The 576716-nt window shown below is 41.2% G+C and overlaps 8 protein-coding genes and 1 long non-coding RNA gene across 32 annotated transcripts in view; 6 read left to right on the plus strand and 3 right to left on the minus strand.

Annotated features, from left to right (window-relative positions):
* Positions 1–34446, plus strand: part of TENM4 (teneurin transmembrane protein 4) — a 717007-nt gene extending 682561 nt beyond the window's left edge. For all 10 annotated transcript variants that reach the window (XM_057507188.1, XM_057507183.1, XM_057507185.1 and 7 more), the window contains 6 exons: positions 9727–9899; positions 14127–14362; positions 17918–18214; positions 19575–21189; positions 26314–26456; positions 29064–34446. In XM_057507188.1, the coding sequence (XP_057363171.1) occupies positions 9727–9899; positions 14127–14362; positions 17918–18214; positions 19575–21189; positions 26314–26456; positions 29064–29822 (3223 nt within the window). In that variant the 3' untranslated portion in view covers positions 29823–34446. The remainder of the gene's footprint in view (positions 1–9726; positions 9900–14126; positions 14363–17917; positions 18215–19574; positions 21190–26313; positions 26457–29063) is intronic.
* Positions 34447–58200: 23754 nt separating this feature from the next.
* Positions 58201–251088, plus strand: NARS2 (asparaginyl-tRNA synthetase 2, mitochondrial). Of its 10 annotated transcripts, XR_008999198.1 has the most exons (18): positions 58201–58688; positions 61740–61849; positions 62243–62363; positions 69419–69559; positions 74836–74916; positions 112511–112605; positions 155501–155633; positions 158893–158991; positions 159099–159136; positions 174460–174526; positions 176050–176187; positions 187039–187136; positions 189058–189084; positions 191879–192061; positions 217981–218954; positions 219639–219777; positions 247626–247745; positions 248455–251088. XR_008999198.1 is itself a non-coding variant. In XM_057507194.1 (15 exons), exons 1-14 carry the CDS (start codon positions 58548–58550, stop codon positions 192021–192023), a joined length of 1434 nt encoding a protein of 477 aa, XP_057363177.1. In that variant the 5' UTR covers positions 58201–58547; the 3' UTR covers positions 192024–192061; positions 211887–212834. The 10 variants fall into 10 exon arrangements, 3 of the variants coding, with proteins under 3 accessions (XP_057363177.1, XP_036751311.2, XP_036751316.2); XR_008999196.1 differs by lacking the exon at positions 219639–219777; XR_008999197.1 differs by lacking the exon at positions 219639–219777 and having other exon boundaries at positions 248458–251088.
* On the plus strand, positions 218823–405329 carry GAB2 (GRB2 associated binding protein 2). 2 transcript variants are annotated; one of them, XM_057507193.1, is made up of 11 exons: positions 218833–218954; positions 338491–338585; positions 344555–344855; positions 383393–383636; positions 395312–395904; positions 397149–397243; positions 398293–398557; positions 399904–399994; positions 400311–400413; positions 401777–401902; positions 402631–405329. In XM_057507193.1, the coding sequence occupies exons 3-11, from the start codon at positions 344594–344596 to the stop codon at positions 402772–402774; spliced, it is 1923 nt and encodes a 640-aa protein (XP_057363176.1). In that variant the 5' UTR covers positions 218833–218954; positions 338491–338585; positions 344555–344593; the 3' UTR covers positions 402775–405329. The 2 variants fall into 2 exon arrangements, with proteins under 2 accessions (XP_036751405.2, XP_057363176.1); XM_036895510.2 differs by lacking the exon at positions 338491–338585 and having other exon boundaries at positions 218823–218954.
* Positions 405330–405682: 353 nt separating this feature from the next.
* USP35 (ubiquitin specific peptidase 35) lies at positions 405683–457361 on the minus strand. Its single transcript, XM_036895508.2, has 11 exons — positions 457008–457361; positions 447677–448359; positions 446593–446725; positions 444912–445041; positions 444398–444499; positions 442652–442810; positions 438379–438572; positions 411110–411203; positions 410113–410219; positions 408338–409586; positions 405683–407421 (listed from the first exon to the last, which is right to left on the minus strand). Exons 2-11 carry the CDS (start codon positions 448347–448349, stop codon positions 407254–407256), a joined length of 3009 nt encoding a protein of 1002 aa, XP_036751403.2. The 5' UTR covers positions 448350–448359; positions 457008–457361; the 3' UTR covers positions 405683–407253.
* Positions 457362–457536: 175 nt separating this feature from the next.
* Positions 457537–472728, plus strand: KCTD21 (potassium channel tetramerization domain containing 21). The gene is made up of 2 exons (XM_036895501.2): positions 457537–457593; positions 469336–472728. Exon 2 carries the CDS (start codon positions 469366–469368, stop codon positions 470146–470148), a length of 783 nt encoding a protein of 260 aa, XP_036751396.1. The 5' UTR covers positions 457537–457593; positions 469336–469365; the 3' UTR covers positions 470149–472728.
* Positions 472729–509865: 37137 nt separating this feature from the next.
* On the plus strand, positions 509866–531762 carry ALG8 (ALG8 alpha-1,3-glucosyltransferase). 5 transcript variants are annotated; one of them, XM_036895404.2, is made up of 13 exons: positions 509866–509998; positions 513058–513136; positions 516418–516611; positions 518492–518601; positions 519454–519521; positions 521571–521697; positions 521970–522073; positions 522929–523052; positions 525766–525905; positions 527095–527234; positions 528548–528645; positions 528956–529028; positions 531031–531762. In XM_036895404.2, the coding sequence occupies exons 1-13, from the start codon at positions 509988–509990 to the stop codon at positions 531260–531262; spliced, it is 1500 nt and encodes a 499-aa protein (XP_036751299.2). In that variant the 5' UTR covers positions 509866–509987; the 3' UTR covers positions 531263–531762. The 5 variants fall into 5 exon arrangements, with proteins under 5 accessions (XP_036751299.2, XP_036751296.2, XP_036751297.2 ...); XM_036895401.2 differs by having other exon boundaries at positions 509929–510122; XM_036895402.2 differs by having other exon boundaries at positions 509929–510122; positions 522932–523052.
* Positions 531763–551513: 19751 nt separating this feature from the next.
* NDUFC2 (NADH:ubiquinone oxidoreductase subunit C2) lies at positions 551514–559285 on the plus strand. The gene is made up of 3 exons (XM_036895490.2): positions 551514–551828; positions 556852–556995; positions 559103–559285. The coding sequence occupies exons 1-3, from the start codon at positions 551660–551662 to the stop codon at positions 559150–559152; spliced, it is 363 nt and encodes a 120-aa protein (XP_036751385.1). The 5' UTR covers positions 551514–551659; the 3' UTR covers positions 559153–559285.
* Positions 559169–567950, minus strand: LOC130684865 (uncharacterized). Its single transcript, XR_008999202.1, has 2 exons — positions 567645–567950; positions 559169–559297 (listed from the first exon to the last, which is right to left on the minus strand). It is a non-coding gene; the product is annotated as an uncharacterized LOC130684865 (long non-coding RNA).
* THRSP (thyroid hormone responsive) lies at positions 563084–563750 on the minus strand. The gene is given in 6 exon segments (XM_036895489.2): positions 563084–563151; positions 563154–563188; positions 563190–563234; positions 563236–563370; positions 563372–563483; positions 563486–563750. Coding segments are annotated over 6 exon segments (450 nt in total). The 5' UTR covers positions 563541–563750.
* Positions 567951–576716: the final 8766 nt, after the last annotated feature.

Raw genomic sequence — 576716 nt, forward strand, 5'->3', positions numbered from 1 at the left:
AAATTTCAATAAGATAAAATGTGGAAAACTCAATGTCCTACTTATCCTAAGTCCTCAAGTGAGAGCATCTGTTACTAGTGTTGCTTTTTCAAGCAGTTAGTGGCAGTTACAGTAACTGCAGAAATATTGTTTAGGCATGAAAGGTATTACCTGGGAGCAGCTGCAAGTAAATTAATCAGAGGAGAGGACAAAGGTTGTAATTGACGTAGGTAGGAATTAGAGGCCACACCAGAAGAACAGAATCAAATACCAAGTCTGAGGGTTCAAGGTATGAACTCGGAAAAGAGGATCAGGGATCAAGGTATGAACTAGGAAAAAGGGATCAGGTCCCTGAGCATACCCAAAACAGGCTGAAAAAAGGCATGTAGAGTGCATTGAGGAAAAATGGTTCGGCTCAACTGTGAGCAAAGTCATACCCAAGTCTCACCCAGACATAAATAATGCCTGCCCTACCCTGTTTCAGGGCCTTTATGAGGATCAGAACACTAAAGATATACTGGAAGTAAAAATACTGTGCAAACTATGAAGTTCCCAAGAAGTAAAGGTTTGTGGTGTTTCTTAAGACAGATTTGGACAGATTTTGCCAATGTATACTGCTGTAGTGAATTTCCTACTTGTAACATCAAGAGGTAGCTAAGTGGATTCCAAACCCAAATGCTCTAATATTAAAGGAAAAAAAAAAAACCAGCCCTGGCTTGCCTGTGACATAGGCTATTGCTGAAACAAGTTTTAAGTTGGCTTTATTGATCTTCTCAACAGATTAAATAATGCATCTAACAAACACGACACACTTCAAAGCAACTTGACTTAAAGAGTTCACAGTTCTGAGTTATCAAGATTACTTTCCTTCCCTCAGTCCATAGGTCTGCTAGTAAAAAACCTCAAAGGACTCTATAATTCAATCTTCATCTCCAATGTGTGGCATCATTAATTTCAGACTTGGACTCCTGGGAAGATGACATTTGGTGGCTAAGAAAACAGCCTGATGAACATGAGGCAGGTTCCAGCATTCAGTTGAAACCAGCTTTGCAAAGTTTCTAGGGGGAAGAGACTCTGGCATCCCGTGGTGCCCTGTGACAGCTCCTGCCATAGTTATGCTCATGCTAACTACTATGAAAATCTAATTTTTATCTCTGTATCAAGCGTAGGGCATGCCACCTAGTAGGTACTCACTTAATATTTTTATGAATGAAATGTAAGTTCAGAGGGAAGGAAGTTGAAGGGGAAAAAAATATGCCATAGTAAGAAGAATACTCCATTCAAATCCCAGCTCCAACATCATCATTGCTCCCAGCAGGACATAGAATTCATCTCAAATGGTTCAAATTAAGAGACTTGGCTTCTGGGTTTTGCTTGAGGATGTAAGAGCTAAAGAGTGGATTGCTTTCAACCTTACAATGAAAATAAACCAGACAAATGGTAAATTCATGACTTTTCCTTCAATTCTTTTTCTGAGGTCACAGGGTAACTGACAATGCAAGGAGAGACTTACTCCTGATGAGAAAGACAAAATGTGAGCCCTAGATTCCCTGGGGATAAACATAACCACTAACTAGTAAAAAAAGTTCAGCTAGGATGGTTGTCAAGCTCATGAAAGCTAAGTGTATAGTGGGAGAAGAGTATGAAGCTCTTGGAGCCTGTAGAAAATGGGAGAGTCCCCGTCCTCTCAAGAACTTTTCTCCACAAACCCCTGTAGGTACTCTCAGAAAAGAGAAAAATTTAAGAAAGTGTCCTTTACCGTAGGCCTGGGGGAAGGGTACTGCAGCTGCTCACAAAGGGGCACAAATAACTGCCTAGTCCACCCATATCCTTCTCACCTTATCTCCCACAGAGGAACAAAAACCTTAATCTATGGAGAGAAGGACAACTAATACTATCCTACTTAGGCACTGGTGCAAACTCACTATAGGTAGAAGGGGGGGGGATTAACTTCTGCTAGAAAGTGAGTAGAAGTATGTAATTCGCCCACAATTACAGCCTGCAAAAAGGGCAGCAGCACTGAAGAGAACACACTCCTGAGACTCAGGGACACAGGGGTAAAAAAGACTTAGCCTTAAATCAGAACAAAAGAGAACTCTCTCACGTTTACCACCCCCACTGCTAGCTAAAAAGCTGAACATCACGGTGAAAAGCAGAATACTGCTGGAAGGGAAAAAATGAAAGGAGCAAGACCACGGGATGAGATGCTCTCTGATGCCCCTATCAGGAGGGGATCTAAAGCTGTGGATGGAATAAACGTTGGGGGGAAAAATACCCTCTGGCAAACCCGTTTCACAAGCTAAAAACAAAGCATTGCTAGAGGAATTTAAAGCCTATAATGCACTAAGATTAACCATAGAAATAACAAACTTCAAAGCCAGCCCAAATCCTACCTAAATTAATTCAAATCCCCTCACCAAAGTCCTAGCAGGAGGAAACTCATACCCATTTCCAGGCATAAAACCTGTTACTCTGGTCTCTGCATTGCTATCAAAGATACGGCACACTTTCAACCAAACATGCAAAAAGGCAAGAAAAGGCAACACACTCCCAAGAGACAAAGGAATCATCAGAACTACATTCAAATATGACACAGATCTTGGAACAATCTTCCAGGGAATTTAAAGTAACTATATTATGTTAAGGCTGTAATGGAAAAGGTGAACAATATGCAAGCTCAGATGGATACTTTCAGCAGAGAAATAGAAACTATTAAGAGAGAATCAAATGGAAATGCTAGAAGTGAAAAATAGTTACAAAGATGAAGAATGTCTTTGATGGGTTTATCAGTAGATTTGACACAGCTAAGGAAAGAAGATGGGTCAATATGAATTATCCAAACTGGACTACAAAGTGAAAAAAGTCACAGAAAATACAGAACAGGGCATCCAAGAGCTGGTGACCATATCAGCTGATCTGATACACATGTAATTGAAATTCCATGAGAAGAGAGAAGGAACAAGGCAGAAGAAATATTTAAGGAAATAATGGTCAAGAATTACCCATAAGTAATGACAGACACCAAACCATAGACCCAAAAAGCTCAGAAAACACTAAGCAGAATAAACACACACACACACACACACACACACACACACACATATCTAGGTAGGTGTATATTCAAACTGCTGAAAAAAGAAAAATCTTGGAAGCAGCCAGAAAAAAGAAAAGGAATTTTATACAGAAAAACAAAGACAAGAATTACAGCAGACTTTTTAACAGAAAACATGCAAGGTAAAAGCAGTGTTAGAAGGGGAAAAAACTGTCAACCCAGAATTCTATACCTAGCAAAACAGTATCTTTCAAATAAAGAAAGATTATAGAGGTATAGGCAGAAATAAGAAAACCAAGAAAGGATGGTGGGCATCCAGCACTTTTTAGTTTTTACACTGAACAACTACGACCAACCCTCAGGCTGAAACACAAGGCAGGGAAGGAATAGGATATTGTTAGTGAAGCCCAGTAGGAGCTATAACAACAAAGGAAAAGCGTCTGGCACACACTGTAATTGTGGACAGATATGGCCACTATTATAAATATTATAAATATGGCACTAAAAGAGATATGAAGTAATGAAAACTTCCCCTCTAGCCCACCAGTCTCTTGCCAGTACCTACCATTGAGTGAATCCAACCAGAAGAAAGACATCAAAGGGATCCCAGTGATACAGTTTGCAGGGGTCAGCTCCTCTGGACACAAAATGGATGTGAGGGGGGAGCAGAATAACCAGCACAGACCCTGGCTGGCTCTCACAGACCCACATGTGCAGCAGAACCAGGATGCAATCCCAGAACTACCTGAGTCCCTTCCACCAGATGCACTGCCTCAGGTACATCAGTAGTGAGAGATAAGACCAACAGTGGTAAGGTAGACCAGATCTTAGAAATCCTGAAGGCTAGAGTTCATTGTTGGGATATATTCTGTGAAACATGCGCAGCAAGTGTAAGATTTTATTGCAGAAGCTAAAAAGTGCTCTGGTACCATTTTGAAGGAGCTAATGATGCCATGATACCAACTATCTGTGTGCACGTGCTGTGAACTCTAGTTAATCACAGAGGATGCAGTGTCCACTTCCTCTTGATGATGCTGGTGGTTGAAACAATCATAGATGAAAGTCATAACAATCAAATCTTCATTTTCCAACCAAAATGTCCCAGTCAGAAAAAGTTAGTATAGGGGGAATTTGGCATTTTCCTTGCCAGCAGCACCTAGTAAGTGGCTGGAGATCTGAAGTATTGAGTGTGAAGGAGAAGCCTGGCAGTGTGTGTGACGATACCCATTAGCAGTCCTCCTCTGAGAGCCAGGTTCACAGCAGCTGTATGAATCTTTTATGTGTTTTCTTGCCCCATGCTCCAGAGATTCTTTGGGAAAGTAGGGTGAAAAACAGGCAGTGGAGAGAAATAATGAAAAGGCAGTCCTCTAGCCATCTCCATCACAGCCCCAAATGGGGACTTGGCATCACTGCAAAGCCAGTTGCAATGTGATCAAAGCAAAGCATCTTGAAGAGAAAACTGTCAGTCTTCTTGACCCACTTGAGATTCCCAAACACAATTTTTTCTTTAACATAGTGCTGAACACAAAGGTTTGATCTGAAACAGCATCATTTTTATGGGATGCTTGATGACAGAACACAGACTTTAACGTCAGAGGGATCTGACTTTGAATCTATATTCCTCTGTTACCTGTGTGATCTTAGGCAAGTTATTTATCCATTCTGAGCCTCAGCTTCACCAAACTGAAATGACAGTAATAATGCCTCCCTTCAAAAGATGGTTATGAGCACAGTGCTTGGTACGTAAAAGGTACTCTATGAATATTAGTGAACTTTTCCATCCTCATATAGACGGGGGGAAGTAAAAGGGGTGGAGTTCATAGTTATTTTCAGTCTACATCTTGAAAAACCAATAATAGTATCTACTATTTATCTGCTCATTCATTCATTCATTCATCCAAGAAATAAGTATTGAGTACCTCTTGTATGCTGAGTACTCCTCTAGGCATGATACTGACAAGGCCCCTGTCTTCACAGAGTTTACATTCTAGTGGGAAGAAACAGACAACAAACAAATACATAAACAATATAATAAGTATAATGAGGATACATAAGACAGTGTGATAGAAATGAAAGGACCTATCTATTTCAGAAAGAGTGATCAGAGCTGACCTGGCTGAAGTGGTAACATTTGAACTAAAACATGAGTAACGAAAGGACCTAGCCATACAGCATTGGAGGGAAGAGCCTCACCAGCCAGGGGAGCAGTATGTATGAGCACCCAAGCCTGGTCTGAGCTTGGCATGTTTGGAGAACAGAAACAGATGTAGCAGAACGCAGCAAGTATGGAAAAATAGGGTTCAAAGTGAAGCAGGAAGAGAGGCATGAAGGACCAGGTCATTCAAGCAGCAAACATTGACATTACTGAGTGTCTGCTATGTGGCAGGCCCTCTTCTAGATTCTGAGCATATGTCAGTGACCGAACAAGTCCCTCCCCACAGGGAGTTGACATTGTAGTGAGGGCAGTCCCACGGGGTCCTACAGGCCCTTCACATGTTTTTTTTTGGTATTCACAGTATCTAAGGTAAGTATTATCATCCTAATTTCATAGAGGAGAAAACAGGCTCACAGAAGTTATATGTAGCCTGCCTGAAATAATACCCTTGGCCCGGGGGTAGGAAGTTTGATGGTTAGCAGGAAAACAGGACAGAATGCCCATGCTCTAGGCTCACACAGCTGGCATGTAGTGAGCCTGGATTCAAAACCTAGGCCGTGCGGCTCCAAGGACCTTCGCACACCAACACGTGCCTTCCATTCCTCTTGGTTAGAAAGAAAATTGGCCAGTACTTTAAAAAAGTCCACAACAGAGGCCATTGTCAATCCATTGTCCAGAAGTCACCCAATCATGGGGCCAAGGTTTAAAACAGCCCCTTGGAACTCAGAGGGTGCAGAGAATATCCCCCCACCACCCCCAGCACCTTGCTGGGCAACACCAGCCTCCCTTCTCTTGGCAGCTCAGTAGCAGGAAGAGAAAGGGCTCCACAGAGGGGCCACAGGCAAGGTTTCAAGGTCCAGAGGATGGTCAGCTCCAGTTCTTCCCCGCAGAGGCAGAAGCAGTGGTGTTCTGATGGGATAATCATAGGTATTGATCAGGCAGCAGAGAGATCCAGTGGCATTTCTCAAGCTCTGGAAGGCCCTGAAATGAATGAGTAAGAGACAAGAAAATTCTGTGAATTGGCTGTTCTATCTGATGTTCATTTAATTAAGACATTCAGTCCTTCTAATGGAAAATGTGAGAGTGAAAATTACTGTTTTCAGCCATCTCAGATAAAATGAAAACCAGATCTTGGAGGCATGGGGCCTTTTTATTGTATCTTCTTCATGCTCAATTTAATTATGTATTACAGGCTACCTTCAATAATAATTACAATTGTCTGCCTTTATACAAAGCCTCTTTCTGTCTTGGATACTAATACTCTGGGCAGATGCCTACGGAGACTTAAAGTTTTTAGTGAAAGCACTTGTCTCTGTATTTATACATTGAGCAGACGGTTATTATGGACCTACTGTGTGTCAAGCCTCTGTCAAGTCCTGCAGGAGGTAGCATGTGGTCTGCAGGAGGTCTCTCTTCTCCAACAGAGCGGGAAAGAGGCCTTATATGTCCAATCCTGCATTTGTTTATTTGTTCTGCCAGCATTCCCTGCCTGTCTTCCCTTCCCCCAGTGCTGGGGAAGCAGAAACGGACTGAGAGCCAGTCCTCTAAGGTCCCATTGTCGGCAGGTGGTGGGATCCAGATTCCCAGCCTGACTGTCTGACTCCCTGTCCTGACTCAAGAGCTCCCAGACCAAAGAAGGAGACAACTTAAAAGCCAGCTATTAGGATGCAGGGGACCCTTTCTGCGATAGAGCTGTGCCAGAGTAGCACTGAAAGGACCAGGAGAGGCCAGAGAGCGCTTTAGGAGGTGGCATTTGAGCAAGGCCTAGTTAGAAGTAGTATGATATGACCTCTGGCCCCTAATCAACAATCTGTCAAATCTTACTCATAATACACCACAACTCATTTTAAAGTATCTTGTATCGCCAATTAAAATCTTTTTTATCTGGTTAGGTCAGGAAATTAGATAGTCTGAGTGAGGAGTCTCATTAATAAAAAGTATATACGTGGATATCAGGTGTTCAGAGAACCAAACTAGAACAACACACCCCATCCCATGAAATGGATCTTCCTGTTGATTTAAAAGCTGATTCCAGATCTGACAGGACTCAGCTTACTCGTACAGTTAAGATGGTGCAGAACCAGTTTTGGGAAGAAGGGGGGGTGTCTTGATTTTTGGCTCAGAGACATGGAGTTCCCTAGTAATATTTTACTGAAGAGGCCTGGAGAGTGATATTGGCAGACATCCTGTCAGTGAGACCCTGCTGTAATTGCCAGTAATTTAAAAGGTCTGCTTCCCCAAGGTGGCCATGCTCACGAGCTCCCTGCATTGTGGCCTTACTTAGGTTGTCACAGCACTTTCCTGATTATGAAAATAATCCATGTTAATTCTAGAAAATCTTGGGAATATAAAATATATATATAAATAAGGAATTAAAATCACCTGTAATTCTGCCTCCCAGAGATAAGCAAACATTTTTGAGAAATTCCTTCCTGTTTGAATTTCTAGCAGCCATAAAGGATTAAAACGCACACTGGCCTCTCCTAGAGGCAATGGGAGCAGAGCTCTGAGAGTCTCTGGGTGAGAATAGGACAAACATGCCAGATCACAGCCCACACATGACTCACCCTCCTGCCCAGCTGTGAGGGGCGCTCTGCACCTTCAGCCCTCCAGTCCAAGTTTCAGGCTACACCACCACCCTCCCCTAAGCCAGACTGACCATTTCTTATAAGAACCTGACTCAGCGCTCAGGGAGGGAGATGAGACATTGTGACAGGAAACAGGTTTCCAAAGTGCCTTAACTACCTACAGGAGAGCCCAAAGGCCTGACAGGGCCCAACGGCCTTGCCCCACCAAGCCCAAGCCTGAGGTGTGTAGTAGAGACCTCTGTGCTGCTCACCTTCTAGAAAGGGCTTCCATTCCCCTTCCTCAATCAGCAGCAGAGTTTGAACTTTCCCAAAGCCCCTTGGCCCTTCTCCCAGAGTTGGTCTTCGGTCACAGACTAGGTGATTCATTCAAAAGATCCCTCCTCTGTGACAGACTGTGGCAGGGACTGTCACAGGGTAAAGAGTGCCAGGATCAGTACCAGGGACAGGACAGAAAAGTTGACAGGTGGCAGAAGCCACGCAGCACCCAAAACTGACCTTGGACAGAAAGTTGCTCATCAAAGGCCTGCTAATCTCATCCGAAACTGTAGGAGCTACAGGACCTACAGGTCCCAGCACAAAGCCAGGGTGGAGCTGAATTTGCAGGCCCTTCATTTGACCATTGCTAAAACCACCAGGGACACAAAGGCCAGCTTTACTCCAGTAGTATGAGCAAAGCAGGAAAAAAAGTCCAACAGGGAGGCTCAGAGTACATGGAGGACACGTATACGGCAGGACCCATTCTGCAAGCTTGAGCACGAGAAGAAATCAGAAATATTGGCATTTGGATGAGGAACTTTCTCCCCATTCACACACAAATGCAGAAGGGCTATTTAAACCTACCTCTCTACACTTCAGCCTCCCATAATTAAACATAACTAAAATGTTAACAGGCTACTGCCTGCCAGCCCCCAACGACTCTGCAGCAGGTAGGTGAGCCGGGGGGATAGACACCTGCAGATGGACAGCACAGAAGTGCTCAGTGAAGACACAGAAGCAGATGGCACCTTGGAAGCAAACAGATCTGAGTTTGAATTTTGACTCCACCACATTTACTAGCTGCGTGACCTTGAACAGGTGACTTCACTCTTTGGAGCCTCAATTTCTAAGCCTCCTCCAAAAAGGAGAGGGTACATACCTTTTTGACTAGTTGCAAGGATTAAATGAAAGAATATATGAAAGAGAAATGAGAAGCAACTAGGACCATAGCTGGTACATTGTAACTGTTCAATAATGATAGGTATTTCTTTTATTATTCTCAGGAGAATGGGATAGAGAATTAAGATTCAGTTATGGTGCTTCAAAAAGACCATACCAGCACAAAGCTGTGAGTCCTGACAGCTGCAGATACACTGCTACATGGTGCCAGATGGGCAGTCTAGATGGGAATAGGCTTCAAGAGCCCATCTGTCCATCCTCCTTGGGTGGCAACAGAATCCTGGTTTGAATTCAGTCCCCTTTTCCCAGGATCTGTAGCTTCCTAGGAACCCCATCTCTGGTGTTCAGGAAAAGCCTCTATACCCAGTTCTTGGGGGATTTGAAGGAGTATTCAGTTATCATGTGTGACTATATCACTTCCGGGTTCTCCAGCTCTAAGACTCTGGGTCATCGATCTCATAGGGCCTCCATCATCTCCCACCTCATGGGTGAATATTAGCATATAGCTCCTGGGCACTTCCACATGTCCTCACAGTAATCCTGGGAGGTAGACAGGACAGGGCTTTCATCTCACAGGAAAGGAAACTCAGAAAGGTAAGTCATTTTCTTACAGTCAGATATCAGCAGGTGCAGTCCTATCCTGAAAACCATGTGCAAAGAGATAGAGGAGGCATGAAAATGTATTCAACCAGAAAGAGAGTGGAACATGCAAAACTGTGACATAAGGTAGAACATGCCAAGCTCCAGCTATAGCACCATTGTATTTCTGTTACTCAGAGCCACCCCTTGGTTTTCAGGTACGACAGCTTTGGCCGCCTGACAAATGTGACCTTCCCCACCGGCCAGGTGAGCAGTTTCCGCAGTGATACAGACAGCTCGGTGCATGTCCAGGTAGAGACCTCCAGCAAAGATGACGTCACCATAACCACCAACCTGTCTGCCTCAGGTGCCTTCTACACACTGCTGCAAGGTGAGCCAAGGGGGGACTTGGGAACCTTGAGGCAGAGGGCTGGACAGACCCCTTTGGAAGAGGACACAAGAAACAAGCTGCTACAGGAGAATAGGAAAAGCATCGCAACTGGTTTCTCTCTGTATTACCACCTAATTTGTAAACCACACCAGCCTGAGTCCTGTAAATTCTCTCCCAGAAGCTTTAGAGTAATATTTCATTGTCTCATTCCATTATCATCAGAACAAAGGGTAGAGAATCCGTTAGCTGCTTATCAGGTGACCTCACTATTCTGCCATTCTAATGGCTCCCAGATTAAAGGCTTGCTCTCACACTGGTGCAGGCAAGGACAAAGGGCAGGAATAATTACGTACACCTAATTAGGACAGGGATTTGCACATGGAGAAGTCCTTCCCGAAGCTCAGGTGAGAATGGTTTGTGCCTCTGCTAGGATTCCATAGAGAAGAGACCCTTTCTCTCTGGGCCCATCAAAGAATCCCTGATATGAGCTGATCTTTTAGCTACAGATGAGTGGCAGGGCTGAGACCTCACTAGGAGCTGTCTGCCTGAATTGTTCCCCTGGGACGTGGTGACCCAGAGGGGCGGTTGCAGCTTTGTTGAACTTCGTAAGCATGAGAAAGCAGCAGCCTCCGCTGAGAAAGCCTGGCAGGGGGTTTTCCCCACCCGCAGGATGGCTTTGTCACTCCCAAAAGCCTTGGGCTGGCAGTCAAGACCCAAATTCTAGTCCTGACTCTGCCATCTATCACCGTGCCCCCTGTTTTCTTCTCTGGGGAAAGAGAGTAAGTTGAAGCCATGATGAATGGTGTGGGGCATCACAGAGCTCAGTGCAGGGGTGAACCAATGGATCCAATGCCTCCCGTGCCGCCGCCTCCCTCTGTGACTGGGGCAGTCGCTCTTCTCTGAGCCTCAGTTCCTGGGCCTGAGGAATGGGGCTGTATTACAATACCTGCCTCATCAGGTTGCTCAGTTTCTTTAGAGAATGTACATAGAGGGAGCAGCATCAGCCAGGTACATTGCATTGCTCAGTAAGTACTTGTTGGATTAATTAACTAATTAATTAATAGGCACTGTGATTTACCATAAGAAAATAACTATATTTTCACAACTGCTTTTACTCCAAAGTGTACCCTATGCCTTTAAAAAAGCTCAAAGATTGGGAGCTGTTCCTAAAGAAAGAGAAACCATGCCTTGGTGTTCCGTCCCCACCAGGCCCCTTTAGTAGCCGGCTGAGCCGTCCCCCAGGTGTGTATGCTCTGACTGGGTTATTGCCAGGATAAGGTACCAATTCTAAGCCAGCTGGGCTTCTGCCTGGCCAAGGATAGCAGGGCCTCTCTTCCGTGGACATCTTGTCCTACAGGCCTAATTTATGGTTAAGAATTTTCTCATCCACAACATACCTGTCAGCCGGCTCTCAGCATTTTTCTCAAAAGTTAATGCAGGCTTTCTTATATTTAGGCAACTTTTTAAAATTCAAAAATGCCACATTTCCTTAGTTTTAAAATGTACCATCAATTTAATAACAACTTTGGGGTTGGGAGGATTGGGGAAAGATACACTGCTAAAATTCATACAAGAACTTCAGACACATTCCAATTTTAGAAACATTAAAATGTGAAAAGGAAAAGTACATCTCAGGATCCAGGAACCGTGGCAGCTCTTTTTCCCTCTTTGGTACCTCTGCCAAACTCCCTTTCCTTCTTACCTAGCAGGGCCAGATGCTCAGTTTTACAGCCACCTCAGTAGAATCTTTGTAAAAAGCTCTTTCGTTTTCATCTTCTGTGGAACTATGGGAAGAAATAAGAAGTAGCTGCTAATGAGCAACAGCCTTGGGAAGTCACAGCTCACATTAAATGGGGATCATTTGAGATGGGCCTCTACAGATGCTGTTCCATCCAAGTCACCACTAATGGACATATGTGGATTCAGCAAGAATCAGCTTTAAAAGATAAATTGACACAGGCTTTTTCACTGTTCAAAGGAAGTAAAATACAGATTGCAAGTGAATAATGCATAGCAAGTTTAAGGCAGATTTTTAGAATGCTGTGTGAGAAAGGGAACAAGATGGAGCAGGGAAGGAGTGGGGGAGAGAGGAGCTGGTCTGATGCCATTCATTCAGGAGGGTCTCCTACAAAAAACTACATCATTATTGCTTGATGTAGCCTGGAATATATCCAGTTCAATGCAGCAAATGTTTACTGAGCACATGCAATAATAACAATAATGATAGCTAACGGCTTGGAGCACTTACTAAGTATAAAGATTATTTTTAGTCTTTTACATGCATTATCCTTTTTAATCCTCACAACAATCATATGATGTACTATTAGTATCTCCATTTTCTAAATGAAGGCAATAAAGCACCAAGAGGTTAAGTGGCTTGTCCAAAGTCACACACCTAATAGGGTATTTGGACCTAGACAAATAGGCTGTAGAACCCATTTTCTTAATCACTAATGTAAAGGCAATGGGGAGCTATGGAAGGACCCTGATCAGCACTAGGAAAGTTCACTGTGACATATGTGAGAAATGGGACAGTGGAGATAGAGGAGAGTTGACAAGAGATTCACAAGACAATGAGTAGCACAGTGCCAGACACATAAAACTAATAGATAACATTTATGTACACTTACTATATGCCAGATAGTGTTCTCAGTTCTTCACATCCATTATCTCACTTAACCCTGTTAGGTAAGGGCACAGGTAAGTTATTATTCCCAATGTACAGATGAAGGAACAGAGGCATGAGAGGTAAAGGAATTTGTTCAAGGTCTTATAACAAAAGAATGGCAGAGCTGGGACTTGAACCCAGGTAGCCGGCTCCAAAGTCCCTTAATCTCTGTGCTATAGTGCCTCTCCCAGTGGGCACATAGGTAATTTGAGAATCCACTCAGTAACAGAGTAGTGAACCCTATACCCCTCAGCTACAAGACCACTAATGAGGCCCCTAAAGAGACTAAGGGAGGGGGAAGCATTCATTCTGACCATAGGAACAGGGGAAACTTCTGGGAAGAGATGACATTTAAGCAGAGCCTTGAAAGAAGGACTTGGGCTAGCATGTATTGAAGAGGGGGCAGTGCAGACAGAAGCAACAGCTGAGGAAGGGCAAGGGGCGGGAAAGTGCAGCACAAACTCTGAGATGTTGTTTCCATTTTTAGAAAAGAACTCTGTGTATTTCACTGCTGAAATTTACTCTTTCTCCAGAACTTTCTTTTAGCTAAAGATCCTAATTAAAGTCTTAACCAGATTTAAAATTTCAAAATCAGATCTATTTTTAAATCATTGTCAAATATGTGTGTGTATGTGTATGTGTGTGTGTGTCTGTGAATTGTATTAGTGATTTAAGTATGGACTTACGTTTTACCTGGTTCTAAAGAATATTGTCACACTAGTGCATATCAAGGGCCTTAAAAATGTTCAACTCTTTGCTCTAGTAATCCTATTTTTAGGAGTCTGTATTGATTAAACACCCAAAATGGAGACATTGACTTATCCAAAAAGCATTATTTTAATGAAGATATAATTCACATACCATAAAATTCACCTCACTTAAAGTGTACAATTTGGTGATTTTTAGTATATTTACAAAGTTGTGCAACCATTACTACCCAATTTCGTTAAATTTTTATCACCCCAAAAAGAAACCCCACACCCATTAGCAGTCACTCCCTTTTCTCCCTTCCCCTCACTACTTTCTGTCTCTATGAATTGGCTGTTCTGGACATTTCACATAAATGGACTCTTTCTTACACTATGTGGCCTTTTGTCTCAGACTTCTTTCACTTAACATAATGTTTCAAATATATTTGTTTTTAGTGTTATTTGTAATTATGAAAACAATCATAATATCTATTTGAGGACTGGTTACATAAATTATGTATTTCCATACAATGGGAATACAGTCATTGAGAAAATGTCTATGAAGAATATTCAACAATATAATATGACGATCAGTGGAAAATTCTGTAAGCAACAATTTTAAACTATAAAGGTATTCAGAAATATCCTAAAAATCTAGGAATATACCAAAGTATTTACAATGGTTTTCTTCAGGTATTGAGATCATGGGCGGTCACCACGTATTTTCCTAGTTTTCTTCACCGATGATGTTTTGTTTCGAAGGTCAGAAAAAATAAACACATTTAAAAACCACACCGCTGCCTCTGCCGTACACATACCCTCTCCATTCTCAACCCTTCTGAGGAGTCTGTCTGTGTCCTTCCCCCTCAGACCAGGTGAGGAACAGCTACTACATCGGGGCCGACGGCTCTCTGCGGCTGCTGCTGGCCAACGGCATGGAGGTGGCGCTGCAGACCGAGCCCCACCTGCTGGCCGGCACTGTCAACCCCACCGTGGGCAAGAGGAACGTCACGCTGCCCATCGACAACGGCCTCAACCTGGTGGAGTGGCGGCAGCGCAAAGAGCAGGCGCGGGGCCAGGTCACCGTTTTCGGGCGCCGGCTGCGGGTAAGCAGGTCGCAGCCTCTGGAGGTAGCTGGGCTCTGGGGGGAAAGAATGAGAAACCGGGAGAACAGAGTTCTGTCCTCGAAACTACCTCAAGGGGAGAAAGTTTTCCTGGACCCTCAGTTTCCTCATCTGCAGAAGAGGGAAAATAAAGTAGGCAGCCACACAAAATAAAAGTCCTGTATATCTATCTTTTCAGCTGTTACTTGTAGAAAGATTACTGGCTTTGTTGTTAGTCGAGCCTGAGTTGGATTTCCAGTTTCTGTGGTTCCCTAAATGATATAGGCAAATCCATAATCTCACAAGGTCTCAAGTCCGTCATCCATATCCATAAAATAGGGAAGATAAACCCAATTTTACAAGTGCTACCAGGGTTAGAAATAATACATAAAGTGAGTATAAAGTGCCTCATACAGAGTCTAGCATATAGCACATAATCAGTGGTTGATAATACCTACTCTTATTATGCTGTTCTTACTACTGCTACTACTATTGCTAATGTGTGTCAAAATTCAGTTTAGCTATTTGGAACCTAAGGCACATTCCCCACTCTTCCCAGGCAGTAATCCTTCCTAAATGAGCAAAACCACCCCCACCATAGCTGCCACTGCCAGTGGGTTGGCGTCTGTGGTCTGGCCCCTCCAAGTGCTTTCATCATGTGGCTGCCTGAACCAGCCCTTTCTCCGCCTGTGTTTCTAGACTGTGGCCTTTGCCCCCGGGCCTGATGGCCCAGCTTCTTTTCCCTCCAGCCTCAGACAGGAAGGTCATGGGGAGAGTGAAAGCAAAGAAACCAGCCCTGGCTCTCAACACAGTAACTTGCAGACCCCAGGTGCTCTGCAGAGACTTGGCTGTGCTCACGGGAACCACAGGAACAAGCCAGATGTTCCTGACTCCTAAAAAATCACAGAAGCATCCTCATGCAACGTGGCCACGGCTGTGTTGAGCTCTCTGCCCTTCAGCAGAGAAAGTTCATTTAAGTATCTGACACATGGGACAATGGAGGTCCACAGAGAAATGGGATTTCTCCAGATTCACATAACTAGGTGGTGGTAAAGACTAGAAAATAGGCACCCTGACTCTTAGTTTAATTCCCACAACAAATACACAACTAGAACCCAGAAAACCAGGCTTCCTGTGTTTCCCCAACAGCCAAGAAAGAACTCAGCCAAGAACTCTAGCAACATCTAATGTGGGAAACAGCCTTCCACTAATTCCCTAAGGAAAGCCTAGTTGTCTTTGTTCTCTGGGGCCTACCACCATCTGTGGCCTCAGTGAGCCCCCTGAGTTCTCCAGGGTCCTCTCATGCACATATGAGGCAGTATGCTGAGTGGGAAGTGTACCCTGGGCTTGCTTTCTGCCTGGGCCACACATGCAGCCTTGAGCAACTCCTCTGAGCCTCAGATTCTTCTGCAGAAACAAGATAATACATTCCAAGTACCTAGCCCAGTGCTGGTAGACCCCAGGTGCTCCATAAATGACAGCAGTTAGTGCTATAAGGATTTCCTCTTTGCCGTGTGATCTGGACCAGAAGTTTCCCAGGCTTATGGGTCCCTCTCCCACCCTGAGATTAATGGCGCTCCAGTCGGGTGGCTGCATCTCCATGTCCTCCCAAAATAAATGGCCACCCACAGTGATGGCATGTGGAATTAGAATGTTAGCCAGTGCGCCTCCCCATGATGGAGCTCATTTTTTGTACAGCTGGGAACTTTTTTAATAAAGAAAGATGTAAAATAATCTCATTGCCTCCACTGCCAAGCACAGGAAGCATTAAGCGGTTCCCCAGTGAGCTGCTTAATTCAATTTTATTAATTTTGCCACAGAGGTGTGGCTCCCCTCCACTAGGGGTCCTCCAGCTGAAGAGGGGGGCAGCTGGCTGGGTTGCACCACCTTGCAGGGAGTCTCAGGGAACCTTACAAGAGATGATATGAAGAGGCCCCCATCGGTGGTGGTGGTGCAGACCCCGTATCTTCCTTTGCCCTCTCTGAAAAGAACACAGCGTCAGCCTCCAGCACCTCTGATTTTTCATGGGAATTGTCTGCCACACTGTTTTTGCTTCTGCAATTGTGTTTGATTACCCCTGGGAAGACAACCTTATTACAACCAGGCCATTCACAGCTAAAGTCATCTCAGAGTCATCATTATAAATCCTATTTTCAAGGTTTTGGAATTTGTTTGGGGAGAAGGGGGAGACCCACATCTATCTACTTCCTCTGAGAATGACCATGATCATTTGCTGTCATTGAATGGAAATAATTACAATCATTAGTTCATACCTTCTCTGCACCCAGAACTCCACTAGGCAATTTACTTAGGTTTCTTCAAGCTTCACAACAGCCCTGTTTGACAGAAGAAGAAACTGAGACTCAGAGAAGGAAAGGCACTTGCCCAATGTCACACAGAAAAGTCAGTTACAGAGTTGAGGCTGGAATCCTTGCCTTAACTCCTAAACCTTTTTTACCACACAGGATCCTTCTTTATCTCAGCCCACACATGCGGGTTTTATCACGTGACCCTCACTGTCTGCTTTCCTCTTGAGTCTTTCTTACTACTTGTCAGACTTAACCAGTGCCTAATGGAAAAGTCATAAAATGTGCCCAAATGCTCCGTAAGGCCAGATACAAATTAGAGGGAACAAGCATTTTGGCTTCAGAGTACCTGGCAGTGTTTCAGGGGCAACCAGTCGCTAAGGGGTGGATCGAAATACGGACAACTCTGGAGTATATTTCTTTATTAAAATATGGAAAACCCTTACCACTACTCCGGTGGGAGCCCTATATTTCTGACTCTGAAAGGAAATAGAATTGTATGCTGACCCAGAAGCCAGGTGGAGATGATACAGGGGCCCCCGTACTGTAGGCAGGAGTGAAATGTCCCAAAGCTAGGATGTGTCCCCAAGCAGCACACTGCTAGAGAAGCCATCCAGACGCTAAAACATGCAGTACGTCCCAGGGCCTCCTGGAAGAAGAAGATGCCTTGGGAGCTGACCAAGGTGATCAAGAAGCCCTAATTGTGGTGGTAAAGGGCAGCACAGACCCCAGAAGGGATGGGAAGTCCACGGCCCCGAGAAGGGCTGGACTCACTCAGAGGACCACTGAACATTACAGACCGAGCCCCTGACCAGTCGGCACACGTGGAGCGTGTCCCTTCACAGCGTGAGCATGGGTCTCTGTGTCAAACTCTAGTGCAGTGCCTGGTATGTAATAAACGGGGTCAGATGTTGTTGGCTGGGCCTACCTGGCCTCTCCCGTTTTAGGAGGGAGTCAAGAAGGAGCTAAATTTTTGTCTACATTAGAAAAGTTACATTAGGAAATGGTGTGGGTCACTTTCAGTAACAGCTACTGTTTGCTCAGCACCCGAATTATCTTTATCCTCACAACAGCCCTGTATAACTGGTACTATTATTCCCATTTTACCGATGAGGAAACATCACAGATCCAGGACCCAAACCCTTGTCTGCTGACGTCCACGACCTGTGCTACCTTCTCTACTCAGGAGCTTCTCAGACTGAAGTTCTCAATGTCCAGCCTGACTTTCCCCTTCCTCCTACCCCTTGTCCAGGTTCACAACCGCAACCTCCTGTCTCTGGACTTTGACCGTGTGACACGCACAGAGAAGATCTATGATGACCACCGCAAGTTCACCCTCCGGATCCTGTATGACCAGGCGGGGCGGCCCAGCCTCTGGTCACCCAGCAGCAGACTGAATGGCGTCAATGTGACCTACTCCCCAGGGGGCCACATTGCCGGTGTCCAGAGGGGCATCATGTCTGAGAGAATGGAATACGACCAGGCAGGGCGCATCACATCCAGGATCTTCGCTGATGGGAAGACATGGAGCTACACGTACTTAGAGAAGGCAGGTGTCTGTCTCCCTCCATCACTGGCCTTGCTGTATGGAAGGCCAATCATGTGACCCAACCCATGGTGAGACCCAGCCTGCTGACCTTGACAGGACAGATCTGACCCATATCATCTCCAAAAGGAAACGTTTGGGAAAATCTGCAGCAGAGGGCCAGGATGGAGCTGGGAGGAGGCCCAAGCACTGCCAGGACTTAATGAGCAGGACTCAAGGTCCAGACCCAGGCAGGGGTCTGCTCCCAGGCCTGGGACATACCGAGTAGTCTGGTCACAGAGATCAAGGCAGAACTGGGGATCAGTACTTAGGCATGAGCTTCTAGTGCTGGGTGTGGCCTAGTGAATCCCTTCTGCTTCAGGTATTCCCAGGGGATAAGAATCAGAGAGGATCTGAAATTAAAAGTTGGTCCCAGATAGAGAAAATGGTAGGTTTGATGCCTTGATGCCTCTAGGCCTATTATCAGCTGACTTATTCTTGAAATAGAAGTTATTCTTTAAATAACTTCATGCCCCAGTTCTGGGACCCAGATCCTTTTTTCCTGCTCCTAGTCACTTGTCCAGGGCCCAGGCTCTGCTTGCCTGTGGTTGACCTCCCCTACCCCATGCTGGGAAGGCATCTCTGAGACCAATGTTCTGTGGTAGTGCTAAGAGAGACCTTAGCTGGAGGGTCATCCAGCATAAAGAATAGCCAAACCCAGAGCAGGAAAAAACTCTCCCAGGGCTGCACAGTGAGTCCTACTATAAGCCAGGTTTCCCCATCCCTCACAGCCCTGTCCACCCCAGGGTGGTCATGTGACCTGTTACTACATAAACAATTATGCAAAACTTCCAGCACCCTTCTCAGGCATAGTGTTTATCCTGCAGGCCGCAGGGAGTCAACAGAAGTTGTTAGTAGGCAAGAGACGTTGCCAGATTGTGGTTTAGGAAAATCATTCTTGCTTGAGTAAGATTGATTTGAGAAGGAATCTGGAACAAGGAAGGCAGGAGAGAGGCTGCTGCAACTACTCCAGGCCAGGGCTCTCGGCCTTGCCCACACCCCACTGCGTACTGAAGTCATCATTTTTGCACCACACAAAGGGGCAAACCAACAAGGCTGCTCGGATAGGAAGGCAAGTGGCCTGAGGGCTCTGGGCCCCCTGCCCTGCCAGGGCCAAGGACTGAGAGAAATCCTTACTGTAGCTCATCTCTGCTCCATCGCAGTGTCCTCTGGCACTCCAGTTGGAAAGCTCTGGTTTGGGTGTAACTTAGGAGAATCACCAGCTTCCTAAGCCCTTCATTCCTGTCCTTTAAGTCTTGGACACACAGACCTACCCTTGCCCTCCATCACCCCCTCTCATCTCTTGGTTTTCCTTTCCCTCCAGTCCATGGTGCTGCTCCTGCACAGCCAGAGGCAGTATATCTTTGAGTTTGACAAGAACGACCGCCTTTCTTCCGTGACAATGCCCAATGTGGCCCGGCAGACACTAGAGACCATTCGCTCGGTGGGCTACTACAGGAACATCTACCAGCCCCCTGAGGGCAATGCCTCCGTCATCCAGGACTTCACTGAGGATGGGCATCTCCTCCACACCTTCTACCTGGGCACCGGCCGCAGGGTGATATACAAGTATGGCAAGCTGTCGAAGCTAGCTGAGATGCTGTACGACACTACCAAGGTGAGCTTCACCTATGACGAGTCAGCGGGCATGCTGAAGACCGTCAACCTCCAGAACGAGGGCTTCACCTGCACCATTCGCTACCGTCAAATCGGGCCCCTGATCGACCGCCAGATCTTCCGCTTCACTGAGGAAGGCATGGTCAATGCTCGTTTTGATTACAACTATGACAACAGTTTCCGAGTGACCAGCATGCAGGCCGTGATCAACGAGACCCCCCTGCCCATCGATCTCTATCGCTATGACGATGTGTCAGGCAAGACAGAGCAGTTTGGGAAGTTTGGTGTCATCTACTATGACATTAACCAGATCATCACCACGGCAGTCATGACCCACACCAAGCACTTTGACGCGTATGGCCGGATGAAAGAAGTGCAATACGAGATTTTCCGCTCGCTCATGTACTGGATGACTGTCCAGTATGATAACATGGGGCGAGTAGTGAAGAAGGAGCTGAAGGTGGGACCCTATGCCAACACCACCCGCTACTCCTATGAGTATGACGCTGACGGCCAGCTGCAGACGGTCTCCATCAATGACAAGCCACTCTGGCGATATAGCTATGACCTCAATGGGAACCTGCACTTACTGAGCCCTGGTAACAGCGCACGGCTCACCCCACTAAGGTACGACCTCCGTGACCGCATCACTAGGCTGGGTGATGTGCAGTACAAGATGGATGAGGATGGCTTCCTGAGGCAGCGGGGTGGTGATGTCTTTGAGTACAACTCAGCTGGCCTGCTCATCAGGGCCTACAACCGGGCTGGTGGCTGGAGCATCAGGTACCGCTACGATGGCCTGGGGCGGCGTGTGTCCAGCAAGAACAGCCACAGCCACCACTTGCAGTTCTTCTATGCAGACTTGACCAACCCCACCAAGGTCACCCACCTCTACAACCACTCCAGCTCTGAGATCACATCCCTCTACTACGACCTGCAAGGACACCTCTTTGCCATGGAGCTGAGCAGTGGTGATGAGTTTTATATAGCTTGCGACAACATCGGTACCCCTCTTGCTGTCTTCAGTGGGACAGGCTTGATGATCAAGCAGATCCTATACACAGCCTACGGGGAGATCTACATGGACACCAATCCCAACTTCCAGATCATCATTGGCTACCACGGTGGCCTCTATGATCCACTCACCAAGCTGGTCCACATGGGCCGGCGGGATTATGATGTGCTCGCTGGCCGCTGGACCAGCCCCGACCACGAGTTGTGGAAGCACCTTCGTAGCAGCAACATCATGCCTTTCAATCTCTATATGTTTAAAAACAACAACCCCATCAGCAACTCTCAGGACATCAAGTGCTTCATGACAGGTAAGAATCGGACTTGTTCAGAGGACCAGACTCCCTATTGCTCCAGTCACCTGACAAGACAGTCTCCCTTGAGAAAGCTGATGTGGGATAAGAGGAAACACTGACTTCCTCTTGAAGCAGCATTTTCCAAAGTGTATTTGAGGAAACACTAGTTCAGAAAAAATGCTCTGGAAAAACTGGTTCTGGCATCAAATCCATTTGATGGGGCAACCACCATTCCTAAATTTTCATAGTACACTTCAGTTCGTTTGAAAGACTCTGAGAAGTCCTGTAGTAAAGAACTGTTTAATACATATGCTATTTCTCAAAATCTATTAGATCATGAAACCACTTTTTTTTTACCATGAAACCCTAATATCTCAGTGAATGCATCCTTTGGAATGCACTTGGGGAGTTTCTGACCCAGAGATCAAACTGGCTGAGTCCCCAATAAGCTGGGTGAAGTATAGAGGGTAAAAATAAAGAGTTCTCCTATTTAGGATGATGTAATGGAAAATTCAGACTTTGGAGATGGAACTGGGTGAAGGATCCACCATTTCTAAGCTGTGACCATCACAAAAAATCATAACTTCCCTGAACTCCAATTTCCTCATCTGTAAATTGAAGTTAGAATACCTACCCTGACTCTGATAAGTTAAATATGCATATTGTAAATCCTAGAGCAACCACTAAAAAATAAAACAGAGGCATAATTAATCCATCAACAGTGGAGATAAAATGAAAACTAAAAATAATCCAACAGGTAGGAAACGGGGAGGAGAAGGAGCAAAGAACAGATGTACAAATAGGAAAAAAAAAGCCTTTCCTGGTAGGATGGTTGCAAGGGTGAAATGAGAGACGTTTTATAAGCTGCCTAGGATAGTGCATGGCTCTTGTTGGCTCGCTTTACCCTCTGATTGAAAAAGTGGGCTTTGTTTCCCACTCCTCTGAAATCAATTTACATATAAAGTGTCCCATAGGTTATGCATGCCAGAAATGACTCCAGCAGCCATAATCCTCCCAGCCAGCAGCCACAGAAGACCCCAAGAGTCAGAGTGGCTATGGGGATTCAGGTCTGGATAAAGCTAGCACTTCATGTAAAAGACTGTAGTGGGTAACAACTGGGCATATCCCAACTTTCAAGCTGGTGGTCTGCCCCTCTTTTGTCCTGTGACTCAATGCTCCTTCCCCTTCTTCTAAGGCAGTTTCATTCATTCAGCATCCTCTGCATAGCCACTGTTTTTTTTAGGCACTGGGGGATAGAAAGATGATCCCTGCCCTCCAGCAATTCATTGCAAGTGGAGGGCAGACAATGCTGCCCAGTGTGAGGGGGCCGTGAGGAATTTTGCACTGATGGCCTTTGAAACAGGAGGCACAACTGGCTGTGCCCCAGGGGCAGCTGATATTTGAAGCCCACTTCTGAGTGGACATTCATCAGATAATGGGGGAAAAGGCAATCCAGGGAGAGGGACTGCACATTCACAAGTGTGAAGAGGGAAGTGTGTACAGCTCATATAAGTGCTCCTTAGGGATGTGACTTCCTGGCCCCCAAAATCGGTGGCCTGGTCTGGACCCTATTTCTGCTGACAGCAATCCTTTCTCAGGGAAGAATCCAGGTGGTCATGCTGAGAGCAGGTCTCCCAAGAGTGGGGAAGGAGAACACGGTGGTGTGTGGGTGTGATGAAAGCACGGGCCTGCGGATGCACTGGGACGTCCCAGCACATTTCCACAGTACCCACCATGCCCAACATACCTATTATGTTATATATAAAAAATTTAGATTGAGAGGCCGTTCCCATTACATCTGTCTGCATGAAGTGTGTCTCCTGTCTCAGCCTCCAATGGTTTTCCTGTGACTTACTGTAGCTGAAAATATGCAAAAAACCATTTTACTACTAAAAACCAAGATACCACTAATTCTCCCTTAACCTTATCTTTGAGTTGCCATGAGGTTGTGAATTCAACGTCATTCACATCCAGCAACAACAATTTTAAAAGACATCTTTTCTCCAAAAATTTCTTCCAGGGTGCCTGATATATATTACAGTTGGACAGGCTTAGGTAACATGCCAACCCCTGAACCAAACCACTGTGGCCCGGGAGAAAGAACACACTGATTGGCTTAGCCTCAGTCACGTGCTCCATGGCTGAGCCCTCAGGGGGAGTCAGCTTGCCCAAAACTGCATGGATATTCCAAAAAGAAAGAGCAAGAAGGCAGAATGGGATGTTAGGAAGGCAGCCAGAACACAACCACCCCCAATATACTACACACGCTATTACATGTAACCCTCACTTAAAGTGGGGTCACAGACCCACTTACAGAGGAAAGAGAGGGTCAGAGAGGTAACATAACTAGACCCCTAAGGGCAAGGCTGGGTTAGAACTGCTCTCTCTGACTCCAAAAGCCTCATTCCTGGATTCAAATTCACTTTGTCAACTGCAAGGCTACACACACGTGAAAGGGATTATTCTTCTTCATCACTCTCCTAGGGGACCACACTGAAGTCTGGAACAGGTGGGTAAACTGAGGGAAATGTCTGCCTCTGCTCTCATCAGAAGGAAGAGTAAAATTCCCAACTCTTCAGAAAAGTACTGTTGAGAAACCAACGAACAAACCCATTTTCAGCATTTTTCCTAAAGGCATAATGAGAAATGTTCCCACCTTTCTATCATTTCTAATTAAGACCCAGCCATCTTTTCAGACTGCTAGTTTTCTGGGAAATTGTAGTGTTCTTCATAGAAGCTTTCCTTTGCAACTATAAATTCAGATGCAAGTTTCCACCTCAGGCAAAATGGCTTTGTAGGGTTTTTTTCCCCTTATTGTGTTGGCTTTAATTTTCCAAAGAACCATCTGCCAAGATTCATAGACTCAGAGATTCTTAGAAACTCAGGGAGGAAAGGGACTTGGGAGGAAAGCTGGCCCAAGCGCCTCGTGTTACAGAAGAGGAAACGGAGGTCCGGGGATGTGGAGGCATGGATTTGAGGAAACACAGAACACCCCGGTGAGCTGAGAACTGAGCTGAACACTTCGAAACACATGAAGCCCAATCATTTATGTAACAAACTTAGAACCATTTCTTCTATATAATGGCTGCCCAGAAATGGTGACACTATTAGTGTGCTTCTCCATGACTTGGTGAAAAACGTTTCTACCATCAATTTGCAGATGAGGAAACTGAACTGCAGGGAGGTTAGGGAAACTGTCCAAGTTCACACAGCCTGCAAGCTGGGGAGCCAGAGTCTGGCCCTGGGTTTTGTTTTGCCTCACCATGTCCTTTCCCTTATTGATCTTTCTAGAAGTAAAACCTGGGTTTCCAAGCTTCCCTTTCTACCACCCCTCCATCTCAGTGCTTCCCAGTTTCACATCCAAGAGAGGGACTCTGGGGCATCCAAAAAATAAAACAAAACAAATGCGAAAATAGGCAAACATGAAGTTTTTGAATGAGGTGGCAATATGGAATGATGCAGTGGTGACAAGGACACATTGTTGACCCCTAAAGGACACCAGCAGCACTGGGATGGACTTGGTGGGTGTTTAGGGAAGACAGTTTTACCAGTGCCTGGACGTCTCTACCAAAGATCTGTCTCCTTTGGAAGAAGTCAAAGCGAGCCTAGATGCCCACAGCCCGGAGTTGGCTAGTTCTGAGGCTCACCTCCAAATCCTGCTTCCCCAGAATTTGGATTCTGAGTCTGGTCAACAGCTGCTTTGGCATCTGCAGCCAGCCTGTGTCCCAGCATGGCTCCACCTTGCTGGGAAGGGTGGCTGCCTCCTGGAGGCCCCAGATTACCTCCTGCCTGCCAGCCCAGGCTCTAATGCTCCAGCCACAATTTTCCTTTCTGGTTCTCTCTGCCTTGCTGAACTGCTGTCTGGTTACCTGAACACTTCCTGCACTCACCTCCCCTTCCCAGGCCTTGCCTTGCACAGTGGCCTTTGCCTGAAGTTCCCCTTTAACCCTTAGATGCTGACAAAATGTACACAGCTTTCATGGTCTGGCTTAAATGCCTCCTTCATGAAGACTCGTCAGCCTGTGCAGTGGAGACTTCCACCCTCCTCTCATCTTTTTTCCTGTGTCAAAGTGACGTACGCCCACATCTCCAGTCCCCTTCAGGATCCTGAGTGCACAGGGTGAGGGTCTGTATGACACAGTACTGGGCACATGAAAGGCACTCCGCAGTGTGAGCCGAGCAGCTAATGGCACACCCTCCACCTCTTTTCTTTTCCTTCCATCTTCCTTGTACCATTCTTCAGTAGGCGAAATGCTCATGGCAAAATCCTACCTGAGCCTATACCTATTATGTTATAATTAACACTCCCAAGTAATATTATAAAGTCAGTGAATCCCATGCTGATAGGGGTAGATCCACAAGCCCAACATAAAGACTGGAAAATGAAGGCAGCGGAGGTTAAGTGACTTCCTTAGGCATCAGAGTAAATAAAAAAGGCAGAATCAAGGGGAAAAGCTCTTGGACCTTTGGTACACCATTTCTGTGCCCTGCGCCCCTTTGGCCCTGAGACTCTAATCTTTGCAGAGAGCTGGGAGAGGAGAGAGAGTTTGTTTCAGAAGTGAATTTTCTCTTTGGAAGGCATTCGTTAAAATCTTTCCTTTGGTTGTGGTTATCCTCTGCAAGTGTTCCCTGTTGATGTGGAGAGTGGATATAGAGGGGGCTTTGTCCACCAGCAGCTGCCCCTGGGTGTGAAGCTGCAGGTCCTGTGGGTTGGAGTGACTGCACAAAAGGGAGTTTGGAAACCTAGTTTCCACTTTAGTGATATCTCTCTTAGATAAACATCAAGGAGGGGGACGCTATGTCCCAAGAGTATGTTTGGCTTTAATACCAGGAGACAGTTTCCGGGTGACTGTCCAGCTGCCTGTCCCACTGGCAGCACCCCACATCCCCACCCACCTGCAGCCTGACACACAGCTGCTTTTCTGCAGTAGGTCACATCTGAGGTCCACTTACTCCAGGGGATTGTTTCTGCTTCTCTCTCACCTAGATGTCAACAGGTGACTGTCCAGCTGCCTGTCCCACCGGCAGCACCCCACATCCCCACCCACCTGCAGCCTGACGCACAGCTGCTTTTTTGCAGTAGGTCACATCTGAGGTCCACTTACTCCAGGGGATTGTTTCTGCTTCTCTCTCACCTAGATGTCAACAGCTGGCTTCTCACCTTTGGATTCCAGCTGCACAATGTGATTCCTGGCTATCCCAAGCCAGACATGGATGCCATGGAGCCATCCTACGAGCTCGTCCACACACAGATGAAGACTCAGGAGTGGGACAACAGCAAGGTAATTCACGCACACAGTTGCCCACCCCTTGGGCCACTGGGACATTACAGGAATGGGTCCCACCAACTTTTCAGGAAGGCTTGGGCTGACGGTGGTGCATCACAGTGCCTGCCAGAAACTGTCCAGCAAATACGTAGTGACCCTGCCACAGGTGAGGCTCTGGGGACCCAGCTGTAACAGCACAGACAAGCTGTATGAAGTTTTGTCTGTTACACGGAGTTTGGAGTTCCACGACAAACAGTGAGCCTATCATTACCAAGAACGGAACTGCAGGGAGGGAAGGCGTATTCTAAATACAATGTGATACTTTCTGAGCACCTCAGTGCACCTGGCCTTGCATGAGATATTCTCCATAACTCACAAATACAAATACCCCAGGTATTATTGTTCTCGCTTTACAGATTTAATGCCTAAGGCATTCCAATACCACACAGCAAGAAAGGGGTGGAGCTGGGATTCAAACCCAGATCTGTGTGTAGGTGCTCAAAAAGTGTGACTTTCTCTTGTCTTCCTATGACCCAATTTTGAAGACTCATGGAATTACATAGCTGTGAAAATCCTTAAAAGTAGTTCCATCCCACCCCTCACTTCAGGCATCCACTGACTCGTTCCCTCTAGCTTCCGGCCTCATTCATAGTGCCTGTACTGGAAGCTGGCTCTTCTAGGCCCTAGCCGCCCCTGGTGAACACAGGAACAAATCAGGCAGAGGCCAGGCCTTTGAGGGGATCCTGGTCCCAGGGGACAACAGACTGAGGAGGATCGCGGGGCTGACAGGTGGCACGCTGCCACTGGTCGGACACATACACAGCCCTCTCCTTAACTCATCCTGACCCCGTAGGCTTCGGCCTAGATGCCCCTCCCACCAGACTCTGCCAGACTCTGGAGAATGTGATTCTGTGCCTCCATGCTCTGGGGGCACCCTATGTTTTCCTCTTTCAAAGCACTCACCACATTATATTTTAATTCCTGTTTTCTGTATTTCCACTAGACTATGAGCCCCAAGAGGGCAAACAGTGGGTCTTATTTAGTACTCAGCATGCCACATAGCACAGAGACCTCTGTTGAGTGAGCAAACGGTTCAAAGAAGCAAACAACCCCATGAGTCAGGCATTTCCCCCATGTTGCAGATGAGGAAACCAGGGTTCAGAGAGAAACTTGCTCAAGGTCACTCCGCTGGAAAGTGGCAGAAGGCGATGAGAAGTCGAGTGTGTCTGGCCACAAAGCACAAAGTCCATCCCCCTCCGCTGCCCCCTGCGGCTCTGGCCAGCCTCTCGGATCCCCACCACCCCTCTGGGCCTGCCCAGATGCCCACAGCATTGCTCGCAGGGTGCCTTCCAGCAGCTCGGCTCCTCCCCTGCACCCCCACTTCCCTTCTCCTCCTCACAGAGCCCCAGCCTCTGACGGCCTGTTTGCCAACCTCGCCTGTCAATGAATTATTGATTTCTGCCTTTGGCAAGCATCAGAGATCTTTGTTGTTGAGCACTCTAGCTTTCGTGAAACTCCAGGAAGTAATTGTTCACAGACAGGGTTCTATTCATTATAAAGAGGACTTAATTTCAGTGAGAAGCCAACGGGCCTGTTTCTAAAGCCATTTCTCTGAGTTGCCAACAAGGCCCCAGAGCCTGCCTGAACGTGGCTTCTCTGAGTTCCTGGAGCCATGGGAGGGACAGGGGGGTGGCACGCCCAGCCGACAGGGCCCCTTCTGTCCCCCAGAGCAGCCAAGAGCAGGGGCACAGAGGGTCTCCTTGAAAATCTTTATAAACAGAGCACAGAACAATAAAGCAGGATAAGCGGGTTTATATAAATGACTACTTTTCATCTCGCTGAGCTTTCTTGCTAAGAATGCATTTCTTGCCATTCCTCCACCTAACATCACCCCCTCATCTTTCCAGTCCCACCGCAAACATGAGCCTGCCCTTGAGCCCACCTTCTTCACCTTGCTTCTCTACCTGGAGGCTGAGAGTCTGGCTTTGCGCCTGCTGCTCCAGCAGCCCTCCAAACAGCCCGTAGGATCAGAAGGCAGAGAGGAGTTTGAACATGGGCTGGAATACTTATTAGCTGGATGCCTGTGGGCAAGTTACAATCCCTTTCAGCCTTAGTTTCCTTAGATGTAGTATCAGAATAACAACAGTACTTACTATATAAAGTCATTGCGGAGATCAAATGAGATAACGAATGTGAATCATTTCGCTCCAAGACTAAGCGAAAAGAGCCTTAGCCGGCACTTTTACTTCGCTTGGGCTGCCAGTTTCCACGTTTGGTTGCAGCCATTTGCTGTCTCATCCGTCTTTCCCCACCAAACGAAGAGTTCTTCAAGGGCCGGGCTGCTGTCCGCGTCCTTGTTGTATCTCCAGTGCCCAGAAGAGGACTTGGCGCAGAGGAGTTGCTCCCTGAAGAGCCTCTGAATGGAAGGAGGGGTGAATGGATGGAGGAAGGATGGGGGGACGTTCCATGGCCAGCAGCAGAGCCGCATCACAGGCTGATGCGTACGTGTAGATCTGACGAAGCTTGGTGAGCTGATTCTCCAGGCTCTTGGGGTGTTTCCCCTTTGTCTCACTCTCTGTCTTCCTCCCCTTTTTCTTTTCTCCCTGTCCCCACCCACCTCAGTCTATCCTCGGGGTACAGTGTGAAGTGCAGAAGCAGCTCAAGGCCTTTGTCACCCTGGAACGTTTTGACCAGCTCTACGACTCCACGGTCACCAGCTGCCAGCAGGCCCCAGAGACAAAGAAGTTTGCATCCAGTGGCTCCGTCTTTGGCAAAGGGGTCAAGTTTGCCTTGAAGGACGGCCGAGTGACTACAGACATCATCAGCGTGGCCAACGAGGATGGGCGGAGGGTTGCTGCCATCTTAAACAATGCCCACTACCTAGAGAACCTGCACTTCACCATTGATGGGGTAGACACCCACTACTTTGTGAAACCAGGGCCCTCAGAAGGCGACCTGGCCATCCTGGGCCTCAGCGTGGGGCGGCGAACCCTGGAGAATGGGGTCAACGTCACCGTGTCCCAGATGAACACGATGCTCAGTGGCAGGACTAGACGCTACACAGACATCCAGCTCCAGTTCGGGGCCCTGTGCCTGAACACCCGCTACGGGACGACAGTGGACGAGGAAAAGGCGCGGGTGCTGGAGCTGGCCCGGCAGAGAGCCGTGCGCCAGGCGTGGGCCCGCGAGCAGCAGCGACTTCGGGAAGGGGAGGAGGGCCTGCGGGCCTGGACAGAGGGCGAGAGGCAGCAGGCGCTGAACACAGGGCGGGTTCAAGGCTATGACGGCTTCTTCGTGATCTCCGTCGAGCAGTACCCGGAACTGTCAGACAGTGCCAACAACATCCATTTCATGAGACAGAGCGAGATGGGCCGAAGGTGACAGAGAGGACTGTGGCCTGGACTTCTTGCCAAAGACAGCTGCTCTTTTATGGCCGCACACCTGACTGTGTTGTACTTTAAAAAAAAAAAATCATTTTTTTAACAAGTGCAGAAAACAAACAAAAAAAGATACTGGTTGCATTGTAACTCATGCAAAATCCTTTTTTTTTAAGAAAAGAAAAACACAAATTTGGCCTTCGCACATTTTTTGCAAAGAACAGAAAGTATTTTTTTCCTGTAGTGTGATCACAATGAAAACTTTATTGTCTTCTGTTCCCTTTTTCCTTGAGGATTTTTCCTTGTTCTTTGGGGTACATTTCTCCTCTCTGAGACACATCTCCTAGGGGGTGTCCTTGTCTGTCCCTAGGTACCCAATGTGATGTGAGACACAAGTGTCTGTGCTAATTTGTCTCATGTGCAACCCTTTCTTCCATGGGTGTCGGGCAGGAGTGAGGGGTGTGGAGTCCCAGGCCAGGGCCACCCCTTCAAGGGGGCCTGGCAGGAGGGTCTGCAGGACCTAAGGACCTTTGGCTAAGCTCCCACAGGTGAGTGATGGCTTTTTACCCACTGTGTCCCATGCCTCCGTGCTCTGGGGAATTTCGTGATGTCATTCAGCACCTTTTTTCAAGTTGCCCCAAACTCCTGCCCAAGCTTTATATTTTTGATGTTAAGAGAAACCCCCTACCCCTTTTGCAAATCCCGTGTAGTTGTCAGTGCCACCCCCATGCTGGGATGGAGAAAGTCTCCCCCAGGTCCTTTCCCCCTGTCTAGTGACAACATCCTGGGGCTAAGAGCCCCGCCCTCCCCAAGAGGCAGCGGTACCCAGGATGTCTGTGGTTGGTCGGTCCTCTCCCGATGTTCCGTGTTCATCTCCTCCTCTCTCCCAAAGTCAGACGTGAGAACCAGCATTGCACAACAAGCCCTCAGTGTGGGCACCATGTCCAGGGAGGGGAAGGCCACCCATGGCAAAAGGATGGCAGTGGTGGCAAGGGTACCAGCCTGCCTTCCTGGTGAAGCCCTCTCCCCATGACTTTGTGTATCTGCCCTCCACTGCTCAGCTGCCACCACTGAGGAATAGGAGCGTGCAGAGAGGGGCTTGGTGGCCTTTGGTTCTGGAAGGATGTGTAAGAAAGAGTCAGCCAAAGAGAGGAAGGCATGAGCCCAGCATCCTCCTCACCAGCTCCTGAAGGCTCCTCTGCCACCCACACGCTGGCCAGCTGAGAGCTGGGGTGCAGCAGGACGGTCTTCAGGAAACTCCTTCTGTGAATTTCTTCTGAAAGAGCTTCCCCTCTACAGGAGCCTAACCAGGGTTTTAAAGAAAGATAAAGGAGAAAGGAGGAAAGGGCTAATCTGGGGTGGCCTGGCGGCATTATACAGCCCCACCAGGACTGGGGGCTGGCGCCCATGGATCCGGAGGCCAGGCTACAGTTGTCCCTGTGAAGACCTATGCCTGAGGTCACTGGGGAAAAGCATAAGCCCTCTCCAGAGTGGTAGGGCCCACACCTGGGGGACATGCCCAGGCAGAGCAGCAGCCGACAGGCCAAGGGAGCATCGCGGGGAAGGGACAGTAGCAGCAAGAGCTAGGAGCTCCTTGCTCCAGGTTCAGCTGCCTAATTACCGTTGTCATTACCACTCACAGGAGGCTCCAGGAGACCAGGAGGGGAAGGCAAACGCTTCGTTTTGAGCTGGGCTTCTTAGAAAATGGAACTTTTATGGGTTACATTTACATTAAGTGTGGAAAATGAATTCTGAGTCTGAGCTATCCCCCGTGGAAACCTTGTTGGACTGATAAGCTCATGGCACCTTTATAGCCTTACTCACAGAGTCTTCAGAATATTATTACACAAGTTAATGAAACCAAGAAGGTCTCTTACTGCATGAGCATTGGAGCAGCATGCAGTCTGAGTTCTGCCTGGCAGAGGGAGGCATCCAGAGCTTCTCGGGAGAGGAGGTTTCGCCTTACGTCATCCCACTGGGATGAGAGGATGGTTCGCTAAGTGCTCTTGTTTCCAAAAAATGTCACACTGCTGCGACAGTGCCCCTTGGCCTGTTTGTCCCCTGGCTGCCCGGTGCCTCTGGGTACAGAGCTCCGCTGAGTCACACAGTGTTCCTGGGCCGCTGTGTGTGGCAAGAACTGGTGGTGGGCTTCTCTCCAGCAGGACCATTCTTGGATGGGATGGAAAACTGTGTGACTTAAAGAACACAAGTTTTTTATCCAAAACAGACTTATGCCTCTCAAAATGTACATTTGATATAGGGGCCCTTGGGCAAACCTCTCCTGCCCATTGGCCTACTTGATCAGTTCCATCCCGGCTGCCCGACATCAGCCAAGACCTGCTGGGAATGTCTACTTGGAGGTCAGAGACAGCTTGAGGGTCAAGGGATTCATCTCCCCACAGCTCCCCAACCTTCTGACCCTCCACCAGCCCGCACCAAAGTTAAGAGTGTGGACTTTTAAAAATCAACAGCGGAGAACTATTGAGTATTCCTTTTCTTTAAACAAGTGATGTTATATTTTTCCTGGGCTACATACCACCAAGAAGGCCCAGCTTCTCAGTGCAGGGAGAAGAGGAAGCATCTCCAGGCTTTAGAAAAAGGACCTCAGGTGTGGGGGAGGCAGCCTTGGCCACCTCGGTTTCACATTGCTGCTGTTGCTATTGGAGACAATGCTCTGGCTTTGGTGCTTTTGCGTTGGTTTCCATTCATGCCAGCAGGTGACTCGATGCCTCCCTTCTCAGTCTGTCCTCCTGTCCAGTCCAGCAGTCCCGACCTCACAGCAAGAGTCTGAAAGCATCAGCCAGCCTTCCTGGTGCCTGCACAGGGGTCTTCAGGCATCAAATCCCATCCTGGATGGCACCTGCCTTTTTGGCATTAGCCAGCCAAATGTGTCCATTCCTTGGGGTGACCAGCCCTCCCTCACTGGCCCAGGTTCATGGTTCTGCAGGATGTCAGCTTCTGAACCTAGAAAAAGGTTTATTTTAGAAGAGTTCTTGCCTTCTCCCCTACCTTCCTCAGCTGCCATTGGCCCCATCACCCTCATCCCCTCTACTATCACTTCAAATAGGACTTTAGTGGTCCCCCAGCTTTGTTTTTTATAGGGTGAGATTTCCTTTTCACTCACACTCCTGACAGCCTGGAGGGCAGAGCCATGGCAATAGGAAGAAGGGGAAGAAACTCCACAGTCAGTTACGCCTCTGCTGGCCCCTGATGCCTGTCTCAGCGTTGGTGGCTAAGAACTGACCCGACAGACCAGTGCCTGGTTCCTACCTAGGGATGGATGTGAAACAGTCCCTGAGAAGCTAGCCAGAGGCTGAGAATGGCCAGCGTGTGCCCTTCTAAAGCATCAGGATGGGGTGCGGCTGGAAGCAGAAGGTGACAGTGAGGCAAGGAAGGGAGTCAAACCAGGCAGTGTTTATAGACAACACAGCAAGGAATCAATTTTAAAATTTAATGTTTAAAAAAAATGTAAAAGACCTTTTCAGCTGTGACTTATTATAGATGGTACGGGTTTCCATATGCAGAGACGAGGCTGTTGGTGTGAAACCTTAGAATGCAGATCCACGACCGCAGCCCTGTCCTGTGGAGGGCAGGGACACCGAGTGGGGCCCAGGAGGAAGCAGTGTGCCAGGGGTTTGATCTCCTGGTGCTCCAAGCCAAACCTTTTCTCCCTTCCTCACAGCAGCCGATGAGCCCAGGCCACGGCTTCTGGTCCTGAGCTGGGGGCCCACCTCCGAGGGCATCCAGATAGAACCCAGTCTCTTCTTTCCCTTGGGATCCTCTTTAGGACTAAAAGCCCTCCATTTAAGGCTCATCATTCCCAGCTAGGTGTATACACTTGTCTGTTTTATTGGAAGGGAGGGAATTAAAAGAAAGAACTCTGTAGTTCAAGGCCTTTTCATTTAACCTTCAAACAACAACATACTCATTTTAAAGACTCATTGCTCAGGTGATAGAAACTTTATCCTCTCCAACTGTTACATTCTCAAAAACCAGCCTTGTGTACTTACTTGACCGCCCCAAACAGCAGTGAGCTCTGAGGTTGCATCGTGAATGTGGAAGATCAGAGTGGGGGGAGGCCTGGGTGGGACCAATGTTGGGTTTCTTGCCCCCTCTGGAATGCCGAAGGCGGATCCTGGGTGCCCGCTTGGTCCCCAAGAACATATGATTACTCTGAGGGCAAACTGCCAGTGGAGAACCAAGCCTCGGGCAGGCCCAGCTATCCTGGCAGAAACTGAGTCACAGATGCCTGGTGGTGCCCAGCAGCACTGGATTCACCCAACACCAGAATCCCTCTTTTCTAAACCTGCCTGTTTTTGAAGACTTCTGAACCTGCAGCTCTGGCAGAAGGACTCTCCCCAAGCTGCCTTTGGACGACCAACACTGGAGACTCTGGCCTTACCGTGTGGAAATAGTTTTCCTGAAGTCTGGGACTAATTTTGAGAAGTTTTTTTTCTCAACACTTTTGTGTTTCTAACACTGTATTCTTGACTGTGTAAATACCAACAAGGCTGTAAATAAATGCAGATGTAGATACCTTCTAGAAAAAAAAAAAAGGCATAAAAACAAAACCAGAAGTGATCCCGTGTAGCCTTCGTTGACAAATAAAAGAATATTTTGTGTTTAAAGTGTTTGCTGGCCTTTTTGGAGAGTTGTGGCTGCCTGAGCCTGTCCTCTGAGTTTGTACTTCTAGATGCTGTTCTCAAGATGACCTGCAATACTCGGGTTCTTGGCCCCCAAGTCCCTCTTAAGTGGCCCAGGGGACAGCTGTCATGCAGAGGCATTTCCCAGAAGCCACAAAGACCCTGGGACTTAACCTCATGAAATGTCCAGCACCTCTCACATCAACTGTGCCCCACGGCTCCCCAGGCCATGTCCCAGCTGCTGTCCTCAGCAGGCTTGGGGACAGACTCCAAGGGACAGGACAGCCCAACACTACCCTGAAGAGAGAGCCACTGGGCAACAAGCTGTCCACTGTGCCACTGCATACCACATGGGATGGACTTTTATAAATAAATGAATGCATATTCATTATACAACTTATTATAACCATTATAACCACATAATACAACTTGGAAAAAGAGAAAGGAAGAAAATTCCTTTAGCATTTTTTTTCCCTCTGTGTTCTTAATGTATCTTTTTTTTTTCCAATCCGAAGTAGTTGTGATCACAGCATACAGGTAATTTTTCAACCAGCTTTTCTCATTTGCAACTTCACATTTAGCCTCCCAGCTCTAGAAATCAGGGATGACAAGATAGCTGGTCACTGAGGAAAGCATGTTTGCTAAGCCCAGCTCCCCAGTGTGTGCTATGAAAATGCAAATAATTGAGCACCGGAGTAAGAGCAGAAGGCCTCAAACGCTCTCCCATTAGCCTCAGGACAGGCCCACCACCAGACCTCTGGGAAGGAGCTCCAAGCTCGGGGGCCCCTTCCTTCCTCCCAGGCACCTGGGGGCTCTGCAGGCACTGCTGCCCAGACCACAGTTCTCTGGGGTGCCAGGAGGCACCCGCAGCGGTGGGGGAAATCCCACATTTGGAGTCAGGCCAAATGGTGCAGGAGTTGGCTGTAGCCCTTACTGTATGATGTCAGGCAAGTTTTTAATGCCTCCAAGCCTCGGTCTCCCATTTCTAACGATAGTATGATGATACATACCCCTCCTGGTTACGCTCAGATTACTTAAAGAAGAGGCCATATAGTGCTGCACGCTGCTCAGAGCACAGCAGGCCTCCACTCATGGAACATCTCCCCCTGCTGCCTCCCTTCCCAGCCCACATTCCTCACCCTCCTCCAGGGTCTGGTGCTCTCCCCACTTCAGTGGTTCTCAGACTTTGGCCTGCATCAGATGCACCTGGAGGGCTTATTAAAACATTGCAGGACCCCACCCCAGAATCTCTGCATCAGGGGGTCTGGGATGGGGCCCGGTAATTTGCATTTCTAACCTGTTCCCAGGTGACCCTATGCCCTTCCCTGCTTTGAGAACCACTGCTAATTACACTATCCTTCATACTGTGCACCGAAAAGATTCTTAGCAAAGCACTAAAGATGCCCTTAGTCAACAAAACCTACCACTCCTTTCCAGCCAGTAGAGCGGGTGTATCAGGCCCTCCCCTGCCACTCCTGCCTCCCTCCCCCCAGCCCTGCAGCCCGCAGCAGGGGAACGCCCCCCACGCACCCAAGGGCGTCATTGAGCCCAGCTGAAAGTGATTCCAGAGCCCTCTGGCTGCCCGTTCCCCTCTGGGCAGGCACTTTCTGAGCACCTGCCAAGGGCAGGCACTTTCAGACTGGATTATTCTTGGGTATGAGCTCCTCCAGCCCGCCAGAGGCTGTGTCTCTCTGATCCTCTGAATGTCCCAGTGCCCAAAGCAGGTGCTGAGCCGAGGGTCCCCCTAAAATTTAGCTTTCCCTTTGTCTCAGGGGTGTACTCTTTCTGGTGTATTTGAGAAAAAGAGAGGTTTTCTCCTGTTGCCTTCTGAATGTAAGCCACCTCTCCAAAGACCTGTGTATTGCGCCTCCCACCTCCCCGCCTTGCCAAATGGGCCTTAGCTGCCGCTCGCCGGGGACCGGCAGGCACGGTGGAGAGCCAGGGCAGGTCCCCTTCCCAGCAGCCCTCTTCCCTGCCCTCTGCCCTGGGGTGGCTCAAGCTCTCCTATCCAGTGGAGTCCATGGCAAAAACTATAATGTATGAAGAAGAGGACTTTAAAAGTGAGTACTACTATGCCTTCCCCACACCAGCCCAGAAGTGTAGCCCTCTCACGGGGGCTTTTCCAACTGGTCTCATCCCACCAGACCTTGATTCCAGGCCTCACGCTGGCATCTCCAAAGTGTCTCTCCTTCTAACCCCCAAATTGGAAACCTGTCTCCATACCTTGGGAATCCACCATGTCTCAACCTTCTTCACACAGCAGAATACACAGTGGTTGACATTTATGTGCAGGACCCACTCCCATGGGTATGCCCCTGCTGCCATCAGGCAATCTAGCATTTCTTTCTCAAGTTTGAGCTCATCAGTCTGGAAAAGCCCCCAGGCCAGTCCCCTTTCAAGGTCTCAGGGGCAGTAGGAGTGGCAAATACATTCTTCATCCTTTTCGAAGTGTGTTTGTGGAGACACACACACACCTTGCAAGTACAAATATCAATTAAGGACAGTAGAGTCTTCAGCCCATTGGGAAAAATAGAAGCATTTCCTACCTGCCCTGTAATTTGCAAGCCCACCCCGTCCCTTGGGAAGTCATTACCTGACCTTGCATGCAGAGCAACTGGACTCCACTTTGTCATCCCCACCCTCACCTTCAAAATATGCTCATTCTATGCTCCCATGGTTCTTTTATATTTTTTTCATTGAAGTACTATTGATATACAGTATTATATTGGTTTAAAGTATACAACAGTGATTGCACATTTACACATATTACTAAATCCCCACCCCAACTAGTGTAGCTACTCTCTGTCAACATAGATGTTGAACTATTGACTATATTCGCTATGCTATGCTGCACTTTGATTCCCAAAAACTGGTGGTTACCATGGGGGAGGGGCTGGGTGGATGAAACAGGTGAAGGGAATAAAGAGGCACAAAATTCCAGTCATAATTTAATGACTCTCCCAGTCTTAGGGAGCTTAAGTTCTTGGGGTAAAAAACCTCTTTCTAGTCTGTGAAATGGGAACACAGGACATGGAGTCATTCCTTCAAATACAAATATTTATTATATGATGGGTAGGTGTGAATGGATGGATGGGTGGAGGGAAGGACAATGACTGATTGAATGAATGAATGCCATAGCCAGGCCCTTGAGAGGTCTAGAGGAGGAATTACAGTTAATCAGGAAACATTTATGAGTGCACATCAAGTATGTAAGATACTACTCCGAGCAGCCTTAGAGGATCTAAAAATGTAAAACAGGACCCTTTCCTTATAAATAATCACCCCCCAGTCAGGAGGTCTAGAAAGATTCAGAGAACAAACTGTGATACCAAGGAGCATGGGCTCTGTGCCACCAGCCCAGAAGCCTGCTAGAACTCAGAAGTCTAGTGAAGGAGCAGAAACCTTCCAGGTTTTGCCCTGGGAGAGATGGCCAGGGGCCAAGTCTCTGAAATCAAAAGGCACCAAAAGCCTGAGCTCCGTCTAGGGGATAGGGAATTGCCTTTTCATAGCAGAACCACAGAAAGGCATCCAGGGGCTCCCATACTGCAGTGTGTGGGGCCACTGGGAGCAGAACCCCAGCAATGTGTGAGGGTCAGATTCAGGCCCTGCGAGGAGCTGTCTAGGCCCAGGCAAGTGGACTGAGCAAGCAAGAAGGCAAGGCTCCACACCTGGCAGGTGGGCTGGGCAGATGCCCTGGCATCCACGCTTCACTGACAGGTTTGGTTGCAGAAGGCGCCAAACTCTGGGGCCTTAAGCTCATCTTCTGCCCGTAGCCATGACTCTGTGACAGCAGCAGGGCCCAGCACAGCTCCCACCTCCTGCCGTGGCTACGGCTCCTGAAGGGCTTCCTGCTGATCAGCCTGCGATTTCAGCTAGAAACTCAGACTCAGTTAGCTTGAAGGGACGGAGACAGTGGGCCAGGTGCTAAGAAAGTGGTTCCAAGAAAAGCCACTTTCCACAGCGCTGAAGAAGGGAACCTCAGAGTGGGTCCTGTGGGCACAGGAAGGAATCTAAGATTTCCTGGAAGAGGTGGGTTTATGAGAAAGGATTGGATGAATGCGTAAGACCTTCTTGGTGGGACGAAGGTGTGTTGCTCTGGAGGGACTGGGGAAGCCTAGGCCTCCAAGCGCTCCTCCTGTGAACCTAGTCCAGGCAGGCATAAAGCCAGGAATTCCCTGGGATCCCATCCAGCATGTCTCAGCCTTTTTCACACAGCAAAACACACACTGATTGATATTTACATGCAGGACCCATTCCCATGGGTAGATCTAGATACGGGATAATAGAGGTGCAAGTTTTGTGCTAACCCCAGCGGGCAGGAATGCCTCGACTTTTTCCCAGTCAAAAGGCACATCAGAATGGAAGCAAGGGAAAGTGATCATGGTACAGGGGTAATTTTGAACATACTCTAATTTATGACAAAGGGAGTTAATCCTGCAAAGCTGTACTTTATTATTCATAATGGCTTCTGACTCACTGCATCACCGTTTGTAGCAACATGAAGACCAGGAACCATCGCTACCTCTTTTTTCTTCTCTTTCTATCTTGAGCACATGTGTGTGTGGGTGGTGGTGGTGGGGGGTGTTAACCATAAATAGATCCTGAACAAAGATTTGTCTGAAAGTAAGTTATTAGGAAGTGCTCCCAGGAAAACCAGACTAATGAAGATGAGGAACAAGAAAGAGGACCATGAAGGATGTGAGATCCAGCAAAGTCCAGGAGAGTAACTCGGGCTTCGTCTGGTGTGGGGGGGGGGGGGGTGGCAACGACCTGAGTCCCACCTGAAAGTTGCCCCCAGCGGGGCAGAAGGCTGGAGTATTTACCCTTCTGCACCTGTAAATCATCAGTTAAGGGCTGCCTGGGGAATGTCATTGCCCAGCCACTTCTAGATCTCTGTGCACTTGGCAAAGGCAGCAGCAAGAGAACAGTCCATGTACTGAGAGTTTGGGCGTTGGCTGTCGGGAATGTCAGCATGCAGCTTTCATTTCCACCCAAGGAGGTTGGTGGCAGCTCACAGCACCTGCTGTGGTCTCACTTCCTGCCTCCTCGTGGGCACCTAGTAAATGCTGGTTGACAGTTGGCTAGTGATGGCTGCATCCAAGAGATCAGAGCACAAAACACGCACACATTAAACAGAGGGCAAGACCTCACCTATGTTTTCTTAAACTACTGTATCCCTGACCCCTGGCACAGGAAGCATTCATATGCGTTTTTTAGATAAATGATGACTCTCCCCCAAAGTGAATCTGTAATCTAAGAACATCTCCAGGGTCTCCCTTGTCCTCTCTCTCTCGTTGCTAAGCTGCCAGAGACTATGGAGTGCTCAAGAGGATCTCCCTGGGTTCTCAGCCTCCTCACTGAGCACCACCAACTGTCAGGCCCAGCCTCTGCCCCGGTTCTCTCCTGATCAGATGCTTCTGAGGACACACAGTGCAGCTCACAGGGAGAGCCCGCAGAGGGGACAGGTGTGTCCTTTTATAGTAAGTCTCACTTGAACCTATGGCAATATTCAGGGTAGGTATTATTCCCTCTCATTTTGCAGATGAGACATAGGAGGCCTGGATTCAGAGTTTGTGATTTTTGCTACGGAGTAATGAAAACAGAATTTGAATCCAGTTACCAAACTCCAAAATCTAAGCTATTCCTCTTGTCTTAAAGCTGGAGAGAAGGAAACTTCTGGTGTGAAGGGTTTCATACACTGAAAAGTCTGATGGCCAACCGCCTTTCAAGCAGCCAGCGTGTCACCTGATGACTGTTCAACAGACACAAAGCCCACCCGAGACTTTGTTCAACTCCAAACTCAGGGCTGCCTCACAGGCATGCAGCCTGTGCAATCAGAAGGGCCCTGCTTGTGGTTTAGTGTTCTGTTGTCACCACCTTGGAGTTCTTATTTGTTCGGACCAAGGGTTCCTGTATTTCATTTGGCACTGGACTGTGCAAGTTATATAGCCAGCACCCACCCCTACCCCCACTGCTTAGCCACTGTGCACAGACTCTCAGCCTTCTAGCTGTTCTGAAGGCCATGAGGCAGAGTGGGCCCTGGAACTCCCAAACGGTGCTTCAGAAAGAAGGACCTTACACATCCTGTTTGGGGGAGGGGAGACTGAGCAGAACCAGCCTGACGTATTCCCACCCCCATCAACAACAAGCCAGGAAATCCCCACTCAGTGATCAACACCTAAGACCACTAAAGTGGCAAAGACCTGGAAATGGAGGTGGTGTAGGGACAGTGGGCACCAAGGAGCTACTATCCAGTTCCATTTGGATCAAGGGAGGCTTCCAGGGGGAGGCAACACCTAGAGAAAGGAAAGAGTCAGGGAGGGTGTGGGGGATGAAGACACCAAGGTGTCTGGCAGGTGGCTTGGCACATCTCCTGGGCAAGGCAGAGGAGGGGCCGAGGGAACAGCACTGGGTGGGGGGCAGGGGTCAGACCACCACGCAGCTCTTCCTCCTCCCCCTGCACTTTTGTCCCTCCTCCTGAGCCAGTCTCCACTTCCACCCCAAATCTTACTAAATGCTGGAATTTATTGAGATGAGGGGGCTGATACTGTCCAGAGGGATGTGTGTCTGCTCTCACTCCACGGTACAGGGCAGGTGATGAACTTCCATGCCAATTTCTTCACATTGATAATGCCATCTAGTGCTTGTTTGTCACCTTCTCCCATCTCTTCAAACTGACCTGCAGAAAAACATGCTGAGACACCATGGGGCCATATGTTAATCCCCTGTCCTTCCCCTGCACTTTGTGTGCTCCAGATGACCTTCCTCAGAAATCCTTTTGACCTGCACAATGACTCTTGGAAGATGCTCCCAGAAGCACCACACACACACACACACCACACCACCTCACCCCACCCCAGAAAGGGGACAGAGGAGGAAGAGCTGCTCTGGAGATCCCTTTGTCCCCTGCCTCATTGCCTTCTGATCCTTGGGCCACTGTGAGGAGAGTCCCTCAATCCTGAATGTGTCATCCCCAGCACTGCGGGGACAACTGCAGAGGCCAGTGCTGAGCATGGGGTTGGAACAAGGTGCACAAAACAGCACTCATGGGGCCTCAAAACTTACCTCTTCAAATGATCAGTAATAGCATGAAGGAGGTGGAGGAGCAGCTGCTATTTCTTGAGAGTCATTCCCTGAACCAGACAGCCACCCTAAGCCCTTTTGGTGTCTTCCTTGAATGCATTTTTGCAAGTGCATTAAGTCTGTCTCAGCAAGGCAAGGTTTGGATGGCAATATGCACTGGGTGCCTACCATGTGCCAGGCACTTTTCTAAGCACTTTAAATGCATTTGCCCATTTATTTCTTGCCATAGTGCAAGGGGGGTCCTTTTGTTACTGCCGTTTTACAAGTGGATAATTGAGGCACTTGCCCAAAGACATGCAGCCCGTGAGTGGAGGAACTGGGATTTGGACCTAAGCAATCTCATTCCAGGGCAAGAACTATTTACCACTACCTAGGCTGCCTGCTAGGCTGGGGGACAAGAAGAAAATGCATATAGCCTGTCCTGGACTCTGCTGGGGAAGAAGGATATGTGGTTGAATATCTGTAACTCATTGACTGACTTACTCATTCAACAACAAACTTTTCCTGAAGGACATCTTATACCAGGTTGCGGGGGGTACACAGTGTACGTTCCCCACAGTCTGATGGGGAAGAGAAGCTGAACCAGCTTGGACCTGCACACTGGGGCTTCAGGATGGGGTAGGAGGCACTGGGACAAGAAGCAGGGTCCAGGCACAGCTAGCCAGGTGCTCAACCCGGTCTAAAACTGGGTCTAAGGAATACATCTCTGCCCAGCAAGAGGTGAATCCTCAGCCTACTTCAGCCAGAACTCTTTATTATACCTAAGAAGCACCGCTGATTCTCTCTCTTCAGCTTTCCGCCTCTTACTTAGAAAGAGAAGGACACGTGATGAAGCAGGACCCAGCTTCCTACAGCGAAACAAGACTAGCTCCCTCATGGTCCAGGGTTCCAGATAGACTGTCCTGAGCTGCCATCTACTGGCCAACTGTATACACTGCATTGGTTATTGTCAGTCCTCGGGTCTTCCTGCCGGGGTGCAGAGGGAAAGGGGCCTAAGGTAGCTGAATCCTTTGGTCCTTAAGCAGCCTTGAGAGGGAGGCTGTCATTTACGATTTTATAAATGAAGAGGAGACTGAAACTGCGAGGTGACAAGAGGTAGTAATATCTTTCACCTATGATTTGCCAGGCATTGTGCTAAGCACTTTATATTCATTATCTCCTTAAATCCTCTCAAGAATCCCATGAGATTTATCCCCCTTTTATTTATTATGTCTCTGAAGTCTCTTTTCTCTGTAATAGTTTCACCTTCCTCTTAATGCTATTTACTTGTTAGAGTCATTTGTACAACAAAGGGTCTCACAACCTGGATTGTGTGATGGTTGTTCACAGAATCATTTCTCTCCTAAGCCTCCATACTTCCTATAAAGTAGCTCCAAAGGCTTAATTGAAATCAGGTCCAGTTGTTTGAATTCATATGTATTTTCTATTACATGCAGGAGGCACATAATGTGTAGTTGTCCCACTTCTACTGATGTTAAAATTTAGCGATGTTAAAAGCAATGCAAAAATGCTGACTTTCTAAGTCTATTATTCCTTTATTAAATAGAATTCTTCTTTAAAAAATAACTTTTCATTTCTGGCTCCAGAGAAGATAGAGCAGCAAGCAGGCTGGGCAGAGAGACCAGAATTTTGAGTGCCACTGAATTGACAGTGAGTTTCTCTTTTTTATTCCCCTCTGAAATCCTCCAGCCATGACCCAAGGCAGCTAAAAACCCAAAAGTGGGCATCAGAGACAGAACTCTAGGGGAAACCCTCTATTTCAGGTTAAGAGTGAGAAGGAATCTCCTGAGAGTGGCAGCAGAGGTCCACAGACACCTAAAACCCTAAGAGGGGAGAATATCCTCTAAGCTAAGAGGACGAGTGGTCTCAAGAATGTGGGTTAATTCCCTGCTACTTTTCTCTCTCTGTCGTCCCACCTGCTGGCCCCAGATACAGATGCAGTAGTTTCAGGAAGCACATGTTGGAAGCAGGGGGATAAATAAAGCCCCAGATTTCTGGCTCAAAAATCAAAAAGGGAGCCTCAGGAAGACTGTGGAGCAGGAGGAGCTCAGGACTATAGACCCATAAGTTGTGTATGAAGTCCTGGACCCATGCTTAGGTACCTGCACATACATAGATCCAGCCCTAAGTTGTACACAATAAATTTTGAGAATGGAACTGAAAAGCAGACTATGGCTCACATCCCAGACTGGCCATTGGGTGGCTTACATGCAGAACAGATCTGAATAGACTCACAGTCAACATTGAAAACACAATTCACAGAAAGTTGGGCAGAACTTGTGGCCTGAACCCAACCTAATCAAGTGCTTGCTTTTGAAGTTTTTTATTTTTCCATAGAATTAAAATAATATCCAGAGATTCAAAATACAATGTTCAAAATATCCAGGATACTTGGCATATGAAGAACCAGGAAAATCTCCACTTGGCCAATACTGAAATGACACAGTTGTTGAAATTACTAACAAAGACTTTAAAACAGCTATATAAAAGTGCTTCAGAAGTAATGGTGAACACCCTTGAAACAAATGGCAAGATGGACTCAGATATAAACAAAAGATATAAAGAAAGACCAAATGGAAAAATTTACAACTATAAACTACATTAACCAGAAGTATAAAAACTCACTGGATGGGCTCAGAGTAGCAAAGTGGAGATGACAGAAAAAGAATCAATGAGCTTGAAAATAGATTGATGTAAAATATCCAATTAGAATATTTATCTTTTTCTTTATGAGATAATTTTCCAATAATTTAACCGTTGTTTGGGTACTCCTCAAACTACCTGGTTAATATTTTTGTTCAGGACTTCCAACCATTCTGTCAGTGAAGAACTGTAGTAAGTCAGAATTCAATATATTATGAAAAAATAAATGAATAAACTAATAAGAGAGGACCTGGAAAGGACTAATGATATTAGTGTATTACAAACGAAGAATTACGATTAACCCAATTTGGTACACCTGAGATACAGTTGGAACAATAAAATGATTATAGTAAGTTCTAGAAGGGTAGAAGAAAAGGAGGAGGGTGGGGAGGAGAAGGAGCAGGTGGAGGGGAAGAGAAGGAGGGAAAAAGAGAAGAGGCTTTTTTTCCAACTATTAAACTCTGAAATACACTTCATATAGGAAAAGCAGGAGGCATTCTTGATTCTTTCTACCCTCTGTATCAATTTTCAAATTTATTCGTGCCCTAGTTGTTAAATAGATATGAGGTTTAAAAATAAGGTTTTTTCAAATATCATCATGAACTACTACATTTTATGACGTGACATGTTTTTTGGTTGATTTCATTTTGGTGTGCAAACTTTCCTATCTTTGGCCAATTGGCTCCTGTGTCCTCTTGCCCTGATCCCAGGGTTATATAGCTTCCTTGTCTTCTAACAGAGTAAGATATCCCAGGCTCACTTTGTACATTTCATATCCCAGAATTAGACCATTTCTCAAAGGATCCCTGGTCCCTCTTATTGAGAAATTGTATTTAGATACCACAATCTGGAAGATATGGGTGCTCACTGCTACAGGGTTTTCATGCCTTCTAGGCCTTTTCAATGAGCAGAACTAGAAAAATTATATTTTTTAAATGTAGAGGAAACTCATGAATTCTTACTCTATTTCTGATAGAAATGTAAAATTACATGGTTTTGCTTAACTTCTTTAATTTTGTACTTGGTTATCTTTCCTCATAAGTTGATAATCTTGATTTCAAAACATAGTAACACAAATACTTATTTATTTGAATTTATCCCACAATAAACCCTATAGTTTCAACATGAAATAATAGTAAGACTATGAACATGGTTTAAGATTTCTTTGTAGTATTTTTCTTGTTTTTGTTGTAGTGTTTTACATCATTTGAAGAAATATTTTCTCCAGGTGATTATGCTAACATACCAGTATAGTCAGACTCATTTATTTCAATTTGTTTTTTTATTGTTAAGAACTGATATTACTTTCTCTTCATTTAACTTTAGTTTTTTAACTATGTAAAACATTTACATGGTTCCAAAGTCAAAACTATATGATAAATTAACAGAGTATCACTTTTATGTCTACATTCTTCATCCTGTTCTTCCTCTCCCCTCAGATATAACAATTCATTGGACGTTTATATATATATTTTTTATGTATATGTTTTGCAAAAATTAGTACACTAAGCCCTATTCCATACCTTCCTTTTTTTTAAACACCATATCCTAGAAATCACTATCAGTATATAGTGATCTTTTCATCACTTTTTATAGCTTCATAATACTTCATTGTGTGGCTATACCATCATTTCTTCAACTAGTCCCCTATTGATGGACATTCTCAGCTATCTCCATTCATTTGTTATTGTAAATCAAACCACAGTATTGTGCTTTGGTCATATTTTATTTCTGTTGGTGTATCTTTAAAATCATATTCCTAGAAGTGGGATTGCTGAGTCAAAAGGTAAATGAATATTATAATTTTGCTAATATTTCACCAAATTCCTTTCCAAAGTGTTGTCTCCTTTGAATTTCTACCATACAGGTATCAGTGCCAGAGTGTCTCTTTCCCTCACAGCCTTCTCAACATAAAATTTTGTCAAAATTTTGGATGTCTGCCTATCTGATAAATGAAAACTGATAAATCAGCATACTTTTAATGTTTCTACCTTATAATTTAGATTGAGTGTCTTTTCACATACATGTTTTTTTCCTGTTTCCATTGATTTGCTAACACCTTCCTGTTCCTTTGTGAAAACTCATAATTGTTCCAAGCCTCAGCTCCCTCCCTGGATGCCATCTGAGCTCTGACCTTTGCATATTTTCTCTCTGTTACCAGGTTCTGAACTGAAGCCACAAAATGGAAGATGTTATTTGCTCTGATTTTGTAGCTCTGTTTTGCATCCCACCTGATGTTTACTTTTCATTTAACATTTCACAAAAAGAGAAGGGGAAGGGCTCTAGATCTCTTGAAGGGATCATATCTTCAGATCTCCTTTTATAATGTCAATATTTTTAAACTATCAAACTAAACAGGGCAGATTTTAAGCAACCTTACAGATTAGGATCTTTGCAATATTTTAAGCTAAATGTCAGAACTGGATAATGTCAACATTAATCAAAATGGCCACCTAAGAATTGAAATGATGTAGGAACTATTTGGGTCCCTAACAATTTGGAGGTAATGTTGCATTAGCAGATGTCAAAATTAACAATGTTAGCCAACTGAAATAGGAAGTTCCTGAGCATATGCTGAATGTTAGCTGATCAGTGTTGTTATTATTAATCATGCTTTGAACAGTAGACAGTCTATAAACACCCAGTTGGCATCAAGGAAGAAAACTGATTTTATTTTCTTCTATTGCTACTGAAGCTCTGACCATATTTCTTGACATTTGAAATTAGTTCATTGACTATGTTCCATCTATACCTTGTACATACTTCTGTGGTTGGGATTTACTGCCATCTATTCTAATGATTTGTTTATCTATCTCTCTTCCACATTAGCCTGTAAGATTCTTGAGTACAGGGATTGTGATTTACTAATATTTGTCAGGCCTGCAATGGAATAAGCAGGGGCTTGAGAATGAAAAAAGGTTTGGATTTAAATCCTGACTCAAACTTGCTGTGTCACCATGGGCAAGTTTCTTAACTTCTCTGAGCCTCATAATGTTGATCTGTAAAACAGGGATTTTAATGCCTACTTGAAGTAGCAAATGAGATAGCTTACTATATCATAAAGGTTCTTTGGTTGTAAACAACATGAAGAAAGTGAATCATTAAGATTCTTTGGTTATAAGCAACAGAGATAAGCTAATTTGAGAAAAAAAGACATGATAACTAAATGCAATGTGTAATCTGGCATTGATTCCTGGATAAAAGAGGGAAATTGATATAAGTGACATTATTAGGACAATTAGTGTAATATGAAAATGGATTGTATATTATGAAGTAGCATTAATCTTACATTTTCTGAATTCGGTCATTATGTTGTCATTATATAAGAGAATACCCTTGTTCTTAGGAGATAAACATAGTAGGATTTGGGGGTAAAGGAGTATGATGTCTGCAACTCTGAACTATGTCAGTAAAAAATCATATGTACATATATATCACATATATGCATAACACACTCATATATACACAGACAGCAATAAAGCAAATATGGCAAAATATTAACAATAAATCCAAGTACAGAATACAGAAGTTATCTGGACTGTTCTTTTTACTCTCTATTACTTTGAAATAAAATTTCAAAACTTTAAAAATTTAAAGAAATTTAAAGAAAAGAGGCATATTTCTAAATCCCACAGTCATTTATCAGTTCTCATCTGATTTGACCTCTCTGTGGCTTTCAACATAGTTCTTCTCTCCCTCCTCTGAAAACTCTTTCTTTACTTGGCTTCTGAGAACACTACACTCTCCTGACCCTTCTCCTCCTTCATGGGCCTCTCCTCAGTCTATTTCTTGGTTCTTCTTCATTTCACAGCCTATTAATATTGACTACCCCAATGCTTCATCTCTAACTTTTTTTCTTTGTTACCTACACTATCTTTCTCTGAGATATCATCACTTTTATGACTTTTATTTTGTTGTTTTATGGTACCATCTATATGCCAGTTACTCCTAAAGTTATCGCCAACCTAAACTAATTCCCTGAATTCCAGACTGGAATATCCACCTGTCTACTAAACTCCTTCCCTTGGGTGCCTCAGACTTCACATGTCTTAAAGCAAGCTCTTAATCTTGCCAACTCTCACTCCAAGCAAAAAGCCTACTCCTCTCAGAGTCTTCTTTACGGTAAATGACAGCTTCATCATTCCCTTGCTCCGTTCAAAATCTTGGTGTCATTCTCAACACTTTTCTCATACCCACTAAATAGTATCTAAATACTTCAGGAGATCCTGATGGCTCTACTTCAAAATACATCCAGAGTAAGAGTGCTTCTTAAGACTTCCTCTGCTACATCCCTGTACAAACCACATCATTTCTCTTCTGGATTACAGCAGTAACCTCTTAACTGTTCTCTCTGCCTGTGCCCTTGCCCTCTTCTCCTTTGATCTAGTCTCAGTATAGTAGCCATTATATTATTGTTGAAATATAAGTTGGCTCCTGTTTACTCCCCCTGCTGAAAACCTTCAGGTGACTCCTCATCCCAAAGTTAAAGCCAAAGTCCCTCCGACTTACAGGTCTACCCATTTGTGGTTCCTGATTACGTCCTGACCTCCTGTCTCTCCTCCTGCCCACTTCACTCCAGACCTCTTTGTTGTTTTTTGAGCCCACCAGGCATGGTCCTTGGTTGGGGCTTTTGCACTTGGTTTTTCCTCTGCTTGGAACCCTCTTCCTTCAAATATCATCATAGCTAACTCCCCACCTCCTTCAGATGTTACCTGCTCAGCAAGACCTTCCCAGGCCACCCTATGTAAAATAGAATTCTCCCCAACACTCCCTTTCCCTTTTCCTAGATTTAATTCTTCTCCATAGCCTTGAAAACAATCTAACACACTATGTGATTTACTTATTTATACATTAACTGTCTGTCTCTACTACTAGAAGGTATGTTCTATGAGAGCAGAGATTTTTGTCTTGTTTCTTCACTGCTGTATCCCTAACACCTATCAGAGTACTGGGCACATAGTAGTTTGTAAATAAGTGGAAAAATAGAATTGTTGAGAGGATTAAATGAGATAATACATCTAAAGCCCTTAACATAGTGAATGCTAGCTATTGGTATTAACATCATTATTATGAACCATTTTTATTTCCTCTGTATGAATCTACTCTAAGTCAATAGGGACTTTCCAGAAGAGGGGAAAGAGATCGGTGCAGGACAGTACTCTGGTAGGGACTGTAAGACTGATTTCTTACGTAATATATTAAAAAGGGTGATACATTGATAGCTCAACACCTATATACATCGCTGCCTCATGTTAATATGAAGACACTAATAGACTATTTCAGAGAGCTTTGGTTTTTTTATAGAAGGCTGTCCAGAAAAACCTTCTTTTTTATTTTTATTTTGGTATCATTAATCTACAGTTACATGAGCAACATTATGGTTACTAGACTCCTCCCATTATCAAGTAGAAAAACTTTCTTTTTTAAATCTTTGTCATTACAGTCTCCTTCCCTAAATTCTCAACAAATAAAAAAGTGAGAACAAGACTTTCCTCCAACCCACATTACATTGTTGTCAGCTTCCAGCCTCTGGGTGGGATGAAATTTCATTTACTCTAATTCTTTTTCTACCACAAAACGGAGGAGTACATAATAAGCAGTCTTTTCAGGTTTCATTGCTATCCTAGAGAGAAGACAGCTTTAACTTGTATTCCTTTTTTGTTTTGAAGAATATTTTTTACTGCCAATGTATTATTTTGGCTACATTATGGGTTAAGTTGGTTTAGTTGTTATCTTCTTTATTGAGATGTAATTGACATATACCATTATATTAGTTTTAAGTATACACCATAATGTTTTGAAATATGTATATAGTGTGAAATGATTACCAAAATAAGTTTAGTTAACATCCATCACCATACATATTTACAACTATTTTTCTTGGAATGAGAACTTTTAAGAATTAGTCTCTTGGCAACTTTCAAATACACAATACAGTATTTTTAACCATAGTCACCATGCTGCACATTACATTCCCAGGACTTATTTACCTTAGACCAGAAGGGATTAGCATTTAGACTGGTGGACTGAGAAAAGCAGATGGCTCTCTCCAGTGTGGATGGGCATCATCGAATCCACTGAGGGCTTGGATAGAACAAAAACGCAGAGGAAGGTTGAATTCTCCTCTGCCTGCCTGACTGAGCTGGGACAAGAATCTTCTCCCGCCCTTTGTGCTCCTGGTTCTCATGTCTGCATACTTCTTTATACCACACTCTGGGAAGGAATGTTACACTGCTAAATCTAATAGATTAAAAATTAAAGTTGTATATTTTTCTATCTGTCAATGTACGTGATTCTGAATGGAAAGTCTGAAAAGAGGAAGATAAATCCATTTTCAAGGAAAGTTATATTATCAGTCAGTCTTCCTTACTGCTGGAGGAACTCAAGGCAGCTCTTCTAGAAACGTACTGAAGGAAACATCCAGGGCCCTGAATTTTCAGGCATTGCCATTATTATGGTAGAATCTACTTGCTATCATCATTCTGCTATATACCCTTCACAATCCTTTTTATAGGAAGTTCAAAAAAGTTCACAAAGTCAGCAATAATTTTTTTTTTCCTGTTTGAAAAACCAGAGCATAAGCTCATTGCCTTTCCTTGTCTCTAAGTGCTTACACAACTGTCTATTAGTTGCAGACTAATGGCGAACAATGATGGTTATACGGCTGCCAGGAAAAACTCTATTCCAGATTCTTTGTCATCAGGACAAAATTTTCTTCAGTTAGACTTTGCATATTTTTAAGCAGTGACTCTTCTTTTCCAAAGATCTCTCTCATTATTGACGACATTCTGGCCTATATTTGACCATATACGGGAAGGATAGTAATCCCTCAGGAGCAGCAGGGAACTTCCATAAATGAGAAAGTACGTGTCAAAAACCTGAGAAAATACCATGCTTAACCACAGTGGCATACCCAGGGCAGGGCGGTGGGAGTGGCCTGCCCAAGGTGCGGACAATAAGGGGGCCCACAACTACAGAAAGTTTAAAAATAGTAAAACTGACCAAAAGCCTAGTTTATAAACTAAATTTCTATTTGAAGTTATAAACTAAAACCTTGATAAAGTACACTCCCCTCCCAAAAAAATATCTGAATATTTCTGGAGCTTCACTATTTCAAAAATGTTTCTTCATGTGTAACATTTTGGAAATTTTGGGGGCAAAAATTGTCCATTCTTTTCAGTCTCATCTCATCGATGGAAACTGCTGCAAAATGTGATTATAAATGTAGATATAGGCCGTGTAAAAAGGCTTTCCCAAAGTGGAGTGCTCATTCTGAAGTATGTATGCATTAAAGAAATTTTGAAAAGCTAAACCTCAATCTTTGAAGTTCTGTGTGATCCAAAAGAAGATATGAATACACAGGAGGATCAGCTCAGTTTTGATTGTCTGGTATATGTGATTTTTCTGAGTTATCTTGTTTTCTGTTGTGAAATTTTAGAGACTAATTATACATAAAAATACTTAGTCTCTTGGCAACTTTCAAATACACAATACAGTATTTTTAACTATAGTCACCAACGGGCAGAATCAGCCTCATTACAGTGAAATCCCAAGCTTTAAGATTGTTCCCTGAAAATCACGAAGAAATTGTAAAGGTCATTAACCATGCACCAAAACAAGAAAAAGAAAAGAAACATTTAAATGGGGTAAAAATCCATTTTTAAAGAAGAATGACAGGAGAAATGACAAAAGATGCAGATCTTACATGGCCAGAAGAAATCAAAAGGGCAATTTTGAGTGTCAATAATTTTTAAGAAGTGGACACTGTTTCTAAAGTAAAGGATCACATGTCAAGGTTTGCTGTCTTTCAGCCATTTTCTCACAGTGCACCATTGTAAAGGCAGTCCACAGAGCAGGTAAAGACAGTTGCAATGCATATAACTAAAAAGAGCTCATATCTAAAATCTTTGTATGAGAACTTGTATAGATTAATAAGAAAATCAATTATATTAAAAAAACACTGGGTAGAAAAATGGGGAAAAGACTTAGTCCACCAAAGAAGAAAGCTCAGTGAAAATAAACATTGAAAGATGGTCAACAAGGAATAATCAGAGAAATGTGAATTAAAATTGCAGCAAGATAGGACTACACCTCTACCAACAATGAAATCAAGTGATAAGAATATGAGGCACCAGCAAATCTCATACATGGTTGGTGATGCTTTGGAAAAATTCTGGCCCTATTTATTAAAGCTGAAGTTTGCATATCCTATGATACAGCAATTTTACTCCTTGATAATATTCTCAGCTTAAATATATGCACCTGTACAATAAGTTATATACAAAAACATTCATAGCAGTGTTACAATAACCCCAAACTGGAAACAACCCCCAATCCACCAACAGAATGGATAAACTGGGTTATAGTCATAAAATGGGATACTAAATAGCAATGAAAATGAACAAACCATAGCTCAAGCAGTGACATAGTTGAATATCACAAAATAGTACTGAGCAAAAGAATCATACACAAAATAGCACACATGGTATGGTTCTACTTTCATAAAGTTCAAAAATAGGCAAAGTCAAATTATAATGTCTGGACTCCATATTGAGTTGGTAAAACTATATAGAAAAGCAAGGAGAAGATTACCAAGAAGGTCAGGAGAATAGGGAAGTTGTTGTGATGGCCAAGTATCGAACTCCAGCAGTAACTGTAGAAAATTTGTAGCAGTCCATCTAATGACAGGCTGCAGAGCAATCTGTGCTAAATTTAAATTTTGAAGGGTGATAAAAAAAAATACCTTAGGCACTCCTGAAAGTATGTTTTCTTTAATCTACTGTGTGGCCACAGAGCATTATGGAAATATATTTTCTAAAATTTCCAGAATGTCCTTGCCAAATACAGAAAGCACTAAGGTTAGTAAAACCCCCATGGGCAAGATCAGTATCTCAAGATGGGGGTGAGGGGAGTGACTAGGCACATAAAACAGATTAAAGATTTTTTAAAACAATTTTTGGTCTTATTTCTAGGAATTTATCCTGCTGAAGTGTATCTACACAAGTTCTGTATGCACAGTGTATGAACAGCATACCCCATGCAGGTGCACTGGTGCCCTAGGGGAGCCATAAGAACTTGAAGAGTTTAATAAGGAAATTATTAAGGGATTCCTACACTCCTGAGGTCATGCTCCACCCACCACCCACTTATGTTGTCTTCACTCTAAACCTGGAAGGCAGCTTGGACCATAGGTGTTTTCATTGCAATTTCTTTGAAGAAACATTAGAAGCATAAGTAGTGGTGATATACTATATATAGTCATAATGGACTATAAGAAAAGAAGTTCAGGTCTCAAAGTAAAAGCCTCCTGAAAGTAAAAGGAAGAAACCAGGGAAAGAATGAGATCCAGTTGCAGAGCAAGTGGTGTTTCTCAAAGTGAGTCAGAATCATCAGTCAGGAGACCATGGAGTTTTGCACTTTAACAAGCTCTGCTACTGATTCTTATATACACTGAAGAACTGTACCTAAAATAAATGTACACAAAACAGACTGCATTAATCTTGAGCCTTCTATGTAGGATTTAGATAAGTTGGCTGGTGAAATTTCAGGGACTCCCTAACTCTAAAATAAAACTCATAAATCATGGGCAGTGTTCAGTCAGATATAGCATGCATTTCTCTATAACAAAATTCACAGAACGTTTCAGTTCATGCTGTCAACAGCTCTGTGAAGGAGGTCTAGGGTTTCAGTGGTTTCCCAAAGATCCCATAGCTAATGGGTCATACAGATGAGGTTCAAAGCAGGACTTCTGATTGCCAGGCTAGTGCTCTTTTCCACTATGTTATTGACAATGATGGGGGTGATGACTGAAATGGAATTCTGAGGAAACAAAAGAATCAAATAGACAATCTCTATAAACAGTGAGATACTCTTTCTTACCAACATTGGTAAAAATTAGAAAGTCTGACTACCATTTGTCACTAAAGGTATAGAGCTCTGAGAACTCTTATAAGCCTCCTGGAGGATGTATAAATTGGAAGCATTAATTTGGAGAGCAATTTAGCAGTACCTAGTAAAGCTGAAGATGCATATATGCCCTAGGTTTATGATTCAGAGACACTCTCTCACAAGTGCCTAGTATATTTGCTGCAGTGTTCTTGTAAGGAAGGGCAGATCCAGTTCTGTGCCTTGAAGCTTACATAATTTGGGAGGTTTTCTTTAAGGAAAATAATACAAAATTAGAAACATTAAAGTAAATATTTTAAATGAGAGAAGTTATGAGAAATTTCTAGAGCCTTGGAAATCCATGTCCCTTTATCCTGAGTTCCTCTAGGAATGCTTCCTGATTACTTCCCCCTCATTCTCTAGTTCCCAGCACTGTGGAGGAGACAGGGGTGGTAAGGGGAGAAAGGGGAGACCCACATGCAAATAAGGGGCACTGAGCTTAAGTTTAATTAGCTTCATGGTAAATCCACCTGTACTTATAATAGGAAAACACTGAAAACAGCCCAAATAACTATCAGAATGAATAAAGTATATTCATAAAATAGAATATTACAAAGAATGAGCTAAAACTAGATATGTATCAAAAACTAACTTTCAGTTTAAGAATACTATATAAAGATAACATTTATTTAAAGTTTAAAAATATGCAAAACAGTATATACATATCATGTATACATATATGTGTATATGCATATATATGTGTATAAAATCAAAGGAAAAAAAAACATGGGAGTGATAAACACTGAATTCTGGATACTGGTTACTTCTATCCAGGAGGAAAGGGAGAAATGAGATAGCAGAGGGGCACAAGGGAGATTCACTGTATCTAGTTTTTGTTTTTCCTTAAAAGAGAAAGATCTGAAGGAGATATGACAAAATATTAAGATTTGATTGGACAAGCTTAGGTGGTAGTTACCAAGTTTTATTGGTTAAGGAACAGTATCCTCTAACCTCTTCCTTATGCAGGAAATAGTTTGTATGTTTTACAGTGACTGTCTCTTGCACTAACCAGAGAAAGAGGATTCTTTAATTCTAGCAACAGACCTCTATTTTTAATATTTAATTTATATTTTTATATTGAAGTATTCATAGTAAATGAATATTCTTATTGAGGTATTAATTTTTTATCGAGGCATTCGTAAGTAAAATGCACAAATCTTAAGTTTACAGCTCAAGGAATGTTTACATATGTGATCCAGGTAAGCCCACCCAGACCACGATATAGAATGTTCCCAGCTCCCTTTGCCACCCACAGCTCCCTTTTCCTGGATAATATTCAACCTTTGGTCTCAGCTTAGATGTCACTAATAGGAAACCTGCCTTGCTCTCCTGGAACTGCCTCTGTGCTTGTCTCTTTCATTGATCACTTACTTGTCAGTTTTTCTTTCTAGGCTATGAGCTGCTTTTCTGAAAGTCCCAAACTAAAAATGTGACTTCTTTTTCTGCTCTATGAAGTGCCTTTCCATTTTTCAAGTTACAATGCATTCACCACTGTAAGCTCCTCCAGAGAAACCTAGAATCCTTTGCAGTATGCTATACCTAATGTCGCCGTAATTTCTGCACCAAATGGTATGTTCCTCTGTGCTCCAAGGTGATGACCTTGAAATCAAGTTTTGGATGTTGACAGTTTCATGAGTAGATTTGTGAAAAATGAAAACCCTGAACACTGTGAGGTACTCCACGACCATGTGAGGTATCAGACTAATGCCTGCCTTTTAGAAGCCCTGAAGCTTTGCAAGTTAAGCTGAAACCTGTCTTGCTGAGCCTAATTAAAACCTTCCCCAAAGGTGACAAGAAATGCTGATGATGTTCATTGCACAGAACTGCAGTATAAAAAGGTAACAATAAGGACATTTCACTAGTGTTCCTCATTCCAGGGCACTTCAGGGAACTCCCTGGATCATACAGAGCCTGGTAGGCATGTTAAAGAAGACAAGTCCTCTTTATGTTGCAGGGTGAGCAACTGAAGCATTGTTTAATCAATGGAATAGCAAGTGGGTAAGAGAATGGACTCTGGTGCCAGTCTGCCAGGGTAACTTGGTATGAACTTGAAACCTCCCTGAGCCTTAGTTTCTCCTTTGGAAACTGGGGATGATGATGATGCTAACCCCACTGCAGATAGGTAATGTGACAATTAGATGAGCTAGCATGTGAGAAATTCCTGGCATAGAATAAGCACTCCATAGCAGTAGCCAGCATTATTATTGACATGGTAATATATTAATTTTGGAAAGCTCTCTCAGGCTACTGTCTGAAAGGAGATGAAGCTAAAAGAGGAACTGTCATTCCAACACTGAAAACAAAAATGAGATGATCTGATTTGATATAGCACAAAACACACGGAGTGGTTTGAACTTAGCACCAGACACATGAATGCCATAGTCAAAATGATATACATTTTAATTAACTATTGCTAATGTTGTGTTGTTCCCACTGGTTTCCCTTGCCTTCATCATACTACTGGACAGTGGTCTCCTGCTTAGAAATAGTTAACCCTTTGGCTTAAGCAGGAGGTGAGAGGGTAAAGGAAGTCAGGATCTTCACTCCCTGAGACTCAAACTATAGTTTTTAAGATGCAAACTTTGGGGAACAGGGAGGGAGGGGGGCGACTGGACAAAGAAGGCAAAACAAACTGCTTGGGCAGGAAGTGAGCCAACTAGTCACTACTTTTGGTTCCTTGGACAAGTTGCGTGTGCTCAAAGGGATCTGAACCAGGAAACATGTCATTCCTATGTACCCCAGATTGTTCCCCAGATTTTGTAAACAGTACACCAAAGGCATACTTATTTTTTTAAAGACCCATAGTTACACAAATCTAAAGGCATTTTGCTGGAAGTTTCCAAATTTCATTTCCCAAGGTTCAAGAAGTGCCCAAGAACCATATTATTTTCATAGAAGATATTTTCTAGTCTGTCTTGAGAACAATTTTACAGTTCTTCAAACTGTTTGCCTTCCTGGCAACTTTTCCTACTTACCTTCTGGCAAGAAATACTCTTTCTTATATTTCAACCTGACAAAATTCTGATCCTTCTCAAAAACTCAACTTAATTAGTTCCTTCTCTAGAATACCACTCTGCTTGGCTCATATACTTATGTGTACTCATTGGGTTACAATGCAATGATCTTTATTCTTGTCTCCAAGTCTAGACCATGAGCTCCTTGATGGAAGGGACCATGATTTTATTTCCCACCTTGAGAAACTGTACAGCACAATAGTTTAGAGCACAGAGCTGGGATTTCTGGCTTTCCATCTCATGCTTACAGGATGTATATTCTTGAGTAAGTCATTTTACTGTGCCTAAGGTGCTTTATCTATAAAATGGGCATAATAGTGGCAACTTTAAGGAACTAGCACTTCTATCTCTTAATTAGAAAGAATTATTTCATGATTGTCACTGAGTTACAGAAAAAGAGTGGGGGAGGGTGGATAAATACAAAAGGTAGCCTAATATATAAAAGGATCATAGTTTCCAGATCAAACAAATGCAGATAACTGGGTTGGAAAAAAGGAAAGACTTAAAAAGCAGGCATTGTCCGCCGACATTTCTCCAGTCTCTCTCCAACATCTTCACACTGTAGTGCCTTCTCTGACTCCCATATTTAACCTCTCTTCACTTACTTAACTGTTAGAGGACTACCTCCTCCAGCAAGCCATCTCTGGCATCTTAAGCTCTGACAGAGAACTCTTTTGTGCAATTGTCTGCTTAGATATGTGTTACCACACAACTGTAACTTTAGCAGGAGCTGTCTTTTCTTTGTGCTCAGAACCTAGTAACCACAGATATCCTCAGGCTAAGTCTCCTTCTGGACGCTTTCCCTCTGCATCAGGCACTCCCTGCCTCTTTGAACTTCTCAGCATCACTCGGAAGCTTTAGAAATGAACTTTCAGACCCCGCCGCAAGCAGGCTGCCTAGTTCCTTCCGAGAGAAATGCCTTAGCTCCGCCCCATCTCGGCTCCTGCCCCGCCCCTTCCTCTGCTCCGCCTCCTCCACCTGTTTCTGGCCCGCGTCTTCTCACACGCATGCTCTCTCTTAAACTTCTCGTGCGTGGTGACGTTGCGCGGTGACGTTTGGCGGCCGTAGCGCGTGTTCGCGTTGGGGTAGGAACGTAGCTTTCGAAACCACGCGGGACAGTGTCCCAGCTGTCTGTAGCGCGTGGTCTCCTTGCGGCTCACGCCGCCGGGGGTTTTGCCCTTGTTCCGCGTGTCAGGAAGAGGGAAGCGGAGGAGAGGCTCTGGGGACAGAGCTGGAGCTCCCTGACGGGGAAGGGAGCCACCGCGGGGCTTCGCAGCGCCTGCGAGCAGGGCTGCGGCCCGGAACTGGGGAGCAGAGCTGAGACGGGAGGGGCCTCGCAGGCAGGGTCCGAATCCGCTGGGATCAGGGCTGGACCCGAGGAGGGCCTCGGGCAGCCGCGCGATGCTCCGAACTCGTGCCCTGCTGCGAACCCTGCGCTCCTGTTCCTCCGCTCCCTGCGCGAGACGCAAACCTTCAGCCAAACTGAGCGTGCGAGACGCTCTCAGGGCCCAGAACACGAATGGGGAGCGCGTTAAGGTCCAGGTTGGTGTATGGGAAGGGAATCGGCTTTTTCTTTTTAGTGACTTATGGCACTTCCACGCCTCGGCTTGCCGTGCACTGTCGGATCAGACAGAAGGACCAGCAGCGAAAAGTTAAAAAATGTGGGCAATCGTGTGCGTTCACAACTTTTTCCTTCCCTTGGGTACCGTTACTTTTCGCAACATTGCTGCAGTGCCTGTAAAGTGCTGGAACTTTGCTTTCACGATACCAGAGCATTACTTGTAAACTTGTTAGTCCAGCAGAAATAAACAAGCGAGCCCCTTTACTTTTATTCCTCATAATAAATAGCCGCAGTTACATAGTGGTTGTCTTGAGCTAGCTCCGTGAGAATAGAAACCATGTCTTAATCTGTCTTGGTGTTCACACCTGGCTGACAGTAAGTATTTGTTCAAGCGCATCATGTCTTTCATTCCAACTTTTAGCCACCTCAGTGCCTAAAATGGGAATTTGCCTGTAATTTGTTTAATAAGGAGAAAGTGGAGTTGTGGCAGTTGGAGAGAGCTCTGGAGTCAAGCTGCCTAGGTTAAATTTGTGTCACTTAGTAACTTGTTGTGGGCGTGTCACTAATGTGATCTAACCTCAGTTTACTCTTAAGAAAATGAAGGTAGTTATATCCCATACCGCATTGAGCCCTGAAGTTAAGTTAGGTAATAGGTGTAAGACATTTAGAACAGTGGCCCACAGTCCAATGTTAGCTGCTGCTATTTCTCTTCCTAATGACAGTCACTGCAGCAGCTCCACCTAGATTCCCTCTTAAAGGAGCAGGCCAAGCAAGCTGTTTTGTCTTTCTTATTAGGTTTCTGAAACATACTGATGCAGTTATTCTTGTCTTCACATAGCCTTGATTTTTAGTAGTAGGACTGATCTACCTCTCTTCATTTCTTTGCGTTTCAGATTCTTTCCATGATCCAGATCAAACCCTTTTCTTGCATTCATGTTAGTTTGACATACGTCAATAATACCTTCTGTGTGCTAGTCTAGAGAGGACTCAAAGATGGAAGGAACAGAACCTGCTGCGTAGGTTAGAGGCTTCGTCTTAGTGATGTGCGGTCTGTTCAGCAGCTACCTGCCACTTGTGGCACTGAACATTTGAAATGGGGCTAGTCTGAATTGAGAGGTGCTGAAAATTGAAAATACACACCAATATGAAGAAGAAAGAATGCAAAATATCTCACTAATATACTCATATTGATTACATGTCGGTAACATTTTGGCAGAATGGTTAAATAAAATGTATTAGTAAAATTAATTTTACCTGTTTCTTTTTACTTTTAAAAAATGACTACTAAAAAATGTAAAATTGTATGTTTCACATTTTGTTTAGCCCTGGCCTAATGGCTAAGATAAGTAATTACAGCATGTGATCATTATTAGTGGTATAAGTTGAGAACTTTGTCTGGGGGTAATACAGAGGGACATTGCTAACTGTGTGAGGAGGTCAAGGAAGACTTCTTGTGTGAAGTGATCTTTCAGCTGAGTCCTGAAGGATTCAGGGACTCAGGGAGAGGAACTGGGTCGGGGTGGAAGGAGCATAACAGAGAAGCTTGTGGATAAGACCATGGACTTTGAACTAAGAACTTCATATGAATTCCAGCTCTACTGTTTGGTAACTGTGATCTTCACTATTTAGAGAGGTTATTCTAATTCTCTAAATGTTTCTTCATCTCTTAAATGATAATATTCACTTCATTAAGTTCCTGTGAAGATTAAGTAGTAAAATATTTATAAAGAGCTTAGTACAGGAGCATATTAAACCGTACTCCATAAATGTTAACTTTTACCAGCAGGTGAGAAGCAACACAGTGGTGCTTTGGAAATCACTGTTGATAGAGCAAGACCAAAGAGCAGGTGTGTCTGGGGAAACGTGGTGGGGTGAAACCAGAAAGATGGGTACGCTTCTGATTATGAAAGGTCTTGTATACGAGGCTGAGGCAATTCACACATTATTCAGTGGAGCCCTGGAAAAAGATCAAGGGCTTTCTAGTAGACTTGTTTTCAAATTCAGACTCTGCCCTTTACCAGCAGTTAATTAACTTCTCTGAGTCTCAGGTTCTTCACTTGTAAGATGGGAATAATGGTAACTCAGGGCTCGTATGAGGAGGGGATGAGGCAGTATATGAAGGTAGTAAACTGCTTGTTACATAGCAGATGTTCAGTACCTGGTAGATATTATTTCATTGAAAAACATTTATGGATTATGTGCCCAACATTAGCCCTCAAAGCAACTCTAGTGTGGTTCCTAAACCCTCAAAATATGTGGACATGCAAATAAGTAATAGGAGGGGACACAACATAAGGATCAATGTAGTTTTTCTATGTAGGATCATCATGCTTTTTCCCAGGCTTGTTGGATGATAATCAAACACCATCAATTGTTTCATAGTTACTCAGTATCTGCTAGAAAAGTCTTCCCTTTTCTGTGCTAGTTAAATTTTAAGTTGGATGTGATCTGTAAGGCAGCTCTCTTTAGTGTTACTGGTCTACTTGAAGATGGCTCTTTTGTACTCACACATACCTGTCATTTAAATTGAGTCTTTGAAAGTTGATACACTACTTAATATGTGTTCAGAATAGGAAGCTTCTTGAGAACTCCATATGCTACTTTGTAAAAGGAAAAAAAATCCCATGAAGATGTTTTTGGTCTGTAACTATATAATCTCCCTTCTGGGAATTTGATATAGAAGGAGAAAGGACCCTGTTATATTTATGGTGGGGAGGGAGACAGGGATGGTTGGAAACACCCAGAAGAGCCAATACTGGGATCGGTTATGTGAACCTAATGGAATATGAAGCATCTATTCAGAATGATAAGCTTTATTAACAAAACACAATGGTGGAATGCCAAAGCTTTATCTCACTGTGGTAAAAACCATATAAAATCAAAATGCATATAGGTGAACGTAAAGCAATTCATTACTAAGGCAGGATTATGTGGACTTCTTTTTTCATTTAGTCTTCTATGTGTATATGCAATGAAAATGTGAAATGTTCTGTGTTTTAAACTCACATTTAGAAATATTTTCTCTTCATTAGGGATGGGTTCGTTCAATCCGATCCCAGAAGGAAGTCTTATTCTTGCATGTAAATGATGGGTCATCTTTGGAAAGCCTTCAGATTGTAGCAGATTCAAGTTTTGACAGAAGGTGAGGTTTTTGGGGGTTTTTTTTTTTGGTCCTTTGATTTTTTTTTTCATCTCCTCTGCTTCCCATTTCCCTAACCCAGTGTTCATATTGCCCTGAGTGATCTTTCTAAACAAACTGCATGTCATAGCTTTGAGGCTCAAGTCCAAATACTTGGAATCATGATCCCTCAAGCTTGGGCCTTTCTTTCTCTGTCTGACGTCCTCATGTGACAGTCTCTCCCACCTCCCCTCTGCTAAAGTCTCCCTTAACTGCTTGCAGCTCTTCACCCAATTAAGGGTAAAAACTTTTATCATTAAATATTTCTGTATTGATGGCACGTTTAATATTTTCATATTAAAATGAGGGCTACATATAACGATATCTTGTTTATACTGGGGTTTTTTGTTACTATAGAGAACTGGCTTTTGGGAGTTCTGTAGAAGTTCAAGGGCAGCTGGTAAAAAGTCCATCCAAAAGGCAGACTGTGGAACTGAAGGCAGAAAAAATTGAAGTTGTTGGAAATTGTGATGCCAAGGTATGTTTTCTGATGCTTTTATGGAGGCTGTTCAGGCTTAATCTAAAACATTAGCAATCTGTTTTAAATGTGTTTATTGGGAAGATGGCACTTAGAACATGTTTTGATTATGACTTCTCAGGGAATTAAAACAGGCTACAGAGCCTGAGGATTGTAGAGAGAGTAGCAAAAGTATGTAGATGGCTGAGTCTTAGGAATGAGAGCTAAGTATTAATCTGTGCATCTCTGTCATACCTGTCACAGTGGAAACTTGCTACTTCCACAAGCATGCCCAGTCAGTTGCAATGACAGAGACATACCAGAACAGCCCAGGGTCTTAGGAAAACTCTGCCTAGAAATGACTTTTGTGTGATCTAGAACTGTACTGTCCAATACAGTACCCACTAGCCCCTGTGGCTATTTAATATTAAATCAGTGAAAATTAAATAAAAAAATCAGTGGTGTTAGCCACATTTCAGCTGCGCTAAGTAGTCACATGTAACTAGTGGCTACCATACTAGATTGTGCAGATACAGAACATTTCCATTTATCACAGAAAATGCTGTTGTAATGCTTGGGCTGAACAAAGATAAGAAATTGTACATTAAGACATGTTTATACCTCTTTTTGCAAGACTCCTCTGTAGTAGCTTTTTATTTATAGCCTGGTAAAGAGGTTAAAGGGAATAAAATAGTAGATTATCAATCTAGTGCCTTAAATTGGAGGAAATAAGATACAGTTAGGTGAAATGACTTGCCCAAGATGATATTGCCAATCAGTGGCACAACTGAAATTTATGTACGAGCCATTCGGCTGGCCTGTGGTTTTGCTATACGTGTTTTCAAACATTCAGTGAACAAAAACTGAGGAAATATAGGGAAATTGCATCATTTTAGTTCACTGGTAGCTTTTTTTTTGGATAATTGAAAGAAATTAAATATAAAGAAATAAGAAAGAAAATAGGCAACTTCTTAAAAAATGCTATTCTGAATAGTTTTCTTGAGAAATTCTGATTAATACAGAAAATCAGGAATCAGGTTCCAAAGTTTCTGAAAAAAACAGACTGAAAATAGCTTAGAACTCAGAAAGGAATGGAGCTAGTAACCATGTTTGTTTTTGTTTTGTTAGAGGAATATATGATTATTAAAAATTTACCATGTGTTTATTTTTCTTGTTCACCCTTAGTTTCTGTGGGTGTAGATGGCTTCACCTTCTCTTTCCCTTAGTTTCAGTGTCATTTTTAAGTATTCATACATTAGGGAATTCTGAACCCCTAGCAGTACCCCTGTTAATGTGGTCATATTTCACTTTAGCAAGTGTGGTGCTTATTTCTAATGACATAAATTAGTATGTGCTCAAGGTCTTAAAGAAATAGACCAGACTGAAACAGGTTACTGGTGTAGCTCTTTTACTTGGCTTCTCTATTATCTTTTCATTGAAACAGGTTTTGGTCTGAAGTTTTGTTTCTCTCTTCTTCACCTTGTAACACAAATATGGGCAGGGTAGAAATATTTCTAGGTAGAGTGGAGGGATTTAAAAGCAGATTAGATGTAGTAGAAGAGACGGTAAATGGAAGAAATTAGAGAAGAGGAATACAAAGCAGCTGAGGCACAGAGAGAAAAAAGGAACTCTAAGAATGAAAGAATGTTGAGAGAACTGTGTGACTAATCCAGACGGAACAGTATTCGCATTATAGGGGTACCAGAAGAAGGAGAGAGAGAAAAAGGGATAGAAAGTGTCTTTGAGGAAGTAATTGCTGAAAACTTCCCCAATCTGGGGAAGGAGATAGTCTCTCAGGCCATGGAGGTGCACAGATCTCCCAACACAAGGGACCCAAGGAAGACAATACCAAGACATATAATAATTAAAATGGCAAAAATCAAGAGTAAGGACAGACTTTTAAAAGCAGCTACACAGAGAAAAAAGATCACATACAAAGGAAAACCCATCAGGCTATTATCAGACTTCTCAACAGAAACCTTACAGGCCACAAGGGAGTGGCATGATATATTTAAAGCAATGAAACAGAAGGGCCTGGAACCAAGAACACTCTACTCAGTAAGATTATCATTTAAATTTGAAGGAGGGATTAAACAATCTTCAGATAAGCAAAACCTTAGAGAATTTAACTCCCACAAACCACCTCTACAGTGCATTTTGGAGGGACTACTATAGAAGGAAGTGTTCCTGAGGCTAAATAGCTGTCACCAGGGGAAGTAAAACCACTTTAAATAAAGTAGAACAATTAATTACTAAGCAGATGCAAAATCAAATCAACTACCCCCAAAGTGAATCAAGGGATAGACAAAGAGTATAGAATATGATACCCAATATATAAAGAATGGAGGAGGAAAAAAAAGAACGTTTAGGTTGTGTTTGTAATAGCATACTAAGTGAGTTAAGTGAGTTAAATTAGACTGTTAGATAGTAAGGGGATTACTCTTGAACGTTTGGTAACCACAGATCTAAAGCCTGCAATGGCAATAAGTACATACCTATTGATAATCACCCTAAGTGTAAATGGTCTGAATGCACCAATCAGAAAACATAGAGTCACTGACTGGATAAAAAAACAAGACCCATCTATATGCTGCCTACAAGAGACTCATTTCAAACCCAAAGACATACACAGACTGAAAGTAAAGGGATGGAAAAAGATATTTCAATCAAATAATAGGGAGAAAAAAGCAGGAGTTGCAGTACTTGTATCAGACAAAATAGACTTCAAAACAAAGAAAGTAACAAGAGACAAGGGCATTACATAATGATAAAGGGGTCAGTCCAACAAGAGGATATAACTATTATAAATATCTATGCACCTAACACAGGATCACCTACATATGTGAAACAAATACTAACAGAATTAAAGGGGAAAATAAAACGCAATGCATTCATTTTAGGAGACTTCAGCACACCACTCACTCCAAAGGACAGATCAACCAGACAGAAAATAAGTAAAGATACAGAGGCACTGAAAAATGTATTAGAACAGATGGACCTAACGGACATCTACAGAATACTCCATCCAAAAGCAACATGATACACATTTTTCTCAAATGCACATGGAACATTTTCAAGAATAGATCATATACTAGGCCACAGAAAGGGCTTCGGTAAATTCAAAAAGATTGAAATTGTACCAACCAGCTTCTCAGATCACAAAGGTATGAAACTAGAAATAAATTACACAAAGAAAATGAAAAAGCCCACAAACACATGGAGGCTTAATAACATGCTCCTAAATAATCAGTGGATCAACGACCAAATAAAAACAGAGATCAAGCAATATATGAAGGCAAATGACAACAATAATTCAACACCACAAAATCTGTGGGACACAGCAAAGGCCGTGCTAAGAGGGAAATATATTTTAATACAGGCCTACCTCAGGAAAGAAGAACAATCCCAAATGAACTTTCTAAACTCACAATTAACAAAAAAAGAAAAAGAAGAACAAATTAGACCCAAAGACAGTAGAAGGAGGGACATAATAAAGATTAGAGCATAAATAAATAAAATCGAGCAGAATAAAACAATAGAAAGAATCAGTGAAAGCAGGAGCTGGTTCTTTAAGAAAACAAACAAAATAGATAAACCCCTAGCCAGACTTATCAAAAAAAAAAGAGAGAGTCTACACACATAAACAGAATCAGAAATGAGAAAGGAAAAATCACTATGGACCCCACAGAAATAAAAAGAATTATGAGAGAATATGATGAAAAATTATATGGTAACAAACTGGATAACCTAGAAGAAATAGAAAATTATCTAGAAAAATATAACCTTCCAAGGCTGACGCAGGAAGTAACAGAAAATCTGAATAAACCAATTACCAGCAAGGAAATTGAATTGGTAATTTAAAAACTACCTAAGAACAAACCCCCTGGACCAGATGGTTTCACTGCTGAATTTTATCAGACATTTAGAGAACACATAATACCCATCCTCCTTAAAGTTTTCCAAAAAGTAGAAGAGGAGGGAGTACTTCCAAACTCATTCTACGAGGCCAGCATCACTCTAATACCAAAACCAGGCACAGACACCACAAAAAAAGAAAATTACAGACCAATATCCCTGATGAACATAGATGCAAAAATACTCAACAAAATATTAGCAGACCAAATTCAAAAGTACATCAAAGAGATCATCCATCATGATCAAGTAGGATTTATTCCAGGGATGCAAGGATGGTACAACATTAAAAAATCCATCAACATCATACACCACATCACCAAAAAGATGAAAACCCCATGATCATCTCTGCAGATGCTGAAAAAACATTCAACAAAATTCAACATCCATTCATGATAAAAACTCTCAGTGAAATGGGTATTGAGGGCAAGTACCTCAACATAATAAAGGCCATATATGATAAACCCACAGCCAACATTATACTTAACAGTGAGGAGCTGAAAGCTTTTCCTTTAAGATCGGGAACAAGACAAGGATGCCCACTCTCCCCACTTTTATTTAACATAGTTCTGGAGGTTCTAGCTATGGCAGTCAGACAACAGAAAGAAATGAAAGGCATCCAGATTGGCAAGAAAGAACTTAAACTGTCCGTGTTTGCAGATGACATGATATTGTACATTAAAAACCCTAAAGAATCCACTCCAAAACTACTAGAATATATGAATTCAGCAAAGTTGCAGGATACAAAATCAATACACAGAAATCTGTTGCATTCCTATACACTGATGATGAACTAGCAGAAAGAGAAATCAGGAAAACAATTCCATTCATAATTGCATCAAAAAGAATAAAATACCTAGGAATAAACCTAACTAAGGAAGTGAAAGACATATACTCTGAATGGAAACTGTAAGACACTCATGAGAAAAATTAAAGAAGATACCAATAAATGGAAACATATCCTGTGTTCAAGGATAGGAAGAATTAATATTATCAAAATGGCCATCCTGCTTAAAGCAATCCACAGATTCAATGCAATCCCTATCAAAATACCAACAGCATTCTTCAACGAACTAGAGCAAATAGTTGTAAAATTCATATGGAACCACAAAAGACCCCGAATAGCCAAAGCAATCCTGAGAAGGAAGAATAAAGCAGGGGTGATTACACTCCCTGACTTCAAACTCTACTACAAAGCCACAGTAATCAAGACAATTTGGTACTGGCACAAGAACAGACCCATAGACCAATGGAACAGACTAGAGAGCCCATGTATAAACCCAAGCATATATGATCAATTAATATACAATAAAGGAGCCATTGATATATAATGGGGAAATGACAGCCTCTTCAACAGCTGGTGTTGGCAAAACTGGACAGCTACATGCAAGAGAATGAAACTGGATTATTGTCTAACCCCATACACAGAAGTAAATTCAAAATGGATCAAAGACCTGAATGTAAGTCATGAAACCATAAAACTCTTAGAAGAAAACATAGGCAAAAATATCTTAAATATAAACATGAACAAATTTTTCCTGAATGCATCTCCTCAGGCAAGGGTAACAAAATCAAAAATTAATAAATGGGTCTACATCATGCTACAAAGCTTCTGTACAGCAAAGGACACCATCAGCAGAACAAAAAGGCATCCTATAGTATGGGAGAATATATTTGGAAAGGACATATGCAACAAGGGGTTAACATCCAAAATATATAAAGAACTCACATGCTTCAACACCCAGAAAACAAATAACCCAACCAAAAAATGGGCAGAGGATATGAACAGACACTTCGCCAAAGAAGAAATGCAGATGGCCATCAGACACATGAAAAGATGCTCCACATCGCTAATTATCAGGGAAATGCAAATTAAAACCACAATGAGATATCACCTCACACCAGTTAGATGGCCAACATCGAAAAGATTAGGAACAACAAATGCTAGTGAGGATGCAGAGTAAGGGGAACCCTCCTACACTGTTGGTGGAAATGTGAACTAGTTCAGGGAAGCAGTATGGAGGTTCCTCACAAAACTAAAAATAGAAATACCATTTGACCCAGAAATTCCACTAGGAATTTACCCTGAGAATGCAGGATCCCAGTCTGAGAAAGACATATGCACCCCTATATTTATCACAGTGCTATTTACAATAGCCACAAAATGGAAGCAACCTAAGTGTCCATCAGTGGATGAATGGATAAAGAAGTGGTGGTACATATACACAATGGAATATTATTCAGCCATAAGAAGAAAACAAATCCTACCATTTACAACAACATGGATGGAGCTAGAGGGTATTATGCTTAGTGAAATAAAAAGGAAAAGGGACTGGGGAGGCTGGGTGGTAAGGGAGGGAAAAGGGGAGTAAGTGGCATTACGATTAGCACACATAACATGGGCGGAGGTCACAGGGAAGATAGTATAGCACAGAGAAGACAAGTAGTGACTCTATAGCATCTTACTATGCTGATGCACAGTGACTGTAATAGGGTATGTGGTGGGGACTTGATAATGGGGGGAATCTAGTAACCACAGTGTTACTCATGTGGCTGTATATTAATGATACCAAAAAAAAATATATATATATATATATATATATATATATATACACACACACACACACACACACCACTAGATGACAGAATGCCGTTAAACCCCCCTCATGTTCTTAAAGACAGCACTACATGTTTAGTAGTGATAAATAGTGCCCGTTGATTATGAATAGTTGTGGGCTCTCAGGACCTTTGGGTGATTTTAAAATTGAGCACCAGCTATGTGTATACAGTTATAGATAACATAATATTCAATGATCTACAATATTCTGAACTCCTGTCTGTTAAACAATATAATTATACCCTAATCTCTCTATTTGTAAATAGCTAACAGAAATTTGATAAATAACAGATTAGCCTTAAGTAACTTTGCCCAAGGCCCCTACAGCCTGTAAGTAGCAGAGCTGGATTCAAACCCACATCTTTCTGATTCCTACCATTCTACAAATTTTGGATTATTGTAAACTATCTTCATTTATATTAAGAAATTAAGAAGGAAAGCATCTTAGTTTTGTTCTAAAGCACTAATACTTAGCAAATACCCTGGAAACTGATTTTATAAAACTCTCTTTTTTAGCCTCTAATTTGTTTTCTCCATTTATTGACAGGCTTTTCCATTTAAATATAAAGAGAGGCATCCTCTGGAGTATCTGAGACAGTTTCCTCATCTCAGGTGTAGGACCAATGTCCTGGGTTCTATACTGAGGGTTCGCAGTGAAGCCACAGCTGCTATTCATTCTTTCTTTAAGGTAAGGTTCTTTGCTGCTAGGTGTTCGTTCTTGTCAAGAAATTGAACAATTGTAAAACTGGAGTCTTATCCTGAAAGTTCTGTTAGTTGTTTATTCCAATCACCCTTTACTTTTGTGGTACATTTTCTTTGGCTCACTTAAAATTTTCTCTTTTCACTGGTTTTGAGCATTTTGATTTATGATGTGCCTTGGCACAGTTTTATGTTTTTTTTTCGAGTTGGTGGAGTTTATTGGATTTCTTGGATCTAGGATGAAAACTTTTCATGAAGTTTTTTCAGCCATCATTTCTGCAAGTATTTTTATGTTACTTCCCTCTGGGGATTTCAATTACCCATGTATTAGGCCACTTGATGATATCCCCATAGCTCACTAATGTTCTGTTCCTTTTTAAAATTATTTTTTCTCTGTGTTTTTTTGGATAGTTTATATTGCTGTCTTTAAGCTTACTGATCTTTGCTTCTGCAGTGCTTAATTTGTTGTTATTCCTATCCAGTGCATTTTTTACCTCACACACTCTAGTTTTCATATCTGGATGTTTGATTTTGAGCCTTTTAAAAAAAATCTTCCACATCTCTGCTTAACTTTTTGACCATGTATAGTACAGTTTTAATAGCTGCTCAATAACTTTTTATGTCCTTTTCTTCTAATTCTAACATGTCTTTTAGTTACGAGTCAGTTTTGGTAGATGATTAATCTGCTCATTATGAGTAATATTTTCCTGCCTCCTTGCATACTACTAATCTTTAATTTAGATGCCAGACATTGTGAATTTTATCTTCTTGGTTGCTGGATATTTACAAAGTTTAAGAAGCTTTGTTCTGGTATGCAGTTAAGCTGAAAACTATTTGATCCTTTCGTGTATTGTTTTTCTGATTTGTGAAGTTGGTCTGGAGCAGTGCTTAGTCTATTCCCCACTACAGAGGCAAAGCCTTCCTGAATATCCTGCCTAGTGCCTTGTGAATTGTGAGTATTTCCAGTGTGGCCTGTGAGAACAGACATGGTTTCAAGCCACATGTGAGCACCAGGCACTATTTCCTGTAATCTTTTTGGATGGTTCTCTCCCCGGACATGGAAAGTTTCCTCACACACATGTGCTGACCATTCCTGTACTTAATATTGCTGGGTGGCCCTCTACAAATGTCTGGAGTTGTCTGCACAGCTCCTTTCTCTCTGGTACTCTGTCCTGTAAATTCTCAGACTCTCAGCTCTATCTCCTCAACTGAGCGAGTCTGCTGGGCTCCACTTTATTAGCCCCCTCTTCCCACCAGGAAAACCCCAAGGTAAGCTGGGTTACAGGTAGAGTTTCCTACCTCTCAGGAATCACTGTCCTTTGTTGTCTGCTACCCAGAGTCTTGAAAACCAGCATGTCATGTGGTTTGCTTGTGGGTGTTGTTTTGTTTTGTTTTTTTGCTTGTTTCAGGTGAGAGGGTAAATCTGGTCTCTGTTTCTCTATCTTGGTCATAGACATATTTTATATACAGTAAGTACTAATTTTAAAGAGTAATTGGTGTTGATCAAGTAGACTGATGTAATAGTAAAGGTGTTTTGTTTCCTTTAGCTTTGCTTTTCATCCATTCCTTCCACCCAGGACAGCCACAGTGGAATGTAGTTGGTAAACTGATGAGGGAAAGGACCCTCTGCCCGTGTGGATGGGGGTGCCCAAAGGCAAGGAGTGACCCAAGAGATAAAGTTGTGTTATTCCATGTGGGTTCGAACACTTCCAAAGCCACTTCTCCAGACCCAGCTAATTTGCAGAGATTATCTAACAGCAGACCCTTCTCTTGGACTGTATCCAGGTTCATGGGGCCCAGCTCTGCTGTAGCATACCAGGAGACTTCTTGCACTCTGAAAAGCTCCTTCAGTGTTAATTTCTGGTGAAAAAGCTAAAGAACATCATCTCTTTCAAGCATATACTTTTGAATAAACAAAAATAAACCATATTATACAATGTCATCCTATTATAGTTGAAAGGGTACATTTTCATATGTTCTCATAAATTTCCTTATGCAACTTCCATATGGCTTTTCAGTAGTACTTGAACCACACAAACAAAATTTTTTCTGATCTAAAAATATTTTTTCCCAATATGGTTTGAACAGTTGATAAAGTGGACCTGTTTTAATTCTGAAAGTGTTATAGATTTTTGGCCACTAGGTGGTGGTATTGTCAATACCTTGATGAGTTGGCTTATTTTTATACATTTTATTACGTGAAACTTTTACAAATATAGAAACGATTTAAAAATCAGAGAACTAGAAAAATCTGGGGGAAAAGCAAAATAAAGCACAATTTAAAAACATTTTAACAGGTTGAAAACAACGTATTTAAGCACTCTTGGTGATAGTCATAAAAGTAGATTCTTCAGAATTCTATAAATTGACGTTTTAATTATAAAGTCATGGGAAATATGATCCTGATACCCCCTGTAATGTTACCCACTTGTTTTGTGTGACAGAACTGAATGGTTTAAAGAAATCACAGGAGTACTATTGGACATGTTGAGTAATAGCAGTATATTAGCTTGCATTTGGTACTGTTCTGTGAGCTGTTACTTAGGCTTCCTAAAAGATGTTAAGACTTAAAAGTGCAACATTTTTGTAAATTTCAAATCTAGAAGTGTAGGGGAAAAAATGGAAACTTGAGCAGTACGTTTTAACTAGGATTAATTAAACTAGATCCAGAGCTGTTTTTTAGTTTGAGTATTAAAAATGTTTTGTGTTGTGACTTGGTTTGCTCAAAAAATTGATGTATTTGCTAGGTACTAAAACTTGGCTCTGTAGAATCCTCAAGGAAAGTTACTTAGAAGAACTGTTTCTCAAATAATGATTATGTCTTCAGTAAAGCACCACTTTTTTCTAATTTTCAATGAAAGTTATCCTCAAATGCATTTATATACTTCCCAGACTTCCTAAGTTGAGCCAATAGAAAAGGGTTTGCCCTTTCTTGATGAGCTGAGGTTCTTCCTCTGGTTATCAGATTTTTCTTTTTTTTTCTGCGTGTCAGGGTCTTCAGGTCTGTCATGGTGTGGAGTATTCTTTGCCCCTGACTGCTGTCTGACTTTGGACTTCTTTTTTGGGATTTTTTTGTGGGGGGGGTCTCTTCTTGCTGTCACTTTTTGTTGTCATTGGTGTGCTTGTAGTTAACAATTGCTGTCATGTTTTTTTTTTTGTTGATCTGATTAAATAATGATGCTTATTTGGGGCATGATTGAAAGAAAAACATAGTCCATGAGTCTTTGAGTGATGTGTATGGGCCCTTGTACTTAAGTTTTGTAACTTTCAGCTGTTCGGCGCTTTGTAAAGTATCTGGTTCTAGACTGTGTATCAGAATATTTAGATATTTTGCAGTGGTGGGTGGAATCTGAGAAATAGGGTGAAAGTGTGTACTTTTATATCTGGCCTTCCTGTGTCTAATTAGGACCCCATCACTGGGATACCTATGCTGATACTGGTGGCCCATTGGAGGGAGCTACTGACAGTATTCTCCACTCCTTGCTACTTATTTGCCTTTTTTCATTCTACTTCCTTATCGCTTTCTCTTTTTATCTGGTCTTTGTTCTCAATGCTTTATTTATTTATTATCTTATGTAGGTTTTGGGGGTAATAATACAGACTTTGATATGATAAGCCTTGCTAGGAGCATTAAGGCTTAAAAAGCTGGTGACATGTTTTGAAAGTTTTAGCATTAGTTATTTAGAATAATTACCACTACTTAACTGAATTTGTTTTTTTAAACCCCGTACAGTTATTTTCATAAGATCTGCAGTGTTGTTTCTTGTGGCAGTTGACCAGTAGTAACTGTGGCAATGATGTTCAGCCGTTAAGCTTTCTCCGCCCTCTCCCCCTCCCTCTCGCCACCCTTGTTTCCTTTGGATTTTTCACTTCCTTTCTTTGTTTACTGCTCTCATGCTCAAAGTTGCCTGCATTCATGTGGAATAAATGATTCATGTCCATAATTCTTGGCTCCTGGGAGATAAAAATTTTCTGCGTTAATGTTATTGATTGTATTTCATTCGTTCTGTATGAAGTGCTGTGTACAGCACCTACCTCCAGGCATGTAGCTCCCAGAGTAGGTACACATTTGAATACTTTCTGAGACTTCTAATTTATAGTTTGAACATTTAATCAGTCTATATAGTAAGACCAGTTGTTGACTGGATACTTTGTATAGTAGCCAGAATACTTGAATCCAACCTTTTGAGGAAGGAAAGGGCAAATTTGGGGGGCCCCTGGTAAGGCTCTAAGACATTTTATATTCCATCAGTGATAGGTAGATTTAGCAGAGACTAAATGTGTGTACATGAATTTATTATACTGATTTCAAAACCAAAATCTTTGTGTTAAACACACTAGTCTGCCTTTGCAGTTTCTGTTAACTTACACTCCCTCCACCCCCACCCTGCAGCATTTTTATGCTGCATGTAACCTTTTGCCTACATCCCTAGTCAAAATGAGGGATGCATAACCTTGAAGAAGTTGCTGGGTCACTTCAGTCCTGCTAGCAACAGCTTTTGTGGTTCACTAATGGAAATAGCTCAGACTTTGGAGCGGAAGAATTGAATTGGGCGCCTCAGTAATGGATGGATTTGCTGCTCAGAATCTTCCTCAAGACAAAGGAGTGCACTGCCTGTGCCACGTACATTGCACTGTGCTATCAGCTTAATGAGAGACTTCCTAAAAATTGTTTCTGGCTTTTTTGTGTTTTCTTTTTTCAGTCCCTATATGTCAACCTTAATTTTTCTCCTGTTTGGTAGTCTGTTACGATTGAGGGTCTCATTCCAAAATAACTGAACTTCAGGTTGATCTACACAACTTTAGGTTGTGTATTCCCTTAGCAATGTGCACAAGATCATTATGCATTAGCCTCGAGTGAGAGTATGTGTGTGTATATGTTAAATCACTACCAGTGTATTAGAGAAGTGGGTTGAAGAAACAGCACCAGAGAGAGACCTGAAGACCTAGGTTCTAGTACTGGCTCTGCCACTCACTAGTGTTACTTTTGGCAATTCATTAAATTTCTCTGGGCCTCAGTTCCCTTATCTTTGGAATGAGGAGATTGGACTGGATAATGTCTAAGTCAGTTCCTGATTTAAAATTCTCTGTGCTTCTGTGCATAGGAAAACACGTTGATATCTCAGTAGCCTTATTTGGGGATTAGGGAGGGATTTGATAAAGGCCCACTCTTAGTGCTGGCTTAGTAGTATAATAAAATGTATGTTCTTGGAGTTGTTTCATATACAAATATACTAGAAAAAGTGGTTTTTCTTTTTCTTCCAGGACAGTGGCTTTGTGCATATTCATACGCCAATAATCACATCCAATGACTGTGAGGGGGCTGGAGAACTTTTTCAAATTGAAGTAAGTTGTACATCCCATCTTAAAGGGTATATATATTGCTCTCTGATATTTTTCATCCAAGGGTTTGTTTTAAATTTAGTAAGAGTTGTATAGATAGACCATGACCAGTACCAGAAATTTTGTTAATAGTAATCCTTAAAAAAACACAAAGAAAATTCAAACTTCTCTGACTTCCTGTCCTGCCAGCTGGATTACTTACACTGGGCCTGAAAGGAGTGAATTTTTAATGTAGTGCTCCGTTTGCTGTTCTTACATAGGCATGGATTGGTTAGCTAGAGGAATTTGAGAAGATTTTTAATGTAGATTCTAAGATTTCTTTTGTGCAAATTCAATCCCCAGTTAATATTTTTGGATATAAGTCATACTTTTTTTTTTTGAGAGGACATCTCTCATATTTATTGATCAAATGGTTGTTAACAATAAAATTCTGTATAGGGGACTCAATGCACAGTCATTAATCAACCCCAAGCCTAATTCTCAACAGTCTCCAATCTTCTGAAGCATAACAAACAAGTTCTTACATGGTGAACAAGGTCTTACATAGTGAATAAGTTCTTACATGGTGAACAGTACAAGGGCAGCCATCACAGAAACTTTTGGTTTTGATCACGCATCATGAACTATAAATAATCAAGTCAGGTATGATTATTCGTTTGATTTTTATACTTGATTTATATGTGAGTCCCACATTTTTCCCTTATTATTATTATTATTTTTTTAAATAAAATGCTGAAGTGGTAGGTAGATGCAAGATAAAGGTAGAAAACATAATTTAGTGCTGTAAGAGAGCAAATGTAGATGATCAGGTCTGTGCCTATAGACTAAGTATTAATCCAAGCTAGACAAGGGCAACAAAACATCCACGGATGCAGAAGATTTCTCTCAAAACGGGGGGGTGAGGTTCTAAGCCTCCCCTCTGTTGGTCCCCAATTTCTCTCCTGATGGCCCCCCTGCGACTGTGCCTGTCTTAGGTTGTTCCTCCCTTCAGGAATCTTACCCATCTCAGGCTAACCAGTCATCTTCCGGGGCCATACAGGGAAATGTAAAGTTGGTAAGTGAGAGAGAAGCAATATTGTTTGAAAAGGTTAGCTTTTTACTTCTTTGCAGATTTATGCCCTGTGGCTCCTATGCCCAGCATTTGTCTTGAGGTATCTTTACCACTTGGAAGAATTGTGATACTTGGTAATTTTCGATATGGGGCACTAATTCTTCTAAAGGGTTGTAATTAGGAAGGAAGAAGAAAAGCTATAGAAGTAGCAGGCGGCAGAAAACATGGGAAGATTGATTATTTCTTTGACATATCTTTTTGTAGGGTAAGATAAGCGTGTATAGGTTTTAAACTACTAATTAAATTGCACACATACATTAACATAATAGGAATACAGCTACATAACCAAAGCAGACCTACAATTACCAGCCATATCCAGTGAAACCAAGAAAACCAGTTAGGTACCGTAGGTATTTGTGAAAACTTATCAATGATATGATGGATATTGTCTAGCTGAATTTGAATAGTTTGAGAAAAACCAGACAAATTTAAACAACACATTCCTGGGAACTGTTCACATCCCATGTGTTCTTTTAACAGTAGATAGTCTATAGTTGCATGATTTTGGAGCACTGTAAGTCATATTTTGAAAGGTAAGTTTAAAATAGAAAAATACACATGTAAATATTTTATTTTTCAAAGTCTTTAAAAACCACATTTTTTTCGTAAGAAATTATTATGTTCTGTACACCTCGTGAAGGCTTTTATTTTAATTCTTTGCTCAGCAACCATTTATTCAAGCTCCTTATATATGCCAAGCATTGTCCGCCTGCTTTTCTTGCAGGCAATTTAAAAGTTAAAAGTTTTTCTTATTTGTAGGCAGTTGAAAGCCTTCCATTTACCAATTTGACAGCCTATTTAAAATCATTGGCCAGTCGTATAATAATGGGCAGAGAGAAATGTATGTTGATGAGTGGTACTTTTTGTTTTTCTTTAATTTGTTCACTGATTTCTATATCTGTAAGAAGTCAAGATTCTTATTTATACATTTGGGAGATTCCATCAAAAGATAAGACCTGTATATAACTGTTCTCTCTGATTCAGTATGTTCTGACTCTTGATAATGATGCTTCCTCTTCATACTATTGAACAAAGTATTCACTGGGAGAAGTCCTGATAGACTGAAGTCATTATTCAAAATAGTAATCATGCTGCCTTTCTTGACATATAGCTTGAAGAAATCTTCGTGATGGGCAGCCTTCTGCAAAAAGCAGAATTAAAAAAAATGCTTTGTTGAATGTTTAAAGTGGTAGTGTTAGCATCTGTATAAATGAGTTCAGAGAAGGCAGCAAATGACAAAATAACAATGTACCAATTGTAAAAAACATTCTCTTCTAGACATTTATGTTATTTTCTCTTTGCACTGTAATATTGTCTTCTGAATATTGAAGTAAAGAAAAATTGCCCATCTTACATATAGTTCATAATCCCTTAATCTAAACCATGAATATTAAAAAGTAAATGACAGGAAGGAAAGATATAACTTAAAGAAGTTTTTACAAATAAGGGAATTATTAAAGAGACTCAAACAAGTAAAAAAAAACTTTAACAAACTTAAATAACAGTGTTTTTAGAGGTAACTGCTTTGGTATTAGGGAAATCCCAAAAGTAAGGCTAAATAATTACAATATGAATATTTTGGCCTCTGAACAACACAAGGCAGGTTACTAGATAAGTAAAAATACATAAGAAAGGAAAAAAGGTACATTTCTGCAACTGAACAAATGAAAAGTGTTTTATGTTTGCAGTATTTCAGGGCCAGTTGAGAAATTTCATGTTGTGGAATTAGACTTGCCTATTCAGAGTACCAGAAAGAGATACTCTTGAATCCCTTGATCCTAGGCTCCTGCATTCAGGGTCTATCAGGTTTCAGCAGTCTGTGCTTTTGTGCTGTGACCTGCTACCTTTGTTGCTTTCGAAAGTTCAGCACATAAGACTTGACTTCTGCCCCTGCCAACCTCTGCCCTTTGAAAATTGTGCATCTTCTCTATCTACAATAGCCAGGATATGGAAGCAACCTAAGTGTCTATCAGTAGATGAATGGATAAAGAAGATGTGGTACATATACACAATGGAATACTATTCAGCCATAAGAAACAAACAAATCCTACCATTTGCAACAACATGGATGGAGCTAGAGGGTATTATGCTCAATGAAATAAGTCAGGCAGAGAAAGACAAATACCAAATGATTTCCCTCATTTTTGGAGTATAACAATGAAGCAAAACTGAAGGAACAAAATAGCAGCAAACTCACAGACTCTAAGAAGGGACTAGTGGTTACCAAAGGGGAGGGGTCAGGGAGGGCAGGTAGGGAGGGAGGGAGAAGAGATTGTGGGGTATCATGATTGGTGCACATAGTGTGTATGGGGTCATGGGGAAGACAGTATAGCTCAGAGAAGACAAATAGGGACTGTGGCATCTTACTACAGTGATGGACAGTGACTGCAATGGGGCATAGGGGGGGACTTGATAATAAGGGTAAATTTAATAACCACATTGATTTTCTTGTGAAACCTCATTAGAGTGTATATCAATGATAACCTTAATAAAAAAAAAGAAAGAAAGAAAATAGTACTTCTTATTCCCACCTCATCTCTGTACCTCCAGGCTTCAGTGCATTCATATCCCCCGCCTGCATGTAGAGGCGTAGGGGTTTGAATCTTGGCATCCTGCTGTTGGGAGGAAATGGAGTTTCATATTTAAATTCTTGCTTCTCTTAATAGTGCTCTTTTTTGTTCTGACAACAATGAAGTGTCAGTAACTATTTAAAGATAAGGATGCCTAACACACACTCAGGTTTGAGGACAGCAGTAAAAAGCCACCTTGAAGAGCACAGTAAGAACACACACTTCTGCGCAGCTGAGAAGTGAATGCATGTCCCATCGTGTTTGTTTTCTTTTCCCTCATTTCTAGTTCCTGCTTTAAGACTTTAGATATTTATTAAGGTTTGGGGACTACTGAATACATATGTAGGAAGTTGCATTCAAGGCATTCATTTGTTACTCAGCAGACAGTTGGTACCATCTGTGTTTGAGATGCTTGCTAGGTGTTAGAAGGGTTATAAAGATGTAGTTGAAGTTCTGGCCTGTAAAGCTGGTGAGTTGGCAGGGGCCGATAGAGGAAAGAGCATGTTTTTCACTTACTCTTCATGTTACTTATCTTACTTAAAATATACCTTGATTGTACACTTTTTCCTTTTTGTCTTAAGGCCTAGTTAAGTTTCCACAATTATGTTTGTTCTTTATAATTCTGGAGTTAAGTAGTTTGTCTGTGAGAAGATGAAAGAGATAAAAGGCAAAAATTAGAGATTGTGACAAAAACTAGATGTTGATGGGAAATAAGGTGAAACTGCTTTACTTCGATTTATTTATTTGAGGATACAGTATTATCATTATACATGGTATGGAATCTTGAGGAAAAGTTTATCAGTGAGGATTGAGTTGGTGAGAAAAGTCTCAAAATGAATATGTGCCTTGAGTGTACCACGGTTTTTAGTATGTCCACAGGGTCATGCAGCCATTGCTACCATCTAATTTTGGAGCATGTCCATCACCCCAAAATGAAACCTGCTACCCAATGGTAGTCTGTTCCCATTCCCACCCTCAGCTCTAGGTAACCAGTAAACTACTCTATAGATTTACCTCTTCATATAAATAGAATCATACAATATATGGTCTTTTGTTTCCGTCTTTGTTCACTTAGCACAAAATTTCTGAGGTTCATCCATGTTATAGACTATATCAGTACTTCATTCCTTTTTATATTCAACTAATACTCTATTATGTAAATGTACAACATTTTGTTTATTCACTTGACAGTTAATGGATATTTAGATTGTTTCCATCTTTTGGGTGTTATGAATAATGCTACTGTGAACATTTGTGAAAAACATTTGGGTGCACATAAGATTTCATGTCTCTTGGGTGCATCTCTCTGTCTCTTGTGTTGAGAAACTATCAAACCATTTTCCAAAGTGGCTGCACTATTTTACATTCCCACCAACAATATGTGAGGGTTCCAGTTTTTCTCATTGCCAATACTTAATATTGCCCTTCTTTTTTATTATAGCTCCACTAGAGGATGTAAAGTTGTATCCCATTGTGGATTTTATTTCTTCTTTTGAATATTTATATATATAAATATGTAATTTAAGCTTTTAATTATACCTGTACTATGTCCAAGTGTGATGGATAAATGGTCACACATTATTAAATTAAATTAGGCTGAGAAAATCTAACAGTAGTACTTCATATGATAGGAACACTAACCAAGGCTAGAATTTAAATACTTTTAAAATGATGAATGAACTGAAAGTTTAAGGCTATTAAGTGGAACCCAAGGAGATGTAATTTTATATCTGAACTGCATACTGTGGGGAATCATACTGAGGTTATTCACAATACCATACAACCATCCACACTATTTCCAAAACTTTTTCATCACCCCAACAGAGACTCCATAGCAGAAACTCCCCGTGCCCTTTATCCCCAACCTCTCGTAACCTCTAATCTACTTTTTGTCTTTATGGATTTCCCTGTTTCGGATATTTTATATAAATGGAATCAAATAATATGTGGCCTTTGTGCCTGGCTTCTATTGTAGCATATATCTGAATTTCATTTCTTTTTATGATTGAATAATATAATACTGTATGGATATACCACAGTTTGTTTAACCATTCATTGATTGTTGGACATTGGGTCATCTCTACCTTTGGCTATTGTGAATAATGCCATTGTGAATGTATAAGTTTTTTGTTTGAATACCTGTTTTCATTCTTTTGAGTATATACATCAGAATGGAGTTGCTGGGTCACATGGTTATTCTGTGTTCAATTTACTGAGGAGCCACCAAATAATTTTCCACAGTGGCTGTACTGTGTTACATTCCCACCAGCAATGAGGGTTCCACTTTCACTGCATCCTCACTTGCTTGTCCTTTTCAGTTTCTTTATATTAAAAGCCATCCCAGTGGATGTGAGGTGGTAGCACACTGGTTTTGATTTGCACTTCCCTAATGACTTTAGGATGTTGAACATCTTTTGGTGTGCCTATTGGCCATTTGTATATCTTTCTTGGAGAAATATCTATTTAAGTCCTTTGCCCATTCTCAATTGACTTCCTTGGCTTTTTTGTTGTTGAGTTGCAAGAGTTCTTTATCTGTTCTGTATACAAGTCTGTCCTTCTCCTGCTCCTCCAGCAGTGTGAAGCCTCTGATGTCACCCCTCAGGGGGCACAACCGCAGGTATGCCCACAATCACCCAGAGAAGGCGTTGGCTCTGACAGGGCTCTTTTTGGCTGTCTCTTTTCCAGACCACACCCAGTTCTTTAACCACTAACTGCAGTCTGATTGCTCTGTTTTCGATAATGTTTTGGGGATATAGATTGCTTCACAGACTGATCCAATCAAATTCAGGCTCCTTGAAAGGTATACTTTCCAAGCGCAGTATTTGAAATTTCTTCCGACCCCAACAGGTCTCTTCCCAGCCACCTCTTCCCCAATTTCTCTCCAGCAAACTAGCAGGTGTACAGCTTAGCCTTTCTAGTGTGTCTGTCACTCTCCTCCGAACTGCTTGTCACCCCAACCACTGTCTCCAGGCATCCCCTTAGGTTTGAACTTCTCCACACCCTGTTGCAAATGAGGTCAGTTCCTTTGGGGAGAGATTTGAAAGTCTGTTTTATGGCTTGCTTTTACCCCCAGGCAAAATATCTGAACAAAGTTCTGGTGCTAGAGGTAGGGACATGGACACTTCTCTCTAAGTGACATCCTAATTTTGGAGCTGAGTGCTCAACTGCAGCCCCAGGTTTCCTAGGCTTGCCTCTTCTAGGATGGAAGCCTCACCCCATGTGCCAGAGCAAAAGAAATCAAGGCCTAGTATTCTCAGCAGTGCCCTGTCCAAGGTAGAGCAGGGACTGGGCAGAAGAAGGGAGCCACCGCTTCTGGACTCCACTCACCCAGAACTTAGCTTCAGCAGCAAGTGACTATGGATAAGATGAGGAATAATGGAGTGCAGCCCCTCTGCTAAGATGGTCCTCTGACTTGGAGCTGAGGGTCAGACAGCACTGTGTCCTTGGCTGTGCCGGTCTGTGGAGTGGAGTTTCTGCCCAGGTGAGCTGTGATGGGGAAGGATGGAAGAGGACTGTCATTCAGACATTACAGACGTGCCTTGTTCTTACCAAGTTTTAAGCAGATTTTCTTTAGTAGATGTTTCTTCCTTTGTCGTATGCCCTTGGGACCATTTCCAGAGTTTTTCAATGGCTGGGGTGGGGGTGGGGATTCCTTCGGTTTTTTTTAACTTTTACCGGTTTCACTGAGGAGTGGGTCTGTGAAACTCCCCACACTGTCAAGCCAGAAGTGAAGGGAAAAGAAAAGAGCAGGATAGTCACGTTGGGACTACTTTTTACTACCACAATCCTCAGTTTCCTCACTAGTAAAATGTGAACACTGTGCTGATAAAGAAAGAAAATGCCACACTAGATTACAAGAAGCAGATCTGTTTTCAAGGGCACTGAGAAGAGATCAGACCTGACAGCTGGCGTGCTCCCACCCATATTGTGTTTTTGCCGCTTCCACTGTGAAGTGAGGATATTGTAAATCAACAACATGGTTAAAAAAAAAATCTCTCAGATTGTGAACTGATACAGCTTGCCACTGTTTCCTATTCAGAAGGCTGAGCTATTTCTTCCATCCTGTGGTGTTCCCCAAATGGGGTGCATTCTTGAAAGGATCTAATCCCATAGCCACACAGGACTAAAATTGCACTATTTGGTTCATACTGTAAATATTTGTTAAGCCTCCTTTTTTATGAAAAATACTGTGTCAGTGCTGTTTGATTTATAAAGTTATTTCTGTTTTGCCCCTCAGCAACATGAATTTGCAAGATATTTTTATATGGGAAAAACAAACTCCTACAATAAAACATGTCTCCAAAATAATGTGAATTTAAAAGCTAGCCATGTGAAAAGATTGCAATATTACAAGAATATATTTCAAGTCAAATCATTAAGAATATCTTAAAAATACTATAAAACCTGAATCTATGCTGGGGTTCATATTTTAAAATCATTTAAATTTTATTCAGATGCCAACATTTTAACCTATGGATATAGATCAGACTAATAACATCTCACATTTGTCAGGTATGTTAAGTCAACTAATATTTGTATAGTAGTTTACTGTCATATATGTTATTTCACTGGTGTCTTTTATGTTAGGCCACTAAACAGGGTTTCTAAAAGGAGTAATTTTATTAGCTTTAAGTAATCCAGGCAGAAAAATAGAAATAGCATTTCTTGCATACCAAGTATATTTCAGGCACCATATCAAGTTCCTTTCCATGTATTATATAATGTTTTCAGCAACACTTTGAAGTAGGAATTAGTTTACCTTCAGAAGGAAGGCAGAAACCATGTGTCTCTTGTATGTTGTTGTATAATACCTGACACATTCCCTGGCACATGGTAATTGCTCCATAAATATTGAATTAACTAATACCTTTTTTTTTTACATGAGGAAATGATGCTCAGGTAGAAAACCATATCAAAAAGCCACAGAGTAAGGGACGAAGTTGTAGTTTAAACAAGAAGTGTTTTGCTGTAAAGTAAATGCAGTTTTCATACACTACTGTTTGAAGTTGGCTTTTGAGACAAGGTACCAAAACTGGGACTAAAGTTCTGAGGTTAAAGACTCCTTTTATTAGGTAACTGACAATTGTTAATAATGAGCTCCATACTACAGTATCATATCCTTGCCATTTCTTTTTGACTAATCTTCTAGGACAAACTTTTGTTTTTCTTGGGAAAGGAAAATAACATTTACTGATAACCTACTGTTGGCAAGAACTATGAGTACTGCTGTTTTTTGTATGAATAACCTATTAATAATACTTAACTCATTCTTACTAAGTATATGTGGATATCATAATATAAGCTATGGAGACAGTATAAGGCATACACCAGTACCCCTACCATCCTTAAGAAGTAGAACATTATTAGTACCTTAGATCCCCACTGTGTGTCTTCCCCATTTCCATTTCTCATCTTCCTTCTACTATGCTGATTTTAATTTTGTGCTTATTATTCCCATGCTTTAAAAAAAAAAAACAGTTTTACCCCATGGATGTACCCCAGGGAAAATACTGTTTCGTTTTGCATGGTTTTCAACTTAACAAATGGAATCATACTATTCTTCTGTTATGATTTTTTTTCTCGGTATTATATTCTAACTAAATCAGAATCTTTGGGAAATAGGCTCAAGTGTCAGTATTTCTTAAGGCTCTCTGGCTGATTTCATATGCCTCCAAGGGTGTATACAGAATAGTGGAAGTCCCGTGTTTATAGCTTCAAGCTCTGCTACATAATCCAAATTTTTATAGGAAAGACTGAATTATAACTACCACCAGCAGGGTGTGCTGTTCCACATCCTTGCCAACACCTGATATTTTCAGTCTTAAAAATTTTGCTAGTCTCATGGATAAAAAATGGGATCTTTATGTGATTTTAATTTGCTTTTCTCTGATATCTATTGAGATTGGGAATCTTTTCTTATGGTTATTGGCTACTCATTTCCTCTTCTGCAGTATTTTCTATTGTGGTGTCTTTTCATATCAGTGCTTTTATGTTCTGGATAATATTAATCCTTTGTTGAGTATATTTTGTAGATCTTTGCTCCCAGTTTGTGGCTTGCCTTTTCTCTTTCTTTATACTGTCTTTTGATAAACATGGTTCTTAGTTTTAATGTAATCATTTTTCCATCTTTTTATGGTTTGTGCTTTTGTATTTTAAGAAATCCTTTCTATGTTATCTCCTAAAAGTTTTATAGTTTGTGCATTACATATATATGTCTTTAATCTATATGGAATTGAATTTTAAGTATGTTGAAAGAGTTCAGTTTTTTTCTAAAGTGGAGAACTAATTATTTCAGTACTGTTTATTGAAAGGTACATTTCTTTAACTGATCACAACTGCCAGCTCTATCATAAATCAAATTTCCATATTCTATTTCTGTGGGCTTTATTCTATTCCATTGCTTTGTCAAAATATCCCTGTGACAGTACCTCACTCTCTCAGTTGGTGTAGCTCTTTGATAAGTCTTAATAAGTAGTAAGGCAAATCCTTCCACCTTATTTTAGGAGTTTCTTGACCATTCTTGTTCCTTTTCTCTTCCATATAAACTTGTAAATAATCTTGAAAGCTCCATAAAACCTTGTTTGGCCTTGATTTGTGTAACATTGATTCTATAGATCAATTTGAAAAAACTGGTATCTCCATGGGCTTGAGTGTTTTATCCCTACATATGCTTAATCACTCCATGTATTTGGAAGTTCTTTAATATTTTTCAAGGAAGTTGAATCATTTCCTTTACAAAGATCACACACACCTTTGCTACATTTATTCCTATGCATTTTATATTTTGTGGTATTATAAATATATCCTGTATCTTTGGAAAGAGTGTATTTTTCAGTTACTGAATACAGCATTCAATATATGTGTTTTAGAACAAAAATTACCAATTCTAAGTACAAATCTGTAGTATGCTTACTGATACTTAGTCTTCCTTCTCTGCCATTTACTGGTGTGTTAAAATCCTCTAGCATATTTTTTAATTTTTCCTCATAGTGTTTGCATTATGTTTCAGGTTATGTTACTGAATATACACAAATTTAGAATCACTTCTTGGTGAAACCAACCTTTATGTAGTGGCCTTCTTTCTTTCTAGCACTACTTTTTGCCTTATGGTCTGTATTGTTTGGTCTGTCTTTAAAGATACCAACGTAAGTTTGATCGGTATTTGGCATGGTTTTTTACTGTCATCCATCCTTTTGCTTTCAGTCTTTGTCTTATATTTTCAGTATGTATCTTGGAAACAGCATATAGCTCATAATTTTTTAAAAATTGAATCACTAAGTCTTTGCCCTTTTTACTGTTTAATTTAGTCCACTAGTATTTATTGTGGTTGCTTATGCATTTGTACTTTTTAAACCCATTTTACTTTGTGCCTTTTGCCTTTTTTTCTTTGAAAGAATCCCTTTTTTGCCTTCTTTTGAACAAATTAAGTTTTTCCTCACCTTTTCCCCCCACTAGAGGAGAAGGGATAGTTTAGGGCAGTGAATCTTAATCTTGACTGCATATTGAGTACACCTAGGAATATTAAAAAATATGAATGCCTGGACTTTGTCTCCCAAAATTCAGATTAATTGGTCTATAGTACAACCTGGCATGGGGAATTTTTAGAACTTACCCAGTGCTTCTGATACATAGTCACTATTGAAAGCTACTGTCCTTGGAGAAACTCTTAAATATATGACATCAAATGTAGACAAAGGCTTTAAAAGCTAGGTGATATGACCAACACCCTTTTTTCCCCATATGTATAGCTGCTTTGCCTCTACCAACTAGACTTCCCTAGCTGGATCAATTTTTTTCTGCTTTTTACTATTATGTACAAATTTGTATTATGTCATATGTTGAAGATTTTTAATTAAAAGTTCATTTTTAAATTAAAATGAGATAGTCCTCAAGAAATCTTTCTTTATCCAGACATTAAGCTGACACATGGAATTGTAGAAAGAATAACTAAATATTTAATTGGGTTTTATAAGGATAATTATACAGAATAATTTATACAGTATTATTAAATGTCAAATGTAGTTCGCATTTTGTAAGTATGAAAGTTTTCTAACAAGGAGAAATTGGTGCTAGAGTGATCAAAGATGCTCAAGGGCAAAGTAAGCAGTTTGTAACCCTTTTTGATATTACTTTATTTTTGTCCCCAGCTTTGCCTTTCACATTCTCTCCTAAATAACCATGATTCATCACAGGTTCTTTCCAAAAAGTTAAATTGGTATAGGAGTTTGAGGAAGGGAAAGGCCCATAGTAAGAAACAAGTATATAGGGTGAATATTGATGCCCATCACTTATCCAGTACAATAATTAATTCTTTTTCTCAATTAATATTGAGTACATGACATGTCCTGCAAATGTAGTGATGAAAAAGTTGACAGAAGTTTTTTTCTGGAGAATGTATATCCTTGAGGAAAGGGAGACACAATAATAAAATATATAATATGTTAGGTATCATGGTGACTAAACTAGCTCCCTAGTATACTCTGCTTCCCAGTATTGCTACCCTTTTATTGTCCCCTCCCACCCTTCATTTGGGCTGGTACTATAACCAGTAAAGCAAAGTAGAAACGAAACTGCCTTAGCTAGGTCAGAACCAAAACTGTTTCTGCCTTTGGTCTTTTGGGATGTTAGCTCTGGAGGGAGCCAGCATCTGTATAAGGCTGACTAACATGAGACCATCATGCTCTGAGCTAGCTTGAGCTAGTTGTGTGGGAAGGCTAAGTGGTGAGACAAAGATTCCTGGCCAGCACCCAGCTATTTGAGCACTCCCAGCTAAGGCACCAGGCTTGCAGTTGAAGAAGTAATCTTGGGTGTCTTGTTCAGTTGAGCCTTCAGATACTTCAGTCCCAGCAGCTATTTGGCTATAACCACATGAGAGACCCCAAGAAGAACCATCCAGGCAACCCACAGAATCATTAAAGGTAGCAATAGATGGTTATATTAAGCTAAGTTTTAGAGTGGTATGTTACTCAGCAATAGGTAATCAGAACGGATGGTGATGAGTACTGTGGAGAAAAGTAAAGTGGGAAAAAGAGGTTAGGGAGTGCCAGAGAGAGATTCAGGTTTATAGGAGGTCAGGAAAAGCCTCACTGAGGAGATACTCAAGCAAAAGCATGATGGATGTGAGGGATTGATAATATTGATGCCAGGGGAAAGAACACTATAATCAGAAGGAACAGCAAGTACGAAGGCCCTGTGGTGGGAGCTGCCTGAAGTTTTCAGGAAGTAACCAGGAAGGCCAGTGTGGATGGAGCAAAGTGAGCTGGAAGGACGGTGAGAGTTGAAGTCTGGTATTAGGGGTTGGGAGTTAGGTGCAGATAGTGTAGGGCTGTGATATTCAACTGTATAAGAGGTAACACTCTTTTTTTTTTTTTTACAATATTTTGTACAATATTGTACAGTTTTTTTACAATATATTGTAATAGTCCCCGTTTTTTCTCCCTGAATGAAATCTAGGTAAGCTTTTTATGTACATAATTTAAAAAAGAAACTAATACAGTGATCCCAACTTAATGTAAAAAGACATAGATGAAAGTAATTAGTGAATTTCATACGTGAATGCTGTGGTATGACAGGTGTAGAATATAATATAGTATCCTTTATATAAGTTGCTGGCTCTGAGAACGATAAATTAAGACAAACAAATATATTGGTGACTTAGATACTATGAACAGTATTGCTAATAGTGATGGGATTTTGTAGATTGGTGAGTAATGCTTGACAGAGTTCTATACCAGACAAAATGCAGCATTTCCTTAATTTACATGGAGGATACATTCTGGAAAATTCAGAGTGTATTGGAAAAACAAAATACACATAATTCATATGAATGTTCCCTGGAATATTTGAAATTCTGGTAGTACCCACTAAACTCCAATACCTCTCCTGATCATTGTGATGATCAGAAACATTGCCTCTAGAAACCTCAGATACAGGATTCTGAAGGCCACTGTAAGAACTTAAACTCTGAGTGATATGGGAAGTGGTTGGAGTGTTCTAAGCACAGGAGTAACGTGAATCACTCATGTCTTAATGAGACCATTCTGGCTGCTGTAGGGAGAACAAATGGTGAACAGTAAGTAAAGAAGAAGAAAAACCAGTTACAAGTCTCTAATTGAGGTGGACAGATGATAGTGGTTTAGGCCAGAGTTGAAATAGTAGATCCTGAAATGTGGTTGGACTCTGGGCATAGTTAGAAAGTAGTTTATCTATGTCAGTACTAGGGCACATTTCTCTGGGGGGGGGTTTTTTTTTTCATTATCATCTCTACTCTGGCCTCTTTTCCCAGAAATAGTTATGTTGACTAGTTCACCTCTGCTAAAGACATTTGAACTTTTAATATTGAGAGGATTATTTTTCTACAAATGGTTGTTTCCATTGCTAATTAAAGTATTAAGTAGTTTTCCTTTTTTTCCTTACATGAACTTTCATGTCTCTAAATCCAGACATTAGAATTCAGTTGTGCTCATAAACGAAAAGAAAATGTCAGCTTCATAAACACTAGAAAGCCTTTTGAGCTTACACTCATTAGGTCCAGTGTCATTTAATTGTTTTGAGGAATGGTTTTTTATTGGAAATTGGACATTTATTTTATAGATGCCATCCTTGAAGGAAGCATTTCATGGCATTGTTGACTTTAGGAGACACTTTGATCTCCAGAAATGATATGAATCTTTTTTGGGTAAGTTTTGAATAGCATCAAAATGATGACATATATATCAACATGCCTTATAATAATAGTCTGTCCTTAAGCACCATAGCCAGAAGTGAAGGATGAATAAGCCTCTGCTCCAAGTATCAGCAACTTGGCTCTGCTCCACACAACTGCAAGAAAACACATTGTCTTAGTAATTGTTGGTTAGATTCAACTTTTATATTTAGAGGAGGTATGGGAGATACGGGACTAGCTATTGTAGGAGATTTGATAAGGATGTGAGATGCTTAGTGCAGTTTTGTTCTGTAAATATTTATTGAATATCTGCTGTGTTTAGTGGTAGCCAAATCCTATAGAGGGGACAAAAGAAATACGAAACAGCCCCTGCCAAGAAGGAGCTTAATTCCAGCTGAGGGAATGGGTACATGCAAAGTTGAGTACCATTATAAGGCAGTTTTAATTTGATTAAAAAACAGATATTATTAAGTGATAATAGATTTGCAAAGCATCATTTTTCATGGGGAAAGGAGCAGGTACATTCCCGGGGTAAAATACAGCATAAGCAAGCACTCAGGGTAAGAATGACTAAGGCAGAATGGGAAACAAGAACAATGAGGTTTGAAGAGCATTATCAATGTTTTTCTACTTTAGAGTGTTTTTAGTGGAGAATGATGGGAAACGAGCCTGGAAAGGTAAGGTAGGTTAGGACAGAGGAGAGAATGCGCCACGGAACCAGTGAGTATTTGTAAGCATAGGAAAGATGCTATGAAAACAGCAAGAATAGTTCAGAAGAGAGAGGGAAAAGAAAAGAGGAGGTCATAGGTCATTTGCATAAAATCTAGATACAAATTGATATGCTCCAGGTGCTGGTACCAATGGTAAAAATAGAAAGGAGAAAACAAAAGAAAAGTTTTCAGGTGTTAAAAATGAAGAAAAGGTTTACAACCAATGCTTTTGTGATCAGAAAGGGCTAAAAGGGAAATTTTTCAGATAAGCAATATCCCAAATTCGCCTTTACTACTTGAATATTTCACTCTTACCTCCGCCTCCCCCCAAAAGTTTTTCTTTTATCTCACTAAGTGGGAGGAAACATTCATCTAATTGACATGTACAGGTGGTTTAGGGACTTAACTCTGGACAGATTTCTCATGGAAGGGGCTAGATAATAGGATGAGAGGATAGGTAATGGGCTGGGACCATATCCTATCTATCTTTATAACCCCAGTTTGACAACAGAAAACGTTTGGTATATTTACTCCGATCCTTTTGCATTTGAGGGCAATATTGACTTTTGGCAATTTGCATTGTGTTTCTCTCCTGAAAGAAAAATAAAGCAGCATTGTTTATTCACCTTTTGTTTTGCCCCAGCCTCACCCTCTGATGTTACAGACTCCAGACCCCCTTTCTTTGTTCTTTCCTTGTTCTCTTTTTCTCAGACTGCTCAGCAGGAAAGCAGACTGTTTACAAACAGTCTGAGCTAACAACTTCCTTTCCTGCTGATCAAATAGTTGCCAAAATGAAACCTTTCTCAAGGCTGCGAGTGGGTGTTCCAGTTAGTGGGTGTTCTGGAATGTAAATGGATCCTTATTTTAAGAAAGATTATTTTTATACTAGAAGTTCAGTGTACACCAAGATACACACATATCTGAAGCAATTGGAAAGTACAGAAACAAAAACTGGACTTACTAGAAATTGTATTAGATCAGTGAAAGACCTACTTCTGTGGCTTGTTAATAACAGGAGAATCTCAAAACTAACTTGAACAGCAAAATAGAATGCAGTTTATTGAGCCTGTTTCCCTTGGCTGTAGTTTTTATATATGAGATGCAGTCTGTTAGCATGCCAGGGCAATTGCTGACCCATGATAGAAAGCCCTTTTGAGACACAAATTGGCAACATAAAACTACCAACCACAACTCTTTGGGATTGTATGATAGATTTAGTTCCTATGTTTTGTTTCATATGATCAGAATTCCATACTTGGGAGACACTAATAAGTTTTTTAAAAAGGCATTTTGAATCCTATAGCATTATTTCTACTGCACAGAAAAAACACAGGGGAGCAACCTGGTTCATTAGGTAGATGACTGTACCAGAAGCTGAGAAATCCTACCAACAGTCTTGCCAAAAACTGGTCTTGTATGACATTTGGGTTAACATTTAACACAACACTTTTAAGCTTGGGAGTTGCTTTTTTTTTTTTTTAATAAAAGGGAAGTTGTATTAAGGTCTTGTATAACCCAAAGGTTCTTTGATTCTTTATTATCTGTATCTCGGAAAGCATAGCCTCTCTATAAGCCCTTAATTGGTGTGGAAAAAGAAAATAGGATATTTACTAGTTATGTGGAGCTTAGAAGATGGTGAGTACTCTCCTTTCCTTTGTGCTTTTTAAAGGAAATTGCAGATTAAACAGGGCAATAGCATGCTGTTTTCAGTTTAGACCTTTTTAGGTTTCTGTGCGTTGCTTCATCTTTATGCATTGTGTTCTCAACTTTTCCTCTCTGGGATTATGAGTAAATAGAATAGGGGGAAGCGAGGAGGTGGGGGTGGGGGCAAAGTAGAAGATAGAGAAAGAGTAAAAGGAGATAAAATAGGAAGTGGGTGCTTCATTAGCTATGGAGGTCAAATTAATTTTCCATTGTTGATTATATTCCTTTCATTCTTGAGTTAACTGCTGCTTACCCTCTCCTTGCTATGTATTTTACATGGAGGCAGAGCCATAGCTGTGTGGGTTTTTCTGTTTCATACCCTTGGGATTTTGAAACTACTCAGCTGTATTTGTTCAACTATGAGAACAGAAAACTGAAGGGCAATTCAGAACACTTAGTATTTTTTTGGAAATCCTCAAAGACATGGAGGATTTTAGATGCACATGATATTGAACTCACTGGGATACACACATTGAAAACTTTGGGATGATTCTGTCTTCCATTTTCTGTCTTCCAGGGGCACAATAACCTAGCAAAAAAAACTTTGTATGTGTTAGAGAAGGCTGGGTTAAATTGTGCTGCTCTATTAAACTTTATATGATCGAGGAAGCATTAGTTGAATCATAGATTATAGTGGGAGGGACTTTAAAATCATCCGTTGTGATTTTCAAATGTTTTTGCTCAAAAGTCCTTTCCAAACAAAATCTTATACCATGACCCAGTATATAAACTGAGCTCCAGATCTGTGGAAGCAACTGCCTGCATGACATTTTTCCCGTGATGTCTAACACACATTCAAACGTACTGTGTCTTAAATATACTCTTGATTTCTTCCCTCCAGAGCTTCTCCCTCAGTCTTTCCCATCTCTCTAAAAGTTACTATTATCCACTCAGCAGCTTACATAAAAAAAATCTAGAAGTGGAACTTAAATCTGTGCTTCCCCTGCCTGTCTTCCTCAACCCCACGTCTAACTTAGCAGTAAATTCTGTTGACTTAGCTCAGCATTAAATCCTCAGTCTCTCCATTTGTTTCCAATGTTACCTGTCTAATATAAGCCACTATCTTTTCTTGCCTTGTGACTAGTCTCCCCACTTACATTCTTGTCCTGCTACTATCTATTCTCCACTCAGGCACTAGTGTAATCTTAATACTCATCATGCCGCAACCCTACTTAAAATGTTTCAGTGGTCACTGTGTTCTTAAAATAAAACCCAAGTTTCTTATCATGATCTACAAAGGCACTACAGTGATCTCACTCCTGCCTACCTCTCCAACCTAATCTTTTAAAATTCTCTCTAATGCTTAATCTCCTCAAGCTACAGTAACCTGCCTTTACTCTGCTAATATATGAAGCTATCTCCTGAGCTCTCCACTGGCTGTTCCTTATGCCTGGAAAATTCTTCCCAGTTCAAATTATAGCAAATACCTTCTCATCCTTCAGATCTGTGCTTTCATGTTGTTGTTCCAAGCAATGCCTTCCTTACTCCCCCTACCCGTGACTCACTTATTCCAACTTTTCATTATTTTGTGTCTTCATTAGTTTGCATGTTCATTTTTTCTTGTCCCATTAAACAATGTAAGCTTTCAATAGGAGCTGTCTTACTCATTGCTCTGTCTCCATGTTCTAGCACAGCACCTGGATGACTGAATGACATATATATACAGGTTATTAGGGAAGTCCATAGTAGGGTCATCTTTCCTAGCCAGGGCACAGAATGGGCTTTTATGGGGGGAGTGCTGTTAGTAGTAAGAAGCTTCATGCAAGCTGAATCTTGAAAGACAAGTAAGAGTTAGCCATGTGAATAGAATAGAGGACTTCTGGGTAGAGACAGCAATGTGCTGTGTACAGAGACCCAGCAGTTAGCAAGAACATTTTGCAGTTAAACATCGCAAGAGTAGACAACATGAGTATGAACTAGAGGGAGAAAGATTTACAAGGTAAATACCAGAAAATGAAGTTTCTTTTATGCTGGTTCAAGGGAATCTATGGGGAAGCATCAAAGGATTTTGTACTGTTTTCAGAGTAATCACATTTTAGTTCTAGAAAGATTATTCTGGCAGGAAGCTTGAGGTTTGATAAGAGATTTTCAGTGTTGGAGACTGTGAGACTACTGCCTGTAATTTATTTGGACATCTTCTATTTATTAAGGCTTGTTTTTAGGCCTTGATTGTGTCAAGAAATTCACTTTGCTTCCTACTGGAGTAGATAGCAGTCTCTGTCTAGGGAATTCATACAGCATTCCCTAGACCTCTTTACACTAAAAAGTTAAATAAGACCCTGAAGAGCTTTTGTTTATCTGAGCTATGATCTACTGATATTTACCATATTAGAAATAAAAGCTGAGAAAAATTTTAAATTTTTATTACTTCATTTAAAATCAGCTACAATAAACTCATTTTAGTATAAATAAAATATTTTTATGACAAATATATTTTCTAAAACAAAAGAATTAGAATAGTGGTATTGTTTTATGTATTTACACATCTTGTTAATGTCTGACTAATATAAGACATCTGTACTGTCTTGTTTGTGTATGCATTCAATCTGTTGTTTTGGTTATAATTGTATTTAGAAAATCTGGCCTTATATAGCTATGTCACTGGTAAAAGGAGTATTGTAATAGCCTTTTCAGATTTATCGTGGCTATTCTTCTTCCATACCATACCACACCTTGGCAAATGGTAGTTTCTTAAAGATTAGTTATAATGTAGAATCTTTAACCCTATCATTGTACTTATCTTTCTGCTGGCTGTTGCTTGTGTCTGGAATACTATAGGCATACGTCAGGGACATTGTGGGTTCAGTTCTTGATCACTACAATAAAGTGAATGTCACAATGAAGTGAGTCAAGTGAATCTTTTGGTTTCTAGTGCACATAAAAGTTCCATTTATATTATACTGTACTCTCTTAAGTGTACAGTAGCATTATTTCTAAAACAACAGTGTACATACCCTAATTTAAAATACTTCATTGTTAAAAATGCTAACCCTCATCTGAGCTTTCAGCAAGTCAGAATGTTTTTGTTGGTAGAGGGTCTTGCCTCACATTTGATGGCTGCTGATTGATCAGGGTGGTGGCAATTAAAGGTTGGGGTGGCTGTGGCAATTTCTTAAAAGAAGACAACAGTGAAATTTGCTGCATTGATTGACTTCTTTTCATTAACACTTTCTATGAGGTATGTGAGGCTGTTTGATAGCATTTCACCCACAGCAGAACTTCTTCAGATTTGGAGTCAGTCCTCTGAAACCCTGCCACTGCTTTATCAACTAAGTGTATATAATATTCTAAATCCTTTGTTGTCATTTCAACAGTCTCTGCTGCATCTTCACTAGGAGCAGATTCTATCTCAAGAAATCACCTTATTTGTTCATGCATAAGAATTGGCTCTTCTTCCGGTCAGTTTTGATCGTGAGATGGCAGCCAGTCAGTCACATCTTCAGGCTTTACTGCTAATTCTAGTTCTCTTGCTATTTCCACCATATCTGCAGTTACTTCCTCCACTGAAGTTTTGAACCTCTCAAAGTCATCCATGAGGGTTACAACCAACTTCTTCCAAACTTCTGTTAATTAATGTTGATATTTTGACCTCTTCCCATGAATCAGAAATGTTCTTAGTGGCTTTGAGAATGATGAACCCTTTTCAAAAGGTTTTTACTTTACTTTTCCCAAATCCAGTAGAAGAATTACCATCCATGGGAACTATCGCTTATGAAATGTATTTCTTAAATAATAATACTTGAAAGTCGGAATTACTCCTTGATCAGTGGGCTGCAGAAGGATGTTGTGTTAGCAGGCTTGAAAGCAACTTTTTAATCCTGTACATCTCTATCAGAGCTTTTGGGTGACCAGGTACATTGTCAGTGAGCAGTAATATTTTGAAAGGAATCTTTTTTTTCCTAGACTAGGGCTCAACAATGGGATTCAAATGTTCAGTAAATCATGTTGTACACAGATGTGCTGTCATCTAGGCGTTTGTGTTCCATTTCTAGAGCACAGGTATAGTACATATAGCATAATTCTTAAGGGCCCTAGGATTTTCGGAATGGTAAATGAACACTGGCTTCAACTAAAAGTCACCAGCTGCATTAGCCCCCAAGAAGAGAGTCAGCCTGTCCTTTGAGGTTTTGAAGTGGGCATTGACTTCTCCTCTCTAACTCTGAGAATACTAGATGGCATCTTCTCCAGTAGAAGGCTGCTTCGTGTATGTTAAAAGTCTGTTGTTTTATGTAGCCACTTTCATTAATGATCTTAATAGACCATTGCTGCAGCTTTTACATCAGCACTTGCTGCTTCACCCTCCACTTTGATATTATGGAGACAGCATCTTTCCTTAAACTTCATGAACCAGTCTGTTAACTTCAGACTTTTCTTCTGCAGCTTTCTCATCTCTCACAGCTTTCATAGAACTGAAGAAAGTTAGGGCCTTGCTCTGGATTAGTCTTTGGCTTAGGGGAATGTTGTGGCTGGTTAGATCTTCTGTCCAGACCACTGAAACTTTCTCCATATCATCAGTGAGGCTGTTTCACTTTCTTACCATTTGTGTGTTCATTGAAGCAACAATTTTAATTTCCTTCCAGCACTTTTCCTTTGCATTCACAACTTAGTTAACTGTTTGGCACAAGAGGCCTAGCTTTCAGCATATCTCAGCTTTCAACATAACCTTCCTTACTAAGGTTAATGATTTCTAGCTCTAATTTAAAGTGAGAGACACATAACTCTTTCACTTGACTACTTAGAGGACATTGTAGGGATATTAACTGGTCTAATTTCAATATTGTTGTGTTTCAGAGAAGAAGGAGGCCAAAGGAGAGGGAGAGAAAGGGGGACTAAGCAATTGATAGAGCTGGCAAAACACACAACATTTATTGATTCAGTTCTCCGTTTTATGTAGGCACAGTTTATGGCACCCCAAAACAACTGCATTAATAACATCAGAAATCACTGATCACAGATCACTGTAACAAATATAATGATAATGGAAAAGCTTGAAATATTGCAAGAATTAATAAAATGTGTTACAGAGATATGAAGCAATCCAGTGCTGCTAGAAACATGGCACCAATAAACTTGCTGTATGCAGAGTTGCCAAACACCTTCCATTTGTAAAACATGGCATTAGTGAAGCAGAATAAAATGAGGTATACCTTAAACAAATATATTTTCATCCTTCCATACTTGGTTACACTGTAGTCCTTTTGTATACCTTATAATTTAAGTGCTCTTTTACTCATGTATGATTTTGTAGCATCATATGTTATTTGGGAAATACTGATTCTCTGAGTTCTGCAGATGTTTTAAATGTTGACACATTTACATTCATTAATATCCCTCAATCTCATCAAATAAGTCTCTAAAGATAAGTGGCAGCTTCACATTCTCCAAAATCTCAATTTTTGCTTGAAAGCTCAAGTGTTTTCATTGGTTTAAAAATGCAGTCAGTTATTTTCCTTACAGTGATAGCCTTCATTGATTTTTGAGAAAACATGAGCCAAATATCCAAGACTGAAAAACCATGTCACTCATTCTTTCTAGTAAAACTGGTGTTCCATGAAATAAAGTCATGTGTTCAGCTCTCAACGCAATCACGCAAGTACTTTGAGGCAGTTGTACTTCACTACATGGTACAAGTACTTTATGTGCACTTCTTGTTTTGTCACATCAGACATTTATCTTAAGATATGTACTAAGACTCAGGTTAATAAAATTAATATCTGAAACAGCTTCATGAAGACATTCTTAAGTGAAACTGGCTTTTTTTTCTTCACTGTGAGCACATGGTGGTGAAGAATATAATGACTGCTAGTACAGTTTGGCAACACTGTCATGATTTGAATTGGGGCACCAGCAGTTTTACCCACTGTTTTTCCACCATTGGTGCAAATATTGGCACTGTGACAAAGACAAATAACAATACTATTGTTATGACAATAGTTTTGATCTTGTGAACCTCTAGAACAGGTCTTGGGAACCCCTGGTAACAGCAAACCACACATTGAGAATCACTACTTTGATATAATGTAGTGTGAAATCTTACACACTACCAGTGGCAGAAGACTTTGGTGTAACCATTTTGGAAAACAATTTGGCTTAATCTACTGATGTCAGAGATATGCATATCCAACGACTCAGCAATTGAAATGCATATCACTACACATCTACAAAAATACACAAAACAGCATTATTCATGTTAGCTTCAAATTGGAAATAATTCAGATGTCTGTCAAGAGAAAGAGAAATTATAATGAAGTCATAACAATGGCATACCCTACAATAATAAAAATGAGTGAACTATAGCAATATACAACAACATGGGTAAGTCTGTCAACTATAATATTGAGTGAATGAAACATACTATATGTGTTTGTTATATATATAGTCAAACATGCTATATGATTGCCTTTATATTCAGTCAGAAACAGAAAAGTAATAAAAAGTTTTCCCCCCAGCTTGATTGAGGTATAATTAAAAAAATTGTAAGATATTTCAAGTATACACATGATGATTTGATAAACACATTGTGAAATGATTCCCTCTTTTGAGTTAATTAGCACATCTACCACCTCACATGTTTCATTTTTGCAGGTGGAAAACATTTAAATTTTACTGTTTTAGTAAATTTCAATTATAAAATAGTGTTCTCAACTGTAGTCACCATGTTATACATTAGATCCTCAGACTTTATTCATCTTACAGGGCTGAAAGTTTGTACCCTTTCCCCAACCTCTCCCCTTTTCCCCACCCCCTTGTACCATGCAACCACGTCTGTTTCTATGAGTTCAGTTTTTTTTTAATATTCCATATATAAGTGGTACCATGAAGTGTTTGTCTGTCTGTTTAGATTATTTCACTCAGTATGGTGACTTCCAGGTTCATCCATGTTGTTGCAAATGACAGGATTTCCTTTTTTTTTTTAAGATTGAATAATCCTGTGTGTGTGTATGTTTATCTTAAATTTTCTTTGTCCATCCATCCACTGAAAGACACTTAGGTTGTTTCTGTACACTGGCTATTGTGAATAATGCTGTAATGAAACATGGGAATACAGGTATTTCTTCAAGATAATGATTTCATTTCCTTTGGATGTAGACCCAGAGGTTGGATTATTGGAACATACAGTTCTGTTTTTAATTCCTTGAGGAAACGCCTTACTGTTTTCCATAGTGGCTGTACCAATTTATATAACCCCAACAGTGTACAAAGTTCCCTTTTATCCACATCCTCACTGGCGTTTCTCTGATTTTTTTAATAACAGGCATCCTAACAAGTGGAAAGTCATTGGAGTTTTGATTTTCATTTTCTGATGATTAATATACTGAGTACCTTTTCATGTGCCTGTTGGCCATTTGTATGTCTTCTTTGGAAAAGGAAAAGTCTATTTAGATCCTTTGCCCATTTTTAAAAATTCAGTTATTGTTGATTGATACTGAGTTATATTGAGTTCATTGTATTTTTTTAATATTAACCCCATATTAGTATATGCTTTGTAGGTATCTTCTCCCATTCCATGGTTTGCTGTTTTATTTTGTTGAAGGTCTCTTTTGCTGTGCAGAAGCTTTTTAGCTTGGTGTAGTCTCACTTATTTTTTATTTTGGAGTCAAATCCAAAAAGTCATTATTAAGACCGATGTCAAGGAGCTCCCCCTTTGTTGAAATTCCATGAGTTTTGTTTCAGATGTTATGTTCAATTCTTTAATCCATTTGGAGTTAATTTTTGTGCATGATGTAAAATAGATGTCCAGTATTGTTCTTTTGCATGTGACTGTCCAGTTCTCCCAGCACCATTTATTGATGAGATTATCCTTTCTCTATTGTATGTTCTTTGCTCCTTTGTCATAAGTTAATTAACCACATATGCATGGGTTTATTTCTAGGCTCTCTGTTCTTTTCCATTGATCTGTGTGCCTATTTTTATGCCGATACCATACTGTTTTGATAGCTTTGTAATGTAGTTTGAAGTCAGGAAATGTGATGCATCCAGTTTTGTTTTTCTTTTTCACAATTGCTTTGGCTACTGAGGGTCTTTTGTGGTTCCATACAAGTGTTGGGATTGTTTTTCCTCTTTCTGTGAAAAATGCCATGGAATTTCGCTAGGGATTATGTTGAATCTCTAGATTACTTTAGGTAGTATGGACATTTTAACAGCATTACTTCTAATCCATGAGCACAGAATATCTTCCCATTTATTTGTGTCTTCAGTTTCTTTCATCAATGTCTTAAAATTTTCATTGACTGATTTTTCACATCCTTGAATTTATTCCTAAGTGTTTTATTCTTTTTGATGCAACTGAAATGGGATTGTTTATTTCTCTTTCTGATAGTTCACTGTTGGTGCACAGAAACACAACAGATGTTTTGTATTGGTGTATATCCTGCAGCTTTACTGAATTCATTTATTTCAAACAGTTTCTAACATTTATTAGTTTTAAAATATGAACAGTTTTTTATAGGGTTTTCTGTATAAAGAATTCATCTGCAAATAGTTATAATTTTACTTCTTCCTTTCCAATTTGGGTGCCTTTTATTTATTTTACTTGCCTAATTGCTCTGACTAGGACTTCCAGTATTATGTTGAATAAAAGTGACTGGGCTTGGATATAAACATGAACAACTTCATGAACATATCTCCCTGGGCAAGGGAAACAAAAACAAAAATGAACAAGTGGGACTATATCAAACTAAAAAGCTTCTGTACAGCAAAGGACACCGTCAGTAGAACAAAAAGACATCCTACAGTATGGGAGAATATATTCATAAATGACATATACAATAAGGGGTTGACATCCAAATTACATAAAGAGCTCACACACCTCAACAAACAAAAAGCAAATAAGCCAATTAAAAAATGGGCAGACAATTGAGTGGTCTTGCTAGGATGTCACTGCAACGTACATATAATTGTACTTTTTTTTTTATATTTGCAAAAACTAAGAAAAGGAATTTTCCCATGTCAGTCACACACACAAAAATGTAATCAAAGGAAATGAGGTTTGTCTGATTTGAGACCATATATACACAAATTCCAAGAAAATGTATGGACTAGAGGGAGGGATCGCTATTGGTAATGGATCTGGTGTAAGAAAGAAACATAAATAGCATATAAAAATATTATATTAAAATTAAGCTGAAGGACAGATAATTATTGTGATATATTTATAAATTTAAATATGACACATTGGCCTGGACCTGAGTTAATCTCTGTCTCCAAAATCAGGGTTTGAATGTGAATGAATTCTAAAGTGCAATAGGAAATCTAGAGTCTACTATTTTTTCCCCTTTATTGTACTTCAATTGACTATTTTTTATGTTTTTTGTAGATTTTGAGATGATTGTATATTCAAATGCAATAGCAATAAATAATACAGACTCAAAAAAAAAATGGGCAGAGGATATGAACAAACACTTCTCCAAAGAAGAAATTCAGATGGCCAACAGCACATGAAAAGATGCTCCACATCACTAATCATCAGGGAAATGCAAATTAAAACCACAATGAAATATCACTTCACACCAATTAGGATGGCCAACATCCAAAAGACAAACAACAACAAATGTTGGCAAGGATGTGGAGAAAGGGGAACCCTCCTGCATTGCAGGTGGGAATGTAAATTAGTTCAACCATTGTGGAAAGCAGTATAGAGGTTACTCACAAAACTAAAAATAGAAATACCATTTGACCCAGGAATTCCACTCCTAGGAATTTACCCTAAGAATGCAGGAGCCCAGTTTCAAAGAGACATATGCAACCCTGTGTTTATCACAGCACTATTTACAATAGCCAAGAAATGGAAGCACCCTGTTCCCAACCTGCTGGGCTGAGCGTGCCGGGACGATTTGGTTCAACTGACCTTTCTCCTGAGCAGTGAGCTCTGTGTAATCTTTGCCCCTTTATCACCCCACTCACTGTGGGGAAGTCTTTCAATATGCCCACCTTTCTTTGTCATGGAGCAGCCTGTTGTGGGTATCTGTTCTCCACAAACGGCTGGAATCTCAGTCTCTCTGAGTATTCCTCATGTCTTTACTTTCCAACCCCACTAATCTCCAGAGCACCATGTAATGTGGTTTTGTGCTCCTAGAGCAGATCTCCAGCCTGGGTGTTCAGCTGTCCTGGGCTTCTGCTCCCTCCCCAGTCCATTGCTCTTCCTCCCGCCTGTGGGCTGAAGTTGGAAAACTTGGATCCCACTGGATCATGGACTTGCTACTTTACCTTTTTGTGTGAGGTCTTTTCTTTTTCCCAAATGTAGGCAATCTGTTCTGCAGTCTTGGGGTTCCTTTTTCAGGATCAGTTGTATTTTCGTGTTTAATGAGATTTGGGGAGGAAGTTTCTGCCTCACTTCTCATGGCACCTTCTTTTTTTTGTTGTTGATTTTTAAGAGACTTTTATAAGTTTAGGTTGACAGCAAAGTTGAGCAAAGATACAGATATTTCCCATATAGTCCCTGTCACGACACATGCATAGCCTCCCCCGTTATCAGTGTCCCCCACCAGAATGGTACATTTGTTACAACTGATAAGTCTGCATTAACACATCATTATCACCCAAAGTCCTTAGTTTACATTAGGGTTTTCTCTCTGTGTTGTACATTCTATGTGTTTGGACAAATGTATGATGACATATATCCACCATTATACATAATAATTTCACTGTTGTAAAAATTATCTGTGCTTTTCCTATTCATCCCTCTCTTTCCCAGCCCCTGGCAACTACTGCTCTTTTTTATTATCTCCATAGTTTTACCTTTTCCAAAATGTCTTATATTTGGCATCCTACACTATGTAGCTTTTTCAGATTAAATTCTTTACTTAGAATCATTTGTTTCCTCCCTGTCTTTCCATGGCTTGATAGCTCATTTCAAGTGCCAAATAATATTCCATAATTCTGGTGTACCACAGTTTATCCATCCATCTACTGAAGGATATCTTGATTGCTTCCAAGCTTTGGCAATTATGAACAAACTGCTGTAACATCTGTGTGTGGGTCCTTATGTTAACATAAGTTTTCAATTCCTTTGGAGTATTTCAAATACTCCATATATTTCAAATACCAAGGAGTGCAATTGCTGGATCATGTGGCAAAACTATGTTTAGTTTTGTAAAAAACTGTCAAACTCTCTTCCAACGTGGCTTTGTCATCTTGCATTCTCACCAGCAATGAATCTGAATTTCTGTAGCTCCATATCCTCACCAGCATTTGATGTTGTCAGTGTTCTGGAATTTGGCCATTCTAATAGTTGTGTAGTGGTATACCTGGCCTTTCAGTGTGTTTGGCCAGGATACTGCTTATGAATAATTTTCTGTGGATCACATGGTTTGTGCCTCCCTACCCTCAATGATTAAAATGAGCATTAGTTTTTTAAGGATTATATGAACCAGTTTTGGTGGGAATGTTGTTATACCTAAAGGAGTAAGAAACTTGGGGAAACTTTTCTACATTCCTTCAGGCTGTTAACAGACCAATTAACGAAAAAGTGAATAAATTAGGACTTTGTCAATGTAACCTCCTCCAGACATATTCACAAGTTCTCAAATTGTAGGAAATCAAAGTTTGCATATTAAAAGTTTCATATTAAATTGATCTTAGGATATCAACACTTCATATTAAATAATTTTCGTTTCATAATGTTCACCCTTGAAATTAAGAAATGTTGCAATTCCTTGGGGACATTGTCTCTTTCTCATTACTGTATGCCTACATTTTGCCCATTACCTGGCACATAGGAGGCACTCTGTAAATGTTTGTTCAGTTGAAAAATGAACTGAGGTAAGGCCTGAGAATTTAGGAGAAATCTATATATGACATGAAACACACATTTCTTTCTCAATAGGGAGACTTTGGAAAAGTCTTCAAGTTATTGCTAAGGAATACAATGATCACAAATGCTTGAATACTGAGAAACTAAAATATACTATAAAGCCTCCAAATTAAAACTGTTTGGTATTGGTGCACAAAAGCAGTGGTATAGAGCTGAAAGCTCAGAAATAGTTCCAAATTTGCATGGAAATATATAAAGATAGTATCTTGAGTCACTGAAGTCAGTGGTATTAGGTCAATTTGGTTTTACCATATAATTGTATCATCCAGAAATAAGTTGCAAAGTTTTTGTTTACATTGTGGCAGATAGTGTGATATGAATATACGGCTTTTTTCCCCCCCAGGGAAATTAGGAATAATGATTCTGTGGTAATTTCTAGTATTTCCAGCACATCAGCAATAATTTCTATGATTCTTAGAATTACGGTATATAATTCATTTACCCTTGTCGCATCTTCCACCTATTTCTTTCACCCCATGAGTATTTTCTCTTTGAGAGATAATAGTAGAATAAAAAAGAATATAAAGACATCTTTTAAAGTACTGTACATTGAGGTAAATTTTTGCAATCTGAGCTTTCATTCATTATATAAATATTGTGAACGTAAACCAGCAAGAATGTTTGGTATCTCATTACTTGCCTATTGCTAATTGGTTTTTGTCATTGGGGTGTTTTGATAGTGCATAAGATATTTTAATTAATTTTATTTCTTTAATTATGTTTATTTTTTTAAGATAGAGCTTAAATACTAATATTCAGAGATTTAGAAAGTTCATTTTTAAGTTGGTTATTTGGAATCTTAGGACTCATTTTCCCTCAACAGAAATATAATGATTATTTTCACAGGGCAGCCATAAAACTACTTAATGCATAATATACATATCTCAATTATCAAACCTTACAGAACACTGGTAATTAAATGAAACAGAAACAGTGAGACTGAATAGGAATCAGTTTATGTTTGAAGAAAATAGGAAAATGAAAAGTATTGACACTTGTAGGGATCATACAGTAATATGCTATACATTTTTAAGAGCTGCAAATACTGATATGTGTTGTTTTTGTAATTTTAAACATAGAGAAAAAGCCCAGAGAATAATGTAATAAACAACCAGATGTCATCATCCAGATCAATATTTTGCTTCAGGAACTTTTTAAAATAAAAAAAATGGCATTTTTACCATTATGTTTAGTTTTTACTTTAAAACCTCTGACTTTCATAGTGCTTTATGTAGGTTTGGGTCATTTGAGACTTGCAAGCATAAAGAGAGAAGGAAATAAAGAAACTGTACCAGAGGTGACTGGGGGTGATTTGTTAGAAAGCAGAAGAGTATATGAGGATATGTGGATATATGCCTCCTTTGGAACTGAGTGAGCCACGTCTTTGAGAACGCAGAAAAAGATGAAGAGGTTGTTTTTATTTTTCCTTTTTTCATTGATCAGAAGACTGTATTGATGATACTGTCTTTTCTAAATTTTCCTGTTTGATGGATGTCAGAATTAGGGAGATGGTGTTGGGAAGATAGGCAAAAGGAAGAAAATGTCTTTTATACTTAGCCAAAACTGTTATTTAATTTTATAGAGTATCTATAAATTTGTCAGTGATTAGGAGTGGATAGGAGGAAGATATAATCATAGCTGGCACATGATGTACCTCTTTGAAGAAAATGAAAAATTTCTCCTAAGCTACTTAAACATAAACCATATACTCAAAATACATTCTCTACCTTTTGTATTTTTTAAAGTGTGTGTAGTTGTTAATTTGATGGTGATATTGAAGAAGAATCATAGAAAACAACTATTTACACCTTTCCTAGGAAAGTAATAGAGAATTAATTATAAGCAAAATTAGAATTAGAAAATTAATTATAAACAGAATAGTTCTAAAAGTGAATATAAGAAATAATTTCATACTGTAATTCACAATCACAATATAAGGTGGTCATGGGGATGGTAGTACAGCATGAAAAATATAGTCAGTGATTTTGTAACATCATTCTACGTTGATGATAGTAACCACACTAGAGGAGGTGAGGATTTGATAATGTGGGTAAACTGTTGAACCACTGTGATTGAAACCAATATGAGATTGTATATCAGTGATATTTTAATTTTAAAAAATTTCATTCTGTAATACTGCCTGCTTATCAGTACCTATGTTTGAAAACACACATTAACACTAAAGGTGCACTCCAGGTATCTTTTGGATCAGCAAAGCCATGACACTTTGCTAAAGCTTTTATAGCTGTGTACATAAGCTTTTTGTGCTTTCCTTGCTTCATCAGATTTAGTTGCTTCTGTTCTCCGACCCCCTCTGCTCATGCTTGGCATCACTCTTGTTCAACAAGAGTTTTTGGAACAATTACTTGTTTTTGGCACCATGCTAGGCACTTAGCATACCAAGATGGAAAAGCTTCATCCTTGCTCAGAGAACACAGTATCGTTTGGTCTTCTCTTGGTCTGCCCCAACTCTGTTTTCACTGTAAGTACTGCAGTGTTAGACTATGCTAACCACTTGTATTCTTTCTAGTATTTTACTCTGTTCCATATTTTGTGCTTGGCTTTTTGATTTTCCCACTGGTGCTTATCACCTAAGGAATCCATGCCACTATAGGACAAAAGATAAAATCGTTAGTGTCTTTATGTGACAAAGAATGTGCAGGGAATAAGACCAGTGTACTGTTTACTTTGAGTACTTGTGGACAGCGCCTCAGAGTCCCACTTATTTTTTTTTATGTTATTTAAAATTTATTTTTTGAATAGGTAATGTAGCTCATAGCTCAAAAGGTACCAATTTATAAGTACAGAAGGACTCCATCCCATCTTTTTGCCCCAGTGACCTGGTTTCATTTTCCAGAATCAACCATTGTTAGTTATTTCTTGTGAATCCTGAAAATTTTGTGTGACAGTATCATGTTGTAGTTAAGGATAGACATTCTTGAACCAGACCACCTTGGTTCCCATGTCACATTAGGCAAGTTAGGTTATTAACCTGTGTGTCTCAGTTTCCTCCTCTGTAAATGGAGAGAATAGTACTTACTTCATTGGATTGTTTGTAAACTCCTTAGCACAGTACATGGCATGTTGTAAGTGTTTAGTGTGTATTGGCTATGGTTGTTTTGGTAGAATTACTTACATCTGAATGTATATTTTTTTGACCTCAGGAATTTAGAGTTAAGTTAAACATAATGGCCATTCACAGCACACACTCTTGTTATTGGTCTTTGCATCACTGTTACAAAACCATTTATTCTTTCCCATCATTCTGTAGGTCATTGGGTGGTTCTGATCTGGCTGGGCTTGGTCAGCTGATGAATTGGCTGGGATCTTGGCCAGTCTAGGATGATCTCTTGAGATCCCATGTCTTCTCCATATGTCTCTTTAATTCCCCAATCATGCTAATCCTTGGTAGCATAGGGCCAAGAAAGAATGTGGAAATGTGCAAGCACTTTTTCAACTATTTTTGTCAATTTTGTTACTGCACCACTGGTCAAAACAAGTTAACATGACCAAGCTCAGAGTTGGTATGTGATATGCCAAGGGGTGTTGAATTAAAAAGATGTGAAAATGGGAGCCATTAATATAGTTGTGCGATATAGTCCACTCTCTAGTAGATGCAGTTAAGCACTTGGTGGTTGCCATAGAGCTACTGTTGGTCAGTTGTAGGGAATTAGACATTACCAAGCACCTCAATGTGTGTGTCACTGTGTTAGACTGCCACAATCTTCTAAGAAGAATGACTTCAACTTCATTTTCTCCTCTCAAATCTTGTGCATGTTCCTTACTACATTAGGTAGCCAACTGTAACCTAGAACTATGCAGGAAAAGGAACTCTGGAAACAGCCCTCAGTTTAGATGAGAGCAGTAATGCCAAGTTGACAAAACAATTTGGCATAGCTATCTTCTTGTTTTTTTCCTTTTATCCAACCCCATTCCTATTCTTTATTCTTCTCCCTCTTGGAGGCACTTACTTTAATGTCTTTGATGAATCTTTTATTATGTATATAACCTCATAAAAATATGACTGATCTTCTGTATGTATGTATTTTTAATTTATGTTGATTATAATGTATTGTGTATTTTGCTCTGTGTTCTACTTCTTTCCATTTAACTGGTGGAAATACTATCCATGTTGCTGTAGGTACATTTATTTGTTGCTTCTCATTGTTTCAAAGTATTCAATGAATACTTTTTCTGCTACATTTTAGTTACCCATTTGTAGCTCTGGGAGGAAAGGGTTCCCCGCCCAGGGCAAGTTTGCTATGAATTCAGTGAGACCAAAGGAAGATAAGGGCAAGAGGTTGGGAATGAAAAGCTTTATTCTCATGACTGTCTCTCCTCCCTCAAACCGGGGCTGGTTGGCTCTCTCTGCTTGCTCTGGGTCACACTAGTGCAGCAGGCAGAACTCTGTGGGCAGGTTCCGGTGACTGGCAGGCATATGACCAGTTACATACCAGGAACAGAAACGAGGAGAGAATGGGTTCTCCTCTCCTCCCCTAACCCTGCACTTGCAATCCTTTGACCAGAGGCTCTGTTGTCAGTAAACTTCCCATAAATATGCAAACATGCTCTTATGATGTACACAGTGGGTACTAAGGCCAGGTGGGAATCCTGGTCAGAAAGTTTCATTTTCTCCACACCATTCTCCTAGTAATGGACCCTTAGGTTGTTTCCAATTCAGTTATACCCAAAAAAAGAAACATTGCAATAGTCTTAAACATATTCTCTCATGGATTACTATGAAAATTTCTCTAGAATATATATCTAAGTGTGGAATTCCTAGGTTATAAGATTTATTCATTCTTAATTTCACTAAGTTCTCCAGAATAGTAGTACCAGTTGACAGTGTACTGGCATTACCTGAGGGCTTCTCTTTCCCTATGAATTAGTTTTCAATCACTTTGTAACAAATTACCACAAACTTAGTGGTTTAAAATGACACCCTTTTATTAGCTCACCAATGTTTAGGTCAGTAGTACAGGATGGTATGGTTTGATTTGACTCAGGGTCTCACAAGACTGACAACAGTCAGCCACCTGCATTCTCATCTGGAGTTCAGGTTCTCTTCCAAACTCATTCCTGCTATCACCTGAATTCAGTTCTTCGTGGTTGTAGAACTGAAGTTCCCATTTTGTTCCTGACTGCTGGCCAGGTTGCTCACAGCTCCTAGAGACTGTTATAATTACCTTTCCATGTGTCCTTTATCTTCAAACCAGCAACAGCATGTAGAATCCTTCTTGTGCTCCAAATCTTTGACTTCCTCTTCAGCAACCAGCTGTAGAAAACTTTCTGCTTTTGAAAGGGCTCGTGTGATTATGTTGGGCTCTCCAAATCTCCTCACATGTCAAAACCTGGCCTAGTAGTTCACTGAATAAACCAGGGGCTGAGAAATTTGGGGCACATCTTAGAAATCTGCCTACCATACCCTGAATCTACACCTACATTTGATATTAGACAACTTTGTAATCTTTTGTCATATGTAATGAATTCTTCTAAAATTGCTTTAATTTGCATTTCTCTAATTTATAATAAATTTGAGTGTTTCTTCAGGTGTCTCAGCCATTTGAATTTTTCTTCTCTGTTAATCTACTTTTCATATTCCTTGCCCAATTCAGGAGTGGCTTGTTTTCTCTTTCTTGTTTTCTTGGCAGGAGGTCCTTATATGTTCTGTCCATTAATCACCTGTCAATTTTAAATGTTGAAAATATTTTATTCTTAATCTGTCATTCTTCTGCTAACTTTGCCTGTACTTTCCTTTATTAAATAGAAATCCTTACTTTTAATGTAAAATTAGTCGGTTTTTCAGTTTATCATTTGAAGTTTGGGGATCTTGTTCAAGAAATCCTTACCCACTAGCAAAGTCACAAAGTTGGATGTGTAATTCATAAATTTTTATTCTTTTCTCCAACACTTAACGAAAGTTTTTAAGATTGCGAATCTTAAATTTGCAATCCTGTATTAGTTTTGGACCTTGTCAGCTCCGAATAATTACTTGTTTATATATGCTTTTTTTAAAAATTGAAGTAAAATTCGTATAATGTAAAAATAACCATTTTAAAGGGTATTTAGTATATTTACAATGTTATACAACTACCACCTCTTATCAAGTTCCCAAACAATTTCATTACCTCATGAGAAAAACCCTGTGCCCCTTAATTAGTCACTTTCCATTTCCCCTTTCGCACAGACTATGGCTCTTACCAGTCTTTTGGATTTGCCTATTCTAGATAATTCCTATAAACAGGATCATAAAATATGTGTCCTTTTGTCTTTCTTTCAGTTAGAATACTAAGTATTTTCAAGGTTTATACAGTTTTAGCATATTCAAGTACTTCATTCCATCTTCTAGCTGAATATTATTCCATTGCCAGTTTGTACATTTTGTTTATCCATTCATCTGTTGATACTTGAATTGTTTCCACCATTGCCTATTGTGAGTAGTGCTGTTATGAAGAGTAGTGTACAAGTATTTGTTTGAGTACCTGGTTTTCACTATTTTAGGTATCTACTTAGGAATAGAATTGTTAGGTTGAATAGTAATTCTTTATCTTCTCAAGGAACCACCAAACTGTTTTCTCAAGTTTTATATTTTACATTTTTAGTTTCATTCAATTATGGTCAAAGAAGACAACTTGTATGATTTAATTCTTGTTTAATTTATTGAGACTGTTTTAGGTCCTAGCCTATATGGTCTATCCTAGACATATTCCATGTGGACTTGAGAAGAATGTGCACTCTACTCTTGGTAGGTGGAGGCTACCATTTCTAAGTTTTCTCTTTCTTGAATCAGCATTCCTTTGGTTGCTGTATACTTTTGACTCTTTTCCAGACTCCCCACAGTTGATTCTGACAGTTTTTACTCATTTTTTTCAGTTTTTCTCTGGAGGAACAGGCCTTTGGATTTACCTGTTTCACCATTTTTGCTGGCATCACTCTGAGCAGTTACTTTTTAAAACAAATATTTTATAATGTCCTTTTAATATCTTGAAATAAAACTTACAGGTACTGTGACAGTACACACAGGTTTTTAAAAATGAGTGTAATGCAAAAAAAATGAGTGTAATGCATTAACAGTAATATAAAGGAGAAAAAATTTATTAAAAATTAAAAAAAATTTTTAAATATACTAAATACCCTAAAATACTATGAATTTCAGTATGTAAATACTTACATGTGACTTTGGAAGTCATAATAAAGTAGTCATATGTTTGTGCCTATTTCAACAAATTAGATTTAAGAGATGTAAGAAGGTACGGTTGCATGTTGTGCAAATGCTAGTAAGTTAAAGAGTAAAATGTAGTCATAAAGCCTAGACTTTCTTATACATACAGGGAATGAGAGAAATCATCTTAAGTTGGGATAAAACACCAATACAACTTATAGTCTAAATAGGTGAAGGAAAAGAGAAAGTACAGTTGACACTTCAACAACATTATGTTTGAACCACGTGGGTCCATTTATACGTGGATTTTTTTTTCAATACATGGAAAATTTTTTGGACATTTACAATTTGAACAAACATTTCTTTATTTTGAGAATTCAATATGTAATATATATTACAAAATATTTGTTAACTATGTTATCAGTAAGGCTCAATAGATCATTAGTAGTCATTAGTAAAGTTTTTGGAGGCTCAATAGTAGGTCATTAGCACTAAATTTTTGGAGATTCAGTTATATGTGGATTTTCAACTACATGGGGGGTTGACACCCCTAACCCTTGCATTGTTCAAGGGTCCACTCTGTAATATTCTTACAAACATACTAGGCCTTATTTGAAAAATAATTATTTAGTAAAAAGTGAAGAAATATCAAAGAACATTTATTTTACTTTGAAATCTTAACATATATCAGGTGTAATATTTCAGTCTTGAGTACTTAAGTCCTTGAAAACTATCCTTTCAGTGACAATGGGACTCAAAGATGAATTTTTAAGAAGCAATGATAGGGCATTTAGGACTACTATCAAAGTAAGTTTGAAAAGGAATAAGCAATTACAAAATAAATGAATGATTTCAATTGGTAACTTTTATACTAGACTTCTCATTCATACACACACCTGTACATGATATGCAGTAGTTTTAGAACAGCCAATGGAATGAAATAAAATGTCTTCATTTCATGTGTTTCTATAATTCAGTGTTTGGTACTGTCTCTTAAAAGGAGTCTCACATCCTCTATTGCATATTTAAGATTGACTTTGTACAGTAACTTCACCATTACACTAAAACATTTTCAAATAAATGCACAATTTGAAATACTAGAGTAGATAAATTAGCTTCCTTCCAAAAATAAGTGTAGTAGTTATAACTTAATCTAGCAGTTTTCTTAATTATATTATTTAAATTGTGATTGACCTCCAAAGAAACTTTTCGCTTAACTGTTATGAATGTTGGCTGGCTTGTTTTCTACCCACTTCAGGTAGAATAATTGTTAAATTCATAAAAATCTTTAAATCTAATCATTCATCATATCTTTTAAAGATAGGGTCCTGCTTTTACCTCTGAGTTGTGGTGGAAATTAAATGAATTAATACATTTAAAAGCTTATAATGCATTTGTAAAAATCTTTACTAAAAGCATTATTTTTAATAATTTAGTATTAATATCACAATACATGTTGTAATAGAGACTATTCTCTTGAAAAACTTAAATCTCAGTCATGTGTCAAGATATTAAGATATTGTATAATCCTTTACATTTAAAATTTTTAATTCATGATCTATTGCCTTAGCTTGTCCCTCAATCAAAACCACTTTTTAGGGAAAATTTTGTAGCATAAGTACTTTGTCCTTTTGTTGTTTTATGTTTTGAAAATATGGAGCAAGCTTCCTTGACCTTAGCACTATTCAAGCAGGCATTTTCTCTTATACATATGTACTGAGAACTGCCTTTATCTTCATGAGAATAACCTACCTTCATATATGTTTAATTGCATTATGACTTGTAGTTGTGGCACACGTGTGAATTTAAAAGTAAAGCAAAATAGATAATAGTTGTTTGTGGCTTTTGTTTTTCATTTGCAGCCTTCAAGCAAAATAAAAGTACCTGAGGAGAATTTCTTCAATGTTCCTGCATTCTTAACTGTCTCAGGACAACTTCACCTAGAAGTGATGTCAGGGTACAGATGTTTCTTTTCTCCTTTTTTTTTTTTTATAATTGAAGTATTGTTGATACACAATCTTAGATTGGTTTCACATATACAACAAAGTGGTTCACAAGTTATCCATAGTATTAAATCCTCACCACCACTAGTGTAGTAACTATCTATCACCATAGTAAGGTGTTAAAGATTCATTGGCTATATTCTCCATGCTGAACTACCATCCCTGTCACAAATTTATGTTATGATTGAGAATTTTTGTGCCCCTTTATTTCCCTCCTCAACTCTAGCCTCTCCCTCATGGTAACCTTCAGTTACCTCTCAGTGTCTGTGGGTCATTTTGTTCATTTTGTTTTGTTTTTATATTCCACAAAAAAGTGAAATCATATGGTATTTGTCTTTCTCCACCTGGCTTATTTCACTTAGCTTAATACCCTCTAGGTCTATCCATGTTGTTGGAAATGGCAGGATTTCTTCCTTTTTTTTATGGCTGAAAAATATTCCACTGTGTATATGCACCATATCTTTATTCCTCCATCTATTAATGGCCACTGCTTGCTTCCATATCTTGGCTATTACAAATGATGCAGCAATAAGCATAGGGGTGCATATATCTTTGCGAATCAGGGATTTTGTTTTCTTTGAGTAAATTCCTAGAAGTAGGATTACTGGATCAAATGGTATTTCCGTTTACAGTTTTTTGAGGAACCTCTGTATGGCTTTCCACAGTGAATGCACTAGTTTACATTCCCACCAACAGTTTAGGAGGGTTCCCTCTTCTCCATATCCTCACCAACACTTATTATTTCTTGTCTTCTAGATAGTGGCCATTCTGACTGGTGTGAGGTGGTATCTCATTGTGGTTTTGATTTGCATTTCCCTGATGATTAACGATGTGGAGCATCTTTTCATGTGCCTTTTGGCCATCTGTATTTCCTTGGAAAAATGTCTGTTCAGGTACTCCATCAGTTTTTTAATCAGGTTATTTTTTTTTTTGGTGTTGAGGCATATGAGTTCTTTATATATATTGGATGTTAACCCCTTATCAGACAAATCATTTACAGATATAATCTCCCTTTCTGTAGGTTGCCTTTTTGTTCTGCTGATGATGTCCTTTTCTGTACCGAAGATTTTAGTTTGATATAGTCCTACTTGGTCATTTTTTATTTTGTTTCCCTTGGCCAAGGAGATGTGTCCAAGAAAGAATTGCTCATGATTATATTCAAAAGATTTTTGCCTATGTTTTCTTCTAAGAGTTTTATGGTTTCATATCTTACATTTAGGTCTTTAATATATTTCGAGTTTAATTTTGTGTATGGACTTAGTCTGTAGTCCAGTTTCATTCTTTTGAATGTAGCTGTCCAGTTTTCTCAACACCCATTGTTGAAGAGACTGTCTTTTCTCTGTTGTATATCCATGAATCCTTTATCATGTGTTAATGGACCATATATGCCTGAATTTATATCTGGGCTCTCTATTCTCTTTCATTGATCTAGGGGTCTCTACTTGTGCCAGTACCATACTGTTTTGATTACTTTAACTTTGCAGTATAGCTTAAAGTTAGGCAGTATAATACTCCAGCTCTATTTCTTTTTTAGGATTTCTTTGGCTCTTTGGGGTCTTTTGTGCTTCTGTATGAATTTTAGGATGATTTGCCCCAGTTCATTGAAAAATGCCATTGGTTATTTTGATAAGGATTGCATTGAATCTATAAATTGCTTTGGACAGGATGGCTATTTTGTCAATATTAATTCTTACCCATGAACATGGGATAGATGTCCATTTATTTGTGTCTTTCATTTCTCTCATGAGTGTCTTACAGTTAATAAAATAAAGGTCTTTCACCTTCTTGGTTAGGTTTATTCCTAGGTATTTTATTCTTTTTGATACAATTGTAAATGGAATTTTTTTCCTGATTTCCCTTTCTGCTAGTTTGTTGTTAGTATATAGGAATGCACAGATTTCTGTGTATTAATTTTGTATCCTGTAACCCTGTTGAATCCAGTTATTAGTTCTAATAGTTTTTTGGTGGAGTCTTTAGAGTTTTCTATGTATTATATCATTGTCATATGCAAATAGTGACAGTTTAATTTCATCCTTACCAATCTGGATGCCTTTTATTTCTTTGTGTTGTCTGATTGCTGTGACTAGGACCTCCAGTACTATGTTGAATAAAAGTGGTGAGTGACATCCTTGTCTTGTACCTGAAAATAGAGGAAAAGCTTTGAGCTTTTTGCCATTAGGTATGATGTTGACTATGGGTTTGTCATGTATGGCCTTTATCGTGTTGAGGTACATACCCTCTATACCCTTTTTGTTGAGTCTTGATTATGAATGGATGTTGAATTTTTCAAATGCTCCCTTCAGCATCTTTTGATATGGTTATGTGGTTTTTATTCCTTTTGCTGATGATATTGATTGATTTATGAATATTGTACCATCCTCATCCTGGAATAAATCCCACGTGGTCATAGTTGTGATGGATAATGCTTTTGATGTACTAGTGAATTCAGTTTGGTAATATTTTGTTGAGGATATTTGCATCTATTACATCAGGGATACTGGTCTGTAATTTTCTTTTTATGTAGTGTTTTTGGTTTTGATATTAGAGTGATGCTGGTCTCATAGAATGGGTTTGCAAGTATTCCCTCCTCTTCTACTTTTTGGAATACTTTTAAGAGGATGGGAATTAGCTTTTCTTTAAATGTTTGATAGAATTCAGTTGGGAATCCATCTGGACCCAGCATTTTGTTTGTTTGGAGTTTTTTGATTACCAATTCAACTTCATTATTCAATTCAAATTCAGATTACTGGCAATTAGTTTGTTAAGATTTTCTGTTTCTTCCTTGATGAATCTTGGAAAGTTGTACATTTCTAGGAAGTTGTCCATTTCATCTAGGTTGTCCAATTTATAATTTTTCATAGAATTCTCTAATAATTCTTTGTGTTTCTGTGGTATACATTGTGACTATTCCTTTTTTGTTTCTGATTTTGCTTATGTGTGTGCTCTTTTTTTCTTGCTAAGTCTGGACAGGGGTTTGTCAATTTTGTTTTTCTTCTCAAAGAATAGGCTCTTGATTTTGTTGATTTTTTTTCTATTGTTTTATTCTTTTCTTTTTATGTCTGCTGTAATCTTTATTATTTCCCTCCTTATACTAACTTTGGGCCTTATTTGTTCTTTTTCTAGTTTCTTTCATTGTGAGCTTAGACTGTTTATTTGGGATTGTTCTTGTGTCTTGGGGGAGGCCTGTATTGCTATGTACTTCCTTCTTAGAACCACTTTCACAGTGTCCCACAAATTTTGGACTGTTGAATTTTTGTTTTCATTTGACCCCATGTATTGATTTGTTTGTTTTGATTTGTTCATTGATCCACTGACTACTTAGAACCGTGTTGTTTAGCCTCCATGTGTTTGTAAGCTTTTTTGTTTTGTGTAATTTATTCCTAGTTTTGTACCATTGTGTCTGAGAAGTTGCTTGATATAATTTCAGTCTTTTAAATTTATGAGGTTCTTTTTGTAGCCTGGTATGTGATCTGTTTTGGAGAACATTCCGTGTACACTTGAGAAAGATGTGTATCCTGCTGCTTTTGGGTGGAGTGTTCAGTAGGTATCTGTTAAGACCATCTGATATAATATGTTGTACAGTGCCTCTGTTTCCTTAGTTATGTTCTCTCTGGTTGATCTGTCTATTGATGTGGGTCATGTGTTAAAGAGTCCTAAAATGAATGTGTTGCAGTCTGTTTTCCCCTTTAATTCTGTTAGTATCTGTTTTATGTAATTAGGTGCTCCTATGTTGGGTGCATAAATACTTATGTTTATATCCTCTCTCTGGACTGATCCCTTTATCATTATGTAATGTCCTTCTGTGTCTCTTGTTACTTTGTTTTGAAATCTGTTTTGTCTGGTAAAAGTCCTGATACTCCTGCTTTTTCCTCCCTATTATTTGCATGAAATATCTTTTTCCATCCCTTCACTTTTAATCTGTGTATGTCTTTGGTTCTGAACCGAGTCTCTTGTAAACAATATATAGATGGGTTTTATTTTTTTTAATCCATTCTGCCACTTTGTGTCTTTTATTTGGTGCATTCAGTCCATCTGTATTTAAGGTAGTTATTAATAGGTGTGTACTTACTGCCATTTTATTTTTTTTCTAGTTCATTTTATAGTTCCTCTATATTCCTTTCTTTCTCCTTATACACTTCTCTTGTTATTTTATGTTTTTCTTTAGTGTTGTGATTGGATTTCTCTTTTGTAATATTCTATGTATCTATTATGGGCTTTGGGTTTGGGTTACCATAAGGTTCATGGATAACTTCCTAACTATGTAACAGTCTAAGTTAAGTTGATGGTTGCTCTATTTCAAACACAATCTAAAAGTACTTCTTTTCTATTCTTCTGCCTCCACACATTATGTATTAAATGTCATAATCTGCATTTTTTGTGTGTATCCCTTGACTGATTTTGTGTATAGTTGGTTTTATTATTACTTTTGTTTTAATTTCGTACTTGTTTGGTAAGTAATTGGCCTGCCAACTTCATTGTAGGTTTATTTTCACTGGTGAAAACTATTTAGGCTTAAAAACATTTCCATGTACAGAAGTCCCTGTAACAAATCCTGTAATGCTGATTTAGTTGTTATGTATTCTTTCAGTGTCTATTTATCTGGGAAATGTTTGATCTCTGTTTCAAATTTGAATGATAATCTTGCTGGGTAGATGATTCTTAATTGAAGGTCCTTCTGTTTCAATACATTAAATATTTCATGCCAGTCCCTTCTGGCCTATAAAGTTTCTGCTGAGAAGTCTGCTGATAGCCTGATGGGGTTCCCTTTAAGTAATCTTTTTTCTTTCTCTGACTGCTTTCAGTACCCTCTCCTTATCCTTAACTTTGTCATTTTAATTATTATATGTCTTAATGTTGCCTTTCTGGGGTTCCTTTTGTTAGGGGCTCCCTGTGCTTCCATGACCAAGGTGCCTGTTTTCTTCCTCTGTTTGGGGAAGTCTTCAACAAATTACTTCATCATAGAGGCTTTCTATCCCTTTGTCTTTCTCTTCTTTTTCTGATACTGCTATTATGTGAATATTGTTTCATTTGGATTTATGACACAGCTCTCTAATCATTCTTTCATTCCTAGTGATTCTTTTTCTGTCTGTTCCTCAGCTTCATTGTTTCCCTGTTCTGTAATTTCTATCTCATTGATTGTCTCCTCTACTTGCTGCAATCTATTATTTGTTACCTCTATTGTATATTTCATTTCAGGTATTATATTCTTCAGCTCTAAGTGGCTCCTTTTCAATGCTTCTCTCACTTTGTTGAAGTCCTCCCTGAGATCTTCAATACTTTTCTGCAGATCAGTAAGCATATTTATAACTGTTACTTTGAAATCTTTATCAAGAAGATTGGTGATCTCTTTCACTTAGCCGTATTTCTGGAGGCTTGTTCTGTTGTTTTGTTTCAAACATATTCCTCTGCCTCCTCATTTTGTCAGGGTTTCTGTGTTTCTTTCTTTGTATTAGATGGAGCTGCTATCCCTCCTGGAGAGTAATGGCTTCATGAAGAAGGTGTCCTGTGGTGCCCAGAAATTCACTACTCTTTATTCTCCAGCACCTGGTTCTCTTGTGCAGTGGAGCCTCAGTTAATGTTGGTGTGCTATGGGCAGGTCACCTTTCTGTCTCTGCTGGCAGTGGCCTATCTCAGTCTGTATTGGATGGTAATTCTCCTTAGCCAGCCTGTTTGCAGATCAGCAGTGCTTCTGCTAGCATCATTGTGTGGGGGGGCTTCCCTCTGACTTCCCTGGAGCAATGGTGGTGCTGTTGGGCTAATGGGGTGGGTGAGGTGGTGCACAGCTCTGGGGCAGGTGCATGGCTGTGGGTCCTTCTCTTACTCATGGGGAGTCACACACAGCAGCAGGGTGTACAGTTGAGCAGCCGCAATTCTCATGGTGGCAGGGTTTAGGGGTCCGTGATCACATGGCAGTGAAGGGGCTGAGCACCAGTCTGGGACACCCAAGAGAAAGAAGGAGAGCTCAGAGATGGCTCCCTCAGGTGCCTCCACAGTTGCACTGAGACAAGGCCAAGAAAGCTGGAAAAGCTTCCCTCTGCCTGCCAGGCAGCAAAGTCTGATGCTGCTGGGCCAAGCAGGTGGGTGCACAGGTAAGTACCTAGGGTCTGAGCCACCAGCAAATGTGATGGAGCCTTTGGGGCTCCTGCCAGTGCCTGACCTGTTGGACTGAGGTAGGGCTGGGGAAGTGTCATCCACCTGCTCTTTCTCCTGTGGAGAGAGCGCCCTCCAACCCTAACTCCTCTGCCCCCCTCTCACTGCTGGCAAATCTTTCAAGCTACTGCCTGTGTATTGGATCTCATCAGGATCAGTGAAGCATTCCTCTCCTCCACAAGCAGCTGGAGTCTCAGCCTCCCAGAGTGCTCCCACTCTCCCTGGTGTCCAGCCCTGCTGATCACCAAAACCCAATGCAATGCAAGATCTCCAGGGCCAGGTGTGCGGAGTTCTGAGCACCTGTTCCCTTCCCATTTCATTCCTCTTCCTCCTGCCTGTGGAGAAGGGCTTGGGTCCTGCTCATTTCCAGCTCTGCCACTTTACCCTTCTCTGTGTGGTCTTTTCTTCTTCCCCAGATGTAGTGGTCTGCTCTGCAGTCTTCAGGTCATTTTCAGGGTTAGCTGTATTTGCTGTAGTTCTTCCTTGGTGTGTGGGGGAGGTTGTTTCTGCCTTGCCATCCTACTCTGCCAACTTACCCACCCTTCTCTCTTTTGCTTAATGGACCACTGATAATCAGTTTCATGAGAGTAAAATAATGCTTTCTTTCCTAGTGCTACAAACTAAATATTGAAATTAGTATTTATGTTTAGTCTATTGAATTTGCCAAAAGTACATTTAGATTGACAATTTGGTAATATCCAAGCTTCTTCCTTTAAAAAAAAATCACATTAGTCTAGGCTTTTGTTTGTAGTGAAAAAGTTGTGATCTTTCTTCTTTTTGTTAACCTTTTATTTTTGCTTAAATCTCAAAATATGGATTAAAAATTTAAGTATAATTTATCATGTTTATGAAAGTAAGCACAGTTACAGGTCATACTGAACTACATATTCACCTACGTCATTTAAAAATGAGGTAAATGAAACAGATGGAAGAAAAATTTTTTTCAATTGTTTAAATTAAAGAAAACTAACCCACAGAGCCATCATGAGAGATGTGTGGAAAATTAGAGAGTCTTATTTTTAGAAAGACTGAATTAATTTTAGGCATTCTCAGATCTCAGGAAAATGACTATACTCCTTTTGGCCCAACTTTCCTTTTCTTTAAAATAGGATTGGACAGGAGACCTTTAAAGTCCTGTCTAGGTATTATATTCTGTGATTCTGTGGGTAATTTCTTAATGCTGACTCAACATGTATGAAGTCTCCTTTATGTATCTTTTTTTTCTCATGTAGAAATTGAGTCTTTAAAATCTCTTCAGAAAGTAGCTCCAGTGAAAACAAGAGAATCTTTCTTTCTCATTGTTTTTAAAATGTACAGGTGGTAAAACTCAGGGGAATTAGAATAGTGTTTGTGTTTATTTTTCTATATAGTGTACTGGCAGGATGGAAAGTCAATGGTAAAATAAAGATGGTCTTGAAAAGAACATACATTTTGCTTAAATTCTTGTCTGATTTATCTTTGAGACAGAAAGATATTATTTGCTAATTCCAGTAACCAAATAATTGACAATATTATCACAATACTATGCAGAAAAACTATCATCATAATAGCCCTGTGAGATTATAGGATTTGCAGAGCGGTATGTGGGAAAGGCCATGTCAGGCATATCATGGAAAGTTCCGCATGCTTGTCAATTTATAATCTTTTAGAAAACTTAAAACGTGACAAATATAAAGTGAATGTGTATCAAAGATTTCATTCAATTCATTAATTACTGAGGGAACAAGTAAAATAATAAGACTACATCAAAAAGCATTTGAGGAGCTGTGTATTCATCAGCAATTTAATAAAGGAATTTTAGGGTAAGATAGGTTAGTTACAAACTGGCTAATGTCTGATGGGCCAGTGAACCCTAACCTTTGGAATTTTCTTTTCTGCCTGGCAGAAGTGATTTGGAACTCCACTAGACAAAAATCTACAAATTAACAAGTAACTTTACTTAATCTGAGATATTTAATTCAATAGTAAATAGGATAATGGAGCAAAGTACATTCTCCTGTATAATTAAATAACTTTTGAATGGGGGTGTGTCCCCATATTATGTTGAAAGGATACTTTTGCTGCTTTTTTGGCTGTATTTCCAAATTTTGGATAACCTTTCTCCACAGCTTTTCAATATTCATTTCTTTTATCTACACAGTTAGAGTCAAGGTGTCTTCTCCTTAAAAGTGTCATAATGTGTGAAAGGTGTAAAATTTACCAAAAATTTGTTTCTCTGCTATAATACCACTAGTGGAGTAAATACGTTTCCTCTTTCCAGTAAAGTGCAGTGAACCACAGAACACAGTGTACAGTGAAACTTGACAGAAGATTAAATTGGCAGAATATGAGGCTTTGTATTTTTTAATGTTATGCAGTATTTTTAATAATGTCAGTCAAATGTTCCTAGTTTAATATCCATAATTCTAGGCTTTTTAATGTGCAATCCATCATGCTTCAGATTAGTACATGATTTAATCATCAATAAGAAATCGTTAGTTCTCCCCCCAGGTTTGTTTTTTCTTTAACTTTATTTAACAGACTTCTAAAACATCATAAATGTTAGTTAAGTTTAGAAGATTAACACTTTCCAAAAGGATATCTATGTTGGTTTAGTTAGTTTATGGCTCCATTTTAAAGTTTAACTTTGTTGTTATTGTTGTTAAATAACTTTCTATTTTTGAATAATTTTTAAATATAGAAAAGTTGCAAAGATAGTGCAGACTTTTTGTATACTTTTCGCCAATTTTTCCCATTGTTAACATTGTACAGTACCATGGTACATTTGGCAAAACTATTAACTATTAACCCAATGTTAGTACATTTATTTTAACTAAAGTCCAGACTTCATTGGATTTGACCAGTTTCCCATCAATGCCTTCTTTCTTTTTCCAGGATCCATTTCAGGGTTCAATATTACATTTAGTTGTCATCTTTCCCCAGTCTCTTACAGTCTGTAATAGTTTCTCAGTTTTCCCATGTTTATCATGAGTTGTGGAATGTATCCCAATCTGGATTTGTCTTATGTTTTTCTCATGATTAGACTGAAGTTATATGGATTTTTTGGAAGGAATGCTGCAGGGACAATGTGTGCTTCTCATCATGTCAGGAGGCACATGATATCCGTAGAGTGATAGTAAGTTCATTACTTGGATTTATCTTTGAGACAGAAAGATATCATTTGCTAATTCAAATAATCAAATAATTGACAAGTTTGACAAGTTTTTCCACTGAAAATGTATTATTTTTTCCTTTCTCTGTTTTTTGACAGTGAATCACAAAGTCTAGTCCACCCATCCTAGAGGTGGCAATGAGGGGTTGGGAAGTAGGAGATGGAATTTAGTCCCACCTCCTGGAAGGAGTACTCAGAATTCTTTTGTTTGAAAGATTTCATCACCCTTCTTTATTTATTTGTTTGTTTGTTTATATTTTATATCAGGATGGATTCATTTGTATTTAATAGTTTGGTTTATACTTCAATTCTGTGTTATTTATTGCTCAAACTGTTTTAACTATTGGTAACTTTCAGATTAACTCTTGTATCCCTTTGATATACATGCTGCCTGTCTTTTGTTATTTGAGACTTGTGTTTCCTTATTCTCTGGTACCATGAAATACCCCAGATTTATTTTATTCTATTCTATTCTATTCTATTCTATTCTATTCTATTCTATTCTATTCTATTCTATTCTATTCTATTATTATTTTATTTATATATATCTTTTTTTGATTGATGGAGCTACACTGATGCATTATCACTCAAAGTCCATAGTTTACATTAGGGTTCACTTTCGTGTTATACATTCTGTAAGTTTGGACAAACATATACTGACATATATCCACCATTATAGTATTGTACAGAATAGTTGAGCTGCACTAGAAATCCTCTGTGCTCCTGTTGTTCACCCCTCCTTCCCTCCTAACCCCTAGCAACCACTGATCTTTTTCCTGTCCCCAAAGTTTTGCCTTTTCCAGAATGTCACATAGTTGGCATCATAGAGTATGTAGCATTTTCAGATTGGCTTCTTTCATGTAGTTATATGCACTTAACTTTACCCCATTTCTGTTCATGGCTTGATAACTTGTTTCTTTTTAGCACTGAGTAATACTCCATTATATAGATATACCACAGTTTGTTTATCCAGTCACTGACTGAAGGACATCTTGGTTGCTTCCAAGTTTTGGCAGTTATCCCAGGCTTATTTTTTATTTTCCATACCCCAGCCCTAGAATCAGCCATTTTTCCAAGGAATTCTGGTTCCTTTTATTGGAAAATGATATTTAGGAAAGATTTAGTCACTGGGTATCTTGATGCTATTGGATGATTATTGTTTCTAAGCCCTGTTAGTGGACAGAACTATGAAATGTTTTTAAACAAGAGAAAACAATGTTTTCATTACATTCTGCTATAAATATAATTTATAAGTGGATATTCATTCTGAATGAACTAAAAAATTTCAAAATTGCAAAACCTGCAGTAAGAAATGTCATGTAATAAATTTTCCATTTCTTGTCAGCTGAAGCCAGAACTAGAAGGTGGCTCAGCCTCATGTATGTGAAATAATTTTTCATTATCATTAGGGTTTTTTGTGGGTTTTGTTTTTCCTTCTTTTGTTTTGTTACAGGTGTTCTTTTCCTTACAAATTTTTTTACTAAGCTTTGAAGACAAGCATACTTCAGGATAAAACTGATACTCTCACTTGAACATTGCTGTTGGAATTATAGCTGGTATGACCTCTCAAGAGGAATACTCTTTTCACCTAGGATTTTATTGCTAGGAATTTTTATTAATGAAATGATCTGAAAACTCTGTAATGATGTGTAAACAAAAATGTTGAAAGCACCTTTATTTATTCTAGTGAAAAATTACTAGCAACCTAAATGTCTGTTAAGAAGATTGATTAACCCTCAGTATAGAAGAAAATAGTCATCACATTTTGCCATCTTGGGGTAATGAATCTTATTTTTGATAAATATGTTAAAGCCATCTTACAAATAATTTGCAGAAGAAAAAACAGATAATGAAAGCCAACTATATTAGAAATGTAAAAAGAATTTAAGCTTTGCAAACCCAAATTTTAGCTGCTTTATTGAGAAATACTTTACTTACCATAAAATTCACTAATTTAAAGTATGTAATTCAATGGGTTTTAGTATATTTTCACAGTTGTTCAAACTTTACCATAATGTAAGAATACTTTTGTCTCTCCAAAATACACTCTCTCTCTCCATCAGCAGTCTCTCCTCATTCTCCCTCCTTCCATAGGCAACCACTGATCAGTCTGCTTTATGTCTCTCTGGATTTGCTCATTCTAGATACTCTATATAAGTACAATCACACAATATATTAAATTTTGTGACTGATTTATTTAATTTTGCTTAATATTTTCAATGTCCATCCATGTTATTACATGTATCAATGTTTCATTCCTTTTTATTGCCAAATAACATTCCATTATATACATTTGCTTATCCCTTCAGCAGATAATGGACATTTGGGTTGTTTCTGTTTTTTGGCTATTTTGACTAATGTTACTGTGAACATATGAGTACAAGTATTTGTGTGAACATGTTTTCATTTCTCTTGAGTAGATAATTAGGAGTGAAATTGATGGGTTAAATGGGATATTTAACTTTGTAGCAACTGTTAGGCTGTTTTTCACAGTGACTGCACCATTTTACCATCCCACCAGTAATGTATAAAGGTTCCAAATTTTTCACATCCTTGTCAACACTTAGTATTATATGTCTTTTTTGTGTGTGAAATTTTAGTGCATATACAATGGCATCTCATTATGGTTTTGACTTGGATTCCCCAGTGACTAATGATGTTGAGCATCTTTTCATGTGCCTTTTGGCCGTTTGGGTATCTTCTCTGTAGAACTGTCTATTTAAATTCTTGGTTCATCTTTTTATTTTGTTGAGTTGTCTTTTTATTAGTTAATTGTAAGAGTTCTTTATATATTCTGGATACAAGTCCTTTATCAGTTATATGATTTGCAAATGTTTTTTTCCATTCTGTAAGCTATCTTTTCATTGTCCTGATGATGGTGGGAAACCCAAAATTTTATTTTCACTTTTCCTAGGCATAGCCCTTTGAATGTAGCTGTTCATTCAACGCTGATTGTGAACCTGGAATTTGGGTTGTTTCTGTTTCTATACTTTAAATACAGATTCCAGATTTCAAATAGATCTTTAATGGGGTCTAGCTTATTATTACTTTTGGTTCTTGCATGCACATCATCAAAAAGTAATACAGAACTTTGACAGCTCATAATTGTGTTAAAGAGTACCCTTCTTTTTTTGCTCCATAATTAAAGACATTTTTTAGATTTATAAACACCAGTTAACATCAAATCAATGGACTTCTTCATTTATACATGATATTTTTCCTTCTAAATACACTTTATATACATCTGCCTTCAGCATTTGTCCACTTATTAAACTATAGTGCACAAGTATAAATTATGAAAGAATATTGTCACATAACCTTTTAGCAGAATGGTATTGTCCAAGTTCTTGTTGCAAATTACTGCATGATGAAGTCCTTACTGTGGAATGACTAACTGGATGAAAATACCATATTTCCTTTTTGCTTTTAAAATGTATTATTCACTTATCAGTTGTTGAGTTTGTGAAAATTCATTTAGGGTATCGTTAGCTGAAGATTTCACTTGTACAGTCAATTTTACCATGATCGTTAAAGACAAGATTATTTCTCTGTGCACTCATTTCCTGGTTTGTAATATTAATGAAGCATCTTTGTCATTTATTTTTGTCTTTTTCATTACAACTGAAAAGTAAAAGATCATAGTTCTCAACCAAGTTCTCTGGAAACTACAAAAAAGACTACACTATTGTGTAGGTCCAGGCTTTTCTTACACCTTCATGAAAGGTGACATAATATTTGTGTACTACAATAAGAAAATTGAAAAGGATGTAATTGTGATGATTTATATCACCATGCATCTTCCCTGTGCATCTTAGATATCATTCTTCTGTTTTCACCATATTTTACTCTTTTGGCTTAATTAGGAGTAATTGAGTACTGATGAAGTAATTTCTAGGATGATAAAAGAGCAAAATGTTTCAATATGCAGGAGAAATATGATCACTAAAACACCATATGTATCTTAGATTCATGAAATGATTCACTAGGTTTTTTCCTGTTAGAGAAAGTATAAATTTCGGCATCTCTTGGATGACCTCTGTAGTGGCTTGAATTGTGTCATTCAGAAAGACAAGCACTGGAAATGCAACCTTACTTGGAAATAAGGTCTTTGCAGATGTAATCAAAATACTAGATTAGGGTACCCTAAATCCAATTACTAGTATCTTTATTTAAAAAAGAGAAGAGGTTTGAATACAGAAGCACAGAAGAAAGAGGCACAGAGGGAAGAAGGCAGTGTGACAGTGGAACAGAGAATGGAGCAATGCAGAGGAATGCTAAGAATTGCTGGAGCCACCAGTACCTAGAAAGAGGCCGGGAAGGATTCTTCCCTGGAAACTTCAGGAGCAGGGCTCTGCCAGCACTGTGATTGCAGACTTCTCACCTCCACAGCTGTGAGAGAATAAATTTCTGTTCTTTTAAGCCTTCCAGTTTGGTGATTTTTCTATGGCCATCTTAGGAAACTAATACAACCTCTAAGAAAATACAGAAGTCATGAATATTAATTTTGAGAAATAGTTAAATCTGCTCAGTAAAGAAACTCAAGAATTAAAACTGGGAGTAATGGACCCTGGCAATACACTGAAGGTTAGATTAATTACGATTCACCTGAATAATGAATTACTGTGCAGCCATTAAAATTGATGGTAGAGCTTTTCAATATAGTAAAAGAAAACAAGTGGTAATGAAACAGAAAGTAGAATGTGATTCCAGTTTTTTACAGTGTTATGTGTCAGTATGCATAGGAACAATCCTGGAAAGTTTATGCCAATATTCAACTTGTAAACCATGACTATTTCTACTAATTTTTATTTTCTTCCTTATACCTGTCTTTTTTTCAGCTTTGAAAAACTAGTGTTTATTACTATTATAGTAAGAAAAAATTAGCTATTTCTGTTTGGGGGAGAGGGAGAATCAGTTTGGGCTTTGAGTTTATTTCATTCCAGTTTGATTGTTTTGTGATTGCTATGAGCAGTACTAAGCTCATTCCCTTGGATTAGCTCATCGTTCCAGATGTTGAGCTCAGAAGCCATGAAGCATTCATACTCAGGATGTGCTCATCCTGTTAAGTGGCTATGGTAAGAATATCAGCATGTGAACTCTAATTAAACTGACGTACCCTTGATAATTGAGTACGGAACTGCCTTCCCTCATAAATGACTTTCTCATTCTTCATCCACTTGATACTTAGATGCTTATCTGAACTTTGTTAATTTATAGTCATTTGATTTTTAAAATCTTTTGGTTATGGCTTTTTTAGTCATGCCATGCATTTTTATGCACCTCTGTGTGCTAATGCTCCTCCCTATAGCGTTAGACTGCTATTTCCATAGCTGCTCATTCCCTAAAGGCTCAACTGAAATATGACTTCCTCCTTGATGCCTTCCCTGTTTTACTCTTAATAGAAATTCTTTTTCTTTGTCTATTTTCTTACAGTAATTACCTATTTCATGTCCTAAAGAGAACAAAGTTCCTCTTTTTTTCAATATTTAGCCAGTTTGTAATTCTTTCCATGTATATATATGTCTATATATGTAGATTGTAAATATTCTAAATATTTTCATCTCAAAATAGTAGATACTTAATATCATTAAATTGACTTTGTAAAGCACAAAGTCTCATTCTTCTAAAATTTTCCTCTACTGTTTCTGTGAGTTGAACCCACAACAGGAATTAAGTATATGTTACACACTCCTTTAATTCTATTTCGTAGACATGATATCATCATGAGATTTGGAGATCTTTAACTACCATATTGTCCTGAGAGTGTGTGAATGTTGATGGTTCTTTATGCTGTTCTCTTGATGATAGAGATAAAACACAAAGATTTCTTCTTTTAGTATATTACTTATATTAAAAATTAAGCCTTTTTAGATAGAAATAAGAATTAACATACTAGTGGTATAAATGACTCAGGAACTTCATTATCACCTTACCAATGTCATTTGGTATAAATAGCTCATTTCAGGCAAACTGAGCATCAAGTTCAGAGGGTTTTATTTTTAGTAGAAATATTTAGTTTGCTTGAGTGCAGTCCTGAGAAAGCAAATATTTGCATTAACTAGGGTATTTCATTGCCAAGTGAGTTTGATGGAAGTATTTAGATACAGATGGTTGTAATGATCAGTCAAGGAATCTGTACTTCAGTAAAAAAAGAAGTAAGGAAATACAAGTGGAGGGTGATGATGGAAGAAGGGTTGGACTTAGAGAGCTGAAGGTCTTAATGAAGAATTGTTGGTGTGGAAGTACTAGAGTAAAACCCTGAATGACGGTGAGGTGATGATCAAAGAATGATGCAATGAAATCCATATCTTTAACATGGAATCTCTCCTTAGTTCCCCACCTGAAACTAAAGTGCCAATTGTCTTCTCTAATTGGCTGTTTTGTAACTGTCTCAACATGTTCAAAACAAATTCTGTCATCTTACACTCTAAATCTGTTTTCTTCTTCTGCTTTCCCCATCCATCTTGGGAAATGACACTGCCATCCTTCCAGTTTGTCAAAGCTGCTGTTTGGCTGTCCTTCCACATTCTTCCTTTTCATCCTTTAAGTTACTGCTTCCAGTTCCCTTTGCTTCAGCTATCCTAAACTGTTTATAATACTGTAATTACACCATCCTGTTTCCTTTTGTATATGTTGTTTTTCTCCCTAGAATGCCCTTTCTCCATGCCTTTGTCTAGCTAACCCCTGCCCATCAGTCTAAACCCAGTTTAAAAATAATCTTACCCAGAATCCCCATATCCTACCCCACCATGTCTTGTTCACATGCCCTTCTTCTGTTTGTTCATATTGCTTTTTTCTTTATCTGTTTGTTACACTGCAATCACTGATTTTTTTTCCTCTATAGTTTATACTCTGAGCTTTTGAACTTTGGGTTTTTGAATTCATGTTTAATTTCATAACTCTATTACTTACTGCAGAATAAAGACTTAAATTTATCTGTTGTAAATCGGTTTCCATCAATTCTATTTATTAAAAAATACTGAAATTATCTGCTTATATGCTTAACTTCCCATTAGCCTGTGAGTTCCTCAAGCTGTAACCTGTTCTTCTTTATCTTCTTATTATCTATTACTACCACTTGCCTGATCCAGGGCTCAAAAATCAATCTCAATTTGATTGAACATTTGTTGAGAGCCAGCGGTTTGCCAAACACTAGGTAGGTGCTGGAATACAGAGATGAACAAGACAGATAAGGCCTCAACCTTCATGACCCCATACACTGTAATGAGCAAGATAGGCATTAAATAAAAAATTAAAATGTGCTAGCTGTTATCAAAAAGATTATCCTGAGGGCAAGAAGAGCACATGGCAAGGAATTTCACCTTGTCTACATTGAATAGAATTTAGAGGTGACCTTATTAGTAGAATGATTACATGAGAGTGCATTTTAAAATGTCATTTATATTTAATGGCCACTTGCTGTTACATTTGGTTTGGATTCATTGCTTTTTTTTTTCCCCTTAGAACAGCAGAAATCCTGTTAATACAACTTTTTCTTCCCATTATCATGGAGCATTTTATGGTGTATAATCTGTTAGTTACCCAAGTAAATGTCATCTATATTTGGCTATGTAATGTCTTTTAGTACTTTTGTGTCATATGTTTGATGCATTATCCTTGAACAAATTACATTTAGTCAAATCATCCAAGCTAGAAAACTTACCTAGCTTCTCTTTCCTCTTCCTTTACCCACTTCCAAATACTTAGTATCCTTTATTGAACTTTATTATGAAAGGTTGTAACTTTGTATCCTTTCTAACTTAGGATAGCACCCAGGATAAAAGGGATCTGGACCTACTGGCATAACGAGACCATTGAAGAAACTGAGTGTATTTAGCATAAGGAAGGCAGGGGGACATGATGTGATAGTTGTTCAAATGCTTTTTGGGGGGCTTCTGTGGGAGCCCTGTCAGCAGATGAGGAAATGATCTTTTAAGAACTACTTTATTGAGATATAACACATACTATACAATTCACCCTTTAAAAATATACAATTCAGTAGTTTTTACTATATTCATGAAGTTGTGCAACAATCACTACCATCTAATTTTATATTTTTATCACTTCAAAAAGAAATGCCTTACCTTTTATTAGTTACTTCCCATTCCCCTCCCCTCCAAGCCCCTGGCAAATACTCCTGAATCCGAAACAACAGGAACAGGCCTAGCAGTCATAACAAACCTCCCAGGTGGTGGTGATGCTGAGGACCACGATTTAGAGAAAGACCCTTGGTTCTCTGGTTGGTGGGAACATCTGGCTTCCAGCCATTCTGGAGAGAGGTGGGAGAGGGTTGATAGTTCCATGGGCAAACTCTCAGTGAATCTCCATGTTTGCTGTCCTCCAAAGATCTGTTGAGGTCTCTTGTCCACTGAAGGTGCCCTTCATGTTTCTTCCTTCTAACTTTTTTATCATTATTTTACAATTATGTCAGGAAGGAGTGAATATAAATAGCTGTGCTTAATTCTCTATTTGAACTTCATTTTTACTAGCTTGAGTGGTATTAATTTTCTTTAATTGATAGTTTATGCATTATTTACATGATGATTTAGTGACTGTCTATTGTGCTAACTCTGTAGTATCTGCATACTGCATTGGAAGTCTAAACATCAGGATCTCTACCTATTTCTAGTATTGCATTACTTTATGAGAGATTACTAACCTGCCTTTTCTCCATTTCAAGTGTACGGGAAAATAAGCCTGTTATTATCTACCTCACTGAGGTCTAAGTAGACAAAATATCTGAAGGATTGAATGTTTCTGAAATAACCAAGTTTTGTGTGTGTGTGTGTGTGTGTGTGTGTGTGTGTGTGTGTGTGTGTTAATTCCCAGTCTATCCTTTGAGTAATTTTAAAAATGGAACTTACTTTGCATTAGATGCAGTGCCTATTGGCATAGTCTGAAAGCAAATGCAGGTCACTATAGTGAGACATCAAATTAATACTTAGTAATTTGGCCAATATGAACAGTAATTGAAGCTGTAAAGAACTAGGCTGATACTGTTACTTTTAATTATTGTATAATCTTGTCCAAATTCTATTTTGCTCTGGTGGCTTTAGTAACTTTTTTAAGAGAAGGGGAAAAAATATTTTTGTTGCATATTTGCAGAATTTAGGTTGGGCTGAGAACAGAGAATTTATGTCATTTTGCCTTTTTTTCCTAGCTTGTTTTCTTCTACCTAAAAGTAACTATGGATACTCATTTATTCAGCAATAGTTTTAGTGTTCACCCAAATGGTGTGTAACTGTGGGACACCAAAGAGGGTGTTAAAAATATGGGACAGCCCCATTGATTGACATATGGAGGGTTACTAATGATGTTACAGAGTTAAGTAGCTACCAAGATAATGTTATCTCTGCCAAAAAGTACTAAATTTGTCCATGTGAATGGTCCTGTTAACTGATGGAAATACATAGAGAAACTTAAATCGGAATTATAGCCTCTTTATATACTAGTTTTTAAGCTTAATGTCTGAGCCTCTGCTTCCAGACTCTAAAATTACAATGGCCACCTTGCAGAGCAGAGCTGTGGTAAGAATCAGATACTGTGTAAAGCCCAGTGTTTGTCAGAGACTGACATGAAATGGTGAGTGCTATGATGATGGCAGTGATGATACTGGGACCTAGAGAAGCCAGGGAAGTAAAAAGGACTAGCTAAGGAAGCCAAGGTGATGTAACTGGGAAGACTAGCTGGCTAGTAATCAAATTGTTTTACAACAGTAACAACTGGAGTGTACCCAGAGCAGAAGATTGGGACATGTGGTCTGCCAGGATTCCCGACTCACAAACTAAACCAGGCCCTGGAATGAAGGAAGGGATTGGGGCACAGACTCAGATACCTGTCAGAATTTGAAGACCAAATCAGAAATAAACTCTGGGAACCGATTAGGTCATAATCTGCCCTAAGAACTGTTGTAGGTTATGTTGACAGTGAGGTATCACTGTGTTCTGGATTCTTTTACTCTTCGAAGTAGGTCATTGCTGTGCCTCTTTTGTGGTTCCAAGAGCCTGACACTTTACCCTTTATACAACAGTTGGGTCAAGATTATAACTTAAGTAATTAAGAACCAGTAATCAATATATGAATAAGCTCTTTTTAGTATTGTTGCTTCTCAATTTGTTTCACTATATGTAAAATAAAAATGCACCCATTTTAAGGGTACAGTTTGATAAATTTTGACAAATTTATAAACCTTTGTGTAATCTCTACTGTGATAAAAATATAGAATACTTCTATCATCTAAAAAATCCCCTCATTTCTCTTTGCAATCAGTCTTCCTCCCCAGATCCAGGACAGAGGCAGCTTTTGTTCTGCCTTTGGTCATCATAGTTCAGATTTTCCTTTTCTAGAATTTCATAAATGGTGTTTACATAATATTTCATTTACATTTATATACTTATATAAATGGTATCATACTGTATTCACTCTTGTATCTTCTTTCACTCACCATAATGGCTTTGAGATTCATCCAGTAGTTTGTTCCTTTTTATTGCTGAATATTATTCCATTGCATGGATATACAATTTGTTAATTCATTCATCTTTTGATAGACTTTTGTGTTGTTTCCAGTTTGGGGCTATTATGAACAAAGCTCTATAAGTCTTTGTGTGAATATATGTTTTCATTTCTTTTGGGTAAATAGGAATTGCTAGGTTGTATAATAAATATATGACTAACTTTATAAAAAAACTGCCAGTTTTCTGAAGTAGTTGTACTATTTTATATGCCCACCAGAAATGGATGAGAGTTCTGTTTGCTCCACATCTTTGACAAAAATTGGTGGTGTCAGTATTTTTTTAGTCATTCTTGAAGTATATGATATGTCATTGTGGGGCTTTTTTTGTATTTCTGTGACGATTAATGTTGAGCTTTTTTTCCCCCTCATTTGCTTATTGGCCATTTATGTATCTTTATGAACGATCTCTTCAATTCTTTAGCCCATTTTTATTAGGTTGTCTGTCTTCTTATTGGGTTATAAGAGTTATTTTTATTTTCTGGATACTAGCCCTTTATCATATATAAAATACTCTCTCTTAGTCTACCTTTCTTTTCCATCTTTTTAATAATGTCTTTTGAAGACGAATTTTTTATTTTATTGGTGTATACTTTATCAGTTTTTTCTTACACGAGCCATAATTTTTGAATCCTATTCAAAAAATTAAAAAGATTTTCTGTGTTTTTTTCTAGGAATTTTATGATCATAGCTTGTACATTTAGGTCTATGACCTTCCATACTAGCCTGTAAGGCCCTTGAAGGTAAAGGCTCTGCCTGATTTATGTCTGTAGTGTCCATAGTGGTTAGTAGTCTAATAAATATTTGTTGAATGAAGCAATAAATGAATATGACTTCATGGTAGATAGTGATGATTATAAGGTAAGGACACATAGCTAGCTAGGCCCTAGGCTGCTGTATCAATTTCTTCTTTGCTGCTGTAATCTAAGGGCATGAATTAATTCTGTGCTTTTGACTTAACTTATCAGTATATTTGGGAAAAACCTCTTTCAGAAAATGCATTAAAGAACTTAGAATAATACTATCTTGGATCTGTTTAGATATTCTAAAGTGCCCTTATTTTATGAAAGTAAAATTTCATTTTATATTTCCATGTTGTGATATGAATTCAGAAAATTTGGTATCTTTTTAAAAAAGTGAAAAATTCAAAAATTCACCTGTAAACTATGTGCATGTATTATAGAAACCACTGAAATACTTCTGCATATTTTACTTTATTAAAATAGATTTTCTTCCTTATACAAAATAAAAGGAAACATTATCTTTGCTGCTCTAGCAGAAATTACTAATAAACTCAGCTATGGTTGGTTTCTGCAGCTCCCTCACCAGTAGAAATTGATTTTAAAAAAGTTTAGTCACCTATATTCACTGATATTCACATTATTTTTTATGTCTCTTGATGTCAACCCCCACTTCATCTCCTGTGAGATACCCCACACTGAACAAGTAAAATGCATAAATCTCTACAATTTGGAAAAGATGCAAAACCTGAGCCAGCCTTATTTCACATTTAAGAGGCAGATTTACTGTGTGAATTATGATAGATTGGGAGATAAAGATAAAAACCTAAAGGTTTTTGTTTCTGGAATATCATTTAGTGACTTTCACTTAGTTTCTTCAACTGCGTAATTATTCTGTGCTTTCCTTCCTTTACTTCAGAACAGTATAGTGTGAGGTTCAATGAGAACATTTGAGCTCTAGGCAGACAGTATGGTAGGGAATACTGTACAAAGAATTATCTTAAAATTTTTCATGTATGCCCCTTTTAGCCAAAATATGTATTTGATTTGATAATAGTGGTATTTCTTATAACTTGAGGGTTGGGTGTGGGTTGGGAATTTGCAGATAAGTGCTCAGATAGTTTAATCCAGAGCCTTTCTACCTTTTGTGTAGATGATCCATATCATTAGGAGTATTTGTTTCTAGTATCTATACAGCACTCCCTGTTTCTGTCGCACTTAGAGACGTATTTACAAATGAAACCAAATCAGAGTTGGAGGCCCTATCCATTTCATTGTATATCTGCTTTGAATGTTCCGTCTCAGGGAGCCAGGATCATTGGAGAATAGTTGGTTCATCCTCATGTTTAGAACATGATGAGTAAGATGGCTAATAGTTTGCCCAGGGATGAGTTAAGAGACTAGAAAAGCCTTTTTCTGAGAGTTATGTGTGCATGTAGATGAAAAGTTAACAGAAGCTGGAAACATTGTTTACTGAATAATTCTTAAATTGTGCATTGATGCCTTTCAGTAAGAGCCATTTAATCAGAAGAGGGGAGCTTTGCCTGCATGCATGAAGTAGGGCATTCATTTTATCAGTAGATAAGAGAGAGGGAAGGAGAGCCACAGAGTTCCGGAATGGCAGAGCAATGGCCTTGGGAAAAATAGAATATGTATGACAATGCACTGGAACAAATTCAGAAGCTGTACCCACCAACTCTGTGCATCATTGATCTCTTCCCTCATGTCCCATAATCTGAACACACATTTTTTAGTTGATTTTTTTGTGCATTTCTGGATATTTTAATAGTTTACTTCAGTGCTGGACAGTAGAACTAATTGCAGTGATGGAAACGCTCTGTATCTGCACCGTCCAGTATGGTAGCCACCAGCTGTGGGTAGCTGTTGAGCCCTTGACATGTGGCTAGAGTGACTGGGGAACTGAACTTTATTAATTTAACTTAATTTTAATTAGTGTAAATTTAAGCAGCCACGTGTGGCTCGTAGCCACCACATTGAACAGTACAGGTTTAGCTGGCCTCTGCCCAGAGTGTACAGCATTTAGGTCACTCATTTATATGCTGTTTGGAGGTTTCTGTTCCGTTAGCATAGTAATAACTCTGGGCAAATATTTGTTGAATTAAATCTTATGGAAAGAGGAGAAAGGTAGGAAGTTTGAAGAACTGAGTGGTATACTGGTTTGTGTTTGGGGCTGTAATGCCAATGCCTGCCCTCTAGTTTTAGTATAATTTTGTCATTTTGCTTTTTTATTATGTTTCGTTAGCTTGCTCATTCTGACTCTTTTTTGGTGTCAGAGTATTGTTTAGACAGAAAATTAAACTTTTAAAATAGATGTAAAGTATAAAAAAACAATGATACACTCAACATCTGGGTCCCAAAAAACTGTTTCATTTCTTTAGTTTCATGTATGTACTTTTCTAATCACATTCCCTTCCTCCCCTGGAGAACTAACCACTAGCCTCAATTTTGTTTATCATTCCTTTTCTTTATAGTTTTATTACTTATGTTTGTGTTTATTAACAATACATTGTTTAGTTTTACAGCTTTTTGAATTTCATAAAAATGGATTCTCCTATACAGGAGACTTTATTCACTTAACATTATATTCCTAACAATACCCTTATTATTACATTATATTTTTTAATTATATCCATGTTGTATAATCTATTTACTTTCACTTCTCCAGTGTATTCCTTTGAATAAATATGCCACAAATTATTTATCTTATTACTGATGGATGTATTTTCCAAGGGTTTTGCGTGCATACAGTGCAGCTCTGAAAACCTACATATGTCCCTTGGTGGACATGTGAAAGACTTAACTGCAGGTCCAAAGGGACATTCTTCTGTGTGTGTGTCTTTTGTCATTTTCTCTGCCTTTTCCTTCTTCCCTCCTCCTCTTGTAGAATTCAGGGAAAATGAATACAGAGAAATAGAGACTTATCTGCATTGTTTCCCTAGGCTAGGTGCTCTTTTAAAAACATACTGCCTCTGTTTGTTTCTAGTCTGCCATGGTCCCTGTGTGCTTTTGTGTTCATAAACCAAGCGCTGATTCAGAGTCCATCAAGAATATTAGAAATGTGTTGTTTCATTCATAGTCTGTAGCTCTCATGCAAATGGTACCCTTTTTGTGAAGTAACACCTTTTGCATCAATTATATATGCTTTTTACTATCAGTCATAATTGATAATTAGGTCTAGATCAGTGGTTCTCAACTCTGGCTTTACATTAAAATGTCTGAGGAGCTTTTTAAAAAATACAGATGGAACATATTTCAACTCAAGCCCTTAGAAGAACATTTAATTGGTCTGAGTGTGGGACTGGACATCGATTGTTTTTTTGAAGCACCAGAGATTATTCTACTATGCATCCAAGATTGAGAACCACTCTAGATCAGTTTTTCTCCAAGTGTTGTCTTTGGACCATCAGCATCAGCATCAGCTGGGAACTTGTAGAAATATTAACTCTCCTACTAAATAGGAGGAAATATAACTGACCTACTGAAGCAGAAACTCTAAGGGTGGGGTCCAGCAAGCTGTGTTTTAACAAGCTTCAGGTGATTTTAACACATGCTAACATTTTACAACCACTGCTCTAGATCATCTAAGCTTTTATAACAAAGCCTCCTTTTACTCAAGTTCAACTTTTGAGGATCCACAATGTTCCACAGGTACTCTGGACCTGAAAGCATCTAAAGGAAGGGGACAAAAAGAAGCATGACAAAAAGTCTTTGTTGGTAAATCCTTGAGCCTGGGCAAAAGTGGCCATAGCAAAAAGAGCTATAAAGTATATCAGATGTGTTATCACTTTTTGTAACCTAAAGTGGAATGAAAATCTACCCTGACTGATCTTCATTGCCTATAAATGTCTAGCCCCTCTCCACTAACAAGGGGCAATAGAGGAAAGCATATGACAGAAAAAAGCACCTTTAAGTAAGTAGTAGGAAGTGGCAGTTGTAGAGATAGCAAGTGGAAGAAAGGTGAATGAGGATCAGCTAAATGGAATGACCATGTTGTATAAAGGGGCAAAAACCATCTAGACTACAGTGATATTAAAGGTAGGAAACGTCTCTCTGGAGTATATAGTAGTGTTTTGTGGGGTTATGGGACTGATCATCTGGGCAGCTCTTCATTCATTTTGAACACTGCACACATGCAGGCCACAGAGTCAAACTGCCTTGTTAAAGCCAGTTTTGCTGTGCTGCTCTGGACTCGTAACTTCTCTAAGCCTCAGTTTCTTCAGTTATAAAGAGAAGTGAAATCACCTGACTTGTGGGGTAGCAAGGATGCAATTACATATGTGTTAAGTGCCTGATGGACAATGAGTTTCAATAAACTTTAAAAAATTTTTGTTATAAAATACACATAACAGAAAATATACTATTAGTCACATCATGCTGCAACACCCCTCTCTAGTTCCAAAAGATTTTTATCACTCCAAAAGGAAATCTCACACCTGTGAAGCAATCATTCTCTATCTTCCCTTCTCCCTGACCTTGGCAGTCACTCTTCTGCTGTCTGTGGGTTTGCTGTTATGAATATATTCTAGAAATGAAATCATAATGTGTGGCCTTTTATGTCTGCCCTCTTTCATTTAGCATGTTTTAAAAGTTTTATATTGTAGATGTAAGTATTTTACTACTCTTTATGGCTGAGTAATATTCCATTGTGTGTGGGGGTATACCACGTTTTGTTTATCCATTGAGCTACATTGGATGAACATTGATGAACATTCAGGTTATTTTTTACTTTTTGCTATTGTAACTAATGCTGTTAAGAACATTCATGTACAAGGTTTTGTTTGAACACTTGCTTTCATTTCTTTGGACTGTATACTTGGGAGCAGAATTGCTGGGTCGTATGATCATTTTATGTTTAACTCTTTGAGAGATCACCAGACTTTCCCACAGCAGCCGTATGATTTCATGTTTCTACTAACAATGTATGAGGAGTTTTTCCACATCCTCCCCAACTCATGTACTATCCATTTTTTAAATGGTAGCCATTGAGAAACTTTTTAAAAAATATATTGATTAAGGATCTAAACTTTTTTTAGGGTACTGCTTCTTAATCAGGCGTTCACATAATAATTACTTATGTAACTTTTAAATATACTCATGACCAGGACCCTCCCTAGACTTTCTGAATGGAAGTCCCCAGAAGTAAAGACTGGAATTAATATTCCTCTTTAAGAAGCTCTGCCTAAGATAGTCGTTCTCAAAGTTTGGTCTGGGAATTGTTGGTGCCCCCTGAGACCCATTCAGGGGAGTCCTTTGAGATTAAAACTATTTTCATAATAATACTAAAACAGTATTTACCATTTTCATTCTCATTCTCTCATGAGTGTACAGTGAAGTTTTCCATTCCAAAGTCTTCATGAAATGTGATAGCACAACAGATTGAATGCATAAGCAGATAAGAATCCAGCTGTCTTCTATTAAGCCAGATGTAAAAGAGACTTATAAAAATGTAAAACAATGCCATTCCTCTTAATGAATTTTTATTTAAAAAATGTTCTTTATGACATAGTCTATCATTGTTATAAATAAATTAATAATTTTTAGAAATTTCTATTTTAATGGTGAATATTGTCAGAGACAACCTACATAAACAAAATCTCTTTGAGATCTGCAGTAGTTGAAAGTATCAAGAGATCGTGAGACAACCAAAGAAGAACTGTAGATCTTTGGGAAGGAAGGAGACAAAAAGTAACTATTACTTATTTGTTGAACACTTACCATTTAATTAATACAAAGTTTTTTTACACATTTCATTTCATTTCGTCTTTGTAAAACCCCATAACACATGTATACTTAACCTCATTTTCACATGGAGAAATTTAGTCTCAAAGCATTAACTTGGCTGGTTTATAAACAGAGGAGCCAGGATTTCAGTTTAGGTCTTTGAAGTACATGCTCTTAATCACTACATACCTTTCAAAAAGTAAGCATCATCTGAGGACTTGGGCCCAGGAAATTGTGGGTAGTTCAGTGCCCTGAAGACTCATCTCCCTGCGGAGTATCAGGCCTGAGCAGAGGTAGCCTTTGAAATCTTTGTGGACTTAAGTAACATGTGAACACCATGTGGTGCATGTCCCTAAATTAAAGTACTCACATTGTTGTTCTCTTCAGTGCTCCTCAGTACAAAGACTAAATAGGAGAAAAAAAGAGGGTAATCTAGGCATGAAGAGATGCAGTTGATCAAATGTATGCCTTTTTCAGAAAGGTGATTTTAGTGTCTTATTGAAACATGATAATAAATATTCAGTTAGAATGAACAATCATCAAATTGCGATCCTTTAGAAAACTGTTATTTTCTAAGACCTTGTATATAATCAATCAGTCAATCGTCTGAAGAGCTCATGGTTACAGGAATGATGGAGTGGCAATAATTGTGTTTTTTTTTTAAGTGTACTAGATGTTTATCACATACATCACACAATCATTTTTAATATGGAAATTAGACACAACTTATGTCCAGAGGACTGGTGAAAACTGTTCCTGTTCATCCATATGATGGAATATTAAACAGCAATTAAAAATGATGGCTTAGATGTATACTGGTTAAAACAGAAAGATATTTACAATGTGTTGCATGAGTTCTTTGAGGAGCAGGTCATAAAACACTACAAATATTAACATTTTCTAACACATGTTCTAACGAACATGTATTACTTTTTGTAAAGAAATTAGTCATATTGTAGATAGTAAATTAATGAGCAAAAGACCGAGATAACCCACAATGAAGAAATAAAAGGGCCAATATTTGAAAATGTCCAACCTTACCAGTTATCAAAGTAGTGAAAATTGGAACAACATTGAATGCCTTTTCTTTTAACTGACAAGGATTTGTTAAAGGTACTAATTAGTGTTGTAGAATATATCAATGTATCACTCCCATGTTGCTGGTGGGAACATAAGCTTGTAAATATTTTTTTAATCAATTGGGTATATATATATATATATTTTTTTGAGAGGCCATCTCTCATATTTATTGATCAAATGGTTGTTAACAACAATAAAATTCTGTATAGGGGACTCAATGCACAATCATTAATCAACCCCAAGCCTAATTCTCAACAGACTCCAATCTTCTGAAGTATAATGAACAAGTTCTTACATGGTGAACAAGGTCTTACATAGTGAATAAGTTCTTACATGGTGAACAGTGCAAGGGCAGTCATATCACAGAAACTTTCGGTTTTGATCGCACATCATGAACTATAAACAATCAAGTCAGATATGATTATTTGTTTGATTTTTATACTTGATTTATATGTGAATCCCACATTTCTCCCTTATTTTATTTTTTTTTAATAAAATGCTGAAGTGGTAGGTAGATGCAAGATAAAGGTAGAAAACATAATTTAGTGTTGTAAGAGCGCAAATGTAGACGATCAGGTCTGTGCCTATAGACTAAGTATTAATCCAAGCTAGATAAGGGCAACAAAACATCCACAGATGCAGAAGATTTCTCTCAGAATGGTGGAGGGGAGGTTCTAAGCCTCACCTCTGTTGGTCCCCAATTTCTCACCTGATGGCCCCCCTGCGACTGTGCCTGTCTTAGGTTGTTCCTCCCTTGAGGAATCTTACCCGTCTCTGGCTAACCAGTCATCTTCCGGGGCCATACAGGGAAATGTAAAGTTGGTGAGAGAGAAGCAATATTGTTTGAAAAGGTTAGCTTTTTACTTCTTTGCAGATTTATGCCCTGTGGCTTTTATGCCCAGCATTTGTCTTGAGGTATCTTTACCACGTGGAAGAATTATAATACTCGGTAATTTTCAAAATGAGGCACGAATTCTACTAAAGGGTTATAATGAGGAAGGAAGAAGAAAAGCTATAGAAGTAGCAGATGGAAGAAAACATGGGAAGATTGATAATTTCTTTGACATAACTTCTTGTAGAGTAACATAAGCATGTATAGGTTTTAACAAACTACTAATTAAATTGCGTACACACATTAACAGAATAGGAATACAGCTACCTAACCAAAGCAGACCTACAATTACCAGCCATATCCAGTGAAACCAAGAAAACCAGTTAGGTACCCTTGGCATTTGTGAAAACTTATCAATAATATGATGGATATTGTCTAACTGAACTTGAGTAGTTTGAGAAAAATCACACAAATTAGAATAACACATCCCTGGAAACTGTTCACATCCCATATGTTCTTTTAACAGTAAATAGTCTATAGTCGCAAGATTTTGGAGCACTGCAACTTGCACTTCTCCTAATTCTTGATTGAGTTCCGACAGTATAGATCCAGTCAAATTTGTTGTTTTACTGTATGCACAGGCCAGCCTAGATATCTCCTTCCGCATTCCAATGGCAAGTCCAGGAACTGGTGGGATGAATGCAGCTACAACTGCAACAGCGCCAGGATCCCTGTTGAAGCTTTTTGATAATCATCTTCTGGAATGACTCTTCCAGAGAATGTTGATGTTGGAAGCTCCTCCTCATATCACACCTTAATTCGTTTTCTGGGCAGCTAAATTAGGCCTTGATCCTCTGTATAAACACAAACAAACCCTTTGCCCACACTTTGATATGACCTTTATACCATTGTGAAGAACCTATTGGAGAACACCTCACAGGAACTCCTTTTTTTTTTTTTAAGAGAAAGGAATATTATCAGAAAAATGTACTTCCACAGCTGATCATCTGACACCCTTTAAAAGATCAAAATTAAGGATATGTAAAGCATGCATTAATCATTGATTTGCAGTTAGTTTTATCCTATCAGGGAGTAATCCCCCTTTTCTTTCTCTTTTTTTTCTTTGTTATCATTAATCTACAATTACATGAAGAATATAATGTTTACTAGGCTCTCCCCTACACCAAGTCCCCCCCACAAACCCCATTACAGTCACTGTCCATCAGCATAGCAAAATGTTGTAGAATCACTACTTGTTTTCTCTGTGTTGCACAGCCCTCCCCATTCTCCCATCGCCCACATTATGCATGCTAATCATAATACCCCCTTTCTTCTCCCCCCCACTTTTCCCTCCCTACCCACCCATCCTCCCCAGGCCCTTTCCCTTTGGTACCTGTTAGTCCATTCTTGGGTTCTGTGATTCTGCTGCTGTTTTGTTCCTTCAGTTTTTCCTTTGTTCTTATACTCCACAGATGAGTGAAATCATTTGGTATTTCTCTTTCTCCGCTTGGCTTATTTCACTGAGCATAATACCCTCTAGCTCCATTCATGTTGTTGCAAATGATAGGATTTGTTTTCTTCTATGGCTGAATAATATTCCATTGTGCATATGTACCACATATTCTTTATCCATTCATCTACTGATGGACACTTAGGTTGCTTCCAGTTCTTTGCTATTGTAAACAGTGCTGCGATAAACATAGGGGTGCATCTGTCTTTTTCAAACTGGAGTGCTGCATCCTTAGGGTAAATTCCTAGAAGTGGAATTCCTGGGTCAAATGGTCTATTTTGAGCATTTTGAGGAACCTCCATACTGCTTTCCACAATGGTTGAACTAGTTTACATTCCCACCAGCAGTGTAGGAGGGTTCCCCTTTCTCCACAACCTTGCCAACATTTGTTGTTGTTTGTTTTTTGGATGGTAGCCATCCTTACTGGTGTGAGGTGATATCTCATTGTGGTTTGAATTTGCATTTCTCTGATAACTAGCGATGTGGAGCATCTTTTCATGTGTCTGTTGGCCATCTGAATTTCTTTTTTGGAGAACTGTCTGTTCAGTTCCTCTGCCCATTTTTTAATTGGATTATTTGTTTTTTGTTTGTCAAGGTGGGTGAGCTCTTTATATATTTTGGATGTCAAGCCTTTATCGGATCTGTCATTTACAACTATATTCTCTCATACTGTAGGGTACCTTTTTGTTCTATTGATGGTGTCTTTTGCTGTACAGAAGCTTTTCAGCTTAATATTGTCCCACTTGTTCATTTTTGCTTTTGTTTCCCTTGCCCGGGGAGATATGTTCAAGAAGGGGTCACTCATGTTTATGTCTAAGAGATTTTTGCCTATGTTTTTTTCTAAGAGTTTATGGTTTCTTGACTTATATTCAGGTCTTTCATCCATTTCAAATTTACTTTTGTGTATGGGGTTAGACAATGGTCCAGTTTCATTCTCTTACATGTAGCTGTCCAGTTTTGCCAGCACCATCTGTTGAAGAGACTGTCATTTCCCCATTGTATGACCATGGCTCCTTTATCAAATATTAATTGACCATATATATTTGGGTTAATGTCTGGAATCTCTAATCTGTTCCACTGGTCTGTGGCTCTGTTCTTGTGCCAGTACCAAATTGTCTTGATTACTATGGCTTTGTAGTAGAGCTTGAAGTTGGGGAGTGAGATCCCCCCCACTTTATTCTTCTTTCTCAGGATTGCTTTGGCTATTCAGGGTCTTTGGTGTTTCCATATGAATTTTTGAACTATTTGTTCCAGTTCGTTGAAAAATGTTGCTGGTAATTTGATAGGGATTGCATCAAATCTGTATATTGCTTTGGGCAGGATGGCCATTTTGACAATATTAATTCTTCCTAGCCAAGAGCATAGGATGAGTTTCCTTTTGTTAGTGTCCACTTTAATTTCTCTTAAGAGTGTCTTGTAGTTTTCAGAGTATATGTCTTTCACTTCTTTGGTTAGGTTTATTCCTAGGTATTTTATTATTTTTGATACAATTGTGAATGGAGTTGTTTTCCTGATATCTCTGTCTATTGGTTCATTGTTAGTGTATAGGAAAGCCACAGATTTCTGTGTCTTAATTTTGTATCCTGCAACTTTGCTGTATTCCGATATCAGTTCTAGTAGTTTTGGAGTGGAGTCTTTGGGGTTTTTTATGTACAATATCATGTCATCTGCAAATAGTGACAGTTTAACTTCTTCTTTACCGATCTGGATTCCTTGTATTTCTTTGTTTTGTCTGATTGCTGTGGCTAGGACCTCCAGTACTATGTTAAATAACAGTGAAGAGAGTGGGCGTCCCTGTCTAGTTTCCAATCTCAGAGGAAAAGCTTTCAGCTTCTTGCTGTTCAGTATGATGTTGGCTGTGGGTTTATCATATATGCCCTTTATTATGTTGAGGTATTTGCCCTCTATACCCATTTTGCTGAGAGTTTTTATCATGAATAGATGTTGAATTTTGTCGAATGCTTTTTCAGCATCTATGGAGATGATCATGTGGTTTTTGTCCTCTTTTTGTTGATGTGGTGGATGATATTGATGGATTTTCGAATGTTGTACCATCCTTGCATCCGTGAGATGAATCCCACTTGGTCATGGTGTATGATCCTTTTGATATATTTTTGAATTCGGTTTGCTAATATTTTATTGAGTATTTTTGCATCTACATTCATCAGGGATATTGGTCTGTAATTTTCTTTTTTTGTGGGGTCTTTGCCTGTTTTTTTTCGTATTAGGGTGATGTTGGCTTCATCGAATGACTTTGGGAGTATTCCTTCCTCTTCTATTTTTTGGAAAACTTTAAGGAGAATGGGTATTATGTCTTCTCTGTATGTCTGATAATATACCGAGGTAAATCCATCTGGCCCCGGGGTTTTGTTCTTGGGTAGTTTTTTGATTACCGTTTCAATTTCTTTGATCCTAATTGGTTTGTTTAACTTTTGTCTTTCTTCCTTGGTCAGTCTTGGAAGGTTGTATTTTTCTAGGAAGTTGTCCATTTTTCTAGGTTTTCCAGCTTGTTAGCATACAGGTTTTCATAGTAGTCTTTAATAATTCTTTGTATTTCTGTGGAGTCTGTTGTGATTTTTCCATTCTCATTTCTGATTCTGTTGATGTGTGTTGATTCTCTTTTTCTCTTAATAAGTTTGGCTAGAGGCTTATCTATTTTGTTTATTTTCTCTAAGAACCAGCTCTTGGTTTCATTGATTTTTGCTATTGTTTTATTCTTCTCAATTTTGTTTATTTCTTCTCTGATCTTTATTATGTCCCTCCTTCTGCTGACTTTAGGCCTCATTTGTTCTTCTTTTTCCAGTTTCGATAATTGTGATGTTAGACTATTCATTTGGGATTGTTCTTCCTTCTTTAAGTGTGCCTGGATCGCTATACACTTTCCTCTTAAGACTGCTTTCGCTGCGTCCCACAGAAGTTGGGGCTTTGTGTTGTTGTTGTCATTTGTTTCCATATATTCCTCGATCTCTATTTTAATTTGTTCGTTGATCCATTGATTATTTAGGAGCATGTTGTTAAGCCTCCATGTGTTTGTGAGCCTTTTTGTTTTCTTTGTAGAATTTATTTCTAGTTTTATACCTTTGTGGTCTGAAAAGTTGGTTGGTAGAATTTCAATATTTTGGAATTTACTGAGGCTCTTTTTGTGAGCTAGTATGTGGTCTATTCTGGAGAATGTTCCACATGCACTTGAGAAGAATGTATATCCTGTTGCTTTTGGATGTGGAGTTCTATAGATGTCTATTAGGTCCATCTGTTCTAGTGTGTTGTTCAGTGCCTCTGTGTCCTTACTTATTTTCTGTCCAGTGGATCTATTCTTTGGGGTGAGTGGCGTGTTGAAGTCTCCTAAAATGAATGCATTGCAGTCTATTTCCCCCTTTAGTTCTGTTAGTATTTGTTTCCCATATGCTGGTGCTCCTGTGTTGGGTACATATATATTTAGAGTGGGTATATCCTCTTGTTGGACTGAGCCCTTTATCATTATGTAATGTCCTTCTTTATCTCTTGTTATTTCCTTTGTTTTGAAGTCTATTTTCTCTGATACTAGTACTGCAACCCCTACTTTCTTCTCTCTGTTGTTTGCCTGAAATATGTTTTTCCATCCCTGGACTTTCAGTCTGTGCATGTCTTTGGGTTTGAGGTGAGTTTCTTGTAAGCAGCATATAGATGGGTCTTGCTTTTTTATCCTTTCTGTTACTCTTTGTCTTTTGATTGGTGCATTCAGTCCATTTACATTTAGGGTGACTATTGAAAGATAAGTACTTATTGCCGTTGCAGGCTTTAGATTCGTGGTTACCAACGGTTCAAGGTTAGCCTCTTTAGTATCTTACTGCCTGACTTAGCTCGCTTATTGAGCTGTTATATACACTGTCTGGAGATTCTTTTCTTCTCTCCCTTCTTATTCCTCTCCTTCATTCTTTATATGTTGGTTGTTTTATTCTGTGCTCTTTTGTGTTTCCTTTAACTGCTTTTAGTGGGTAGTTGATTTTATTTTTTGCCTTTAGTTAGAATTTGGTTGGTCTGCAGTCTTTGCTGTAATTTTGTTTTCTCTGGTGACATCTGTTTAGTCCTAGGAGTGCTCCCGTCTAGAATAGTCTTTCTAGAATACCCTGTAGAGGTGGTTTGTGGGAGGCAAATTCCCTCAACTTTTGCTTGTCTGGGAATTGTTTAATCCCTCCTTCATATTTAAATGATCATCGTGCTGGATACAGTATCCTTGGTTCAAGGCCCTTCTGTTTCATTGCATTAAATATATCATGCCATTCTCTTCTGGCCTGTAAGGTTTCTGTTGAGAAGTCTGATGATAGCCTGATGAGTTTTTCTTTATAGGTGACCTTTTTCTCTCTAGCTGCCTTTAAAACTCTTTCCTTTTCCTTGATCTTTGCTATTTTAATTATTATGTGTCTTTGTGTTGTCCTCCTTGGGTCCTTTCTGTTGGGAGTTCTATGTATTTCCGTGGTCTGTTCGATTATTTCCTCCCCCAGTTTGGGGAAGTTTTCAGCAATTATTTCTTCAAAGACACTTTCTGTTCCTTTTTCTCTCTCTTCTTCTTCTGGTTATATGGATATTGTTCCTTTTGGATTGGTCACACAGTTCTCTTAATATTCTCTTAATATTGTTTCTCTTAATATTGATCTCCTGGAGATCCTTTTATCTCTCTCTGCATCAGCTTCTATGCATTCCTGTTCTCTGGTTTCTATTCCATCAATGGCCTCTTGCATCTTATCCATTCTGCTTATAAATCCTTCCAGAGTTTGTTTCACTTCTGTAATCTCCTTCCGGAGGTCTGTAATCTCCCTCCGGACGTCTGTTATCTCCCTCTGGACTTCATCCCTTAGCTCTTGTGTATTTCTCTGCATCTCCATCAGCATGGTTATGATTTTTATTTTGAAGTCTTTTTCAGGAAGACTGGTTAGGTCTGTCTCCTTCTCAGATGTTGTCTCTGTAATCTTTGTCTGCCTCAAATTTTGCCTTTTCATGGCGATAGAGATAGTTTGCAGAGCTGGCACGAGTGACGGCTGGAAGAACTTCCCTTCTTGTTGGTTTGTGGCCCTCCTCTCCTGGGAGAACAGTGACCGCTAGTGGCTTGTGCTGGGCAGCTGCGCCCAGACGGGGCTTCTGATTCTTGCCGGGCTGCTATGGAGTTTATCTCTGCTGTTGCTGTGGGTGTGGCCTGCCTCCCGCTGCTGCTCGGATATGGTGAAGCCGCGTTGGAGGGGGAACGGCCAGGAGGCTATTTATCTCCGTGAGGGGCCTCTGAGCTGCCCTGCTATCCAGGGATTTAGGGTGCCCGGACTTCCCTGCTGCTGGACTAAGTGTCCCAGGATGCTTCCGTCTGGTTTTGGGGTCCCTGTCCCTTTAAGACTTCCAAAAAGCACTCGGTTTTCTTTGTCCCTGGGGCGCCGGCTGCAGGGATCCGCTCACAGGTCTTACTGTCCTGTTTCCCTAGTATCCAGGACCCCCCTCATGCACTGTGTCTGCGCTCTGGTGCAGGCTGGGGCTGGGTGGTCAGCAGTCCTGGGCTCCCTATCCCTCCCCGCTCTGCCTCCTCTCCTCCCGCCCGGAGCTGGGGTGTGGGGCGCTCGGGTCCCGCCGGGCTGCAGCTTGTATCTTACCCCTTTTGCGAGGCGCTGGGTTCTCGCAGGTGTGGATGTGGTCTGGCTGTTGTCCTGTGTCTTCTGGTCTCTCTTTTAGGAAGAGTTGTCTTTGCTGTATTTTCAAAAATATATGTGGTTTTGGGAGGAGATTTCCGCTGCTCTACTCACGCCGCCATCTTGGCTCCGCCTGGCAATAATTGTTTTAACTTTTAGTATTTATTGTGGCAGAAGCTAGAGAGGCAGGTGCCACTCTGCTTACATAGAATAAGACTTAGGATTTTTTTCATGTGGTACTATTTTAGTTTCTCAAAAAATAAAATCCTTGCTAATTCAAGAAGTTTCACCTGACGTACTCCTTTTCAAAGATGTGCTTGTTGCTACATAGTAAAAACCAATATGTGGGAAGTGACTTTTCAAAAAACTAATTCTGTTACATCCTAGTGCCTTCTGTGAGAAATTATTTCAGAGAATAGCAGTGTTTTTGTGCTTAGTAAATGATAACTGTTTGCTTCTTACCCCTCTCTCCTCACCCCGTGCCAATGCTGTTTCAATGATTCAGTTTGCGGATCAGCTTATTTCATAGAAAATGAGTTATTTGCTTATTTGACAAATATTGTCTGGTATGTGTCAGGCATTGAGTTAAGACTGAGGATACTGTATGAACCAAAATATAAATGAGGTTGTTTATGTAATTTTAAATTAATGAAGGAGATGGACATTAAATCATCACATTCATATGTGTCATGTTTTTTTAAAGGTGTTGTAAACAGTTGTACATGGTTGTGTTATCAAGCCTATTGGGAACACTGCCCTTGCCCTGATACGTTTGAAAGAAGACTGAAGTCAAAGTGGGGCATAGTGGGGGATGCATGAGTTCCACTGGGGACAAGTGAAAGGATCATCTACATAGATGGATACATGCTTCTGGAACTTAAAGAAGAAGGCTATGAATTGTGTGCTGTGGAAAGTTAATTTAAATTGTTGGCTGAGGTGACATCTTTTACGGACAATGCATACAATGAGAAAAGAACAGGGTCTAGGATTGAGTTTGAGGATCTAATGTTTAATGAACATCTAGAGTAGAATGTAGGTGGAGGCTGAGATGAAGGTCAGATGAAGGAGGAATGCTAGGAGAATACAGCATTAAATGCTTCCAGAGAGGGTATTTCAGGGAGTATCAAATAAAACCCAGACTCTGCTTACCATGGCTTACAGGGAAGGCCCTACATGTTCTGATCTCTTCCTACCTCTTTGACCTCACCTCTGACCATTCATCTTCCTTCAGACGTGTCAGGCTCTTCCCTGCCTCAGGGCGTGGGTGCTTGGTGTTCTCTCTGCTGGAATGGCCTTTCCCAAGTTCAGCTCACATTGTCTCGCTGAAGAGTAGCTAACCCTCCATTCCCTTTAGCAGGATTATCATCAGACTCCATTAAATTTTGAATCTCATTATACAATTACATTTAAATTTTGCTTGGGCTGCAGTTCCAAATCAAACAGAGTTCCAAATCAAATATCTAGGACATGTTAGAGAAAATTCATTTTGTCAAAATGTTTAGCAATAGGTAAAGAATTTTTAGATTTTGGACTGTATCCTCCCTAAGATATCTTGACATGAATGAAATGAAGAGAGCTCCATCTCTTCTGTCTCTTTTATACCTGTCCACCAAGTGTACTACAGGATAGTTAAAGGAATAGGGGAAAGCTGAAAAGATGGTGCCTGGAGTCCACTCGATCAAGGCATGTAGGAATAATTAATAACAAGTAAGCCACAGTACTGATAATCCAATGGATATAAAGCAGCAGTAAAATAGATGATTATTTTCTGAATGATGGGAATACCACTGACAAAGACATTTAAAAAATTTTTTTAGAGTGCATAATTCTATAAGTTTGACATATGCATACACAAGAAACCATCACCACAGTCAAGATAGTGAATGTATCCAAAGTGTTAGCCCAAGTAATCTTAGTTTATGTAAAGTAAAAGTAACTGCTGATTACAGTTGGAACTTTTCACATGTACATGTCATAATCACATCCAGTTACATATTTGTTTTTTGTTTTATTTTTTAAAGAGGTGTTCAGTGGTTAAGTTAGGAAAAAAATTTATTGATAAACAGTCTTATATTAGTTTCAAGTATACAACACAGTAGTTCAACAGGTACCCATATTTTTAATTCCTTACTCCCACTAGTACAGTTACTATGTGTCAACATAGTAAGATATTACAGAATCATTGGCTATATTCTCCATGCTGTACTACCATCTTTGTGACCAACTTAGATTATGTTTGAGAATTTTTGTGTCCTTTATCCCCCTTACACTTCCCCCCCGCCCACCCTAACCCTTCCCCCATGGTCATCACCAGTCACTTCTCAATGTCTGTGAGTCTACTGATATTTTGTTCATTTTGTTTTGTTCTTAAAGTCCACAAATAACTGAAATCGTATGGTATTTGTCTTTCTCCACCTGGCTTATTTCACTCAGCATAATAACCTCTAGGTCAACCCATGTTGTTGCAAATGGCAGGATTTCCTTTTTTAGGCTGAGTAATATTCCATTGTGTATATGTACCACATCTTCTTTATCCATTCATCTATTGATGGACACTTTGGTTGCTTCCATATCTTAGCTATTATAAATAATGTGGCAATAAACATAGGGGTGCATATGTCTTTTCAAAGCAGGGATTTTGTTTCTTTCATGTAAATTCCTAGAACTAGAATTACTGGGTTGAATGGTATTTCTATTTTTAGTTTTTTGAGGACCCTCCATACTGATTTCCACAGTGGCTGGACCAATCGACATTCCCACCAACAGTTTCTCATCCTCACCAAAGACATCCTCTTGTCTTTGGATAGTGGCCATTCTGACTGGTGTAAGGTGATACCTCATTATGGTTTTGATTTACATTTCCCTGATTATTAGCGATGTGGAGCATCTTTTCATATGCCTGTTGGCCATCTGTATTTGACAAAGACTGTTTTAAAAGCCAGTTTAAAGCTTTCTTTGAGTTTACTTCAGTTCAGTGAATATTGGCTGAACTGAGATAGGAGGTTGAGGGTAGCTGTGACGGGGAGAAAGGCTTAGGGAAAGTTGCTGAACCACCTTTTGCTGAGTGGAAAGTTCTTCCCCAGCTGCAGAACAGCAATTATTCTTTCAGAATACAAAGATTGGCTCTTAAATTTCAGGGCCAGAATGAATAAATGGCCAAGGGAGAAAATAACCTTTGTAGAACCTTATTCTGGTAACTTTACTTTTTATTTTTTTTAAGCCATTTTTGTAGCTATCTTGGTCGGTGTGTATTAAGTGTACTTTTGTTATCTTAAACATCAACTCCAGGCTCATGGCCTTTCCTTATATAGCTTCCCTGTCTCCATAATTTGGCACAAGAATGCTTTTTAGTACTGAGTGTTTTCTTTTCTGCTGGTCTCTTTTCACAGCAGCACTGGCCTTTCACCTGGTTTTGTATCTTATTTTAGAAATGGCCTTGTTCTCAGATCTTATTTTAAATGATGGTTGGTCCAGGCCTTGCTGGGAATAGCTTCCATGTCTGAGGAAGACAGAGAAAAGAAGAAATCAGCATAAATTAAAATAAGAGTGATTTCACATGGACCTAGAAGCAAAATTATTACAAAAGATACTAGAAATTAATGCCAAGTTTCCCCCATCTCCCACTCATGGAAGAATTTGAAGACCAGATAGACCAAATGACTTGCTAACAGTTACAAAATATTGATGAGAAGTTGTTATTCTCATTATTTACTTGAAGGCAACATATACTAGAGAATATAATTTGAACACATAAAACAGATAAGCAATTCCTAAAGAAAGAAAGTATACCAAACTAACCCTAGTTATCTTTGAGAAGGGGGTAGTGTATTACAAATTTGTCTTTAATTTCCTGGGTTTGTTAGTGTTTTCTTATGAATATAATTACTTTAGTATTAGTATTTAATATGGTTAAGGCTCTGACCATTTGAATCAGATGGGGAATTGAGTCTGGCCTCCACCACTTATTAGGCTATGACTATGACTTTTGGGAAAGCTGCTTAAGCCCTCTAACTTAAATTTCTTAGCCTGAGAAATAGAAATAACACTTCTGTTTGAGTTAACCATAAGGTTCTTACGTCCAATGCCTGGCCCCCAAGGGGCGCTTGCTCCTGGTAGCCATTATCAGTGCTAGTACAGCTATCACTCCTTCTGTGACAGAACACTGGGCGCTGACAGAGGGTGTCATTTATTGAATGATTTATACATTCCTGTGCTCAGAGACTGGATGCCAAATTAAGCAGTTTTTCAACATCCCTTCTAGTTCATTTTATCTTTCTGTTAACTCAGAGGAAGCAGCCATCAATTTTTACTTACCCTATTAGAATAATACTTAACTCTCGAGTACCTCCATCAGAGCCTGATTCTGACTGTAATTAAAATACAATTCCTTAGTCTTCCTCTTCTGTATTTTATACTAGAGATCTTACCCTGCATTGCCAGGGGAAATCATTAACCATTGTTAAATATAAAATCTCTATTGCAGAGGCATCCATGGCTAACATTCCTGTCACCATCCCCATCACTTCCAAGATTATTTTGTTCTTTTTTATGCTCTTCCAGAGCTGCCTCATCCAGTCATATTTGGGCTTGAGCTTACTACTTAGTCAGTGTGTATTTCCACTTTTCTTTCACCACCTCTAAGTTTGTTTCTTGGGGGATTTTGGATTTTTTTTGGTTGAATCTCTGACTTCACTCTTTCTTGAAGATTTCGTTAAGCTATCCTGAAACCCCTTATGCCAGGGGTAATTTAACTATGATGCATGGGCCTGATCTAGACCACACCCTGGTTTGTATGGCCCACAAGTTAAAAAGAAAAAAATCCATATTGCTATTCATCTTGGACCACCCTGCATGGAATTGACATGTGACAGGCAGATGCCCTTGTGACTTGAACTTGTAGTCCTTTTTAGAATCCACTGTTTTGTCTGTACATGTCTCTTTTGACAGCAGTCCCATTGGCCTTCCTTGTATTTCAAGGTGATAACTGCTTCCTGGAAGTCTCCCACACAGCCCCTGAAGTAAATTCCATCCATGACACCTAGTTCCTATTAATGCCCTAGAAAATCTCAAAATAGCCTTTATTGTTAGTAAACATCTGTGTATACAGTTTCTTGTGATGCAGTACCAGCGAGAGTAGCATTTTATTTATTTGGTTATACTGTTGCCAGCCTATCTAGAGACTGCAGTCATAGACCAGAAGCTTAGCTTGTAATTTTTTAATTTGTTGTTTGGGACCGGCCTAGATTGTTTGACTCATTTTAGTTAGGAACTAACAGCCACAGTAAAATATATCTGAGTATTTTTTCTGTACATTATTTGTAACATTACTGTTTGTGAGGATGATATGCTTTTCCAGTTTACAATTGAGGAAGCCTGTCATCATCATTTGTACACATTCGTTCAACATGAGCACCTGTTTTATCTTAGGCACTGGAGATGCAAATATGAATAAAACATGGTTCCTGTTCTGGAAAATGTCATAGTTTATTGGGGGAGAAAGACACTGAAATGCATAATTACATTTCCAAGTGATAACATTGTATCTCATGTAACAAAGTGTTATATAAAAGAAGAAACAATAAATTTGGGGTGTATGCTAAGGTTGCAAAGAGAGAGTGATCACTGAACCAAGTTTTTAAGGATACATGGAAATTTGCCATTTGGAGAGAGAGGAGCAGTGGGTGAGCATTCCACTGTAGGCAACTGGCCTATGCAAAGACCCAAAGGTATGCAGGGACATGCTGTGTCAGGAGAATGGGTTTAGTCTATCTGGAGAGAAGGCTTTAGGAAGGAAAGTCAAATCGAAATTAGGAGTTTCAATTTTATCTTTTGAGCAGTGGGGAATCATTGAAGATTTTTAAATTAGGGCTGATAGAACCAGACTTGAGTTTGAAAATTCATAGTTTGGGGCTGGAAGGAAGAAAAACAGGTGGCAGACACTAGTTAAGAAGCCACTGTAGTTCTCCAAGCAAGACACAGCTATCACTAAGACCGTATCCATGGAGACAAAGAAGAGTCTCTAGATTTGAGAATTTTCCTAGGTGTAAACAATATAATTTGTGATCAGTACTTGATATGGGAAATCTGGGCAGTGGAGGATCTGGTTTTGGTGACGAGATGAATTAACTGAGTTTAACAGAGCAGGGGAAAATGTAAAAAGAAAAGCAGGATTGTTCATTATTTTGTTTTCTGTTTGTTTTTTTGGGATCAGGGCAACAGTTTGTATTTTGCACAAGGCAGTTTCAGTGTTTTCAGGAACATTCACATAGGCCAGTCCGGATCTCAATCTTGGGAGAGAGGTTTCCATGGAAATATTTTTGAATTCTTACTGTTTATCTTTCCATTAAAAAGTAAGATTCTCAGAGATTAACTTACAAGGTCTCAGGAAGGTGGCTGTAGAACCAAAACAAATTCCTAAGCTTCTTACCAGCTAGGCCTTAACTGAAATCGCCTTTTGAAAGAAAAAAAAAATCTCTTGATTTCCACTATTATTGTTTTACTGTTTCATTTCCCAAAGTATCTTTACTTAAAAAAAGAAAACAAAACAAAAAACCCACTTGTATGTTCATCTGCAGTCCATCTATTTTCTGCACTGTGTTCACTGGCCTTAGTTTTATTTGACTGATGACAGACAAATGAAGAGTTCTCAGGGTGATAGCTAAGGAGCCCCAAGTCTCTTACTTTGTTCTAACAAAACCTTAAAATTCAAAGATTAGATGGTCCTCAGGAAATATTCATTACTTCATATATCCTTGATCAAATCTCAGTTGTTGCCCTGTATCCATATGAGGGAGACTAGATGAAAAGTGTCAAAGAATGAATGTAGAGTGTCCACTTCTCGGCAAGAATTTAAAAATAAAAATTTTTCTTTCCCTGTTTGGATTGTTGAGCTATAGTCCCTCTTGAAAACCAGAGAATAAAGTAGATAGTTCTTCAAAATCTGTACTTACCCCAATTTCGGGGCCATTCAGCATTTATTGAAATACTTAGGCAGTTGTGAAGGTCTTGGGTAGACTTTGAACAAGGCAAATCATTATTCATGATTTTTTTTCCCACATATTTAAAAAATAAGCGTTCTCTACCACACCAAATTCTAGTTTTAACTGTTGCTGTCTCAGTTCTCTCAGTGACTTCCTGGGCTGTGGTATTTTTCCTTTACTTTGTTCTTCATTGCTGTGAAGTATAGTTGCCTGCTGTTTAAGGCAGCTGCAATAGAGTGCACCCAGAAGTGGTTATAATTCTTTATTTAGTGAGCCATAGGGTTTGTAGAGCATTTGCAAATTCCTTTGGGATAAAATGGTTTCTATAAATGTAACATTTTTAATGAAACTATTATTATCACCCCTTAGAGAAATATAGCAGCTAATATGTGTGGATTTGTGGACACAGGCACAAAACTTTTTTTTTAAAGAGCTCACTGCATATTTCAAAAACTTAAAATAAATCATGTGAATCCTATTTTTATACCCTTAATCTTGAATTGCAGAGCTTTTACTCAAGTGTTTACCTTTGGTCCAACATTCCGGGCAGAGAATTCTCAGAGCCGAAGACACCTGGCAGAGTTTTATATGGTAGAAGCAGAGATTTCTTTTATTGAGAACCTTCAAGATCTCATGCAGGTAGGTACACAGATTTTAAAATAGTTTCTAAACACTAGACATCTGTGACATTTAAATCCTTCCATATACACTTTACCTCAGACATTTGTGCATTACAGTGTTTATTGAATAAAGAAGATGGAGAACTACTTAATTTGGTAAACATCTACTGAATGCCCTTAATGTAATAGTTTAAAGTGTAAGAGTCAGACAGAAGTAAGTTCATATCCCAGCACTGCCATTAACTTTGAAAACCAGAGAATAAAGTATATAGCTAGGATGTTACCTAACCTTGGTGATCTTTAGCTGCTTCAAGTATAAAATGAGAATGATGGTGTCTATTTCATAAGGTTATTGTAAGGAGTAAAAAGCACCTTGTATTGGGTCTGGCATATAGCAGGATCAGTGAATAGTAGCTCTTGTATTTGCTAAGCAAATAAATAAAACATCCCTATAGATAGAGAAGCATCTATACAGCTATTTAGAAAACATCCATACAAGCCGTCAGAGCTCTGTTTGCAGGGCAAGGGATGAGGCTGGAGAGGAAGTCATGGTCAGATTATGGAAGAAAGACTTGGTGTTCAAATGACAGGCTGAAGAGTTTGAACTTAATCAAAAAGATACAGGAGAAGGAGCTCTCAGCTGGAAAAGGCCATGGGCAGTTATATTTTAGAAACATCTTTTCAGCAGCAATATGAAGAATGATTTATAGGAAGATAAAAATAGGGGCAGGAGCCCATTTAGGAGGTCATGGCCATAATCCAGATACAGCACACAAACTTTAGAGTTGGGTGGACCAGGGATTGGTTCCTAGCTCTACCACTTACTTGCTCTGTGACTGTAAACAAAGGACTTAATTTCTCTGAGCCTCAGTTTCCTCATCTATTAAATAGGAATAATAATTCCTACTTCATAGGGTAGTTAGGGATTAAACAGATGTATATAAAGCACATAGCATATTTCGCGGCACTTAGTAAGTGCCCAGAAATTAACTGTTGTTATTTTGAATTCTCTATCCAGTACTATTTTGGTTAATATCTTAGTTTGGATTTGTAATTACATGATGTTTATTTTAGCAATTTTCATCAACTCTTCCCTCTATTCATTTATATAGTTTTCTACTCTTATTCACTCAGTAAATGATCCAATACCACTTAAAACATAAACACCACATGTACCACCATATAGAATAGACTCACTATTTTATTATCCGGTCTTAGGTTGGTTTCCTAGTGAACAAACACTAAAGTAGAGATTTCTGTACAGAGGTTTATCAGGGAATGCTTGAGAACACCACCTGTAAGGAAAGGAAGAAAGTAGCATAGGGTAGAGCGAAAAGTTGAACTGTGATGCGCTCACAGACACAGGCCTGACCTAGCTCTAGGAGGAGCTAGAATTGTTCTTCTTAGCTGTCCTGTATGAAGGTCAGTGGGTGAGCCCTTGTGTCTTTCCCATGAACCAGCATTGGACATAGTCTAGCCTTGTGAAGAGGCATATTCTTGGGTAAGAAAACATTCTTGGCCTGGACAGTTCTAGAAGAGGAACTCAGCTGTGAACTACCAGCATTTAGTATTCCCAGCAGATGCAGCTCTTGGTACTGAAGGGGTGTTCTGGCCACACACCAGAGTATCCTCTTACATATTCTTAAACACCTCCCACTGATTGCTTTAAATCAGTGTATCCAAGGGGACATTTTTGGTTGTCCCTGCTAGAAAGTGGGCTGGGGAAAAGGGGAGAGTGGTTGCTACTGGCACCTAGTGTGTAAAGGCTAGGGATGCTGTTCAACACCCTGAAATGCACAGCCACCCCTCCCCCCACCAACAAAGAGTTGTTTCTCCCTTTTATAAGTTACATTCTGTGGAAATTATTATCTTGATGAAGAGCAGTCTTCATTAACTCATAATCTTATAACAAAGGATTTTTCCCCTCGTGAAGTATAAGCAATTAAATATTACCATTTTAGTGCTATTGAGTAATATATTTTTAAGACATCTAAGGGTTGTGCTAACCTTTCGGTTAAGTTTCTGTTTTCTTCAAATATATTTATAGAGCATAGTCTGAAAGTCAAGGTTAGAGAAACCAGTGATTTTTTTTTTCTTTGAATGGAAATTTACAGCTCATGAAAGACACCAATTTAACAGCCCCCGTGGTCAAAGTCTTCATTGTGCAGACGGTATATTGTGTCCCTCAGAGTGCAGGTGCACTCTCCAGTCTCCCTTTTCTTTATTCCTCCCACTATGCATCAGCTTCTTTTAGAGATTGAGGGGTATGACCCTTCGTAAATCATTCAGTTACCTAGTGATGTCTGTATCTCACTGCTAGACTAAAGGTGATCTAACCCCAAGGCAAAATATCTTTAGCCTTTAGCTCTTATTTCATCAAGTTATTCCTTACTCCTATACAAAATATATATATATATATATATATATATGAAGTATACATAAAAATAAATGTAAGTATAAAAACTTTATATGTATGTGAATAAATATATCTGGTTGTCACTTGGTTATTAAGCACTTTCCTACCTCCGATCATATTAACTTACTTCCATAGATGTTCATGCCCCCAGGGTGTCCAGCCTTGGTAAGGGCACTACTGCCACAGCAGGAAAGGAGGTACCTGCTTCTGAGGCAGCCTCTACTTAACAAGGGTGTGTATCTTATGAGCACAAAATTGGAGGCCCTAATGTGATCTCACTGACTTCAAAAACTTTTATTTTGATTCAAACTATTTTAGAAATATATTCCATTCAAATCACTTTTTTCTTCTAAGAACAAGTTTTTCCCATGAGATGTCTACAGAACCCCTGATAAAATGAATTCTTATACACCGATTTGCGTTATTTTTACTTTATGCCTTCACAATGTAAAAATGCACATATTTAGATGTAGATACAGCTTACCACTTCTCTAATTTTACAGTTTACTTTCATTTACCAATGTCTGTTATAGTCCTGATTCTACAAGTGAGTATATTGAAATTTAGAGAGACATTAATGTTTTAGTATTCATTTGACATCCCCCTTCAATACCAGTACTGAAACTGTTAACAAAAGATTCAGACATTTTTCTTTACCTTTTAAAAAACCCCTCTGAGAAGTTACAATGCCTCATCTACTCATTCTGCAAACTGAACTAATGTGCTGTAGTACATTCAAGGATTAAGAGACCTAATAGATTTATACCTACTAAAACCTGGAAAGCAGTCCACACAAGGCCGTGAACAGGTTTTTCATATAAAGGAGCTTACTCATCAGGCAACTCTTTGTCATTTCTCTTAGGTAATGGAGGGGCTCTTCAAAACTACAACAATGACAGTCCTCTCAAATTGTCCTGAAGATGTTGAACTCTGTTACAAATTCATAGCTCCTGGCCAAAAGGTAATTAGTTTTGTAGGTAGAGTCCAACACTGCTCCTCTTTAAATGTGCTAATTACATATAGTAAATATAATTACATTTAATAATTTTTTTCTCTTTTCTTTCCAAGGACAGATTAGAACATATGCTTAAAAACAACTTTGTAATGTAAGTACATACTATACTTTCTCTGAACTTTATTCATACTGTATCATTGTATTTATCACACTGTATTAAAGTTTTTTATTTATATATCTGCTTATCACACTGCCTAGACTCAAGGAAAGCCCATGTTTTATTTTTATGGCTTTTATGTCTGGTTCATAGTTGATAGTCAATGTTTCATGAATAAATAAATGAGTAAATCATAGCAAGATAAATGAGCATAGTGATTATTAACTGTATAAATGTAACTCAAACAATTACTAACTTTAATAAACAAAATATTTGGCTTGAGTAAAAAACAAACTTTAAATATATGCATGCAATGTCTGCCCCTCAGTTTTCCTGCCTCAGTCTTTTTTCTTTTTCTTTTTTAATTTCACTTACTAAAATCTGTAGTATATTCTAAACTGATTTTTCACTTTTTTTAAGCCTAAAAATCTGTATTTTAAGTATAAAACATATCCTATTGTTTCATTTCCGCAACAGTCCTATTCAAGACATACTTGCTATTGGAGTGGTTGTTTATTCCACCAACCATATTAACCAGATAGCCTGTTCTTTTTCAGTTTATCATAAAACAAACACGTACTTGAAATGGAAAAGAACAAAAAGCAACCTAAAATACACAGTGCTAAAAATTTTTATAAGACAGTATTCATGGTAGGTACAGTATACTCAGTTTACTATTCAGAATAGAAAATTGTTTCTGAACATAAGTTGGTATCATTCTTCACTTGCCATCTTTAGGTTCAGGAAGTTTTTGTTCTAAGAGAGTAAAGAACTCAACCTGTCCTTGAGGACAAGAATAAGAAAAACTTGGCAGACTTGACTGAGCCAAGAATTTCAGCTATCAGCCTAGACCTTCAGGCTACGGGTCAAAGTTCTGAGTGGGGAGCCTGAGCAAACAGCAGGGCAGCAGACCTGGGGTCAGAAACAGAGGAAACAGTCGGGAGCCCTGTGATGAAGAACCAAAAGACAGCGAAGGAACGTGAAAGCCTGAGACTTTTTTCTTTCACTTAAACATATATTGAATACTTACTATTGCCACACGTCATTCTAGAATCTAATACCTGTCTTACAGCAATGAACAAAGCAGATAAAATTCTCTGCCCTCATTGAGCTTGCACTTCTGATGGATGTAATAATAGCCAAGATGTAAAGTAGATAAGTAAAACATAAAGTCTGTGAGAATGAGTAATTCTAAGAGGAAAAAAGCCCAGAGAAGACACAGAAGGTAAGACAAAAGAGTGAAGAAATAGAATTTTAGATAGTGTGGCAGGCAAGATCTCACTGAGATGATTTTTGAGTAAAGATCTAAAGAAATTATGAGAACTAGCTATATGGATTTGTGGGAAAAAAAATATTTCAGGAGTGGAATTCCTGGGTCAAATGGTATTTCTATTTTTAGTTTTTTGAGGAACCTCCATACTGCTCTCCACAATGGTTGAACATTTACATTCCCACCAGCAGTGTAGGAGGGTCCCCCTAACTCCCAAGAAGGGACTAATGGCTACCAAAGGGAGGAGTGGGAGAGGGCAGTGGGGAGGGAGGGAGAAGGGGATTGAGGGGTATTATGATTGGCACACAAGGTGTGGGGGTCATGGGGAAGACAGTGTAGCACAGAGTAGACAAGTAGTGACTCCGTGGCATCTTCCTACACTGACAGACAGTGACTTCAATGGGGTATGGGGGGGACTTGGTAATATGGGTGAATGTGGTAACCACAATGTTTTTCATGTGAAACCTTCATAAGAGTCTATATCAATGATACCTTAATAAAAAGAAATATTTCAGGCAGAGAATAGCAAGTACAAATACCCTGAGATCAGAGCAACCCTGTGTTCAAGTAATAGTAGTGAAAAAGGGAAGAGGATAACAGAAGATAAAGTAAGAAAGGAGGAAGGAAGTGGGGAAAATAATGTGGGGCCCTGTAGGTCACTGTGAGGAGTTCGAGTTTTTGCTTGGAGAGGTGGGGAAGCTATTGGAGGGTTCTGTGCAGAGGGCTGACAAGATCTGAATTGATTTTAACAGGATCACTTGAGAACAGGCTTTGGTAGGACAAGCAAGAGAGCAGAGAACCAACTAGGAGATGATTAGAGTCTTCTGACAGGAAATGGTGGTTTGGGCATATATTAGAGTTCTCCAGAGAAACAAAGCCAGTGTGATATGTATATATAAAGACTTACTTTAAGGAATTATCTCATGCAGTTGCAGAAGTTTGGCAAGTTCAGAATTCTGATGGAGTAGTCCAGCAGCTAGAAACTCAGGGAAGAGTTGCAGTTTGAGTCCAAAGGCAATCTGCTGGCAAAATTCCTTCTTTCTTGGGGGAGGCCGGCCATTTGTTCTGCTAAGGCCTCCAGCTGATTGGATGCGGCCCACCCACATTATGGAGGGCAATATGCATGCTTTAGTCAGAGTCCACTGATTTAAGTGTTAATTTCAAAAAACAGCCTTTTTAGAAACATCCTGAATAATGTTTGATCAAATATCTGAGTACCATAGCCCAACCAGGTTGACACATAAAATTAACCATCATAGCCTAGGATAGTGGCAATAGAGAGAAGTCATCCTATTCTGGATATAGTATAAAGACAGAGCAAACAGAATTTGCTGAGAATGAGAAGAGTCAAGGATGACATCAAATCTTGTCTCATACAGCTGCAAAAATGAAGTTGGCCATTACCTGAAAGTGGGAAGGCCTCAACTGGCTGAGTTTGGAGGGATGGTATCAGGATCATCATCATCATCAGGTGTTATGTTAAGATTGAGGTGCTTTTTAGATATTCACATGAAGATGTGAAGTTTGAGTATACAGGTCTGGAGTTTACAGGAGAGTTTGGGACATCAGCTTATTGATAAAAGTTGTAATTAAGTATAAGAAAAGAGATAATGTGAACACCGCAAGGAATCTTTGCTTGTGACCCAAAACCACGGAGGAGCTCTTAAGAGAAGTTACCCAATTCCTATGTAATAAGATCCTAGGTAGGAGAAAAAAATCCACCATTTATTGAATATTTACTGTCTGCAAGACAGTGATAAACTTTACATACATTAGCAGTTCATTTTATCTTCATAACAAAAGATGAAATAGGCACTCAAACTCATTTCCATCTGATTTCAAAGCTCATGCTTTCAGCCCCTGTACTTCATTTGAAAGGGCCAGGGAATAATGGAATAGTTGTAGCTCCACCTCACGTATCACTTACCTACTGTGCTTTGGAATCCCTGTCTATAAAATATTGAGGTTGGTAAATGACCTCATGGGCTGAGCCATGTCAGTCATCACCATCACCATCATCCATTCCACCCAGCACAAATCATAGTGTGGTTTAAATTTCTATGTACAATTATTTGTTTAGTCTCTTTCATTTCTGTGTGTTCAAGGGCTTGTTTATTTTGCTCACTGTTACTCCACCAGTGCTCAGTACAGAGCCTCTTACAGGAACTCAGTAAATATTTATTGATAACTGAGTGAATGAATAAATGACATTTGAGTGACCATAGTGAGTGAGGATATTCTCCTTTAGCGTAGGTCCTCTCTTGGAGGTTTCCTATTAATTCATACCAATTTTCACTTGAGACAGTGAGTGTAGTGAACTGTGGTTCAGAGGACCTGGATTTAATTCTGGATGTACCACTTATTTGCCATGAATTAAGTAATTAATATTTTTCAACAAATATTTATTGACTACCTTCTATGAGTTAGGCACTGTGTTAATTATTGAGGATTGAGGAGTGCAAATAGGCATGGATTATTCCTTTTATAGAATTTAAAACCTAGAGAAAAAGATGAATAATTCACTATTTTCATGGACAATTATTTAATGACAACTATGACCTTGATGAATAGTAAATCTTTAACCTTTCTGAACTTCAGGTGCCTCATCTAAAAGATAACTTGTCTGTCTTATATTGTCTTATATTGTTGAAAGGTCAAATGACCATACTGCTTAAGCAGTATAATAGTTTAGATAACTTGAAAACACTCCTGCAGAACATCTGAAAATGCTAGTTAAAATGTTAAAGTCCTTTTAAATGCACTGTTGAGTTCACTAGAAAGTTAAAAAGTTCCAGGAGCTAGAAATGAAGAGACAACTGAGTACCAGAAGGGCATACATAAATGACATAATGCTGAAAATTGTCAAGGCCGTGGGTGCCAGAAATGAAGGGGCCTTTGCCAGTGGTTGAAACTAAAGATTTTAACAGTCATGAGAGAACATGATAATGGACCTAAACATGAGGAGTTAGAATCAGAACACTCCATGAAATAGATACACGCATGCATGTGCACACACACACACACATGCACACATAAATGATACCATGTGACTTGTATTCTTTTGGATAGATTTCAGTGTATTCTTGAGTACTTCTTATAATTATTTTATGTGAAAATATATTTTTAAAGGTCTTATGTAGTAACTGAATTTAGCCTTTATAAGCAGAAATAGAATTATCTTACATTTCCTTCATAGTATTAAGGTTTTGAAATAGTGAGTAGGTATGTTTTTATTTGCTCTTCATTTATCTGTGAATTTGAGGGGAAGCTTGCTAATAATCTCTTTAGTTTAGAAATTTTACTCCAATAGCTTCAGAATAATTTTGTTCATTCAACAATAAACAATTTGAAATATGAAGGTAGTTTGACACTGTATCATGCAATATCATAATACCTTCCTTGTTCAGAGCACTTTGGAAAGAGTTTTTGGTAAGGAGAAGAAATATTATTCTCTGTACATGTCAAGAAAAAATTAGTAGAGAGAGTTGATGAGGTCCATTAAGGATATCCAATGTCCAGCTGTAATTTGAACTTGAAAGCTCTGTCTCAGCTTAAGCTGTGGGAGGGAGTAGAGCAGAAGATCCAGAATAACAAAGATATGGAGACATGAGAGCTGTATTTTTCTTAATAATGTACCAGTAACATACCAATGGCACAAAATCCTAGTGCTTCCCGTTTTGACTGCTTTTCTGTTTCTCAGTATAACGAGTAGATCATATCAAGTAATTGATGGAATAGAGAACAATAGAATGTCTAAGCAGTGAAGAACTTTAGACAATATAGTCCAATCGCCTTATTTTACAAGTGCAAATACTTAATGTTTTAATGTTTGTATAGCACATTACAAAAATTTGTAAAATGCTTTCATTAAGGTGAAGTGATTTACATATCTAGTAAGTAGTGGAGTCAGAGGGAGAACCCAGAGCCCATTATCTTTTGTTTTGATTGAACATAATAAACTGTTAAATGGTTTATGCATTATCTTAGTAGTTAAAAGCTTAGACTCTGGAGGCAGCACATCAGGTTTACTGCTTAATTACATAAGTGATTTTTAGTAAGTTCCTGATGATCTCTAAGCTTCAGTTCTCTTCTGTAAAATGCTCATTTAAAGATTATTACTACCAACACAACCACCATTCTTACCTTAGAAATTACCTATCATTTAATACTAGGTTTTAATTTGAGTAGAATTTTCATCTTAGAAAAGAACCTTGCTCTCAAAATGTAGCTTTGGAGGGTTTATTTGTACTAAAAGATATAGCTCTTTCCAATTAGTTATTGTAGATATGAACTTCATTTTTGCTTAAGAGAATAAATTTGGGTTGGATAAGTTATTTTTTGAGCTCAAAGTCCTTCAGAAAGTTTGTAGATTTTTGTTTTTAGTCATCCAATATACTCTTGCATAGGATATAGAGAAATTGACATTTTACTGAGGGGGATAAATTGGTATAGCCCTGTAAAAGAGGAACAATGTCTTTGGCAATATCTTTCAAAATGTAAAAAAACTGCAAATGCAGATACCCTTTAATCCAACAATTCTGTTTTTTCCATGTGCAAAATTAGTATGTAATAATCATTTGTAATAGCATAAAATGGTACATGTGGTCATGATTTATAATAGCCTAAGGTTGGAAACAGCTGAAATATCCACCACAAGATGACTGATTAAACTAATTAGGATAAATCCACAAAATGGAATATTATGTAAGAGTTCAAAAAATGAAAAGCTCTTCATATACTGATATGGAAAGATCTACGAAGTACATTACTGAGTAAAAAAAAGATATAAAGAAAATGAATGTGTATGTAGCTTAACAGAGGCTTCTCCCTGTGCACGGCTAACCAACTCAGACACAGAGGCTGCTCCCTGCGCACGGCTGACCAGAATAGACAGCAGAGAGAGGCGCAGAGACTGGGAGGCATGAAGGGGCTTTGTTCTCATGGCAGAACACACGCCACTCACCTGCAACCCCCGCCAGTGTCATAAGCCATCCTGAGGGCTTCCCTGCCCATGGCAGCTCAGGGAATTAACCCAGAGGCTGCCACCTATGCACAGTTGACCAGCACAGACCGAAGAGGTGGGCGTGGAGACCCAGAGGCATGAAGGGGCCTTGTCCTTGTGGCAGACACATGCGCTGCTGGCCAGTGACCCCCATCAGTGCCCTAGGCGATCCTGAGGGACATTCCGCTCATGGCAGCCTAGGGGATTAACCCAGAGGCTTCCCCCTGTGCGTGGATGACTGGCACAGACAGTGGAGACGGGCAAGGTGACCATCAAGCAGGAAGGCACTTTGTCTCCCAGGTGACAAATGCACCACTCACCGGTGACCACTTGCTGGAAACCACTCCCATCACCATGAAAAGGGATAAGAAACTTGTGCAATCCAAAATCCCTAAAACACCAGAAAGAGGGCTTGGTGAGACTGAAATCACCAACTTCCTGAAAAATAATTCAAAATAGAAGTCATAAGCATGCTGATAGAGCTACAGAGAAATAAAGAACTCAGGGACAAATTCAGGAGGGAGATAACAGAAATGAAACAAACAGTGGAAGGATTTAAGAGCAGACTGGTGGAAGAGACTGTTAGTGGAATAGAAGTCAGAGAACAGGAATACAGAGAAACTGAGACAGAGAGAATAAAAGGATCTCTAGGAATGAAAGAGTATTAAGAGAACTGTGTGATCAATGCATACAGAACAATATTCTCATTATAGGGATACCAGAAAAGAAGAGAGAGAAAAAGGCATAGAAAGTGTCTTTGAAGAAATAATTGCTGAAAACTTCCCTAAACTGGGAAACGAAATAGTCTCTCAGGCCATTGATATCCACAGATCTCTGAACAGAAGGGGCCCAAGGAGGACAACACCAAGACATATAATAATTAAAATGGCAAAGATCAAAGACAAGGATAAAGTATTAAAAGCAGCCAGACAGAGAAAAAGCTCACCTACAAAAGAAAATACATCAGGCTATCATCAGACTTCTCAGCAGAAACCTTACAGGCCAGAAGGGAATGGCATGATATGTTCAATTCAGTGAAACAGAAGGGCCTTGAACCAAGAATACTGTAGCCAGCAAGATTATCATTTAAATACGAAGGAGGGATTAAACAATTCTCAGATAAACAAAAGTTAAGGGGATTTACCTCCCACAAACCACCTCTACAGTGTATTTTAAAGGGACAGCTCTAGATGGAAGTATGCCTAAGGCTAAATAGCTAATACCAGAGAAAATAAAACCACAGCAAAGGAAGTAGACCAACTAAATGCAAAGTAAAATCAGCTGTCCAGTCAGTCAAGGGAAACACAAAGAGTGCTGAATAAAACACCTAACATAAAAAGAGTAGAGGAGGAAGAAAAAGAAGGGAGAGAAATAAGGAATCATCAGACTGTGTTTATAATAGCATAAATGAGGGAGTTAAGTTAGACAGGTAGATAGTAAAGAAGCTGCCCTTGAACCTCCTTTGGTAACCATGAATCCAAGGCCTGCAATGGCAATAAGTACATGTCTATCAATAATCACCCTAAATGTAAATGGACTGAATGCACCAATCAAAAGACACAGAGTTACAGAATAGATAAAAAAGCAAGACCCGTCTATATGCTGCCTACAAGAGACTGATTTCAAACCCAAAGACTTATACAGACTAAAAGTGAAGACATAAAAGTGAAGACTAAAAGTGAAGAGACAGAAAAAGATATTTCCTGCAAACAATAGGGAGTAAAAAGCAGAAGTTGCAATACTTGTATCAGATAAAATAGACCTTCAAAATGAAGAAAGTAACAAGAGACAAAGAAGGAGATTATGTAATGATAAAGGGGTAAGTCCAGAAAAGCTTCAGGTATAGGAGATTAAAGATGGTGGCATGAGAGGTGAGACAGAGGCTTCCTCTTAAAACCGCATATAATATGAAAATATAATAAATACAACTAATCCTGAAAGAGCAAGAGGAAAGAGGACTGCACCAGACTGCATACACCTAGAGAAAAGAGCAGACCTCATGGAACAGGGTAATGTACCAAAGCTGTGGCCTGGCGGGACCCAAGCTCTTCCCCCACCCCAGCTCACCAGCAGGAGGAAGAGAAATGGAGCGGGGAGGGAGTGGAGGCCTGGGACTGCTGAATACCTAACTCCAGAGATCTGCTCTGGGAGCACAAACCTACATTTCATGGTGCTTGCATGATACTCTTGTGATTAGGGGGTTGGAAAGCTAAGACAGACAGGATTCCTGGAGAGACTGAGATTCCAGCTGCTGGTGGAAAGCATGGATCCATATCTGGCTGCTCTGGGACAAAAGAAAGGTGGACAGTCTGAGAGACTTTCTAACAAGGAAGCCCTTAGCAAGAGGACTGCTAAAGGGGCAAGGATTGCACAGAGCTTACTTCTCAGGAGAACGGGCAGGTAGACAGAATTGTCTGGGTGCACTCTGCCCAGCAGGTTTGGAGCTTTCATGATCTTCAGGTGCTCCAGTTCCCTGGCTGGCTACACAGCTCCAAGGACCCCCTCCATGGTAGGCAGCCTACTGCACCTTTCTCCCAGCCATCCCCATCTGGCTCGCAAACCGGCAAACCCTAGCCTGGCGTTAGGCCAGCCAGAGGGAAGATGTCTACAGCAACTACAAACACAAAGCATAGAGGCTTATACTATACCTCTGTGCTCAGCCCACTGGCTCAGGCAGTGGAGACAGGCACAGCAGCCGGGAGGCGGGGAACAGCTCTTTCCTACCCCAAGTACTGCTCCCCTGCGCCCCCCCGACATTGCTTCAGGGGCTGAGCAGCTCCAGAGAGTAGAGCTTCTGGACACTACAGGGTGCCATATATAAATATGAAATGCCAAAGGAACCTGGTTCAAAGTGAAATTACGACTACAACTCCTGAGAAAGATTTAAATGACATCAATCTCATGATTCTTCCTGAAAGGGAGTTCAAAATAAAAATCATTAGCATGATTATGGAGGTACGGAAAGATATTCAAGAACTCAGGAATGAATTCCGGTCAGAGATCCAATCGTTGAAGAGCACAATAGAGGGTATTTAAAGCAGATACCGTGGAGGAGGCGATAAATGAAATAGAAACTAGAGAAGAGGAATACAAAGAAGCTGAGGCACAGAGAGAAAAAAGGATCTCTAAGAATGAAAGAATATTGCGAGAACTGTGTGACCAATCCAAATGGAACAATATTCACATTATAGGGGTACCAGAAGAAGAAGAGAGAGAAAAAGGGATAGAAAGTATCTTTGAGGAGGTAATTGCTGAAAACTTCCCCAATCTGAGAAAGGAGATAATCTCTCAGGTCATGGAGATCTTTCTGAAAACTTCCCCAATCTGGGGAAGGAGATAGTTTCTCAGTCCATGGAGATGCACAGATCATCATTTAAATTCATGATTATCATTTAAATTTGAAGGACAGATTAAACAATTTCCAGATAAGCAAAAGTTGAGAGAATTTACCTCCCACAAACCATCTTTACAGTGTATTTTGGAGGGACTGCTATAGATGGAAGTGTTCCTAAGGTTTAATAGCTGTCACCAGAGGTAATACAACCACAGTAAAGAAAGTAGAACAACTACAAATGCAAAATTAAATTAACTATCCCCAAAGTCAATCAATGGATAGACAAAGAGTACAAAATATAATAACTAATATATAAAGAATGGAGGAAGAAGAAAAAGGAGGAGAGAAAAAAAAAGAACCTTTAGATTGTGTTTATAATAACACATTAAGTGAGTTAAGTTAGACTCTTAGATAGAAAGGAAGTTAACCTTGAACCTTTGGTGACCACGAATCTAAAGCCTGCAATGTCAATAAGTACATACCTATCAGTAATCACCCTAAATGTAAATGGACTGAATGCACCAATCAAAAGACATAGAGTCACTGAATGGATTAAAAAAACAAGACCCATCTATATGCTGCCTACAAGAGACTCACTTTAAACCCAAAGACATACAGAGACTAAAAGTGAAGGGATGGAAAAAGACATTTCATGCAAGTAATAGAAACAGGCAGGAGTTGCAGTACTTGTATCAGACAAAATAGATTTCAAAACACAGAAGTCACAAGATCCCAATATTTAAAGAAAAAAAAAAGCACAGAAAGTCACAAGAGACAAAGAAGGACATTACATAATGATAAAGGGGTCAATCCAACAGGAAGATATAACCATTCTAAATCCCTTTGTGCCCAACACAGGAGCACCTACATATGTGAAACAAATAACAGAATTAAAAGGGGAAATAGAATGCAATGCATTCATTCTAGGAGACTTCAACACTCCAGTCACTCTGAAGGACAGAACAACCAGACAGAAAATAAGTAAGGACACAGAGGCACTGAACAACATATTAGAACAAATGGACCTAACACATCTACAGAACTCTACACCAAAAAGCAGGAGAATACACACTTTTCTCAAGTGCACATGGAACATTTTCAAGAATAGACCATATACTAGGCCACAAAAAGAGCCTCAGTAAATTCAAAAAGACTGAAATTGTATCAGCCAGTTTCTTCGACCACAAAGGTATGAAATAAATCACACAAAGAAAATGAAAAATCCCACAAACACATGGAGGCTTCACAACATGCTCCTAAATAACCAATGGATCAATGACTGAATAAAAACAGAGATCAAGCAATATATGAAGACAAATGACAACAATAATTCAACACCGCAACATCTGTGGGACTCAACAACGGCTGTGCTGAGAGGAAAGTATATTGCAATACAGGCCTATCTCAGGAAAGAAGAACAAACCCATATGAGCATTCTAATCTCAAAATTAACGAAACTAGTAAAAGAAGAACAAAGGAGGCCCAAAGTCAGAAGAAGGAGGAACATAATAAAGATCAGAGCAGAAATAAATACAATCGAGAATAAAACAATAGAAAGAATCAATGAAAGCAAGAGCTGGTTCTTCAAGAAAATAAACAAAATAGGTAAACCCTTAGCCAGACGTATCAAGAAAAAAAGAGTCTACTCACATAAACAGAATCAGAAATCAGAAAGGAAAAATCACTACAGACACCACAGAAATACAAAGAACTATGCGAGAATACTATGAAAAATGATATGATAACAAACTGGATAACCTAGAAGAAATGGACTACTTTCTAGAAAAATACAACCTTCCAATGCTGACCGAGAAAGAAACAGAAAATCTGAACAGACCAATTACCAGCAACGAAATTGAACTGGTAATCAAAAACCTACCGAAGAACAAAACCCCTGGACCAGGTGGCTTCACCACTGAATTTTATCAAACATTTAGTGAAGACCTAATACCTATCCTCCTTAAAGTTTTTCAAAGAGTAGAAGAAGAGGGAATACTTCCAAACTCATTCTGTGAGGCCAACATCACTCTAATAACAAAACCAGGCAAAGACACCACACAAAAAAAATTACAGACCAATATTCCTGATGAATATAGATGCAAAAATACTCAACAAAATATCAGCAAACCGAATTCAAAAATACATCGAAAAGATCATCCATCATGATCAAGTAGAATTTATTCCAGGGATGCAAGGATGGTACAACATTTGAAAATCCATCAACATTATCTACCACATCAACAAAAAGGACAAAAACCATATGATCATCTGCATAGATGCTGAGAAAGCATTTGACAAAATTCAACATCCATTCATGATAAAAACTTTCAATAAAATGGGTATTGAGGGTAAGTACCTCAACAAAATAAAGCCCATATATGACAAACCCACAGCCAACATTATACTTAACAGTGAGAAGCTGAAAGCTTTTCCTTCAAGATTGGGAACAAGACAAGGATGCCCACTCTCCCCCACTTCTATTCAACATAGTACTGGAGGTCCTAGCCATGGCAATCAGACAAGACAAAGAAATAAAAGGCATCCAAATTGGCAAGGAAGAAGTTAAACTATCCCTGTTTGCAGATAACATGATATTGTATATAAAAAACCCTAGAGAATCCACTCCAAAACTACTAGATCTAATATCTGAATTCAGCAAAGTTGCAGGATACAAAATTAATACACAGAAATCTGTGGCATTCCTATACACTAACAATGAACCAGCAGAAAAAGAAATCAGGAAAACAATTCCATTCACAGTTGCATCAAAAAGAATAAAATACCTAGAAATAAACCTAACCAAGTAAGTGAAAGACCTATACCCTGAAAACTACAAGACACTCATGAGAGAAATTAAAAACTATACCAATAAGTGGAAACGCATCCCGTGCTCATGGATAGGAAGAATTAATATTGTCAAAATGACCATTCTGCCTAAATCAATCTGCAAATTCAATGCAATTCCTATCAAAATGCCAACAATTCTTCAACAAACTAGAGAAAATCGTTCTAAAATTCATATGGAACCACAAAAGACCCCAAATAGCCAAAGCAATCCTGAGAAGGAAGAATAAAGCTTGGAGGGATCATACTCCCCAACCTCAAGCTCTACTATAAAGCCACAGTAATCAAGACAATTTGGTACTGGCACAAGAACAGACCCATAGACAATGGAACAGACTAGAGAGCCCTGATATAAACCCAACCATATATGGTCAATTAATATATGATAAAGGAGCCATGGACATACAATGGGGAAATGACAGCCTCTTCAACAGCTGGTGTTGGCAAAACTGGAGACCTACATGCAAGAGAATGAAACTGAATTACTGTCTAACTCCATACACTAAAGTAAACTCAAAATGGATCAAAGACCTGAATGTAAGTTATAAAACCATAAAGCTCTTAGGAGACAACATAGGCAAAACTATCTTGAATATATACATGAGCAACTTCTTCATGAACATATCTCCCCAGGCAAGGGAAACAAAAGCAAAGATGAACAAATGGGACTATATCAAACTAAAAAGATTCTGTACAGCAAAGGACACTATCAGTAGAACAAAAAAGTCATTCTCCAGTATTGGAGAATATATTCATAAATGACATATCCAATAAGGGGTTGACATCTAAAATATATAAAGAACTCACGTGCCTCAACAAACAAAAAGCAAATAATCCAATTAAAACATGGGCAGAGGATCTGAACAGACACTTCTCCAAAGAAGAAATTCAGATGGCCAACAGCCACATGAAATGATGCTCCACATCGCTAATCATCAGAGAAATGCAAATTAAAACCACAATGAAATATCACCTCACACTAGTTAGGATGGCCAACATCCAAAAGACAAACAACAACAAATGTTGGTGAGGATATGGAGAAAGGGGAACCATCCTACTCTGCTGGTGGGAATGTAAATTAGTTCAACCATTGTAGAAAGCAATATGGAGTCTCCTCAAAAAACTCAAAATAGAAATACCAGTTGACCCAGGAATTCCACTCCTTGGAATTTACCCTAAGAATGCAGGAGCCCAGTTTCAAAAAGACATATGCACCCCTATGTTTATCACAGCAAAGAAATGGAAGCAACCTAAATGTCCATCAGTAGACGGATGGATAAAGAAGTGGTGGTACATATACGCAATGGAGTATTATTCAGCCATAAGAAGAAAACAAATTCTACCATTTGCAACAACATGAATGGAGCTAGAGGGTATTATGCTCAGTGAAACGAGCCAGGTGGAGAAAGACAAGTATCAAATGATTTCACTCATCTGTGTAGCATAAGAACAAAGCAAAAACTGAAGGTACAAAACAGCAGCAGACTTACAGAACCCAAGAATGGACTAACAGTTACCAAAGGGAAAGGGACTGGGGAAGATGGGCCAGAAGGGAGGGATAAGGGGGAAAATGGGGCATTACGATTAGCACACATAATGTAGAGGGGGGCACAGGGAAGGCCGTACAACACAGAGAAGACGTAGTGATTCTATAGCATCTTACTACGCTGATGGACAGTGACTGTAATGGGTATGTGGTTGGGACTTGATAATGGTGTGTATCTAGTAACCACAGTGTTGCTCATGTAACTGTATATTAATGATACAAAAAAAAAAGGAAAGTGTGTATGGCAGGTAGACTATTGCTTCCCACTTATAAAAGAATGCATGATTGTATATTAATATTTAATCTTGAATTTTTTTGAACTATGTGCATATGTTACCCATTCAAACAGCTAAAATAAATCCTTTGGTTGGCTTGCTTTTGGCATGAGGGTTTCTTTCTGAGGTAACCAGTAATATTTTTCCTAAACCCTCTTAAAATGCTTAAAATATATTACAAAGCCAAAGAGTCCGTAGGATCTGAGCTCTGTCTACCTTTCTGATCTGATTTCCTGGCATTCTTCCCCATGTTCAATATGCTATAGTCACATTTACCTTTTTGTTCTTTGAATGAACCAAACTGTTCCTCACTGCAGGCCTTCATACTTGCTGTTCCTGTTACTGGAATACTTCCCCCCAGATGTTTATATGACTTGTATCCTTATTTCATGCAGATTATCTGTTCAGATGCCAGACACTTAGTTGAGTCCTCCCTTGATCCTCTTAACTAAAATAGCTCCCCCCTCTGTCGTCTTACCTTATTTTTCTTCACAGCACCAAGAGCTCCCTATATTTCTTCTCTTTGCTTATCTTTTCTCCCCACTGCCTACTCCCATCACACACACACAGGAATATCAGCTCCATAAAAGCAGGGGCTTGTCATTTACTGTATCTCCAGTCCCTAAAATTATGCTAGCACTCAGTAGATGCTGAATATGTGTTTGTTGAATGAATATATGAATGAATGAATGACCAGTTTATGTAAAAAGACTTTTGCTCTTTCAGCCTCAGTATTTCACATTTTTCATTAAGGCATTGGCACAGCATGAATTCAGAGAAAAATCTTTACTTGCTTAATTGATTAGCTCCTCTGTGTACGTTGGAAATAAATAGGATTGGGGTTATTGAGTAGGCAGTTTTCTTCATGCTGATCAGACTCTCATAGGATTAGATCACCTTTTATTCCTGATTAGACAGTAGTCATTTAATATTCATTATGATCTCAAAGACTGTATAGGAATAGGCCTTCTGTAGTTTTCAGATAGACTGGTTGAAAATAGCCCATCATATTGACCTTTCTCTGTTTTTACCCTGTTTCTTTCCAGCATCTCTTATACTGAAGCAGTGGAGATCTTAAAGCAGGCATCTGAAAACTTCACCTTCACCCCTGAGGTAGTGTTTAGTTAGTTACGTGGTGGTGGGGGGGGTATATGTGAATATATGTTTACCTTTTGTCATTATCTTATTTCATTAAGAGTCCTTTAAAATAATCTTGTTTCCTTATTAGCAGTGCACAGTATTTGCTCATTTTTACATTGGCTTTTTTTAAATTTTTGCTCAACCTTGTTTAAATATTTAGAATGAAGAATAATTTTGAAGTAGAGTTTTTTTGAATAGCAGTGACTAAATAGTTATAAATGTTTCCCAAATTTAGGAAGATGAAAATCCTTAAAAAAAAAAAAGGTAATCATAGAATATTAGCAGAAATCAGCCAGTTCAGTGTTTCCCATAGTATATGCCAAATGATATTAACAGATGACAGACAAAAGAGGTTATGTGATCAAATAAGATTAAGCAACACATTAAACAGATTTCTTTTTCTTTTGAACTTTATAGAAACTTCTAATTTGTGATCCACTTTGGAAAACACTGAATTTTTTTAAGAACTGCTTTATTTTATTGACAAGAATATATGTCCAGAGAGGCCACATGACTTATCAGTGGGCTTGCACACAACTTTAGAGGCAAGTCTCATTTTTATGCCATTGCTTCTTTCCTGTAACTAATAGGATATTGCCAGACAAGTGGGAGTAATAAGAGAATGTTAAGATTGTAGTACGTTTGTCTTTAAACTATTCCTTAGACCAGTCCCATCCCCAGTGAAGTCAGATCCTGTTACAAATTTTGAGTAGTCTATTCCTGTTATATTATAATCAACTAATTTCTTTGTATAATTTTTAAATTTTGTTTTATTTTTTAAAATACATAAATATGAAAATAATTTTATATTTTTATTTTATTGTATTTTATTTTTATTTATGTTTGTCTCCTACCCTGGAAACTTCATTAAGTCAGGGATTCTATTTTTCTCGCCACTGTGTCTAGTACTGGCATGGTACCTGGGCTTTAATAGGCACATTAGTATTTGCTGAATAAATAGATGAGCAGTGTTATTAAATATTCATCAAAGAGCATCTGATATGTGAGTTGACTCTTTTATTAAAAATAAAACTCACTGAGAGAAACCATCCAGCCAAAGATAGACTCAATATTCGGAACGTTATCTTTCATCATTTAATTTCCTGAGTCTTAGGAACAGTAACCATTGAAGAAGCTCTAGGCAATATTAATAAAAACTGCAATTTTGAAGTCAGTTTTTATACACTGTAGAAAGGGTACTTTGTTTTCCTGTAGATATTATTCATCTGCTAAATGCTGCTCCCTGAGATGGGGGGTGCAGAAAGCATAGTGTTCATCTACTAGTTTCAGCTTTCATCTTTCCAGCTTTGGGTATTCTTGTTAACATCTCTCTCTCTCTGGTTTAGTTATCTGTGTAACCTCAGCAGACAGCTCCACACATCACTGAGCCTTAGGGAGAGGAAGCCCTTGGAATTGATACAGATTATTTTCAGGTCCTGCATTTTGTATTTCAGCTCTGGCCTCTCCTTTGATAATTTCTTTTTTTCCCATTACAGTGGGGTGTTGATCTACACACTGAACATGAAAAGTACCTGGTGAAGCACTGTGGCAACGTACCAGTCTTTGTCATTAATTATCCCTTAGCACTCAAGCCTTTCTACATGAGGGATAATGAAGATGGCCCTCTGCATACAGTAAGAACCAACATTAAATAAATCAGGGCTGGTCATCTCAGAGTCTAGGTTTTTGCCTTGATTTGATTTCATTTATCCTTTGGCATATTTTCTTAAACTACATCCATCATTCTTTACATCTCTATGTAAAATTTCTCAAAGGCATCTCTAAAAATGTATTCTCAGACAAGATCCCGATTTCTATAAATGTATTTCCTCATTTCCATCACAAGGTGTCCTTCTCAGTTTAGCAGATGCAAAGATAGGTGTGCCTTGTTTTGTTTCTTAAATAACTGAGAGGAAGTGGCCTAGAGCACTATGCCAGGTCTACTGTCAAGTTAAATACTGGTTAGGAAACTGAGGGTGCAGTGAGGGGTGTATGCTGGGCAGAGATGGTAACAGCCACATAATCGGTGAAGGAAGAGCTGGCTGGGCAGAGTAGGAGGCTTAGGACACTTCGGTTTGCTGTCAGATAGAAATAAGGAGGGGAGGGCTGTGCAGGGACCCAAAGGTCTGGGCTGATTTTTTTACTTCTCTTCTGCCTGACTTTGCTCTATCTGCCTGTCTGCTTTCTTTGGCTTTTCCTATTTATTTTTTTACCCTTAATTTTCTTGTTCTTTTGGTTTCCCTTTTCCTTTTCGTTCTTTTTTTTGTGTCTTCTGTCCTTTACAAAATCAGCAGAAATACAAAATAAGAATGTATTTGACTCTTTAAATATTTATTTCATAAAAATACTTTTTAATCATTTTAATAAAAATAAAAATACTATTGAAGTTATATACTTAATATAATTAATTATAAAAGTCTGTTAGACAAATATATTATGTTTATGTCACAAAAGGTCCAAGAACTTAACTTTGCTATCTGATGCTTTTCACTTGTTTGTAGGTAAATACACAGTATTGTAGATCAGAGTGCACCAGTAAATAAAATGTCCCCATCTTAGGTATACAAGGTTACCTCTTTGAATATATTTCCTGTTTTCTCTTACAGTATTGCTGAAACAATATTAGCCACCAATTAGTAGTGTCCTATGAAGCAAGAACTACCATCTCATGTCTAAGTCCCAAAACAAGGACTTGCCAAGACACTTACTCTTTCTCCCATTTTACAGATGAAAACCTGGGGTGCCAGGAGATTGCATTTTCCAAGCCTGCATAGGTAGTAAGTAAGTGACAGAGTTAGTATTCAAACCTGATTCCCTCTGGCTCTGAAGTCTGTGTTCTTCTCCACCCTATTGCTCTGTGTCAAAATCACAAATATAAATAACATTTTAGCCATTGATTTCACTGAACCCCACCTTTCACATAGTATTATCCCAAACTGGAACGTAATTGATTTATGATTCTTATTTTCTCTTTTCCCTATCAAACCTCCGTGTAATTGATTATGAGAAATGAATTGGCCCACAGGTTGGCAGCAAAAAATAAGAGAGACCAGGGCATAGATTATCCAGTCATAAATAATTCATTAGTGAACCTGCATCACAAAACGACTATATCTGTATCTCTTGGCTTTTTTTATCACCACACCATCCCATCCCACCCCACAAACACACACCATGCCTTCTTGTAATTTCTTACTTCTTCTGTGTAATTTCCCTACACTGAGTACTTTTCAGACATTCAGTTTTGCACTTAAATACTCTTTCCTTGTCTGGAAAGACTTTCCTCGGTAGCCCAGCCACCTCAAGCATTCTTTTTCTGGATTTCTATAGCATTTAAGGAATTAGTAAAACTGGTAGTGTTGTATCTTTTTTTGTAGTCTTTGTGTAAATTTTGCTGTCTCAAACAAAACTCTTCTTCAGAATAACAAAAGAGTTTTAATAACCACCATGGCATTTCCTGCTCATCCTCATTCCTCTTCATGTGACTCCTATCCCTCTCATACCACTGAAGCAGCTCTTTCTAGAGTCAGTAATAATTGTCATATAATTAAATGCAGCAGACTTTTGAAAGTCTTTCACTTCACCTCTCAGCATCATTCAGCAGTATTAATGATTTTCCATTTCTTAAAATGCCCTCCTCCCTTGGCTTCGGTGGCACTGCATTGTCCGTTGTCCTCCTTTCTTAGTGGGCTGTTCTTCCTCAGGTTCCTATGCAGGGTCATCCTCTTCTACTAGTCCATCAGATGCTAGAATTCCTGAAGCCTCCATGCCAGGTCTTCTTTTTGTGTCTACCCACAGCTTACTATTTATTTTCAGACAGCTCAGGAATTTCTCTGTCTAATCCAGACTTCTCCTCTGAGCTCTGACCCATCTTCTTCCCATTTATATCACAGAAGTATCTCAAACTTAACACATCCAGATTGGAACCCATGATTTCTCCTATGCTCCCCTACTCCCACCAATTGTGTTCTTTCAATATTTTCTGTTCATCTAATTATGTAAGCCTGATATCTGACTCACCTTTGAAATCTTTCCCTCTTTCACTTTCCGTATTCAAGCTATTACTAAAGTCTGTCATTTTTATACCCCAAAACATATCTCAAATCCATCCACTCCTCTTCATTTTCACTTTTACCTTTTTGGGTTAAGACACCATCATTTCTTGCCTGTACTACTGAAGGAGCCTCCTAGCTGGTCTTCCTGTATTCATCTTCCCTCCCGTGAGGCAGTCCTTCCTAGTGTAGTGTGAGCCTGGAGAGAATGTAAATCTGAATGTGTTAGCTCCCCTCTTAAAACTGTTCAGTGGCCTCTCATTGCTCTAAAAGTCAAACTCTTTTATTTGGGGTACAAGGCCCCGTGTAGTCAACTGCTCCCATCTCTCTTGCCTGATGTTCTGTGGCACTCCTGTGTGCTCCCGGCCACATCCACACCACCCTTCTTCCACGTCTTCAGACATGCAGTGCTTTCTCTCACACAGGATCGTTGCACATAGTGTTCCCTCAGTCTAGAACAATCTCTTCACCTAAGTAATTTTACTTGTTCACCATATCTCTACTCAGTAATCACTTCTCCAGAGAAACTGTCCTTGACTCTCCAGACTGAGTCAGAGACCCCTGTTAAGACACTATAGCTGTACCGTGTTAAATTTCAGACCCAGAACTACCAACTCAGAACCCATTATAATCCTTCACACAGTTGAATTTTACATTTATATTTATAACTCTTTAATTACTGACTCTTTCCTCAATGCCAAAAGACTTGAGGACCCATATTCACTCTTCAGTGTATCTCTATCTAGTGCCTAGCATAATGCCTGGGGCATAGCAGGTACCTTACATCTACTTGGTGATGGTTAGGTGATTGGATGGATGGATGAATACAACACAGTTTTAGACACACAGTGGACAAGTAGTAAGTGAGTAACTTGATTTTCTAAGGAAATTTCTGGGAAGCTGAAGAACAGCTTTTACTATAAATTTTTTTGAGTGATGACTATATGACATGGAGGGAAATCTAGTGGCTTTAGAATCAGATACTCTTGGGTTCAAGTCCCAGGTCTTTGTGTTAAAAACTATGTGATCTTAAATAAACCACCTACTTTATTTGAGTCTTATTTTCCTAGTCTGTAAAATAAGATAATATTATCCAGAGTTGTGAGGATTAAATTGGATAAGATATAAGAAATATACATGCACAAAGTTTGGGGTGGTAAGTAGTCAATAAGTCTGTAGCCCTTTTTCCTTCCAAATTGTGATAAAGTCTTTATTGTGATAAAGCACAATAATGTTAAAATATTTGTGTGTGTGTGTGTGTGTGTGTTGCCATATCATAACATGCTGTTACATAAGATTCCTTAATTTTTTTGGCAGTTCTGTCATAGGCTGCACTCACAAACATTTCTTAGCATTAGAAGTACCATAATGAGCAGCCTCTCTAGTAATGTGCTTCACAGCTTGAAACCTGAAGGCATTATAAGGGGACTTCAGTGTGCCTCTATAATTTATGTAATACTGTAGCATATAGCTTCTCAGAGCTAAATTATTAAAATTAATTTATTTAAACTATGTATATTAGACAGATTATCACACTGATTCATTAGCAACCTAGGTTTCTTCTCAGCCCTCTTGTATAAAGTGCCTGCTTCCACCCCTACTTCATTTTTTTCAGTGGTGAATGAACAGAACACAGTTCTGTGTTTCTTTAGTAGGGCTCTAATAACAGGTTATATGTAGTGTTGCAAGAGTTCATGCAATGGGTGGAATACAATCTAAAAAAATTTTTTTTAAAGATGGGTTTCACAGGTACCTTCTCTAGAGAATCAAAAGAGAAGAGTGGGGAAATGTTTAACCTACACTTGTGTCATTTGGCCAGGGATAATAAATAGTAAAATACTATAGTTTTACAGTTTTAGTTTCTTTTTCTTTCTTTCTTCCTGCCCCCTCACCTGCCCAACCCCTAAAAAAAAAAAAATGAAGATACATATATGTTATAATGAAAAATACAGTGGACTGAGAAGTTAGTAGTGCCGGGTTTGAGATCCTACTCTCTTACTAGTTAGCTCTATAACCTTAGGCAAGTCTCTCCAATCTCTGAGCCTCAGTTTCTCCCTCCATAAAAATCAAAGAATTGAACTAAATGACCTCCAAGGAACCAGCCAGCTCTAAGAGTCTCTGATTTCAGGTAACCTAAATATTTCCTCATTTGGGTCTATAAGAACAACTTGTGAATTACCAAACATATTTGATAACTTGAAGGGAACAGATCATGGGCTTAAATAAAATTAAACAAACATGCAAAATGCCATAGAGGCAGGTGGCAGATACTCAGCTAGGGAAATGGATTCACAGAGAATATCCATTCTTTCCAGTCATGTGTGATAGGGAAAAGTGACTGCCCAGAAATCCCTGCAGAGGTGCCAGAAGCACCAGGTAATGTTCAATTTTTTAATTGTGTCAACATTACTTAGCAAATCATAAAAAGTTTAAGCATTAATGGACATTCAGTAAGTATATATTGTGAAGTCAGCTTGGAAGGAAGATACTCAACAGGTTTGGGGACATGTAATGAGTTTCCTTGGGCTGGGGCTAATTAACCAGTCTGCATCATAACAGATTGAGCCTCAAATCAACAGAAACAGTGATGAAGGAAATTGCCAGTTTTCCCACATCTAGAACTAATGGCTATCCTGGGAATTTATGTGAAAGTGGAAAGTATGCATTTCAGTCCACCAAAAATGCTCCCAGACAAGCCATTTTACTAGCCAAAGTCCTTTTTCAGTCATTGCTCCCTGTAACCCATTTGCATCTGCTCCCCATCACATCTGGAAGTTTCCCTTTCCTAGCTGTGCCTCATTGTTTTTAGGGGCAAACTACTTTAAGTGTCAGCAGTTAGGGCAAAAGCTCATAGAGGCTGAAACCACAAACTTGTTTCCTATGGTTTGTGGAACATTCTTCCTTTGATAATAGTGTGTAATATTGCTCCATTGTTGGTAGCAGCCTGTGAGAAACGGAATAGGGAGGTGTTCAATTTGTGTTTTTCATCAATATTTAAAAGTACTAAGATAGGTAGGAAGAGAGGTAGCAGGGGGAGGGACCTTAAACCTTTCCTCCCTCTTTAAAGTTAGCATAGAAAAGGTAATATATTAAAATAAAAGCCTTGTTCCTATGTAGCCTGTGTGTTTTCTAATTCAAGGTCTGAGTTAGATTTTCAGTACATTGATTGGAATCAAAGAGTAGTAAGAGTCAAAAGGGAGTGTCATAGAGACCAGTGCTCATTCAGCTTGCATACCAACACAAACTATTTCTAGACAGCATGCCAGGGCAGCTCTGTGACGTAAACAAAGCAAAAACTCATACACAGTGAAGGAAGATGTTCCCGGCAGCATTCTGGCCTCGAAGATGTGCCCAAAGTAGAAACAGTTTTGTTTTAGACCAGGTAAATGAAGAGTGTAGTGAAGTTCTTTGTAGCCTTCATTGTTATCTATGTAGAGAAGTGAAAGGACAGCAGGGCTAAAGTCCTTCCACTTATTTCAAATCTCCCAAAGATGCATAGGAACACAGTGGAGAATTTAGCTACAGAAGTGTTCAATTTGGTCAACTGAATTAAGAAGGCAGTTAGTTCACTTGGCAACCAGTGAATTCTCACTTTCCTTAATCAAGGGCAGGATTGCTTAGCCCCCAGCTCTTTAAGCCAGCCTCAAACTCCTGTAAACCACAGGTCTGCCAGTCCATAAAGGAAATCGCAATAACCAGCTAGTGCTCTAAGGCTTGCGGCTTCTTTCCAGCCCGTTTGCACTCTACCCCTTACCACCCATCACTTGGCAAACACACAACCAAGATTTTCTCATTAGTTCTTAAGATATTTGTGTGATTCCCTCCTCATTTTGCATTTTGTGTGTTTTTATGCCACAGTGTGTATTATATCTGTATGTGCCTTTACCTCCACTATGGCCTTGAAAAACAGGTAGTTTCTTAGTAATTAACCTAGTAATTACCAGGGAAGACACAAGAAAGAAGAATCCTACCTGGAATCTCAATCCTAACTAAAACTGAGGGGATTGTTCTGGTGATCTTTAGGGAATGTGGCTTTTCTTTTTATCATATCAGAAGAAAGTGCAGCTTGGTGTGTACTACATGGAAATATCTTTATAATTGAGGGGTTCTTTATCATAACTTCTCAGAAAATGTGCAGAATGTCTAGATAGATTGGAGGACAACACAATAAAGGAAAAGCAGGGAGTATAAGCACCTGGTGTGGTTGAAGGAAAACAAAACCTAAAGTAAAAGAGAAGAGAAGGTTATATGGAGGAAGAGAAGAGAATAAGGCCTATGGGACTCTCTTCACAAAGAGGTAAATCTGCCTTGATAAAAAAGAAATAGTACTCTTTTGTCGTGGAATATTTATGCACATTGTAAAGGAATATGCCTTATTCCAAAGATCCAGAAGCAACTGTATTCTCTATGTCAAGAAAACACACAGGAAATTCACCCACCTGAGAGTGAATGTTCAGACTATCTAGACAAAGAAAGGACATAATGAGTGTGTTCCTTTTGCTTGCCCCAAAATTTGGCATGCAGGTGATATGAGACTTTATGCAGAGGTCTTATAACATTTTTTATTCAACTAAAAGACTCTTTGGTAAGTTTTTTCCTACTGATAATTCTCCCAGAGTACGAGGAAGAAAATAGTGGAACTACTGTTCCAACTTTAATTGTAATTAACAATGGGGAATTGGTTGAGAGTGGGACAGATTATCACATGACATGACAATAAGCCCATTGACATGAGCTTAGTGACTTGCATGTGACTTTCATTGGGCAAAGAATTGTGAGCAAACATGACCTATATATATTAATTCCAGACAGATGCTTCTAGTACAGAGGCATCTATGTTTTTTTTTTCCATCTGCCATAAGACCAGCAGTACCTCAGAAAGAGGCTTATTTATTAGCTTTGAGCCAGGATGGAAATGTAGCAGAAGTTTTTAAAAGCCAGCTCATTATTGTAAAGCAGTGAAAACCCCTCTTTCAGGTAATGTTGTCACCTCCCCTCCACCCCCACCTCTTTCCCCACCCAGGAGACACTTAGCAATGCCTGGTGACATGGTTGGTTGTCACAACTAGGCAAGTGCAGCCCGCATCTGGTGGGGAGAGACCAGGGATGCTGCTGAATATCCCACAGTGCACAGGACAGGCCTTCACACCAAGACTTACCTGGCCAAAACTAGTTAATGCTGAGAGGGAGAGAGCCTATTGTAAGCTTCTGGAGTTGTTTATCACTACAGCATAAATGACCCTATCCTGCTACTGCCAACAACTACCACATTAATCTTGTAATCGCTTTTGTAAAAATAGTTGGCCTTAACCAGTTAGGTACCTTGGTTATTAGGAAGACAAGTTTAAAGAAAACCAGGAAAAAATGTAGTTACTGTACTATGGCCTAAGATTTTGAAGGTGACTCAAAGGTTCAGAGACTTCCAGTTCCACAGCTATTACTGTACAGTTGCAAATATTCCAAATAAATAAAAACCAGCAAAGGCGTAAAACCCATAGTGTTACACACTGAATTCTCCAGTGAACTCAAATATTAGAGGAGGTTTGTAATGAAGGATAAATATAAATCTTTTACACTCTTCTGAAAATAGCATTTAAAAAAGCTTAGTCCAAAATTAACATAATTTAAACCTACAAAAAGTGCTAAGATCCCAGAAGGGTTGTTTGTTGGGTTTTTTTTTTTTTTGCTTATTTTAATTGTATTAGCAAGACCAAGCAAGAAATGGACCTCTTGTTTGATACCCGTGAACTAAGAGAGAAAGCAGAACAGCTCATCAGTTTGCCTCCTTCCCTCATCACTGGCCACCAGCCTCAGCCGGGCTGCCTACTTCCTGGTTCTTTCATTATAGCTGATTCTCCAGCATCTTTTTTTGAGGCAGTGGACATTTTTAGCTTTTAAAGCTTTGCATATGCTTGTAGTATCAGAAGCAATTACTTCCCACCTTTGTGGCTTAGAATTGTCTTAACTTCAAAACCTTGGAAATGATAGATTTTGGATACACCTATATCCCTTCTTAATACTCAGAGCTACACATGGATGGAATGCTGTATTTCAGTGGTGAAGGTTCCCAGTCTTTAAATATTTCCAAGCAAAAACCACAGAGCTACTTGTCAATTCTCTTCCAACCATGATTGCCTATAATTCTAAATTTAAAACTCTGGTTAAAGGTAAGAACAAAGTTCTCATAATGCTTCTCTCAACTCCTCGCATATTTTAGCCATATCTAAAAGGAAGATACTGGGAAATAAGGATGCTGGTCCTTTGGGCATAAACACTTCCTTGAAACTTCTTTCTCAGAGAATAGAAGGGGTAACTACAAGGTCCTAGTTGGAGTTCGACTCTATTAATTTTATAGTTCATGAGAATTTCCTTATCACATTAGCAAGGCTCTTTTGTCCATCTGGTCATAGCTGTTTTTTTTTATTTCCTACTATCATGTCTGAGTCACCAAATCCACATTCTGAAATACCTGCCTGTTCATTGTGGGCCCCCAAATTCATAGAAGAATTACTAGAGATGTGGTCAACAAGCAGTGGTAGTGAGACAAAGACCTGTTTGCACACTTACTCTTCACCAGCTTACTGAGTGGTAGATTTAGTAAAAAAGGAAACCATTAGTGAATTCCTGTCCCCTCTTTAATTCAGCCAAGTGATTAAAATAACTAATGTTGAACATTCCTAATGTTTTCTCTTTTAATAATAGTAATGAGGATGAGATATAAAGCATTTGGGGCACATTCTGGAATTATTACATACTTTATTAATACCAATTATTTATAAAGTATATCTGAAATCAAAAGTTCTGAAATCAAACAGGAGTGGCTTAATAGTAAAGCGAGGCAAGGTTTAAGAATGGAGTTTGTAATATAGTGTTACATTAAAAATTTAAATGTTTTTTGTGAATTCCTAATTTTTCACTTGCTACATTAAATCTTTCTTAGTTCTGTGCCTTCAGATTCTTGGTCTTAAAAATGTCTACCTGCCTCCCTAAAAAGAATTGCCAAGTCACAAAATAATACAGTAGCAAATAAACATTCTCAAAAAGTAACTTTAACTAGTATTTAAAGAGATACAAATTAAAAATATCAAGCTACCATTTTCCCCTATTAAAAGTTTTTTGTTGTTTTCTTATTGCAAAAGTGTAACATATCTTCATTGAAGAAAATAAGAAAATACCAGTAAGAGAAAAGAACTCACAGTGGCAAAACAGTTAACATCTAATTAATTATGTAGATGTGAATCTTTTTTCTATCCATGTCTAAAATGTAATAGTCTGTTGATGTACACTTGGAGTTTTTGTTATTACAAATAATGTTGCAATAAACATCTCATGCATTTATCTTGTGTTTTTTCATCTGTGATCATCTTGTTAGTACTAGTTCCTAGAACTGCTGTTGCTGAGTCTAAGCATATTGCAGTTTTAAGGCTTTTGATTATCTTTTGCCAAATTGCTGACCAAAATGGTTGTGTCAGATGTACAAGGTTATTGTTTTATGCATTCTCTGATCCATATTGTTTATGTTTTCTTCTCTTCTCCATTTGGATAACTCCAAAATAGTATGTCATTGTTTTAATTTGTACTACCTTGACTACTAACAAGAACATATTTTACATGTCCTAACAAAATAATTACAAATTAAAGGAAAATCTTCTTTACTACATTATTTATGAGAGAAAACAAACAAAAACATACACATCTCTAAATATTCAACACCACCATAGGGAATATAGTCAATAATATATTGTAATACTTTTGTATGGTGACAGATGGTAACTACTTACTGTGGTGAGCATTTCATAATGTTTATAATTGTTGAATCACTATGTTATACACCTGAAACTAATATTTACTATACTTCAATTAAAAGAAAACAGTTAGTAAAAACTATGATACTTTACATAATAAACTGTAGCTATGAAAGCATTAAGTATGCTAAGTATTTTAACTGACATGGGAAAAATACTGTATAATATTTGGTAAGACAATTTGAATAGTAAATTTTTATATGTAATTTGATCTCTGCTATATTCTTTAAACATATACCAAAAAAGAAAACCTGAAAGAAAAAATGCCAACTGTAATTGCTTCTGCATGAGTTTTAATATTTTATAATTTGTGATATTTTTATATAATTTTTATAATTAGCATATCACATTTATAAAGAAAACACATTTTTGTTAAGTGCACCACATTAATGGTGCAAGAGGGGAGAGGAACCTGTCCACCTGCAGTTGGTGTAGCACGTATTCTAAAGGTAATGTTAAACATTTGATACTGAAATAGGGAACATGAACAGAAAATACAAATAAGATTCTGGTAAGCAACCAAACAGCCAGTTATCAAAATGTCAAAAGTTCCACTTGCCTGAGAAGCTGACAACAGTTGAAATCCCAGAAAATGTAATGTTTATGGGGTTTCTTCCCCTTTTTTTAGGTGGCTGCTGTTGATCTGCTGGTTCCTGGAGTTGGAGAGCTCTTTGGTGGAAGTCTTAGAGAGGAACGGTACCATTTCCTAGAGCAGCAACTAGCCAGGTATTCTTCAGACCTAAAAGAAAGAAAATTCAGAAACTGGGAGTGGGGCAGTCATGGTAGGGAAACAGAGAACAGCACAAGACCTCAGCACCTGGCAGACCTGGATCTCAGATTCTGTGTCACCTTCAGCAAATTGTTACTTGACCTTGCTGAGCTTCACTTTTTTAAAGATTGAATCTGTTATTTGAAATAAGGCTGCAGTGATACTTGCCCACTACTTGTAGGTATCTCTCCTTTTGGAAATGGCTTTTTAAAAAGGATAACTATAGAAGAGGTAGGTAGATTTCCCCCTTAAAGCTTGTCCTTCATTTTTCTCTTCTTTGTGTTCTTTTTATTTACTCTGTGATTGGCAGACACCTAAAGGATATAAAGACAGACTGAACCAGGGAAAGGATAACAATGTAGAAAGAAAGATACTAAAAAATATCTGCTAAGCCAGCATTTTAGATTAAGCAGTTTTCCCTTTTTCGGGTTTTCTACTGTGTACGGGTCTTGATTTATCTCTTTGAATAACTTACTTTAATTTTCTGCTTGAGACCTGGGAAATGAATCCATAAACACAGACAAAATGTTTTGGAGATGAGAAGTAAGGAATCATGTTTCTAATTGAACTCCCACTCCTATATATGCATGGTCTGCCAGCAAACCACAGTGACCTCCTAAACTAACCAAGGTTATAAACCTCTTTTCCATGGTTTCCGCTTTTGCTGGGCCAGACTTTTTCAAAAAAATTGGTTTTCCCATGTTGAAGGCTTAATCCTACTCTCTAGATAATACTGGGTTTCATAGTAACCTGGAAAAGCTATAATACTTTAAAAATATCCTGTTAAATTACCTATTTGTAAGGCCTTCTTTTCCTGATGGAGAAATCCTTCAAAAGTTGATGCCTTTCCAAGATCCCATTCTATAAATCTGTTGGGTAACTATGTTTTGTAATCCCAATCATTTGAACTGCTCTATTTGGTTAGGGTCCAGAAGAAAGGGGACAAATATGTTTTGAGAGGACTTTTTTTTTTTAATCACACTACAAACTCCTTACTATTACTATAGCATTAGAGAGTCCTGGGAAAATCATGGAATTGAAGTAAAGGACAGACTCCTTAGATGGAAAGAATTTGAAGATTCTCTGGATTTTTTTTAAAGCTCAATAAAAATCACACATGGCAAGAAACCTCATCTGTTGAAAGATTAATTGGTCTGTTTTCTTTGCTTGCTTCCTTCCTTCAGGAAACCTCTCCTCATAGTGTTTACCTAAAATCTGATAATACCCAAATTTACCTTTGCTAATGAAATGGATATATGTCCTTCCCCATCTCAGGAATTCATAACTTCTGTTCACGTTTTCTGTATTTTTGTATATTTGAATTTTTCATAGTCCTGATCAATTCAGATACACTGTAGTCCCCAGACAGTTTTTTAAAGGGCTAACATTAATTTTGATGAGTACTTAGAGCTTAAATTTTTATTAACATATCTCAAATTGGCAAATCCATTTTGCATCTCTGAAGGTAGCCTCAGAATATATTGTGTTTTAATTTTATAGCATGAAAGATGTGTCTGTACGTCCTTGTTTGTGGGCCTCCCAACATCATGCAGTTGTACTAATGCTGCTTTTCTCACATCACAGGACAGACAGTAAGCTCACCTCAAGTGAACTCCTGCTTTTGGGCTTTCCCATACTTTCTTTCTATAGCATTTATCATCTATACTACATATTTGGTAATACCTTGAACTGGTGATTAACTTAACCTTTCTTATCATTTAATAAAGGTCCAGCTCCTTGGATACACTTGAGAGCCCAGGTTTCCGTGTGCACTTCTTTGTAAAGAGGACTTTGCACACAACCCAGAATAGATGTTTGCTGGTTAGTATGTTTATCTTACTGCCATTCTCTGAAAGGATTGTCATTTTCCTTTTACAGGTTAGGACTAACAGAAGCCTACCAATGGTAAGACTATGGCCCCTACTCATTCTTATTCTAGCTGTTACTCTGTTACATAGTTTTTAGTTGTTCTCAAGGCACTATGGGAGAGTGTTAAGAACAAGGAACAGGTCCTCAAAAGACTGCTTACTTCCTTTGTGTCCTTGAAAAATAGTAGTAATATTGGCTGCCATTTGTTTATTATTTACTGTGTGCCAGATAACTGTGTTAAAGTTTTGAGGTGTATTACCTCGTGTAACCATCATAACACCCTGTAATTAGCTACTGTTCTTACCCCTTTTTATTGCCCCTCCAGACCTAAGGCCTAGAGATGTTAACTAACTTAACCAAGAGCTCACAGAGGCATAGAGCTGGGATTTTGTACCTAACCATTATGGCTCAGTTTCTCTATGTGTGAAATCAGAGGCTTGAGCTAAGTGACCCCTAAGGTCTCCCTCTGCCAACTGTAGAAATCTAAGCTGCCTAGGGAAAGATCGCCTGTCTGCATTCATACATTTACTTCACCAAAATTGTTCTGGTTTTCTTTCTGTAGACCCTTTCTTCAAGTACTTTTCACTATATACAAATTATTTATTTATATTTCTGTAATAGCACTCCTTCATTGTTTTAATATAATGTCAGCAATACTGTTCTTTCACTGTCCTCAGGAGAAGGGAGGGTCAGATTACACACTTGCTTTTTGATAATGATGGGGCTAGGTTTCAGAGATACCAAGAGCCTAAAATTGGGTTCAGTAATGACCCTTGAATGCATTATTATTTACCAGCAATGACCTTAGGCATACTTAATCTCTCCTAGTCTTGGTTTTCTTAGCTATAAAATAGGCTGTTATTATCTACTTCACAGAGTGAAGAAGAAATGAAACAAAATAGGCTAAATACCTACATGGAGTAAAAGCTCAGTAAATGCTAATTACTTTCCCCCTTTCCTCTTTTTGTTCTGAGTCTTGCTATTAAATAGAAGGATCCTGAAGGAGCAAGTTTATGCATTTTACCTCAGTTTCTTTCTGCATACAAGATAATATTCTAGTGTGTAAGAACTAGCTAAATGCAAATTTTAATTATTGGTTAAATGAGTTTAGGCTTTTCTGTTTTTTATTAGTCACTTCAATACTATTCTTTTCCCACTTAAACTCTTCAGATCTGTGATCTCTGCTAGTGTTCCACCACACCGTGAGTAACCACCCCAGGTGTCTAAGAATTTACTCACTTCCTATTTCTACATGCCATATGCAAACAACATCTGTAACTAGTTCCACAAATTTTGTACCATCTCTTCTATAATCTGGCTACCCTATAATCAATTTAACAACTGAACAATTTCATATTCATTAGAAAATGTGTTTCTTCAAAGTGGATTTTTCTGTATGTCACATAAAGGCAAGAAAAGTGCTACAAACTGAATCCCTCTGCTGACTTCAGTTTCCAGACATTTATGACAGTGTTCTGACATCCAGTTTATGAGAAATTTAGAGCCAGCTAAAGCTGCTGCTGGACTTGTAGCAGCCAGCTTAGATCCTGCAGGTGTCTGTGGCAGGTGGCTTTGAAAGGCCTTTCATCTCATTTTCTCACTAAATCAAAGTACACTATGTCCCCATGCCTCGTAAACTTATAAAGGTAGTTCAGCTAACAAACATTGCAATTACTTAAGACTGTTTTTTCCATTATTCTTGATAGTTCTTACTAATGTTAAGTTTTATACTAGAAACTCCTATTTATTGATCTCTTACTTGGTTGTAACTGTAACTCAACTGGTTGCAGTTCATCTTTTATTTTAGAAAGATAAGTGTTTAATTTTAACTGCCTAAAGTACCAGTACATGTAGCCATTATTATTAATAGTGGGGAAATAGGTGATAGTCTTTATCCTTGAGGAGCCAAATGACTACCAGCTGTGGTGCTGAAGTTTCTTCTGGAACTGATTTAACAGGTCATTCAAGAAGCTATAATGTTGTTTTAATCAATGATACTTAACTCAAGAATTCCCCTGCAAATGACATAATAAAAATTCTTACAGAGTCTTCTTCCCCCTCTTCCTTTCCTAAAGTAACTGTATCCCAGGCTGGTGTATTAGAATCTGAGTTTGAATCCTGGCATTACCATTTTCGAACTATGTGGTCCTAAGTAGGAATAGAAAGTGTCATGTATGAAGGACAGAGAAAAATCACCCTGGACATCTTCCACTAGGTTCGAAGCAGAGAACTGGAAATTTTTCCTCACTGCAGCCTTCAAGATTATGTTTTTTGTGCCTTCAAATAGTAAACCCTCATATAATAAGCATATACTCCAGAGTGGGCAACTGGAGATCAAAAGTTAAATAAGACACAGTTCCTGCCCTTGATGTAGTTTACAATCTAATTTAGCAGAGGTTATCTTTTTATTATATTACCAGAAAAAAACCAGCTCTCCTCTGTGTATTGAACAGTACGATTCTGGTAAGGAAAGAAAAAAGCATTATCACTCGCATACTAAGAAATAAAAGAGGAATATATTTTCAAGAAATTGGTTAAGTTATTAGGAAATTCTCTGTAGCCTCATGAGGCAGGTTTCTGTATGTAAGTAAATACGTCAGAAGAGAAAAAGTGACCAAAGCTCATGAATACATGACAGGGCTGGCTACTATTTGGGTCACTTCAACTTCTCTGTGTCCTTCACCTGTCTGTGGAGGGAGAAGACTGGTTCACCACAGTGATGTGGACAATAACAAATGATTACAAAATAGTTCTGAAACATAAAATTCTATCATAACATATGATCCCATATAGCATTTATAGGTGATGATTCTTTGTTTTTCAAAATCAGGTATCTGGACCTCCGTCGATTTGGATCTGTGCCACATGGAGGTTTTGGGATGGGATTTGAACGCTATCTGCAGTGCATCTTGGGAATTGACAATATCAAAGATGTTATCCCTTTTCCAAGGTTTACTCATTCGTGTCTTTTATAGCTGGAAGACTGGTCAGGGGAAATCACTCCATGTCAGAGGTACTGCACATGAAAATGCATACAGGAGAATGTATGTTTGAATTTTAGAAATGTAGAAATTTTCCATATGTAATTGTCATGTCATAGATACAACATGATAAATGGAAGTGATTATGATTTTCTTAGAAAGTTAAGAGCATTTCATGGAAAGATGAACTCTCTCAAGAAGAGGTACTTATAGCAGGTAGAATCTCAAACTATTATGTCGATTAAGAAGGAAATAAAACTGGTTTCAAAGGTCCTTTCAAACTCTCAGACATGAAGAGAGAGTGTATTTTACTTTGTCTTTAATCATTAGATCACTGTGCTGTGTGACATTTGAGAAACACCTCATAGCCAAAACTAAGATGTTGTTGGATCTTTCTTACCTGTGGTAAATGTCCATCTTATTCTCAATGCTTTACTAAACCAAAGAAGATAGTCCTCTTCTTCGTGAGTTAATAAAGTTGCTGTTCTGAATGGAAGCCTTTCATCAGACTAGGTGAAAAAAATCACATTTTTACTGCTGATCTTTAATGATAAAAGCTAACAAGGTGTGTTAATCATTTAAACTAATCACGGTTGTGTTATAACTAGTTTATATTAGGTGGTTATATTTCTGTAACAATCAGTAAAATAGGTTTTTCGTATCCATGTAAAAAGAAACTTACATTTTTAAATTCCATTTGGCCTTTCCCAGTGAAATTTGGAAAAAAGGAATTTTCAATCCAAGATGAGGATGAAATATAGCAAAACCTAGACGATGGGTAATTCTGAACTCAAAAAACAACATTGTCTGTTAGAGTGAGAAGATCACTAATTTAGCAGTTTGAAACCTGACAGTTCTAGCACTTACATGTATGATTCTAGACAAGCCACTTACTCTGTTATGAACTCATACTTTATTTTCCTCAAAGTTAATAATAATAATTACATGAAAGTGTATATGTTTGTGTCTATGTGTATTTAGAACTGTGAAATGCTACACAAATTTAACTCAGTCTTTGTTGTTATATATACAGATGTATAGCAAAATGTATACTCAGTAGATTTTGTATGTATCAAGTAATTGTAAAGGCATGCATGCTTGAATAATCCATTTTCTAAGTCTCATTAGATGACTTATCTTAGGTTGTTTCTTAATAAGTTTCTATATGCACTTTATTTTAACCAAACTCAAAATTAAGCAACTGAAAATAATGACAGAGTTCCACATTCTTAAGAGTTGGAAGTCATAGAAGTCACTGAGAGGTTGTCAGGGTAGAACTTTTGCGTAAGGCGAAGAGATCCTATATACCTGGGCAGCCTCCTTTTGGTAAAGAGCTCAGTACCCCACAAAATAGCTCATTCCATTTCTGAATCTCTCTTAATTGGTAGCTTTTGCTGAGCTCAAATCTATTTCCCTGGAACATTAATCCCTTGGGCTTAAATACCAAGTTTAGGACAGGATAAAAGGGATAATTAAGGCTTCCATAATGCTTGCCTCAACCATGGGTTAGAGAGATAAATTCATATGTTTATCCAACAAATATTATTTGGGCTCACTCTGTGTGCCAAGAACTGTGCTAGGGTGCTAAATAAACTAGTGAACAAACAATAAATGAACAAATGTATTATTTCAAAATATGACAGGTGCCAATAAAATTTTATAAAGAACAAGGCAAGCATAGATAAGCTTGCTAGACAAGACATTTATGAAAAGGTGATATTTAACCTTGGACCTAGAAGATTAAATGCAGAAACCGTTTTAAAACGTTTGCAGAGGAAGCGGAGCCAACATGGCGGCGTGAGTAGGACAGTGGGAATCTCCTCCCAAAAACATATATACTTTTGAAAATACAAAAAACACAACTAGCCCTAAAAGAGAGACCAGAAGACGCAGGACAGTGGCCAGACTGCAGCTACACCAGCGAGAACCCAGCGACTGGTGAAAGGGGTAAGATACAAGCCCCGGCCCGGCGGGACCCGAGCGCCCCTCCCCCCAGCTCCCGGCGGGAGAAGAGCAGGGGAAATCTCCTCCCAAAACAACATATATCTATGAAAATATAACAAAGACAACCCTTCCTAGAATAAAGACCAGAGGACACAGGACAATATCCAGACCACATCCGCACCTGAGAGAACCCAGCGCCTCGCGAAGGGGGTAAGATACAAGCCCCGGCCCCGCGGGAGCCGAGCGCCCCTCCCCCCAGCTCCCGGCGGGAGAAGAATAGGCAGAGCGGGAGGGAGACGGAGCCCAGGACTGCTGAACACCCAGCCCCAGCCACCCGCACCAGAGCACAGACACAGTGCGTGGGCGGGGGGCCCTGGATACTGGGGAAACAGGGCAGCAAGACCTCTGAGCGGGTGCCGAAGCTGATGCCCCTGTGACAAAGAAAAGCGGGGGCTTTTTGAAAGTCTTAAAGGGACAGGGACTTAACAGCTTGACGGAAACAACCCAGGTCATAGTCCAGCAGCTAGAAATTACAGGGAAAACCGGGTGCACTAACCCCCTGGGCAACAGCTCTGAGACCCCTCACGGAGGTAAACAGCCAAACAGCCCCCCCATCCATTACCCCTCCGGGCGCTGCGAAAGCAGAGAAGCAGCCTGAGACAAATTCCGCCCACAGAAAGGGAAATTTCTCCCTCCCGGCCGGGCAAGACACAAAGACCCAGTCTACACGCAATTACCCAACACAAGCCACTAGGGGTCGCAGTTGTCCCAGTAAAGAAAGGCCAGTAGCAAGTGAAAATTTTGGCCCTCCCAGCTGACAGTCAATAGCACCTGTCACCATGAAAAGGCAAAAAAATATGATCCAGACAAGACTAACCCAGACAGCTTCGGCATCTGCTACATCTTCCCCTGAGAAGGAACCTGGGGAGATAGATTTAGCCAGTCTTCCTGAAAAAGAATTCAAAACAAAAGTCATAACCATGCTGATGGACTTGCAGAGAAATATGCAAGAACTAAGGAAGGAGAATTCAGAAATAAAACAAGCTCTGGAAGGACTTCAAAACAGAATGGACGAGATGCAAGAGACCATTAATGGACTAGAAAACAGAGAACAGGAACGCAGAGAAGCTGATGCAGAGAGAGATAAAAGGATCTCCAGGAATGAAAGAATTTTGAGAGAGCTGAGTGACCAATCAAAAAGGAATAATATACGCATTATAGGAATTCCAGAAGGAGAAGAGAAAGAAAAAAGGGATAGAAAGTGTCTTCGAAGAAATAATTGCCGAAAACTTACCCAAACTAGGGGAAGAAATGGCACCTCAGACCACAGAGGTACACAGAACTCCCATGACAAGGGATCCAAGGAGGGCAACACCAAGACACATAATAATTAAAATGGCAAAGATCAAAGACAAGGACAAAGTATTAAAGGCAGCCAGAGAGAAAAAAAAGGTTACCTACAAAGGAAAACCCATCAGGCTATCATCAGACTTCTCAACAGAAACCCTACAGGCCAGAAGAGAATGGCATGATATACTTAATGCAATGAAACAGAAGGGCCTCGAACCAAGACTACTGTATCCAGCACGAATATCATTTAAATATGAAGGAGGGATTAAACAATTCCCAGACAAGCAAAAGTTGAGGGAATTTGCCTCCCACAAACCACCTCTACAGGGCATCCTACAGGGAATGCTCTAGATGGGAGCACTCCTAAAAAGAGCACATAACAAAACACCTGACATATGAAGAAGGGAGGAGGAGGAATAAGAAGGGAGAGAAATAAAGAATCATCAGACCGCGTTTATAATAGCTCAACAAGCGAGTTAAGTTAGACAGTAAGATAGTAAAGAAGCTAACCCTAAACCTTTGGTAACCACAAACTTAAAGCCTGCAATGGCAATAAATTCATACCTTTCAATAATCACCCTAAATGTAAATGGACTGAATGCACCAATCAAAAGACACAGAGTAATAGAATGGATAAAAAAGCAAGATCCATCCATATGCTGCTTACAAGAGACTCACCTCAAACCCAAAGACATGCACAGACTTAAAGTCAAGGGATGGAAAAATATATTTCAAGCAAACAACAGAAAGAAGAAAGCAGGTGTTGCAATTCTGGTATCAGACAAAACAGACTTCAAAATAAAGAAAGTAACAAAAGACAAAGAAGGACATTACATAATGATAAAAGGCTCAGTCCATCAAGAGGATATAACCATTATAAATATATATGCACCCAATACAGGAGCACCAACATACCTGAAACAAATATTAACAGAACTAAAGGAAGAAATAGAATGCAATGCATTCATTCTAGGAGACTTCAACACACCACTCACTCCAAAGGACAGATCCACCAGACAGAAAATAAGTAAGGACACAGAGGCACTGAAGAACACACTAGAACAGATGGACCTAATAGACATCTACAGAACTCTATATCCAAAAGCAACAGGATACACATTCTTCTCAAGTGCACATGGAACATTCTCCAGAATAGACCACATACTACGCCACAAAAAGAGCCTCAGTAAATTCCAAAAGATTCAAATCCTACCAACCAACTTTTCAGACCACAAAGACATTAAACTAGAAATAAACTGTACAAAGAAAGCAAAAAAGGCTCACAAACACATGGAGGCTAAACAAGACGCTCCTAAATAATCAATGGATCAATGACCAAATCAAAATGGAAATCCAGCAATATATGGAAACAAACGACAACAACAACACTAAGCCCCAACTTCTGTGGGACACAGCAAAAGCAGTCTTAAGAGGAAAGTATATAGCAATCCAAGCATATTGAAAAAAGGAAGAACAAGCCCAAATGAACGGTCTAATGTCACAATTATTGAAATTGGAAAAAGAAGAACAAATGAGGCCTAAGGTCAGCAGAAGGAGGGACAGAATAAAGATCAGAGAAGAAATAAATAAAATTGAGAAGAATAAAACAATAGCAAAAATCAATGAAACCAAGAGCTGGTTCTTCGAGAAAATAAACAAAATAGATAAGCCTCTAGCCAGACTTATTAAGAGGAAAAGAGAGTCAACACAAATCAACAGTATCAGAAACGAGAAAGGAAAAATCACGACGGACCCCGCAGAAATACAAAGAATTATTAGAGAATACTATGAAAACCTATATGCTAACAAGCTGGGAAACCTAGGAGAAATGGACAAATTCCTAGAAAAATACAACCTTCCAAGACTGACCCAAAAAGAAACAGAAAATCTAAACAGACCAATTACCAGCAACGAAATTGAAGTGGTAATCAAAAAACTACCAAAGAACAAAACCCCCGGGCCAGATGGATTTACCTCGGAATTTTATCAGACATACAGGGAAGACATAATACCCATTCTCCTTAAAGTTTTCCAAAAAATAGAGGAGGAGGGGATACTCCCAAACTCATTCTATGAAGCTAACATCACCCTAATACCAAAACCAGGCAAAGACCCCACCAAAAAAAGAAAACTACAGACCAATATCCCTGATGAACGTAGATGCAAAAATAATCAACAAAATTTTAGCAAACCGAATTCAAAAATACATCAAAAGGATCGTACACCATGACCAAGTGGGATTCATCCCAGGGATGCAAGGATGGCACAACATTCGAAAGTCCATCAACATCATCCACCACATCAACAAAAAGAAAGACAAAAACCACATGATCATCTCCATAGATGCTGAAAAAGCATTTGACAAAGTTCAACATCCATTCATGATAAAAACTCTCAGCAAAATGGGAACGGAGGGCAAGTACCTCAACATAATAAAGGCCATCTATGAAAAACCCACAGCCAACATTATATTGAACAGCGAGAAGCTGAAAGCATTTCCTCTGAGATCGGGAACTAGACAGGGATGCCCACTCCCACTGTTATTTAACATAGTACTGGAGGTCCTAGCCACGGCAATCAGACAAAACAAAAAAATACAAGGAATCCAGATTGGTAAAGAAGAAGTTAAACTGTCACTATTTGCAGATGACATGATACTGTACATAAAAAACCCTAAAGACTCCACCCCAAAACTACTAGAACTGTTATCGGAATACAGCAAAGTTGCAGGATACAAAATCAACACACAGAAATCTGTGGCTTTCCTACACACTAACAATGAACCAACAGAAAGAGAAATCAGGAAAACAACTCCATTCACAATTGCATCAAAAAAAATAAAATACCTAGGAATAAACCTAACCAAAGAAGTGAAAGACTTATACTCTGAAAACTACAAGTCACTCTTAAGAGAAATTAAAGGGGACACTAACAGATGGAAACTCATCCCATGCTCATGGCTAGGAAGAATTAATATCGTCAAAATGGCCATCCTGCCCAAAGCAATATACAGATTTGATGCAATCCCTATGAAACTACCAGCAACATTCTTCAATGAACTGGAACAAATAATTCAAAAATTCATATGGAACCACCAAAGACCCCGAATAGCCAAAGCAATCCTGAGAGAGAAGAATAAAGTAGGGGGGATCTCGCTCCCCAACTTCAAGCTCTATTATAAAGCCATAGTAATCAAGACAATTTGGTACTGGCACAAGAACAGAGCCACAGACCAATGGAACAGACTAGAGAATCCAGACATTAACCCAGACATATATGGTCAATTAATATTTGATAAAGGAGCCATGGACATACAATGGCGAAATGACAGTCTCTTCAACAGATGGTGCTGGCAAAACTGGACAGCTTCATGTAGGAGAATGAAACAAAAGTAAACTCAAAATGGATCAAAGACCTGAATGTGAGTCACGAAACCATTAAACTCTTGGAAAAAATCATAGGCAAAAACCTCTTAGACATAAACATGAGTGACCTCTTCTTGAACATATCTCCCCGGGCAAGGAAAAGAACAGCAAAAATGAACAAGTGAGACTATATTAAGCTGAAAAGCTTCTGTACAGCAAAAGACACCATCAATAGAACAAAAAGGAACCCTACAGTATGGGAGAATATATTTGAAAATGACACATCCGATAAAGGCTTAACGTCCAGAATATATAAAGAGCTCACGCACCTCAACAAACAAAAAACAAATAACCCAATTAAAAAATGGGCAGAGGAACTGAACAGACGGTTCTCCAAAAAAGAAATACAGATGGCCAACAGACACATGAAAAGATGCTCCACATCGCTAATTATCAGAGAAATGCAAATTAAAACTACAATGAGGTATCACCTCACACCAGTAAGGATGGCTGCCATCCAAAAGACAAACAACAACAAATGTTGGCGAGGCTGTGGAGAAAGGGGAACCCTCCTACACTGCTGGTGGGAATGTAAATTAGTTCAACCATTGTGGAAAGCAGTATGGAGGTACATCAAAATGCTCAAAACAGACTTACCATTTGACCCAGGAATTGCACTCCTAGGAATTTACCCTAAGAATGCAGCAATCAAGTTTGAGAAAGACCAGTGCACCCCTATGTTTATCACAGCACTAATTACAATAGCCAAGAATTGGAAGCAACCTAAATGTCCATCTATAGATGAATGGATAAAGAAGATGTGGTACATATACACAATGGAATACTACTCAGCCATAAGAAAAGGGCAAATCCTACCATTTGCAGCAACATGGATGGAGCTGGAGGGTATTATGTTCAGTGAAACAAGCCAAGCGGAGAAAGAGAAATACCAAATGATTTCACTCATCTGTGGAGTATAGGAACAAAGGAAAAACTGAAGGAACAAAACAGCAGCAGAGTCACAGAACTCAAGAATGGACTAACAGGTACCAAAGGGAAAGGGACTGGGGAGGATGGAGTGGGGGGAAGAAGGGGGGTATTAAGATTAGCATGCAAGGGAGGGTGGGAGAAAGGGGAGGGCTGTACAACACAGAGAAGAGAAGTAGTGATTCTACAACATTTTGCTACGCTGATGGACAGTGACTGTAAAGGGGTTTATATGGGGGACCTGGTATAGGGGAGAGCCTAGTAAACAAAGTATTCGTCATGTAAGTGTAGATTAATGATTAAAAAGAAAAAGAAAAGCAGTTCCTGTGTGGTGACCTCCAATGAGTTCTACACAATGATATAAAGGGCATATAAAAGTGTAGGCAAAGGGTCTGTTTGTGTTTATACAGAGGATCAAAGCCTAATTTGGCTACCCCGAAAATGAACTAAGATACGATATGAAAAAGAACTTCCAACATCAGCACTCTCGGGAAGACTCATGCCAGAAGATGATCAGCAAAAAAAAACCCCAACAAAGATACACACACTGCTACAGCTGTAGATGCACTCACCCCACCAGTTCCTGGACTTGCCATGGGAATGAAGAAGGAGATATCTAAGCTGGCCTGTGCATACAGTAAAACAACAAATTTGACTGGATCTGTACTGTTGGAACTCAACCAAGAATTAGGAGAAGTGCAAATTGTAGCGCTCCAAAATCTTACAACCACAGACTATTTACTGTTAAAAGAACATATGGGATGTGAACAGTCCCCAGGAATGGGTTGTTTTAATTTATCTGAATTCTCTCAGACTGTTCAAGTTCAGTTGGACAATATCCACCATATCATAGATAAGTTTTCACAAATGCCTAAGGTGCCTAACTGGTTTTCTTGGTTTCACTGGAGATGACTGGTAATTACAGGTATGCTTTGGTTACATAACTGTACTCCTATTATGTTAGTGTGTGTGCACAATTTAATTAGTAGTTTAAAACCTATACATGCTGAAGTTACTCTACAAGAAGATATGTCAAAGAAATAATCAATCTTCCCATGTTTTCTTCCGCCTGCTACTTCTATAGCTTTTCTTCTTCCTACCTAATTACAACCTTTAAATAGAATTCGTGCCACATATCGAATTTACCGAGTATCATAATTCTTCCAAGTGGTATAGACACCTCAAGACAAATGCTGGGCATAGAAGCCACAGGGCATAAATCTGCAAAGAAGTAAAAAGCTAACCTTTTCAAACAATAAGGCTTCTCTCTCACTTACCAACTTAACATTTCCCTGTATGGCCCCAGAAGATGACTGGTTAGCCAGAAACGGGTAAGATTCCTCAAGGGAGGAACAACCTAAGACAGGCACAGTCACAGGGGAGCCGTCAGGTGAGAAAATGGGGATCAACAGAGGTGAGGCTTAGAACCTCCCCCTTCCTGTTCTGAGAGAAATCTTCTGCATCCGTGGATGTTTTATTGCCCTTGTCTAGCTTGGATTAACACATAGTCTACAGGCACACACCTGATCATCTACATTTGCTCTCTTACAACACTAAACTATGTTTTCTACCTTTATCTCGTATGTACCTACCACTTCAGCATTTTATTGAAAATAATAATAATAAAGAGAGAAATGTGGTATCCACATATAAATCAAGTATAAAAATCAAATGAATATTCATATTTGAACTGACTGTTTATAGTTCATAATGCTTGAAGAAAACCAAAAGCTTCTGTGATGACTGCCCTTGTACTGTTCACCATGTAACTTATTCACTATGTAAGAATTTGTACTCCATGTAAGAACTTGTTCGTTATGCATCAGAAGATTGGAGACTGACAAAAATTAGGCTTGGGGTGAATTAATGATTGTGCATTGAGCATTGACTCCCCTATACAGAATTTTATTGTTGTTAACAACCATTTGATCAATAAATATGAGAGATGCCCTCACAAAATATATATATATATATATATATATATATATATATATATATATATATAAACACACTTCCAATTGTAAAATACGTAAGTAACCAGGATGTAATGTATAGCATAAGGAATATAGTCAAAATATTGTAACAACTTGGTATGGTGATAGCTGGTACCTAGAATTATCATGTATATAAATGTTGAATCACTGTGTTGTACACCTGAAACTAATGTAATACTGTGTGTCAACTACCCTTCAATAAAAAATAATTATCCAGGGAAAAAATAATAATAATAAATAAATAAATAAATAAATAAAACATTTGCAACCTCAGTCAGAATTGATGGGTATTTAAGTTTTGATACCATATTAATGTTGTGGTGGAAGAATCACAAATATTCACAGACCCTAAATCTGGAAGCACTTATAATTTCCAAGGCTAGCAGGAATCATGCCTCCAGTGACTTTTTGAGGAACCAGATAGAATTATAATGTTAAGATGATGGTGGGGTATCAAAAAATAGCAGTGGTAGAAAGAATACTGAATTAGAGCAACCCCAGGTTCTGGTCCTAATGCCACCATTAATTTCACTATGGAGCATTAGGCAATTAAGATCGTCTTTGTGGCGTGTAGTTATTTCTTCTGCAGAGCTATCATTTTGGAGTAGATGAACTCTAAGGATCCTTTTTTCTATGAATCTGTGACATAGTCATTAATAATAATTGACATAGTCATCGATAATAATTGTCTAACCTTTAGGCTTTATTTTAGTATACACTAGGTTTCCAAAAATGTAGTGAAGTGAAATCACTGTACGTTTAACTATAGACTTAAGTGTGTCCAGTGTGCATGCGTGTGTGAGGTGAGAGGAGGTCCTTCCCAGGGAGTCAAACATAACTGGTCCTTACCTTTTTTTAAAATTTAAGTATAATTGACATAATACAGTAGTTTCAGGTGTACAACATGGTGACTTGACATTGTATACATTCCAAAATACATTTGTATACAATTCCAAAGTTTACCATCTGTCACATACCAGGTTATTACAGTATTATTGGTATGACATATATATTCCCTATGCTGTACTTTTTATCCCCTGACATTTAATTCATATCTGGAAGTTTATACTGCTTAATTCCCTTCACCTATTTCACCTATCCACTCACCTCCTCTCATTCAGCATCCACCAGTTCTTTGTATTTTATGAGTCTTTCTCTGGGTATTTGCTTATTTGTTCATTGGTTTTGTATTTTCCACATGTAAAGGAAATAATATGGTATTTTCTTTCTCTGACTTATTTCACTTAGCATAATACTCTCTAGGTCCATCCATGTTGTCACAAATGGCAAGACTTCACTCTTTTTTAATGGTTGAGTAATATTCCATTGTGGATATGTTCTACATCTTCTTTATCCATTCATCTACTGATGGACACTTAGGTTGCTTCCATACCTTGGCTGTTGTAAATAATGCTGCAATAAACATATGGGTGCATAAATCTTTTCTAATTAGTGCTATTCTTCAGATGAATACCCAGAAGTGGAATTGCTGGGTCGTGTGGTATTTCTATTTTTAGTTTTTTGAGGGACCTCCATATTGTTTTCCACAACAGCTATACCAGTTTAAATTCCCACCAACTGTGTAGGAGGGTTCCCTTTTCTCAACATCTGCGCCAACACTTGTTATTTCTTGTCTTTTTGATACTAGTTATTCTGACAGGTGTGAAGTTGTATCTCATTGTGGTTTTGATTTGCATTTTCCTGTTGATTAGTGATATTGAGCATCTTTTCTCTTGTGTCTCTTGACCATCTTTATGTCTTCTTTGGAAAAACATTCAGTTTCTTTGCCCAAATTTTAATCAGATTATTTGGTTTTTTGGCATTGAGTTTTGAGTTCTTTATATATTTTTTATGTCAACCTCCTAACATAGACGATTTGAGAATATATATCCTCTGTAGTTTGCATTTTCATTTTGTTTGTGGTATCCTTTGCTGTGCAGAAGCTTTTTAGCTTTATATAGTTCTACCTGTTTACTTTCGCTTTTGTTTCCTTTGCCTGGGGAGGTATCTAGAGAAAAAAAATGCTAAGGCATGGTACCAGAGTTTACTGCTTATGTTTTCTGGTAGAATTTTTATGGTTTCAGGTCTTACATTTAGATCTTTTATGGAGTTTATTTTTTGTATATGGTGTAAGAAAGTGGTCCAGTTTCATCATTTTGCATGTACCTGTCCCAACACCATTTATTGAGGAGACTCCTTCCCCAATTGTATATTCTTGCCTCCTTTGTCATAGATTAACTGTGTAAATGTGGGTTTATTTCTGGGTGCTGTATTCTGTTCCATTAATCTATGTGTCTTTTTATGCCAATGCCATACTGTTTTGATTATTACAGTTTTTCAGCTGCATACCTCCCAGTTACCATACTTAATTTGTTCATTCTTTTCCTTCACAACTAGTGTCTAGTTGATAACCTAATATTTTATATCTTTGACTCAGTATTTCTATTTTACCATAATTGAACAAAAAACAAACACTGTTATCAGACAAAGATGATAAAAATGCCAAAGTTAAACTGTTGCTTGGAGGCCGGAACAATAGAAAAAAAAACTTTAAAATGGCCACTTGTTGGCTGGTACATGAATATGCAAATTCAACACACAAACAGCATTGTATAATTCTATGTTTAATGAATAAAAGTATGGATTTAATAATAGAGGACTGTATACCATAGTATTCTTAGGGGCTTAATTTGTTAAGTTATTTTATATAAAATAAGATTTTATTTATAAGGTAAATTGAGGGTCTTAATTTTTACTCAAGTGACCACTTTCCAATGGGGAAAGAAATCAAATTCTGTTTTCCCAAGATTTCCAAACATCACTTCAAAATCGTAACCCCAGCCATCCAAGAAAGAGTGTATTCTACAGCTTTGAAATGTTTTTCCAATCATTAATTCCCATTCTCATTTCAAATTTTGAAGTAGATGGAGAAAAATAGTTACTTTCCATCTGGCTGTCCTCTTGCCTGGGGAAGCTGTGCTCTTTTTTTGTAGTCTGACAAGAACTTAATTGTGAGAGTGATCTGTTCCAGATCTAGACATAACTCTCCCACTCTCTGACCCAGCCCAGAGACTCCGTCACAGAACAGCAAAGGAACTGTTTGACCTTTTGTCCCTCTCAGTCAGGATCTGCCAGAAGCATCCCTCTACAAAGTTATACATTCATATTCTCTATAAATTGAATCTAGACATTTAAGCATGACTGAACAGGCATTGAAGATGCAACTGGTGAGATGGATTAACTCTACTCTTCTTTAAATCTCTTGTTTCAGATAATTATAGATGAAAGATGCTTATTTGAATTGGATTGCTATTTATTCATATGTTTATTTTAGTAAGTGGTGAGGCAAGAACATAAAAATGCAGAGTTGACAGACAGATTGGCCTGGATTGAATTGATAAGAAATGTGTGAGGTTTTTTGGCTTCTAATCAATATATTTATTCAGTCTGCAATCTAAACTATGTATAATAAAAAAAAAACAGGTGGGAGTAATATTTGACTGTAGTTTCTTCCCAGTTTATATTCTAAATTAAAAAATAGAAAAAACATTAAGAGCAGAAAGCAACCTTAATCATCTTGCACCAAAATGGTTAATAAGACTTCTGTAAGACAGGTTTTACTAGATCATGGTCAGCTTACATCCAGAAACCTGGACATCGAACATTGCCAGGAGCCCTGGATTGCCCCCCATGATCAGCTAAGGTTCCAGTTAGTTCTTGTGCCCTTTGTTTTGGAGTCCAGTGAATTCACAGCCGTCATTAGCATGCGGAGTTTTGGGGGACCTTTGTAAAGAAGTTGGGAGTTTAGGTGGTTCTTAAACTGTCATTCAGGCAGCTATTAACATAACTCATAATTCTTCAGTAACTTTGTGGTACAGGTACATCTTTACTGTTCATTATTAGTAGTAATATGGACATTGCTTTACCATTTACAAAATGTTTAACAGTATATTGTGAACCTTGTTCCCTTGTGGCTTACTGTGCCTCAAATTCATTTGGTTTAATGAAAGATTAGTTACAAAGACTGGTTATTAAGAATTCCTAATATTAAAGAAGAGGAAGACTACAATAAATTTCACTACTCTCAACCTCCAGAGAAGCTGAAAGCACAAAACTTTTTGTAGTAATCAAAGAATCTTGCATCTTAAGCCCCAGAGTTTACTGGACGTGTTGCCAAATAGACACTCTGGCCTCTGATTTCCGTCTTCTGCAGGGAAAAGAGACTTAAGAATGTGAAGGAAAATGATTATTGAGCTCAAGAAAACACTGAAAATGGAATAAAAGGACTCAGGACCCATCAGTGTACTTAAGCTCACTGCCTTAATTTAGTTTTATGAATTTCTACTCATATTTATCCTACTGCCTCATAGGGTCATCTAGAATATACATCCTATAATGTACGTAGGAACTTTGAGGGGAATTATTAATATCCTCCCCAAACTGATCAGCCTTTGATATTTCAAGATGATATTCTAAGAGTAGAAACTTGGGTTCATTCAGCAAAGGTTTTTTCACACTGCAAATACACATGCACACAGCTAGAACTGTACTTGGAAGAACCTGGGCCATTTAACAGCTAGGACTCTGACTCATAAGCTTTTCTGCATGCTGGCTCAACAAGAACTGCTGGTTTGCTCTTTTTCTGGGATCCTAGATTTGTAAATCTCTTAGCGATCCTATCTTATCCCATCTATGATGTATCAAATACCCTACTCGGTATTCTCCCCAGTCCCTGGTAATTTCCCACTGATAATTTCAGTGAATAGGAATTCACTACCTTAAGAGAGAACTTTTTCTGTCCTTGGAGAACTATGATTATGACCTGATGCTAACAGTACATGCCTCTCCATAGCAGGCAAATGTAATAAATTAGAAACAACATTTTTTCTTCTCTCTTGCCTTTTCTCTTCTCCAGAATACAATGTCTATAGCGATTAGTTGAACAATCTTTCCTTCCCTGAAGGGCTGCACCCCACGAGGTTATTCATCAGGCAAGCACATACTCTTGGTGGAGGAATGCTTCCCTCCACTGTCCGCTCAGCTGCTACCCAAGTATCTTGTAATAGTAGTCTGGATATTAGAAGAGCTTTGAGGTCTCCACTGCCCCTTTCCTATCTGTCTTACAGCCCTGTAATGGTTACTCTTCCTGTGTCTGTAGTACTGCTGAGGAATCTTAGAGTTTCAGAATACTCAGGGCAATCCTAACCCCCTTCATTTGGGGGCTGCAGAAGTGGACTTGGGTCATATACAGATTAGTGGTTAAAGAACAGTAAGTTCTTTCACTAAAGATTTCCACTATACACATTTTCTTTGCAGTGCCCCAAAAGGCAGGAGCTTATTTCTATAGTTAGGGTATGGCTGGCCAATGATCTCTTTAAATGTAATTTCCCTCTTTCACATTCTGCATTAGGTTTTTGCATCAGGAAACTGTTGAGTCAAATTCTTGCCAAAAAATGGGCTGGATGTTTGGTGTCTTGGAAAGGGCATTAGACTCAGGGAGAGAAAATTCTGATCTAAGTCTGATCCTCTACTTATGAGCTGTGGAATCTTGTACAAGTTCTTTTATCTATGAGTTTGTATACACATCTGAAGAACAAGGATAATACTTACCTTTCAAAGTATTGTGAAAAACGATGAAGACTGTGTGAAAGGGTTTCATGAACTGAAAAGCACTGCACAAATGTTAGGTCTCCTAAGGGAAACCTTTACAAAACAAAATGAAACAAAATTTGTATAAAATAAGATATTTATTTCATGTTGAGTGAAATATTCTACAGCCATTAAAAATTATGAGAAAATGTTGAAAAAAGTTTTAATTGTTACAACAGTGTAAAAGTTGTGTACATGGATTAGAAGCGTAAGGAAAAAATGAAATCAGCTGTTTTAAGGCAATGGCTTGAGTGACTTTTTCTTAAAAATCTCTTTGGTGTATTGAGTTAAGTTTAACAAGTTTACTGAACACTCACTGTACCAGGTCTCAAACTAGCCTCTGGATACAGAGATATAAAGGACTTGCTCCCTTGTCTCAGCACAGTACCCCACTCCCTGCCCCCATCCTCCACCGTCCCCTCCCCACCTCCTGCCTTCATACTGTCTTTGTCAAAGTTTATAGTGTGTAAGAATCACCTAGGGAGTTTATTTAAAATTCGGATTACCCTGGTCTGCCCTAGAAATATCTGCTTCAGTAGGTCCATGATGGAACAGCCCACAATTTGCGTTTCTTAGTCACCCTGAGTGATTCTAATGTGGGTGGTTCAATTCCACACTTTGAGAAACCTTCAGTGAGGTTTTTTATATGTTTACAAGAAAAGATAAGTAATAATTATACAGATCTGCTCATTAAGGATACTAGGTTGATTGTTCTGTCTGCACCTTTGAACTAGTTGTTATACCTCTATATCAAGGATGGGAAAACCAAGCCTGCAGAGTGACATCACTCTTGAACCCATGCAGTATAAAACCTGCCATACCTCTCAACCTTTATCTCTTTTCCTTAATTACTTTCTTTTCCACTGTCTCCCCAGTGTTTTTTATTCTGTGCTTGTGTCTCCCAACCCAATTTCTTCAATGCCTTACATCAACCTCCAGATTGCCCCTTTCTCCACCCCGCGCCCAATCCAGATACATCAGTTTTATTGGAGGAAAAAAAAACTTCCATCTCGTTTACTAACTTGCTCTGGAAGACTCTTGTATATGGTTAACATTTTACAAATAACTTAGGACTAAGCTATTCATTCATCAACTTCAAAAATATCATAAGTGGAAACATTGGTGTCTTTATGTTTGACTGTCATTTAGCTTTTGGTTAACTTCTTTCCAGTGGGTTAGCAGCCCTGCACAGATTCTTGCCCTGTCCATCAGTCTGAAGTGTGCCCTGCACCTTGCCTCAGCACTGCTTGCCTCCACATGCCTGTCAGTGGGCCTGGGTGGCTTTCTCAGGCTACACATCTGTTACCTCTTAATCACCCAGCATCAATATATAACAACTCCAGTCACACTGTCTGAGGCCAGGGGGCTTTATTTCAAGAGTGGTGAAACTCCAAAATGCAACTAGGATTTCTACATTTTCATGTGTTTATATTGCTAATGTTAGTGTTTATATTACTTGTATTTCAAGACACCAAAGGTTGGACAATGGCTTACAGACTCCCTCCTGTCATTATTCTCCCTCAGAACCATAGACAAATACTAGTTGTCTTATGCTGTCATGTCTTCTCTGCCAGAAAAAGATCTCCATGAGAACAGAGAGGAGAGAGCACATTCATCTTTGTATCTGCAGTGCCTTGAAGAGCACCTGGCACATAGTGGGTGCTCATTAAATAACTCTTGAATGATGAATTAGGTATCACTGAGGTGTCCAGAACCACCCACAAAAAAAGGGAAATACAGCCATCAGACAAAAGGGAAATATTCCTCAAAAAGTAATTCCCAAACTGGCTTTTCCCTCTTTCTGTGTCTGGAGTATTTCATAAATTTGAAACTTGGCCTTTATTATAAATCCAAGTCTGGAGCCATTGCCTGAACATAGAACAAAAAGTCAGGTATCAAAAGTAATTGTGAGTTCAGCTAATAATTTGTCTTTGTGATCTGTCACTGAAGGTGAAGTTTAGGGCCTCTCGCAGCATTGCTTCTGGAGTCTGGTGACTCAGTAGACGTCTTCTCAACAATCTTGCTACATTGCTCACCATTATATAACCAGCACCTAGCATGTAGGTGCTCAGTAAATATTTATTGCATAAATGGATTTGATCGATAGAAGAAATTCAGAAGCAAGGTCCCAGATGAACGTAGATGGAGTTGCTCAGATTTTCAGTTAGTGCTTTTCTCCACTTTGCTCGGAAAGTTTCTTGCCTCCAAATTGAAGCAGCTACTGCTTACAGCATCTGATTCAGCAAATGTTCATTGATGTCTACTCTGTGTCTCTCTCTGTAGGACCCACCAGAACAAGTAAGAAGATCTAAGCCATTACTGTTTCAGTCCCCATACGGTTGGTTGATACTATGTCTCTGCTCCCACAGTCCTTTGACATACTCTATTATAACATTGCCCACAAACCGCTGTAGACATCTGTTTACCTTTTTCTCTCCCCAGAAAGACCCTGAACTTTCCTAAGACCCTGGTCATAATTCATCTTGGTGTTCTTGTGCTGACTTGGGGTAGTAGTTTCTCAGAAAATCCGTAATGAGAATTGAATAACAAGTAATTAAGTAACCTTTCCTAGGTAATGTTTTTTAAAAAATATTTTTGTATTTGAATAGAAATATATGCCTTTTTAAGTGTTTTCAAAGTTTCAAATGGAAGATACTGGGTATGTCCTGAAAGAAACAAAATTGGTTTTTGTGCCTCTATTAAACACCTCTCAGGTGTCTACTTAGTTATCCAACCCATGCCTCCTCTGAGAATCCTCCACCCCGATCCTAGCCACTGGACGCCCAGCAGATATACTGGAGACATGAGCTTCTCTTGCTGGTTGGACTAAGGGTCTTCATCTGACCCAAAACAGACTAGTCTCATTTTCTCTTGGAAAATTGGGATGAGGAAACTAGAGAGTTTGGACTCATTGCTTGAACCAGAAACATGTACAGTTAGGGGCTGCAGGGCAGCCATGTACCAAGAGACAGAGAAAGCAATCTCCAGAAAGAAAGAAATGAAGGCAAAATGGTCAGAGATGAAAAACCATATGGCCTGTGAGAGAGACAGACACATGCACACTGACTGCCTAGTTTTTGCTATATTTAGTCCTTGCTTGCTACCCTTCCTTAGGCCAGATTATTCAGCTTTTTTCTTAGGTTCCATGGAATATACCTCATTTTCTTACCAATAAATTCCCTATTTGGGCTTAAGCAATTTTAGAATTGATACTTGCTTTTGCAGCTAAAAGAAGACACTAATACACCATCTGACTTATGGAAAGAAAACTCATTACCTTTTTTGGTTGTTTTTTTAGTAATGGCAATTTTAGTCGTTATCTTTGAATATATGTTAATCAAGAAATTGTTTAGATGAGTAATTCCTGATAAATATGATGCAATAGGAGGACAAGTGACTTCTTAGCTTTTCAAGTTTCTTGATACCCTACATTACAAAAACAGAAAGTAAGTGAATAGAGGCTTATTTACAGAAGGGATTGTATACGTATCAGGCCTTTTTTGAACTACAAAATTGTATTAGAGAGATTCTGAAGAGCCAACACATATGGCAGCTTCCCGAGACATCTATTTCTGAAGACTCTGCTTTCCAGACCTGTATTAAGAATGGCTTTTGTCACGGGACTTAGCTGTGTTTCAGACTAGCCAAAACTGAAAACTGGAAGAAACTAAATAAAGTATGTGTTCCTAGGGCAAACAGACCCTGCTGTTGGGCTGACCATAAACAGTGATGGCCAGATCTATTGAAGTAAGATAAGACTTTGCTTTTCAGAAACAGTTCCAAATGTGTGTAGAGCTTTCTGTACCACATTCATTCAGCCCTGGCATGCCACACCCTGAATTTAGTCATCGCTAAATCATTTTGTAAACTTGCATGGACTGCTAATATCATCATTTGGTTCAGGAAAATTTAAGAGGAAAATCTTAGGGCTTTTTCCTAGAATGTCATTGAAAATATTAAGTTATAATGATTGCTGCCAACATATTTCTAACCACTCTAGGAAAAGAAAACAATGACAACAAATAAGCTCTTCTCTGAGTGGATACTCTGGACCTTGGAGAAGCCTGCAATGTAATTTGACTGCAACTACTTTCCTTTTTTAGTTAATTGTGTTAAATGTGCCTCATAACTTCTAATCCCAGTGGGGCTGTCATTTAGCAGGGGCTGGAGGGGGAAGCTGTTTTAATTCTGGCTTTTGTTTCAGCCACTAAATGTAATGCCACATGATTGTTGACCCAACAGTAATCCAGTTAAAAAACAGTCTTCAGAGTTACTGCATCATCAAAATTAACCCTGATTACATGAAATTATGTTGAAACAGGCCACAGCTGTTTGTCCTGTTGAAGCAACTGCTTGAGAGCTCATCCAGAAGATATATCTGGGTGTCAGGAAGATACATTTTGGGTTTTATTTTTGTTTCTCCACACAACTGTAGGAGGGAAACACTCCATCCTGCCCAGAGTGCTTGGTGGGAGCTGAAAAACCTGTGATATTCCCCAATCAAAAACCTTGTTAATTCCAAAACAATAGAAAACCTGAGACCTTAACAAAGTTTTGGTTTTCTATAGGAAAGACATAAGACGAAGGAAATTCAATTACGTCGAATATTACGCTTGTCAGCAAAAAGAAGTGGAACTGACGACAGAGAAGGATGGCAGGATTTCCTGCAGTGAGCTGTGTGCAGTGGTGTGCTGCGGCTGGTTCATACCAGTGTTGTAAAGTGAGAGTAAAGTGTTGTGCAAAGTTTTACAAGCTGGTTGTTTAAAAAAAAATAAATTATAATTTAAAAATGGAAAGTAACAAACATTAGAGAAGATGTTGACATACTGAAACCCTCATACATTGCCACCACTGTGGGAAACAGTTCAACAGTTCTGTGAGAAGTTCAGTCACAGTATGATTCAGGGATTCAACTCTTAGGTATACACCCAAGAGTATGAAAAATGCAGGTTCACACAAAAGCTTGTGCACAAATCTTCATAGCAACATTATTCATAATAGCCAAAAAGTAGCGACAACTGAAATCCATCAACTAATGAATGAATAAATGCAGTGCATCCCTACAATGGAATATTATTCAGCCATTAAAAGGAGTGAAGAGCAGATGTTTCAAGATTGATCACCTTGAAAACATAGAAGAGGCCACATATTGTGTGATTCCGATTATATGAAATGTCCAGAATTGGAAAATCCACAAAAAAGTAGATTAGTGGTTGCCAAGGGTTGGGATTGGAGGAATGAAGAATGACTGTGAATAGATTCTTAGTTTCTTTTGAGGATAATAAAAATGTTCTGAAATTAGATAGCAATCATGTTTATGCAACTCAGTGAATATACTAAAAACCACTGACTTGTGTGCTTTAAAGGGGTGACTTTTATAGCATATGAATAATACCTTAACTGTAAAATTAAGCCACATAAACTTAGAATTATATAACTTGTATTAAAACAAATAGAATAAATAACCAAAATTCAACAGTTAGTAATTACTTTAGTACATCTTACTATTATCCCTGCTCTTGGCATTATGGCTATTATATGTTGGAAATACTAAATAACGGTACATTACTGTGCATCTCTTCACTCTATATTCAAAAATAGAAAGTTGATAGCTTGAAATTGATCAAGGAGATGGGAAGGTATAGTATGTGCCCCATAAAAATTGTCACATACTACTGTCTTGCCATTGGGTTTCAGCCTGAGGCAAGTTCACTATGGATTCAGTGTGACCAAACAAATGATAGTAGAACGTTCTTGGGGTGAAAGAGTAATACCCAACTTTTAATTTCCTCGGTGGCAGATGAATCACTAAAATCCTGTTCACCCAGAGTGAGTCTCCATGCAGGAAGCTGATCTCTGCCCCTGGGCCTCTCCAGCCACACAGCCATCCTCTGGGCCTCTTCCTCAGCGCTGCCACCACTCCAGCCTCTGCTCTGCTCTCCAGCAGCCTTGCAGCCAATCCACCATGTCCCCCAGAGCACTGGGCAGAGCTCTTTATATAGAGTAAGTACCAACATATTGCCCACATGTGTGTAGTGAGCTAGCCAACCAGGGCCAGGTGAGAATCCTGGCCACAGAAACTTTCATTTTATCCACACTACAAATCAGAGCTACCACCAACCAGAGTCCGTTCTTAAACATCACATCGCTGGCCTTATGGGTCAGGCAATCATCTTGGGAAACTTCTGGAATTAAGGAGTTAGATGATCTGTGGCCTTTGGATCCCCAGCAAACAAACCACAAGTAAGTCTGCACAGCCACTATGCATGCATTTGGTGCAGAAGAAAATGGCATATCCGGTCAGCTATTAGATGAAATCCACTTTGACTCAGGGGTCATGTGTCTTGCCAATGGGTTTCAGCCCCGGGCAAGTTCGCTGTGGATTTAATGTGACCAAAGAAATTGACAGCAAAACCTTGGGGTGAAAGGGTTATACCCAACTTTATTTCCAGGTGGCAGGTCAGTCGCTAGAATCCCATTCACTCAGAGCGAGTCTCCATGTAGCAAGCCAGTCTCTGCCTCTGGGACCCTCTGTCTGCACAGCCGTCCTCTGAGCCTCTCTGCCTGCACAGCCATCCTCTGGGCCCCTCTGTCCACACAGCCATCCTCTGGGCCTCTGCACAGTCGTCCCACACAGCCGTCCTCTGGGCTTCTGTCCTCAGCACTGCCACCATTCCAGCCTCTGCTCTGGTCTCCTGCAGCCTTGCAGCCATGCCACTGTGTCACACCCAGAGCACTGGGCGGAGCTCTTTATAGAGTCAACAGCCATGTATTGCCCACAGGTGTGCAGTGAGCTAGTCAGCCAGGGCCAGGTGAGAATCCTGGCCACAGGAACTCTCATTTTATCCACACGACTTCTCTAGTTTTGCTAGTATTGTGTGTGAATACAAGGGGTTAAGTGTAGATCTGTCACAGTGAAGCCAGATATCATAAACCACAAATGATTTATTTAATTATTAGTCCCAGAGAGGAGGGTATCCGGGAAGTCTATACAACAGTGTCAGGGTTTGGAAACCAAGGGTTAACATGGGTTAGCTCTGTGGAGCCTGGGGGTAGAAGTCAAAAGGTCTAAGGAGCCATTGTTTTTGAAACCACAGAAGGGTTTCAACCACCTTGAAAAGTGAAACTGCATAGGATTACCTCCACCTGCCCAGCTTTTACCACCAGGCCAGTCCCTGTGGGGTTTAAATTAAACACTCCAGCTGCTTATAAGTAGCTTCATAGATACTCTCTGATGTGGTGGGATCACAGAGTTCTGGATGCTCCAGGGGTCCACATCTCCCACCTGTTATCCTTGTAGGGTTGGTTCCTTTATTCTTACAACAAACTTAATGAGTATCTATTGTATGCCTGGCAACCATCCTGAGAGGCTTTAGGGATACAAAAGTTAGGAAGACAGAGCCGTAGTCCTCACGGACCTCAGTTCCTAGACCAGGAAACAATATTTGTGGTGTGATGTGACACCCTGGTCTACATAGGTGCAGCGTGCATCTAAGAAAAACATGAACAGCTATGCTGGGAAGTGGGGATGGTGAGTTTCAGGAAGGGGGGTTCTTAACATATATTGATCTAATTCAAGGTAGTTTTCTCTGTGAAGGAAGTAAGGAGACACCATGCAAAGTATGGTTTGGAGTACTAAGGCACTTTTCCAGGGACCTCGACAGTCTGTTCTTGGGAGAATATGATAATTGGTTTTGCAGTAGCATCTGTGAACGTAAAGATTGCTGTTATCCCCAGTAGTATCGGCAGAAATGTCCCAGGAGCCTAAACGTCCCAAGGCTGTTAGCACAGGTTCTGGTTCTTTACAAAGGAGAAATTGGGAAACTGGACTTGCTAAAACTTTTCTGCTTAAGAAAGTCTATTTCCAAAGTGTCTCCCACTAGGTGTAATGTCAAGTCACTACTCCTAGACTAGTAGACACAGAAACCCAATTAGGTCTTCAACCACACTCCAAGCCCACTTCTTTATCTCAGTCCCAACCAGATGCCAAAAGTTGATTTGAGTAAGTCAGAGTAATTTGATGGAGAGAACTGAGTGAGCTCAGAACACCCAGAGGTTAAAGAGACACACACGTCAGTAAGCCTGAGACAGGAGTGTCCTGAAAGTCACCAGCTGGGGTGGCTCAGCTAGCCACAGCGACCTTGGCAAGCAGCACTCAGCTCTGAAATCAACCTGTCAACTAAATTGAAGGGGAGAAAGGGCAGAGGCTAGGACACAAACATCCATCCCCACCCCCAGTCCCATCACTGACGTCAAGCCTAGCGTGGGCGGTATTAATCATGCCAGCCTTGTGTGCAGTTGAGGACAGCTCTCCTTCAGCCCTTGCAACCCCTTCCTGGGAGTGTTCCACCAGCCAGGCACCTGCCACTGGCCACAAACCCTCAACTCCCAGACAAGCACGGATGCAGGCTGTTGCTGACATTGCTCAAAGCTACCTGCACCCTTTCGGACCCAGGCTTTGTGAGGGAGGAGCAGGAGCAAACTGTGGCGCCCATGCTTTCCTCCCAGGTGTGCATTTCTCTGATCTCTGCAGTGCCCCCCTCCAGAAAAACCCTCCCCATAAGCTGGTCATTTCCAGGGATTTAATTAGAATAGAGAATTAATGGCCCAAAGCACTCCTTGAAGCCAGTCATTAATTCCCCCAGGAAATACCCATGGTCTTTAATCAAAATTGCCTAAATTATAGACTAGTGGTGCATGTCCTAGAAGGTATGGGGGCTGGGGAGATGGGGGACTGTCGTCCTGACTGGTTCTGATAGATGGCGCCTATCTTCATGTAAATAAATCACTCAATTTGTTTTCCATTTCTCCCCAGTGAAAACCAGGGAGCATTAAAACAAAACAGCAGGGAGTGGAGTAGACTTTACAGTAAAGACCCAGACAGGAACGTTCTGTCCGATGGCTGTTTCAGGCCTGGCACACACCTCCGGCTCAAAAGACGGCCACACCAGAGTGCAGCCAGGGCCTCAGCAGCAGCCCTGCCTCCTAAGTGCAGCCTGAGCTGGCAGCTGGGCGCTGGCAGCTTAGTAATGAGAAAGGGGGCACAGAAGAGGCAGGCAGAAAAGCATCAAAGAGAACCCTTTTATCCAGCCTTTGAGGAAGGAAGGGTATGTTCAGAAACTTCTGAAGCTGATACAGGTTTCCTCAGATACCTGAAAGTTCAATTTCGTCCACTTCGCCTTTACGAAAGACCACATTACTACCTCTTTTTGCCAAGCAAAAGAAATCCAAAGAGGATTTCAGTTTTAGGAAATGGTAATTGTTTCTTCACTTTACCCCATTTCAGCTTACAAAAGTTTCATGGGAACACTCAACTTTTGGATAGTAGGGGAAACCTGTGCTCTGTAACTTGTATTTCAAGGCCCCTCCTGTCATTCATTGGCCACAAAACATCAAATTTTCCTGTTTCCACGTGGAACTGTAAATAAACAATGGTGGTGTGGGGGATGGGAGGCAGGGGTCTTTTGCCAAACAGGACCCTAAGGAGTTTCTGGCAGAATGAAGCCAACGCTCAGTTAACCACTGCTGCACAGTCTCCCAGTCTGTCTTGAATCATACAACTATCAAAGGATATGTAATAGAAAACTAGTCTTCTACAGAAAGAGGGAATATGTATGCCTGACTTGCATCCCAGCCCTCAACTGCAAACACACCATGCAGATTTCTCAAGACTGTGCAAACCTTGAGACTTGGCACCATGATTCAGATGGGAATGAAGTCAGAAGGATAGCTTTATTTTTGCTGGGAGTCACTGCCTCCTGACTGATTTGGCAGACTTGAGGATTTTGATATTTGTCTAACACAGTTGTAAGTCAGAGGTTAAAATGGTGTGGCCCTTGTATGTGGTTTAAGGATATAATCATTAATTGTGGTGGCCCTTATATGTGGCTTAAGGATCCCTGAGTTGGAAGACTAAGGGCACTCTGGTCCCACCAATAGCCTGACAGTTTTGGCTTTACATTCAGTCCAGGAGCCCACTGAATATTAAAGGTCAGGGAACTGTTGAGTTCAGAGGAGCTGATCTTAAGGCACCCAGAGAGCTTCGAAGAGCTAAGTATAAAGGATTAGCTTTTACAAACTGAAGTGGTTGGACTTTGCCCAACCCAACCGAGATCTCTGTAAAACCAGCATGTCCAACTGCTTCAACTAGCTTCGCTGCACTGAGACAGGGAAATGGACTCAACAGCCTTAATCTAAAGTCGTATGGAGAGTGCAGGATGGCTGCTTCTCCCACTCATTTGCTGCGCAGTTTCCTATTGATACAATGGGTTACTATCCACTTCTCAAAGAAGCTGGGGAGGAGCTATTTAATCAATGCCTTTTGTAAAGGTGTTTTGTGAGTTCAGAAGAGCCCCTATCAAAGGTTTTGTTGGTTTTTTCCTCCATTCCTGAAGTTCTGGGGTTGTCAAGTGCTTCCACATAGTTTTTTCTTAGTTAAACTTCACCACAACACGGAGAGATACATCATTAAATCCCTTTCATATGAGCCCCAAATAGGTCTCATAACCTGTGTCAATGAGTTGGAACTCTGGGGAATGTTAACCCCGATTTCTTGTTCTACACCACCTTGCCTTCCACTTTACTGTGAAGAACCTTGACTCATTTTGGCTTTTTGATTCTACAAATCATACGAATTTTCTTCTACTAAATTGTTTTTTCTAGAGGCAGTGCGAAAACCAGCCGGACTTTATTTCCTGGTAACAAGAGGTCTCCGAGTTGATCTACAGACGCCAGAGCAGCTCCCCCACTTTAAAGAGCAGACGAGCAGGACCACCTCCCAACCCACCTCCAGCCCCAAATTAGGGACTTGGCTCTGCATCGCACAGGCTTTGGGACTTCAGGCTATCTGTAAAAGAGGAGTAACAGCCCGCCCAATTTATAGATTTGTGAATACAATCACGTCAACAAGGACTGTAAAGGCGCCCAGCACCTAATAGTCTGTTCTCTTTCCCTCCCCTGCCAAGGGGGTGCGAGAGTTAATGAAACTTGCTCGGAAGCGGATCACCAATTTCAGCCAGAACCTGACCCACTGAAACCTGAAACTCGGGGTGGATAGGAAACTGGACCAGCTCTCCAGTCCTTTCCTGACGACCCTCAGTGGAAAACCAATACGCAACCGGGGGCTCGCAGACCCTCCCCATTTCCACCCTCCCAGGGGGCGCGGCCGCCTCCTTCCCCGGTTGCTTGAGGCTTTGGGGAAAAAGCGAGCCCGGCAGGGCGCGGCGGTCGGCAAGCTCGGGCCTCTCGGGTCCCTCTGTGTTTGCGTCTTTGAAGGCGGCCCGCCGGGGGCGCGGCGGGCTGGGGGCGTGGCGAGCGCGCGCCGCCCTTCCTGCCGGAGCGCCCCGGCCGCGGCCGGGCAGGGAGTGCGCGCGGGCGCGGGGCAGCGGGAGCGCGCGAGGAGCCGGGCCCACGCCGCGCCGCCTAGTCCTCGCCCCGCGACCGCGGGCCGCCCCGGCCCCTCCCCTCCCCCGCGAGCTGCGCACCACCGGCCGGCTGACCCAGCGGCCCGCGCCCGCGCCCTTGTCCGGCGACCCCGCGTCAGGCTCCAGGCGGCCGGCAGCATGAGCGGCGGCGGCGACGTGGTGTGCACCGGCTGGCTCCGGAAATCGCCCCCCGAGAAGAAGTTGAGGCGCTATGTGAGTGCGGGCGGCGAGCGGGTGCGGCCGCCGAGGACGCGGGCGGGGGGGCGCCCCGCGGCCTGCCGAGGACTGGGGACCCCGGGAGGAGCTGCGCCGACGGGGAGGGCGGCCCCGGGCCTCCTGGGGGCGAGGAGAGGCTGGCGCGACCCGCGGCTCGGGGCTGTGCGAGGCACCTGCACACCTGTCACAGGTGCGCCGCCGAGGGGCGGGGCGGGCGGGCGGGCAGGCTGGGACCGAGGCTCCTCCGCCGGGCAAGCGCGGCGACGGCGCCCTCCCAGCCAGCGCCCCCGTAAACTAAATACAGTATTGAAGTTTGTGTTGATTGTTTTTGGGGACCGAGAGAGTTGATTCCCGGGGCTGGGGGCCATAGTAACCTTGAGTGGCTTCAGCCTGCAAGGTGGGGGCGGTGGGCGGGAAAGGGGGCGTAGGCTGCGGGGCCGCGCGGCCTGGCCCCCACAAAGGGCGAGGCGCCTCACACCCTTTCCCCCTTCCCTTTCTCTGCCCGCCCCTCCCGGGTGACCGCCTGCTTCCTTCCAGTCCACAGCCTCTGCATCACGGGCAGCGTCAGCAGCATGTGCAGCCCTTGCATTAAGTGACTCATTTGTTTGTCCCTCTTCTTTCCCTTTATTCTGTATGTTTCTCACATCACCCCTCAAAGCCCCCATGATGGTGACACTGCAGTTTGGTCGTCTGCTATAGCTGGCGCGGGTTTTGTCCTGTCCTTGGTGTCTCGGATCTGGAGAAATCAAGGTTCTCAGTTGCCAGGTGGTGCTAACCGACAGTGTTTACTGAAATTGCTGGGAGAGCCTCTCCTTTCTGGGTGAGAACTGGCAGCATCACGGGGAAAGTGGTACAATCTGGTGCTGAGCTGTGAGGAAGTCTGGCTCCCCCCCCCCCATCTTCCCCCACCACACCCCCAACACCACCACCACCAGAATCCGCCTCGCTTGGTGGGGGGTCAAAGGACAAGAAGGTGCCAATTAGTGAGATTTGGCTGAAATCAGCCCCGGGCTATTTGCAGGAGTTTGGAAGTGTAAGTAAGGTCGCTATAAGGTGTCAAGGTCTCTCCTCCTTTCCCTCTTCACTTCCTATGAAATGCCCTTGTTAAAACTGGCTCGTGGCGCTGGACTCTCCGGGATCATTCCCACAGCATGAAAGTGAGCTGTTGCCCCCCAGCTGCAGGACATCAAGGGAGCTCTGAGGAGACCCTGCCCTCTGTCAGCTGTACCAGGGGCTGTCCATGGGCGAGAGGCAGAAGCTGGCCAGTTTCCTGTCTTGGCTCCCCAGATCAGAACCAAGGGACTTCTGGCCTCTGGATTGAGGAAGTGACATTCTGTTTTTCAAAGGAAGTGTTGATGGGGAGGGCAACTGTGTGTATATGTAAATGAAATCGGGCTCCTATTTAAATCTTTTGCTGGGAAAAATCTAAGGATTTAGCACATGACTTTTGCAAGTGGATGTAGATTTAAAATGTCTATACCTACAGTAGGGATGAGTCAATGAAGAGTTCATCTCAGTTTTAAAGCTCATTTTCAGGGCTGTCTGTGTAGCCAAAGAATTGGAATTACTAAGAAACTTTTCTGCTCTGCAGGATTGTATCAGTTCATTAGGAAAGGTGAATTTTCATAATAGTCTAGGAAAGAGTAATTTGCTAGTACTGTTTTAAAAAATATTTTTTTAAAACACAAATATTTTTGGCCCTAAAGAGCTTCTGAAAGCTGCCAATAAAAATGTAATACCATACCAGCAAGTGGAATAGAGCATCCAGTAAAAATGTAACTGTTAATTGTCCAATTAGAACACTGCCCTAAAAAGCCTTGAAACTGTTTTTGAAACCGTTTGCCAACAATTTGACTCTGTGTCTGCATTCGCTGACTGCTTCAACACTATCATCCAGATTCTCCTTATGAACCATTTCTTGGGTATTTTTGTTCCCAGGCAACTTTACTCAAAATCACCGAGTTTGGAGGCTTTGGGTCATGCACTTTGTTCACGCACTTGAAGTACTTGACACCCTACAGTCATCTGATGACCTCAGCCTCCTTCTCATCTTCCTTGCAGCTCTAGCCAGTAGGATGACCAAACAAGTAACAGCTCTTCTTAGGCTAGGGTGTGATGTGTTCCACTGGTATGAATGGAAGTCTCCCCTACTGTAGGAGTTCAGTCAAAACTGAGCTGATCTGTGTAACCATAAACTCTTTGGGAACAGTCTGCCTTTACATCATCTTTTCTTTGGGGCATTGAGAATTTCTGCACCACCTCTTAACTTAGAACTCTTGCCAGTTCCCTCTGTTCATTAGAGGCCAAAGTTCATTAGAAACAAATTAGGAAAGACGTATTTCCCAGCCCCACTGCTGAAGACAACACACTGAAATAGCTGGTTATTCTGGTATGTATGATAGCCGGGTAGTATTACAGATGGGTAAATCTTCATTATAAGTATGTATCAAGCATTGAAGGGAAAAAGCAGTTTAAGAAATAGATTACAACTATTTAAAATTAATTTTAAAAACCTACCTCTTATTTGGAGAAAGGTAGGTGTGGAAGGGGGGAAACTTGAAAGAATTATGGCAGATGTTACCAGGGATTGATTAGCTTTAGGGATTTTTTTTAAATCAACCTTTCTAATTTATGAATCATAAGAAACTGTAAAAGGTCTATTCAGTATTTGCTGTGCACCATTGAGGAATTACCAAAAGTGACCTCTGGAAAATGGTTTGAGTATTGTCTCATGGGCATTATACCATGGCAGTGGGAGGCTGGCAGAAGGAATGGCCCTCCCATCCCATACCCAGCAGCAGTGTGTGTTTGTGTGTATGCCCACATGTGAACATAGGCACACACATATATATGCATAAAACTGACACCAGATTCTCCTGAGAAAAAAAACTATTTTATGACATAATATGCTCTGTAATTTTCTGTTTCACTGAGTTAAAAGATTTAGGGGAAAAGATTGGCAGCAGTACTGCCCCCTCGTGGCTAATTTGGAGAAAGTTGTGTATTGATTCTAATGAACAACTACTTTAAGAAAACTAGATGTTTGTTTTTATTTTATTTATTAAATAAACCTATTTATTAAATACCTGTGTCTCAGAAACTGGATTAGATGCTGGAATAAAAATTAAGCCATCCCCTCAGTCTGAGCAGATGACCTTGCTTTCCTCACAAAGAAAATTGAAGCTGTCAGGGAATAGCTGTGTGCATGTACTGTGACCAGATTTCCAGATTCACATGAATTTGGGTGGTTCCTTTCCTTTTTCCCCCTAGAGTAGATGAGGTGCCCCTTCTACTGAACTAATTCTGCTACTTGTCCTCTGGATTATATTCCTTCCCACTTATTCAGATCATTCTTACCCTTTCTGCCACGAATCTTCAGCTTTTTCCTCTACCTATTTCTTTCCATTAACATTTAAACATACTTCCTTTTAACAAATGCTCCCTCAATATCACACCCCTTCTCACTGTGCTTTCTCATTTTCTTTAGGGCTAAACTTCTTAATAGACGTTTAAACCATTTCTCCTGCCTTCTCAGTCAGCTCCAATCTGATACCTACTTTGTCATTTCACCAAATTTATGGTCAAAGTGGACAGCTCATTGTCTCTTGAAGCCCCTTCCTCTTGTCTTGAGTGCTACCATATATGTCTGGTTTTTCTCCATTTTTTTCCCACTCTAATTCTCCTTTGCCACACTGACCTTATTTAACCAGTCCTTAAAAGTTGAAGCTCCTTTGTAGTCACAGTGGCTATGGTTTAGCCTCTTTTCTCCTCCTCAGAAACCTTATCCATTCTCCTGGTTTCAGTTGTCATTTGCAAGGGGTCAAGTTATCAAGTTAACTTTATTATCAAGTTAAATTTCCATCCCAGAGTTTTGTTCTAAACTCCAGATTTACATATACAGCTGTTGACTAGACATCTCTACTTGAATGTTTCCCAGTCAACACAAACTCACCACTCCCAAAACTAAACTCTTATTTATTCTTCTCTTCTTCATCCCGTGTCTGCTCAGTAAATGGTGCCACTGATTACCCACTTGCTCAGGTGAGAAACTTGAGTTATCATCCTTGACTCACTGTTACCCCCTATCCCACATGTTATCTTTCACCAAAACACATTAGTGCTATGATCTGAATATCTTTTTCTGTCAACTTCTCTATCCCCACTGCTGTGGCTATTAAGGTTATCATTTTAATAGCCACCTGTTGAGCACTTATTCTTTGCCAGGCACTATGCTTACACCATTGATCTCTTGATCCTTTTAGCTTTATGAGAAGGGGAGTGACTTACCCAACATCACCTAGCTTTATCCTAAAATATGATCTTTTTTTTTCACATTAAACTTTTTATTTTGAAGTAACTGTAGATGCACATCTAGTTGTGAAACAGTAAAGAGAGATACCATGTATCTTTACCCGGTTTCTAATGGTAACATCAGCAAAACTATAGTACAATACCACAATCAGGATACTGACAATGATACAGTCAAGGTACAGGACATTTCCATCACCACATGCTCCTTCACGTTGTCCCTTTTATAGTCAAATCCACTACCATCCCACTCCTACCACTTCCTTAACTATGACAACCCTAATCTGTTCTCCATTTTTATATTTTGTTAATTCAAGAGTGCCACATAAATGGATTCATACAGTTTGTAACTTATGGGGATTGGCAATTTTCACTCAGCATAATTCCCTGGAGATGTATCCAAGTTCTTACATGTATCACTAGATTCTTTTTTATTGCTGAATAGTATTCCATGGTATGGCTGTGCCCTGATTCATTTATTCAACCCAATTCATTTATTTAACAGTTCACCCTTGGTTTTAATTTACATTTCCCTGATGGCTAATGATGTTGAATATCTTTTCATATTTTTATCCTCTTTTGTCAAATATGTCTCTATAATAAGTCTTTTGTCCACTTCCTATATAGATTATTTGTTTTTTACTGTTGAGTTTTGAGAATTATTTATATGCTCAAGAGACCAGTCTGTATCAGATAATGTGATATGCAAATATTTTCTCCTGGGCTATAGCTTGTCTTTTTATTCACTTAGCAGGGTCTCTCACAGAGCAGAAGTTCTTAATTTGAATGAATCCCAGTTTTTTCAGGTTTTTTTTTATTGGGTTGTACTTTTTTGGTCAAGCCTAAGAACTCTTTCCTGACCTTAGGTTGCCAAAGTTTTCTACCTTTTTTCCTCCTAGACATTTTATAGTTCTTTTTATTTTTCATTTAAGTGCATGATCTCTTTTGGGTTAATTGTTGTGTATGGTGTGAGACTTATATAAAGATACTTGTTTTTCTTTTTTGCAATGGATATCCATTTGCTCCAGCAACATTTATTGGCAAGGCCATGCTTCTTCCATTGACCTGCTTTTATACCTTTGTCATAAATCAGTTGGGCATGTTTGTGTGGGTCTCTGCTCTGCTTCATTGTTCTGTGTGTCTGTCCTACTGCTAGTACCACATAGTCTTGTTAACTGTAACTATACAATAAGTCTTGAAATCTGGTAATCTGGTTCCTTCGCTTTATTCTGGATTGCATTATTATTAAATTTTTCTAAAAAGTAAATTTGAAAAGTCAGCTCATCATTAGAGCATTTGAACAACATTGAAGTATAAATAAAAATCACCTGTAATCCCACTAATCTTGAATTTTTCTTTAAACTTGTCTCTTCAACAGAGAATGTGAAGGTAACAAATATAATTTAGCTTAATAATTTATCAAGCAGCCATTATGTGCTAAACACTCAAGTTTTGGGGACTACGAAGAAGAAAAAAGGCTTCCTGGAGAGGTGGCCCTAATTAGAAGTAAGCCAAGAGAAGAAAATCTTCCAGCCTGGTTGCCCACTGACAGTGGAGGACCTGCACAGTGTGCACACGGACCCTTTAAACAGTTTGTTGCTTCCTGAACCATCAGCAGGCTGACTAAGGTAGTAGATATGGGGCTGGAGAGGTAGGTAAGAGGTGACACATGGGCTGATAAGGATAGGGAGCAGATACAAATGGCCAACAGGTACATGAAGGATACTCAACATCACTAATCATCAGGGAAATGCAAATCAAAACCACAATGAGATATCACCTCACACCTGTTAGAATGGTTTTAATAAAAAAACGAGATAACAAGTGTTGGCAAGATGTGGAGAAAAGGGAACCCTTGGGCACCATTGACAGGAATACAAATGGGTACAGCCACTAGAAAAACAATATGAACCTTCCTCAAAAAATTTAAAATAGAACTATCATATGATTCACCAGTGCCACTTCTAGGTATATATCCAAAGTAAATGAAAATAGGATATTGATATCTGCATTCCCATATCCATTGAACCATTATTCACAATAGCCAAGATATAGAAACAGCTTAAATGTCTGTCAACAGATGAATGGATAAAGATGTGGTATATCTATATATACATAAAATAGAGCATCATTCAGCCATAAGAAGGAACTCCTGCCATTTGTGACAAATGGATGAACCTTGAGAGCATTATGCTAAGTGAAATAAGTCAGAGAAAGACAAATACCATATGATCTCACATATATGTGTGATCTAACAAAGCTGTATTTGAATAAATAGAGAGTAGAATGGTGGTTACCACAGGCTGGGTATAGGGGGAAGTAAGGGGATGTTGCTCAAAGAGTACAAACTTCTAGTTAGAACATGAATTAAGTTCTGGAAATCCAACGCACAGCATTATGAGTAGAGCTAAAAGTACTGCACTGTGTACTTGACAATTGCTGAGAGAGCCGCTCTAACATGTTCTCAAGGCAAAAGTAAATGGTAATTATGTGATATTATTGAGGTGTTACTGTGGTAATTCTATTGCAGTGTATGAAATGAACATGTGTACCTTAAATTTACACAATGTTATATTTCAATTATATTTCAATAAAGCTAGAAAAAGGAAAAAGAACAGGAGAGGGAGGTCTTCAGAAACTAGAGTGAATTCAGGATTTCTTTCTAGACCACCCTAGGCAGCCAGGGCTTTATTTCAACAGACTATTTGAGTGTTTAAAAGTTCTATTTGGTCCCAATTCCTGGGACAGATAACCAGATGGAAATTCCTTTTAGCAGCTTTCTGTTCTGTGATCTTAATCTCTGGATAGATTCTTTGATTTGTGTTCATAGCATCAAAGAGACTGTTCTAACACAGGGCTACTTCTGAGCTTCTTATCACTAGCACTGGATCAGAATTCCTCATGTGGAAGCAACCCATGTGTTTATCAGCAGATGAATGAATAAACAAAATGTATATACATACAGTGCAATATTACTCATCCTTAAAAGGGAGGGAAATTCTGACACTTGCACATGCTACAACCTTAATGGTTGGACCTTAATGACATTATGCTGAGTAAAATAATCCAATCACAAAAGGACAAAAAACTACGATTCCCCTAATGTGAGGTACCTAGGAGAGTCAAATTCGTAGAGACTGAAGTTAGACTGGTTTCAGAAAGAGAACGGAGAGCTATTGTTTCATGAGTACTGAGTTCAGTTTTGTAAGATAAGAAGAGGTCTGGAGATGGGTGGTGGTGACGGCTGCACAGCAATGTGATACTCAGTCCAGTGAACTGTACACTGGAAAATGGTTATGATGGTAAATTTATGGCATGTACACTTTACCACAATTTAAAAAGAACAAAACAACTCATTTGCTAAACATTAGTACTTGGCCCTGTTAATACTTCTAATCCAAGGGAAAAGACAGAATGGAATCCCCACAGCCTTGAATGATTATGGAATGTTCTCTCAGGGATCTCCAAGTTCCAGAGGCAGTGAAATTGTGCAAAGCAGAAATGCATGCCTGCTGCTTTGCTTAATGGAACAACTTTGATGTTGCTTTCTCTCTCTAGCTAGCCTTTTTCTGCCTAGAAGGCATGGATACTAACTAGAAGGCAATAACTAACTATTGCCCAGTGGAATGGTGACCTCAAACTTAGAGGAAATTCTGAGAAATACAGATTCTTAAGGAGGCTATTGCCTGCATCCAAATTAATGTTGACTAGCGTTTATAGACTATATATTTTGTATCCCCTCCCCTCCCAATGAATAAGTCAATACTCAATGCCTCCTTTAAGGAATTTGCAGGCCAGGGAGACCAGATGTGTATGTGGGAAAGAGAGCAATGCCTTTTATATAGAGTTATGTGGTCCAGATAGCAAGTTCTGTGAAGGCGAGAGCTCTGAGTATAGAAAAAGATGAAAGGGCTTTCTGGAGCTGGAGTAGGACGTGGGAATGTGAGCTGGGCTCAAAAGTTGAGGACCTAGAAAAGAGTATTAAAGTGGGAAAGGGGCAGTGCACATGGAATTTGGAGGCACTGAAAAGCCATCCAGAGTTGAGCCTATAGTAGAAATCGAAAAGAGAGGGGATAGTCCATAAAAGACCTTAGATGGTAGGATAGCATTTACTGTTGAAAAGCATCCCTCGAACTCCATCAGTCTTTGCCTCTCAGATAGCCAACTTCTTCAGTGTGGAATGACATTATTTGTCTTTAGAAGACCTCTATCAAAGTGTTTCAGAGGCTTTTGGGTCCTGGAGCAAATGACTTAATTCTTCAAACCTACTTCCTTGTTTATGAACTTTTAGTAATATTTCTTCTCTGGGTTTTAGAATTTACAAGCATAACAAGTTAAAAAAAAAAAAGTCTTAGCACAGTGTCTAGCCCAGAGTAGGTATTTGATATTGGGGAATGTGACCGTAGGGGCTGATGTTGATTTACATTTGTTACCCCTTTCACAGGAACTCTGAACATGAGCATAGGTGTCTTCACACCCCTTTCAAATCTGGGCCAAGCCTGAAGTTTATAATGCCAAAATATAAGTGGAATTCACAAGCTAGATATTCCATCAAGTTCCAGGGAATGAATTTTTCCTAAATGGAACATCTCAAGGGTCTCCTGGTCTTAAAAAAGAGAAGTGAAACCACATGGGGATTTGTCTGAAGCTATGTCTTCAGTCCTGGGAAATGTGTGTGTGTGTGTGCGCTACAGGATATAAAGATCAATGTGTGAGATTCTAGAGCCCATGTTTGAAAAATAGTTTAAAATGCAAAAACTTCCCAGTAAGTGGTAACCCTTTAAGCTCAGATGCCTTCTACCCTCCTGGCTCCTCCAAAGTGAGCCCTCTTCTTGGCTTGTTTCTAAGGCACTTTCTCACCTCTGGTTTGGCATTCTCTCCTCAGGCTTCTGTCTGTCGCTGTTTGCTGGAGTGTGAGCACTTTACATCATAGTGTGAGCATCACACTTAGAACTAGACGCAGGCTTGGAGCTGCTTGTCCAGCACTGGCTGCAAGCAAGGCACTGCAGAGTCGTCGTTTATCCTTTTAACTACCCCTCTCCCCACCCTAGCTTTTTGTTTATCTATGAGTTGTGAAAATAGTAAGTGGGTTCCTTAGTTTCCTTCAAATAGATCAGTTAGGGTATTTTTTTAGTATTATTATGAACTCACCTATTTAAACACATTTGCAATGTTTGAATCTATTCTAGTTGCTGCCTTATGGATGCTCACAGGCTGTGTTACCATTAGCTGGTGGGAGCCTATTCAAGCTGGCTTCTGAGTCCTTTTGACATGACCTTACTAGGAGTTGATAGTTGCTTTGTTGTCTGGTATGCCAAGATGTTCCATTCTTATTTTGTGCATTTCCTCATACAGACCTGGAATTAGCTATTTCCTCATAGTCTTTTTTTTTTTTTAGTAAAAATGGTATCTAGAAGCCCACACGGGGATTAAGGGTTTCTTACTGCTGTTGGATTGGTCACATACACCTTTACATGGTTCTACTCAACATGAACTATCACTTTGCATCCTGCTTTTTTTTCATAAACTACTTCTACATAGTATTTTTCCACTTTTTCATTATGAAAAATTCCAATGGTCTAATGAACACTAGTTCACATAGTTTCAAATATTACCAAGATTTCATTCCACTTGTTTCATCCATCCCTTTTACTCTTTCTCTGCTGCAATATTTTAAAGCAAATCCTAGCCACATATATGTCTTAAAAATATCATGAAAGTGAGTGTGTCATACCTTATGGACATATTTCCTCTGTTAGACATTTATGTTACTCTAGTTATTCACTGTTATATACAATAAAGGTCTGTTCTGTTGCACAGGTGGCACTTCTGAGAGTTCTGCAAAGGCTGAGCCACAGCCTTTAGATATCAGTAACTATCATTGCCGTTCACTTGGAAGATTTTCTTGGGCAGGTAATTAGTTTACCTTTCCTTAGCCTGCCTTGGAAGAATGTGCTACTTGGAGGTCTACAAAAGCAAGGGGAAGTGCTAAGTTTTATAGATAGTAGAAAGGCTGATTTTCTTGTGAGGATTAAAAGAAGAATCTGTTGCTTCTATTTTTTTTACATAATTTTCCAGAGGAAAAATGGATATAGGTTAGATGTATATGTATACTTTTTTGGATACCAACAGAAGCTGTAATATGTTGAGTTTAATGCCCATGAGAAGTCTTTCTGATGATATTGTCATTAACAAATAGTAAGAGTCTACAAGTATATAGTATTCCCCTCTGAGTTCAAAATCCCCCTGGGAAGGCAGCTTGAGTCAGAATTGCAGGCAGTACAGATGGCAAAACCCAGTGCCTTGGGGGGCCCAGGAGACGTCGGTCTAGTGTGGGCCATGAGTTCAGTGTCACAAGACCTGTGTGTGAATTTTACTTGCTGGATAATCTGCCATTTCACCCTTCTGTACCTATTGCCTCATCATTCGTAGGAATCAGTTCGTGTGTCACCTTGTGGCAGCCTTGCCTGCCCTGCTGCTCCCATCAGAGTTAGGGAACCTGTCGCCTCACTCCTGTCTTTCTGTGATGCCTTAGAACCACTGACTGTTGGCTTAGCTTCCAGGGCCACCACTCCGTTGTTCATCCTTGGAGCCCCAGGACCTAACGTACAGATGATTGGTTGACTAGTTACTTACGTGCTTTAAGTTTTGAATAAATACTGCTTTAGGACTGGGTGTATTTCTCTGGGGAAGAAAGAGCTTGAACTGGAATTGGATTGAAAGTGTGATTTTTTTTATTTAGCATCAAGTTTTTTGAAACTTTCATAGGATAGGCCATTAAAAATTTTTTTTTTTTTGGTCATTCTTAAGTTTCACTCATACCATAAAGTTACTATAAACACAGAAGATTACAAAAAACAAACAGCATTATTAATAAAGAGTACCTGTAATACTCCTACCACAGCATAAACATGGTTGACATTTCAGTGTATTTCCCAGCCTCTTTTTCTCTCTGTTTATATGTGCTTTGTATATTGTTCAAAATCAGAATGAGACTGATATCACCTTTTATATGCTTTAAGTTAGTATGTTGAAAATATTTCCCTGTGGTCACAAAAATAGTCTTCTAAGGCATGGTTTTTCATGGCTGCTTAGGCAGATGACATAACACAGAGCTTCTCAGGCATGTGTAACGTAAGGACATTTTAAACAAACATTTTTACAGGTTCTTGATGTTGAATTAAAATTATCTTTATGTTACAAACATGTCTATAAACAAAAACCATGAAGTATAAATGTATACTTAAAGCTCTTTTACAATTATGAAACCAAAACAAATTAGCATATTAAATGTTAAACTTCAGAACCAATATAATTCACATTAACAACAGTGGCTATTTTGCTGAAACTGAATTGCTGCTTAAAATGTAAATATGGCCCTTATTTTCCTGGAGCCCATCTGCTCTGGATCCCATTCTTTTCCCCACCACATTTCTATGTTTGAACTACAGTGAAACTTAGGTTTCTATAGCAAGCCATTTGTCTTTTAATTAGAACGACCACATTATTTATGTACACTCACTTCTGTTTTTTCCATTACTCACTGGTGTATGAAAATTAAAGAACTTAACACTGGATATCAATAAGATTATAAATGTAGATGCTGGTAATCAAAGAGCAGCATTCAATTGTGAGATGATTGCATGATCTAGACTCATGTATATGTATTTTAAGATCACCCTTGATATGAAAACTCAATATTGAAACAATTTTTGAAGTGGATATGCAGATCTCTAGGGAAAGAAATGTCTTTGACCCCATATTGAAAATTCCTCGTGTAACTGTAAAAGGTGTAGGCTCTGGGTTGGAAGCCAAACTAAGTTTCCCATGTGCTTTGTGGGCTTGAAAAATTTGTTAATCTTTGAGAGCTTTGATTTCCTAATCTATGAAGTAGAGATAATGGCGACTTTAACCAGTAAATTGAATGATTTTAATTCAGAGGGGGGGCAAATGTGAATACTTTTATTCTTCCCCAAGTCAGAACTCCCAACTCCGCTCTGTCACAGCCTTCTTCTCCCCTAGCGGGCAGGCTCCGGGGCAGTACCTTGGGCAGAGTTCCCAACCTTCGGCTCACTCTGGGTTATTGACAGTCCACCATTAAAAAATTTCAGGGTATCTGATGGAAAGCATTTCCTACTCCTGTTACTGATCAGACTTGTGGCCTTGCAGATGCAAGTAGGAAGAGGTAGACTGGCTTTATTTTTCTACTCCTCTTCCTCCCTCCGCACTTGGAGAGTGAGGGATGGGAGGAGCTAGTATCTGTCTGGGGCATTTCTCCCCCCTCCTGGGCTCCACTTGTCCTGGAGTGTGCTGTAAACGAGAGGGGCTGGGATACGGATGAATATCCCTGAAGTGGCTGCTCGCGGGCCCTCCTTGATGGGCTCATTGGCCGCCCGACCAGCACTGCCTGGGTGTGCAGTCCCCACACTTGAGAGCTCCTTGGAGGGCAGGCTTCCCAGACCTGGAGAGGGAACTAGTATTAACTGCTTTCGGTCTCTTTCAGGTGGGCGCCTCCCTCTCTTGGTCCCCCACAGTGGTGCCCCACTTGCTCATTGGATGGCCCTTTTGAGTGGGGACCTGACAAGAGAGCTTAACGTCAGCCATTTCCACAGGACGGCTTTACCTGGGGGACTCACATCCATGCCAAACAGTGGGGGGGGAACAGCATTGCTGCCCCTTCTCGCCCCATTTCCCCTCCCCCCATCTAGAATAGTACAGGGTGAATCTGTAAGTCAACTTCCAGAACAGAGAGATTCACCAATAATTGCAGTTCTTAAATTTTTTACCCTAAATCTTTTTTTTTTTGGCACCCCTACTCTCCGTAACTGATTCTTGTAGAGGAGCATGCTGTGGGGGTAGAGTACCACAGCACTACCCACTAGGTCAGGGATCTAAGGTTTCCCCTCCCCAGCTCTATTCTTTTGTGGACTGGGGTTGGGGGCTGTTGTACAAGGGCACAGGTGATTGTTGGGTTAGAAGGTCTCATAGTATAGCTTTTTAATCAGTTCTTGAGTTAACTCAGCCCCAGTTATTGACCACTCTCTTTACGCTGCAGGAAACTTACCTTCTCTCTGTCCTTCCCTGCGGGTTCTGTTGCCAGTTCAGGGACAGCTGGAGAAGTCTCACTCAGCATTCACTTCATAACTACCTTCCAGATGGCTATTGTTGTCGGGTTAAATACAACAGTGCCAGCACCCTCAGAGTACTCTCTAAGTGGTAACTGTTAAAGTCATTTTATGTCAACTTTATTGGACTCTTCTGTTGTTAGACATTTAGGTAGTTTGCTCTTTTCCACTATTTTAAGTAATGCTATGATGATCTTTATATCAAAGCTTACCCTTAGGACATAGTCCTATAAATGGAATTTCTAACTCAAAGAGTGCAGTTATGTGCAAGGTTTTTGATACGTCATATATCAACTTGCGTCTCAGGATAGAGTTTTGGTTTGCCTGGTTCTTCTTTGATACCGGATAGTATAATTTTTTTAAATACTTGAAAATGTGACAGGTAAAAAAGTAGTACTTTGTTTTAATTTGGATTTCATTGCTACTGATTTGAATACATTTTCAGTATTACTGACTCATTTTTTTTAACAAGTTGCTTGTTCAAACTGTCAGTGCTTTTTGATATAAATAATTGATGTAATTGAGAAGCCTGTATGGCTTTTGTTCTGGTAAAAGGGAACTTGGAATAACTTCAGTAGGGAATCTCCAGCAGTAGACAGGGAAGAGATTGACCAGACCTGACCAGACGTTCCTCTTATTTAGTGGTTCCCTTTTTAGAACTTCTTAGCTCTGATTCCATAGATTTCCCCATGCAGCCTCCTGGTCTTACTGTAGTTTGAAACTGCGTTGTTGCACTTCCTGATTTCCTCCCGGAGGAAATGTGTCCTCCCGCAGCATTTGCTACCCACCCTCTGAACAGCAGTTATGACATTGCTCCGTGACTGTTTTCAGATCTCTCCCCTTATGTGGGCTCCTCAAAGGCAGAGATTTTTCTTTTTGGACCTAGCATTTAGCACATAGGCTCTCGGGCAGGAGAAAAAGTGATGAAAAAGTCATCTTTGCTCCCTGCTAGCTCTCAGTTTATCTCGGAAAACAGACATCTAAACTTCTGCTATAATGGAGAGCATTCCGTGGCACTAAAATATAGTGAATGACTCCACCTGGGAGTACGGCAGGATCAGAGAAAATGGTAGTTGAGCTACGCTTTGAAGAATGAGTATGGGTTCATCAATCAGATACGTAAAGAACATTTCAGCTTAACTACAGGCCTAAAGGTATGGGCATGTGAATGTTGAGGCAAATTGTTTGGATAGAAAAGGATGAAGAATGAGATTCAAGTGGCCCCCTGTCTGCTCCCTAGGACCCCATCTTCATTACCTCTATTCACCATGATCCTTTGCTTTGTATGGAATATCTTCTCTCTCCCCTGACACCTGAGAACCCATCCATCATTCCACAAATCACTGAACACATCTCAGGTACCAAGGGGAAGAGGCAGGTGGGTTCAGCTCTGAATGGCATCATAGGTATGTCAGCTCCACATTGAAAATCTAGACAAGAGAGTAGCGTCTTACCCCAGTTCTTTTTGGACTGCTCAGTTTCTTCCAACGAACTGAGACATTTTATATTCTAGCAGCTGTAGATAAAACAGATATTCTTAACAATCAAAACAGCATTACAATTTATGCTGTTTTGATTGGGGTAATGGTTTCTCTCAAACCAGACTTAAAGAAAATACAGGTTCACATTTTTTCTATAACTGATCTGCTTCTTCTCTCTCAGTTCCCATCCGTTGTTCCAGTTACTTTTGCTTCATAATAAATTCTTTGGACATTATAAAGCATGGCCAAAATTTAGTGGCATGATACAACCATTTTGTTTTGCTCACGGATTGTAGGTCAGGAATTCAGGCAGGACATGGTAGGGACTTGTTTCTCCTCCCTAGTGTTTGGGGCCTCAGCTGGGAAGACCTAAATGGCAAGGTGTGCCCCAGCTGCTAGGAACTGGAATCATCTGAAAGTGTCTTCATTCACGTGGCTGTCACGGGGGCTGAGGTGACTCAAAGGCTCCACTCAGCTAGGGCTGTTGCACAACACCTGCCAGTGGCCTCGGCATGCAACCTGGGCACCCTCACAACACAGCAGCCTCCTAGTGATCAGACATGGTGGCTCAGGGGCTCCAGTAGTGAATATCTTAGGGGCCAAGTGGAAACTTCAGGGCCTTTTTTAACAGCTGTGCCTTAGAAATCACACAGCATTATGTTTGTTATATTCCAGCTGTCCAAGGAGCCACAGGCCCACAGATTCAAGGAAAGAGAACATAGATTCCCAACCTCTTGGTAGATAGAATACAAAAGAATTTGTGGCCAATTTTTAGAACTACCGTAATAATTTTTCAGGATAAACAATCTCCTTTGAATCTTTTCAAAGTTCAACTTCCTAATCAGAGCTCTCTGAGTAAAAACTTCACCTTTCAGAGTTCTCACTTCCCTTTCATCACCCAAAGTCTTTTTTTTTTCAGGGCAGAGATTTTTGTCTGCATCATTTATCTCCAAATCCTCATCAACCAGTGTCTGGCAAATAGCTAATGCTTAATACCTATTAATGATTACTTAATGAGAATGCTTACTATGTCTTTGTGTGAGTTATAAGAGAATCCATGTAGATATCCATATTGACATCTGGGTGGTGTCCTCGGCTTTGTTGTCTAGTTTAGAGTGTATCCTGAAGTTGTCTGTTGAAACTGTAACTAATTCCGTCTGTCCTTGGGAGTGATGTGCAGGAGCCCCCTGTGGAGACGGCGGTGCTAGACATTTGTCTCAAAGTCCCTGTGCACCAAAAACTCTCTGCTTCCAACACAGGCCTCTGCTGGCCCAGCAGTCTCTCAGCAGCTTCCAGATGCCTTGCGTGCGAGGCTCCGGCTTTAGGGAGCCAGCACTGCTGCCCCAAGGCCATCTCTCTGGCCTCCTGCTGCTGGTACATCCAAGCCTTTGCTCCTATACTCTCTTTTGACACAGAGCTGTAGAATGAACTTAAGTAGCCCCTGTGTTATGTCTGGGAAAATAGAGTTTTAATATTTATGAAGCTCCATTGAGGTTGAGTTGAACCCATTTTGGTGAAAAGGAGGAGCATATATGTGGGGAGGGGTTAAGTGAGTGACAACCCTGACTTTATCCATTCTACTCCTTTCCTTCCCCACAGGGCCAGAAGGAACAGGCTTCTCTTCTGCTTCCCCCTCCAAGGCCAGGGCTTCTACATCACAACCTCCTTTCCAACTCTAGCTTAGCTGTTAATAGAGGCCTTTCAAGTGTGTAATACACGAAGAGAAACTACTCAGTCTACAAGGGGAAATAAATTAGGAAGCATTTCAAAAATATTGTAACAATTATTCTCTTATATTGAGGCCCAAGTAAAGTGACCTAAAAACTAGTTGTAGACTATCTTCCTTCTGCCAAACCACATTTTCACAATGCCATACCATAAGGGAGTTTGGAAAGTTTGCACCAAGGAGATGTGGGGGCTTCGTCAGGCCTCTAAGGTTCTGCACTGTCCTTGTTGCTGACTTTAAGGAGTGAATCCTTGAGCCTCAATTTTCTCTTAAGTAAAATTAGGATATGCTCCCAGTCTTCTGATTGACAGCTATTACCTGATTGGGTGATTATCATGGAAAACAGGTTCCAATCCCATTCTTCTTGAAAGTTCCTAACAGTGTTTCTGGATGACCTGAGGAGCTTTAAAATATACAAATGCTGGCCTGCTGAGGTCTAAGTAAACCAGAACCTCTGAGGGATGGGGTGCAGGGATGTGTGTTTCAAAGTTAATTCATATAACTGTGTACTCCCCAATTTAAAACGTCTGCAAAAAAGACTAGAAACATAACATTGTGGTGTTTTGAGAGTAAGTCATTTGTGAGATTGTCTAAGGCTTCTGTTCAAGTTGGACTTGACCGTGTTAGAAATCACGTATTTATAGCTTGCTTTGTGGGCTCCAAAGTAGTAATAGCGTTGCCAAGCCCTGTTTCATTTATTCCAAAGAGGACATATGCAAAGTGCCTCCTTATTTGCATGAATGTCCTAATCAGTGTTTTCTGTTAACTGGGTTTGAGGTTGGTGAGCTTTGAGCCAGTAAGTGCTCTGCTCTTTTTTTTACTGTACTTGGCGTGTGTGGTGTTAACGTGAACTGCACCTCTAAAGCTGCCTAATTCTGAACTAATGGATTTGTGTGGTGGGTACAAAAGGAACTGTACTATCCTAAAGAGAAAAGAATGGTATTATCTTGTCCTCATAGAAAATTATTATGCAACAAATGCCTAAAATACCTGCTTTATGCAAGAATGTCTGCATTGTGAGGGATAAAAGTGTCTAACAAGGAGTCCTACTAAAGTGATAATATTGGTAACCTGTGGGGATTTAGGTGGACGGTTGGTCAAAAAAGCTTCAACTTTATAGTGTCTCGGTTCCTTTTTTTGTAATAGCTTTATTGAGATATTTTTTCACATACCATATCATTCTCCATTTTAAAGTGTCCAGTTTAATGTTTTCAGAATTTCACAATGTTGTACAACCATCACCATCGTCTGATTCCAGAACATTTTCCCCTAGAAGGAAGTGCTATACCCTTTAAGCAGTCACTCTCCATTTCCTCCTCCCCAGAGCCCAAGACCACTCTTCTGCTTTCTGTCCCTGTGGATTTGCCTATTCTGGATATTTCATATCAAAGGAATCATACACTATGTGGCCTTTTGTATTTGGCTTCTTTCACTTAATATAATGTTTTCCAGGTTCATCCATGTTGTAACATGTATATACTTCATTCCTTTCTATGTCTGAATAATATTCCATTGTGTGACTATATCACATTTTGTTTGACAAGTTTAACGTGATTGTTAAATGAATGCTTGGATGATTTGCATGGAAGCTAGTTTCCCATCCCGTTCTTCCTATAGGACCCAGTGGAATTGCCAGGTCATAGGGTGACCCTATGTTTGTTTAACTTTTTAAGGAGCTGCCAAACTGTTTGGCTCAATTTTTTTTAGATAAGAAGAATATATTCATGTACTATTTTTAGACTTATGAATCAATTTTCAACTTACTTTTAAAATAGAACAGAAAGTATTACAGGGGATACTAAGAGTGTATACACAGTTCTGATTGCTTTCTCTGGAATTTGCCAGCTTCTGTACCTTCTGTACCTTTTAATTTTTAATAAAGTCAATTGAAACAGTATAAGAGCTACTTCTCTTCCATCAGAGTCTCTAAAAGAAAAGATGGAGAATAATAGACTTGTTCTTCATATCAATCTCTGATGTTTTCCTCCCAGTAAAATGTTATCTTCCCAGTTCTGATCTCAGAGCATGTTGATTGAAACTCCGTCCTGGCACTTGACATGTTCTGCCAAGTTTCTAGTAGTGTATATACCTTTCTCTTGCTGGACTGTGATGACCTTGAGAGCAGAGACTAAGTGGTAGATACAAAAGGAACTGCCCTAGCCTAAATAGAAAAGAACCACATTTTCACAACGCCTTGTGCTCATATCTGTACTGCCTGCAGAGCATATACTTAATATATACCTATTAAACATTGATTTGAATTATATTAATATCCTTAGACTTTTCAAGATCTTAAGAGTAAAATATTTTTCTGACCAAATCCTTAGTTCATTTTTCTGTCAAATGAAGTTTCTCATTCTGCTGTTTCCACCTAAAGAAGTATAGTTTAAGACAAGGTAAGAAATAACTTTTTTCTTTCTCTTTTTTTTTTTACTAGTGGTAGGAATAGGATCATTACGTTACTTATTATGAAGCTGTATTCTCTTAGGATATCCATAGATCTGAGGGCGGAAGGTTGATAAAGAGCATTTGGGTGAAGATAAGAGAAATTATTTTCTAAGAATATATGTATATTATATATATATAGTAAGAATTATATATATATATGTAATATGTGTGTACATACATATGTGTATATTTATATACACACATATAAAATTATACGTAGAAGTATATATAGGGATCTACCTATTTAAAGGTAGATTTATCTATTCACATCTATGTATACATACAAAGATATGCACTTCTTGTGCATTATCTCAATCTTCCCAGAAGCCCTAAGATGTAGACACTTTTCTCTATTTTATGGATAGGGAACTCTGAGGAACAGAGGGAAATTAAGAAATTTGATAACAGTTCTCCATTAGAAAAGAAAGGATACAGATTTCGATCCCAAGCAGTCTTCCCCATTGTCTGGCTAGCCTGTTCTTATAGAATAAACATATATTTTTGTTGGACAAATTTTAGTTTGAATCCTAGCTCTCCTATTTAATAAGAATATGACTTTGGGATAAGTGATCCAGTTCTCTGTGAGCCTCCTTTCTACCTGTGGTAGTTGGTGAGTTGTCAGTGAAGTTCCTCATTCTGTTTTAATTCCCTCTGCTTCTTCTTTGTGGCTCTGTCTCTGCAAACGTTACACAACCTGACAGTGGCAGGATATGAGAGTGATGGCAGATCTCAACTGAAACTTTTTGGAGTTTGGTTGTGTAACAAGCTATTTAACACGTCCTTCTCTGGCCACGCTGACAACTTTTTTCTCAGCTTACTGAGAGACCACTGTTACTATGGACTTAATTCTGACCCAGTGGGAAATATCTTGGTAATATGAACTTGATGAGAGCTGGGAATGTGATTGTCACTCTAGTCTGCAATCAGTGAAGAAAGAATATCATACTCCAGACTTGAGGAATGCATATTTCAGAAAGTGTGTATCCTAAAATCTTGACTAGTGCTAGTACATCTAGAGAAGACGACCAGGTGATCATGTGGGAACCATGTCAAAAAAGGAGTAGTTGAAACTGCAGAGCCCTTTTGGTGTAAGGAAAAGAAGAAGTAGATTTATTTTCATCTAGCTGTGATATTTCTTGTGCTTCAGTGTTTGAATTAATGAATTTTATTCCTACTTCCCATGGAAATGGTAGCATTCCTTACAGGACCCTATACTGCCTTTTCTGGAAGCCTATTTCTAATGTCAGACAAAAGATATAGTAACTGTATTTTTGAAAAACATTAGAGAATATGAGAGGCACAAATTTTTCTCTGTAAGTAGAAGAATCATGGCTCATTAACCACAGTTTTAATCTCATACCATTGATCCTATTGGAATTCCTTGGTATTAGTAGACACAAATAAAATATTTTCTGCTCCAAAATCTACAGGAACTTTATTAAAATTGGAGAAACAGTATTTTCCAGTGCTTTGAACTGTTAGAAAAATAGGCTTTATTATGGCTAAGTCTAAATTGGGCTCATGATTACAGTTGACTACGAAAAAGTAAGAATGAGTCAACTTCCATGCACGGTGTCTTAGCCCCTTGAAGGTAACTGCAGTACACAGAGACTTCCGTGATTGCTTTCCTTGGAGGGTCCATCAGGCGTAAAAATATTAAGTATCCCTGTTGTTAATTGTAATTAAAAAAAAAAAAAAAGAATAACTCATGTCTTCCCTTTTGTGCATCCAGGAAAGCTTTGTTTTGGAATTTGGAGGCCCCAGCAGAAGAGGGCTATGGGAATGTAGGCTTTCACTGAGTGCCTACAGGATGCCTCACACTGGGATGTAAATGATACGGTCCTTGGCCTTCAGGAGCCTGGATTAGAAGGAAATCGATCAATCAGTCAATAGCTATCTGAGATCCACTGAGAAAAGGGCTGCAATACAGATGTAAACAAAGAGCCATGAGAGCACAGAGGGTACAACTAACTGAGCAAGAATGATCAGAGAAGGCTTCAGGGGAGTGGCACATGAACCAGATTTGGAAGGACCAGGGAAGGTTGGATGGATGGGGAGAAGGGTATTTCAGCCATAGAGAGCCCCTTGTGAAACCAGCCCCTGCCATACTGAAATGTTAAGGATGGAGCTGAGGGGAGGGAGGGCTGGTGGGATCTACAAAGTAAATGGTGCCAAGCGATAAAGATCCTTGAAGGTTGTGTCCAGGAGTGAGAGCTTTTATTCTTTAGGAGCAGGCCACTGTGAAGATATGTGTGTTGATTTTAATGGTTTCACACATGTGATGGAGCAACCTTTGGTTCTATGGTCAGATAATTTGGAAACATTCCATACTATGTTTCTCTTTTGTGGAGTCAGTAAGTACATAACCACATTGAAGGCTCTGAAGTGATACGCCCTTTTAACTTGTTTAACATATGGTCAAATGTGTCTAAACACGGAACGCTTTTTATTTCTTTTACCTTGTAGTACCATGTTAAGACATCTGATAAGAGGGAAAGGAGGAAAAACAGGCTTCTAGAAAAATGGAAGAACCTTGCTCACCAATCTATCAGTATTTGGGGCCGGGGCCAGGGAAGGGAAGGACAACTGTTTCTTAAACCTGAAGAGAGCCCTGGACAAGGTATAAGGAATTCTTCATTCTTATTCTGGCTTTGCTGTTAAATGTGCTGTGTGTCTTTGGCTAGTTCACTGTTCTGAGACTCATCCTCAAGACACAGAAAATACTGCCTGGCCGCAAATTAGTTGAATACTGTGTTACATGCATTACATTAATGATTTACATGCATTAGCTCATTAAATCTTCAGCTCTCACCTGAAGTAAGATTCCCATTTCAGAGATAAGAAAACTGAGAATTGAGAACTGTTCAAGGACACCTACTAGTTATTGAAGATCCTGATGTGGATGGGGGAGGGAGCATTTTCAGTGGAAGAAACAATTTAAAGACACAGACATGAAAAGGGGCAGGCAGTCTTCAAGGAACCATGTATATTATAATCTGGTGTGTTACCCGTTTGGAAGCACTAGGAGATAAGAATGGAAAAGGTAGGTTTGGGTCAGGTCATGGAGGACCTTTGAATGCCATGTTTTATTTGCACTCTGTTCTGTAGCCTTTAAGGAGTCATTTTCCCACTTTTCAAATCATGCCTTAGAAATTTATCATTTAGTATTTGCTGAATCTGAGATGGTATATGTTTAAACATATGCTTTATTTTATGTACCACTAAAGGAAAAAGATACCCTATTGAAAGAGTGCTCTTAGACTTACTTAGACATTGATTTATAATCTGTCACTCTCTTGCTTACACAAAATGGGCAAACATAAGTGAAATCCATTGGTAAAAGATTCCTAAAATTTCTTGATACCCGACTCCAGTTTTGAATCACTTTTTAACTTATTATCTATATTTTGCTGCCTAATAACTGTCTTCTGTGCCATCAAGAGTATTGATGGTGCTACATTTCTTGAAAGTTTCTTCGTTGTCTTCATAATTTACTTCCAAGTCACTGACACGTTCTTGATCTTACTGGAAGATCTTAACAAAAAGTCTTCTCAAAACTGCTAAAAGTCATATTTCTCCCTGGAATGGACCTTAGATTAATTGTTCAGGGTTTTACTTGTCCAGTCACACCACCAGAAATGACAAACAAGTATACCCTTGTTGACACCTGTGTCCTGACTACAGCTAGACTGTAACAAACATTGATTTTGATGTTAAAATAATTTTTTTTTAAAAAGAAAGGATTTTAGAACTAATGAAATATGGTAGTTTACTGAAGATGAACCAGTATTCAGAAGTAAAGATTATGGACCCTAGAGCCAAACTGCTTAGGTTCCAGCCCCAGCTCCTCCACTTACAAGCTCTGTGACAGTGGGGAAGTTTCTTCACCTCACTGAGTCTATTTCCTCATCTGTAAAATTGGGATAGTAATGCCTTCCTTTTAGAGTTGTTGAGAAGAAAAACTGCAAAGTGCTTAGAATAGTGCCTGGTACTTATTAAGCACTATCTGCCTCTCTCTCTATATGTGTGTATATATATCCCTTCTGCTGTTAATAACATTATTTTGACAGAAGGAATCAACATGTGTGGAGCATTTCAGTATATCTTCAGTGCTTAATCTTTGGGCCTATGTAATAGATGGAGAACGTTGAGACTCAGAGCAGCTCCTTTATAGCCTCACAGCTAATCAGTGGCAGTGACACCTGGAACTTGGGACTTCTGGTTTGGCCCAGTGCTCTTTACATTGTTCTACATTGTCTTCCCTCCTCCTGGCTATGTCAGAAACATCGATACAAGGTTGTGGATCGTGCCTCGGAGTGCTAGCCCATGGTCAGAGTAAGTAGTGGTCTCAGAAAAGACGTTCACTATTGCCCCTTCTCTTGCCGTCCTGGAGGAGTCAGCACCTTCTGCTGCCAGATAGTTGTGTTTGCAGTTTAGGTAGTTTAGGTATGTCCAAGCGTGATAGGACATCAGAATAAATCTGTCCCCAATACTGTAAGATTGGCCTGCTTCCTGTTCTTGAGGACCACTAGTTTTTCTGAAATGAGATTAATGCACAGTGTTATTCACCCGGTGTGTGAATGTGTACTAATATTAAAAATAAAGCAAGGAAGCTGAATCTGGCATTCCAGACCAAGATGTCTACCCTGTGACTTAAAGAATGGGACGTGTCAGGGCCTGTCTCCTCCCTGAAGAGGCCAGTAGCTTGCTCCCTGTCAAGCATATCTAAGGGCTCTTATGTTACCTGTTCCCAGGCATGCCTAGTTGACTATCAGTATTTCTATTGTTCTTTGTCTAAGCAGAAAGAGAGGGAAAGAGGGGAGATGTTAACACAGAAGTCATGGGAAAACAAGACACAGAAGAGGTTCTTCTCTCCTGTTCCTTATTGCCAGCCTCAGCTCTTCTAAGAATAAGGTTCTCCAGAACAGGCTGATTCTACTGCCACCTTATCTTTCCTCTGCATCCTTGGGGTGCATGGTGTAATTAATTATCTGGGAACCACATCTTTCTCTCTTTATTATATTTGGCTTTTCAGTATCCCTTTTTTAACAGAACCGTAGGTCATTAGACTGCACTTAGTTGCCTGACATGGAGATAGAAGACAAATGCCAGCACAGGATACCAGGGCCCAACTGAGGCCCTGAAAGCACACTTCCTTAGCAGCAATAAGTGACAGCTAACATACTGACATAAGAGTCTAAAATACAGATTCAGTTTCAGAACCAAAGGACTAGACAAAGACAAGAAATAAACAAGAAATCTTGGTTCCACTGTTCAAAGCCAAATCCAGAGACAAGGTGGTCTGAGGTCCCACAGCATGTAACATTTCTCTCCAAGCTGCATTCCCCTAATGGGAATCTCTCAGAAACCTAGGTGTTTATAGCCAGATGCTTTTTCTAGGAAGGTAGAGGCCATTCTTGGACAGATAACTGTGCTTAGCTTAACTTGATGTCATGTGTGGTTGTGGCTGCAAAACTACTTCAGAGTTAGAGCCTCCTGGTTTGAGTCCTAGCTTTTCTGCCTGAAGCTATGCATCTTCAGCAAATGTACTTTGTCTGTTAACCCTCTACATCTACAAATGTGTCTGTTAACATATCCACAAAATGGGGAGGAAGATAATACATATCACAGGCCTATTGCAGTAAGAACTGATGTAATGTAAGGTCAGTGTAAGGCATTTAGCTCATACAGTAAGCAGTAAACTACTTGATATGGTCTGTACTGCCTTCCAAATTCAGTCTCATGCCACACTGCCCATTGTTTACTACCATTCAGCCACAGTGGCCTCTTCTTTTCTTTGAAAGAGCCGAGTTCTTCCCCACTTCAGGGCTTTTGCACTTGCCTTTCCCTCTGCCTGGAATGTCTCACCCTCCCCTGCCCACTTCCACAGCTCTGGCTCCTCATCCTCCTGATGTCAGCTAGTATCTTCAAGGAGTATAGCAAGGTGGTTAAAAGCATGGACTCTGGATTCAAATCCTTTCTCTACCTTGCTGGCTCAGACCTTGGGCAAGGTACTTCTCTGTCCCACTTTCTTCATCTGTACAATGGAGTAATGTCTATTTCGTTAGGTTGTGAGACTTAAATGAATTGCTGTATGTAAAGCACTTAAAATAGTACTCAGCATTTAGGAAAGCTCTGTGGAAGTGGTTGTTATTATTGTGAAATGTCCGTATCTCAGAGATACCTTCCTTGATCAGTTTATCTAGAGTTTCCCAAACCACTGTAATTATTTATTGTGATTTCTGACACATCTGGATAGATTTCTGCTGTTTTACTTCATGTTGTTTATCCTGCTTTCTGTCCTCCCTTCCATTAAATTCATTTGGTTTCTTTCACTTCTCTTCCTCTTCTGTGTTTGGAATTTACACATTCTGTTTCTATTATTTAATGGCCTGCCTTGTATTTTTTAAATAAGTTCTTTACTTGAAGTCTAAAGTAAAGCATCTCTTGCGTCCTTAGAATTCAAGGTCTGAGACGTTCATGCTTTAATTCTGCTTGCTGCCTTCATTTTCATCTTAATTGTTGTCTAGTCTTTTGATTCCAACTCATGTTTTCCATTTCCCAGATTAGTTGTCATTACCATTGTACACTGTCAGCTCCTTAGATACCCACATTCACTGATTTCTTTCACTGTATTGGATACACATTGTTGGTTTGAAGGATAAAATGACTACAATTGTGAAAGGTAAGAGTACAAACCAGGAATGCAGTGTATCTTAGCAAAACATCTATCATTAATGCCACTATTGAAGACCGAAGATTCATGAAGCACATCTGATTGTCACCTGGTATTTAGGTACTGTCTTATATCTGATCATATTAAATTAATTCAGTAGACAGTTATGCTCCCACTGTGTGATAACTTCAATAGAATGTACAAATGATGCAGCAGAGTAAAAGAAGGTTCCTGCCTTTGAAGAGCCTGTACTTTATTCATGAATAATAAAAACTAGTACTTACTCATCAGAAATATCTAGTAAACACCTACTATATATGAACTCATATCCTGAACACTGGGCCTGAAACTGAGTAAGACAGACAAGGTGCTCATCATGGTGCTTACATTCAGGGGGCCGGGGTGGGGGGCGGACAGTGAAAGCAAAATTAAAGCACAGACAGGGGGTAGGAAGTGTGTATGTATGGGGTACAGTTGGAAGTAACATAGGGAAGTCCTCTGAGAAATTGACTTCTGAGCAAAAAGTAAAAGGAGAGGAGAGACGCAACCATGCGGTTGTCTGCAGCAGCGATTTCAGAGAGAAGAAACTGCGAGGGCAAAGGCTTGCGGTGGGAAGAGTGTTTGGAGGCCCAGGAGGGGGGCATGTGCTAGGAGAGGACGTCAGCGAGGTAGTGGGGGAATAGCAACAGACCCTTGTGAGGAATTCGTATCAGCTGGGAGAGGTAAGAGTGAAATGAGCATTCCAAAGGAATGAAGTGGATAGGTAATTGAATAAAATATGGTTTGAGTGCCTTAAACACTTCATAATATATTTTTATGTATGACTAGAAAGATGATTTATCTTGCAAGATTTTGAAGTTTTTCATCCTTAAGTTTTGCAGTAGGAGAATTTCCAGTTCTGGTAATGGTAAAGTAGCATGCATCAGACTAAATCTCCTGCAGAAGAAGAAATACAAAACACATAGAAACAATTGTTTGAAGTCACTGAAGAGCAACCAGAATAGGCAAAAACTAGGGAGGGTTTGACTCTTAAAAATAAGGGAAAGACACTGGTGGGCAGCCACAGCCATACGACTCTCCCTCTGAGGGTACTGTTCCCCAGTGTGCGCAAGACACAATAGCTGAAACTCAAATGGAAAGCCATCTTCTTGGCCTGTGATTGACAAAATGACCAGAAATTGAAAGGAAAAATCCTAAAAGAGGGGAACAACAGAATCTGCGGGTAAGCGATCCGCAATTATTCGGGTGACCTCCGAACTGTATGTAGAGTGAGTGAGAGTGTCAGGGCCCAGGGAAGAGACAGGAGCTCAGAGAGACTCTGATGGATTGTGTTAGTGTCCATGGCAAAAAATGGAGATAATAGGTGAACAGATGGGAAATTTCAGTAGAGGTTTGGAAATTGGGGGTTAGGGGGCATGAGGGGACAAAACAAAAGGAATTCTAGAACTAAAGAATACAGTATGAAATAAAAATTAATTGGTGTGATTAACAGAATATTGAAGAAAAAAGACAGAAGCAGGCAACATGACATGAGGTGAAGAAAAACTATTTAAACCAAAGCACAGGAAGAAATATTGAAAAGAAAATGAAAAGCTCAGCGACTTGTGGGACAGTCCCAAGAAATGTGACATATGTGTAACTGGAGTTCCAAAAGAAGGGAAGGGAAAAGGAGAGGAGAAGGGGGCCGAAAAAGTGTTTGAGGGAATATTAGCTGCAGTGTTGCCGAATTTGACCACAAACAGCCCCTGACAGATCCTGGAAGCTCAGCTAGTTCCAAGTAGGATAAACACAAAGGAAAGCATACTTAGGCATATCATGGCCAAACTACTGAAAAACAAAGATTTTTTTAAAATCTTAGAAACAGCCAGAGGGGACGGACACACACACACACACACACACACACACACACACACACACACTGCCAGAATGACAGCCAACTTTTGTCAGAAACAATGGACGCCAGAAGATGATGTAATAATATCTCCACAGCCCTGAAGAAGAATATCATCCCAGAATCTATACACAATAAAATTTTCTTCTTTATACATCAGGGCAAAATAAAGGCCTTGTCATATTAAAAACAAAAACAGAATATTTGTTACCAGAAAATTTGATCCACAATATAAGAAATGCTATAAGAAATCATTCAGGCTGTAATAAATTGATACCAAATGAAAAGTTAATTTTATAGGAAGGGAGGAAAGGTGGGTATAGAAAATGATAAATATGTGACTAAATCTAAAAAAGTTTATTGACTTTTTTAAATTGACTTTTTATACTAAAAATTACAATGTAGTGTTTATAACATGGAAGCAAAATATGTGTGTACACAAAATGTGCAAAGGGTGGAATGGGGTGTAAATGGTATTTGAAGTTTCTTGCATTATAATTTAAAGTAATATAGTATTAATTCAAGATATACTATGATGAATGAATTCAGGATATATATTATAATCCCTAGAACAGACCCTAAAAAAGGAAAGGAGGAGGGAGGGAGCAAGGAAAGGAGGGGAAGACAATGAAAGCCTAAAAAAAAAAAAAAGAAGAAATAAAAGAAACAAAACAAAAACTTGATTAACTGAAAGAAGACAGGAGAAACAGAAATGAAGTCTACTCAGAACCACTGTCAATAAATATATTGACTATAAATGAGCTAAACAACAGTAATTGAATGACAGGTATTGTCACATTAGATTAAAATGCAGGACAACTGTAGTTATTTCCTCAATTAAAAAAATATGTAAGAATGTAGCCACTTTATTCATAATTGCCAGCACTGGAAACACCCAAATGGGCACTATATTCCACAAGTACAGAATTCATATTCTTTTCAAATGTTCAAGTAACACGTGTTCAGGTAATACATGTGAATTGCAGCTAAAGCTTATTTAATCATTTTATCAGTCTGGTGAGATAGATTGTGGAACCCTTGTTTTCATAAGTCAGAAAGTGTGGCTCAGAGGAAGACCGGCCTTGTTCAAGATGGCAGTCATGACAAGAAGTGGGACATCTCTCACCATGAACGTAAACAGAGAACATCTGTTCAACTTTAAAATCCAGGTTCTTTTTACTTAAGAACTTAGAGTGAGTTTGAATGCTGGATCTAGAAGCCAGTGTTCGCCTGAATCCCAGTCCAGAGCTAGAAATCTATATCTTCTTATTACACTCTAACAGAAATTTATATTAAAAAAACAATTTGTTCACCATTGTCAATCCAGCCAGTGGGATATTTGCCTTGTTGGTCAACTGTGTAATGAAACTGTTTCCTAAAGGAATGCCTTGCCTTTTAAATCTTCCCATTATTTTAAGTTTATGCTTACTAAAGAGGAAGACAGGACAAGGAGACAGCCAAGGACATTTTAATTGAATCAGGTGGGATGTGCTACTAATCAGGCCTTTAGTGTTACAGCTTCTGAAAAGGGCTTTGAGATCTCTTAATATTAAATCTTGCCAAATCAGCATTTCAGTTTGGTACTCATGAGTGTGTAGAGAGTCATTGATAACTAACTAGCTTCCCTGTGGGGAATAGCTGAAGCCTCTGGAAGATAAATCTTAAATTGGACTGAGGAAGTGTGAGATCTCAATATAAAATAATATGAACAGAAGGAGTTATTGATTTGTGGTCTAAGAAACTAGGATATCTTAAAAACTTGTTTATCCAAATTCACCTTTTGAGTAAGTAATGTACTTTTGTTGATTGTTTCCCCTAAATCTATTTCCCCTTTTCTCCTAGCAGGGCCTTGATTTCTGTTAAGTCATCTGGGTGGCTCTGCAGAAGCTGGCTCCAACTACCCTTGAGATTTGGACAGTCAGCACAGCACATCCATCCTCCTGGCCATCACGATTATTTTGCACTGGGCATGTGACCTAAGCAGGTCCAATCTGAGTAAACTCTAGTTCATGTGGTATGCGGATGTGATTTGGTTAATACAAAAAGTGACTGTCAATCCTGTACTCTGACCCTAGGCTTATAAAGGGTTCACACTATGGTAGATACGTAGTCAGAGTAAAGGGGGGACCAGAGCCTTTCCATCAGGGCTGCTGTGAGGATTGAATGGGATCTCATCTATAAAGTACCCTGTGGGAAGTCTGGAATAAAATACATCATGTTTTAAGGATTTTTTTGAATTATTAAGGATAAACTATCTTAGACAAACTTAAGCAAAAAACAAATATAGTATAATGACACTAAGGAATCTCAGAAAATTGAAGGGAATATTTTAGGTACTTGAACAACTCTGGGGACTTTGGACACCAGAATCATAATTTCAGTGCTCCAGGACTCTCCTTGTATCTCCTTGCTGCTGGTCCATGATTGCATTTTTTTTCTGTAGGTGATAGGAAAGCAGGTTACTAGCAGCCTCCTGGTTACTACCAGTCCTCCCACCTCTGTGACCTAAAAAGTCCCTACTCCTGGAACTCCAAATAGAAAACTCCCGGGGAAAGATGCTGGCAGCTTGGGTAATACATGCCCCCACTGAACCAATGGCTGTGGTCTGGGATTGGAGAAGCTGGTAGGTCAGACGAGGGCCACAAGTGCTCCACCTGACACTCCCTTGGTAGGTGTGGAGGTATGTAAGTGGCAAGCCCACCCAGAGTCATGTTTGTGTTGCAGGAAGAATATATTCACCCAAATGATGCTGAATAGTAAAACAAATGTCTGTAGTTATTCAGCATTATTTTTCTACAAAGATTCATTCTCTTTATCTCCCTAATGGGAGTTGGGGTGCAGAAGGAATTAAGTGTGAATTTTTTTGTTCAGTTACTATGTGGTAAGTAACTTTTGCATTTATTAGCCCATTATACCTCATTTAATTGTTGCCACAGTATATGAGGTAGATAATATTGCCATTTCAACCAGAAACAAGCTCAGGCTGAGAAACATGCTCAGGTCCACAAAGCATACAAGTGTTAGAGGCAAGAGCAGAAGCTGGGTCCACTTGTCTCCAAAGCATACCGTGCTCCTCAGAATGAAGTAAGCTACATTTAGCTGGTCAACACGCCGTTCCCCCTGCCTCCTCCAGCCGCTCCCACCATCTCTCCCCTGTAATGAGCCTTGGAACTTGAAACCTAGGTTTTTCCAGACCTTTAAGAACATTCTATCTCATCCATTAGACAAAGGATGTGTTCCTCATGTTATAAACAGAAGCACTTGTATGTTGATCTAAAACTGGAAAACACATTTCTGAACACAGCTTTTTACTTAAAGTAGTAAAAATATTATAGCAAGAACTGATGGCCTGTATTTGAATCCCACTACTTACTAACTAGGCAGTGTATTCTGTGCCTTGATTTACTCATCCATACACTGAGGCTATTGATAGAACCTGCCTGATAGGATTTGTTGTGAGGATTAAATGAGTTAATAAAGTGCTTAGAACAGAGTTTAGTACACAGCAGATAATGTGTCAGTGTTAGCTCTCCCTTAGGAGTATTATTGTTATTCATCATTAATGGCTCTGCTAGTTAACACCAAGACAGGCAGACATTTTGCTTAAGGAATCTTCACTTTACTACTGGGGTTCACATCAGGGATATATGCACTTAGCTCTCAAAGGAGTAAACCCATCTTACTGCAAAGCAGAAAAAAACTACTTCTGATCCAGGGAGTACAGTTCTAAGAGGCATAGTCTCCCTGCCCGCCAGGTTCTGTTCACATATCTACAATTAACATTTTCCCCATTTATCCCCTTATCACACCTGTGTACTAGCATTGGATCTGAAAGTCACTTGTAATTGATAAGTCTCAAGATTTTGCCTCTACATCAGTAGCCACACTGGGACCTGTACCTCCATATGTTGTTAAACTGTTTAGTGATTGCCGGTCTGTTTATCCATCTGTCTTTGTAGTTTTACCATATATTTGCTATACAGTTAAGTGCTTTGTCCATGTTAACATATAACAACAAAAACTTCTCCCATGTCTATGTGACTAAACATTTTATGCAACAGAAGAGAATTTGGGCTTTTCAAATTGTATCTGGATCAAAAGACAAAAGTCAGAAATGCAGCATAGGGAATATTGTCAGTAGTACTGTAATATCTTTGTATGTTGACAGATGGTAACTACACTTATGGAGAGCACTTAGTGTAGGTAACTGTTGAATCACTGTTACACACTTGAAACCACTGTAATACTGTAAATCAACTGTATTTCAATTTAAAAAATGGAAATCAGACTACAGAATCACAGTGAATACTTGTAGCTTTTGATTTTAAAAAGCTCATATGATGGATAACAGTATTTTGTAATATAGTTTGGCTCAAATACCTGCATATTGCACAGTGTGTTCTTCCCTGTGTTACCAGTATCCTTGTGTGTGAAATGGAATTTTCATTACATGCTGCGATTAAAACAATATTTGGATAGAGTTCTTGATCTGAGGTCCAGCTTAACAACTGCATTCTGGCATTTTCCCTCTCCTCTGCCTTGTCATATGCATGCACGTTCTTTCATGGTTCTTAGTTTCCGGGTGTGTCTGTCACACACTCAGAATGGGGGGTCTCCCCTTGATGGTTCATGGAGCTGTGCATATCCTCCCATTTTAGTACCTACCACATTGTACTATCGCTGCAGACGATCTCTCTACTCCTCTAGTAGAATATCAAAACCTTGAAGATAAGGATAGTCCTATTTATCTTAGGCATTGTGTTGAATGCTAAAAATACAAAAAATAACAGGCATTCAGCAAATATTTGAATGAGTCATCATTTCATATATTAAGAAAGAGATGATTAGTGAGGTAAAATGACTGACTTAGTCAGTGGCAGAACTGGGACTCCTGCGGTGTTTTCCCCCGTCACCCAGCTCTCGGTCTTCCCATCATAGTAGGTGTTCATTGACATGGACAGTAAGGTCCTGCACAGACATGATTATGTAATGACTTCAGAAGTGGAACAAAAGCCAACCTGTGGTAAATACACAATTTTCAATTGTACAGTCTGGTCTTTAAATTTTTTTCTTTGAGAGTTACCAGAAAGACACATACAGTCGTCAAATGTCTGCAAGATCTTTATTGAGGAATTGCTATTTCTGAATTACAAACTAAATTTGGATCAACTTGACTTTTTAAGTCACTTATTGTGACTAACGTTGATCTGTTAATTGTGTGTTATAATATAGTATTAGTTCAATCAAGCCTTCTGACATATCAAATCCTTGCCAGGGAGTCCCATGGAAGGTAAAGTGGGACTGGAATGTTTCACTTAACAAATGAAGGCCCTTCAACAAGGATGTGTTGATACCAACTGTGTGTCAGGCACTGTGCTAGGCTGGAGTAAAAAAGATGCATAAAAAGAACCTTGCCTCAGGGGAGCTGTTAAATCAGCTTCTCTCCCTAAATTAAACTACTACACAACATAGTAAATTCTGTTACAGAGGTATGTATACCTAATCTAACAACAAAGAATCTGGGGATGGAGAGGGTCTGGTCAATAATAATAGTAATAACAGCTATGTAGTCATTGAGTACCATGCCAGGGACTATTCTAAGCAATTTATATGTATTCTTAAATATTTGCCTAAGTTTTGGAAGTTTTCCTTGTCTTGGGCCCCTTCAATATATTAAAGGACTTTTATCTCCACATTTAGAACCTTTGACCTTTTTTGTTTTATGACTTGGACTCCCTTATTTGGTTAGAGGGATTTTGATTACAACCACCTGGCAGCTTTAGATCTGGCTTGAGAAAGGTTATTCACATCGCTATTCAGTTTCCGCCCTACTTTTTCCCTGACTTCTTAGGCAGGCAGACATGCTTTCTGGAACTTCTCCCAGGACTCCTCTGTGCTAATAGGCTGAATAGAGGGAAAATGTACAAATCAGGAAGACATACTGAACCTCCCTAATGGAGAACTGAAAGATGAAGAAGAGAGGAGAGTGGAAATTAACAACTGTGTTTCGAAGGTTGAGTGTGGGGTAAGTTGGTGAGTGAGAGACCCTTGAATAACTTGTAACTGGTGAGGAGAAGATAACAAGTGTGGATCATAAGTTTTAATTCCTTTTGGTACCATGGAGCAATGTAAGTAAAGGCTGGAATTACTCTTTTTCTACCTTTGGTTGCTGGAATGTCTTTAAATGCCATTCTGCCCAGGACTAAGGCCCTTTGATGGCTGGGTTTATTCAAGTTACACATTCCATGTGTCTCCACTTCAGCTGACTTTTTATCCTTGGTTAACAGTTTTTCTCTCTGCAAGTAACTGGTAAGTGAGAAATTACCACATTCTTTTTAAGAGTTTTTCTGAAAGAAACGTTTTAGAGAAGTAGAGTGGGCCTAAAAAATAACACCAGCCTTTAAATACTCACCATCGAACAATAAGTGGCTGGTCAAATTTATATGAAATACTTATTTTTTACACTATTGTCTAGGACTTGGATATCTTTATTGCCTCTGTGGATGCAGCTACAGTGCACATCTTTAACAGCAGTCACAGAAGCTCTTAATTTCTCAGCACCTCTAGTGGATACCCCTGGCAGATCTAACACAAAGGTAGGAGAGTAGGAGCTGAAAGAGGCTAATGTGAAAGCACTCTGTCAACTTACAGAGGGTGGTATTTTATACAAAGTTTGGCATACAGCTGACATTCAGTAAAAATGTGTTGAATGAAAACAGAATAAAAGCAGGTACCTTTTATTCATATCAGAAATCTCTTTTCTTTCCTGATCCTCCCACCACCACTACAGATACACACACAGACACACACACACACAGGCACACGTGCCACACGCACACAAAAGCCTTTCTGTTACAACTTGGAACATTAGCCAAAGACTTGCCCAAATCACCCATAACTAGTGATTTTCCTATGTATATGTTACCACATTATGGACCACCATTCTGTAAGTTAGAGTAGTGTTTTTGCTAGTAATAGAAACCCAGCTATAATGGCTTAAATGTACAAGGTCACTCTCTCATGTAAAAGAAATTCAGAGATTGAAATCCAGGTTGGTATAAAGGACCCGTGGAATCTTCGTGGACCTAGCTAGGCTCCTTCTGTCTTTGCTGCTGGTGGCTTTCATCCTTAATCAGCTGAGAAAGCTCTTTTCCCGAATTCTGCTGCTGTCTGGAATGCAGAAATAACACTGGTGCTCCAAAAATCAACATGTTCCCAAAGTTCCAAAACACAGAGTAAACTATTGCTGAACCTGTTCTGTTTCGGCTGTCTACATAATCTTTAACAACAACACTAGCAATGAAGGGAATGAGTATTCTGGAAGTATCCTAGTAGTGTTTCAAAGTAGTTTCTTCTTCCTAGACAGGAGAATGGGTCATTTGGTCTCTCTGGCTGTAAGTTCTTTGAGAAGAAGGAAGAAGCAAGTCAAAGGGCACTGCTTACAGGCCTCCTCCTGTGAGTGTCCTCCCCTTGGAGCCACCCAGGTTGTGTGTGTACCTCTCATGAGCAAGAGAATCTTCCATGCCAGTGGAAAACCTGTGCCATTAATATGGCTTCATAAACCACTCCCTTTCCTGGGTTCACAGGGTCTCCCTCCTGCAGAAAAGTACCATTAGAGATTCAGAAAACGAGACCTTTTGAATCGCAGGAGCTGTGGGACTGAACAGCCTTGGCCAGGGTAAGAGTGGAGGGGAATAAGAGTTCCCTGTGGCATGGATTAATACCATGCCCGTCATAGTTTATGTTATCTAACTTCAGTCCTTGCACTAGCCTCTAGAATAGAGTAGGATCCCCATTTCATATGTAAGGGAACTAAAGTTTAGAGGGTTTGTGTCACTTGCCCAAATGTCATCCTTGTATCAAGGGATGGAACTAGGATTGGAATGCAAAACTGTCCAGCTTCAAAGTCTTTGATTTTTTTTTTTTCTACCTTTCTGGCCTCAACAGATGTCAGACTACGTTCAGGAAGTCTCGTGGGTCCTTTATGAGACTTTACTAATAGTCATATGAAAAGATACCTCCCCAAGGGATTGGTGTTTGGAGTTCTGGTTCATTGAGCAAATATGTTCTCAGCCTCAGCTGTGACCGTAAGCTGTGCTGGGCACCAAAAGGGGACATGAAAGAATCAGATAATAACCCTCTCCTCAAGAAGATCCCAGTGTAGCAAGTTATGATACATACAAATACTGCTGGGCAAAATGAAGTTATAATAAGTTCTATATATATAGAACATATATATTATGGTGATGAAAGTACCATTCTATACATACGTGTTGAAAGGGACTCGGTTCATTTATCTACCTAGATTCTCTTGGTTCTTTCTGCCCTCCAGTCCCTAGTAGGCTCCCTCAATGGCCAGTTTTAGCTGCTGCTGCTGCTTTCACCTCATTTCCTAACACTGCTGGCTGCTGAGGCCTCTCTCTAGTGAGGGCTGGGCTCTGGTGTGGTCTGGGTTGTGCCCACTGTGGAGAGAGTCACAGCAGCTCTAAGCTCCACCTGATCAGACCCAGGAAGGCTCTAGCTCCTCCTGCCTCTTCCAGATTCAGGTACAGGGTGTGTTCTTCCCCAGTGATGTGGGGAGGTGGGGTAGTTAATACCTCTGACCCATGCCTTTACAAGCTGGGGAAGTGAAGACAGAAGCAGAGAAATAGCTTGCTGTCTGCCTTTCTCCCCGACCCACCCTCATCCCTCACATATGCTTTTCTTAGGTATAGTAATTCTATATAGTCTATCCTGAAACATTCTGAATGTTCTTGCAGTTGGCTATGTTTTCATGTTGAGCTGTAGCCAGTTTGTTAATGCACAGCCATGTATTCGCTTTCCTTCCTACCCTGCCTCACCAGTCTTCCCCCCCTCCCCTCAATACCTGATAAAACTGGGAAGTTTTGCCCCAGCCTCTGTTTTCTAGGCAACCTGGGCAGGGTGGTATTCAAAAATAAGTATCTTTCCCACCCAGATCCTTGCCCAGTTTTCCCTGTTTTGTATCTTGTTATTTTTCACTTAACAGTGTAATAATAGGTGATATTTGAATGCTTAGTGTTGGCTGCTTGTTCTAAGTCCTTATGATTAATGTGCACCACAGCCCTATGAGATCAAATAAACCTTGGAGATAGTTCTGTATTAGAATGTACAGAGCAATTGCATTTTTATTTTTTAAAGAAATGATTATCACTTCATTAAAATAATACACGCTCATTATAAACCAAAAAATGCTGAAATATTCAAAGAAGAAAGCAAAAATTCACCCCAGATCTCATCATCTGAGAATAACCATTAGGCAAATAACATTCTATGCAGTTCTCACGAATCTCAGATTTCACAACAATGGTATATAGTATTGTGTAAGTATGAATACCTTTGTTATTTCCATAATTTACTGGCATTTAAGACGTTTCTCCGCCAACCCCAAAACTTTATCCAGATAATACCTTGTATCAAATGCATCTGTTTTGCAGATGAAAGTCTCTGGGCCAAAGCAAAAGGTGTTTGTTTAACAGCAAGATGATCTGCCCTGATACGATTCTTCTGAGAAGAATGGGAGCACAAAAGGGGACAGAGACACAAGTTTCACATCCTAGAGTTTTAGTGACTAAAAGAAGCCATAGGCCACACAGCTGAATAGAGGTACATTCTGGTTATTCCATTACCTTCTAGATTTAAATTTTGCTGTGAAAGTCATGGCTCAAAAGTAGCAGAGGCACTGATTTATCATTAAGTTCATATACACTACAAACCAAACCAGTTGAAAGACAGCTGAATCCTATTTTGAAGGCCGGAGTGACTAAGTTTTCTAGTGCAGTGAGTGCCAGGGATTAAGAGAATCAGCTGAAGACCAACAGGGATCGTGAGTTTTCCTGGCCCTGGGTTGATTTGACCTGACTTTGAAGATGATTTTCCGGGGTCTGGCGTTGAAGATAAAAATGTATACAATTTCTTTTTTCTTTTTTTAAAATTTGTTCTCATACTAATATAGTTCTTTATATAGTATGCAGTCATAGTCATTGAAATACCAGCTTCTATTAGAGCCCATTGTTTCTTAACTTGCTATATACAAATAGTGAAATTCTTGCTTAACATTATGCTTTGTTCCAATTTTTATTAAAATATTTTCTTACTCTGTGAGTACGTGTATAGCAATTTGCATGCATTTATTTTAGAATGTAGCATGCTTTTTAATGTTCACTACCATATTTCAGTGACTTCTGAGCAAACATGACATAGCTATAGAATCAATTTCTAGTAGAATTTCTTGGTCAAAGAGAATGTACATTTAAATTTTGATAGACATTGTCAAATTACTTTTGAAAGAGTTATGAGAAATAAAGGAGGACTGACTGGGTTTTTCTTTTCCTCATATACTTTTTTAAGGTCATTTTTTTACCTAGACTAATCATAAAATTCTTGCTTTGAGAATTTGAGGTGACAGAATTTTTCTGAATATCTTCTGTGATTAGCAAGCCTGTTATGGAGCATATGGGAATTAATCATATTAACGAGATTGACCAAGACAAACCAGCAGTGCAGCTGCTTTTATACTGTTTCTGTTTTATGGCCTTTCTGGTTGAAGAAAGAGGTCTTGCCATTCTTAGCAAGGAAGCACCTGAGCAAGTGTCAACATATCAGTGTAGCCAATAAGTGCTGTGAGAAATGGGAATATTAAGAACTGAAGTATTTTAGGATATTTTCTAAAGGAGGTGAAACTTCAAACTTCAGGCTAGGGGCCTTCGCCTCCTTGATCTTGCCTAGGCTTCCTTAGCTGTAACTGTTTGCCGCTCCTCAAGTCCAGTCACACTTAGTATGCCGTGAGGAGGGATCGTGAGATGGCCCGTTGGAGTTTCTCCTACAGCTGTATTTTCACCATACTCTCACCCCCAACTATATTTCTGTTCACCATCAAGATTGAAGAAGGCTTTTTAAAAACCTAACCCCTATGTTAGTAGCAGGATAAATTGCTCCCCCTCCTCTCTTTGTGCACACTCACAGTACTTACATACTATTGGAGATCTGATCTCCTGCACTAGCCTGTGGTTTACACATATGTAAGAATTCTGTTTGGTGTATTTTATGTATCTAACAGCTAATGTTACAACTTTGTTCACCAGCTCTGTAGTGACTCAATAAATGTTTGAATTTAATTGAATTTGTATTAGGAGTTGTATTACAGCTTTTATATCACTTTATAGTTTATAAAACATTTTTATATTCACGGGCTCATTTGATCTTGAAGTCAGCTCTGAGAGCTGCACATGAGAAAATCAAAGCCAGACGAACTGACTGGTGTGAAGTCACATGGCAGTTAATAACTGAACATTCATGCAGCACTTTGCCAGTTTAGTGGCTAAACATTCACTAAACTGTGACGCCTAGGTAGAGGAGGGTAGATGCATGGAGGACTTGTCATTCCTGGCTGAGCCATCACGGGACCTGTGTCTGGAAACAAGAGAAAGGGACGTCTTCCTTGATAGCTTATTCTTGGATGGTGGCTCTTCCCTCTCCACGGCTTTATCCCATCGGTCTGGATGGTGGTGACATTCCTTAGCAGGGGGGAGAAGGGTGATGAGAAGTCATTAGTTTGCTTGCCTCACCCAGATTCCATTCCTACCTCCCAGATTTTTCCCGTTTCCTCCCAGCTCTTCAGTAACAATCAATCCCAGTCAGTGGCTCTGCTTCACTTTTTGGATCAAGGAATATGCCGCCTTTTCTGTCTTCCCTTAGGGTTTTGGATAGGAGCCCTTTAATTGCTGTTGACTAAAGAATGGGAGGCCAGACCCTGCATACCAGGAATACCAGTGGCTTTGTTAGCCGGGGAGGGCACTGCATTAGCACTGCCCTCTAAATCCCAGAGCAGGTGGAGGAAATCTAATTAGCACTTAGTAAGCCAAGGCCCCTTGGGAAATTCTGATAAAGAAAAGGTCAGTGCAAAAGGAGAAGGAATACAGATAGACTTCATTCTCCTACTGGGAACTTTCTGAAAAGGACTGGCAATCAGATGAGTTGGATTCTACTCCTTGCCCTGTTAGTGGCTTTTGGGCCACTGGAACGTTCCTCACTTATCTGAGGTTTCATTTTTCTTGTCTGTTGTCTTGCCAATGGGTTTAAGCCCTGGGCAAGTTCACTATGGATTCAATGTGACCAAAGAAATGACAGTAGAATGTTCTTGGGGTGAAAGGATTATCCCCAACTTTATTTCCACGGTGGCAGGTCAATCACTAAAATCCTGTTCACTCAGAGCAAGTCTGCACGTAGCAAGCTGGTCTCTGCCTCTGGGCCTCTCTACCAGCACACCAGTCCTCTGACCCTCTGTCCTCAGCGCTCCCACCACTCCAGCCTCTGCTCTGCTCTCCTGCAGCCTTACAGCCCTGCCACCATGTCACGGAGAACACTGGGAGGAGCTCTTTATATAGAGTCAATAGCAACATATTGCCCACACGTGTGTAGTGAGCTAGCCAACCAGGGCCAGGTGAGAATCCTGGCCACAGAAACCTTCATTTTATCTACATCTGTGTCTACTCTTTTGCTAAATTCCCTATCCCAAACAAATATTTGTTTTGTAAGAGTGGAAGGTAACACACACAAACAAGTCCCTGTCACCAGGTTTTTTCCCCAATATTCACATATCCAAATCTCACTCTGTATCTATCTCAGGAGATACAATGGACACATAGTAAATATGTATAGTTTGGGAAAAGTCTCCCAGGAATGTTTGATAATATACTTGGGTTTATGCTCTTTAGAGAACTTAGCCATATACAGCAAACTCGAGGCTAGCAGTTTTTCCTCTATACATAATAGTTGCTCAGTAATATTGGAAGGGGCTTTTCCTGGGCTGTCAAGTGAGGAGCTAGAAGCAGAATTCCAGTTGGGAGAAGCAACAGAAAGAAGCACATTATGAAGCACACAAACACTAGCATTTCACAAAATGGGCTTGAGAGCTATTAGTGAGTGGTAAAGTCAGTGGTAGTGAGTGGTGAGCAGCATTTTAAAAATGAAATAGAATGAAGAGTAGCAAGCATTGAATCCAGTAAGGGTATCTCATGAAACTTTAAGTTAAATTTATGGGTACCATGATGCAATTTTAATAGAATTTCTTGTTGGATCAGGGTCAAAAGCCATCAATCTAGACAGGGATCTGTATTGGAGTAAATAAAGGTCCTGGGGGGAAGGGTCGTCAAGAAAGGATGTGGAAAAGACATTAGAAATGTGGATTGTAGTATTCACCCAAGCTGTTTAAGCAAATCATTTTCTCCTGAACTTCATGTTTGTATTCTTTCTCATTGCTATGAATATCCTGTGCCTGACTTAACCCCTGCATCTATTTGGTAAGACTTAAATGCCCCTGCCCTCAGACCTGCTGATTCTGGGATAGAGTGTGTGCTTATAAGTACGTGTTAAATGGTTGAGAACTGTCCCTCAGATCTCCATGTACTTCCTTTAGGCTCTTACACCTACCTCTCCACTCAAACTTCTGTTTATAGCTTTTTTAAAAAATTTCATCTGGAGAACATACACTTTTTATTCATCTGTGTCGTCTCAGTGCATAACATAGTGTCTGGCACATAATAGGTGCTTCATAAATGTTGGAATGAATAAGTATTTTTAAAAGAGGTATGTAATAGATGATTCAATAAGATACTTACTGAATATTTATATACCAGGTATGTGGTAGGTGCTGGGATAGATACAAATATGTGTAAGAGAGTACTGTCTTCCCTTGAGGATCTTTGATATTAAGAATTTGAAGCATAAGCACATAGAATTGCTGACAAAACCATTAGTGTTAGTGTCTAGCTATATGGTTGCTGTGTGTGTAGTGTGTAACTTCCCATTTTCAGTGTTTGAATATTGGTCACCAAAACCAGACAGGAAGCATGTCTCTCCAGCCACTTATTTTCTCAAGAATTAAGTGAGAAGCCCTGTTTCTGACATGGTGATCTAGCAGTTCCAAAGCAGGTTAATTTGAGGAGGTAAATGGAGCCTTACCCTTTTCACATGAATTACTAAGTTGTTTAAATCTCCCATCATGATAATGGACTTGTCAGTTACTACTTGCAGTGATAGTCATTATTGCTTAATATATTTGAGGCCCTATTTTAGATTATGTATATTCCTGGACCTTTGAGCCCCTTGTCTTTGTAAGGTGACCTTTCGCCTTGATATCTCTTTGCCTGATAGTCATATAGGTAGAGCAGCATTCTTGTGAATAATATATATGCCTTTTATAATTTTTTCTGTCCTTTGACTTTAAACCTACCTGTGCTCTTATACTTTAGGTTTATCTTTTAAGAATAATATGTAGCTGGATTGTATTTTGTTTAGTCTGAAAATCTGTCTTTTAACTGAGGAATTTAAGTAATTTGTGTTTATTATGGTTAATACCAAGTGAGCTGATCTTTATCTTTTAATGGTGAACTTAACTAACATATTTATTGTGAATATGGAAATATTTAGGTCTATTTCAACCATCTAGTGTTGTGCTTTCTGTGTATTCTTTTGGATTGAGTGTTTTTTTTTCCTTTTTCTCACTTTATTTTTACTCCTCTACTAATTCAGAGGTTATACTCTGCTTTGTTAGAATTTCTCCTAGATTTCCTATTATGCATGCTTATTAAACATTTGAAATGTAATGGTTAATATATTCACATGGTTTCAATATCAAATATTTGAAAAGTATACTGTGAACAGTCTTCCTTCTGTCCTTCTGCCCCATCTGCTTTATTCCAGTCTCCCAGTGCATCTATGTCTATAATATATATTAGTTTATATGTTCCAATGCAGACCATAAGCATAGATACAAATATAAAGATACTCTGTTTAACTGTTTGTAGCTTTTTAAACCAGATAAGCTTTTTAAATCCAGCTCATTTGTTTCATTGCATGCAAATGGTACCACAAAGCACAACTTTCTCTATATTTAGCTTTTTTCACTTAATAATTTATCTTGATCTCTTTCCATATTGATACATGAACAGTTTCCTTCTCCACTCCTTTTTTTCTTAAACAGCCACATGGTGTTCCATCAATTGATGGAACCATCACTAAATATGGCTTTACATTGTTTTCAGTCTTACTCTTAAATAAATCTGCAAAATGTACATAGGGCGTTGTGCACATGTATTAGTTTGTCTCTGGGATAAATTTCTAAAAAGGAATTGCTTGGTTAAAGGATATACATTATTATAATTTTGATATATGTAGTTTTGCCATATTACCTTGCAGAGTTTATAACTATTTACATTCCTACCAGCAATATATGAAATATGAAAACAACTGTTTTCCCACAGTCTTGCTCACATAGTTATCAAACTTCTGGATCTTTAGCAGCCTAATGGGTGGAAAATAGTGTTTCAGTGTAGTTTTAATTTGCATTCCTTTTCTAAGTCAGCATTAATCATCTTTTAACATATTTAAAAATATTTGTGTTTATTGGAACAATCTATTCATACACTTTGCTCCTTTTTCTACAGGGTTGCTGGTCTTACTGATTTGTAGGAGCTCTTCATTTAAGAGATCAGTCTGGTATAATAGGAATTGTAAATTTTTTTTTTTTTGAGAGGGCATCTCTCATATTTATTGGTCAAATGGTTGTTAACAACAATAGAATTCTGTATAGGGAACTCAATGCTCAATGCACAATCATTAATCCACCCCAAACCTAATTCTTGTCAGTCTCCAATCTTCTGAAGCATAATGAACAAGTTCTTACATGGTGAACAAATTCTTACATAGTGAATAAGTTCTTACATGGTGAACAGTACAAGGGCAGTCATCACAGAAACTTCCGGTTTTGATCACGCATTATGAACTATAAACAATCAGGTCAAATATGAATATTCGTTTGATTTTTATACTTGATTTATATGGATCCCACATTTCTCCCTTTATTATTATTATTATTATTTTTTTTTAATAAAATGCTGAAGTGGTAGGTAGATACAAGATAAAGGTAGAAAACATAGTTTAGTGTTGTAAGAGAGCAAATGTAGATGATCAGGTGTGTGCCTGTAGACTATGTGTTAATCCAAGCTAGACCAGGGCAATAAAACATCCACGTATGCAGAAGATTTCTCTCAAAACAGGGGGGGTGAGGTTCTAAGCCTCACCTCTGTTGATCCCCAATTTATCACCTGATGGCCCCCCTGTGACTGTGCCTGTCTTAGGTTGTTCCAGGAATTGTAAATTTTAACACAATTTTTATGACTAATAAACCCAGTTTATTATTTGTTTTCTTACTTTGCCTATAGGGGTGTGTGAGTGTGCTTGTGCACTTGTTTATTTGTGTTGCCATGCAGGATTGTAGATTTTTGTGTAGTCACTCTAATGATCTTTTCTTTTTTGTGGCTTCTACACAACATGTAATAGCTTTTCCCACTAAGAAGTTATAAAAGAAATGTACTACCTTTTATTCTATTACTCTTACAGTTTCATTTTATGTAATATTTAAATCTCTGCTTAATTTGGAGTTTATCCTGATCTGTACTTAGTGAGATAGATTCAACTTTGTCACAATGTCACTTAAATCTCAAATGCCATCTCGGATCTTTTCCCTGCTATTTGAGATGCCACCTCTAACCTAAGTATTTAATATATTAGTACTCCTGGACTTAACGAAGTATTAAATTCAAATGATCTGTCTATGGCAACACACTTTGTTTTAATTAATGAGGATTTATATTATGTTTTTATCATTTGTTGCCTACGTCCCCCTATTGCTATTCTTGTTTATTTTCCTCTATGAACCTTACAGTTACCTTTGCTATTAAAAATTTTGGTATTTTTACTGAGTTCAGATTAGTTATAAAAGTCCCCTTAGAAAGAATCAAGCTCTTTATTAGCACAAATATTTTAATTTGACCTAAAGTAATATTTTTATGACTGCTCGGTACAGAAGATAGTAGGGCTGTATCATACGGCTGTGCTCCCTCTGAAGACTCCAAGGCACAATCTTTACTGGGCCTCTTCCAGGTTCTGGTATCTTCTGTTGTTCTTTGGCTTGTGGCTCTATTATTCCAGTTTCTGCCTCCACAGTCACACTGTCTCCTCCTCTCCTGGGTCTTCTCTCTGTCTGTGTCTGTTCTCCCTCTGTCTCTCCTTTGAAAGGATACATGTAATTGCATTTAGGGCCCACTGGGATTATCCAGGATAAATGCCTTCTCTCAAGATCTTTAACTTAATCACGTCGTTTGCCATCCAAGATAATATTCACAGGGTCTGCAAATTAGAATGTGGACATCTTTTGTGGGGGGAGCCACCATTCAACACACTACACCCTCCTTCTGAATTATGTAAGAATTATAGAATACTTAAACTCAGATCCATCCTCCCAATTTATGTCATTGTCCAACATTTTAGTTATTTCTAGCCACCCAAATGAAGCGGTACTCTTGTTTTACACTGGCAGTGTTCATATTTCCCACATATTTATCAATGTTTTTGCTCATCTTTGTTTCCCCTTGTCAGGCCTTCCATCTGGGATCATTTTTCTTCCTAAAGTAGATCCTTTAGAATTGCCTTTAGTGAGGGTTTTTGACATTTTACCAGTTCTTGTCTGAAAATAACTTTATTTCTGCTTTTGTTGTTGAAAAAGTTTCATTGGCTATAGACTTGTGCATTGACAATTAATATTTTTATGATTTTAATTTTTAGAGCAGTTTTAGGTTCACTGCAAAATTGAAGGGAGGGTAGATTTACCATATGCCCACTGCCCCTACACATGCCATTGCCTCTCCCATCATCAGTATCCTCCACCGGAGTGGTACATTTGTTAAAACTGATGAACATACATTGACATATCATAACCACCCAAAGATTGTGAACATTTAAGGTGTAAGCATATTGATTTGATACATTGTTTGCAATATAATGGTCATAGTAGTGTTGACTAACACCTCTATAGTGTCACATAATTATCATTTCCTCTAGTGTTGGTAATAGTTCATATCTTTTTCGTTCTGAATATTTCATTTTCTGAATATACCACAGTTTATCCATTCACCTACTAAAGGACATCTTTGCTTCCATGTTTTGGCAATTATAAATAAAGTTGCTATAAACATCAGTGTGCAAATTTTTATGTGGTCACAAGTTTTCAGCTCCTTTGGGTAATACCAAGAAATGCAATTGCTGGGTCATATACTAAAAGTATGTTTAGTTTTGTAAGAAACCAACAAACTGTTTTCCAAAACAGTTGTACCACTTTGCATTCCCACCAGCAATGAATGAAAGCTCCTGTTAGCACCACCACCTCACCAGCATTAAGTGTTGTCAGTGTTTTGGATTTTGGCCATTGTAGTAGGTATGTAGTGGTATCTGGTTGTTTTAATTTGTGTTTCTCTGATAATATATAATATGGATCTTTTCATATGCTTATTTTTCATTCATATCTCTTCTTTGTTGAGGTATCTGTTAAGGTCTTTGGCCCATTTTTTTTAATGTGTTGTTAATTTTCTTGTTGAGTTTTAAGAGTTCTTTGTATATTTTGGATAATAGTCCTTTATCAAATGTGTATTTTGCAAATATTTTCTCCCAGTCTGTGGCTTGTCTTCTTATTCTCTTAACAGTTATTTTTTCTTAGCACATTGAAAATGTTATTCTATGGTCTTCTAGATCTTTCAGTTGCTGTTGAGAAGTCACCTGATATCTAAAGCCTATCTTTTGAAGGTGATCTCTCTGCTTTTCATTTAATATCTTCTTTTTTTGTGTCTTTGGTGTTGTTAAATAACAACACTTAATTACAGTGTGTCATTTTATTTTCCATTTATCTTGTTTGACATTTGTTGAGCTTCCTGGATGTAAGGTTTGGTGTTCTAGAAATGATTCTAGAAAAATTCTCAGCCATTAGCTGTTTGAATAGTGCCTTTCTCCATCTTCTCTAATCTTATTCTTGAACTTCAATTAAAAATTAGATGTATGTTAGACCCTCTTACTCTATCATTCATGTCTCTTAAACTCACATGTTTTTATATCTTTATTTCTTGGTCACATTCTATGGAATTCTATGGGATTGCTCTTCCTGTTCACTGACTATTTAACTGTACCTAATCTGTTTAACCTAGACATTGACTTCTTAATTTCAATTATAGTTTTCATTTCTGGAAGTTCTGTTTGATTTGTTTTCAAATGCACTTGTTTTTATAGTCTCTTGTTAATTTTCTCAAGCCTCTATTTTAAATATTAAAATATAATAATCAACCACAGATATTTTATATTATGTCTTTAATTCCAGTGTCTGAAATTTGAGGATCTGATTTTCCTGTCTACTTTTCCTGGCTGTGGCTTATTTCTGGGTGTCTGTTTCTGGTTTTGTTTTTAGAATCTAACTTTCTTTAGGACTTAATCTGTGGAAATTATTTGAGACCTGGTATAAGCTTTTATTCTGCCAGAAAGGATGAAGAATTTCTTCTGCCAAGAACCTGACAACATTACCAACTGGACTTAGATCTTCACATGAGGTTGCATGGATTTGGTCAGCCTACACTAGAGCCCACTTTTGATTATGGATTCTTAGGTGAGACATTTCTCCTTCTCTCCTGTGGTTACTTTCAGCAAGTGCTATAAATTTACTTACAGTTTATATCTACAGTGAAGATTTAGTCATTGGTATCCCAAGTTTATAAAGGGGTTTCATCTAAGACTGTCCACCCAGGGTGGGCCCTAAACTTTACCTTCTGTTGTCCAAACCTCAGTTATCTCAGTGGTCATTGGTGTTTGTTATGTAGCCACAGGGCAAAAGCTGACTTTACTGTTCTTTCTTTCCAGGATTTCTGCTGCCATTTAATTTTAATTTATTGTGTTGCAAAATATATATAACATAAAATTTACTATTTAAATCATCTTTAAGTATACAATCAAGTGGCATTAGGTATATTCATATGGTTGTGTAACCATCACCACCATCCACCTCAAGAACTTTTCATCTTCTCAAACTGAAATTCTATATCCATTAAACAGTAACTCCCCATTGCTCTCTACACAGCCCCTGGCAACCACCATTCTGCTTTTGGTCTCTCTGATTTTGGCTACTCAAGTGCCTCATATAAGTGGAATCATAGAGAATGAATGCTTTTATGTCTAGTTTATTTCACTCAGAATAGTATTTTCAAAGTTCATCCATGTCATAGCAGACCTCAGAAATTCCTTTCCAAGGCCGAGTAATATTCCACTGTATGTATGAACAACATTTTGTTTATCCTTTCATTACTGATCGGTAATAGACAAAGTTTCCATCTGCTTTTCACTTAATTTTTGTTCCATGCAGATTATTTACTTTGACAGCTCAACATGATGCATTTTAAAAATTAATTTTTAGGTATGTTTTATTTAACTTTTTTAACTGTTTTTTTGGGGAGGGTCATTCAAAGTATCAGATCACCTACTCCTGGAAATCAGTCTGATACCTTCTGTATGAAGACCAGAAGACAACTGCAGAGATTACATTTTTACATTCTTTTGGGGCATTAGAAAGGGAGGGTTCTGAGATATACAACAATTAATAAATAGTTTTATGTTTTATTTCTTTCTTTGTGGTCTGTTAGGTAATTTTTTCCCCTTATCTATGAGAAAACCTTTAGACTGTCATAGGACAACTCATGTCTGTCTTGCAGGTTTGGCCACCTTTGCATGTTGCTGACCTGTCCTCCACACACCCCTGCACACACCAGTATCCAGTACTAGCATTGGAAACTCATACACAGATATCAAAATTGTAGACTGCTTGAGCTGAAAGGGTCTGATTCTTACCCTTCCACCCTCCACCACTGTGTCTGAAAGATGAGTAAGCCAAAGTGAAGTGATTGACTCTGGATCATAGAAAGAGTCTGTGACAGCTAAAACATCAGTTGCCTCACTTCTATCCTAGTACACCTTGTACTTCTATGTCCTTTCTCTCTTTGGGGAGACTTTCTGTGTTCTGTTAATGAGTTCTGAGCTTGGTCTTTTGACAAGTTGCTGTGGATACTGATGAAGACTATCTGACACTGATACATGGATCAAAGTAAAGGCAAAAAAACTCGTCTAATTTACTGTTGGAAGACCACTTAGAATTGGCCTTCCATATTTTACTCCACTCCTGTCTCCCCTATTCATGGAGTCTTTTTAGATAATAGAATGTTAGACCTGGGAGAATTCTTCCTATCGTTTGTTCAGTCCCAAATTGCCTACAGGGACATTTTGGGATCCTCTGCCTGAGAGCATTGATGTTCTTTATAGATGAGGAAACTGAAACCTAGAAGATGCAAATGATTTCCCCCATGTCATGTAAAGTATCCACCGTGAAGCCAGAGCTGTACCCAAGTCTCCTAATTCCTGTTCTGGTGGAAGATTTTCATCACAGTAATGCATTTACCTCGCTCCTGCTCAACTAAGATTGTACTCTGCTTTAAAGATCGTGAAATGTCCTAAGGACTGCTTGCCCTTGAGAATAAGCCAGAACCTGAAGGGTTAATAAAAATTGAACAGCGAAGTGAGAGTCCTTTTCTCCTCTCATCAACTGGGGAGCTGCTGGGCTGTTCGACTTGCACTGCATGTGTTCCATTATGGTGTAATGATATAATTACCAGTAATGCTGCTGCTGTTAGAGTAGTGGTGGAGAGGCAGCATTAAGGAAGAGACTAGCCCCAGTTCTCTCCTAAGAGCCATTTCAGCCCACTTCAGTCTATTAGATTGAAGATGCTGGACGGCGAATGGCTTCAGCGGAGGGAAAGGTCAGATTTAAAAGCTTTTCTGGGCATGGTATTTATTGTTGCTTTTTTGACCTTCAGAAAAGTCCCCTGTGTGTTTGTCCTTGATTCTTGCCTTTTCCATTAATGTTTGAAAGCTGTATTGCTGGCTAGGCCAGGTCTTTCGCAAAAATGGTTTCCTACATGGTGTTATTTGAGAAGGCGTAGCCCCCTGTCCAGATTACCAGTCCTGTTGCCTTTCATTACCACCACTGAGGTGTCAAAAGTCTTTTTGACTCTTGAATATTTTAGTTTTCAGCATTTCTGTATTAAAATATATATACACTCTTTTAAAAATATGCTTAAAGCTGAACAACTTGTGAGATAATACTTTAAAATACACAAAATAAGGATTACGACCTAGTGCCTTGGGCAGATCCCTGAACCTTTCTGTGCTCCTCCTCCAAACCATCTTGCCTGGACCTGATGATTATGAGGAGGTAACTATGGTAAACCCTTCCAAAAGTTTACCATTTTGGGGGGATAGCCATTGTTCTTTCAGTAATGTCAAGCATGCTGAACTCAAGGCATGGAGCTGCTGTGTACCGTGAGACATACAAAATGGGAACATGTCAGGGCCTAGTGTCAGGGAACTTTACCTATTTCTTAATTTGATGAACACAAAGGAAAACAATGGTTTTGTAGAAAAGTGGCTTGGACACAGGTTATAGGAAGGCACTAGCAAGTTTCATTTGCTTCAGTGGTTCTCAGAGTACTGTCAGTAACATCAGCATTACATAAGAACCTATTAGAAATGCAGATTCTCAGGCACCAAGACAGACCTACTGAATCATGTTATAGGAGTGGAAGCCTACAATCTCTGTTGCATCAAGCCCTACTGATGCATACTGAAGTTTGAGAACCACTGGCCTGTTTTATGACTTAGTACTGCAAGTGATTTAATAGTGTAAAATCCCTTGTTTATCTAGAGCTGCAGTGTCCAATACAGTGGCTGCTAGCCACAGGTGACTAAATAAGCTTAATTAATTATTTAATTAATTAAAACTAAGTAAAATTAAAAGTTCAGACTTCTCAACAGAAACTTTACAAGCCAGAAGGGAGTGGCATGAAATACTTAATTTACTGAAACAGAAGGACCTCCAACCAAAAATCCTTGAGCCAGCGAGATTATCATTTAAATTTGAAGCAGGGATTAAACAGATAAACAAAGTTCCAGATAAACAAAAGTTGAAGGAATTCACCACTACTAAGCCAGCCTTACAGGATATGTGAAAGCAACGACTGTAGATGGAAATGTTCCTAAGGCTAAATGGCTTTCCCCAGTAAAAATAAACCCACAGTAATGGCAGTAGTCCAATTAATTGCCAAGTAAGTACAAAATTAAAACAGAACAAAAGAAGCAAGACAAACTATACACAAAATCAGTCAAGGGATACACAAAAAGTGCAGATTATGACATCTAATACATAAAGTGTGGAGGAGGAAGAAGAAGAAAGAAAAAAAAGTACCCTTACATTGTGTTTGAAATAGAGCAATCAGCAACTTAATATAGACTGTTATATAGTAAGGAAGCTATCCATGAACTGATGGTAACCACAAAACTAAAGCCTGCAATAGATACACAGAAAAATTAAAGAAGAGAAATCTAATCACAACACTAAAGAAAACCATCAAATAACAAGAATATAAGAGAGGAAGAAACAGGAGCTATAAAAACCAGACAATAATTAATAAAATGGCAATAAGTACATATCTATCAATAATGGCCTTGAATGTAAATGGACTAAATGCACCAATCAAAAAAACATAGAGTGGCAGAATGAATAAAGAAACAGACCCATATATGCTGCCTACAAGAAACTCATTTGAGACCCAAAGACATATACAGACTAAAAGTGAATGGATAGAAAAACATATTTCATGAAAATAATAGGGAGAAAAAAGCAGAAGTAGCAGTACTTATATCAGAAAAAATGTATTTCAAAACAAAGAAAGTAACAAGAGACAAAGAAGGTCATTACATAATGATAAAGGGGTCAGTCCAATGGGAGGGTATAACCATCACAGATATCTATGCACCCAACATAGGGACACCTAAATATGTAAAACAAATATTAATGGAATTAAAGGGGGAAATAGATTGCAGCACATCCATTTTAGGAGACTTTAACACACCACTTATATCAATAGATTAACCAGACAGAAAATAAATAAGGAAACAGAGGCACTGAAAAATACATTAGATCAAAATTAAAACAGAACAAAAGAACACCAATCAAAAGACATAGACTGTACTTAATATCTACAGAACACTCCACCCAAAAGCAGCAGGATACATATTTTTCTCAAGAGTACATGGACCATTCTCCAGAATAGATGACATACTAAGCCACAAAAAGAGCCTCAATAAATTTAAAAAGATTGATATTGTATCAAACTGCTTCTCAGACCACAATGGTATGAAACTAAAAATAAATTACACAAAGAAAACAAAAAATCCTACAAAGACATGGAAGCTAAACAACATCTTCTAAATAATCAATGGATCAATGAACAAATTAAACAGAAGTCAAGCAATACATGGAGACAAATGAAAACAAAAATTCAACAGCCCAATATCTGTGGGATACCATGAAAGAAATTCTAAGAAGGAAATACATAGCAATATAGGCCTCCCTGAAGACACAAGAACAATCCCAAATAAACAGTCTAACAATCAAAGAAACTAGAAGAAGAAAAACAAATGTATCCTAAAGTTAGTAGAAGGAGGGGCATAATAAGGATAAGAGCAGAAATAGAGAAGAATAAAACAATAGAAAAAAAAATCAATGAAACCAGGAGCTGGTTCTTTGAGAAAATAAACAAAATAGATAAACCCCTATCTAGACTTATCAAAAAAAAGAAAAAGAGTACACACATAAAATCAGAAACAAAGAATAATCACAATGGATAACATAGAAATACAAAGAATTATTAGAGAATATTATGAAAAATTATTTGCCAGTAAATTGGACAACCTAGAAGAAATGGACAACTTCCCAGAAAAACACAACCTTCCAAGATTGACCCAGGAAGAATCAGAAAAACTGAGAACAATTATCACCAATGAAATTGGTAATATAAAAACTCCCAAAAAAGCAAAAGTCCAGGTACAGATGGCTTCACAGCTGAGTTCTACCAAATATTTAAAGAAGAGCTAATACTCATCCTTCTTAAAGTATTCTAAAAAGTAGAAGAGGAGGGAATACTTCCAAACTCATTCTCTGAGGACAGCATCACTCTAATACCAAAACTAGACAAAGACAGCACAAAAAAGGATATTACAGACCAATATCCCTGATGAACAGAGATGCAAAAATCCTCAACAAAATAACAGCAAACCAAGTTCAAATATACATAAAAAAGATCATCCATCATGACCAAGTGGGATTTATTCCAGGAATGCAAGGATGGTACAATATTCATAAATCATATATCATACGTCACATACAAAAAAAAGGATAGAAACCACATGATCATCTCAATAGATGCTGAAAAGGCATTTGGCAAAATTCAACCTGCATTCATGATATCTCAACAAAATGGGTAGAGAGGGTATATACCTCAACATAATAAAGGTCATATACAACAAACCCACAGCCAACATCATAGTTAATCATGAGAAGCTGAAAGCTTTTCTGCTAAGATCAGAAAAAAACAAGATGTCCATTCTCACCACTCCTACTCAACATACTGGAGGTCCTAGCCACAGCAATCAGACAAGACAAAGAGATAAAAGACATCCTAATTGGTACGGAAGAAGTTAAACTGTCACTATTTGCAGATAACATGATGATATATGTAGAAAACCCTAAAGACTCCAGCAAAATTGCAGAATGCAAAATACACAGAAATCTGTTGCATTCCTGTAATCTAACAATTAACTAAAAGAAAGAGAAATCAGGAAAACAACTCCATTTACAGTTGTATCAAAAAAGAATAAAATACCTAGGAATAAACCTAACCAAGGAGGTGAAAGACCTATACTCTGAAAACTATAAGACACTCATGAGAGAAATTTTAAAAGACACCAATAAATGGAAATCTATCCAGTGCTCATGGATAGGAAGAATTAATAGTGTCAAAATGGCCATCCTGCCCAAAGCAATTTACAGATTCAGTGCAATCCCTGTCAAAATACCAACAGCATTTTTCAGTGAACTAGAACAAATAGTTCTAAAATTCATATGAAACCCAAAAGACCCTGAATAGCCAAAGCAATCCTGAGAAAGAAGAACAAAGCTGAGGGGATTACGCTCCCTGACTTCAAGTTCTACTACAAAACTAAAGTAATTAAAACAGTTTAGTACTGGCACAAGAACAGACCCATAGATCAATGGAACAGATAGACATCCCAGATATAAATCCGTGCATATAGTACAATAATTAGTGTACTAAAAGGAGCCATAAATATACACCAGGGAAAAGACAGCCTCTTCAGTAACAGGTGTTGGGAAAACTGGGCAGCTACATGTAAGAGAATGAAACTGGATTATTGTCTAGCTCCATACACAATAGTAAACCCAAAATGGATCAAAGACCTGAACCTAAGTCATGAAACCATAAAACTCTTAGAAGAAAACATAGGCAAAAATCTCTTGAACATAAGTATGAGCAGTTTTTTCCTGGACACATCTCAGGAAAGGGAAACAGTAAAAAGGGAATAAGTGGGACTACATCAAACTAAAAAACTCATGTACAGCAAAGGACACCATCAACAGAACAAAAAAACACCCTACACTATGGGAGACTATTTGTAAATGATTCATCCAATAAGGGGTTAACATCCAAAATACACAAAGAGCCCATATGCCTCAACACCAAAAAAAAAAAAAAGAGTAAAAAATGGGTGGAGGACCTAAACAGACATTTCTCCAAAGAAGAAATACAGATAGCCCAGATGGCCAATAGGTACATAACAAGAAATAACAAATGTTGGTGAGGATGCGGAGAAAGGGAACCCTCCTACACTGTTGGTGGGAATGTCAGTTGGTGCAGCCACTGTGGAAAGCAGCATGGAGGTTCCTCAAAAAGTTAAAATAGAAATACCATTCAACCCACCAATTCCACTTCTAGAAATTTATCTGAAGAAAACAAGATCCCTGATCTGAAAAGACATTTGCACCCCTTTGTTTATCGCAGCACTATTTACAATAGCCAAGATATGGAAGCAACCGAAGCGTCCATCAGTAGCTGACTGGATAAAGAAGATGTACATACAGTGGAATATTATTCAGCCATTAAAAAAAAAAGAAATACTGCCATTTGCAACTACATGGATGGATCTAGAGGGTATTATGCTCAGTGAAATAAACCAAAGAAAGATAAATACCATATGATTTCATTTATTTGTGGAGTATAAAAACAAAGCAAAACACAAGGAACAAAACAGCAGCAGACTCAGAGACACTGAGAAGTGACTAGTGGTTACCAAGGGGGAGAGATTAGGTTGGGGTGCGGGGGGAAGGGGCAGGGGCTAAAGGGGCACAATAATTTGCAATCACACTATAAGCTGGTCACCAAGACAGTAGTAGTACAGCACAGAGAATATTCAATGATTCTGTAACATTTTACTACATTGATAGATAGTAACCACACTAGAGGGGGTGAGGCCTTAATATAGGTAACTGTTGAACCACTGTGTTGTACATTTGAAACCAATATAAGATTGTGTATCAGCGATACTCTAACAAAAATAATTAAAAATTCAGTTTCTTGATTGCACTAGCCACATTACAAGTGCTCAATAAATACATGTGGCTAGTGGGTACCATACTGGACAGCACAGATATAAACATTTCTAGCATCACAGAAATTGAATAATGCTGGACTCAGGGCAGTGGTCCTCAAACTTGATCATAAATAAGGTCACCTGGAGGACTTAGTAAAACATTGCTGGACTTCATCTCAAGAGTTTCTGATGTAGTAGGTGTGGTGTTGGGCTGGAGAAATTAATTACTCATAATCACCTGTTCCCAGGTGAGATACTGATGCTGCTCATTTAGGGAGTAGCTTGGAGAACCACTTGTCTGGAGGAAGGATTCTTGACCAGAAATCTGTAAACCTTCTAATGGAAAGCCAAATACTATATATCCACATGATAGAGGTTATAGGACATAGGGTACATGGTTTAATCTGAAACTCAAGTGGGTCAGCAGATCAGTCAGAAAACTTCGAGCTGCCCTTAACAGAAAATCTGAGCAACAGTGACTTAAATCACATGGACACTGATGTTCATTTTGCGAAGTTAGAGGCAGGAAGAAGTTCCACGGTTCTTTCAGTGGCTCAAGCCTGTCACCAAGAAAGTCAGGCACTTTCCTTCCCCAGAAAAGGCCTTGTGTGTTTTTTGGTCAGAACTAGGTTACATGCCTACCTCTAGACTGGTCCTCGCAAAGGGGAAATGGGATTCACACGATTGTTTTAGATATTGAGATTCAGCCTTGGGCTTAGGGGGAGGGGATTTACCAATTTTCCGAACAAAATATCTTTATCTATAATGGGGATAAAGAGAGAAATGGCTGTTGGGTTGATAGGCTTATGTGTTTGTCTCACTGAATGACCTGAAAAAAGTTAGGAACATCTGGGCTGTGTCTTTTCAGCTCATCACATGGTTTCACTTTGCTAAGCATGTAGAGGCCTGGACATGCTCAGCTGTGAAGATTTATTTGGCCCTGTCCTCTCATACCTTATGACAGTTCTGTGAAGCAGTCTGCTTATAACAGGGATGAGGTGAGCATAACTGAAGAACCTGATCCAGGCCTCCGGTAGTCAGCATTAAGTCAGCCTGAGAGTCACCCTCTGACTTGCCTCACAATTCTGAAAAGGATTCTTGCCTGGTTCCTTTTAGTCAAGTCCTTTTTAATTCTTTAGGGATTGCCATTACCCTCTTTCTCTCACTAGCCGTCTCGGAACTTGTCCTGGTCCTATATTTGGGAACCAAACACTTAAGATTCTACAGCCAGACTTCCAGATCCCTATCTACATGCCTGGATCCCTGGTCTCCTCCCATCATATGCTTCAGATACTCTGCTAAGTAGAAAGATTGTGTCTAAAAATGTGCATTTTGAGTCTTGCATGTAGGTAAGTGAAGCACTGGGAGTGAGTGAGATCATTGGAGGAGAGGATGTAAGAAAAACAGCTGAAAGCACTCACCCCAGCCGACTGAATCAGATTAAGGGCATGGTCATCTAGTAGACCTATGAATCACACAAATCAACACACATCTGCAGACCTAATACTGTTCCTTGTGGCTCTGAGACTCCGAAGAAGTGCCTAATGAGATGATGGCAGCTGCACTGGCAGGGCTTTCCCCTGTGTCCCTTACCCCCAGAGCAGTTCTGCTTTTGTTTTTTTGTATATTATGATTCTGTACAAAATTTTGTATGTAGAAATACAGAGTTCCACTTCTTATTTTTTTAAAAGAAAACAGTTCACTGGGTGAATGATGTGAAAGGTGCCTTCCAACACGGGCATTGAGCTGCATCTGGAAGCTAGACTACAGGTATCAGGCTGTAACATGGGAAGCAGAAGTGAGTACTTGCCTCTTTTAGGAGCAAGAACTCTGACCCCCTTATTCTCCTGTGGTTTTGAGCGGACAGTTGCCTCAGTCAACAGCTGGATACAGTACCCAATTGTTTGCCAGAAAAGTCCTGCAACTCTGTTTCCTCTAAAAGCTTCTTCCGCAACTTCCCTCCCCCATCCCCCCAGGACAGAAGTGGACACAAGGGGGAATGTTTCAGTTCCTCTGCTGGGTTGTGTGTCTTCCTTTCACACCCTGTCCAGAACGTCTAGGGAATTTTTACTTTCCAAAGTTGCTTACCAGAAACAGTTTGGCAGAGTGTAGTTTGGGGGAGGAGGCTGTAGTTAAATGAGCACAAAAGCACATGTTCGCGTGGTGAATTCTTAACATGTGTGCAGAGGGAGTAAAGGAGGTTTAGTAAAACTGCAGTTCAGGCTGACTCAGGAATGGGAATGAGAAACAAGCAGAAACACTTCAAATTGTATTTTAGGGCATTTAATCTCCAATCAGTAACACACACAGGATTATGACAGAATCTCAGTGTATATTTGTGTATACTTCTTTAAAGTTTTTATTTGGTATTACAATGATGTAACTGATAAATGAAAAGCTGCCTGTTTTCATTGTACATATTTCAGAAAGTAAAGCCTGGTTGCTGGGTAGTAAACAAGCAGCAGAGCCATTCTCAGAGGAAGTGCATGAGAATCTTGAAATTTCAGGGGAAGATTATTTTAGGTCATAAACAGAGGACTTTCATAAAAAGTTGAAAAACATGATCAATCCAGCCTTCCTTCCAAGGCTCGGAGAGGGAAGGTGACTTGCCAATGTATCAAAGTTGATTATTAAGCAAAGTTCATTTCAGAACCCAAGGCTCTTTACTCTCTGCCCACAGTTGGTCCCTTTCCTGAAATGCCCATCCAGGTCCTGGTTTCCCATGGCTTCTCTCTGTGGCCCACTTTCTGCAGCTGAAGCCACCTTCTCCTTGATCTGTTGACCTGGCTTCAGGGAAGAGAAGCTACAGCTGGTCTGAAATAGGAAGACTGTAAATTTAAACTTTCAGCATGACCCATTTGCCTCACTTTTTTCCACTGTGATGAGTGAAAATAGAGAAAACAGAATGTTTCACAAAAAGGACAACTCAGAGAGAATAAGGAAAATGCAGAACACAGAAGTGTGCAATTTGTTTTTGTTTTTAAAGTGAAGCATATTACAGAACTTCATGATTTTTTTTTTTTACCTCTGTCATCTGTGACCCATTCGCCTGTTTAGCCAAGATATTTTGGCTTTTATTCTCTGGGAAACCAGTGGGTGGGTGAATATGGAGGAGCCAAGAGTTAACAAAATACCAGCAGATGCTGGAGCCCAGTGAGAGGATTCTTCCTGACCTCACAGGCTAAGGCGTAGCCCTCTCCTACCCTCCAAGGCTCCTTTGAAAATAGCTGCTAAAACTCCTCTCCTTGGGAGGATTTCCCAGTACTGATGAAGGAAATCTCCAGGAATCCCTCTTCTCTGGGCCACCAGGGCTTTGTCTTTCTGTTGATACCTTCAGAACTAGAGGAAATAATAGCATTGCCTTTGTAGCCAGGCTTACCTGGTTTAATTCCAGATCCACCCTTGAATCCAAATCTACCATTTACCATGTGGGGGGCTTTCGATGACTCCTTTAAACTTTCTGAGCTTGTTTCCTCAGCTGTAATAGAGATGAGTGCCTACCTCATCAAATTTGTTAGAATTAATAAGATAATGTGTATAAAGTGCCTCACACATTAACAAACACCTGATTGATACTCAAAAATTAAAATGTTTTGTAATACCACCCCTTTCCTCAGCAAATCATTTATAGCTTTCTGTTTGCCCTGTGACCATGAGGTGGGCACTAGTAGCTTTCTGACTTCATTTTCCTATAGCAACAAGAGTGACAGTGAATTACTTTTGTACTTGTCAACCTTAAGGAATAATTTACACACAGTGAACTGCATCTGTTTGAATTCAATGAGTATGACAGTTATCTATACCCATGAAATAACTACAATTAAGATACAGAACATTTCCATAAACCTCAAAAGATTCCTCTTGTCCTTCTGCAATCTGTCCCTTTCTGTGTCCTCAGCCTGAGGCAAGCACTCATCTTTGTCACTGTAAATTAGTTTGCATTTTATATGCATAAAGTCATACAGTGTGTACACTTTTTGTCTGGCTTTTTCAATGATTTTTTAGATGAGTCCATTGTTGCTTATATCATTTTTATTGCTGAGTCATATCCCATTGTATGGATATATCACCTGTTGATGGACATTTGGATTGTTTCTATTTTTGGCTATTTCAAATAAAGCTGATATGAACATTCATTTGTATGTCTTTGTGTGAGCATGTTTTCATTTCTCTTGGGTTAATATCCAGAAGTCAAGTGTCTGGGTTGTATGGTAGTTGTTGTTAGATTTTTTTAAGACTCAGCCAACCTGTTTTCCAAACTGGCCATACCATTTACATTCCCACTAACAGTGTGTACAATTTTCAGTAACTCTACATCCTTACCAACACTTAGTGTGGTCAGTCTTTTTCATTTTAGTCATTCTAATGGGTTTACAGTTAATAGTATTTCCCTGTGGCTTTAATTTGCTGCTCTCTAATGTCTAATAATCTTTTAACATTTTTTCATGTGCTAACTGATCTTCTGTTTAGCTGCTTTTGTGCAGTCTCTGTGAAAATCTTTTGCCCTTTTTTAAAATAATATAGTTTATCTTGTTCTTGAGTTCTAAGAGTCTAGATACCAGCTCTTTGTAAGATAGAAATATGTGAAATTTTTCTTTCAGTCTGTGAAAATACATAAATATTTTCTCCCAGTCTGGCTTGCCTTTTCATTTTCTTAACGGTGCAAATTTGAGAAGCAGAAGCTTTGAATTTGGATTGTCTATTTTTCTTTTATGACTATGTTTTTATTTACCTGCCTCAAGGTCACAAAGTTTTTCTCCTAATTTTCTTCTAGGAGCTTTTGAAAGTTTTAGCTTTCACGCTTGAATCTATGATCCATTTCAAGTTAATTTTTGTATATGATGTGAGGTAAGGGTTAATGTGGAAATTATCTTTTGAGTGTTTTATATAGGAAATTTAATTCTCAAAGAAATGTTGTAAGGTAAGTAATTATCCCTATTTAAATGATGAAGAAAACAAGTCTCAGAAAGATTAAGTAACTTGCTTAAATCATACAACCAAGACTCAAGCCCATGATTGCCCAATACCAAAGGCAAGATTTTTCTACCCTATTATGTTGGCATTTTGATTTCAACATTGAATTATAATGTATATAAAGAATGCCCAGCTATAACCTGTGAAAAGGATATAAAAATGTGAAATGTCACTGCCATGCATACCTGTGAGCCCAACCTTATGATATCAATCACAGCAGGGACGTTGGGAACTAGGCCAGGAGTTCCAGGTCAGGCCATTGCTTAGGTCTATGTTTCAGAAACTGTAAATACAACTGTCTTGGTGCTGTCTTGACAAAGAGCCTTATTCTGAGTTCTTTTTCCATTTTATAGCTGGTCCATCAGAAATACAAAGTGAAGTGCCTGGCCACACAGATGGTTAATCCTTAGAGCACCCAGCTGGATGGCTGAGTCCCATTGTGTTTGGTTTGAGTTTTTATTTTTGGAGAACAAATAGTGAGTCAGAGTCCCTCTCTTCCTCACCATGCCTTCTGGATTCTCTTAGGTGCTGTGGTCACAGCAGGTAAATACCTTTTCCCTAAAGCTTTCTTTGGGCCATGACTGAATTATGTGAGAAGAGAAGACCCTGCCCTCTGATACTTAATGTTCACCCCCCAGCCCACAACTGTAAAAGAAAGGTCTATTTAAGGCTGTTCACTTGTCATTTCAGAAGAGTCTTTGAGTCTTACTTATTTAGGAGAACTATTTTTTCTTTAAAGAAATGAGGGAGTGTGAAGATAAAAGCTATACCACCACTGTGTTCTTTTTTTTCAACAATGTAGCTTTGGTAAATTCACTCCCTCTTCTTCCTATCTTTCTGTGGGGCAGTATGGTATAGAGCAAAGACCATGGAGCTATGTATTGAGAAATTTGTAGGTTTGAATCTCAGTTCCAGTATTTACATAACTAGCACATCACTCAGTCTCTATGAAATTGAACTTCCTTTTCCTTGTCTGTAAAATGGGAGTAACAAGTACCTTATGGGTTTGTTATAGAACGTCTATACCGCATCCGGCACGTATATATGCTCATAGTCTCTCTTCCAGTTCTCCTGTTTTATTAGATCTTTTTTCTGAGGAGTAAGAACGTGGGATACTCATTACAAGTCCAAAGAAGGGGTGTTTGAGACTTACAAAGGATGTTTTTTGAGTACAGGCCCTATTTAAGGTGCCTTAATGTAGATATATTGCTATCTCTTTGGCCAAGCTGGGCAGTCTAATTTCAAAGGCCAGCCATGGAAGGTGAAGCATTATAGTCATTCTGCTCATTACTTTCCTTGCAGCTGCCAAGCAGATCGTTCTGGGTTTCTGGATCAAACTCTACTGTCTGTGATGTGACTGTTTCCTAGTTAGAAGCATATTTTATGGGCAGAAGTGTAAGTTGGGAGAGGAGTGGAGAAGAGTGAGTCTGTCTAATTTGGAGAGGACCAAGTATAGTTTAATAGGAGGGAGAAGGGAGTCCAGATTTATAGATTTGGGAGTTAAACTTCCTTCTTCTGACCCATAGCTCTGAGAAACATCAATCTGTGTCAGTGGTGGGATGACAAGTCAGTGTCCCTCATTACCTTCTGGCTGCCATGCCTTCCATCTGGCCTCATTTTTCTCTCTCCCATGAAAGGCTGCTTTGCATTTCAGACTGGCCTCTGCTTTATCCATTAAGGATTCTATGATCTCCCCAATCAGCATTTTCAAACCTATACATCCTTTGAGACAAAGTTAAGGGTTTAGTTATTCAAAGAAGCCTCCTTTGATGACTCTGCCCAGTTTGATGGTTCCTTGGCCATCCTAAATCATTCAGATAGCCTTAAGAATGCAAATCTGCACATATTTAATGAGTACAAAGTGTGTGTGTTTGGTGGCAGGGGAGGGGATTGATTACAGAGATCAAAGCTAGAACCATGCCTTGCACTTACACTTGACTATTCCTTTTATCGCTTTGTCTCCTCTCCTAGTACATGAATATAACTCAAATTTCATTCCATTTACCCAGGCTTCATTTCTCTACAATTTTAGATATAGTTTATTTCACTTAATATCATAGGCTTAAAATGTTTATTACAAACTTTGAGGGTAATTTAATGACTACAGGGTGACTCATTCATTAAACCACTTTGTGCCACCAGAACATTGGAGCCTTCATATTCCTAGATAAGGAAATGGCATCACTGAATCATTGAAGTCCCTTAGTCAGACTTGTTTTATGTGGTTTACTGCTTACACCTAAAATTCTGTTTTCCCCTCCCTATGGATCCCCAACAGGATGAGAAAATTAGTCTCTTGGAATCTTAAGGCATGTATTGTATGGCTAAATAACATTTACATTCAGATCTATGAAATAAGTAAATCTTAAGTTTTACCTGTGTGTTGACTCTAAGGATTAAACACTAATAAATATCCTTTGCAATATTGCAATTATGTAAACATTCACAGTAGAGCTGAGTTGCTTTTGAACCATAGGAAGAAAATTAAGTTCTATGACACTAAACCTGCAACACTTAAAAGTGAATGTTCCATACATCAAGATCAAGTAGATTCTCTTTCTATTTTCCATAGTGTGCCACATTTTCTTGGCTTCATATTTATATCTTGTCTTTGTTTTTTGTTTTCCTTGGAGTTTCTAATTGCCTCTTTCCCCCCTGGTCGAAGAAAAAAGGATCTGCCTTTACCTTATGACTAACACCAGTTAGCTTCTTAATCATACTGTTTGTTTCGGGGAAAGGACGTTCATCTTGACACATTCTTCTCTAAGTCCACAGAGTTCCCGTTCTGATTTCAAGGCCTAGTACCATTTCATTGAAATCCTGAGTTAAATGTTCTTTCTTGCACCCCATGTAATCCTTGGTAGTTTTTTCAGAAAGAATGCATAGATGTTAAACGTTGTAATTCCTTTCATAGAAGTTAAATGTTGTAATGTTTTCCCCAGCAGATTGTTTAGACATTCCTTCAATTAATCACCCTGATTTCTGTTTCTCTTCCTGATGCTGCTCTCTTTATCCCCTAATTATGTGCTATGGATTACAATAGCCACTAGCTACATGTGACCTGTTGAGCACTTCACATCTGGCTCATCTGAATTGAGATGTGCAATGAGGGTTAAATTCACACCAGATTTCAATGAAAAAGAAAAGAGACTATCTCACTTTTTATGTTGATTATATATTGAAATGGTATTTTTTACTTTTTAATGTAAAATGGTTTTTAAATGTAAAAAGAAATTCCAGAATTACACATGTGTCTTGTCATACATCTCTATTAGGTAGTGCTGCCCGAATCCCCAACGTGGCACCTTTCTAGGCCTCAGAAGGCACATCATTGGCTACTACATGCAGCTTTCCTCTGGGTTCTTTTATCTGGCTTCCTTCACTTAGGTTATCTGAAGATACAGCTACACAGTAGTACATCTATAAAACAGTACATCTACCAATGTAATCCCATCTACTTTCCATTTTTTGAAAGTGTTAAGAATTTCTGCTTTGTTCCTTTTCTCCCTTTATTCCTTTCTTCTCATACTAAGCATGGGTATTAATTTGTTCCCCCTTGCACCACTTTGTTACATCTTTGGGATTTGGGAGGGAGGAAAAGTGAATTTTCAGTCTGTCAATTGGGAAACAGAAGGTTTTACTAATTTTATCACTGTTTTGAACAACAGTGTGATGATCATCTTCATGCATTAGTCTGCATCTCCAGAGATTTTCTTAAGATGGATTTCTGGAAGTATATGTACTGGTTCCAGTTATACGAATTTCTTTATGGCTCTTGATATACATAGTGAAATTTTTCTTTTTAAAAAATGTACCAATATGTTCTTGGTGGGTTATTCAATAAAAGATGGAAGCAGTTATCCAAGAGGTGCCCAGATTCTATCTGAATCCTCTTATGTGGGGATTTTATCTCAGCTTCTGTGGAAAACATGGCCTGTTTTATGAATCACTCAACTTTTATAAGCATTCATTTTCTTGCTTGTAAAATAGGGATAATCATGCCCTGAAGCTCATTGAAAGTAATATTTTCATTAATTCATTTCACCAAGTGTTTGAGAGCCTCCTGCTTGTACAAAGTACATATGCTGCTGTAGAAACTATGGGGGATGTCCACATGCTATAGACTCAGACCTCAAAACTAATTTCTTATGAAGGGAATAAGATGGGAGACAAGGCACATGATTTGTAATAAGAGGTACAGACAAGGTGTTAAAGAGGTTTCAATGGGGAAGTCTTTGCATTCCACTTAAAAGATCAAAGAAAACAGCCTAGAGGAGGTGGCACATAAAGTAGGCCATGAAGGAAGAGTGTAATTTCAACATAGTTGCAGATTATTAAGGAAGTGCATACATGAGGTATGAGGATGAGCTTGAGCAAAGGCACAGGGATGAGTTCTGAGCAGATCAGTGGATAGTGTTCACTGGAGTACAGGCAAAAGGCAAGGACAACAAATTGTAGGTCACAGTTTGTTTCTCTGAGTATATGTCCTTGCATGTGCCACAGAATGATGTACTCCCTGTTTTTATTTCTGCCGTGCTTCAATAGGGAAGGCAGAGAGAAATCATTTCGCTCAGTTTGGCTCTGGCTAGAATTGTGTAGGCGAAGTTTGTCTCGTCCATGGGGATAAGAACACAATATTTTAACATTGGCCTTTCTCGCCCACAGAGGTTGGAAATTCTGAGGCATTTTTAAACAGTTTTGAGGCTGTGACACATTATACTTATCTAATCAAATGATAGCTTGCATCAGAAATTTTGAGGAGTGGTCAGAGGAAGAACATTCTTGAAGAAAAGAATAACTGAGACAAAAAGATAAGGTGACAATACAGAGAATAGTGAGAATTAGACCTCTGGTATCATCATGAAAAAGTGAGGAATTTTGTGAAGCAAAGACAGTAAGTCTGCTTTCTATCCATCTTTCTGGCCTTCTCCCTTCTGGGAGTTCAGTGTCTTCTAATGGTTGTTTGGTACATTCAGGCTGTTCTCTGACAATCTAGAACCATTCTGGGTATCATCCTTCTGCCTCCCTATGACCAGGCCCAGCATTTATTTCATCATTAGCACTAGCAATATACAGGATGTTCTTTCTTGATACCTCTAAAATGAAGTCAGATTTCTACATTTGGCATTCAAGGTGCCCCCAGCCCACCTAGTCTCTCCAGTTTGTATTTACCATCTTAGTTTAATTGTACCCCACTACTCTAACCTTGAGTCTGTGGCTTCACATTTCTCAACCACTTGTAACAGGAGCATCTGGTTCATTTATTCACTCAATGACCATTTATTGAATGCCTATAATGTATCAATTCTTCTGTAAACTTCCATTATGCAACTTCTTCATTCTAGGCCTTATTTTAGAGCCTGTGAATAGAGAAATAGTAAAGGGGGTAATGTTGATAAATGGAAAAAGACCATGAGATAAATCTGGTCAAAATATAGGCATGCCAGGAGATGCCCATGTAGTCCCCTTAACTAGTCATTTCCTTTTGGATATGCAGAGCTACATCGCTAGTACCACTGAAATCAAGGCTCAGGTAGCATTTAGGTTCAATTTAAATATGTTGCAAAATGGAGATAATGAAAGAAGCAACCATGATGATCCTGAACTAGAGTGATCAGCTCCAGGACTACTGATGGTTTCTTAAAAGATACAACTTACTACCTATTCTGACTCATCTTGTCTAAATGGTCCACAGATTCACTGTGATTACACCTAATAACACTACTAGGGTCTTCCTTCCTTCCTTCCTTCCTTCCTTCCTTCCTTCCTTCCTTCCTTCCTTCCTTCCTTCCATCCATCCCTTTTTTTCTTTCTTTTTTTTTACTCAGGTATCTTTTTTGTGGTGTCTTTGCCTGGTTTTGGTATTAGAGTGATGCTGGCTTCATAGAATGAGTTTGGAAGTATACCCACCTCTTCTACTTTTTTGGAAAACTTAAGGAGGATGGGTATTAGGTCTTCTCTAAATGTCTGATAAAATTCAGCAGTGAAGCCATCTGGTCCAGGGCCTTTTTGGGGGGATAATTTTTTGCTCACTGATTCAATTACATTGCTGGTAATTGGTCTATTCAGATTTTCTATTTCTTACTGGGTCAGTCCTGGAAGCTTGTATTTTTCTAGAACGTTGTCCATTTCTTCTAGATTATCCAATTTGTTAACATTTAATTTTTCATAGTATTCTCTAGTAATTCTGTGTATTTCGGTGTTGTCTGTGGGGATTTTTCCTTTTTCATTTCTGATTCTGTTTATGTGTGTAGACTCTCTTTTTTTCTTGGTAAATCTCACTAGGGGTTTATCTATTTTGTTTATTTTCTCAAAGAACCAGCTCTTGGTTTCATTAATTTTTTCTGTTGTTTTATTCTTCTCAATTTTATTTATTTGTTCTTCTTTGTCCAATTTCATTAATTGGGAATTTACACTGTTCATTTGGGATTGTTCTTCCTTCTCTAAATAGGTCTGAATTGCTATATACTTTACTCTTAGAACTGCCTTCGCTGTGTCCCACCAAAGTTGGCGCATTGACCTGTTGTCTTCATCTGTCTCCATATATTGCTTGATCTCTGTTTTAATGTGTTTGTGAGCCTTTTTGTTTTCTTCGTACAATAAATTTCTAGTTTCATATCTTTGTCATCTGAGAAGTTTGTTGGTACAAGTTCAATCTTTTTTAATTTGCTGACACTCTTTTTGTGGCCTAGTATGTGATCTATTCTGGAAAATGTTCCATGTACACTTGAGAAGAATGTGTATTCTATTGCTTTTGGGTGAGTGTACTGTAGATGTTTGTTAGGTCCATCTGTTCTAGTGTGTTGTTCAGTGACTCTGTCTTCCTGCTTATTTTCTGTCTGGTTGATCTGTCCTTTGGAATGAGTGGTGTGTTGAAGTCTCCTAAAATGAATGCATTGCATTCTATTTCCCCCTTTAATTCTGTTAATATTTGTTGCACATATTTGGGTGCTCCTATGTTGGGTGCATACATACTTATAATAGTTATATTCTCTTGTTGGACTGACCCCTTTATCATTATATATTGTCCTTCTTTGTCTCTTGTTACTTTCTTTGTTTTGAAGTCTATTTTGTCTGATACAAGTACTGCAACACCTGCTTTTTCCTCCCCATTGCTTGCATGAAATATCTTTTTCCATCCCTTCCCCTTCACTTTTAGTCTGTGTATGTCTTTGGGTTTTAAGTCAGTCTCTTGTAGGCAGCATATACATGGGTCTTGCTTTTTTATCCATTCCATAACTCTGTGTGTTTTGATTGGTGCATTCAGTCCATTTACATTTAGGGTGGTTATCGATAGGTATGTACTTATTGCCATTTCAGACTTTGGATTTGTGGTTACCAAAGGTTCAAGGGTAGCTTCTTTACTATCTAATGGTCTAACTTAACCACTTATTATGCTACTGTAAACACAATCTGAAGATTCTTTTTTTCTCTCTCTTCTTTTTCTTCCTCTTCCAGTCTTTATATGTTAGGTGTCATATTCTATACTCTTTGTGTATCTCTTAACTGAATTTGTGGGTAGCTGATTTAATTTTGCATTTGGTTAGTAATTAATTGGTCTACTTCCTTTAGTGTGGTTTTATTTTCTCTAGTGACAGTTATTTAGCCTTAGGAGCACTTCCATCTAGAGTGATCCCCTTAACATACACTGTAGAGATGGTTTGTGGGAAATAAATTCCTTCAACTTTTGCTTATCTGGGAATTGTTTAATCCCTCCTTCAAATTTAAATGATAACCTTTCTGGGTAGAGTATTCTTGGTTGTAGGCCCTTCTGTTTCATTGCATTGAATATATCATGCTACTCCCTTCTGGGCTGTAAGGTTTCTGCTGAGAAGTCTGATGATAGCCTAATGGGTTTTCCTTTGTAGATGGTCTTTTTTCTCTCTCTGGCTACTTTTAATACTCTGTCCTTGTCCTTGATCTTTGCCATTTTAATTATGTGTCTTGGTGTTGTTGTCCTCCTTGGGTCTCTTGTGTTAGGAGATCTGTGCACTCCTATGGCCTGAATGACTATTTCCTTCCCCAGAATTGGGAAATTTTCAGCAATTATATCTTCAAAGACACTTTCTATCCCTTTTTCTCTCTCTTCTTCTTCTGGTACCCCTTTAATGCAAATATTGTTCCGTTTGGATTGATCACACAGTTCTCTTAATATTCTTTCATTCCTAGAAATCCTTTTTTTCTCTGTGCCTCAGCCTCTTTGTATTCCTGTTCTCTAATTTCTGTTGCATTTATCATCTTCTCTACTTCTTCTAATCTACTTTTAAATCCCTCCATTGTATGTGTCATTTCAGCTACTGTATTTTTTTTTGGTATCATTAATCTACAATTACATGAAGAGCATTATGTTTACTAGGCTCCCCCCTTCGCCAAGTCCCCCCCACATACCCCTTCACACTCACTGTCCATCAGCGTAGTAAGATGCTGTAAAATCACTACTTGTCTTCTCTGTGTTGTACAGCCCTCCCCGTGCCCCCCGTGCACTATACATGCTACTCGTAATGCCCTCTTTCTTTTTCCCCACCCTTATCCCTCCCTTCCCACCCGTCCTCCCCAGTCCCTTTCCCTTTGGTAACTATTAGCCCATTCTTGGGTTCTGTGCTTCTGCTGCTGTTTTGTTCCTTCAGTTTTCCTTTGTTCTTATACTCCACATATGAGTGAAATCATTTGGTACTTGTCTTTCCCCGCCTGGCTTATTTCACTGAGCATAATACCCTCTAGCTCCATCCATGTTGTTGCGAATGGTAGGATCTGTTTTTTCTTATGGCTGAGTAATATTCCACTGTGTATATGTACCACATCTTCTTTATCCATTCATCTCCTCATGGACACTTAGGTTGCTTCCATTTCTTGACTATTGTAAATAGTGCAGTGATAAACATAGGGGTGCATCTGTCTTTTTCAAACTGGAGTGCTGCATTCTTAGGGTAAATTCCTAGAAGTGGAATTCCTGGGCCAAATGGTATTTCTATTTTGAGCATTCTGAGGAACCTCCATACTGCTTTCCACAATGGTTGAACTAATTTACATTCCCACCAGCAGTGTAGGAGGGTTCCCCTTTCTCCGCAACCTCACCAACATTTGTTGTTGATTGTCTTTTCAATGATGGCGATCCTTACTGGTGTGAGGTGATATCTCATTGTGGTTTTAATTTGCATTTCTCTGATGATTAGCGATGTGGAGCATCTTTTCATGTGCCTGTTGGCCATCTGGATTTCTTCTTTAGAGAACTGTCTATTCAGTTCCTCTGCCCATTTTTTAATTGGATTATTTGCTTTTTGTTTGTTGAGGTGTGTGAGCTCTTTATATATTTTGGATGTCAATCCTTTATTGGATCTGTCATTTATGAATATATCCTCCCATACTGTAGGATACCTTTTTGTTCTATTGATGGTGTCCTTTGCTGTACAGAAGGTTTTTAGCTTGATATAGTCCCATTTGTTCATTTTTGCGTTTGTTTCCCTTGCCCGGGGAGATATGTTCAAGAAGAGGTCACTCATGTTTATGTCTAAGAGATTTTTGCCTATGTTTTTTTCTAAGAGTTTTATGGTTTCATGACTTACATTCAGGTCTTTGATCCATTTCGAATTTACTTTTGTGTATGGGGTTAGACAGTGATCCAGTTTCATTCTCCTACACGTAGCTGTCCAGTTTTGCCAGCACCATCTGTTGAAGAGACTGTCATTTCCCCACTGTACGTCCATGGCTTCTTTATCGTATATTAATTGGCCATATATGTTTGAGTTAATGTCTGGAGTCTATTCTGTTCCACTGGTCTGTGGCTCTGTTCTTGTGCCAGTACCAAATTGTCTTGATTACTGTGGCTTTGTAGTAGAGCTTGAAGTTGGGGAGTGAGATCCCCCCACTTTATTCTTCCTTCTCAGGATTGCTTTGGCTATTCGGGGTCTTTGGCGATTCCATATGAATTTTTGAACTATTTGTTCCTCAGCTACTGTATTTTTTAAGGCATCTATCTCCATCCTGAATTCATCTTTTAGCTCTTGAATATTTTTCTGCAGCTCTATTAGCATGCTTATGACTTTTATTTTGAATAATTTTTCAGGAAGATTGGTGATTTCAGTCTCAGTGAGTCCTCTTTCTGGTGTTTGAGGGATTTGGGATTAAACAAGATTCTTCCTCCTTTTCATAATCCTTTTGGATAGTGAGAAATATTAGGTTTGTGTAGGTGGCGCCCTCTAGTGCCCACAAGCTCTGCTCTTCATAGCTACCCAGTACCTGGAGCACTGGCAGTGGTCGCAGGCCAGCGGTGCTGGTGCCTTCCTTAAAAAGCGAGCCCGAGCCCTTTCTGCTTCCCAGCCACAGTGCCTGCCTCCGCTGTAGGGGCAAGTGAGCTGCACGCAGGGAGGAGCCTCTGCATTGAAGTCCTAAGCTGCTGTAGGTGGGGCTGCCTGATGACTGGGGGCCCCTTTCTTTAAATGGTGACTCAAAGAGCAGATCCTCAGAAGCTGCTGCACACTTGCCTATTGCAGTGGCTCAGTTCCTATTCCCTAATGAGCCTTATCCTTTCCAGTCTGCATGCCATTGCTTATCAGTGTGGTGGGGAAAGCGATGATTTGGAGCTTCATCTGAGTTTGAAACCTAGATTCGCCCCTCATTTGCTCTGTAATATTGGACAAATTTCTTAAACTGCTTATAGGCTTTGAGCAAAAAATGATAATACCTACTTTTTCTAGTGTCATCTGTTATGAAGTACAGATGAGAATTTATGTAAAAATGCCAGCACTTTCCTTTCTCCCTTCCCTGGGGAGCTTCCTGTTATTCCTTCTCCTACCTCTATTTATTGAAATTATGTCCATCTTTTTTTTAGCTCTTATAGCTCATATCCATTAAAGCTTTCCCATTACTCTCAGATGCAAGAGATACGGGCTTTCCTTATTGTCTATGCTTTGTGGGATTTTAGACTTTTGAAGAAAGAATTCTAGGTTGTAGGAGGAATGGTGCAGGAAAGGGTACTTACCTGAATAATACAGCACTGTATTTGGAGGCAGAAAAATAAGGGTCAGTGAGAGACAGTATTCAAATGGTGTAGATAAGGGTGTCTTGTCATTCAATGCAAGGTGATTGATTGTCAGTCCATCTTATCCTGGTAGGCCTATGATGAAGGTTGTTTCCAGTTCCTAGTATTAACTACAAAAAAAGGGCTACTCACTCCTCTAGGCAGTGAGAGCTAGCACCAGTCTCCTAAGCAATCCTGACTCTTAGAATTTGATGCTATGATTTTATTAGAATTGGGCAGTCAATCTATAGGTTTTTCTAGGAAGATGTATCTTGGTCAGCAGAATAGAAAGCACCGAGAATGACATCAGTCTGGCAAGCTTTGAAGGGGACAGCCAAAAGATAGCCAACACAAGTGCTTGTTCTTTCATGTACCATTTCACACCTGGTGCAGTCAGGAAGTTACATTTAAAAAACAATTTTCTCTTCAAAAAAAAAACCCCATAGTCAAAAAAGAACTCGTTTGCTGTAAAGCCGGAAGGATTCATTCATTGGAGCTCATTGTTCACACTGTAGAATTTAGAATTTTGTAGATGGAAGGGGCCTTAGAGTTGAATAGGGTCTTCAGAAGGAAACAAAAGGCTCTTGCTTTCTGCATGAACAGAGTTCATTCACAAGACAGTTTTTCTTGATCCATGAGGAGTGATTTCAGACAATTAGCTAATTGGCTGAGGGAGTGACCTATCAGCTTTGCAGAGAGGATGTCTGCTCTTAGGGATCCACATAAAGAACATATCTTAAGTTTTCCATGACAGCCAAAAGCAGCCCCATTAATCCTCCCATATAATGGTCAGTCATAACGACAGATAAGGAGGGCATTTCACTTAAGGGTAAAGCAAAGAAAACCTAACAGCTGCCAACAGCTGATCGCTGTCACCATCAGCTCAGGGTTGTTTTAGGCTTTGAAACATTTCTGAATAATCTTCCAATTTGCTCCATTGTAAGGGAAGAAGTGACCCACCAGAAACAGTCTTGCTGTTTATTTTAAAGTGTTATCAGAGGCTTAGTTTGTTGAAATGACACTTGTATAGAAAAGAAGGGCAGAACTCATTTGTGTCCATCTTGAAAGTCCAAATTAGTACAAAAGGGGTGGGGGCTGAGGTGGATGGAGTTTCTCTAAGTAAATGTTAAATTTTTTCTGGATTTTAAATGTGAAAGAAATTCAAAAGGAAAGAAGAGGGTCATAGATTTGTCAAGAAGGGAATCAGGAGAAGATAATTAATAGGAGTTAATAAATTGAATCCCTTTCCCCCTGGACTGAGAGCCAGTCAGATTGGTATGATTGTTTTTTGGAGAATATTATTGAGATATACCCCAAATATAAAGTTTTATGATGAGAATGTCTGTGACTGTCACAGGATGACTAGTCACTCCAACCAAAACAACCCCAGGACTGGTCATTAAGTCACACTTCCATCACGCAGCACGTACCCATTAGTGTAGTGGTTAAGAGTCAGGGCTTTGGGTCTGTCAGACATGGGCTTGAATTATGTTTCTGTCACCTGCCTACTTCAAAATTTTGTCCACACATGGTAAGTATTTATATTAGGAATGTTTTCAATTTATTAAGCTAATTGATAGTGGTTTAAGTAACATTATCACATTACAGGAAGTTTAGAATAAGCAGTTGCTGTCTTTGGTTTAGAGACTCAGTGTTGCAATCAAGGATACTTATTCTTTATATCTTCCCTTTCAACCATCAGTGATGAGTTGGCTTTCAACCATGGGAACAAAAAAACGAAAAGCTTCTCCAGGAACCCCCAGCAGATTTCTGCTTATGTCTTATTGCTCAGAACTGTAACACATGGATACCTTGTAACACAAGGAAGGCTAGAAAAGCAGATATTTTGCTTTTCTAGACTCTAGGATGAAGACAGATAAAGAAGGCAGAAATTGTGAGTGTGAATTATGTTATCCAGCCAATCGTGCAGTGTCTGACACAATAGGCAGTTAACATTAAGTGCTCTTATGATGATGATACTGACAGGCAACCTACCTCATGCTCTTCTGAATATTTCAAGTGATAGGATATATAACATTTTATACTTTATGAAATACTTTTACTTGTCCATGGAAGGAGTTTCTTGGTTATTGTTGTTATTGCATATGTTAGAAATTCCTTGATGATTGGTTCAAAGAAGAAAGGCCAACCAGGAAGGATAGCATAGTCCAGACCTTCACATTGTCCTAGCCCAGCCCAGGTCTGTTGCTTGCAAAGCCTTCCTAGACCACCCAGAACCACAGCAGCTGCTCACCGCTCAAAACTCCTAATATCACTATGACATAATATTTATTTGCTATGTTATCTTTTAAAAAGTACACCTGGCTGCTTGTCTGTGTTTGGAGCTCCCTAATTTCGGGGTCTGTATAGGATGTGCCCTCTGGAATCTAGGGAGGAACTCAGCTGCTGTTCGCTCATTAACAGAGCATTCTCTCTTTCTCACCGTTAGCTGGAGTGGAGGTAGTGTAGGGGTGGGGAGTGATTAGAATGACCCGCTGCTGTGAGGGAGGAATCGTATTTTCTTTTGCTCAAACCTGCACCGTTTTTTCTCCAACTTTCCCCTCTTTGTTCTTCTCCTCCTAAGAGACGAGTATGGATTGTCAGGGGATGAAGTGTATTATTCCATTTTTTATTATTCTACAGCCTCTTCTTACCTATGGCTTGACTCTGACTTAACCCGTGAGGAATTCTGCCCTACTTTTGAGTAAGACAAAAACTCCCGCCCCCTCACCGCCATTGGTGAGACTGCAGCCAAAAGGGAACCCTTGCGATATAACTTCTTTGGTGCCTTTTGCACACTCTGCCACTGTCACGTCTTTATGGAGAGTTAACAGCACATAGTACTGGGAAATTTGGGGTGCCAGTTAATTATCCCCCCTGCCTTCTGATGTGGAGAATAGGAAGGAGCCAAATGGAAGTGAAAGAATCAGCTCTACTCATGGCTGCCTGATAACCCTTAAAGTGGAGCCTAGCGATGTAAATCTAGGAGTGTACCACGCAATGAGAGAAACCGATATCACCAAGGAGTATACAGTGTAAGAGGAAGCTGAGGATGAAATCCTGGGGGCTGTAGATGGTGAGAGGCTCCCCGGGAAGACTGAAAAGGAGAACAGCACTGCAGGAAGCTGTGTCAGGTGTCTAAAGGATTCGGAGCCACGTTTGGGACAGGAGTGCTCGCCTACCTAAATGCTGCCAAGAAATCAGTGCAGGTGTGAGCAGCAACAGCAAATGTATTCATGGGATTTTACAGCAAGTCTTAGACCATCCATGGTAAAAGAAAATGTGCTGTTCTCCCAGCCCAGCCTCCCTAGACTTTAATCACATAGGACCACCTACATTTTGTTTTCCAATGTACCTTCACATCTGGCTCCCATTGGGTATAAAAATATGACATCAAAAGGTCTTTGGCCTCTAACTGTTTGTTATATGCCTGGAAGAAGGTCTTATGGTATGTGTCTGGGTATTTGAAGGGTGATTGGTGATAAGATCTTCCTTTGTAACTGGAGCCCAGAATTTCTGGGTGTGAAGACTTGTAACTCAGTTAGGAGGAGTGGGCTGATGTGATGGTGGGGTGACGAGCCCTTCAAAAGTTATGCCAGGGTCACAGGCAGCACCGCACTCCCCTCCTCCCTTCTGTTATTCATAGGACATGCCTTTCCCGTTAGACTATGAGGTTCTCTATCTGTTGTTGCTCAGTGCTATAGGAGGGTACACTGATGTTGAGACTCAATAAATGTTCAGCAAAAGTAAGCTCCTGATAGCATAAGAAGTAGAAGCCTCTGAAAACAAACTCCATCTTCAAATTTCTGCTCAGGTCCTAGGGCTTAGATGGACTGGCCGTGGGACTGCTTTGGCACCTGCAGAAAGCTTCTGTCTCAGGATCAAACAACACTCCCTTATGGATACTTTTTGGTCTCCTAATGTTGTTGCAGTTTAGTTTCCCTGCTGTTCAATCCAAGCTTTGATTTGTCATTATAAATGCAAGTACAAATAAATTTCCTGCATTCCATTGTCACCTCTATGCAGGTTTTCCAATTCTTTAAATCTTCCTAACTCTTAAATAGTAGAGTTTATTCCTTGGTAATCAAAATCACTTAACCGTAGGATATCCTTTGTATGACCTGTCCATGTCTTGCATCGTTGAGTCAAGTGTATACAGCACTAGGGCTCTTACTTTCTGTGCTGTGATGGTTTATAAATATAGAGCCTAGAACCCTAGACTTGATGGATGTGAAATTGGAATTTAAATCACACCAGGTGCTTGATGAGCTTTTCTGAGGAATAAAGCCTATGCTAAATTAATCTCACTAAGCGGTAAGCGGGGAGTGTTCTAAGTGCGTAGCTTCCTTAGACACTTGTTGCAGTGGTAGGGGCCCTTGGCCACCAGCTTCCAATAGCCTGTGTATTTTTAGTCTTGCTTTTCATGTAAGTTTCCCGTTAACTGCTTGCAGGAAATCTTTTCTTGGACATAATCTGCCCATTTCCTGAAGTCTTCCTCTCTGTATTGTGTCAGTTTGGGGATGAATCAAGTCAGCAGTTTGCAGAGTGTGTGTTCTCTTCCCTGCCACAGCCCTCCGCCTTTGTGCAATATCAGAAAGCCGCCTTTCTTGTCTGTTTCCAGGAGTGAAGGGAAGGAGGGGCGAGCCCTTGGTGTGTGTCAGCCTCTTCAGGCTGCCTGACACAAATGTCCTTTTGTACGTGGAAGGGGCATGTGTGTGTTTTTTCCCCTTCCCAATGGACACTCATTTATTAGGTCCGGATGGTGTCCTCTGAGCTGTAAACAATGGTGTAGGAGATAAAGAGCTGCCTTGGTGAGGGCCTGTGGCGGCAGCAGCTGGTTTTCCTTCTCTGCCCCCATCCCCTTGTCCACTGTGCGTTTGGCTTCTATGACCCATTACTAGGGCCTGAGCAGCATGGATAACTGGTCCTCTTACCTCGAAGACTTCACACTTGGAGAAGGAGGTTTTCCATAATAAGGATAACAATTCTTCATGTATGTACAATGTTACTTTTTAAACATGTTACGTCTTTAGAGGAACTGAAATTGTGGCTTTGTTACCCCCCAAGAATATAGGGTTTGTATCAAAAGATACGAGTTTAAGTGCTGCCCATGCTATTTAATTAAACTATGAGACCTCAGGCAAGTAATAGCTCTAGTAATAGTTCCCACTTAATAGAGTGTTCCAAAGTTTAAATAAGAAAACATACATAAAGCTCCTACTACATAGGAAGCACCCAAATGTTAACCCCAAAAAGGGGTGTGAGTAGGGCTGTTAGGTGAGATAGTAGAGGTGTATACTATGTATGCATAAAATGCTCAACATTTTAGTTACTAGATATCTGGTCTGAGGTCTTGAGAGTAAGCATTTTCTCTTCCCTCTAAAGCTACGCTTTCACCTGGACTCTCATTCTGACCATTCCTTCCTTCTCTCAGGCATCCATCACTACAGGCTCTTCTTCCACATGTTAGCATGGATCCCCTATCTGAAAGCAAACCACTGTCTCTTGAAGCCAGCCCCTCAGCCCAGTGTTTAGTTCAATAATTGCTTGAATAGGTACTCCTGAAAAACTCTGAAAAGCAACCGTTTTGCCATCCATTGGAGCCTGCCCTTAGTCACTCACACTTATTTCTTGATTTTTATACCCAAATCAGTGCAAGAAATGGAAACCACTCCAGATACTTTGAACAGGAAGGAATTTAATACAAGGCATTAAGTAGATGCTTGCTAAATGGCAGGAAGAATAAACCAGCGTATTCTAGTCTAGGACTCCATGAATGGTACTCCTTTTCAAGGAGTTCTCAGCAGTCTAGTAGGGTGATACCATACACTTGATGGTATTTTCAAGAATACCAATAAGAGGTACATAAATCAGACTGAGGGATAAAATGAGGTTAAATTGGAAAAGACTGTGTATTCATGTAAAGAATTAAGTGTAAAGGACTTTTATTAATATTAAGAGCCTACAAACCTGGCTTTATAAACTTAAATATAATCTTTCTTCCAATCACCCAATCCAGGCATAAGACCCCAAAATGGTCTTTATTTTTCTCAATATTTTTTAAAGAAAAATTTCAAATACTCAGCAAAGCTGAAAGAATGTTCAGTGTATACCCTTATATCCACCATCCAGATTCTGCCATTAATATTTTACCATACTTGCTGTATCACATACCTATCTGTCCATCCCTTTGCCCATCTGTTATCCACTTTATCTTTTAAAGCACTTAAATTAAATTGCAGACATATGTATTTCTCCCTAAATATTTCAGCATGCATATCATTAACTCAGTAACTAGAGTCCAGTATTTTAGTATGTTCCTCTAAGGTAAAATATGCATGGACTGAAATGCCCAAATCTTAAGTGAGCCTTGCCTAAGATTCGACAAATGCATATACCTCTGTAACTCAAGCACCTATCAAGCTCTAAAACATTACCATCATCCCAGAAAGTTTCCTCTTTCCTCTTCCTAGACAGTTCCTAGCACCACCTACACCTTCCAGAAGCAATCACCATTCTGACTTCTTTCCACCATAGATTATTTTTGCCTTTTTTAGAATTTTGTATAAATGGGATCTTATAATATGTACTCTCTTATACAAGGCTTCATCACTCAGCATAATACTTTTGAGATCCATCCATGTGGTTGATTGTATTTCCAGCCCATTCTTTTTTATTGCTGAGTAGTATTCTATTGCATGAATGTACCACAGCTTGATTATCCATTCTTCTATGCATACATACCTGGATTGTTCCCAGTTTTTGGCTATTACGAATAAACCACTCATACCTGTAATGTACTTTTAAAAAAATAGATGTTTGTTTCTTCAGTTTTAGATTTACAGAAAAAAATGAGAAGATAGTGCAGACTCCCATATACCCCACATCCAGTTTTTCCTATTATTAATATCTTACATTTAATGTCCTTTTTAAGGCCTCCTTTGGATTACTGTTTCTGGCTGACTACTTAATGGGTTGCTGTTTGGGAAGACAGCAAATGCAATGTTACCAGTAAATGCCCTGCAACGGGAAATTGTTTTTGTCATCCCATTGAAGTTATTTACCTAGGACTTTTATTTTATCAAATAAGTTGGAATCATGAGTGCTTAGTGGTGGATATGTATATCTATTCCTGAGAGTCTTACTCAAGGAAGGCTACAGAGTCAGGTCCTTATGTCTGCAAGTGGGGTGATAGGGCTAATGTCTTCATCTCCACTAGCAAATGATCAACCCCCACCACCACTTTTTGTCTTTTCCACTTCTAGGTTTTTCTCTCACCTCCAACAAACCCTCCACAAGGCTGTAAGATATTATGCTCATCTTATAGAGGAAATACTACAGTTCAAAAGTCTAAATTACTACATTACTTCTCTGAGTCACACTACTAGTGAATAAGAGTTTATGAAATAAGCTCAGCTCTGCCTTGCCCTTAAATCCTGATTTTTTTTCTTCATATCATATTCTTTCTCCTCAAAACTTTGGGCCTCACCATTCTTTTTCAAATCAAAGCTCAGTCCGTTAATAGAGCATTTAAGACCCTCTGTGCTTGGGATGCAATCTACTTTTTCATTCTCATCTTTTCCTGGGATCCTCTAGCCTGTAGAAATACTCAGTTGTATGTTGTTTCATGAACACTTCATGAATATTGCTATCTTCTTGCATTTTGATGATGGTGTCTTCCTCTTTACATTCAGGATATCTTTTTTTTTTTCCATCCTTCATCTCTTATTCCCAGAATTTGCTTTTGGGAATATTTTGCATCCTTTAAGATTCTTCTCATATTCATTTCATATGAAGCATTTCTTGATCACTGACCTCCCTGCCATGCCACTTCCCAGCATGAGGCACATGGGTCCCCAATCTGCTCATATATTAGACTTCGAGTGCCTAACAAATCCATTCCATATTCTGATGCAAAAATGACTAAGACATGGTCTCTTAAAGTTGTTTACAGTCTACGAGGGGAATCAAAACATGTATAGAAGTGATGATAATAACAACATTGGGATTAAAAATTGACCCAGATACAGATTGAGTTTATGCTGTGTACCCAGCACAAATGCTCAGTAACTATTTGTGGAATTGTATTGAATAGAAGACACGATGCATTTGAGCTAAGTAGGAATGATCTCGAGCATAGGCAAAGATGGTGGCTTACCTGCTGTGTTTAAAGAGTATAGAAGGGGTCTCTGCCCAAAGAAATTTCAAATTTCTCCTTATCCTTCATCCCCTTGGGTCAGAACTGTGTCTTCTTTGGACATGTTTGAGGTTAGCAAACTGAGTTCTCAAGTGATTTAAACATTCTCTATAGTGTTTTATCTATTCAACAAAAGTCATTGAGGTCCTAGTCTCTGTGTCTTTGCCTATGTCTGAGAATATAAAGATGAACAAACTGTTAATCCTCAAGAAGGTCAAGAAGCTAATGAAATTCATAGCAGAACATGGACACCTTCACAGATAAATAGTAATAACCTGAATCTTTTTTGGAATAAGACAGAATAAATTTAAAATAACAATTTCTTTCCTTATGGAAAAGCCCTTCAAGTGTTTTCATGACCATGGTTATAGTTATTTGCTCTTCATTTAGCCTGTTTTTTAAACCCACAGAAAAAAGTTCAGTTTGATTCAATAGAGTTTAATACTCTTATTGACTTGTGACCACTATATATCATTTCATTTTATAAGGAAACCAAATAAATGTGAAAACAAATCCCCCTAAAAGTTCATCAATGGGAACTTAAGTATTTTCTCATTTGATGGCGTTTGTGTTTGCTAGTGCTCCTCTGTCATCAAGTTGTGATGATTTTAAATAAGACGTTTATCTGAAAATAACACCTGTTCTGACGATCTCACAAGGTTGAAACATCTTCCATAAGAAACTGTGAAGAAATTCTTTAGATACTGATATGGAATAAATGCCAAGGTATTTAAGTGGGGAAAAAAGTGAGCCTCAGTTATAGTATCTGTAATGATACTAAATCATGCTGTATAACCATTTCTATAAAAAAGGAGAAAATATCCTATATATGTACTGATGCATACATAAAATACTTCTGAAATTAAATGCAAGAAACTCATACTGATGATATCTCTGCAAAGCAGAACATAATGGCTGGGGTTAGGGTGGAGGGAGACTATACCATTTGCCATTTTACACCTCTTCAAAAATATAGTGTTTCAAAAAAATGATTTGGGGATACTTTATACAGAAGTTCATAGACATAAGCTATTATGAATTTTCTTTTTTATTCATGGTAATAGTCATTTCGTATTTTCATGTAAAATTACCCTCTAATCTCTATATCTTCTGATTTGACTGCTGACAATGTGGTGGTTGCCGGGTGTTGCTAAGTCATGTAAGATTCTTAGAAATCACACAGTTTAAGTTGGTAGTAGTTTCTGTGGTCAGGAGGAAGGTACATATGAGCCTAGATAGAGTTCTTAGAAACTTAGCTTCATAAACTGTCAGAGCTGAAAGAAACAGAAGTTCATTCTAGTCCTCCCTCACTGTTTGGTCATATTCCCTCTGCAACATTCCTGCTTAGAGGTCATTGCCACTACGTTGTTGCTCGATATTATTAGTAGGGATGGTAGCTAGGTCAAGTGGGCCTCAACTCCATGGTCTCTGTGCTGTCCCAGTAAGGTCACTGGACTAGAAGTCAGATAATTTGCTTTCTAGCCTTAGATCTGCCACTAATTCACTATGGCTTCAGGAAAATCACCTTCCTTCTCTGGATCCATATTTCATCATCTCTAAAATTAGAGCATTAGACTATGCCAGAGATGGCAGGTACATGGCACGGCTACTGCCACTTCCCCCTCGCTGCCCATGACAGACATCGCTTCCCAGTTTCGGCAGGTTCTTTATGGTAGGTAACCGCAGATGAAGTCTAAGAACCCCTCTCCGCACAGTCTTCCAGGCAGCTAGAACCCATGGGTGGGACTTGGCTGGGACGCAGCAAGTGGGACAAGAGTCGTCCCGTTCCGTCCCTACCACTCTCGAGCAGTGGTGTCTGCTCAATGTCTAACAGTCTCGGGGGGAAAAAGCAGATGCCCTGATTTACAGTTCTGCCGGTTTCCATCATGTAAATGCACCCACTACTGCTGATTGCAGATTACCAAGGTGAAGTCACTGGATTATAAAACTCCCGAAAATTTACCAGTCAGCTTTCAGAAGCTGATCGAAGTTGACTCCAGCACATCCCTATAAAATCAATGACTTTGGATTTTAGGGCCACAGCCGTAAGTGAAGATGAACCATCCTCCCTAGGGCATTTTATCAGGAGACAAAATTCTTACCTTACAGTCTTCTGGACTTTGGAAATACTTGAATGTCATGAGACATTGATGAAATTATTTCAGTTCCCTGAGCCTCAGTTACATTATCTATAAAATGGGGCTAAGGATTCCTCCCTTACAGGATTGTAGTCAGTAATGAGAGACTGCATATAAATCACTTAGCACTGTGCCCAGCACATCATTTGACCTCTTGATTATTCTGCTTCCCTTACTGTTGTGGGAGGCTGTTAAGCCAGATTGTGTCTCTATTTTTAGATTGTGTCTCTATCTTTTCCAGACTCACAGAAGACCAGCCACTTCTTTCCCTCTAGCCCTTCTCTTTTTCTAACCATTATACTCCCTTGACATTCCCTTTTCCTGTTTCTCTGCTCTGCTCTAATGTACTTAATCTTCTGTCTGAAAGGAATATAAATATTTAGTCTTACCTATTCCTGATGTTTTATCTGTATTTATCCTCTATCCAGCCTTCTCTAGGTAATCTGTGCTGTCAGAGATTATAGGTACATTTGTGGATGCAAGCTTAACCCTGTGTAAATCTCTTAGACATCACACCATGAGCAGTAAGTGCAAACAAGTCACTATTCTTGGGATTAAACTTATATCAAGGCTGTTGCCAAAAGGAGCTTCTCTTCCAAGACTGCCAGAGAAGGCTGCTGGATATCCATCCAGAGTTTGGTGGCAGACAGCCTAGAATGTGCTCATGACAAAAGACCTGACAACAGGTGGAAATAGTTTCACAATTTGAGGGCATACCATTTTTTCTTGCAAGTGGAGTACTTATGAAAAGATGTCATGTTAACCAACAAAAGTTTGGTTAACATATGTATAGCTTTCTTCCTCTGGTATAATGTTTATAAAACAAGAGGTGGTAGAAGAAATGCACTATAATCTCTGTTGCATCTCCCAATTACAGCATCAGTTCTCCAAACACTAAACACAAATACTATGCCCCAGACACTGCTGTGGGCTGGGAATAAAAAGGTGGGAGGCATGGCTCCTGCCTGCAGAGAACTTACAATCTAGAGGTAAGAGGTAAGTCAGTCAACGTAGGGTGGCAAGTGCAAGCAGTGACAGAGGCAAGCAGTGGGTGTAATGATTTTCATTAGCCTAGAATTGTGAGAATGCATCCTGGGAGTGATCAGGGAAAACTCTTCCCCTTCTTACCTATCGTATGGCACTTAGTACTGTGCTGAGCTCAATAAGTCCTTGATACAAAGGTGATCACATCCACTTCCACTGCCTCAGTGACCATCCCTATATATTGATGACTTCCAAATCTGTATCTCCAGCCAACATGCAAGGAGCAAATCCTTGGCCTGCAGTTCAGCTCCACAAGGATGTCTTGAAGACCCTCCAGTTCTAGATGTCTAAAATTGAACTTGGTATCATCTACCCTGTACCACATTTCCTCCTCCAGGAAACCTGCATCAGTAGAAGGTCACAGTTTACCCAAGCCAGAAGGCTAGAAGTAATCCTTCAGTTTGTCACCTCCCGCATTCCAAGAATCACTGAGTTGCTATTAAGTATCTCTTTTGTATTACCTCTTCTTCTCCTCCATGGCTCCACTGAAGTCTAAGCCATCATTACTTTTCACTGGGACTGTAACAGCCTCCCATGGGATGTGCCTGACCCTAGTCTTGATCTTCAACTTTTCATATAGCAACCAGAGTGATAATTCAGAACACAGTCCAGCCATAACACTCCCCTTTCTAAAACTCCAGTATTTTTTGTGGTCCTTAGGATGCAGTCCAAATTCTTTAACTTCTCCCCACTGGCTTTTTCTAACCCCTTCAAGAAGGATAAGACCCTCTTACAATCCACTAGTATGCCATATTTCCCTTTATCATAATGTTGATCACATTTTATTACAATTTTTTCTTGTTGACATCTCTGCTAGACACTAGGCTCTGAGATCAAGGACGATGTCTGTATGTCCCCCAGCACAGTGCCCGATACACAGCAGAATACTGAATGTGTAAATGAGTTCATTGTTTTAAGTGGATTTTTAAATATCAATTTTCTATCCTGTCATATGAACAGAAAAACTCTAATGTAACTTGTTGGCAAATTTGGTTAGCCACGTAGTGTATTTTCTTAGAGCAGACCTTCCTTAGGTTGTGTACTCGGGTAAGAGATTGCACTTTCGGTCATAAAATCTGATTCTGTCAAGAGCCAGAGAGATCAGCATTATAAAGCCTGAGGAAAAGTTACAGTGGAAGACATGGAAGAAAAAAAATCTAAAGAACTGGAACTTTACCACTTTTTTTTCCTTCGAGTGCTATAGTATGTATCTTCATACACATATTATTTTCTTTTCTTGAACTGTTCTCTTAGTCACTTGCCAGAAATGGAAATTATTGGGTAAAGGGGGATGAACCTTTCTAAGGCTCTTGAAATACTGCCAAATTGTTTTCCAAACACATCATATCAACAAATAGCTTTAAGCAACTGCCAGGGCTGTCTGTTTAATCACACTGTTACCACCCCTGGGAAATGTCATTACAATCCTTTTTGCTAGTTTAACAGAGAGAGAAAAATGGTCTTCCCCATTCCTGTTAGTTAATATTTGGTCTTTTTAATGTGATTTCTTCATGCAGCTCCTTCTAAAGGAGCATCCTACCCCCCAAAGACTTGTTCAGAGGCTGTGGGGCTCACAACCTCAGTGGCCCCTGGGGCACAGCATCTCCTTGTGCCACTGCGGGGAGGGGCAGGGATGGGGAAAAACATAACACAAACCGCACCATTGTTGGGGGATGAGGTCTCTGGGATAATGCTGTGAGAGGGGATGAAAAGAACGATTCTCCATTCTTGATTGTTGTGATTTGCAAGGATGAGCCAACAGCTCCAGCCCGGGGAGGGGTGGGTCTTCACTGCGGCCAGATGCTCTGTATCCCAGTGCTGCCTTCCATTATTGCTCGAGAGAAGGGGTGGGGGTTGCCCAGCAGCTGAAACAGATTAACTTTTATGCCAGTTTCCTCCCTCTGAGTGACTGTCCCGGACCTGGGGACATTCAGAATTAGTCAGAAAGCGTTTAGAAGAAAAAAAGAACATTTAAGGTCCATAGCATACAAGACCCTGCCCCCTGGAGTTTGTGCACCATTCCTGCCTTTATCTGTGGGAGCTGCATGGGCCAAATAGCCCTTTTCCTTCCTCTCCTTCCCATCTGCCGCTGCCTTCGTTCAGACCCTTGTCCTGTTTTGTCTGCTCTGTGGCAGTGGCTTACTGTTGCCCTTAGTCTGTCCTCTTGTACACTGTTGCCAAAGTGACATTTCTATCATGCATGTCGAATCCTGTCACTCCCCAGTTTCAACTGTCCATACTTCCCCATTGCTTTCAGGATAAAGTCCTAGCTCCTTTTCCTAGCTTTTGGGCATTTTAGCAATCAGATCCCAAACTGCTCTTCCAGACTGGTGTCCACCTCCCCTCTGAACTGTGCCATGTCCAGTGTGTTCATTCTCTATGAGGTGCTCGTGTTGCTTGCCCTGCCTCTGTTCTACCTGATTGACTGCTTCTAACCCCTCACATCCCTCCTCAAAAAGCAGGGCCCCCTTGGTTATCACCTCTCTGGTGGGTTTTTCCTGGATTTTCCCCAGCAGTTAATCACTCTGTTCCTATAACCCTGGAGTCGGGTGATTGTGATCTCTGCAATTGTTTCTCCCAAGTCAGGGATTATCACCTTCCTGTTGTATGTTTGTATTTGTGATCCCCAGCCTCTACCACAATATTTTACATGCAAAGAAATGTTCAGGTATGTTCCTTTCCCTCCTTTCTGCTAGCTTCTTCTCAATCTCTTTAACCTTCAACATGTTCTCATTTTTATAGCTGAAATGGAATGTAGTATAACTTAATCCTTTCTTTTTTAAATGGTTAACAAAACCAAAGCCCACTAAGGGAAGAAATTGACCCTGGGATGCACAGCCAGATGTAATGGCAGAGCTGGGAACTCTAATGGTTGGGGCTGAACCCCTTCGGTAGCTTGAAAATAACCTTGAAATAAAGGATTGCCAGGGAAAGGAAGGAACTGAGGTTCATTGCCAAGTTTATCACTGTGTACTTTATATATGTTATCTTATTTTTTATTTTTGGAAGTGCTCCTTTTTTTAAACTGTGGTAAAATACACATAACATAAAGTTTACCATCTGAGCACTTTTAAGTGTACACTTCGGGGGTGTTAAGTACATTCACATTGCTCAGCCATCACCACCATCCACCTCCAGAACTCTTCTCATCCTGCAAACTAAACTCTGTATGCACTTAACACTGACTCCCTATTCCCTCATCCCCTACCCCCTGGCAACCACCAACCAATTCTACTTTCTGTGTCTCAGTTTCATTTAAATGGAATCATACAGGATTTGTCTTTTTGTGAGTGTTTTTCTAAGTATAAAGTCCATGTTTTTTTTCTAAGTATAAAGTCGAGGTTCATCCAGGTTGTAGCATGTGTCAGAAGTTTCAGCCTTTTTAAGGCCAGAAAATATTCCATTGTTTGTATAAACCCGTTTGGTGATCTGTTCATTGCTTGATAGATACTTTGGTTGCTCCACATTTTAGCTGTCATGGATAATGCCGCTATGAACGTGGCTGTATAAGTATCTGTTTGAGACCCTGCTTTCAGTTCTTTTTTGGTATGTACCCAGAAGTAGAATTGCTGGGTCACATAGTAGTTCTATTTTTAATTTTTTGAGGAACCACCGAACTGTTCTCTATAGCAGCTGCCCCATTTTATATTCCTATGAAGAGTGTACAAGCGTTCCAGTTTCCCCACATCCTCAACCACACTTGTTATTTTCTGTTTTTTTAATAGTAGCCATCCTATTGGGTGTGAGGTAATACTGGATTATTATTTTTATTTTCATTTTCCTAATAATTAGTGATGCTGAACATTTTTTATGTTAATGACCACTTACATATCTTCTTTGGAGAAATGTCTATTCAAGTCCTTTGCCCATTATTTTTGAAGCAAGTTGTTTTTTGCTGTTGTTGAGTTTTGAGAGTTCTTCACATGTTCTGGATTCTAACCCCTTACCAGACACCTGATTCGCAAACACCTCCCATCCCACGGGTTGTCTTTTCACTCTGTTGGTTGTGTCCTATGATTCACAGAAGTTCTTGATTTTGATGTGGTCCAATTTATCTATTTTCTTCTGTAGTTCTCTGTGCTTTTGATGTTATATCTAAGAAATCACTGCCAAACCCAATGTCATGAAGCTTTTCCTTTTTGTTTTCTTCTAAGAGGCTAATAGTTTAGATCTTAGATTTAAGTCTTTGATCCATTTTAATTTTTACACATGGCATAAAAGTCCAGTTTTATTATTTTCCATGTGGATATCCAGTTTTCCCAGCACCACTTGCTGAAAAAAATATACGCTACCTCATTGTATATGCATGATAATCCAGGAAAGTGTTACAACGATCTGATGAATGAGAAAACAGAAGCTGACATATCCCTGGGGACACCCTAAAAGCAGGCCCCCTTGTAACCTAGACCAGGACCAAGCCATAAAAGAACAAAAAAAGACCATTTATAATGCAAGGTGAGAAGAAGAGGGGGATGGCAAGAGTGAGAGGGAGAAACTACATAGGCTGCTACCCTGAGCAGGACGTGGAAGTGTGTTTGGAGTCGTCTGAGAGTGCTTCTGCCCTTTCACTCTCCTCTTCCCCCCTCTGCTGCTCTGACTCTCTCAAGACAGCTTCTTCAATCTGCTGAAGCGCAGTGAGGTTGAGGGATTTGGCTGAGGTCACACAGGTAGAAGACTGAGGTGGGTCTTGAAGCTAGGTGACTGACTTGAGGCAAGAGCTTAGCCACTTTAAGTGACTCAGTTCATTCATCTACAGAATGAAGATGGTAGCATGTATTTCTGAGGTGGTTGCAAATATTGAAAATCAGACAGTGTACCTGAGTAAAGAATTTAGCACAATACTGGCACATCGTATAGGTGTTCAAGTGTCAGCTATTATTATTTGTCTCTGTATCCGGTGTATTTTGTCCCTGTTGTAATACACTGTGTATTAATTTTGAAAAGGGGCTTGTGACTACCACCCCAGTGGGGGATTTTAGGGAATGTTAATAGTCTCTCCTGTTTTCATGCGAGTCCTATGTTAAAGTATCTCATGTGATTCCTGTCCGACTCAGGCGCTCAGTGAGTGGTTCCTTTGCTTCCCCTTCTGGCTTTGTGTTTTTGTGGGTGCATTACATGGGACTTGGCAGTTTCTACATCCAGAGGCTGAGGAGTACCCCAGTGAGGAATAGAACATAGAACATGTGCATATTTTCCAGACACTGAGTTGTTCTCAGTTACTCTTTCCATAGTCTCTCCTGTGTTCTCTTCACATTTTTGGTGACTGGTGGATTTAAACTGGTAGGGTCACTGAGGCTAATCTGTACTATAGTAGAAGCTAATCTAAACTGATGTCTTATTTTCAGTTTATAGGGGCCCCAGGGCACTTGTGCGATAAAAGGTATCATGTAAATTAAAGTGCAGGTAAGGGTCTCTTCACTGTTTCTTGAATTAAATATGTTATGTGCAGTAATTTGCACCTAGGGGCTCTTGTGATTTTGTTGTAGTGACTGTGGCAGTAGTGAGCCTGCTCCCAGCATAGCTTGGCACGTGCCCCATGGACTGTTTATTTGCACTTGGCAGGACTCCATGGTGTGCCCTGAACTAATGAATCAGCCTATTTGGGGGGTGGGGAGACTGAATCATAGGGAAGTTGTGTTTATTGTTCATAATCTCCAGTGATCCTAAGATGGGGGAATACCAGAGTTTTATACATCTGATTCTCATTCTAATGGGCCTGGTCCTTAGCCTATGGCCTGTCAAGTCCCATGCAATGCACACATAAAAGCACAGAGCCAGGAGCGAGAAGTAGAGGAACCATTCACTGTGTGCATGGCTCAAATAGAATCACATTAAGTATTTTGCATAGGACTCCCATGTAAAGCAGAAGTGACTCAATATTCCCAATAATCCAGGATTCTGATCCAGTGTCAGGACTATCTGCTTTATTGTAGTAGGTAACACATTGCCTGTCTGGCAACTGCACTGATCCAAACCATTTAAAGAACTTTAAAAAAAAAGTGATGGAAAAAAACTTGAGAGTGGATTTATAATAGCCAAGAAATGGAAGCAACCTAAGTGTCCATCAGTAGATGAATGGATAAAGAAGATGTGGTGCATATACCCAATGGAATATTATTCAGCCATAAAAAGAAAATAAATCCTACCATTTGCAACAACATGGGTGGAGCTAGAGGGTATTGTGCTCAGTGAAATAAGCCAGGTGGAGAAAGAGAAGTACCAAATGATTTCACTCATTTGTGGACTATAAGAACAAAGAAAAACTGAAGGAACAAAACAGCAGCAGACTCACAGACTCCAAAAAGGGACTAGCGGTTACCAAAGGGAAGGGGGTGGGGAGGGCAGTTGCAGGGGATTAAGGGGCACTATAATTAGCACTCACAATTTAGGTAGGTCACAGGAAAGGCAGTACAGTACGGAGACAAGAGACAAGTAGTGACTCTACAGCATCTTACTGAGCTGATAGACAGTGACTGCAATGGGGTGGCAGGGGGTGGGGACTTGATAATATGGGTGAATGTTGAAACTGCAATGTTGTTGATGTGAAACCTTCATAAGATTGCATATCAATGATACCTTAATTTAAAAGAAACAACTTTAGAGTGGTCCCAAAGCCAACACACTAAAGTTTTATACATCTGATTCTCATGACAACCTTATAAGACATACAGGGCAGGTGATTTTCTTCATTAGTCTTAGATCATGGAAACTTCCTGGGGTCCTACAGTAAATAGCAGGCTGAGGATTGAACCCATGTCTTCTGATAGATCACCATTCAAGACTGTCTAACTCTAAGATTTAACATGAAATGGTATGTCACAATAATTTCTTATTTTCAGTTCCTGCATTTACTTCCCTCATTGAGAGTCTTAATATTTCAGAAGCTGCACAAGTTACTGGCTGAGAACTGTAGGGCATGTCTGAGTTGAAGAGGGAAAGCCTGGTTAGCAAGAAGACCCTAGAAGACACAGTCAGAAGTCCTTGCTTTGCCACTTCATAGCTTTGTATCTACAATTATGTTACTTAGCTTCTCCACACCCGTTTCTTCACCTCTGAAATGGGATGATAATAGTCCCTACTCATAAGATGGTTGTAAGGATGAAATGAGTTAGTATATGTAAAGTTCTTGGTTCAGAGCCTGGCACAGAGTAAATGCATTTAGCTATTATTATGTGGTATTAGTATTTTTATATGTATATGTGGTATTGTTATTATATACATATATTACTAATATGTGGTAAACACCACACAGCTTAAAGAAACCCTGAGACTGTCTCTCCCCTCTTCTTTCTCTCCTTCCTCCTGCTCTCCCTCCTCTGCCTTCTCTTCCCTCCTCCACCTCCTCGGGACCGCCTGGCACACAGCTTACAGTAAACACCGGGGGCATTCAATAACCACCACTGTGGCATCCATTGTTTCCAAGCCTAGGATTGGAAGGGAGGTTGGTATTCTTAATCATTTGCAGCAAGGCATGGAGCTGATTTTTATCAGGAGATCCAGCACTGGAGGGCATTGTTTATTAAATAAAATTGTGTCAGTAGAACTCCCCTTTATCTCTTCCCCGTGTCATCCACCCCATCTCAGGACTCCCAGCTCTCTGGCCTGCACATGACCTGGCCTAACGGAGCTTTGTAGGGCCTGCCATCCCCTGTCTGATTGCCACCTCTCCCCGAGTCCAGTTTCCTCAGGCTTTCTAGGCGTCTGCCTACTCTAGTAACTAATGGCATGTTAGGTTTTTGTGGGAAGATTTAACAAACAATGTATTGAGGCAATACAAAGAAATATAATTAAACCCCACTGCCTGGCACAAAGCAGTGGCTCAGTGAAGATTTGTTGAATGAATTACTATAAATGCCTCCACTTTGACACTCTAATAGAACTGTGTCTGGAAGTTTGTATATGTAAAGTTCATATTATATTTTTTATTTAAGGAAAAAAAAACCAATCTTTCACTTCCATTTCTCACAACAACCCTGTCAGGATTATCATCTTCATTTTATAGTTGAAGAAACTGAGGCTTAAGTGACAGGAAAGGTCTAAGCTTACGCTGTACATAAGCAGCAAAGCAGACCCCAAGACTTACTCTCAGCTATTTAATATATTACAACAGAAACAACTTTAGAAATGTACATGTATCTTATTTGTATCCATGTTTCAACTTCACCACTAGAATTAAAGCCCTTTTAATCTAAGGACTGTCTCAGCGCTGTTTCTGCTTCCCAGAGCTTCACACATAATGAATGTTTGAAAGTAAATTGCCAGTTTTGACAGGGCTCTTCAATGCTGGAATCAAAGAGGTGACTAATGTCAGCATTTCATTCAAAATCAGCGTAGAGAGAGAAAAAGTTTTAGGGAGAAGACAAAGCAAAGTTTTTTCTCTCTGTAGACCTCCCTCATTGATCTTCCTGACCTTTAAAAGGGCGCACCCCTGCGGGCCCTCCTCCTGATGGCTTACACCCGCCCATGGTTTCTGCCACTGAGCACAGCCTGTCCTCTTTCCCATACCTGACGCCGCAGCCCTAACACACGGCATAGACTCACAAGAGGAGTGGTGGTCAAATGCTACAAGTCCTGGGCCAAGGCCCTCCTCAGCTGAGACTCATCACTATTAATATCTGGGTTTCTATTAATACTGTCTTTTCACTGTGAGCTAATTTAAATCTTCTGTTCTCCAAGCTATTCTTAACCACACATTCTTGAGCCTGGGCCTGGTTCCCAATTACAGATCATAACTCTCCATTTTAGTTTTTGTACTTGCAGAAATAGTAGGATTCTGCCCCTACTGATCCTCAGAGGAGAGATGAGATGCTATTGGAATTTTGCGTGGGGTGATTCTTTGCAGTGCTGAGCTATCTCATGCATTGTTTGAAGTTAACATCCTGTCCCCTCCCCTCTGATGCCTGTAGTGCTCCCCAGTCATTGTGATGATTGACCCCTCACCACGCACTTGCACATTTCCAAACCCCTCTAGGGTGGGCAGTTCTGCCACTGGTTGAAAGCCACTCTAACCTGAAACCTATTTCCTCCACCTTGACCCCTGTGGACTTAAGTCCCTATCCAAGTTCGAACCAGGAATGGGCATAATACCACTCTACAACGTGAAAAAAGTTTTTCAGCTTCTCCAGAGCTAACCGTCTTTGTTGAGAGATAAATTAAGGCTCTGAAATAAGATCTTCTTGGGGATTGGGCTACTGAAACCAATTGAAGGTCACTTTTCTCTGTCAAGACAGGTTTTAACTACAAGATTTTATTTTCTTAAAATTATATGAGGACTGGAGGTGGGGATGTAAGGAATGGGAAGTGACTGTTAATAAGTAAATGAGCTTGGGGTTTTCTTTTGGGGAGAAAAAATTCTGGAATTAGTGGTGATGGTTGCACAACCTTCTGAATACACTAAAAGCTGCTGAATTCTGCAGTTTAAAGAATGGATTTTATTATGTAAATCGTATCTCAATTTTTCAAAAAATTGCATGAGTCTGTTGTGCTTAGTATTTTCCCTATGTATCATCCACTTTCCCAAGCTTGAAATTTAAAAAATCTTACAGTTACTTTCAACTCTTTACTTCCCCTCAGTTTCCATTTCCAATGGGTCACTAAGACCTAACTTCCAAGTAATTCTCAAATCCCCTCTTTTCCTCTGTATCTACTGCCAATGATCTTACTCAAGCTCTCTTTCTTTTTGACTCTAATGACTCTCGTCCTTATTATGACCAACTCTTAATTTCCCTCCCTGTCTCCAGACTCTGCCCACACTCATCATCCTTCTAGAATGCTTCCAGTATGCCCTCTACAACATTTTATTGTGAAATATAATATACATATGAAAAACATATACAGCATACAGCACTATAAAGGGAACACCCATTCTACGACTACTACTACCCAGCCCAGAAAATTAACAGCACCTCTGAAACCCCTGTGTCTCTTCCTAGTCATATGCTTCTTACTCCACCCCATTCACTCTTCCAAGCAGAGTGACTTTTGTGGTAATCACCTCCTTGCTTTTCTTTATGGCTTTACCATGAGTATGTGATCCTTAAGCAATATTATTAGTTTTATCTGCTTTTGAACTCTACATAAATGAAGTCACATTTTCAGTCTTGCTTCCTTTCCACAACTTTAAAATTCATTCGTGTTGTTGTATGTAGCTCAGTTATATATTTTTAAAACCTAGATCTGATTCTGTTTCTTCTAATCACCTAGATGGTAAATCCATCCTTCTTGGTGTGGTGACATTCAGAGCCTTCTGAGATCTTGTCTTAACCTGCCTCTCCAGCTTGATTTGCTGTGACCTCTCCCCTCAACATCCTTTCCTATAACCCTCTCTCCAGAAGATGCCATATATTTCTGTGCCTCTTTATGCCTAAAATCTGGAATCTCTTCCTACCCTTTCATCCTTGCATATTCTTTGACTGCCTTCTGAAGGTCCAGTAAGTCCATCTCTTTTCTGTGTGCCATATTCTTTATGCCCTCCCCTGCTTTTAACACAGTATGTCTTAAAATCAGGATAACAGGTAAAGTGTATTGAGCATGTAGAGTGAACCAGGCTCTGAGTTTGAATAGGTACTAAGTAGCTGCTCAATAAATGTTACTTTCTTCCCCACTTTTAATAGCTGTTCAGTTCTGTAGTTGAGTTATTTGAATATCACAGCATTCCATCTTTAAATCAGCAGTATAAAAGATTGTAAACTATCTACTATCAAGCATCTTTCTGAAGCCTTTCCTGATGGTCAAATTTCTAGCTAAAGTGAGCAACTTGTCAGGTATTGGGAACTTCCAAGAGGCTTTTGTGCCTAAAGAGGGATGCTATTTATACTTTGTCATCTATTTATACTTTGTTTAATGTTTAATTTCTGAACTTTGAAAGTTAATTTTTATTTCACATTTGAACATTCATTTCTTACAAATTTGTTTAAACTCCCATGATATAATTGCAGTTACAAGTCAAATTTGGCTGATTCTCTTGAATACTTTAAAAACCTTAAATAATATGTTAGACATATGCACATATGATGATCAAAAATCTTATTTGTATCTTTATGTCTGCTCTTATAACTCTAAAACATCAACACTTTGGATTTAATTAATTTTTTTATTATTTTTGTACTTACTTGCATTTTCTCCTCAGGCATTGATATACTTACTTTGATATCTTCCCAAGATTTAAGTTATGATTTTGACTTTCCAGGGAAATAACCTTTCCCAGGGAAATAATCAGGGAATATCCTAACCAGAACCAAAAGTCAAAGGAATGCCTCCTCAAACTGGCAAAGTCCTGGTATCCAGTTAAACTAATGATCTTTGGTTGGGACACATGACTTGGTAGCTTTCTCAGTTTTTCAGACCCCTGCCACTGGTTGAGGCTGAGCTTCCTTTTTTTAGATGAAGTTCATTTATATTATTATGACTTTTAGTTCATGACTTTTACATAGACTTTACTTTCCTGTAATCTAGTTTCTTGCCTTGAGTGAAGAATTTTTTAGACTCCCTCTTTGCCAGAGGTATAAAACACTGTCCAGTCATTATGATATAGTGACCTGAATGATAACATTATTCAGAACTTACTTACACCTCAATAGTATGTCATTATAGTTAGTGATGCATGTAGAACAGTGGTTCTCAAAGCATGGTTCCAGGACCAGCAGCATCAGCATCTTCTGGACAGTTGTTAGAAATGCAAATTCTCAGATGCCCACCCCAAACCTTCTAAATTAGAAACTCTAGGAATGGGGCCTAGAAATCTGCATTTTTAACACACCTCCTTCTAGTTAAAATCAGTGAAAATGCCAAACAAATCCCATTATAGTTACCTTTCTTTTGCATTAAAACTTCTGTATGCTTTATTTCTTTGACTATCATGAACTCATATTTTCACAGGTTCAACTTATTTTAAACTTAAAATGTTCTAGCTTAGCCACTGGAAACTCCTGTAAATCTAATCCTTTGGACTTTAGTCCTTGACATTTTTTTTCTATAGATCTTAAAACATCCTTACTTTTATTATTGAATAAACAGTACATTCAGACCTGTCCTGATTTTTTTTTAATTCCATGACATGGAATCAACTCCCCTCAAAAGAGTTCTGATTCTTTTGGTGAAGAATAATATTACAAACTCACACCCAGGTCAGCAGGTGCACACAAGAGGTTGTGTTCATGAGCACTGTTGCTACCCTGGGCCACTCTAAGTGACTGAGTTGGAAAGTTAATTTTTTCAAAGTTACAGATTTATATATGGATACTATATCTAACTTTTCTTAGAGGGTGTGGTTTTATTGACCACTAAGACTCTCTCCTACATAGGTGTCAGGGAGTAATTTCAGTTACTTGCTATGGTCTCTTGAACCGAATTATGCCAAATACAGGGTCATAAGAGGCATATGTTCAAAACAATTAGAAGTAAAATTTATATTTGTAGTAACACTTTTTGAAAACATATATACCATACCTTGTCTTATTTTTTCCTCTTTGTAACAGTGTGATGTAGGTGGAATTTGTTCCACTTTACAGATGAGGAAACTAAGACCCACAGAGGTTAAGTGACTCATTAGGGTCACAGAGCTCATAAGTGATACCTGGAATTTGAACCCACATCTGCAAGATTCTAAATCCTGTTTTTCCACTGCATCATGCATGTTTTCTGTCTCTGCTTTCAAGAAGCTTACAAAACACTTTTGCACCTGAAAAAACATAAATAACTTTCATGATGAAACTTGGAGCTATAAACCAGGAACTGCTTAAAAATGAAATCTCTACTTACAGTCTTTTCAAACAAATTTTTCTGATCTAATTTCACTCTACATTGATAGTTAAGAAAGTATATATGTTTGGATCTGGTTGAGATTGATTTATTGAAATTAATAAATCATGTTACATTCTGGTTTAAAGAAAACTCAGTTTGGGGTACAGTACAGGAAAGTTGAAGGTTCTAACAAAAAGTGCCAAATTTCTAAGTATAGGGCAGGCATGGTGAATTGGTATAGAGGTTTTAATATAGGGGTATGCATTCTAGATATCAACCTACTGGACTTGATTATGTATTTTTGACTGCTGCAGTGTAATATTTTTTGCTTAGAGAAGAGCTAAAGTCGGAAGTGGTTTGTTCCAATCATAGAGTTTTATTTAGAAAGACACCAGGGTTGAACCTGGGAGATACCTGACTTTCCTTGAGGAAGCCTTAACCTTCCAATCGGAATCTGCAAACTTCTGCTCTGAAGTCATGGAAGAAACTGAGACCTTGGAACCCAGAATACCCTATGTCGCAGAGTCAGTGTGCCTCAAGAGGGAAGAATTATCTAAAAACTGAGTTTCAGTTCTGACAGTTATTAGCTGTGCTGTTCACTCAGACACAGGTAGAGAGGGGACCTAGACATGAAACGAATAGGTGGTTTTAACTTCTTAACATGAGAAGGCCCTTGGCTTCTATTTCCTGAAGTTATCAGCACCCAGACAACACTGCATCAGCTAAGTCGCCAACATTAGATTATAAAGTTGAAAAGAAGACCTCAAGGCACCCTAATTCCTAGTGTGCAGCCTCCCCTTCTCTACGGAATTCTCTATTCCATGTTTGGGATTCATTCCTGTCTTCTACCCCAATCTGGTATCAGTCTTATGTCTTACATCTTAAAGTGGATTTAAGATGTAGGCCACTGCTAGGATTTAAGAAAATAGGATATGTCAAATATATGTGCAATTTAAGAAATAGGATATATCAAATAACCATAGTGTATACTTAAAATATCATACAGCTTTATATATCATTTATGCCTCAGTAAAGCTGAAAAAGATATAATTAGCCCAAATTTTAAAAAAAAGTTTTTTTTAGAATAAAAACCTCCCACAATAAAAATTCTAGTCCTGATGGCTTCTCTGGTGAATTCTATCAAACATATAAGAAAGAAATGATACTACATCATTTCTCTCCAGGTTGGTCTTTAGATTCAGTGCAATTCCAGTCAAAATCCCACCAGCACTTCACTATACGTGTGTGTTTAAGAAATTAACAATCTGATTCTAAAATGTATATGGAAATGTAAAGCAACTAGAGTAAAAACAATTTCAAAAAAGAACGAAATTGGAGAGTGCACATTACTTAATTTTAAGACTTATTATGAAACTACAGTAATGAAGACAGTGTGATATTGGCATAAGTATATACAGAGAGGATCAGCTGAACATAATAGAAAGTCCAGAAATAGACCTACATATATTTGGACATGGATTTTCAACAAAAAGGCCAAGGCAGCTAAGGAAAGGTTATTTCTTTTCAACACACAGTGCTAGAACAACTGGATACCCATATGGAAAAATATGGACCGTGACCCCTACCTCATACTCTGCACCAAAATGGATCATAGCCTTACACATAAAATCTAAAACTATAAAACTTCTATAAGAAAACAAAGTAGAAAATCTTTTCAACCTTGGGGTAGATAGGAATTTCTTTTTTTTTTTTTTTCCTCGATAATTATTTTTTATTGAAGGATAGTTGACACACAGTATTACATTAGTTTCAGGAGTACAACACAGTGATTCAACATTTATATACATGATAATTCTAGGTACCAGCTATCACCATACCAAGTTGTTACAATATTTTGACTATATTCCTTATGCTATACATTACATCCCGGTTACTTATTTATTTTACAATTGGAAGTGTGTTTATATATATATATATATATATATATATATATATATATACATATTTTGTGTGTGTGAGGGCATCTCTCATATTTATTGATCAAATGGTTGTTAACAACAATAAAATTCTGTATAGGGGGGTCAATACTCAATGCACAATCATTAATCCACCCCAAGCCTAATATTCGTCAGTCTCCAACCTTCTGAAGCATAACGAACAAGTTCTTACATGGAGAACAAATTCTTACATAGTGGATAAGTTACATGGTGAACATTACAAGGGCAGTCATCACAGAAGCTTTCGGAGGAATTTCTTAAGTAAAGAAATGTAAGACACAAAAAAGTCTGCAGTATTTTAAAAATGATAAATTGGACTTCATCAAAATTAAAGACATTTTCTCTTTAAAAGGCACCATTTAAAAAATGAAAAGGCAAGCCACAGACTGGGAGAAAACATTCTTAATATATCTATTCTGGATACATATATGTATATCTAGAATATATATAAAGAACTCTTACCACTTAATAAAAAAACTCAATGTAAAAATGGACTGAAGAGTTGAACACATCGTTAAAGAAGATAATGACCAATAATCACTTGGAAAGTTGCTCAACATCATTAGTCATCAGGGAAATGCAAATTAAAAACAGTAAAATACCACTGCACACCCACTAGATTGGCTTTAATGGCTACATGTCTTGGAAAAACTGAAATTCTCGTACATTGCTTGTGGGAGCACAAAAATGGACAACTTCTTTAGAAAACAGTTTGGCAGCTCTCTTACAAAATTAAGTGTACACTTATCACATGATCCTGCCATCACATTTCCAGGTATTTACCTAAGAGAAATGAAAAAATGTTCACAAAAATATGTATCCTGGACATTCATTTGTACTTTAGTAATAATAACCCCAAACTGGAAACATCCTAATTGTCCAACAGTGATGAGTGGGTTAATAAATTAGTATGATATCTCCACAAAATGTTATGCTATCAACACTTTAAAAACTTCTGATACAACAATATGGATGAATCGTAAAACTTTATGTTCTGTGTAAGAAGCAGCCACAAAGGAATAGATACTATGTGATACTCTAGAAAAGACCAATCTGATTTATAGAGATGGAAAGCAGGTAGGTGGTTGCCTGGGGTCAGGTGGGGAGTGGAGATCAACCTGGAAATGGCATAAGGGAACCCTTTGGGGTATTGGAAGTATTCCATCTTGATTGTGGTGGTGCTTATGTGGTATATACACTTGCCAAACTCATCAAACTGAACTCTTAAAATGGGTGAATTTTGTATATAAATTATGCTTTTATAATGTTGACTTTTTAAAAAACAAGGGGGAAAAAAGGGAAGCATTTGCCAGATGTCATTCTTCTAATGCTATATACTAACTTCTTATAAATTAAATAAAACCCTTTTAAATAGATCATATAGAGTCCATGGAATCATCTCAATGTGGGAATGTTTTTCAGATATACTTACTTCAGGCATCTGGACTGATGACAGTTAGGGCTCCCAGGAGGCAGACAGGGCATTTATTTGAGCACCTGAGTTAATCTTCAGAATTAGGTTCTATTTCTCCTTCAGTCCTTTGAATTACTTCCCTGCGTTTATAGTAAGTATTGTGATTAGGGAAGAGAAGCCAGGCTCCAGAAGGGTCCCATGCTCACCTTATCTCGTACCTTACAAATAGCTTTTCATGATATTTGTTCATGACAAAAAATTCCAGAAAGTGCTGGCTTTGGGGCTTTTGTTTCATGTATATCCACAATCTGAATACCTTAGTCAGGTACAGTGGGGCAGGAAGCCCTACCTGACATTTCCAACCCTTTGTTATTCCTGTGGTCTTAAAATGTCGGAAATTGAAGGGAAACTGGAGATCCACAGATTCAACTCTTGTGCTTTATAAATGAGGAAACCTTGGCCCAGAGCAGAAAAGTGTTCTCTGCCCAGGTTCACATGCTCAAGTGACTGACTAGAGATGGAGCTGAAGTACTATCCAGATCTCCATGATCCACTCATTCCTCCAGTGCAGCTCACTAAATTGTAACCACATTCCATAACCATCATTAACAGTGTAGTGCAGTGTTTCCCAAATTGGGATCTTGTGTGTCCTGTAGCAGCTGAGTCTTGTATCCCTGCATCCCACTCCAAACCTCCCGAGTCTGAATCTCTATTGAACCTGGAACCTGGGAACATCTGCATTTGAGCAGGTGTCTCTATGATTTTGATGTGCACGAAAGTTTTAGATACCACTGGTTGAAGCAAGGAAGGAACAGCAGGTGTGTGCTTTAAGTATGAAATCAGGTTTTTAGGGAAGCCATAGCCCAAGAGTCTTCTAATTCTTCCATTACTTGAGTGAGGGAGGCTGATGAGAGAAGCCTTTTTCCTAGACAAAAGGAAACAGTTTACTATATTCATGGGCATTGTTTGTCTACCCTTCCCCCAACTTTGCTCGGTTTTCTCTGGTAACCTTTGCTTAATTCATTGCTTTAAATTCAGCCTAGATCAGCATTCAAGGACATGAAAGAGACATCCCTCGCTGGAATGACCTTTGTTTCTCTCAAATACAGAGGCTTGGCAACAACTCATTTGTTGTTTGTGGGTGGCAGAGGTAATTCCACTAATGGATTCCCTGAGTCCACTGCAAAAGGATTGACCTGGTCTTTGGAGAATCAGTCTCCTAGGATTCAGTCAGTGTAATCACTGATACAGGGTCCTTCATTTCCCAGATGTGACCTTTTGCCCCTCACATATGTCAAATGCATTTTATTCCTTCGTTTTTGATGCAGGCAAGGCAAAGAATGGGTAGCATGCCCTGTGAGCTTGTCAGAGAGGTGTGGTGGAGGTTCACGTTCCCGCTCTAAGTCATACAGCCCACTGACTTGCCCCAGCAGGAAATCCTGGGAGTCTTTCATTAATCTTCCTTGTCCCGCCAGTCTGTCACCAAGGTCAGTCATCTCAGCCTCTGAAATAGAGGATATATGTCCTTCGCCACTGTCCTAGTCCAATTCACCGTTATTTCTTGAGCAGCTGTCTGCATGGGCTCCCTACTCATTCTCTTTCCCCCTTCACTCCATTTGCCACAAGCCAGAATGATATTTTAAAAATGTAAATGTGAAAAAACGAAAAGCATCCAGTGCTCTCATTTTCTATTTGAAAAATACAGAAGTATATGGATTAAGATGTGAAAGTTCTGTTATTTCATTTCTCTTATATACCTACTTCCCTCCACAGGGAAGGGTTGCTAACAGTTTGGAATTCTGACTATTTGTAAAACCCAAATGTGTGTGTGCATGTATGTATGTATGTACATATATGTATATCTGTATATACACACATACATATGTAGTGGTGTACATATGTGTGTGTCCATAAACATGCAATTTTTAATATAAATAGGATCGGCTAATTGTTTCCAAGCTTGTTTCTTCAATAACTGATATATCAGTTTATTTATGACCCTATTGAGGGACCTTGTTCTACCTAAGATAAAATCTAAACTTCCTAAGATGGCCTACAAGGGTCCATTGTGATTTGTCCCTACGTTTCCTTTGGGCTATGTCTTGCCAATGGGTTTCAGCCCTGGACAGGTTCACTATGGATTCAATGTGACCAAAGAAATGACAGTAGAACGTTCTTGGGGTGAAAGGGTTATACCCAACTTTATTTCCATGGTGGCAGGTCAGTCACTAGAATCCCATCCATTCAGAGTGAGCGAGTCTGCATGCAGCAAGCCAGTCTCTGCCTCTGGGCCTCTCTACCCCTGCAGCCGTCTCAGTCTTTGTCCTTGTCACTGCCACCGCTCCAGTCTCATCTCTCTGCTCTCCTGCAGCCTTGCAGCCATGCCACCATGTCTCCCAGAGCACTGGTGGAGCTCTTCATATATAGAGTCACTAACAACATATTGCCCATACGTGTGTAGTGAGCCAGCTGACCAGGGCCAGGTGAGAATCCTGGACACAGAAACCTTCACTTTACCCACAGGCTCCCTTCCACTTTGCCCAGTGTGCTTCAGCCATGACCTCCTGTCAGGTCCTCCCATCAGCCAAGCTTTATTCCTTTTCAGGGCTTTTGCACATGCTGTTCCCTCTGCCTGGGTGCTTGCCTACATATGTAACAGTTTCCACACAGCGCACTGGGCCCTTGAAAACACATGTGCACACCCACATGAAGCATACTTATGCACAGAGTAAGGATTTTGCATTTATTCATGCTGCAAATATATGCAGTTATTGTGATTGATCATGCTCCCAGGCAGAGTGTGTCTGTGTTCATACCGCCATCAGAGCACTGACCTCAGCATACTGGGCAACCTGTGTACTGTGCCTGTCTGTTCTTTTCATAGATGATAAGGTCCTAAAGGATCTGGCACCAATAGGTTTGATAAATGTTGATTGAGTGATAGGGAGGAAGGGGAATTAATACTAATGAAAAAGAAATTGGAGGAAACTGCAAGTGGATAGAATAATGAATATGACAGAGCATGTGGAAAAGATCCCGAGTTACTCTTGTGTTCACACACTGGTTCTGGACCTGGGTATAGGACACATGCTTACAATCAGTGTTGATTAGATAGTGACGTAACCTGCCTCAAATGAGAAAAGAGTTTTGAGTTACCTAAGCGAAAATGGGAAGGCCTGGCTTCAGGATCAGCTGAATTTAGCACTCACATTTCTTTTTAACTCTACTCTCTTGGTTGGCTATTCTGAGACTCCAAACGGTGGTCCCTGCAGCTTCAGGATCCTATCATCACAACTTTCTGCCCCGTGAAAGAGAGAGCTCCTTTGAGTGACCCAAACAAAAGTCCTGGAGTTGAATCTTAATGACTCATTGGATGGATTAGGTGCCCATCACTGAACCAATCGTGGACAAAATGACTTAATTGGCTTAATTTAGGCTCCTGTGTTTCCCATGTGACCTTTTGTGTTTATGGTGTCTATATACCATTTCATCCAGGACAGAAATGGTTAGAATCCTGGAACTGATAGAGTAGATCATCTGACTGAGAGGTTTTTTTTTTACCCAAAGAAGAGCAAATAGATAATCTTTCCTTTTGTTGCTTTGGTTATACACTGCTTTGAAGAGCTATATAGTACATAACATACATTAGGCACTTGCTAAGAGCTGGAGATACAAAATCCCCTGACCTCAGAATATAGCAGTCTTGTACTAAAATAAAATTCATTTTGTGCCCTAGGAACAAATAAGGTTCATTAGAGTCAGAGAGAAGCTTTAATACTGAGATGTAAGAGCCAGAATCATGTAATGCTGCCCTTTCTTAGGGGATTTGGATTTGAGGAGAGGACATAATTTCGAACAAGGAGCTGAGACCTTGATTCCAATCCCTCTGTTGCCATGACCCAGTAACTGTGAGCCTGACCTTTTATAAACTCTGTGGCCAGTGTTTCTCAGTGTGGTCAGCAGTTTATCTGCATTAGCTTCTCCTCAAGTTCTTTCTGGACCTTAGCCCTGACCCAGACCAGAAGATCTGGGTCTCTTATCTCTATAAACTGTTTAACCTCCAAAAAAACCTCATTTTCCTCATCTGTAAACAGGGATCATAGTTGCCTTGCAGCATTGGGTTGAAGATGAAATGTGATAATGGGTAGAAAGGACATAGCATGCAGCAGGAACTCAGCAAATACTATTTTTTTTCCCGTCCCTCAGAGTATGAAGTCACTATGGTCCAGAGTAGTTGAAGGATTCCTAGAGGAAGGATAGCAAGAAGCCCTTCCTCCCTGAGGAAGTGTTCTTTGAGAAGTGTGTGGCTGTCATATGACCTGATTATTATTTGCTTTTAACTGTTATGGGACATAGGATTGGCCTAGTGTATTTCATGCTGCAATATATTGGGATATAGTTGTACACCATGTACTCACAAGTCAGAGCAAATTCTTGATGTCTTTTGTGATTGAGCTGGAATTCAAGCTATATGACCACTTGGGGGTTTCGCTGGGAAAGGTGAGTGAGTGAGTGTATATGTGTGTGATTGGTGAATTTTTTAAATATAAAGCAAAGAGCTTTTTGAAGATACAAGTACTATTTTTTTAATATCCCTGACTAATAAGTTTGATTTACTGGTATCACCCCAGTAACCTCAGTTAGAACCTGGTTATCTAATGTTATTCTCCCTTGACAGGCTCTCCTGAGTCGTTGGCAGTTTTTGGCTTTACCCTCATCAGAAAGAGGGAAGTTAAAAGGACACACCCATTTCTAAGAGTTACATAAAATCCTCTTCCAAGAAATGTCTTAACCCTTCTACAACTTTAGCCACAAGGCATGTGAGATTTGTTATCTGGAAAGATGAGTTGTGCCTCTGAGAAGTCCTTAATCACCAAAGAAAGTTCTGTTATCTTTGGTATAATACCTAAGGAAGGGCAAAAAGATACTGGAATTGAGATATTTTTTCATCTGTCAGGGCTAAAACTAAAACGGTTTTAGATAATATTTGGTTATTGAGAAAAACATATCCCTCTGTTCCAAGAATCTGAGTAATCTGATTAAATGAGATGTTACCATATTAGATTTCCTTGGTTGGAAGTACATAATGCTCTCAAGATTGCAAGAGACCTTAGTCTCTTGTCTGTCCACTATTCCATTGCATGGGCCCCCTCTTCAGTCTCCCTCCCCGCTCCTGGGCCTGGCCAGGGCCAGGAAGTAAATACTGCGCACCACTTTTTCTACATAGTGTTATTGGAACACAGCCACTCTCATTTGCTTACAAATTGTCTATAGTTTCTTCCATGCCACTATAGATTTGAGTAATTGTGACAGACTATATAGCCTTCAAAACTTCCAATATTTACTCTCTGCCCTTTACAGAGAAAGTTTGCTAACTCCTGGCCTAGGCTGTCTCCTCTTCAGAATCTCTGATGCTGAGTAGTTCTCCAGTTTCTAAGAGACCTGGTTTGGACCACTCATTTACAGAAAATTTTTACTTAGGCCCAAATCTGCTTTTCTGTAGTATGCCCTGCTGCCACTAGTTCAATTTTAGTATGTGAGGTCACCCCAAATAGATCAGATTGCCCTTCCACGAGTCAGTCCCTTGGATTTATGGAACACCACAATCGTGACTCCAGGCGGAGCCTCACTGAACCCTGATATGTAGGATTTCAAGTCTTTTCTTCACCACCAGAACTGAACACAACACTCCAGCATAAAGCTAAGTTGGGGCCCATCTGAGTTTCTGGGTGCCCAGGACAATAGGATGGAGCCATGGCCTCATTCTACATGCTTGGAGACCTTGGAATCTAAACCAAAGAGCAGACACAGGTTCCACGGGACACGTACTCTGCTCAGCAGCTGAGAGTGATGCAGCTTCTGAGACATGGTCTGATGGTTGTGCAATGATTTGTTTTTTTGACTGGATTTGCGTAAAAAAAAGTCACTTGTATTTCATCAGAGAAGGTGGTGTATTCTCTTAACCATAGACCCAGCTGGAAGTGTCTTTGTTGACAGTGGCCCCTGTGCCAATACTTCTTTAAGCCCCATTGTTGAATAAAGTGGCTTACGTTGTTTTTCTCTCTCTTTCTCTCTCTCTCTCCTTGCCATCCTCTCTCACTATTGCAGAATATTGCAACAGTATCCTAAATAGTTTTCCTGCCTCTTGTTTTCCCTTTCTCAGTTTGTCTTTCTCCTTCTGCTGGATAAGAGCACAGCAACATTATCATTTCTCTGCTCATTTATACTTCTGTCCTCTTCACTACCAATGAAGATAAAATTTCTTAGGGGTGTGCCCTATGTTTATCGCTGCACTATTTACAATAGCCAAGATATGGAAGCAACCTAAATGTCCATCAGTAGATGAATGGATAAAGAAGACGTGGTACATATACACAATGGAATATTACTCAGCTATAAGAAAAAAACATATCCTACCATTTGCAACAACATGGATGGAGCTAGAGGGTATTATGCTCAGTGAAATAAGCCAGGCGGAGAAAGACAAGTACCAAATGATTTCACTCATATGTGGAGTATAAGAACAAAAGAAAACTGAAGGAACAAAACAGCAGCAGAATCACAGAACCCAAGAATGGACTAACAGTTACCAAAGGGAAAGGGACTGGGGAGGACAGGTGGGAAGGGAGGGATAAGGGCGGGAAAAAAGAAAGGGGGCATTACGATTAGCATATATAGTGTGTGGGGGGCACGGGGAGGGCTGTGCAACACAGAGAAGACAAGTAGTGATTCTACAGCATCTTACTACGCAGATGGACAGTGACTGTGAACGGGTATGTGGGGGGGACTTGGAGAAGGGGGAGCCTAGTAAACATAATGTCCTTCATGTAATTGTAGATTAATGATACCAAAATAAAGTTTTTAAAAAAAATTTCTTAGGGGTGTGCTCAAGGCTTTCCACACCACCAAACTCTTCCTTTCCTCCTTTTTTTCCAGTTCAAGAGGGACTATTCCACATACTCTGAACCCATCTTGTATTTTCCCATACCTAGGTCTTGGTCCTACTGTGTGCTTTATAAGAAATGTCCTTTTCTCCCTCCTTCCCAGAATATACCAAACCCTACCTTCTTCATTGTTCATATTCATTCATATTTCTTTCTCTCTCTGTACTTTCCCCAAACCTACTCCCTAAAAGTTTGATTCCCTGCTTCAATGCTCTGCTTTTGTGGTACTTCTGAAAATCTGCTTTTAATTTTAGGGATATGTGTTCATGATCTTTCTGCAATGTTGTAAACATTGTAAGTTCCTTGAAAGGACAGTTCGGGTCTTGCCTCTTTTCTTTATCCTGCAAAGCATGTAGCAGAATTTGTGCTTGTGTTACTGAATACTGTAGAAGGAGTAGGAGAAGTAGTAGAAGTTACTTCTACTGCAGAAGGAGCTCACTGATTCGGCATGAGCAGTGAAGTAATGGGAAGAGCTGAATGGAAGTAGATGACTTTGAAATTGAGAGACTGAAAAGAATGGTGATACCATTAACCAAAAGAGGTAGAACTCAAAGTTGTTGCTGATATGTGGTATGTGGCAAGGAGAACAACAAAATAATGCCTCCTTAATGATGACAAAGTAGAAAGAACAGTGAATAGGAAATCTGGGGGTCTTTTGTTATGATAACTCTTTTGCCAGTTACTGGTCTCAGGATTTCATTGGACTGCTTTAGATTCAATAACTGTGTACCTGGCACCAATCATGCAGAGTCTGGTCCTAGGTGCTTTCACATTTATTAATTTTACTTAATTCCCAAAGTAATATTATTAGTTTTATATTTTTCTTCTTTTATATATTTGGCTATTGAGACTTACAAAAGTTAAAAAATGTGTCCAAGGTTATAGAGCAAGACCTAGGACTACAATTTGGGTCCTTCCCCTCTAATCTCAAATTTTTCTCAACACATCTGCATCATTTGTCTCATTCTGCTTCCCTTACTTCTTTGCATTTGTGCCTCTTGGTTTGAGTTTTTGTTGATTTGAATTAATAGGGTTCCCTCGACCTGAATGTGTTATACCAGTAATAAGGCAAAAAGTGATATCATTTTTCCTTCTTCAGATTTTCTGTTTGACCTTCTAAAGAATTTAATGTAGTTTATAATTCAAACTAGAAAAAATAGTTCCATGATGAGATGTTCAAACATAAGTATACTTGTATTTTAATGAGATATGGCAAATTAGTTCAATAAATAGAAGTACAGCACAGAAGGAAGGCCCTTTACAAGGATCTGGGGAAGAGGAAAATAAGACCTTCTGTTCTGAAAGAGGTCTAGATGTCAGAATCTTGGATAAAGGATGATGAAAAATGGTGATACATCAGGATAGCATTCAAATACAAGCAAAACTTTGGAGAATTTAGAAAAAAAGGAAGATCGGGAGGTTCTTTAGACAGTGAAATTGAGAGTATAGAGGTAGAAAAGCACCAAGCATATTTAGGACACTGAAAATTCTACTTCATTTGAATGGTAACAAAACATATATATATATAAAAGTACATGTATAAGCATATATGTGTGTGTCCTACACACACACACATATATATATATATAAATAAAAAGGTAGAGATGAGATGGAAAAGTAGGTTTGAGCTAGATTGTTTAGGCCTTAAAACAGCCATAGAACCCAAGAGTCCAACAGATGTAATGGATAAACAAAATGTGTTATATGCATACAATGGAATTTTCTTTCTTTTTTTCTATTGAAGTAAAAACAGAGTTTATTGCCTGTGTTTTCTTCTAGGAGTTCTATGGTTTTAGGTCTTATAATTTAGTTTTCTAATTCATTTTTAATTTAGTTTTGTGTATGTGTAAGACAGTGATCCAGGTTCATTGTTTTGCATATAGCTGTCTAGTTTGCCCAGCACCATTTATTAGAGACTGTCTTTTCCCTGATGTATATTCTTACCTCCTTTATGATCTGTTAATTGACCGTATAAGTTGTGTTTATTCCTGGGCTCTCTATTCTGTTTCACTGATATAGGTATCCATTTTTGTGCCAGTACTATACTGTTTTGATTACTGTAGCTTTGAAGTATAGTTTGAAATCAGGGAATTTGTTACCTCCTGCTTTGTTCTTCTTTCACAAGATTGCTTTGGCTATTTGGGGTTTGGCTATTAGGATTATTTCCTATAGTTCTGTGAAAAATGCTGTTGGTATTTTGATAGCGATTACATTGAATCTGTAGATTGCTTTGGGCACTATGGAAATTTTAACAATACTAATTCTTCCTACCCATGAGCATGGAATATCTTTTGATTTATCTGTGTTGTCTTCAATTTATTTCATCAATGACTTAGAGTTTTCCAAGTGAGGTCTTTCACCTCTTTGGTTAAATTTATTCCTGGGTTATATACAGTGGAATTTTATTCAACCTTAAAAGGAATTGAAATTCTAATGTGGATTGATGTTGACATCATGGTAAGTGAAATAAGCCAGTCACAGCAGGACAAATGTATGATTCCACATATATTAGTCAAATTCATAATGACAGAAAGTAGAATGGTGGTTTTAAGGGGCTGGGCATAAAGGGGAATGGGGAGTTAGTGTTTAATGGCTGCAGAATTTCAGTTGGGGAAGAAGAAAACACTCTGGAGGATGGTATTGCTGTCTATACAATAATGTAATGTTAATGCCATAGAACTATACACTTAAAATGGTAAATTTTACATTACGTATGTTTTACTACATTGAAAATAAATTTTTAATTTTTTTCCTTGTGTATATGTCAAGTATATATATATATATATTTGTGTGTGTGAGGGCATCTCTCATATTTATTGATCAAATGGTTGTTAACAACAATAAAATTCTGTATAGGGGAGTCAATGCTCAATGCACCGAATCATTAATCCACCCCAAGCCTAATTTTCATCAGTCTCCAATCTTCTGAAGCATAACGAACAAGTTCTTACATGCAGAACAAATTCTTACATATTGAATAAGTTACATGGTGAACAGTACAAGGGCAGTCATCACAGAAACGTTTGCTTTTGCTCATGCATTATGAACTATAAACAGTTCAAATATGAATACTCATTTGATTTTTATACTTGATTTATATGTGGATACCACATTTCTCTCTTTATTATTATTATTTTTAATAAAATGCTGAAGTGGTAGGTAGATACAAGATAAAGGTAGAAAACATAGTTTAGTGTTGTAAGAGAGCAAATGTAGATGATCAGGTGTGTGCCTGTAGACTATGTGTTAATCCAAGCTAGACCAGGGCAATAAAACGTCCACGGATGCAGAAGATTTCTCTCAGAACAGGGGGGGTGAGGTTCTAAGCCTCACCTCTGTTGATCCCCAATTTCTCACCTGATGGCCCCCCTGCAACTGTGCCTGTCTTAGGTTGTTCCTCCCTTGAGGAATCTTACCCGTCTCTGGCTAACCAGTCATCTTCCGGGGCCATACAGGGAAATGTAAAGTTGGTAAGTGAGAGAGAAGCAATATTGTTTGAAAAGGTTAGCTTTTTACTTCTTTGCAGATTTATGCCCTGTAGCTTCTATGCCCAGCATTTGTCTTGAGGTATCTTTACCACTTGGAAGAATTATGATACTCGGTAAATTTGATGTGAGGCACGAATTCTATTTAAGGGTTGTAATTAGGAAGGAAGAAGAAAAGCTATAGAAGTAGCAGGCGGAAGAAAACATGGGAAGATTGATTATTTCTTTGACATATCTTCTTGTAGAGTAACTTCAGCATGTATAGGTTTTAAACTACTAATTAAATTGTGCACACACACTAACATAATAGGAGTACAGTTATGTAACCAAAGCATACCTGTAATTACCAGTCATCTCCAGTGAAACCAAGAAAACCAGTTAGGCACCTTAGGCATTTGTGAAAACTTATCTATGATATGGTGGATATTGTCCAACTGAACTTGAACAGTCTGAGAGAATTCAGATAAATTAAAACCACCCATTCCTGGGGACTGTTCACATCCCATTTGTTCTTTTAACAGTAAATAGTCTGTGGTTGTAAGATTTTGGAGCGCTACAATTTGCACTTCTCCTAATTCTTGGTTGAGTTCCAACAGTACAGATCCAGTCAAATTTGTTGTTTTACTGTATGCACAGGCCAGCTTAGATATCTCCTTCTTCATTCCCATGGCAAGTCCAGGAACTGGTGGGGTGAGTGCATCTACAGCTGTAGCAGTGTGTGTATCTTTGTTGGGGTTTTTTTTTGCTGATCATCTTCTGGCATGAGTCTTCCCGAGAGTGCTGATGTTGGAAGTTCTTTTTCATATCGTATCTTAGTTCATTTTCAGGGTAGCCCAATTAGGCTTTGATCCTCTGTATAAATACAAACAGACCCTTTGCCTACACTTTTATATGCCCTTTATACCCTTGTGTAGAACTCATTGGAGGTCACCACACAGGAACTGCCTTTTTCTTTCTTTTTGATATCATTAATCTACACTTACATGATGAATATTATGTTTACTAGGCTCTCCCCTATACCAGGTCCCCCCCACCAACCCCTTTACAGTCACTGTCCATCAGCATAGCAAAATGTTGTAGAATCACTACTTGCCTTCTCTGTGTTGTACAGCCCTCCCCTTTCTCCCCGCCCCTGCATGCTAATCTTAATACACCCCTTCTTCTTCCCCCCCTTATCCCTCCCTACCCACCCATCCTCCCCCAGTCCCTTTCCCTTTGGTACCTGTTAGTCCATTCTTGAGTTCTGTGATTCTGCTGCTGTTCTGTTCCTTCAGTTTTTCCTTTGTTCCTATACTCCACAGATGAGTGAAATCATTTGGTATTCCTCTTTCTCCGCTTGGCTTGTTTCACTGAGCATAATACCCTCTAGCTCCATCCATGTTGCTGCAAATGGTAGGATTTGCCCTTTTCTTATGGCTGAGTAGTATTCCATTGTGTATATGTACAACATCTTCTTTATCCATTCATCTATAGATGGACATTTAGGTTGCTTCCAATTCTTGGCTATTGTAAATAGTGCTGCGATAAACATAGGGGTGCATTGGTCTTTCTCATACTTGATTGCTGCATTCTTAGGGTAAATTCCTAGGAGTGCAATTCCTGGGTCAAATGGTAGGTCTGTTTTGAGCATTTTGATGTACCTCCATACTGCTTTCCACAATGGTTGAACTAATTTACATTCCCACCAGCAGTGTAGGAGGGTTCCCCTTTCTCCACAGCCTCGCCAACATTTGTTGTTGATTGTCTTTTGGATGGCAGCCATCCTTACTGGTGTGAGGTGATACCTCATTGTAGTTTTAATTTGCATTTCTCTGATAATTAGCGATGTGGAGCATCTTTTCATGTGTCTGTTGGCCATCTGTATTTCTTTTTTGGAGAACTGTCTGTTCGTTCCTCTGCCTATTTTTTAATTGGGTTATTTGGTTTTTGTTTGTTGAGGCATGTGAGCTCTTTATATATACTGGATGTCAAGCCTTTATCGGATGTGTCATTTTCAAATATATTCTCCCATACTGTAGGGTTCCTTTTTGTTCTATTGATGGTGTCTTTTGCTGTACAGAAGCTTCTCAGCTTAATATAGTCCCACTTGTTCTTTTTTGCTGTTGTTTTCCTTGCCTGGGGAGATATGTTCAAGAAGAGGTCACTCATGTTTATGTCTAAGAGGTTTTTGCCTATGTTTTCTTCCAAGAGTTTAATGGTTTCATGACTTACATTCAGGTCTTTGATCCATTTTGAGTTTACTTTTGTATATGGGGTTAGACAATGGTCCAGTTTCATTCTCCTACATGTAGCTGTCCAGTTTTGCCAACAACATCTGTTGAAGAGACTGTCATTTTGCCATTGTATGTCCATGGCTCCTTTATCAAATATTAATTGACCATATATGTCTGGGTTAATGTCTGGATTCTCTAGTCTGTTCCATTGGTCTGTGGCTCTGTTCTTGTGCCAGTACCAAATTGTCTTGATTACTATGGCTTTATAATAGAGCTTGAAGTTGGGAAGTGAGAACCCCCCTACTTTATTCTTCTTTCTCAGGATTGCTTTGGCTATTTGGGGTCTTTGGTGTTTCCATATGAATTTTTGAACTATTTGTTCCAGTTCATTGAAGAATGTTGCTGGTAGTTTCATAGGGATTGCATCAAATCTGTATATTGCTTTGGGCAGGATGGCCATTTTGACGATATTAATTCTTCCTAGCCACGAGCATGGGATGAGCTTCCATCTGTTAATGACCCCTTTAATTTCTCTTAAGAGTGACTTGTAGTATTCAGAGTACAAGTCTTTCACTTCTTTGGTTAGGTTTATTCCTAGGTATTTTATTTTTTTTGATACAATTGTGAATGGAGTTGTTTTCCTGATTTCTCTTTCTGTTGGTTCATTGTTAGTGTATAGGAAAGCCACAGATTTCTGTGTGTTAATTTTGTATCCTGCAACTTTGCTGTATTCCGATATCAGTTCTAGTAGTTTTGGGGTGGAGTCTTCAGGGTTTTTTATGTACAGTATCATGTCATCTGCAAATAGTGACAGTTTAACTTCTTCTTTACCAATCTGGATTCCTTGTATTTTTTTGTTTTTTCTGATTGCTGTGGCTAGGACCTCCAGTAATATGTTAAATAACAGTGGGGAGAGGGGCATCCCTGTCTAGTTCCCGATCTCAGAGGAAATGCTTTCAGCTTCTCGCTGTTCAATATAATGTTGGCTGTGGGTTTATCATAGATGGCCTTTATTATGTTGAGGTACTTGCCCTCTTTTCCCATTTTGCTGAGAGTTTTTATCATGAATGGATGTTGAACTTTGTCAAATGCTTTTTCAGCATCTATGGAGATGATCATTTGGTTTTTGTCTTTATTTTTGTTGATGTGCTGGATGATGTTGATGGATTTTCGAATGTTGTACCATCCTTACATCTCTGGGATGAATCCCACTTGGTCATGGTGTATGATCCTTTTGATATATTTTTGAATTCAGTTTGCTAATATTTTGTTGAGTATTTTTGCATCTACGTTCATCAGGGTTATTGGTCTGTAGTTTTCTTTTTTGGTGGGGTCTTTGCCTGGTTTTGGTATTAGGGTGATGTTAGCTTCATAGAATGAGTTTGGGAGTATTCCCTCCTCCTCTATTTTTTGGAAAACTCTAAGGAGAATGGGTATTATGTCTTCCCTGTATGTCTGATAAAATTCCAAGGTAAATCCATCTGGCCCGGGGGTTTTGTTCTTTGGTAGTTTTTTGATTACTGCTTCAATTTCGTTGCTGGTAATTGGTCTGTTTAGATTTTCTGTTTCTTTCTGGGTCAGTCTTGGAAGGTTGCATTTTTCTAGGAAGTTGTCCATTTCTCCTAGGTTTCCCAGCTTGTTATCATATAGGTTTTCATAGTAATCTCTAATAATTCTTTGTATTTCTGTGGGGTCCGTCGTGATTTTTCCTTTCTCGTTTCTGATACTGTTGATTTGTGTTGACTCTCTTTTCCTCTTAATAAGTCTAGCTAGAGGCTTATCTATTTTGTTTATTTTCTCGAAGAACCAGCTCTTGGTTTCATTGATTTTTGCTTTTGTTTTATTCTTCTCAATTTTATTTATTTCTTCTCTGATCTTTATTCTGTCCCTCCTTCTGCTGACCTTAGGCCTCATTTGTTCTTCTTTTTCCAATTTTGATAATTGTGACATTAGACCATTCATTTGGGCTTGTTCTTCCTTTTTTAAATATGCTTGGATTGCTATATACTTTCCTCTTAAGACTGCTTTTACTGTGTCCCACAGAAGTTGGGGCTTAGTGTTGTTGTTGTCATTTGTTTCCATATATTGCTGGATTTCCATTTTGATTTGGTTATTGATCCATTGATTATTTAGGAGCGTGTTGTTAAGCCTCCGTCTGTTTGTGAGCCTTTTTGCTTTCTTTGTACAGTTTATTTCTAGTTTTATGCCTTTGTGGTCTGAAAAGTTGGTTGGTAGGATTTCAATCTTTTGGAATTTACTGAGGCTCTTGCTGTGGCCTAGTATGTGGTCTATTCTGGAGAATGTTCCATGTGCACTTGAGAAGAATGTGTATCTTGTTGTTTTTGGATGTAGAGTTCTGTAGATGTCTATTAGGTCCATCTGCTCTACTGTGTTGTTCAGTGCTTCCGTGTCCTTACTTATTTTCTGCCCGGTGGATCTATCCTTTGGGGTGAGTGGTGTGTTGAAGTCTCCTAGAATGAATGCATTGCAGTCTATTTCCCCCTTTAGTTCTGTTAGTATTTGTTTCACATATGCTGGTGGTCCTGTGTTGGGTGCATATATATTTAGAATGGTTATATCCTCTTGTTGGACTGAGCCCTTTATCATTATGTAGTGTCCTTCTTTATCTCTTGTTACTTTCTTTGATTTGAAGTCTATTTTGTCTGATATTAGTACTGCAACCCCTGCTTTCTTCTCGCTGTTGTTTGCCTGAAATATGTTTTTCCGTCCCTTGACTTTTAGTCTGTACATGTCTTTGGGTTTGAGGTGAGTTTCTTGTAAGCAGCATATAGATGGGTCTTGCTTTTTTATCCATTCTATTACTCTGTCTTTTGATTGGTGCATTCAGTCCATTTACATTTAGGGTGACTATTGAAAGATATGTACTTATTGCCGTTGCAGGCTTTAAATTCGTGGTTACCAAAGGTTCAAGGTTAGCCTCTTTAGTCTCTTACTGCCTAACTTAGCTCGCTTATTGAGCTGTTATATACACTGTCTGGAGATTCTTTTCTTCTCTCCCTTCTTATTCCTCCTCCTCCATTCTTCATATATTGGGCGTTTTGTTCTGTGCTCTTTCTAGGAGTGCTCCCATCTCGAGCAGTCCCTGTAAGATGTTCTGTAGAGGTGGTTTGTGGAAAGCAAATTCCCTCAGCTTTTGTTTGTCTGGGAATTGTTTAATCCCACCGTCATATTTGAATGATAGTCGTGCTGGATACAGTATCCTTGGTTCAAGGCCCTTCTGTTTCATTGCATTAAATATATCATGCCATTCTCTTCTGGCCTGTAGGGTTTCTGTCGAGAAGTCTGATGTTAGCCTGATGGGTTTTCCTTTATAGGTGACCTTTTTCTCTCTAGCTGCCTTTAAAACTCTTTCCTTGTCCTTGATTTTTGCCATTTTAATTATTATGTGTCTTTGTGTTGTCCTCCTTGGATCCTTTCTGTTGGGGGTTCTGTGTATTTCCGTGGTCTGTTCGATTATTTCCTCCCCCAGTTTGGGGAAGTTTTCAGCAATTATTTCTTCCAAGACACTTTCCATCCCTTTTCCTCTCTCTTCTTCTTCTGGAACCCCTATAATACGGATATTGTTCCTTTTGGATTGGTCACACCGTTCTCTTAATATTGTTTCATTCCTGGAGATCCTTTTATCCCTCTCTATGTCAGCTTCTATGCGTTCCTGTTCTCTGGTTTCAATTCCATCAGTGGCCTCTTTCATCCTATCCATTCTGCTTATAAACCCTTCCAGAGTTTGTTTCATTTCTGTATTCTCCTTTCTGGCATCTGTGATCTCCCTCCGGACTTCATCCCATATCTCTTGCGTATTTCTCTGCATCTCTGTCAGCCTGTTTATGATTTTTATTTTGAATTCTTTTTCAGGAAGACTGGTTAGGTCTGTGTCCTTCTCTGGTGTTGTCTCTGTGATCTTTGTCTGCCTGTAGTTTTGCCTTTTCATGGTGATAGGAATAGTTTGCAGAGCTGGGACGAGTGACGGCTGGAAGAACTTCCCTTCTTGTTGGTTTGTGGCCCTCCTCTCCTGGGAGAACAGCGACCTCTAGTGGCTTGTGCTGCGCAGCTGCGTGCAGACAGGGTTTCTGCTTCCTGCCCGGCTGCTATGGAGTTTATCTCCGCTGTTGCTGTGGGCGTGGCCTGGCTCGGGCAGCTACTCCAAAGTGGTGGAGTCCCGTTGGAGCGGGAGCGGCTGGGAGGCTATTTATCTCCGTAAGGGGCCTCCCTGCTCCCTGCAGCCCAGGGAATTAGGGTGCCCAGAGATCCCCAGATTCCCTATCTCTGGATTATGTGTCCCTCCCTGCCCCTTTAAGACTTCCAAAAAGCACCCGCCAAAACAAAACAACGACCCCAAAAAGAAAAAAAAACTTTTTTTTAATTAAAAAAATAAATTAAAAATGTCCGCTCGTTTTTCTTTATTCTCTGGCGCCAGCCTCAGGCATCTGCTCACCAGTCTTGCTGCCCTGTTTCCCTAGTATCCAGGGCCCCACGCACGCACTGTGTCTGTGCTCTGGCCCGGATGGCTGGGGCTGGGTGTTCGGCAGTCCTGGGCTCCTTCTCCCTCCCGCTCTGCCTGCTCTTCTCCCACCGGGAGCTGGGGGGAGGGGCGCTCAGGTCCCACTGGGCTGGGGCTTGTATCTTACCCCCTTTACGAGGCGCTGGGTTCTCTCAGGTGTGTTTGTGGTCTGGATGTTGTCCTGTGTCCTCTGGTCTTTATTCTAGGGAGAGTTGTCTTTGTTATATTTTCATAGATATATGTGGTTTTGGGAGGAGATTTCCACTGCTCTTCTCACACCGCCATCTTGGCTCCCTCTGAAATTTTTAATGTTTAATTAAAAAATGAAGCCACAGAATTTGGACTTTGATATGCAGGTGATGGGGAGCCATTAATTTTTGGATAGTGGGTGGAGTAATGTGGTCAGAGCTTTACTCTGATTAAGTTGGAAGCATTTATAAGTGTTAAATTAGGATAACTGGTTAGAAAACTATGACAATAGTCCAGACCATATGTAACAAGCCCTTGAAATGGGGAGTGCATAAAGGCAGACATGACAGGAGTTATTATGACTAATGTTGCAATGAACATACTTGTACATGTGTTTTGATGAATACATGGACAGACACAGTCATTTGGGGTATGTACCTAGGAGAAGAACTGCAGGGTTTGCGGGGGTGAGTATATTCAGCCTTAGTAGATACTGCCATAGTTTTCCAAAGTGGTTATACCAACTTACACTCCTACTAACAAATATGAGAGTTTTAGTTCCTCCATAACCATCCCAGTACTTATTATTGTCAGTATTTTTCATTATAATTATTCTGATGGTTGTGTAGTAGTGTTAATTTGCATTTTCCTAATAGCTAATGAAGTCAAGGTCTTTTTATATGTTTATTGCCATTTGGATATCTTCTTTTCTATAGTGCTTATTAAAATCTTTTGCCCATTCTTCTATTGAGTGGTCTTTTTCTTGCTAATTTATAGATGTTTTTATATATTCTAAATGTAAATCCTTCATTTGATATATGTATGGTAAATATCTCCTCTCCTTTCAGATTCTTGGCATGGGCTTTTCATCCTTTTAATGATTCATCCTCTTTTGATGACCAGGAATTAAATTTAATGTAGTACAATTACTTTTTCTCTTGTGTATTTCTCTTGTGAATACCTTTTGTGTATTCAAGAAATCTTTGCCTACCCCAAAGTCATGAAGATATTTTCCTCTAAATGCTTTATTGTTGTATCTTCCACAGTTGGGTATATAATCTGAAATTAATTTTCACCTTAATGTGAAATAAGGATTAAGAATCTTTTTTTTACCATGGTTACTGAATTGAACTAGCATCATTTATTGAAAAGACACTTCTTCCCTCCACAGCACTGCAACATCACCTTTCTCATAAATTTAATAATGATATGTGTATGGGTATGTTTCTGGATTGTTCTTTTCCATTGACCTGGTTTATTAGTCTATCTTTTAGGCTCTACTTTTAGTTTTCTAAATAAATAGCTTCACTTCTAGTGGTTACCATTTGTTATACCCATTCAGCCCTGGAAGTGAAAAGTAAAATGTATTAGTTATTTATTGCAGCATAACAAATCACCCCCAAAATTACTGGCTTCAAGCAACAATATACTTATTATTACACATGGTTTTTGTGAGTTCAGAATTGAGGAACAGTGTAGCTTGGTGGATTTGGCTCAGGGTCTCTCATTAAATTGCAATCAAAGAGTTGCCTATAGCTGGAGCCATCTGAAGGCTTAACTGTGGCTGAAGGTTCTCTCCTTCTAAGAATGGTTTATTTACACAGTTCACAGGAGGCCTTAGTTCCTAAACATATGCACTCCTTAATATGGCTTGAATATCCTTACAACATGGAAGCTAATCTAAAGGAGAATAAGAAAGAAGCTGCAGTATCTTTTATGACTTAACCTTGGAAGTCACACACTGTCATTTATGCAATATCCTGTTAGTCATCCTTATTCAGAATGGGAGGGGACTGCATAAGGCTATAGTAGGAAGTAGAATCCATTGGGGGCTATCTTGGAGGCTGGCTACTACACACACACACACACACACACACACACACACATACACACACACACAGAGGAGAATCGGATTGGCACCTTTTTTGTATTTTTATTTTTTCTCTGGGAACTTTTATTCCCCAAGGCAGAGAATCATGCCTGCCTTTACAGCCAAGGTTTCCTAGAGCTGATACATAGTTCAGTAGGTTCAGAAATGCCAGGTGACACTTAGTTCATTCTGTTTTGTGCCCTTCTGCTCAAGAGCCTGAACTCTAAAGCTTATGCATATTTTCACAGTGTGATTCTTTAAGAACTCATTTCCTTTCCTGAGTGGAAAAGATTGAGGACCACTCGATCTGGTTATAATATTTATCCAACTGTTAACCTTTCTCTCCATGATCTCTACTTCTCTTCTCAGAGAAATATTCATTTCTTCCTTACAGTTTTCTTTAAATACATTTCCTGTCTATGAACATTCTAATTCTCTGTGGTTAGTTTAATTAACCTTTTTACTTTTAGATAATTTTAGATTCACATGTAGTTATAAAAATAATAAAGCTCGCAAGTACCCGTTTCCTACCAATGGTAATATCTTCCAAAATGGTACTACAATATCAGAACACGGATGTTGCTATTCATACAACCAAGATCCAGAACATTTCCATCACAAGGATCTCCCATACTGCTCTTTCATAGTCACTCCCACTATAGTCACTCCCACTCTGTCCCCTTCAAACCTTCTCCTCAAACCCTGACAATCAGTGATCTGTCCATTCCTAAATTCTTTCCTTTCAAGAGTGTTGTATAAGTGGAATCATACAGTATGTAATCTTTTGGGATGGACTTTATTCATTCAGCATAATTCTCTGTAGATTCACTTAGGATTTTTCATGTGTTAATACTTTGTTCCCCTTCTATTGCTGAGTAGTATTGTATGATATGGATGTACCACAGTTTATTTAACCATTTAGGTTTATTTAACCATTGAAGGACATTTAGACTGTTCCAGTTTCAGGCTACTGTAAATAAAACTTACATAAATATTCATGTACAAGCTTTGTATGACTATGAATCTTTATTTCTCTGGGATAAATCCCCCGGAGTGCAATTGCTGTCTAATATAGTAGTTGGATGTTTAGTTTTTTAAGAAACTGCCAAACTTTTTTCTAGAGTGGCTATATCATGTTAGAGCTCACCAGCAGTGGTTTGAATGACCCACTTTCTCTGCCTCATTGTCAGCGTTTTGTGTTTTTATGACTTTTTTTATTTTAACCATTCTGGTAGGTCTGTGATAATATCTTATTGTGGTTTAGGTTGTGTTTCCTGAGTGGCTAATGATGTTGAGCACTTTTTCAAGTACTAATTTGACATCTGACCTCTTTAGTGAACTGTCTCTTCATGTCTGTTGCCCTTGTCATGATTAGACTGTTAAGGTTTTTTTTCTGACTGTTAAATGTTGAGAGTTTTTTATATGTTCTCAATATATGTAGTTTGCAAATATTTTCTCCCATTCTGTAGTTTGTCTTTTTATGCTCTTAAAAAAGTCTTTTGCAGAGCAAAAGTTTTACATTTCAGTTGTCTAATTTATAAGCTTTTTCTTTTATGGATTATCCTTTTGGTGTCAAGTCTAAGAACTGTTTGCCTAGCCTTAGGTTCAAAAGATTTCCTCTAATTTTTCCCTAAATGTTTTATAGTTTTACATTTAGGTCCATGTTACATTTTGAATTAGTTTTTGTATAAGGTGTCAGACTTAGACTGAGGTTCGTTTTATTTCCTACAGAAGCCCAGTTGCTTCAGCACCATTTGTTGAAAATGACACTTTCCCTCCACTGAATTACTTTTTACCTTTGTCAGAAGTCATGTGGGAATGTTTGTGTGAGTCTATTTCTGGGTTTTCTATTCTATTCCATTGTTCCATGGGTCTGTCCCTCTGCCAATACTATATAGTCTTGATTACTGTAGTTATCTATATTTACTGAAATAAATATTTCAGTAGAATCTGGTGAACTGATACCCCCCTCAGCCCCTTATATCTTCTTTTTCAGAATTGTCATAGTTATTGTACTTACTTTGCCTTTCCATATACATTTTAGAATAATTTTGTCTACATTATAAAAACTCTTGCTGGGATTTTGATATAAATTGTATCAAACCTGAACATAAATTTGGGGAAATGTACTAAGTTAAGTCTTCCAATCCATGAACATGGCATACCTCGCCATTTAAATTTTTTAAAATTTCTTTCATCAGCATTGTATAGTTTCAGAATAAATGTCCTGTATATATTTTGTTACATTTACACCTATTTTTAAGTGATTATAAATGGCATTGTATCTTCATTTTCTGTTCCACATGTTTATTTACTTGTATATATAGCCAAATAGATTTTTGCATGTTCATCTTGTAACCTGTGACCTTGCTAGACTCACTTACTAGTCACAGGAGGGTTTTTTTTCCTCCATTCTTTGGGATTTTCTGTGTGGAAAATCATGTCATCTGCAATTAGGGACAATTTTTTTTCTTTCTTTCCATCTGTATGTCTTTTATATTCACTTCTTGCTTCATTATCCAGACTAGAGCTTTTAGTCCTATGTTGAATAAAAGTGGTGAAAGCAGACATCTTTGCCTCGTTCCTGATCTTAGGGGGAAATCATTCAGTCTTTCAATATGAAGTATAATGTTGGTGTTGGTCTTTTGTTGGTGCTCTTTATCAAATTGAGGAAGTTCCCCTGTTCCTATTTTTTTTGAGAGTTTTTATGTTGAATTGGTGTTGAATTTTGTCAAGAATTTTTTTCTGTATTAATTGATGTGACTGTGTAGCTTTTCTTCTTTAGCTTAAAATGATAGATTACACTGATTTTTCTAATACTGAATCAGTTTTATATCCTTGGAATAAACCACACTTGGTTATGGTATATAATTCTTTTTATATCTTGCTGAGTTATATTTGTATTTTACATTTAAGTCTGTGATCCATTTTGAGTTAATTTTTGGGAGTGATTTTCTTTAAGAACAGTCCTAAAAAAGCATTCTCCTTAATATATTCAAGAACTATGTTTCCATATTCTCCTTGCATTATACGTCAGTAATCTGACAGTAATTTTTCACTTCTCTATCATGGGACAGTTTCAAGCTGAAGTTCCCAGACCCTTTTATAAATATTTACTACGTGGTCACTGCACTTACCAGAATGAAGGGAACAAGATGCTAAAGAACTCATGTCATAGAAAGTCCACAGCATACCTTTATTCTTATTTTCTTTTCTGTAATATTCTTGCTGTTCTCCTTTCCTACTTCCTACTATGAAAGGTTACTTATATTTTTAACTGCATTTATTCATTTAATAAATAATTAATAAAATAAATTAACATATTGATAGAATGAAAAAAGTCAACAGATCTTTATAGAGTTTCCACATGGGCCAAGCACTCTGCCAGATAATTCTTGGCCACATAGGGCCCTAACCTCAAGATACTCCCAAGCTTAAAGGGAAGGAAGACATGTAAGCAATTGAAATGCTAAGGTTGAGGGAAGAAGTATCAAAGGAAGCTTACTAAGGGATCATAAGCAAGAGCAACAGCTCTACCTAGGGGAGTTAGTAAAGGCCTTCCAGGAAAAGTGATATTTAAACTGGCACTGATAGGACATAGGAATTTTCTAGGTAGACAAAGTAAAGTAAAAGGCATTTTAAGAAGAATAAACAGCTTGCACAAAGTCATGCAATTATGTGGCACATTTGGAGAAGAATAAGTAATTTGTTATGCACATATAAGTTCTAAAAGACCAGGAATTCATGCTGTATCTACAGCATCTAGAACAATGCCTGTAGGATAATAAGCACTGAATAAATATTTGTCAGTTGGATGGATGGATGGACGGATGGAATGAAGGAAGGTAGGAAGGATGGGTGGATGGAAGAAAGGAAAGAAACATGAATGAAGCCAGAGAGATAAGGTGTTCAGTGATAAGAGCCTTGCCTAGTAACATTTAGTAAATGTCTACCATGGACATTCAAAAAGAAATAGGAAATGTTGTCCCTAGTCTACTTGGGAAGAAACAGAAAATATAAAAATATCTGTAATGTGTTGTTAAAAATGACATGCCATTAAAAGTACATAAAAAGTGTTATGAAGGCTCACAGGAAGTAGAGGTCCATTTCAGCTGAGGGGATCAGAGAAGTTGTCACTGGAGATAGACTGGAGTTGCTTATGCTTGGTTCAGAATTGTTTGGTTTAAAATAAAAAAGAGGGTGTTGTGGTAGAAGAGGATGTGAATTTGGGACTAGGCTAGACAGCCTTGCCTGCTCATGTATTTATCAGCGTTTCATAGGCATCCATTTATCAGCCTGTGCTACTTCCTTGAAAGCAGAACCTGACAGGCTCTGATGTTATCTGTAGCAAACACATTTTCTTGTTTATGGGGTGTCTCTGTGTGTGTTTATGCTTGCACCTGCACACCAGTGATTTGGAGATAGTTCTTCCTACAGAGACAAGCACTGAAGGGGATATATCAACTAAAGCAACAAGCTAAACTAGTAACTTTTAGAAATGTACTTTGCTACCCACACCCTTCCCTGTATATGCATATCTTCAGCATGCACGTGCACAAGTACATACAGAGTTCTGTAAGCAGTGGGCTGGACAAGATTTTAAGTGACTCTAAATAAATAATACTGATTTTTATTTTTCTCCAACTCTGTCCTATCTGGCTCTACCTCAATCTTCATTTCAGTCTAAGTCCTTTTAGACACTAGTTATATCCTATGACCAACTTGATGCTGTAAGGAGTTTATGTAAGAAGGTGATTCATTAATTAATCCAACACACATTACTGATAACCAGCTATGTGTCAGGCACTACACTAAGTACTCAGAATGCAGTATGGGATAAAAAGAACCAATCCCTGCTCTCATGGAATTTATATTCTGGGAACTGAGTATAGACAGTCAACAAAAATGTGGTACTGTAGGTAGTATAAGAGCTGGTGAGACCCAGTATAGCAGAGTAAAGGGGGAAGAGAGGGTGAGGGGTGAGTGGTCAGGAACAGCCTCTCCAACAATGTGATACTGAAATAGAGACTTAAAGGAAAGAATAAGCAGTAGAAATATCTCAGGGAGAGTATTCCAGGCAGAGGGAACAACTGAAGCAAAGACCCAGAGGTAGCTGTGTGTGGCCAGTGTGGCTAAAACAGAATAGCCAAGGTGGAGAGTGGCAGATGCTGTGAAAGGTGTGCGATGAGGGGCAGTCGGATCAGGCCCCTTGGCCATTGTGAGGACTTTGGCTTTTACAGTGAGTGAGATGGAAAGCCATTGGAGATTCCGTGCAGAGAAATGACAGGGTATGATTTACATCAGCTTCCGTGCTGAGAGCAGATTGCAGGATGGAAGGGTGGAAGCAGGAAGACTACAGAATGGTGGACTAGACCAGCTGAATAGCAGGGGAGGTGTAGAGAAGTGACCGCATCGTAGACATATTTTGAACTGCTTGAACCAAGAGGTCTGGCTTTCAGATTAGATGTGGAATGTGAAAGAAAGGAGTCAATGATAACATCAAGATTTTTGATCTGAGCAACTGGAAGGCTGGAGTTGATATTAACTGAAATGGGAAAGATTGCACACAGAACAGGACTGGAGGACATCCAGAGCTCAGTTCTGAGCACGTGAAGTTTGAGATGCCTGTTAATGAACAGTTAGAAGACTATTTAGAGTTCAATAGATGTGTCCAGGCTCAAGAGAGAAACTTGGGAATTGTAGCAATTAGATGGCTTTTAAAGCTGTGAAAATGAATAAAATAACCTAGGGAGTGGGTGTAGAAAGAGAAGAGAAAGAGTCAGAGAACTGAGCACTGGGGCATTGTGATATTTAGAGGTCAGGGAGATGAGAAGGAACCAGCACAGGAAACTGAAACAGAAAGGCCAGGGAGATAGGAGGAAATGGCGAGTGAGCACTGAAACCAAGTGAAGAAAGTGCTTCAAAGAGGCTGGAATCACAAACTGTTATCAGCTGAGAGATCAAAACCCAAGTTGCATTAGCAGCAGTGAAGTCTTTGAGACCTTTAAGTTATATTAGGCGAGGAGGGTGCTGCCTGATTGGGTTGCTGCTGAGAAGAGAGAAAACTAAGATAATAGGTAGAAAACTCTGAGGTTCTGCTGTAAAGAGAAGCAGAAAACTGGACCATAGTTGGAGGGAAATGTGGGATCGAGTCGAGCTTTTAATTTTTTTTTTTCCTAAAATGGGAGAGGTTGGTGTCCTGATAGGAATGATTCTAGTAGGGAGGGAAAATGCAGTGACTCCAGAGAGTGGGAGAATTCTTACAATGATGTCCCCGTGTAGGTGAGAGGGATGCACAAATAGAAGGGTGGTCTTGGATTGGATGAACTGTCCATGCTCCCTAGTAACAGACTACTTTGCTACAGATACAGGCAGTTTTGTAAATTTGGTGATGAATCAGGCACAAATGCTCGTTTGAATGCTTATATTTTCTCATGAAGCGTAAGAATGAAGGTGTTAGAGGTTTAACAGGAGCGTTCAAAGACTGTTGCCAAACAGCAAGAGAAAATCATGGACTAGGTAAATACATTAGGATTGTTGGCAGCATGAGGGTCCACTTGAATTTAAGTGAGATCAGTCTACAGAGTTGTATGATTTTCTCAAGCTCTGTACAGCTGAATGGGAACAGGCAGAGTGGACAGAGCATTGAACTTAGCAGGGTTTGTGGCTTTCCCAGATAGATAAGAGAAATAGATAAAGAAGCCAGGGAATAATTATAATACTGGATCACCCAAAGTTGGGTATGGAAGGAAGTGAGGACAGGGATTAGAATGTGAGAATGAAAGGATTAATGGAGTGGAGGACCCAGTGGGGACTGAAGAATTATGGTAATAATCAAATCCTTGGCATTTGTATTGCTTTAGGGTTGCATATAAAGTGCTCTGGGTGCATTACATGATAAATACCGTATAAGGCAGGCAGAGACAATGGTGGTGATGTTGATCCTTATTCTATAGATGAGACAAAATCCAAAAAGTTAGATGACTTAATCTGAAAATTATGCAGCAAGTCAGTGGTAAAGCTTGAATTCTATCTTAAATCTTTTTACTGCTTTGTGTGGTGTCTGCTCCTAGGTTACTCATACTTGTTGAAGAGATGGAATGTAGAAGACAATATGAGGGAATATGTAATCAAGTATTAAATTCTGTAGAATGGAATGATACAAGGAATTTATTCATTTAGTAATACATATTGAGTGCTTAGTATGTGCAAAGCTCTATAATGAGTACTAGGGATATAGCAGTGATGGGAAAAATCCTAACATTACGTAGAGAAGTTTTTAGAATGGTTTCTGTGTGATTCTTCTAAGGTATCATGATTTGATAAAAGCACAATGTAGAAAAGGTTAGGAAAGTTGTTTTTCTGCTACTTGCTATGTGTGACATTGTGACTTCAACTCACCATGTCTGAGCAGGGGTGCCTTTCCATAAACTGAGATGTTATGGTTTTGCAAGTTCCACTCTGACTAAAAAGTACTAAGAGCTTAAGTCTGTATTCTAGCAGCCTAATGGAATAATTGCTCTAAATTGTTTTAGCTCTCATCTAACTTCCTGATCAAAAAGTAGAAACGCCATATCTCATTTTATAGTGATAAGACCTTGTTCCATAGTGAAATGCTGCACGCACCTGCATTCTAAACCCCTCCCTCGTTTTTGAAACCCTAGAGCAAGACAGAGGCTTGTTCAGCCTGCAGGAGTAACAGTCCCTGTCTGGAGCCTGGTGATACTGAGGACCAGTGGGAAGCTTCGAATCACCTGATGACAGTTTCTCCCTCTTCTGTCTCCTTTCTGTTCAGGCCTGGAAGAAACGCTGGTTTATCCTGCGGAGTGGCCGGATGAGCGGTGACCCAGATGTTCTGGAATACTACAAGAATGATCACTCCAAGAAGCCCCTACGTATCATCAACCTGAACTTCTGTGAGCAGGTGGATGCAGGCCTGACCTTCAACAAGAAGGAGCTGCAGGATAGTTTTGTATTTGACATCAAGACCAGCGAGCGCACCTTTTACCTGGTGGCCGAGACAGAGGAGGACATGAATAAGTGGGTCCAGAGCATCTGCCAGATCTGTGGCTTCAATCAGGCTGAGGAGAGCACAGGTATGAGACTTCTTAGAAGGGGAGAGGTGCTTCCTGCAGGAGGCTTGGTGTGTGGGGCTAAGATGAATGCCTTCAGATTCCTTAAGCAAGAAGAGCAGGCTGTAGCTAAAAGCCTTCCTCCTTGCCAGAGTAGTAATAGGCAGAGGGTAAGCGTGTGCAGGGTTGGTCAAATATTAGAGGAAATGGAAGGCTAAGATAGAGTGGGGTTTTGCTGAAGCTGAAGTTATTTTGTGGTCCTTCAGGTACCCCGGCCCCACTCTGTGGCTCAGCCCTGCACGTTTCTCCCCTTCCCTCAGCTCTCTAGCACTGTGCCCCGTTACCTACAGCTACCCCATAGGGCAGCTCACCCCTTCACCCCTTCTCTGGTCCTTCTCTGTGTGTCCTAGCCCATCTATTTCAGACCATCCCACACAGTTACATTTGCACCTTTTTTGTGTGTGTGATTATTATTTATGTATGATCAGTGTTCATTTATATTCACTTGTGAAGGGACAGGTGAGAGAGGGAAATACTGATTTATGTTTGGGATTTGTTACCCTTCACAAAAAGAGTAGTTCAACTTTTTGAAATGGGTTTTAAATTGCAAAAATTCTCTTTAACATTTGTTTGTGTCCCCAACTCGGGGATGATTGAAGAGCAGGTCTTTTCTGAGGTGGGTAGAGAGCCAATTCCTTAGTTCTTAAACCTGGTGCACAACAGAATTACGAAGAGCATTTTTAAATGTCAGTGACAAGGACCCAAACCAAATCAGTTTACTAAGAATCTCAGGGACAGGACCTAGACATTAGTGTCCTTTAAAAGCTTCATTCTGAGTATCATGGGTCTGAGGCTCAGCAACCATTTTCTGTAAAGATTTGAAGTCCATGCATAGTCCCTGTTTCATATTCCTGCCTTTAAATTTTTTACAAACCTTTAAAAACATAAAAACCACTCTTAGCTCATCAGCAACATTGACATCTGGGAACCTGTTAGAAATGCAAATTCTTGGACCCCAGCCCAGACTTACTGATTCAGAAACACTGGGGATGCAGCCCAGCAATCTGTGTTTTAAAAAACCCACCACATGATTCTGATGCACAGTTATGTTTAAGAACCACTGGTCTAGATTCTTACTGCTCAGAGTGGAGCTGTAGACCAGCAGCCTCAGCCTCTCCCAGGAACTTGTTAGAAAGGCAGAGGACTTCCACTTAGACTTAAAGAATCATAATTTTTAAAACTTCTCTTTTTTTTAATTAAACAGTCATTGATATACCATCTTATGTTGGTTTCAAATGTATATCAGAGTGGTTCAACTTATATTATGACTGCAAATTATTGTGCCCTTTTATCCCCCTTTTCCTCTCCCCATCTGTGCCCACCGGAACCTCTCCCACTTGGTAACTACTAGTCACTTCCTCAGTGTCTGAGTCTACTGCTCTTTGTTCCTTCTGTTTTGCTTTGTTTTTATATTCGACAAACAAGTGAAATCATATGGTATTTGTCTTTCTCCACCTGGCTTATTTTACTAACCATAATACCATGTTGTTGCAAATGGGAGGATTTCTTTTCTTTATGTGGCTAAATAATATCCCATTATGTACATGTACCACATCTTCTTTATCCATTCATCTACTGATGGTCACAGAGGCTGCCTCCATATTTTGGCTATTGCAAATAATGTGTTGATAAATATAGGGGTACATATATCTTTTCGAATCAGGGATTTTGTTTTCATTGGGCAAATTCCTAGGAGTGAAATTACCGGGTTGAACAGTGTTTCAATTTTTAGTTTTTGAGGAACCTGCCTACTGCTTTCCAGAGCAGTTGTACCAGTTTACATTCCCACAAACAATGTAGGAGGATTCCTCTTTCTCCACATCCTTGTCAGCATTTGTTGTTTGTTATCTTTTGGATACTGGCCATTCTAACCAGTGTGAGGTGATATCACATAGTGATGTTAATTTGCATTTCCCTGATGATTAGCAATGTGGAGCATCTTTTCATGTTGGCCATTTGTATTACTTTGGAGAAGTGTCTGTTCCAGGTCCTCCAGCCATTTCTTAATTGGGTTTTTTTGAATGTTGAGGTGTATGAGTTCTTTGTATATTTTGGATGTTAACACCTTATCAGATGAGTCATTTATGAATGTATTCTAACATAATGTAGGGTGCCTTTTGTTCTGCTGGTGGTGCCCTTGGCTGTACAGAAGCTTTTTAGTTTGATGTAGTTCCATTTATTCATTTTTATTTTGTTTCTCTTGCCTGAGGAGATGTGTCCAGGAAAAAAATTGCTCACATTTATAGTCAAAGAGATTTTTGCCTATGATTTCCTCCAAGAGTTTTATGGTTTCATTACTTACATTCAGGTCTTTGATCCATTTTGAGTTTACTTTCATGTATGGAGTTAGATAATAATTGAGCTTCATTCTCTTACATGTAGCTGTCTAATTTTGCCAACACCAGTTGTTGAAGAGGCTGTCATTTCCCCATTGTATATCCATGGCTCCTTTATATTATTGACCATATATGCTTGGGTTTATATCTGGGCTCTCTAGTCTGTTCCATTGGTCTATGGGTCTGTTCTTGTGCCGGTACCAAATTGTCTTGATTACTGTGGCTTTGTAGTAGAGTTTGAAGTCAGGGAGCATAATTCCTCCTACTTTATTCTTCCTTCTCAGGATTGCTTTGTTTATTCGGGGTCTTTTGTAGTTCCATATGAATTTTAGAACTATTTGCTCTAGTTCATTGAAGAATGTTGTTGGTATTTTGATAGGGATTGCACTGAATCTGTAGATTGCTTTAGGCAGGATGGCCATTTTGACGATATTAATTCTTCCTATCCATGAGCATGGGATTTATTTCCACTTATTGGTGTCTTCTTTAATTTCTCTCATGAGTGTCTTGTAGTTTTTAGAGTACAGGTCTTTCACCTCCTTTGTTAGGTTCCTTCCTAGGTATTTTATTCTTCTTGATGCAATTGTAAATGGAGCGCTTTTCCTGATTTCACTTTCTGCTAGTTCATTGTTACTATATAGGAATGTGACAGATTTCTGGGTATTAATTTTGTATCCTGCAACTTTGCTGAATTCAGTGATTAGTTCTACTAGTTTTTTGCTGGAGTCTTTAGGGTTTTCTATATACAATATCATGTCATCTGCAAATGCTGACAGTTTAACTTCTTCCTTACCAATTTGGATGCCTTTTATTTCTTTGTGTTGTCTGCTTGCCATGGCTAGGACCTCCAGTACTATGTTGAATAAAAGTGGTGAGAGTGGGTACTCTTGTCTTATTCTCAATCTTAGAGGAAAAGCTGAAAGCTTTTCACTATTAAGTATGATATTGGCTATGGGTTTGTCATATATGGTCTTTGTTATTTGAGGTACATAAACCTCTATACCCATTTTGTTGAGATATCATGAATCGATATTGGATTTCTTCAAATGCTTTTTCAGCATCTATTGAGATGACCATATGGTTTTTATCCTTTTTTTTTTGTTACTGTGGTGTATGACATTGATTGATTTATGAATTGTACCATCCTTGCATCCCTGGAATAAATCCTACTTGGTCATAATAGATGATCTTTTTTATGTATTTTTGAATTTGGTTTGCTAATATTTTGTTGAATATTTTTGCATCTAAGTTCATTAGGGATATTGATCTGTTATTTTCTTTTTCTGTGGTGTCTTTTGTCTGGTTTTGCTATTAGAGTGATGCTGGCCTCATAGAATGAGTTTGGAAGTATTACTTCTTCTTTTACTTTTGGAATGCTTTAAGGAGGATTGGTATTAGCTCGTCTTTAAATATTTTGTAAAATTCAGCTGTGAATTCAACCAGACCTGAGATTTTTGTTTTTTGGAAGTTTTTTGATTACCAGTTTAATTTCTTTCTTGGTAATTGGTCTGTCCAGATTTTCTTTTTCTTCCTGGGTCAGCCTTGGAAGGTTGTATTTTTCTAGGAAGTCGTCCATTCCTTCTATGTTGTCCAATTTATTGGCATATAATTTTTCATAGTGTTCTCTAATAAATCTTTGTATTTCTGTGGTATCTGTTTTGATTATTTCTTCTTATTATTCTGTTTATGTGGGTACTGTCTGTTTTTATTGGTATGTCTGGCTAGGGGGTTACCTATTTTGTTTATTTTCTCAAAGAACCAGCTCCTATTTTCATTGATTTTTTTCCTATTATTTTTTTCTTCTCTATTTTATTTATTTCTGCTCTGATCTTTATCATGTCCCTCCTTCTACTGACTTTGGGCTTCATTTTTTCTTCTTTTTCTAGTTTCTTTAATTATGATTTTAGGCTGTTTATTTGGGATTGTTCTTGTTTCTTGAGGTAAACCTGTACTGCTGTGTACTTTCCTCTTAGAACTGCCTTTGCTGCATCCCACAGATTTTTTGGGCTGTTGTATTTTTGTTTTCATTTGTCTCCATGTATTGCTTGATTTCTGTTTTAATTTGTTCATTGACGCACTAGTTATTAAGAAGCATGTTGTTTAGCCTCCATGTGTTTGTAGGCTTTTTTTGTTTTCTTTGTGTAATATATTTCTAATTTCATACCACTGTGGTCTGAGTAAGCAGCTTGATACAATTTCAATCTTTTTTAATTTACTGAGGCTCTTCTTGTGGCCTAGTATGTAAACTATTCTGGAGAATGTTCCATGTACACTTGAGAAGAATGTGTATCCTGCTGCTTTTGGGTGGAGTGTTCTGTAGATATCTGCTAAGTCCATTTGATCTAATGTATTGTTCAGTGTCTCTGTTTCCTTGTTTATTTTCTGTCTGGTTGATCTGTTTATTGATGTGAGTGGTGTGTTAAAGTCTCCTAAAATGAATGTGTTGCCATCTATTTCCCCCTTTAATTCTGTTAGTATTTGTTTTACATATTTAGCTGCTTCTGTGTTGGGTGCATAGATATTTATAATGTTGAACTGATCCTTTTAGCATTATGTAATGTCCTTCTTTATCTCTTTCTAATTTCTTTGTTTTGAAATCTATTTTGTCTGATATAAGTATTGCTGCTTCTGCCTTTCTCTCCCTATTATTTTCATGAAATATCTTTTTCCATCCCTTCACTTTTAGTCTGTGTATGTCTTTGGGTCTGAAATGAGTCTCCCATAGGCAACATATAGATGGGTCTTGTTTCTTTATCCATTCACCCACTTTATGTCTTTTGATTGCTGCATTCAGTCCATTTACATTTAATGTGATTATTGATAGACATGTATTTGTTGCCATTTTATTAATTGTTTTCTGGCTGTTTTTTATAACTCCTCTCTGTTCCTTTCTTTCTCTTTTATACTCCTGTTACTGATGGTTTTCTTTAGTGTTGTAATTAGATTTCTCTTTTTGTCTGTTTGTTTGTGTCTGTGTGTATTTATTGTAGGCTTTAGTTTTCTGTTTACCAAAGGTTCAAGGACATCTTCCTTACTATATAATAGTCTATCTTAACTTGCTGATTACTCTGTTTTAAACACAACCTAAAGGTACTTTTTTTCCTTCTGCTGCTTCCTCCGCCACTTTTTTTTGTATTAGATGTCATAACCTGCACATTTTGTGTATCCCTTGACTGATTTGTGTAGTTCATTTTGTTTCTTTTGTTTTGTTTTAATTTCATACTTGCTTGGTAATTAATTGGTCTACTACCTTCACTGTGGGTTTATTTTCACTAGTGAAAGCTAGTTAGCCTTAGGGTCATTTCCATCTACAGCAGTCACTTTAACATATCCTGTAAGACTAGCTAAGTGGTGGTGAATTCCTTCAACTTTTGTGTATGTGGAAATTGCTTAATACTGGCTTCAAATTTAAATGATAATCTTGCCAGATAGAGGATTCTTGGTTCGATGTCCTTCTGTTTCAGTACATTAAATATGCCACTCCCTCTAGCCTGTTAAGTTCCTACTGAGAAGTCTGCTATTACCCATATGGGATTTCCTTTATAAGTAATCTTTTTTCTCTCTCTGGCCACTTTCAACACTCCTTCCTTATTCTTGATCTTTGCCATATTAATTATTATATGTCTTGGTGTTGTCTCCTGCGGTTCCTTTTGTTATGCAATCTCTGCACTTCCATGACCTGGGTGTCTATTCCTTCCCCAAATCAGGGAATTTTTCAAAAATAATTTCCTTAAAGAAATTTTCTGTCCCTTTATCTTCTCTTCTCCTTCTGGTACCCGTATTATGTGAATATTGTTTCATTTGGATTGGTCACATAACTCTCTTACCATTCTTTCATTTCAAGAGATCCTTTTTTCTCTCTTTGTCTTAGCTTGTTTTCCTGTTCTCTAATTTCCATTTCATTTACCATCTCTACATGTTCTAATCAATTCTTAAATACTTCCATTGTATGTTTCATTTCAGTACTGTATTCTTCAGCTCTGAGTGGCTCTTTTTCAGGTCTTCTATTTCTTTGCTTAAGTCCTCCCTGAGATCTTGAATTCTTTTCTGTAAATCTGTGAGCATGTTTATGACTTCTATTTTGAAATCTTTGTCAAGAAGATTCATTATCTCCGTTTCATTTAGCCCTCTTTCTGTGGTTCTGTCCTATGGTGTTTTTTGTTTTTGTTTTTGTTTTTGCATCATTTTCCTCTGCTTACTCATTTTGTCAGAGTTTCTGTGTTTCTTCCTTTTTATTAGATAGCTCTGCTCTGATTCCTGTCCTATAGAGCAGTCGCTTTATGAAGAATGTGTCCTGTGGTGCCCAGAAGCTCAAGATTCTTTACTTTCTAGTACCTGGTTCTGTTTGGGGGAACCCCAGCTGTTGGCATGCAGTGGGAGGACGTTTTCTGTGTGTGCTGGCAGTTTGCTTCAGCTCCACCTTTGTGATCAGCTCAGGAGGTTCTGTTGCACTTGCTGCGGGCAAGGCAGCTCTCTGCCTGGTCTGCAGCAAGGGCGGAACTTCAGGGATAATGGGGGGGGGGCTGATGTGTGACTCCGTCTGGGCTAGACTGTAGCACCAGGCCTGGACACCCATAGGGAGGAAGGAGCCCCTGGAGCTGGCTCCTGCAGACACCTCCCCTGTTGGGCTGAAATGGAGTCAAGGAAGCTGGGAGAGTCTCCTACTGCCTGCCAGGTCACAAAGTCCCAGGCTGCCACTGGGCCCAGCAGTACACACAGGGAGGATCCTGAGGGCTGCACTGCCAGAAAGGGGTTTAGAACATTTGGGGCCCCCGAAAGTTCCCATTCTGTTGGGCCAAGGGAGAGTGTCCTCCACCTGCCCTTTCTCCTGTGGAGAGAGTTCCGTCCAACCCTCATCCCTCTGGCTCCCTCTCCCACTGCTGGCAAGTCTCTCAAACCTCTGCCTCTGCTCTGGGTCTCAGGACCGGCAGAGCACACCTGTCCTCCACACTGGCCAGGGTCCCTGCTTCCCAGACTGTTCCACCTGTCTGTGGTGTTCAACCCCATCAATCACCAGAACACAATGTAATGAGGGCCCGTGATCCCAGGACAGATCTCCTGGGCCAGGTACGCAACACTCCTGGGCTCCTGCTCCCTCCCCATTCCATTCCTCTTTCTCCCGCCCATGGCTGGGGTTGGGGGAAGGCTTGGGTCCCTCTCTTGATCTCAGCTCTGCCACTTTACCCTTTTCTATTGGGTCTTCTCTTCTTCCTCAGGTGTAGGTGGTCTGTTCTGCAGTCTTCAGGTCATTTTCAGGTTTAGTTGTATTTGCTCTGTTTTCTTCTTCTATGTGTTTTCGAGAGGAGGGTTCTGTCTTACCTTCCTACTCCACCATCTTTTTAAGGACCAGCCCAAAACTCCTTATTTTGAAATAAACTTAGGCTTACAGAGGAGTTGCAAAATTGTACAGCAAATTCCATGTGCCTTTTTGTCCACTTTCCCTAATGTTAGCATCTTATTCATGGTACAGTTATTAAACTGTGCAATTAACATTGATTAGTACAGTACTATTAACTAGAGTTTATTTTGATTTCACCTATTTCTCTTTATTTATAAAATGTCTTTATTCTGTTCAAGATTTAATCCAGGATACCACATCAGATTTATTAATTTTGTCTCCAAGTCTTCCCCCAATCTGTGATAGTTCCTCAGTATTTCTTGTCCTTTTTGACCTTGACACTTTTAAGGAGTGCTGATTAAGTGTTTTGTAGAATGTCCCACAAGTTGGGCTTGTCTGATGTTTCATAATTAGATTGATGTTAGCAATTTTGGGAGGACTACCACAGAGGTGATATGCCTTTCTTAATATCTTATATCAGGGGTCACATGGTGTTGACATGTCTTATTACTAGCCATGTTAACCAGGATTAGTAAGTTAAGGTGGTATTTGCCAAGCTTTTCCACTGTAAAGCTAGTATCTTTGCTTTGTAATTAATGGTTATTTTGAAGGGAATACTTTAATGAGATGCAAATATCCTATTTCTCCTTAAACTTTTGCCCACTAATTTTACCCTTCATCACTGGATGTTTGCAAGTGTGATAAAATGTTCTGAAATTAGAGAGTTGTGATGGCTAACCTTGTGATGTTTACACAATTTTGTGAATATACTAAAAACTACTGAATTTTGCACTTTAAAATAGTGACATTTATGGTATATAAGTTATACCTCAGTTTGTTTTTAAAGTGCCTCAGGCAATGCTGACAACCAGCCAGGTTTGGGAACCCCTAGACTTGGGGCAAATTTCATGGGCATGAGACCTGTGCAGTCTCACAGGGCCCCAAGCTGAACCCTGCACGTGGTTCAACATTCTACTATCACTGTCTTGAAGTTCTTCATTTTTAAAAAATTGTGTGAGTTAAAGGTGTATAACATAACAATTTGGAATATGTATATATACAATGATTATCACAATAAGTTTGGTAAATATATGCATCACCTCACATAGTTATGTTTTGTGGGTTTGTGGTGAGAACTTTTAAGATCTACTCTCTCAACAACTTTCAAATATATATTATAATATTGTTAACTGTAGTCACCATGCTGTACATTACATTCCCAGGACTTATTCAGCTTATAACCAGAAGTTTGTACCCTTTGACTGTCACCCATTTCCCCACCCCACCCTAACCACACCTCTGGCAACCGCCAATCTACTGTCTATTTCTATAAATTTGTATTTTTAGTTTCCACATGAGAGATTATACAGTATTTGTTTTCCTCTGTCAGACTCATTTCACTTAGCATAATGCTCTCAAGATTCATCCATGTTGGTGGAAATAGCAGCATTTCCTTCTTTTTAATGGCTGAATAATATTTCGTTGCATACATATGTAGAGATATACATGCAAACACATATATATGTGTGTACATGTATATATATATCACATGTCTTTATCCATTCATCCATCAGTAGACACGTGGTTGTTTCCAAGCCTTAGCTGTTGTAAATAATGATATGATGAACATGGAGGTGCAGATATCTCTTTGAGATAGTGATTTTAATTCCTTCAGGTATACATATATACCTAGAAGCAGAATCTGGATCATATGGTGGTTCTAGTTTAATTTTTTGAGCAACCTCCATACTCTTTTCCATAGTAGCTCTGCTGTGCTATTTTGCATTCCCACCAAGAGTATACAGGGGTTCCCTTTTCTCCATATCCTTGCCAGCACTTATGTCTTATCTTTTTGATAATCCCATTTAACGGCTGTGAGGTAGTGTTTCATTGTGGTTTTAATTTGACTTGAGTTTCCCTGATGGTTAGTGATGCTGAGCACTTTTTCAGGTACATTTTGGCCAACTGAATATATTCTTTGGAAGAATGTCTATTCAGGTCCTTTGCTCACTTTAAATCAGTTTATTTGGTTTTTTGCTCTTGAGTTATGGAGCTCCTTATTTATTTTGTATATTAACCCCTTATCAGATTTGTGGTTTGCAAATACTTTCTCCCACTCTGGCCTTTTCATTTTAATTATTTCTTTTGTGTCCAGAAGCTTTTTAGTTTAATGTAGTCCCACTTACTTATTTTTGCTTTTCTTGATTGTACTTTTGGTATTATATCTAAAAATTCATTGCCAAGACAATATTAAGGAAATTTTTCTTTGTGTCTTCTTTTAGGAGTTTTATGGTTTCAAGGTCTTATGTTTGAGACTTTAATTCATTCTTGAGTTGTTTACAATAAGTGATATGAGATAGAATTTCATTCTTTTGCACGTGAAAATCCAGTTTTCCAAGCACCACTTATTAAAGAGATTATTTTTTTCCCGTTGAGTATTCTTGGCTCCCTTGTTAGATACTGGCTGACTATGTATGTTCGGTTCTCTATCCTGTTCCATTAGTCTATGTGTCTGTTTGTATACCGGTGCCCTACTATTTTGATTATTATAGCTGTGTAATAAAGCTTGAAGTCAGCAAGTATGATGCCTCCTACTTTGTTTCTCTTTCTCAGGATTGTTTGGCTATTTGGGACCTTCTGTGGTTCCACATGAGTTTTAGGATTATTTTTTCTATTTCTGTAAAAAATGCCATTGAAATCTCGATAGGGATTATACTGAATCTGTAGATGGTTTTGGGTGGCATGGACATTTTAACAATCCTAATTCTTCCAATCCATGAACATGAGTTATCTTCCCGTTTATTTATGAAAATTCTTAATTTTTGAATAAGAGATCCTGCATTTTCACTTAGCACCAGGCTCTGCAAATTATGTAGCCAGTTGTGTCTGGATTAGATGTCTTGTCCTAGGAATTCTGTGATTTTTTTTTTATGAAACAAGTATGCATATATTGCAGTCCATTCTGGATAAATGCAGAGATGCTTTTTGCACTACATTCAGTTCCTAGCATTCTTTATAGTAATACCTCCATGGATTAGAAATCATGTTCAAAAGGCAAAGGCAGTATCATATGATCAAATAATCTCTTAGACATTTAACCTCAGTATGTACCTCAGTCTTAAGCTAAAATGAAAAAAAAAATAGGAATCATTTCATCATGCATAAGTATATCGAATCATCACATTGTATATTTAAAAAATATTACAATTTATATGTCAGTCATACTTCAATAAAGCTGTACGTGGGGGGAAGACATCCTAGAAATTTGCATGAAGCTCTTTCAAAAACTTTTTTCTATTCTGACTAGCTTTTTTTTTTTTTTGAGAGGGCATCCCTCACATCCATTGATCAAGTGGCTGTTAATAACAACAAAACTCTGTATAGGGGACCCAATGCACAATCACCAATCAACCCCAAGCCCAACTTTCAACAGTCTCCAATCTTCTAAAGCATAACGAACAAGTTCTTACATGGTGAACAAATTCTTACATAGTGAATAAGTTCTCACATGGTGAACAGTGCAAGGGCAGTCATCACAGAAACTTTAGGTCCCAATCACGCATCACGAACCACAAACAATCAGGTCAAACATGATTACTCGTTTGACCCCTATACCCGATCTACATGTGAATCCCACATTTCTCCCTTATTATTATTATTTTTTTTTAAATAAAATGCTGAAGTTGTAGGTAGATGCAAGACAAAGGTAGAAAACATAGTTTAGTGCTATAAGAGGGCAAATGTAGATGATCAGGTGTGTGTCTATAAACTAAGTATTAATCCAAGCTAGACAAGGGCAACAAAACATCCACGGATGCAGAAGATTTCTCTCAAACCAGGGGGGATGAGGTTCTAAGCCTCACCTCTGTTGATTCCCAATTTCTCACCTGATGACCCCCTGTGACTGTGACTGTCGTAGGTTGTTCCTCCCTTGAGGAATCTTACCCGTCTCTGACTAACCAGTCATCTTCTGGGGCCATACAGGGAAATGTAAAGTTGGTGAGCGAGAAGCAATATTGTTTGAAAAGGTTAGCTTTTTACTTCTTTGCAGATTTATGCCCTGTGGCTTCTATGCCCAGCATTTGTCTTGAGGTATCTTTACCACTTGGAAGAATTATGATACTTGGTAATTTCGATATGAGGCACGAATTCTACTTAAGGGTTGTAATTAGGAAGGAAGAAGAAAAGCTAAAGAAGTAGCAGATGGAAGAAAACATGGGAAGATTGATTATTTCTTTGACATATCTTCTTGTAGAGTAACATAAGCATGTATAGGTTTTAAACTACTAATTAAATTGCGTACACACATTAATATAATAGGAATACAGCTACATAACCAAAGCAGACCTACAATTACCAGCCATCTCCAGTGAAACCAAAAAAACCAGATAGGCACCCTAGGCCTTTGTGAAAACTTATCAATGATATGATGGATCATGTCTAACTGAATTTGAATAGTTTGGGAAAAATCAGACAAATTAAAACAACACATTCCTGGGAACTGTTCACATCCCATTTGTTCTTTTAACAGTAGATAGTCTACAGTCGCAAGATTTTGGAGCGCTGCAACTTGCACTTCTCCTAATTCTTGATTGAGTTCCGACAGTATAGATCCAGTCAAATTTGTTGTTTTACTGTATGCACAGGCCAGCCTAGATATCTCCTTCCTCATTGCAATGGCAAGTCCTGGAACCGGTGGGATGAATGCAGCTACAACTGCAACAGCGCCAGGATCCCTGTTGAAGCTTTTTGATGATCATCTTCTGGAATGACTCTTCCAGAGGATGTTGATGTTGGAAGCTCCTCCTCATATCACATCTTAATTCGTTTTCTGGGCAGCTAAATTAGGCCTTGATCCTCTGTATAAACACAAACAAACCCTTTGCCCACACTTTGATATGCCCTCTATACCATTGTGAAGAACCTATTGGAGATCACCACACAGGAACTGCTTTTTTTGTTTTTTTGTTATCATTAATCTACAATTACATGAAGAATATTATGTTTACTAGGCTCTCCCCTATACCAGGTCCCCCCCACCAACCCCTTTACAGTCACTGTCCATCAGCATAGCAAAATGTTTTAGAATCACTACTTATCTTCTCTGTGTTGTACAGCCCTCCCCTTTCTCCCACCCCCCCATTGTAAATGCTAATCATAATACCCCCTTTCTTCTTCCCTCCCCTTATCCCTCCCTACCCACCCATCCTCCCCAGTCCCTTTCCCTTTGGTAACTGTTAGTCCATTCTTGGGTTCTGTGATTCTGCTGCTGTTTTGTTCCTTCAGTTTTTCCTTTGTTCTTATACTCCACAGATGAGTGAAATCATTTGGTATTTCTCTTTCTCCACTTGGCTTATTTCACTGAGCATAATACCCTCTAGCTCCATCCATGTTGTTGCAAATGGTAGGATTTGTTTTCTTCTTATGGCTGAGTAATATTCCATTGTGTATATGTGCCACATCTTCTTTGTCCACTCATCTACTGATGGACACTTAGGTTGCTTCCAGTTCTTGGCTATTGTAAACAGTGCTGCGATAAACATAGGGGTGCATCTGTCTTTTTCAAACTGGAGTGCTGCATCCTTAGGGTAAATTCCTAGGAGTGGAATTCCTAGGTCAAATGGTAAGTCTGTTTTGAGCATTTTGAGGAACCTCCATACTGCTTTCCACAATGGTTGAACTAATTTACATTCCCACCAGCAGTGCAGGAGGGTTCCCCTTTCTCCACAACCTTGCCAGCATTTGTTGTTGTTTGTCTTTTTGATGGTGGCCATCCTTACTGGTGTGAGGTGATACCTCATTGTGTTTTTAATTTGCATTTCTCTGATAATTAGCGATGTGGAGCATCTTTTCATGTGTCTGTTGGCCATCTGTATTTCTTTTTGGAGAACTGTCTGTTCAGTTCCTCTGCCCATTTTTTAATTGGATTAATTGTTTTTTTGTTTGTTGAGGTGGGTGAGCTCTATATATTTTGGACATCAAGCCTTTATCGGATCTGTCATTTACAAATATATTTTCCCATACTGTAGGGTACCTTTTTGTTCTATTGATGGTGTATTTTGCTGTACAGAAGCTTTTCAGCTTAATATAGTCCCACTTGTTCATTTTTGCTGTTGTTTTCCTTCCCCAGGGAGATATGTTCAAGAAGAGGTCACTCATCTTTATGTCTAAGAGGTTTTTGCCTATGTTTTTTTCTAAGAGTTTCATGGTTCCATGACTTACATTCAAGTCTTGATCCATTTTGAATTTACTTTTGTGTATGGGGTTAGACAATGGTCCAGTTTCATTCTCCTACATGTAGCTATCCAGTTTTGCCAGCACCATCTGTTGAAGAGACTGTCATTTCGCCATTGTATGTCCATGGCTCCTTTATCAAATATTAATTGACCATATATGTTTGGGTTAATGTCTGGAGTGTCTAATCTGTTCCACTGGTCTGTGGCTCTATTCTTGTGCCAGTACCAAATTGTCTTGATTACTATGGCTTTATAGTAGAGCTTGAAGTTGGGGAGTGAGATCCCTCCTACTTTATTCTTCTTTCTCAGGATTGCTTTGGCTATTCAGGGTCTTTGGTGTTTCCATATGAATTTTTGAACTATTTGTTCCAGTTCGTTGAAGAATGTTGCTGGTAATTTGATAGGGATTACATCAAATCTGTATATTGCTTTGGGCAGGATGGCCATTTTGACTATATTAATTCTTCCTGGCCACGAGCATGGGATGAGTTTCCATTTGTTAGTGTCCCCTTTAATTTCTCTTAAGAGTGACTTGTATTTTTCAGGATATAGGTCTTTCACTTCTTTGGTTAGGTTTATTCCTAGGTATTTTATTTTTTTTGATGCAATTGTGAATGGAGTTGTTTTCCTGATTTCTCTTTCTATTGGTTCATTGTTAGTATATAAGAAAGCCACAGATTTCTGTGTCTTAATTTTGTATCCTGCAACTTTGCTGTATTTCGATATCAGTTCTAGTAGTTTTGGAGTGGAGTCTTTGGGGTTTTTTATGTACAATATCATGTCATCTGCAAATAGTGAGAGTTTAACTTCTTCTTTACCAATCTGGATTCCTTGTATTTCTTTGTTTTGTCTGATTGCCATGGCTAGGACCTCCGGTACTATGTTAAATAACAGTGGGGAGAGTGGGCATCCCTGTCTTGTTCCTGATATCAGAGGAAAAGCTTTCAGCTTCTCACTGTTCAATATAATGTTGGCTGTGGGTTTATCATAGATGGCCTTTATTATGTTGAGGTACTTGCCCTCTATACCCATTTTGCTGAGAGTTTTTATCATGAATGGATGTTGAACTTTGTCAAATGCTTTTTCAGCATCTATGGAGATGATCATTTGGTTTTTGTCTTTATTTTTGTTGATGTGCTGGATGATGTTGATGGATTTTCGAATGTTGTACCATCCTTACATCTCTGGGATGAATCCCACTTGGTCATGGTGTATGATCCTTTTGATATATTTTTGAATTCGCTTTGCTAATATTTTATTGAGTATTTTTGCATCTATGTTCATCAGGGATATTGGTCTGTAATTTTCTTTTTTGGTGGGGACTTTGCCTGGTTTTGGTATTAGGGTGATGTTGGCTTCATAGAATGAGTTTGGGAGTATTCCCTCCTCTTCTATTTTTTGGAAACTTTAAGGAGAATGGGTATTATGTCTTCTCTGTGTGTCTGATAAAATTCCGAGGTAAATCCGTCCAGCCCGGGGGTTTTATTCTTGGGTAGTTTTTTGATTACCGTTTCAATTTCTTTGCTTGTAATTGGTTTGTTTAACTTTTGTGTTTCTTCCTTGGTCAGTCTTGGAAGGTTGTATTTTTCTAGGAAGTTGTCCATTTCTTCTAGGTTTTCCAGCTTGTTGGCATATAGGTTTTCATAGTATTCTCTAATAATTCTTTGTATTTCTGTGGAGTCTGTCGTGATTTTTCCGTTCTCATTTGTGATTCTGTTGATTTGTGTTGATTCTATTTTTCTCTTAATAAGTTTGGCTAGAGGCTTATCTATTTTGTTTATTTTCTCAAAGAACCAGCTCTAGGTTTCATTGATTTTTTCTATTGTTTTATTCTTCTCAATTTTGTTAATTTCTTCTCTGATCTTTATTATGTATCCTTCTGCTGACTTTAGGCCTCATTTGTTCTTCTTTTTCCATTTTTGATAGTTGTGATGTTAGACTATTCATTTGGGATTGTTCTTCCTTCTTCAAGTGTGCCTGGATCGCTATACACTTTCCTCTTAAGACTGCTTTCGCTGCGTCCCACAGAAGTTGGGGCTTTGTGTTGTTGTTGTCATTTGTTTCCATATGTTCCTCGATCTCTATTTTAATTTGTTCGTTGATCCATTGATTATTTAGGAGCATGTTGTTAAGCCTCCATGTGTTTGTGAGCCTTTTTGTTTTCTTTGTAGAATTTATTTCTAGTTTTATACCTTTGTGGTCTGAAATGTTGGTTGGTAGAATTTCAATATTTTGGAATTTACTGAGGCTCTTTTTGTGAGCTAGTATGTGGTATATTCTGGAGAATGTTCCACGTGCACTTGAGAAGAATGTATATCCTGTTGCTTTTGGATGTAGAGTTCTATAGATGTCTATTAGGTCCATCTGTTCTACTGTGTTGTTCAGTGCCTCCATGTCCTTACTTATTTTCTGCCCAGTGGATCTATCCTTTGGGGTGAGTGGTGTGTTGAAGTCTCCTAGAATGAATGCATTGCAGTCTATATCCCCCTTTAGTTCTGTTAGTATTTGTTTCACATATGCTGGTGCTCCTGTGTTGGGTGCATATATATTTAGAATGGTTATATCCTCTTGTTGGACTGAGCCCTTTATCATTATGTAGTATCCTTCTTTATCTCTTGTTACTTTCTTTGTTTTGAAGTCTATTTTGTCTGATATTAGTACTGCAACCCCTGCTTTCTTCTCGCTGTTGTTTGCCTGAAATATGTTTTTCCATCCCTTGACTTTTAGTCTGTACATGTCTTTGGGTTTGAGGTGAGTTTCTTGTAAGCAGCATATAGATGGGTCTTGCTTTTTTATCCATTCTATTACTCTGTCTTTTGATTGGTGCATTCAGTCCATTTACATTTAGGGTGACTATTGAAAGATATGTACTTATTGCCGTTGCAGGCTTTAAATTCGTGGTTACCAAAGGTTCAAGGTTAGCCTCTTTAGTCTCTTACTGCCTAACTTAGCTCGCTTATTGAGCTGTTATATACACTGTCTGGAGATTCTTTTCTTCTCTCCCTTCTTATTCCTCCTCCTCCATTCTTCATATGTTGGGTGTTTTGTTCTGTGCTCTTTTTAGGAGTGCTCCCATCTAGAGCAGTCCCTGTAAGATGCCCTGTAGAGGTGGTTTGTGGGAGGAAAATTCCCTCAACTTTTGCTTGTCTGGGAATTGTTTAATCCCTCCATCATATTTAAATGATATTCATGCTGGATACAGTATCCTTGGTTCAAGGCCCTTATGTTTCATTGCATTAAATATATCATGGCATTCTCTTCTGGCCTGTAGGGTTTCTGTCGAGAAGTCTGATGATAGCCTGATGGGTTTTCCTTTATAGGTGACCTTTTTCTCTCTAGCAGCCTTTAAAACTCTTTCCTTGTCCTTGATCTTTGCCATTTTAATTATTATCTGTCTTGGTGTTGTCCTCCTTGTTCCTTTCTGTTGGGAATTCTTTGTATTTCCATGGTCTGTTCGATTATTTCCTCTCCCAGTTTGGGGAAGTTTTCAGCAATTATTTCTTCAAAGACACTTTCTATCCCTTTTTCTCTCTCTTCTTCTTCTGGGACCCCTATAATATGGATATTGTTCCTTTTGGATTGGTCACACCGTTCTCTTAATATTGTTTCATTCCTGGAGATCCTTTTATCTCTTTCTATGTCAGCTTCTATGCATTCCTGTTCTCTGGTTTCAATTCCATCAATGGCCTCTTGCATCTTATCCATTCTGCTTATAAATCCTTCCAGAGTTTGTTTCATTTCTGTAATCTCCTCATCCCATATCTCTTGCATATTTCTCTGCATCTCCGTCAGCATGTTTATGATTCTTATTTTGAATTCTTTGTCAGGAAGACTGGTTAGGTCTGTCTCCTTCTCTGGTGTTGTCTCTGTGATCTTTGTCTGCCTGTAGTTTTGCCTTTTCATGGTGATAGGAATAGTCTGCAGAACTGGGACGAGTGACGGCTGGAAGAACTTCCTTTCTTGTTGGTTTGTGGCCCTCCTCTCCTGGGAGAACAGCGACCTCTAGTGGCTTGTGCTGGGCAGCTGTGCGCAGACAGTGCTTCTAATTCCTGCCCGGCTGCTATGGAGTTTGTCTCCGCTGTTGCTGTGGGCGTGGCCTGGCTCAGGCGGCTGCTCCAAAATGGTGGAGCCGTGTTGTTGGGGGAGTGGCTGGGAGGCTATTTATCTCCGTGAGGGGCCTCCGTGCTCCCTGCTGCCCAGGGGGTTAGAGTGTCCAGATATCCCCTGATTCCCTGCCTCTGAACTAAGTGTCCTGGGACGCTTCTGTCCGGTTCTGGGGTCCCTGTCCCTTTAAGACTTCCAAAAAGCACTCGCCAAAAATAAATATATTTATATATATATATAGATAGATAGATAGATATAAATGATCCCAAAAAAGCCACCTGTTTTTCTTTGTCGCCGGGTGCCGGCCTCAGGGACCCGCTCACAGGTCCTGCTGCCCTGTTTCCCTAGTATCCAGGGCCCCGCGCATGCACTGTGTCTGCGCTCTGGTCCGCATGGCTGGGGCTGGGTGTTCGGCAGTCCTGGGCTCCGTCTCCCTCCTGCTCTGCCTGCTCTTCTCCCGCCGGGAGCTGGGGGGAGTGGCGCTCAGCTCCCGCCGGGCCGGGGCTTGTATCTTACCCCCTTCGCGAGGCGCTGGGTTCTCTCAGGTGTGGATGTGGTCTGGATGTTGTCCTGTGTCCTCTGGTCTCTATTCTAGGAAGAGTTGTCTTTGTTATATTTTCATAAATATATGTGATTTTGGGAGGAGATTTCTGCTGCTCTACTCACGCCGCCATCTTGGCTCCACCGAGTTCTGTGATTTTATCTTCCTTGAGGAAGGATTATGAACCCCCATTTTATTTTTAAATTCTTGAATATAATCTTTGCTTCCTGTGTGGAATTTCCTGTTTTCCCCAAATCTTTGTCATTTATAGGATTTTTTTTCCCTTTGTTTTATTCCTGATGAAGGAATTAAATGGTCATTGCAAAAAAAGAAGAATTAAAAAAGCTGGGGGAAAAAGTCCCCATAGGATACCCCACACACACACTCAAAGCTTTCATAAATGTGAGAAATACGTCCAAGTAATAGGAAATAGATATGATTAGGGGGAAGAAGTAAACAGAAAGCAAGTTGCTTTTCACTGTTTCCTTATAGGATTAGAGGTATTTCTACTCAGAAAATATCCTTGAGATGTAGCAAAAATTATTCTGGATGGAAATGTCTTCTTTTAAAATCACATATTTAAAAATAGTTGCTGTCTAAATCTTTACCTTTACTATATAGAATTTAAGTACAATTCTGACACAGATATATAGAACCATATTAGCTGAGCTTGCTTTCTATGATAGGAAGATTTGTTTGTTCATTCACTCATTCATTCAGCAAACCTTTATGGAGCATTTACTCTGTGACAGTCTTTACTACTGATGAACAATAGTGTTGCAGTGCTTGGACATCATAGGACATCACAGTTGTGGGGAACACATAGAACCAGTCACAGGGAACTGCTGTAACAGAGGCATCAGCCAGGGATGGAGACACCAACCCATGTACCACCAGCTCAGTGAGGGAAGGAAGGGAAGGATTAAGGGGGTTGAAAATAATCGAGTCAGTATTTTTTAAGCAGCTTTGTCCATTTAAAGTTATATTGTCTTAAACCTTTAACTACTTTTTTAAGGGGATTATCTTATTAGATGTCTATGGTTTTTACCAGAGCAGGAATATTGGTTGTCTGTGATAGAGTTTTAGGATTCTTTGTGAGATCTCTCTGACGGAGATGATCATCTTTTCTTCCCTCTCACAGGAGACTTTGGTATGTATGTTAAATGATTCTTTTAATTCAGAGGCTCTCTTAAAAGTGGATTCTATCTATAAAACTCTAAGGTAAAGAATTAGAGCTTAATTACCAAGTCAGGGTTTTTTAAGATGAGAGTCAGGATTTTGGGGAAAGCAGGAAGGAAATTAACAGTTGACTACCTACTTTTACTTGTGTACCTTATTTCATTTTTTCACTTCTACCATCTGTGTTTCCGTATTTTTTCAAATAAGGAAACTAAGTGTTTTTCCTTCCCTGCTTAGCACTTCAGGGTTAAAGCTCTTGTCTTACACATCCCTGCCTTAGCTGGGTTCCAGTGGTCTCTCCAACTGTCACCTGCCCCTGAGACTCCCTTAATATGACACTGTCCTCCTTTTGCTGGGGCTTATTGAGAGCAATCCAGTCACCCAGGTGTTATGTCAGCCCCTGCCTTTTGTGAGGACCACCATATGCTAATACCTAACCCTCAGTGGCCACAAAAAGAAATAATAGGAGCTATGTATTAAGCAGCTACTATACGTAAAATAGGGACTCCACATAAATTCCCAGTAAAAATTCACAGTAATCCTTTGAGGTAGCAACAGTTTTGACCCAGCGTCACACAGCTAAAGGATGACAGGATTCTTCTCTAATGCAGGTCTGCCTTTGCATTATCATAATGTGTCTCTTTGTCCCCGACCACCTTGAATATGAACGTCTGCCAGAACCAAGCCCAGATATGTCTGCCCCTTGGACACTATGTGTTAAGCTGGAAGTATTCCTTGACCCCTTCTACCAGGGGTCCTACATCTGGCTCAGGTTTCCCTCATCACCAACCCATTTGCTCAGTCCAAGAATTTAGTAACTTCTAGGGCTTTAGTCCAGTCATCAGGCTCTCTATTGGTGAGTCTGTAGAGGATGCCTGAGTTCAAATCTCAACTCAGAGATTCTGTGAACAAGTCCCTTCATTGAAGTATCAGTTTCCTTTTGTTGAATGGAGATAAAATTATCTTCCAGTGATTCTGCTTCTCTGTACATTCATCAAGACAAACCTTAGGTCACTGAAAGCACCTCTAGTTTCGTATTTCCCAGAGGAGTATTCACCTGTTATTCCAGTAGTGATATCCCCTGTAGCTGTGCCTGCTGTATCCCTGCTGGCCGCTTGGTCCCACAGAAATTTCTCTCTGTAGAATGCCTTCTTCAAGCAGATATGCCCTTTTTCTTTTATTGTTTTCTGTCTTTCTTTCCTCTCCTCCCCTCCCTTCTCCTCCCCTTTGCTCTTTTCCTCCATTCCTTCTTTCCTTCTTTTGAGTTATGATGGAATCCATAAAAAAAAAAAAACTTCTGTTTTTCACTTACAGCTGGAAAAGGTTCTGTGGCAGATGGAGTCTTTTTTTCAGTCCTTCTCATCACTCCCAGCTTTTTCTTTCTACTGCCATCATCCAATTCCTCACATATTACAGCCAAAAATGCCTAGGATAAAACCTGTCTAGTAAAATCAGACCAGGAGTGAAATTGAGTCTGAATATCAACATAAGGGTAGAGGAAACAACCTCCTAATGGAAAACTCCTTCCAAAAAGAAACCAGGGATGCTGCTTGAAAAGGAAGAGCAACTCCAAGAATGAATATCACCAAGATTTCATACCACATGTGTGCAGTTTGTCTTTTTATTTGGGGTGGGGGCGGGGGGTGCTGTGTGCATGTCCCACCTTCCTCTGGGACTCAAAATAGCCTTCATTCCCCAGAGTAAAGGGGCAGAAAGCTGCCCTGAGAGGTGTTTACAAGCAAGCAGATCTAAGTCCTCACATTTGTGGCCCAGTCATGGGCAGCTGTCCCTGACGAGATGTACCACACACAAAAAGAACCCACTTTCAGCCCACAGCTTTGATGCGTTATTCATGGGCTCAGGAGTCACGCACTGTTAGGAGAGGCCTCACGCCTTTGAATTCTCTAAGCTGAGGACTTGCTTTCCCGTTTATCCCCTCCCTCTGTGATTTACTCAGTGGCCATTCCAGGGCCACAAAGCCGCTCTCACAGGGACTCTGAAAGGCAGGCTACCTGCACTTGAGTCCCAGACCTGCTATTTATTTGCTCTGTGATGTTGAATAAGTAACTATCTCTTTGAGGTTTTGGCACCTGTCAAGCGAAGATGGTGCTCCCTCACAGAGCTGTTGGGAGAAAGGTAGGAGAATGTCTGGGTGCACATGTGAGCACAGCAGCTTGTTTATTCTTTTCTGTGTAGCGCTTCTGGTGATGATGGTCTTTATATCTGTAGGTCAAGATGAATAGGATAAGATTTAAGTACCAGGTGTTTTTAGAGAACTTTACAGTCTGCAGAACACTTATGTAGTCTTCTTTGATCAAGTATAAAGAAAAATAAGATAGTCAGGGCCGCTACGTTATTCCTAAGACACAAGTAAGGAAGCTGAGGCTTAAAAGCACTAAGTGGCCGTGCCAGAAAGTAGTGTTGCCAGGTCTGGAATCCAAAGCTCTGAACTCCATCCTAGGGCTCTAACTCCTCGTTCATCCTAACCCCTTTGCACAGACCTGTTTACCATGGCTGCTTCTAAGTCACAAAATAACCAGCAAGAAGAAGAAGCAGGACATTTATAAAGCACTGTCTGCTGACCATTCAGAAAGTAAAGTGCTGTCTGTGCTTAAATATTCATCTCCAAGAGCTAAATTATTAGCAAGCTAGCATGATCCATCTTACGGTAGCAAACAAACTACTGTGAACTAGAGCTAGAGCTCAGAGCCCCGTTTGTAACTCTTGAAGATTTTGAAATAAATCCAGGGCCTCCTCCATATCCTATTCTAGCTTTTCCCTTCTTGAACTAACTACCTGGCAGAAATTTCACAGTAGTCACACGTCTGACTCTATGGAATGAAGCCTTCTGGAGTTCCAACCAGCCGTTATTTCTTCCCCACCTTTTCTCTCCTAAAATTTTGGGTGAGGCTGCCCCCTGCCTTTAAATATTTTATAAATAATTAAACTTGTAGTCATCCATGAGTTTCCCAAGTAACTCAACAGCAGAATTACTTTAAGTCCTGGGTTTCATCCAGGATCAAATGATGCCCATAGGAATGCTCTGGGGGGAAATCTTCAGCCTCCAGTGGAGGAATGTTGTCAGGGGTCTTCAAACAGCTCCTTCGTCTCTGCAGAATGATTGGTGCCTTAAAGGTCAGGACCCCTTATTCCAGCTGGATTTCCGGCACAGGGAGGGCTGCAGTGGGGCCAGGCTGTCCGTCCAGATGCCTTCTCCTTCCCCCTGACCCAGTGAGTGGGAAAGGCTGGGAGAGGAGGAGGGTGGGGAGGAAAGAGGCCTTTCTCGGAGACTCGCCCTTTTCTCTTCTCATCCCTTGTTCCCTCTGCTAACTTTTTTTTTTTTTTTAACTAAGCTCAGATCTCTCAACTCCTCTGGGGGAACCCTTGTTGGAAGCTTAGAGCAAATGTGGGAGGTAATAATGCAACTTCTCCTCAGACGGACGCAGGTCCCTTAAGGAGCAAAGAACAGAGTGGAGGCTGACCCGGGCCCCAGCCCAGAGGCGGAGGCTGCTGTCTGAATCACCCACCCTTATTTTCCACTGAGACAATGAGGAAAATAAACATCCAGATCAGTTTCCAGCCAGATCTGAAATCCTCATGCCTTTAAAAAAAATGTTATTCTAAATAACTCTGAAATATCAGGCCTTCCTCTTCAATCTTTTGTTTGTTTGTTGTTTTTGTCTACAGCTGGGTCTGGACACCCCAAGAACAGGCTTTGAGTTGGGACATGAACTCCATGGAATCCCCCCAGACACTGATGCACTGCCCTGGAGCAGACCCCACCCTTGACCTGCAGGGGAGTCCAGAGCCTCTGGAGGAGGAAGAGGCGACAGGGAGAAATCTGACCCTCTTTTCTTCATTCTGAGCCTTGATCCTTCTTCCTGCTTTCCCTTTTATACCAGACACTCCCCCTCACCACCCCAGCCTGCCAGCATAGATTAGGTCTGGTGTTACCTGCCAAACCCACAGACTGTGAGAGAGCATCCCATCCCAGCTCCCAACACCAGAAGCTTTGGGTAGCTTTCAAACATCTCCTGAGATGCCCCCTTTTTTGTTCTTTAAGTGCTTCTGATTATCTCCAGTGAAGAAGGGTAATAAATCACTGTTGAATTGGTCCCAGACCAATCCAAAACTTTAATTTTTGGCTAGAGGTAGAATTAGGAATTTGAATTTAGTGGTAAGGTCTCCTTGGACCTCTAAAGATCTTGATTGTGATTAAACATCCAGTTATGTATAGCTCTGCATGGGATGTGGAACTCTACAAATAATCAGTAGGTATGGTCATCTCCCTCAAGGATCTGAATTGGGAGTCAGATAGTCCTGGTTTTTAATTTTAGCTTTGTTTCATTCAGAGTATAGGTCTGAGTTCCTTCAATAGTCCGCTAGGAGTGTGGGGACAAAAACAGTGCTTTTCAAACTTTTTTGGCATTGCTTGTTAACTAAACCTTACATGGGACAATATATGAAACAGGTGAGAGGGAGCTGCTTTGGCTACTGCAGGGGAGAGAGTCCGGGGCTGCAGGCTGGAGCTGGGCCCAGACGGCCTACCCCTCCTCTTCCACGGTGGCCTGGGCAAACTTGAGCACAGTGTGAAAATACTGGTCTGCAGCAGGTATTTCAAAACGGAGGGACCTGCAGACCAGTGCTGAACTATGAAAATTTTCCTCTATCTATGACATAAATGAAAAACGTGAGGAAAATGTACTCATTTTTCATAAAGCTAAATATAGTAAGATTTTAAAACTTCTTTATTCAGAGATTCTTTTTGTGTGGCCATACATGTTAAAGTGTTTATGTGTGGATATGTGTGTGCGTTTCCTATTTGACATAATGGAAAGTTAGCCCTGTGTGTGCACCATTGAATAAACAAAGAGGCAGTGTTTTTATCTCATCCATAGAATGGAAAAGTCTGGGAAAGAGTGATTTTAGAGTTATGTTGGTGTCTGGATCACCTGATCTCCAGCCTCTGCTTCTGTACTCATGGCCAGAGGCCTTGAACTCCATCTTCAAGGGCAGGCCCACCCTGCAGTCCAGCATGAAGTCAGTGCTCAGGGGATCCTTTCTCCCTTTTGCTCAATTCCTGCCCAAATCTTGTATGAGAGCTAGAGTCGGCCCTGGGATTTTGCCTACTTTTCCTGTTCTTGACTTATTTCTTTGCTAACCTGCACGTAGTCTCAAATTCCACCTAGGACTGGACCCTATCCTGCTTTTATTTAGCCTCTCTCAAAGACCACAGAATCTAACCCAAGCCCTTGAGCCAGTGGCTGGAGCCCCACTGCCCGGGGGCAGACATCTAGGTTGCTGGTGGTCTGCCTGCCCTTCTGAGGAAAAGCTGCGTCTGCTTTCCCTAAGCGTGCTTCCTCCTCCCTGCGGACTCCACTGTCCACATTTCTAGGTGATGCCCAGTTGCTGTTTCTGTGTTCACTCGTCCAGCACCCTGAACACCTGCTTTCACCGGGTCCTGTGCTGGGACAGATGCCAGAGGAGAGCACAGGGCGTGGGCCCTCTCTCGGTGGGCCGTGAGCCTCGTCGGGCTCTCTGGTGTATGTTCTGTCCTCCACAAAGCCCTGGAACTCTGCCTGCCCCCCACTCCCCACTGGCTAGTTCTAGGTCCCAGGCTCCTCAGTTTTCCATGATTTAGGTTAGCTGCTTTTAGCTGAACCATGTCTAGATATGCGCCAAGATATGTCTAGCAGAGACAAAATTTGAGATTAAACTCAAGTGCGAACAGAAAAAAACATTTTTTTTTAAATTTCTGAATTCAACTTTAATATTAAGCCCCTATCTGGCCAGTGATAGAAACTGAAGTTTTAATCAACTTACAACTGTTCAATACAGGATCTTCTCAGTTAATTCAGGTTTCTCTCTTCTTTTTTCTGATAATGGAATTGTATATACCAGGTATTTCTTTTGTTCTGAGTTTTATCAAGGTGTTATTTTAAAAAACCGTATACATTTAAAGTGCACATCATGATGATTTGATGTATGCATACATTGTGAAATGATCACCACAGTCAGATTGATTAACACATCCATCATCTCAAAATTCTCCATGGACTGCCATTCAGGTTCCCAGAGGCTTAGGGCACAAAGCCTGGGAATGGCAGAGATGTGTGGAAGACTGAAGGGTGAGATACTCTCTCATCCTTCTACCACCACATTAGTAGAGGCCCAGAGTAACTGCCCAGTGAATAGTCACATGAGTGATTTAGTCACAGTTTGGGTTATAACTTTGTAAATAGTTATACAAAATTGCAGTTAAAAAATCCCAACCCATTTCCAAATATTGTTGTTTTGAGAAATTCACTGTTGAGGAGGATAGAAAGAGAAGCCTCCGCAATATTCTAACTTCACAGGACAAAGGGTTTAAAATTCTGTATATGGAAACAATGAAATAAAGTACAATGAAAAACAGGAAAAACAAAGGGAAACTCAAAATGGATGATGTATTAACTAGGCCAAAGAGACAGGGTATGCTAATAACTTCAACTTTATTTCTCATATCTATCATTTGTTTATTGTTTGCTTTTATTCCCCACCTCGTCACCCCTTTTGTGGGTAAGGTCAGTGAACCAAATTCTTCATGGCTGGTGAATCATACTAGCCAAAATATTCAGCCAATACAGAAGGGAATAGATTTCATAGAGGGAGAACATTCTAGAAGATGAGATCTTAAAGGGCCCTTAGAGAGTGTTTAGTTCCAAACTCCTCAAACGACAGAGTACCCAGAGGTCAGTAGAGGGGAACTAATTTGCTCATGGCCATACAGCTTCCTGACAAGGCAAGAATTGAAACCCGGGTGTCTCGACTTCCAGCTACTGTTCACATGATGTTGGTGATGACACTGTCTTGCATTTTTATAAGGTCATTTGATTTATAAAGTGCTTTTATGTATATCCTGGCTTAGAAGGCCAATTTAGTACAAAGATCATAGTTCTTAGAATCACATGAATACACGAACCCACAACATCGATGCGTTCAGTCTTAGCACGGTCTTGGGTTAAGTTAACTTACTTTTCTGAGCTCCAATTTCTGCATCAGCAAAATAGAAACGAGCCATTCTTCATAATATTATTATGAAGATTAAATAAGAGCACACATTAAATAAATACCTGTTGCCTAATAAATTTGTCACTGCCTCCTCTATGATCTTCACAACAGCCCTTTGAGTATGTATAACATGCTATTCTTATCTCTTTCAAACTGAAACAACCTAAAATAATCCTATCTCTATTTTGCCTAGACTCAAACACTGTGAGGTAGGGTTCTAAGCATTTCGATCTTGACTCATATAATCCTATAAGGTAGATATCTAGTCTTATTCCCATTTTACAGATGAGGAAACCGAGGCACAGAGAGATTCAGTAACTTTCCCTGGTTCATACACCTAGTAAGTACAGGAGCTGGGATTCAAACCCAGAGAGTCTGGCTCTGCGGTCCATGCTGTGAACTATTAAATCATACCCTGAAATTCTAGATGTAGTTCCTTGCCACGGGCAATCACAGCACCTGTACAGCATCTGCAGCACGAACACAAACACCTGGGAAGCACTCACGCCCGCCTCTGCTCTTCTGGGATGACCTCCTTTGGCTTGGCCAGCAGAGCTGCTCTGTCTGCATTCCCTTAAAAGGGCATCACACAGAGTTCTTGCTGCTTTTAATTTTAACCTAAGCCAGCTTTTTCTCCATTAATCTAAACCATAACTTCAGTTTTCTCTGAATCTAGGACAGATGTTTCATGCCTACTAGACTCTGTATAATTGCAAACAGAGCTAGGAAGCCAGCTGTGGAGCTTGGCCATTGGTGGATGTAGTTTCCACTCAGATTCATCAGAGCTGTGGCCCTCTGGGCAAAGGCACCAGAGGTATATTTCCCAGATGATTTGTGATCTGTGTGGGAAAGCCTGTAGACGGAGGAACCAGAGGCCTGTGTTCTGATTCTGGATCTGTAGTTTGCCTGCAGTGTGAACCTGGACCAACCATGTGTTCATCATTCACTGTTTTAGACACTGGGAAGGTTAGCTCATGTCCTCTGAGAAGTAGCTGTCAAGATGAGTTTAGACATGCAAGAGATTTATTGGGGATACACCTATGAGGGATAATGGGTGGGAGATGGAGAAGGGGGATGCAGGTCTGAGCCCTGTGATGGCGAGAAGGAAGGGAGGAGGACTAGACTGCAGTGCGGTTTAAAGACAGTTTCAGCCAGGTCAGTGGCAACTTGCAAGCCAAGGTCTCCCATTAAAGGAGTCCCTTTGTCTCATAGGAACAGGCCTGTATTAATACTTCTGCCATTCCTTGTCAGTGGAAGAGACAGCCCATAGGGAGTTGAGTGATGCAGAAGCCCAGCAGCTGGGGTGGTCAATCATGCTGCCCGCATCAGATCTAAGAGGCGTATTTTCATGGCCACCACACTGAGGCATCAATGGGTGAACAGACCACGTGAGCTTCAGACTCTTACAGGAGCTTATAATCAAGTGGGAAGAGAGCCAAAACAAAATGTTTACATGGTAGCCATATGCTCCAATGAAGACAAAACAATGAGATGAGGAGTAACTAGAAAGCCAGCTCCATCAGATGATCAGGAAAGGCTTCTCTGGGCCCTGGTTCTTTATTAGTCATATTAAAATAGTTTTCCTTTATTAATTCCACTGGATATTTTTGTAGCACTTGTAATTTATAAGTATATGCTTCTCATCTACCCTCATGTACAACTGCATAATAGAATTAGCCCTCAACTTGGTGTGATAAAGACTTGGATTTCTCCCTCATTTGGGCATTTCCTAGGAGCTCTGTGACATTTCATAAGTCATTTTATTTCTCTGAGTCTTAGTCTCATCATATGTTAAATGAATTTGCAAAGATCACTGCCCTGCCAACTTTTCAGGGCTGTTGTAAATGTCAGAGTTGTTGAGAGCAGCCTACAATTAGAAAACAAATTTAAAAATTTCTTTTACAATAGCATCAAAAAATAAAATACTTAGGAATCAATTTAACAACAACAACGAAAAAACATGCAAGATCTCTATACAGAAAATGACAACACTTTGCTAGGACAAATTAAAGATGACCCAGTAAATGGAAAGAGACATCATGTTGTGAAGTAGAACATTCAATATTGTTACCCTGTCAGTTCCCCCAAATTGATCTATAGATTCAGCCCTATCTCTGTCATAATCCCAGCATGCTTTATTTGTATAAATTATACCAAAACAATTGGAAAATACTATATATAAATATGAAAAAGCTATTGTTTTATCAAAGAATATGTCAATAATAATTCTGACCCTTTTTGATCATTAATGTTGGGCTTTTAAGAGAATTTCAGGAAGCCATGTTAGATAATTAGATAAAAAATCTTTTCATTTTCCCCAGAAGTAGAAAAGTACACTCAGAGCATATAATATTTATTCTTCCAATTAAATGTAAACAAGAGACTGAGACCCTTGCCCAGGTCTGCCCCTCAGTCATTTGTAAGAAAATCACATAGTCTCTCTGGACCTTAGATTTCTTAACAGTAAAATAAAACATTGAACTCAATGATCACTTGGTCAATTCCAGTCCTGTGCGTCTGTGGTTTGGAAGAAAAAATGATTAAGGATCAAAAAGAACAATTTGGTGGTTTTTTTACAGCCTTTCAGTACAAGTTTATTATGTTATTCTCTTGAACCTTTCGGTTATTCTCTTGAACTGACTGGCAGCTAGCATTTGTTTGTGCCCAAGATGTGTTAAATGAAAATGAATATGATTTCTTAATATTAATGGCTTCCCCAAACTGGTTGTTCTGGTGATTTCTCCTCTTAATTATTTCAAAGCTTAAGTCTGGGATTCAGTGTTCTTGGTTTCAGCTCTGTCTCCTTGGTGACGAACTTAAATTAGATGATACTATTTTGAAAGAAGACATGATTATACAAACCAGAATGAGAACTCCTAGTCCAGAGGCTGGCAGACTTTCTCTATAAAGGGCCAGATGGTAAGTATTTTAGGCTTTACCACCTGTATGTTCTCTGTCACAAATACTTAACTTTGCATATAAGCAGCTATAAACAATATATAAATGAATACCTAGCCATCTTCCAAAAAAACAGGCAGTGGGCCAGATTAGGTCTGTGAACACAGAGTTTAAGATCTTCTCCCGTACCAGGTTACCTCCCAGGATAGAGTGCTGAGGGAGATCTTCCCTCTGTGGAGCACTGATGTCCAGGGACTGTGGCATTTCTTTACCCCCCAGCATAAACCTACAGGTAGCTATTCACAAGTTCTACAAATAAAGACTTATTCAGATACCATCCCTAGGTTCCTTGGCCATTAAGCCTAGATTCTGATTTCAAACTCCATGTTCCTTTCCCATACCGCCGTGTTGTCCTGATACCAAACTTCTGCTTCAGATACTGCGGCAGAGCTCGGAGCAAGCTGATTTCTTAGAGTCCCAGCCTCACCATCCAGACCATAGCCATTTCAGGTATTCCCATGTTCATTGCCACTGCTAATGATTCTTACAAAGCTCCCACCATTGCAATGTCTAACGCTAGTAGTCTCTTAGTGAGTCACTGAAAGAAAAGAGGCAGGGGAACCTTACCTGTTAGCTAACTTAAAAATGCAGTGCTCTATTTCTGTGGAAATGTCACAAGAGTCAAATGCATCATTGATATTTAAGCCTACAGTGCCCACCAGGTGGATTTATTGCTATGGGAATCCTAACGCATTCCCAAAGTTCCTTGGGAGAAGGGAGATGTGCTGCCCTGAATAAATTTGCTCTTTCCAATTGCAGTATAAGCTCACAGAGCAAGGACAGGATCCACTGTTGTTGACAGGCCCACAGCTCCCAGCATAGTGCCCACCATCAGTGCTCATGACCCCATGAGAATGACAAGATTCCAAGTATGAATTAACTGAGCAGGCTGCCAGCCAACCCAAGCCCCACTCAAAGGAGCAGCAGGGAGGTCACAACCAAGGTGTGTGGCACGTAAGGTGAGAACAAAGCTTGTAAGCTGATCTCTCTCAAATGAGCAGGACAGTGCATGACTAAATATAGATTGGCTGTCCGAAACCAGAAACACAAGCAACCCAGAAAACCTTACTAAGTGGTAGTATTATCACTATTACCACAGGATCCGTCAACTAAAGAACAGTTTACAGATCCTGGAGCTGTTCAGTCATGCTTCTGACCCAAGGAGGAAAGAGTGTGACAAAACTTACTGCCATGATGTGTTTATTGAACTCGTTCTTGTTCTAGTCTGGGCATTCGCTAGGCACAGAGCATTGTGCTAAACAAGTCAGAGAAAAAGAGATGATCTAGATTCTGACTTCTAACAGTTCACAGTCTAGTATTGTATGACAGATTTGTGAATTCCCAACAACAGTAACAAAGATATGACGTTCGAAAAGGTTTAGAGGAAGACATGATTAATTCAAACCAGAGACCTTATGGAAAGCAGGGCATTTGCTCTGGGCCTTCATAAGCCATCTTGCAAATGAGGTGCCTCAGGGCAAAGTAGGTTATCTATGGCTATCTGCCCAAAGACTGGAATGCGCACGCAGCTACAGCCACTCTCTTTCCCCTGTGCCCTTCACAGAATCGATTTGTGCTAAAATACACTGAGAGATCATATGCAGCAGAGTCAGGCTGTTCTGGCTTGGCTCTCAGAGCTCTGAGATGGCGTTCTTTCTCAGATCCTTACTTGGAAGAGGGGTGGGGAAGCATAGTCCCTGAAAGGTCTTGCAGGGTCTCATGTTACAGACTGTCTCTGCCTCCCCTTTTTTCTTCAGCTCTGCTTTATAGTTTTTATAAACACTAGGAGACATATTTTTGAAGTTGGGGAATTATTTATACTAGTCTTTAGTAGTTTGATCCAGCAAATGTTTACTTACCATGCAAATGTGAGTAACGTTAAAAATTCATAACAAAACAGTCCCAGCCAGTGTCCTTATGATCAGATCTCCTGACTTGATTACCACTCCTTACACACACACATTATAGAGAATACATCTTCATTCACACTGATAGATCTTTCTCTGGGTAGGATCCCTGGACTAGGAGAACTGAATTCTAACTCCAGGGTTCACATCTGATCCACAGTTTGGCCCTGGACAAGCAGGTTCACCTTTCTAGGCCACCATTTCTCCAACTATAATTTGAAGATTTGTGAAGGGGTGGAGAGGGATGGGTGATAAATGAGCAATTAGATTCTGGGACTGCCGCCAATCGCCATGTTATGTGAGTTATTGTGTAGAGTTAAGCTATTTTGTGTTTGGCCTTAAATTTAGGAATAACTCCTCTAGTTATGATGTGTGCCAAAGAATTTTGAGTAGAATTCTCCACCCATCTGATCCTTGATTTTTTTTCAATTAGCTTTCTACAGGGACCACTCACCCCAGTTACTAGAATCCTATGCCATTCTGTTTTCAGATTTCTTTCGTCAGTCATCTTCTCCTCATTAGAACCTTAGAATGTTACCACCCTTCACTTCTGAGGATAGACAATGGAATGAATGAGTATCAAACCAACAACCATTTATTATGTATTTAATAATTACTGTTCACCCATATATCATCTCATCAAATCCTCAGAAGATCTCTATAAGATGGGTGTTCTCTTTGGCATTTGACAGTATGGGGATGAGGTATAGAAAGATTAAAAGGTAGCCCAAGGCCCTGCAGTAAAACAGTTTCAGAGCCTGGACTCCAGTGCCTCTGGACCCACATTGGGCTCCTTCTGCCACACACTGGTCCTTCAGCATTGGCCGCAGGCTGACAATACAGAGGGCCAGTGAGAATATGGGTGGTTTCAGTGCCTCCCACAAAGCTAATACCAGTCACCTCATAGGGATCTCATGGGAGCCCTCTTCTCTACACAGGTGAAAAGAACTGGCTTTGAAAATAGTGAGATTTGTCTCTATAGACTTTGCCACTTTCTGGCCATATGACCCCAGAGCTCATTATTGACTTCTCTGAGCTTCAGTTTCTTTATTCTGTCTACCTTATGGGGTAGAATAGAGACATACAGTAGGTGCTTAATAAATGGTGGCTTTGGTAATTATAGTGAGTACTGTCTTTTGGTTCCATTTGTTCCACATTTGCATCTGTACAGGGTACAGCTTTGACAGCTGCTTCCCAAGCATCCAGTATAGCTTGGAAAGCAACTCCATGCCTCTTGGCCAATTGCAAGGTCTCAACCAGTTCCATGTGTTCTCCAGGAATGGGAGCAATAAGAATGGCTGGGCACTATGCTGTCCTTTACATAATGATCTGCAATCCTCAAGGCAGACCTCCAAAGCATATATTCTCCCTGTTGAACAAGTGAGGATCAAGGAAATTAATGTAGCCTGTCCAAGGCCACAGAGCTAGAAGTTAGCACAGCCAGCCTTGGAATCCAGCCCAGGCCTCCAGCATGTGCTTTGGTCTAAGTTCTGAGACCCACTGAGGCTTGGGGTGGGGATTTTGCGTGGTGGGGGGAAGGATAAAGATAAAAAGGGCATGAGATAAGGGAACCAGTCATTATTTGGCCAGTCATCTTTTCCAGAAACTCCCGCCAACCGCCTCTTTCCTGCTTCTGTTATCACTAGCCAGCTGATGGCAGGGCTGGGCTGGGCTGGGCTCCTCTACTGAAATCCTTCAGAGCTTTCCGGTCCTAGAATTTTGCAAGAAGGTGGGAGGAGTGTTTGTATGCTGGGCAGGTTCCCAAGGGTGATTGTGGAAAGGAAGGGGAATGATTTGGTAGGGCCCTAAAAAGAAGCCAGGAAGAAGAGGAAAAAATAAAACCTTGTTTAAAAGAAAACAAATTGACTCAGACATTTTCTGGCATTATCTGTAGTCTAGACTTGGAGATGGAAGCCCAGGCCAGAGTCTGGAAATGTCCATTTTCTTCTTGCTCTATAATTGACCTTCCCAATAACCCAAGCAGGACACATCATTATAACAGCCTTACAGCCACATCCTCAAAACAGCCAAGCCACACATTGTTTAACATTTTCCTTTATCTTTGCCATTCTTTCCTTCCTTTAAGAGGTACCTAGGCAATAAAAACAAATCCTATGAACATTTTATGCAAGTATGTGGACTTGTTTTCACATCCTTATCTTATTTACCTTTTACGGCAGTCAAGTGGGACAGATAGGCCGGGCATTATCCTTCCAGTTTGACAGATGTGAAACAGAGCTCAGAGAGAGACCTGGCTGTGCTCTCATAGCTGGTCAGTGGCAGAGCTGGAACTGAATCTGTGGTCTCCACTCCTGGCAAGGTGCAATTTCAGCCTGCTTGGGTCTTTTGGCCTCACACCATGAGTTGTTTCAGTTTTGCTTTGCTGAAACTCCCACTGTCTTAGTATGATTATGGGGTGAAGCCCTGAATAGTGGGGCTGGAGGAGGCATAAGGGACTGAAGGTGAGAAGGAGAATGTCTCTTACTCGATATACTTGACTGAGGACTTGGTATTCACTGAGTGTTCAGTTTTCTCTTCAGAGAGAAAATAAACTAAAGGTCAGGTGTATTTAATTAGACTATTACTGATCTCTTGAATATACTTAACACTGCATACTCTGCAAAGGGCAAAGGATGTATATGTGTTTGTTTTACTAATTCACACAGCATATATCTCCCATTTAAAGCATACAGGTCATTGCCTTTTAGTATATTCACAGAGTTGTACAACCATCACCACGGTCTAATTTCAGAACATTTTTATCACCTGGAAAAGAAACCCTCATACCCATTAGCAGTCACTTTCCATTCCCCATCCTCACTCCAGCCTTAGGCAGCCACTAGCCTACTTTGTCTCTACATTCTCGACATTTCATATAAGTGGATTCTAGCTCCTTTTCACTTAGCATAATGCTTTCAAGGTTCATACATGTAACATGTATTCGACTCTGTTCCTTTTCCTGCTGAGTAATATTCCATTGTACAGATATGCCATATTTTGTTTATTTATTGATCAGTTTATAGGTGTTTGAATTGTTTACACTTCTGGCTATTATGAATGGGGCTATGAACATTTATATACAAGTGTTTGTGTGGATATATGTTTTCATTTCTCCTCAGTATGTATACCTACAAGTGGAATTGCTGTGTCATATGGGAACTCTATGTTTTTAACTGTTTGAAGAACTGTCAAACTGTGTGCATGTTTATAAGCTTATTGAGATATATTTCCCATATCTTAAAATTCACCCATTTAAAGTATACGGTTCAGTGGTGTTACTATATTCACAGAGTTGTGCAACCATCACCTCTCTCTAATTTTGGAACATCTTTATCACCCCATAAAGAAACACCATACTCATTAGCTGTCACTTCCCGCTCCCCTTCCCCCATCAACCCTCCCCCATCAGGTGACCACTAGTCTACTTTCTATCTTTATGGATTTGCTCTTCTAGACATTTCAAATAAGTAAAATCATACAATCTGTGGTCTTTTATCACTGGCTTCTTTCACTTAACATAGTTGTTTGAAGATGCTTCCGTGTTGTAGCATGCTTTAGTATTTCATTCATTTCTGTGGCTGAATAACATGTATGGATATATGGCATTTTCTTTATCCTGTCTTTGTCATCATGTGATGTTCTCCCTACATGTATGTCTCTGTGTTTTCTTACAAGGACACCAGTCATTGGATTAGGGCTCACCCAAATCCAGTATGACCTCATTTTAACTAATTACATCTGCAAAATACCCTATTTTCAAATAAGGTAACATTCTGAGGTTCCAGTAGACATGAGTTGATGGGGAAGATGGGGTGGTGTATTACTCAAGCTAGTATAGGCACCAAGGAATAAGCACATAAATTCAGGTAGGAATCTTTTAGAGATGGAAGCAGAAGTGGGATTTTGGCAAAGCTTAGGGCCAAACCAACTTTGAAAGAACTTTTCTGGGGCCACAGGCCCTCCTGGAGTTGACTGGCTTCATAGACATGGCTTTATGCTGGTAGAATAGAATTCCAAGTGTCTATGGGCTGAACTCATCCTAACCCCTACTTCAGCTTTCTAAAAACCTTGAAAACCTCTCTGATTTTGCAACAAAAAAATCATATTTGGATTTTTGTGCTAGAAAAAATTCTCTTATTCACTCAACAAATATGTACTGAATACCCACTATGCGCTGGGACTGTTCTAAGCACCAGGAATACAGGTGACCAGGACACATTGAGTACTTACCACATGGAGTTTTCTCAACCCTTTGTGTATTTCATTATAATCACCCTCTGTCAATTTGTAAATAAGGAAACAGCCTCAGAGAGGTGAGAGGATTTCTCTAGCTCTGCAAGTAAACAGACGGGGTCACAGATTTGATGCACAGCCTGAGCTGTAAGCAGAGGGCCCTAGAGGTGAGAATAGGTCACTCTTTTACAGAGCAAGCATTCAGCATAGGGCATATGAAGGATGTGTTAGGTAACAAGGGAAGACAAATGACTTCTCTTGTTAGCTTGAGGAACTTGAACTTTCTTCTGAAGGCAATGAGAAGTTATTGAAGGTTGTTGAGAGAGTATGAATTATATGCTTTGCACTTTGTTTAATCAACACATATTTATAGTTTTATCACACACTGGGCTTGATGCTATGGAAAAACTGTTACAAAAGAGACAGTATCTCTACCTCACTGAGTTTACAGCCTGATGTATGCAGTGATGAGAGAGAGGTTCGTATTTTCCTGAAATTCTGTTTGAAACCCAAGGAAGTATTGGTGAGAAACAAGGTTAAAGAAATAAACAGGAAAATGGCTTTTAAAAGAGAGAGCTTTGTAAATCATCCTGAGGATAACAGGCATCCCCTGGAGAATTTTAACCAGAGCATTGACATAATGACATGATGTGGTGCTTGAAAAGCAGGGAAGAGTTGTAGATAGCGCCTATGTGTGTGGCTTGGAGAACTGACTGGACAATGTGGATGATGTATTTCACTGAGATAGAGAATACAGGGGGAAGATGAGGACCTCTGTTTGGATTGTTGAGCTTGATCTACCTGTAGGACATGTGAATGGAGATCCCCAGTGGGCAGAGGGATGTTACAGCATGGAGCCCAGGAGCGAAAACTGAGCTGGACATTAAGATTTGAGAATTGTCATCACATAGATGGTAACTGATGGTGTGAGATAGAGAGGATTGCCCCATGAGAGTATCCTGAGTGAGACTGGAGCCATAGTAGGGTTCTGGAGCAGAACTCTGAAAAATGCCCCCAGAGGAAGAGGAGTCCAGAACACCACGGAGAACGTAAAATCACACCAAAGGCTCTCTGCTTGCACCTTCCCTGTGTGTTCTCAGGCAGCAGCTTGTGTTCATCCCTGGCACCGTGGCTACTCCATCTGCCAACACAAACCCTCTCTCCTCTGCCCTTAGGGAGTTGCAAATCTAATGTAGTGATGAAGCCATTATTTCTGTTAAGAAACGTCCAGTTCACTAGGAATTCGTTTTGGAGGTCAATACAGCTGTCAGTGGAGCAGTTTTTCCCCCAGAGGCCCACAGCTCTTTCTCTTTCTGTTGTACATAGGCAGAAGTTGTCCTGCCGAGCATCAGAAAAACTGGAGGGGAATTAATGAGCTGGTGATCCTGCTAGGGCCATGAGAAGGGCACTAAACTAGGTCACATATCAGGGATCAGAAACAGAACTATGTCCCCTTGGGATGATTTGAATAACCCTGGAAGGCCACCATCACCACGACTAAAACATCACCCCCCACTAGCTGCCGCATCGCCAGAAATTACATCTTTAACCCTTCATCTATTTTGAACAAGAAGTTTCACTGTTGGAAATGGGTATATGCTGAATGAATGTTTTTGCTTATTCTGCAAACGCAGACTAAGAACATTCTGTGTACCTGGCCTTTATCACGTAAATCCTCGGACTGTAAAGGTAATTACATCAGTCCCTGTTCTTAGAAACCCATGGGTTAGGCAAGGAAGCAGAGCGACGGGGGATATAATGAAGCGTGGGGCTGAGTGCTGTTGGCTCCCAGAAGAGTGACCGAGTCCAGGGTGGTTTCAGAAGCATGTGATACCCATACAGGTCATCTTAAAGTCTGCATGTGAGTGCCAGCAGAGTAGAAGGGAAGGCCAGGCGGAAGGAACAGCATAAGCCAAAGCTAATTACATTAAAAGGGGCTGGTGTGTTCAGCAACTAACGAAGCTTCCATATGCCTTGGATAGGGGAGGAGAAAAGCAGGAAATAGGTCAGACTGTGAAAGGCCTTGTATATTATGCTAAGGAATTTGGGCCAGTTTAGAGAGCCAGCCAAATGAATAATGCCCTTGGCTTGGGGTGTAGCCCTATGAACTATTATCTGTCTCTAATACCTTGCTTCCTTTCTAACACAACAGACGAGAGTTTAAGATAAGAGTCAAGAGAGAAAAGGCCAAGCGAGAGTGGAGGGTACAGGAGTTGGAAAATGGGGAACACCGTTGCCCCCAGAGGACCTGGAGGGGCAGGCAGGAGGAGCTGGGGCCGTTCTCAAGGGACTAAATACATCTGTGCTTTTATCATTAATTCAGCGTTATCATTAATCGCAGGCCTGGCTTCAATTAATGAGTCTTAGGAAGCAAAGCTTCACTTAACAAAGCAGCCTTAGTGTGACCGCAGGAGCGGCGACGGGGCGTGGAGCATCTCCCTGTCCACCGCGGTGGCGTCCTCCGCCGGAGGGCCGCGGAGGCAGGCATGTGAGAGAAGAGGGCGCTGCGGCAGAGCCTCACCTGGGCCCTGACGGCCCTGCCTCCTGCGGCAGCCCGCCCTGGGATCCGGACACCGTTCTTTCCTCCTTTATTCACAGAGCTCTTTCTCCTTCTCACAGACTCCCTGAGAAACATTTCCTCAGCCAGTCACGGGCCCCGCTCCTCTCCGGCCGAGCTCAGCAGCTCCAACCAGCACCTCCTCCGAGACCGGAAATCCTCAGCCCCGTCGCACTCCAGCCAGCCCGCCTTGTTCACATTCGAAGCCCCTGTGTCAGACCGCGTGCAGCCCGCCTTGTCCACCAGCGCGCCGCAGGAGTACCTCTATTTGCACCAGTGCATAAGCCGTAGAGCAGAGAATGCAAGGTAGGAGGCCACCGAGCACCACCGCTCACTGGGCCACCACTTCTCCGTCCTGTTTTTAATATTAAAGACAAGGGAGCAAAACATAAACCAAGCATACTTTTACAAAACAAAGGATCTTTTTTTTTTTTTTGCTTCGGTAACCTTGCATTTTATCGGTATCAACTATGTTGCTATAGATTCCAGAGGAACCTCCCATTTTCAAAAATCATGCTATAAAATTTTTTGTGGGGGAAAAAAAGACTTTAGGGGTTAGAGTTTCAGAACTGAAAAAAAACAAAGTCAATTGACTGGATGGCCTTAAGAGTAAGGCCTATAGAACCTTAACATTATTGAATAAACCCATATTTCACTTTTGCTCTAGAGCTGCACTGCTCCATATGGTAGCCACTATCCACATGGGGCTATTTAAATTTGAATTAATTAAAATGAAGAAAAATTTAAAATCAAGTTCCTCACTTGCACTAGCCACATTTCAAGTGCTCAATAGCTACGCACGACTAGTGGGTACCTACTGTACAGCACAGATGTGAAACATTTCATCATCTCAGAAAGTCCTGGGAGCCAGGAACCCCTGCTCTAGTATGGTGGCCTTTGTTTTTCTAACACTACCAGTTCTCTCACAACTGCAGGGCTGGTGCATATTTTTTATTACCTTATATTCCCATTGTTAGGGTAAAAGCAAAAGCACAGAGCTGATATGATTTGCCAGAGCTAGTTCCCAATTGCTACCCTGGCCAGCACATTACAACCAGTTCCCTAATTATATGATTTAGAATGATCTAATTTGTGTCATGAAAATTAAAGCAGTTGGAGAACTGGCTGTATTACTGTATCACGTTACAGAATATTTTCAAGCATAATCTCGCTTAAACCAGTCAAACACACTAAGAGATAACCAGTATAGATAAGTCATTTATCTCCATTTCATAGATGAAGAAAATGAGGCTCACAACTAACAAATGACAGAGGTAAGACCAGAACCAGGTCTTCTCGTTTTTGGTCCTGTACTCTTTTCTCTCTTCTATGCTGGTTTTCTGAGTCGTTTTCCTTCACACAACAGAGGCCCCCAACATTTAGTCTTCAGGTTGCTTCAAATACCCCTTTTCTTGAAGCAGCATGATTCATTTGTTTGCAAAGTTGCACTAGTTTAAACTCCAATTCCTGCTTGAGGAACTGAGTTCTAAAAGAAGAATGAATTAGCCAAAATCACTGAGCTAGTTAGTGGCAGAACTGTAAATAGCACCTGATTCTCCTCACTCACAGACCAAAGAATAATGAAAAGCATATTACAGGCTTCAAAGTCTGTCAGATATGGGTTCAAATTCAGGAGCCACCATTTTCTTTGTGTTCTTGGACCATTTATTTAACCTCCTTCCCCTTCAATTTCCTTATCTGAAGAATGAAAATAACCAATTCAAAGGATTTACTAATGAGCATGAAATGATTAAACCTACATAAACCTACATAAAGTACCCAGTAGTAGAACTTCAGTACATGTTACCAGTTGTTTACCTCGTGCCCCATCTCCATCCATACATATAATTGCCTGAGAATAGAGAAGGTGGGGTCTTAAAATCATAGTTCCAGTGGAAGACAATGTACTGTATATTAGTGCCTCACACTTTAATGTGCATATGAAATACTTGAGGGCCTTGTTGAAATGCCAGTTCTGATTCAGTAAGCCTGAGATGGATCCTGAGATGCCGCCTTTCTGGTAAAATCCGGATGATGCCAGCATAGCCTGTGTGCAGATCGCACTTTAAGTAGAAGGACTTAAATAATATTAATAACTACCACATCTCCACTCCCATGATACTGCTAAAGCAACAGAAAACAAATAGAAATGTCTCTGCTTGAATTAGCAGTTAGGGCCCACTCTCTGTACCCCCCACCCCTGCCTCATCTGTTAATCTTCCTAGCTAGAATTCATTTCTTCTCTTGATTCCCATAGCAGTTTTTGATTATCCTCTCAGAATATTTGGAACTTTCTGCCTCATATTATGAATTTTTATATTAATATAATGCTGCACTTTAAAGACAGTATCCAGGCACATAGTAGGTACATAAAAATATTTGAACAAATCTGGTTGTGGAGAGATAACATAATAGAGGAAATAGAACTTATCTACAACTGGGGAAACAGCTGTAGTGCGGGGCCTTGACCAAGCTGTGCTTTTGCTCAGCGTCTTTGTTTTCACTTGTGTGGGTGTGGAAGCAGGAGGGTGATGAGCAGGGTCTCAGGGAGATTTTTGGAGAAAACTTCAGTGTTTGCAGAATTCCAAAGGGGATGAGGGTGGGAAGGAGGCTTTCTTCAGTCCAGAAAAACCATATAGGTTTTGGTAGTAGTGGAATAGCCTGCTTGATACTAAACATATTGTACCAATTGTAAACTCTGAACAAAACATAAAAAAACAACTTTTGAAGGCACAGAGCAGCAATCAAAAACAGGCAGAATATGGAAGATGTTTGACTCTTAAAAGAAGGTACCCACACTGGGTGAGATTCAGTTTACATGGCTTTTTCTATGAAGGAAATGCCTATGACATATCATCCAAAATGTTGAATATACAATGAGAAATGGCTAAACACATGAAGAAACTGTAAAAGTTGACCCATAGTGGAGAGAACTCAGTTCATAGAAACAAAACAAAATAAACCCAGATTTTGGAGCTAACAAACTTTGAAATAATTGTGTTAATTGCTTCAATCTATTGGCAGGGGAGGGGGCGTATACTGAGTGAAGAGTTGGTGAAGTTTAGAAGAGAGAGAAGTGCTGAAAAAGAAATCAGGAGCTCCAGTACTTCCGTGGTGGCAGAAGATACTATAGGCTCTCTCTCCCACTGATTGTAACTAAAACCTCTAGACAAAATACAAAATACAATTACCCAAAGATTCTGCAAACTAAATAAAATGAAGCAGATTATGGATGGGAGCAAAACTTGGAGAAGCAGCTTCACAGAGGTGGATTTTCTGTGTCTTACGGATTCGTCCTGAGGGCGGACCCCTCACAAAGCCAACACAGTGGGGCAGGCAGCTAAAACTCCCATAGAAGCTCCATCTTTCTTGGCAGAGGAACCAGAAATGGAGCCCTTTGGGGGCTGGAAAGGAGGAGAGTATCCCAGAGTGAAAAGAGCTGGAGAAGTGATTTCCTAATTCTGGGTATGAAACCATACAACTCTCAGGTTCACTCTGAACTACGTCTATGTGGGACAGACCCAAACTAGCACAACAAAGACTCTGAGAACAAAAGATTTGTTCTACCACATACAGGAGAGAGACAACTTGCGATCTGAACCTAATTACATTGATTGCCTGCACAAACAGAATCATTAACATTCTCCAGAGATTATAACAGAACTCAGAGTCTATATAACACATCACAACATTTATGATACAATCCAAAATTTCTCAGCCTACAGAGAACCAGCAAAATGTAACCAGTTCTCAAGGGAAAGCACAAATGCCAACCTCAGTGTAACCCAGATGTCAGAATAATCAAACACAGATTTAAAGGCCTATATTATAACAGTATTCCCTGTGATAAAGGAAAACACACTTGAAATTAATGGAAAGAAAAAAAAAACTCTATCAGTCTAATAGTCTATATCCTGGAAAATTATTCTTCAGGAATGAAAATAAAATTTACATATTCTCAGATGAAAAAAAGAATTTCCAGGACTGATTTAAGGAAGTGATAAGGAAGTTCTTCAGGCTGAAGCAAGATAATACCAGAAGGAAACTAAGATCTTCAGGAATGAAGGAAGAACAACATAAATGACAAATATTTGCATAATTTCCCCTCCTAAATTCTTTAAAATAGGTATGAGTATTGAAAACAAATATTAAATATTGTCTAGTGGGGTTTTTACCTGGTTTTATTTCTCTTCAGCCTTAAAAAGCTTCCTTTACCATTTCTTACCCTGGGGATGCCCATGTGACAAATTTTCCCAATTTTCATTTATGTAGAAATATGTAATTCACCTTCATTTTTGAGAGATACTTTTCCTGGATTCTGGAATGATGGTTTTATTTTCTTTTGGCATTTTACAGGATGCCATTCTGTAGACTTCTGACCTCCATTATTTCTGTTGAGAGGTCAGCTGTTATTTTGTTTCTTATTCTCCTATATGTAATGTACTTTCCTTCCTCTGAATGATTTTTTTTCTTTTTAAAAATACTGTAAAATACACATAAAATATAGCGTCTTAGCTATTTTTAAGTGTACAGTTTGGGTAAGTACTTCCACACTGTTATGCACCAATCTCCAGAACTTTTCTCATCTTTCAAAACTAAAACTTTCTGCCCTTTAAACAACTCCCCATTCCGTCTTCTCTCAGCCCCTGGCAAGCTCCTTTCTACTTTTGTCTGTATCAGTTTGACTTCTTGGGGCAACTCATATAAATGGACTCATACAGTACTTGCCTTTTTTGTGACTGGTTTTTTTTACTTATCATAATGTCCTCAAGATTCATCCATGTAGCATGTGTCAGAATTTCCTTCCTTTTTAAAGTCGAATATTATTTCATTGCATATATATATATATATATATCACATTGTGCTGATCTATTCATCCATCATTAGACACTTTGGTTGCCTCCACCTTTTGACTATTGTGAATAATGCTGCTGTGAACATGGGTGTACAAATACTCTTCAAGACTCTGTTTTCAATTATTTTGGGTATATATCCAGAACTAGAATTGCTGGATCATATGGTAATTTTACTTTATTTTAAATTTTATTTTACTAATTTTATTTATTCCCTGTGAATATAGATGCAGAATTCCAATATTAACAAAAAAAATTAGCAGTAAATTCCAATTTTATATATACATGTGTGTGTGTGAATATATATATATATATATATATGTAATGTGTGTGTGTTTTAGAAATAATTTATATATATTAGGGACTATGTGTGTGGGTATACATCATTATGGATAAGACATCATGACAAAGTAGTGTTTGCATCCCATGAATGCAAAGTTGGCTTGACATTCAAAATAACCAATATAATTCATCACATTAAGAAAGTAAGGAGAAACATAATCATCAACTCAGTAGATGCAGGAAAAGCATTTAACAAAATTCAGTGCCTCTTCATAAAAAAATTTCTTAGCAAACTATGAATAGAGGAGAACTTCAAAGTAATAACAGACTTCTAAGGATAATCTAAAGCTAATATCATACCTAATGGAAAAATATTAAACATATTCCCCTAATATGTTTACAAGGAGAGAATACCTACTCTCTATTCTCATCATTTCTATTCAGCATTGTACTAGAGATTTTAGTTAGTTGAATAAGGGAACAAAAAATATAAAAGGTATGAAGATCCGAAAGGAAGATGTAACACTGTCTCTATTTGCAGGTAATTTGATTGTTTATATAAAAAAATCCTAAAGATTATAGAAAACAACTACTAGAATTAATAAGTTAATTTAGCAAGGTCAAAAGATAAAAGGTTATTTTATAAAAATTAATTTTTGCATACTAACAGCAAAAAATTGGATAAGTGAACTTAAAAATAATCCTCTAATGCTGCCACAAACATGGCCTGCTTAGAAATAAATTTAACAAAAAACATGCAGACCTCTTCACTGAAATCACTATCAAACACTTGCTGAGGGAAATCAAAGATCTAAATATGGAGAATAATACACTATAGTTATAAATTGTAAGACCCAATGTTATTAAAATGGCAGTTCCTTCCAAATTGATCTACAGATCTAGTGCCATACAAATAAAAATCCCAGAAAGCTTCTTCATAGAAATTGGTAATTCTAAAATTTATGTGAAAATGAAAACAACATAGAATAGCCAAAGTGATTTTTCAAGAGAAAAACAACAAAAAGGAGTCCTATTACCTGATTTCAAGACTTCCTTTCAAACTAAGATTAGTCAAGACAGTGATGTATGGATGAAAGGATGAGCATATAGATCACTAGAACAAAAAACAGTGAATCGGGATGTGTGAGTGTGTGTGTGTGTGTGTGTGTGTGTGTGTGTGTTCGGTACAAGTGCCAACAGAGAAATGAAAGTCTTTTCAACAAATGATGCCAAAACTTTTAAGCTAGATATCCATTTAGGAATTTAAGAAGGACCCTTTATATCATACTACTTTTAACTCATATATATCAGAGAACTAAATGTAAAATCTAACCTTCTAAGAGAAAACATCTCTGTGGTCTAGTATCTTTTATATAGGACACAAAAAGCAGGAATCATAAAAGACAATAAATTGATAAGGTATTCTTTATGGAAATTAAAGCTTTGGCTCTTCAAAAGACCCCCATTAAGAAAACAAAACAGTAAGTTACAAAGTGTGAGAAAATACTCAAAACACATATATCTGACAGTTCATTTCTAGAATGTATAAAGAACTATTTGAACTTAATAAGAAGACAATCCAGGTTTTTTTCAATGGGCAAAAGATTTGAGTAGATACTTCATAAAAAAAGATACGGGTATGGCCAATAAGCACCTGTAAAAGTATTGAGTCATGAAGGAAGGAAACACCTCAGTGCCGTTTTGCGTCACCTCCCAGAGATGGCCGAAGTAAAAAAGCTAAGAAAGCCAAGTTTTTGATGGGCTTTAACCCTGCACTGCTTCTGACATTCACATTGCATACTAGGTGCTCTGGAAAAAAAGAAATAATGCTTTACAGTTTACAAAGCACTTTTACAGAAGTTATCTCATTTGATCTCCAGAACAATCTTACTTTTTGAGTAGAGAGCTTGAGGAGAGAATCAGTTCATTCACCTCTGCCTAGCATAGACAAAATATTCGTGATTAGATTACTGTAGTGAAATAGTATTTACTAAAGCTAATAATACCAGCCTTCTATCTGTTCCTTTTTTCATTTATGGGGGAACCTGATAACCTACTACAATAAGTTAAGCACCTTGGAGATGAAACTGAATTATTTATCATTACTTCTGCTATAGTAATAGCCGCTATTCTTCCTTCAAGTACTGGATACATCTTCTAGCTAAAATAACTTCAATTCTCAAAATCCAGCTCTTTCACTGCCCTTAAAATAATTATTCAGAATACTAACTGTTGACAATGGAAAGCATTTTGCACTGACACCATCAAGACAAGTGGAGTCCTTTCTGTCTCTGGACAGATTCATTTTCCAGGATTTATTTTTGCCCTCCAGCCTCAGGGCCTCATTCTAGATTCTAGACTGCTTTTGTCTTCTTATTTCAAGGAGGCCATTAAACCTGTAACAGGTGATACATTGTGGCGAGTCACATGCCCTGGAAAGCCATAATTCTGGCAAGGGTTAGTGGGGGAGCCGAATTTCTAGTGAGGAGATTCCAGAACGCAGGCATCGCGGACCCTGCAGCAATCCTCTGCGGAAAGGTGGCGGGCAGAAAGCACAGCCAGAACGTGGGGGGAGAGCTTACCCGCAACTGATCATTTCTAAGGTTTCTCCGACTCATTCACCCAGTGCCTGTGACTGACCAAAGGCAGAATATAGGACTTTTAGCTTCATTTGGTTTCATATATACAGCTTTTCTCTGTAACCCCAGAGAGAAGGCTGACTCCAAGTTGCAGCCAGAAGGATTTGAGATACAAAGATCACTCACCTCTCAGAGACTGTGAGACAGAACTTTGTGAGTTTCTTCCCTCATAAGACTGAGGAGGACAACCCAAATGACCTCTTACACTTGCCAGTGACAATTCCAGAATCCAAATGATAGTTAATTTACTTACAAGTATTTATATGTTAGGTTTCCTTAAATGAGAATATATCCATTAGAAATCAAACAGGGCCCTTTATCATTAAGGTACTGGGAGTCTACTAGGGTGGAAAAGAGTGAAATCATGGCATAATGTGGCACATAAAATTACATGAAAATGTCCCAGAGAACAAGTGCAAAATAAAGGACTAGGAAAACTAGAAAACCATTCATGCAAAATAAGTGGGAAGTTTGGGGTTGATATTAAGACCAAAGCATATGTAAGCGGTGATGTAATAACCCCACCAACCAACATCCTCTGTGGAGGCGGGCAGCCAGGAGGGGAGGAAGGGCCTGGAGCTGCGGGCTTGAGGGAGCGGGTTCCCCGCAAACTCCTCTCTGCCCTCGGAGTTCCCGTGCACACTTCTGTTCAGGTCTCTTCCCGCACTAACTCTGCCATTCACCGTTTTTCTTGTCTCACATATGAGGGGAATACCTGTCTCTCAGAACTGTAGGGTTTTGAATAGCATCATATGTGATGTGTCTGGCACAGTACCATGCTCGTTTCCTGAGGCCTTTGGCAGTCCGCAGCCCTGACAGAGAAACCAGTCTCCAAATCCACTGCTTGCAGGAAAGCTACTCAGGGAATCATGGTGACATGGGCCTCAGCAAAGGTTTACATGAAAGTAGTGAAGGCCACAGGACTTGTGAGTGCTCAGAAACCCCCTCTTGATCCCCCAAGGGAACAACCTGTTGCAGGTGGGCTTTGAGCAGAGAGTCCAGAGACCTGGGTGAGAGAACCAGGCACTACAGCAGGCACAGGACACAGTCCCTGGCTTCTGGAACACGGGTCTAGTAAGAGTGATAAGAGACACAGACCCAAATAACTTTAACACAAGGCACAGTGAGTGTTATATGGGAAGCAGTGTGCTATGGGAGCAGAGAGGAAGGAGTGATTAAAGTGAAAAGGAGAATTAGAGGATCTATAACACCTTTGTAGAGCAAAATGCTTCTTTTGCACTTGTGTAAGAATTTGATACATCAAGGAAGCATTCCAGAGAAAGGTAAATAATGCAGTCCCAGGGCTGGGGCATAGGCCATATGGGACCTGTCCAGAGATGAGTGAGTACCTCTGTAAGGTAGAGAGCTAGATGCCAGGGCAGCAGCAAGTTGGGACATAAACTAGTGGGTTCTGATGGGAACGGGTTTCACTAGGAAGATCCATAGGGTTGGGCCAAACCCAAGAAAGTGGATGACAGCACCAGCACTTTGTACTTATGCATTAATTCCCTTGTCCAGTCAACAAACATTTATATTTTCCTTGTCAAAAGTACTAATCATGCTGAGGAGAGAGTAATGAATAATAGTTTCTTTCCTCAAAGAAGTCAGTCTGGTGGAGGAGACAAGTCACACTGATACATAACACAGATCACAATTAGCTGCCTGCTCCAAGAACAGAGTTTAGCAAGTGATTGATATGCTTGGAAGTAGAGGATGGTATGAAACAGCCTTAAAAGATGCACCATTTGAGCTGAGTTTGAAGGATCAATGGGAGTGGGAGCCTGCCAGATCGAAGAAGGCTTTCAGACACAGCAACGTGGCAAAGCCCTGAGGCTGGACTGCGCGGGGCATCCTGGGAACCCTGGGACGTTTGGCTGAGTGCATCCTACAGTGGGGAGAGGAATTGGAGGTGCAGTGAGCCTAGCCCTACAGGCAGTGAGACAATATTAAAGATGCTTAAGCTGGGAAGTTGGCAAGGTAAATATGCACGGGATGTACTGAGGATCAGAGAGGTCCTGGTGGAGGTATTCATGAGGAGTCCCAGTGTGGGCAACTCCCAGGTCTCTGGCTGGAGCGACTGCTGCCATGCCCAAGACAGGAAAGCCAGGAGGAAGGTGATACGTTCATTCTTGAATATGTTTGAGGCTTCAGCAGGATGTTGTGATGCTCCCCCCGTCTATCCCCCACCTTGAAATCCTTCAGGTGCTGCCCTGCTCCCATCGGCCCCAGCCTGGCCCGTCCCCGTCCCCCTCAGCCTTGCCTGCTCCAGCCTGAGCAGCTGCAGATCCTTGACCTTGCCAGGTTGTGCTCGACTTCTCTGTGCCTCTAACTAGAACACCTTTTCCCTCCTTTTGCCTTTTGCCTGGCCACTTGCCAGACTCACTCAGAGGTAACATCTTTGAGGAAGCCTCCCCTGACATTCTGCCCCCACCCCACCAGGGAGGGATAGTATAAATCTGTCGAGAACCACGTACTCACTCACTTAATTGTATCCATTGAGCCTGGCCTAGAGGGAAAGTAGGACATCGGTAAATGTTTGTTAAATGAACAAATCTAGATAGGGCTGTCCAACAGAGAGTTGGAAATTCCAAAAGGTAAAATGAAAGGCACCGAAGATAACTGTCAACAAGAACACCTTCTGTCTGCCATTGGCTTCCCCATCCTCTGCTCCAAGCCCTCCGTTCTCTATACAGGTACTCAGTGATCTAGTCCCATGGCTGCTGGCTTGGTTATGTGTATGGAATGAAACAGAAAAGGAGAAAGAACACAGAGGCCTAGAGAGAGGGTCACTGAAGGTTCGGAGGCTGAAACAGAACTCCCAGCTGTCAAGAATGCAAGTGTACATAAGAGACAGCATGGCCTAGGCACCTGTTTCCCGTCCTCTTCCTAAGCTGCTGGGCCCTGTTTTCTACCACCATCTGGTGGCCATATCCGTAAATAACAAGCTCTCCGCGAGCTGAAGGTCTGTGTAAGGCGGAAGCCCCATGCGTTGGCCTCAAGCCGTGTATGAGCCCCTGCCTGCCCGGCTGTCACACGCACACTTGTATGTATACATCAGAGTCTGAAGGAGGTGTATAGTATCCAGTTTGCTGAGAATCACTACTATAAAGAATTTTAGAGTTTCAGAATAGTGTTTTTTACTATTTTTTCCCAAATGAAATCCTATGAAGAATCATAATGTAAAAGAGAAGGATCCCTACTTACTCAGAATCTCACCTTCCAAATCAAGGCATGTACACAGAACACTGAATCCAGTTTGAAAACCATGCTTGTAAAACCAAAGGCTTATGGAGCTTCAGAGCTAGATGGACCTTTAAGAGCCATTGAGACCCCCACCAAATCACACCTCACAGAGCGGGGCTTGGTAAAGTTCACAGGGCAGATCAGTGACAGTAATGAAACTAACATGAATTCCTCCACTCCCAAGGCCTTTTACTGTTTAATCTTGCCTTATTTCCCCAAAACCTAAATTTTTAAAACAGTAGCAATCAAAACATTTTCAAGCCTGAATGTATTCCCAAAGAGGAAAACATTTTTCCTATAGAATTTTAGTTTTCTGAAAAGAAATATTTCCCACTCTAAATGCCTCTCAACAAACCATAATACATGAGAGAAAATAAATCTATAGCTTCCATTCGAATAGTTCTTTATAATTTAAAACATCAACACTCATTAACTGACTGATTTTCAGTGGGAAAACTGAGACACATTAAATGGCTTACTTGCTGTTTTTTGAGACCACCTTAAGGATTCTTCAACTGTCTCACAGCCTTTGTGTACAAATGTCTATATTCTGTGGTCCTTGAAATGACAGATGAGTGGGTGGCATAGCAGGCATGTTGATATCAGTCTGGGGAGGGTCAAACCAACCTCTGCTAATCACAGCCACTGAGGGGAGGGGGGATAAAGGCTAACACTGATTGAACATCAACATACTAGATATCCTGGGGTCTGGTTTCTAAACACCTTCAAAGTATGTTTTCCATCACCATTTTTGCAGATGCATTAACTGAGACTCAGAGAAAGCACTTTGCCTAAGGTCACCCAGCTAGTAAACCAAGATAACCCTCAGGCCTCTCTGGCTCCTCAGCCTGTGTTTTCTACACCAACTGGCTGCGTGGAGCTTGCACATACCATCTTGCCCCCTCAGGTGGGCAGTCCTGGCCTCCTCTAACCCCCATGCCCTTCTCTTCTTTCTCTCTCCCAGGAGTGCCAGCTTCTCTCAGGGCACCAGGGCTTCGTTTCTCATGAGGAGCGACACAGCCGTACAGAAACTTGCCCAAGGCAACGGACACTGTGTCAATGGGGTCAGTGGTCAAGTCCATGGCTTCTACAGCCTGCCCAAGCCAAGCCGGCACAATACAGAATTCAGAGACAGTACATACGACCTCCCCCGGAGCCTGGCCTCCCACGGCCGCACCAAGGGCAGCCTCACAGGCTCCGAGACAGATAATGAGGATGTGTACACCTTCAAGACGCCCAGCAACACCTTGTGCCGGGAGTTCGGGGACCTCCTAGTGGACAACATGGATGTTCCGGCCACCCCACTCTCAGCCTACCAGATCCCTAGGACATTCACCCTGGACAAGAACCACAATGCCATGGCAGTGGCTGCTCATGGGGACTCAGCTGCGGCTCCCCCGCCCCGGCCCCCCAAGCCAAGTCAGGCAGAAACGCCTCGCTGGGGCAGCCCTCAGCAGAGACCTCCGGTCAGTGACAGCAGCAGGCCGGTCTCCACGGCTGCCACCATCCCAAGGCGTAACACCCTCCCAGCAATGGACAACAGCCGGCTTCACCGAGGTCAGCACCAGCCCGAGCTGAGGCCCAGGGGGAGGGGAGGTGGCATGGGCATCCTCAGTAGTCACTTAGCCTTTGGCCATCCATGCCAGGGGGACTTAAGGCCCACCCCGGTCCCTGGCATGTACGATCTTCTATCCAGACCATTACTCATTCGCCTGCCAGCACTGGAGGCTACCGGCAGACCCGTGACAGCAAGAGCATAGCAAAACAAACCCTGCCTAAGAGAAGCTACTATTTTACTAAGGGAGATAGGATATTCTTGGTTAACCACAATAACATATTATGGGTTTGGAAATTCAAATCATATTTTATTCATTTATAAATCAAACCAAACCTTTAAAAAATAAATTTAGAGGACCAGTCTAAACTAGAGCCAAACCTATATGGACTAACAGACTATTAAAATAAAATAAAATCTACAAAATAGTTTCTAAACCACACTTGAATCTCTTTTGCTAAAGTCTGAACTTCTATCTAAAATATCTAAATTCTACTGTCATTTATTTTCCATTGAAAGTATTCCAACCCTGCATATAACCACCTCTGTTTGATGACATTTTGCATCTTGCTTTAATACCTTGTGAGGCCTGTTCTTATCCATTCCATTGTTTAAGCCATGTAGTCACCTTGAGAGCTTGGACAAAGCCTCGTTGTCTCCATATCACATGACGCCCACGGTGGTTAAGAGACATATCCAGGGTTGCAAAGTCAGTCAGTGGCAGAGATGGGACATGGACCCAGGGTCCTCAGCCCTGGCTCAGTATTCTTTTCGGTCTTTTAGTCCTTCAGCTATGTGATCACTTACCTTGTGCGATGGAACTGAGATGATACAGACATAAAAACAGGTCCCTGCCCTTCAGAGAGCTCCCATCCAATTTGGGGAATAAAACCAACATGTATAAATTAGTCAAGTACCATTATTATTGTAGTATTTGTGTAAGTGATGGCTGGGTGACTGGACAGGTGCCAAGTGCTACAGGAATTAAATGGAAGGTGCATAAATGAGGGGAGAAGCAGTCGAGGAGGGAGTTTCTGTATCTGCTAACACTGGAGCGAGATCTAGACACCTGGGAGGAAGCTGTGAACTGCAGAGTGACGTCACAGAAGCAATGCCTCTTCATTTGAGGCTGAGGGTATTTCCCGGAGTACTGATAGGACCCTGAGCACCACTGGCGAGGGATTGAGGCAGTGTCAGCACACAGATCACCTCTGAGTGCGTATGGACCTTCCTTTCTCTGTTGTAGCTTCTTCCTGTGAGTCCTACGAGTACCCGCATCGTGGTGGAGAGAGCGCAGGCCGGCCTGCTGAGTCCATGAGTGACACAGTCACTTCTTTCCTGGTGAGTGGGGTTTAGCCAGGGCTCTCCAGGCCAGCTTGGGTGAGTTAAAGTTCACACCCCATGGAACTAAAAGCACAGCCCAAAAGAGTGATGGCCTCTCCCTCTTCGGACCCTGCCTAGCTTCTTGCCCCAAAACCCTGGTTGAGTTTTTTAGAAAGTAAGGTACAGGTGTCCTGGTCTGGAAGACATGGGTATCTTAGGTATACTAAACCCCAAGGCTCACCAGCTCTGGGGGAAGCGGGAGGGGTCTAGATTGCAGAGGACACAAGCTCTAGGATGGGGGATCTAAGGCAGCCTCCTTACCTGTAAGGTCTCCCCTGGAGGAGGGGCAGCAGTGGTTGGGAGAATTATGGCCTCAGTACTGCCCTCTGTGGGGTGGCGAGAGGCCCAGCTTCCCCAAGTGTCAGGCTCCTGCTAAGCAGAGGAGAGCCTGTCTTCAGGCCCACTGCAGACTGGAAATTCAGTACGCAGAGCAGAAGCAGCTTCGTTGTTTGTCTGAACAGACAGGACAGGAGTTTACCGAAGGCGGAGCCGGGATCCCTACATCGCACGACTCTATGGCAGCTCTGACTGCAGCTTGTGGTCACAGTGAAAGCTGGCCTGGGCTTTCACCTGCCAGGGCCAAAGTTCTCATATGCTGCTGCCCTGCTCGGGGCCTGAAATGCTGACCTGCCAATGGTGAGAGTCTGGACTTGGGGCGGAGGACAGGTCCTGAACCAGCCCTACATAGGCCACAGCCTGTGCTGCCCTCTGCCGTGGACAGGCAGCCAGAAAGCCTCATGGACTGAGCCACCAAGGATATTTTATACTAAAGATTTATCTCAACTTATAAGTGGATTCCAGGGAATCGTGCAAGCTAGAAGGGACCCACAGACCTTATTTCTTCCTGTTGCCTTCTCTGCTGTCTTATTTGGTGTTCCCAGGAGGCCTTATTGCCTCACAGTGCAGCCAACTCAGTCATGACTCTTCTGGACTTGCATGCAAATTTTTACCCCCTTCTTGCTGCGTCTTGCCAGCTACAGCTATATTTCTTTCTCTCTCCCTCCTAGCCTGGGAAAGCAGCTGTGGGCCGTTCCGATAGCACCAATTCTGAAGACAACTACGTGCCCATGAATCCAGGTTCCTCCAGCGTGCTGGCCATGGAGCGAGCAGGTGATAATGCCCAGAGTGTCTACATCCCCATGAGTCCTGGGCCACATCACTTTGAACCGCTTGGCTACCCCTCCACAGCCCTTCCTATGCACCGAGGCCCCAACCGAGGGAGTGAGATCCAGCCACCCCCCGTCAACCGTAACCTCAAACCTGACCGGAAAGGTAAGTCCACTCTGTGCCCTGTCCCATCCCTGGACAGTGTCCAAGAGAGAGTTGCATTCATTTATGGATCAAGTAAATTGTGAACTTTCCTTTCAAGGAAGCAGTTGCCTCTGTGGCCTGAACCACCCCAAACTCTCTCTCTCTCACACACACATACACACATACACAAACACTCCCCACCAGCCCAGTGGTTGGCACCCTAGCAACTGGCTGCAGGAGTAGCCTTGGTGGACAGGAGGAGTGCTGGTATTGGAAGGACAGGGCAAATTCCAGTTCCAGCTTTGCTACCGGCCTACTAGTGACTGTAGATAAACCATTTTGTGTCTCTGAGCTTTGTGGCTCACCTCTGAACCTGGAAGTGTAATACTTGCCTCCCAGAGGCATGAGGGACAGAGATAGCATATCTAAAAATGCTTCATAACAGATACAGTGCTATTAAAGGATAAGAGATTTATATTAGATCTGGGGCTGGGCAGCGTGTGTATGTGTATATATATATAAAATAACTGACATAGTCTATTAAAAGACACACTATGCAGTCATAGAAAGGCTTGAGCTTTCAAACCAGGTGGATGTGGGTTGGAATCCTTATCCAGTACTTCATAGGTGTGTGACTTAGTAAGTCATTTACATTTTCGGCCTCAGTTTTCCTGCCTGTGAAATAGGGATAGTAATTCCTGCCTCCTGGGTTTGTTTAGGAGGAAAGCATCTGGGACATTGACTCTGGAACATAGCAGGTGCTTGGTTGTTAGGTCCCTGCATTTAAACCCATTTAGGCCAAGAGGTGCTGCTGTTCGAGTCCTGGGTCTGCCTCTACCTCACGGTACTGACTGCAGATCAGTAGCAGGGATTCAAGGGGAGAAGCAGAGTGTCTGGGCAGAGATAAGCCCTCACTGGTCTGGCCAACAGGGAATTAAAATCTGAGCCTTTGAATTTCAGCTTTTAAGGCCTGTGGTGTTCACCTTCCTCCTATGTGGTTCCATAGCCCTGACCCAGGAGTGGCAGGGAATAGAAATGGTAACTGTCTCCGTTTCAGATATCATCTCTCATTACTTACAGTCACAGATCTTGGGGAAACAATCTGCTGTCGGACCTGTGTCCCCATTTTGGATTCTGAAAATGTGATTACCATAGGGTACAATGCAGAAAATACATCATTTGGAATCTGAAGGCAGCTTATAAGCGTAGGCAGAGCTAATATAGCCTTGCTGAGCCTCAGTGTCCCTACATAAAACTGGGATCAACAACGGAAGCATTTGTAAATACACTCATATGTCATATAGAAGTTTATATATGCGTGGCTTTATCCCCTTGGCTGGTTGCTTAACTTTCTGTTCCTGCTCCAGCAAAGCCAACACCACTTGACTTGAGAAACAACGCCGTCATTGATGAGCTCCCCTTCAAATCGCCTGTCACCAAGTCTTGGTCTAGGGCCATGTGAGTACGTTCGTGGAGGCGGGAGCTCAGAACAGGGCCGTAGGGGCTGGCGAGGGAGTGGTCGTGGCCTGCGAGTCAGGAAAGCTGCATCCTGATGCCGGTGCTCTTGGCAACGAGTGCTGCTCTTGATCTCCTGGGGCTTGGCTTCCTCCGCTGAAAAGGGCAGTAATTGCGCACCCCCGCCCCATATCAGATCTTGATCTGATGATGGAGTGCAAAGTACTGAGGGTGGAGGTCTGGGTATATGAGGGTCAGGAGTCCGACTGGGCCCTGAGTGTTCCCCCAGGGTTTACTTTTTGTCTTCTTCCCGCAATAGCCACACCTTCAACTCCAGCTCCTCCCAGTACTGCCGCCCCATCTCCACACAGAGCATCACCAGCACGGACTCGGGAGACAGCGAGGAGAACTACGTCCCTATGGTGAGTCCCCCAGGACCGCCCCTCAGTTCCCTGCTGCCCAGCCTGGCTAACTCACCTTGGCCCCGGGCTCCTGCGTGATTTATGGTTCGGTGTGCTGCTGGAGGTCCTTCTCAAGCATGGGCATCAGAGGCAAGGAGAACATGGTCCATGCCCTCAAGGAGGCCACAACCTTAGAGGGCAGAGGCGGCCTGCCTCTCATGCAACTGTGACAGGTGGGGTAGGCAGGGGGAGGTTGGACTGAAACCAGATCATGAAGGACCTCAAATGCTGTCTCTGGAAGTCTGGACTTTTCCTGTGGGCATGGGGAGCCCCAAAGGTTTAGCAGGCCAAGCGATTAGACAGGTGCTTCGGAATAGTCCCTGGGACCTTGTAGAATGAGTAGAACACCCCTCAAAGTTAACTTGCTTCTTCTGTCCTGCTAAAGTCTTTCAAAAGTAAAAGATCTCTTCACTTCCTCATTCTGACGTTCCCGTGACCATGAGCAAGTATGTGAGTGTGAGCGTTTATTGAGTATCTACTCAGCGGTGGGGAAACACACATGTGCGTGACTCACTGTGGCAAAGACCATAATAGAGGCATAACCATAGGCAGTGGGGGTGAATTTCCTCCCTGAGGGAATAGGTACCCAGTACCTGGGAATTGCTGCATCAATAATGAAAGAACAAATCAACCAATAACACAGCCAAAACCAGAACATAGGACCACTGCCTTTCCCATTAGTTAGACTTCAGGGGGTCCTAGCACGTCGGTCTTGGTGCCTAGGCAGGGACAGGACCCTACAGTGTGTCATTTGATGAGCTGCTTAAGGAACTAGGCCTTTGGGCAGCCTGGGGATGAGGCCACACTGCTCATCTCTCCAAGGATCTGGAGCTGGAGGGAACGAGCTGCTTCAGAATGACTGCGGCTTCTAGGCATGGGTGGGTGTTTCTGAGAAGCAGATTTGGTGCAACACAAGACTTGACAGCATCCAGTACATAAAGGAAAGGTGCACCTTCATAGGGGCCAAAGGCTGGATGTCGGGATCTGGCCTGATGCCCTAGAAGGGAGAGAACATGGTACGGTGGGATTAGCCCAGTTTTGGGAGTCAGAAAACAGACCTGGTTCCCATCCCTGCGCACCAGCTGTGCAGGCACAGGCAAGTCCCATCACTTCACTGAACCAGTTCTGTCTTTGCTTAAGAGAAGATCTACCTACATCACAAGATTGCTATGAGGGTTTAAATGAAACCATGAAGGTCCCTGGCACAGTGCAGGATGCAGAGTAGGCACTCAGTGAGCCAGGTTCTTACTCCCAGAGGTGTGTTTTTCTGGGTGGTGGGTTGGTTCCCTAAACTTACTAATGTTTTTTTTCTCCTTTGTGATAGCAAAACCCAGTGTCTGCATCTCCCATTCCCAGTGGCACCAACAGTCCAGCCCCTAAGAAGAGTGCTGGCAGTGTTGATTATCTGGCCCTGGACTTCCAGCCAAGCTCTCCAAGCCCCCACCGCAAGGTGTGTGTGGTGGGGTGGGCGTGCCAGAGCTCAGGACCTTGGAGGAGGGATCCCTGGAGGGCTGGGGGCCTTCAACCCTGAACCGCAGCACTCAGCCTCTTGGGACTCAACGTGCACTTCATTTCATGTGGGTCTTTGGGGGCCCGCGTGCCACTCAGGGCATAGGCACCCAAGGTCTGCAGGGTCTCTCCAGCTGTCCGTCCCCCTCGGTGTACAGAGGAGCAAAAGGGTGCACACCAAGGCATGATCTGCTCAAGGTTACAGAGTGAATCAGTGATGGGCCCCAGGCTCAGGGGTTCTGTGTCCTGTCTGGAGTTGTCACATGAATTGCCATTGACACAGTGGTCTGCAGAGGGGACTTCGGGCCTAGGAAAGCCCTCCATAGGAGGCACACTTAGCTGCCCAGTCCAGACAGCAGGGCTGGGGGCTCTGGCTCTGCACAGCTCCCTTACAGGGAGGCAAATTGCCACCAAGGAACACTCAAAGCCCTACCAGGCCAAAAAAGGACCTGGGTACTCCTAGGAGCTGGGAAATTGGGAGGGGTGAGGCAGTTTGGAGTTCAGGCTTTAAAGGACACTTTCAGAAAAAGAAAAAGACAGGCTCCTGAGCCAGTCAAAGCAGCAGGCAGAGGCGCACATCCTCTCCCCTAGGGACAGTTTAGGAAGAGCCCACCCGCCTGCTCCCCACCTGACAACTCACAGCCACTTCTCCCCCAATCCATCCCTCAGCCATCCACGTCATCCGTCACTTCCGACGAGAAGGTGGACTATGTTCAAGTGGACAAGGAGAAGACCCAGGCCCTGCAGAACACCATGCAGGAGTGGACAGACGTGCGGCAGTCCTCGGAGCCCTCCAAGGGCACCAAGCTGTGACACGGGGCCGGGAGGCAGTGTCTCCAGAGCGGGCCCCTCCCCTTGCCTCCCCTCTGTCCTCTCCCCTGGCCTCCTCCCTGCCACTCTGGCCTTCGAAGCACTTCGCATCAGGGACCCTGAACCGTTCCCAGGGAAGCGAGGGCCTGATTGAGGCACTTCCTCTGCCCACTCAGGGTCCACCTCTGATTTTTATTGGTAATGGCCATGCCTCTCTCCACCTTAGTTATAGAGCTATTGCCAAAAAGCATTCTTCAGCCTCTTCCTGCCCTTTAGACCTGAATATCTACCGGACACGCGGAGGGAGGAGCTGGGCTCTGAGCCAGATTCTGCATCTTGCACCCGGTCACAGCCCCCCGCCCTCTCCCCTCCAGCGACTGGGCTACCTCTCCCTCAGTCCTGGAAGAAGCCAGTCGTCTCACTGACCCAGGGAGCCAAGGGTAGGCTGACCAAAGTGGGTGTGGGCTTCTCCATCCCTTTTCTTGGTAGGGAGGAGGCAAGACCACCAAAAGGTGGAGTCAAGAAGGAAGTTTGGAGGTGATCTTGAGGGACAAAGGAGTTAGAGCCAGACGCAGAAAGGCAGTTGATAGCTGGCGTGCATAAGAAAGGCAGGAGGATGAGGACTTCGAGGAGCAAGGCTTGAAGCCCAGGAGCTGGCAGGTGACAAAGACACTGTGGGTCAGGGCCCCAGGCCGGTGGAGCCCCGGGGCTGCAGAGTAAACGTGAAGAAGTGAGATCATCGGGGAGCAATGTGCATGGCGGTGTGACCCGAGGACAGCTCCCAGCCCCGATGACGACGGAGAGAACAGGGCAGAGCAGACTGGGACCTAGAGGACAAAGTATGGGAATGGCTGGCGGCCTGGGCTTTGCGCCGGGTCCCAAGGCAGGCGTGAGTGTGGCCCGGATTCCTCCTCGGCCAGGGCAGCCCATGCAAGGCCTTCATGGGGTCTCCAGCTCCTCTCACCTTCTCTTGCTCCCTCAAGCGCCAGGTGCCATGTGGGACTCAAACCTGGCTGCAGGCACAAGACAGGCCCCCAACTACCCTGGGGTGGAACCCTCCCTCCTACAAAACAATGACTTCCCATCATGTTTGACGGAGGTGTTTCCTGTGAGCACATGTGCACGCACCCCTCACCAGCCCACGGGCGTCTGACCATTCTAAGAACTCCCACTGAGAAAAAAGGGTGCAAGACATTGACAGTGGCCCAAAAAGGCTAGAATGCTGAGGCAGGAGTGCAGAGGGAGGACGCAGGGCTACTTCTTTGGGAAGGTGTTTCTAGGAGACGGGGCCTTAGAGGAAGATATGCCCAATTTTTTAGATGGTAGGGCAGGGCTAGGGTCCAGTGGAGGAAGGAGAGACTTGGAAAGCCTTGAACTTTGGGAAGAAAAGACCTCTTTAGGAGGCTGGCCTCAGGCCTTGGTGTACCCCACAGGTGACATGACCTACACTGAGCCATGCCGGCATGCTCTGCCCAGCCCTATCCCTTTAAAGCCTGTGAAGTGGCTCATGGCAGGCAACCTGTGGGCCCAGGTATTAATGTCCCTGGTGTCCAGGCGCATCCCCTAATGACCCCTGGGGGCCTTAATAATGTCAGCATTTTCAGAATGTGCCATGTTGTGAGTGAAACTGGCTGGAGCCTTCAGAGACCCAGCTGGTCACACCTCATTTCCCCAGAGGCATCCTTGTAGGTCTGGGTTCCTCTTGCTCCCAAACTTTTCTTGTGAAGCTCAGGGTAGAGATGGAAGGAAGTGCAAGAGGGACTTAGCCAGTGGCAAGCAGGAAATCCAGGTCACAGTCCCACCCCTCCTCTTGGCCTAGCAAGGGCCCCAGAATGGGGGTTCCTCCTCAGCCAGTGCAGTCCACACAAGGGTGCATTCTGCCTGGGGCTCCCCAAGGAGCCTTCCTCGCCCCCTGCAAGCTTCACCTCTGCAAGGTGTAAGACACTAACGTAGGAACAAGAGAGTGCTTCTCGGGGGGCCCCCTCCCACAGCTGTTGCTCCACTGTTTCAAATCACGCCCTACAGCTTCTCTCAGGAGGGTCTGGATCATCAGGAATGGGCAGCACCAGAGCATTAGCTACTTACCCTGGTCCCCTCCCTAGATTAGTTTTGGTAACTTCTACCTTTGAAACCTTCAAATACTACCCATTCCCAGGAGTGAAGCACAACCATTACAAAGTCATTGACTGGAGAATGGGCTCAACCCCAGTTTGCCCTGTGGCCCCTAGGCTATGGCCTCAGCCCCAAGCAAGGGAAGCCAGGCTTGACCACGAACTCTGAAGCCCTGCCCTGTGGGTGGGGGGGCGTCATTCTGGGACGCACCTTGCTCTTTGGGGCCCGGGCCACAGTGGCCTGCCCACTGGAGGGTCAGGCTGTCATGTGCTATTTGGTGGTATGTGTTCGTGTGTGGTTATCGGTTACATGTGTCTTGAAATTTAGAGTCATTTCGCACAGAATTGTCACTATTTGTCGGGAAGAGAAAATGGGCTAGGAGAAGCTCAGTCTTAGGTTCTTGCCCTGTTACCATTTAAAATTGACATTTAATTTTTCAAATCACTGTTGGTGCCTAATCACTTAAGTTATTAATTTATTCTGTTTTCTTTTAAAAATTTGTAACATGTATTTATCCTGGGGGGGAGGGGGGGAGTAGGTGATCAAGTGGGTCCTGTTTTTGCTGTGGCAGCACATGGTACAGGCCTAGAGCTTGCAGGTCCCTTTTTACTGTGGTGTTGGAGCAGGACAATAATAAAGTCCATTAGAAGCAACCAGAGAGGGCTGCCTTGTCTGAAGAGGATGGGATCCACACACAAAGCCCAGCTGGGGGCCACCCACATGTAGGCTTAAACACATTCTCAACAAGTTTACTCTCTCATGGTCCCAGAAGGTCTACGTGCCTGTCTGCACCACTTTCATTTTAATAATAGGAATGTACTCAGTATGCTTCTGGGCTAGGAATAAGACTGAACCCTTACCTCAGGCTCTGCATTCCTGATGTGTAACATGGAAACTATAGTAACATCGGCCAAATCTCCTTAGAAGGCACACAGGACTGGGGACTGTGGAAGTGAATTCTGAGTGACCTGGTATCAAACTATTGGCTTGCTTTTGCTGGTCCCTAAGATCTCCAGGGTCTGTGCTATTTGGGCCAAAACATCAGCACAGGCCCACAACCCTTGCAGTCCCTGCCACCATGCCTTCTTTGTTCTCCCAAAGAGCAGAGCCCCTGCATGCCTCTCCCACTCCCAGAATGGGAAGGAACTGGGTGTCAGCTGTGGAGTGACTGGGGGTGGCCTGTGCCCAAGTCTGGCCGCAGAGAAGTCACACACCCTTCCAGGCTCTGAGAGAAGGAAGAAATAGCTATTTCTGGGAAAAATCCTGACAGCCACCAGGCATCTAACCCCTCCCTGCCCCACCACCAGGCCTCACCTACCCGTGGTACGTCACACAAGGCAATGGGGCAGGAGGGATACCCTCCCTGCTGCCTAGACACAGCAAGAAACCAAGGGTACAGCAGACACCACAGCCACTGACAGAGGAAGAATGACATCTTTAAAGGCTTCAGAGAACTTTTTATTCCTGTTTGAGACCTTGGGTCTCTCTCTCTCTCTCTCTCTCTCTCTCTCTCCATTAGAAGGTGTACAGCAGTGTCAGGGCACAGAGGTCAGTATCTGATCCTCACCAAACCAGCCCCCAGGTCCCCACTCTAACAGCCAACCAATGAGCTGAGCCCGCCAGCTCTCCCCAGAAGGACAGCTCCAAGAGAAATGCAAACATACTTGCCATAAAATAAGGACTCTTATTTGCATCAGAAGGGGGATGCACTTGGTGGCATCTTGGGCACAGAGGCAGCTGAGGGGGGCCGTCCTCACTTCTATGCAGGGTTGCTTGGTGTGGAGAGACGATCTCTGATCCTGCGTCAGGCTGCATCCCACCCACGTGCCTCAAAATAAACAGTGTTACCTCTGAAATCCCCTCAGAGAAACAACGTGGCCAGATCCGGCTCTGTTTTTTACACTGTAGAGTATTAGGATTGTCTGAAAGGGAAATGCTACTTGATGGCAAGACACCGGAGCTGTGAAGGTCAGCCCTGCTGGGGGAGCAGGGCCCAGAGCGCATCCAGCTAAGCTGCTTTGAGTGGACCAGGACACTTGGGTGTAAGATCTTGATGGGGCTGATCCCCGTCAGGGCCTGAGGCCTAGTTTAAAGGGCTCACCTCAATATCTGGGGCTCCAGGTGGCCTTCAGGCCAAGGAGCAGTGTTCCAGAAGCTCCCTCTCCACCTTTCTTGCCTTTCGAAGGCCCTACATCAGGACTGAACCTGCCTCCACAGCCTCCCTTTGACCCCACATGGCAGTGCAGCTCTGCCTGGGATCTGGGCCCCCACCTAGTTGCCAGAAGGAAGGGGTCCAGGCCTCCCCACGATTGGCTGTGGCCCCTGCCCCCCCACCCCACACACACACAAACGGCCAGTGGACGGTTCCCATTAGAAGACCAGTCTGTGGAAGTCACCACCATTGCCCCCTGCAGGGTTGCAGCCCCCAGGAGAACCTTCATCCTCGTCCTTATCTTCGTCAAAGCCCCTCCCCCAGTGTGGAGATGCGGGGAGTGCAGAAATGTAGGCTGCCCTGCTCCGGGCCTCCTTCTCCTGCTCCTGGAAACAGACAGGAAACTTAAAATTAAGGCCCTGCAGCCAGGGACCTCCCTTCACTCCCTCCCCAGCACAGCACCTGCGTCTCTCCTTGTGTCCCTCGGGCCAAGCACAGAGGAGCCGGCTTCTGCCCTGGAGGCATTCTGGCCCATTCCTTCAAGACCATCCCTCCTCCTCCCAATAAAACCCCCAGCCCCCTGGAGGGAAGGAGCTCACTCATACTAGACTGTGAATAGCTGACAAGGGCTAAATGTGGCACCAGGAAGCAGGAGGACCAGGGACTTCAAGGGTCATGTCCCAGCAAACAGGGACCGCCCCACAGACTTCCTGACCCAGCTGTGCAGCTGACTCCCTCTCGAGGCTCTAGGAACTGACTCCCCTGTGAGAAAGCTCTTCTTCTGCCCAGCTAAGGCCGGCCTCACAGAGACACCTCACCACGGGCCCTGGCCCTGCCTGGACAGCCCTGCAGAAACATAAAAGCAGGCCCAGCATCCCCACTCCACGACCACCTTCCCCACGAAACACCCACCCATCCACAGTTCTGGCCTGCCGCTTCCAGTTCTTTGCAGCCAGTACCTCCCACCCCAATTTGGCCAGAATTCCTGACTTTAGAGGTGGCGGGAGGCATGGGGACCAGTGACGGAGGAGCTCAGGGGTAGGGTGGCCCCTGCACAGTCCGGTAGCACTCTACACACTCACACTTGACTGTTCACCTATTGAGCCCCATGCTGCTGCTCCAGCACACTTGTGAGAGCTGTTGATAAATATCAGATGATTATGAGGTGTTTGTTCCTCTAAGATGCCTGCCTGGTCCACCAATATACCCCCAGCACTAAGTGACAGGTGAGCAGATAAAGACGAGACTCGGGGGCAGTAACATCTCAGCCAGTACTGTGCCCAGAGGGTCGGCTCCGCTCACCTGCAGGTAGAGGATGTTGTCTTTGGAAATAGCTTCCATCAGGTCTTTGTGGAGGGCGGGCTCTGTCCGGACTCCGGGAGAGCCCGGCTCAGCCTCGGGCCCCTCCGCAGGACGCTGCCGGTAAAAAAGCACATAGGCAGTGTCCTTGGGGAAGAAGGAGGTGATGTTGCTGACAGACTCGAAGGAGGAGAAGGACACCCGAGTGTCATTGAACAGGTACCACTGGTTCTCAGGCTCAGGCCTGTCGGCCGCTCCCAGAGCAGGTGCCGGGCGGGCAGCGCCCTCGCGCGCATAGCAGTAGTAGTGGCCGCTCTCCGAGGACACGCCCGAGTGCACCACGACGCTGCAGAGGTCGTAGGCCTGGCCTCGGCCCCCGGCCAGCGGTAGGCGCAGCAGCAGCGGGATGGAGACCGCGTCCAGGATCTTGCGGCGCCGCATGGTGCGTGGGTCGAAGGAGAAGCGCAGCAGCGTCAGGACGAGGTAGCGCGGCCCCTGGCTCAGCTCCACCGCCCTCTCGGCCTCCTGCAGCGAGGCACACGACTCGCAGTAGTAGCGGTTCTCGGCCATCAGCCTCTCAGGGGTCAGGAAGTAGTTGACCAGGTCGAGGACGGAGCGGGAGCCCTCCCCGGAGGGGGCGGCGGCGGCGTCCCCGGGGGTCCCTGGCCCCGGGCGGTCCTCCTCCTTCCCCTTCTCGGCCTCCTTCTCCGTCTCCTTGTCCAGCTTCTCCCGCTCCTCCTGCTGCTGCGCCTCCCCTTTCTCCTCCTTCCTGCTCGCTTCCCCCTCTGCTCTCGCCTCTGCTGCCCCCTCGCTCTCCAGCTTCTCCCGACTGCTCGGCGCGCAGGGTCCCGGGAGTCCCAGGCCTCCGAGGTCCAGGCCGGTTGGGGGGGCGTCCCCCGCGATGCAGTGCTTCCTCTGCCTCCGAGGGCCCGCCCCGCTTGGAAGCTGGGCCTGGGACGGCGGCGGGGGCTCCCGGGCGCCCACACCTTCCGCAGGGACCGTCACTGAGCCCAGGCGGCGACCGCCGCCGCGCTCGGCAGGCGGGAAGGCCAGGGAGAGGTCCGTGAACGCCTCCTCCCTGGAGGAGACACTGAGGCAGTGGAGGCAGCATATCCGAGTGACAATCTTGCCTCCAAACATCTTCTCCACAGAGGTTGAACTTGGGCTCGGGGGCTCCTCGGGAGGGGAAGGCAAGCTGGACTGCTTGAGCTTCTGGCAGATCCTGGCACCCGTTTTCTCCTCTTCATGCAGCCTAGAGCAGGGAGCACAGCGGCTTCTGCACACACACAGGTCCAGCTCCAGTGCGCTGGCCTCATGTGCACCTCCACCTTTCTCAGCTGGCCTCACCTTAGAACACGTGCAGGAGTATGCACAGGGACAGATACACACACAAACCAGCATCTGTGCGGGGCCCTCACAGCCCGGGCACACACGCTGCATGCTTACCTGCATGCACACACACAAACCTGCTACTAAAGAGGTGCCATGTTTATGTGCATGTGCCGCCAGAGCTGTGACCAACACACACACATGTGCACTTGGGCAAGCACAGCGCAGCATGCACACGCACACCTTCCCCTCCCAGGTTACGAATCAGATCAGCATCTACCAAACTCCCACCACCCAGCCCCCACCCCACACTCACAGCACCCTCTCCTCCATGGCCTGCCCAAGTGCAGTGCTGCACCGCCATTTCCAGGCAGAGGCAGCAAAGCCAGGAGGAATGGGGTTTCCCACAGGCACCCCCCAGGCCTGGGGAGCCGAGCCTCCCCCCTTACCGATCCAGCAGGTACTTCAAGTACTCTGAGCAGTCCTGCTGTGTGCCGGGGCTGAACCAGGGTGTCCAGGACGCAGAAAGGAAGTTCTCTGGAGAAATGGCAGGCCTCTAGCACCAAGGCAGGTGAAGAGCAGGGTCAGGAGCAGGAGACACCCACCAACCACCCCTGCAGTGTGCCCGTCTGAGGGGCTGCCTGGGGACTCTGCCCCAAACTTCCCAGCCTCCTCGCTGAGGCCCCCGCCCCTAGCTGTCCCGACCCATCCCATCCCACCAGGTGCATGGAGCCTATAAAGCAGGGCATGGAGATGAACAACCCTCCAGGAATTTGCTTTTTCCTGGCACCTATTTCTCTCCAGGCATTTGTTTATTCCCATTCTCTCTGCCTAAAACACCCTTCTGTCAAAAGCTTGGCTACAGAGTTCAAGTCCCAGATGTAGTAAGCGCCAACTCGTTCCACGTCGTCTTCCCAATGGACCCACACCCAAGTCATGATCTACCCCTCTCTTTCTCGCTTGTGTATGACACACTGCATTTCCTTTGTTCAAGCACTGCAGCTGTTATCTGCAGGTCTGTCTTCCTCACCAGGCTCTGTGCTTCACGAAGGCAGGGACCATGGCATATTCATCTCCGTGCCCCCACACACGGTCTTCAAGTTCCATGAAGGCAGAAACAGTGAATAAAACAAATACAGCCCTCGGGGTGCCTGGCAGTGTGACAGCTCCAAAGGACAGCAGGTGAACAAAGTGACACCTCATGCAACAGACTGAACCACCGACAGGAGATCTGGGCAGTGCAGGGGGGCCTCCAGGAGGTGGTCCCTCTCCCACCTAGTGAGGGCACTGAACCAGCCAGGGACCTGGCCACGAACCATGCCAGCCGGGACTGGAGCTCCACAGCTTACGGCAGACATGGGGGCTCACGGCAGAGGCAGGCGAGCCCTGGGGAAGAGAAGGGGTCCAACCTCCTCCTCCCCACCCACCCCAAACCCGCCCACTCACCTGGCTGTGCTCCAGGAAGGCGAAAAGCCACTGCAGCTTGGCCATCAAGGGCTGTGAGTTGTTCTCAGTCAAACGGAGCACACAGCGCCTGAAGCTTCGAACACAGCAGGAGCACCCGGGGTGAGCCAAGGCCCCCAAGGGGCCCCTCCCTGCCCAGACCCCAGGCAACCCAGAGCCGCCAGGCTAACGGCGGAATAGGCACCTGTAGCTCAAGCCCGGGCCCACAGCCAGGGCGAAGGAAGTGGGGGATTCAGCCTGGACAATGAGGGGACCCCGCAGTCCCTTCCAATTCTGACAGCCCATGACTCCAAGACTCAAGATTTGAATATCCTGAGATCTTCTGGTCCCAGGGTTCCATGACTGGAAGTCCCCGACATGCTCCACAGTCTGTGCCTGTATCACCACCAGCCACTGACATCCTTCTCCCTGCTTCCCCAGAAATGGGGCTCAGATCCATCCAGAGCCGCAGGACTTGCTCAGCCCCCGACCCTCCAAGTCAACTTTACAGCCCCAGGTCCTCCCAAGTTGTTCCCCTGCCTCCAAATGAGGCAGCTGAGGGTCCATATGAGGAATATGCTGAAAGAAGGGGATGCTGTTGGAGTAGACTGACTCCCAGGGACAGGGGTCCAACCCAATGGGAGACAGGAAGGAGCCCCTCCTGACCCATACCCCCTGGAGCAAACTGACTCCTGGGCCCCGGCTCAGCACCTGTGCTCATAAGCATCTCTGGGTAGGCATGTCTCCCCAGCCTGAGCCCCGCATGCAGAAGAGCATGATCAGAGTGGAGTGCACTTTGCAACAAGCTAAGTTCAGGAATAGACTGAACATTTGGAAACTTGTATAGCACTTTGACATTACTCAACCATATAAGCACACGATTTCTCTGATCAGTCACTTTTATCATATTTCACAAAAATAACAATCTGCAGCAAGCCTGAAAGTAGAAAAACAAAATAAAAGCAGTCCTTCACCCGTGCTTCACCTTTGAGAAGCACAGCAGCAGATCACATTAGGAAGACCGAGAGATCAGCCCCAGCCTCCCCCTGCTGGACCTGAAGCTCAGAGAGCAGAAGCCAACTCGAGGCCCTACCATAAGGCAGGAGAAAGGATTATTTTCACTGTATCTTTAAAAAAAGAAAAAGTCTAAGTGTGGTGTTGGTGAGAGAATAGTTGAATAGAATAGAAAGCAGAGCTCCATAAATATTGTCAACTGATCTTTGACAAATGAGCAAAGGCAACACAATGGAGCAAAGAGAGTCTCGTCAACAAATGGTGCTGGGACTGCACATCCACATGCACAACAAGGCATCTGGACAAAGAGCTCACACCCATCACAAATCCACTCAGAATGGATCACACACCTGAGTGTAAAATACAAAACACCAAACTAACTCTAGGGAGGTAACAAAGGAGACCTACAAGACCTTGAAGATGAGGTGATACCTTTTAGAAAAACACCAAACACATTATCCATGAAAAAAATAACTGATAAAGCTGGATTTCATTAAATTTTAGACTTCTGCTCTGTGCAAGACAGTATCAAGAGAATTACAAGACAAGCCAAACTCTGGGAGAAAATGTTTACAAGAGACACATGTGATAAGCAAAACCTTTCATCTAAAATATACCAAAAGCTCTTAAAACTCAACAATAAGAAATCAAACAACCCAATTAAAAAATGGGTAACCCTAACCGTGGGAGGTAGGGTGTCCAAGCTAGCAGCATAGGAAGATCCTGAGCTCACCTCATCCAGTGGACATGGCAAATCTACAGTCAAGTAGGAATTATTTCCCTCTGGAAAAGATCTGAAAGCCAGAAGAACTGCTCTCCACACCAAAGGATAAAAGGACCACATCAAGATGGGTAGGAAAGGCACAGATATGGTCTTACAAAATACCCTACCCGCAGCAGAGCAACACATGATGGGGAGATCTCACCAGACATGCTTCTTCCAGAGGGAGGGATTGGTACACAACACTGGACACCCCAGTACCTGCAATCTGCAATGCAGAGATGATGCCCCAAAATGTTTGGTTTGGAAAGCCAATGGGTCCCAAAATGTTACAAGAAACTGCAATTCCCCTCTTGTAGGGCTGACATGCAGTCTCACTCACCCCAAGACCCAGCAAACAGCAGTTGGAAAAGCAAAAAGATTATATGTGAGGGAGCTTCATCTGCTGATCTGAAGGCATCACCTGGAGGGGCAGGGGACGGTGGAGGGACTCCCTGGGGATAGAGGCACAGGTAGGTGCCATTAGGGCACACTCCCCACAGCCTGCCGGCACAGCAGGCCACCTGAATGCCACACCCTCACTGCCTTGCTGGGACTGAGAGGGCAAGTGGTGGTGGCCCGCGCTAAGCTGGAGGACACATGCAGCTGCCACACTCCCCAGCTCGCTGGCAGGGGCTGGCGAGCACCAGCAGGGGTGGCATTCTCCCGCACCCAGCCTAGAGCCAGCATGCACACACCACTGCACCATGGAGGCTACTGAGCATGTGCGGTCAAGGCACTTCCCACTGCCTTTCTGAAGCCAGTGAGTGCGCCCCATCTGCTACACTCTCCAGCTCCCTGCTAAAAGCAAGTGGGTGCACACAATCCACACAGGGACACCCCTGATCTCCTGGACTTGGTGGCCAAGATGGCTGGCATTTTGAGCACCACAGGACTGTAACAACTGGAAGGACAGTTCTTGACAGACCACCCCCCCAAGGCAGTGCACTGACAACAGGCTGAACACAACTGCAGTCCCCCTGTGAAAAGTGCCCAGTTATATATCCTGGAGCTTCAGCCCAAAGGACAGGCTTCATACTTCCCACACATCTAGAAGCTAAGAAGGTGCTCCCAGGAAACATGAGCAGGGACACACCACCCTGCACAGCCCCTGGCCTTGCTACAGTCCAAAAGTACTTCCCAGAAAGGAGCTTATACAGGCATCTGGAGCCCTGATTTTTGCAACTGTTGCCAGGGACACCTCCAGATCTCCTGGTCTAGAGGCCACCAGAGATGACAATCTTGAACCGTACATATCTGCACACTTTAAAAGCTGCTGCCTGAGGGTATGGATTCCAATTAGTCTTTCACCAGGAGCTGAAATTCCTCCCCTGGGACCATTGACAAATTGTGGCCCACCTCAAAAGTGGGGAATATTAAGTTTAGACAATCACAAAGGTTCGAGAGACAACCAAGAGGATCATTAGCTATACAAGCTCACTTCCTTGAGACTGAGGGAGGTAGGTGCTTTGCCTAATATATAAAAACAGAATCAAGCAAAATGAGTAAACAAAGAAATATGTTCCAAAAGAAAGAACAAGCTAAAATCTTAGAAAAAACACCTTGATAAAATGGAGGTAAGTCATCTACTTAATGAAAATTTCAAAGTAATGGTCATAAAGATTCTCACCAAACCTGGGAGAATGATGCACATGGTGAGACATCAACAAACAGAAAACACCAAACAGAAGACACAGAGCTGAAATACATAACAACTGAACTGAAAAATACACTAAAACGGTTCCACAGCAGACTGGGTGAGGCAGAACAGATCAGCAAACTGGAAGATAAAACTAGGGAACTCACCCAGACGCTGCAACAAAAAAGAAAAAAGAATTTTAAAAAATGAAGATAACTTAAGGGACTTGCAGAACAAGATCGTGCGGAAGAACACTCCCATTACAGGCATCCCAGAAGAAGAAAGAGAAAGGGGCAGAAAATTACTTGAATAAATAATGGCCAAAAACTTCCCTAATCTAGGGAAGGAAATAAACATCCAGGTCATGAAAGCTCAGGGAGTTCAAGAAAGATGAACCCCAGAGAGCTACAGCGAGACACATTTCAATCAAGATGTCAAAAGTTCAAGAGAGGACATTAAGAGTTGCAAGACAAAAACAACTTGTTACATACGACAGAAACCCCACACAACAATCAAATTTCTAGGCAGAAATTCTGCAGGCCAGACAGGAGTAGCACAATATATTCAAACTGCTTAAATGAAAACTTCCAACCAAGAACACTCCACCCAGCAAGGCTATCATTCAGATTTGCAGGGGATGTAAGGAGTTTTCCAGACAGACAAAAGGAATTCATCACTGCTAAACCAGCCATACAAGAAATATTAAAAGACTGCTTTAAGCTAAAAACGATTGGCACTAATTAAAACAAGAAAACATATGAAATAAAAATCACACTGAAAAAGTAAACACAGAGTAAAGGTAGTGATTAACCACTTATAAAGCTACAAAGGTTAAAAGACAAAAGTACTAAACTTAACAAAAAACTAAATAATTAATGAATACACAAAATAAAAAGATCTGAAAAGTGATATTGAAACATAACACATGAGGGGGGAGCAGTAAAAAATGCCATTTTGTGTTGGCAAGGTTGTGGAGAATGGGGAACCCTTCTACACTGCTGGTGGGAATGTAAATTAGTTCAACCATTGTGGAAAGCAGTATGGAGGTTCCTCAAAATGCTCAAAACAAACTTACCATTTGACCCAGGAATTCCACTCCTAGGAATTTACCCCAAGAATGCAGCACTCAAGTTTGAAAAAGACAGATGCACCCCTATGTTTATCGCAGCACTATTTACAATAGCCAAGAATTGGAAGCAACCTAAGTGTCCATCAGTAGATGAATGGATAAAGAAGATGTGGTACATATACACAATGGATTATTATTCAGCCATAAGAAGAAAAAAAATCCTGCCATCTGCAACAACATGGATGGAGCTAGAGGGTATTATGCTCAGTGAAATAAGCCAAGCGGAGAAAGAGAAATACCAAATGATTTCACTCATCTGTGGAGTATAAGAACAAAGGAAAAACTGAAGGAACAAAACAGCAGCAGAATCACAGAACCCAAGAATGGACTAACAGGTACCAAAGGGAAAGGGACTGGGGAGGATGGGGGGGAAGGGAGGGATAAGGGGGGGGAGAAAAAAGGGGGTATTATGATTAGCATACATAATGGGGGGTGGGAGAAAGGGGAGGGCTGAACAACACAGAGAAGACAAGTAGTGATTCTACAACATTTTGCTATGCTGATGGACAGTGACTGTAAAGGGGTTTGTGGGGGGGACCTGGTATAGGGGAGAGCCTAGTAAACATAATATTCTTCATGTAATTATAGATTGATGATAAAAAAAAGAAAGAAAAGGGGGATTACTCCCTGATAGGATAAAACTAACTGCAAATCACCGATTAATGCATGCTTTAAATATCCTTAATTTTGATCATTTAAAGGGTGTCAGATGATCAGCTATGGAAGTACATTTTTCTGATAATATTCCTTTCTCTTAAAAAAAAAAAACACAGTTCCTGTGTGGTGGTCTCCAATAAGTTCTTCACAATGGTATAAAGGGCATATCAAAGTGTGGGCAAAGGGTTTGTTTGTGTTTATACAGAGGATCAAAGCCTAAATTGGCTACCCAGAAAATGAATTAAGATACGATATGAAGAAGAACTTCCAACATCAACATTCTCTGGAAGAGTCATTCCAGAAGATGAACATCAAAAAACTCCAACAAAGATCCTGGCGCTGTTGCAGTTGTAGCTGTATTCATCCCACCGGTTCCTGGACTTGCCATTGGAATGAAGAAGGAGATATCTAAGCTGGCCTGTGCATACAGTAAAACAACAAATTTGACTGGATCTATACTGTTGGAACTCAACCAAGAATTAGGAGAAGTGCAAGTTGCAGTGCTCCAAAATCGTGCGACTATAGACTATCTACTGTTAAAAGAACATATGGGATGTGAACAGTTCCCAGGAATGTGTTGTTTTAATTTGTCTGATTTTTCTCAAACTATTCAAATTCAGTTAGACAATATCCATCATATCATTGATAAGTTTTCACAAATGCCTAGGGTGCCTAACTGGTTTTCTTGGTTTCACTGGAGATGGCTGGTAATTGTAGGTCTGCTTTGGTTATGTAGCTGTATTCCTATTATGTTAATGTGTGTGTGCAATTTAATTAGTAGTTTAAAACCTATACATGCTGAAGTTACTCTACAAGAAGATATGTCAAAGAAATAATCAATCTTCCCATGTTTTCTTCCGTCTGCTACTTCTATAGCTTTTCTTCTTCCTTCCTAATTACAACCCTTAAGTAGAATTCGTGCCTCATATCGAAATTACTGAGTATCATAATTCTTCCATTGGTAAAGATACCTCAAGACAAATGCTGGGCATAAAAGCCACAGGGCATAAATCTGCAAAGAAGTAAAAAGCTAACGTTTTCAAACAATATTGCCTCTCTCTCACTTACCAACTTTACATTTCCCTGTATGGCCCCAGAAGATGACTGGTTAGCCAGAGACGGGTAAGATTCCTCAAGGGAGGAACAACCTAAGACAGGCACAGTCGCAGGGGGGCCATCAGGTGAGAAATTGGGGATCAACAGAGGTGAGGCTTAGAACCTCACCCCCCCTGTTTTGAGAGAAATCTTATGCATCCGTGGATGTTTTGTTGCCCTTGTCTAGCTTGGATTAATACTTAGCCTATAGGCACACACCTGATCATCTACATTTGCCCTGTTACAGCACTAAACTATGTTTTCTACCTTTATCTTGCATCTACCTACCACTTCAGCATTTTATTAATAATAATAATAATAATAATAAGGGAGAAATGTGGGATTCACATATAAATCAAGTATAAAAATCAAACGAATAATCATATTTGACCTGTTTATAGTTCATGATGAGTGATCAAAACCGAAAGTTTCTGTGATGACTGCCCTTGCACTGTTCACCATGTAAGAACTTGTTCGTTATGCTTCAGAAGATTGGAGACTGTTGAGAATTAGGCTTGGGGTGGATTAATGATTGTGCATTGAGTCCCCTATACAGAATTTTATTGTTGTTAACAACCATATGATCAATAAATATGAGAGATGCCCTCTCAAAAAAAAATAATAATAATAATAATAACTGAGGATTCTGAAAAAAAAATGCCATTTTGAAAAGTTTTCAAATTTAAGTTGCTATGAGGTGGGTCCAAGATGACAGCACAGAAAGCCCCTGGGCTCACCTCCTTCCACGTAAACAAGTCTACACCTACACACAAAGCAATTCATCCCAAGGAGGAACTGAGGCCTCAGTGAATGAACACCTGCACAAGGGATAAAAAAGATCACATTTAAAAATGGCAGGAGAGGAGACACAGTGGAACCCCACCCCCAATGTGGTCCTACAGTAAGGAGGGATTGCACTGAGCTACTGGAGTGCAGATTCACCTGCCCTTTGGGATGGAAAAAAGCTGCAATTGGAGAGTTTAAAGGCTGAAAACACTGTAAATGAAAGAAGCTGACTTTCAGAACTAAAGCAAAAGCCAAATGGCAGGCGAATGGCCAGAACTCTCTACAGGACCAGAGGCGCTCGTGAGCACCATTGCTCACATTCCCCTGGATATTACTGGTGCAGATGGGGGCACAGTGAGCAGTCGCTTCTGATCCCCCAGACATTGTTAATGCACACAAAAGCAGGGCAAGCACCACTATTCATGTTCCCCTGGACGTTACTGGTGCAGATGGGAGTAGGGTGGACATAACTGTTTAAGGTCCCACTGTACATTGATAGTAAAGACAGGAACAGGGTCAGGATGCACACACAAGTTCCAGACATAACAGAGGCGTCCTCCTATCCACTCTCACACCCAAACACACCTGTCAGAGAGATCCACCAGATCCACCAAGGTAGCACTAGGGCAATGCTCAGGCAATTCATGCTGCCCACACCCCTTTCATCCCTGGTCACCCCAGTGACACAGCCCTGGCTGGAGCCACCTAAGAAACCCCTGGACTGTGGCTGTCCCCATGACTCCACCAGCAAGGCTTTGGCTCACTGATCACCCAGGAGCCCCTGGGATTGCACCCCTTCAACACTGGCCACCCGAGAGAGGCGGAGCCAACATGGCGGCGTGAGTAGGACAGTGGGAATCTCCTCCCAAAAACATATATACTTTTGAAAATACAACAAACACAACTAGCCCTAAAAGAGAGACCAGAAGACGCAGGACAGTGGCCAGACTGCAGCTACACCAGCGAGAACCCAGCGACTGGTGAAAGGGGTAAGATACAAGCCCCGGCCCTGCGGGACCCGAGCGCCCCTCCCCCCAGCTCCCGGCGGGAGAACAATAGGCAGAGCGGGAGGGAGACGGAGCCCAGGACTGCCGAACACCCAGCACCAGCCATCCGGGCCAGAGCGCAGACACAGTACATGCCCAGGGGGCCCTGGATACTGGGAGAACAGGGAGTAAGACCTCTGAGCGGGTGCTGAAGCTGATGCCCCTGTGACAAAGAAAAGCGGGGGCTTTTTGAAAGTCTTAAAGGGACAGGGACTTAACAGCTTGACGGAAAAAACCCAGGTCACAGTACAGCAGCTGGAAATTACAGGGAAAACCGGGTGCACTAACCCCCTGGGCAACAGCTCTGAGACCCCTCACGGAGGCAAACAGTCAAGCAGCCCCCCCATCCATCACCCCACCGGGCGCTGCGAAAGCAGAGAAGCAGCCTGAGACAAATTCCGCCCACAGAAAGGGAAATTTCTCCCTCCCGGCCAGGCAAGACACAAAGACCCACTCTACACGCAATTACCCAACACAAGCCACTAGGGGTCGCAGTTGCCCCAGTAAAGAAAGGCCAGTAGTAAGTGAAAATTTTGGTCCTCCCAGCTGACAGTCAATAGCACCTGTCAACATGAAAAGGCAAAAAAATATGATCCAGACAAGACTAACCCAGACAGCTTCAGCATCTGCTCAACACTGGCCACCCAACCAGCATAGCTGCATATGGCACCCACATGGGAGAACCCCAGCCCACACCCTGGGAGCCCCAACACCAGGACACTCTAGCCCACAACCACCTAGCCTCTAGCCAGCCAGCCAAAACCGGCAGGCACACAGTCTACCCAGGGGACATGCTTACACAAGGCCACACCTTTAACACTGGGAGAGGTAGCCCTTTTTCCTAACTTATAGAAGCAAACACAGAAAGTCAAACTTAATGAGACAGAAGAACATGCTTAAAACAAAAGAATATGACTAAACTTAAAAAAAAAAAAGCTAAATGTAACAGTTAAGAAATCTACCCAATAAAGAGTTTAAAGTAATGGTTATAAAGATGCTCACCAGATTTGAAAGAAGAGTGAATGAACTCAGAACCTCACCAGAGAGAGAGAAAATATTTAAAAAAGAGCCAATCATAGATGAACAATACAATAAATAAAATGAAATACACTAGAGGGAATCAACAGCAGGTCAGAGGATGAGAAACAGATCAGAAATCTGGGAGACAGAGGAATATTAAGCACTCAAGGTGAACAGCAGAAAGAAAAAAATAAAAAGAAATCAGAATAGGTTTAGATATATCTAGGACAAAATCAAACCACCTAACATTCACATTATAAGAGTCCCAGGAGGAACACAGAGAGATAAAGGACTGAAATTCTTTTTAAATAAATAATAACTGAAAACTTCCCTAACCTGAGGAAGGAAAGACATCCAGGAAATACAGAGATTTCCACAGAAGATGAACCCAAGGAGATCTACAACAAGACACAAAAACACAAAAAAGGCAAAATCAAAGACAATCTTAAAAGCAGCAAGAGAAAAGCAACAAATTACACACAAGGGAAGAAACCCCATAAGGCTATCAGATTTTTCAGCAGAAATGTTACGGACCAAAAGAGAGTGGCATGATATATTCAAAATGCTGAAAGGAAAAAAAAAAAACCTACAACCAAGAATACTTTACCCAGCAAAGTTATCACTCAAAATTGAAGAAAAGACGAAGAGCTTTCCATATAAACACAAGTTAAAAGAGTTCATAACCGGCATCTGTGAGCTGGCAGCAGAGAGGGTGGGGGGTTGGAGTCATCACTAAAGTTCTCTCAGAAAGTGCACCATAATCAATGGGGTCATGGAAAAACATTGTCATTTTAATTAAATGAGCCCGACACTGAGGAAGCCTTGGCTTAGACTTAGAGAGACTGACTCGAGATCATTACAGATAAATTGGCAATGGGGGTTTTAAGAAAGGGGAATCACAGTATTTCAACACTCTAAGAATATTTTCTACTTAAAAAAATACTTAAATATTTGACAAGTTTATTTTGGAAACATAGTCTCTCTTTAAGTGCTGGGCAGACTAACAATATGAATGACTGACGAGCACAGAAATTTTTAAACCACTTAATTGAGGTATGGTTGACATACAAAAAATTGTACGTTTAATGCATACAACTTGAGTTTGGAAGAGAAGCATACCTGACTGAAACAATTACTTCAGCCTAGGTCAACCCAATTCCTACTCCTAGAGTATATGAAGTGAACATTTTTTTTATTTCCCAATTTCATAGTGGAATGAACAGATATCACTGTCCTTACCCTTTTCTATATAAAAATTGTTCATATACATATACAGTCCCAATTTTAAAATGTTTAAAACCTTAAAAAAAAAAAGAATTCATAACCACTAACCCAGTCTTACAAGAGATGTTCCAGGGACTTCTTTAAGAAGAAAAGCCATAACTAGAAGCAAGAAAATTATGAAGAGAGAAATTTCACTGGTAAAAAAGCAAATATATAGCAAAAGTAGTAGATCAATCACTTGTATGAAAGTTGAAAGACTAAAGTATAAAAGTATTCACTTCTAAAAATTAGTTAAGGGAATCACTAAATAAAAATGCATTTAAAAAGATAATATATCCATAAAACATGGAAGGGGAGACAAAAATGTGCAGTTGGAATACATTTGAATTTAAGCAATCATATAAGACATAATATATAAATCACATAGTAACCTAACAAGCCAAAAACCTATGATGCACACAAAAAAAGAGAAAGGAATCAAATGTAATACTAAAGAAATTCATGCACAAGAGAACAAGAGAATCAAAGAATGACAAAAACACCAGAAATTTAACAACATGATGATAAGTACACACCTATAAAAACCTACTTTAAAATATAACTGGACTAAATGCTCCTATCAAGAGATACAGGGTGACTGAATAGATGGAAAAAAAAAAAAGACCCATCCATATGCTGCCTACAAAAGACTCACTTCAGACCTAAAGACACAGAGACTGAAACTGAAGGATAAAAAAAAATATCAGTGCAAACAAATGAAAAAGAAAACTGGAGTAGAATCAGACAAAACAGACTTCATAAACAAAGGCTGTTACAAGAAACAAGGACATTATAAAATGATTAAGAGCTCAATCCAATAAGAAGATATAACAACAGTACATATACACACCCAACAGAGGAGCACCTAAATACATAGAGCAAAGTTAACAGACTTGAAGGGAGAAACTGACAGTAATACAATAATAGTGGGGGACGTTGACACCCCACCTATATCAATGGATAGATCATCCAGATAGAAAATCAGTAAAGAAACAGTGTCTTTGAACAACACATTAGACCAAACGGACCTGATAGATATATACAGAATATTTCATCCCAAAACAGAAAAACACTCATTCTTTTCAAATGCACACAAAACACTCTCCAGGATAAGTCAAGTGTTAGGCCACAAACCAAGTCTTAATGAATTTAAGAAGATTAGAATTATACCAAGCATCTTCTCTGACCATAACAGTAAGAAACCAGGAATCAAAGAAAAGAAAAAGACTGGAAAAAAAAAGAAAACACATGGAGGCAACAAAACAACCTACTAGAGAAACCAGTGGGCCAACAAATAAATTAGAAGAAATAAAAAGAAAATACCTGGGGAATAATAAAAGAAGAAAAACAAGTCAAGATCTGTGGGATACAGCAAAAGCAATTCTAACTGGGAAGTCTATAGCATTACAGACCTACCTCAAGAAACAAGAAAAATCTAAAACAATCTAACTCTACATCTAAAGGAACCAAAAAAAGAAGAACAAAGTTCAAAGTTAACAGGAGGGGAACAACAAAGATCAGAGCAGAAATAAATGAAATAGAGGCTAAAAAAACAATACAAAGGATCTAAGAAACTAACAGTTGGTTCTTTGAAAAGATAAACAAAATTGACGAACCTTTAGGTAGGTTCATCAAGAAAAAGAGGGCTTTAAATAACATCAGAAATGAGAGAGAAGTTAAAACTGACACCACAGAAACACAATTATAAGAGATTACTATGAAATATTATATGCCAACAAATTTGACAACCTAGAAGTGGATAAATTCCCATGAACATATAATCTCCTGAGACTGAACCAAAAATAAATAGAAAATCTGAAAAGACCAATGACTAGAATAAATTAAGTGGCAATCAAAATACTCCCAACAAACAAAAGTCTAAAACCAGATGGCTTCACAGCTGAATTCTACCAAACATTGAAGAAGAGTTACTACCTATCTTTCTCAAACTATGCCAAAATATTGAAGAGGAAGGAAAGCTTCCAAATTCATTTGAGGCCATCATCACCTTAAAGACACTATAAAAAAACAAACTTACATACCAATATCCTCCATGAACATAGATACAAAAATCCTTAACAAAATATAAGCAAACCTAATTCAAAAATACATAAAAAGGATCATTCACCACAACCAAGTGGGATTTATGCCAGGGATACAAGGATGGTTCAATATACACAAATCAATCCATGTGATACACCACTTTAACAAAACCAAAAGTAAAATCCATATGGTCATCTGAATAGATGCTGAAAAATGATTTGACAAAATACAACATCTTTCATGATAAAACCTCTCAACAAAGTGGGCACAGAGGAAATATATATATCAACATAATAAAGGCATATATGACAAACCCACAGCTATCATCATATGCAGTGACAAAAGCTGACAGTTTTCCTTTTAAAAATCAAGAACAAGAGGAAAAAGCAGTGGAAACAGATGGTGGTATAGGAAGTGAGGCAGAAATCTCCTCCCAAAACCACATATAACACAAAAATACAGCAAATACAATTAATCCTAAAAGAGTGACCAGAAGAAGATTGCAATGGCCAGCCTACATCTGGAAAAAAAAAAAAAGAGAGCAGACCTCACAGAAATGGGTAAAGTACCAAAGCTGCCATCCAGCAGGACCCAAGCCCTCTCCCTACCCCAGGTGCCTGGCAAGAAGAAGAAAAACAGAGTGGGGAGGGAGTAGCAGGCCAGGACTGCTAAATACCCAGCCCTGGAGATCTACTACAAGAGCACAAATCCACATTGCATGGTCCTCTGAAGATTAGAGAGGTTGGAAAGCAAAGACAGGCAGAATACTCGGAGAGACTGAGATTCCAGCTGCTTGTGGAGAACAGGTTCCCATAAACAGCTTCCCTGGGAAAAAAGAAAGGCAGGAGCTTTGAAAGACTTCCTAACAGTGAGAGAGCTGCTAAAGGAGCAAGGATTACACAGAGCTTGCTGCTCAGGAGAAGGGACAGGTGAACAAAATTGTCCTCGTACACTCAGCCCAGCAGGTTCAGAACTTTCAGGAGCTGCAGGTGCTCCATCGCCCCCAGCTGGTAAAACAGTCCTGAGTTTCCTCCACCGTGATACACAGCTTGTCACTCTTTCCTCCTGGCCAACACCTGTGCACAAACCTGCTGCCCCTGCCATTGTGCCAGGCCAGCCCCACCTATGGCAGCAACAGGGGCTTAACACAGAGGGCTGCTCCATGCAAGCTCAGCTCACTGGCTCTGACAGTGGAGGCAGGCACTGTGACCAGGAATCAGGAAAGAGCTCTTTCCTCCCAGCAGGCACCGGAATGGCTCACCTGCAACCCTTGCCATCACTCCAGGCCAGCCAGAGGGCAGCCCCACCTAGGGTAGCTACAGGGGAGTATCACATAGGCTGCTCCCTGCATGTGTGGCTCACTGGCCCTCACAGTGGAGGAAGGCACTGCAGCCAGGAAGGAGGAAAGAGGCCTTTCCTGCCAGCAGGCACCAGTGCCACTCACCTATGACCCTCACCATTGCGCCAGGTGCTGGGCAGCTCTGAAGAGTAGAGCTTCTGGCTACTAGAGGGCACTGCCTACACAAAGCTAGTATTCCACATTATCCAGTAGGATTATGAGAAAGCAGAAGAACCTTGTTCAATCCAAAATTCCTCAAACACCAAAAAGAGGGCTCAGTGAAAGTGAAACCACCAATCTTCCTGAAAAAGATTACAAAATAAAAATCATAAAAATGCTAACAGAGCTACAGAAAAATATTCAAGATCTAAAGAATGAATTTGACAGAGATAGACACTTTGAAAAATACAGTATATGAAATGAAACACACAATGGAGGGATTTAAAAACAGACTAGAAGAGGGAGAGGAGATGGGAAATGCAATAGAAATTAGAGAACAGGAATACAAAGAAGCTGAGGCAGAAAGAGAAATAAAGATCTCTAGGAACAGAAGAATATAAGACAACTCTCTGATCAATCCAAGTGAACAATATTCGCATTATATGGATACCAGAAGAAGAAGAGAGAGAAAAGGGAATAGAAAGTCTCTTTGAGGAGGTAATTGCTGAAAAATTCCCCAATCTGGGGAAGGAGATAGTCTCTCAGGCCATGGAAGTGCACAGATCTCCCAACACAAGAGACTCAAGGAAGACAACACCAAGACACATAGTAATTAAAATGGCAAAGATCAAGGAAAAGGACAGACTATTAAAAGAAGGCAGAGGGAGAAAAAAGATCACCTACAGAGGCAAACCCATCAGGCTATCATCAGACTTCTGAGCAGAAACATTATAGGCCAGAAGGGAGCGGCAAGATATATTTAATGCAATGAAACAGAAGGGCCTCCAAACAAGAATACTCTACCCAGAAGATTATCATTTAAATTTGAAGTGGGGATCAAACAATTTCCAGATAACCAAAAGTAGGGAATTTACATCCCACAAACCATCTCTAAAGTAATTCCATTTACAACTGCATATAAAGGAATAAAATACCTAGGAACAAACCTAACAAAGAAGGTGAAAGACCTATGCCCTGAAAACTACAAGACACTCTTGAGAGAAATTAAAGAAGACACCAATAAATGGAAATATATCCCATGCTCATGGGCAAGAAGAATTCCTATTGTCAAAATGGCCATCCTGCCTAAAGCAATCTACAGATTTAATACAATCCCTATCAAAATACCAACAGCATTATTCAACGAACTAGAGCAAATAGTTCTAAAATTCATATGGAACTACAAAAGACCCTAAGTAGCCACAGCAATCCTGAGAAGGAAGAATAAAGGTGCAGGAATTATGCTCCCCAACTTCAAGCTCTACTACAAAGCCACAGTAACCAAGAAAATTTGGTACTGGCACAAGAACAGAGCTATAGAATAATGGAATAGAACAGAGAGTCCAGAAATAAACCCACACATACATGACCAATTAATATATGATAAAGGAGCCATAGACATACAAAGGGGAACGGACAGCCACTTCAACAACTGATGTTGGCAAAACAGGACAGCTACAGGTAAGAGAATGAAATATTGTTATTGTCTAACTCCAAACACAAAAGTAAACTCAAAATGGGTCAAAGACCTGAATGTAAGTCATGAAACCATAAAACTCTTAGAAGAACATATAGGCAAAAATCTCTTGAATATAAACATTAGCAACTTTTTCCTGAACACATCTTCTTGGGCAAGGGAAACAAAAGCGAAAATGAACAAATGGGACTACACCAAACTGAAAAACTTCTGAACAGCAAAGGACACCATCAGTAGAACAAAAAGGCATCCTACAGTATGGGAGAATATATTCATAAAGGACATATGGAATAAGGGGTTAACATCCAAAATATATGAAGAATTCACATGCCTCAACACCCAAAAAGCAAATAACCCCATTTAAAAAATGGGCAGAGGATCTGAACAGACAGTTCTCCAAAGAAGACATTCATATAGCTAACAGACACATGAAAAGATGCTCCATATCGCTAATCATCAGGAAAATTTAAATTAAAACCATAATGAGACATCACCTCACACCAGTTAGGATGGCAAACATAGAAAAGATTAGGTACAACAAATGCTGGTGAGGATGTGGAGAAAGGGGAACCCTCCTACACTGCTGGTGGGAATGTAGTTTAGCTCAACCATTGTGGAAGGCAATATGAAGGTTCCCCAAAAAACTAAAAATAGAAATACCATTTGACCCAGAAATTGCACTCCTAGGAACTTACTTAAAGAAAAGAAGATCCAGATTCAAAAAGACATATGCACCCCTATGTTTATTGCAGCACTATTTACAACAGCCAAGACATGGAAGCAACCTAAGTGTCCATCAGTAGAAAAATGGATAAAGAAGATGTGGTACATATACACAATGGAATATTATTCAGCCATAAGAAGAAAACAATCCTAACATTTGCAACAACATGGACTGAGCTATGCTCAGTGAAATAAGCCAGGTGGAGATAGACAAGTACCAAAAGATTTCACTCATTTGTGGAGTAAAACAACAAAACAAAACTGAAGGAACAAAACAGCGGCAGACTCACAGAACCCAAAAATGGGCTACTGGTTACCAAAGGGAAAGGGAATGGTAAGGTGGGTAGGGAGGGATAAGGGGATTAAGAGGTATTATGATTAGCACACATAATGTAGGGGGAGCACAGGGAAGGTAGTATAGCACAGAGAAGACAAGTAGTGATTCTATAGCATCTTACTATGCTGATAGACGGTCACTGTAATGGAGTATGTGGAGGGGGTGACTTGAGAGTGAATGTAGTAACCACAATGTTCCTCATATGAAACCTTCATAAGACTGTATATCAATGATACCTTAATAAAAGAATTAAAAATTAAATTAAAAATAAATAAATATAAACCAAGAACAAGATACCCACTCACCACTTCCATTCAATATAATATTTGAAGTCCTAGCCACAGCAGTTAGACAAAGAAATATAAGTCATACAATTTGGTAAGGAAGAAGTAAAATTGTCACTATCTGCATATGACATATATAGAAAACCCTAAACTCCACCAAAAAAACTGTTAGAAGTAATTAATTCAGTAAAATTTCAAGATTCAAAATCAATATATAGAAATGCTACATTTCTATACACTAATAAAAAACTACCAGTAAGAGAAAGCAAGAAAACAATCCCATTTATAATCAGATCAAAAAAGAATAAAATGCCTAGGAATAAATCTAACCAAGAAGGAAAATGACCTGTACACTGAAAGTTTTAAGATCCTGATAAAAGAAATTTAAGAAGACACAAATAAATGAAAAGAGACTGTGTTTATGGAATGAAAGGGCTAATATTGTTAAAATGTCGATACTACCCATAGCAATCTACAAATTCAATGCAACCCTTATCAAAATTTCAATCATTTTCTACAGAATTATAACAAATAATTCTAAAATTTGAATGGAAACAAAAAGACCCCAAATAAACAACACACAATTAAGAAAGAAGAACAAAGCTGAAGGTATCACACTCCCTTGTCTCAAACTATATTACAAAGCTATAGTAATCAAAACAGTATGGTATTGGCATAAAACAGGTACAAAGATCAATGGAACAGAATAGAGAGCCCAACCCCAAATAGCCAAAGCAATCCTGAGAAGGAAGAATAAAGCAGGAGGTATCTCGCTCCCCAACTTCAAGCTCTACTACAAAGCCACAGTAATCAAGACAATTTGGTACTGGCACAAGAACAGGACCATAGACCAGTGGAACAGAACAGAGACTTCAATATTCATCCAAACATATATGGTCAATTAATATATGATAAAGGAGCCATGGACATACAATGGGTAAATGACAGCCTCTTCAACAGCTTGTGTTGGCAAAACTGGACAGCTACATGTAAGAGAATGAAACTGGATGATTGTCTAATCCCATACACAAAAGTAAACTCCAAATGGATCAAAGACCTGAATATAAGTCATGAAACCATAAAACTCTTAGAAAAAACATAGGCAAAAATCTCTTGGACATAAACATGAGTGACTTCTTCATGAACATATCTCCCCGGGCAAGGGAAACAAAAGCAAAAATGAACAAGTGGGACTATAACAAGCTGAAAAGCTTCTGTACATCAAAGAACACCACCAATAGAACAAAAAGGCATCCTACAATATGGGAGAATACATTGATAAATAACAGATCTGATAAAGGGTTGACATCCAAAATATATAAAGAGGTCACGCACCTCAACAAACAAAAAGCAAATAATCCAATTAAAAAATAGGCAGAGGAGCTGAACAGACAGTTCTCCAAAGAAGAAATTCAAATGGCCAACAGACACATGAAAAGATGCTCCACATCGCTAGTCATCAGAGAAATGCAAATTAAAACCACAATGAGATATCACCTCACACCAGTAAGGATCGCCATCATCCAAAAGACAACAACAACAAATGTTGGTGAGGTTGCGGAGAAAGGGGAACCCTCCTACACTGTTGGTGGGAATGTAAATGAGTTCAACCATTGTGGAAAGCAGTATGGAGGTTCTTCAACAAGATCAAAATAGAAATGCCATTTGACCCAGGAATTCCACTTCTAGGAATTTATCCTAAGAATACAGCAGCCCAGTCTGAAAAAGACATATGCACCCCTATGTTTATCGCAGCACTATTTACAATAGCCAAGAAATGGAAGCAACTTAAGTGTCCATCAGTAGATGAATGGATAAAGATGTGGTACATATACACAATGGAATATTACTCAGCCATAAGAAGAAAACAGATCCTATCATTTGCAACAACATGGATGGAGCTAGAGGGTATTATGCTCAGTGAAATAAGCCAGATGGAAAAAGACAAGTATCAAATGATTTCACTCATCTGTGGAGTATAAGAACAAAGCAAAAACTAAAGGAACAAAACAGCAGCAGACTCATAGAACCCAAGAATGGACTAACAGTTACCAAAGGGAAAGGGACTGGGGAGGGTGGGTGGGAAGGGAGGGATAAGGGGAAAAAGAAAGGAGGGGGGAATTACTATTAGCAGCCATAATGTAAGGTGGGGGGACACGGGGAGGGCTGTACAACACAGAGAAGAAGAGTAGTGATTCTATAGCATCTTACTACACTGATGGACAGTGACTGTGAAGGGGTATGTAGGGGGGACTTGATGATGGGGGGAGTCTAGTAAACATAATGTTCCTCATGTAATTGTAGATTAATGATACCTAAATAAATGAATGAATGAATGAATGAAAAGTACAACTTTCAGTTATAAATAAGTCCTGGGGCTGGAGATCACAGGAAGATGGCGGCATGAGTAGTTCAGAGGAAATCTCCTCCCCAAAACATATGTATTTATGAAAATACAATAAATACAACTATTCCTAAAAGAGACACCAGTGGATGCAGTACAACAGCCAGGATACATCTACATCTGCGAGAATTCAGCATCACATGAAGGGGGTAAGATACAAGCCGCGGCCAGGCGGGACCCAAACGTTCCCCCACCCCAAAACCTGACGGGAAGAAAGGAGTCAGAATGGGGAGGGGGTGAAAGCCCAAGACTGCTAAACAACCAGCTCTAGAAATCTGTACCCAGAACGCAGACACAAGGTGCACGGGGTGCTGGATATTAGAGTAATGGAAAAGCAAAACCTGTGGGCAGGTCCCTGCAACCGGTGCCCGTGAGACAAAGAAAAGTGAGTGCTTTCTGCAAGTCTTAAAGAGACAGGGACCCCATAGCTGGACAAAGTTGTCCCGGCAGCTGGGAATATCGGGGAAACTTAGGCACCCTAAATGGAGGCAGTGCAGTTCTGAAGCCCTCACAGGACTAGGCAGCCTGCCAGTCATTCCTCCAACTGGCACGGACCCCGACACATGGGCCCAGTAGCAGGAGAGTGGGAGCACGCACAGGGGGCGGAAGCACTAGAAGGAACTGAGAGCAGATCCATGCGCCGCAGGGCTAGCCTGCAGCGGCGCAATCGGACAGCCCAGGCGCGGCTCACACGCACTGGTGGCAGTGAAGCCAGAGCCCGGTAGAAGCCTGCGTGGAAAAGCCCCACGCGCACTGGCAGCAGAGCCAGAGGGAGCAGGCGCACTCCCAGGAGCCGACTGGAATCCAAGCCCAAAGCACAGCCGCCTGGGCCAGACCCAAAGGCCGCTGCTGTCACACAGCTGCCCGACAGGGTCGCTGCTAGCACGGAGGAGCTCATGTGGCATGCCTCCCACTCCCCACAGGGCTCCACGCTGCTCTGAGTCACCCCACCCACAACACCTTAGGAGATTAACCCAGTGGCTGCTAAAAGAGTGCAGGTAGCCTTCACAGGCAGCAGAGAAGGGCAAGGCATCCAGCAAGCAGGAATGGACTTTCTTCCCCCAGCTGACACACCCGCAACCTGCCTATAGCCACTGCAATCACCATGAAAAGGCAAAAAAATCTGGTCCAGTGCAAGATAGTTACACCTGAGAAAGGATCTACAGAGGCAGACCTAACCAGTCTCCCTGAAAAATACTTCAAAATAAAAATCATAAACATGCTGACAGAGCTGCAGAGAAATACGCAAGAGCTAAGGGATGAAGTCCGGAGGGAGATCACAGATGTCTGGAGGGAGATTACAGAAGTGAAACAAACTCTGGAAGGATTTATATGCAGAATGGATAAGATGCAAGAGGCCATTGATGGAATAGAAACCAGAGAACACAAACGCATAGCTGATGCAGAGAGAGATAAAAGGATCTCCAGGAATGAAACAATATTAAGAGAACTGTGTGACCAATCCAAAAGGAACAATATCCGCATTATAGGCATACCAGAGGAAGAAGAGAGAGAAAAAGAGATAGAAAGTGTCTTTGAAGAAGTAATTGCTGAGAACTTCCCCAAACTGGGGGAGGAAATAGTTGCTCAGACTACGGAGGCACACAGAACTCCCGAGACATGGAACCCAAAGAGGACAACACCAAGATACATAATAATTAAAATAGCAAAGATCAAGGACAGGGACAGAGTATTAAAGGCAGCCAGAGAGAATAAAAAGGTCACCTACAAAGGAAAACCCATCAGGCTATCATCAGACTTCTCAACAGAAACCTTACAGGCCAGAAGAGAATGGCATGATATATTTAATGCAATGAAACAGAAGGGCCTTGAACCAAGGATACTGTATCCAGCATGATTATCATTTAAATATGAAGGAGGGATTAAACAATTCCCAGACAAGCAAAAGTTGAGGGAATTTTCCTCCCACAAACCACCTCTACAGGGTATCTTACAGGGACTGCTCTAGATGGGAGCACTCCTAAAAAGATCACAGAACAAAACACCCAACATATGAAGAATGGAGGAGGAGGAAAAAGAAGGGAAAGAAATAATCATCAGACTGTGTTTATAACAGTTCAATAAGCAAGTGAGGTCAGACAGTAAGGTAGTAAACAAGCTAACCTTGAACCTTTGGTAACCACAAATCTAAAGCCTGCAATGGCAATAAGTACATATCTTTCAATGGTCACCCTAAATGTAAATGGACTGAATGTACCAATCAAAAGACACAGAGTAATAGAATGGATAAATAAGCAAGAACCATCTATACGCTGCTTACAAGAGACTCACCTCAAAACCAAAGACATGTACAGATTAAAAGTCAAGGGCTGGAGAAAGATATTTCATGCAAACAACAGAGAGAAAAAAGCAGGTGTTGCAATACTAGTATCAGACAAAATAGACTTCAAAATAAAGAAAGAAACAAGAGATAAAGAAGGACATTACATAATGATAAAGGGCTCAGTCCAACAAGAGGATATAACCATTATAAACATATATGTACCCAATACAGGAGCACCAATATATGTGAAACAAATACTAACAGAATTAAAGGAGGAAATAGAATGCAATGCATTCATTTTAGGAGACTTTAACACACCACTCACCCCAAAGGACAGATCCACCAGACAGAAAATAAGTAAGGACACAGAGGCACTGAACAACACACTAGAACAGATGGACCTAATAGACATCTATAGAACTCTACATCCAAAAGCAACAGGATACACATTCTTCTCAAGTGCACATGGAACATTCTCCAGAATAGACCACATACGAGGCCACAAAAAGAACCTCAGTAAATTCCAAAAGACTGAAATCCTACCAACCAACTTTTCAGACCACAAAGGTATAAAACTAGAAATAAATTGTACAAAGAAAGCAAAAAGGTTCACAAACACATGGAGGCTTAACAACATGCTCCTAAACAATCAATGGATCAATGACCAAATTAAAATGGAGATCTAGCAATATATGGAAACAAATGACAACAATAACACAAAGCCCCAACTTCTGTGGGATGCAGCAAAAGCAGTCTTAAGAGGAAAGTATATAGCAATCCAGGCATATTTAAAGAAGGAATAAAAATCCCAAATGAATAGTCTAATGTCACAATTATCGAAATTGGAAAAAGAAGAACAAATGAGGCTTAAGGTCAGCAGATGGAGGGACATAATAAAGATCAGAGAAGAAATAAATAAAATTGAGAAGAATAAAATAGAAAAAAATCTATGAAACCAAGAGCTGGTTCTTCAAGAAAATAAACAAAATAGATAAGCCTCTAGCCAGACTTATTAAGAGAAAAAGAGAGTCAATACACATCAACAGAATTAGAAACGAGAAAGGAAATATCATGACGGACCCCACAGAAATACAAAGAATTATTAGAGAATACTATGAAAACCTATATGCTAACAAGCTGGGAAACCTAGGAGAAATGGACAACTTCCTAGAAAAATACAACCTTCCAAGACTGACCCAGAAAGAAACAGAAAATCTAAACAGACCAATTACCAGCAATGAAATTGAATCAGTAATCAAAAAACTACCCAAGAACGAAACCCCCGGGCCAGATGGATTTACCTCGGAATTTTATCAGACATACAGAGAAGACATAACACCCATTCTCCTTAAAGTTTTCCAAAAAATAGAAGAGATGGGAATATTCCCAAACTGATTCTATGAAGCCAACATCACCCTAATACCAAAACCAGGCAAAGACCCCACCAAAAAAGAAAACTACAGACCAAAATCCCTGTTGAACGTAGATGCAAAAATACTCAACAAAATATTAGCAAACCGAATTCAAAAATACATCAAGATGATCATACACCATGACCAAGAGGGATTCACCCCAGGGATGCAAGGATGGTGCAACATTGGAAAATCCATCAACATCATTCACCACATCAACAAAAAGGAGGACAAAAACCACATGATCATCTCCATAGATGCTGAAAAAGCATTCAACAAAATTCAACATCCATTCGTGATAAAAACTCTCAACAAAATGGGCATAGAGGGCAAGTACCTCAACATAATAAAGGCCATATATGATAAACCCACAGCTAACATCATACTGAACAGTGAGAGGCTGAAAGCTTTTCCTCTGAGATCGGGAACAAGACAGGGATGCCCACTCTCCCCACTGCTATTCAACGTGGTACTGGAGGTCCTAGCCATGGCAATCAGACAAAACAAAGAAATACAAGGAATCCAGATTGGTAAAGAAGAAGTCAAACTGTCACTATCTGCAGATGACATAATATTGTACATAAAAAACCCTAAAGACTCCACTGCAAAACTACTAGAACTAATATCAGAATTCAGCAAAGTTGCAGGATACAAAATTAACACACAGAAATCTGTGGCTCTCCTATACACTAACAATGAACTAATAGAAAGAGAAATCAGGAAAACAATTCCATTTGCAATAGCATCAAAAAGAATAAAATACCTAGGAATAAACCTAACCAAGGAAGTGAAAGACCTATACCCTGAAAACTACAAGACACTCTTAAGAGAAATTAAAGAGGTCACTAACAAATGGAAACTCATCCCATGCTCCTGGCTAGGAAGAATTAATATTGTCAAAATGGCCATCCTGCCCAAAGCAATATACAGATTTGATGCAATCCCTATCAAATTACCAACAGTATTCTTCAATGAACTGGAACAAATAGTTCAAAAATTCATATGGAACTGTCAAAGACCCCGAATAGCCAATGCAATCCTGAGAAGGAAGAATAAAGTGGGGGGATCTCGCTCCCCAACTTCAAGCTCTACTACAAAGCCACAGTAATCAAGACAATTTGGTACTGGCACAAGAACAGAGCCACAGACCAGTGGAACAGAATAGAGACTCCAGACATTAACCCAAACATATATGGCAAATTAATATTTGATAAAGGAGCCATGGACATACAATGGGGAAATGACAGTCTCTTCAACAGATGGTGCTGGCAAAACTGGACAGCTACATGTAAGAGAATGAAACTGGATCACTGTCTAACCCCATACACAAAAGTAAACTCCAAATGGATCAAAGACCTGAATGTAAGTCATGAAACCATAAAACTCTTAGAAAAAAACATAGGCAAAAATCTCATGGACATAAACATGAGTGACTTCTTCATGAACATATCTCCCCGGGCAAGGGAAACATAGGCAAAAATGAACAAGTGGGACTATATCAAGCTAAAAAGCTTCTGTACAGCAAAGGACACCATCAATAGAACAAAAAGGTACCCTACAGTATGGGAGAATATATTCATAAATGACAGATCCGATAAAGGATTGACATCCAAAATATATAAAGAGCTCACACGCCTCAACAAACAAAAAGCAATTAATCCAATTAAAAAATGGGCAGAGGAGCTGAATAGACAGTTCTCTAAAGAAGAAATCCAGATAGCCAACAGGCACATGAAAAGATGCTCCACATCGCTAATCATCAGAGAAATGCAAATTAAAACTACAATGAGATATCACCTCACACCAGTAAGGATCGCCATCATTGAAAAGACAAACAACAAAAAATGCTGGCAAGGTTGCGGAGAAAGGGGAACCCTCCTATACTGCTGGTGGGAATGTAAACTAGTTCAACCATTGTGGAAAGCAGTATGGAGGTTCCTCAGAATGCTCAAAATAGAAATACCATTTGACCCAGGAATTCCACTTCTAGAAATTTACCCTAAGAATGCAGCACTCCAGTTTGAAAAAGACAGATGCACCCCTATGTTTATTGCTGCATTGTTTACAATAGCCAAGATATGGAAGCAACCTAAATGTCCATCAGTAGATGAATGGATAAAGAAGAAGTGGTACATATACACAATGGAATATTACTCAGCCATAAGAAAAAAACAGATCCTACCATTTGCAACAACATGGATGGAGCTAGAGGGTATTATGCTCAGTGAAATAAGCCAGGCGGAGAAAGACAAGTACCAAATGATTTCACTCATATGTGGAGTATAAGAACAAAGGAAAACTGAAGGAACAAAACAGCAGCAGAATCACAGAACCTAAGAATGGACTAATAGTTACCAAAGGGAAAGGGACTGGGGAGGATGGGTGGGAAGGGAGGGATAAGGGCGGGGAAAAAGAAAGAGGGCATTACGATTAGCATGTATCCCATGCTCCTGTATACCATGTATACCATGGGGGGCACGGGGAGGGCTACGCAACACAGAGAAGACAAGTAGTGATTTTACAGCATCTTACTATGCAGATGGACAGTGACTGTGAAGGGGTATGTGGCGGGGACTTGGTGAAGGGGGGAACCTAGTAAACATAATGTTCTTTCTGTAATTGTAGATTAATGATACCAAAATAAAAAATATAAAAAATAAAAAATAAAAAAAAATAAGTCCTGGGATGTAATGTACAGCATGGTGACTATAATTAATATTATATTGCATATTTCAAAGTTGCTAGAAAAGTAATTCTTAAAAGTTTTCAATATAATAAAAATTTATAACTGTGTGGCTATGAATGCTAACTAAACTTACTGAGGTGATTTCATGATATATACATATATCAAATGATTATATCATATACCTGAAATCAATGTTAAATCAATTCCATCTCAAAATATAATAAAAGCAACCTCTTTCAACAGAAAAAAAAGCTATCCAGAGTAAAAAGGTAACCTATAGAATGACAGGAATTTTATATTTTTTACAATAAATTTTACATTATATATTTTATATTTATATACATATTTAAAATCATGCATCTAAGGTATTCATATCCAAAATATACAGAGAACTTGTAAAACTCAAAAAAACCAATCAGATTAAAAAATGGGCAATGAACTTGAACAGACATTTCTCCAAAAATTTACAGATCACCAATAAGCACATGAAAAGATGCTCAACATCACTAATCCTTATGAAATACAAGTCAAAACTACAAGATACCACCTCACACTCATTAGGATGGCTGCTATTAAAAAAAAAAAAAAAAAACAGAAAAGTACTGGTGAGGATGTGCAGAATTGGAACCTTTGTACATTGTTGGTGGAAATGTAAAAGGGTACAGCCACTATAGAAAACAGTATGGAGTTTACTTAAAAAATGAAAAATAGAATTACTATATAACCCAGCAATTCTACTTCTGGGTATACACTCAAAAGAATCAAAAGCAGGGTCTTGAAGAGATATTTGTACACCCATGTTCACAGCAGCATTATTTATAATAACTAAAATGTGGAAGCAACCCGACTGTTCACTGACCAATGAACAGATTACCAAAATGTGATTTATATATATACAATGGAATATTCAGCATCACAGAGGAAATTCTGCAATTTGCTGCATGAATGAACCGTGGGGGCATCTGCTAAGTGAAATAAGCCAAACACATATACATATGATTCCACTTACATGAGTTTTGTGATTACAAAATCATAGAGACAGAGGTATAATGGGGTTGCCAGAAGCTACGGGGAGAGAATAGGAACATGGGAAGTTGTTTCCTAAGTACAGAGTTTCAGATTCACAAGACAAAGAGAGTTATAGACATGGATGGTGGTAATGTTTACACAACATCAATGCTTTTAACACCACTGAACTGTACACTTAAAAATGGTTAATATGGTAAGTTTTATGTTCTATGCATTTTAAAACACACAGACAAAAAGAAAATTGGGGGAAAAATACCTACTTCTATGGCTAAAACCGTGAGTGATTTTTTAAGCAAGCTGGACGTGAATAGACAGCCACCGACAATAAAGATTTTGTTTGTTTTAGTGAAAGTGGAGGGGTGTTGATACCAGAGTAAGTGGGAATTCTACTCTGGAAGACACAATCCACTCCCATGAACTCTAGGGGGAAAATCTGTTATGTCGACCAACCCAGTGCAGACCTTCCCAGTGCAGCCCAGCTCCTGACACCCCAATCTGAAGTTCCCATCTGGTCTGGAGCCCTCTGGGACCTCTCACCCGTCCTTCCAGTACCCAGACACCTCAAGGAATTATGCTGGCAATGCAAACCAGGACCACCCTCTCCAACCCCCATCTCCACCCCCACACACCAGAGAGCTCAAAGGAGAGAAGCAGTAGCAAACAGGGAATTCCAAAGCTGCACCTACTCGGAAGCCATGAACAAGGCCTGAAGAATGCTGTTCACATAGCACGTGTTGCCCAGATTGATTAAACCAATCTTGCCGGTGTCTGACTTGGCCATGAGCCGGGGGTAGAAGCCAGCCAGCTCACTCTTCTGCGAGGTCCAGGCATCCTGTCCCAGCAGCTGCTTGATGCGGTCCTCATTGGGAACATGGAGATCCTATGGAGGGAACAAGCCAGCAGGACAGTGGAGAACAGGGTCAGCTCTAAAAATATCACCTCCCCTGAGAAGCCTTCTTCAACCACAGCCTACCCCACACTTACCCAAACACACCAATCCTCAAATGTTCTAGAGAGATGTGTGAACAGCCCCTGCTTCCAAACTCATTCTAGGTTCTCACTGTGACATGTGGGCCTTCTACATGATCTTTCATGTCACCACTGCCTTAAGAAGGTGGTAAGATCCCCATTTTATAGAAGAAAAAATCTAAGACTCACACAGAGAAAAGAATTTTCCAGGGACACACACACACACACAGTAAGCAAAGAATCTGTGTGTTCTTAGAAGAGCCCAGGATATGACAGACTCCAAGCAATGAGAACACCAGCCCACCAGCCAGATCCAGCAGGGTCAAGATCTAAGTCCTGCTCCTGACTCTTGTCCTCCCTGGTTGTCTGGCTGTGGTTGAGTGGAGCCTCTCCGACTCTGTCAGCTAACCTCCCTGGGCCTGTTTCTTCACTAAACTCTTATCATCTATCACTTTGGCACTCTACTTCCATGGTGCTTACACACAAAGATGCTCCCCATTTTACCTTCAACTTTTAGGTTTGCAGAGTCAGCTTTTTAATTAGTCACTCCCCACCCCAGAACTTGATCCTACAGACAGGATGGTGGGATGACCAGGGGTCTGAGGTAAGGGTCCTTGGTCAAAGGCTTGAGGATTAGCATGCTTTCCCACTCATTATCCTTTTACATTAAAGCTGTACGTGAAGGAATATTACCAAGTACTAGTTCTAATTATATATTTTAGGGAAAAACACCTAAGCATAATACAGAGTTCCTTAGTAGATTTAAGCAACATTGTAACAATTCCTCTGCCCTGTTCTTATTTCCAGATCATGAGCACAAAGATTCCTACAAGGCTGGATTCCTACAAGGCTCCAGAGCCTCACACCAGATTAGCCCTGATAGCCCTAGTCCCCCAACACACTCCCCATAGCAAAATAGTGTTTAACACATTCGCTCACTCATTTCCCGTGATCATCAATCAGATAATGTATCTGATTAGTCAGTCACCTCTCACAGATAAAAAATACAGGAGCTGCTAGAAGAAAGAAAAGAAGTATCTTCTAGTCACTATCTTCTTAGTCCCTTCTTTTACCCCCTATTAGCCCCTATGCAGTCCCCACGCCACACAGTAAGGACTAGAAGGCAGACAGACAGAACTGCACACACGCACATGCATGCACACACAAAAGATGCAAAAATACCCACAGTGGAAAACACCAAATGTCATTTTTCCCAAAGAAAGAAACTTTATCCTCTCAGGAAAATAAAACTGCCAAGTAACTCTCAAACTCCTGATATTACTAGAAATATGATTACAATGGCTCCCTTGGCAAGGACCACAGCTCCCAGGGAAACTGGGGAGTATGTCAACCAGAAGGATGTGAGAGGACTGAACACATGTGAAAGAATCTTATAAACAATAAAATCCTATGAATACTTTGTGGCCTTGCCTCTCAAACTGGCTTGCACCAAGAGGTATTCAAAGCCACCAGACAAATGTAGCTCATCTTCGTGGGGCTGTATTCTCTAACATTCAAGGGAAAAAATATTTATGTTAAAACAAATATTTTTAAATATGAAGTATATAGTGGAATCTTTGAGGTAAAGTGAGATTCTAGAGCAACTCTGAGATTGTGTCAGGCTGCTTGGGGTAAGTCCCTTCCTCTGCAGTCAAGTACTTCAGATGAAATGTTTGCGAAGCCCAGATCTGCTGGATTAAGCAGGGTCACTCGGCATCACTCAGACCAGTTTTCAAGGCCCTCCACTCTGCTGACCTTTCTGACCTCCCTTCCACTCCACTGGCACTACCGCCAAACTGGACCAGCACGTTCCCACTCACATCCTTTCCGTCCAATTCGTCGGGAGTGGTCTCCTCCTGCCAGTCCCCGTCCCTCAAGGTCTAACTCCTACACCCCCTTCTCCAGAAGACTTCCCAGGATCTTCTCATCTAGTATCCCAACACTGTCTCCATGTGGCTTATAAAGCTTAACTCCCTACACCTAGTGAACCAGGTATTTGCAGACTCACCTTGTCCCTTGGACTAAGCCATAGTCCCTGGTGTGCAAAGCCTGGGTCTCACTCAGTGTTCACTGGGCCCAGAGATCCAAATGACATGGTCTCTTCCCACCAGAAACCCTCAAGCTGGCAGGAAACAGTCACTTCCAAAAAGTGGAAGTCCTGTCTCCTCTGCTTATCCACCTCCAGGGACAGGGAGCTCATGATTGAACAAGGCAGCTACTTCTATTACAGGTCAGCTCTGACTAGTAAAAAGCTTTCTCATGGTAAGCTGGGAAAACTAAGAGACCCAAGTAAATGCCAGACATTTTATTTGTTGTATCTATAAATTCTCACCATGGTGGATTGATCCTTTGTGTTTTATAATTTTTTAATTATACACTCATCCTTAGTAGATCTTTACCTTTGTGGCTTGAAAGCAGTTTCATTTCAGTTTCCCATGGTATTTCAAGTTTATGAGTACTTTTAACATCAGTGTCACAGCTTAACCCCAAAGATGATAAAAATTTGAAAACCTAACCCCACAAGAGCAGGCCAGTGATTACAAATGTCTTTTTTCCCAATCCAAAGCCCAGACCAAGCCAGGAAAGTTTCCTTGATGTCTATTTGGGTGTGTATATTTTTCTAAAACACTCTTTGCCAGTGGTAAAGGCTTTTTTGGGAGCTGGCTTCCATGGGCTTCTTGGCACTAACTTCCTGCTGGGGGCAGGCCTAACGCCTCACCTCCTGTCCCCATCAGCTCAAGCCCCTTAGTGACTGAGGTGGGCCATCTCACCTACCTTCCCTGCCCACCCCAGGGCAAAAAATGCATCATCTCTCACTTACCATTCTGGAGTTCAATTTTCTCTTCCTTTTGGGCCCCTGGGGATTCCCCATTACTTTCTTGCAAGCTCAGCTATGTACTTAGAAAGATGTCTGTTATGTTTTAACAAGTATTTCTAGGTATTCTGCAGTAGAACACTCTTCAGGTTACCTATCTGCTATGCTACAGAAACGGAAGTCAGATCAGAGGTTCTGAAAGGGCTGCCACCTGCCTGGACATGGTTCACCCTCTCTAGCAGCCACTGGGAAAGGGCTCAGCAACCTGGGCCCCGGCTGTGTCTCTCACTACCTCTGTGACTTGGCACAAGTCACCAAACTTCTCCAAGTCTCATTTTCCTCATCTGTGAAACAAGTAACAGTACCCACTTCACAAGTTTTCTGTAAGCATTGGAAGACAAAATACAAGGGAAAACACTGTCAAATGTGGCACTCTCTACAAATGTTAGCTATTGTCCCAGCAACCTAACAAGCCCCATTTAGAAGCCCTATCCTCCTTGCACCCTCCTCTCTAACTGAAGAAGCTCTCTCCCTCCTCTGGTTCCCCAGTACTCTTGGGCCAACCCTCAAAGGCATTGCCTAAGCTGCTTATGTCAATTACTTCTAAGTCTGTCCCTCCACTGGGCTGCAAGTTCCTCAGTGGAGGAGACTTAGTCTGCCTCATCCTGTGCCCCCAGTTGCCAGCCGGTCTGACACAGAGCAGGGCGTCAGTAAAGTCATGTGAACAGTTGTAAACACTCCCTGCTCTGGAGTGCTCAGTCTTCGGGGGGACAGACACACAGACAGTGACAACATGTGACAGAGGCCTGCACTGGGGCCCAGAAAGGCCCTGACCCAGCCTGGGGGAAGAGGAGGTACCCAGAGTTGTCAGGGAAGGCTTCCTGAGGCAGGTAACACTTGAGCAGAGCCGTAAAGGGCAGGGCTTAGTAGGAGGATATGCTATCTAGGCAGAACAAGAGAAGGGTTTAGTTACAGAAAATGGCATATTTGAAGGCTCAGGGCAATCATGAGAAAGGATCTGTGGGAACGGCAGGTGGCTCTGCGTGCCTGAAGCACAGGGTGGGCTGGGGGAGGCAATGGGAGACAGCCAGGGACCATATGATAGGGGCTGCCACTAACCTGTACTATGGCCTTGTCAGAACAAGGTGAGGGAGCAGTGGGGGAATGTCTCTCACCTTGATGGCCTCCATGACAGGCTCATACAGATCCGGGAAGCCTGGGAACCGGAACACCATGCAGTGGACCAGCTCCGCCAGCTGCTCCAGGCAGCTGGTCCCCGAGTTGGAGTCCTCCTTGACCAGAGAGGCCACCATCCGGGGGATGTGGGGGAGCAGCTGTGAGGGCAGAGCAGGGTTAGGCTCAGCACCTGGCTCCCCGCCCAAGACATGGGATTTGGGTCAGTGCTGAAAACACCACAGCTCCCGGAGGCAGGGAGGTCTGCCCACATGGGGCTCTGAGCTCTGCAGACAGGTGACTTCTTCTACAAGATCGGTGACCTTGGATCCCCCACCTCAGTCTCATCATCTGTTAAATGGTTTAATTCCCACCTCACAGTTGAGCAAAGACTGGAGTCCAAGCGCCCGCTGTTAAGCCTCAGCCAATGGACCTGCCCAAAGAGCCTGAGGGTGTGTGACAGCAGAGCTCCGCTGCCCACCCAGGAGAGAGGCCGGGACCGCACTGGAGCCAGTGGGTGGGCAGCCCTGGCAGAGCATGGGTGGCAGCCTCCAGGAGCAAATGCCACCATTCTTTCACCAAACACATGTCAAGGCTTCATCATCACAATGAATTCATACAGCGATTATTATCCCCATTTCATACATGAAAAAACTGAAGTTGGAGTGGTTCTGTAATTTGCCAAGGACTTCGCCATGGGTTGCTGCAGAAGCTGGTATTTGAACCAGGTCTGTGAATCCAAAGCCCGTTTCTTTCCTCTGTGCTACAGAGTGTTAACTTTCAAGCCCAGGGGGTCCCAGAGTCAGGCTACAGAGACTGGGAGCAGGGGACCCAGGAGAAGGGTGGAAAGAAAGAAATATCTATTGAATCCCTAGTATGTTGCAGGCTCTTAACAGTCATCATATCCTGGAATCCTGTCCTACCACCCCAAGGGCTTACTGCTGTTTCAGGTTCTGGGACATAAGTGCCTGGCCCAAAGTCACCACATCTGGCAAATGGCAGAGCTGGAACTCATAATCAAGCACCTCAATCCCTGATTCTGTAATTTTCCCCACTGCAGCAAATTGGGAAGCAGGGAGGTTCTGCCCCAACCAGGAGCTATGAGAACCTAGGGCTCCATCTGCGGGTCTGGGCAAGGCAGGCAGGAGGAGGGCAGCCCTCCAGGGCTGCAGGCCATCCTTCCCAGAGGAGGACCCCAAAGATGGCAGAAAGGGCCCTGGGCTGGAGGCCAGGCCACCGGGTGCTGGGTGCAGCAGGGTGTGGGAAGGACGCTGTGTCAGGAGTCAGATCAACCTGGCCAGAATTTGCCCGATACCACTCAGCATCTGTGCGTCTGGGACAAGTGACTAACCTCCCTTCAACTGCAGCTTCCTCAACTGAAAAATAGTGAAATTGATAGACCCTCCCCTCTTGGGTCTGTTCTGGGAGTTAAATGAATGAGTACATGCACTGTTTTTAACACTGGGTAGCACTGTGCCTGGCACATAGCTGGCACCTGAGGAATATTAGTTGTCACTATCATAGGCCTGCCAGTCTAATGTGGGCCCAGAGGAAAGCCATACAAATTCTCTGGCCTATTTCCTATCTGTAAAATGGGGCCTCAAGTCTCCTCCAGCCCTAAATCCAGGACTTTGAGGTCTTGGGCTTCAAGCCTCAACCACCAACATTGACAGCATGCCTGGCCTCCAGCCAGACCAGTGGGGGAAGCAGGGCTGCACATCCTTGGGACAGCACACAGAAGCCCTTACCAGGTGGAAGGCCTCATGGGAGTGCTGGAAAGTCAGGAGCATGTACTTGAGCACAGACAAGGCGGCTCCCCGGACAATGGGGTACAGAAGCTTGGAGAAAACCTGAAAGAGAGTCACTGGTCAGGAGACCCCCAGACTTGGGCTGCCCAAGGCCAAGTGCAGCCACAGGCCTAAGAGGAGGTCAGAGACACCGGAGTTGAAGTAGCAGACCCATGCGGGAGCAAGAACATGGAGCTGCTCACAGAACTGGGTAGTGAACAGATGGCCAAATGGACATTAGACAGATACCTAATGCATGAATGGATGGACAGACCAAAGTGACAGACATACATTCTTAAATGTGCAAAGGAAGGAATGGGTGAGAACCTGAAGCCCAGAGAGGGGCAGTGAACTGTCCCAGGTCACAGCAAGCTGGGTGGGAGCCCAGATACTTTACCTCCCAGACCTGCACTGCCCCTGGCACTAGTCTAGTGGGCAAGGCCAAAAGCTGGGGCTAGGACAGGGGCCTACCAACCTTCTCAATTTTGGCGAGTGAAACCTCAATCAAGATGCTGAACTTCTTAACGGCAGCCAGGCCCTTCAGTAGTGCAATGATCCACTTGTCAATGTTCTTCCCCAGGGGCCATGACACCCAGTCGATCATCCTGGTGAGGGGAGTGACAATGACACAAGGATCAGGGAAGCCCAAATGCCTGGGTGGGGGTAGCCTGGGGACTAACCATAATGTCTTGAGACCCCACACTGACTCCCACCTGCACAGGGCAGGCCTGGGGTCTGTGGAATGAACAAGACACCTCTGAGACCTGCAGACAAGCCCAGCACAGACATCTCACAGGGACAGGGGCTCCCAGCCCAGCAGGCAGGGAGCTAGGCCCTCTCAGTACCCAAAATCTCACCCCCACATGATGGGCTGCAGTGGCGGAATGGGGCTTTCACTGCTTCTGCCTGGACCATAAAGCCCAATTGCAGGAGGAGCCCTGTCCCCAGGCCATAAGCTCTGGCTCCAGCAAACCCTTACTTGTGACCTGGAGCAAGTCACTTAATTCCCTCTAGCCTCAGTTTCTTCCTCTGTTAAATGGAGATAATACCTACCTCACAGGATTGTGGTATGGATTAAAACAGATAACAACAGCTAACACATAGTATTCACTCGGCACCAGGCACTGCTCTATCTGCCTTGCACATATTAATCACCCAGAGCCCCACAGCACAATGCCTGGGTGCACTGAGCATCAAGTTGCCACACCGTAGGTGCTCCAGAAAACATCACTTTTATCATTATTTTTATGCCCAGTAGGCTGTGCTATAAAGAGGCAGAACAAGGAGAGAATGAAGAATACTAATTATGGTAACTATAGCTACCACAGCACTGTTCTAGGCACTTTACACATATTACCTCATCTTATCTAATTTAATCCTCACAATAATCCTGTAAGGTGGATTCAATTATAAAACATTTTATAGTTGAGGAAGCCAAGGCAAAAAGAGTCTGAGTAACCTTCCCAAAGCTACACAGGCAAGAAGAGGTAGAGCCAACACTTGAACTCGGGCAGCTGACCTCTAGAGCCCATGCTCTTACCAACTAAAGACAAGGAATCCAGGAAGGCCCAATGGAGACGGTGGATCTGCACACGGGTATGGAAAGAATGGCAGGGGGAGGCATGCCAGATGGATGGGGTCTGCAGAGCCAAAGGCCTGCAGGTAGGAGGGTAGGAGGCATATTCTGAGATCACTCGAGGGCAGGTATGGCTAGATCACAGGTGCGATGACATTCAAGTGAGGTGGGGGATGCGCAAGAGCTCTGTGAGCTGAAAAGCTCCCAAACTCCATTATCATACTTACCAAACTCAGAAAGCACTTTGTAAAGTACTCTCGCTTTCTATTATGACCCCATGGAAGCCCAACAACTTCTTATGCCACCTTTGCTATTACAGAGCAGGTAACTGAGGCTCAGAGAGTTCACTGACTTTTCCAGGGTCACACAATTGGTACTCAGCCTGAGAATATCACTAGGGCAAGGCTCTCTGTGTCTCCCACACCCAGCCCTGGACTAGGCACAGGGCAGGGCTCAAAAAGGATGGATGAATGAACAAGCATGAGGCCCTAGGTCCTCTGACACCAAATGTAGCCCAGCAACCCCACCCAGCAGAAGGGACTTCTAGAAGGGAGAGAGACCTGACCATCCCCCGGCCCACCTGCTAATGGCGGTCAGCATCTGGGAGTCCGTCACGCTGTCATCATTGCTGAGGTTCCGGACAATGCCATCCATGAGCTCCAATGGGAGGTGCTGGACCACACTGGCCAGGGCACTAGATGGCGGTTCCTCCTCTGGAACAGGAGGCTAGGCTGAGCTTATTTATCAGGGCAGGTAGGCCCCTGCCTCCCCATCACCCACGCCCTCATGCTGCCAAGGAGCTACATTAGGCCTCTGCAAAGAGCTTATCACAGCTACCTGTTAGCCTCCTTAGAGCATCCCAACGTCTGATCCCATCTTAGCTCATTCACTCAATAAACCTTCACTGGCACTGCTTTGAGCCCAACCCTGTGCTGGGAACAGAGAAAAGCACTGACCCCCAACTGTGTACATATGGGCAAGGCCTTTAGACGGGGTAACTGGAGCTGGCAAGAAGAGGTAAGAGGGCTATGTGACACAGGGAGAAGTGGGACATTCTAGGCAGAACCACATAAAGAACACTCTAGAGGTGAGAAAGAACATTTAGTTCCCAATTGGTTGTCCAATTATATAGACCCAGGTCCTTAAACACCTGGCCTAGGCTCTTTCTCCTGCCTTTCCTTTCCCTGGAACAGCCCTATAATCATGGACAGCACAGATCTTATTTCAGACATTTTTTTTCTAGGCCAAGTTGCACAGCTGTCAATGGAAGGAACATTTTAAGTTTCAGAGTTGACATGTACAGGCTCCATCACATCCCTGGAACTTCACGTCTGCCTGCCCAGCTCTCAAGACCTGGCTCAGAAGTCAACACCTCTATGAAACCCACCTGACCCAAAGGGCATGATGACCCCCTTCCTGTTGCCTCACTCAGCCCCCTCGTCCTCCTTCTGGACAGACTGATCCAGGTGCATCCTTCTCTCACACCAGGCAGTCTGCGTGCCCAGCACCCACCACAGGATAGGACCCATCGAAGGCACTCACACAGGCCTGCTAACTAAGGAAGAACAACACATTCCCGCACCCGTGTTAGCCTTTCGCACACTCACACCACACCTCTACGCGGGCACGTCAAGCAGAAGTCTGCACCCGCGGCGCACACGCACCTGTGCAGGAGATGACGTTGAAGAGCTCCTTGAGGCAGGGCAAGATGGCAGCGGGCTGCGCGCGCCACAGCTGCGCCAGGAGCCCGCTCACCTGCTGGGCCTGCTCCAGGAACTTCACAGCGCCCTCCTCGCCCTCGGCCGGGCAGCGGAAGCGGCCGAGGCAGCGCACCAGCTGCTGGCAGAAGAGCAGGCGGTGCGGGCCGTCGGGCACGCAGCGCGGATGCCGCGCCAGCAGCCGCGCCACCTGCGCGCAGACTGCGGGCCCCGGCCGCTCGCACACGGTGCGCAGCACTTCGCGCCGCAGCAGCGCGTACACCTCGTCCGCCGCGGGCCCCTCGGGCAACAGCTGCAGGCCCAGCTGCACGCAGGCGAGCGCTCGGGCGCCTGGCGGGCCGGCGCCGCCCTGCAGCAGGCGCAGCACCCGGCGCGCGCTGAAGAACTCGGTGAAGACGTCTGGGTGGTGACGGCCGGCCACATGCAGCAGCTGGCAGCCCACGCGGCGCGGCAGCTCGTCCGCGCCGCCCACGTAGAGGCGCGCGCCCAGCGCCAGCAGCGCCAGGCACTGCTCCCGCTCCAGTGGCTGCCGCGCCGCCTCCAGCACACGCCGCACCAGCCCTTGCTTCACGCTTGCCGGGTATGACGACGTCATCACCGCTTCCAGGATCTTGTCCATGGCGGCCGCGCTGCGGGGGACAAGGTGCAGAGTCACACACTACCCGACAGGTGCAATTCCCCCTGTGGTCCCCTGTGTACTGAGGCTTGGGCCGAGCAACTCTGCCTTTCTGGACCTCAGTTTCCTCATTTGTGAAATAAGGAGAGGATACCTACTTCACTGGGAGATGCGATGCCCGTAAATCAAAGCACATGCCTGCCACATAATAAGCCCCAGTGAGTTGTAGTTACTCCTGAAGAGCGCCTTTAATCTCATACAGGCAACATATGAGCCTTTCCGGCTCCTCCCACCTCTTTGCTCTCTGATCCCCAGGCCTCCCTGGTGACTTAATTCACTCCTGGAACAGGTAGGAGCTGGATTTAGAAGCTGTTATCCGGAGTCTTAGCCAAGTCATGTCCTGTAGGGGAAATGAGCCTGGACGGACACACACACACACACCTCCAAGGAAGAGGGGCCTAGAAATGAGCCTGGACAGACACACACACACACACACCTCCAAGGAAGAGGGGCCTAGAAATGAGCCTGGACACACACACACACACACACACCTCCAAGGAAGAGGGGCCTAGAAATGAGCCTGGACAGACACACACACCTCCAAGAAAGAGGGGCCTAGAAATGAGCCTGGACAGACACACACACACACACCTCCAAGAAAGAGGGGCCTAGATCCCCTTAGGGGCCAAAAAGGGCTTCCCAGCATCCCTTACAAACTTTATGCTGCCTCCATCAACTTCTTGCTCTTTCTTAAATGATGTAAACCTTTCCAAGATACCACTTCCCAGTGTATGTTTGTCTTGCCAATGGGTTTCAGCCCCAGGCAAGTTCGCTATGGATTCAATGTGACCAAAGAAATGGCAGTAGAACATCCTTGGGGTGAAAGGGTTATACCCAACTTTATTTCCAGGTGGCAGGTCAGTCACTAAAATCCCATTCACTCAGAGCGAGTCTGTATGCAGCAAAATGGTCTCTGCCTCTGGGCTGCTCTGTCTGCACAGCCGTCCTCTGGGCCCCTCTGTCCACACAGTTGTCCCACACAGCCATCCTCCGGGCCTCTCTGCACAGTCATCCCACACAGCCGTCCTCTGGGCCTCTGTCCTCGGCACTGCCACTACTCCAGCCCCTGCTCTGCTCCCCTGCAGCCTTGCAGCCATGCCACTGTGTCACACGCAGAGCTCTTTATATAGAGTCACGAGCCATGTATTTATTGCCCACAGGTGTGCAGTGAGCTAGTCAACCACAGCCAGGTGAGAATCCTGGCCACAGGAACTCTCATTTTATCCACACTCCACCCCTCCAGGATTCTCCCCTCTCAACCTATGTGCCCTTACTCCTCTGCAATGGTCCCTATGCAAGGAAGCTCGAACATTGTTCTCCAGCCTCTCCAGCAAAAAGTCTTGCAGACACACAGGCCAGACTCGTGGCTCTGTCTCTGACCTCTGCCTCTTTAGTCTTAATGGCTGGAACTGCTGCTCTGGTTTCAGTTGTTGCCATAGCTCCAGTAAGATCCTATTTGGCTTCCCATCTGATTTCCTTCCATCTATCTATTCCTGGCCGTATCAAATAAACCCACATCTGGGTCCTTGTAACCTTCATGGAGCCCCTTAAATTCTTCTTGTGAGTCACCTTGCATTTTGTAATTGCTGCCTCAAGGCGGGCTGCCCTGTCAGGGAACACAGCTTTCCCATCTCTAATCCTGACAGAACAATTCCATCCACCCCTAAGTCCCACAGCCACCGGCTCAGCCTGAGTGTAGGGGCGGACCATTGAGTGCTCCACCATCTGGGGAGGGGGCTGCTCCTCTCCTTGGGGGACTTTGAGCTGCTGGGTCTTTATTTTCTTTACAACCACTGGGCATGCTTTCAATACAGGAGGGGCCAGTGCCTCCAGCACCACCCCTCCATCCTTCCCCAGATCCTCCATTTCTGGGGCTGATGGCAGCTTTCTCTCCACTCCCCCAAGTGCCTCCTCTGCTACAGTGCCTTGCAACAATGCCAGCTGTCTTCAGAAGGTCTCTTACCTTCACCTCAATGCTTCGCAGCTGACGTTCTCATGCCACATCCACCTGTGCTTCCCTCAGGAATTCATCTTTTTCCTTGATGGCCTCTTCCTCCCTCAGAACACCTGGCAGCGCTGCCATCTCGTCTCCAATGGCACCTTGCTGCCAGCGCTCTCTTACTGCCTCCTCTCGTAACAATGCCATCTCCTTCAGAGATTCTACAGAAGTTTGCAGCTCACGTTCTCATGCCACCTCCTCCCGCATCAATGCCAACTCCCTCCTCAGGGAAGCCACTGAAGTCTGCAGCTTGCATTCTCATGCCACCATTTCTTGGGTCTCCTCTGTAGACCTCTTTAATACTGAGAAGCAGCCAACCCACAGTTCCCGCTACCTCACAGGCACTCTGCTTCTCAAAGGATCTGCTTACTATACCAAGGGCCACCCCTACAGCCTCAGGTGTCACCACCACTTGCCTCCAGTCCTGGGGTGGGGCCCAGTCCTCTAGGAGGCAAGCCACCTCAGACCACATACCCCCTGGGGGACAATCCACTGTCTCCCCATTCACAGGGGCACCCCACTGAAGCACTCCTCCCATAAGGGCAGCCTGTCTTTTTCCTTGGTCAACAATGAACCCTGCTGACTAGGCCAATTGTCTTGCCAATGGTTTCAGCCCCAGGCAAGTTCGCCATGGATTCAATGTGACCAAAGAAATGGCAGTAGAACATCCTTGGGGTGAAAGGGTTATACCCAACTTTATTTCCAGGTGGCAGGTCAGTCACTAAAATCCCATTCACTCAGAGCGAGTCTGTATGCAGCAAGCTGGTCTCTGCCTCTGGGCCGCTCTGTCTGCACAGCCGTCCTCTGGGCCCCTCTGTCCACACAGTTGTCCCACACAGCCATCCTCTGGGCCTCTCTGCACAGTCGTCCCGCACAGCCGTCCTGCACAGCCGTCCTCTGGGCCTCTCTGCACAGTCATCCCGCACAGCCGTCCTCTGGGCCTCTGTCCTCTGCGGTGCCACCACTCCAGCCCCTGCTCTGCTCCCCTGCAGCCTTGCAGCCGTGCCACCGTGTCACACGGAGAGCACTGGGAAGAGCCCTTTATATAGAGTCAACAGCCATGTATTGCCCACAGGTGTGCAGTGAGCTACTCAACCAGGGCCAGGTGAGATCCTGGCCACAGGAACTCTCATTTTATCCACAATGTTGTACTTTTTGCCTGAAACATCCTGTGTCCTAAGACCTCCCTCCACTACAAGCACACACTTATACAAGCAGGAAAACTCCTATTTTCCTTCAAAGCCCATCAAACACCCTGTCCTCAGTGAGAGCTTCCCTAGACCCCCAAGCACAAACTCATCCCTCACCCTTTTCTTACAGCCACCTGTGCATCTTCCTCCATGACAGCTGTGTTCACACAGTGCCAGGGTTGCAGCAGTCTGGATTCCTTCCCCTGAAGTACAGCTTCTCTGCGCTCCCGCTCTGCCACTGGGCCTGGCTCCAAAGCCCAGCACACTCAGGCCCCTACCTGCCTCCCAGGCAGCAGCCCCTCACTCCTGGATATGCTCTTCCTGCCACTGGGCCCTTTGCATATACTCTTCCCTCTCCTTCTTGCTGGGCTCACCCCCCGCAGACATCGGCTCAAACTCACTTCTTCAAGGAAGCCTTGCCTGACCTCCTTCTCTGGGCCAAACAGCCCTGTTAATTTCACAGCATCCTGTTCTTTATGGTACTTAACAGGACTCCTTCCTTGGAGTCAGCCTCCTCTGCTGTACTATATAGGTTCCTGAGGGCAGAAACTATTCCACGTTTAATTCACCATGGTATCCCCACACCTAGCATATAGAATTTGGTCGGTGAGTAAATGCAGAATACAGTGTGAGTTACTGCTTCTTTATTTCTCTGAGCTGTAACAGCCTTCCCTCTGCCCTTCCCCTCCATTTGGGTCTCTTTCCTGGAAGCCTCTGTCCCAAGCTGACCCACCTTGACTCCTGATTCTCATGCTGGTTCACATAGATACAGTTTGCTCTCTTAATATCCAATTTTCAGCTCCTAGAAGGCAGGGCCACTTCTTTGCTTCTTTGTATAAACCCACTCCAGGCAGGATCCAAAACAAGGCTAGCATATAATACCTGTTTAAACTTATTGGCTCAATAAAAACTATTTTGAGACCTGAAGTTGGTGTAAAAATAAGCCATAAATTTCCTCCATGAGGGGCCAGAAGCTTCTATTCAGAACCACAAATACTGTGGAAACCAACTATGTGCCAGGCCTGACAGAGACACTCCTGTCTTTGTCCTACCTCTTAGCCAAGACCAAACCTTCATTACTGCATCCATTACAATACCATGAGCCTATTTGCCTAAGACTCTGTCTGCCTGACCAGGCTAGGAGCTCCTCAGGGCAGGAACTGAGGCTTATTTCTCAGTGGCTGTCATCTCCCATGACAGTCACTGCAAACTGAGTGCATCTGAAGAGATTACTGTGGGTGTAGTCAGAGTACAGATCAGTGGTTCCCAAATGCTGGCCTAGCTGCCTCAGAATCACTGGGCACTCAACACAAGATCAAACGCCAGGCCCTACTGCAAGCCCCCTGGCACAGTGTTTTAGACCCTTTTTTCACTCTGAATGAGATTCATCTGGGATGCATTCTACTTACCATCCAGGTTACTTAAGCTCTCTGAGCATCTTTTTCCACTCAGCAGGTCTGTTGTGAAGATAAAGTCCTTAGCATGGTGCTGGGCACAAGGAAGTAATCAGGAAGTGTCAATTCCCTCCACTTTAGAAGCAAAGTCCTTGCCCTTAGGAGCTTCCAGTCCAGTGATAGAGTCAGTGTTGGTAAAGAGTGCTGACACAACGCATAATCTTAAAAGTGCCTTTAAAAAACTGGTCTCCCTTCAGCCCTTGTCCTGTCTTTCCCAGGCAGTGCTTGTGACAAAGCAGTGGCTGTGACCAATGCCCCTTGCAGACCATCTTCCCAAGCCCCTACCCCTGCTCTCCAGGCTAATTGATCTAATATGTTTTCAGCCCAGGATGCCAAGAAATCCTGGTACTCAGGCAGCCGAGGAACAAAACCCCAATCAATGAAATCTTGGCATCACGTGCAGAAAGAGGACCTGGGAGCAGGCAGAAATGGAGTTCTGGGGCTAGGGAAGGCTCTGGAAGAGGACAGAAAATCAGACTAAGAATGAGGAGTCCTGCATTCTAGTGGGACCTTGAGAAAATCTTATTCTAGTCCTGCAATTCATTGTGTGAATTTGCACAGATCACATCATAAGCCTCTTTTCTGTAAAACAATGGTAAATGATACCAGGTTGAACCACATGAAAGTGAAGGATCAGATGTTGGCAATTTCATATCATTCTCCCTAATACCTACCACATGGTGATTTATGCCTGGCAGGCAGGAGCTCAGTCAGTGAAGCCATTCTGTGAGGGCTCTGATCGCCCAAGGCCAGCCCTGCAGCTGCTGCAGTCTGGGGCCTGGCCACTACAGGCAAGCCCTGCCTCCCTACCCCCACTCCCACACAGCCTGTCTGAGGTCAGTTGTCACCATCGTTACCAACAAACCCACTCAATAACATCTTGGATACATTCATGCAAAAGGGTGAGTCTGTTTGATCTCACCTGACCCCATTACGGGCCACAGAAGGGAGGCAGGACAGGCCTGCTTTCCCTGTGGCATGAATGGGCAAGCTGAGGATCAGCAAGGAGGGGCATGGCCTTGCCAGGCTGGGATTAGAACCTGCACTCAGCCTCCCTGAGGGAGGCAGCAGCAGACCGCCAGCATTCCTAGGGGAGGCTTACCCCTCTAGGCTCTAGACATGGAGATGACAGGTCAGCACTGGCTGTGACCCAAGCAATGGCTGCCCTGCACCAAACACAGCAGCAAACAGCAGCTGTGTCCTCCCTTTTCGGAAAAGCCTGCATTAAAAGCACGAGACCACATTCTCTGCTTCAGTCACCAGATGACCTTGGTTGAGTCCCCGTCAAGCTCCTCAGCATTCTCATCTAGAAAATGGGGACCATTCCGGGCCTGACAAGTAATAGCCCAAGGCATAAAAATGATGAGGGCTGGGGAAGTCATGAGTCTATTCTTGGGCCATCTGGCACTCAGGGCTGAAACAGACTATGTCAGGAAAGAAGACAAGAAGATGCATGCTCCTGATTTTGCTGATTCTACAAAGAATTTCATCCATTAGCCTTCAATGCCAACTTAGCATTTCCACTGTCTCCACCTGAGCACCACCAACCCCACCCCAAATCAGCTCCTCTTTTATTCTCGCCTGGACTAGTACAGTATCCTCCTAGCCAATCTCCTCATTCCCTCCCTCAATCCATCCTCCAACAGAAGCATGTGTACTACAGGAGAACAGAGTCTAGGCTTTGAATCTAGCCCAGCCACTACCCACCCCCAGTGGCCATGGTCTTGAGGTTGGTGCTCTTTCACCCCTGAGTGCCAAAATGGGAGATGATCACCTGCCCACTCCTTAATCTTTCCCACCTAATGTTGCAGCTCCTCCCCAAGCCCTTGGCTTAGACCTCTCACTGCAACAACAGTCCTGCTCCAGGGCACACAATATGCACACAGGAACATCACAGTCCCTCCCCTGGAAGGCCCAAATCTTTTATCTGTCACTCTCCAATGACCCTCCAAATTTCTACTGTGTATTGACAGATCTCTGTTCCGGCATGGTGAAACTAACTCTTCTCCATCACCCACAAAGCACCATGTAGGTGTGGGGGAAGGGGGAAAGGGAAGAGGGGGGGCATATATACACAATGCCCTGCCCTGTCCCTAAGCCCTGGGTGCCAACTCAGGCTTCCTCATCCCTCCCTCTCTGACCACCCTATTAACATCGTCAGATTAATCTCATTAGACAATAAACTCCATCTGGCCACACCCCTGCTCAAAACTCTCAAGACTCCCCATCCCCTTCAGGATAAGATCCAAACTGCTGAGCCCAACATTGAATTCCTTTCTATGACACTTAGCTGATGTGGGGCAGGGGTAGACGTGAACTTGATAAATATTGTTCCATGATGAATCTACAGGAATTTGGGCAGTGGCTTTTCCTGGTTAGCCACGTTTTTTTGGTGATGTCCTCTGCTGAGAAAGGGCTTCTCCCTCTTCTCTTCTGGCAAAGTCTGACTCATCCTTCCATGCTCAAGTGGCATGCCCCCTTCTCTTGGGAGCCTTTCCAAATCCCCCTGGAGTCCAAGACTTCAAGCTCTGGCTTCCCAAAACCGTCGTCGCTTCTCTCATCCCTGGGCAGTGACACTGGATTCTCAATCCACCCACTAAACTGAGATCTCCACTCAGTTTAAGGTAGTAAGTAGGTCCAATCCCCCCATCTGTGCCCAGTGCCCAGCACAGGCCAGGAACAGAGGTAAAGGGGTGCTGAGTGACCAGTGAGTCATGTGCCAATAAGACAGATAAAACCAAGGATACGACCAGAAAAGCACCTTCCAGGGACTGGCCTAACCCTGCCCCCTCGTGTGCCCAGGTCTGGTCTTGCATATTCATAACTCCTGAGACTCTGAAACATCAGCCAAGAAAGCCCTTACAGAGGTCACTGGATGGGACTGAGACTTTAGCCATTCTAGAAATGACTCAAACAAACAAAGCTGAAGAAAAAAAAAAAACTGCTCCTGGTTAACCATCAGGTCAAAGCTCACACATTTTCATGGGGTAGGGGAGGGGTTCACTCAATCTCTCCCTACCCCAGAGCATAGCACCCCTCCAAGCCCCAACTTTGCATCTAAGAGCCCTCATCTCTGACCCTCAAATGTGCAGTCTCCTTTCTTTGATTACCCTGGGTGCCAGAGCTGGTTGGGAGGCACCAGGCTGTCCCTCCCCACACCCAAAAGGGCCCTCTATCTCTGCCCCCCAGATCACTGGACAGCAGTGTATCTCTGAATTTTTTAACTTCTACCCAAGGCAGCCTTGGGAAAGAGCCGCCTTGCCCTACTACTAGTAGGCCCTCATCTGGGCCATCAAAGTGTCTCTTAGAAAGAAAGGGGAAAAAAGATTTTACTGGTAAAAAGCAACTGTTCTTTTACTGAAGGGGAATGGGAGAAGAGAAGTGGGGCAGGGGGAAGTATACATTCGTTTCTCAGGAACCTACCACACTCATTCATCCTTGCTGGGGGCCACCCTTCACATCCCTCCAATGGCTGTGTCCCAACCCCCACCCCAAGCTTTCTGGAAAGGCAGGCACCAGACTAACACATGGGGGTCTCAGGTTCACAAAGGCTCTTGCAGGGGGTGTATGCCTGGGCAAGGATGCTGACAATATCTTAAGTCCATTACAAGTGGGGGCAGCTTCATGACTCCCGCCCCTCAGTCTATGTCCCACCTCAGCCCCACCCTTCCCTCCAGTTTTACCAGTACACTCGAGCCTAGCACAGGCTGGAGCTGCGAACCTCACGAAAGGCCAGCAAGCTTCACAGTTCTGGCGCGGGTGTCCTCAGCACTGATGGGAGCGGGATCACCCCTGACGAAGGAGGTACAGAGAGGGGCAGCTACTTGCCCAAGGTCACACAGCAAGGCCCAGGATGCACCCAGACCTCTTGCCTACCAGCCCCGAACTCTCAGAGCCCTTCGCACTCGTCCAGGGCTCTCCAAACGCTAGAGTGCACACACGCCCCCGGCCCCCTTACCTCTGGGACCCCAGTGGCGCCTGCCTCAGAGGCGGCTCCTGGAAGGGACGCTCAGGCCTGGCAAGACTAGACTGGGCCAGGCTAGGTCAGGGCGGGTCCTCTGCTCCCCCCACAGTGGAGATGCCGTCCGCCAGGTCCCAGACGGCAGGATGCTGCTTCCCCTACAAAGTCCAACCTCCCCACCCAACTCTGCACAAGCCTGCACCCAGGAAGCCCCGACTCAGCAGCGCGGCCGCGGGGTTGCGGGACCAAGCTCAGGGAGGGGCGAGGTGCGGGAAATGGGGCGGAGCCCAAGCGGGGGCCACCGAGAACTGCCACTCAGGCCGCGTCCCCTTTAAAGCCAACCGACCTGAGCACTGGCGGGGGCAGGGTGGGGAGCTGGACAGCTCACTGCAATGCCTCCTGGGAGATGGAGTTCATGCTAGGCGAGCCGAACCACAAAGAGCCCAGAGAGAACTACAAGTCCCCGAGCGCAGCGCGCGGGTCCTGGGCCGCCACGCCCCTGGGCTGGGCTCCAGCCCTCCGCCCCTCTCGCAAAGCTGCGCTGGCCGCCCGCGGAGGGGAGGCTGCAGAACGAGGGCTGGAGGTGGGTGAGGCGCGGCAGGGGACGCAGGGCGCAGGGACAGCCAGTGAGGGGACGCGGGTCCACCTGGGCACTTGTCTTACACTATGAGGGACCATCGACCTACCCTTGCCTCGCCATTCTCATCTGTGCAATGGGGAAGGCAACTCCTGTGGCTGCAAGGGAGGGGGCGCATTCCGGGGAGAGGGGCTGTAGCTGGTGGAAGGAGCCAGGGTGGATGGTGATAATAAGAAAAGCCTGGATAAAGAGGATAGAAACTGTGGGAGGAGCCTTTGGTGGGCGAGGCAAGGAGGGGCGGAGTCTCTAGGTGAGAAGGGGAACACGCGTTGAGGTTGGAAAGGGTGGCTGGGGGCTTCCTGGGCTGGGGAGTGGGTGCTGAGAAAACCGATATGGCCAACCTGAGTTGGAATCGGTGTAATGGGCCAAAAGTAGTGGGTAAGGAAGGACGGAAACAATGATGGAAAGGACCACTCCCAGCCCAGAAAAGCCCCGGCAACGGTGATGTGGGTTGGGGAGCGGGGCGGGGGTGCCCGAGTGGTCAAATACCTGCGGATGCAATGAACACCTTCCTTTTCTTGTGACTAGAAATAAAGAGCCCATCTCTTGAATTCAGTGCATCACACACATGATCGTATCAACTCTCACACACTGCAAATGTGTCACAGTATCTGTTTACAGGTGAGGAAACAGGCTCAAATAAGTTAAGTGACTTGCCCAAACCATCCAGGACTCCTTACTCCAAAGACCCAACTGCATGGTTGATGCTGCAGGGAGGTAGCAGTTAGTCTGAAGGGGATGGCAGGGAAGAAACTGGTTTCCATGTGCTGTGGTTCACCGGTTGTGTGACACGACCGGCCTCCTCAACCCTTGTGAATGCCAACCTGTAAGACAAACCGCTTATGGTTACTATGAGGATGAAATGAGGTGGATTTGAAAGCCATTTGTTTATAAATTATAATAAATGTGAGGAGCAGGAAGGCCATATAGGAAGGGAACGGTTGAAATGGGGTGCTCGTGCCTGAGAAAAAACCCAAGATGAAGCCTGAGACTGAACTGAGAGGAAGGAAAATTCTGGAAGAGGATGGGGGATGGTGTTGTTTGGAGTCTGCACCACATGAGACTACTTTGCTGTGCAAATGGAAAGTCTGGTTGCCAAGTCAGGTGGCTTCCCTCCTCCAGGTCACCTTTCTTTATTCCATACCCTATGGGGCAGCTCACTCCAGGGTCCCTGTGTCACCTGCGTCTAGGAAGCACCTTTCCTCCTACAGTGTGGATTGTGGAGTAATGGAGCAGTCTATAGGCTCCTTAGAGGTTTGAATGGGCAAAACAGGGTACATCTGTTGGGTATGGAGAGGTGAAGGGCAGTGTTCCCACATAGTTCCCAGGGCTGTAAGTCAGTCTTTATTCTGGTGGGCTAAGTCATCTAGCTTTCTGGAAGGAACATTACTCACTTAACATCGTCATCCTTGAGATTTGCCCAACTCTGATTTATCCATCTCCTTCACACTGGGAGTTCTTACAGTTACTTCCAGGTGGATACCTGCGCCTTGTCGTGCGCCTTGGATTCCAAACTGAAAATTCAAGACAGTGTTTCCAACTAAAAAGTTTTAAAAATTCAGGAGGTGACAAACCTCCCTATTGGTAGATGACATTCAGTCTTGGGTGAGGAAAATGGATCTGACTAAACAAAAATTTCTTCCCCTTCTGCTACTCTGCCTGCTTCTGGGGTACAGAGAGGCAAGATTCCAGCCCCACCAGGGTGGCCAGGCACCCATCTACTATACGTAAGTAAAGTGGGCCTTGGTTGGGGGTGAAAACAAAATGCTCTGGAGATGCAGAGGAGGGAATGAATTCCAGCTGAGGGGACTGACAGATGAATGGGATTTTCCTTCACTGTGTAAGCAGAGCAGATGGCAAATACCAAATTGCAGAGATAGGAGAGGAACTAGCATGGGTGGTCTGTGAAGTAGTAATAAGAATAGTATGTACTTTATCTATGAGGTCCACATGAATAAAGTTCCTAGCACAGTAACAGCTGCACAATAATTGACAGCCATTATTATTACTGCTGCTGTTACAATCACCAACATCTACCCAGGAACTGGCCTAGAGCCACACAGTTAAGTGACAGAGCCTGATTCAAAGGCAGGCCCCGATGAGGCCAAAGCCTGTGCACTTTCCTCTCCCCACAAAGCCCTTCCCATTCTTTCTGCCCACCCATAACATTTGTGAGGCCCAGAAGTGACTCTCTCTGTGAACAATCTCAGTGAGCCATGACAGGAGTTGTTTTCCTGCTGTAACAGACTATCCATTCAGGAGGAGGCAAGGGGAACCAGGCCTGAACAGCCATCTCCCAGCCTGCATCCCAGCACAGAGGCAGGCCTAGTGTTGTGGCTTCTGTGGGTGATGGTCCATGTAGAGAGACTACTCAGGTTTAAATTTGAACTCTTCCATCAACTGTGAGCTATTTTAGCTTAGCTGCGCTCGGCTTCCTCATCCTCCAAAGCACTGTGACACTGGGAGGTGAAAATTGTGGGGTTTTAGTGCTTCTTAGTAGTAGTAGTAACAAATGTATTAATCATTGAATCTGGCTATTTATTAGGGTCTGGTATTCTGGAACTTACACCTATAGCTCTATGAGGGAAGTGTTCTTTTCTTCCCACCTTTTTAAAAAAAAAATGTTTTTAGAATTTTCAAGCCTATAGTAAAGTTTAAAGAATATCCTTTCACCTAGGGGCACCAGTTCACACTTTGCCAATTTTGCTTTTATATACACACACACACACATACACACAGTCTTTTGTTAAACTATTTAGAAGTTACAGACATCTTGACATGACCCCTAAATTCTTCAGTGTGTATCTCCTAATTATAACATTATCCCACATAACCATAATACCATTATCATACCTAAGAAAATAAGCAAGAAGTCAATATTACATAAGAAATAGTTGATACTAAAATTTTTCCAACTGCCAATAAATATCATTTTTTTAATCAGATGCAGTCAAGATTCATGCTTTGCATTTTACCTCTTTCAGCAGTTCATTTCATCTAGATAGAAGCACCTCCACCTGTTTAAATTTATCAGTGATTAGATTCAGGTTAATTTTTTTCTGGCAATGATATGTACCTCTTATTGTATCACATTAGGAGACATATGATATTGGGGTCCTACTATCCATGAAAGCTAAATTTAATTATTGGTTAAGGTCATGACAGCTTGATCTTTCCATGGACTAGTAAATTTTTCCTCCTTGTAATTAGTTAGTTTGTGGAGTGATCCTTTGAGACTGTTGGAATTGTGTGTTCCCAAGTAGTCTTTCACTCTATATCCACTGGTGATCCCTGCCTGAATTGCAACATTGATGGTTGGTTGCTATTCTTTGTTACAGAATATCTTTGTCCTCTCTGTGCGCTGTCTCACTGTCTCCTCTCCCTCTCTTTTTTCTTTTTGGAGTAATAGACTCATGACATTTTTAAATTCAGTATGTTATAACCTATTACCATTATTAATATTTTGGTACTCAATTTATCCCAAATTTGGCTGATGAAAGTTCCTTCAGGCAAGCTCCTGGTGTTTTTTTCTTATTTGAGATTAAATTGATACATAACATTGTATTAATTATAAGTGTACAACATAATGATTTGACGTATTATATATTGTGAAATGATTTCCACATTTAGTTACCATCCATCACCACAAATAGTGACAAAAATTTTTTGTTTTCCTTTTGATGAGGACTTTTAACATCTGTGTTCTTTTGACATGACCTCATTAATCTTTAGTTACATCTTTACTATCTTTCAAGAGATGTTCCAGGCTCACCTTGAACTTTTCCTGTCAAAGTCATGGAATCACCAATTTCTCCAGGAAACCCTGATTTCTTTTTGTAGGAGAAAACATTTAGAAACCAAGATCTGGAGTCAGTTGTGCTCATTGCTACTACAGTATCATTTCTAGACCCTTTGGTGAGCAGACCTAAGAAATGATAGATAGATGGGTGGATGGAGGGAGGGATGGATAAGTACGTAGGTAGGTAGACAGTTATCTTTGCTTAGTACATTCATTGCTGTGACAGGTGGTCCTCACTGTGTAAAAGGAGTAGACTGCACAGGAAGTAGTTTTGTTGTTGAAGCTCAGTTGGCAGCAACGTACGAAGTTGCTCAGAAAGAGCCTATGCCTCTTCCAGGGCTCCATGAGTGTCCAGGCTGTTGGCCGGACCTCTGTGGCTGGGTTGTCTCTTGCTCAAGACCTGGATTAGGTAAGATCCCAGGTTATCTCCAAAGGAGTCGTTCTCTGAGCAATGTCCAAACCCAGAACCTCCCAGAGGCCATGACTCAGAGCTCAAGAATGCACACAAAGCCCTGGACCAGGGACTCATCCTCTCTGAATTTGTAAAATAAAGATAATGTGACCTGTTCTAGGCCCAGCATTGTAAAGATTTTAAATTGCTAACCAATCTTTTCAACACATGTATTACAAAATTCTCTTTTCCACTGTTTTAATAACACAGTTTGAAATATCATTGCTTTATTGTCTGCTTTAATACATTTCACTAAGATAACTACTCTTTTATCAAATACTTTCAGGTTCTCACTCAGCAATTTTTTTTTTTTTGAGAGGGCATCTCTCTTATTTATTGATCAAATGGTTGTTAACAACAACAAAATTCTGTATAGGGGACTCAATGCACAATCATTAATCAACCCCAAGCCTAGTTCTCAATGGTCTCCAATCTTCTGAAGCATAGCGAACAAGTTCTTACATGGTGAACAAATTCTTACATAGTGAATAAGTTCTTACATGGTGAACAGTGCAAGGGCAGTCATCACAGAAACTTTCGGTTTTGATCACGCATTATAAACTATAAACAATCAGGTCAAATATGAATATTCGTTTGATTTTTATACTTGATTTATATGTGGATACCACATTTCTCCCTTATTATTATTTTTTTTTTAATAAAATGCTGAAATGGTAGGTAGATGCAAGGTAAAGGTAGAAAACATAGTTTAGTGCTGTAAGAGGGCAAATGTAGATGATCAGATGTGTGCCTATAGACTAAGTATTAATCCAAGCTAACCAAGGGCAACAAAACATCCAGGGATGCAGAAGATTTCTCTCAAAACAGGGCGGTGAGGTTCTAAGCCTCACCTCTGTTGATCCCCAATTTCTCACCTGATGGCCCCCCTGCGACTGTGCCTGTCTTAGGTTGTTCCTCCCTTGAGGAATCTTACCCGTCTCTGGCTAACCAGTCATCTTCCGGGGCCATACAGGGAAATGTAAAGTTGGTAAGTGAGAGAGAAGCAATATTGTTTGAAAAGGTTAGCTTTTTACTTCTTTGCAGATTTATGCCCTGTGGCTTTTATGCCCAGCATTTGTCTTGAGGTATCTTTACCACTTGGAAGAATTATGATACTCGGTAATTTCGTTATGAGGCACGAATTCTACTTAAGGGTTGTAATTAGGAAGGAAGAAGAAAAGCTATAGAAGTAGCAGACGGAAGAAAACATGGGAAGATTGATTATTTCTTTGACATATCTTCTTGTAGAGTAACATAAGCATGTATAGGTTTTAAACTACTAATTAAATTGCATGCACACATTAACATAATAGGAATACAGCTACATAACCAAAGCAGACCTACAATTACCAGCCATCTCCAGTGAAACCAAGAAAACCAGTTAGGCACCCTAGGCATTTGTGAAAACTTATCAATGATATGATGGATATTGTCTAACTGAATTTGAATAGTTTGAGAAAAATCAGACAAATTAAAACAACACATTCCTGGGAACTGTTCACATCCCGTATGTTCTTTTAACAGTAGACAGTCTGTAGTTGCAAGATTTTGGAGCGCTGCAACTTGCACTTCTCCTAATTCTTGGTTGAGTTCCAACAGTATAGATCCAGTCAAATTTGTTGTTTTACTGTATGCACAGGCCAGCTTAGATATCTCCTTCTTCATTCCAATGGCAAGTCCAGGAACCGGTGGGATGAATGCAGCTACAACTGCAACAGCACCAGGATCTTTGTTGGAGTTTTTTGATGTTCATCTTCTGGAATGACTCTTCCAGAGAATGTTGATGTTGGAAGTTCTTCTTCATATCGTATCTTAATTCGTTTTCTGGGTAGCCAAATTAGGCTTTGATCCTCTGTATAAACACAAACAAACCCTTTGCCCACACTTTGATATACCCTTTATATCATTGTGAAGAACTTATTGGAGATCGCCACACAGGAACTGCTTTTTTTTTTTTTTTAAGAGAAAGGAATATTATCAGAAAAATGTACTTCCATAGCTGATCATCTGACACCCTTTAAATGATCAAAATTAAGGATATTTAAACCATGCTTTAATCGTTGATTTACAGTTAGTTTTATCCTATCAGGGAGTAATCCCCCTTTTCTTTCCTTTTTTTTTCTTTGTTATCATTTATCTACAATTACATGAAGAATATTATGTTTACTAGGCTCTCCCCTATACCAGGTCCCTCCCACAAACCCCTTTACAGTCACTGTCCATCAGCATAGCAAAATGTTGTAGAATCACTACTTGTCTTCTCTGTGTTGTACAGCCCTCCCCTTTCTCCCACCCCCCCCATTATGCATGCTAATCATAATACCCCCTTTCTTCTTCCCCCCCGCTTATCCCTCCCTACCCCCCCATCCTCCCCAGTCCCTTTCCCTTTGGTACCTGTTAGTCCATTCTTGGGTTCTGTGATTCTGCTGCTGTTTTGTTCCTTTAGTTTTTCCTTTGTTCCTATACTCCACAGATGAGTGAGATCATTTGATATTTCTCTTTCTCCGCTTGGCTTATTTCACTAAGCATAATACCCTCTAGCTCCATCCATGTTGTTGCAAATGGTAGGATTTGTTTTCTTTTTAGCTGAGTAATATTCCATTGTGTATATGTACCACATCTTCTTTATCCATTCATCTACTGATGGACGCTTAGGTTGCTTCCAATTCTTGGCTATTGTGATCACTCAGCAATTTTTTACAAACTAAGATTCTATTTTTTTAAATCTTTTGAAAAAACACTATTTGGGTTTGGAATAGGATAGCGTAACAACTACAATATTAGAAGAACAACTTTAAGATGTTTCACCTCCCTCTCAGAAGCAGTACAGGTCTCTTAAGTCCTATTGATGCTTTTCAATAAAATTTCATTTGTCTTCTGACTTGGAGGGGACACAGGCTTTGGAGAGAGACCTCAATTCTAGCTCTGTGGCTCTAGCTGTGTGATCTTAAGCACCTGTCTTCAATACTCTGTACTTCAGTTTTATAATCTGAAAAACTGGGTGATAATCATACCTCCTTCACAGATTAAAATGTGGTATTTTAATGAAACAATCTATAGGAAAATGCCTCACATAGCTTGGAGCATGTCCTCTGTGCTCAGGAAATGTTTCTCTGTGCTCTCATCTTTCTGTAGGTCAGAATCACATTGCAATGGCAGGTGTGAGAGCACCTGGTCTGTGGGAGGAGGACAGTGATGGGCCTCTGCAAGGGCCTTGGCTGCCGAATGCCCAAAGAAAAGTGTCGTTGTTCAAAGACAGACTTTGCAGTCAGACAGGCCTATGCTTGAATCCTAGCTCTGCCACTGCTTTAGGCAAGTTACCTACCTCTTAGAGCCTCAGGTTCTCATTTGTAAAGCAGAGATAACAGTTTCCTCGAAGGAATGTTAGCAGCTTAAATAAGCTAATATGTATAATGCACTTTGCCGAGATATGGTACACAGCATATTCATCAAGCATTAACTACGTCCCTCACGAGGCCCACAGGACAGAGTTTTGACATAGGACTCTCTAGAGCAATCAATGTCTTTGTTGCCCTTCCTTATAAGACATCTACTCAAAGAATTCTATTTTCTGTGTCACAATTACAGGTTGTAGCTGGGTAATTATCAGGCCACAGATTGGAATTCCCCTTCACATAGTACCCAGCTGAGCCTTAAGACCCCCCCTTTATTTGGGCCACAGACCCATTTTGTGGAGGAGAGAATTCCAGCCATAACTCCACACTTCCAGGCCCCGTGGTCTCCCCTACCCAGGAGGATAGTCCAGGGATCGGTGTTACATAATATCCTGGTTGGACACCATTGGTTTTCTCAGGGAGATGGGGCTAATTTTTTTTTTGGTTCTTTTCAACTCAAAAGACAGACTTGGAAAGTCTCCTAAGAAGAATTTCTCACTCACACACAGTGGTGGGGTTTCTTTAACCTCCTACTCCCTGGTTCAGTTTGCGTTCTCATTCATCTTTTCTAATCTGGCTTTTAAAAACCCGGCTTTTTGTGTTTTGCTGCATTGTCGTTGGTCATTGTGAGTCACCGCTGAAACAAAGGGTGTGAGCCTCTTAGTTGACTGACCCTGTGTCAGCTATGGATTGGCTCTGGGTCACCCTGGGATCCTGTCCCCATGTTCTCAGATGTGAGTCGGCAGAGCCCCAAGCCAACGATGGACTAGCTGCCAAAGGGCCCTACCCCAGTCTGGTGTGGACAGAGAATGAGGGAGTCTGCATCGCTCACATTGGGGCCCCATGATGGGAAGGGGCAATGATCAGAGGTGGTGGACTCTCGTCTACATAGATTTGGATCCCAGCTGCTCCTCTGACTCTTAACCCTTCTCGGCCAGTTTCCTTATCTGTAAGATGAACATAACAATAGTGTCTGTCTCACGTGGTGCCTGTGAAGACACTGAATGAGGGAATGCATGTAAAGCATTTAGCACAATAGTACCATTCCCTATACTTTTCTATATATTTTTATTAAAAATAAATACAGTGCCACCAAGTCTTATGGGAAGCTCTTCACACTGTAAAAGTAGGAGGTGTGCTCATCAAGTGGCAGCTATTGCCAATAAGCTACAGAGTGATGTTTTAAAAGGCTGCATCAAGGATTCTCAAACTTGTTGAAGCTGCCTTTTGTTGCTGTTACAACTCTTAGCAGCCTGTGCAGTGGGAAGAGAATGGGCTCTCCGCTTGCTGGCTGTGTGTCCTGAGCAAGTTAATAGTCCCTCTGAGTCTGTTTCCTGTCTGCCAAATAGGGAGAATAATGCCTACTTTGTAGGACTGCTGTGAGAATTAAAGGCAGCTGGGTACACACCAGGGGGGGCTGTAGCTCAGTAATGACAGTGCATCCCCACAAACCCTCTGCCACTCTCGTGAATCCGCTTTCCTCCCCGCCCCCACCCCATGTCATAGTGCCCTTCACAGCGGGACCTGTGCACTGTGATGGCGCACACAGTGGTGCTGCCACTAGAAAGTGGGGCTTGGAGGACTGAGCCGTGTCACTCATAAGTGTGGGGAGAATACCACAGGGAGCACCAGGCCTGCCTTGTAACCGGCCTCCACCCTACCCCCTGTACAGCTCCTGGGCTGCTTTCCCTGGACTCATGCTGGAGCCACACAGCTGGGGGACAGGGCAGGAAGGCAGGTGCTCTGCTGCTTTTGCAAGAGGAGAAATAGGAGTTTGGATAGTCACCCAAGGGCCCCAGGTATATCTCCTGACTCCCTCACCCGCAATGCTTTGATTCTTCAGCCCTAATGCGTAGAAGAGATTCAGGGTCTGTGGCCCACAGAACTTTCAGAAAGAAAGACCAGCCTCTGCTGCCTAAGCCTGCTCTTTTCATGAAACTGAGCCACTTCACAGAGCTTGGGCCTTCAATCAAGGAGAAAGACTGAAAACTAGAGTATACAAATTACTATCCAGAAAGAATAAGGAGAGCGTGGACTGAGGAAGGAGATGGCTCGCACGTGGGTCCAGCCCCCGCCTGAGCCCTCTGGAGAACTGGCCAGGCTCAGCACCCAGGCCGGGCCCCCTCCCCAGCTGCGGGTCTCTGCACAGCAGCCGCCTCTCCCTTGGGCCCTCGCCCTGCCCGTCTTGGGTGCCTCATGGCCCATGTGCTCCAGGCTTCTGCTGCTCTCATGACTTCATCCTGAGCTTGTTTCTCTTCAGACACTCCAATGGTCAATGCCTTCCTGCGATATCAGAGTGCCCCACTAGACAGGGAAGAATCGCAAGGGCACCCGACCCCTAGACAGTTGGGTAGCTGAACATTTCTATGTACCCGGCATGGCCTCCATCCTCAGGGGGCGGTCTCCATGCAGGCAGCCTCTTCAGAAGGCAGACATGCGGTGAGAAGTGCTCTGGCCTGCTTGCTGCCCTTGCTGGGTGACTTTGAGGAAGTCCCTCCTCGGGCCTCTGTTTTCCCATCTGGACGCCAGGATCCATTCCCAGCCTACTCCCACAGCTCTTGGCACATCTTCCTTGTCCCTGCAGCCTCACTGCCTCTTGTCTTGGTTTCCCTACTGACCTGGGCTCTTCTCAAGGGCAACACTGGGGCCAGTTTTCCTCTGTGCCCGCCACACCCAGCATCAGGGAAACACCGCTGAATCCATTCCACAGGTTGGCTCTTGGGAAAGTGCCATATTGGAAACGGAGAGGGCACACACCCTGCTCTCTAGAAACTTAAAGAGAAGTTAGACTCCAAGACTGCTGAAGGAGACCAACCAGCCCTAGACTCTGGAGGCAGTGCCATCAGTGGGGGCTGGCGGAGTTTGTTGAGAAGTGGGTAAAGAGCCCTCAGAAAGGGTGCTTGATGGTGGTCTCACATGTGCACTGAACTCAAAACAAGTTTCAGAGGAGGCTGGGGAGCCACGGCGGGAAGAACAGACCGCTGGGAGCCAAAAGCACCTTCACAGCAAGGCAAGTTGGTTCGGGAGCATGAGAGCCCAGCAGAGGGTGTCATTTGGAGTCCAGAGGTCTGAGTGAACTGTTGGGGACCTGAGAGTTGGCTGGAAAGGACGCCAATCACAGCCATTCTTCATTGTACATTAGCTGAGACAGAGAAATAAATAAGGTGACAGTGGTACAGCAGAAGGAGCAGTGGGTCTGGAATCAGACCTCAGCATTGGTTAAGTACTTAGCGTGTACCAGTTTGGCTAGTAAGCACTTACACAATTCTCTCATAGAAAGGGGACCTGGGTTTGAATTGTGGCATGGCCCTTCACCTCTCTAAGCATGGGGACTAAACCCTGGCACTCTTGGCCTTATTTGCACAATAGGGATGGATGGTGGTCTCGTCTATGTCAAAAGATGTATGGTCGTTATATAAGCAAATGTTTGTAAGAGCAGGTAGTAACAGCATTCAGTCCAGGTACATTTTGCACCACTGATTCCAGACCAATTGAAACAATCTCTGAAGGTGGAGACTAGGCTTTGGTTTTTTTGTTATTAACTTCCTAGTAAACCTTACATGTTTTAGACAGTTCGGAAATTATCACCCACCCACTTGTTCATCAAGTACTAACTTATTTCAACACTCATTGATGTATATTAAGGAGATGAGAACTGTGACTGCCCAGATATTATGGACTGAATTTTTTGTCCCCCGACTTCATTTGTTAAAATCCAACATGATGGTATAAGGAGGTGAGGCCTTTGGGAGTTGATTAGGTCATGAAGGTGGAGGCCTCTGAAATGGAATTACTGCTCTTATATTAGAGATTCCAGAGAGCTTTCTTGCCCCTCCTGCCACATGAGGACAGTGAGAAGATGGCCCTTACCAGACACCAAGTCTTCCCACGCCATGATCTTGGTCTTACCAGCCTCCAGAACTATGAGAAATAATTGTTACTTAAGCCACCCAGTCCGTGGTGTTCTGTTATGCCAGCCCCAACAGACTAAGACACCAGTTATGGTTGAGTAACAGACATTTCTCACTTGTCTTCCTCTCTAGGACTCCTTGCCAGCACCACAGTCTCCTGCCATGTCTGACCCCATCACACTAAACGTTGGAGGGAAGCTCTACACAACCTCACTGGCAACCTTGACCACCTTCCCTGACTCCATGCTGGGTGCCATGTTCAGCGGGAAGATGCCCACCAAGAGGGACAGCCAGGGCCACTGTTTCATTGATCGTGATGGCAAAGTGTTCCGCTACATCCTCAACTTCCTGCGGACCTCCCACCTGGACTTGCCTGAGGACTTCCAGGAGATGGGCCTGCTCCGCAGGGAAGCCGACTTCTACCAGGTGCAGCCTCTCATTGAGGCACTGCAGGAGAAGGAGGTGGAGCTCTCCAAGGCCGAGAAGAATGCCATGCTCAACATCACACTGAACCAGCGTGTGCAGACGGTCCACTTCACTGTGCGTGAGGCACCCCAAATCTACAGCCTTTCCTCCTCCAGCATGGAGGTCTTCAACGCCAACATCTTCAGCACCTCTTGCCTCTTCCTCAAGCTCCTTGGCTCCAAGCTCTTCTACTGCTCCAATGGCAATCTCTCCTCCATCACCAGCCACCTGCAGGACCCCAACCACCTGACTCTGGACTGGGTGGCCAATGTGGAAGGCCTGCCAGAGGAGGAATATACTAAGCAGAACCTCAAGAGGCTCTGGGTGGTGCCATCCAACAAGCAGATCAACAGCTTTCAGGTCTTTGTGGAGGAGGTACTAAAAATTGCTCTGAGTGATGGCTTCTGCATCGATTCTTCTCACCCACATGCTGTGGACTTCATGAACAATAAGATTATTCGGTTAATACGGTACAGGTAAAAGGACCCCAGCAACATTGGAAGGGGGACTCCCAAGGAGCCTCACATGAGCCAGGGTCCTGGGGAGTGTCTCACTGGTGGTCTGAAGCCAGGCACACTACTAATCTGTATTAATCACAAGCAGGACTTGATTCCCTCCATGATGCAATGCACCTGTAGGAATCCACGTGTCCTCTCAACAGAGCTACCTTTTCCTGGCCATTTGGAGCTGGAGATGGGCAGTGTTTTACGGCAAGTGAATAGTCTGCCAATGTGTCCTAAAGAAGGCCGCAGGAGGGCTTTCTGATTGGACAAAGGAACAGCAGTTTTTTCATGTACCCCAGCTCTCTCTGTACCACTAGGCAGCATCTCACTTAGCTATCTTTAAAAAGAGCCGTTGGAGAGGATAGGGTAAGAACAAAAGGCTCCCTTTGGTTTCCCAGGATGTAAAATAACCAGATTCCCATCCTGCCTGCTCCTCGTCCCTAGGATACAGCCAGCCCCTTGGACCTGTTTGCCCAGAGGCAACCACGTCTGGCTGGCTTGGAAGCGCAATGTGATCTCAGAGCTGTGGCTTAGAACTGCAGGGGTAGAGCTGTGAGCTGTCTTGTGGCCTAGAGGAGTGAGCATCAGACAGGGTTCAGAAGTTGGGGTATCTTTCTTCACTGAGCCAAATCTAGGCATTTCGGGATTTCTAGCTTCATATGAGCTGCTGTCCCTGCAAAGATATGAAAGTATCTGGAGCTAGTGCAGTGAAAGGCACTTCAGAATATGACCTGTTACCTGACTTTTGTAATCCTTTCCCCAAGAATTTGAAGTGTCATTGAAAGCAGGTCATTTTGAACAAATGTATTATGGACTCTCAGGGTTGGAAAATGAGTCAATGGTCACTTAGTCCTCTCCCACCCCAACACACCGCAGCACACTTGTGTGGAGCACCCCTCCCCAGTACCTTCACGTGATGCGCTGTCCCTGTTCACATATTTCCAGCAGGGGAAGCCCGCGGTCCCCAAAGCAGCCCTGCATGTTTGGCTGGGGTGCTGTTAGCAGGTCCTTCCTTATATTGAGCCAAACTTTGTCTTTCCACTCCCATTTTCTTGTCTTGATTTTCCTTTCTTCTCATTCAAATATGTATTTTCTCTTTCAAAATAGTCACTTTGAGAGGCCAGATACTTATTCTGAAAATATTATTATTGAAGTCAGGATTCCCCTTGGGACTTGTCTTCACAATGCAGGTGAGCCCCTCCCAACCCCAGTTCGTGTGGCTAGCCTCCTTTGTAAACTCCATGCCACCCACCTTCTCCACCAGCCACGGCTCCGCACAGCTTTTGACCACCTCTGGAGGGGGGTGAGATTCGCTGCCCCCGAGGAAGGGCTCCTGGAGGAAAGAGAGCAGGGCCTTGGGAGGCACTGTACAGTGAGAAGCCCACAGTGGTCTGAACATACCATTGCCCAGGGAGTAAGCATCCAGTCCCTACAACACTGCTCTGAAGGAGGTGGCCTTCCCCAGTCACATTGCTTCTAGTCATGAGCATGCCGTGAGTGAGAGGGCAAGACACCCACGCCACCACTTCCCAGGGGGTGATAAACAGTGCAGGCTTCGAAACTGCACATTATGATTCATCCCTGGAGTGAGTATGGCCTTGGGAGTCCCAGAATCCCCCCCCCCCACTGCGCAGGGGGCCCTTAGGCAAAGCCAGGGAAGCCTAGTGACACAGGCCCCCACAGGAGGTGGCCCGAGGAAGGGGCTTCCCATAGTTACACAGTGTATATGCTGGGCTATGGGCAGGGCTGCATCCATTAGGTAATAAAGGCCTCTCCCACTATAGTGGGACCCAGGAGTCTCTGACAGCTGCCCCAGGCCACCAGGCCAATGGTACTCGGGAAAGCCACTCAGAAGAACCCCACTTAGAACAGACAGCAGAAGCTGTAACCACAACACAACAGTTTAAGGAAGAAACGTCTAAATATCACTGCCCCTTTTTCCTCTCCATAAAAATTCTCCTTCTCCATCTTTTTGGTGCTTCTTAATTCAAGCAGCTTGACTTTAGAGAAAGAACATAACCTGTGAAGCCCCTAATGTGCTGTGTAACTTTATACAAGTAACTCACATCACTGAGCCACCTCCATCTCTTTATCTGTGAAATGGGCTTAATAGTAATACATAACCCTACCTACCTCACAGGGCTGTTGTGAGGATTAAATGAAATAATGTATGCAAGAATGCAGTATAACCGATAAGTGGTTGTCACTATTTTACATATGCTTATAAGGAAAAAGCCTGTCTTGGAGTCAGGCTGACTTGGGTTTGAATTCTGGTTCTATCACTTGCTGTGTAATCTTGGACAAGTCACTGAACCTCTCTGATTTGTTTCCTCACCAGATAACAACCCCCTCCCCCAGTGTTATGTGACTTAAAATGAGTTGGTATATATGAAAATTCCTAGCTAGGCCTGGCAGATAGGAGCTCAGTAAATGTTTTCTCTTTCAGGAGGTAATAATGGTGGAGCGTTGTGTGAGGGACACCATGAGAGTCCAATTTAACAAGCCCTTCTGGAGCATGTGGTGTGTGGGCCTGAGGATGGGAAGAGCCACCCAAAGGTTCAGTCTGGAAAAAGCTTAGGGGGCCACTCAGTGTGCTTGGGAACTTGGGGAAAGCAAGCTCAGTTCTCAGAAGGGCTTAATGGGTGGTGGAGCTGGGACTTGGAGGGTAGGCTGGATCATGACAGAGCTAAGGAGGACACTGTGGGTGCTGGCAAGTAGAGGCCTGGGAGCATGCAGGGCTTGGGGGTTGGGGGGTTGACTGAAGGAAAGGTGCATTCTCGCAGAGCCACAGTGCAAGGGGAGGGACAGGTGGGGTAGTCAGCATATCACCATGTAACCTCTTCCTTGGGCGAAGCAAAACTGAGACAGAACACTGAGCATTGCAGGGAGCCCCATCACAGGGACACGGGAGTCAGAGTGAGTGTGGACTGGGAGGCAGGGATGTGCTTCTTGTCATAAGCACCTCACTGAACAAGACCCAGCGGTGATCAGTGAGCTCAACTGGACTTATTTAGCCTTTTGCACAGCCAAGAACTTTTTCCCAACTGACAGACAATTCCAGGCACACATGAGCTCTGTTCCTGCCCTAAATGTGGTTCTAGGCATGCAGAGGGATGGGGAGAAAGGATGCTCTAGAGAACCCTAAGGCACCTTGGTATGAACACTTCTTGAGGCCTGCCACCAGACAGGTACCCTGCATGCTCAAAGGCCAGCAGTGGCCACCACCCTCAGGCACTGCTCTCTATGACCTCATGCCCTCAGCTCTTTGCCCTTTCATGAAGACAAGTCTTGTGAGCTCTGTTCTGCTAGTGGGCCAGAGCTATCTGTGCAGAGGTGGGTGTGCTTGCCCACTGCCACCCCCAACACAATGCCCAGCACAGCCCAGTGGGATAGAATGTGGTCACTGCTTTGTAAATAGCTCTGTGGCCTAAAACAGTTCTTTTGTAACTGTTCTTTGTTCACCCCAAACTTCCAGCTGCCACTTACAAATTACTCCTAAACAGGCTACTGTGAATGGGGGCCTGGCCGAGCTCAGCCTTAGACCAATTTCTCTGCTCAGCCCATCCCTTTCCTAAACTTCGATCTCTCCATGCTGACTGCCTGAGTCTGCCTGTATCCCGGGGGGCTCAAGGCTGATGGGGGCTCTTGGCAGGGAAATGGAGCCCCATGATATCTCACAGAGCAAAACAACCCTGATATCCAGCCCATCAAGGGGAGGGGCCCAGGCTTGTTTACAGGCTCCATGGGGTCCTGGGTGTGGCAGCTGTCTGCCCAGACAGCCCAGTGACCTCGGTCTCCTTCAGAACTTTTAGGACAGTGTAGCACCATGCAGAGAGCCATGGAGACAGCCTAATGACATGCTCACCCCCAGTCTGGGACAGAAAGACCAAGGGGGCCTATCAAACACAAAGGACAACAAAACCAGACCTGTGGGGCCACTGTCTGCCTCTGGCTTCTGGGTAGGAAGTATGTGCCTAATGAGATGTCTCTGACCTTCCCTGCCCCGTTTCCAGGTCCCATTTCACGCCAACTCCCCTGGCCCGCCCACCTCAATCTACAGGACATTTCAAAGCCTTTGTCAACATTTCCCAATTAGCTCGGCTCTCGAGTGTATGTCAGGTCCTTCCCCAAAGCCTAGGCTCCCTTTTACTGAGGTGTTGGTTAAAAGCCCAATTGAGTCACATATGAAAATCTTTTGACATCCTGCCAGCTAAAGACAATGGTTGATGTGTTGTAACATGGGTACCCCCTCCCCAACCCCAGTTAGTTCACTTTATAAATCTAATATTGGATTTGCTTAATAAACACCCTTTTGTCTGGCACCGCATGGGTTACCAAGCTCCTTCATGTCCATAGTTCATGGAAACCTTAAATGAATGTGCCATACCATTCCAGACCTCTGCCTGGGCTGCCCTTTACTACTTTGTAGCCAACATCTGCTCAGCCTGCAACATTCTGCATAAGCCTTGCCTCCTTGGCTCACCAAGGAGAGTTAGCCCCAATCTCCTTTGTACAGCCCTACATCTGAAGAGGACTTTTTGTCATCATACTGCAGCTATTCATAGGCGGTGTTATGCTGGTAAATATTTAACAACCAGCTCTCAGGGAAAAGAATTCTTTCGTAGTGTTGGCCAATTTCCATGGTGTAAATACTTGCATTGTGGTCAATTTCAAGTCATCGACGTGAGGCCACCGATCATCGATCACTGGGGAAGAGAGGCACACTACGGGTCCTGGAGAGCCAGAGAGAGCTTGCTCCAGCCCAGCTCCCTGTCTCTCACTGATCTGCGTGTTTGTTGGGGCAGCGTCTCTGTCCTGCTCTTTGTATCACCAGTAACTAGCATACAGAAGATGCTCAATGTATGTTTGAGGGACCTTTGCTGCATTTTTACCCCCATGATGTCCTCTTTTGCTCAAACTCCTTCTCGCTCAAAAGTTTTGCTTGAATTTTTTCCTATAGCACAAGGAGAGTCCAGAGTTCCCAGCCATGTACAGACAGGCATCAACCTACTTTAGGAACACAGATTCTGGAGTCATATTGCCTGGAAGCAAATCCCAACTGTGCCACTTAGGGCTATGTAACCTTGGACAAGTTACTTAACCTCTCTCTGTTTCCTTGTATGTAAAGTGGAGGTAATAATACCTACCTCAGAGAGTAGTTACAAGGGTTTGATGAGGACTGTATCTATAGCTTTTTGAACAGTGCCTGGAGTACAGTGTTATACTCAACATATTACATATTACTATTATTTTCTGTCCTTATCTCTTTTCTTATTAAGGTATCATTGATATACAATCTTATGAAGGTTTCACATGAGCAACATTGTGGTAACTACATTCACCCATATTATCAAGTCCCCCCACACCCCATTGTGGTCACTGTCCATCAGCGTAGTGAGATGCCACAGAGTCACCACTTGTCTTCTCTGTGCTGTACTGCCTTCTTCGTGACTCCCTTACATGATGTGTGCTAATCATAATGCCCCTTAATCCCCTTATCCCTCCCTCCCCACCCACCCTCCTGCACTCCTCCCCTTTGGTAACCACTAGTCCCTTCTTGGAGTCTGTGAGTCTGCTGCTGTTTTGTTCCTTCCGTTTTGCTTTGTTGTTATACTCCATGGATGAGGGAAATCATTTGATTTCTGTCTTCATCTTTTATTGCTGCTTACTTGCCCACTCCCTCAGTGTCCCTTGCATAAGCCACATAGATTTCCGTCTCCTGACCTTTGCCAAAGCCACCCCTGTTGCTTGGGGTGTTCCCCTTCTCCTCTCAGCGATCCAAGCCCTGTGCTTCCATAGTGGACACCCTTCTCAACATTCACCACCCTGACTCTGGGCCCTTCCTCCTCTGATCTGCCAGTGTCCTTCCACTTGGCATCTGCATAGGTCTGAGAATCAGATCTCGTCACATGCTTACTCACATACTGTGTAAAGTACCTACCTCAGGGCTGGGATCTGGGAAATCAAAGATGAACCCTGTGCCTTTCTCCTTGGGAAGTATGGTGAGAGAGACAGGTAAACAAATTCCCATGTGACAGGCAGTGCTAAGGAAAGTCTGCTCCAGGTGGAGGGGGCCAGCTTTAGCAACAGTTCCTCCATGTGTACACCACTTTACAATTCACAAAGCACTTCACTTCCTTTTTCTCATTTGATCTTCACAACAAGGCTCTGAGAGAAGCAGGTCAGAAGGGCCTTTTTTCATAGATGAGGAAACTGAGATTCAGAGACATGAAATGATTTGCCTGTGACCGCAGTGCATGTAAGTACAGCACCTGACACACAGTAGGCTCTTGGCTAATTATGACATTTAATTATAGTTGAGTGGCCAAGCTAAGGAAAAAACCCATTCTGCCTTGTCTTTCAGGAGTATTTCCATTCAACTGTGAGGACAAGGACAGAACCAGGTTTCTAAGTGCCAGGACTCTGATCCAGGCTCTTCCACTGATGTTCCAGTTGACCTCCAGCAAATCACTTCATCATCCTGGGCCTGAAAGCTTCCTTGGCAAAATGCAGCAAGGTAAAATGCAGCTCTACCAACTAGAAGTGTCTTCTAGATGCCAGCACTAGACGGAAGAACAACCTTCCTGGCTCTGGAGTTTGTGAGCTGAAACTAGAAAATTCCTTGATGGGGCTGTCATGGGTGCACCAGGCTCAGGACTGGCCCCACATGTTTTTTCCCAGACTCTTGTCCTATGAGCATAATACCTGGTGTTGGCGCTGTCCTGGAACTTTTTTTATTTTCAGTGTGAAATGATGGAGTCTATTAAGTGCTACTGGAACTAAAACAACCAGGCAGAGTGGAGTCACTCAAATAGCATGTCACACTTCTGACACTCTCCTGAGTGGAGTGGGGAAGCTTTTTTAAGAATGAAGCTCATTCCACTGAAATGCAGTGCCCCCACCTCCTTAGAAGAGGAGATGGTTTAGATGACTCCATCGTCATTCCTGAGCAGAGGGAAGATCTCCCTTACTTGGCTGCTAAGAGAGAGGACTGTCAGAGTATGACACTTCTTGGCTATTTTTTGGCATAGAACCTGAGAGTGTTGTGCTAGAAGGAAACTCATAACTGACAATCAAAGGTAAAGAGGAAAGGAACTGACTTTGTTATAAGCAGACAAGTCCAAATCCTGGCTCTGCTATGTGACCTTGGCAAGCACCACCATCTCTCTCAGTCTCAATGACTTCATCTATTATATGAAGTGGGGATAAAAAAACATGCATTACCTACACCTCATGGAGTGACTAGAAAGATTTGGTGAGAAAATGTGTGGGGAGCACCTGGCATCCACCTCTTTGCTCTCTGTATTCCCCGCTCTCCACACTGAACAGAGCTCTCTTACAGCAGGGACAGCCTCTCATGCCTCTACGTCCCTGGCCTTCAGCACCCTGCCTCCAAAGAGAGTGCCTCAGGTCATGTTTGTGGAAGGAATGGCTGAACTACACTGCTTTACCCATGGCGAAACAGGTAGGTCCAGAGTGATGGAGGGACCTGTCCCAGTTGCACAGCCAGGGAGAACCCCAGAACCCCAGGCTCCCAGCTCTCTCGCCCATACACTGTCCTGTGAGTGCCACGTTTGGCAAAGCCCTCTGCCCAGGTTGGAGCCTTTCTTCTTTCAACCTCTTGGTTGGTGAGTAGCAGCCAGAACCTTGGAACCAGAACACAGGTCCATTGGGCTCCAAATCTGAGCCCATTTTATGAGGCCCACCAAAAGTCTAAGTGTTCAAAGCACCTTTTTAAATCTGTTTCCCAGCCATGAGTTGAGGTAGTTTTGCAAGTGATGAGTCTCCACTGGGATGATGCCCCACCACCCTACTTTCCCAACACTGAACGATGGCCAAAATCTGAGGCCAAAGGCCAAATGGCCTTCCCTGCTCCCCTTTAGGAGCTATTTGTTGCCCAAAACAAAGAAACAGGACATACTCTCTTTAATCACTTCTGAGGCATATATTTTTTCAAATTCCAGCATCTCTGAAAACAGGATGAGACTTAACAATTGAGAGTATCTTACTTACTTACAATTATAATTGATAGCATTTATTCTTATGTGGTAGAACATAAACTTGGGTCTTGAAATCGTCTTAGAATGAAGAAAATCCAACATTAGTCAGAGGGGCAGCGTGAGGCTGGCAAGCTCCACAGGTCTGTGCACTGCTTCCCCTGGGCCATTTAGACCCTTGGGGCTCACTTCCGTCTGAACTTCCTGCCCCTGGCCCAACACCCTTATTTCCCCAAAAGGGAAAATGGCTGGGGCCACAAAGCTGGTCAGTGGCAGGGCTGGGTCAGCTTCCCGTGGTCTGGACCTGCCTCTCCCACCTCCTTCCCAGGAGCCAACAAAGGACCTCACTTGGCAATGCTGAGTGATAAGATTAACAATAATAGCTAATACTTATGAGCCAGCAACATTCTAAGTACTTTATTGTTATTAACACTCTTAATCCTCACCAGAGCCCTGTGAGACAGGAACAATTTATTGTCCCCATTTTATAGGTGAGTGTTATGAGATAAATTATATCCCTCCACAATTCGTATGTTGAAGTTGTAACCCCCAATACCTCAGAATGTCACTGTATTTGAAGTCTAAAGAGGTAATTAAGTTAAATGAGGTCATGTGAGTGGGCCCAACCCAGTATGATGGGTATCCTTATAAGAGGGTATTTAGACACTACAGACACCCAAGATAAGATCAGACCATGTGAAGACATGGGGAGAAGTCAGCCACCTGGAAGCCAAGGAGGGAAGCCTCAGAAGACTCCAACCTGTCAATACCTGGATTTTGGACTTCTAAAACTGCCAAACTGTCAGAAAATACATTTCCGTTGTTTAAGCTACCTGGTCTTTGGCACTTTGTTAGGGCAGCCCTACCAAACTGGTACAGTGAGGAAGCTGGGGCACAGAGAAGCAGAACAGCTGGGAAAAGGCCGAGAGAAGACTCTGTAGGCAGGCAGGCAGCCCCATCACCCACGCTCCAAATGACCGCCCCCCCCAAGAGAGGCCCTGGGGCTCTAACCCAAAGCAGTGCCACCCCTCAAGGCTGCTCCTGCCTCTCAGCCCCCAGGCAGCCTGCACAGATGGATGGGCTCCCGGCAGCTCGTCTGTCTCTGATTCCTCCAGCTGAGTGTGGTGCATGAAACTGGGATGTACCACAATGGTGGGGTTGAGAACAGAAAATACACACACGCACACACATACACACCCCTTGTTCCCAGGATTCTTGTCTTCTGGAGCACTGTTCTTTCTGCCTCTTCACACTGCTTTGGAATCACACCAACCATAAGGCAAACACAATCTGATGTTCAACCCGTTGCATATCCTGTCATTAAAAATCCAGTGCCAAGCAACAGCTACCACTGGCCAGGCACCATGAGGAGCATTACCTATATGATCTCATTTAATCTTAACAACAATATGAGAGGTCACTATCATACCTACTTACAAGTGAAGGCACTGAGGCCCACAGAGAGTAAATGGCCCAAGAGAATAAAGCCAGAGAGCGGCAGAGCTAAGGTTTGAGACCAAGTCTGTTTGATGCAGAAGCCCAGGGCCATCAAGTCACACAACTCTGGGGGCTCTATTCACACAAATGATAGAAGTCACGCTGTCTTCTGTTCCTTGGAGTTCTACGGCTGCCCATCCTTCAAGGCTCCTCTTTCCCAATCTCCTAGTACATCCAGTCTCAGGATGTAGCTGTCATTTCCTCAGCCCTTTGTGGGACGGGCACCGTGAGTCCTGGAGGCACAAACCTGAGCCTGTCCTCCAGTCCCCACTGAGGAAGACAAGCAAGGAAACGCATGAGCTCTACACAGTGAGACCACTGCTGTGTCAGAAGGGCAATGGTGAGGGGGCGAGGGGCAGCTGAAGAACTAGGGAGCATGCAGGAGAAGAACCTGGACAGACGCCTCCCCACGGAGGGCACCCTTCTGAAGGGAACTCAAGGATGAGCGAACACTTCCTAGGCAGACAAGGCAAGGAAGGGCCTTTTTAGCCATAAAAGACATCATGTGAAAATAATAATAGCTAATACTGATTAAGTCCTCTTTATGTATCAGGCACAGGACTTGGATTATTTCACTAAGTCCTCATAACAACCCTGCACCATAGGTACTACGGTTTTACAGATAATGAAACTCAGGTCCAAAGTGGGTGATTAACTTGCTCATAATCACACTTCCAGTGAGCAGAATTGCTACGCTCACCTGCTGTCTCAAAAGCCTATGCCCTCACCACTACCACATTACTGTCTTTGTATAGAAGCCTGGAGTTGAGAGATAATAAAAGAAGCTCAATGCTTCCTTAATAATTTCTTTAATTTTTTCAACTATGATTAATAGTGATCAGCTCTTTCTCCAACTTTTTTCACACCCTGGGACACGGAAGACTTCTTTGGCTGTGAGATAAGGCAAGAGAAGATGTGCCCAGCGTTTGCTTGTTTGGAAGCTTCTAGGATCTTTGTGATAATTTCAATATTTTTTGCTTTGCCTTAAAGAAAATCCAGACAAACTAGAAAACATTTCCTCTCCAAAGGCCCCACCATTTCAAGAAAAGAGAGGAAGATCCATTTAGTGAATTCTGTCCAAGTTGACTTGGTGCCCTGCTGGCTGGAGGCCCCAGATGCAGTTCTGCGTGTTTTGTTCTGCTGTTTTTGAGGACTGGGTCAGCAAAATACAACCCAGGATTGTTTGTCTATTTTACCCTGTTGCCTCATGACTATCACACAAGGCCTGCCAAAACGCACTCTCCCACCAGCACTCTCAAAGAAATCCTCTTTGCAGTGAAACAGAAGACAGAATTAAGAAAGGCTCAAAGATGCATGAAGGCTTTTCCCAAACATTCCATGCACAGACAGGGTGGTTAGTGTATGAGAGGGGCTAGGGATTAGAAGTGCTGGGGTCTGGCCTTTGCTCTTTAATCTCACTTGCTTTGTGATATGGACAGGTCCCTCAGCCTCTCTGGACTTATTTTCTTATGTATGAAACAGTGGGATCAGCTACTCGTTCAACAAACATGAATGAAGGACCCCTGTTCTGAGGGTTGGGGATACCAAGGCATGAGATGTGGTCCCTGTTTCAGGAGAGCTCCCAGTCCAGTGTTGGGAGCAACTAGGTAAGAGAGCAAAGAGGAGAGAGGGGTAGCCTCCCTCCCTGGTTGGAGAGGAAGGTGGGGTCAGGGAGATGATATCTAGGCTGGACTTTAAAGAGTAAGTAGCACTTGCTAGAACCAGTAATTGGGGAAAGAACTCCAGCAGAGCCCGGGCTTAGCAACTAGAAAGAGCAAGGCTGCCTCTGAAACAGGCACGAGAGGTGGGTGGCTGGGAATGGTTGAGGGTCTGGGCAGACTGCCTGGCTTCAAGTTCTGGCTCTACCACTTGCTGTCTGTGAAGGCATTTCACCCCTTTGAGCCTAATTTTCTCATCAGACAATTAGGGATAACAGTTAGACTTACCTCACAGTGGTCTATATGGATTAGATGGGTCAATGCATATAAAACATTTAGAATAATATCTGATACCTCTGATACCTTTTATACCCTCAATGTATGATAGTTTATCAATACCGCTATTATTCTATGTAGAGAGTTGAGGCTAGAGACCAGCTAAAGTCTAGGTTAAGGGTATAGACTAAAAGGAATCCAGGAACCAGACTATGAAGGATTTTGTGTGTCAGGTTCATTCACTTCAATCACTGAGGGCTTCCTGTGTATCTGGCCCTGGGATAATGCTAAACCAGAAACATACCCTGCCTCTAAGTTAATGCCACAGGGAAAGGCTGCCAGGCACTACTGAGGGAGGGAAGCAGCCGAGGTAAATGCAGCAGAAGCAATCCACATGGGTATGTGACTTCCATCATCATGCAGTTATTACGTAACAGAAAAGGGGCCTGTATTCAAATGTGGACAGATAGCTCCTCTTCTTATAATTCCAAGTGGCGCGGCTGTGACCAGACATGGGCAGTTAACAAGACTTCCCCTTGGGCTTGGGGGACAGCAAAATGGAAATAAATGTTAAGAACAACATGAGTTAGAGCACCTTCAGAAGGGCAGGTCTCCTTCTCTTCAGCTTGGAACCCCCTGTGGGAGGTCTCACTCTGCATGTATCGGAGGCCATTTTCTACCCCCACCCAAAGGACCTCTTCAGCATGTGGACTGCTCTAAGTCCCAAGCCCCAGAAACAGACCCGGAGAGACAGGCGGTCTTTATCTTTCACATTAGTTACCTCTCTTGTACTTAACTGTTCTTCCACAATTGTCACAAAGAATCATTAGCCCCTTAAGGAGAGCCTTGTCTGTCCTTCCCAAGGACATGACCTTGCCCTCTGGCCTCAGGATATCCATCCCTTGGGAAATGACATGATGCACTGATTGTCACAGAGGCTGCCGATTGTCCCACAGGCCCCATTTTGCCCTACTTCTTTCAGGAACAGGAACTCGTGAATTTTAGCAAGATACTTGTTCACCCAGAAGAAAAATCATATGCACATCCGACTAAAATCTGGTCAAAAGAATGTAGGAGAAGTCGTGTGGGTAACTTCCGAGACACGTCCCCAAAGAGAAACCCCTTTGTCCCTTCCTCCTTTATGATGGTGGGGGTGGGATGCATGTGGCGAAGCAGCCATCATGGACCCGGATATGCAGGCCACATGCTGAGAATGGTAGAGCCCAGCAGAGAAGGAATCTGGGTCACTGACATCATGGAGGATTATATCAGCGTGGGACTGATGAGCTGTACAATTTTATAGATCAAGAATGTCACCCTTATTTAGGCCATTGTTTGTTTACTTTCACTTGTAGTCCAATCTAATCAAAACAAATATTTTCACCTTATCCATACAAAAGACACTCACATATAAGCGGAGAGGATTGTTCCATTATACCAAATCAAGCTACATGTCAAGCCCCTTCCCAATACTGCTGCCCCAAGCCTGGGGTCCAGTGAGCCTAGAAGGAGATTTGATGCTCCAGCTTTTCTCTTACCCTTAGATTGGTTCAGTTCTCCTCCCAGGGGCCAAAGCTTTGTCCTGAATCCCTGTTTCCTTGCCTGGGTCCAGAAAACTGTCTAGCTCTGTCAGTCCCTCTGTCTACACTCTGACCCCTGGACCCATCTCCCCAGTTGTAGTAGGTTAAAGTTCTGCTTCATAAGGACAACTTCCCTGGTACAAAGATGTTTCTTGTCACCTATTATGGTATGAGCCATGCAGGTGAGGTATTTTTAGTAGGAATTGGGGCAGCTCTTGGACATGCCTCACTGAAGTGGTACCTAGGAAGTCCAAACAATTCTGGAAAATCTGACATTAGGCAGTTAGAGCCTTTGCTGCCTGCATGTCCCATGTATTATGTAGGCAAGTTACTGCAAATCTTCAATTGGTCCTCATCTGTCCCCTAACTCACATTCAGGATTTATGTAATGATGGGGTTCACCCCACTCTTCCTATGAGGTCTGCTGAAGCCTGGATCCATCAGGGAACTTTCAGTGTTCATGGACTTCATGGGAAGGGGCATAAGATGCCAAGGGCTCATGGGATTAGGTGTGATAACAATCATCTCCAAAGGGGCTGGGGCAGGGAAAGCATTAGCAAGCTCTGGCATTCTCCTCACAAGGTGCCTGTCATGAACTGTGAGTTGTCACGGTAATAAAGGGCTGGGAGTCGACACTACCAAGGGCTGGGAAAAGATTGTGTCATGTTGCAATAGAAGATGAGATATTTAAGACACAGACAGTTTGATCAAAATATACCCCACTGAGCTCACTGGAAGATATCCAGAGGTTGTGCTTCTGGTGTCACTAAGTATCATGAACCCAATTTAATACACGGCACTTCCTCATATTATCCTCAAGACTCCAAGGGGTCAAGTCTTTTCAAAAGGGGCTCTTAATGAGGGAAAACATTTTCCACTGCAGGTACTCCTACGACTGTGTCCAAGCACAAGCTCCAATTTGGACCCCAAATGCCAGTGCCATTTCTATTCAAACTAGTATTATTAAGTTCCACAGAGAGATTGTCCCGTCTGTACCCCACCCTCCTCTCCACATCTGTCTACCAGCGAGACTTCTGTATGTCTTCTGGTCAGGCCCAGGAAGCTATAAGAGAGCCTACACGTATGACCTTCATTCACTCTCTATTCATTCCAATGTGCCAAATCTTCCCAGTTCTTTAAGAACTAGCTCAAATGACCCCTCCTCTAGGAAGCTTTCCTTAGTCCACCCCCACCTCAAGCTTCTACTGATATTATTGAAAACACCATTTCATTAAGCCCTCACAGAGGGGCAGGCACCATGCTGTTATTTAAAAACATAATCATTCACTGAATCCTCACAATGACCTTCTGAGATAAGTGCAATTTTCTCTGTTCTACAGATGAGAAACTGAGTCTGAGAGGTGAAGTGCCATGCCCCAGATCAGAAAGCAACTCAGGATTTGAGCCCAAGTGTAGCCACTAACCACTGCACTGAGCTGCCCTCACTGGAAGTGAGCACTCAACTTCTTGGAACTGCCCTGGCTCTGTACTGGACTCTCTTAGGGTGGGATAATATCCTGATCCACTCTAGCTCTGACAGCTTAAGGTTCTGGGATCATTAGAGAGGGTAGGGAAGGGGACACAGCGCCTTCCTTCTTGGTGGCTCTCTGTTGCTGGGTTCTTTTCTAAAAGAGTACCCTCCCCCAACCCCACTCAGCCCTTTACGCAAGGTGCAGCTTTAGAATTCCTGGACTCAGCTTCTGAATATTGATTGTTTGCAGGAGCAAGTCAGCAATTTGTAGTTTCCCGACAACGGCTCTGTGTGCTATTATAGAACTAGGCTTGTTTGCATTTCCATCATCAGGCAGGGCACAAGCCCAGGATCTGGTATATCCTTTTGCCTGATGACCCAGAGCTATTCTGTGGTCAGGTCATCTGCCCCAACCCTCCAGAGAAGAAAACACAGGACAGGGCAGAAGGCTCAGATCTGCTTTCAGAAAGATAAAACCCGAACAAAACTGGAGCTCTTGTCCAGAGAGGGCATTATCATGATGCCTGTTTTTTAAATGTGCATTTTGGTACTTTAAAGGGAAAAAAGTAGGCTTGAATCCATGGTTGCAGTGTTGATAAGGGGTTATGGAAACAAGCACCCTCATATGCTATCAGTAGAGTGCAAACTACTGTGATCTTTTTAAAGAACAAGTTGATATTGTTTATTGACATTTCAAATACACAAACCCTTTGATGCAGCATATCCAGTTCTAGAAATTTAAAGATACTCTCATACATTATGCAGAGATAATATGTACTAAGATGTTTACTCTCATATTATTTATAATAGCAAGAAATGTTAGTAATCTAAATGACCATCATTTGGGGACTTTTTAAACAAATTATTATTTAACCACACAATGGAACATTTTACAGCCATTTTTTTAAGTAGATTTGTATGTACCAAAATGGAACATTCTTCAAGATGTACTATTAAATTAAAATAGCAAGATTCTTTGGGGAGAAGAGGGGAGCTGTGTGTGAAAAAAGGTGTGTGGGGTGTGTGTACATATATAGAACAGAATTCTGGGAAGATAGAAGGAAACCATCAATAATGATTACTTTCAAGTAAAAGGCCAAGATTGTGTTGTAGGTTGGAGACTAACTTTGCAATGACTACCAGTTTGGACAGGTTTGGTGTTTTTTTCCCCCCAGGTACTTATATTACTTTTATTTTTAAAGTATCCAGGTTGGAAAAAAAAATTTCTTTCTTGTCCAAACAAAACCCTGCTCTTCTAAACTGCTGCAAAGACTTCCTCACTTATTCCCATATACTAAGCTGCTACTGTATCAAGAGCTATGCTCTGCTTTATTTAAAGTTCTGCTTTACCTATATTTTCATGTGGTAAGGATCAGTATCTCAATTTTATAGCTGAGTTAACAAAGACCTAAGGAAATTAAGTAACTTCCTGTGTTGGTTAGTTTTATAAGCCAAGTTGGCTAGACTATAGTATGCAGATATTTAATTAAACACTAAATCAAATTTAAGTGTTGCTGTCCAGTTATTTTATAGATGTGGTTAATATCTACAATTAGTTGACTTTTAGATAAAGGAGATTATCCTTGATAATCTGGAAAGGCCTCATCCAATTGGTAAAAAAGGCCTTAAGAGCGAAACTGAGGTTTCCTGAAAGTGGAAGAAATTCACCCATGAACTGCTACTTCAGCTCTCACCTGAGACTTTCCAGCCTGCTGACCTGCCCCATGGATTCCAGACTTGCTTAGCCAGGCTGCACAATCCCAAAAGCCAATTCCTTCCAATAAATCTCTTTTCCTTTTTCACCCACCCCTTTCTCCTCTTTTCTACCCTCCTCTCCTCCTGATAGATGATAGATATAGATGATAGATAGATGATTGATAGATAGATGATAGATATAGATAGATGATAGATGATTGATAGATAGATAGATAGATAGATAGATAGATAGATAGACAGATGATAGACAGACAGATAGATAGATATAGGTAGATAGATATTCTCATACAGGTTCTGTTTCTCTGGTAAATACCCTCCTAAGATAACAAGGGCTAATAAATGTCACAAACAGGGTTTGAATATAGGTCCATCTGGCTTCAGAGTATTTTGTCTCCCCACCAGATGTCAGAACGATCTTGACAAAACACAAATGGGTTCATGTTATCAGGACTAGTTTTCTCTCTCCATCTCTCAGCTTTACTTCTTTCTCTTTTCCTCCCCCCCCTCCACCACCTTTTTTTTATGATCCTTTTCTTGGTCATGCTGTCTCCTCATGGTAGCAAGATGGCCACTGTAGCTCCTGCATATGCCCAGGCCCACTCCTAAGGAAAAAGGGAACTGATTTCTCCCATATATCGAGTCTAAGTTGTAGAAAAAAACTGAGCTCTGGGGGATGTGATTGATCGGATGTGGACATGTGTCACTGTTAGCAGTGATGTGCCAAGCATTGTTGGTCTGGGTCTGGACAGTATGTGCAGATGAGGTCTGCTATACCCAAACAACATGGACTGAGGATGAACTAGAGATCTCTGAATGAAAATCATGGGTTGTGACCAGAAGTAGGTGAATGAATGCTAAGCAGTCCAAAATGCCTACTTCAGTGACATCGAAGGTCAGACATCATCTGGTCCTTACCCCACTCTTCCTACCCCATACAACCTATGCTCCATTTTTACCCAGACACTTATTCCTTGAACATACCCCAAACTCTCCTTCCTCTGTGTCATCTTCCTGCTATTCTCTCTGCCTAGAATGCCATTCCTGCCCATCCTCCACCCTAGAAAAGGTTACCTTTCCTTTTAGACCATCTCAAAAAAAATAACTTCTCCAGAAAACCTTAGTAGATGCCTTCAACTAAATTACTCTTTCCCTCTTCTTTGTTTTTAGAGAAAGATTTTTGTTTCTATTCAGAAGCATGTAGCACATTCCTCCTGATATTATGGTAAGTCAAGCACCTGACTAGTTCCTCCTAGTCTGTAAGTTCCTTGAGGGCAAGAACAATAAATTAATCACCTTCATAACCGACACAATGCTTATAATAGTGTGTTGAATATATTTATTTGTTTGAGCAAATGTTGATGAGGCATCTGTTCTGTGGCAGGTTCTATGTTGGGTATCAGAGGAAACACTTTAAAAATGCAGCTGGACCACATTTACTTCTATCTTGACTGAAATGGCAAAATCCTTTGGAAGCCACTTAGTCATGACAGTAGTTAACTGACAGCAACAAATCCAGAATTTAAACAAAGTCTGACACTGGAACATACAATCTTAACCACTGTGCAATACTATCTTTTGATGGTTAGAGCATAAGATATAGAATCCCACAAACCTGGGTTCAATTCCTGACTTCATCAATTTCTAAAGTACCTTAGGTAAGTTGTTATATCTTTGTAAAACTGCAGTGTCTCTTACCTATAAAGTAGACATAATATTTATATTTACCTCATAAGATTATTGTGAGCATTAAATGAGTTAATCCATATAAAGCATTTAACACAGTGTCTGGCACAGGGTAAGTGCTAGGTATGTGTTTCTATTACTATATTTTCCAAAAGAGTTGAGCCCCTCAGGTATAGTTTGGAAGGAAAATACTAAACTGAGATAGCATAAAATAAGAATTAGACTTTGGGTGGGGAGAAGAAGGAAGAGGAAGAGAGAAGTAACAGAGCAACAGATGGTGATTCTGAGGAAAAAAGTCAGCTGGTAAGAAATTCTAAGTGATGGAGTTAGTCAATTAGCAATAATAACACAACTAACAGTTACACAGTGCTTACCATGTACCAGGCAATTCTAGGTGTTTTCTATATAGTAACTCAATTCTCAAGACAATACTATGAGATATGTACTATTTTTTCCTCATTTTATAGGTAAAGAAATGAGTCACAGAGATGTTAAATCACTTGCCCAAAGTTGAACAGCTACTGACTGGTAAAGCCAAGATTTCAAAAACCCCCAGTCTGATTCCCAAGTCTTTGTTTTTAATTCACTATGCTATACCATGGAGTGCAACCTGGGGGAGTAAAAAAATTCAGGATTCGAGAAAATCATCTGAAATGGGGACCAAGATTTCTGCAGAAAGATGTCCCATCACAATATCATTAATTAATACCTGTTCTGCACTAAGAACTACTCTTGGTGTTTATACGTATCATTTGATCTTCACAAAAGCCTTATGAGATAGGAGCTGTCATCCCCATTTTTAGGTGATGAATTTGAAATTAAGTAATTTACCCAGGGCTGCACACAGTTAGTAAGCAGAACCAAGACTGAAAGTCAAGTACATCTGTCTCCAAAAGCCACGCTCTCAGCCTTACAGCAAAAATTAGGCAACAACTCAAAAAACCGATATTAGAAAAACAGTTAAATAGATTTTGCTATATCCACTTGCAATGCAAATTTAGCTACTAAAAATTAGCTTCTTAATAGCATGGGGAATTTTTCTCATGTTAAGTGAATATTTTAAGTGAAAGGATAAAAACTGCATATATGGTATATACTCAACAATGTTAAAATATGCATAGAAAAAAGATTGGAAGGAAATAATCTCACCTCTAGGCCTCTAGGTAGTAAATTATGGGTGATTTTTCTTCCATGTCTTTATAATTTCTGTGCTTTGCAAACTTTCTACAATGAGCACAGAGTATTTTTATAATGAAAAAAATAATAAAGGAGATTTTTTTCTTTGTAATCTAGGCTCCACATTTCATTTTATGGGACTGGTGGCAGAGTTGCAAAAGACACTGAATAGACCATTTAAATAGTCTCCTGTGTCAATGTCAGAGTCCTAATAGAAAAAGGAGAGAATTCTAATACCTGAGATGGGGACATTGGGGCAGAAAAACCTTAGTCTCAAACTTCCAGGTTCTCGTGAAATCTCTCTTCCAGCAGAAGCAGCCCCTTTCCTCTTGCCAGAAGAAAGCAATCACTCCTTGTCTAGAGATGCCATAAAAACCCTGACACAGGCACTTGATGACACTTGTCCTCCTCAGATCTGACCCTATCACCTCATCTGTTGCCAGGCTAAAAATAAGGGTCAGATATCAGCCTGGACTGGAAAAAAAGAGCCCCTGCTCTGGGGCAGATGGCATCCATAGCAAAGGTATTGCAGGCCTTGGCCGATGTGTGCTGGAGGGAACCAGGGGGACATGTGTGAGTATGGATCTTGAAGGTAGTAGACTCAGGGAGATGAAATAGTAGGTTTGATAGGGGAACAAAGACTATTCAGGATTGTTGGATATGGAGTGTGAGCTGATACTGATTATACCAGCGATCCTAAAATACCATATGGGCCTCTGCTTAGAGTGGGAAACTATGGAAGCCTAGTGATAAAAGGACTTCTAGCCCAAGTCCATTTCACAATGGTGAAATGAAGTCATAGACCTTCCCTGCAGTTAATCCCCAATTTTTGAGAATACATTGGTAGACATACATTTAGCAGGTATCGGTATCCTTGCCTTGACTTTCTGACCTGAGAAATAAGAGCCTTTATAAGAAAGTGCCAAGTAGATGCCCCTAATATTAATCCAGCCAGCCCACTGGCCCATCGAGCCTACAGAGTAAACTAGAAACAACACTGCATTCGAAAGGAATTGCAGAGTTAGCACCGTCATAAAAGAGTTATAGGATGCGAGCGAGTTCATGCCCCATATGTCCCTATTCAAGTCACCACTCTAGCCCCTGCAAACAACAGACAGACCCAGGCCAATGATGGTGGACTATCATAAACTTAACCAACTTGTAACCACAATTGTAGCTGACATGCTAAACATGGTATCTTTACTGTAACACAACCTGTGGCCCTTGAAATATGACTACTGATCTGAAAAATTCTTCTGGCTATTGATCTGACATATTCTTCTCAATCCCTTTTGGTAAAGAGGATCAAAAGCAGTTCACCTTTACCTGGAAAGGATACTCGTCCATATACACCATCCTGTGCCAAGCCTAAATCTGCTTTCTTGCTCTGTCACAGAGTGGTCTATAAAGCCTTGATCAGCTTTTTATTCCAGAGAACATCGACAATGGTCCACTAGAATGATGACGCCATGCTAGTGTTTCTAGTAAGCAGGAAAAGGAAAGTACCTTAAATGCCCCAATAAGACACAGTGTTTCAGAGCATGGGAGATAAACCCCATGAAAATGCAAGGGCTTGCCCTGTTAGAGAAATTTTTAGTGGTTCAACGGCCTCAGGTATGCACCTAACGCTAGGGAATGCACTAGCATTCCTATCACTAAGAACTACAGGGCTTGGTGGATTTTGGAGGTGGCATATTCTAGACTGCAAATGCTACTCCAGCCCATTTATCTGATGACTTGGAAGGCTGCCAGTCTGTTGGAGCTCAGAGCAAGAGAGGTTATGCAGCAGGTTCAGTCTGCAGTGCAAGTTCCATTAATCAGGCATATGACCCAGAAGACCTGTGGGGCATGAGGATGCTGTGTAGCATCTCTAGAAAACTCTACAGGGAGAGTTGCAGCCTTAGAATTCTGGAGCAAGATCATACCTTCTGTGGCAGAGAACCACTCATCATTTGAAAAACAGATCCTGGCATGCTACAGGGTCCTCGTAGAGAGTAATTGCTTGACTTTGGGATAACACATATGGTAGGCTGAATAGTGGACACCCAACAGATATCCATGTCTTAATACCAGGAATCTATAAATGCTACCTTACATGGCCAAATGGGAGTTTATAGATGTGATTAAGTTATGGATCTTGAGATAGGGAGATCATTCTAGGTTATTCAAGTAGGCCCTAAATGCAGTCACATATATCCTTATGAGAGAGAAGCAGAGGGAGAGGTGTCACACACAGAAGAGGAGAAGGCAATGTAACCACACAGGCAGAGACTGAAGTAATGTATGTACAAGCCAAGGAATGCTAACAGGCTCCAGAAGCTGGAAGTGGCAGGAAACAGATGTACCTTTTAAGCTTCCAGAGGGAGCACAGATACCTTGATTTGAGTCCAGTGAAACTGATTTTGAACTTCTGGCCTCCAGAACTGACAGACAACAAATTTCCGTTATTTTAAGCCACCAAGTTTGTGTTAATCTGTTCTAGAAGCCATAGGGAACTTATACACCAAGTTACTATACAGCTGGCACCACCCATTTGGAGTGAATATCATCAGATCCACCAAGCCATAAGAATCACCACAGCAATCTGCTGTAGGTTGAAAATGGCACATTTAGTATTGGGCCCGACAGGTCCAGAAAGCACACCTGCAATAGGCTCAGACTCCCAAGACACCTGCTTCTGTTGCACTACCACCTCTTCCTAAACTCATGCCTATGGCCTTTGGGGAAAGGAGGGATTGGCCCATATAACCATCTGACAGAGAAGTAAAAAACTCAAACCTACTTCAGAGACAGATTGGTGCAATTTATTGGTACTAGTCAAAAATGGACAGCTGCCTCATGACTCGGGTGGCTGCAGAGGATAGTGGTAAAGGAAAATTCTCCCAATGGGAAAAGTACAATCAGTACCCTTGGCTGATGGTAAGGAGAGAAAAGTAGCCTGAGGTACAGTTTTCCATCATCTCCTGAGCAATGGTGAATGGCTTGAAGTGGGTCATCAGGGACTTCAAAGAAACATTGGAAGATTGGACTAAGGAAATCTGGGCAAGAGAGATGTGGATGGATCTGTGGGAGTTGGTATGTAGGTCTTTGTATCCCAAGTTAATACCCACAAGAGAACATCAACCATAGAGAAGGTACTCAACAACCAGAAGAGAGGATGATTTGTCCTGTGGATGTCAATCGGCCTCCTTCCTCAACTACGCCATGCTAGCACAATAGGCCCGTTAGTTGAGTAGGTATGATGGCAAAGATGGAGGCTATGCGTGGGGCTCAACAGGATTGGCTCCTTCTTATCAAAGCTGATCTACTTATTGCCTTAGCTAAATGCCTAAAAATCCAGTAGCAAAGACCAATGCTGACCTCTCAGCATAACACCAGGCCTCAAGGAAACCAGTCAGCCTCGAAGTGGCAGCCTGATTACATTGGATCCTTCAGTCCTGGGAGGAGCAGTGAGATATGCCTACCCTAGATACGATTTTGCCCTGCCTGCCCTGTGCCTACCAGAACATCTCAGAGCTTCCAATGTGCCTGAGCCCACAGAACGACCCAGAACAAAGGACCCACTTTCTGCAAAGGAAGTGCTGATTACCAGACCCACTTACTGATCCTACTCTACACCTCATCACCCAGAAAGATTATTACCAGAAGAGTGGAATGTTCTGTTAAAGCTCAGTTAGTGCCTGCTCAGGAACAAATCTAGTGGCAATGCTTATAGTAACTGTGATCTGTCCAAGTAAGGCAACTATATGGGCTTCTAGTATAAAGGTCATAGTACCCCTACCAAGCAAGAAGCCCAGACCAGCCAAAGTGCTCACTGTGAGGAAGGAAAATGTAGATTGGATGGTGGAGGAAGGCAATGAGTATCAATAGCTTTGGGACCAAAGGCAGCAGCAGGAAGTGTGACTTGTTTCTCTAATTCTGTTGAATTCTTAAGCGTTTGCAGAGATTGCAGCCAGTGGCCACTGTGAAGATGACTCTGTGACAAACTGGATTTAAAGGAGGGCATAAGTGGGCCTGGATGGTGCAGGTGTATGTCAGACACCCACTGTGTTCCATTTCAAGTCCTATCAGTCTCATCTTTTATTCCAGCCATTGAGCACAATGTCTACCTTCTTGCAGATGCAGTCTCACAGTTCTTGGCCTCAGACCTTCCACATGTCTCTCATTTCCACACTTCCACCCTGTTCCAGCTGTCACAGAGATAACTGTGGGAGTCTACTTAACATACATTTACATGAAACCAAAATGTTCCCCAGAGCCACTCTTGACCAGTGGGAGATAGAAGCTGATGGATAAACATATTCCCCTTCTTCCCTTAAGAAAGACAGTCCTTAAATGCATTTCATAAAGCTTCTCAGAAGGTCTCACATATTTAAGCAACCAATTGCTCTTAATTACCATTAGCTCAGTATGTTTCCTTGTATTTGATCTCCCTATTCCATTCCCTTTTTCCCCTCCTCCTGCTTCTTGGAGTCACTATACCAAATTAAACAACTCACATATAAGTCTTTGTCTCAGGCTCTGCTTTCAGGAGATTCTAGGTTCAGACAAATGCTTTAAGGCTTTAATCTGAATTAGGAGGCTATTCTGGACTTGTCTTTGGTAGCTGGTGGCTGGAGTCAAATGGTTTTCCTCCATTGTATGCCAAGATTAAGTGATGCTATATTCATAAAATGTCATATACATTTTCTTCCAGTGAAATAGGGTCACCTGTTGATAATCAGCAATAATTAGAATAATCTGCTTTCAACTTTCTCCTGGTTGTTTCATATCCAGAGTCTACATAATGATAATATTGACATGATCTTTTGATGCGGATAAGGGGAAGGATTGAAACATCAGGATGCTCAATGAAGTCTGGATTCCTCTGGGGTCATGGTCAGAGCTCAACAAAATACAAAGTACTCATGAACACAAGGTAGGAAGAGACACCATAGCAAACACTTCTAAGTCAAGGGCAAAGGTCTAGGGGCTAACAAGGGAAGAGATTTTATCTTCCTTATATAATCCTTCTTCAAAATATTAAATTGGGAGCTACAAAAAAATGTGGTGTAGTGATTAGGAATGTAAATACTGGTGCCTGCTGAACTGGTTTGAATACCAGCTCCATCACTCCCTAGCTGCGGATACCTGAGCAAATTTCTTAACCTGTCCAATACTATCTGCTCAGAAAGTTTACATTAATGAGACGCTTTGTAAAGAACATTTAGCTCAATTGGCATAAGTAAATGTACGTGTGAAAAAAAAATGTACGTGTGAAATGTGACAAATTAAAATCAAAACGGAGTCAGCTTGGCTAAGGAAAACAATTAAAAAGGATCAAGGCGGCCATTAAGGAAATGGCGTCTGCACACATCAGTAGTCGCATATATCAGAAGGCTGACAGAGCTTGCTGACAAATTGCATTCTTGAGACCACTGTTTGTTATGGACTTAATGGACACTTGCCTGACTCTAGCCACAGCAACCAATCAGAAACCAAATAATATACAAACTTCTCTGCAGGCTCCAACCCCAAAATTTTCAAAGCAACTTATGTAAATGAATGAACTTCCTACTGTTTATCTTTGAAACCCCTAAACTTTATCAGCAATCCAGAGCACAATTTGGATTACTAACTAAATCTGTATCTCCTGGACTGCAATCCCTAAGACCCCAAATAAACTTCCTTTTTGTTACAGTTCTGAGTTCCTTGTTCAAAATAAACTAACAATTGAACCATTGTTATTGTTCATGTCCTAGTTCACATGGAGCTGGGCACCAATAGAATATTCTAAGATTTGATGGTGTCTTGCCAATGGGTTTCAGCCCGGGGCAAGTTCGCTATACATTCAGTGTGACCAAAGAAATCGACAGCAAAACATTCTTGGGGTGAAAGGGTTTATTACCTGGCTTGTTCTCCTGGCGGTAGGTCAAGCACTAGCATCTCTGCCTCCGCTCAGAGCACTGGGCAGAGCTCTCTATATAGAGCAATAATAGCTTATTGCCTAAAGGTGTGGAAGCGGCAGCCCAGGAACAGGCCAGTTACATCATCAGGTGGTTTAAGTTCAGTGAGGATCCTGGTCATAGGAACCCCAACTTCCCCACAGATGGATTACAACTGTTTTTGCCTTTTTAAAAGTTACTCCAGACCCTCTAACAGTAATGATTACTGAAATGGGAGTTCTGGCACCAGTAACAAAATACATTATAGGAAAGGTGCAATCGGGGACCCTTTGGCACTCAAATTAAAATATTAGCTGCTGGCACAGGGGCTTAGTGACATCAAAAGCTAGGAATGAATGAAAACTGATCACTGAGTTCTCAAAAACTCTCGCCTTTCAGGACTCAGAAGGGGAGCTCAGGTTGTAAAGCTCCAAACAGTGAAGAGGCAGCTGTGACTGAAGCCATGCCAAGAATACCACATGGGGTCCCTACTTCCTTCAGAAATCCTATAGAAAGTTTCAGGAAGTTCCAGAGACAATAAACTTGGTTAAGGAAGTGGGTGCGTGCACACACACACAGGACACATACACACACTCCTGCTTGAGGGCTGGTTGTAGGAAAGACTGATGGGATTTAATACATTAAGTTCGGGAGGGATGAAAGGGAATCCACTGAACATTCAGCCTTGCTAAGGCATTAGAGGAGGGTGAGAAGTGCACAGGTGGTGAAATCTGGTGCCATGGCCTAGAACAATCCCACGTTAGCCCTCTGCTTTGAAAGCATATCTTAGCCAGGCAGGTGGGATTTAATGATAAACTACCCAGCAGCCAGCCAGCTCCCCACTGTGAAGTTTCAGATATCAGGTGGGGATTAGAACAAGGAGTGGTTGGTGGAGCAGAAAGGAAAAACTAGAAGCCACCTTCTCATTTTACAGCCAAAGTACAGGGAGGAAGAGACCTGCCCAGGGATACACAGCAGGTTAAGAGACAAAACTGGGACTAGAATTAGGGCTAGACCCTTAGTCAGCCTCTTTTTTTTTTTTGCGTAGCAAAGATACCTGGGAACCATCAGATCAAACTAATATCAACCTATTTGTCCTTTTATTCAGTTTTCCAATCAATCATTCTCATCAATCATTAATCATCAATTCATATATTCAACAAGTATTACTACATATCCTAAGAATGTGGCTGAAATATCTAAGGCTCTGTGCAGGGAGCTTGGGTAACCAAGTGAACCAAAGGAGACCTCACTCAGATTCATGGGTAATACAGTCATAAACATATAGTTAGGTAAAGGGAGTGGAAAATTATTATCCTAACTGCTGGCTCCAGAATTCCTCTTTGGAAAGGAATTGGCTTTGTTTGGGAAAACACCCTGATAAGCTCTTGGGTAAAATGAGAGACCAAGAGCAGAAGGTGCCCTGGAACTGCTCTGCATGAGAAAGGCTGTGAAGGAGGGCTCTTCCTTCTGAGAAATGGGGAGAGTGGCACTGCACGAGGAACAGGCAAAGGGGGGACCACATGACCAAGTGGCCCAAGCAAACTGAAGAGGGCCCAGTGGACTCCTAGGGACTCGAAAGCTCTTCCTGTTTGGCAAAATCTTCTGTGTTCCTAAGTACTGTGTGTGTGAGCAGATTTTGCATGGGAACCAGTGAAGGAACAGAGCTTCCCATTTGGATTATGAGGTGAGAATATAGTCCAAAAGTGAGGAAGAAAGAAGCCCAGGAAAAAGAGGTGGTTTGAAAATGAAAGTCTCTGAGACTCTGCAGATATGAGGGAGGGCTTTGGCTTCCATGGACTGTAACAGAAGGAGTAAATGGTTGGGCAAAGTCAATTTCACCTAGATCTGAAGAATCTCAGATGCCCTAGCTGCCACTGGGGTTACAATTACAACTGCTACTGGTAACTTCCCTGAGCAAGTGCTTTGGGAAAATTTCATAGACCATTTGAGTTGCATCATGAAAGAGTTGTGGGAACTTGTCACAGACTAGAGGAACAGGCATTCTGAGGAGACAGAATGACCCATGCAAAGGCACAGATGTATCAAGTACAGGGTGTGTTCAGAGGAGAGTGAGAAATTCCACGTACCTGGGACAGAGTTAGTGAAGGGAGATGAGGTAAAGCTGGAGAAGCCAGCAAGGGCCATGTCAGGAATGGCCTGAATGACAGTTTCAACTTTTCCCTGTACACAGGAGGAAGACCCACACTGCAGAAATGGCTCTGGTGGTACTGCAACAGTAAGCCTAGAATTTGATCACTCCCTCCTTTACGCCCCTTTATGCCTTATGCATGCCCCAAACTGCAGCAATCATTACAACCTAACAGCAATTGGCTATGTGCTGTGTGCTTTGGGAGATGCTGTGCTCCAGAAGGGCCAGAACCAGGCAGGTGGTGGGAAAATGTAATATTAGACAGTCCTGAATTCAAACCCTACCTCCTCAAATTACTGAGTGACCTTGGGCAAGTTATTTAACCTCCCTGAGCCTCCAGTTTCCTTATCTTCAAAGTGGGGATAATCATAATACTTGACTCAAAGGATGACCCTGAAGATAAAAAGAACAGAAATGCTCAGCATGGTGCTATCATCCATTAGTCCTCAGGCAAAGCAGCTTTTGCTCTTTTTCACGACTGAATTCCCACAGCCTAGCCCAGGGTCTGCACATCTTGAGGGGAAACAAATGAGGGGAAGAACTGTCGACATGGAGGGCAAACTAGACATGATAGATGGAAGGCCCTCCCGTAACAGGAGTGTTTATTTTTTCCACCTAGATACAGTCATGTTCCTGTTATCCTAAGAATGTGGCTGAAATATCTACAATATTTTATAAATAAGTCAACAAATCCTCTGATATTCCTTCCTTCAAGAGATAAGAGTCTAATTGCCCTCTGCTTGAGTGTGGCTGGACTTAGTAAGTAGTGACAGCATGCAACTTCAGAGAGCAGATCCCAAAAAGCATCCAACTTGCTCCTTGCTGGCTCGTGGATCACTCACTGTGCAAGCAGCCAGGTGCCACGTCCTTAGGGCACTCACAGCCTAAGGAAAGGCCCAGGTGGCAAGGAACCGAGGCCTGCCGGTGTTGGAAGTTGATCCTGCCAAGGATCCAGTCAAGCCCTCAACTGACTACAGCCCCTGACTGTAACCTCATGGGACCCTAAGCCAGACCCATCCAGCTAAGCCACTCTTTAATTCCTGACCACAGAAGCCATGAGATAACAAATGGTTCTTACTGAAAGCTACTACGTTTGGGGGTGATCTGTTATGCAGCAATAGAGAACCCATACAATATCTAAATGCAGTAGTGTTCATTCTTATTTTTAAACTTGGAATTTGACTGTTTCTTTCTGATTTTAATTATCCTCCAATTGGCATTATGGACAATCACCTGGAGGTATAAAGACAATTTATAAAACATAATTTATTATATACATATAATCATTATCTTTTGTTCAGATTCCAAAAAATATAAGAATTAAAAATAAAAACAAGTCTCCAGGCACTCCACAGAGCTGCTGTAGTCTATGAGATAATTAAAATCTGAGCAATCTCCCTCTTAGAGAGAAGTTGTTATAGACATCAGGAGAGCTGTCATAGAACTGACAGAATAAATTAACTCCTTAGAAAAGAGAGGCCAGATCACGTGGTTTACAAAAAACTTCATCAAGTTGTATGTTATTCTATCTTGCTCGGGTTTTTCAGCCTGAATACCCTAGAAAACTGACACTGGCCGTTTTCTTCAATTTCTCCCCATGTCCCAAATCTACTCACTTCGGGGTGGTATGCTATGGGGAAAAAGCAGGAACGCAGGGAGAGGAGAGACTTGGGCCAGAATCTGGTTTCAGATATTCACACCATTCAGTAAACATTGAGTGCACACATTGTGCCAGCTACTGATGCTACAAATGACTAAAAACAAAGTCCCCACCCTCATGGAGTGAATACCTGGTAGGGGAATTAAATAATCACACAAATAAGTATAAAATTGCACTCAACTGACAGATGCACTGGGTAGGATAAAGGGAGGCCGGGGAATGTTTCCCTGAGAGAGTGGTGTTTGATCTGAGAGCTAAAGGAATGAAGAGTTAACTAGTCTAAGAGAACATTAAAAACAAGACAGTGTGCCCCAAATAGAGTTCTTTTACTAAGCCTCACATCACCACACCAAGACTTAATTAGTGTCAGCTATCCCAGTAATGGAATTTTAAATGAGTCAGTCAGAAAACTAGTGCCTGATCAACAGGTACAAATTACCTAACTTGCCTGATAGACCCCTGCCATCCTCTAAAGGAAAGTAAACTGCCTAGTAAAACTTCTTTGTTCCTGCTCTCCTCTGCCTATAAAAGTATTTCATTTCATACAACTCTTCAGAGCTCCTTCCTATCTGCTAGATTGCATGCTGCTCAATTAATGAATCATTGTATAACACCAATAAGATCTTTAAAATTACTCGGCTGAATTTTGTTTTTTAACAGGGAAAAGGAAGAATATTCCAGATAGAGGGAAAAGAATATGTAAAGCTGCAATGAAAAGAGGGAATGTGCATGTACTGTAAGCTGAAAGCAGATCAGTGAGGCTAGAGTGAGGATAAAGAGGAGTGGCTGGATGTGAGAGATATCAAGGTCAAATACAATCGACTTGGCAATAGCAGTTAGAAATACGGCAGGTGGAAGGAGCAGATAACCTGACCAACACTGCGTTAAACCCAAAAGGGTGGTATGTGTGTGTGTGTGCATTTCCTCAGATAATGAAAAGATGATAAGAAAACTGGAGGTAGGAGGGATTTGCTTAACAGCTCAGTGATGTCAGAGCCAGCATGTAGCACTTTTTCCTCACAGTTGAGTCCAGCTCCATGCCACATGATCAAGTACAAAGCAAGAACAATGAGAAAAGAGGAAAATTTCTTGACAAATGTGTCTTTTATCAGAAAAAGAAACCTTTCTCAGAAACACCCCCAGCAGATTTCTGCTTAAGCCTTACTAGACAGAATTATGTCATCAGACCACTCCTAGCTGTACAGAAGGTGGAAGATCAACTGTTCAACTTCTCAAGAATCCTCAGGAGAAATGGAAGAGGGAGCAGGGGATTGGGAATGGGTGTTGAGTCAGTCAATTCACAGTGACTTTGCAAGTAAAGGCAGGAGAGGTGAACAACTGGATGGCTGGTGTCTTTCTCTCAGTGGATAATGTTGAAAGATCATGAGTTCAGTTTTGGATATCATAAACAAGATCCTTTGTTCCAGTTCTGAGGTGGCGGTAAACTGAATATTGGCCCCCAAACATACCTGTGTCCTAATCCCTGAAACCTGTGAATATTGCTGTATATGGCACAAAGGACTTTGCAGATGTGATTAAGTTGAATATTTTGAGATGGAGAGATTATCTTGGATCAGCCAGGTGGACCCCAGATGCAACCAAAAGCATGCTTACAAGAGGTAAGAGGAGGGAGATTTGACTCCAGAAAAGCAATAGTTGTGACAATAGAAGCAAGAGGTTAGAGTGATGCAAGGAAGGGGCCAAGGAATGCAGGCAACTACTAAATGCAGAAAACAAAACATTTTTCCCTCAGAGCCTCCAGAAGGAACCAACCCTCATGACACCTTGACTTTAGCACAGTGAGACTGATTTTAGACTCTGATCTACAGAACTATAAGAGAATATGTTTTTGTTGTCTTAAGCTTGTGCTTTAAGTTTGTGGTGATTTGTTACAGCAGCAATAGTAAAACTAATGCAAGTTGCCTTTAAACACTCAAGAGATGTCGGGTAGACCAGATATAAGGGTCTGGAGGTAAGAGAAGAGGACTAGAATTGAGATATAAATTGGTCATATTCACATGGGTGGCATTTGAAGTTATAGGAGGACATAGCTCATATGAGAATGACATTGTCACCTACCTGCTGTGCCTATTTCAGCAAGGTACTTAACGTCTCTGAAACATTACTTATTGAACTTATATTCTGTCCTGGCATCATATCAAGCAAATCACATGCATTCTCATTTAATCCTCACAACCACTTTGTGAAGTAGACACCATTTGTATCTCCAATTTACAAAAAATAAAAAGGAACGAGGTTTAGCGAGATTAGGCATTTTGTCCAATTTCAAGCAGTACATACATCATGGAGACAAGAATAACTCCAATCCTGTGCCTCAGCCCTAATGGCCCAGCTACCAGCAGTACTGACAGTCTAGTAGTTTGTTAGGCTACTGAATCTGAATCTGAGTTTTAACAAGATCCCGAAGTCATCTGTACATTAAATGTGACAAGCACTAGACTCTAGCCTGCATCTAGTATCGGCTCTACTCAGGCAGCGGCTGTACCAACAGCCAGCTCAGCATTCTAGAGGCAGAGGCATCTTTGCTCATGCCATTCTCTACCTAGGTCTAGCATTCCCGGTCAGGTGTCCAGATTCGGCGCCCAGTACTCAGGTAGTTTTTGTTATGCCCAGAATTCGTGATCTCCAAAGACTGCGAGGGAGCCGAGTCTGGTGCAAAAGCAGAGCCTTTATTCAAGCTAGCTTGAACTCAATCTCCTATCTGCGCTGAGGCAGCGGGGAGATGCCAGAGAGGGCGAGTGTCAAAAACACAAAGGTTTTATAGGGGTCTAGGGGCGGTTGGTGGGGTGATGGGCGTGGCTTTGGCTGATTGGTTGGGTAGTTGGTGGGCTTTTTGCTGACTGGTGAGGGGGAGAATCTGGGTCCCGGTTGGCTGAGGGAGGTTCCATCCCAATTTGCTCTTTTATTTCCCCCCGTCATGTTGCTTACGGGCCCAATCATGGGACTGGCTGCATTTCTGTTCTTAGGGGCTTGCATTTGGCATGGAGGACCATTAGTTGGACGGCCCCCACGCAGTCTCTGACAAACTGGACTACCCTGTTGATGATACAGGGCCCGAGGGTTAGTAGCAGGAGTAGAAGGACGAGGGGTCCGGCAAGAGCCGAGAGGAGGCTAGTTAACTAGGGAGACCAGTTGAACAGGGACTCGTACCAGGACTGACATTGCTCTCTTTCTAGCTTTCATTTCTGCAGCCCTTCCCTTATGAAGGCCATAGATTCTTTTACGACTCCTGAGTGATCAACATAGAAGCAACATTGTTTTCCTAGAGCTGTGCATAGTCCTCCTTGCTGCATGAACAGCAAGTCTAATCCTCTTCTGTTTTGGAGTACTACTTTTGATAAGAAAGTAAGGGACTCTTGCAAATGAGAAATTGACTTTTCAATTATTTCTATATCTAGGTCAGTGGCTGTCCTTAGGACCCCGTAATTTTTGTCTTGGATGATGAGTGAGGATATTCTGGTCTCTGCCCCCACTATCCCCAGCCCTAAAAGCACGGCTAGAGTTAAGGTTGTAATAGGTTCTCTTCTACTTCAGGGGTTAGCAGAGCTCAACTGGTTAAGTAATCTCTTCTCCTGAATGGTATACTAGCTTGGGGATCAACTGCACGAGTATGCAGAAGCTTTCCTTCGAGGAGGTGAGGACTTGGGAGTGGACGCAAGGAGTGAGGCTGCTGGAACAAGCCCACCATGCATTTTCGGGGGGAAGTAGATATACTGTCTCTCTGGGGATGGGTAGGGTTTCACTGCAGAGATGTGACTGCTCAGGGGATACATAGCCTACGCAGGTGCCCTGTCCAGTAACTGCCTGGAGGGTTAGTCTTGCAGTAGTTTGCTGTCACCTGCAGGAGCCGGAATTGGAGGCAGGTGTGTAATCGCCTATGATGGCAATACTTTCATAATATGGTGGCCAGACATCTAGATAGAGCCAACAGGACTTGGTCAGGTAGGACCTGGAAGCATTTAGAACATGGTATGCCCCGACAGTTATGCTCTACAGGGGGTCTGTATCAGATGGGAAGTTGCGACCCGGGGCAGGAGACACGGGCAATGCCCCGGTGTGGGTAGGGGATGCGGGGGGCTGCGAGGTCGGGGCCTGGGTGTTTTTGGATGGGGCCACCCGGGCAGGGGTATGCTGGGGAGCTAGTACCTGGTTGGGTCCTATCCCTGTGGAGGACTGTAGGACAGGGGGGGTTGCTTGCATTCGGATCATAAAAAGCCCACCTGGGTCTAGGCCTTGAACTCTGAGCCTACTTTTATCATAGAGACGGATTCCCCAGGTTTTGCCAGTTTCCCATGATGCTGCCTTTTTCCCTTGCTCTGTGAAAGAGATGCTTACGGGGCTTAAAGGGAGCCTCCAGGAGCTGTGAGGCGGTGTAGGTGGCCTTTTAACGGTGATTAGATCACCAGACTTTGGGGGGATCCACCAGATGTGTCCGGTCGAGACACAGGACCAGGAGGCGCAGAAATAGTCTGCTGCCGACCCGCAGGGGTCTTTTGGCTTTCGGGAGTGCCCAGGGCAGACGTAAAAGTGGCGCTCTTTTTCGAGACAGAGTCCCGAAGGGCATCCGGTAGGGAAGAGGCTCAGTAGATCAAACCTGAGTTCTGGGAACCAGGTGTCCCTGGGGTGGGTTTGGGATGTCTGATTAAGGATTGTCCCTGAGCTGGCATCTATAATTTGCCACGTGATGTTCAGGGGAGTGTGGGGACTCTCGGCAGCGTGAACAGTGATAAGTAGAGCTAGCAGAGTTACTAACATCAGGCAGGTTGAGTGCGCCGTAGCCTGAGCTTGAGCAGGCTGCGTTGGTCTTGATTGACGGGCCATTGGGCGATGAAGTCTTCTCGAACTGTGGAAGGGTCTGCCTGCCAAACGTGGGTGTGATGGACCCAGGTCGCGATGCTGTCTACTTTGAGAGTGGTGAGGGTTGTCAGCACTACGATGAAGGGTCCTTTCCAGCGCAGCTCAAGGGTCTCTCGGCAGTGCCTCTTGACGTAGACCCAGTCTTCTGGCCTGTACCGATGAGGTGCCGGGGTCACGCCAGCCTCGTAGATGGCACGGAGGTGCAGCCAAACGTCCTCATGCACTTTCTGGAGCTCTCTCAAGGAAAGAAAAAGTACTTGGTCTTTAAATTGAGCAAGAAGTTCAGCTCAAAGGTTAGGAATAATAGGGGGTGGCCTGCCAAACACGATCTCATAAGGAGTGAAACCTAGGGTGTAAGGAGTGTTCCTAACCCGGTAAAGGGCATATAGTAGGAGGGCCACCCAGTCCCCGCCAGTCTCTATGGTTAATTTGGTAAGGGTCTCTTTTAAGGTTCTATTCATCTTTTCTACCTGTCCTGAGCTCTGGGGCCTATAAGCACAATGTAATTTCCAATTTGCCCCAACTGCTTTGGCTACTGCCTGCATTACCTGCGAGACAAAAACTGGCCCATTGTCTGATCCTATCATGGCAGGAAAACCATACCTGGGTAGGATGTCTTCTAGTAGCTTCTTGGTCACCGTCTGAGCCATCTCATGCTTGGTTGGGTATGCCTCTACCCAGCTGGAGAAGGTGTCTATAAATACTAAAAGATATTTATGACCATACTTTCCTGGTTTAACTTCAGTGAAGTCAACTTCCCACTGGGCTCCCGGTTTGATGCCTCTGAGCCTGGTCCCTTTTTCTCTTGGTGTAGTTCTCGCGTTGGTGAGTTGGCAGGTCTTGCAGATACAACTTGTTCTATTTTGGTGTCCCGCTGGTGAATTTTAATTCCGGCATGTCAGATCTAGTCTTTTAGTTTTTGGGCTCCCAGATGAGTAGACCGGTGTATGTGTTCTAATATGGAGACTCCAAGTCGGTCTGGCAGTATGAGCTCCTTGTTAGGTGTATACCACCATCCCATTATCTCCTGGGCCATGGGGATTTTCTCAATCCGCTGCAACTCTTCTTGAGAGTATTTGGGCTGGTCTGGTAAAACTGGTTTTCCTGGGTCCGGTAGTCATAGGGCCATGGTGAGGACTGAAGTAAGGGCTACAGCCTTGGCTGCCTAATCAGCTTTGCAGTTACCTCTGGCTACCGGGTCATCATTCCTCTGGTGCCCTTGGCAGTGGATGATGGCTAATTTGGCAGGAAGCCACAAGGCTGTAAGCAGGTCAAGTATCTCTTATTTTTTATAGTCCATCCTACTGCTGTCAGCAACCCCCTCTCTTGACAGATTGCTCCATGAACATGAGCTGTAGCAAACGCGTATCGACTATCTGTGTAGATGTTGAGCTGTTTTTCAGCTCCTAGCATCAGCGCCTTGGTGAGGACGACGAGCTCTGCTCACTGGGCTGACATTCCGGAGGTTAGAGCCCCCGCCCATATGGTGTCCGCTTCGGTGATCACCGCTGCACCCGCATACCTGCATCCATCCTGCACAAAGCTGCTGCCATCAGTGAACCAAGTAGCCTCAGCATCGGGGAGGAGTCGGTTGGTCAGGTCTGTCCAGAATCCATGTACTTGTTCTAAGATCCCTGCCCAGTCATGTAGCGGGGCATCTAGGTCAGAGTTGGGCAGTAGGGTCGCACTGGGATGGAACCACACCCATGGAGGGTTGAGTAGGAGGCTCTGGTAATGAGTCATGCGTGCGTTGCTCATCCATCTATCAGGAGGCTGTTTCAGGACCCCTTCTATAGCATGTGGGGTCATGATTCAGATCTCCTATCCTAGGGTCAGTTTGTCAGCATCCTTGACTAGGAGTGCAGTTGCCACAATAATTCTCAGGCATGGTGGCCAGCCAGCAGCTACTGGGTCTAGCTTTTTGGACAAATAAGCCACCGGGCAGTTACAGGGGCCTAAGGCTTGAGTCAGAACCCCTTTCACTATTTCTTTGTGTTCGTCTACAAAGAGGTGGAAGGGCTTCATAATGTCTGGCAGGCCCAGGGCTGGGGTATCTAGGAGGGCTTTTTTTTTAAGGCAGTCTCTTCTTTCTTAGTCCATTCTAATGCTTTCTCCTCTTTGGTAGCTTCATATAGGGGTCTGGCAATCTCAGCAAAACCCGGAACCCAGAGGCAGCAGTAGCCGGCCGATCCTAGGAATTCTCTTACCTCTCTTCGGGAGGTGGGAATAGGGATTTTCAGGACAGTTTCTTTTCTGGCATCTGATAACCGCCGCTGTTCGCCCTCCAGGATGTATCCCAGGTAACTTACCCTCTCCCTGCATATCTGAGGCTTCTTCAAGGATGCCCGGTACCCTAAGGCTCCCAGGGTTGTCAGCAGGTCTTGGGTCCCCTGATCGCAGTCCTCGACCGTGTCGGCAGCAATCAAGATGTCATCTACATACTGTAGGAGGGTGAGGCCAGGGTGCTTTCTTCTGTACTCACCTAAGTCCTCATGCAACACCTCGTCAAAGATGGTGGGCGAATTTGTGTACCCCTGAGGCAGCCGTGTCCAGGTCAGCATCCTTGGATCTGTAGCCCTCTTCTGGATCATGCCACTTGAAGGCAAACAAGAGTTGGCTCCGGGGTGCCAGCGGCAGACCAAAGAAGGCGTCTTTTAGATCTCATATGGTATACCAGACCCTGGAGGGCGCTAAGGAGCTCAAGAGAATATATGGGTTGGGAATAGTTGGGTGTATGTCCATAACCCTCGTTTACTTCCTGGAGGTCCTGTATGGATGGTAGTCATTCATGTGAGGCTTTTTGACCGGCAGTAAGGGAGTGTTCCATGCAGACTGGCAGGGAGCTAGTACCCCTAGGTTTCATAGTCTCTGGTTTGTATGGCTGGGTCCCCTTCCAGGCCTCTTGAGACATAGGGTACTGCTTGATCCATACCAGACCTTCTCCTGGTTTGAGCTCTACTAGAACCAGGGTCCTGTGAGCGGCTAGTCCTATCTCTCCTGTCTCTGCCCAAACTGTGGGGAAGTCTTGTAGCCATCTGTCCATGTTATTTTCTTTCAGGAGCACCCCCTGGTGGAGGTGGTACTCATCTTCTAATTTCATGGTCAAGACCTGAGTGGGGTGGCCCTCCCCATCAGTGACTTGAGGCCCCCCCTTGTCTGAAAGTTATCTGAGCTCCAATTTTAGTAAGTCCCGCCCTAACAGCAGGTAGGCGCATTCTGGTATTACCATAAAGGAGTGGGATACCCGTCCCATCCCCAAATCTACCATTCTTCAGGTAGTCCATGAGTACTGGCTTATACCAGTCACCCCCTATACCCAAGACTTTTTGCTTGCTAGCTTCCCCTGTGGGGTGCGGAGAACTGAATGTTGCACTCCGGTGTCGACAAGGAAATTGACAGGGGTCCCCTCCACTCTAAGTTACCCTGGGCTTGGGGGGGGTCCAAACCCCAACTCTCCTAATCACTCAGTTCATCCAGCTCTAAGACTTTTACTCGATCAGTCTTGCTCCCCTTCCTGCCAGCCTTTTTCAGGCATTCTCGGGCCCAATGTCCTAATTCTTTGCAGTATGCACACTGATCATTCTGCAGCCTCTGCCTCCCCCCCACCGGTGGTTCCTTTACCTTCTTTTGGGTCGTCCGCCAGCTGCCAGAGATGGCGGCCTCCTTCTTCGGAGGAGTCAGCAGTGGTAGCTCGTGGTATTCTGGCCAGGTCTTGAGTTTGCTTGCTGCTGGCAGCTGCCATGGCGCAAGACTGCTTATCCTCGGGAGGCTCTTGGTTGTTGTATACCTTTTTGGCTACTACCAGCAAGTCCTGCAGACTTTTCTCTCCTAGCCTATTTTCTGTAATTTTCTTCTAATGTCTGTGGCCGACTGGTTTATAAAGGCCCTGACAACGGCTGCCTCGTTCTCTGGAGCTTCTGGATCTATGGGGGTGTAGGTACGGAATGCCTCCATGATCTGTTCTAAAAAGGCAGCCGGAGATTCATCTTTTCCCTGTTGTACGTTTCCTACCTTGGCCAAATTGGTTGGCTTCCTAGCAGCCATTCAGAGACCCCCCATTAGAGTCTGGCGGTAGACTTGGAGCCTCTCCTTACCTTCTGCTGTGTTGAAATCCCACTCAGGCCGAGTTAAGAGGAAGGAGGTGTCTATCTGAGCCTGGTTGATGGTGGGGTTCCCATCTGCGCCCAGAACTAATTTTTGGGCCTCATTGAGGATTCTCTCCCTCTCTTCAGTCATGAACAGGACCTGCAAAAGCTGCTAACAGCCATCCCATTTGGGCTGGTGGGTAAAGAGGACAGAGTCTAATAAATCAATAAGCCCTGCCGGTTTCTCGGAAAACTTAGGGTTTTGAGCTTTCTAATTGTAGAGGTCACTAGTGGCAAAGGGCCAGTAGTGATGGGGCTGATTTCCCTGCTCGTTAGGGGGGCTGGTGGCTCGTAGGGGCAGAATGGTGGAGTCGGTGGCGAAGGTAGACTGCTCTCTCTGGGCCCTTCATCTGGTAAAGGGCAGGCTTCCCACTGGAGCGCCTCCACCTCCTGCTCCTGGAGCAGCATCTGCCTCCCCCAGAGAGCGGGGAGGATGTCCCTCCAGCATTCTAGAGGGCTGATATGGGAGGGGGGGGAAGTAGTTCTTCGTCAGTCTCCCCTTGTAAGACAGGGTAGAGGGGGTGCTGAAGGCTGGGTAGGACTCTTCTTGTTCTCCTTTTTCTCTGTCCCTGCAAAGCAAGAATGGGTTTCGGCTCCGGAGGGCGTGGAGCCAGGAAGGGCTTAAGCCAAGAGGGTGGGTCTTCTACAAGGCCCTGCCAAGTGATAATGTAAGGGAGTTGATCAAGGTGACTCGCCTTCGACCAAGAGATGATCTCCCTGACTCGGTGGATGGTAGGGAGGTCGAAGGTTCCCTCTGGCGGCCATCCAACATTGTAAGCTGGCCATTCGCTAGAACAAAAAGTCTGCCACGGCTCCTTCTGGACTTTTACACTAAGGTTGTTAGCCCTTCCCCTTACATCTTTAAAGTGACCAATCATAATACTTAGAGTAGTAGTCTGAGTCTGTCCCATAATGTCTGTCCAGTAAGTCCACAAAATAAAACAGAAAAACACAGAAACAGACAAATAGAGGGCCCCTGAAAACAGTCTTCCAATGCCGTGGAAGCAAAACTGAAAGCTAGACAACGGCCTCACGCCTACCAGCGGGAGCGACCCGCCTCGTCTCAGACTTTTGAGGGGAATCCACGTCCCTCCAGAAGGGAGGATCAGAACGTCTTCGGAATCCTCCGGCCCGCGGCCTTCCAGTGTGTCCACTTAGACTGCACTGGGCACTACCAGAATTCCAGAGATGAGCTCACGCAAACAGAGACAGGAAGCGGACACACAAAAGAGACAGGGAACAAACAAATACAATACCTACTGTGGCCAGTCAGGCTCTCCGGGTCGGGGTCCCTCGGGGTCTTGGGGATCCCGGACGAGCCCCCAAATGTTATGCCCAGAATTCGTGATCTCCAAAGACTGCCAGGGAGCCAAGTCCGGTGCAAAAGCAGAGCCTTTATTTGAGCTAGCTGGAGCTCAATCTCATATCTGCACCAACGCAGGGGCGAGATGCTGGAGAGCGAGCGAGTTTCAAAAGCACAAAGGTTTTATAGGGGTCTAGGGGCGGTTGGTGGGGTGATGGGCGCAGCTTTGGCTGATTGGTTGGGGAGTTGGCGGGCTTTTTGCTGACTGATGAGGGGGAGAATCCAGGTCCCGATTGGCTGAGGGAGGATCCGGGTCCCGATTTGCTCTTTCACTTTTACCTGCCCTAACTTTCGAATTACAATTGTGTCTCCTCCACTAGCATGTGAACGTCTCTGGGGCAAGATACACTTCTTTCTCGCTCAGGACCCCAAAGCCAGGCAAAAACAAACACCCAGAGACGACTCTCAGCAGCTACTGAGAAGGAAGTCTGGTGACAAATGACACCTCACCTGTCGCCGCTGAGACCCGTGCAGGAGCACTGAGGCCCTCCTGGGGCCAAAGAGCGAGTGACCAGGAAAGGACGTTGAGCGGGAGGTTTAAATACCGACGCTGCGGCTTCCCCAGGCGACAGCCTGAGCGCATGCGCACAACTCGCGGGCTCCGCCTCAGAGGGCCTTCCTCGCATGCGCGGGACCCCGGATGCAGATCAGGTGGGCTGGAGACGCGCGGCACGGCTGCAATGGCGGCTCTCGGAATTGCAGCGGGTAGTGGCAACTGGTTTTCGGCTTTGGCGCTCGCGGTGACTCTCCTCAAATGCCTTCTCATCCCCACCTAGTAAGGGACCCGCACGGCCAGAGAATGGGCAGGGAGGCCCCCGCGGTTGGTCAGGGCGGGGAGATTAAGTGTGGATGTCCCTGGGTGCGCCTTTGCTAAGCTTTCTGCTATATTGTTACTTGACTTGAGAACTAGATCATAGCCCTGGATGGCTGAGTTCAGACCTGACGCTGTCTCACTTTAAGGTTTCTGAGCCTTAAAATTATCATCCTTAGTATGCAGATTAAGAACACCCACCTCCACCATTCAATCAGCTGGTGTCTATCAGCTGCCTACTGTGCGAAGTCCTGGAGAGGCAGTGGTGAAAAGGACACTTTGGTTCTTGCCCTTGATGGAGTTGGGGCAGCTAAACAAACACGAAAGTATCCGGTTGTGATAAGTTCTAAAAAAAGAAGTACTGAATAGGAAACAAGGCTTTACACCTCTTTTAGAAGGTGATGTTTGCGTTAAAATCCAAAAGATATAAAACAATAAACAATGTGAAGAGCAGTTCAAGCATAGAGAAGAGTCGGTGCAAAGGTTCTGTGATAGGAAAGAACTCAGCATTCCAGGAACAAAAAATGGCCCTTGTGGCTGAAGAGCAGTGAGGCAGAAGAGTGGCACAGGATGAGGTAGGCAGTAGCCCCATCACACAGGGTTAGACTGCTCTGCCAATGCAGGGCCAAGACAGAAAGTAGGGAAAACAGGAATAACACCAAGTAGTAATGTGTATACAATCAGTATCAATATTTATTACTAGCTCCTACCCTCTATTCATCCTTTCTAACTCTTCTGCCTTGATTTTCCCCCTCATTCCTTTTCCTTTTCTCCCTTCCCTCCATAGCTCCCTACTCCCACTTCCTAGTTTAGGGTAGTTTATTGGTATCCTTTAGTTCAAATTCTTAGTGATCTCTTCTTGGATTTGGAAGAGATGTATGTATAGAGTGTACATCCATACGGATGTGTATATATAATTATATAAGCAATGGTATATAAGGTCAACAAAATAACTTTCAGGGATTTCGAAAAAGAAGAGCAGTTAAATTTTCTGCATAACTGAAGGCAAATAAGAAACACCTTTCCATTTAAAATCCAATTGGAAAAAATCTTTACAAAATGTAAGAAATTCCTTTCAAATCAGAGTAAAAGGGAACTTTTTTTCACTGTAGGTCTGTGCATATAAGTTTTCTTGTTTTAGTTAATTCAGTCTAGAAATATGTGTCTTCTAGGTCGTTATACTAAATATTGCTCTTAGTCCAGGATTAAGAACATAGTATAGTTGTTAATGCTCTGCTTCTCAAAATAGAAACCCCCGTGCTGTGAGAAGGGAGCTATAGGATAAATGCAGATATATTCAACAAAATGTTTACTAACTGCTTTATTATATACCAGGTACTATGGCTAGGCACACGGGAGGACAGAATGGGTAGAATCCCTAACCCTATAAAAGTAATTTAATAAAGCTAACAGTTCCAGAAACAAATCAATGAAAATATGTAATTATGTAACTCTACTTGCGTTAGGCATTATGAAGGAAAAGAATGGGATTCTATAAGCGGACTATTAAGGGTGACTGACTTTAGATTGGATACCAGGGAAATCTCTGAGACTGGCATATAATTGGAGGCCTGAAGATACACCTAGTACATGTTTTTTGGTAAACGTGTATGCATTTCTACTGAGCATATACCTAGAAATGGAATTGTTTGGTCATCAGATAAGTTTTGAATTGTGATTTTGAGGAATCTGTAGGAAACCCAGGGTTACATTGTTAGCAGGAAATTGGAGGTATCTGTCTCTAGAATTCAAGAAAGAGATCAAGGTTATATATTGTGTTTTGGGAGGCATCGTTATACAGTTCACAGTGGAAGCAATAAGTGTAAAAAGTGGTAAGTATAAGGCCTTAATTTGCTCAAAAACAGGACCAAGAACTGTACCCAGCGGAACCATCAACATTTCCTTGATGAATAGTGGAATGGAAAGCCATGAAAGAGACATAGAAGGGGTTAGCTAGGAAACTCAGGAGAGAATTGTCACTATGGAAAGGTGTGTGAAACACTGGAAAGTGTAAATTGAGTTTGCTGTGGAACTCGTTGACTGGTGAGTGGTTAATTCAACACTGTTGAACCCAGACATGTGTCAGGTGCTATTCAAGACAAGGAGTGGAGGTATAGCAGTTGACAAATAGAAAAGTTTTTTTCTAAAGAACAGAGAAGGGTAGCAGAATATGCCACCCCAAAATATGCCTCTTTGGCATAAGGATCATCTGGGGCTGATGGTTTTGAGAATCTGCAGACACATCTGCAGACATCACATGGCTTCCTTTTGAGTCTCATAAGTCTCATTTCTTTAAGGGCTCCCATCTGTACATACATCATCAAAATTGGCTTATTTGCTCCTGTTAATCTGTTTTATGTCAGTTTAATTCTTAGACCAGCCACAGAACCTGGAAGGGTAGAAGGGAAAATTTTTCCTCCCACAGAGGGAAGATGCTTGACTATATTTATATATAGCTAGGGGGAAAACAGTAGACAGGGAGAATCTGGAGACATTGGAAAGGCAGGACGGGGGCCTTTTCCACCCTCTCTGATGAACTCCTACTCATCATTGAATATCCAGCTTCTGTCTGAGGCCTTTTCTAGATAATAAATTTGTTAGAATTCTTTGTGAACAAGAGAAAGTCACCTCTGAGCAATAGCCTGAGGGCTTCCCTTAAAAAAAATGAATGGGGGGTTGATCAGCCCCTTAGACCATTCCACAACCCTTTTCACATACTTGTAGAACCCCAGCTTTGCCAGAAGGAAGGGAGGTGTTTCAGGGTTATGTGATGACTGCCCCTTTACAGGTTAGTGAGCTGTGACTGTAGGGGCTGTTCCTTTTAAAGCTTAATGTTGGAAATGTGAAACTGATCAGTGTTACAAAATCTCATCTTACTCGTCTTAATTGTTCTGAGTAGCCATTCCACAGATTTTGAAGTGCACCGCAACTGGCTTGCCATCACTCACAGTTTGCCAGTATCACAATGGTATTATGAGGTAAGTCTTAAATTTTGGTTGTTTTTCTTTTTTAAAACAATGTGTGAAATCATATATTATCGATGTTGAAACAGTTTTCTAAGTGGTCGGTCACTTATCTAATTAATCTTTATAGAGATTGTGTTCTTTCCCCAGGTCTGTCCTCTGGCACTTTTCCCTAATCCCTTTACTTCATGAGTTTACCAAACTATAAATTAGAAATAATAATATCTGCCACACCCTTTTTGGAAGAACATTGAATTGGGAAAGAGAAAAACTGGATTCTAGGCCTGGCTTTGCTGCAGCATAGAAAATATTTCATCTCAGTGAGCCTTAGTTTATCATCTGGCATATGAGGATTTAGAATGAATTATTTCTAAGATCCTGTCTATCCCTAATATATTGTGATTTATGAGGAAAGGAATAATTGAATGTGATGTGTATGTGTCTTATACAAACTATTCTATTATAAAAATCGTCTATTTTTATTTCTGGGATGAATTACTAAATTGCATGGGATACTTCATGAAAAACAGGCATTAGTTCAGAAATGTCTTAATCGAAAACAGCAGTCTACTGTCAGGGAGATTTTTTTTAACACAATCTATGAAGTTTTCTATGAGTCTTCGGTAGCTTTTCGGTGTTTTGGCCAGACCAGAATAGTCCTTCATGCTGAAAAAGCTTAACAACAGTTGACCTAAATGGCCAAGTTTCTTCTCACATAATAATAACACCATAAATATTTCACAGGAATGCTAAGGAGTTTTAAGTAATTATGTGAATGTAAGGTATCTCGGTTTGCATATGCACACCAGTTAGGAGATGTGTGGCCTAGCGTTCAGAGCTTGGGCTGTGGTTTCATACTGCTTGGGTTTGACTTTGGGCTCTGCCACTTAATGCCCATGCTGGGTGACTGTGGACAACTGGTTGACCTTTCAAAGCCTCAACATCCCCAACTAATAAATGGTAACAAATAATTACTAGGAAGAAGTGAATATAATGCATGTGAAGCACTTAGCACAGTGCTTGGAACAAAGTGCTCAGTAAACACTACTAAGAACTTTTAATAATTAGCATTATTAATATAATGACCCTCAGCCTATAAATGAAAAGGCCGACCTCTCTCACCATTTCCTCCTTTTCTGAAGATTCCTTCTTAGTCTCCTTTGCTAACTTTTCTTCATCTGTATACCCTTTGAAAAGGTGGTACTCTCCAGGGTTCTCTTTGTGGCCTTTTTCCTTTTAATTCTGTAATTCTTTCAGGATGTTTCCTCATTTACTCCTGTAACTTTCACTACTACCCGTTATCTTAGGACTCCTAAATGAATCCTAAGATATTGAAGCCAGAGCTATCTCCTATTATTGATTTATTTCAGATAGAAGAGGTTTATATGAAGAGATTCTAGTAATGGTATGCTGCTTTGTTCTTCCTGCTCTCCTCAATAATAACAACAAAAACCAACAAGGAGCGAAATTCAGTTATGAGTAAGACTTGACAGTATCAGAGAGCAGCCTCACAGTAGGAGATAAGATGGGAGAGGCACGTGCAGTCAGGTCTGGAAGGGTTTTCTGCTGTACTAAGGAGAATGGACATGTGAGCAGTTGATTGCTTTACAGAGCCCTCCTTAGCTGTGACTTCTACCTTTCTACTCTGGCCACAGGTTAAATTGATTGGTGTACTGGTTGGGAAAGACAACAGAAAGACCCGTAATAAATATTTATAGAATGAACACAATTGTTTTGAATCTTCATATGTAGAGATTGGATTTTCTACTTAGAAGAAATAGCTCTGTTTTAGTAGTTTCCTGAGCTAGTGGATTTGGAGTCAAGAGACCCAGATCTGAGTCCCAGCTCTACCATGCATTAGTTAACTGATGGAACTGTTCACACGGAAAGAAATACTAGCTAATAGCTTCACTGCCTTGCCAAAAGCTGTTTAGGTAAGAAGATGGCTCCAGATGGAAATCCTTGAGGTTAAGAGGACCTTTCGGCTAGGTTTGGGGAGTCTTTGTCAGGAGTAGGGGCAGCATAGAGAGCCTCTGAGTGGTGTAGGAATGGGGATAGCACTCCTCAATTGGACAGGGACACTTTGATTTGGAAAAATGGGTGGGTTCATAGTCTGAGTGCCCTAGACAGAGAGCCTCTGGGTTTGTTTTAGGTTTAAGGCATCTGCACTACCTACAGGCTACTTCTTATTGGGACCTAAATTTGTTATTCATTCATATGAACGAAGAGCTAGCAAGTAGTTTGAGTCTCTCTCACCTCATTTTATACCACAGAGAGACTCTAATAATTCTGGGCATCTAATAGGAACCCAGTGGGCACCCTGTGAGCACCCAGTTAGGACCCACTGAACCCTTAGTCCACTTCCAGAAAAGAAGAGTTTTCCATTGAAAAGAGCAACACGTGCAGAGTAGGAAGATAATTATGCTGTCCCAGCTCTTACAGGTGCAAGGCTAGATTTACTTTTAGGGACATCTTATGGCAAAAGTAATAATTTTTAAGATAATAATAATATTTATTGAAGTTTGTATCTGATTCAATACTATATATGCAGTATTTTATATATGTATGTAAAATTTAATATAACTCATGAGGTAGGTACTACCATCCTTGATACATGGATGAGGAAACTGAGACTTAGGGAAATCTAATGAAATATAATATCCCAAAGTTTGTGTATTCTTCATATAATCTATATTTTCATTTACTCATTAGTAAGTGTTCATTCATTTAACTAATGGTTATATAATTCTTAATGTGTCAGGTACGTAATGGTCATGATACAGAAATGACAAAGTAGTTTCTGCTCTCAAGGATCTCTTAACCTAGTGTAAAAAAAAGATGATTAACATTTTGTCATTTATAAATATATTTCATATATATTTATCCCATTTAATCCCCACAGTACCTCCTTTTTCAAATAGGGAAATTGATTCTCTGAGAACTTGAATTCAAGCTGGAGGAATCCTTTGTCATGCCATCGCTCCCAGTTTGTATTTAGATGAGTAAAATCATGTCAAAATCAAGTTTATTATTGCAGGGTTTCAGATGAGTTTCCTTTGAAATATAGCTGATTCTATATAAGCAAACTGAGGACCATATTAATTAACGCAGGGACCATATTTTGGTGTTGTCTTCAGTCTTATGTAGGAATTGCTCTATTAATTCAGGACATATTTAAATGCAGTTTCATTTCCTGTGCTTTTGTTAGAGACCACAGAATGAAAATTTTCACTCTTTGCACCCTCTTTGTTTATTTAGTTACTTAGGATATGTTCTGTCTTCGATTTTTGCCACAGGAAACTTCAGAGTGGACCTTGGATTACCCTCCCTTTTTTGCATGGTTTGAGTGGGCCCTGTCACATGTTGCCAAGTATTTTGATGAGGAAATGCTGAATGTCCATAACATGAATTACTCCAGTGCAAGGACCTTACTTTTCCAGAGGTTTTCTGTCATCTTTACAGATGCACTCTTTGTGTATGCTGTCCACGAGTAAGTCTGAGAATGTCATTTTGTGTGGAAGGTGTTGAGGAAATTTACAGTATTAAGCAGTATTAACTTGGTCCTCATTTGAGGGAAACAAAGTTCATATAATAGCAAATGCTAGAACCATCCAAAATTGCGTTCTTGTGTTTTAAACTGCACAGTGAGCAATTACAGTAAGCAGTCTCACTGAACCTTACAGAAGAAAATGGAGGATAAAGTGGGGTGACAAGGCAGATGTAGAAAAAGAGATTGTGAATGTTGTGAAAAGTAGTCCCAAGTCGAGTTCTGTTTTTCCTGCCCAAAATAGCTCCGTGTGGTTTTCTTTCCTTCGTACAGGGCCCCTGTGCACACATATGCATTGTGCTAACCACCAGTTCAGTTTCCATTTCTAGTAAACTCAAGAAATCTTACTGAGTGCTTTTAGCTGCTGTTTCTGAATTCTTTCCATCATGAAGACTCTTCACTAATTTAAGTTGTGTTCATATTTTATATTGTTATGTTTCCCATCTTTCACTTACAAAATAACTTTTGGTTGAATGAAAATAATATAGTGTCTTGCACAGTGACTTCCACGTAGTAAGTTCTCGGTTAATGTTGGTTTCTATTCTGTCTTAAGTATGTGTGATTATGACAGAGCAGTATCTGGTGTGAGGCTCTTCATACTGAACCCTTGCCCCATTCAGGAAGGAGTCCCTTGGGAATGTTTTAACTCATGTTCATTCTTACAGAGTCACTCCTGTTTGACATCCTTACTTTCAATCTGTTTATGACTTGGCAAGAGTCCTGTTTGAATCCTTACTTTCAATCTGTTAATGACCTGGAAGGGAAGGTGATTTGTAATATACTTCTTTAAACTCAAAATGTTTGAGTTCAAACTCCCAGAGACAGTGTGTAGAGACAGAAAGAGAAAAAGAGAATTATTTCCATCTATAATACAGAGGGAGCAATTAAGTAAGATAGAATTATTGAAATCAATGTTCCAGTTCCCAGAACCAGACACTATGCATAGTTTATTAACTTATTTTCTCCGTTAACCTGTAATATTACTGTCTCTATTTGAGGAAACTGAGGCTCCATGGAAAAGGACATCTTTGGCTAGCCCCTCATTAATCCATCTTCATTGTGTCTATTTTTTTGGCTTAGATTTCTTTGTTTTTAGAATTTGCCAATATTCATATGAAACACATTTTTAAATATCTTTTTATGGAATAATACATCCTCATCAAAATTTTGGAAAACAGAAAGCACACACATATACAAAATAAAAATCATACATACTCCTCCACTTATAGCTATTACTATCAACATTTTGGTACATATTATTTCAGCCTCTCCTGTGTCTGAATGTAATTCCTATAAAATACAAATGGGATCATACTGTTTTGTTACCTGCTATTACCACTTAGTAATATGGCTCGACCTTAAAATGACATATATTTTTACATAATGGATTTTTTTTTCATTATTTGGACAATCAGTAACTACAAGATTGTGGCTTTATTCTTCATTTGGCCAGTATGATGGTAAATAATTTGTAGTACTATATCATCCTGGTCTGTATCTTTCAAGAGCTGAAATAGTGTGTCTCAAGTTTCAAAATTTTTACTTTTGAGTTTTTGGAGGCTGTTATTTTATTTTTATTTTTATTTTTATTAAATGAAGACTTCGTTTCAGATCAGCATAGCTGGGAAAGAGACATGGAACTGGCTCTGAGGTCTTTGTTTCTGCTGCTGTCTTTTTAAACAGTCAAGAATGACACAGACAGTTTTATCAGGAATGGCTAACAAAACATATTTGAGGTGTATCATAATGTTCTCTGTAGAAGTATTGTGAAGTATTCATCATTTCTAATGAAGATGAAAGCTGTTTCTGATTCTCTAATACAGGTGCTGTAAATGCATTGATGGAAAAAAAGCAGGTAAAGAACTTACAGAGAAGCCAAAGTTTATTCTGTCAGTATTACTGCTGTGGAACTTCGGGTTGTTAATTGTGGACCGTATCCTTGACATTTTCTGTACTATTCCTTTCTCATTCTGACACCTACTAACTAAAGATCAATTTTTTCTACAATGATGATTCTGAAATGTGAACTGCTTTTGAAAATGGGTATGAAGTGGATTAGTGGGTTCCCAAAATGTGTGGGCTATGCAGCTTTAGCAAACTCTGGTAGTTAGAGTACTTTGTCCCAGAAAAGTTCATCTTAATACTCAAGAACTAGTTAAACCATCACTAAATCAGTATACTGGGATTTATTACCTGTTGTTAGATTAATCTACTACATGTATATTAAATAGTGTTTGACTTACCATGTATTAACAGGCAAAGTTTTTAAATCCAAAGAGGCTGAATGTAATTAAAATCCTAATTAACAAAAGCCTAATATTTTACAGTCTTCATAGAGGTAATAAGTAAGATTTCTCTGTCCTATAAACAACAGAGGGCTGCATACAGTTATATATATCCTATAAATGATGGAGGGCCCTTCAGTAGCTGTTACGTCCATTCTTATTTCATCCCTAATTCTAAAAAACAAAACAAAAACATCTTACCCTTTAGCTCCTGAGTCTTTAAAGTAGGAAAAAACATGGGGAAAACTTCTTAACCATAAATTTTTTTTTAAACCCTATGATAATCCTTGGTACTTCATAAACTTTAGTTAAAGAGTTTGTCTAAGATTTGACTGTTTATAGGAAACATTCATGAGAAGTCCAAACTGGTAATAATATTAGTAATATTTTTGTCTTTAATCTATCAAGAAAACATTTGCAATATTTATACTCCGTCTGCTGGCACAGTTGGTTGTGAATTTGTTGTTATCCTCTGTTGTCTTCCCTTGACCTAAGTCCAGATATTCATTTCCAGTACAATGGTTTTTTATTTGGATTAATGCTACTCTCCATTGCACGATTATTTCAGGTAAACAAAAAATAGAATAGTTGAATTTTTTTCCCCTTAAGTTTGGTTTTTAGCTTGTAAAAACTATAGTGTAGTGGGTGATGGGTAAACTTACTCAACCGATTGTTTTAACTTACAAAATGCTATGGACACTTACTGAGTATTTCTTAGAAATTACATCTTCTATTTTGACAATAGTTTTCTTCATTTTACGATGAGAAAATTACACTCTAAAACCTGATAGAGTGTGGCAGGCCTGAAATCAACTTCATTTTCTCTGTTTGGTTGGTATCATTTATCTAAGAATGAAACTTTCAGCAGTTTTTACAATATAGTAACTATGATGGTGAGGCTTTACCATCAGAAGCATGTAGCATGGTGTAATGGAAAGTATGGAATTTGGAATCAGAAACCAAGGCTGAAATCCTGACTAACCTTGTAAACTCTGTGACTCAGGGGTCACTCAGAATGCACTGGCTGTTTCTGATTAGGTACATTATATATAATATCTTACTGAGTAAACCTTACGACCTATTCTGTGAAGTTATTATCCTTTTTATAGAGGAGGAAATCAGAAGTTCAGATTTATGGGCCATCCCTCTTGCACTGAATCAGAAACTCTAGGGTTGGGGTTTAGGAATCTCCAGAGAATACTGATACATGGTTTGGGAACCATTAACCCAAGGCAAGTCATTTAACACTCTCAGCTTCAGTCTTTTCGTCCATAAAATTAAATTTACCCCTTGTTACATTGCTATTTGTAAAATTGGGCTACCTACCTTACAGGGGCTTTGGGAAGATCAAATCTGATAATCTGTTTTAAAGTTCTTTGACAACTGTGAAAATCTGAATGTTTTTTTCTTTTAACCATAAGCCACATAGTACTTAGAACATAATTGGTGCTCTATGAAATACTGTTGGATGGTTGTTGAACAAATAAACTCAAGTTTAGCTGCAGAACCAAATAGACCTCTGAATCTTAAATAAAACATAAAACTGGTGAAGAGCAATCTGGAAGCATCCCATTCTTTTTCCTTATCATTCCTAGTTCATCTGTTCTAGACCACACCTGATAAAACAGTGGTTTTTTGTTTGTTTTAATCAAAATACATTTAGTTCTCCTAGGTAGTTTTTTAGGATCAAATGCTATACTTGGTGCTTTAGCCTGATAGTACTATGTTATCTGATCTGTAATATAAGATTTAAATGGTTCTTCAGTAGCAAAACATCATATGTATTCATTCATACTCTCATTCCCAGCCTCTCTCTGGAAATCAGCTCCAGCTATTGTGAAACTGAAAAGGGATGAGGATACTTGAATTCTCTGGGCTTTCGGGAGAATTTACAGTGTGTTGTTAGGAGAATGTATCCTGTACCTCAGTATCAAGCTTAGTACTTAATACATATTTGTTGAAATAATGAATTTATGAACCCACCAGGCTCAGTATAACAGCTGGCTGGAATCACTTGCCTGTGTTCTCCTTATATTGCATGTAAAATATTTGCCTGAATTTTATAACTTTTTATTGTAGAAAGTTTAAGTCATAAGAGTTGAGAAAATAGTACAGTGATCTGTACACACACACACACACACACACACACACACACACACACTTAGTAATAAAAGGATTGTTTTGAAATATATCCTAAATGTCATAGTTCATTGAGTATATTAGAATATATCTTTTAATATGTGTATTTTTTAATCATGGTAAAATACACACAACATAAAATTTACCACCTTAACCCTTTTTAAGTGGACAGTTTAGTAGTGTTAAGTATATTCAAGTGGTTGTGCTACTAATTTCCAGTGTTTTTTATTTTCTAACAAACATTACTCCTAAAAAATAATTTTAGATTTACAGAGTTCCTAGAGCCCGCACCCATTTTCCTCTAATGTTACCATCTCTCATAACTATGGTACATTCATCAAGACTAAGAAACTGACATTAATACATTCAGATTTCACCAGTTTTTCCACTAATGTCCTTTTTCTGTTCCAGGATACTACATTGCTGCATTTAGTTTACCCTGAATTTTAAAGTGATATTTTCCTTTTAAATCTCCTAGAAAAGGCATATGGAAGGAGCATTTCTCTTTGCTGTTCTTCTACATTTCAAGCATATCTACCTCTACGTAGCACCAGCTTATGGTATATATCTGCTGCGGTCTTACTGTTTCACTGCAAATAAACCAGGCAAGTTTTAGTGACAATAGCAAAAGCTTCTTTATTCTATTTTTCCTTGACTTGGTGGCTTGCTTCATGAGAGGATTTTATGAAGCATTAACAGGTACAACGGATCTCAGCTGTTGATCCTACAAACCTTCTACCCAATCTGACTTTTCCCTGTTCCTGACACATCATAAAGATGGGTTATACTATCAGGGGATACTTCTAGTCGTAGCACGTTGTATCATGGCTTTCCATGCTCCTAGCTAATGATGGTTCATGGCGTTCCTTTTCTGCAGATGGATCCATCCGATGGAACAGTTTCAGCTTTGTCCGTCTCATTTCTCTGGGACTGGTTGTTTTTCTAGTTTCTGCTCTTTCATTGGGTCCTTTCCTAGCCTTGGTAAGCCTTTTGTTTTTTTATAAATTACTACTTGTTTTCTGTTGTCTTTGTTCTTGTTTTTTAGAAAAAAATAATAAAACCAAGAATGTATAAAATAAAATTACTCCTTTTGGGGAGTTAGGAATCACCCATATTACTCCTTTATAGCTCCCCGAAGACAGGATGATATTCTTTCAGACACTTTTGTGCATATTCAAATATGTATGTGTATACATTTAACTATGTGTCTCACACACAGAGTCAGTGATCACTATTCACAGATTTCCATATTTGCTAATTTGCCTACTCACTGTAATTTATTTGTAACCCAAAAATCAGTACTCATTGTGCTTTCACAGTCATTCACCGAGGCAAACATTCTAAAGTGCCTTGAATGTTATAGGTGTTCAACAGATAATTTTCTTTTTTCCCCTCTTCTCATGCTGTTAATTCAGCTAACTTTTATCTGCTAAAACCAAAAAGCAATGCATCTTTTGTAAAGTCTTCCCTGCAGTCACCTTCTCCTCTTGGATAAGCTGTGGTCTGTGTCCTCCTTTGCACCATGTAAATTCTTCCCTTATTACATTTATGTCATAATAGTATTAGACTGGTATTCAAAGTACTTTCATGTATCTTGTCCCACTCAACAGATGAGAAGTTTAGACAGAAAGAGATTCTGTGAACTTCCCAGGATCACCCAACTACTTACTTAAAGGAATAAAGACTAGAACTCAGACCTCATAACTTTTTATACACTATGCCATAAATGTAGTACAGCTTCTGGTACATATCTGCTCAATTTTCCTAAGAAAACTTAGTTCCTTAGTTTTCTCTTGGAATTTGGAAAAGATTGATCACTGTTTAATCTCTTCTCAGCAGAATCAACTGCCTCAAGTCTTTTCCCGACTCTTCCCTTTCAAGAGAGGCCTCTGCCATGCATATTGGGCTCCAAACTTCTGGGCCTTATACAATGCTTTGGACAAAGTGCTGTGCGTCATCGGTATAGTAACAAGCCTTCTTACTTAGATTTATGAAGACTGTAAGGATAGGTCACATTGAGAAATGGAAAAACCACTGTGTGTTTTAAATGTAGCTGAACTGTTTGTTCTCCGGCCCTGCCTTTCAGCTTTCAGGATGCACGGGGGAGCAGTTCTCGGGACTGAGGCTTCAGCACAGTGGACAAACTGTGTTCTTTATAAAAGCTTTGTGGCAATAAGGTGCAAATCCTTTCCTTGGGAAAAAATTAAATATTTAGACATTTTTAAAAGGCAGTTTTTGCCTTGAAACGTTATTCAGTAGTTAACCCTTCTTTTAAACTTAAATATATGAAGGAGAAAAGAAGAATGTGTAAGCTGTGACTCTGGATATTAAACCAATAGAGAAAACAAGAGTCATGCAAAAGATAAGAAATGGGAAACTTAAGCTATGCTTTTAAGTTTGGGTTGTGATAAAAACTAGTTTGTATCTTGAGATGGTTCTACTAGAAAAAAAAGAAAGCAAACCTCACTTTGGAATAACTCACAGTCATTTGTGACTATAACCTGGCTTGATAGGAAATAGCAGAACCGAGAAGTGTCAGCAGACTTTCTCTGTCAGGTACCAGATAGTAAATATTTTAGACTTTGCAGACCACATAAGGTGTTTCTGTTAGTTTACAACCCTTAAGAATATCAAGACTGTTCACAGCTTCTGTGTTGTGCAAAAACAAGTCACAGGCTGGATTTGCCCTTAGGCTGGAGTTTGTCCTCTCCTGACCTAGAGGCTGATGACTTAGTTGGAGGCCCACCTGCATAAATTGCAGCTGTGTGGCCTTGATTCTTCCAGTCTTGTTTTTCTCTGTAATAAGGGGAGACTAGTACTTAGCCTGTTCCCATGCAACATATTGTGAGAAACAAATGCAACAGTAAAGAAATGCTAGGTTGTTAGTAGCAGCGGCCTGGGAGCCAGACAGACTGGGTTCACTTCTTCCACTTGTTGCTTGTGTGACTCTGGACAAGTTACTCCATTTCTCTGTGCCTCAGGGGCTTAAAGTAATGGCTGCAGGGCTCACAGTAGACTCTTACTGCATGGTGGCTACTATTACTGTTTTTGGTATGTACTTATAGGAAATCATAATTTGGTACTAATCCCTCACCCACTGTGAAACCATGTGTTGGTATCCATGCGATTCTTTCAAAGTAATTTCCTACCGTTTATCTTTCAAAAAAACTTAAAATAGCCAGCATGGTGTGAGGTACAAGGGCCACTTGCCTAGTCTAAGTTAGGAAACTATGCTACACCTTACCTTTTATATCTGTCTCTTCAAAGATGTCTGTCTTGGGACTCCAAGAAGGGACTAGCAGTTACCAAAGGGAAAAGGGTGGGGTGGGGGAGTGGGGAGGGAGGGAGAAGGGGATTAAAGGGCATTATGATTAGCACACATAATGTATCAGGGTCACACGGAAGGCAGTACAGCACAGAGAAGACAAGTAGTGACTCTACAGCATCTTACTATGCTGATGGACAGTGACTGTAATGGTGTATGTGGTGGGGACTAGATAATAGGGGTGAATATAGTAACCACAATGTTGCTCATGTGAAACCTTCATAAGATTGTATATCAATAATATCATAATAAAAATAGTGATATATAGGCTCCACTTACAAAAAAAAGATGTCTGTCTTGGAAAGTCAGTGGCAGGAAGATAGTTACTAGCTTTAAGAGAAAATCAGCAGGCTGAAGGGGAGAGGGAAGAGGTAAATGAATAGGATTTTGGTGCTCTACACTTTTCCCACAGTTCATCGATTTTCAGCGGCATGAGACTGGACCATGCAGTCTGTCCCTGACTGTCCTGTTAGCTTGTCTGGGATGGGGCTTGCATCATCATCATCCTCAGACTTGATTGATTTCATAGATATTTATTGAACTGGGGATACAAATGAATTGGTGATTATTCCTGCTGCTAAGGAACCCAGTATAGAGGAACTGAGTACATAAACAGATACAGTGCTGTATGGCGAACACTAGAGAGATGTGTGCAATGTCCACATGTGTATACCTAGCCCTCAAGAAAATCAGTTCTACTTTGGAGTTAGGAGTTTTCTCAGGTAAGTGAGTAAATTAGGACTTAACTTTGCAAAGAGTATGCCATTCTTTGCAGAGAGAGTGGCCTGTGCAAAGGAACCCAAGTGTTGAGAGGGTACGTCAGTTTATCGTGGCCAAGCCACATTTAAGAAAGTGGAGGAGATGAAGCTGGAGAGGCCGGAAGGCGCTAGGCCATGGAAGACACTGTATGCCATGCTTAGAAATATGGGCTTTATCCTGTAGGCAATGAAGGATTCAAAGCTGGGGTGTGACATGGTCAAACCTGCATTTTAAATAGCTTGCTTCATTTTAGAGATGAGAGCAGATGGCTGTTCATGCTGACTGCCAGCAAAGTTCTTGTTAAGCTGCACACAGTCCCTGTTCCAGTGCACATAGCTGCTTTATGTAGTATAATTGCAAGACAGATTTCTTAGGATAGAATAGTACAACTAGTAGTACTATTGTACTACTAGTATATGTATAATATATATGGTACTATACAGTACAACAATTAAGTTAATGAAATCTTGACCATAAGGCAACAATAAGATGTAGTAGCTTTTTTATTTTTTTCAAAGAATTGGTTGGTAAAATATGGCATGCCATTTGAGAAAAAGAAAACAAAATAAAATCTCTATTTCCTCTATAGGTTCAGAATTGAAACTTCTTGATCCCAACAAGATTGCCAAGGCCTCAATGACAAGTGGTCTGGTTCAGCAGTTCCAGCACACAGTCCTCCCCTCGGTGACCCCTTTGGCCACCCTCCTCTGTACTCTGGTTGCCATATTGGTAAGAATTCACCCATGGTACTCATTTCTTGAGTTTTCTCTCTTTTCCTTTTGTGTGTCTGGTTGAATTCCAGCTTTATAAAGGTTTTCCATCCATAGGGATAAATTCCATGGCTATAATCCTGCTACAGATTGAGGCAATTCTTAGAGCAACTTTGAACACCGTAAGGAAGGATTACTAGTAAAGCTTCTGTGAGAGAGATTCTTGCCAGTGGCTATTAGAGCGTCTGTTCATCCTTGGATGCGGAAAAAAGAAAATCCCAGACAAGAAGGGGTATGGACTGCATTGGAGAGAAAGGAAAAGATGTTTGTAGTAGGACAGCCAGGTTTTTGTTGTTTTCATCCATGGCAAACTGGTCAAAAAATTTTAATTTGTCCAGACTGCTTGGATATTTTGTCTTGATAATGACAGGTTAGTCAACAATGGCTGTTTGAGCATCAAATAATTTGAGTCAGATGCTGTTAGAAGCTTCATTCATAGTTGTTTCTGTTAGTGATCATGATGCCCTCAACTTAATGATATAATTTTAATAGAATTCAATATTAATTACTCAGTCGTATGCATAATTCCATTCAACTTTTAATTTTGATTTCTAAATGGTCAAGTCTATTAAGCAAGACACCTGGCCCTGCTTAATTCTGTGGCAGTAGTGGGAGATAACTCAGCTCTGTTGGCCTGCTTGTTCGCATACCTATTTAACTCAAGTAAAAATTTTTTGAAAACCTCAGCCTTGTAAGCTGCATATGGAAGGCCATAGTTTTATTGTAAATTACACCCCATCCCACAAAACTAGGTATGTTTTTATTAATATGTTAAGATCTCATTTATTAGCCCCAAAATATCCATGAACTTTTGTAGTTTGACCTAAAAAATTCAGTGACTACTAATTAACTAGTTATGAAGATGCAATAAGGGATGATATTAGATATCCTAGAACTTAATTTTGTCATTTATTACTAATTTTGATGAGTTAAATACATATTTCTGAATGCCTTTTTTTTTCTGAGTTGTTTTTATGGTAACTCTTGGTGGACTGTTAGCAAAGTGATGAATTATCACAGTTTAATGGAAAATAGTCTAAGATCTACTGCTTTTCAGAGACGGTGCAAATTGTATTCACCTGAACAATGTTTCTATAAAGCCTATTTTAAATGATACTGAAGTTTTTATCTTTGCCTATTGTTTCTAGCCCTCTATTTTCTGTCTTTGGTTTAAACCCCAAGGGCCCAGAGGCTTTCTCCGATGTCTAATTCTTTGTGCCTTGAGCTCATTCATATTTGGGTGGCATGTCCATGAAAAAGCCATACTCCTGGCAGTTCTCCCAATGAGGTAAGCCAATAGCTCAGTCAGCCAGTATATATGGCATATCTCACAGTTATCCTATTGTTTTCCATTTGAGCTGTTCCCTCTTAACATCATCCGTGGGATTGGCAAAGGCAAACGTTACAGGAACAGATTTATACTAGGACAGGACAGAGATGCTATCTTGGGATCCTTAGACCCATGAAGGTTCTAAGGTATGTAAAATTGCCTGTATAGGTTTGCATTTTTGGTAAGGGGTGCTATATTGATTAAGAACCATGATACTGGACTGTTAGGCCTGGATATTGAATGGCAGCATAGTACAGAAAAAGCCTGGGCTTTGGTCTCATCACATCATCACATCTGTGAAAATAAGGTTCCATAGTTCCTTGTTACATGTTGTTAATCACAGTAAGGATTGGGCCCACTATGGAACAAAGCCTAACATTGTATAACACTTGATATTTTCCAGAACTGTTTTTTGGGTCTTGTTTTGTTTTTGTTTTTGTTTTGCTTTTTTTTACATTCTTTCTTTTGAGCCTCACAACAACCTTTATTTAAGATAGTTAGGGTAAATGAGTATCATCCCCTGTCTTAATGTCCATGGAAAATGGGGCTCAGAGATTTTAAGTAACTTATCCAAAGTCATACAATTAGTAAATATCAGTTGGGATATAAACCTGAATCTAACAATCTTTTCACTTTGACATGCTAAAAAAAAAGCAGTTTAAAAGCAGTCATGTCCATTTTATGTGTAATGGAAACCTGATAGATACATAGTAATAGAATGAGCTTTTTTTCTTGAGATTTGTTCTTAAATCCTAAGAGAAATAATTTAAGCTCTAAAAGAACATTAAGCAAATTCAGAGATCAGTATATGGCTGGTCTAAATAAGTTCATTTAGAATTTGGAATTTCCTAATTTTAAAAATATCTTAAGATAGAATTCATACTGAACACCAGCAGGTACAGAGCATTGTCCAAGAGAAAAGCGGTAGAGTTGGAAATTAAACTCCCAAGTCCTCCTTCCCTGGCAACTACCACTAGGCAGCTCCCAATCCGCACAGCATCCGTTTTTTAGAGAAGGCAGTTACTCTTGGAAACAAAATTCTTTTTTGAATATTCCCTGATTAAGCGTGGTACATTCTTCTATCGATTGCTTAAAGTTTCCCACTAAAAAAATCAATATTCTCAATTAAATTGGACTTGTAACAGAGATCAGTGTGTTACTTTATGCTTACCCTAGTTCTAAAAATAATAAGTGCAATTTATTCAAGCTGTTTGCAAGTGTAAGTTTCAGTTGTTGTTTTAAGGAATTATTATAAGAATTTTTATTTTTAGCCTTTTGTCTGTGGGAAAAGCAGGAGATGCTTCGGTTTTTCTGATTCTGGCCACAACAGGACATTATTCCCTTTTCCCTCTGCTCTTCACTGCTCCAGGTAAGCAGCTTCTTTTCAGAGAGAGATTTGATTGCTGTGCCCTTTCATCAGGGCCTAGAGATCAATGCTTTCTGATTTAAACAACCTTAAAATCTCTTCAAAGGAGAGAACTCATCCATTCTCTTGAGGACAAAACCTCAAATTTGTCCCTGATCCTTAGTATCTTTAGATATACAAAAATGCATAATTAAGCCTAAAAAGCATTCCTGGCACTGCGTAGCTGTATCAGTGTGCTCATGTTGCCTTAAGTTTCGCAAATCTTTCTCATCAACTAAATTATCATCTGTATTTTTTTTTATTCTTTTAACAGAACTTCCCATTAAAATCTTACTCATGTTACTGTTTACCATCTATAGTATTTCTTCACTGAAGACTCTATTCAGGTAATGGGAAAAAGTACATTTAAAATTACATTTACTCTTGTGGAATATTTACTCCTAAATGGTCAGACAGGCCTTTTAAAATTTATTTTTAAATTATAATGGTAGTGTAGCAACACTACAAAATATTAGCAAATAGAAGTAGAAATTACCCATAATCCCACCACTCTGACATTACATCATAGGTCACGTCTTTAGTTTGGGGAGTATTTGAGGAGGGACTACCTAGCTTAAGTTAAAACGTTATATGAAAATTAAAAAATAGAAAGTAAAATAAACATTTTGACTAAAACCACATAAATACAGATACTAAATACAAATAAAGATAACTTTAAAGATACGTAAATACAAATACAGATAACTAAAAGCCAGGTAAAAATTCTCATAGAATTCTAGGTAGAATTTTCCCTTTAAACTTTGTATAATAGTATCTGTATAATTTTTAAAATCTTGCTTATGATTCATATCTGACTTGCCCATGAAACCTCAATACTTAATTATATTAAAACTCAGTTATAACCATATAACCTACCAATCCCACTCAAGGTATGTAAACACAAGAATTAAAAACAGACTGAAACAGATATTTGTATACCAATGTTCACTGCAGCTTTATTCACAGTAGTCAAAAGGCAGAGACATCCCAAGTGTGTCAGCAAATGAATGGATAAGCAAAATGTGGTATATACATACAATGGCATATTATTTAGCCAGAAAGAGGAATAATGTTCTATTATGTGCCACAGCATGGATGAACCCTGAAAACTTGGGCTAAATGAAATAAGCCAGACACAAAAGGACATATTGTATGATTCCACTTATATGAAATACTAGAATAGGCAAATTCGTAGAAACAGAAAGTAGATTTGAGGTTATAGGCCAGGGGGTGGGGGAATGAGGAATTATTATTGCTTAATATTTTCCAGAGTTTCTGTTGGGGTGATGAAAATATTTTGGAAGTGGGTGTTGGTAATGATTGCACAGCATTGTCAATATACTTAATGTTAGTGAATTGACCCTTGAACAACATGGGTTTGAACTGCGTAGGTCTACTTATACACATATTTTTTTCAATAAATATATTGGAAAAAACTTCTTGGAGATTTGCAACAACTTGAAAAACATTTTCTTTTCTCTAGCTTTATTGTAAGAATACAGTATATAATACATATACAAAATAATGTGCTCATCAACTGTTTATATTGTCAGTGAGGCTTCTGGTCACCAGTAGGGTAATAGTAGTTAAGCTTTTGGGGAGTCAGAAACTATGAATTTTTTTCATTTCTAAATTAATTAATTAATTAATTATATTTTGATATCATTAATGTACAATTACTTGAACAACATTATGGGTACTAGACTCCCCGTATTATCAAGTTCCCCCCACATACCCCATTACAGTTACTGTCCATCAGCGTAGTAAGCTGCTACGGAATCATTACTTGTCTTCTCTGTCTATACCGCCTTCCCCATGTCCCACCCCACTACATTATGTGTGCTAATCGTAATGCCCCAAAAAACTATGTGAATTTTTGACTGTTCAGGGGCCAGTGCCCCAACCCCCATTATTTGTAGTCCGTGATAACCACTACCCTGCTGTAAAGAGTTCACTGTACTTAAAAAAGGTTAAAGGAGCAAATCTGGTTATTTTACCAAAACAAAAAACATTTAAAAAACCCTTGATTACATATTGTTCACCATATTCTTACTCCAGTCACAGCATCCAGCCCCCTTTTCTCTTCCAAATGCATAGCTGATTCTCTCTCAGCAGCTTCAGCTAAGTGACTGCATAGGTAGATGATGATCAGGTAAATTTGGATTGCTGAGATAAGATAGTGGTATATCACTATTATTTTTTCTAAATGTGAAATTTAATGTCTTTTGACTCTGGCTTTAGTTGTGGTTTGCATCAAGACAAGTGTAGGTGGGTGACTTTAGCTGAGAAATGTTTGCTAAACCAGAATGACTCATCTAAAATCAGACTTTTCTCTCTCTTTTTCTTCAGAAAAGATAAACCTCTTTTTAATTGGATGGAAACTTTCTACCTCCTTGGCCTGGGGCCTCTGGAAGTCTTCTGTGAATTTGTATTCCCTTTCACCTCCTGGAAGCTGAAGTACCCCTTTATCCCTTTGTTACTAACCTCGGTGTATTGTGCAGTAGGCGTCACATATTCCTGGTTCAAACTGTACGTTTCAGTACTGACTGACCCTCCTCTCGGCAAGACAAAGAAACAATAAAGGATCTGTTGGATGTATTCCAAGCAGTTATAACATGGCAAGTTAATCAGATTGAAGAAAGTTGCTGGTGGCACAAACCATTCATTTCAGTAGATGTTTGGAGGACCATTCTTCAAAACTCGGCCTTGCCCAGCCTAGCAACCTGATTGTCACCATGGTGAGAAGCCACTTGTCCTCATAGACAGTGAAACACATCTGAAACAAATCCTACCTCTTCCTGTTAAAATTGTCTGAGATTGGGACTCTCTTGTCCCCTCCTGGCATGAGCCAGGAGCTCTGTCTTTTCACTTTATCTCTAAATAAAAGCCTGTACCTTGTTCTCCTAAAAAAAAAAAATGTCTGAGATGATCAGACTGCTGGGCTTGTACAAAGCAAGCAGGGCATCTGATCGATAGCATCATTATTTGTAGTCTTTGGTAACCACTACCCTGCTGTAAAGCGTATTTAGAATCGTGCTAAGAAAGATGTAAATAAAATATGTTTTGTATTTCTGCACAGAACTTTTGGGTCATTACGAGCTCCTACAGTTTCCGATTTCATGCCCACAAGCAGATGGTGTGCTATCCCCATTCTGTCCACCTTGTTCCAGGAGATTTTGTTTTCATTAAAATCATATGATGACAATACACTCAAAGTTCAGGGGGAGTATTTAACGAACTGGTTTGGCCTGTCAGCAGAGACTGTAAATCACATCTACTCTTAGTGGAGTTAAGAACATCTTGTACAGTTCATTTATTCTAACAGCAAGCGCTGTAATTTTGATAAGGCTGCCACTGGTGACACTCGGCTCATGTGAACACACATGGTTTTTGCAACCTGGTCTTGTCTTCTCCCTTCCTTAAGAGTACTTTGTACACACTTTTTATCCAGGAACCCAGTTTGCCCAACATCAGCTGCACATTCAAACTCAGCCAGCATTTATCTAGCCAACACTAGGAACTTTCACACATTTTTTTACCCATTATCCCCTAAGAAGATCAGAGAGTCCAAGGTCACTGACATCCTGGGATACTAATCTAGCTGTGCCTTCTCTTACATTCACTGAATTTTCAGATTTCTTTTGGGGCTCATTGCAGAGATAAAGGTGGGGATTTTGCCAAAGGGGAAGAGGGGCATAGCCTATTTTCCTCACCAAAGTCCCCTTTGCAGCCTATTGTGTTCCAGCTCTCCTAACTTAAAATTCCAGTGTGCCATGCTGTTTTGTACCTCTGCTTCCTTTCATTCATGCTGCTTCCTCTTCCCTCCCTCTGCTGAATACTTCAAGATTCAGCTTAACTGCTACCATTTCCATGAACATGAAAGTAGTAGAGCATTTAAGAGCAAGGGCCCTGGAGTCACACAGCCTGATTTTAAATCCTGCCTCCATCAGTTTTTATCCATAGCCAAGTTATTTAACCATCCTTTGTCTCGATGTCCTCATCTCTAATATGATCACAAAAAATTTAGAACCCTGCATGACACATACTAAGTGCTCAGTAAACATGTTATTTTTATGAATCCTTTCCTCTCCCTCTACCTTTCTCTTCCTCTCCCCCAGAATTGAGTACCCCAATTGTGTGCTCTCATGCCAGAGGTCAGCCTCTACCATTAACAGCTGTAATATCCTGTTTTCCCCCAGGAGACTTTAACAGTTTGAGAGCAGGGACCATGCTGGTTTTGATAGCCCCAGATTTTGGCACAATTGAATGAATGAGGCGCACCACATAGGCCATGATTAAAATATAAATGTTGACTAGTACCAGCTTTAGCACAAGGGATTCAGTGTAGCTCCTTACACCTTTGCCAATTGGTGTGCAAGCCAAAAAAAACAAAAATGAGGGGATGAATTTGGGTGCATCTCAAAGAGGCCAAGTTTAATTATGCTTTGTAGGTTGTCACTGTGAAAGTAATGTGTCAGAACTGAAAGCGTATGTAGTGCAGAGATTTCCAGAATCTCCTGCAGAGCGCCGGACGTTCTTGAGCTGCCTCAGCCTCTGGGCCATGTCCCATTGCCACCAAAACCAGTGTGTGTTCATTTATTTTGTATATTGGGCTTCACGTAAGCTTTTGTTTGACTTAAGAGTTCCAAGTCCAAATACAGTCTTTTAAAAGCCGTTCAACCCCTTATATTACCAGGAGGGAAAAATTTACACTTTGCAGAGAAGTGGGTAGTTTTCAACAACCATTTCCCAGGTTTCGGCAGTTACTAAATAAACAAAAGTGCTGTTTCAAAATGTATTAAAATCTAAAATTAAGCAAAGTCAAGGAGAGCAAGCTCAGGTTACTATCAATTAAGATTTATAAACAGCTAGGTTTTCACCTGCTGTTTAATTTATATGCAATATACCAAAATTTTTAACAAGATAAAAGAGAGGTGAGTGGGACTTGGTATCCGAGATCACAGTCTTTCCTCAGGCAGAGTGATAGGACCAGACTGGGAGGAAACTAGTAGGAAGATAGGCAATTTCTCTGGTCATAATTTTCCTTGTGAGTGACTTCCACCTGGAAACTACTCTTTGTGAAGGAAGCACTTCAGTATCAGAATTGCCCCCTATGTGTAGTCTATGCAGCTTCTGTTTGCAGTTAATGGAACAAAAAAAAATTCCAATAAAATAAGACCTTGGAAAAAGATACTTTAATCTTCAGTTGTCTGATGAAATTACACTTGCAGCATCATTATGGTACCAAAAAACAAAAAGACCCATCTAGCCCCTTTTTTGTGCCCCAAAGAAATAGGCTACTGTGCTAATGGCAGCTGAGATGAGAACAGTTTTGTAAACCTCAAGAAACTAAATCAATACAGCCATTAGTTTCTCACAGTGAAGTCTCGTATTTAGCATTCCTATGTTATAGAAAGATCAGTAAATGTACTCAATTTTTTTTTTGTCTCAGGAGTCAGAAATAACAATATGCTTGTATATGTAAAACAACTATGAAAAAGACAGGACCTATAATGTATCTGTATACAGATCACAGAGTCCTAGAAAGGCTCTCAGAAGAATACTCAGGGCAGATGAATTTTTTACAGATTTCCTGACAGAATACGTAGTGTGACAGTGTTCACAACCTCATAAAGCAGCCCCTCCCACATGTGCACCTGTTTCTTAGGGCATTAATGCTGAATTAATACTTTCCTTTCTCAGAGTTTCACCAGCTGGCCTCTGGAGAACATAATGAAGCTTTCCTGTTTATAACAAGTCCTTCAAGTGATACACTACAGGAAAATACATATTGTGTCCCTTTCTGGTGAATGCCTACTATGTGCCAAGAGGTATGCTGGCATTACCTCTTAATCCTTCCTAAAACTTTGGGTGTCAGATTAATTATCCCTTCAGAAAAATATTCACTGAATTCCTAATGAGTGTTTTGCACTGTGTTAGGTGCTGAGATCAAAAGGTGTGTAAGAAGGACATATTCCTGACCTTAAGGGATTTACATTCTAGTGGCTAGAGTAGTAAGAACCAGGAATGAACAGCGTGGGCTCAAGTTGGAGAAATAGGCAAGACCCAAGTCATGCAGGGTCTTTTAGACCATTGCAAGGAATTAAATTTTATTTCAATCAAACGGAAACAAAAGGGTTTAAAGTTGTAATGTAAATGGAGCAAAATTCAAAAGGTCCCCAGCTACCAAGAGGCAAACACTGCTATAATTATCTTGTGTATCATTCCAGAGATATCAGATACTCTACGCACAGACAAGTGCTTACGTATGCACAAATGGTAAATTACACCCACTGTTACGACCTTGCTCTTCTTTTCTTAGTATATTTTGGTGTTCATTCTATTATCAGTACATAAAAATTTCATCCTTTTAACAGCTGCATAATATCTGTGATAGTTATCTATTGCTGATTAACAAACTCAGGTGCCAAAAACAGCACATTATCTCGCAAGTCCTGTAGGTCAGGAGTCCAGGCACAGCTTATCTGGTTCCTCTGCTTCAGGGTGTCCTAGGCTCTTATGCAGCAATCTAGGTGTTGCCTGCAGCTGCGGTCTCATCTCAAGGTTTGAGGAATGATCTGCTTCCATGCTCATGTGGTTGTTGACAGAATTTAATTATCTATGGGTTGTATGACCAAAGGCCTCGGATTCTTGCTGTTTGGTGGGGCCACCCTCAATTCCTCACTATGTGGGCCTCTCCATAGGGTCACACAACATAGCAGGTGGCTTCATCAAAGTCAGCAAGGGAGAGAGTTGGCCAGCAAGACAAATGTTACTATCATATAATGTGATCACAGAGGTAACATTCTTTATATTAGAAGGAAGTCACATTTCCCACCCACAATGAAGGGGTTTACACTGGACAAGAGTAGGAGGAGGCAGAGATAATTGGGGACCATCTTAGAGTCTGTTCACTATAGTATCCATTGTGTAGATGGACTGTTATCTATTTAGCAAGTTTCCCTCTTCGTGGACATTTAAGTTGTTTCTCATATGTTTGTTAGTGTGAATACTGCAATGAATATCAATATTTCATTTTGCACTTGTGCTAGTATTGCACATTATAGGATTAAATTTCTAGAAGTGGAATTCCTATGTTGAAAGCTATGTGCATTTATAGTTCTGTTGAATATTTGTTGTTGCCAAATTAGTCATGAAGTTGCACCAGTTTATGTTCCACAAGCAATGTATGAGCATGCCTGTTTCCCCACAAACTTGCGATCTTTCAGTTATCAGTCTTTTAGTTTGTTGCCAAAGATACCTCAGAGTAATTTTCATTTGCAGCTCTCTTATGAAAGAGATTAGAATCTTTGCATATTTGAAAGCCATTTGTATTTTCTCTTCTGAAAACTGTTTATACATGCCACTTTTCTATCAGCTATTTTTCTTTTCTTATTGACTAGTAGGTTGATATATATATATTTTAAACTGCTGTAGTTACTCTGAAGAATTACCTGAGTACATGATTGTGGAGTTTGGAAGAACAGTGGTGTCAATGTGATGGAGAAGTGGATGGCCTTGGGAGTTGGAACTGACAAGATTGGAAATGGACTAGATGTAGGGCTTGGGGTTAAGGAAAGAATTAGAGATAATCCTATATTTCAGATGTTGCATCTAGATGGATGGTGGCACCATTTACTAAGATAGGAAAAATGAGGGATAAGCCAACAGCTGGAAAGGTGATATCAAGAGGTTTGCTTTGGAAATTGTAAAGTTCTTAAAAGAAAATTTAGGACCTTGGTTTGGAAAGATATTTTAAAAACAAAACCACAAACTCTCAACAAAATGGGTACAGAGGGCAAGTACCTCAACATAATAAAGGCCATATATGACAAACCCACAGCCAACATCATACATAACAGCAAGAAGCTGAAAGCTTTTTCCTTTAAGATCCGGAACAAGACAAGGATGCCCACTCACCCCACTTTGATTCAACATAGTTCTGGAGATCCTAGCCATGGCAATCAGACAACACAAAGAAATAAAGGGCAACCAGATTGGTAAGGAAGAAGTCAAACTGTCCCTGTTTGCAGATGACATGACATTGTATATAAAAAAAACCCTAAAGAATCCACTCTAAAACTACTAGATCTAATATCTGAATTCAGCAAAGTTGCGGGATACAAAATTAATACACAGAAATCTGTTGCATTCCTATACACTAATAATGAACCAGCAGAAAGAGAAATCAGGAAAACAATTCCAGTCACAATTGCATCAAAAAGAATAAAATGCCTAGGAATAAACCTAACCAAGGAAGTGAAAGACCTATACCCTGAAAACTACAAGACACTCTTAAGAGAAATTAAAGAGGACACTAACAAATGGAAACTCATCCCATGCTCTTGGCTAGGAAGAATTAATATTATCAAAATGACCATCCTGCCCAAAGCAATATTCAGATTCGATGCAATCCCTATCAAACTACCAACAGCATTCTTCAATGAACTGGAACAAATAGTTCTAAAATTCATATGGAAACACCAAAGACCCTGAATAGCCAAAGCAATCCTGAGAAGAAAAAATAAAGCTGTGGGGATCTCGCTACCCAACTTCAAGCTGTACTACAAAGCCACAGTAATCAACACAGTTTGGTACTGGCACAAGAACAGAGCCACAGACCAGTGGAACAGAATAGAGACTCCAAACATTAACCCAAACATATATGGTCAATTAACATACAATAAAGGAGCCATGGACATACAATGGGGAAATGACAGTCTCTTCAACAGCTGGTGTTGGCAAAACTGGACAGCTACATCTAAGAGAATGAAACTGGATCATTGTCTAACCCCATACACAAAACTAAATTTGACCTGCCCAAAGCAATATACAGATTTGATGCAATCCCTATGAAACTACGAGCAACATTCTTCAATGAACTGGAACAAATAATTCAAAAATTCATATGGAAACACCAAAGACCCCGAATAGCCAAAGCAATCCTGAGAAAGAAGAATAAAGTAGGGGGGATCTCACTCCCCAACTTCAAGCTCTACTATAAAGCCATAGTAATCAAGACAATTTGGTACTGGCACAAGAACAGAGCCACAGACCAATGGAACAGACTAGAGAATCCAGACATTAACCCAGAAATATATGGTCAATTAATATTTGATAAAGGAGCCATGGACATATAATGGCAAAATGACAGTCTCTTCAACAGATGGTGCTGGCAAAACTGGACAGCTACATGTAGGAGAATGAAACTGGACCATTGTCTAACCCCATATACAAAAGTAAACTCAAAATGGATCAAAGACCTGAATGTAAGTCATGAAACCATTAAACTCTTGGAAAAAAACATAGGCAAAAACCTCTTAGACATAAACATGAGTGACCTCTTCTTGAACATATCTCCCCGGGCAAGGAAAACAACAGCAAAAATGAACAAGTGGAACTATATTAAGCTGAAAAGCTTCTGTACAGCAAAAGACATCATCAATAGAACAAGAAGGATCCCTACAGTATGGGAGAATATATTTGAAAATGACACATCTGATAAAGGCTTGACATCCAGAATATATAAAGAGCTAACACGCCTCAACAAACAAAAAACAAATAACCCAATTAAAAAATGGGCAGAGGAACTGAACAGAGAGTTCTCCAAAAAAGAAATACAGATGGCCAACAGACACATGAAAAGATGCTCCACATCGCTAATTATCAGAGAAATGCAAATTAAAACTACAATGAGGTATCACCTCACACCAGTAAGGACGGCTGCCATCCAAAAGACAAACAATAACAAATGTTGGAGAGGCTGTGGAGAAAGGGGAACCCTCCTACACTGCTGGTGGGAATGTAAGTTAGTTCAACCATTGTGGAAAGCAGTATGGAGGTACATCAAAATGCTCAAAACAGACTTACCATTTGACCCAGGAATTGCACTCCTAGGAATTTACCCTAAGAATGCAGCAATCAAGTTTGAGAAAGACCAGTACACCCCTATGTTTATCACAGCACTATTCACAATAGCCAAGAATTGGAAGCAACCTAAATGTCCATCGATAGATGAATGGATAAAGAAGATGTGGTACATATACACAATGGAATACTACTCAGCCATAAGAAAAGGGCAAATCCTACCATTTGCAGCAACATGGATGGAGCTGGAGGGTATTATGCTCAGTGAAACAAGCCAAGCGGAGAAAGAGAAATACCAAATGATTTCACTCATCTGTGGAGTATAAGAACAAAGGAAAAACTGAAGGAACAAAACAGCAGCAGAATCACAGAACTCAAGAATGGACTAACAGGTACCAAAGGGAAAGGGACTGGGGAGGATGGGTGGGTAGGGAGGGATAATGGGGGGAATAAGAAGGGGGGTATTAAGATTAGCATGCATGGGGGGGGGGAGAAAGGGGAGGGCTGCACAACACAGAGAAGACAAGTAGTGATTCTACAACATTTTGCTATGCTGATGGATAGTGACTATAAAGGGGTTTATAGGGGGGACCTGGTATAGTGGAGAGCCTAGTAAACATAATATTCATCATGTAAGTGTAGATTAATGATAACAGCAAAAAAAAAGCAGTTCCTGTGTGGTGACCTCCAATGAGTTCTACGCAATGGTATAAAGGGCATATAAAAGTGTAGACAAAGGGTCTGTTTGTGTTTATACAGAGGATCAAAGCCTAATTTGGCTGCCCCAAAAATGAACTAAGATACAATATGAAAAAGAACTTCCAACATCTGCACTCTCTGGAAGACTCATGCCAGAAGATGATCATCAAAAAACCCCAACAAAGATCCTGGTGCTGTTGCATTCATCCCACCAGTTCCTGGACTTGCCATGGGAATGAAGAAGGAGATATCTAAGCTGGCCTGTGCATACAGTAAAACAACAAATTTGACTGGATCTAGACTGTTGGAACTCAACCAAGAATTAGGAGAAGTGCAAATTGTAGCACTCCAAAATCTTACAACTACAGACTATTTACTGTTAAAAGAACATATGGCATGTGAACAGTCCCCAGGAATGGGTTGTTTTAATTTGTCTGATTTCTCTCAGACTGTTCAAGTTCAGTTGGACAATATCCACCATATCATAGATAAGTTTTCACAAATGCCTAAGGTGCCTAACTGGTTTTCTTGGTTTCACTGGAGATGGCTGGTAATTACAGGTATGCTTTGGTTATGTAACTATACTCCTATTATGTTAATGTGTGTGCGCAATTTAAGTAGTAGTTTAAAACCTATACATGCTGAAGTTACTCCACAAGAAGATATGTCAAAGAAATAATCAATCTTCCCATGTTTTCTACTTCTATAGCTTTTCTTCTTCCTTCCTAATTACAACCCCTAAATAGAATTCGTGCCACATATCGAATTTACCGAGTATCATAATTCTTCCAAGTGGTAAAGACACCTCAAGACAAATGCTGGGCATAGAAGCCACAGGGCATAAATATGCAAAGTAAAAAGCTAACCTTTTCAAACAATAAGGCTTCTCTCACACTTACCAACTTTACATTTCCCTGTATGGCCCCGGAAGATGACTGGTTAGCCAGAGATGGGTAAGATTCCTCAAGGGAGGAACAACCTAAGACAGGCACAGTCGCAGGGGAGCCATCAGGTGAGAAATTGGGGATCAACAGAGGTGAGGCTTAGAACCTCACCTCCCCTGTTCTGAGAGAAATCTTCTGCATACGTGGATGTTTTATTGCCCTTGTCTAGCTTGGATTAACACATAGTCTACAGGCACACACCTGATCATCTACATTTGCTCTCTTACAACACTAAACTATGTTTTCTACCTTTATCTTGTATCTACCTACCACTTCAGCATTTTATTACAAATAATAATAATAAAGAGAGAAATGTGGTATCCACATATAAATCAAGTATAAAAATCAAATGAGTATTCATATTTGAACTGACTGTTTATAGTTCATAATGCATGAGCAAAACCAAAAGTTTCTGTGATGACTGCCCTTGTACTGTTCACTATGTAACTTATTCACTATGTAAGAATTTGTTCTCCATGTAAGAACCTGTTCGTTATGCTTCAGAAGATTGGAGACTGATGAAAATTAGGCTTGGGGTGGATTAATGATTGTGCATTGAGCATTGACAGAATTTTATTGTTGTTAACAACCATTTGATCAATAAATATGAGAGATGCCAGTACAAAAAAAAAAGTACACACTTCCAATTGTAAAATAAATAAGTAACCAGGATGTAATGTATAGCATAAGGAATATAGTCAAAATATTGTAACAACTTGGTATGGTGATAGCTGGTACCTAGAATTATCATGTATATAAATGATGAATCACTGTGTTGTACACTTGAAACTAATGTAATACTGTGTGTCAACTACCCTTCAATAAAAAATAATTATCTAAAAAAAAAAAAGTAAATTCGAAATGGATCAAAGACCTGAATGTAAGTCATCAAACCATAAAACTCTTAGAAAAAAACATAGGCAAAAATCCCTTGGACATAAACTTCTTCATGAGCAACTCCTTCATGAACATATCTCCCCAGACAAGGGAAACAAAAGCAAAAATGAACAAGTGGAACTATATCAAGCTGAAAAGCTTCTGTACAGCAAAGGACACCACCAATAGAAAAAAAAGGCATCCTACAGTATGGGAGAATATATTCATAAATGACAGATCCAATAATATATAAAGACATATTTTGGCATCCAAAATACATAAAGAGCTCACGCACCTCAACAAACAAAAGGCAAATAAGACAATTAAAAAATGGGCAGAGGACCTGAATAGACAGTTCTCTAAAGAAGAAATTCAGATGGCCAACAGACACATGAAAAGATGCTCCACATCGCTACTCATCAGAGAAATGCAAATTAAAACCACAATGAGGTATCACCTCACACCAGTAAGGATTGCCACCATTCAAAAGACAAACAACAACAAATGTTGGCAAGGTTGTTGGGGAACCCTCCTACACTGCTGGTGGGAATGTAAATTAGTTCAAGCATTCTGGAAAGCAGTATGGAGGTTCCTCAAAAAGCTCAAAATAGAAATACCATTTGGCCCAGGAATTCCACTTCTACGAATTTACCCTAAGAATGCAGCAGCCCAGTTTGAAAAATACATATGCACCCCTATGTTTATCACAGCACTATTTACAGTAGCCAAGAAATGGAAGCAACCTAAGTGTCCATCAGTAGATGAATGTATAAAGAAGATGTGGTACATATACACAATAGAATATTATTCAGCCATAAGAAGAAAACAAATCCAACCATTTGCAATAACATGGATGGAGTTAGAGGGTATTATGCTCAGTGAAATAAGCCAAGCAGAGAAAGACACGTATCAAATGATTTCACTCATCTGTGAAGTATAAGAACAAAGAAAAAACTGAAGGAACAAAACAGCAGCCATCTCACAGAACCCAAGAATGGACAAACAGGTACCAAAGGGAAAGAGACTGGGGAGGATGGGTGGGAAGAGAGGGATATGGGGGGAAAAGGGACATTACAATCAGCTCATATAATGTAGAGGCGAAGGATACAGGGAAGGCAGTATAACACATAGAAGACAAGTAGTGATTTTATAGCATGTTACTACGGTGATGGACAGTGACTGTAATGGGGTATGTGGTGGGAACTTGATAATAGGGGGAATCTAGTAACTATAATGTTGTTCATGTAATTGTACATTAATGATAGCAAAATTAAAAATAATAAATAAATAAATAAAACCACAAGGAAAAGTTTATACTAATAAATTTTACATCAGAATTTTAATTTCTGAGTAACAGAAGACCTTATAAACAAAGTTAAAAGATAACAGATTGGGGAGAGTATTTTGTAACATGTACAACAGACAAAGGATTCCTATTCCCTCACACAAGAAGTTCCTACAAATCATTAAGAAAAAGACAACCCTAAAGAATATAAGCAAAGTACGTGAAAAGGCAATCAAACAGAGGTAAACCCAAACAGCAAATAACTGTAGGAAGAGATACTCATTTTGGCTAAAAGATCCATGGAACAAATGAGAATACTCACTGGAAAATAGGGAAATGCAAAATTGAAAAAAAATGTTCTGAAATCCCATTTTTCACCATCAGATTGGCAAAAACTAAGCCCTAGCAATGGAACATACTGGTACCTTCACATATGTTGTGAAAGGTAATAGAAACTGGATCTGTCTCTTTACAGGGGAATTTAATGGCATCTAGAAAATTGAAAATCCATATATTCTGAAATGCAACAGTTCTAATTTTAAATACAGACCCTAGAGAAACTTTTGAACATGGGCTTAGGGAGATAATATGTACAGAATGTATAAAGCCTTAAAACCACATACACACAGTCATGTTTTATATTATTTATTAATTTGTCTATTAATCTAACTGTATTAAAATAGATACTAATATATGTATGGAATTTAGGATCATGGTTGTCTCCAGAAAGGAAAGAGACTGGGGCTGAGGGTTGAGGTCAAAAGGAGTCTTAGCATTGGATATATTATTTACATATCTTTAAAGGAGAATATAGGCTAATGTGTGTATGTGTGTGTATTTTATGTATTTACATCAGGGAATAAAGATATGAAGCAAATACTACAGAATGTTACAGTGATGGAAATATGGGTGTTATATTGTTCCTTACACTTGAAAATATCTTTAAATTTTCTCAATGTGAGAACGTGTTTTATTTTAGGACATACTTAATTTGAGATGTTTGTAGATATCCTGTGAAGACTTTAAGTTGGCAAGCAGAGATATCATTGAGCTCAGGAGAGAATTTGGGCTAGAGTAATAAATGTTGGCATCATCAGTATATACATAATAATTAAGGTCAAAAGTATAGCTATATCACAAATATCAAAGGAAGAGGACATAGGACAAGTCTTGAAAAAATCTAATGTTTCCAGCTGAGGAGAAAAAGAGGCATCAAAGGAAATTGATAAAGTGAAGGAAGAGAAAAATATGAAGAGTGTGGTGTCCTGGGAGCTAAAGGAAGAATATGCTAGTTGAAAGGATGGAAAGGACGACTGTGTCAGATGCTGGTGAGATGTTGAGTAACATTAGCATCATTGGGTGTGGTGATAGGGAGATCAGTGGTGTTCTCACAGGGGTAATCTAAATGAAGGAGAAAACAGAAGGACGTGGTAATAGGTGAACAAGATTTCTTAGACAAACCACAAAAAAGCACACTTAACTTATAAAGAGGGAAATTTGATAAATACGGCTACGTAAAAATAGTAAATTTCATTAGTGTTGAGAATACGTGTGGAATGACTACAAATTAGCCAGTAAAAAAGATGATCCAAGAGAAAAGTTGCTAAAAGAAATAGTTCATAGAAGAGGAAACAGAAAAAAACCATAGGGGTGAGGATGAGGGGAGGAATAAAATAGCTGAAGGGGGTAAAAAGGGACAAATTTACAATTATAAATGTCATGGAGACTATATCAAACTAAAAACCTTCTGTACAGCAAAGGACACCATCAGCAGAACAAAAAGGCATCCTACAGTATGGGAGAATATATTTGTAAATGATATATCCGACAAGGGGTTAACATCCAAAATATATAAAGAACTCACATGCCTCAACACCCAAAAAGCAAATAACCTGATTAAAAAATGGGCAGAGGATCTGAACAGACAGTTCTCCAAAGAAGAAATTCAAATGGTCAACGGCCACATGAAAAGATGCTCCACAGTGCTAATCATCAGGGAAATGCAAATTAAAATCACGACAAATATCACCTCACACCAGTTAGGATGGCCAACACCCAAAAGACAAGGAACAACAAATGGTGGTGAGGGTGCAGAGAAAGGGGAACCCTCCTACACTGTTGGTGGGAATGTAAATTAGTTCAACCATTGTGCAAAGCAATATGCAGGCTCCTCAAAAAACTAAAAATAGAAATACCATTAGACCCAGGAATTCCACTCTTTGGAATTTACCCAAAGAAACCAAAATCCCAGATTCAAAAAGACATATGCACCCCTATGTTTATCACAGCACTATTTACAATAGCCAAGACATGGAAACAACCTAAGTGTCCATCAGTAGATGAATGGATAAAGAAGATGTGGTACATATACACAATGGAATATTATTCAGCCATAAGAAGAAAACGAATCCAACCATTTGCAATAACATGGATGGAGCTAGAGGGTATTATGCTCAGTGAAATAAGCCAGATGGAGAAAGACAAGTACAAAATTATTTCACTCATTTGTGGAGTATAACAAAAGAGCAAAACTGAAGGAACGAAACAGCAGCAGACTCACAGAACCCAAGAATGGACTAGCGGTTACCAAAGGGAGAGTGGAGAGAGCATGTGGGGAGCAAAGTAGAAGGGGATTAAGGGGTATTATGATCAGCACACATAATGTAGGGAGAGGCACAGGGAAGGCACTATAACACAGAGAAGACAAGTAGTGACTCTATAGCATCCTACTATGCTGATGGATAGTGATTGCAATGGGGTATGTGGGAGGGACTTGATAATATGGGTGAATATAGTAACCACAATGTTACTCGTCTGTAACCTTCATAAGATTGTCTATCAATGACACCTTAAAAAAAAAGAGAGAGCCCCACTCAGTGCTCTGGGCTGCAGGAGAGCAGAGACTGGAGTTCTGGCAGTGCCTAGGACAGAGACTGAGACAGCTCAGGCATGGAGGGGCCTGGAGGCAGAGACCAGCTTGCTGCATGCAGACTTGCTCTGAGGTGGACAGGATTCTAGTGCTTGAACTGCCACTGTGAGAATAAAGCTGAGTATAACCTTTTCATCCCCACTAAAAAAAAAAAAAAAAAAAGGGACAGTAATACTAACTACTTCATAGAGTTGTTAAGAGGATAATGAGTTATTTTTCACAATGAACACTGTTCAATTCCTGTACACTATAAGTACTATTCCAACAGTTATGTAAAATTGTACAACTGACTCATTTATCAGGACATCACCCTTTGTGCACAGTGGTAGAATTATTATACCATTAATATTTTTTATTGCTGTAATATATCAAACATCATTCATTATAATTAATAAAAATTAAAAAATAAGTAATGGGGCTGAAAAGTACAGCATAGGGAATATAGTCAATAATATTATAGTATCTTTGTATGTGACAGCTGGTAACTACACTTTCTGTGGAGCATTTTGCAGTGCATATAATTGTTGAATCACTATGTTGTACACCTGAAACCAACATGACATTGTATATCAACTATACCTCAATTTTTTTTTAACGGACAAGGAAAAAAAAAAAGAAAGGTGATTGCCAAGGGCTCAGGGGAGGAGGACAAGGGAATTAGTGTTTAATGGGTAAAGATGAGAAAGTTCTAGAGATCTATTGCACAACAATGTGAAAATACCTAACACTACTGAACTATACATTTAAAAATGGCTAAGATGGTAAATTTAATGAATGTATTTTTTACCTCAATCAAAAAGTTAAAATTTTATTTTAACAAAATAAATTTGTTATTGGACAAAATCATAAATCTTAAAGTATCTAAAATGCATACATAAAGTTAAAAATAATAAAATATATATCTTTGTACCTACCATTCAGCTTAGAAATAGGACCTTAGAGGCCTTCTGTTTGCCCCTCCTTCCCCAAAGTAACAGTTCTGAACATTTCTGTTAATCATTCTCCTGCTTTTCTTTATAGTTTTAACACTAAAATATGTATCTCTAACCAATATACTTTAACATGAATCTCTTTTTTGAGATTCATATTGCATGGATATTCCTTTGTATGAAAATCATTTCTTTTCTGTTCTGTATGGACATTTAGGATGTTTTCAGTTTTGAGGTATTGCAAATGGCTATTACTCCTGTGAATATTCTTGAATGTCTCCTAGTCTTGGTAAATGTGTCCAAAAGTTTCTCTGAGCTCTAGATTCTACAGTATAGGCTTAGAGTATAGACTTTCAAGAAAGTGAAGGCAACCTAAATAACTATCAAAAAGTAATGGATGAATAAAATGGGACATAGTTACATGATAGAATATTATACAGTGGTCAAAAGGAAAGAAACTAGTGTTTCTGTATCATGGAGAGATCTTTAAAACATTATACGGAATGATAAGAGTACAATAAAAAGAGGAACAACAAGTACTACTTAGGTACAAAAAATTTGAAAGCACACAACACTATATTAAATATATGTAAAAATATAAAAAGTGACCTGTAAGTATACACACTAAACTCATGATAGTGGTTGTCTCTGGGGAAGAAACGAAAAGGGACTTCAGCTTTATGTAGTGTTTTATTTCCTTAAAAAAAGGTTCAAAATAAATGATAAAATAATAACATTTGCTTATTCTGGGTGGTAGAATGTGGGTATTTGTTACATTATTATTTGGGATTTTTCCTTTTAAGTTTCTTAAAAAAAAAAAATCCCAGATTGGACTCAGAAGAATATAGGAGAGAAGAATGTGGAAATGTCACTTAAAAACTTTGCCTAATAGTTCATCTAGTATTCAAATTTTATATAATCTTACTGTAGAAGATTTTTAGTAGTTTTCATTCTTTAGATATAATTTTAAAATAACTTAAAAAAAACTTTGTGCAAAAAAGCTTTATTATGTGTCATACTATTTCCATAGGACAGATTGCCAGATGAGTAATTACCGGGTCAAGGAGTGTGAAACTGAAACATTTAACTGCCTTCCAGGAAACTATTGGAATATACATTCCCTCAGAAAAATCCCAACTTGAAATATTATCGGTCTGCGAGTGCTTTTTATGGGCACATTAAAAGATCCATCCTTTATTTAATCACTCTTAACTGATACTTAATACTTACACTTTGTAGATCAATACCTTTGATGCATATACCTTTGCATTAACCTCTGGTTTAATCAGCATTTGTCTAGACAAAATGTTGATCCCACTAATGAACGGACACAAAAAGAAGACATTTTTGCGCAATTATCAGGAAGGACTTTCTAAAGAGAGAGCTGTTCGGTGGTGCTGGCAAAACTGGACAGCTACATGTAGGAGAATGAAACTGGACCATTGTCTAACCCCATATACAAAAGTAAACTCAAAATGGATCAAAGACCTGAATGTAAGCCATGAAACCATTAAACTCTTGGAAGAAAACATAGGCACAAACCTCTTAGACATAAACATGAGTGACCTCTTCTTGAACATATCTCCCCGGGCAAGGAAAACAACAGCAAAAATGAGTAAGTGGGACTATATTAAGCTGAAAAGCTTCTGTACAGCAAAAGACACCATCAATAGAACAAGAAGGATCCCTACAGTATGGGAGAATATATTTGAAAATGACACATCCGATAAAGGCTTGACGTCCAGAATATATAAGGAGCTCACACGCCTCAACAAACAAAAAACAAATAACCCAATTAAAAAATGGGCAGAGGAACTGAACAGACAGTTCTCCAAAAAAGAAATACAGATGGCCAACAGACACATGAAAAGATGCTCCACATCGCTAATTATCAGAGAAATGCAAATTAAAACTACAATGAGGTATCACCTCACACCAGTAAGGATGGCTGCCATCCAAAAGACAAACAACAACAAATGTTGGCGAGGCTGTGGAGAAAGGGGAACCCTCCTACACTCCTGGTGGGAATGTAAGTTAGTTCAACCATTGTGGAAAGCAGTATGGAGGTACATCAAAATGCTCAAAACAGACTTACCATTTGACCCAGGAATTCCACTCCTAGGAATTTACCCTAAGAACGCAGCAATCAAGTTTGAGAAAGACAGATGCACCCCTATCTTTATCGCAGCACTATTTACAATAGCCAAGAATTGGAAGCAAACTAAATGTCCATCGATAGATGAATGGATAAAGAAGATGTGGTACATATACACAATGGAATACTACTCAGCCATAAGAAAAGGGCAAATCCAATCATTTGCAGCAACATGGATGGAGCTGGAGGGTATTATGCTCAGTGAAAGAAGCCAAGCAGAGAAAGAGAAATACCAAATGATTTCACTTATTTGTGGAATATAAGAACAAAGGAAAAACTGAAGGAACAAAACAGCAGCAGAATCACAGAACTCAAGAATGGACTAACAGGTACCAAAGGGAAAGGGACTGGGGAGGATGGGTGGGTAGGGAGGGATAAGGGGGGGAGAAGTAGGGGGGTATTAAGATTAACATGCATGGGGGGGTAGGAGAAAAGGGAGGGCTGTACAACACAGAGAAGGCAAGTAGTGATTCTACAACATTTTGCTATGCTGATGGACAGTGACTGTAAAGGGGTTTATAGGGGAGACCTGGTATAGGGGAGAGCCTAGTAAACATAATATTCGTCATGTAAGTGTAGATTAGTGATACCAAAAACAAAGCAAAAAAAAAAAAAAAAGGGCAGTTCCTGTGTGGTAACCTCCAACTAGTTCTACACAAGGGTATAAAGGGCATATAAAAGTGTAGGCAAAGGGTCTGTTTGTGTTTATACAGAGGATCAAAGCCTAATTGGGCTACCCCGAAAATGAACTAAGATACGATATGAAAAAGAACTTCCAACATCTGCACTCTCTGGAAGACTCATGCCAGAAGATGATCATCAAAAAACCCCAACAAAGATCCACGCACTGCTACAGCTGTAGATGCACTCATCCCACCAGTTCCTGGACTTGCCATGGGAATGAGGAAGGAGATATCTAAGCTGGCCTGTGCATACAGTAAAACAACAAATTTGACTGGATCTAGACTGTTGGAACTCAACCAAGAATTTGGAGAAGTGCAAATTGTAGCGCTCCAAACTCTTACAACTACAGACTATTTACTGTTAAAAGAACATATGGCATGTGAACAGTCCCCAGGAATGGGTTGTTTTAATTTGTCTGATTTCTCTCAGACTGTTCAAGTTCAGTTGGACAATATCCACCATATCATAGATAAGTTTTCACAAATGCCTAAGGTGCCTTAATGGTTTTCTTGGTTTCACTGGAGATGGCTGGTAATTACAGATATGCTTTGGTTATGTAACTATACTCCTATTATGTTAATGTGTGTGCGCAATTTAAGTAGTAGCTTAAAACCTATATATGCTGAAGTTACTCTACAAGAAGATATGTCAAAGAAATAATCAATCTTCCCATGTTTTCTTCCGCCTGCTACTTCTATAGCTTTTCTTCTTCCTTCCTAATTACAACCCTTAAATAGAATTCGTGCCTCATATCAAATTTACCGAGTATCATAATTCTTCCAAGTGGTAGAGATACCTCAAGACAAATGCTGGGCATAGAAGCCACAGGGCATAAATATGCAAAGAAGTAAAAAGCTAACCTTTTCAAACAATAAGGCTTCCCTCTCACTTACCAACTTCACATTTCCCTGTATGGCCCCGGAAGATGACTGGTTAGCCAGAGATGGGTAAGATTCCTCAAGGGAGGAACAACCTAAGACAGGCACAGTCGCAGGGGGGCCATCAGGTGAGAAATTGGGGATCAACAGAGGTGAGGCTTAGAACCTCACCCCCCTGTTCTGAGAGAAATCTTCTGCATACGTGGATGTTTTATTGGCCTGGTCTAGCTTGGATTAACACATAGTCTACAGGCACACACCTGATCATCTACATTTGCTCTCTTACAACACTAAACTATGTTTTCTACCTTTATCTTGTATCTACCTACCACTTCAGCATTTTATTACAAATAATAATAATAAAGAGAGAAATGTGGTATCCACATATAAATCAAGTATAAAAATCAAATGAGTATTCATATTTGAACTGACTGTTTAGAGTTCATAATGCATGAGCAAAACCGAAAGTTTCTGTGATGACTGCCCTTGTACTGTTCACCATGTAACTTATTCATTATGTAAGAATTTGTTCTCCATGTAAGAACTTGTTTGTTATGCCTCAGAAGTTTGGAGACTGACGAAAATTAGGCTTGGGGTGGATTAATGATTGTGCATTGAGCATTGACTCCCCTATACAGAATTTTATTGTCGTTAACAACCATTTGATCAATAAATATGAGAGATGCCCTCACAAAAAAAAAAAAGAAAAAAAAAAAGGACAGACTTCCAATGGTAAAATAAATAAGTAACCGGGATGTAATGTATAGCATAAGGAATATAGTCAAGATATTGTAACAGCTTGGTAGGGTGATAGCTGGAACCTAGAATTATGTATATAAATGTTCTACCACTGTGTTGTACACTTGAAACTAATGTAATGTAATACTGTGCGTCAACTACCCTTCAATAAAAAATAATTATTTTTTAAAAATAAATAAATAAATAAAGAGAGAGCTGTTCAAAGATAAAGGCTGTCCAGTATTGAAGGTGAGCAGAGAGTGGACAATTACCTGGCAGAATGTTATATATTTCTCCTTTCATTCCTTAAACTTTTAGGGAACACAGCTTCCCTCAGACACGTGCAAGGACCTGAAGACCCAGGGGTGAAAGATTTTAGGGGGCTGCCGCCTAGGCTGATTTCAAAGATTTGGTTATATGATCCAGTCCTGGGGTTCTCTGAATTCTTTGTTGCTGACTGGACCTTATTAGGCTTTGGAGGCTGTGCCTGTGCGAATGAACAATCGGGAACCCGGAAAATGAAAACTAGCTTTCAGGACATTTCAATTAACTGCGTTTCTTAAAACTATCCATCAAGCCCACTTGTGGGTTTTGGATGCAAAGACAAATTCTTGCTGAAGGGACGTTCAGGGGCGGAGGAGGGAGCGTCAATTCCAGACGAAGGAGATTGGGCTAAAAAAAGCAGTTTCTCCTAGTCTTCTCCCAGTGTGGCTCGTTTCGCTTACTACTCGACCCCAGGGTACCAAGCGCCCAAAAGCCCCGCCGCAGAAGGCGGGCGCGCCGTGTAGGCCATTTAGTAGCCCGGAACCTCTTGTGCAGGACTCCGACTGCAGCACGCACGGGGAGTCGTTTGGATGCGGCACGGCCCTGCGCCATGCCCTTCAGCCTTGGGCTCGGAGGAGAACGCTCCGGACGTGGGCCCCGGGTGGCGGTCGTTGTGTTTTCTTTGTAGTTGGCGGTCTGAGGCCAGGCCTCGAGTGGGAACGGCATCACCATGATGAGAGGACGGCCGGGCCGGGAGGCCTTAACGTTCCTGCCGGCTGAGGCCCGGAGCCTGCCCCCGCCCAAGCTGACCGACTCGCGGCTCGCCTACTTCGGTTTCTTGGGCTATTGCTCCGGCCTGATGGATAACGCGATACGGCGGAGGCCGGTTTTGTCGGCCGGTGAGGGCTACGCGGGCGGGACTGGCTGGGAGGAGAGGGGGTCGCGGGGCTGCGGGACGGCCCCTGCATAACTGCTTGAGGTGCCTCCGCTTTTCCGGGCCTTTTCGCCTCTCAGACCTCACCTCGTCTTCCTGGGGCCTCCGCGCCCCGTGAGCTCTTCAGAATCCCGCAGGGCCAGACGGCTATTTGACACTTAAGGAAACAGGGACAGTGAAATCCACGACCCCACAGTGAGTCTGTGAAGGACGCTGGAGTAAACTGCCTGCTCCCTTCTCAGCTCACGCTGTGGTGTGTGCAAAAATTAGCGTACAGTCCGTGCTACGCACTACTGACACTCTGCATTATAGCATTTAATCCTTAGAATACCTTACGGAGGGATATTATCCACAGTGAGGAAACAGCCTTAGACCATTTAAAGCATCTTGCCCAAGGTCATAAGGCTACTAAGCAGAACCTGTTTTTAGATCTTAGAATCTATATTTGAAACCAGTGCTTCTCAAACTTACCGTGCATGCTAACGACATGGGGATCTTGTTAAAATGCTTATTCTGATTCATTAGATCTGGGGAGAGGCCTGATGTTAACAAACTCCCAGATACTGTTTCTCGGGACTTCACTTTGAGTGGGAGGCTCTAAGCCAATAGGTTGTACTTCCTAGTAGTATGTCACTGGCGTCCTTTCAGAAACTGACTACCCTGAATGGATATGGATTTCAAAGGGAAAAGATAAAGGAAACTTTGGAAGAGGTGACTTTGAACATAGTTTTGATTTATCAGGCCATGGGAGGTTAGTGATAGCAAAAGGATGCAAGAGCCTTTGAGTGGGGGACAGTCTGATGATTTGAGTATGCAGGTCAGGGTGATAAGGCTACAAAGGAGATTTAGATAGGTCATGGCAATTTAGGCAAACCGGAACCTTTATAGTTTTTGAGATTTCTGTGGAGTGGGAAGGAGGTGCAGTGATCAGACCTGTTAGTTTTAAAAGATCAACCCTGTCAGCAATGCAAAGCATTGACTGGAATCACGAAGCCCCATTAAGAAGAAAGCTAATAGAGTTGATCCTTGAACAACAAAGGGTCCATTTACACGCAAATTTTTTTCAGTAAATATATTGGAAATTTTTTGGAGATTTGTGACAACTTGAAAAATCATTTTCTCTAACTTTATTGTAAGAATACGGGATACATAGTACATATAACATAAAAAATGTGTGGTAATGGGCAGATTGTGTTATTGGTAAGGCTTCTGGTCAACAGTAGGCTATTCATATTTAAGTTTTCAAGACTCTAAAGATATATGCAGATTTTCGATTGCACGGAGTTGGAGCCCCCAGTCCCCAGGTTGTACAACTGTGGGCCAGTTGTGCAGTGCTTCAGGCAGTCAGAAGTCACCTCACTTGTGCTTCTTTGTGCCTCCTCCCAGCTATATGTCATGCCTGAAGGTTGGCATCCAGCCCACTCAATTTCAGCACTTCTAGTGCTCAAATAGTAATGAAATCCCATCTCCCGTGGACATGAGCCCACTCCACAGAAAAGAGTGATCTTTGTCCATTTCTGCCTCTGGGGAAATGGGGTTTTCACCGTTTCACCACAACTCCACACTTGTCCATGCCTGTTACTTGGCATCATGGAAAGAGCTCCACTGCATTCTGGAACTAAAAAAAATGGCCTTGCTCCACTGCTTCCCAGCTGTGTCAGCTTGGGCAAGTTACTTGGTCAGGCCACTCAGAGCCAAAGTTTTCTCATTTATAAAATGAGATTAGTTAATTTTTGCATATTTGCTATGAGAGTTGAGATTCTTTAGGTAAAATGCCTGGCACACAGAAGATGCTGAACAAAGTTCTCTTTCTTTTAGCTCTTGTTATGCAAACAGTTTTTTTTTTTTTTTAATTACACTATAGTTGACAAACAATATTTACCATATATTTGTTCACCATTGACTGAGCTCGTTCTCTGTGCCAGGCAGTGTTACATACTGTGTGTACAGGGTTAGGGGTACCATCTCTGCCCTTGAGAAGACAGTAGTCGAGCCAGGGAGACAAGTCCATTATGGGTCTAGATGTGACAGGTAATGTGTTTTCGCAGAAGTGGGTGAGCAGAGAGCACTTTGGGAGCATAAAGGAGGTACAGATTGGAGGGAGACTTCCAGAGGAAGTAAAAGTCAGTTGAAATGTGAAGTATGTACCATTTAATCTCCTCTTGTTGTTGTCAATGTTTTGTGCTGTTTCTGGGAGACAAAAGAATCTAGTGGTTAAGAGCACATGTTTTTAGGTTTGACTACCACCACCCTACTAGCCATTAGACTCTGGAGAAGTTACCTCTGGGAGCTTTAGTTTCACCATCTATGAAACAGGAGTGACATCTACCTCTTTGTAGGGCTATAAGAACTAGATGAGATGATGTATATGGAACACTTTGCCCAGGGCTGGGGGTCGGAGTTCCTGAGTTCCTGGGTTTCTGTAAGTTGCTTTGGAAAATTTAGGTGTTGAAGACTTAATTGAAATGGTTATCCTCAGCAGTATCTATTTACTGCATATCATGTTTTGTCTAGTTTAATATCTGGCTTGTAGTACTGCTCAGTAGTATTTAATGAATCAGTAAGTATGTGTAGATTATAAGGAAGTATAAAACACAATCTCAACCCTCCAAAGATTTACAGAACAGATGAACATACCCATTAAAAAGACAAATTGTGGTACAAGTTTCTGCATGAGGGGGAACAGGTGTGATAGAGCGGAGAAAGATATGGTGAATTTTCAAACAACAGCCATGGAGAGTACCTGTGAGGAGTACTGTCATATTCTATCAAATAAATCAAATTGTGCAGATCTTTTTCAAGTTTTTCTTAAGCTTTTCTCCCATCACTGGTTACCACTTAACCTGCCCTAAATTTATAGTTAGTGTAGTACATAAAATTGATTATTTATTGATTTCTAGTTTAACATTGTCAGTAATGTATGGTGTTCTATGAACAGCACCAAGGTGTCCAAATTTAGATTCACTTAGTGAAGGAAAGAAGGGGAAAGGGATTATGGAGGGGTTGTGTATCTAGTGAGAGGAAGACAGCCCCTGAGAGACAGTAGAGGTTAGGGAAATGGGGACTTGGGAAGAGGTCAAGCCATGCCTTTAGGGCTGGAATGCTGATACCATCATCTAAAACATTATGGCCTCGTCTTCTGTAAAGGAGATGGGTAAGCATGGAGAATCTGGGTCTTGTATGTGTGTAGTCCAGTGGCATATGGAGCCCCCAGGGAACTGTGATTTGCTGTATTGCAGGTGGCCCCCTAGGGGAAGCAGAGGCTCTTTGGGGTAAGGGATAATGCAGAAGAGCCTTGGCCCTGTCCAGCCCCAGATCATAGTGGTATTTTGCATTTTTACTGTTTTACACATTTTTCCAGAATATTTCTATACCCATTTTCTTTTGTTTTAGGTAATTCTACTGTAGGAACAATAGGATAGGTATTATCTTTGTTTTAGAGGTAGCAAATTGACTTGCCCATGGCCATTCATCCATTTATTAAATATTTAGTAAGTATTATCTATGTGCTGGTATATGAAGATGAATCAAACATTGGCTTGGTTGGTAGTAGACAGAAATAAGTTCTACAGCAGTTTGCATGTTAATAACAATGAATTCGCCCTGTTAACTCCAGGAAAGTTCTGGGAAGACTTCTTGCAGAAGTGCTGTCTGAGTTGGGTCTTAAAGGATGAGGAGGTCACTGGGCAGAAAAATAACCAGTGTGTGACATACAGAAACATGAAAGAGCCTGATTTGTGTGAAGAATTCAAAGTAGCTTAGTATTTCTGGAGCCAAGCACATGTCAGAGAGTGTCAGAAGATAAAGGTGAAAGAGTCTCTGGTGAAGGGCCTGGGAGGTCATAATAACTGGATAAAAGCTGGAATCAGTGTGGAGTGGGAAATGAGATGAAAGGGAAGCCAGTCAATGTGAATGAGAGAAATTCCCTGAAGTGAGGAAAGGAAGTATTTACAAAGTAAAATTTAAAGGATTCAGGATATAGGGATCGTTCCTATGTTTTTTTCCCTAGGACTTGGGTTCCTGGGTAAACGGTCTTACTCTCTCAATTAGTTGGAAAAGATATGAATAAGAAGGAAATAAATTCATTTGGGGGTATTCAAATGAATATATGTGTCAAACAGTTGCCAATGTGTGTTATTCAGCATGGGTGTCCGAGTTAGACATACTTACGGGTCCTAGCACATGAATAGTAGATAAAACTCTAAGAATAAATGAGTTCTCCAAAGGAGTATCTGTGGGATAAGAAGTGTGGGGGTAGAATTCTGGGGAATAACTAGAAAATCAAACCTGCAGTTAGCCTTTTGCAAAAACTTTCTTTTGGATCCCCCTGCCTTAGACTTTAAATTTTGGCTTTCTTTAGGTCATATGATCTGACCCTCCCTGGTATCATTATAATAGGGTAATTTTTTTAAATACAATTTTTGAATAGGTAATACATGCACAAGGTAAAAAATTTAGAAGGTACAAGGAGCATTGAAATATATTCATAGTGTTAGCTAGCTGGCCGTTTCAGTAACCAATAAATATGCAAATATAAATCAGTGTATGGAGACAAACCATACTGCCTTTTGACCTTTGTAGGGGACTTAACCTCTGTCTCATCATATAAGGATTACAGATTAGTTTAGGACTAAAGTTAGTTTAATGAAAAAGGGGAAAAATAATTTTCCATTCTCAGTCTAGCATTCAGATTATTTTGTACTGATCCATCTTTTTCTATGAAGAAATTTGTAAAACCTGAATTTAGAAAGTTTTGGGTTCTATTGATAATTATGTTTATAGGCTTAATGTTGTCCTTCACAATTGCCAGATTCTTTAAGAAGATGTCTGAAGGTCAAGGCTGTTTGTTCAGAATAGCCATGTAGAAAAGCCTTTTTTAAAAAAGAATGTTGGAATAATAAATTATATATCTGAAATGTTAAAATGTGATTTTTAAATATACATTGACTGATTTTTGCTTTCTTTGGGATTTTTCATATGAATTTCAGGTTTGCATCGCCAGCTTCTATATATTACTTCCTTTGTTTTTGTTGGATATTATCTTTTGAAACGTCAAGACTATATGTATGCTTTGAGGGACCATGATATGTTTGCATATGTAAAATCACATCCGGAGGATTTTCCTGATAAAGGTATTTCAAGTTAATTATAGAAAACCTCTCATACTCTGTCATTTACCCTGGTTAATCTTATCCATGCCTATGGCCTCAGGTACCTCCTGTATGCTGTTGACTCCCACATCTTTGACTATAGACCAGAATTCTCTTGAATTCATATATCCAGTTTCTGGCTGAGTATCTCTGTGTCCTCAGACAGCAAACAGAATTCATGTCCCCTCTGCCTGCCCAGATGTCCTGATCTTCTGTGTTCTGCTCAGTGAATGGCACTACTGCCCACCTGGGCACTCCCACCAGAAACCCAGGAATCACCTTCAGGTCTTCCTCTTTCATTTCTCATAAGTTATCAAGTCTCACCTTTCTACTTCCTAAATATTTTTCAACTCTGAATTCTCCTTGTTCTCTCCAACTGCTACTACCCTGGTTCAGGCCTGAGAATCTCTTGCTTGGTCTTTTGTACTTGCCTCCAACTCACCTCTGCCTTTGGTTACTGGAAATCACATTGCTGGGTAAATATGGATATGCTTAAAATAGTTATCCATTGCTTTGGATGGCTTATTATGCCAGGCTGAGCTGATTGCCTGGTGTAAACACTGCCCATACCTTTTACCCACTACATTACATACACATGTCTGTGTCCCTCACTGGGCTGTAGCTTCATCTTGTTTCCCCAGCCTCCAGCATGGAGCCTATACCAGTGGGCACTTAATAATAAATAATAGCTGACCTGAACTACACAGAACCCTGCTTCATCTCTGATCACTCATCTCCTAACTCATGAGATGCTGTGTCCTAAAACTGCCCTATATCCCTTGGTGTACTATTCATGCTATACTTTCTTGATCATCCTCTTGCCCCATTTCTACCCTGTCCACCTAGCAAATTCCTGCTGAAGATTCATCTCAGTGAAGCTTTCCTCCAGCTATGGACAGGAATTTCTTCACATACTCCACTTATCTCTGTTCAACTATGAATGTAATTGTAATGTAACTATTTTCTTGCTTGTATTTTACACATTTATATATAATATAGATGTGCATATATGTGAACGGAGTAAGTGTAGAAAAATTTGAAACTTGTAAATATATAGATTTTAAAGAGATTTTCCTTTTCATGTAAATGTGTAATATTAAGTATTTAAATTTCATTAGACTAAATGATGATCTCTAAGGTCCTATTTAGCTCTAAAATTGTATTATTCTATTTAATATTGCCAAAGCCTTCAGTCACATATATAATACTTATGGTGGATGTTTTTTATTTATGGTACAGGCTTTAAATCATTTAAATTATACTCCAGAATAACTGTAATTTGATGTTGCTAGTATAGCAAATTATGATGAATAGCTTGAATCATGTATTTAAAAGTCTGGATATCAGGGAAAAAATCTGGGTATCAGAATTTAAGCAATTATTGAAATGCATGAATGTCTCCTTAATATACTACCAATGACAATGCAAACAAAAAATATTTATGGTGGATTAAAGAAAATTTTTTTTGCCAGTGAAAAGCTCAAAGACTAGTACAAAGCCATGAATAGTGGATATATAACGGTGCAGAATTACTCAGAACTGTTGGATGTTAGACTGAAAGCAATCTTGGCAATATTCATCCTAAGTGTGAGACCCAGTGGCAGAGCAGTCCTCAGTCTCAGACCTCTGGCTCTTTGCCTCCGTATTTCCACTGGCTTCCTGTGTCAGCAGGAACTTATACAACCTCACGGACTTGCTGTCTGTGAGCAGCAGATTACTGGCATGTATGCCAAGAGTCCCATGCACTGACAGCAGGGGCATGGAGAGCTTGACCAGCTCTGTTCCTGGCCCCTCGTCTCTGACCTGTGCCCCTCCCTGTTCATTCCTTCAGCCACCCCTTCAGCCAGCATCCCCTTGGCAGCATTCAGCCCTCTAGGCAGTCATCTGGATGTCTCCACAGATTCTTCCAGAGTTATTCTTCAGTGAAACAAAATGGCTCAATGATTGCCAGCCAATGGTTGAGGACAGCATGAGGAAATTCTTAGAGGTTTCAATCTATAAGAATATTAAGTATTAATTTTTCTTTATAAAATATGATTTTTTAAAATATAATTTTAAAATAGATATTTTTTTATTTTTCTTTTTATAGATAAGAAAACTTACAGTGAAATTCTTGAAGAATTCCATGCAGTGCGTTAAGTCTCCAAAATGTGTGTCAGTTTCACTGGTACCGGTTATCTGAAGGTCGTGGAACATGGACCGTGTTCCCATGGTATCTGAAGCTTGTGTTCATCTGTATGTTGACACCTTATGATTAAAATGGTCCTCATGAGCACTTTGATTCCTGTTGGTCAAGAAAAATAGTTCATCAGAGAATGGTCAGTTTCCATTCACCCAATTTGAAGAAGACATCAGACAGAATTTAAAATGCTTAGTTATAGTTCAGGGTCCACTGGCAGTGTAGCTTCTTTGGAACATAGCCATGCTCACTGTTTACATGTTGTTTATGGCTGCTTTCCCACTACAACAGCAGACTGGAGTAGTTTTAACAGACCTCCTTGCCTGCAAAGCCTCAAATATTAATAGATGGCCTTTACAGGAAAAGTTTGCCTGCTCGCGTTCTGGTGCAAAGCAAAACAAAGCAAGCCAGACCGGGGAAGGGGTTTGTGAGTCATGTAGAATAATTTTGACTTAATCCTGCAGGTTGTGGGAAGATATTAAAGGGTTTTAAATGGGAATAACATGATCAAATGTGTATTTCTGAGCTCTCTCTGCAGCAATATAGAGGATAGTTTAGACGGAGGTCACTCAAGACTGGGAGAACAGTTAGAGCACTGATACTGCAAAGGGGATCTTTGCTCTTAGATGGATCATCATGAAGAAAGTGGGCTCTGTAGCTAACACTGTCTACAGTGTTTTTTGGTGCAATTAGAAGTAAAAGACCCCACCTAACTGGAATAAGGTTACTCTCTATGGCTTATCAAATCCAAATGCTTGTCCAAAATGTTTGTATTTCTAAGCTCAGATTTTATAATTAGGTTAATTTGTGGAGATTAATAAAATTGTTTCTCTATAGATAATTTCAAATTAAGTGACAGTATGAATATAAGCAGAGGTTTCTGAGCAAAATCAGATGAGTTTGAGTCCCACTTATTAAAAATGAAATTATGTCTGAGAAAGGACTCTAGTATATAAAGAAATGTACAAATACAGGGTTTCTTAAAAATTACTATTGCAGTAAATAAGTTTATAGTTCACCTGTGCTTGGCAGGTACAAGAGTGTGAGCCACATACCAAGGGACTGTGCTACACCTTAGTCCTGGAGGGTGAAAAGCACAGGCTAGAGCAAATACAAGGTATTCGGTACCAGGGTAGAAGAAGAAAATCAGCCCAGGTGCTCTTGATTAATCATCTTGTTTAACTTTCATAACAGCCTTGTGAGGTACGTAATACTATCCCCATTTCATAGGTAAGGAAATTTAGGCTCCAGTGGGCTCAGTAACTTGCCCAAGATTACATAGCAAATGACTGCCAAGAGGAGGGATGTGAACGTTGGTTGGTCAGATGCTAAAATCTATACCCTTTCTACTGTACCACAGTGACCATGTAACATCTAGTCCCTTATGAACCACTGGCCACCATCCAAGCTGGTAAGAGGAGTGAGGTGAGTTGTTAACAGCAACAAGCATTCTAAAGGTGACCTAGTGATGAGCCCATGAATTGGTGCTCAGAGGGAGGTAAGGAAGCATCCCAGAGAGTCATCTTCACACAGTCATCCAGCTGCAGGTCAGGCCTTTCTGGTCTTATCATCAGGGCTAGTGAACTGCCCCATGTCATCCTCGCAGAGCCCGCCTTCTATCATGTAAGAGATGAATGGAGTACAAAAGTTTCAAAAACTAATTCTGTAAATCCATACCACTAAGGTACTGTTACATGCCTATTGAAGCAGGAAAAATAATGAGAAAGCTCGATAGCAGTGTTTTAGCACTATATGAAAAATCAAGTCATCAGAGCAGCAATAATTCGTCTGGTTTCACCTCTACTTTTTACTAACAAGGAAACTGCAATGTAGGAAGATGAAATAAGTTACCCAGAGGTCAGTGGCAGAGCCAGGACAAGAGCCCAGATTTTTTAACTTCTGTACCTCACAGCCTCCACAAAAACTGGGTTAGGGTATTGAAGCATTATGGTGTATTGTACAATTGTCACTGTTGACCTTGAGGCAGTTAGGTTGGTCAAAGAGTGGGGTTTCTATCCCTTCTGCCATCCTCTATTCCCACCTCCAGCCCAGGCTGCAGAATTCTAAGGTGCTAAGCAAATCCACTGTTGCAGAGGAATGGAATTAAATGCTAATTAGGCCAGGGTTCATTCACATCTTAGCTCTGCCAGTTCTTGAGGAACCTTAAACTCATTTATCTTCTTATGCCTCCATTTTTTGTCTGTAAAAGGGGATGATAATTCCATTAGATAATTGATATGCAAGTGATTTTAAACTATAACTATTCAACTTTTCAGTTACTTTGACTACCACTGTAGTTACTCAGTGAAGAAACCGGAACCTAGAAAAGTAAGGTGGCTAACCCAAGACCTGAGCTCATTAGCAGTGGATTCAAGACGAACCCAGAGCTGATGACCCAACCTTTATATTCGAGAACTTCTGAAAGATGACCCAGGATGCTTCAAGGGCAGAGGGAAGCAGGCTTGAAGTTAGCAGTTTGGGCTTGGGTTTGAGGTAGAGGAGGGGAAAATGGCTAAGAAAATAACTGAGCAGAGCTCTCTATAGGCTATTTATTCCCCATCATTACAGAGCAGCCTTCAGGTGAAAATAACACCACATGGCAGGCAGTGGGTGTGATAGAACACCTGGTTCAAAGCTGAGGCCAGTCTTTCTTTTGTCCCCTTACTATGGGATTTTGTGTGAGTCACTTCACCTCTAGTTTTAATTCCTTACTAGTAAAATGGGGATAAAAATCCTGCCTCACATGCCTACATTGAGTGGTTTTGAGATTCCCATGGACATGGTTTAATCACCAGTGAAGCCAGTTTGTGGGAACAGGGCTGGCAAGAGCACAAGTGGTGGCCAAATTTCTCCCAGCCTTCACCTGTGAGTGACCCACCCATGACCATGTATGCCACCTGCTTGTCTAGCTTGCTGCTCTTCCATGCCTCACAACCCCAGCCCTTCTGCACATGGATATATGGGCTCAGATGCCAACATGGTATGTCCTTAGATCAGGGCTTCCCAGTGGGCATGCCTCCACACTGGTATGCCTCGAATGGACTAAAGTGCCAAGATAGTGATCCTTTAGCTTTCTGTTTGGCTGGCTGCAACCTGCGAGGTGCAGGAATACTGTGAGCAGCCAGTGTACCCCCATGTGCCATACGAATATAATTTTCCATGTCCTGTAACTTGAAAAAATGTTGGGAAGCACTGCCACACACACACAATTCACAACAGACAGCTGAATAAATACCCATATCTTGGGTAAGTTCATTTGTAAAATGGAAATAATAAAACCTATCTTCATAGAATTATTATGAAGATTAAATGAGATAATTACATAGCAATCACTTGGGGGCTGTGCTGGCACTCTGTGCTCAAATGGGAGCTATTATTAATATAGGATGTCAGGAGTTCTGAGGATTCATGGATAGGCCTTGCTAGATGGCACAGCCCCTGAAATGATATGTACAGTTATGTGTCCATATGCCTGGACTCTGGGGAGATGAGTCCATAGCTTTAATCAGATTTCTAAAGAGCCGACAGGAAGAACACATTGAATTCATACAGCTCCAAGCAGTCATGTGCATACTAGTAGGCACACACATGCACAAACATATATATTCACATAAGGTATGCATTTGCAGACACTTTTCCTTCCGTCCCCATATAGTTGATGGCCATTACTTATCAATTCTGTGTCAGAGACTAGAGCAGGCCTGGCCTTAGGCCCCCGCAGGTCATGGTTCCCAAACCCTAAAGTGAGAGTGACTCTCTGAGAGCTGGGCTCTCCTTTTCCCACTGGGTTATACCTCTGCTCCCTCACCTCTTCGGAATGAGCCACCTCTCCCTCAGTGGACTCTGACACCCACCTTCGTGGCTACCGTTACCTTCACTAGAGTCCAAGGCCTACATGGCCTGCCCCATTATGTCCTGCTATTTCCTCATCACCTCCTAAGCTTTCAGGGTGAAGTGATGAAGATGTGATGAAGGCTGGAGAAGTGCAAGTGGAACTTGCATGTCCAGCTGTCCTGGCACCCTCTCCTCCTTGGCTTCCTCTCTCTGCAGCTTCATCCTCAGCCTCATCAGCTTTGCCATCTGCCATCTTGGCCTGCCGCTCGTCCCTGGGCAGCAGCCCACAGTCCACATCCACGTGGATGGCCTAGAGCCGGGTGAAGTTGGTGTAGGGATCAGGGCCCCAGCTGGGCCTGGTGCCCATGTGCATTCAGCTGCACATCCCGCAGAAGGCTGGGGATCATCACCACCTGCCCCACATTTCACACCACTGCCAAGTACTGGGCCAGGACATCAGGCCATTCTTGGAGTGCTGCCTGGCTCACACTTGCACAGCTGCTGCCATATCCATGCTGAGTCCTGCAAACCACCGAGCACTATGTCTAGGCTGTCTGAATGTGATGGCAGTTGACAGGATGCTAAGGTCCAGCTGGTGGGTCAACACAGCTCTGTTTCAGGCTAATCCCAGGGTTTGGGCACCAATGTCCATATCAAGCAACCTATCTGCTTGGGGACAGACCTGCCAGCTGTTTGTCCGTCATTTCAGCCCTCCTTGACTGCTTCAGCAAGAACCAGGCTCCTTCTTCATCAGCTTGCAGGGCCAGTTAGAGGGAAGCTTTTCCCTTTGGCAACTGGTGGCCTTGACTCCAGGGCAATAATTCTTTTTTTTTAAATGTTTTTGTTGAAGTATCATTAATATGCAGTCTTATGTTGGTTTCAAATGTACATCACAGTGGTTCAACAGTCCCATGATCAACTTATTTGTGATTGTGAATTATTGTGCCCCTTTACCCCTCTCCCCCTCCCTCCGAGCCCCTCCAGCCCCTCCTCCTTAGTAACTACTAGTCCCTTCTCGGTGTCTGTAAGTCTGCTGCTATTTTGTTCCTTCTGTTTTGCTTTGTTTTTATATTTCACAAAAAAGTGAAATCATGTGGTATTTGTCTTTCTCCACCTGGCTTATTTCACTGAGTATAATACCCTCTAGGTCCATTCATGTTGTTGCAAATGAGAGGATTTCTTTTCTTTTTATCACTGAATAGTATTCCATTCTGTATGTGTACCACCTCTTCTTTATCCAGTCATCTACTGATGGGCACTCACATTGCTTCCATAGCTTAGCTCTTGTAAATAGTGCTGCGATAAACAGGGGTGCACATGTCTTTTTGAATCAGGGATTTTGTTTTCTTTGGGTAAATTCCTAGGAGTGGAATTACTGAGTCAAATGGTATTTCTGTTTTTAGTTTTTTGAGAAGTCTCCATACTGCTTTCACAGCGGTTGCACCACAAGGCAGTAATCCTTTCAGGCCTCCTGAGACCACGCTGCCTCCTCACTGCCTGCTTCCCAGTGTGCAGTTCTTTTCTTCAACCTGGGTGTCCAATTGGGAAATGGTCTCAGCCTCAGGGGATCTGAAGGCCCCATGTTGGATAAACTGAATTGTCCCCTGTTGGACTGGGGTCAAAAACTCCAACGACTAGGCTAGGAACATTATGTGAAGTGGTACAAGGGGGAGGATGATCAAATCATGCTCTGGATCTGCCAGAGTCCAGGGGACCCTTGGTGGGCTTGAGCCTAATCAGCTAAAAATGGATACAGATCAAGGCTGCGACAAGATTTCTAGTTTTAAAAATGACATTTATACACACACATCACTTGATGTCTATGGACCTCAGGCTATTTTTCTTTGCATTGTCACTCCAGTCCCCAGTAGGAATATACGGGGTCAAGAGTCAGGAGACAACTACCCCTTACCCCAAGTCATGGAGCCCCTGATGTGTGCTCCTACCCCCTGCTGTGCCAATAAGGAGGCAGAAGAAAATAGGGCATACATAGTCCCTGCCCTCTGAAACCAGATTCCCTTGATCACCCAGGGAACCTCAGGTATTGAGATCCTACTGTGTGTCTACACTGTGCTGGACCTGGGAATATGGAGGGAATGTGCAGGGCATGAGGCACCCCACTCAGGCAGTTCATATCTAGGGAAAAAGCCACAGTGAGTATATGCACAGATAAACATCAAAATATCATATTGTGGCATGGATCAGGAAGAAAATGAGCTAGAGCCTTGCCACTACAAATGTGGTCTGCAGAACCAACAGCATTTGATCACCAGGGAATGCACCAGAAATGCAGATTCTCAGGCCCTGCCCAGGACCTACTGAATCAGAAATTGCATTTCAACAAAATCTCCAAGGGCTGCCTATGGCCAGAGGTCAGGAATTCACTCCAAATTCATTTATTACCCCAGAGAAGAAGAAATATCTGAGTTGAGACCTAAATGTTCTCAGCTTCTAGATCAGTCTGCAGGCAGAGGGAATAGCCAGTGCTAGCAATCATAAAATATTCTTAAAGGTACAACTAACTGGCTGGGTAACCTTAAGCAAGTCATTCTACCTCTCTAGGTCTCAGTTTCCCACCTGGAAAGTTGAGTTGGGCTGAATAGAGGCTCTTTCAAGCTAAAAATAAAACAAAACAAAAAAACAAAATCCTCTGAATGGAGGATTTTGAGGCATCAAGAATCAAATGACTAGCTAAGAAACAGCTATGGAAGCAGCAGGCCCATTCTCTGGAGCCCTCAGAACACTCCAGAAGTCCTAGCCTTTTCTGTTACTTGGGAATTACTTGGGTCCCCAGGCTAGGACCCAGGGCAGAGTCCAGGAAGTGACTGACAACCCCTCCTCATTCTGGACAGGTGCTGGAAAGGGTCTTGGTTGGGGAATGAGTATAGACACTGATCAAGAGCCATGAGCTCACGCATAAAACTAGAACTAGCCCATGAACGCTCTCCCCCTGGGCCTTCTCAAGCCTCCCAGCCCTCAATCCACCCCCAGCTGCCTTCTGGGGCTTCCATGCCTTTCCGGCCAGGGGTTCACAATGACTCCTGCTGAGGCTTTTCAATAATTCCTCCCTGTACAATCCTTTATTTGGTATAAGAAGGACTTGCCCCTCCCTAGTTTAAGCACCTTCAACCTTCCTTGTATTATCTTTCTATAGCTGCTGTAGCAAATTACCACAACCTTAGTGGCTTAAAGCAACATAAATTTACCATCTCATAGTCCCACAGGTCGGAAGTCCAAAATGGGCCTCACTGGCCTAAAATCAAGGTGTCAGCAGGGTTGTATTCCTTTCTGCAGGCTCCACTGTAGAATCCTTTCAGCCTAACTAGCCTTATTCTCTGCCATCATGTTGACAAACTGAGCCCCACCTCTAGGCTAGGTTCCAGGCTGTGCAGGAGGGACACCGGATGCACAGTCCTTGATCCCCAGGAAGGTCAGAATCTGATGGGGGAGGATGACAGACAACTAAGCTGGTCACTTCAACCTAGCTGGGCATCACAAAAGCACAAGGGGCAGAGAGGAGGGGAGGTGCCTGGGGAAGCTTCCTGAAAGAGTAACAACTCTGTGGAGTTAGCAAGGTAGAGAAAGGTGGGAATAATCTTAAGTGCAGGATGGTAAGGGGAAAAATCTATATATATTCACTGTACACACAGTACATGTACTATATACTATATATATGTGTATGTACAATACCATAGTATATATCATATACATATTAAGGTATACATATATATCAATATATTCTATATAGTGTATACATAATAAAGGGTATATCTAGTACAATTTTTCTGATTTTATGCATCTATATATTATTTATAAATATATACATAAATAGTAAATAAAACAGGAATGAAAACATGAATTTAAGGAGCCATCTCTGGGGAAGGTGAGGAGGATAGGGAGTAGTACACGGGTACTTTATATTTGTAGGTCTTATTTCTCAAGCTAAGTGATGGGTATATGGATATTTATGTATTCATTCTCTAAAATTTTTTACATTGGGTACTTATAACAAAACAAGAGGTGGAGAGAATAAAAGTGGGAAATGTTTTCCAGGCAGAAGTACTAGCTTGAGCAAAAGCTCAGAGACACCAAATAGCAAGAATACTGATGACACCTCAAAATGCCCAAATTCTCCCAAACACCACAGTAACTTTCCTACATCACCCTCTTTTGCCCACCCTCACCCCCGATGATTGACTTTTCTGACCAGATCAGCCCCCTTCCCTTTCGGAGAGGTTCTCATCCCAGATGCAAGTGCACACCTCGTGTGTGAACGTTCAATTCGGGAACGCCTGCCTCGCCCCAAAGCCTACGGACTCCCCGAAGGCTGGCCAGGTTCCAGCCTCGAGCTCGGTGTCATGTAGGGCGGATGCCGGCAGGGGGCGCTGCGGGGCAGGCGAAGACCTGGGCACCGCCCGCGCCGCCGCCGGGCTAATCTGCTCCGCGGCAGGGAGCCACTGCGGCCCTGAACCCCGGCCAGCGCGCCGAGACCCCGCACCAGCGGAAAAGGCACGACTTTCCAGGAGACCGTTATTGGGCTCGTTTTAATCGAAAAGGGCTGGCCGATGGGGAAGAGAGTGGTAGGGAAACACTTTCATGGTTCCAAGACCCCACTCACCAGACAGGCATCATTAAGGTTCTGCAGCTCTTTTATTAAACGGGCTTGACTCGGCAGGAGAAAGCACGGAGCCGATTTCTTCCTTTCCTGCCACTACCCTTTCGAACGGATTCTGTGCGCTCATGTTTCATCTGTTCCCAGATGAAATCTCGGCAGGTCCCTTGGCTTTTCTGCGAGTCGCCGGTTTATGGTCAGGTCATCTATCTAAACTCAAGGAAAATTCCCTCGGTTCCGGCCGTCTCAGGCTGGGACACCTGCTGGCTGCGGAGGCACTAGGCAGCCTCTCTGCCTGGCCTCGCTCTTCCGCTGCCCCCGCCCCTCCCCGGGCTGCCTCTGGCTCTCCAGGATTGGGTGAGGAGAAGGCGCAGGCTGGAAGGTCTAAGTACGCCAGAGCCTTCTGGGTGTGGCCGGTTTCAAACGCTGACACTTTTTCTCAGGAGCACTTTGACGGGCTCCTTGGAGACCCACTGTTCCACACTCAGATGCAGTACCCCTAAAAAGGGGGTGGTGGTGGTACCCCCTCCTTAGGGCTGCTTACAATCCTTCAGCTTGTGCATCCGTGCCGGCATCTCCGGCCTCTTTCTGCTGGGGTGCCCTCACCCCTACATGGAAGCCCTCTTCCACAGGGTCCTTTTCAAGAAGGCCTGCATTTTACTCCTTTCTATGGGGTGTACACGTGCCCCACAGGAAAGACGCAACTGGACGTACAGCCCCGTACCAGGAGCCGCTCCACTCTCCTGCTCTCACTAGATTCCAGACCCCAGAGCCTCCTTCTCCAAGACTCCGCAAATAGTTCTCCTGAAGCCTCTCTCCCTGGTTTGAGGGGAAGCGAGGGCAGCTCCCTCCCTGGTCAGGTGTGGGTTGGAGGCAGGGCGGAATGAGTCTGTCAGACCACTGGCCAAAGAGATTCTCCTCCTTCCTTCCTGGGTTTCGGGTGGGGGTGGGGCACGGCTTTCCTTCTCTCTGAGACAGGCAGGTAGGTGAGGAGGAGGCCTTTAGCCCTGCGGTCCCTCCCTCAGAGTCCTGCACAGGCCGTGCAGCCTCTCACTTTAGGGTCAGCCACTCTGGCATTGTTTCTACCTGTGGGGTCTCAGCTGAAATTCTGAGATGACTGGAAAAGTCTTTGTTTACATCTTATTAATTTCCGGACTTTGCCTGAAAGCAATACCTCTAATCTCGGCCCAGAAGAGACCTAGTCAGAGGATCCACGCAAACACAAATCCGACTGGCACTTTTCTGCAGTAAAACCCTTCACTCTCCAGCCTCTCCCCATTGGCGTGCTGCACTTCAGCGCCTGGGCTTTACAGACACTCCAAGAACCGCATGCTTTCTCTCACCTTCACCTTTCCTTCCACCGAAAGAGGCCTAGCTCTACTTCTCTATTTGGTTAATCCCTAGCGGTCTTTGAAGACCAGAGTCAAAATGTCACCTCCTCCAGGAAGCCTTCCCTGACACCCCACCACTGCTTCCACAGACCTTGTCACAAATAGCGTTTTGTTGTAATTACCTCTATCTGTAGCTATCTTTTCACTCTGTTCTGAGCTCTTTGACAACAAGGACGGTATTTCTTTTGTTGAGTATGTTAAGAAGTTTTATATGAAAACACCAAAAAGAAAGTCAAAGCCACTCATAATTCCACCACTTCTTTTTGAAAGGACTTAGAATCTCCCTTCTCCTACCTGTTTCACCCAATCCTCCTGCCAGTGATAAATGCTTTTAAGAGGGTGGTATGATTCCTGTCTTTTCCTGGCATGCACACACACACACACACACACACACACACACACAATTTTATAATTTTTACTTTACATCTTGGTCTGCAATTTCCATTTTCACCTAGCAATCTCTCCTGGGTTCCTTTCCATGTTAATACATATGATTCTGACTCACTCTTTTTTATTGTGTGTGTGTGTATATATATATAAAACAAAATTTGGCATTTTAATCATTTTAAGCATACAATTTAGTGGTATTAATTTCATTCATGATATTGTACAACCACTACCAGTATCCATATCCAAAAGCTTTTCATCACCTCAAAGAGAAATTCTGTACCCATTAAGCAATAACTCGCCATCATCCTCTCTGACAATCTCCAGCAATCTCTAATCTCCTTTCTTCCTCACTTTTTTAATGTGTGAATATTATTCACAGTAGGAGACATCAACATATATTTAATGATTCTTTACTAACGGACATTCAGGGTGGTCCCAATTTTTTGATAATACAAACAAAGCCACAATAAATATCCTCATACATAATACATGTGGGAATATTTTGATAGAAGAAAGTCTCAGGAGTGGGGCTGCAAGGACCTAGGATGTGTGCATTTAAAAGTCTAATGGACACTTATAGCCTGTGCATCACAATTATCTTTAATATGAAGGTTCTTGACCCTCATCTCCAGATAATCTGGTTAAATAAGGATGAATTGGGGCCCAGCAACCTGGATTTTTATAAACATCCCACCTGATTATGATGATGTGAGACACAATGAGAAGCCAGTCTGTAGGCCTGGGTCTGCTGCATTCCTGGGCCCCCAGCACCCGGCCCCGAGCCTGCCCACAGAGAGCCCGTTTCCTCCCTGCAGCAACAGCTCAGACACTGGTGCCCCACCCACACCCTGCTGCCGCCATGCCCAGGCTGCCCTGGTGACTCATCGTGCACAGAGTGCTGGCCCCTAGGGTGACAGCCTCTAAGGGAAGCTTGATGGACTGTGTATCTCCCACCCTGGAAGCCCTGAGTCACCTTGGTTTATCAGGCAGCTCCTAATTCTGTGATCCGTTCACTTTGCTCTTTGTGGGAGGCAAACCCACCGCTCAGTCAGATCACAGCCTCCTAAGAGAAAGGTTGCCTCTGTCTGGGGAAATGATGCCTCACGCAGCAGCAGTGGTGGGCGGAGGGCAGACAGCTGCAGGGGAGAAAGAGAAAAGAGACAGAGACAAGGCTGAATTTGGAGAGGAGGTGGAGGAGTAAAAGGTGAAGGGAAAAGAGTAGAGAGGAAGAGAGAGACACAGAGAACAAAGAGGCAGAGAGAAAGAAGACCAGAGTTGGAGGGGAGACACAGGGAGGGAGAAGTGAAGGGAAAAAGAGAAAACAGGGAGGGGAAGCAAGAGGAGAAGACAGGAGAAAGAAGAGAACACGGGTGAGTTCCTCGACTGGTATTTTGGATTAGTCCAGAAGCAAATGCCCATGCTTCAGCTCCCAGCAGGACCCTGGCAATGGCATGGCCTGGCCTGGTTTCAGGCCCTGCCTATACTCTGGCTCAAGTCTGCTGTCGTTACCTGCAGCTGGCAGCCTTCTGAGGGGTCAGACTCTCAACCTGGGGCAAAGGCCTTCTCAGAGGCAGCCACACCCTTTGTGCCAGATGGGGGGCATCATTTGGTAACAAGGAAGAAGATCCTCAAATATGGTACATAATTTTTGAACAGGTTCTTAGCTATAAAGGATGCTTGTTGCAGTGCTATTTATAGTCAAGGAGAAAAAGACAGAAAGAAGGAAGGGAGAAATGAAATGTGGCTTAACATTTATGATACACTTGTAAAACATGATGGTACATATCCAGTATAAGTGGTGATACAGGAGAGCCCTTAATATGAGGGAAATCCTCATGATACTAGATGAAAAATAAATAAGTACATACATGTTTATTTAAATCAATCTTTAAAATGGTATGATTCAAATTTTGTTAGTGGGTATGTATTTAAGGGGCTCTACAGCCTCTGATGCAACTCAATGTCTTCTCAAAATTCAATTCAGTTCAATCCTGTGCCATGAGACAACTGGCTTTTTGACAAGTCTCAAGTCCAGGCCCTGTCCCTTCCCTACTGGCCCCATGTTCTTCTTTTTGGGGAGATTTCCATTGAAGTCTTGCAAGGGGGCCAATTCCTACTCCCGGCTCCTACTACAGAAGCCCAAGTGATTAGATTCTTCTTCCTGCTGGGTGACAGCAGAAGCCACCCAGCTCTACAGTATGATCCTGGTCAGACTCCTGCCACCAGGCCCCCTGAGCTCCTAGTACCCATCCTCGGTGGACATTGACAGTCTTTTAAGAACTTTCTGTGTTGTTTAGGGAGATGGCATTGCCCTCTGTAGATTGCTACCAAAAACCCAGTCTGATCTTCCCCCTGTTGTCAGCAGGGAGTCTGCTATGACCAACCTACTAGGTATTTCTGCTACCAACCCCACCTTCTCTTGGGCTAAGGTGTCCTTGGCTGTGTGAGAAGGTGTCCCTGTGGGGTAATCAGCTGGGGCCTGTGCACTGGGCTGGGCAGCCAGTGAAGAGAAGCTGGAGGGGATGCAGTGAATTCCTCTCCAGGAATCTAGTGGGGATGAGCTGGCAGAGGGCCTGAGTCCAGACCATGGGAGGTGCTCTGCTCAGTGGCAGGGGGCAGTAGCAAGCAAAACCAGCCTCCTTTTGGTGCCTGGGCCAGAAGCTGCCAGCATGCCTTGAAAAAGAGGATCTGGGGAGAATTAAGGAGGTACCCAAGCTCTCACTCAGAGTGGACAAGAGAGAGAGACCTTCAGAGCTTCAAGAGCTGCCCACCTTGAGCCGGGTCCCGAGGACTCTGGAGGTCCTAGGACTCGGGGTACCACCCTTGTTGGTTACTTTGTCCTACTCTGTCTCTGGGCAGGAGTCAGTCATAAACTCTTAGATGAGAAAGGTCTCTAAGTGTGTTTGGGGGAGTATTGAGGAAACCTTGGGTAAGAGTGGGTAGCAATGATTGTTGTGTTTTTTTTGGTAGACTTTTTGTCAAAGTATAACTTAGAGGAATTACCCAAGTGATTTTCACAGAAAGTAAACACACTTGTGTAGCCATCACCTAGTCCAACACAAAGAACCTTACTCAGCATCGCAGCATCACCCCCGTTTGGGTGGCAATGATTTTAAAGAGAGAAGTGGGAAGTAGCTGAGAGCAAAGGAGGAAGGAAGGGGAAGACCCTCCCAGGTACCAGTGGGGCTGCTGTGTCGTCCTGGAGACTCAGCGGAAGGGGTCCAGCTTTATCAGAACCAGCTGGTGAATGGGCCTGCACGCGGATCTCAGGGACACAGGCCACGCACCTGGGAACCCCATGAGCAGACTACATGTCAAGTGTAGCCCTGCAAAGAAAGCAGGAGAGAGTGTGTGCAGAGGGCCAGGTAGGGCAGGACGGAGAGCATGAGGGCAAACAGGAAAGAGGATCGCTTCCTGGCTGGACTGCGAGGAGCCAGCCCCAGGGCAGTGGCTGTAGCCGACACCCTTCGCTCCCTGAAGCTTCTGTTTGTCTGGGAATGATTCACAAGAACTCCACTGATCAGCCTCTCGTCCTCTTCCCCCACTGTGAGCACCTGTGTAGGTGACTGAGGAGTACCGGAACCAGCACAGTTGTGACGTCAGGGGGACCTGCATTTGATCCCTGGTTCTAGGCTGTGTGCCTTTGGGAAAGTCACATTCCCTCTCTGATGTCGGTTTCCCCATCAGCAAAATGGAATGATAATATGTACCTCATAAGATTCTTGTAAAGAGGAAATGAGATTCTCCGTGTGAAACGCCTGACCAATATCGGTCAGATACTCAGTCAATGTTTGTTCCTTTCCTTTGCCACTTTTTAATTTAGCAAATATTTACTTGGGACCTAGTATGTAGCAGGCAACTGTGCTAGACACTGGGAAGAGAGTGGTGAACAAAACAGATGGAGACCTGCTGCCCTTATGGACCTTAGAGTCTAAGGAGTGAGACAAACATTAAATAAACAAACAAAGAAGTACATGTCATGAAGAAAAAGCACAGTGTATTATGAAAAAGAATGTCAGTGGTGACCTCCCTCAAATAGAGTGGTCAGGGAAGGCCTCTTAGGAAGGTGACATTTTAGCTGAGACCTAAAGGATGAGACTAAACCAGGCATTTTGGAAGCAGCACCCTGAGGGCCTAAAGGGCATGACTTTTAGATCCAGATGTATATGGATTTCAGATTCTGGTTCCACTACCTACTCAGCCACGGGACTTCAGCAATGAGTCTCTTTACCAATCTGGGCCTTAATTATCTTATGTAAAATGTGGCTAAAAATACCCACTTCATAGAATTGTGAGGATGAAACCCAATCGTGTACATAAGGTGCCTTGCATGGAGGTGGGCACATGGTGGATACTCAGTAAAATCAGCTCCCTTTCTGTCCCAGCTCATGATTAATTGTTAAGTGACTGGCACAGACACGATGTGTGTGCACATGTGCACACACATGCGCATGTGCAGCACACACACACACACTCAAGAGCTCATACAGGCAGGACGTGGATGGCTCACTCAAGCTGGACATTCTAGGAGAGTTTAATAATAGCACTTTTAAGAGGTTTGGCAGTGCCCCAGGGCTAGTAACAGAGGGGCTGGAAAGGGGTGTAGAAGACAGCAGTTATCAGAATAGCTGTGTGCAGAGGGGGTGCCTGACAGGAGCAGGGACCTTAAGAAGAGGAAAGCAGCTGATTTGCAGGGACTGGGCAGGGAGGGAGCCTAGGGAATAAATACTCTAACCTCAGACTCTCCTTGCCCTCTGATCTCCTGCTAGGCCAAACTCAAATGAAAGTCAGAGGGCACGGAATCCAGTGGATGTAACCCATGAGGGTCAGCCTCCAGGGTGGAGGACAGGGGGAGAAAGTTGTAATGGATCTAGAGGAACAAATGGCAGAGATACAGCACAGGATTCATACCCCTTGGGGCTCTTTAGAATGTAAGTGATAGATATGTCCAGTGTGAAATGGCTTAAGTCAAAAGGCAATACCTTAGGTACCTAGCTGGAAATTCCATGGGTAGGGCCTTAGGTCTAGCTTGATCAGTGCTCAAATGATAGCTGGGAACAGGTTTCTCATCATGTCTCAACTCTGTTTTCCTTCATTTGTCAACTTCATTCTCAGGCCACATGTAGTGGCAAGATGGTGGCAATAGGAGAATAAAGGAGGGGTTGGTCCCCAGAGGAAAACTGGTCCTTTACAAAGAAAGAGGGTGAGTAGAAACTAGGTGGTAATGTCACACATGTCCACTGCAATTTATGTGTGGGTGCTCATAGCCAATAAACTCAGGTGACGGCGTTGGTACTACTGTGGCCGTGCTGAGCAGGCTCTCCTGCTAGACTGGGACTTACTGGGGGAATGTGGATGACTCAGGGCCACGCATTCCTACCTCTGCGCTGACGGGACATGAAGATTACCTAGCCCCCATTTGGCATGTAGCAAAACTGAGGCTCACTGAAAAGAAGGGGTTTGCACAAAACCATGCAGCTGATGTCAATGTCAGGACTTGAACCCAGATTATACAATCTGTCCACCATGTGACTTCTTTTTAAAAAAGAAAGGAAAAACAGCCCTAGAGAGTGTTCGGAGAAAGAAAGAGAAAGAGAGGGAAGCAGGGAGAGAGAGAGAATGGTGAAGAGGGAGAAAGCGATACATACACTAAGAAATTAAGGCAATAGAAAAGAATCTACAATGAAAAGTAATTCTCCTCCCATGGCAGACTTCTAGTCCTCTCCCCAGAGGTAATGATGGCTAAATCTCCTGTATATCCTTCTGGAAATTACCAATGCAAGTGTAGGGATGTGCATATGTATAATATATTAGTATTACTATTATTATCTTGGAGACCTTTCTATGTTAGTACATAGAGACCTGCCTCATTTTTTGTAGTAGATATAGAGTATTCTAGAATGTGGATGTTACTTTAATTTATTGAACCAGTCCCCAACTGATGGACATTTGGCCTACTTCTAGTCTTTTTCTTCTATAAATAATGCTGCAATGAACTTCTTTGTACATGTGGTATCTTTGCACATCTGTGCTCTACAGGCTAATCCTAAAAGTGGAAATGGCACCCAGGGCTTTAAAGGCTTCATCCTGACATTGCCTCCACTAGAAGGAACCAAGAGTGATAATGTTGGAAGGGAACTTAACTATCATCAAGGCCAGCTGCCCCCTCCCCATTTTGCAGACGGCCCAGGTCTGACAGCAAACTAGTGGTAATTTGGACTAGACTGTTCTGTGTTCTCACAGAGGCTATAGGAAAGACAGCTGGGTCAGGAGTTAGGCAGGCTGGCTTTGTGCCCTGGCCTGGCAGTGCAGGGTATGGTCAACACAGCAGGCTCTGGAGCCAGACTGCCTAGATTTGATAACTGATTGAGAAAAATAGCCTTTCTAATCTTGAATTTCCTCACCCAGAAGATGGGAATGATTTCGATCTTCCTTTGGTCTTCCTTACAGTGTTGCAGTGAAGATAAATGAGATAATGCCCATGAGACGAAAGGTAACCCATTACCATTGCCCACTCTGGGCATCTTGACCCTGCTCCTTGCAAGTGGCATCCTTGGGGTTAAAAGGCCCATGAGTGGGGAACTTGAGGCACACTTGGCCTCCAGCCATGATCTGTGTCCACATGCATTCAGGACCAAGATAAGCAATTTCTAACCTCTATCCAGAAGCTCTGGCTGCCTCCTCCCTTCAGAGAGGAGCTTGCTGGGTCCCGGGTGGATCAGGGGGAGGGTTTCAGAAGGAAGCCCAGCCATGCTTCCTCCTGCACAAAGGTTTCCAGAGATGCGCATGCGCATCTGTCCTGTGCCCGGCACTGACTGTGTACTGCCTCCCAGTTTCTTCCTGGAAATTGTAGGGGCGTCACAGCTCCTATTTTCAAGGTAAAGAATGTGTGGCTTCTAAATAAAGAATTCCCACGGCAGAGTGGGGGGACACGCCAGGGGGAAGGGAGCACACATTGACTGATAATGAGGTTGAGGCACTATAGTATTTGTGGTTTATAATGAGGCCTTTCTATCCAAAGGCTACTTCAGCCAAAGGTGATCAAAAAGCGACGTCCCTGCCTGCTCCTGTCACAGACCTCCTTCTCTCATTTCCTCCTCTAACTCAGCACCTCTTCCCTCCTTCCTCAGGGCCCTGTACAGGAGTATCTTTTGCACATCTGTGCTTTGCAGGCTAAACAGAACAGTGGAATGGTAACCCAGGGCTTATTTATATTTTATTTTATTTTATATTTTTTTATTTTATTTTACTTATTAAGGTATTATTGATATATACTCTTATGATGCTTTCACATGAA

The sequence above is a fragment of the Manis pentadactyla genome, chromosome 9, assembly GCF_030020395.1.
Source record: "Manis pentadactyla isolate mManPen7 chromosome 9, mManPen7.hap1, whole genome shotgun sequence".
Taxonomy (NCBI): Eukaryota; Metazoa; Chordata; class Mammalia; order Pholidota; family Manidae; genus Manis; species Manis pentadactyla.

Bases quoted from the DNA above. Each gene is read 5' to 3' on its own strand.
- KCTD21 (XM_036895501.2), top strand. From the start codon at position 469,366: ATGTCTGACCCCATCACACTAAACGTTGGAGGGAAGCTCTACACAACC.
- USP35 (XM_036895508.2), bottom strand. From the start codon at position 448,349: ATGGACAAGATCCTGGAAGCGGTGATGACGTCGTCATACCCGGCAAGC. The intron at 444,500-444,911 runs GTTGGTAGGCCC...ACTCTCTTTCAG, and splicing joins CACTCGCCAAAATTGAGAAG to GTTTTCTCCAAGCTTCTGTA. The intron at 442,811-444,397 runs GTAAGGGCTTCT...CTGCCCTCACAG, and splicing joins CCCATGAGGCCTTCCACCTG to CTGCTCCCCCACATCCCCCG.
- GAB2 (XM_036895510.2), top strand. From the start codon at position 218,880: ATGAGCGGCGGCGGCGACGTGGTGTGCACCGGCTGGCTCCGGAAATCG. The intron at 218,955-344,554 runs GTGAGTGCGGGC...CTTTCTGTTCAG, and splicing joins AGAAGAAGTTGAGGCGCTAT to GCCTGGAAGAAACGCTGGTT. The intron at 398,558-399,903 runs GTAAGTCCACTC...TTCCTGCTCCAG, and splicing joins CCTCAAACCTGACCGGAAAG to CAAAGCCAACACCACTTGAC.
- ALG8 (XM_036895401.2), top strand. From the start codon at position 509,929: ATGCGCACAACTCGCGGGCTCCGCCTCAGAGGGCCTTCCTCGCATGCG. The intron at 513,137-516,417 runs GTAAGTCTTAAA...TTTTTGCCACAG, and splicing joins TATCACAATGGTATTATGAG to GAAACTTCAGAGTGGACCTT. The intron at 518,602-519,453 runs GTATCCTTGACA...ACCTAAGTCCAG, and splicing joins CGGGTTGTTAATTGTGGACC to ATATTCATTTCCAGTACAAT.
- NDUFC2 (XM_036895490.2), top strand. From the start codon at position 551,660: ATGATGAGAGGACGGCCGGGCCGGGAGGCCTTAACGTTCCTGCCGGCT. The intron at 551,829-556,851 runs GTGAGGGCTACG...TATGAATTTCAG, and splicing joins GAGGCCGGTTTTGTCGGCCG to GTTTGCATCGCCAGCTTCTA. The intron at 556,996-559,102 runs GTATTTCAAGTT...TTCTTTTTATAG, and splicing joins GGAGGATTTTCCTGATAAAG to ATAAGAAAACTTACAGTGAA.
- NARS2 (XM_057507194.1), top strand. From the start codon at position 58,548: ATGCTCCGAACTCGTGCCCTGCTGCGAACCCTGCGCTCCTGTTCCTCC. The intron at 62,364-69,418 runs GTATGTTTTCTG...ATTTATTGACAG, and splicing joins TTGGAAATTGTGATGCCAAG to GCTTTTCCATTTAAATATAA. The intron at 187,137-189,057 runs GTATTCTTCAGA...TTCCTTTTACAG, and splicing joins CTAGAGCAGCAACTAGCCAG to GTTAGGACTAACAGAAGCCT.